At 38.4% G+C, this 504845-nt stretch overlaps 3 protein-coding genes, 1 long non-coding RNA gene and 2 pseudogenes across 15 annotated transcripts; 4 read left to right on the plus strand and 2 right to left on the minus strand.

Annotated features, from left to right (window-relative positions):
* Positions 1-40564: 40564 nt before the first annotated feature.
* Positions 40565-115890, plus strand: Cbr4 (carbonyl reductase 4). Of its 4 annotated transcripts, XM_046447647.2 has the most exons (6): positions 40567-40888; positions 44309-44429; positions 45168-45304; positions 48062-48196; positions 79772-79895; positions 115161-115890. In XM_046447647.2, exons 1-5 carry the CDS (start codon positions 40747-40749, stop codon positions 79891-79893), a joined length of 657 nt encoding a protein of 218 aa, XP_046303603.1. In that variant the 5' UTR covers positions 40567-40746; the 3' UTR covers positions 79894-79895; positions 115161-115890. The 4 variants fall into 4 exon arrangements, with proteins under 4 accessions (XP_046303605.1, XP_046303603.1, XP_046303604.1 ...); XM_046447648.2 differs by lacking the exon at positions 79772-79895 and having other exon boundaries at positions 40568-40888; XM_046447646.2 differs by lacking the exons at positions 79772-79895; positions 115161-115890 and adding an exon at positions 57081-60776 and having other exon boundaries at positions 40571-40888.
* On the plus strand, positions 58083-60776 carry LOC124094737 (cytochrome c oxidase subunit 7B, mitochondrial-like; annotated as a pseudogene).
* Positions 88221-463839, minus strand: Palld (palladin, cytoskeletal associated protein). Of its 9 annotated transcripts, XM_046447642.2 has the most exons (23): positions 463682-463839; positions 446815-447796; positions 315436-315614; positions 305586-305652; positions 304357-304462; positions 301428-301502; positions 296417-296558; positions 295888-295911; positions 280931-281050; positions 278642-278984; positions 129783-130436; positions 120299-120434; positions 116844-116942; positions 116049-116099; positions 114610-114831; positions 109875-110024; positions 101464-101558; positions 99388-99520; positions 95205-95412; positions 92322-92487; positions 91662-91795; positions 91454-91500; positions 90248-90386 (listed from the first exon to the last, which is right to left on the minus strand). In XM_046447642.2, exons 2-22 carry the CDS (start codon positions 447717-447719, stop codon positions 91487-91489), a joined length of 4023 nt encoding a protein of 1340 aa, XP_046303598.1. In that variant the 5' UTR covers positions 447720-447796; positions 463682-463839; the 3' UTR covers positions 90248-90386; positions 91454-91486. The 9 variants fall into 9 exon arrangements, with proteins under 9 accessions (XP_046303596.1, XP_046303599.1, XP_046303597.1 ...); XM_046447640.2 differs by lacking the exon at positions 91454-91500 and having other exon boundaries at positions 88221-90386; XM_046447643.2 differs by lacking the exons at positions 91454-91500; positions 129783-130436 and having other exon boundaries at positions 88221-90386.
* Positions 122657-152454, plus strand: LOC131424287 (uncharacterized). The gene is made up of 3 exons (XR_009227056.1): positions 122657-127037; positions 140757-140837; positions 151885-152454. It is a non-coding gene; the product is annotated as an uncharacterized LOC131424287 (long non-coding RNA).
* On the minus strand, positions 209250-229352 carry LOC131424286 (cell division cycle-associated protein 3-like; annotated as a pseudogene).
* A 5855-nt stretch (positions 463840-469694) lies between the features above and the next one.
* LOC124094858 (G1/S-specific cyclin-D2-like) lies at positions 469695-471104 on the plus strand. Its single transcript, XM_046447870.2, is given in 2 exon segments — positions 469695-470707; positions 470710-471104. Coding segments are annotated over 2 exon segments (864 nt in total). The 5' UTR covers positions 469695-469956; the 3' UTR covers positions 470823-471104.
* Positions 471105-504845: the final 33741 nt, after the last annotated feature.

Genomic DNA, 504845 nt, shown 5'->3' on the forward strand with positions numbered 1-504845 from the left:
GTAATTGGTCTTGTGGGGGAATCCATGGAGGGATAAATTTCACATTATTCATGTTTCCAGATGGGCTTCAGTCCCCCGGGCAGTCATTCCAGAACCTTTTCTCAGCATTAAGTTTACTCCAAGAAATATAAACAGTGATTTAGGGCTTGATTGCTTCCACAAAAGGCTCCCCTGTTTTGGTGCAGAGTGGGAAGAAGAGCCAGCTGGGAAGCAGGATGGGGGGCTGGTGTCCATGGGGAATGTCCTGTGCGTGAGCAAGATGCTGGTCTACAGGGTTTCCCTGGAGAAGGAGAGCTGGGGGGCAGGGATGTGACTAGCAAGAGATGGAATTGTCCTTAGGCAGTTCAGGATGTCGTGATCAGCAAGAAGTCTTGGATGCTGGCACACAGAGGTTGGAGCAGCTGTGGGTCCATTCCTACCTCTCCATGGAAACAGTCTTCAAACACCAAGTGTCTCTCCAAGGCCACTTCCAAATGGTTGGAATGCTGTACTACTAAGGTGTAACTGGTATTTTTTGAGCTTTTAATAGGCCGACTTATTACCACCTTCAACAAATATTTGTACGTCAGCCTGTGTGTCGGGATACAGCCATAAACAAAGGTGTAAACTAAGCACCGTTTTTTTACTAGTGAGTTCTCCATTTCACAGGCTCAGAGTTTAGCCCTTCATACATTTTCCAATATCTGATGGTGTTTTCAAAGGGGATCCTTCAGAATAGGTAGATCAGAGTAAATCCTTCCCAAGTTCTGAACGATGGGTCAGCAGAACCTTGAAGCCCTTGGGATATGGTGATATAATTTATGATTGAAAATCGTCACACCAAACACATGTTAGGCATTCCATTCATGTAAGGCTCAAACAGAATTTCAGTATGAGCCTGATCAGATGGAAAGTTCATTTGTGAAGAGCAACATCATGGCTTGCCTAGGCTGCTGCAAAGCTCCAAATTGGACTCTTTGCTTCCACTCTGGCTCTGCGGGGACTGTTTTCCATTCAGTAGCCAGAACATTCGACCATGATTCAGTAGAAAACTCTCCAATGGCTTCTTGTGGCAATCAAAATAAAAATCCAGTCTCCTTACTAGGATCTATATGCTGCTAGGATTGGTTCTGCCTGTAACTGTGGCTTCTCTGGAAACTTATTCTGAAACTTTGACTTTAATCTTTGCTCAATTCTCCAGGAGATCCTTCCTAAACACTGGCTTAAGTAGTTTCATACCTTTTTTTACAATATCACTTTACCTCCTGGCACATTTTCATATTCTTCAAAGCAGAAATATTATAGCAATTTGTAGTCATAAATATGTATTGAATGAGCACGTATCACAGATCACAGTTACTAAACAAACACCCAAGGGTTTTCTGGAGATGCCTATGACTTAATGGATTTGACTTGCAAATAGTTTGATAGTATTTTTTTTTTTTGGACTGGGGATTGAAGCCAGGGGCACTTAACCACCAATCTACATCCCCAGCCCTTTTTGTTGTTTAATTTTGAGAAAGGGTCTGGCTAAGTTGCTCAGGACTTCACTAAGTTGTTGAGGCTGGCCTTGAATTTGTGATCCTCCTGCCTTAGCCTCCCAAGTCACTGGGATTACAGGTAAACACTACCTCATCTATCCTTTTTTTGATACCAGGGATTGAACCCAGGGGTGCTTAACCACTGAGCCGCATCCCCAGCCTTATTTATTTATTGATTGATTTGTAGAGGGAGGATCTTGCTAAGTTGCTTAGAGCCTCACTAAATTGCTGAGGCTGGCCTTGAACTTGCCATCCCCCTGCCTTAGCCTCCTGAGTCACGAGGATTACAGGTCTGCACCACTTCACCTGGTTTTTTTTTTTTTTTAAACAAAAGTTTATTCTTAAATTTACAACAGACTCCAACACAACACTTGTGACTAGCTATAGGTGACAAAAGATGTTTAAATAGGAATGGAATCCATGGTCACCGTCATTTCAGGCACAAGAAGCAGCTTACTTTTTTGTCAGATTTCTTAATTGCACCTGTGGCCAGTTTCCCACCAGCCTTCACTTTTAGCTTCTCAAGTTTCTTTTGCTCCTCTTTTTGTTTCTCTTTGAAAGCCTTATCTTCCTCATCCATCTCCCTGGGGCTGTTTCAGGGGCTTCTTCTTGCCACCTTCATGGCTGGACGTGGCACCTGCTGCCCCTACCCCAGACCTTGCTCCTAAGCCCCCCATCATTGCCTATTTGACAGCAAATTTTTTAAAAATATTTTTTTAGATGTTGATGAACCCTTATTTCACTCACTTACTTATATGCACTGCTGAGAATCGAACCCAGGGCCTCACACATGCTAGGCAAATGCTCTACCACTGAGCTACCACCCCAGCTCTGTGAGACAGCAATTTTCAAATCACATTTGAAAACACGGTACACGACACAGAACTCTAGTGCCTGGCGTTAACATTTTTAAACATAGTAATTATATTTTTTTTGTAAAATTAACTTGAACTCAATCAGCACCAAGCCAGTGAAGCACAGCAAAATCACACGTGGCCAAAGAATTCCATTGATTGTGCCAGACAGTGACCCAGGAAGAGTTCATAATGGCTGCTGATTAAAACTGCCAATGTCATTCCACATTTCCCTTTCTGGAAACACAGGATGATGGCAAGGCCCAGGGAGCATTGTGCTACCCAATAAAAGCAAGAGTGCATAACAGGGGCAGAATAAGGGCAGGGCGGACTGAAACTTGATTGAAGGGTAATGGCACAGCGGTCTTGGGCTTGATGTCATGTTGAGACTGGATGCTGGTAGGACGGTTCCCTTCTGTAACGTGTTTAATAGCTGCACTTGGTGAATTGACAGCCTCTCTGTTTAAAACTGACAAGGAGAAAATTAAAGTTTCCCTGGTTCTTTTTTTTTTTTTTTTTTTTGGTCACACATGAATAACCAATTGAGTCTTAGCGGTTAGTTAAAATTCATATTTCCCTTGTCAGGTTTTTAGCAACTGTGAAGATCAGGTTAATGTAAGTCTCCCCTCCCTTTGCCCTCTTGGCTAACTAGCTAGCTATATTTGCATTTCTTTTTATATCTTTTTCCCCCTCTGTCCCTTTGACAGCACAGTGTCAGAAACAGTATATCATCTTCACAGATGTTCCATGTGGGAAAGTGTTTGCTCTTATATAAATATAGAGACATAAAGGGACACTTTGCATGTATTCAACTGTTTTAATGACTTAAGGTCAAAGACTGTGTTTTTTTTTTTTTTTTTTTTGGTTTGTTTGTTTTTTGTGCCCACCCCCCTCCCCACAACTCCCTTGGGGAAATAACCATCAACAAAAAAGATTTGTCAACCACTAGGAATTTGAAAGTTTTTTAATTCTGCTGGAATGGAAAGTTCCAAGCGTGGTGAAATCATTTTCCATCCATATAGATTCACTTGCAGATCCTAAACAAGTTGCTTTACTGCCTCCTGGAAAGGAAGACTCACTTCAACTATAGCATCTTTTTCACACCTGGGAAACACCTGGTGACGGTATCCTCTGCTCCTGTCTAATGTCAGCTCTGTAGAATGATCAACTCTCAGAACCGTGGAAAACAGACAGCCTTGACTCTAACCCCATCTTCATGTCTCTTCTTGATCCACAACGTACAGAATATTGCAGCTGAGAAGCTCTTACTGGCAGCTGTCACCACAGATCTTCTCTCCAAATTGCAGGGAAATCACTGAGTGGGGAATTAAGAGTTATCTCTAGGTTTCACAACCGATGCCCCGGGAACAGAGCCGGTCACCACCCTGTACAAGAAATGAGAACTTGAGAGCAGGATATGAATTTTTCTCACCTCAAAGAAACCCAGGAGAGAGACTCTCCTAAGGTTTATAAGAAATTTGTTTCTGACCCCAGGGTCAGAGAATAGCTTGCTATGAATTTTAATTGGCTGCCAAGTAATTGCTAATTCATCTCTGACTTTGGCAAAAAAAAATTTAATGTTAAAGAAATGAATTAAGCAGGAAGACTTTTTCTTTCCTCCCTCCCCCACTTCTTTCCTTCCTTTCCATCTTCCTTTGTCCCTTCCCTTCCCTCTTCTCCTCTCTCTCTCTCAGTACCAGGGATCGAACCCAAGGGCGCTTAACCACTGAGCCACCTCCCCAGCCCTTTTTATTTTTTTATTTCGAGACAGGATCTCACAAAGTTGCTAAATTGCTGAGGCTGGCTTTGAACCTGAGGTTCTCCTGCCTCAGCCTACCGAGCCCCTGGGATTATAGGCATGCACCACTGTGCCAGGCTACTTTTTCTCTATTCCTCCCTCCCTTCATTTCCTTCCTTCCTTCCTTCTGTGAGCATGATATCATAGCAGCTACTGAAAGCCAAACAGGGGATGGTAAATAAGCCTATGGAGTTAGAATGTGTTCATTTTCAGCACTTTCTGCTTCAAGAGGGGTCTGGAAAATGGCAAGATTCATTTTTGGATTATAACTCTTTCATGCCAAGTTATTCTGCTACTGTCCCAAATCGGATGAACCAATTTTGTGATCCTGTGAGACAAGGCAGTGTGGGTAGGAGATGCTGAAGGGACAGGGCACCAGAGAACTGTTGGGCCATGCAAGTCAAATGAAACCAACCCCAACCAGGGACAGTGGTGCACGCCTGTAATGCCAGCTGTTTGGGAGGTTGAGGGAGGAGGATTTCAAGTTTAAGGCCAGCCTGGAAGGCTTAGTGAGACCTTGTCTCAAAATAAGATAAAAAGGGCTGGGTAGTGGGAGAGCACTTACCTTGAATGTGCAAGTTGCTAGGTTCAATTCTCAGCACCACAAAATAAGTAGATAAATAAAATTTTGAAAAGAAACCAACATCAAGCTGTTAGTTTGAGATACTGTAGTCCTAGGTCGCAGACCACCTTTCTCATCCTTGAGGACTTCAGGGGACCTATTTTTCTCCATAGCCATTCCCATTTTTTCCTTCCTAAATCTCTTTCCTGACTTTTCTCTGCTCCTACTCAATTCTATGCATATATAACATAAAATAAATTAAACAGTTATAATGGAATCATCAAACATCCAAACATCTGTAACAAAATTGAACACTCTTTCTGGGAATTTATGGTGCTTGACAGATAATGTCCATCTGTTCATTCAACATACATTCCCCGTCACCTTTGCGCTTATCTTCCTTTGCTGTAGATGCTAAAAAGAAAAATGCTGAACTTCCCAACTTCCACTGTGGCCTGTGGCTAGGGGGAATCCTGAGGAGTCCAGCTTCTGGCTAGAAACTCGTGTGCAACTTTTCAGGTCTGACCATAGGCGATTACAATCCACCTGGCGGTCTCATGGGAGAAAGTGGGTCCCCCACAGCAAACCTGGTGCACCTCCCATTGCACTGCACTCTCTGAAAGGCAGTGTAGTCAAGGACCCAAGACCCCTGGTGGGTCATGCCTATCTGTATTCCTAGTACAGGAGCCTCCATTGAGTGGCCTCAGGGAACCTCAATGATACTTTTCTCCACTGGGTACTTTTCTTCTCTTAGACCTCCCTCAATCTCCCTTTCTGCTGGGTCTCAGGACCATAAAACTCATTAAACCATAGTAGCTTTTTTTTTTTTCCTAGTAGTCCCCTTAAGAATGAGACACACCCATACCTGTGCTGGTCCACCTGACTCTTGACCTGGGTGGATGCATCAATCCAAGTGGGAAAATGAAATGGGGGAGTGGGCCTTTCATTGCTAGAAGTGATTGAAGGCTTCACTGTCACTTTCGTTTTGCTTTGTTGTTGCTTCCTTGTTGCTTCTCTGACACCTGACAGCTCAGCCCCCTCTCCCAGCTCAGCTGAGCTCCTGACAGAACCATCGTGACACAATTCCAGACAATTAAATCTAAGAGGAAGTCAGCTGCGTGTTTTATAGGAGACTGGAGAGTGAAGAGCAAATGACATTCTGCCTTCATCCTGATAAGAATCTGGATGCAATGCCCGGAAGGGTGGCAGCCCCTATAGGCACATAGCATGAGAAGCCAAGACCCTAAAGAAGTGGAGGGGAAAGGTTGAAAGAGTCTAGGACTTGCTAACATTGTTGAGCCACTGCAATAGCCTTGGGGTAGCTATCTTGGTTCTTCTTGTGTCCCAAAAAATAAATTTCATATAGTGATCATAAAATAGATCCACAGATTCTTTGATCCTCTTCCCATCAAAAGAAAAAGTCCAATTCTCTTTGACTTAATTATAGATCAGCTTCAGCTTGTTACTTCTAACAAAAAGAAATAGTCACATTCTTGAAAGAACACATAAAGAAGCCACAAGAAAGATGTCCAAGGAGTCCTGCTATTCCAGTCCCTGGATATTGGAATCTTCCTTGATTGCAGATAAGTGGGTGAATGAGCTTTTACATGTGGGTGATTGCAAGCCCCTTCCAGCTGATGCAAAGTGGAGATTCCAGATGAACTCTCTACTGAGCCTGATCAAAATGCAGATTTGTAAGCAAAAGGAATTTTTTTCCCTAAAGCCACAAAGTAGCACTATTTTGTTACAGAGTATAGATAACCAGAATGACTCTGTTAATTTAAGCTATAGTCAGGTACAGCTCCTGTGTGTAGTCAGAAGCATTCCTGACTGATCAATCTTGCAATGTTAACAAGGAGAAGTCAATGTTGTTGTCTCATCAAGGTAATACAAGTTGCTTCTCTAGGACAACTACCTTCACGGTAAACCTCAATTCCAAAACTTAACAAATTCAACTACAACCTAGAGCTGTCACCTTGCACTTTATAGGAGACATGCCTATAGTAAGTAACTCCTACATTAATCGATTTCTATAATTGAAATCTTGGCTAGATTGAATGCTTTTTCTCTACTTTTTTATTATTAGAATTAATATCCATTCATGGAGCACTTGCTGAGTGCTAGATGCTAAGGACATAAGAGTGAACAAGACAATGAGCATGTTAATATGATGACTTCATAGAAAGGTGTATTAGGAGGAACAAATCAGTGTGGGAGCTAAGGGGTGATGGGAAATAGGTGGTTTACTTTAGCTGAAATGCCAGGGAAGCCATCTTTGAGGAGGACATATCAGATACCAGACTTAGATGATGAGAGTAGCCAGCTTTGGAGAGTTCCAGGGAAGAAGTGTTCAGACCAAAGGAAAAGCCAGTGCCAAGGCTCTGGGGCCAGAGTAAGCTTGACAGGTTCCAGGAAGAGGAGAAAAACAGGAGAGTAGCATCAGGAGAGGGAAGTGGGTACAGGCAGAGCCCAAGTCACTTAGGTCCTCGAAGGCCCCAGCAAGGAATTTGGATTCATAAACAGGGTGGTGACATATAATTTCCAATTTTGAAAGAACACTCTGTGGAGACAGAAGAGCAGTTAGAGACCACACCAGAAGCGAGGATGAGATGGCTGTGGCTTGCAGACAAGTTGAAGACAAGTGAAGCTGATGAGGCACCATGAGCTCTGGGATCTATCGGGATGCGTTTTGAAAGAGAGCTGATGGAAACTGCCTCTACCGTGGCGGTGGATTTCTGTTGATGGCATTTATAGGAGAAAACAAAGGAGCAGAGGGGCACAGGCACCGAGAGTTTAAAGATGAGGCCCAACAAGTCCTGGGCATTGTTCCAACAGGTGTCTAGTCAATGCCCCTCTCTGGCTGGTCTGCAACAGGCTGCAGCAGAGCCCCCTCCCATGATGTCATCCTTCCAGTTCTGTCTTTCCTTTGTTCCAAATCAAGCAGAGCCCTAGGATTTGGATTACTGAGGATTTATTATGAATCATTCTTGTGGGACTGGGAGGAGGGTAATGAATGCCACTAATTAGCTTGCTAAGTATTCTCTGTAACCAGAGGATATTTGGTTGCAAGTAGAAAGCTGAGGTAATTACGTATGAATCTTATTACATGATCCACATGGGCATTTATGACTAGTTAGCTCAGATAAATGGATGTACAGGTACAGGCTAATGACATCACAGATTCATGCCCCGCAGCTTCCTTCTATTCTAGGAATCTAAGCTCCATCGCATGTCGTATAATTTAGTTGCCATGTCAGGAAACACAGATCATACTGTTTTGTCATGTAATATCGATAGATCATTTCTTTGTTTCCCCTGGATTTCTAGACTTTCTTCCCAAAGTCTTGCAGCACTTAAACAATTTAAGTGCATTCCCCTTCTATCATAGCACCCCAGCATCATCTTTATACGGCAAGGTCAGGGGCATCCATTCTGCCCACCCAGGGACACTCCTCTTTCTACTCCAAAACTGACTTTTCTTCTATTAGGAAAGAGTTTCCCTGAGGTATTGACAGAAGAATCTGCTGTCTGAAAAACAATTTCAAATACTCACATTCCAGCAGGTCTTCTCCAAAATGAAAAGCTTCCCCAGGTGTCCATGACCGAAACATTCTAAAAAATTGTTTGCATTGCCCTTTGCTGAAGTTATCTCCAAGTACAACCAAACTGAACTGCTTTCCTAGCACTGCTTATATGTACAATGCCACCAAACTGCACCTTCTTTGATGATAAGGGTGATATTTCTGGTTTTTTAATGGGTAGCAACAGGGTAAGGGGGGTGGGATAAACCTCCTTATTCTGGTGCAACGTCCCCTTCTGGTTTATATTCTGGTAACTTTATAAGACTGGGGAAAAAATTGCCCTCAAAATGGCCAAAGACTTTAAATATGCATGAGAAAGGCAGGAATGAAGGAAAGTGAAAGGCTAACAACCCAAGTAGAAGAAGCAGAAGCAGGAGTGGGAAGCAGATCATTAGATGAGTTTCTCAAGAGTAAGGACCCCTTTGCCCTGCAGCCAAGCACTTTGCTAGATGGAACAGGAAATCGATAATGTTTGTGGAGCAAACTGCCTGAATGCACAAAGGATTGAAAGGAGTGATAAAATGAAAGTCAAACAAACAAACAAACAAACAAAAAACTCCTATATAACCCATTGCTAATAGTCCACAAATTTGTTTCTGTTGAATTTAAAGTCTTCAATCCTCTTGAATTTGTTCACCCAATTAGAATCTGCTATAGCCTCTGGATAAAAAAATGTTAAGTTCTAAAAGCTTGTCAGGTTTCCACAGTTAAGGCTCTTATACTATTTCAAAATTAGATATAAATCACAAACCCAAGGACTTTGACCTTCCCACTGTATATATGAATTTCAGATATTATATGGGACCACTTTCACTATTCGACTCCGGTCACCCTATTTCATATATAAAAAAAAAAAGATAGAGGAAGTGCTGGTGACCTGATGCATGCAGCCTAGTGCAAGCCCTGTCATGGGGCATGAGAAACTATTGCCACCCCATTTTAATTACAGTGTCTGGAAGAAGAGGCTGAACCCCCTCTGATTTGGAGAAAGCCTAGTTTCTTTATCTTATTAACAATAACATATCCCAGTGCTCCAGTAATTACAGACCTATTCCTGAAGCAATCAAATTGCTTATTTGAAAGAAAGACTGTTTCCCTTCCCTAATGAATGCAAAGGGTCCCCCAGAGCCCAAAGGTGATGTGTATGAAAGCTCCTCCGTAACAATGAAAAGCGATCATAAATAAATGACACAGAGCTGCTCTGTTCTTAAAAATCACTGCATGATCAATTTGAGAGACATGCATACAGATGGGACTCATGAGATTTTGTTTTAATTATTCCGCCCGAAGGAAAACGATACTTTGTTCTTTGCTGGCACTATTGTACAGTGAAGCTTAAAGAGACTTGGAAAACATGATCCTATTCATCTTTCTCGAACTGCTGGCAGATACAGTTGCCTTCATTTTTTAGAGGGGAAAACAGGGGTGCAGATAGATGGGCATTTTTGATCTTAGTGGGATGTTTAAAGGATTGTATATTATCATATCCAACAAATTTTAATGCCTCTCTCCTATTCAACTGCTCTGATGATTGTTTGCATTTGAAAATCCACCAAAGGGGTGAAATTAACGACAGAAGGCTGTGAAGAAGGTGAACTTTTAATTTTAGAAGTTACCAACTTCATAACATAATTTTTTGGTTTGTTTTGTTTTTGAGGTACTGGGGGTTGAACCCAAGGTTTGACACATGTTAGACAAGCGCTTGTAATTTTAAAATGAGGTGTGTGTATGCATACATGAATGCATAGGCATGTTTGAGTATATCTTGGTTTTGGGATCAGTAGTAGGATGGAAATAGCAGAGATGAGGCTATTTTACTTCAGCCATTGTACACTGGACTATCTGCCTCCCACTGAAGCTTGTAGCAAGTGGATTAGAAGAGATTCAAATACAGTTCTGTCAGACCAGGCACTGCTGGAATAAAATCTTTCAGAATTTAAATGAAAAGCCTGGTTATGCATTGATATGGAACCCCCATGTGAGTCCTGCTGCTGCCCAGAATGGAAGTTTGCAACTAATTTTTTATTCAGGATCATCAAGAAGGCCTCTGAGAGCAGACTCAGAAATTAACTTGTATATTTCACCATGCTTAAAAAACTGAAAATTAAAACCATTGAAAATTCATAAATATGAGCCTGCAACTGTACAATTTCCAACACAGTAAACTAAAAATTCCTCAGAAGCTTGGGTATTTGTATTTCCTAAGATTCCTTACTGCAGAGTGAAGTTACCAGTTTTTCTTAGATGAGTTCCTTGATTCTGGATGACACGTGACTGCATTGCCTCTTTGCATACTTCTTAGCCACGGGACATTCATCGGGAGTCAGCAGAATCCCCTCTACCCCCAAATTCGGAGGACACTTATTTCTACTTACTTCTAAAAGAACACAGAAATGATTTGGAAGAGTCTCTGAAACGTGGCTATCTATATGGTTGGATGGTTTTAAGTGAATCAGAAAATCACATTAACCAAATTCTAGCTAGTTCTGTAAAGCAATTGCTTAACTGTGGGTTGATGATTAAATCCGTCAGCTGTTCTTGTCGTTGCTTTTCATTTGTTTTGGTTTTGGATATTGTGTAGGCACAGATCAAGTGGAGCCAGTTGGACAATTTAGTCAATGCTTACAGAAAAGAAGTAGAAAATATGTGTAAAAAGGTGACAGTCCTGGGGTTGTGGCCTAACAGTAGAGCGCTTGCCGAGCATGGGTGAGGCACTGGGTTCGATCCTCAGCACCACATATAAATAAATAAAAATAAAGGCAATGTGTCCATTTACAACTAAAAAAAATATTTTTTAAAAAAGTGACAGTCCATATGGAAAACTAGAACTTCGTTAAAGAATTAAAAGGAATTAAATGGGTTAAGCTCACCTGAAAAAAGAAAAGAAAAGAGTGAAGAGGGCTATTCCTAGCAGGAAATGAAGTCTCTGCAGAAATGATTATGCAGAGGGTCCCTCTGGGCCTTGGAACAATTAGCTCTCAGAAAATTAGAGGACAGCCTTTGTGCTTCCAGGGACTCAAGTGTAACAGGTGTCTACTGTCCCTTAGGAAAACTCTCACTCCTTCCAGCCTTTCATTTTTTATGGATGCTTGCCCCTGTGGGGTACATTCAAACCCTTGAAAGTTAAAGATTTCAAGTCATTGAAAGCCTGAATAATTGGATTCTTGGAAGACATGGAGTTTTGCAAGACTCTGCCAGAGATTATGCTTCCTGGGGTATTTTCTGTCAAAGAAAAAAAAAAAAAACTTTTCCTACTGAGTAAAAGGCAAGAACTAAGATGCCAAATTTCCTAAAGTGGAAGATGGAAAAGAGACTTTTTTTTTTCCCCATGTTGCTTTACTGACTAAATCCTTAGGGCAATGTGAACAGTGGGACAAGGTGACTGGGGCAGAATCTTCCAGAGACCTGAGAAGAATGAACCCTGAGCTTCCTTCCGGTGAGTGGGGGTGTTACCAGGGGTGGGCAGAGAGCAGGGAGAGCACAAAGGCCAAGAGCAAAGGAGAGCAATTTTCTCATTTACCTGCTGAGAGCAATTAGGCATATTTATGCCAGAATGGTGTTATGAAACTGATGAAGGACAGTCTGACAGGGAGTTAATTAAGGAGACCCAGTGTTCAGAGCTGGAGAGGATCTCTGCTGCACTGTGTGGGAGGAGGAAGGTGTGGGAAAGGCGGGGTGGTGAACACTTTTCCTACGAGGAGTCAACAGCTCACTCTTTCTTTCCTTCTCTCTCTCTTTTCTTTTTTTATTTTTTATTTTAGATGTTAACGAACCTTTATTTTATTCATTTATTCTATGTGGTGCTGAGAATGGAACCCAGTGCCTCACACATGCTAGGCAAGTGCTCTACCACTGAGCCACAACCCCAGCCCCACGTTCTTCTCCATCAGTAGGAGCTGATTCTCCCAGCTTTGGCCAAGGTCCAGTTTTCAGTGGCCAGGGTGGAGTGACTTTACCTAACTGGGGACGGGACTTGAAAGAAAAGAAAGAAGGATCTAGAAGGTGGCCTGTGACCACTCTCTATGGCTCAATACATCTTCAAGAATAGACTGAAACTGTCAAAAATCCAGGAGCAGATTTTTTTTTGGAAGATGGTCCCCTAGGAGTGAGACAGACATGGAATGTGGGGAGGTAAGATCTGGAAGCAGAGGGGTCTCTAACACTGTAAGGAGGATTGGGCACAGGAACCACAGTAAGCCTACCCAATGTCTGAGTGACAGAATGAGACTGCCTTGGCCTTTCAAAGTCTGCATCATACTTTAATATAAGGCTGTACGGATCAACACACAGTGGAAGAAGAGAAAGCCACTTTCAATACAGAAATCTATTTCCACTGATGATTTTAACATAAGTGTCTATACTGGCACATCCTTTTTGGAAGAAAATGCACAGTATCTATCAAAACAAAAAATTGGCACGCCCTGCCATCATGCAATAATTTCACTTCAAGGAATCTGCCCCATAAAAACAGTCATACATGTGTACAAAGTATAATTATAGGGCTGGGAATATAGCTCAGTGGTAGAGTGCTTGCCTAGTATGCACAAGGTCCTGGGCTCAACACCTAACACCACACACACACACACACACACACGCACCCACACACACACGCATTATTTGTAACAACAAAAACTGGCAAACAACTCATTGTCCTTAAACATGGAATTGATTAAATTGTTATATAAGTATATGGAAACATCTCCAAGACAATGGGAATTGATTTTTTAATATTAAGGTAAAATTCACATAACATAAAATTAACCATTACATTTTTTTCTTCTTTCTTAATTTTGGCATTACTGGGGACTGAATAAATCAAGGGGCACTGTACCTACCACTGGGCTACATCCTCAGTCCTTTTTATTTTTATGTTTTTGAAACAGGGTCTCCACATTTTTATTTTGAAACAGCTTGCCTAGCTTGACCTTGAACTGATGGTTTTCCCACCTCAACCTCTTGAGTTGCTGGGATTACAGGCCAGCGCCATCATGCCAGACCCCATTGTGTTAAAGTATACAGTTCAGTAACATTTCATTCATTCATTCACAGTGTTGTGCAACCATCACCTCTGTCTAGTTCTAAGACATTTTCAGCATTCCAAAAAGGAATCCATATCCATTAAGCACCCGTTTCCCATCTCCCTTAGAAATGATTTAAAAATGTTATAATAGTATGGACAGTGATATGGCATTCATGCTTTAAAAGCCCTCCAATCTAAGTCATATGCACATACACTTACAGAGCCAGTGAGCAGTGATTCTGTCCAGGAGCTGGAGACAGCCTGCCTAGTTTCCAATTCCTGGCTCTGACACAGACCAGCTGTGTGTCACTGGGCAAGTATGTGCCTCATCTGTGCCTCTGCTTCACAGGTGTTAATTGGGAACACAGATAGTCATGAAGAGTAAATCAACAAAGGTAAGCCCGATAGGTCACTGTTTAATCGATCTGCTTTTGTGTTGTTTGATTTTTTTTTTTTAGTTAAAATCATGAGCAAATAAAGTGGAAATAGGTTTGTGTAACTGAAATAGGGAGCAGGTGTGTCGAGCAGAGTACTCTTTTTCAGGATGCTGACAGGGCTGAACCACCACAGGGGCTGCCTCTTGCTCAAAGCAAAGGCTTCAGGGAGCGCGCTTGTTCCCGTGTAAGCCACAGAGGAGTCATTCCTTTCAATCTCCTCAACAGCACAGCAGAAACACGACAGGCTTTCCTTAGCAACAAAATTCTGACTAAAATATTCATGCGAATTACCTGTTTTAGGACTCGAAATCAAGAGACTGCAGGCGACTTAGAGAGCAAGAGGAAGGGGTCTCTGTGAAGCAGAGATACCTGAAAGGGGAGGGGAGGAAGAAGGGGAAGGAGAGGAAAAGACAAGAGGGACCCGAATCAGTTAAGGTGGAGGAAAAGAAGAAAAGAGAGTCAGAAGGACAAGGAAATGGGCAAGCATGGAGGAAACCCAGCGCTACTGGGACAGCCGACTGGCTCTGTTCAGGCTGAAACAGAGAATGCAAAGAGCATTTCAATCAAAAGCTCAAGGGAGCCGTAAGAGAAGCACTTGGGACTTCATTTTCTGCAGCAAGGTCAAACAATGCAAAGCGGCTGAGCACGGAGGAAGGCGCATGGCCACCGTGGAACTTCCATGTGGCAGCTTCTTTCCATGTCTGCCCTCAAGGGTGACCAATCCCCACCTCCCCACCTCCCGAGGCCTGAAGAAACCACTGCGTGGACAATCCCTTGATTAGCCCTCAACTTCTCCCTCTGAACATAGCCTCCATCAGACTCTGGGATGCCATAGATGCTGGGATACTTAGGAGGTAGTAAACAGAAAGCTCAGGTCCTGTCAATTCCTTCTCAGGAGGAGGTAGAAATGCAAGTCTGGAACTTACAAAATGAAAAAAGCAGTACTGTATGGAACTTGTGTCATTCCAAAGACAATATTTTAAAACTCAGATGCTACAGAACCTACCAGAAATGAGAGACATAGCTGGCATTGTGCTAGCAGAGATTTTCAAGTATCTTAAGGTTTCTTGTGATTCTGCTGACTTAATGAAGTATCTTGAAAACGGTAAGCAGGGCCTGGCATCTTCCAAATGGCGATTTTGCTTCTGATAATTTTCCAGAAAAATTAAATGTGCTGGGAAGGATAAATTACAGTTTGATGTGAGTTGTCTTGTTAAAATGTCATTCCTCTTCCCCAGCAACCTACTTCCCATCTCATTAAGCCAGTTGACTGGATCTATCTAGACAATTATGATGGTGATTTACTACCTTAATGCTCAGTTGTTCCTGGGAGCAGAGGGGTGGGGGCAGGGACAGCACATTCCCATCTTCAGTGGCTCTTGGCGGGATGATCAAGTCCTCAGCTGCAGCGTTAAACACAGCAATAGGAAGCAGAGACACAGTAAAGCATTTTCACTGCTGTTATGAGCCGAGATATAAAATGAGATTTATTTGCAACAATCTGATAGAGAAAATTGAGTCCTGGGAATTGATGTCCTAGAAAGGCTTTCAAGTCACCCAGGAGTTACTGTAGGATGTGAGTCACACAGCAGGGAAAAAAAAAAAAAAAGAGTTGAGGAGGGGAAAAAAATTGAGCTTTGACATTTTCTGCAGCCACTGTTAAAGATAAAGGAATTGACCAGTTTGTACAATATGAAATATGGTCATAATTACAGTCGTCCCTGGTCTAGTTTCTCCTCACAGTTGGATACCTTGAGCCCTTAAATTGATGCCATAATTCAGCTTTTTTGCTTTTTAGAAAAAAATGCAGCTCTTCTGCCAATGTGATGCCAAATAAACAAAATCCCCAAAATGACACTTTTCTAATTCCAAAGGTTTAATCCTAGCAAGAAATCTCACATAGTGGTAATGTTTTATCCTCTAGCCTTTTACATTTTATTTCTTAAATTCTCCAAAAATGATTGTTGAAATTTGAGTTTAATAATATTTTAATCCCAAGTTAATAAATAAGAATGGAAATTAGAGTTGATGTCCAATTCCACTGACTCAAGTATTCTTTTTTTTTTAAAAATTTTTATTGTTGGTTCAAGTATTCTTTGACAGCCCATATTTGCCATGGTTTTGATGTGCATGTGACATTGTAGGCCACTTTCAGAAGATACTTATGATTTTCCCATTTGCATAATCCATTTAGTGCTTCCAGAAGATTTCCCATGTCAACAAGTCTGCACACTGCCAGAGGTCACAGGTAGAACTAAAAAAAAGTACAAGAGTTCCTGAATATAGTAGGGCTTTGCCAAAGTCCCGGATCGCCCCTTCCCTGCTGGCTTATTTCATTCTTATGAATAAGCAATGAAAGTCTGAGACTTCAGGACACCAGGAGATTGCAATGAGTTTTCTGCTGGATCTTCGTGTTCTTCCCAAGATAATGCTAGAAGACATTTATGTAAGACTCACACTTGCTTTGGTGGCAGTAATTTTTCCAAAAGTTTTAGCCATCTGGACTCCCCTTTTACTCGATATTGGGATTTTGGGCCTCTCATCTGCAGCTGTGTCTATGAACAACCAGATGACAGCCTCAAAAAAGTAAAACCTGACCATTTATTATCCCCTCTAGAAAGAGATGAGGATTGTGCTAACAATCAAGGTCACAGTCAATCATACTCCTACCTCATCGGAGGCAACACTGGGGGACTCCATGGTCAGCTTTCTTTTATTCTTCTCAAAGTTTGGTAAGAATTTTGCATTCATTTCTTGCTCTATTTGTGAATATGTACAATCTGTCTTTCTGGGAAAAGTGCATACAGTGTTTCTGTATCTTGCTTCAGTCTCAATTTGTTACTTTCATCTTTTTTCCCAAGAGACAAGAGACCTGACTAGTTGTGTGGTGGGTGACAGTCTTTATTCAGTATAGAAAGAGTAATTGCATCAAGAGTGTCCCCCAATTTAATTAATTAATTAATTGATTAATTAATTTTTGTGTCAGCAGTGCTTAACCACTGAGCCACCTCCCCAGCCCTTTTTATGTCTTAGTTTGAGACAGGATCTTGCTGAGTTGATGAGGCTGACTTTGAACTTGTGATCCCCCTGCCTCAACCTCCCAAGCCGCTGGTATTACAGGCTTCATGTTTGCATTGTATTTATATGTTATTTATTTCTTGACCATTAAGTATGCTTGGATAAGACCGTTAAGTCCAATTTTGTGGAAATATTTTTGCTATTTCATGATCATTCATCTTTAAGTCCAAAGGATATCTATTCTTCCTTGTTTTCTTCCCCAATTACGCCACCTTAGTTTTCTCTGCTTTCTAGACTTATGCCACATTACAAAGCCAAAAATCTATCCAGTTTAAAGACTATATGAGAAATTTTAAGAAAAATGAATGTAGATCTCCCTTAGAAAAGATACTCTGGATGATTAGTTACCTCTTTTTCTGATTATTAAGGCTGACTTTTGAAATTCTTTCTTCTGAAATAATTATAGACTAACAGAAAGTTGTAAACGTAAGATATAGAATTGTATATGCTCTTCACCTGCCTTCCTCCAATGGTGACATCTCATGTAACGGTAGTCCAATATTAACACCAGTAAAATGTCTAGGATAACACTGTTACCTAGACCTTGGAATAACACTGTTACCTAGACCATGGAGATCTTACTCAGGTTTCACATATCCTCATCTGTGTGTGTGTGTGTGTGTGTGTGTGTTTAGAGTTCACCACCTGTAAGATACAGAATGATGTCATCACTGCTGGGCATCTTGGCGCATGCCTGTAATCCCAGCAGCCCTGGAGGCTGAGGCAGGAGGATCGAGAGTTCAAAGCCAGCCTCAGCAATTTAGCGAAGCTAAGCAACTCCGTGAGATCCTGTCTCTAAATAAAATACAAAATAGGGCTAGGGATGTGGCTCAGTGGCCAAGTGCCCCTGAGTTCAATCCCCAGTACCCCACTACCACCAAAAAAAGAGACCTTGTCTCCAAATAAAATATGAAATAGGGCTGAGGAATCCCCAACCTCTCTCCCCCAACAACAACAAAAAAATTGTACCATCACCACAAAAGAACTTCCTTATCTACCCCATCATATTCACATCCTCCTTCCCTCCCCTTCCCCTAGCATATGGCAACCATTACTCTGTTCTCTAGTTCCATACTTCTGTCACATCCAGGATGTTATAGATGGAATTGTACTATCTATAACATGCTATCTGTAATATGCTATGGCTTAAATGTGTCCCCCCAAAAGTTCATGTGTTGTTGGTTTAGGAAACGACTTCCTTAACAAGACTTCTGAAGTGCAACAATAAATGGGATGGCATCAAACTAAGAAGGTTCTTTACAGCAAAGGAAACAATCAAAAATGTGAAGGGAGAGCCTGCAGAATGGGAGAAAATCTTTACCATGCACACCTCAGAGAGCGCATTAATTTCCAGGATATTATAAAAAACTCAAAAACTTAATACCAAAACAAAAAAACAAAAACAAAAACAAAACAAAACAAACAAACAAAAGAACCCAATCAACAAATGGGTAAAGGAACTGAACAGACACTTCACAGAAGAAGAAATAAAATTGATCAACAAATTTATGAAAAAATATTCAACATCTCTAGCAATTAAAGAAATACAAATCAAAACTACACTGAGATTCATCTCACTCTGGTCATAATGGCAATTATAAAGAATACAAGTCGCAATAAATGTTGGTGAGGATGTGGAGAAACAGGTACACTCATACATTGCTGGTGGGACTGCAAATTGGGGCAACCATTATGGAAAGTGGTACGGACATGCCTCAGAAAACTTGGAATGGAAACACCATTTGACCCAGTTATCCCACTCTTCAATTTATACCCAAAGAACTTAAAATCAGCATATTATAATGACAGAGATACATCAACATTTATAGCACCTCAATTCAGGTAGCTAATCTATGGGACAAACATAGGTATCCTTCAATTGATGAATGAATAAAGAAAATGTGGCATATATACACAATAGAATATTACTCAACCTTACAGAAAAATGAAATTACGGCATTTGCCAGTAAATGGATGGAGCTGGAGATTATGCTAAGCGAAATAAGCTAATCCCCAAGAACAGAAGTCCAAATGTTTTCTCTGATATGTGGATGTTAATTCACAATAAGGGGAGGAGGTAAGGGAAGAATAGTGTATTCTGGATTATACAGAGAGGAGTGAATGGAGGGGAGGGGAGTAGAATGAATAAGACATCATTATCTTATATACATATATGATTACATGACTGATGTGATTCTACATCATTTACAACCAGAAGAATGAGAAGTCATACTCCACTATGTATGATGTGTCAAAATGCATTCTACTGTCATGTATAACTAATTAGAACAATTTTTTAAATGCAAAAACCAATAAATAAATAAATAAAAGTTCATGTGTTGGAAACCTAATCCCCAAGTTCATATGCCAATGGTATTTGGTGGGGGGGCCTTTGAGAAGTAATTAGGGTTAGAGGAGGTCATGAGCCTGGGGCCCTTGTGGCAGGATCAGAGGCCTCATAAGAGGAAAGAGACCTGAGCTGACACCTCCCTTTGTTCTTACCATGTGATTCCCCTCTGCCATGTGGTCAGACATCAAGAAGGCCCTCACCAGCTGCTGGCACCTTGATATTGGACTTCCTTGTCTCCAGAACTGTGTGAGAAACAAATTTCTTTTCTTTACATATTGCCTAGTCTATGGTGTTCTCTTATTACGACAGAAAACAGACTAGGGAGTATGTAAACTTTCGAGATTGACTTTTTTCACTAGGCACAATGCCCTTGAGATCCATCCGGGTTGTCACGGGTGTCAGCAGTTCACTCTTTTTATGGACAAGTAGTACATTCCACTGTGTAGATATGCTGGTGCCCATTTAACCATGCATGCTTTGAGAGACGTCTGAGTTCTGCTCAGGTTTTTGTTATTACAAAGGTGCCATGAACACTCACGTGTTCAAAGATTTATTTTAAGTTCCTGTCATAAATGCACAAGAGCAAATGATTGCTAGGTTGTATAGAAAGTGTTTATTTAGTTTTATAAGAAACTGCCAAACAACTTTAAAGGGTGGCTGTACATCTTATATTTCTACCAGTGGTGTAGGAGAGATCTAGTTTTTCTGCATCTTTGCCACTACCAAATTTTTTGAGAGGTAAATGAATATCAAAACATTGTTAAGGGTCTGGGTTGTGGCTCAGTGGTACAGCATTTGCCTAGTATGTGTGAGGCACTGTGTTCAATCCTCGGGGCCACATACAATACATAAATAAATGAAGGTATTATTTTCATCACAACTAAAAAAATATTTTTAAAAAATGTTAAGAAGTGACACAGCTCAGCAACCTGTGTGAAAAGAGATATTTGGCTTGTGTATGAGCCTCGGAGCATCATTTTAGGATGGCTCGCAACAATTATTATAATAAATTTCCCTGCGCCTCTCAGCCTGTAGCCATGAATCAGTTAGCAATGCCTGCAAGTGACAGAAAACCCAACTATGGTCATTTATGCATACGGGGCTATTTTTCACATAGAACAAGATATTCAGAAATCAGCAACAGCAGAAGCTCAAAGATGATGATTGCTGCAGCCTCAGGAATCACGTCCACATTCCTTCAGGAAGAGAGAAGGAGAAAGGCCATGTTTGTATAAAGAGGTAAAGTGTTGTCCCAGGAACACAGTCTTCTGTTTTTGTCATGTCGCCCAGGACACCGTCTTGGATCTTGCTATGGTTTGAAGATGGCTTGAGTGCGTCCCCCACAGGTCCGTGTGTTAGATGCTGATCCCTGTGTGGCAGTGTTGAAGTGGTGGAATCTTTACAAAGCAGGGCCCACTGGAAGGGCCTAGTGGAAGCGGGTAGGTCACTGGGGGAGGGGTGCCCTTGGGAGGGCATTTATGTAGTTCTTATGAGACCCTGGGTTAGTTTCTGGAAGAACAAGTTGTTATAAAAAGAACAAGCCTGGCCTGTGAATTGCTCTGGGTTCCTGTCTTGCCAGGTGATCTCTCTCTCTTGTACTCAGTCCCATCATGAAGGCATCCACCATGTCACGATGTAGTCAGGAGGCCCTCACCAGAGCCAAGCAGATGCTGGTGCTGTGCTCTTGAGTCTCCAAAACAGTGAGTTAAATAATTTCTCTGCTTTATAAAAAAGATATACTGTTATGCAACAGGAAACAGACTAATCCAGATCCCCTCATAGTTGTAACACTGTAGAGAGAGGGTCCTGGAATATTGATTGGGTCAGGCATACAACTGTTGCAGAAACCCTAACATCAGATTGGAGTTGTAGCTCAGTGGTAGAGTGTTTGCTTAGTACATGTGAGGCACTGAGTTCTATCCTTAACATCACATATACATAAATAAAATAAAGGTATTATGTCCAACCATAACTTAAAAAAAATACACACACACACACACACACACACACACACACATATATATATATATATATATATATATATATATATATGATAGATATGAGATAATTATTTTTTTTAAAAAAAAAACTAACATAACCCTCCATAGCTTAATGCCGATATGGCACCTCTACCATACCAAACATCCAGTTCCCTTTTATATTGCTGTTCTACCATACTCACATGTCTCCAATTCCTGTGTTTATATGGCTATTTAGCTCTTTTATGGTTTGAATATAGTTCAAGTGTGTCCACCAGAGGTTATATGTTGGGAGTTTGGTCCTCAGCAATGTATGAGATGATAGAATCTTCAAGAGTTAGATGTTATTGAAAGGTCATAGAGAGCACTGCTCTTTAAAGGAATTAATATAGTCGTCATCCGACTCTAGTTGGTTCTTGAGAGAGGTTTGGCCTGTCCCTAAATTCTGGCTTCCTGTCTTACCATATAATCTCCCCGTTTTACACATACTTCTGCTATTGTAATGCCATCTGCCATAAATCCTTTATTGAGTTGAGTAGAAGGCAGTACCATGCTCTTGACCATCCAAAATTTTTAACTAAATAAATCTCTTTTCTTCCTAAGTTACTTAGCCTCAGGTATTTTGATATAGCAACACGAAATAGACTAATGCAGGTTCTTGCCATCATGTTTATACATAGCCAGAAAGAAGGAGGAAAGCAGAATAGGAGGAAATACTCCTTTGTTCTTATGGACATGACTAGAAAGTTTCCCACACAATTGTCCCTTCAATTCTATTAATCTAACTGTAGCAACATTTCTCCACTTAGCTGCAAGGGAGGTTGGGAAGTATGGTCTTTATTCTAGAAGGACATATGATTATCTAGAGTTTCTATTAGTGGAACAAGCTTGTAGAAATTAGAGAGAAACTAGCCGGAGCAAGTACAATGTCTTCCATGTTTGGGACTGGGAAGAATTACTACTATTGAGGGCAGAGGTTCTCAACCAGAGGCAAGTTTGTCCACCAGGGGACATTTGGCAATGTCTGGACGTATCATTGGTTATAACAACTGGGAATGTGTAAACTACGAATATCTGGTGGATAGATGCTGGTAAATACCCCACAACGCACAATACAGCAACCTATGATAAAAAGGAAATTATTTAGCCAAAAATGTTAATGGCGCTAAGGTTGAGACATCCTGCCTTATGGACCTATCTTTCAAAACCTCAGCCCTCTGGGCTTTCCTTTTGTGCTTTTCTCAGAAAGTTTCCAAGACTAGTGTCCTCTTAGGTGAGATCTGGGTGATAGCAATGCACTTCTAATGAATTAGAATTAGAACAGTGGTTCCCACTATGACACTGGGAAGTTTGCCACTGGTCATTTTAATAAGGAAATGAAACATGTTGACCCTGTGTATGGTTCCATAGTCACTGTTACCAACCCAGCTTTTGTCCTGATGAGCAAGATTTCCTTTTTGGCATTTCCCAAGCTAGTTAATAACATATATCATCTCACTAATCCAGAGGAAAGAAGTAAATCTATTCAATTAAAGACAAGTGTAATTTTGTACAATTAATCATAGTCTTCTTAAGGGAAAATAAAAATAATTTGTTTTCAGTAAGAAGGAACCCATAATTATTCAGTGAGAGAGGAAAAGCCTATTCATGAATATATCATGTTTACTCTGAACGTGGGGAAATACATTGCAGTTTTTGCTGTTCGTCTTGGGCAGGAAAAAACGGTGTGTTAAATCTCGGCCTTTCTGCTTCTGATAATCTGCTTTAATGATAGATTAAAAATCCAGTTTGGCATTTAGGGACATAAATTTCCAATAATCAACCTGAGGGAACAGCACCAAACCCTCCAGAGAGGTTTCTAACATGAGACGATGACACTTCTTAATAAACTCAGAATTAGTGATGTCACTTGTCACCGGTTCTGCCAGAAGAAGCAGGAAAATGACACGGTTGCTCCAGTGACCACTCAGAAGTTATGTTCCATAAATCTGCAAAATCAACTTCTGGAAATCCTCCCGTGGGATGAAGATATACGATGTGTCAGCCATGCATCCAGCAACCTTTTATTATTTAAGGTTGTTATGTAGAGATCAGGCATTTTTCTTACAGACAGAGACAACCATATTATTCTTTGTTTCCTACTTCCGTGGATCTGAGCTCTGTCCTTGTAGTTCTTCATAGGACTTCATAATCATCTTCTAAAACTTCATTTCACAGTAATTCATATATTGCTTTTACATTTTTATTTAATTTCCATCTTCTTTTATATTTTTCATATCCTTATTATTTGCCTTTCTAATCAAGTAGAGAAAAGTTTCACTTCCTATACTTTATTTTTTTTATATAATATCTGGTAAGTTCCTTATATAAACAACACATCTGTAGTGATTTTTATGTTTTGGTTTTATCCTTTTTTTTTTTTAATTTTTTTGGTGGTGCTGGCGATTGAACCCAGGACCTTGTACATGCTAGGCAGGCACTCTATCACTGAGCTAATCCCCATCCTTTTATCTGCGTTTAATACCTTAGCTATTAGTGTGAGACAGCATGAAATTACTTTGTTCTTACTATTAAAGAATAAAAAACAATTTGGAACACACACAAAAAAAGAAGAAAGAATAAAAGATCCATATTTTATGTGATCACGAGATATTGTAAGTAGGAAAAGAAATGCACATAGATACACAAAAGTCGTATTTAGAACTTTAATTTGTTGTATCTGCTGATACCTGGTAAAGGTTATTTAAAGCAGATTGCATGTGAAATGTTACGCTTCTAGAACAATGAAAGGAAACTTTCATATTCCTGTTCCTTCGTTCCAGTCCCACGAAGGGAATATTGTCCTGTGTCCTGGGTGCCTTGTCATGCTCCACCCCATACCAGCTGTGGGTCCATGAGAAGTTGTCTTAGCTTTAACAAGCCTCACTTGCCTTGTGCATCAAACAGGGATTATGGAACCTTCCTTTCAAGGCTCTTGTGAGTGTAGAGTTAAATGAGTTGATGCACAAAGCAACTAGCATATTGCTTGGTAGTGTCAGAGTTCTTGGGCTACAAGCAATAACTGCCAAACTTAAAAGAGAAAAGCACGTTTATTTGAATGTTCTTGGGTACCTTACAGAAGCCAAGAAGAGGTGAGCAACGGGGTTTCAGAACAGGAAGTCCTGACTATTTTTTGTGCACAGGCATCTTGACAGACGATTGAACTCATTTTCAACCACTCTTGGTTCTTTGGAAGATTTCATTCCCAGGAGAAAGACGCTCAGTGCTCTCGATTAGGTCACCTAGTTTTACAAAGGCTGGGGGATTGGGTTAAGTCTTTGGCAGCCTCACCAGACCCAAAGAAAAATGGAAAAGATGTCAGACAAAAGACAGATATCTACTAGAATGGCACATTGTGCTCAGGAAATGTCAATTTCTTTTTGGTCACCCATTTTTCACTGTTTTATATCTTGCAGTATGTGTGTTTCTATGACATTATGAGATCTAATAAATTTTTCACAGTTGATAAAGAGGCTCTCTTCCCTCCCTGAGTGTATTCCACCTCATCCTAGACACTTCTATCGTTCAAGAGAGACTCTGCCCTCTGGCTCATAATCTTCCCTCTTTACCCTAAACCCAGTCATCAGCTTGATGGACTTCTAGATACACAGGGTCATGCTCCTCAACTGCAGCCTCTCGCCCCTTTAACTCTTCACTCTCAATGACCTTGTCCCCAAGTCTGTCTCAACCAACCATTCCTACAGTTATCTAGAAAATCACCAATGCAGACACCATTTCTTGGAACACGACCAACCTCCAAACCTTCTAGCTTGCTTTCCCAAACCAGTGTGCATTTCCTCTCTTCTCTTACCTCTTCCTGCTTTAGTGTCTTCCTTATACAATCGGAATTCCCTGGCACCATCATTAAGGTCATTCCCTTGTCTATCAGTGACTCCCCTTAGTTGTTCATTTTCCATACTTGTGTGAAAAAAATTAACAATGCTGGGTAAATTTGATAGCCCCTTAGGTTCCCCCAGGTGCAGAGGACTTCTGGGGAAATGACAGCCATCAGCCTCAAGGGGATCCTCAGTGTACTCCAGAAAATCCACTGCATTTATCTGGTCATCTCACCCTCTCATTCTCTGTTCTATTAAAAAGCATTTTAAATAATCCATGTCCTGAAATAATCAACGTTTCTCCACCTTCCCCGTGGCCACCCCAATCCAGTTCACTATAACCTCATTTCTGGATCACTATTATAGCTTCCTATTTGGTTTCTATACGTTATCCTTTATTCCCTCCTAATCCATTTGCCCTCATGTACACAAGGTATTTATTTATTTACTTATTTATAGATAATCTTTCTCTCCTCCACGTGTCCTCTGCCTCATCCTAGAACCCAGGGGGACTTTACCACTGAGCTGCATCCCTATCTCTTTTGGCAAGGGGGTGGGGGGTACCAGGGATTGAACCTAGGGGCACTTAATCATTGAGCCTGTCCCCAGCCCTTTTTTATTTTTTATTTTGAGACAGGGCCTCAATAAGTTGCTTAGGGCCTCACTAAGTTGCTGAGGCTGGCTTTGAACTTGGGATCCTCTTTCTCAGGCCCCCAAGCCTCTGGGATTACAGGCATGAACTACTGTACCAGGTCCCCACCCTTTAAAAAATATATATATTAGTTGTAGATAGTCACAATACCTTTATTTATTTATTTTATATGGTGCTGAGAATCAAACCCAATGCCTTACACATTCTAGGCGAGTGCTCTACCACTGAGTCACAACCCCAGCCTCCACTCCCCTTTTTTTTAATGATTTTTTTCGGTATTAGGAATTGAACCTAGGGCCCTGTGAATGCCAGTCAAGCTCTGTGCCACTGAACTACATACCCAGGTGTTTTTTGAGATGGGGGTCTCACTAAGTTGCCGAGTCTGGTCTTAAACCTGCCACAGCCTCCCAGGTAGCCAGAGTTGCAGGTGTGTACCACCATGCTCAACCCAAAGTTATCTTTTAAATTTGTTCTCTATCATCTTTAAAATGTACTTTAGAATCTGCAGTGTGTTTTCTGAGGCCTAGCACGACCTCACCCATGTTTCTTCTTCTTCTTCTTTTTTCTTTCTCATATTGTTTTACTATGTCCTTCTCACATTTCAGGCTCACTGGACTGATGCTCAGTTGCAGGGACAGTGTCCCTCTTGTGTCATTTCATAGTCAGGTACCTGTGCCTCTCTTCTCCGTTTTTAACCTCCAGCTCCATTACCTTCTTCACCTGATTAACCGTTTCTCACTTGCCAAGACTCAACTCATAAGCTATCTCCTTGAGGACTTTCTCCTGATGACCCAAGCTAAGCTAATTGCCCCTGTTATGCACCCCCATGGCCCCTCCACTTTTCTTTCATAACGTTTGTCACAACTATAATGGCTTGCCGAACATCTATCTTCCCATCAGACTATAAACAATACGAGGGGATTAGCTATTGTTCATCATCACTCCCTTAGGCCCTTAACCAATGAGGAGATGCAATGAATGAAAGTCTTCTGTGGTAGGTGATTCCAATGAGCTCAACTAAAGTATTCCATTGCTTTCTTGAAAATGGAGGAAATGGAAATCTTTTGCTACTGCTCATAAAATATCATGTAAACCAACAGATTTTTTCCCCCAATGTTAATATTTCTCTCATCTTTATTTTAAAATTGGCTTGGGTCTTCAAAAATACTAGCTAATCCCTCAATTTAACAAAAAATCACCAATCAAATATTAATAGAAAAACTTGAAAATAGCTGTTATCACATAGAGTTTTAGAGTTAGCTTTCCCTTCATTGATGTGGATCTGTGTTTGCAATATATTTTTACTTTTCTATTCTTTTATTTTTGAGATGTGGTCTTGCTGTGTTGTCCAGGCTGTTCTCAAGTACTTAGGCACCTCAGCCTTACACTTAGCTGGGACTACAGGCATGTGCTACCATACCTAGCATGCAACATATTTTTAAAGTATTGAATGTATATAATATGTAGTGTATTTTTTTCCTGTGAAGGTTATTCTTAGATCATGTCATAAAATTAAATATTTTGATATTTGTGGTATGCCACAAAAAAATTCTGTCTTTTGGTTGCCATTTGTGCTATTACTATAGGCTGGTATGTGTTAACATTTCTCTGTTCTAGAAAAGATGAGGATGAAACATACTATGGTGATTCAGTGTCCAATGAGCACTGCTTTAAGTATCTATATCTATTTCTCTTTGATTCACCACTTTATTCATAGCTCCAAAACAGCTCCCAGAATTCCACATAAGTCCAGGCTTGTGCTAAAATGAGGATGTGATTGATGCTAATAGGTAAACACAATTTATCATGTTTTTCTGAGAATTGGAACTTTAGAAACATATCTGAGAGTGTCCTTCACAAAAAACCTGTCTGAATGGAGCCCTCCAATCGCACATATATTTTTGATTCATTGATTTGAAAAGAAGGAAAGTTAGAAACCAGGAATATGATTGACACATTTTGTCTGATACACCAAGAAGGAATAGAGATCAGAAGAAAAAAGCAAATGCAAGAAAGAAGAGAAAAAGCTTTCTGACCCAAGAAACTGAATAATGATATAAAGTAAGTGTCTCAATTTGATGGCTAGAACACAATTCTCTGACATATAAGCTCAGAATTTCCACTGAAAGAAGGTGCCACTGGTATTAGGAACTGTGAGTTGATAGCTTGTGTGAAATGTTTTACACAGAATCAACTCATCTTGTACCTGTAAATAACCTCCTGTCAATATTATTGTCCCTAAAGAAATTTTAACTCAGAAAGTTTAATAACTTGCCCAAGATCACAAGCTTGTGATATAGCCACAATTCAAATTCAGATAGTGTAAATCTAGAGTTAAAAAAGATGCTATATGGCCAATCTTGTAAATATTTACAGAATCTTGCCTAACTACTTAAACTGTGTTCTATATGTTGAATGAAAACTATTCGTGTTCTAGTTTGTCACTTTCTAGAAAATTCCTTGCAGCTGATTTATTCTCTTTATTCAACAAAGGGGAAAAGAATACTTTCCATGGTTTTTGTTAAGAATCGTTGACTTTGGGCTGGGGATGTGGCTCAAGCGGTAGCGCGCTCGCCTGGCATGCGTGCGGCCCGGGTTCGATACTCAGCACCACATACCAACAAAGATGTTGTGTCCGCCGAGAACTAAAAATAAATAAATTAAAAAAAAAAAAAAAAGAATCATTGACTTTAAAATTTTAAAATTCCTGTGGTCTAGGGGTTACTCTTAACAAATTAGCCAAATAAATGAATATGTTATGATGAATTTCAATCCTTTTCTCCTATTATAGATTATATAGAATTCCATAAATATTTTATTCACCAACTCACTAACGTAAGCAAACAATGAGTACGGACACCCAGAGGGGACTAGTTCTTGCTCCTTATAGGACAGACACTTGTTTAACTTTTTGTATCTTCCTCGGACCTTATCACCTCCTTTTCGGTTTCTTTACATATTATATGCCGCATCCTGTTTCTGGGATCCACTACTAGTTTCTTAGAACAAAATATCTCCAGATGTCATGAGGTATTGAGCTCAGGTACTTTAAAAAGAGAGCAATGCAGTCATTACTTGAGGAGAGAAAATGGTGCATATTTTGCATTTATGATAGAACTTGTTTTGAACAAAGATCCTGTGGGAGGAGAAGCTCCTATGAGTTTATCTGACCTTCTGTGCAGTGATCTGTCTACCCGAGTCTCCTTTAATGAACTGCCTCCCACTCTAGCTCCTGGCAATGGCTTTTGGCTATGGTGGCACCTTCATCTTTGAGCACCCCACTCACACAGCATCCCCTGCCAAGCATTCTCCATGGAGAGCTAGTCCATCAGTGATGATGACCAGTCAAATTCTCTGTCTGGAGCTGGGGTTATAGCCCAGCGGTAGAGCACTTGCTTCGCACTTGTGAGGTACTGGGTTTGATCCTCAGCACCACATAAATAAATAAATAAATAAATAAATAAATAAATAAATAAAATAAAGATATAAAAAAAATTTTAAAAACTTCTCTGTCTGGAGCAGCAGGAGTCAGAATTTAGCTTGCACTGAGAAGCCCTGTAGCGCTAGAGCAGTCATTTCCCACCATGTAAATGTTGTTAAATAAATAGAGAAAGTGGGTCTGGGAGAAGAAGGTGAAATTTGGAACAGTGAAGTGCAGAGAAGAGGGATCTTGTGGCCTCAGAGAGAATTAAGGAGGTAGACAGATGTGCTGCTTTGTTCCTTGAGGCTACCTAATTATCAGTTGCAGTTCCCATGGGGCTCCAGCCTGTGCTTATATCACGATGTTGTGTATGATAATTCCCTTCCTATTGGAATTGCTTTAGTGGGTTTCGGTTCTTGCAACCAGAAAATCTCAACTACAATTAAAATGGCCTAAAGACTGTTTCTAGATTTGGGTTTGTGTGTACGTGGCACATTTTCAGAGCTCTGGGACAACCAGACAGTAGTTAGAAGGGCAGGCTCTATCCCCAGACTGCCTGAGTAGAAATTCCAGTTCTGCCACTTACTGCTTATGTGATCTTGCACAATCTTACGTCTCTGTGCTTTGATTTCCTTGTTTTCAAACATGAGGGTAACCATATTTTTCTATATCATAGTTTGTGAGGATTAAACACTTATAAATAATGCACTTGGTACATAGTATTTAATTACCCAAGGAGCATTAGCTGTTATCTTAGCAAGGCCTTGCTTTTATATATACATGCCCTCCTACACACACTCAAGCACAGAAACATATGTAAGTATGTGCATTATAATAATGCACACATGCCTATAATAATACATACTTATAATAAAATATTATGTACATATATATGCATATATATTTACACATATATACCTGATTATCTGGCCCAAGTTTGAAGCTGTATTCCTGCCCTTTGTTCTTTTTGTTTTTTATTTTTTGGTACTGGTGATTAAACCTAGGGCACTTTACTACTGAGCTACATCCCAGCCACCCCACCCCCCTTTTTAATTGATTCTTTTTTAAAAATATTTTTTCAGCTGTAGATGGACACAATATCTTTATTTATTTTTATGTGGTGCTGAGGATTGAACCCAGTGTCTCACATGTGCAAGGCAGGAGTTCTACCACTGAGCTACAGCCCCAACCCTAATTGGTTCTTTTTAGTTATACATGGAATATATTTTATTCTAATTAGGGCCCCAGTCTTGTGGACATACATGATGGTGGGATTCACTGTGGGGTGTATTCATATATGTACATAGGAGAGTTATGTCAGATTCTTTCCACTATCTTTCCTATTCCTATATCTCCTCCCTTCCCTTCATTCCCCTTTGTCTAATCCTTTGAACTTCTGTTCTGTTCCTCACCCCTTATGGTGGGTTAGCCTCCATATATTAGAGAAAACATTTGCCTTTTAGTTTTTGGGGATTGGCTTATTTCCCTTAGCATGATAGTCTCCAGATCTACTGGCAAATATTCTTCTTTACATGTTAGAGTCTGTAAACAAGTCAGGATGGCGCCTGGCATTTTGCCAGAGAAATGTTAGAGTCTGTAAACAAGTCTGGATGGCGCCTGGCAAAATGCCAGAGGGAGTGGTTTGTGAAGTAACGCCAGCGAGCCATTAAGTGTGGAGATTTCTTATTGGTTGACTGATGTATCTAGTTTATGCTAATTAAGATAAGCTGTGTGGAATGTATAAATACCTCTGTTGTCCTACAATAAACGGCTTCCACTCCTGCTGTATCAATCTACACAAGTTGTTCGTCACCCCCCAGTTATTTTGCTGCAGCCAGACTGTGGCATTTACAACTGAGTAATATTCCATTGTGTATACTTACTACCATTTCTTCATCCATTCGTTCATCTGTTGATGGGCATCTTGTTTGGCTTCATAGCATAGCTGTGTCACTGTAGTATGTTGATTTTAAATCCTTTGGATATATGCCAAGGAGTGGGATAACTAGGTCAAATGGTGGTTCCATTCCTAGTTTTTTGAGGAATTTCCATAGTGCTTTCCAGAGTAGTTGTGCTAATTTGCAGACCCATCAGCAATATATGAGTGTACCCTTCTCTCCACATCCTCACCAACATTTTATGTTACTTGCATTCTTGATAATTGCCATTCTTACTGAAGTGAGATGAAACCTCAATGTGTTTTTTTTTTTTTTTTTTTTTTTTTTTTTTTTAATATTTTTATTTATTTATTTTTAAGTTTTTTTGGTGGACACAACATCTTTGTTTGTATGTGGTGCTGAGGAGGATCGAACCTGGGCCGCACGCATGCCAGGCGAGTGCGCTACCGCTTGAGCCACATCCCCAGCCCCTCAATGTAGTTTTAATTTGCTTTTTTCTAATTGCTAGATATGCTGAACATTTGTTCATGTATTTGTTGACCAAGCTCAACTCAAAGTAGATGAAAGACCTAGGTATTAGACCAGAAAAACTGCACTTACTAAAAGAAAATGTAGGCCCAATGCTCTAACATGTTGGCTTAGGAACCGACTTCCTTAACAAGACTCCTAAAGTGCAAGAAGTAAAATAAAAAATCAGTAAATGGGATGATATCAAATTAAAAAGCTTCTTCACAGCAAGACCTGAAGAGAGAGCCTACAGAATGAGAGGAATCTGTCACCTGCACCTCAGATAGTGTGTTAATTTCTAGGCTATACAAAGAACTCAGAAAACCTTTTGACTTATTATCTTGAGACAGTGTCTCAGTAAGTTGCTGAGGGTCTCCCTAAATTGCTAAAGCTGCCCTCAAACTTGGGATCCTCCATCCTGCAGTAATTTGTTCACATTTGTATTGCAGCCTTCATCATGCTGCATTATAACCTACGTGGTGTCTGTTTTTCTCATTACGAGTGTGCTCCACAATTCAAGTAACTGCCTTCTTTGCTCTTCTATCCCCAGAGCTTTATGTCTGCTACTGGGGATATTCCTGAGCTCACAATAGACTTACATTGTTGGACAGGTAGATGCTAGACGATGCTTCACTGTTAGATTGGCATCCTTTTAGCTTAACACTTGACTTCTGTTAAGTTCACATATCCCTCGGTGACTTAACACTTCATGCTGCTACATTATTTACCTCTTAGAGGGAACACATTTCAGAGTCCTCCCAGAAAGCAAGCTTTGGCAAGAGAATAGGAGAGAGGCTTTGAGAAATCTGGTAGCCTGCAAGAAACAGGCAAGTGAAGACGGTGAGATTCTTGAGCTTCTTACTTTTGATCTGGAATAGTTCTCATGGTGACATTTCTCTACCTGACTCAACTTACATGATCGGCGGTGATTGAAAGATATTATCAAGCAGTGTCTTTTTGCAGCTTGGTTGTAGCTGAGAAGAAAATGAGCAGTCACATTGCTGTTAGTTTGCTAGGGCTGCTGTAAGAGAGTGTCACAGACTGGGTGGCTTGAACAACAGACGTTTATTTTGTCACAGTTGGAGCGTTTGGAAGTCTGAGATCAAGGTCTCATGGGGGTTGGTTTCTGGTGAGGACTTTCTTCTTGGCTTGCAGACAGCTGCCTCACTGTGTCCTCAAGTGGCCTTTCCTCTGTGCACACACAGAGGGGGAAGGAGAGGGAAGATGGGAGGCAGAGGAGGGAGAAGGACAGTGAATGTGGTATTTCCTCTTCTTAACAGGACACCAGTCCTATTGGATTAGGGCCCCTGCCCTTAGGACTTCTTTTAACCTTAATTACTTCTCTAAAGATCCTATCTCCAAATGCAGTCTCATTGGAGGCTAGGACTTCAACCTATGAATCTTGTGGGGGCAGGGACACAAATCATTCCAACACACATTAATCCTGGTTGGAGGCCCATTTTAATTAAAAGCTTTTGTGAGTGGCTCAAGCTTTCTACCCTGCTAATCAAAATCCAAACTGAGGACTGAGTCTCTATATGAGGAACAAAAAGCAGTTGCAATGAGATCCACACAGTCTCATCTGTGTGAGCTGGAAAGGCAGAAGCCACCACACTGCAGGGCCTTTTGAAAAGTTAAACTATCCAGTATTGGTTCTGGCTTTCCCAGGTGGACTTGGAAGAATCAGAACAGGCAAAGCCCAAGTGTAGGGAAGGCTGCCATCAGGAGGCCGGTCATAGTTGAGAAACATCCCAGAGCCACGTCAGGTTCTCGGAAACAGATCTGTCAGACAATCTGAGAAACTGCAGGACCAGGGTGGCAAAGGCTTCCTTAGGTCTGGGAAACACAGCAGGTAAATTAAGAGCCAAGTTACAGAAGGGCAGAATGGAGGAGGAACCCACAAAATAAAAGAGATACAAGTGGAATAATAGGAGGCTGGGGTCAGAGGATTGAGGCCAGCTTCAGAATTCATTTTAGGAACATTGAGTTCTGTTAAGGATGGCTTGTCAGAGGTGCTTCATTGATTGGGTTCTGATCTTTCAAGTCACTAGAAGATTGTGGGTAGGTGACAAGAAGAGTTTCACAAAATGTCCGGCATTATACTCTTCCATGGTATCTCCTGGTGAAATGTCCAAGTTAAGTGATCTTATCTGGGATTAATGTGAACCCTATTTTAACAAACGGTCTCCTTTATCTTTAAAATTGAATTTTTTAAAATTTGGATTTTATTCTATGTGTATAAATTACATTATCTGCTGCTTAACCTTATATAATACTAGTGGATTAAAGACTGTAGTTATTATTCTTTGTAATATTTCTTCCTTATTATTTCATTATATTCTCATAGAACCCTTCTCTGACCCCAGCCTCTGGTGATGCCCTCTCCTGGCAATCTTTACTTTTCCTTTACAGGTCTTCCTGGAACCTTTGTAATTAAATAGTAATTGCATGATTAATTGTTTAACATCTGTCTTCCTTGCCAAATTATTTTCCCAATAAAAGCAGGAGGTAGGTTCTAATTCCAACACTAGCTCTTACCTAGAGCAATGAATTCTTTTTAAATGAGTTTCATTCACTCATTTGTGAATGAATTTATTTAGTATTCATAAGCCTTAAGAACAGTGTAACAAACAGGAAAATAAACAAACAAAAAATAGTGTGATCATTTCTATCTTCAGAGAGTTCACAATCTAGGACAGAAAGTTCTTAAACATTTTGGCCAAAAGTTCCCATTAATAATCTGGTGAAAGTGGTGGCCATTTTCCCCAGAAAACCACTCATCTGAAATGGACACAAGACTTTGTATTTAACTTGCAAGATTTGCAGATTCCTGGGAATCCATTCAGCACCTTCCTAAAATTTTCCAGACTCTGAGATCAAGTTTGCCCCACAGAATGGACTTGAAGACATATATAAGGTCAGGAGAGGGATAAAGGGTAGTGTCAGCATGTCCTCCTACAGGTCAGGAAAGATATCCACTGAAGAGATAGTTGAGCCATGTGTTGGAAGATAAATCTGATTTTGCCAGAAGTGGAGGCATTGGAGATTGAGAAGACGGGATTCGGAAAATCGTGGAAGTATGAAAGAGCATGTCACTGCAAGCAATGGAAGTACCTTGAACAGCTGAGATTGTGGAACTGGAAGCTGGGTGAGTGTGGGGTAGTGGTTGGAAATGATTGTAGGAGAGGATACTGGAGTGGTAACTAGATATGGTGGTGGGCCACATTCATTGTTAGCCGTGGTTGATGGGGAATAATTTTTTTTAAGGGACTATTAAAATCAGATTTGTATATTAGAAGGAGCCCTCTGGTGGTGGTGTTGAGGGTTCTGGAGGATAGTGGAGTAGCTGTTTGGGTATTCAGACTCCAGGACCTGGAGAATCATGGGCAGCGGTGTTTATGGAGAGGGTATAGACTGGAGTGATATTCGGGAAGGAGCATCAGCAGGTCTTTGTGGCTGATTGGATGCGGGGTGTGTGAGAAAGGGTAGGAATAAACTCCAAGGTTGTGTCTTAGGCAACTGAGTGTGCCAGGCTGCTGCTGGGTTTAGGTCGCCATGAGCATTTGCTTAGGCATGAATTCCAATTAAAAATCAACAAACAAAAACAACAACGATAAAAACCCAGAAATGCTCAGGGGTCCATTTTTTTTTTCTTTTCATTTCTTTCTTTGTGCTTAAAGTGAAATAAGCTTTTTGTAAGTGATTAAAAAAAATATAGTACATTCCTTACAACTTAGATTACCCAGCAGATTGAACAAAAGAATGTCAACAGGAAAGTCAACCTTGCCTTTTAATCACAAAAGTTATTCCCGTGCAGCCACATGGAGGCAACTTTCTAATCTTTCTTCTTGAAATAAGAGCTCAGGCTGTGTTGAGATGCTAGATTGGCCACGTACAATCTGGATAGGGCAGATTACTCATCACTGCCTAAAGAATTCTGGGAGTCCGCCTGCTTGGCAGGAAAGGTGACAGTTCAATTACAGGTCTGCCAAGTTGGATGCACTTAGTCTAGTGCACTGTGTAAAGGGGATTCTCAATAAAATCATAACTGTGAATTTCTTGTAAATAATTATTTTCTATACATTTTGAATCTCAGGCATTATACATCTTGACTTAGGATAAAAATATCCATGAAAGGAACAACCCTCTTAATTAGTTGCAGATTCAAACTTCATGTAACAGAATGGTAGGCTTTCAATTAAAAATTTTTTTATATCAGTTCTTTTGATATGTAATTTGCATGCCATATAGTTCACACATTTACAGTGTACAATGCTTTCAATTAGTCTTATTTGCTTTAGTTTTTTTCTAATTTTTGGCAATGAGGTGATTTTTTTAAAAAAACATTTTGTTTTTTAGTTGTAGGTGGACATAGTACCTTTATTTTATTTTCACGTGGTGCTGAGGATCGAACCCAGTGCCTCATGCATGCTAGGCAAGCACTCTACTCTAAGCCAAAACCCCAGCCCGATATTTGTTTTTTTAATCAGAAAAATAAAAGTCTATTTTAAAATTTTAGAATATCCTGATATAGGGGCTGGGGTAGAGTGTTAGAGTGTTTGCCTAGCACATGCGAGGCCCTGGGTTCGATCCTCAGCGCCACATAAAAATAAATAAATAAAGGTATTGTGTCCAACTACAACTAAAAAATAAATATTTTTTTTAAAAATAAATCATTTAGAATGTCCCGATATATAAGGCACTTTCTCTTCTGATTATTAGAGCCAAGATAAAATGTTGGTTTAAATTAAAGACAGTATAAAATATGGTCAAAATATTGCCACAAAAGTGATATGTTTACTGAGAAGATTAAAGGTGGGTCATTCTAATGGCTTTTGTTGATGTCCTGCTAGGTAAGAGAGACCCAGTTTAATTTACAAGCCCTTATTTTGCCATCAGGGAATTAGGGGAAAACTTCCCCTGCCAACAACTGTCCCAGCTAAGGGCCGAGATGTTGTGATGGGTTTATTCTCACCCAGGATAATAGTGATATTGTATAACAGGGAAAAAAATTATACCCTTGGGGTTTAAACTGACTGTTGAAAGAAAAACTCAACCTTTCCATTTACTGTATATACACAGTGAGAAAAGTAAGAAGATTTTGAGAATTCTGAATGTCACCTCATATTATGTGTTAATAATCTTTGTGACAGATGGCACAGATCTAAAAACCATATTGTCTTGTTAAAATATCAATGTGTGGAAAGAATGCAACCCCTTTCCTATGAAACAGACAGAACTGTCCTCAAAGACTGAACTTCTCTACTTTGCCATAAAATGCTGGATGGCAGGATTACAATCTGCATGTAGCTAACACCTATGTTGATAATTTATCTCGAACAGTTTTGCCTTCCAAGATTGCATACAGGTGTAGAATGGGAGAGGGGTTTAACTGTCTCAGATTTGTTCTACTCCATCCTGATATCATGGCTAGTCTAATGGTTCTTAAATGTAGTTTTTATTTCCTTACTTCTGGAATTAAAGGTCTATAGAGTCTCCAGTTTAAATCTTGCATATGGCTTTAAAGCCTGTTTCCAGAAAATGGAGAAGATTGATACAGTATGTTTGTGTCTTGTTTTGTCTTGAAATGTTGTATTGTCTTTGTGATGAAAATATGGAAGGGGTGAGAAGTAAATCACTAAGGGAAGAAGGCACCCTAATGGAACCAAGAGCAGTTAGGACATATGTTGATAGAAGCCCAGGAACTCTAGTCAGAAAGAAAAAGAAAGTTCAGAAGAAGAAAGATTATCAAGAAAAAAGTTGCAGCAAAAGGCTATTACTAAATACTTTTCGTTACAGGAGGGTGCGTGAATCAATGCAGTGGCTGCCACGTGCGCGAGCGGATCAAGGCGCAGCAAGGAATTTCCAAGCCTAGGCAGCTGGCTCTTCCCTGCCCCCCGCCCGGGGAGCGGGATGCCACTACCGAGAGCCCAAATCCAGATCTGACCCGGAGGTACAGTCTCGCAGGCTCTTGCTCCCTGTGCCCAGAAGCAGTTTGAGACCGGGACTCTCCCCAGGGCCATCTGGGGCTGCCCGGGACGCTGCAGCTGGCAAAAGACGCTACCGGTGTCCCTTATGTTTGGTCATTTTCAATGCCAATAAATAAGCTACAATGGTTCTCCCACACCTGGAGGCTGATGAGTAATGAACACTATTAAGGCTTATTTCAAATGTAAAAAACCTTGAGATAATATACTAAATTGTTCAGAAGGTTGTTTTCTTAGTGGAATACTACAAGATTTTCTTTAGCATCATTGCTGGAGTTCCTGTCTTCATCCCAGTGCCGGTGACGATGAGGGTGGAAGAATTTCCAGTGTTGCTGAGAATCGGACGAAACTTCCGCTGAGACCTGGACTGTGATTTAAGCTAGCTGCCTGCAGAACTTACCTGGACTATGATTTACCTGGACTGTGAGTTAATCTATTGAGACACTGCTTTACCTGGACTGAGACAAACTGTAATCTACAACAAATTATAACTCGGTATCTTTGCTAACGGTGTCATTGCTGGTATAATTTTTCCAAGGGCTTCTTGCATGGAGCCATCAATTGGCTTGGTATTGTGGCATTTTGTATCCTCCCCTTCTGCTTGTAGCAGATTGTTTGTGGTGTTTGTGTAAAAACCACTATGGTCGTTATTTAAATTAAACAAAAGGGGGAAATGTTAAGAGTCTATAAACAAGTCTGGATGGCGCCTGGCATTTTGCCAGAGGGAGTGGTTTGTGAAGTAACGCCAGCGAGCCATTAAGTGTGGAGATTCCTTATTGGTTGACTGCTGTATCAAGTTTATGTTAATTAGATAAGCTGTGTGGAATGTATAAATACCTCTGTTGTCCTACAATAAATGGCTCCCACTCCTGCTGTATCAATCTACACAAGTTCCTTGTCACCCCCCCCCCCCCCCACACACACACGTTATTTTGCTGCAGCTGGACTGCGGCAATAACCCAGCACCATCTTGCCTTTCCTGTGATCAGGCATACAAAGACTCATTCTTGTGTCTGAAAGTTTGCTTATATTGTTTAATTATGGTATTTGCTTTATAATAAAGTATATTAGATGCTATAAAAATAGCCTTACAGTCTTTTTTATTTTCCATGAAGAGCATTTTCTACTAGCAAGAGTATTGTGCCCTTTTAGGGGATCCATGAAGAGGGAATTTTGCTCAGACCTTTCTGCTGCATAACCAAGATGTTTATTTCTTCTAGAAATTTGCTATGTGTGATTAATTATATTTCCTTTGTTACTTTGACCACTAGGAAATTCAGAGTCACATGTGCATCTCTCCTCTAGTACTTACTATATTCTCTTTATTTATTTGCAGTGCTGGGTATCACACCCAGGGCTTCATATATGTTAGGAAAGTGCTATATCATTGAATTACAACTCCAGCCCTAAATAGATTCATCTAGCATGACTTTATTTTAATTAAATTTTTCTACTGACCTCACTTTATTGTCTTAACTTGGGGAAGAAGGAGCAGTGCGTTTTATAATAACTTACTCTGTGTTCTTGCAAACCATTTCAAATCCTTTTTGGAATTAAAAAAAAAAGCTTTTTAAAAATGCTCAACTTGCTTAGTCTTTTGCTCTTTATTTCCTTTTTTTTTTAAACCTCATCCAGCCCTCAAATCCAGCTTTTCCATGCACCCTTTTATTCTTCATTGACCCTTTTCTGAGTTCTTGCGTTAATATAACTTTGCACTTTACTAATTATGGTTTTACTCCTTAGTTTTCATGTGTATTAGTTCCTTTTATTTTTAAATGGTTGCTTTTTTTTTTTAGAGAGAGAGAGAAAGAGAGAATTTTTTAATATTTATTTTTTAGTTTTCAGCGGACACAACATCTTTGTTTTGTATGTGGTGCTGAGGATCCAACCGGGCTGCACACATGCCAGGGGAGCGCGCTACCGCTTGAGCCACATCCCCAGCCCCTGTATTAGTTCTGTTGCAGCAAGTTGTATGTATGTTTTTTGGTGGCCGGGGCCATGGCTTATACTTTTCTGAAACATTTAGTGCAATGACCTTGTCCTTGTATCAAGAACTTTCCTTTTTTTTTTTTTTTTTTTTTTACACTATATTAGTAATAAATAATCACCTTTTAAGCTCATTAACTCTCAGAGAACTCAACACTTTTTATTTAAAGGTGCAGGACTCCATCTCTCTTTTTTGGAGGTCCTGGAGATTGAATCTGAGGGCATCTACTATTGAGCTAAATCCCCACCCCTTTTTATTTTTTACTTTGAGAAGAGAGTCTCACTAACTTGCTCATGTTGGTCTCACATTTGCAATCCTCCTACCTCAGCCTCCAGAGTAGCTAGAATACAGGCGTGTGCCACAAACCCCCAGGAACCCATTTTTGTCTATAGCACCCTTGTTTCATCCATCTAAGAAGACCGTTCATTGATATAAAAGTTTCTTGAGCTCCTTCTGTGTTCTTTGACAGGGCATTCATGCTCACAGCATCCTTTGAGATGGATGATAACGCCTGCCAGTGGGAAGGCCAACTTGGGGGAGGAGTAGGTAGGTTTTGGCGTGAGTCCGACACCTGTGAGCCACTTCTTCCACAGGGGGGACATCAGGTCTGCAGCCAAAGTGAAAGTCTGCAGCCTGGGTGAAAGGTAGACACCTGAAGCCCTTGATACATCCACGCTCAATAGTGCTAACTTCGATCACTTCGGCGATCCACTACTCTTTTCCAGAGGAAAGTCCAGTATGTTGTTGACAACCCTGTTCTGAGCAAACTGGGACGCGTGGTAACCTGGGCTGTAATCCAGATTCCCACCTCCCAGGGTGGAAAGAGGCGTCCCTCAGCAAGTTGAGCACACCTCCCACTAAGCAGGCGCCCATGCCGTGCCTTCGGGCGGGAAGACTACAAGTCCCAGCAGGCAGCGGAAGCCCGTCTGGGCCAGTCTTCCGCCGGCCGCGCGCTCGGTAGCCCACGTTCTAGTAGGGCGCTGCTTTGGGGAATCCTGCGTACTGACGTCAACACGCTGACGACGGAGATGCGTGCGTGCTGACGTCAGCGCGTTACATCGTACTCTTCGCCGCTTCTTAAATTGCCAGAGTCTGTGGGCTGGAGCTGGCGTCTGCTGGGCTGTTGTTCTTTGGCCTGGCTTTAGCTGTCTATCCATTTACTTATTTATTTTTTAAAAGCCCGAGGTTCCCTGGAGAAGGGCGGCAGGTCCCAGCCAAGTTTTCGACTTACGGGTTCAAGATGAACAAAGTGTGCGCTATTTTTGGAGGTTCCCGGGGTATTGGCAGGGCAGTAGCCCAGTTAATGGCCCAGAAAGGCTACCGACTGGCGATCATCGCCAGAAATCTGGAAGTGGCCAAAGCCGCCGCAGGTGACCTCGGCGGTAGGTACCGAGCTTGTTCAGCTGCGTGACTGCAGTCCCGAGGGCTGAAGCTTCGTGTGTAACACAAGCGACTCTGAGGGTTGGTGATTCAGCCGCGGGTCCCTAGGATAGACCTGTTGTGCAGACCCCTACCTGCTCGCACCTCAACGCCACCTGCCGCCCAGGGCTGGGCGCTGGGGGATTTTACTAAGAAGTCGCAGTCTTGTTAGTACAAGCCTTCATTTTCCTGCAGCCTTTGCTAGTAGTGAGGAGCTCTGTTTTGGCATCTGGTAGGAGAAAGCAACTCTACACTTAAAGTTAAGTTATGCAGGGGTCAGCTACAGGGTTAAGTCTGGAGAGGTAGACATGCCAGGTAGGAAAAGCTCACTTTGGTTTTTCCGAGAGCTGTTCCTGCCCCTATGCGAATGCCCAAAGCAGTGCATCAGAGAAAACCCCTTTTGGGTGCCAGCCGGTTTTGAGATATATCTGGTTTGCTTTATTACATCTATTAAGAATTTTAAGTCATTGATTCCCTTTTTTTGTGAATTTTGTAAATAATTGGAATTTGTTTGACTCAGTCCTTATTATTACCTTCAATTTTTTTTTTCTTATTAACGGGTCAGTTATTTTTCAAACTTAAGTCTCTTGATGGTAAGGGTAAAAATGACGTCTGAGGGTTTGAAGATACTAAGACAGAACCAATTAGTAGAAGAGAGAAGAATACTAGTAACTTATTATCAGGAAGGCTTTGGGAGGAATAGAATCCTGGGGGTGTTAAGTTTTGTGTTTTGTTTTTAAAAGAAGTTGCTGATAGGTTTGGTACCACCAGCTCAGACTCTTTGTTTCCTTAGTTTGGGAAAATACTTGGCTTTCTAAAATTACAACTGGAGAATTTCCATGAAAGAAAGAAGTCTTTCAGCTCATATTCATTGCCAGTATATGACCAAGGAGGGAAAAAGTGGTGCTCCTTGCTGGGTTAAACTATCGGTGTTTGCTGATTAGATTAAAAACCATTAGTTGAGTTTTAGAGGATAATTGTGGACCAATAAGTCTTCACATGAAAGCCAGGAGTGAGACAGGTGATGCTTTTGGGCATTTCATTTCCTTGAATCATGTGTTCCCTAAGTGATTGATTTTCATTGGTAAAGTGTGATTTTTCCCAGGTGTCTTACTGTTCCCAAAGGCACGAGGGGATAATGTTAGTGTATACATATTTGGCAAAATCAGGCAGAAAATAAGCAATTATTTTAGTTTATAAAAATTGCACCATTTAGAGTATAGATATACTTGAGTTGACAATGTGGTGTGCATTCAGTAGAAACCAGTTCTTTCAGGCTGGGGTTGTGGCTCAACAGTAGAACCTAGCACGTGTGAGGCCCTGGGTTTGATCCTCATCACTACATAAAAATAAATAAATAAAATAAAGGTATTGTGTCCAACTATTAAAAAGAAAGAAAGAAAGAAACCAGTTCTTTAAATTTGAAATGGCTGGGCCTAATGGCACATAGCCTGTACTCCCAGTGGCTCAGGAGGCTGAGGCAGGAAGATGACAAGTTCAAGACCAGCCTCAGTAACATAGCCAGGCCCTAACAAATGAGTGAGAACTTGTTTCAAAAAACAAAACAATTTTGAATTGGGATCTACCCCAGGCTACTGATATGCAGGATGATACTCTCTTGATGCTGGGCAGTGCAACAATCCGTAGCTCCCAGGCAGCCATGCAGTCAGGAGGGGAGACACCCCATACTCTGCAGTGTACAGTATTGCTTAGCTTCCTGTTTGATAGGTTAGGTGCATGAAATGCATTTTCAACCTATGATATTTTCACCCTATGATGGGCTTATCTAGATGTTACCCCATCATAAATCAAGGAACATGTATTAAAATACATTATTAAGTAGGGAATATTTTATTTTCCTTTGAAGTATGATTTTTTGGCATTTAAACAATTTTTGAAAAGTGGCTATTTTTGAGAGGTAATAATTACTTTTAGTAAAAATGATTTGTAGTTTTAGCTCTTTTTATGGCTTTCTTTGTTGTCTCATCTATACTGATGGTCAGGCTTTTATATATATTATGTATGTATAAAAATAGTTTATTTTTAGTGCTTAAAAATAACAACAAAAAAGAAACCTTGGAGTTTATCCTCAGGACTAAAGAAACAAATTCAACCTAAAGAATTAAACATAAGTTTCAAACAAGGAGTATGAACCCAGAAGACTGTTGAATTAGGCATAACAGGTTTAGTGTTAAAGCTATAAACATTATTATGAATCTTAACAAAGCACTGCAAACTTGAAAAATGATCCCACAATTTTATAGATTCAAAACAAAGTTTTATTTTTTAAAATAAAAACAATCTTTCTAAGAGCCAGGATCTCTTAGCCAGGTGCTGTAGCACATGCCTGTAATGTAAGTGACCCCTGACGATGAAGCAGAAGGATTGAAGTTCAGGGTTAGCTTTAGCAACTTAGTGAGGGAACTGTCTCAAAATAAAAAGGGATGGGCATGGAAAGAGGTAAAGTGGCCCTGGGTTCAATCCGCAGTTAAAAAAAAAAAAAATTTCCATGCAATTTCCCTTTTCTCTCCCTTTCCCTCCCACCTCTCATCTCTGTTTAATGTTAATCTTCTTCTCATGCTCTTCGTCCCTACTCTGTTCTTAGTTACTCTCCTTATATCAAAGAAGACATTTGGCATTTGTTTTTTAGGGATTGGCTAGCTTCACTTAGCATAATCTGCTCTAATGCCATCCATTTCCCTGCAAATTCTATGATTTTGTCATTTTTTAATGCAGAGTAATACTCCATTGTGTATAAATGCCACATTTTTTTAATCCATTCGTCTATTGTAGAGAGAGAAGAGGGGTGGGGAGGGGAGGGGGGATAGTAGAGGATAGGAAAGGTAGCAGAACATGACAGTCACTAGTATGGCAATATGTAAATCAATGGATGTGTAATTGATGTGATTCTGCAATCTGTATATGGGCTAAAAATGGGAGTTCATAACCCACTTGAAGCAAAGTGTGAAAGATGATATATCAAGAACTATGTAATGTTTTGAACAACCAACAATAATAAAAAAAAAAAAAAAAAAAAAAAGCCAAGATTTCTTTGTTTCCCAGGCTAGCCTTGAACTCCTGGGCTCAAGCTATCTTCCTCAGCTTCCAGAATGACTGTGATTACAGGTGTGTGCAACTGTGCCCTACAAAAAAACAACAAAACTTTCCAAAGTTTTCAAATCAACTTTTGTTATATTACTTTCTTGTTCCCTGCCCACCCATCCCAGTTTAATTTGACAAGTGAGAGCAGGAACCTATGAAATATTTATCTTTTATCTCTAGGGTTAGCACAAACCTACCATGTAGTAGGGGATTAACAAATGTGTACTGTGTAGATTCAAAATTTAAGTTATAATTAATTCTAATGTAACTTTGTTTTGTAGGAAATCATTTAGCATTTAGCTGTGATGTTGCTAAAGAACATGATGTTCAACATATATTTGAAGAGATGGAGAAACATTTAGGTCAAGTAAATTTTTTGGTAAATGCAGCTGGTATTAACAGGTTGGTCATAGATTTAAGTAAATTTCTTAAGTTTTTTTTTTTTTTAACCCATTTAGGCTTTTGATTAGTATCAATGTATTAGTTGTTTTACTTATAAGAAAAAGTGTGTGTTTTAAAACTTTTCCATACATTCTTTTGTTTCATATTGAAATAAGTGTCTAGTTTGATCAGTTTTAATATTTTAATCCTCATCAATATTGAGCTATTGAATGTTTCTGTAACTCTGAAGGCTGTTTCTTCTCAGTATTTCCTCATAGCTAACCAGTATTCTGAATTCTGTCACCATGTGTGTGTGTGTGTGTGTGTGTGTGTGTGTGTATGTATGTGTATATGTGTATTTTTTTTGTGGGGGGAGTATATGAACTGATGGAATTATAGGGTAGGCATTCTTTTATAAAAAAAGATGAATTTAGAATAATATACTAATTGTCCTGCTAAACAAGGGTTAGTATGGCAATTGCTTAGGCTATTCAAAATATTTTGTCTACATGGTACTACTTTTAGCAATTTGGAATGTTTGTCACTTTAACTGAAATGGGTAGGAACTACCTTTCAAGTGGATCATTTCTAAAAGCTTATCATTTATTTTAGTGGCTCACAAACCAAGGTCAAAATAGTACCCTCTAGGCATTCTATCTCAGATATGAAGAACATCTTACACTCTTTCCATCAAAATGTTACCTATGTCTTGACTTTAAAAAAATTGTTATTAATTTACATGCTGTTTATTTTTTGTAGGGATAGTCTTTTAGTAAGAACAAAAACCGAAGATATGATATCTCAACTTAATACTAATCTCTTGGGTTCTATGCTGACTTGTAAAGCTGCCATGAGGACTATGATTCAACAACAGGGAGGGTCTATTGTTAATGTAGGTGAGTTTTTATCTTTGTGGGTTTATAATTATTGTGTATTACCATAAGCATATTTAATCCACTAATTTGTAACTTTCACTTATGAAATTTATCTTTGTATTATCTGTTGGAAAAGATTTAATTAGATAATCAGTGAGTAAAACAGGAATCACAAATTCACATCCTGATGGGGCAGGCGGATGTTGACCACTAATTATTAGAGAGTGGCAGTAGAGGTCATGTGATAAATGACAGAAGACATTTAGGTTCAGTTGGTGTTCAGATCTAGTCGATTTTTGGTGTGCATGAATGTGGTTCCAGTTTTGCTAATAATTTTGATTTTTCAAGAGAAATTGGGCATCCTAATTTTTATGCAAAGCCTAATTTAAATTTTTATGTGAAGCCTAATTTTAAAAATATGGACAAAGGGGGCTGGGGATATGGCTCAAGCTGTAGCACACTCGCCTGGCATGCGTGCGGCCCGGGTTCGATCCTCAGCACCACATACAAACAAAGATGTTGTGTCCGCCGAAAACTAAAAAATAAATATTAAAAAAAATATGGACAAAGAATTAAAAAAAATTGTGGACACTGGGTAGTAAACAACAATTATTGTAGTAGTTGCATAAATTTGCAGAAGTTAAAGTGAAACACTTTCAGACCTTTGAACATTCCTGCATTGTCTAACATGAGCTTTTCAGGGGACACTTTATATCCAAACCATAACAGGAAGTGAAAAATTCATATTTCCTGGTATTTTTACTTTACATTTTCTATCTTTAGGTATGTTTAAATACACAAAATACTATCATTACACAAATACTTTACAATTGCCTGCCGTATTCAGGACAGTAACATGCTGTACAGGTTTGTAGCCTAGGAGCAATAGACTATACCATGTAGCTTGGGATGTGTAGTAGACTCTACCATCTTATTTTGTGTAAGTGAACTCTGTGATGTTTGCATGACTATGAAATCACCTAACAGTGGTTACTCTGTATGTGCCTGTCATTAAGCGATACATGACTGTATAATGTAGGTAAATTTTTAATATTGGATTTGATTATAATAGAAAAAGTGGATTTTTTCTTTCTTTCTTTTGGGTACCAGTTATTGAATCCAGATGCTCATAACAACTGAGTCACATCCTTAGCCCCGCCCCTCCCTTTTTTTTTTTAAAGAGAGAGAATTTTATTTTTTAGTTATCAGTGGACACAACATCTTTGTTTTGTATGTGGTGCTGAGGATCAAACCAGGGCTGCATGCATGCCAGGCGAGCACAATACTGCTTGAGCCACATCCCCAGCCCCATCCTTAGCCCTTTTTAACATTTTCTTTAGAGACAGTGTCCTGCTGAGTTGCTTAGGGCCTCACTAAGTTGCTGAGGCTGGCTTTGAACTCAGGATCCTCCTGCGCCACTGGGATTATAGGCATGCACCACTGCCCCTGGTGATGTTTTCTTTTTCTAAAGTAAAATTACTTAAAAATTTTTGGAGCTTATTTAATTTTTGTATCATAAATACAGGTCAGTGGTGCAGAAAATTACTTCCCTACTTCTGTTTTGCAAGCAGTTATTTGCATATAGCTGATATTTTGAATTATAAATAATATAATTTATGACTTATATAAATATAAATTACATATTCTTTAAATGAAGTCACCTAAGTGCCAGGTTTCTGTTCTCCAGACTAAAAGGCTCAGGGGTCACTCCAGTTGAATTGGGCTGACTGGGCTGCGTAAAATAACCACACAAGAGACACAAATACCTTTTTCTTTAGGGTTGCTGTGACGGCTCCTCTGACCTTAAGGGTCCGCAGGAAGAGAGAGCAAGAGCACATGCTGACCCCTTTTATTGAGGAGAAGCTATTCAAATGAGGCAAGGTGTCAGGTTGCAGGGGGCTGAGTCTGTCCTCATGATGTCTGCTATCAGCAGGTTGACTGATAACTGGGTAGGCCACACCCTAGGGCACAGTAAGAGAAGGGGACATACACAAGACACTTTCATGGAAGATTCTATCCTAAAGAGGGCAAGGGGTTATATTACAAAGGAACAGGTGAGCATAGCTTTACCCATGGTGCTGTAGCAAGACACACCCATGCATGAGACACCAACCCTCGAACCCAAGAAAGGTGGGGAAAGCTCTGCCACATTTCTGTGTCTGAGCACCTCAGCACCCAGCCAGGGAGTGTGACCCAGTCATGTGCAAGGTTGGTCTCCCACACCTAAGAATCTTTAGTAGGCAGTACAAGTTATATCACTGAAAGCAACAAAGTTGCACATTTATGAAAAGTTATAATTGAAGTGGAACTGGTAAGTTTAGATCAACTGTAGTTCTAATTTAGTGAGATTTATCTTCAGATGGATTTAGGTAGAAGTAAGTATTTCCTTATGTCTAGTTGTAGAAAGGTAAAATTAATTAGACTTTTTCTGGCTTCAACCTCTTCCTACTGGAAGCCATTATAAGCCACAGAATTTTCATTATAGCTGACCTACTCAGAGATTGGAATGCTCTGCATTCTAGATTGGCTTGCAAGCCTCCTACTTGGCGCTTGTGGTTTTACACCAACTTCATTCTGATCTTGTTTTCTGTGTTTGTCTGGAGCATACTTGGATTCTTAAAGTCTTACTACTCAAATGACAGTGGGTAGAATTACTAATGTGAGTAAAGGATAAGGTAAAATGGATTTTACTTTTTTTATTTGTTTACTATAAATTATCTGAATTTTTATATAATTCCTATGAATTAGTTTGAATTTGCTTACTTTCTTTTCTTCTAGGAAGTATTATCGGTTTAAAAGGCAATTCTGGCCAGTGTGTGTATAGTGCCAGTAAAGGAGGATTGGTTGGATTTTCACGTGCACTTGCTAAAGAGGTAGCACGAAAGAAAATTAGAGTGAATGTAGTTGCACCAGGTCAGTAAAAACTTTTTATTTATTTATTAAATTTTGTTTTTTAGTTGTAGATGGACACGATATCTTTATTTTATTTACGTTTATGTGATGCTGAGGATCAAACCCAGTGCCTCACACATGCTAGTACTCTACCACTGAACCACAACCCCACTCCCAAAATGTTTTATTAAAATAACTTTATTATTTTTGTTTTCTAGAGAAGCCATTAATTTGTCCATCTATGAGTAGTGATTGATTGCCATCTGGGTAGAGTGGTTTTGAGATGATTGTGAAAAGAATCAAGTAATGAATTGGTGACAAGAAAAAAAAATCCTTTTATTTCATATTTTATTTAGAATATGTATTTTAAAAAAATTATACTAATTACGGAACAACTTAAGGTAAAGAGGATCTTAGAGATCACTTATTCTAGGTAGTTTTATAGTTTAGAAAACTGAGCCTAGGATTTGGAGTGACTTACCTAATTGCATTACTAATTTATGGAAAACTTTAAAGTCCCCTAAGATTTCCCTTATAATATTAAAAAATTGAAGTTATTTTGCTACTATGTCTACATAAATTACCTGGACCATTCCAATATTTTACTTTTACCTTTATATTTTGTTAAGTTACTAATTAATAAAATTGCCTAGATTAGTGAAGAGTATAGTAAAAAGGTGTTAAAACTCAGATCCACGTTATCACTTATTAGTGGTCATGCTAGATTTTTGTTAAGTGTTTATTTGAATAAATGGAGTGTTTTCATATACCTTTGCCAGTTAGCCTTGAAATCTTTGTCTTAGTTTTCTATAAATATTTAAGAATTCATTACTTATGTAAAAAAGTTTATTTTGGGTCACTTGTTTTTGTAAGAAAAAGTGGGCTGCAGCAGATCTTTCCCTTTGCAGTCACTAATGGCCCCAGCTTTGACCCTAGAGTTGGCGTTTTATTTGACATTTGATGTTGAGCAGCAGGTATCCCTGATTTATCAAAATGACCTGTTAATCCTTTTAGTGTCCTTTATCCCAGTTCATTGTTTAGGCACAAAGACTTGCTAAATTCAGACATTCCAAATCCATGAACATTTGATAACTGACTATAAATCAGATGCACCCATTTTTTGAAAAAATCCCAAAAGTTGCATTTTTATTTCATTATCTTGGCATTGCTTTCTATTTGTGTGTGCTTTATGTGAGCTGATTGATTTTAGTATTAGCTTAGATAATCATCTGTGGTATAAATTATTTTTGATTTGCAACTACATATATCTGCTTCTTTTCAGGATTGTAAATAGTGTAGGCAATGAAAAGTGAATTCTGCTTCATGATGTTTTAAAAGCTGTATAGTGTAGGGGTAATGCAAGTGTTTCTAAGTCACAATAACTCATGCAGCAAACTTCCTGAAGTGGCTTCCTGTGTGCAGGGGCTGTGTTAGTTCCTGAAGTTTCAAAGATAAGTATTTCCATCACAGGGAGCTAGGCATCTTGGGAAAGACAGGCATATAAACAAATAATTACAACATCGTGATGAACTGAAAGTAAAGGTATATGTATGGTGCAGTGGAAATGCTGAAGAAGGATGGTTTAATTTTGTCTAGAGTGAATTAATTGTCAAGAAATAGGCTAAATAGTGGGAATCCAGTTTGTATACAAAGAGTGTTAGGGAAGTGTGGTATACCCCATTTCTCTCCAGTTTCCCCAGCTCCTTGCAATCTTAAATTACTTTCTATCTCTATAGATTGGCCTATTTTGGACATTTTATATACATGGAATCTTAAAATAGTTGGAATTTTGTGATTGCTGCATCATCACTTTTAATGGCTGAACTAAAAGATCATAGTGTCTGTTTTTAATTAGGTGTACCCTAATAATGTTTTAGGGGATATACCTATCTTGTTTAACCTATTGCCACTTGATGGACATTTAGGTTGCTTCTGATCTTTTTCTTTTACAACTAAAAATGCAGTGACAATATTTGGGCATAATTTATCTTGCATATTTGCAAGTGAATTATTGTAATCTGGAAAATAGAATTGCCAAGGCTTGGAGGATCTATGCCTTTTTAATTTGACAAGTAATGATACATTGAATTTATTTCTATAGGGTGCTTAAGTGTTTTGCTACTGTTATTTTTTAAGTTGGAGAGCTTTTGTATTTACCACTTAGAGATGATCTTGTTGACAAACACATGCATAAGCATGACGTCTGCTCAGAGCAGGTGTTACTCTGGGTGCTCTTAGGTGCTATTTTGCTTGGTGTTTATTTCTTACACTGTTCCACCCATAAGCATAACAGTAAGACATGCAAATTTGTTCTGGTTAAAATCTTTTAAAAAATGTTTTTTATAGCAGATGGACACAGTACCTTTATTTCATTTTTATGTGGTGCTAAGGATCAAACCCAGTGCCTCACACGTGCTAGGCAAGCACTCTACCAACTGAGCTATAGCCCTAGCCCTGTTCTGGTTAAAATCTTGATCTAGTTTTTGGCAAGACCCTTGTTTCTTCTTCCTTATTGAAGTGTCTAGGGTTGAGTTCTTCTCAGATCCTAGAAACTTACGGCAGAGAATGGACATCTGAACTTTTAGGTCTGTTATATAGTGCCACATCCCACACTTGATAATATGGGTTATGGATCCTAATCTGAAAATCTGAAGTGCTCCAAAATTTAAAACTTTTTTGAGTGCTGAAATGGTGGAAAAGGTCCACACAATGTTGTTTGATCAGTTGCAGTCAAAGTATGAGTGCACCAACAACATTTTATAAAATTATTACAGGATGTGTATGAGGTGTATATGAAACAAACAAATTTCTTGTTTAAACTTGAGGCCCATTCCCAGGGTGTCTCACATTTGTGCAAAGATTCCCAAATCTGAAGAAATCTAAAATTTGGGATACTTCTGGTCTGAGGTGTTTTTTTCCCCCTCAGTACTCTGGGGTAGGGTGCTCTACCACTGAACTATATCCCCAACCCTTTTAATTTTTTTATGTGGCATTCAAGGACTCACTAAGTTGCTGAGGCTGGCCTCCAACCTGCTTCCTCCTGCCTAAGCCTCTGAGTAGCTGGGATTTCAGGGTTGTCTCATGGTGCCTGTCACTGGCTCTAACTATTTCTGATAAGGGCACTCAGACTATACTGGTGATAGATAAAATCCTGGTATCTAATTTAAATATAAAGTTTGTTGTGTATAAACATGTCAAAAATTGAAATAGTGACTTAGTAATATGGAAATGAGATGTTGCTGTTTATTTATGCTATGTGGCTAGTCAGAAGTGGATGTATGAAATATGTTTCCCTCAGAATTTATGAAATGTAAATTCTCATTGGACAAGGGCCATGCAGTTTTTATGAGCAACAGTAGTCCTCTTCCTGAAGAGTTCATGTTAAAAAAAGTTTGGTGTAGGGAGTGTGGCTCAGTATTAGAGCACTTGGCTATCATGTGCAAAGCCTGTGCACAATCCCCAGCACCCTGCAAAGGTGTATTGGGTATATCATTAAATCTATAGTACTAAAATGGAAATGTTCTTAGTTGGTTGAGGGCCTGTCATTTCAGTTATCAATTTACTGATTTAAGGAATGATTGTTTTGTAGCCAGTTGGAAACTTCTAACTGTTCAGTAAAGTAATGCAGCAACATCATTTGTTGGACAGTGGCACCTACTGGTAGTGTATACTTTTTATAGCTCAGCTTGAAAGTCACTGTAGTATTTGCCTTGGAAAAGGGGGAGTATAACAAAATTCCTAGAATTTTACAAATTAAAAGTGAAAGATTGGAGAGAGTCTTTTGGTGCACAGAAAGAAAGCATGAACTAGAAATGATACAAGAACAAAGATAGATGTGTGGGATGTTTAAGGACTACTCATATCTCTCCTCAGGCCTGTGTATGTGGTATAGAACCCAGGAAGTTTCTTTTATATCATGTCTTAGGTTGTGAATATATTTATGAGTGAGGATCATAGTTTATGAGTTCAGTATAAAATGATGTATTGAAGGGGAGGCAGAACACTATGGTAAAAGGGAGTGGCAGAGGAAAGCAATTTAGGACAGGTAACCAGAAGGAACGTGAGCTCTGCTCGTCAAGGACAAAATATAAGCCCTTAAGGCGCACTCCTGTTTATCTACTTCCTCCAACCATGGTCTACCTTGTCATATTTGGTAGGTAGAGCCCAGAGTAACTTATCATTAGAGACTAGCTTCACATTTTTGCTTTTATTTCAGATGGGCTGGGATAGATAAATGAGGTTTTAAAAGCTGCAGATAGATTAGGGCTTTTAGTGAAACTATTCTGTATGATACTATAATATAATGGTGGATATCATGACATGCATTTATCAAAGCCTGTAGAACTGTATAACCTAAGAAGTGAACCCAGAAGTAAAACTATGGATTTTACTTATCAATATTGGTTCAACTAGTTGGTTCAATTAACACTAAGGTAAGATGTTAATAATAGGGGAAATTGGGGAGGGCAGTGTGATAAGGGGGTTTATAGATATAACTTCCTGTCCTTTCTGCTCAGTTTTTCTATAAGCCTACAGTTGTTCTAAAATAAAGTCTATTATTTAGAAAAGGCTGTCAATAATGATGAAAGAAAGTCTTGACATGTTCTTGTCCTTTATATCAAACGTAATCTAAGAGGGAAAATCCAGTATGTATTGATGTATGGATTTATCCCTTCCTATCAACTTGGCCTCTCTTTACTTACCCACTTTACTTTTAGACTTTTTTTTTGGTATTGAGATTGAACCTAGGGGTGCTTAACCATTGAGTCAGGTCCCCAGCCCTTTTCATTTTTTATTTTGAGACAGAGTCTCACTAACTTGTTTAGGGCCTCACTAAGTTGCTGAGGCTGGCTTTGAACTTGTGATCCTCCTTCCTCAGCCTCCTGAGCTGCTGGGGATCACAGGCGTGTGCCACTGTTCCTGACTACTTCTAGATTTTTATTACAGTGTTCATTGATGGTTAGGAGCTATCCCACGAGATTTGTTATTCCACGTATTTGTGCATAGGTGAGTAGAAGCTGTGGTTAGTTTCCTCTAATGAAATAACATTCCTATCTTCCATGCTTGAATAAGTGCAGGGAGAATCTTCCTATGATGTGGGTGGCTGAACACCATGATTTCAGTTCTGAACTTGTAATCATGCTGGACTGAGAGTACCACTCTTATTTAGAGATCTCACCTAAATAGACACAGACCATATCTGTGATTTGCAACCGAATGTAGACTATTAAAAGACCTCATTCAAAGTTTCAAGACCTTATTCAAGGATTTAAGCTGTTATCCTTTGGCTGTTCTCTGTATTTTGCTTGTGTAATTGTTTTTGAGAACCACAGTCTGTGTTGAACAGATCATCTTTCCACTTCACTGGGATTGTCCATGAACTTGTCTCATTGCCTAAGCCTCTTTGTGTAAAGTTTGCCTGCAGTTCCTCATTCCTTGTTCTAGATATGCTTATTTTCAAGGTAGAAACTCCTTCAAATGGCCTGTCATAGGTTGTGGGGCCTTACTGTTCGTTTCCAAAAGGACAAACATCAGAACTGATGTTCACTAAGAAGCAGGGCAGATCAGTTCCTTTCAGGACAGCATAGATGAAAACTCAGATTAGTGTTTGTTCTTTTTGAATTGGAACTGTTCTAACTGCTGTACACCTAATAGTGTCAAGAACTGAGGGTCCTTTTAGGAGAGCTCAGTTTCCTAAACTTCAAGTAAAGTTAGCAAGTCATGAAAACTGCTTAATGAGGCTTACTTTTCATCTTTCAGTCAGAGTAGTAGAGCTAAAAGAAAGCTCAGAGATCTGTTAGTTTTAATTGACTTCATTCATTAGGGCACAGAAAACAGCCATACATTTTAGACAGTACATAACTTCCTCAGGCCATAGTTTTAATACTGTGGAACAGAATCTTGCTTAATGTGTCCTAATCCATTGGCCTTTTTACCACAAAATGCTGCTTTTGACAAAATGCTACCAGAGCCAGTTAGAAGTTGAAGCTGGAATTTGCTAACCTGTGTTCACAAGATCTTTCTTGCAAATCATTTCTACTGTTCATGTTAGGTTAAAATATACAATTGATTTTTCTGCTGAGAGTTTGTAGTTGCTGGGAAGTATTCTATGCCAATTTTATTAGAATTCAAAAAGACCTTAGACTAAAGGATAACTGTATCACAAATTTTAAGAAAATTTATATAGACTTTTTATTTTTATTCATAATTTGAATTTATTCAATAAATGTGAGTTTTCTTTCTAGGATACTATCTGTTCATAAGTCAGGGAGAGGCACCTTGGAAAGTAAGTGTGTTCAAACACTGAAAACTTTGGATATCAAGAGCCCTCATCATATTGTTCTTAACATGATTGGATGGCATATTGTTTGTTATGACTCTTCACTGTAAATTAATTTTCATTTACAGTTCCCTTGAAATTCTGTAGAAGCTAATTATTAGCTGTGTCAACTGTTCCCCCCCACTTTTTTTTCTGGTACTGGGGGTTGAACTCAGGGGCACTTGACCACAGAGCCACATCCCAGCCCTATTTTGTATTTTATTTCGAGTTGCTTAGTGCCTCACCATTGCTGAGGCTGGCTTTGAACTCGCAATCCTTCTGTCTCAGCCTCCTGAGCTGCTGGGATTACAGGCGTTTATCACTGTGCCTGGCTCTGCTTCTCCTTTTATTCTTCCTTTCTTTCATTGTTCTTGATGAAAGAAATGAAAGTAATATTGCTAACTTTTCAAATACATGTGATGAAATTTTGTGGCAGAAGAATTTTTTATTCCACAATACAATCTCTCACTGAAACACAAAATAATACTAAATTAGTTTTGTTATTTTTGGCCCTTATTACAGACCATCTGAAATTAGTATTGTGTACATATATTTTTTTCATAACTGTTTTTGAGACAGGGTGTGTCACTTAGGCTGGTCTTGAACTCCTGGACTCAAACAATCCTCTTGCCGTAGCCTCCTGGGTAGCTGGGACTATAGGCATGCAGCACTGTACCTTGCTATTTGAAAGCTTTTTGTATGAATGCAAAAATAATATGTATTTTTGTGGACAACTTGAAAAAAACCCAAAAGTACAAAGAAAATACTCCTCACTTGTAATTCTGGTGTCTAATGATAACCACTATTTTGGCACATAGTTTCTTAGTTAATAGTATATATTAGATTTTTTTTGGGGGGGCAGATACCAATTGAGCCTAGGAACATATAACCACTGAGCCACATCCCCAGCCCTTTTTATATTTTATTTTGAGACACCATCTTGCTAAGGTGCTCAGGGTCTCACTAAGATGCTGAGGCTGGCTCTGAACTTGCGATCCTCCTGCCTTATCCCCCCGAGCCTCTGGGATTACAGGTGTGTGCCACTGTTTTTAATAGTGATATAACTGAGTTCATGTATGATTTTCTTTAAATATACAATTTTCATTCATTTTATATTATTCTATAGCATCATTTGTTAATACCTGCATATTTTTCTATTATGTGGATATAATGATTTATTTAACTAGTTTGTTGTTAACTTGTTTCTAGGTTTTTCCCTAATAATCGGACACTGTCATAGACTTCATGATAGTAAATCTATGATTATTTCTTACAACACTTTTAAGAAAATATTAGCTATTTTTAAGTTAAAACCTAAAGTAAATTTCATAGGTCTGTATAATAAACTAGTGGCCTAATTGATTCTTAAGACAGTATTTAATTCACATTTATTATGGTACTTTCAATGACAGTTATATTTAGGTTGATTTTATGTATGATTAGTTTAACATAAGCCAATTTGAAAACTATATTTTTAAGATTGCACACTGAACAATCATGTAGCACATCTAATTTTTAGTCCATCTATTTTTTGTAACCTAACTACTGCTAACTACTGTTGCTTTCATGTAGATTAATATTTACTTTCTTTTTAAAAACCTAAAAGATTGAGTACTATATAAAATATTGATTGTGGGTTAAGCATTTTATTAGTAACATGTAGTTGTATGTCTCAGATTAATCTTATATTTTCTTAACAAATCTATGTTTTTTCCTTAATATATCAGTTATCATTTAAAATTGGTTGCTTAATATAATATATAGTACTTTATACTGGGAACTTTATATTTTAAATGTTCTGTGCAAGCTTTATTGCATACCTATACCAATTCCAATTTAAATTTTGATTTTTGTGTGTATACTCACATTGGAATTGGATGACTACCAGATTTTGTTCTTATACATGTATTGGAAACTTTGGACTTTCTAATCATCAGTTATCTTGGCCATAGCAAATGGAACTGACTAGTTCTTATCAGAATTGCCAATTGGTTCATGTGACCATTTTTTGTGATGCCTGTCTTCCCTCAACACAACTTCTCACTCTCTTATTCCCACTCAAGTGAAATTTAATCATTTCTGTGGCCTTTTATTTATACCATTATAAGGATATTCACCAGACTTCCTTACACCATAATTGTGTATATAAGTGATTGTTTCCTCCATGAATTATAGGTTTCCAAAGGAATGGAATTTTGTTTTATTCATGTCTGTATCCATCCATGACATATATGAGCTTGTCTTTACATTTTGCTAAGAGTTTGGCCGTATACTTGGAGATCATATATTTTAGTGTTCAGTAAATGTTCATTGAGTTAAAGTGAGTAAAATTGTAGATTGTTTATTTAATTGATAGCAAAACTGTATCTCCAAAACAAGGTTTATTCATCTCATTTTCAGGTGCAAATTCATTTTTTCAAAATTGAGCAAATATCTTAGTGTCTCCTCTCTTCACCTGAATAATCATTTTTATTGGCTTATTATAATTATACATAATAGTGGGATTTGTTATAATATATTCATGTGTGCTGCACACAATAAAACAGTATAATTTGAACAGTTTCTGAATGATCACTTCTGTTTTAGGATTTGTTCATACAGATATGACGAAAGACTTGAAAGAAGAACAGTTAAAGAAAAGCATTCCTCTTGGAAGGTTTGGAGAAACCATTGAGGTGGCACATGCAATTGTGTTTCTTTTAGAATCACCATATATTACAGGACATGTTCTAGTAGTGGATGGAGGGTTACAACTTGTGGTATAATTTAGAGATTGTTCAGTTATAATGGTGATTAGAATCAAGTCATACTTTAGCTATTGATAAGACAATCATACTACCTGGTGACACTTGCTAATCAAACCTACTGATGCTACCAATGTTGATTTCCTTCTTTATATAAATGTTTGAAAAGAACAATGTGTGCCCAATTGGTTTATCTAAAGGGTATGAATCATCTATACTAGCTACCTTTATAGGCCATATCAATTTTAGTATATAGACATTTTGTAAAGGACATAATATTTATGTTTTGCCTCAAAAATGGAAAAATTATATTGTATAATTATGATGAATGATTTCATTGTATCAGGCTGATTTTTCTAGAAGTTAACTTCTAGACAGTTGCTAAAATAAGAATTTCCAGAACATTGATTTATTGTCAGTACTTTAGCAAATTTGCTGAAGTTAAACATTGTATTGTTTTGCATATGTTTAGGCAATCAATTTTTTATATGGGTTGGAAAAAATAGTATCAATTAGACAAAGACATGAATTTAGAGTTGATTTCTTAGAGCAGTATTACTCTTGGTTGAACAGCTGGACAAAATAACCTGTAAATTTAAATGTGGTGCAAGTGGCTTATTTTGTAGAAATTCCCAGCGGTAATGAGGACCAGTCCTTAAGGTTTTAATATCTGGTACAGTAATGAGCTGCATGGATTTCATGAATTTAGGCAGTGTTTTTTTTAACCTACAAAAACTCAGTATAGTGAGTTACTTAAAAATAATTCAAGCTTTTGGAAGGGTACCTGGAACAAATTTGTACCAAACCAGCAGCTTCAGTTGCCACAGTTCTCTTCAGTTCCTGGATGTTTCTCGTGGCCAAAAATGCACTAAATCATCTCCAAGTTTGAACATCCAGCAAACAATGGCAAGACAGAGCACCTGATTTCCAGACAAATATGGTAATGTGGTATTAGCTATTGGAGCCACTTTTCTGTATTGCTGTGTGGACACACATAGTAACACAAATTGGAATAGAATGGAACCTGTCCCCTGTTGGCTGGGTCATCCCAAAGGAATGGAGAGATCAGTAATTGTGCCAACTTATAATTGATGCCAAGTAAAAGCACTGTGTACCTATTATACCTATGGCATATTGAAGAAATAAAGTACACTTGAAACATTAAAAAAGAAGTTTAGGAAACTTAACATTATGAGCATTTTTGTATTGTGAATATAACAATGATCCTTACCCTAGTATTTTAGAAAGGTGTAATGGCCAATTTGAATTGTCAACTTGATTGGATTAAGAGATGCAACAATTAAAGAGTGTGTTGATCAGGGTGTGTCAAGGAATGATTGGCATGTGGGATGGCCAACTGAAATGGAGACCCTCCATGAGCATGGGCAGCACCTTCCAATAGGATGATGGCTTGGATGAAATGAAAGTTGGAAGAACAAGAAAGCAGCAGCAGATGCAAACTCCATTCTTCTTGAATGGGTTCTTGATTGCTGCTGTGATGTCTGAGGATCGCTCTTGCTTTTTCACTCTTCCAAAGTGATCTCTACCAGTGATTCTCCAGGGAATTTCCAGAAGTCTTCCATCTCAGACTAGGATAGAACCATTGATCCCTCTTGTTCTGTGGCTTCAGCTTCTTGGACTGTGTAGCTACTTGTTCTTCCAGCTCTCCAGCCTGCAAACAGCCATTGTGGACTATCCAGCTTCTGTTTGTGTAAGCCAACCTAATGAGTCCCCCTTTTAAAATTATACTTCCTGTTGATTCTGTTCCTCTAGAGAACCCTGACTAATATAAAAGGTAATAAATAATTACTCATAAGTAATCATAAAATATTTTAAATATATTTGCAGTAACAATGAGTTAAATGTCTTTACAAGAAACAAAGCAATAGTCTTGAAACAGAGTGTTTGCCTGGGCATAGAGATAAAGATATGAACTGAATGTAAAATATCAGGTAACATCTTTTTTGCATTGAACTCTTGGGAATAATGCAGATTTCAGTGTCACTAGGTTCATGTTTTTATTTATCAGTTTTCAAAATGTTTTAAATATTGCATTCCAAAGTAATTATCATAATTTTCTAATAGCTTTTTTTAAAAGTGGAATATTATCTAAGAATTATGTTGAAAATTGGTGCAAAAAATGATTAAGATGTACTAATAAATTCAGAGTAACAGTATTTTAAGTCCTTTATGGTCTAAATCAAGATTCCTGATTCCTTAAAAATTATTCTTGTTTTAAAAAAATTACTTTATTTGTTTATTTTTTTATGTGGTGCTTAGGATTGAACCCAGTGCCTCACACATGCTAGGCAAGCACTCTACCACTGAGCCACAACCCCAGCCTCTTAAAAATTCTTTTTTTTTTTTTGTGGTGCTGGGATTGAACCCAGGGCCTTGTGCATGCAAGGCAAGCACTTTACATCCCCAGCCCAAAAATTATTCTTAATTTATCTTTCAAATTGTTTTTTTTTTTTTTTTTACTTAGATTTCCCTGTTCAGAATATGAGAAAGTAAAGTGTAAGTCAAGTTAGTATTATTGAACAAATTGTCTACTAAATGCAGAATACAGAATATATCAGGTGTTCATAATTCCTGGCACATATAGGAAATGTAGCACTCAGGATAGTTATAGATATGATGCTTTTAAGCTGGGAGAGTTTGTGCGGCCAGAGTATGTACTTCTGCTCTCCCACCTACTGGCCTCTGGCTGCCTGCATTTCATAATTGCTTTGTATTCAGGCTTTAGTTCCCCTCAGTGGACAATCATGTTCTGAAGTCACCAGTGATTAAGAAGAAAGCAGTGTATTTCACTGAACTGATGACAGGTTAGAGATAGGCTTAACCTTTAAGGATGTGTATTTACACATTAAAATAAGAAATACACCTTTTAAACTATTCTCACCCTCCCGTAGCCTATTTCAAACTGGCAAAATATGTGGAGAAGTCTTGAAATGGGTAAAATAAACCTTCACTCTTCCATCTTAGGTGAATTCTCCACCTACTTTAGCTGACCTGGTAGAATTTGTAATTCAGTACTTGCATTCTGTTTCTGAAATCAGTTCCTAATTATTGCCTTACAGTCAGAGATTCAAGAACTTTAATGAATTATTAACCAACAGAATGATCTATAGTTGTTATGACTCTTGGAACCTACAATCCAGCCCATGTGTAGCATTTAAAAATAAAAAAGAAAGGATAATGGTTAAAACCAATGTATTAAAATTTTGCATTGAAGTTTTAAAACTTGTGCTCCTTTCACATGTTTATTCATATTCAATTTAAGAGGGATTGTAACTGTTTTTTAGAGATAGAATTACATGTTATAAATTACTTTGGGGGGATAATTTGTGTGAAGAAGATAACTTATTTATGCTTGCATTATCCAGAAGACTATTCTGGATATTCAAGAGTTATATCTTACATTACTGATATATTTTTCCAAGCTTTTGGAATGGAAGTATGTATAAAGTAAATCCTACTGCTGTCCTGACTTGGCAAATATACTATACTAAAATAAAGTACTTAATAATTAACTTTATTTTATATTAATTTTGTCTTTCAAGTTCATTGTAAGCTCCTGAGGGTAGAAGCCAGTAAATACTGTGTTATCACTCCTTTAATCTCAAAATTAAACAAATATTTATTTTACGTCTTTTGATATCCCCATCTTGCTTACCCCTGAGGACATTGGATATTCTAAATAAATGCACAGGTAAATCAATGTTTTTTTAATGATTCAGGATTATTAGTCATTCACGGTGCTCTAGTTTGGGAGGTCATTGAGATAAATTTAAGTATATATCCTGGACTCTTGTTTCTTGATCACATTCCTGTGGTTTACCTCCCTTTTTGGTTCTCTGTCACTTTGATGCTTATTCTCACTTTATAACTGAATTTGCAATGCTAAGCTAATCAACTATTTTTTTCTTAGGCAATATGCCTTCAGTTTGGCTAATGATCCCAGTTTAATTTGGAACTCTTGGCCTATAATCCAAATAGAGATGGTATTAGTAACACTTGTGTTGCCAAATCCAAGTCTGTATTTGCTGCTCAAAAAGGGCCTAACAAATCCAGGACAAGTTGCTAGAGTAAGGAGCAAGATTTGGTAAGCCAGCAAGATGGAGAAGACGGTGAACTAGAATTCTGAAGGACTGTGTTAACACAGGTTTTAAGCTTTTTTTATCTTTAGGAAGAAATTGAAACCTGCTGGTAATCTGTTCATTTGCACCAGCCTTGGAGGGGTGGGGCAAGATTAGGGAAGTTTCAGTAAATCAACCTTGTGCAGCTAGTTTAAATGATTAATGAGGGCTACATGCTCAAGGAGGCATAGGCTTTTTCTTGCAAAGAAAACCACAGACAGCTACGATTTCCCTTCTGTCCAAATTCCACTACATGTCTTAACTGATAAGGGGGCAGTGACGGCTCTGGCTACTTCCTGCTTGAAGGTGGGTGAAATGAGTAGTGTTGGAATGGAACTGTTTAACCTGGAATTGGAAATGTTGGAGGATCTGAATGCACAAGCAAGCCATCCTATAAATCCAGAATAGGTGTGTACATACTTGAGTACCAATTATATAATCTGTTTTATTCCTTTATCAGTTGCCACTTGTACCTTGAGATATTGGATTTGGCCTCTTGTAGAGCGTGTTGTGTTATGATTTGAATGTGAGCTGTCCCCCAAAAGCTCATGTGTGAGACATTGTAAGAAAGTTCAGAGGAGAAATGATTGGGTTGTAAGAAAGAGCCTTTAACCTAATCAATGATTTAATCTTCTGGTAAGGATTAACACTGGTAACTGAAGTGATAGGATGTGGCTGGAGGAGTTGGGAATTGGGGAGTGGCTTTGGGGGCGTGGCCTTGGGTATATATTTGTGTCGGGTGAGGGGAGTCTCTCTGCTTTCTAATCACTGTGATGTGAGCTGCTTCTCTCGGCCACACCCTTGCACCATGCTGTTCAGCCTCACCTAGAGCCCTGAGGAATGGAGCCGGCCGTCTATGGACCAAGACCTCTGAAACCGTGAACCCTCAAATAAACTCTTCCTCCTCTACAGTTGTGCTGGTTGGGTCATTTAGTCACAGCAGTGAAAAAGCTGACTAAAATACTTTGTAATCTTATTTCTGTGAACTCTTGCTAGCTACATTAATTCTAATGTTTCATAGAAGGAAATTGAGGTCCAATTTTGTATGGTATGATTTTTGTATTCCTTCCTAACAAAATTAGCCCTTATCCACGTTTCAAGTGTTCTCTAATGGGGTTTTAATGATATGCTGTGTTAAACTTAAGCTGGTATTCCCTTGTTCTTGGCACAACCAAAGATCCTTTTATTGAGGAGATAGCCTAATACTGAGATGGCCTCCATTTTTGATGGTCCATCTATTTACTATGGGATCTTCTCCATTCCTACTAGCTGTACACTCTATAAAAGATCCTTCCTGTAGGACTTCAAAGGATGTTTTAAGAAAGGGTTATTCTCCACAAGGTTATCAAGGGAGAAGGATAAATATTACCACTTTTTTTTTTCTTAAGGACTTGAGGTTCTCTATTGAGATGACAGACTAGGAATCTGATCTTTGTTAGTGGAATGGGTAGATGTTGGGTGCAGACTTGTGTGTGATGGATCCATGGTTTTACTCTGGCTAGGTTGACAGAAGTATTGGTCTTTAGAAATACTTCCAGTGTTCCTATCCATTTTGCCACTATTGGTCTGGTCCTTGTTCTTTTCAGATTTTTAGAAGAACTCTGTTGTCAGATTGAACTGGATAAAGTAGTACATGAGTGGGGGTGTGCAGACCTGTTGGAAGCAAACCCATGGGTAAAAGTTAATATAGTCCCCAGTGTTTGTACATACTGAGTTACCTTTAAAAACTCATCATGTTTGTACATACTGATCAGTGATCAGTTTGTACACACTCATCAGTGTTTGTACATACTGATCCTTTAAAAACTCATCATGTTCTTCTGTAGGGAGAGAAATGTGAAATGACCTATTACACAGTATTTCAAAAAGATTCAATTTGAGTGCACTTCATGGAGCCACCTTAATCTATGACAGAGCTGCTACTACTTTATCCCAAGTTAAGTTGGGTTTTTTGACAGATTTTGACAATATTTTTTCTTGAAGTGTAATTCACCCCAGCCTTTCGTGTTGATTGAAGTCTCCAAGAAGAGCATAGTTTCCAAGTAATGTATAGTATTCAAGCCACCTGTTGACTGACAGCTGTGACAAATGAAGATGCATTGTTACTTTGAATTACGTTAGGCCAAATCTTGGGGTAATTTCCTTTGAAAGCGCCTTGAAAATTTTAGATGCTTTTTTCAGAGTAATCTGGATAGGCCTCTATCATCCCAAAAAAGGTAGCTATGAAAACTAACATATCTGTAATTTCCCAGGGCTTGGAGCATCTGAATGAAATCAACTTGCCAGTCTTTGGATGAGCCATTCCCCTGAAACTTGTGGACATCCGATGGTTGTACCTCCCTTTAAGTTATTATTTTTGGTACATGTAAGGCATTTTTGATAACAAATTAAACACGTCCCTGAAATCTTACTGTTACTAGAATGTGTTCACAAGTCTCCCTGGATGGCAGTATACTGTTATCGTCACCAGAAGGTGGAAAGCCTAGACAATAAAGGGAACCAACTGGTTTTGTAAATTGGGTCCCATAATATATTTCTGTATCCAATGGAGAGTAACATCTTTTGCATAATGAGTACTATTGTAGATATGTTTTATCATAGTCTCCAGAAGGGCTTCTAGGATCAGAAATTCCCTGAGCATTACATTTCTGTCCAAGGCCTGTTTGGTCAAAGGGTAAGCCACATTCCATTACCCTTTCTTTGTCTTTATCAGTATATGAGGGCCTATATATTGCAATATGTCAATTTGGGGAACAAGAGATCCAATTAGAGCTATGAAGTCACCAACCCAGAGAACTGCTTGTCATCTTTGTCAGCTCGTTGCTTCCCTTTATTCCCTAGGCTTTCCTCCTCCTGGTGGCCAGAATAGTATATTGCTACCTGGGAAGACTTGTGAACATCATCAAATAATAGCAAGATTTAAGGGACATGTTTGATTTCTCTGTTATTTTCAGTAAAATGTACTCTTACCACATGATACCACATGCATTCAGTACCAAAAAGGTATATGGTGAGTTGATGTTTATGTTTATTCCCTTTCCCTCTGCTAGGAAGAGAGCTCTGACAAGGACAATGACTTACGCCTTCTGAGTTGAGCTTTGGGGAGGCAGTGCTTTTATCTTTAATGCTTTTTAAGGTCACTGTTAGCCTGATGCTTCTCTTGGTCTGTAAAGTTGCTCCAGTCTATAATTCTAGTTTGGGGGCAGGAAAAAGGCTGCATAGAGATCTGGCTGACTGGAATAGTTCAATAATCTGCAGGTAATTATGTTAAGGAGGGTGTCAAAGGCCTCATTTGGGAGCAAGGTGGCTAGATTCAATGTGGAGGTAACATGTATTTTCACAATGAGATTGTTCAATAGATTGTCTGGGTATTTTCCCATTCTTGAGGTGAGCCAGTAGCCTCCTTTCTGTTGCTAATCGGAGTAGAAATGATATGCATGTTCGTGTTCCAAACTTGCTTCAATGTGAATTTTTCTGTATCCTATAGAATGTCACAAATATCTGTGACCACAGATTCACTAATAGGGAGGCCATCCCTCAGCTGTGTGATCCAGTAGTTTGGAAAAATATGCCACCAGACAAAGCACATATCCTAAGGGCTTAATTAAAACTCTAAGCTCTAATCCTTGTTTTTCATAAACACACAGGTTGAATGGAACACAGGTTGTAATTTCAGGAAGTCCCAGGGCTATTACTTCTTCACCTTCACTGTATCAAAAGGTCCTTTCGCATTCCTTAGTCCATCCTATCACCCAAGCCCATGTTCCTTAAGGGTCTCATAAAGTGATTTTACTATAAGCCCATAATTGGGAATTCAAATTAAAAAACATAGCCATCCCCTCAAATCCTCAGTTGCCCATGGGTTTTGAGAGAATCTACACAGGCAATTGCTGTTTATAGTCAGGCAAAAGGTCTCTGCCCCAGGACAAAGCTAAGCCCAAATACAGGTGTTAATTTAACTTGAGAGAACCTAGACAATAAAGGGAACCAACTGGTTTTGTAAATTGGGACCTTTGCCCCTCCTTTCAGACAGTTTGTATTGGGGAAATATTCTTTGCCTTGTCTTGAGCCCCAACTGCTTTCACAGTGGGTCTTACCTCTTGGTTGATTTCAGGTTGTATTCTTTTCTCCAGGTGTTCCTTGGATTTCAGGAAGGCAAACTGCAAGTTCCAGGCCTGTTCAGGGAGGACTTTAATGAGTTGTCCTGGTAAAAAGGTTATTTGAGCATTTAATTTACAGAGGAGATCTCATCCCAAAAGGGAAGTCAGTTTCTCTGGCATATACCAGAAACTGTGCTTTAGTGTGAGATCCCAAGGTGGAACTCCTAAGGTTGCAAAAGGGATGTTCTGTACTTTCTTTGAGACTCTCATTATGTGAGTAGTCCATAAAGTTGTTTTTGTTCCAGTTTAGTAGTCAGTACTGAATAAATAGCACCCGTGTCCTCTACTGTCAGTTTTACCTAGGGCTCCTATGGGGAAAATTTCTATGTGGTATCTCAGATCCGAGGATTCCCTTGGGCCTTTTCATTCTGTATCTGAGTATTTTCCATTTTCTGTCGTCTGTGAGCCCCAGTCTCTTTCCTTTTATCCTACTTGTACTTTCTTCAACTTAGGACAGTCTTTTCTTCCCAGTGTCCTTCAATTTTAAGTTAGGCACTTTGATCTTTGCCTAGGGCACCTTATATTTCTTTGAAGGATCTGTACCTTGCGAATCTAATGCAGCAGCCAGCAAGGAGGCTTTGCAGTTTGCATCTTTTTTCTTAAGTTGCTCTCCATTTTTAAGCACCTAAATATTATATTCACTAGCTGGGATGGGTTTATCCCCCAAATTCTCTTAGTTCTTTTTCAGTTTTCTCTTTAATGTGTGGAGTACACTGCCATATAAATGTCATATTTCTTATTCTCATGTTTTCTGGCACATCAGGGTTATTTTTATAAATATAAAATTATATACACACATATACATATATATACACACACGTATACATATACACACATATAGACATACATATACATACATACATATACATATACATACACACACATATACATACATATACACACACACATGCATATATATGTATCAAACTGCCAGGTATATCCTATCTAGGAATTGAAATGAGTCTTCATTTGTCTTTCGCCATAATTTCTGAATATTGTTGAGATACTTGTGTCTAGGAACTCCCTTTCTTAAACCTAATAGAATGCATCTTAAAATAATGAAAGGAAACGTTTCCCCATCATTTGGACCCCATGCTAGTTCTGCCTTTGGAGCAGCTGTATTAGCAACATGGGTCCCATTTGGGTCTGATAGGTGGAGTTGATATGTCTCTCTCTAGCCTTATTCATCACCATTCTTCTTTTATTTCCTGTTTAAAAAATATTCATCAAGTATATATTTCTGTAAGTCTGCTCAAGAAGGGTGATATGTTGCATAGATAGAGGTAAATAATTCTATCATTTGGAGAATCCTGTCTATAGTGAGACCTCTAGTTTTTTTCAAATAAGTCTGATACCAAAAAAGGGGTTCTCAGTACAAACTAAACCAACCACTTGCCTGGTTATTAGATCTGAGACAAGGTTTGTAAAAGGAGAAATTGCCTTGCTTTAGGGATGGTTTCCAAGACAAAGTTGTGTGCCCTTGTGGGTTGTGGAAGGTAGTAACATCTCAGAGCCCTTACCCACCCTTTTCCGTGCTTGTATGAGGATAGCCCTGATTCTACAGGCTATCCCATGTCTCTTGGAGGAGGCAGCAGAAATGTTAAAAGTGGAGGAGAGGGGCTGATGGAGTCCTTGAAAGGACTGGCATAGGAGGAAGTGGAATCAATGGTGGTTCAGGAATTATGGAGATGGGACAGGGAGTTTAATGCTTGTATTACCTTCTCTTTTTCTTGAGCCTCCTGATAAACCAACTCTCCCACACACTGGTGTCCCCCCCCCCCCCATTTTCACTATAAGCTTGCACCTGGTTTTTCTCAATATCTTGGTGCAAGATAAGAAATGCATGTACATAAGGTATCTCATCATCTTTTCTCACTTGGTCACAAAGTAATTCTTGTTAGAAAATAGTGTGATAATTGAGTGAACCATTTGAATGACTCCAGGACATACCAAGGCCACACTATGTTACAATAGAATGCTAACTTTTTGTTAGAGGTTCATAACTATAATTAGACCAGTTATTCAAATCTGCTCCATCAGACTTCCCTTGATAGTGCACCTTCCATTCTGAAAACAAAAAAGTGAATTCACAAGTACAGACATGAATGAACCATTTTCTCTTTCCAAACAAGATAACCTTATAGACAGAATTTAAAATGGTTATTTTCTGTGGCAAAAATAACCCAAAAGGAGGGGAAGGGAGTTCCTGCCTGTGCACTGCAGAGTGATTGTTGCCACTCATATGCCAAGTCCTTGTAATAGTCTGTGTTGTTCTGGGGAATTGAGGGGGAAGCTTCCTGGAGCAAATTATTTGGATCACAGCTGCTACACCTGATATGATCCCTTGACTAGGTTAGATTCATAGAGACTGTGGCATTTCATATGCAACTATTGACATGGAGAAGACCTTCCTTTATTATCTGCCAGGAATGGGTTCACATGCACTTGCAGTACTCCAAAGTACATACTTATTGTTTTGCCCCAGGGCTCTATCAGCTATCCTGTTCTGTCACATTATATATAGTTTAAAGGGATCTAGATTGTCAGGACATTCAATAGAACATCATAATTCACTCTACAAATGATGTCATGTTAGTCAATAGCACTCTTTGGCAATACCTTAAACTCTTTTTTGCATTTTCACATTTTTTTCCCCCATCTGCCTAGGCAATCCCACAAAAATACATGGTCAGCTCTTGGCATTCTCTGTGCCCATAGAAAAGCTGAGGATTATATTAGAGTCATATAAAAGGACGGATTGCTTTTACACTGAATTTTTCTCTGAGAAATTGCTTGTTTTGTGGGGAATGGGCGGAAGCTTGGCATTTGAGGAGAGTAGAGAGAGTTTGAATTTGTCATTATGGAGAGTGAAAAGGTGAGAGATGAGCAGAGGAAATCAGTGTAATTGCCAAGTAGTGCTGAGACCCCCTCTGGAGAATGGCTTCCACAACTGAGATGAGGAGAATTTTGTGATTTATGTTTCCCTGCATATTCATTTTTGGAGGTTTTCTAGGGTTAATAATTGCTTTATTTTTTATTTTTCTAGTTTGAATTCTACCCATCATAGTTCTGTCCCCAAGCTCTTCAACAGAACTGTTGAATTTCTCTCAATACCATGGTCTCTCAGTGTTGGTTTGAGACACCCTTCCTGGTGCCACCCAACTCTTTCCGGCTTCAGTTTTGACTAAATGTTTTTTAGTGTGCTGCAGTTTTTGATGAGACTTTCCTTTACTACCACCCTAGGTCTTTTGTCTTATTCTATTGTGTATGGCATATTTCCTAAGTAGCAGAGATTACTTGTTGTTTTCCAAAATCCACTTTCACCTTCTTTCCTAAAAATGGGATCCCCTATTTCTAGTTAAACACATGAATAAAATAAAAACCACGTTTCTCAATATTGCAATTAAGGATGGCCATATGATTAAGTTATGACCAATGAAATATAAGTCTAATTGCTTCACAGCAACTCTAGTGTCAAACACAGTGATCAACACATATGCATGATAAATATTGTTGACTTAATAAATCAACATGTTTCCTTAGTCTTAGAGATGCTTTTTTTTTTTTTCCTTTTCCCCCTCACAGGGAATTTTCCCTGCTTTTTGAAATCTTAATTTTCAAGGCTGTTTTCAAATCCCATATCCTCTAAGTTTTCCTCATTCCCTTTCTCCCCTATTAGAATTATATCTTAAAAAATGTTTATACCTCAGTTTGAGGAGTTAAAGCCTATATCCATTCTCTTGATGATAGTGATCTCCCTATGGTGGTTATAGTGGCTGAGTTGCTTTGATACAAAGAGTAATGGCTGGTATCCTTTAGAATTTTTAGCATTGCTTTCTAAAACATAGGAGGTCCCTGGCTTACATGGAGAAAAATATCTTGTATTAATTTAGTCTTGATCAACAACAGTCAAGATCCATCTGTGGGCTATGTGTGGACTACATCAGCATCAGAGCCTGGTGAATAGAAGAATCTGGTGTCTGGGAACTTCCAGTGGAAATTTCCTCTGGCCAAGACTGTCCAGACACATTGGGAGCCCTATTTAGGCTCTGTCTGGTCCCACACAACACCGGAGATGGTGTGACCAGCTGCAGCCATAGGGCCTCTCAGAGATGGGTGTGACCTGCTAAGATGCCAATCAACCTGCTGACTGTGAGAGGTGATGAAGCAAGACTCCACCCCTGGAACCTTATCCCTGCCTTTGATGTACCCCCTTAAATAAACCACAGGAGCCATTTTTTAATTGTCCAGCTTCAGCTCCTGTGTGGGCTGGATCTATCAGGTGCTCTACTTTAAAACTATAATTCTGATTCTTTGTCTTTTCTTCTTCTCTAATTATTTCTGACTTAATTTCTCTAGTGGCTTATACCCTCCTGAGCAGGAAAAAGGACCCCCTGGGGAGGTGCTGGCAGCCTCCCCATAACCTTTCTCTTTTGGACTATACTATTTAGTTTGAGAGTCTCCTTTTTATATATCTCATTGCCTTGTCCTGTGTCTGGTACCATGACATAAGAAAATAGTTTGATTTTGTAAAATTGAACCGATATTAGAAAGTTGAGGTTAAAATAAAAAGAATTCAAGAGAACATATGCATATTCAGACTCTTTTTTCCCACAGTAGACAAAATTTTAATCATATAGTTGTATAATCATGAAATACAAGCCAGGCAGGTTAGTTGAATGATATTAATGATCAGGGAATTGTGCTATCATGGTTTGGATGACACTTCCCCAGAAACACATTTGCTTGCTTGATTGTCGCGACCCCTTGCCTGCAAGGAAGACGCAACTCAGGAATCTTCTTTCAGCAGTTTATTCAGGCCCTTGATATTTCTTCTTCTCCCTCTCGGATGCCCCTCCCAGCCTTAATAAAGCATCTCAAGCCCCAATGCGAAGCTGCCACGTGGAGCTTTCTCATAGGGTGGTAAGGGATTGCGTGCCAATTCTCCATATAAGGAGTTGTTTATCACAGGCCACAGTGGAAGCTGGCGCCATCTTCTAATGGCGGCCACGGTCTATTAGAACGGCTCACCACACTTGATTATGCTGGTCAGAGTAAAATTTCCTATATTCTGGATTCTCTTTGTGAATTTTAACATCCTTTGTCTATTATTTGTTTTAGTTTCTTTTTTCCCTCTGGGGACTAAACCCAGGGCCTTGTGCATGCTAAGCACATCCCATACCACTGAGCTATACTCCCAGCCCCAGCATTCCTTTTTCTTGATGGGCCACTTTCTTCTTGATTAGCTATGTTTTCTGTCAGCTGCATTTTGGTTGTTCCTTCCTGGGAATACTGCTACTCACCTTGATTGTACTTGTGTGTTCCCCAAATGTTCTTGGGCACATCATTAAAAAATACCTTTTTCCAGTCAGCTAATTACCTTCTTTGTGTATTGGGACACAGTGATTATATTCTCAGAGCTTTTGGTCTGGGGATGTCCCTCTGTAGCCTATTCTATAGCTGATGTTTCAGTAGCTATTTAGAGTTTATATCAGAGTTTGTGAATTTGCTAATACTCTTGGGAACTCAGGCTCTATAATTCTTCTCTCAGTCTATGGGGTATGACATCTGTGTTCTGCTATTTTCTGTAGATGAATAAGTGAGACTGCTTTTAACAGAGTTACCCATCTCATGCCTTTAAGGAACATCTGACTTGAGTGATTTATGGTAAAGTACTTGGAGTTTAAAAATTATTAACATTTTAATTTTCTCGGCTAGTGTGCTATATATCATTAGGATCATTCTGGCTTTGGCAGCAGATGGGTGACCTGGCTCCTCTCCAGATGTTCCTAGGTTCTATTCTTTTTAATAATGGTATCAGTCTCCTAAATCTGAAAACACCACCAGTTTATGCCAGGGCTTGACCATCCACATCTATTCTGAGTCCTTCCTCAGTTCTTTCCATTATTTGTGTGTGTGTGTGTGTGTGTGTGTGTAAAAAATGGATTTTCAAAGACTTGGATTAAAATTCTCTTTTAGCATGTATGCTTTACTTGAGCAGTTGATTTCTCAAAGTTTTGTCTGAGCTTTCCTCTTTTTCACCATATTTCCATTAGCAACCTAGCCATTCTTACAATTTTCATAAATCCAGTGTTACTGACAGTATACAAGTGTATCTTCAGTTCCTTATTCATAGTTTATATTTAGATATTTAACTATACTCTGAACATATGGTATTGAATGTCCTACAGTTCCCTAAAACCAATATGTGTAAGATGGAACTCATTATCCTTCTTTTTTTTTTTTTAATTTTTTTTATTGGTTGTTCAAAACATTATAAAGCTCTTGACATATCATATTTCATACATTAGATTCCAGTTGGTTATGAACTCCCAATTTTACCCCAAATACAGATTGCAGAATCACATCGGTTACACATCCACATTTTTACATAATGCCCTATTAGTAACTGTTGTATTCTGCTACCTTTCCTATCCTCTACCATCCCCCCTCCCTCCCCTCCCATCTTCTCTCTCTACCCCATCCACTGTAATTCATATCTTTCCTTGTTTATTTTCCCATTCCCCTCACAACCTCTTATATGTAATTTTGTATAACAATGAGGGTCTCCCTCCATTACCATGCAATTTCCCTTTTCTCTCCCTTTCCATCCCACCTCATGTATCTGTTTAATGTTAATCTTTTCTTCCTGCTCTTCCTCCCTGCTCTGTTCTTAGTTGCTTTCATTATATCAAAGAAGACATTTGGTATTTGTTTTTTAGGGATTGGCTAGCTTCACTAAGCATAATCTGCTCTAGTGCCATCCATTTCCCTGCAAATTCTATGATTTTAGAAATTTTTCTATTTTTTTATCTTAATGTTCACTTTAGTGGATCAAGTGAGAGATTGATTGTCATTCATAAATCTCTTTTATCCACACATTTAGTCATCATCAGATCTTATTAATTCTAACTACTAAGCAACTCTGAATTCTTCTAATTCTTTCCATCCCAAGATATGCTGACCTGGTCCAGACTTGGAAAGTTATATCAGCAGATATAAAAATGCCTACTTCATAATGTCGTCACCTGCCTTGAGTTATAAAAGCACTGCAAGTTTGATCCACAACTGTGTTTTTCTGATTTTTCAATTAACCTTATTCACTTCTTAATTTATGGTCTTTATTCATTTTTCTCTTGAGATCTTAGAGGGCATGGTGGAGCAGAACTGCCTACCTCATGATGCCTGGGAGGCAGAGTGAGAGTGTATAAGAGCAGAGAGTGAGTGTGCATGCACAGCAGGATGTCTGGTCCACGTGGCCCAGGTCTTCCAACTAGGCTCCACCTCCTAAAGTTCCCACTACATCCTGATAACACCACTAACTGGGAACTAAGCCTTAACACATGAGCCTTTGGGGGATATTCTAGATCCAAAGTGTAATATTCTGTCCCTCATGCACAAAGGCTTATCCCCATTTCACAAAGCAAAATGCATTCAGTCCATTTTCAAGAGTCTTCATAGTCTTTCAGAGTTCCAGCATGGCTCAGAGGTCTAAGTCCAGAGTCTCCTTTGAGACTTAATGCAACTCTTAACTGTGAGTCCCTGTAAAAATTAAAAAAAAAAAAATAGTAGGACAGGTATAGGTTAAAGGTTACTGTACCAAAAGAGAGGAATGGGGACATAGAAAGGAGAGATGGGACCAAAATGAGACATGAGGCCTGCAGGACAAACATTAAGTCCTGTAGCTCCACATCTGGCATCTGGAGCATGTGATGGTGAGATGTTAGTTCCAATGGGCTTGTGCAGCCCTACCGCTATTGTCTTGCCAGTTGCAGCCCACATGGCTTCCCTCTTGGGCTGGCTCTGCTTGCAACCTGTAGATTTTTTTGGGAGATGACAAATTCCTAGCATCTCTTAACTTTCTGGGGTCTTTATTGAAGCTTTGGCTTCACTCTCACAGCTTTATGCATCATCTCCTAAGGGGTCACCCATAGGAATTCCAATCCTGCCATGCATTGCCTGGTCTTCTAGGCTTTCCTTTGAAATCCTGATGGAGACCTTCATCATCTTATAATTCTTACATTCTGCATGTCTGTAAAGCTGCCCTACATGGATGACACCAAGGTCTCCTGACCATTGGAGCAGCAGCCAGGCTTTCTTGGACCATGGTTACAGTAGCCTCCGCCTAGATGGTTGAGCATATTGAAAGGAATCTTGGGGAAAGAACTTCCTAGGTGGCCTTGTGGGATCAAGGTATCCAGGGGTTCTCTTTTCAAAGGAAAATATGTTAAATTTCACTTTCCCCTTGAGCCTGTGATGGGTGGGGTCTGGCCAATTCCTGAGATGCCTTCAAAGGCATCTTCTCTTGTCTAAGTGCAAACTTGTCTTCTTTTTAATGGCACTATTCTCTTTAGCAACCACATTCTCCTTGGTCTTTAAACACACTCTTGTCAAACTGCAAGTTTTTACTTTGCTCTTTGTTCCCAATTCTTACTGTAAATCTGGCTAAAAGTAGCCTGCAATACCCATGTCATTGCCTGAATGCTGCACTGCCTTGAAATTTCCTCCATCAGATTAAATGAGTTCATTATCTTTAAACTTGGCCTTACGCAAAGTCCCAGGACATGGGCAGAATGTGGATGTTTTAGGGACAAATGAGGCAAGGCACTGAAGACAGTAGGAAACAGTTTTATTTGGCTGCAGCCAGGTTCAGAGGGCAGAGCCTTTGCTGTAATCAATCAATCCCCTGAACCCTGAGTTCAGGTAGTTTCAGAACTTTATACCCAGCATGTAAGGGGAGGGGCTTAGAAGTTCACAGTCTGTAGAAGTTCACATAAAGGCAGCTTTTTCTTTTACTGTTCTGGGCAAGTTAACTCTTCAAGGATAACACCTGAGAAGGGGAGAACTTCTTCTCCCCTTTCTTTCCTCCCCCTGCCAGCTGTTACCATGGAGCCCAATTGGTAACTTCTCTTATCTTAAAAATGTAGACATCTCTGTGAAGCCCCAGCTCAAGGCCAGAGGCCTTGTTTACACATTTCTACAAACTACTATACTAGATACATGTTTATGAAAAACTAGTAAGGGGGTGTCCAGCACCTGGAGTGCTGATTTCTTCCCGGCCAGTGGCCAAGTAAAACAGGGCAACACAAAAATTGGAAGTTTATTTACATTGAACCGTTTTGTAGAGACTCTTTTGCGGATAGTCCTAAAATCAGCCATGGTGAAGATTTCTGGGGAAGCCCAGTTAAGACTTTTCTGTGGAAAAACGAGGTGCCACTACATAGTCAAATTCTTTGCCAGAATGTAACACAAACAGCCAGTAGTCCAATTCCTAAAAAGAGTTCTCATTTCCATCTGAAACCTCATAAACACAGTCTAGTGTCCGTATTTCTATCAGCACTCTGGTCTTACTTATACCAGAATTGCCCATTAAGCTCTGCTCACATCATTCTAGGACTTCTCTAGCCTGCATCTTCAAAACCAGCTCTGAAGACTTGTGAACCACATAGTCAAGTATAGTCATAGCCATGACCCCACTACTTCATTCTGTGTTAGTCAACTTCTCATTCTATTAGTCAACTCTGTGGAAAAATTCTTGAAAAAGAAATGAAAGGAGAAATGATTTATTTTGGTTCACAGTTTCAGAGATTTTAGTCCATGGTTGGCTGGCTCCATTGCTATGGCCTGTGTCATGGCAGAGATACATGGTGGAGCAGAGCTGCTTTCAAATGGTGGCTTGGAAAGGTGGGAGAGGATGCCAGGGACAAAATATACCCTTCCAAGGCAAGTCCCCAGTGACCCTTCTCTCTAGGAGGCCTCACCTCCTAAAGTTTCCATCATATTCCAGTAGTGCCACCATCTGGGTACAAAGCCTGAAGCCCAGGAGGCTTTGGGGGCCATTCCAGGTCCAAACTCTAACACGGTTCTTACTAGGGTGAGATAGCATCTCACTGTGGTTTTGATTTACATTTATCCGTGGCAGCTAATGATATTGAGTATTTTTTCATAAATTGGTTGTTTTATTTTCTTTTTCTAGGAAGTGTCCATTCATATAATTTGTCCACTTCTTAATTGGATTATTTTTTTCTTACTCATTTTTTTGAGTTTCTTATATATTCTGGATAATAATCTTTAAACAGTTGAGTTACTTTGCAGAAAGTTTCTTCCATTTGGTAAGTTGTCTTTTCACTGTTTTTATTGTTTCTTTCCTGGTAGAATCTTCTTAGTTTGACATAATCTCATGTGTCTATTTTATTTTGCTGCTGGTGCTTTTGGGGGTCTTACCCTCCCAAATCATTGCTTATATTAATGTCTTAAAGGGTTTTCTATGTTTTCTTCTAGCAGTTTTATAGTTTCTGGTCTTATATTTAGGTCTTTGATCTATTTTGGGCTGATATTTGTGTTTGATGAGAAATAAGGGTCAGTTTCTATCTTTTGCATACAAATATCTAGTTTTCCTAGCATCATTTATTGAAGAGGCTGTTATTTCTCCAATGTATTTATTTTAGTCAGTTTTTTCGTTGCTGTTACTAAAGGACCCAACCAGAACAATTTTAGAGGAGGAAAATGTTCTTTGGGAGCTCACAGTTTCAGAGGTCTCAGTCCATAGACAGCCAGCTCCATTCCTCAGGGTGAGGAAGAACATCATGGGAGAAGAGTGTGCAGAGGGAAGCAGCTCCCATGATTTTCAGGAGAGGGAGAGGGGAGGGGGAGAGGGAGGGAGGGAGGGAGGGGGAGAGAGAGGGAGGGGGGAAGAGAGAGAGAGAGAGAGGGAGGGAGGGAGGGGGAGAGAGAGAAGGAGAGAGAGAGAGAGAGAGAGACTGACTCTCAATAATTTCTCCATTTTTGGTGCCTTGTCAAGAATCACTTCACTGTAAACGCATGACATTTTTCTGGGCACTCTGTTGTAGTCCATTGGTCTATGTGTTTTTATGCCAAGACCATACAGTTCCTTATTACTATGGCTTGGTAGCATATTTGAAGTCAGGAAGTGTGATACCTCTGGATTTGTTCTTTTGCTCAACATTCCTTTGGCTATTGAGGTCCTTTGTGCTTCTATTTGATTTTTAGGATGTTTTTTCCTTGTGCTGTGAAGAATGTCACTGATGTCTTAATGGAGATTGCACTGAATCTGTAAATTGCCTTTGGTAGTATCTACATTTTAACAAAATTAATTCTTCCAGTCCATGAACATAAGATTTCTTTCCTCTGTGTGTGTGTGTGTGTGTGTGTGTTCAATTTCTCTCATCCTAATTTTGTAACTTCCATTGTAGAGGCCATTTTTTTCTTTGTTCAAATTTATTGCTAGGTATTTTATTTCATTTTTTGTAGTTATTATGAATAGGATTGCTTTCATGATTTCAGCAATCTCATTGATATGTATATAAACACTATTGATTTTTATATTTTTATTTTGTATCCTTCAGTTTTACTGAATTTGTCCCAGTTTTGATGGAGTCTTTAGGTTTTTCTGTATATAAGATCATACCATATGCAAAGAGAGATAATTTGACTTCTCCCCATTCCTGTTTGCATACTGTTTATTTTTTTATCTTGCCTAATTGCTCTGGCTAAGTCTTGTACTCTGTTGAATAAGAGTGACAAGAATGGACATCTTTGGCTTGTTCAGATCTTAGAAGAAAAGCTTGCAGCTTTTTTCTATTCAGTATGATGTTGGCTGTGGATTTGTTATATAGAGTCTTTATTATGTTGAGGTATGTTTCTTCTATACCTGATTTGTTCAGAGTTTGATCATGAAGGCATATTAAATTTTATGAATGCTTTGTCTATATCTATTGAGATAATTATAGGATTTTTGTCCTTCATTTTGTTGATGTGATATATTATGTGTACTGATTTGCATATATTTGGACATTCTTGCATCTCTGGAATAAATCCTACTTGATCATGATGAGTAATCTGTTTGATGTGATGTTGAATTCGATTTCCTAGTATTTTGTTGAGAATTTTTGCATCTATCGAAGATCTTGGTTTCTAGCTTTGTTTTTGTTGTTGCTACCCTATATATTATTATAGAAATTATTAGTTAACTCATGTTCTCCACTAGATTGTGCAGTCGTGGAGTATGTATTATATTTTCTCTGTGCAGTATTTCTGCTTCCTTGGTTTGGTACATGGCAACAGTAGACACTAGAGAAATGTTTTTTTACATAAAAATCAAAAGGAAAGTTGTCAACTTTGAGCTAATATGGCTATATGTATTTATGAAATAATAACTCTATTGTAAAAATTACTCTTTTCCACCAAATGTACAAAAAAGAAAAAGTTCTGCTTCTGGAATAGCAGCAAACAATAGCAAAATGGGAATAAATTCTATTTCCAATAATATCAAAACCCATAACATTTAAGAATAAGTTTAACAGAAGTATACAACTTCTGCATTGAAAATTACAGAATATTGATTGCTGAGAGAAATTAAAGTTCTGAATAGAGAAATGTACTATATCTTTGGATTGGAAGACTCAAAAATTGTTAAGATGTTAGTTTTCTCTAAATTGATCCACATATAGATTCAGTCTAATCTCAATTAGAATTCCAGGAGTGTTTTTAATAAGTGCAAATTGAAAAGCTGATTTTTAAAATTTATATGGAAATGTACATAGATTCGCCAAAGTAATTTAATAGAAGGTGAACAAAATTGGAAAAATTATATTACCTCATTGGATAAATTATACCTGTAATGCCATGTAATCAAGAAAATAGTGTTCCACTGATTTAGATCAGTGGAACTAAAGAGAGAATCCAGGAGTGGATTCACATAAGGGCAGTCAATTGATGATTTTTTTTTTTTTTTTAACAAAAACACTAAGGCAATTCAATGAAGAAAGGAAAGACTTTGAGCAGATGGTGTTGGAACAACTGGATAGTCATGTGGAAAAAACACCTTAACCCCCACTTCACACTGTACACAAAAATTAATTTTAAATAATCAAGGCATATATATATATATATATGAATTATAAAATTCCTGAAAACCAATATAGGAAAAACGTTGTGACCGTGGAGTAGGCAAAGATTTCTTAGATAAAACAGAAAAAGCCTAAAAGATTGGTAAATTGGGTTTATTGAAATCAAGAAATTTTGGGGCTCGGGTTGTGGCTCAGTGGTAGAGCACTTGCCTGGCATGTGTGAGGCACTGGATTTGATCCTCAGCACCACATAAAAATAAAGGTATTATGTCCATCTACAACTACAAAATATTAAAAAAGATATCAAGAAATTTTTATTTCCCAAAGAAACTTCCAAAGATATGAAATGAAAAAGGGGGCTCAGGGGTAGAGCACTTGCCTAGCATGTGTGAAGCCTTTGACTTGGTCCCCTGTATCCTGCAAAAAGTAACCAACCAAACAAAAATTTAGGAAAAGGAAATGAAAAAAGTGAGTTATAGTCTAGGAGAAATTATTTGTGAAACATTTGTTTGTTTGAAAAAAAAAGACATCTGAAATATATAACAAATTTTTACAAGTAAATAAGGAAGCAGTGAAATAAATAATGGCCCAAAGATTTGACTACTTCACAGAAGATATATGAATGGTCTTATATACAAGAAAATGTGCTCAATATCTGTAGTCATCAAAGAAATGCAAAATTAAAACCACAGTGGGATATCACCAGATACCTAGGAGAATGACAGAAATGAAGAAGACTTACAATAACAGTTGAAGATATGGCACAACTGGGACATTTTTATGCTGCTGGTGAGAGCGCAAAGTGCTACAAACTCTTTGAAAAACCATTTGGCAGCATCTTAAAAAGTTGAACACAAAACAGCTATTCTGTTCCTAGATATAAATAAAAATATATGTCCACACAAAGGTTTGAACATTATTGTTCATGGTAGCACTATTCATAATAACCAGAGTTATAAGCAGTGCACATATTCATTATTGAGAGTGAATTAACAAAAAATAATATTCCTACACAATGGAATATTAACAACACAAAAAGAACTCCAGCTGCTTATACACATGATGAAATGCAAAATATTTATGCTAAGTAAAAGAAGCCAGATTTATAAGGGTACATACTGCCTTATTCCTGTCAGATATAGTTATGGAAAATGGGAACTAATCTATAACAACAGAAAACAGACCAGTAGTAGTCTGGACCTGGAGGTGGAGAAAGGGATGTTCTACAAAAGGGCTAGAGAAAACTTTTCAAAGTGATGTAAATATTTTGTATTTTGCTTGTGGTAGCAGCTTCATTGCTGTACCTGTCTTAAAAATTCATCAGATTATATATTTTAAATGATGAATTATGCTTTGATAAAACAGGTAAAAGAAAAACGGACTATGGTGGTAGAGGAGGTGAATTTTGGATGAGGACTCATCTATGTATGTTACTAGACAAAGTACTATTCTCGTCTTTTAGTTGGAAGCCTCTTAAATTGTCATAATGGTAAGTCAATTACTTTTGGTTTAATTTAAATAGAACAATTTAATATCAATTTCTTTCTCTGAAAGTTTGCATGGTGATGACTTCAAATGAATGGTGCTAATGCAATTGGTGTTCAGATTGTATATTGAAGGGACAATTTTTTTTCCTGGACGTTTCAAAAATCTATGCTTTGCCTTTAAATCATTTTAGATTAACATATTTAAATATTTGTGAGTATATTTCAAGTTAATACCTCGTATACTTACCAGGAGTACAACAGGAATCTTGTTTATGTGTGTCTTTACTGGAAATTAAAAAAAAATTTTGTAGTTGTAGATGGACAACATGCCTTTATTTTGTTTGTTTATTATTATTTTTAAATGCAGTGTTACAGATGGAACCCAGTGCCTCAAAGGTGCTAGGCAAGTGCTCCAACATTAAGCTGTAGCCATAGCCCTTTACTGGAAATTTGAGTGACCTTTTATACTAACTTTTCATCTCCTAAAAGGTGATTATGTCACTAATTTTTAGCATCCTTCTATAGATTATGTGAAACATCCCAGTATAGGGGTTCATATCGTTTGCAATGAAGCTAGTAGAAAGAAAAGGCCTTTGGAGCCCAAAAGTTCTGGTTTCAAGTTCTAACTCTGTAACTAATTGTGGTTTTGTCAAATTACATTCTCCTCTGAGCCTGTTTCCTCATTGGGAAAAGAGAGTAACACTTTTTAGATTTGAATGAAATAGTATTAAAGTACTAGCCTAAGCCTGGCTGGTGGTAGGTCTTGGTGGTGGTGGTATTCTCATTCCTCTTCTCAGGAATGCTGGTGCGTGCCATCTGAAATTCTCCCAGTGTTGGAAGCATTTGGTTTTGTATTCCTGTTTTTTTTTCCTACTTTTAAAAAATTGGTTCATTGTAGTTATACATAACATTAAGATTCACTTTGATGTAATTATAAAGAATATAATTTGCTCTAATTGAGTCCCCAATATTTTCCCTTTCCCTTCTCCCTCCCCCTTTCCTTTACCTGTACTTTCTGATCTTTCTGCTATTTACTTATAGTTTAGTTTTTTTTAAATTAGTGTCTTGTGAATATACACAATGATGAGATTCACTGTGCTATATTCATATATGTACATAGGAAAGTTAAGTCAGATTCATTCTGTTGTTTATCCTGTCCATAGATCTTCTATTTTGATGCTCCCTGCCTTTTCCCTTCCCCTCTCTCTCCCTTTCCCTCCCTTATTTTGGATTAGCTTCCACATATCAGAGAGAACATTCAACCTTTGGCTTTCTGAGTCTGACTTATTTCACTTAGCAAGATAGTCTCCAGTTCTATCCATTTACCAGCAAATGCATAATTTCATTCTTCTGTATGGCTGAGTCATACTCCATTTTATATACCACCTTTTCTTTATCCATTCTGTTGAAGGGAACCTAGGTTGGTTCCATAGCTTGGCTATTTTGAATTGTGCTGTATATTGATGTGGCTGGGTCCCTATAGTATGGTGATATATTTTCTGGATCTTATTTCTCAAGTCCTATTTTCAGATTTATCTATTCACCTTGATCTGAAGCATGTGCGTTCTAAACAGTATGATTTCTGGTTTGTTCATAGGATGTTAACCCTGATCTTTATCACCAAGTATACCTCAGAGAGTGAATTCTTATTCTAAAAGCAGTGCTCCTGTGTAGATTGCATTATTTACCCCAGACACTTTAATCCCTTTACTTAAAGGATCAGTTAGAAGTAAATATTTGTGTTCCCTCCGGCTATAAGGGAGCTAGCTGCCAAACAACTGTGTAACTTTCCATGGTTTCCCAAAATCTGACTCTTTTTAATCATATCTTTCCCTGTGACTTTGTTGTACTGAGCTCTGTTGAATCCCTTGTGGCCATTGCTCCTCCTTAGCTGCAGCTTTTATACTCTAGGCCTGGATTCCACAGTCGGTTTGACTAGTCTCTGACAGGCACACATGGTCTCAGTTCTAAGGCTGGTTGTCCCCACTCTTAATATTTGATCTTCAGAGGGGGTGAACTGGGGCAAAGGACAGTGTGTATTCCTACAGAACACTTTGAAGTGCTGCTTTCCACAGCGGCCCTGCTTTGCTTGCCAGTTTTCCACAACTATGAAATGTCTTTTGGTATTTTGAGTGAGAAATGTGACCTAAGCAGCAACTTGAAAGCAATTGAAAAGAAAATTGTAATAACATATAGTATGTTCTGCGTTTTTGAAAGAGTAACTATTATCCTAGATCAAACAATATCATTTTTATATTGTTTGTTTAAATTTAGTTTTTCTATTATTAGTTACACATTAAAGTAATTTGGAGAGTCATTTTCTTTTTTTAAAAAAATATTTATTTTTTAGGTGTAGTTGGACACAATGCCTTTATTTTATTTACTTATTTTTATGTGGTGCTGAGGATCGAACCCAGGGCCTTGCACATGCTGGGCAAGCACTCTACAGCTGAGCTACAGCCCCATCCTCTGGAGAGTCATTTTCTGTTCCTTGTAGAGAACCATTTTAATACGATTTATTTGGTATTAATCTTCTTATTTTAATTAACATATTTCCTGATTTTCAGAATTACACATTATCTATAAACTTCCCACTGAGGGAAATCGAAGATTTACCTCTCTTTGACTAGCATACCTACCACTGCTATGTGCAAACATAGTTTCTATCCCCTGTTAAATGAATCTTCTGTCTTCTTTTTTTGGGTTTATTTTTGGGAATCTTCAGTCTTCTTTTTTAAGTTTTTTTTTTAACCTTTATTTTTGTGGTACTGGGAATTGAACCCAAGGGTGCTCTACCACTGAACTGCATACCCAGCCCTTTATTATTATTACTATTATTATGATTATTTTAAATTTTGAGACAGGGTCTTGCTAAGTTGCTGAGACTGGCCTTCAGCTTTGGTTTTGTTATTTCTAGTTCTGTGAAGAATGTCTTTGGTATTTTGATGGAGACTGCATTGAATTTGAATTTCACTTTTGGTAGTATGGCCATTTTAACAATATTGATTTTTCTAATTTTCATAAACATGAGAGATCTTTTTTTTGTGGTGTGTGAGTGTGTGTGTGTGTGTGTGTGTGAGAGAGAGAGAGAGAGAGAGAGAGAGTGTGTGAGTGAGTGAGTGAGTTTGAACCCAGGTGCACTTAACCACATCCCCAGCTCTTTTTTTAATGTTTTATTTTGAGACAGGGTCTCACTAAGTTGCTGAAGCTGGCTTTAAACTTGCAACTCTCCTGTCTCAGCCTCCTGAGTCACTGGGATTATGATCTTTCCATTTTGTACTGTCTTTTTTCTATATCGTTTTTCAGTGTTTTAGAATTTTATTGTAGAGGTCTTTCATGCCTTGCTTAGGTTAATTCCTAGGTGTTTTGTTTGAAGTTACTGTAAGTGGGATTATTTCCTGATTTCTTTCTCAGTGAGTTTATTTTGGGTGTATAGAAAAGCTACTGATTTTTGTATGTTGATCTTTATATCCTATTAGTTTGCTGAATTTGTTTATCAGTTCTGACATACTTTTGAGGTAGTATTCAGGTTCTTCTAAGTAGAGAATAATGTCTCTGCAAACAGATAATTTGACTTCCTCCTTTACTATTTGTATTCCTTTTCTTTCTCTTGCTTGATCTTGCTAAAATTTCAAGTACTATATTCATTAAAAGTGGTGAGAGTAGACACCTTTGTCTTATTTCTGACTTTAGAGGAAACACTTTTGTTTTTCCCCATTCACTATGACTTTGGCTATAGCTTTGTTATATATGACTTTTATTAAGTTGTGGTATGATCTCTCTGTACCATGTTTCTTCAAGGCTTTTATCATAAAGACATGTTAAATTTATCAAAGGCTTTTTCTGCATCTACCAAGGTGATTATGTGATTTTTATCTTTGATTCTGTTTATGTGGTATGTTTATTGATTTGTGTATTTTGAACCATCCTCATGTTCTTGGAATGAAACAAATTTGATCATAGTATATGATCTTTTAAAATGTTGTTGAATTTGATTTGCAAGTATTTTATTGAGGATTTGTGTATCTGTATTCATCAAGGTTATTGATGTATAAGTGGTTTTTTTTGTTGTTGTGTCGTCAGGTTTTGGTAGCAGGGTAATACTGGTTTCATAAAATGACTTTTTTTTCTTTTTAAACTATTTTAATTTTATTTGACGCATAAATGTCCAAACTTATAGGGTACAGTGTGACATTTAAATATACATATATGTACATATATAGTGAATAATTGTGTTTCTGTGTACATAAGCATCCATGTGTCTGCAAACACAAACAACCTGCTCCTTCCTATTGTTTACAGCAGTATCTGTCTAGAGATGATATGATTTCAAATTTTGTGGGCACAAATCTAGGCAAATTAGGAAGTATTGCTTTTCATGCATTTGCAAAACAAATCTAACATTTGTAAAACATAGTCTAACACTGTTTTATCTTTTGAAATGAGGAAACAGATGACTAGCTTATGGAAAATCTAGACTAGATATTTATAAATTCAAAGCTATGAAGTTGTATTGGTTCTTTTTGAAACAAGCCTTTTCTAAAGAAGACTAATGACTAATAAAGTGTGAGTGCAGGCACACAGGCAGGAAATTGGATCAAAATCCAACAAATTACGACACAGTCCAGAAGATCTCTTAAGGGTAATGTTCACAGAATGATTTTGAAAAGTTCTTTTCCTTTCTGTTTCATGAGGTACTTTTTTTTTTTTTTTTTAAAAATGCCCTTTGGCCAGTAAAGTGTGAGACTTGCTGGGTTAAACAATGTCTTTATTGCAAGGCATAACAGTATTAAACGTATTGACGTGTATATCTAATTTCTGAGAGAGGACATACAGTATGTGCTGACAGAATTCTTTTCCAATGGGGCATAAGAGAAACCAACATTCCCTGGAATACATTTGAGGAAATATTGTTATAATAAAATTTATAGATCTATTTGCAGTGGTCTTTCCTCCTGACTGTCGGTCTGTCATCAGCATCCTGTCTCCACAGCTTGAAACCTGTGGTGCATTTCATCTTCTTTCCTTCTCTTACCCTCTATGACCAGTTGCTGCTAAGCTATTTTGCTGCTCCCTGTATACTGCATCTTCTGTTGTCCTCTTTCCGTAATCCTTTTCTGGCCTTGAATCCTCACAGCTGTCTTCTCATTCATCTTTCCATGTTTTTTTCCCTCTCACTTAGCCATTACATATCTGCCAATGTAGTCTTTATGAGCTTTTCAGTGTCAACCACCTATGCAAAAACTGTCAGTACCTGTTGTGCCTATGACAAAATACAAACTTCTTAGACTTCTTAGCCTGCCTGGGTGCGACTCTACCCTATTTTTAAAACTTGTGGCAGAAACCTCATAACAAAAATTTAAGTGTGCAATGCACTATTTTTAACTATATGCACATTGTATTGCAGATCTCTAGATCTTTTTCATCTTTCTTTTCTATTTATTGAGTATTTCCTTTTCCCCAGCTCTTGGCAACTACCTTTCTACTTTCATCTAAGAATTTGATTAATTTATGTACCTTATGTAAATGGAATCATTCAGTATTTATCTTTGAATGGCTTATTTCACTTAGCATGATGTACCTAAATTATCTAAATTATTTGCAACTGCTTCCCAGCATGAACCTTCAGCTAATTATATAGTTAAACATTTTTAAACTCTTAAAAATTTTATCATTTTATGAATTACTTCAAATATGAAGAAAATATGTTGAAAATAATATACTTTCCTACATCTACATTTTTCTGTTTCATATAATTCCACCCTGCTTTTTCTTTTTCCTTTTTGGTACCAGGGATTGAACCCAGGAGCACTCAACCACTGAGCCACATCCCCAGCTCTATTTTGTATTTTATTTAGAGTCAGGGTCTCACTGAGTTGCTTAGTACCTCACCATTGTTGAGGCTGGCTTTGAACTCATGATCTTCCTGCCTCAGCCTCCTGAACCACTGGGATTACAGGCAGGCACCACCACACATAGCTCTGTTTCATATAATTCTTTTTTAAAAAAGTAAAAAAAAATTATGTGTTTTTCTGAAGACCCTCTTATTATGCATCCCTTCCAGAGGAACCACTTCCTGAAATTGGTTTTATTTTCATATATCTTTCAAAAATGTATGTTTTTAAATATTTGTAAAATTGATTTATATAAACAAACCCATACTCTATACATCTTTTTGTAACTTCCTTTTATCACCAAATATTGCTTTTGCTATTCATCCATTTTAGGTATAAATCCAATTTTTCACCTTATCTCTTGTAATATTCTGTTGTATGGGTAAATTGTAGTTTATTCCTTCTACTAATGAGCAATTTAGGTTTTTAAAATGTTTTTCCTATACATTGTAGGAGTGAGTACACTTTCCATTGTCTCTTTTTCTATATCTTTGAGTTTCTCTAGGCATGGATCTTAAGTTTTTGTGCTGTTTACCTTCTCGACACTCTAGTATAACTTATGGATTGCTTCTCAAAATAATGTTTGCAAATGCATAAAATGCAAAGAAAATAAATTATTTAAAGTAATTATCAAAGTATTAAAAACAAGTTTTATCATATAATACACATGGCTCCAAGTCACATCATTTACTGGTAGGTCTAATAACTTCCACAAATTTGAAGTACTGCTGAATAGAAATGGTTTTTCAAGATTTGCTGTATTTGTAATATAATTTCTATGGGGACAAGCACAGGTACTTTTATACTATTGTGTTTCCTTGCTTACATTCATAATTGAGGGAAATTTTAAATTTCACCTAGAGGCTAATAATTTTTTTCCCTTCCAAGTTCAAAGTTTTGCTATTCATCCAGTTTTCCTGGTTGTATACATTATGTAACTGAAATAATTTTAACAAATTATTTTAATGTACAAACTATATAGAATAATAACTGACAGTTATTGAACTCTTAGTATGTGCTGGGTACCATGTTAAATTTTACATGCATCGTTATCTCATAAATCTTCACACAAGAAAGAGGTATTAGTTTTTATCTCCATTTTACAGATAAGAAAACTGAAACTTGGAGAGGGAGTCACTTTCTCATGGGTCCCACAGGTCACTCATGATCAACAAAGCTAAGATCCCAATCTTGGTTGGCCAGCTCCAAAACCCAAGTTCTTCATTACCATGTTATAGGATCCATATTTCCATAATGTAAAGAAAATCATACTTTTCATTTTATTAGTCTCTACTACTAGGTTAGCCAAGGTGATTATTGCATTTTTTAAAATCAGAGATAAATTCAGCATTAAAATATATAGTAGATCTTGTAAGCTACAACATAAGAAGGGATAGGGCATTGGGGATAATGTGAAATACCCAGTTCAGGCCTAATTCAAATGTATACATAAAGTTCCATCATAGAGCTTATGTAAAAGATGAATGTTTTCAATTTATGAAGGCTATGAATTACTTACATGACAAGCTTTATCTTTCCCTGCCCCCGTAGTGAGAAAGCTTAAATGTATTGTCCACCTGTTGTAACTATCTAGATATTAGTGCAATATACAGAGAGATGTATATGAGAGAGCGAGAGCGTGTGTGTGTGTGTGTGTGTGTGTTGCTCATGTCTTGTTCCATTAATGCTTTTCTTATTTTCTTCCTTTGATCTTTATTTCTGTTATCTTGGAATATTTTATGAACCCTTGCAATCCATGGCATTGGTGAACATACATGCATTTACATGACTACATATAACAAATTTGAGTGGTAGGCAGAATTCTAAGATGGTACCCAGTCTCTGTTGTACATACATACACCTTCTCTTAGTCATCTAATCAAACACAAATGTAGGTGCTACCCTGAAGGGATTTTATACATATAATTAAGGTTCCAGATCAGATGACTTTAAGAAAGGGAGATTATCTTGGGGAGCCTGACTCAATCAGGTGCACCTATAAAAGGGACTGGCTCCTTGTCAAAAGAGAATCACAGTGCGAGAAGGATCTGATTAGAGGGAGATTCACATTGCTAGCTCTGAAAATGGACAGCACTACCTGGCAAGGAATACAGGTGGCCTTGAAAAGCTGAGTACAGTATCTGCCTGACAGATTAAAGACATCTGTCCTACAATTGCAAGTAACTGAATTCTGTTACAGTCACTTGAACTGGGAGGAACATTTTGAGCTTCCAACTAGAATGCAGCCCAGCTGACACCAATTTTAGTCTTATTGTGAACAGAGAACCCAGATGCATCATGCCCAACTTCTGATATGCAGAACTATGATCATTAGGATGTTGCTTGAAGCTTCTAAAGAAGGTTTTGCTAATTTATTACATCAGCAGCAGAAAACTAAAACAACTGAATATTTTGCTTCACAAAATTGCACTATTATTTGTTAAATATTTATTGATGTTAAATCCACATTACACCAGCACAACAATCCAAAGTAGTATGATAGTACTTTTTTTTTTTTTATAAATACAACATAAAAGGTGGCAAAATAATGCTAGTTAATCCCAAACCCAGCAAATTAGCAAAAAAGTCACATTCAGAACAATTTGGCAATATATGACATAAATCATAATTCTACAATACAGATTAGGTCCAGGAGACTGTCTGTATAGTATCTTAAACTCCATGTTAGCAATGCATGTAAGTGTGGTAAAAGAAACTTGTACCATGCTGTATAGAACATCTGCCACCTGGTGCTCAAGCCTATTAATCATTTAAAACTTGGTTGGTTGGTGTTCTTACAAAGTAGAAAGCTGTACATGTGAAGCAGTAATATGAAATATATGGGGTGGTATACAGATATAAAATTATTTAAAAAAATACTATGTATGAATTGAGTAACTGAGCTAAGAAAGTTCAACACTTTTATTATAAATAATGAAAGATATATGTGTTCTGCATAAGGAAAATAGTGTTTTCTTTTCATAGCAAAGTACCATTAAAGCCTCATGTTTTATACTATTAGGCCAAATTATTTTTTCTCATTTAAAAATTTTATTGGTTCCGACTTAAAACTATCAAGTCTGGTCAGAATCAACTCAGTCTAGCTGATGCAGAATCGTATGCATTCAAAAAGCAGTCTTTGTAGATATGCCTTTCAAACTACTCAGAACCCAGCACCTTCTTCAGGCAAGGTTTCGCGGCAGCAGGGGAGTGAAATAGCTTCCATTCACCATATCTAGTGCCAATGAAAAAAAATGCATTAAGCACAGACTTGTTTTTGACTCTCCTTAACTCTCCATTTCCATCAAGTACACTAGATTCTACAGGCAATTTCTCATTTATGCCACTCTTGCGGTCTCAATCCATATTCAACTTGCTCTACACATCTAAAATCTTCAACTACTACACAAACTTCAGATAACACTGAAATCTCCATAGCACATGTGCTCCAAACTTCCAACTTGACTTGTGAATGGCAGTGTTTTTTCACCTGCACCTTACGATTAATTCTGAAGAAAACCAAAGAAAAGCCTGGCCTTTGCCACCTCTCCTGCCCCTTCTACTTTTTTCTAAATGAATACAATACAATTGTGCTGGTAGCATTTTCCTTCATTCTCCTCCCTACTCCTTCCAAACCCTCTTTTTCCTCCAAATATACTATATACCTTGGTCATTTGGGCGGTTTGGATGCCTTTTGTGGAATGGACTATAATATATATCTGCTTTACTCACAATACTTTATATTATTTATATTTAAATTAGCCTTTTAATACAGTTTGTAAATAAGCTTCTTACCAAGGTAGCATGAAAAGAGAATACTACACAAAAGAAAAAAAAAAGTTAAGAAGAAAGATATTAACCTTGTTAGAAAACTCTTGGTATTTATAAAAATTAAGGCAAGTAGTTCCTTATGATTTAATATAAAACAGTTTGCAAAGACAAGGCATTTACTTGGATTTCTTTGTCATTTTCTCTTCCTTTTCATCCTTACATATTGCACTTGGTTCACTGTAGCTGTTGAATACACTGCACTTTAGAATCATTGTAGTATCACATTAAACATTTCACGCTATTGTGCTACATAGCACCTATAATTTGTGTTTAAAGGCACTTGTTGATTTATGGTTATTTTTGAACAACTGATTTCCTGTAACATTTTGGCATTTCAGAGCACTTTAATCACGCAATTCCAAGTTTTAAACTGAACAATAAGTGTGAATTTTTTGTGCAATGTGTGTCTTTCTATACGTATCACCTACTTAAACTCTAGTTTGGTATGTCAAGTAAGAAAAATATTATTTTGGTGTTTTTCTTTTTATTTCTTATAGTCAAAGGTATATTTCTGCCTTTTACATAACGTGGTGGAGGAATATGTTGGTCAAGGCAATGGCGGTTTCGGTGTTTCAACTTTAACAACAATGCTGGATCACAGGTCCTCACTTTCTACCAAGCCAGTATTCAGTGTCAGGTGAGATGGGTTGGCTTCAGGTTGGAACGCTGCTTTGATGTCTAGTCCCTGGTCCGAAAGTGCTGCATAGCGACTGGCTGAGGGCCGTACTTTTTTTGGCTTGGTGGTCTGTGGCTGCTGATGCCACTGGGCTACAAAGAAAGAGTAAATTAAGATTTTTAACAAAGATACACTTGGAAAGCCCTTAAGTATTTCAAGTAAATACAGAATGTCTTTTGACATATACCAGGCACATATTCTTTGTGAAAGACAACACATCCATTGTGGAGACAGAAAATCTAGGGATACCTTTGCATTTTACTTATATGTTGTAGATTTATTGTCTGTATTGGTAATAAAGGTCAAGTATAGTACTGGGAATCCTTTCAAATAGTTAATAACTTTCCTAATTCTCTCTTCTCCTTTTAAAAAAAAATTGGTAGGAGGATTAAAGCCATGGGCACTTTACAACTGAGCTGCATCCCGAATCCCTTTTAATCTTTTATTTTGAGAGAGGGTCTGACAGTTTGCTGAAGCTGGCCTCAAACTTGTGATCCTCCTGCCTCACTCACCCTCTCAAATCACTAGGGTTACAGGCATGGCTCTTCCTCCTCTTTGAAAAACATACCTTTTTCATCAATAATTATAGTAGTTAAGAATTGTGGAGGGATGTTTAACATTAATAAATTGAATGGAAAGAACTAGGCAGTAGAGACAGTTTAAGCCACTGGTTTATTGATGAATCTCACAAAGCTATTTCTTTTTCAAGAGGTAAAATTTGAAATTAGTTCTTAAATCTTTTTCTGATGGCTTTCCTTATGCCAATGGATCATATAATGCTATTTTTCTAATCTATAAATTCAGCAGGAACTTTTTAAAAAAAAATTTTGGATGCATGTACACAAATATACACACACAAATCTATTGCTGAGCTGCTTAAGATTAATGAGAAAAGCACCAAGCCACAAAAGTACACATTCCAGCATCAGTGGTACACACATTCAGAGTGCATTAGGACACCATGATAGGATTATAATGTAGGAAGAAATGTTAAAAGACAGTTATTTGCAGAACGCAGTAATAAGAAAACGTGACATTTATGCCTTTGTCTACTGTTAACTCCTATGGATGCTTAAGTAGGGAAGCCACAACTGACTAGCCAATGTAAGAGAAATCAACATGCATATCTTGCTAATTATTCAAATCTCCTTAATGATACTTGGGTATTTGTTCTCCTGCTGGGGTTTCATTATTAATGTCGAGAAACTATAAACAGAAAGAGAAAGAGCAATATAAATTTTTTGACAAGTAAAATGCTAGAGTTGTTTAAAAAGATCAGATAAGAGTAACATGAATTGCTGTTCAGATGTTTAAATTTTCATAATTCAATGAGTAAATGCAACCAGATGAAATGAAGTGGCACTCACTGTAAACATCCAGCCTGGCAGTACAGGACACAATCCCTGCTTCATTCTTGGCTGATACAGTATACCACCCAGCATCTTCTTTTGTGGCTCCCTGAATGAGCAGGCAGATGTATCCATGATTATCCTGGTGCATGCTAGAGAAAAGGATAAAGTCATTAGGCTCTAAATTTTTAAAAAGGGACTTTGGACATGAAGCATCATTCTTAATTAGGTCATTAGAAACAGAATTGTGCAAGTGGCAGATAATAGGGTCATACTTATTCTGGAGAGGCTGCTAGCCCTATTAAAGTTAATGGAAGAGAAGAGCAGACCCAAGAGGTTGAATAAATCTGTGCACTTAATTCCTAGTTGAGGATCTGCTTTTACAAAAACCACTGAATAGTCTGTCACCACTGAAGCAAATGAATTCATCCTTTCTTTTGATGTAAACATTTAAAAATAATTACTGTTAGGTTAAGACAATATGCTTTGTCACATATCAATATAGCATCTATCTAAAGGTTTAAATCTATATTTGGGTAAAGAGTGATTTTTGTCTTTGGTATAATCAATAGCATGGCTTTTGCATACACTGATTTAAATGGTACATAAAATGTATCTTTTTATATATCACTAGAACTGAGCTGCTATGGGTTAAATTAAGTCATTGTGTAGTCTTACCTCACTCGATCTGTGCTATGGGTGAGTGATTCATTTTCTTTCTTCCAAAATATTTGAGGTGGTGGTACTCCTGAGACGCGGCATTCGAGCCGTACTGGGTACCCATCAGCAACTCCTGTATTTTGCAGCTTCTCAAGGAACACAGGAGGTTTGTGTGCTTCTTTAGCTAAGGGAACATGAGATGGATTGTCTATCAATGATATACAAAAGGAGCACTGCAAAGAATTCAGAAGCCTTTACAAATTTTGCTTGAAAAGATCTTTTATAATACCATTTTTCATTTCGGGTGATAAGATGCTAGTCTCTCTCCAAATTATTCTTTTATCAAGCAAAGGTTTGTAAGCTTTCTACTCATTTATTTCCTCAATTAATTCACGTCTGATAGGCTCACACAGTCCATTGGCCATCTGTTCCACAGAATGCCTGTCCAACAGCCACAGGAGATGCCCGAGTCATTGCTAGTATCCGTGATGGCTTCACTAATTATGTCACCACACAGCCTCTACCAACCACTGCCACCTAGTGATGCTGAGCAGGACAAGCATTTCTAGGAGTCTGATCTGCTTAGATTCCCTCACTTCCATCTGAAATGTTTGCTTTGAAGATTTTGAAAATTCGAAATTCTTGGTTTAGGTGAGACATGCCAGAGGACATAAAGCGGGAAAGAAAATACAGAGCAGGCATCATTATGGCAATCTGGTAGCTTTAAATAGTTCCCTATGAACTAGGAATGTACATCCCATAATTTACAAATTTCAATTTGTATTCTTTGAAGGGAGCTATAAAAAAGACAACTTTATTATTGCCTTATAGGAAGGAAGCCATAAAATAAAGACAACTTTATTATGTAGTCTGAAAAGATCAGAACTGATTGTTTAATAACACTGAATGTTATCTTCCAATGAGAAATTGTTTTCTTGCATCAGTGGTAGAAACAAAATCAAAGAAAGAATTAGGTTTAATTATTCTCTTCTAAGCTGCCAAGAATAAAATTTGAAGATATATACATGTCTTTCTGCACCACCACCCTCTTGCCTGGAGTGACAGATACACCCCAATAAAGCAGCTAGGAGGGAGCTCAAAGATGATAAACATTCAACCTGAAATTTCCAAATGCCTAAGACTCTCTAAGACCTTGACTTACATAGAGGGTTTGTTTTTATTAATTTTCCGTAGTTATATGATCTAAGCTATTTTGGGGGAAGTGGGAACAGAAGCTCTCCTCATATTCTTTCTGGGTCTCAGTTTTGAAAAGAACATAAAATGTTGAAAGCAAGCCTTAATGTTGTAGCCACTCACCAGTAAGAATAATGTTCCTTTGTGGAGCACTGTGCAGGGCACTCGTTAGTGGAACCGCATACACAGTAATTAATTCTTGTAAAAATGCTGAGATGCGTTATGGTCCCCATTTTGCATATGGAGAAACTGAGATGCTGATATATGATATCATACATTTGCCAAAGGCCACAAGGCTAGTAAAGTAGACACGAACTGGGATTGGCACTGAGATCTGATGCCAAAGACCTTGATTCCAATTACCATGCACTGTCATCTTCTGACAGAAGTGTGAAGGGAGGTATACTGAGATATCTGTCTCTTGGACCCCCAAATCACAGTCCTGAAGGACAGATATGATCAAAATGTACATTTAATAGAAAGAGGAACAGTTTTCATTTAAGGTTAGAAGAATGAATGAAACCAATCCAGTGTGTAGGTACATAGCTGAAGTTGCACCACAGCCTACACATTTACCACTTTTTTTGTGTGTGGAAAAATATCTTGGTCTTATTGTTAGAATTATCATTAGGATTTTAGCCAGGACCTCTTAGGTTTTATTCTCCTTGCCACTCTATTTCTTGAAAAAGCTCAGTACTCACAGTAAGTTTTGATTTGAGTCAGATTCTCAGTTTACTAAATAGGAAAGTCAGAGAAGATTTGCTCCAATTATTTCATAGAGCTATTGTGAAGACCAATTGAAATAATGTGTATGAAGTGCTTTGTAAATATGAGGTATGAGAAATAAACGTTATGTTTTGTTATGCTTCTTTTATAAAAGAGACCAGATGAGCTTGGTGTAGCAGCAGTATGCACCCCTGAAATCACAGCGACACAGGAGGCTGAAGCTGGAGGATCACAAGTTCAAGGCTAGCGTAGGCAATTTAGTGAGCCCTTGTCTCAAAATAAAAAATTAAAAGGGCTGGAGATGTAGCTCAGTGGTAGAGCAATGCCATTAAAAAGAAAGAGAGAGACAAAGAAAAAAGATAGATCAGATAATTAGAATCTTTACTTATGCCTAACTCCTAAAAATGGTATAAACCTTTCAATAAGCATAGTTTCCTTTTTAGGCTTCTCAAAGGGTAAGACTTCATAAAATAATACTGCTACAAGATTTACCTACAATCACAGTATAACCAATTGAAAAATAAATCTGAACTTAATTTGATTATGGCACTGGGTATAGATGACAATGTTGTTTAAACTTTTTGAAATTTGAAATCACTACACATTCTGTTAAAAATGAGTTCTGTGTGTTGAATTTGATTTATAATCATATTTTTCATTTCTTGGGGCCTGTGCTGCTATTACTCTTTCCCTGTGTAATACTGGGGCTATCACATATACGAGAACCTGGAAATACTGCTAAAATCCTTTCCCTTCTTGTTCAGGTTAGTGGGAGAAAAGAATAATAATGGCTACACTGGAGTAAGAAAAATTATTTCTGATATGCTAAGCCTTATAATATGTCCTCACTGGTGATTTTGATGATATAATCTATTTTGTCAGTGGTTTATTTTCTATATTGGTTAAATAATGTAGACTTCATTTATAAGTGTAATCTGATATTCATTCTGGCAGAGAGAAAGGATTCACAGAGAAGCCTACCAGCAACCACAAGCTCCAGGCTGAATGAGTTCTGTCCTGCTCGGTTGGTGGCTATACACGTGTAGATGCCGGCATCTCGGGATGTGACTGGCTCTATGATCAGAGAGTGCACCCCATTTTCACGAACAAGCATCTTGTGTGCACTGTCGGGGCGAATTGGCTTTCCATCTAGTTGCCAGCTTAGATCTGGGGTTGGTAACCCACTGACCTAAACCAGAAAGGAAAGACGTGTAAATTTTTTTTAATATTGAAACAGTGAAATCACTGAGAGCTAAGAGACCAGCATACATTCCTCCTTTGGTAGCAAAAGAAATGGATTTTAGAATTAGCTTGTGTCACTTTTTTGCTTAAAACTATTCCATGGTTTTCTAAACACTCACAGGCTTACTTCTAAACATTTCTTACAGAACAACTTAGAGACAAGTGAAATAGGGATTTAAAAAATTTCTGTCATTATCTTACCTCACCCAGGACTATAAAAATTCCTGGGATGATGTCAGCACCAGGCTCTGAGCTCTTTGGAAAAAAGATGTCCAACCATAATAACAAGCACTCAGCTGGCATTTATATACTCTAAAGCTTCTCATCAAGGAGTGGCATTGCTATGGAGACATTAGTTAATGCATCCATCAGCACAGACAGCTATTATTATTTAATAATCTTTGAAACTGAGTAACAAGAGCAATATGAAATTACCCAGAAAGCCATCTCAACAAATTAGCATCACAATGGAAATGTCATAAAATCTTGAGACCATGACGGTTGTGTTGACCAGAGATCAGATAAAAGCACATTTAATTGCTAATAACACGTTGTACTGTGAAGGGTAGGGATGGTTGCCATCTGCCAGCTTTTTACAGTGTTGTCCTTGATTTTGAATAGGAGAAAGGCACTGCTGAGGAGGGCCTTTTTACCTCCCCGATCTCCAACTTTACTAGTGGGAAATTATATACAAAGCACATCTGCTGCATAATACAACAATTTCTTTGAAGAACCAGCTTTGCCCAAATCAGTCAGATAACACACACTCCACTCCTGCTCTGTGATGATATTTATTCATTTATACTACCTACAAGATGCCTCCCAGAAATGAAGCAAAAAGTCCAGAGAGTTGAAAGAAAAAAAATTAAGTGTACTCAATGGTGGATTAAAAGCATGAATAGACTTTGGAAAAAAACAGCCGTAGTCAGGCAGCTTGGCTTCTGTGATGGTCAGGCTCTGCTGTCCCATCTGTCCACTTGCTATCCCCCAGCTCTCCACCTACACAGCTTTGCCTGTTTGGAGGTCACTAGAAGTGATGCAGGGAGAGGGCGTAGATACTTTAGGTCCGGCCCCAGGCCTTTCCCAAACTTAGAAATAGTACTGGTTCCACTTCACTAGTTCGATCCTAGACGAGCTGGCTGTAGTGTGCTTGGTAGGAGAGGTGCCCAAAGCACTGTGTCCTCTCAAGCCACCTAATTCACAGTGGACCTATCCCAGTGTGCAGAGTTACTCATGTTCCTGCAAAGGGAAAGTCATATTCTTTTAACCCCGGTCCCCCTGGTAAGTAAGTAAAGAATGCGCAGTCCCAGGAGCTGAAGGTCCTGGTGAGCAGTTCTGTTTGGGAGACAGAAGGGCACGCTTATTCCTGGAGCAGCGGAAAGAGGTATTTCCCCAAGCCTCAGTGCTGGGTGGAGGGTACTCAGTGTCTAGGAATGTTTGCCAGGAGTTGGGGTGGGGGGCTTTTGGGCAAAGAGCAAGCTGTTGCTTTCGTGTTTGTTTCGTGTTTCAAGTCTCTTTTCCCCCTCAAAGCTTAAAACACACTGAAGACTTTATTTTTCTCTGAATCAGGTAACACTCTATCTGTTCATGTGGCAAGATTGAACATTTTCTTCATCTATGTCAGACCATCATAGTGAAATCAAGCACAGACTACTTTTCCTCCCAATATTCTTTTAAAGGCAGAGGTTTTAAGGACATTTATGCCACTGAAATACTTAAATACATATACTGAAATTCAATTTCTGTGCTCAATTTGAGAAATAAATTACTATGACTTCTTTTTAAAATATGATCAAAAGTAGATATAACAGTATGGTCAATCTCTATACACCCATTATTTAGATTCAGTCTCATCATTTTTTATATTATAAAATAAATTCCAGACTTTGTATAATTTTATCCCTATCTACCTAATTATACATTTAAAGAAATATACATTTTATTACATAATTTTGATTCCATTTTTATACATGAAATTAATAATTTCTTGGTATTATCTAATGACCTATCTATAATAAAATTTCTTTAGATGACTTGAAATGTAACTTTGTAGGTTAAAAACTATAATAATTCTTGGAAAATTTTTAGAAATTATAATTGAAAAATTATTTGTATTTATTGTGTTCAGTATGATTTGAAATATGTATACATTGTTGAATGGCTAACTTAAGATAATTAACGCATGTATTACCTCACATTCTTATCACTTTTTTTGATAAGAACACTTAAAATTTGCTTTCTTAGCAACTTCCAAGTCTATAATACAGTGTTATTAACTATAGATCTCTTGAACTTACTCCTCCTAACTTAAGATTCTGTGTCCTTTGACCAAAGTCTCCCCAGTTCTCCTCCCCTTGGCAACACCATTCTACTCTCTGCTTTTATGAGTTTGACTTTTTTAGATTCTACATAACAGGGAGGTCATGTGGTATTTCTTTTTCAGTGCTTGGACTAGTTCACTTAACATAGTGTCCTGGGGGTTCATCCATGTTGTTACAAATTGCAGATTTCCTTCCTTTTTCCCCCACTTAGTACCTGGGATTGAACCCAGGGGTGCTTAACCACTGAGCCACATCCCCAGCCCTTTTTATCTTTTATATTGAGACAGAGTCTCATTAAGTTGCCTAGGGCCTCGATGAGTTGCTGAGGCTGGCTTTGAACTTAGGATCCTCCTCCCTCAGCCTCTTGAGTTGCTGGGATTACAGGAGTGCACCACGGCACCTGGCAGATTTCCTTCTTTTTAAAGGCTGAATAGTTTTACGTTGTGCATACATGTATTTTTTATTCATTCATCTGTTAATGGACACTGAGCTTCATTCCATATCTTGGCTATTATGAATAATGATGCTATGAACATGGGAGTGCAGGTATCCCGACATTTTTTCATTTTCTTTGGCTATATACGGAACAGTAGGACTGCTGGATCATATAGTTCTAATGTATGAATTTTTACAGACTACAAATAAAGTAAATATATATATGGATTTCAACCTGTATATTTATACTGCAAAATGAATCATGTTGGACAATAGAATGTTTTTGATAATACATTTTTCTTTCTATACATTCCTAGAAGCCCAGATTTACCTATTTTTGTTTCTTTCTTTTTGTGGTACTGGTGATTGAACCCAGAACACATGCTAGGCAAGTGCTGTATTACCAAACTATATCCCCAACTCCAGACTGACTTTTTGAAAAAGCAGATAATGCCAAGATCCTCAAAGCAGTTATATTTATGTTCTGCAATCCCAGAGAGAACCAGCAGAGGGAACCCAAATTTTAAGAACCTCATCCATGTTTACTTTAAAATCAGTTAAGTAGAGCAAAAACCAAATCACAGTATTTTTCATGAGAGCAGTGGTTCTTAAACATTTTTGGCCCGAAATTCCTTTGGGAAACTGCTGAAAACTGTATCATACACAATTTTCTATATAATTTCAGAACTCACACACCTAATAAAGCCTGCTTACCCAAGGACCCTGGGTTAAGAAGCTCTGGTAAAACAGGTGAAAGAAGAATGTCACTTTAACTTATCTAAGAATTTCTAGAAAATGGAAAGAATAAAACTCAGAGTAGATAGATGGATATATTTGATGAAAAAAGAATGAAGATCCCCTATTGATTAGGGCATATGGCAGATTCATCATATTTATTACTTCAACAAAATGAAAAAAAATAAAGGGATAAATAAAGCCTTTCTTGGATAGGGGATGTAGGGTTCAGAGTAAAGAAAATATTTAAGACAAATTTAAAAGTAAGGAAATTCATGATGGGAAACGGCATATAGATGCTGAGTATATTTTGCTAGTTTTTCTTTTGATCTGGCATCATCTATTTTACATAATGTCCCAAAAAGAACTGTAGAGAAATGGCATTGAGGAGAGAAATGAGGCAGTAATTTTGCAGCATAACAAACACTTACTTTACAATCCATTCTGCAGAGCTTTCCTTCTTGAACAGTTAGATCTCCAGGAGCCTGCAAGAAGTGAGGTCTGAAGAATCGCTCCTGAATTGGTTCATTTTCATCTCCACTGTCTCTTGATCTAGAGCGAGGCCTTGAAACAAGATGCATCAGGATAGATAGTAGTTATTTCCAAGCTTTTAGTCCTCAGTTTTCGTATAATACAATGGGGGTAATCTTATTATTTCCTCATCTGTTACCCATTCCCAAGATTTATGCGTCAAAAAGTCAGAAAAGCAAAGTCTTGTTTAATTTGGAAGTCTGATAAATTTAATAATCTGCTAACTGCAGACTAATATAAATCACAAAAGGGAAATGAGCATTTTTTCCTAAATATTTTTTAAAGCTTTACATTATCAGTAAGAGCAGCTTTTTCTATTATCAGATTTTTTTAATTGAATCTTTTTCAATAGAAATAACTATTAACTTCCACCAATTTTAATTTTGTAGGAAATTAAAAGCTCTTACTTTTAAAAAATTTAATATATTATCAAAATTCCTTTTCACATTAACTAAGAAAACAAATCTTCTGCATTAATTATCTATGTACCTAAAGGGATTATTTTTACTTTTTAAAAACAAAGTTGTGGGCCGGGGTTGTGGCTCAGTGGTAGAGCGCTTGCCTAGCATGTGTGAGGCACTAGGTTTGATCCCTGGCACCACATAAAAAACAAAAAAATAAAGGTACTGTGTCCATATACAACTAAAATATATATATATATATATATATATATATATATAAACAAGGTTGTGCAAATCTCTCACATTTTGCACACCTCTGTGTAGTATATTGCCAGAGGAATACAATTGTATTGCAGGAAAGACTTATGAAATGAGTAACATGTTGGATATAAATTTTGTCAGTAACCACTGGAAGATAAATTTAAAAACACTTCACTAGAAAAAAACAAAAAAAATGAGTGGAACAAATAAAAGATTAGTATATTAGTCTGATAATCATTTTCTCCAAATACAGATCTGATGAAAATTCTTTGTAGGATCTATTGATATCAGGAAAAGCTTTGATTTATTGAAGACCATAGGAGTGGCAGAAGAGAAAAATGCAAGACAATGAACCTGAAACGATGTTGTGTTTATAGCCTGAGATACAGGTCTAAGATCTAACAGATTTTACTGCACTAGTTTGGAATTAAATTTGCACATGCCCAGGTACTTGTCATCCAAATGTTGATCAAAGGACTGTGGCTTCAGTCACATGAGGTGGTATAGACACATCTCTTGCTTGATGCTTACTCAGTTTTCCTGCCTTTCCTCTGTGAGTCTAACTATGTTTCTCTTCACCAAAGGTGTTGTGCATCTATGGCTTGTATCTTACCATCAGGACTATTTCAGGATGTTCTGTCTGTAAAATATCTGGATAGAAAGGCTGATTGACTTACCATATTGTTTTAGGGCAAATACATTATAAGAAATAACATCCTTTCTCTCTCCCTGACTGCCATCATTCTGTCAGTGTCCTTTCATAGACTCAGGGCTACTAGGAATGGAAAGCAGACTCAATTGTTAGCAGATATTTGAGCATCTATAACATGATAAATCTTACCTACATAATTTATCGTCTACTATGTTTTGAACTAAGCAATTTAAAAATGTACATTAACAACCTAGCTGATTTTAAGAAATCCAGTGGCAACAGCTTATAATGGTAAGTCTTCACCGCTGTTGGTTAGAGACGTTTTGCTTCGGAACATTTGTGTTCTATTTACTAGTATTTTTGTGTTCATGTGCCATCTAAAGGTGCAAAGTCTTGATTTCTTCATATATAAAACACGCCATACTAAATAGACTAACAATGGTATATCTGAATAGACTCAGCACATATTAGCAAATGTTTTTTTCCTTCCCCTTTTGGAACTGCAAAGGGGCATAATAATCAAGGCTCACACACTTGAATTATGTATCCGTGTTCTGTCTTCTAATTCCATTCACTTTTGTTGTCATACTATGATTCCAGCAGTCCTGAATGTATAGTAATAAGTACACAGTAACACCTACAGGAAGGAACATCTGAAATACCTTCTGACATGAGGATGGCCTGAGGGAGAGCGGGGACTGCGACCTCTTTGGTTGACAGCCTGTACCATCAGCCGTCCAGTACAACTGACGCGGCCCTGTCAGGGACATCAGGAAAAGAGGTTATTCGCTGTGCAAAATTGTTAACCATTAAGCACTCTCATGTCTGGTGTTCCATTCTCATAACAACTCAGTGTTCCATTAGCAATAAAACCCACTCCTCTCAGAAAAGCACTTTCCCTGAGTTAAGCTCCTTAATAAAACTAAGAACTCAGGTGACAAGGTCCTTCTCTGAATGTTAAATGTGCTTTACTGTTTTATCCACAATGATACTTGAAATGCTACCTCTCAATGAACCATAATCTGCTAAGGTTTCCCTAATACATGAAGTCAAATTGAAAAATATAGCAGGATGTTATTTTCTTGTCATGATTCAGTTTTCATAGGCAAATATCTACTGGTTGTGGCCAAATTCTGAAATCAAAACTAGATTTTAGTTTTCTGTCACATCTTTTTAGTAATATGTATATTAAATGTTAGTGGTATCCCCTCCCCAAACAGTTTGTTTGGGGGATGTCTGCATAAGAAAATGAGCATTATGTAAGATGTATACTCAGAGAATAACAAGGAAAATATATGTAATTACACCATGTCCTCAGGAAATGAGACTTAAAAACCAGAAATAGTTGATTATCTAAAGTATGTGAGTCATGTGATAAGGGCCTAGCTAATGAAAATTTATAATATATCTTTAATTTGCCTATTGAAAATTTGGTAATTGTTGTTCTGTGGATAGACAAACATAATGCTTAAGGGACCTGATGACATGGATAAACCACTAGTAACTTTGGCTTTTTGTTTTAATTCTTCTCCCCACCTCCGGCCATTACTAGCACAATAGCATGATGCCTGATTGTTTTTCCTCCACTTTCTTCTCCACTCTTCCAGAATAATGGCCAAATGTACTTCTGAATTCAGATGCTGGCAAAAGGCAAAAGCAAGAGAGGAAAAATGGGAAGTAGAAATATTATTGATGAATAGACTTCGTGAATTCTAGCTCAGGATTGATGAGCAGTCCTTATGTGTATTCACATTCAAAATAAAATTCTACCAGTGACTTCTAATTTTGTTGCCAGTAACCAATAAATGCTGGTAATAGAAACAGGAGTGTTCTGTGTGTTTTGAAGAGTTGTTTTCCAACAAAGTGGGCTAGGGTAGGGAGAGGGTGGGTACTAGTAGAGGGAACATGATATGATATATAAAAAACAACTCACAGTAGGATTTCTAATGGTGGTGGGCATTGAACCCCAGGGGTGCTCTATCACTAAGCTAAGTCACCCCTTTTTAAAAAACTTTTAAATTTTGAGACAGGACTTCACTAAGTGAAGCTTGTGATCCTCCTGCCGCAGCTTCCGGAGTAGCTGGGATTACAGGTGTGTTCACCCATAGAAGAATTTAGTGAAGGGCAGGGATCTGGGCAATAGGGCTCTTCAGGTCTCCCAAAGCCTGGACTTCTTTGGGGCTCTAACCACTGGGAAAGGGGAACAACACATAGGGATGCAATACAGATCAGAGGAATTCAGAATGGCCAAATAGAAAGAGGTGGTACCAGAGAAACAAATTTATTCTTATATCACTAGATATGTCAGTCTCTCTAGCATTCACACACAATATTTGCTGTTGGTCATGGTGAAAACACTGCCTTTCCTGAAAACACTGCCTTTCCGAGGAGAAAAAAGTATTACATTATGAAGGAAAATGATTTCTAAATTAGATTAATTGTATCTGAAGATTTTTTGGTCCCAAGCTCTTGGCAAACACTTGGGAGTCCCTAAACTAGCTTGAAATGTGAAAATTGATTTCACCCTATCTCATCAAATCCATACCTGCTATAGAAAATTTGGATGTGACTTGCTTTGAAGACCCTTATAATAAATTACCCAATTGATATATCCTACTAGATGCTTTATCAAATGAACACATAAAATCCATGATTCTGTTTTGAGGTTGAACACAAGGAAGCATATGTCTTGTTTCATACAATAGCTTCACACGCACTGATACAGGATATGGCCTCCTTGTTATGTGCTTTGCCATCTTACTGATAGAATGATAAAATGATAATTTAGATCTATCCTCCTCTGTGGGACAAAACAGAGGATCCACAAAAGAAATTAAGATTAACTAATCATTGACATGATTAGAAAAACATGTAAGTTAAATTCAAACTTGAACCTTGAATATGGGCAAGCAGAATGGGTTGCTTAAAAAAAAATAATCCTCTAACCTGAATTTGAGTTTTGACTTTTTCTAAAACTGGGCAAATTACTGAGTTTTTTTTAAAGCCTTTTTTTTCCTCTTTCTGTAAAGAAAAGGAATATATCTCACAAGGATGTTGTAAGTATTAAATGCTATAACCTAAGATGGTCTTATTAAATGGTACATGACATCATTATTAAATTCATCATAGCTGGTGTTGCATTATCATGGTCTGAGTTGACATTTAATATGCATGGACATGCATTGAGATGATGATTTTGGAGGGCCCCACCTGGGCATGGATGACCCCCAAAAGTTTCCAAGTGAATGTACTTTATTGGAGGGATGTTCTTACCTCCTTTCCATTTTTTTTAAAACTTGTTTTAATCAATGTCTCCCCTGTCCCTTATCCCAGCATGAGCCTCAGACACCTTTGTATGGTATTCCTTAGCTCTGGAATCATATTTTCTGGGTTTGTAAGTCAATTCTGTTCCTTTAGGAACTGATAATCTAACATCTCTAGCTAGATTTATTCAACTGTAAAACAAGACAATATAGTTAATACCTGGGTACTTGGCAATGATTACATGAGTTAAAATGTACAAAGTGCTTCGTATTGCATTTTTACATACAGTAAATGCTCAAAATGTTAAAATACTGTAGTACTAAATGTGAACATATAATATCAGATGAATATGAGGCATAGTAGAAGTGTTTAACACAGTTTTTGCATATGTAAATTATTCTATTAGAATGTAATTTACTCTAAAGAGAAAACAAAATGTTTTTAGCAGGGGAGGCTGAATATGTGGCCAGTAGGCCAACCTTTAACTTCTGTGGTGCTTTCATGGGGCCAAGCACAGTTGTATTCAATGGGCCTGCTTATATGATGGCTGCATTATATGAGATGTAGGATGAAAGGTGCTCTACTCAGCTAATTGTTGACTAAGCTTAAGGCAAATCCTGCCTTCTCCTCCCCTTTCCAGAAAAACAGGGCATCCAGGTTGACACTGCTCTGGAGAAATTACGCAGTTCTACACTGTTCTCTGGGTTCTTGCTGCTACTGCTTGTAACTGGACACACAAACCTTGTCATGGAATATTTCCTCCCAAATTTATGAAAACATGTTACCATTTGTGGTCTTTGTACTCCTACACTTTCTACAACTTTGACTGCTGAACATAAGGAGGAGGACATGGTCTTCAGGAAGCAGATTTTTAATTTGATTAGTGTACTGTTATTGGTTAAATATATTACTAACCAATACGTGATCAGGAGCAGTTAAAAAGCATCCAAATTAAGAAGTTATATAATTTTGAAAATTTTATTTGAAAAAAAAAATCTGGAATTCAGTGAAGCAGTCTTGAAGATGTCTGAACACCTTATTTAGGAGAATGCTCATATAGAAGTAGTGTTAATGATTTTACTCATACTAATATACCAATTAATCTTAGCAATCAAATTATGATTTTCAAATTAGAAGGCTCTGATGTACATTTTTGCTATGGTACTTTTAACATTTTAATTGTTTTTCGCTTTATTAATCTGTGAAATAATAATGAAAGTGGATGTTTAGAGAGAAGATTGAAATGAGCCAGGAAACCTTACAATGCTAAAACAAAACAATCATTTTTAATATTTAATTCAGATTTGTGTCACTTTTCTATTCTGAACAAAGCCAAAGTTTAAAGCCATAGTACAAACAAGGAGTTTGAATTGTCAAAGTGATTCTGTATTAAACATCCAGCTTGTAAAGATTATTTGCACCATGCAAAGTCAGTTATTTATGTGATATGAAAATAACATTTATATTTCATAGTTTATGAATTTAACTTGTGGCACAGAGTCTTTATAAAGGCTTGCCACTTGTATACATAATGCAATTTGAGGGAACATCAAACTGCAAAGCAGCCATTCCAAAATCCAAGTGCAGTACGAAGTAACTTAGCAACACAACAAAACAAAGTAAAACATTTGTGTTTAGATTTAGTTGTGTCTTAAAGATAGGATTAGGGTCTGAAATAAACTGCTTCATGAGCCTCATTTTGGCATAGTGTTTAGTGTAACTGCACAATTGCTCATTATTTTGCTAAACCATGTGATTGCTCTGGTCTCTAATGAATTACACTGAGCTGCACACATTGCATATGATACAGAATCACAGGATAGGTGGAGAGCTGTGTGTTCCATCCCAAGCAGAATTTGGATGCAGTCAACAATATCTAACATGTTTCTCATTCCCAAAAGATTAACCCAGGTGGAAAAATATCATATTCTATAAAATAATCTGCTGAACTTTAGTGTTTTCCTCTTTCCTTGGTTCTCGCCCTTCTCTTGGCTGCTTTCTGTAATTATTTTCCACTGCTCTGAAAAGCTCTGCCTTCTGTGTTTCATTACTGAACTCATTTTTCCACTCCAGTCTTTTCCTCTTTCCCTCAGTTATTTCACATCATGTAGCCTACAGTGTATTAGGAAAAAATAGATGTAATTGCCTGCCTTTCATATCCAAATATTTTTAAAATTTGAAAAAAAAAATCAAGGTAACTGAATATTCAAGGGCATCTGGGAAGTAGACAGTCAACTTCAGTTTTCTGTCAACTACACTTCATATCTTGAGAGATTCAGCTTTTACTTTTGAGTTTTTTCCAGTGGCTACTTAAGATATTCTTTTTTAAAAAATCATATTTTAATTCACAAATGACAAGAATAATAAAATCCTTCAGTGTATTATAACAGATGTTATAAGGATAAAATTATGAGAGTTAAACAGGTCTATATTGGCATTCCTACAGCCACAAATGATGATTTATGCCAAGGGTTAGTTAGAAAAATGGGCTGCCACTCATCTTGGTCTAAATACCACTTTGTTGTTTTAATAAGTAGTAACATTCATTCCAGTATCTAGAAGATGACTCACAAGTTAGACATCTGGCATATTTGGGTATACCTGCCACTGAAGACCCCAGGAAAAAAAAGGAGTTTTACTCTTGGAATTAAAATCAACCAGACAACATGATTAGAGACTTGAAATAACAACTACTGCCAAGTAGCATAAATACCAAAATTCTCTTACAGTGATTTCAATGGGATACACACAACTACATGTTCTGGCTGAGGCCTAAATGTCCACTTTTAGCATTTCCTTAGGTTCTTTTCATGAGTTTTCCCTCCTTTGTCTGTCTTTGGTGATTTAGATAGAAAAGGAGACTGATGGCCTCATCTCTTGATTATGACACTGGGTGTATTTAAAGACTTTTGGAATTCTAGGCATTAGGGACAGGGGCTGACTGCTATGGCCCCTGGGTGTCTTTTGCCCCTCAGGTAGACCCCAAACACTCATATCACCTTTTGCTTAAATCACAGATGGGGCAGGAGGGATATTCTGTCAGGAGGGCTGGGCTTTTGGCTACCTGATGTAAACTGGTCCACTTCTCCTATGGTTGCCTTTTCTCCAAAGGGTGGAGGGCAAGACCTGAGGGGATTGACTGTGGGGCTTAGCCTGGGATTTGGTAAAGCAGAATTACTGGGGCCTCATATGAGGCCAGTGGCTCCTCTCTATGGGGTGTTCTCTTGGCCCTCGAGGGGGCGCTGGGAGCAGAGCAGCTTCCCAGTTCCATGTGTGGCCAGTGTCAGCTGTGCTTGGGTGGGGCCCATTCTCTAGTTCAGTTTCCTCCACCCAAGCCCACAGCTGTGGCAGTTGTGGCACAGCCACATCTGCTGCCTAACTCCCTTCCCATGGGAGTGATAAAAGGGAAAAGCCAGGAGGTCAGAAGACCACACACCAGCAGCATGTTGGGTGGAAATTCCATCCCAATGGACTGCTTACTCTAAAAGAACTATGGAGTAGAATACCTAGAAACAACTGATCTCTTCCATCCGGGTTCCACAGGCTTCTGCCAAGTCTTAGGATTGCTATTTTTAAGATGGGGAATTAGTGTTTGTGAATTAGAATAATGAAAGTAGCATTTATTGAAAGCATATTATGTTCCAGGTAAGCTGAGTGCTTTTTACATGTACTATTACATGTAAAAGTCCATATTGTTATTCTGATATTTTAGAAGAGGAAACAGGCATAAAGAGGTGAAGTGACTTGATAAAGTCACCTAGGTAATAAGTGACAGAGTTAGAACTCTCTGATCTGCTGATGCCAGAGCTCACGTTCTTCACCCCTATACTATGCTCTCTGCGTCATTTCTTTGATTTCCTTCCCTTTCTCCTTTTCCCCTGTTTACAAAGGGGATCTTTTTGGAGGGTCTGGGGCTCTTACACAGGGCTTTGGGTAAGATTACCTTCATTTTTTAAGATTGGTTTTTATTTTAATTAAGACATAATTGAACATATTTATGAGTACAATGTAATGTTATGCTATAGGTGTGCAATGTGGAATGGTACAAGGGGGATCTTCAGTAGCTCTCTATAGTGACTCTATCATGTTTGTCTAGAGTGTAAGCGATCAGACACTACTGACCCTTGAGGCTGGCCTGATGTCTTAAACTCTGCATGCTGCCATTGGCCATGAGCACTGCGCCTTTACTGGATTAGAACTTTTCCATATGTACAAATACATTAGTATAATTTGAAGAAGAGCAGAAGCAGACCCACAATTGCAGTTTTACATTTATGTTCTTTTCTTCTATAAAATGGCTTACTCCAATAACAATTTAAAATATGCTAGGAAAAATGCCTTGAAATTAAAAGCAGGAACCCAGTTCTGCTAAGCACTTAAGAAACGCACATAATTCTATCCCCAGAATAAATCCCACTCGTTCTAGAGAAAAAAAAAATAATAAAGGATCCAATGAAGAATTCTGGATTTTGTTGAGTTCTCTACCATTTTTCTTTTAAACAGGCAGAAAACTGAAGGATGAAGTCTGTTGATAGTCAAGGAAACACATAGAAAATATAATAAGACAAAAAAGCAACCTCTGCTTTTGCTCTCTCTTACAATTATGCAAATGTGAACATACTCATTAAAGTGCAACTTCTTAATAGAGACTATGCTTTTGACTTTTTCAGGGTGATGGTCATGTATTTATGGACAAAATTAGAACCTCAAAAAAGTGCATTAAGGTAGAAACTTTTCAATGACAGTGAAGAGTCTGCTGTGCTGTCAAACCTGATTAGTTGGATAATTTGAGTATCATTCTAATCTTAATATTATTACAGAAAATGTCTTTATATGACAATGGAATATTGGAATAGGATATCTTGTACAAATGTCTAAAAGCCTGTAAGCCTTGTTTAAATCCTACGTTTTCTAATCTTTGAAAGATATAACAGAATATGGAACAACATAAATAAATCAGAGACTTTAAAAAGAACTTTTAGTTATAAGTAAAATTATTAATTTTAGCTTCCTTAAAAAAAAAGCCAATGAATTATACAACTTTAGTGAATTCAGTAAAATTACCCTGTTACACATTGAACTCTTAAGGTACAAAATCACTCACTCAATTTTGTGTCCCCTGTAGTTAGCATAATGCCTAAAGTATATAAGATGCTCAAGAAAAAATTTGTGGGCTTGAATTGGAAACATGATGATATCCAGCAACCCTTCATTAAATTCTAAGAAGGCAATTTTTTGGCCCTAAATCTAAGGGCAAACACAAGACAAAAAATTTTGATACAAACATGCTATATATAGGCATTCACAGATTCCAATGCCTATATAATTTAATCCTGGACCAAGAAGTTCATTGATGTTTGTGTGTACTTCTTTAAATTTTTTTTTTTTGCATTCTGTTACTAAAATTTGTACACACTACTCTATATCCTTTCTTCCTCCTTTATTTTATTTATAGAACTTAATCCTACTAGAAATCATATTAGATTATTTTCTACTGCAGGACTAGCCTGTCCACCATTATGACCCCATAACCTCCATAAGAGGTGAATACACAGGAAGCCTTAATATTTATGGGAGGAATGCATATCTGCACCAGAATCATTGCTAGAGAAGAACACCTGATGGAATAAATAAATATGGAACAAGGAAATTTTCTGGCCTCTGAAACCAAGATGGCTATTGGATTTGGAAAAACAGTTTCATAAGTCAAAGAAGTACAACTTCATCTTTCAGTCAAACAGTTCCTCTGTCCAATCAAATGCCTGTAAGTGCTGTTAAGCAAAGAGCCCAAACCTACACCCCTTTTTACCTGAGGGTTGGCAGCCATAATTGTAAAATTTCCATCATCGTCTAAGGTGGAGGCTGAGGTGTGGAGAGAGCAGGTCCCATCAAGATCTCTTTGAATGGTGTAGTGATCACTCTTTGGAGAGATCTGTTTCCCATCTTTAAACCAATAGATCTGAACAAGTAAACAAAGATGAAGAATGTGCTCTTACTGTGTTTAGAGGACTGATAACAGGGTGGTCTAAAGGACTGAACTGATTTTTCATGTTAAATGTTAAATGTTAAACCAAATACCTGAATAGGAAAAAAGCAAGTATCAAACTATTTTAGTTTTAGTTTTTTAAAAATTATATTCCTCTTTTTGCCTCTTGGTGCTGGGAATTGAACCCAGAGCTTCATGCATGCTAGACAAACACTGTACTACTGAGTTATACCCCAGGTTCTAGTCCTCCTTTCTTTAAAAATATATCTTCTTTTTGTTGTTAAAAATATGATATTTACATTAATTTATTTGCACAAAGGGATATATAGAGAATTTTGGCACTGATTATTTCTATGAAATGACATTATAGGCATTTTTTGCTTTTTTTTCAAATGTAAAATGTATTTTGCATTTACATATTTCTTTTTTTTCATAAGTAAATTACTTGTAAGTCAAAGGTAAAATAGCTTGTTCTGAAGGACAGTCACAGACCCCACACTCTATCATGCCACTGAGTTGTGTTAAATGAATAAAAGAGTGGCAGGAAAGCAGATCAGAGGGAAGGGAACAGGGGGAGGGGGAGGGAAGAGGAAGTACTGGGGACTGAAATACAGCAAATTATATTCCATGCTTTTATGATTGTGTCAAAATGAATTCTGATGTCATGTGTAATTACTATAAACCCATAAAAAATGGGGAAAAAAAGAATGGCGGGGAGGGAGGCAGCAGTTCAGCGTTGGAGATGGTGAGAACTCTTATTGCTTTATTCTGGGCCAAGAAGAATATGATCAAAAGTTGAACGCTTGTCAGCTCTCCCAAAGGTATTAAAGAAACACAATATCACTGAAAAGTACAATAATTTTTCAGTTATATATCTTGGTTTGATAGGAAATTAAGTGTGAAAAAAATTTAAAAATTTCAAGTAGCTCAATTGCCTCTTCTATAGAACCCCTCTTTCCTCAACTTTGAATAAAAGTGGTCCAAAGTTGTCTGATAATTTGTTATTTTTAATTTAGGTTATGAACTACATAGTTGCAAGATCATAATGAATGATAGTAAAGCAGCCCTAACATGACTGAGATGTCAGCCCACCCCAGACTTCATGTTATAATAATGTTATCATAATACATTGTAATAATAATCTAATAAAATTGTTCCTCCCCCTTATTAAACTGCAGTAAATCCTTTTTTGTCCTTTGCAACCAAAAGCATTCCTAATTGATTCCCAACAGAAGAAAACCTACTTTAGACTATTTAGTTTTAAAAATAAACAGCTTCCTTATTGTAAATCAAATGTAAATTGAGAAAATAAACTGCCATACAAATTCAACTCTGTCGAACTATTTGAATCTGAAAAATCTTTTTGAAATTTCTATTTTTAACAGAGGAAAAGTATATATATATATCACTAAATAAATGCTTGAATTATCAGAATCTGTTACAGGTTTTCTAACCCCTATTTTTTAGTTCCAAATTTCCAGAAATTATCTTACTTATTAATCTCCAGAACTAAAACCTGACTAATAACTTTCAATTCTAAAAATTAAATTATGTAAAGCATCATTTTTCCTAATTATCATACAAGTTTAGTGGTTGGATTACTTATTGTGAAGTGTAATTAGTATACTCTTTCTTCCTTTTGCATTCTTGTCACAAGGCCAGTTCTTTTGAGTTCTTTCCTTTAATCATTTTCACCTCCATTATAATTGTAATACAACTTTCAAATGAAATCAATAAATAGTTCCAAACCTTTGCCGAGATTGCTAATGGAGGGGGTAGAGAGTACAAGGAAGAGATACTTTTTTTTTGTAAAAACATAAGCCAAAACAAAGGAATCTTTACACACAATGAGTATTCCATATGTTAACAGCCCTAATATGATTTATATAGTATGGCAGAGATAGTACTTTAATAATACAGGGAGGAAAAGAAGAGGAATGAGGAAAGGAGGGAGAAAGGGAAGGGTAACAGGGGGAGAAGGAAGTATAAGAGAAGAAAATTTGACAATAAAAGTCCTAAACAAGCGTCTTTGAAGATCTGTAACATTTAAATTTGCACTGGTATAAAAGCTGTTATGTTAAAAACAAAGTTCACTGTTTCAAGTGAGTAAAGTGTTCTATAAGACTAGGAATCCATGGGGCTGGGGCTGGGACTCAGCGGTAGAGGGCTCGCCTACCACATGCCAGGTGCTGGGTTCAATCCTCAGCACCACATAAAAATAAATAAATAAAATAAAGGTATTGTGTCCAACTACAACTAAACAAATTAAAAAAAATAATAGGAATCCATGATTTTAAAACCTGATTAATGACCTTAACATGGGTAAGGTTTGAAAATAATCTGGGATCTTTTTTGCGAATACTTTGGAAGTTCAAGATATAACATCTTAATGGATTTCCTTCAAAAGCTGAAATTTTACCTTCAATACATGCATTTGATATCATGCTGTGAATACACAGCTATTACCCAAATTATGACAAGAATGTGGCAAAGAAATTTCCTGTAACAATAGAGTTTATTTTAAAAGTTCCATTTTATTAGAGAGTAGATATGGGTTTGAAAATTTGAGGCCATTTTCTTTGATCTATTTTTCTTGGCTTTGTTGTTAGAATTCAGTTTTAAGGAAAGATAGTGATGGTAAAATTAACCTGAATGTGAGAACAAAAAATGCACAAAGCTGTGGAGAATTAACACCTACCAGTATCAGGTATTGCATCACTTGCTCTTCTTCCATTTTGTTGATTCTCATTTCAGCTCTTGTACTCTGCTGTTAACCTTTTTTTTAAATATTTATTTTTTAATTGTAGTTGGACACAATATCTTTATTTTATTTATTTTTATGTGGTGCTCAGGATCGAACCCAGGGCTGTGCACGTGCTAGGCGAGTGCTCTATTGTGAGTCATAACCTCAGCCCCCACTTTTAAACTTTTAATACCAGAGAGTAAATTTCTCATTTCTATATACTTGACAAATTTGCATTTTTGATATTGTCCTGTTCTCTCATTGGAGTTTCTATTCCTTTTTAAATTATTTTAGTCATTTTAAATTCAGGTTTGTTTTTTTTTTTTTTTTTTCCCTGAGCTCCTTAATAGGGTTTAATATGTACAATTCTTAGGCTTCTAGTTTTGTTCTTGTGTCGTTGACTCTCATGGTTGTTGATTTCCTCATATGGTTTGTAAGTCTTGACTATGAACCTGTTTAGTAGCACTTCTTCCCTTCTATCCTGCAAAAGTCTGATGGCTTAAGCTGTGAAAAGTGTCCTACGGAGTAACAGTCTGCATGCTTATGAAAGAAAACTAAGTGAATCATCCGGAACTAACTTTCATATCCATATACTGCCTTTGATGGGGTTTCAGTTTCTCACCTTTTCTATTCTTTTTGCTTAAGTTAGCAAAAAGTATGCTCCTGTTTATTGCTTTGCTGGGCTAGTGAGCAGTTATTCTAGACCTCCTTTTATTGGTAGAACAGCTCCTTTACCAGCATTCCCATGTGTTGTAGGGAGAGGCCTCCCACCCAGGTCAGCCTAATCCTGCATTATCAGAAGTTTTGATCATCCTTTCTAAACAGTACTCCTCACCCTACCTACATTTGTAAACATAGGAGTCCCTGGTTTTGTAGATTAGAGATTTGAAGTTTCTATCACCCATGGTGAACACTACTTCTCTGTATAGTGTACCTCTGTGGGTTCATGTCTAAGTCTGGCTGCTTACCAGCTCTTTGACCTTGGGAAAGTTAATCTCATAGAGCCCTCTTTAGCCATTTGCAATTTGAGAGTAATAATGAGGAGAAAATGATGTAGGTGTATGAAAAGCTCCTTGTTAATTATTCAGTTGTTCTCATTAGGAGCCACTCCTATCCTATTCTGTACTGTTCTGTCCTGCCCTGTCCTGTCCTAGTTTTATTCTTCAAACCTCCAACTCCATTCCCCCTACCCTCCACTCTTTGGTTTCTAATGCATCCTGAAGATGGTTCTCAACTTAAGAGTACTTAAAACACCTCATATTGAGAAAGCTAGTCTGTATCTCTTCTTCCTATCATGTCTGCTATATTTGGAAGCCAAACTCTTCCTCAGAAAATGTGACTCCTGTAGTTTGGTTATGTCCCAGGAATTCATTACTGGAAGCTTGGTCTCAGTGCAGTGGAGTTGAAAGGTGAGACCTTTGGCAGGGGTGATTGGGTTATGAAGGCATGGCCCTCATTAATGGATTAATCCATTCATGGATTTTAATGGTTAATGGGTCACTTTAGGACTGTTTTTGTTATAAAAGCAATCTCTCTCTAGCACACTAACTCTATCTTGCCATCTGATATCCTTTTGCTTTTTGCAATGAATTGAAAGAGGATGAGGTCCTTGCTATCACCATGTTTTAGACTTCCTAGACTCCAGAACCACGAACCAAAATGGAAAAGTTCTATGGTAAAAATAGACTAGGTTTTACTAGGTTTTGATTAATTTGAGTAGGTTTTTTCTTCTTTATATATTACTCAAGTCCTTAGGCATTTTGTTATAGCAGTGTGAACTGAGACAACTCTTAAGAAGTCATATTTTTAGCTTACCTTAGGCTTTGGATTTCCAGCCACTCTACATGTGAAAGTCACAGGCATTCCCTCAAAGATCTTATAATGTTTCAGCTTCATCTCGAAGAACGGTGCCATTCCATTTTCCACAGGTACATCCCCATACTGAATGTCATCACCTGATTCATCCACAGGAGACCTTTCTAGCCTGTACTCTATTTCACTTATGAGTCTCTGTTCACAGCTGGAGACTTTGTATTCCTGTGTCAAACAAAGAAAGTTCAAGTTAGCAACCTCAAGCTGTCACAGAACAATGTGTCTCATGAGTCTTATCCCCCTCTCCAATAAGGCACTAAAATGACAGAGGTATTTTTACCATAGAGCTTAAAAACATAATCTGAACCCAATTCAATTCCATAGAAAACAAAACCCATCTGGAAGTGAAAATTTGTGATATTTCAAATTGTCTTCAAGTCCTATCATTGAGAAAAACAAAACAACACAAACAAAACCCAAACAACAATAGTAACAGCAAAAAGTAGAAAAGTTAAGATTGCTTTATTATTTTTCTCTTTTCTTTCTTAAAACAGGGATGAAGTGGAGAAGAAAAGAAAAAACTGAAGGCTCTGTATTCCCTATCTGTTCATAAAAATAACACATAAAGGAACACTGATCTCCTTCTGTAGGGTAAATGCTGCTGCAGGGTGGTGTACCTCTCCAGAAGGCTCAGAGTACATGTGAAAGCAGCTGCAGTGTGCACAGAATTTTATCAAATGAATAATGGAAGAAATAGCACCATGATTTTTTTTTACCCATAACAACCCCATCTCATAGGGGGCCCCCTTTTGCTCTACAGCTATTAGGAACTCATCTCTTTAACAGAAAAACAGGGATAACACTCCAGTCAAAATTTTGGTTAAAAACACAAAGCAAAACCAATAACCCGAATATCCTGTGGTGTTTAAGGTGGATCCTACAGTTCTTGCCTGTAAAGTACAATGCAGACAAGGCAGCCCATTATAAATATTCCCTATTTCATATTAAATAGGGAGTAATTTTAAGTAGGTTTTCTCTTAAAGAAGTTCTGCCATCTTTAGAAAATAGTTTGCTGGTTTGAGGGAAAAAATATAATGTTGTGAATAACACTGTGAGCAATACACCACATGCTATTTTGTTTAATTACTCTGGAATTAATCACTTTCAGAATAAGTAACCCCCCAAAGGTGTATAACAAGTGAAAATGTTTTCATGTTTCAAAGTTTAGAGCTTCCACTAATGCTAGGATTAAATTTGTTGGTAAATAAATGACAAGAAAAATCATACTGTAGTTATTCTGTTTATCTGATATTAAATGGAAATTGATTTGAATCATAGCACTTATAGTTAACATATGAAAGTAAAGACAGACACACAGGTTAAAAATGAAGAAAATAGTCACAGTGAAAGATTGCAAAGAGAAGAAAAGAGAAAAGTTTAACCTTTTGACCATCCACAGAACTCCCTACAGAGGCATGAGGAGACCCAACATCCTGTAATGGTAGAAAAAACAAGATGATAGAAATAGTAAGATGTAGCAGGATTTCTAGTTTTCTTTAAATGAAATTTTCAGGGTGGCAATGTTTAACATAGAGAAACAAAAGGCACATTTTCAATAGGAGAGTGTACTTGACACTTTAAATTTGTTTTATAAGTTTTTTTTCCCCCCTTTTAACTTGAAACTACATCTGGAAACTCTGTGGAGAGGCAATAGAGATTATACAGCTGCTTATAACAGCTCCTTGAATTTTCTTTCTTTCTTTCTTTTGGAGATAGCAGGGGAATAAAAATAGAATTTTGGGTCTTTTGCTGGTTTATGCTTTAAATGCAAATGAAGATCAAAGGCAGTCTTTTCTGAACATCGGTATTTGGGTAGATATTAAGAGTATAGTGGGAAATACTAGCTTACTTCAAACAGTGCCAGTGAAAAGGTGTTTCTCCAAACTATTTTGGATTAGAGCAAAATACAGAAAAATCAGGATACTCAAAAGGAAAATAAAGAGATAAATAAGAAAATAAAAAGAACAAGAATTACTGATGGAAATAGTTCTAATCACTTAACACAGTGTCTGGCACACAGTATTTGCTCAATCCATATTATTGTGAGGTTGCTTGATGACATCGATACTGCTTGTCTGTGGCTTATCCTCTATTTTTCACAACATGAATCCCAAGTATAGTGTCAGAAGGGACGGAATAATTGTCATCTATCCAGGAAGTCTAGAGCAACACAGTACCTGATTAGTCATTTCTTCTTCTGGCTCCTGAATATTAAAGACAGTCGCACTCTCGGCACCTAGTAGTCGACGGGCCATTCTTTCTTCATAAGTTAATCTCTAAATAAAGCAAGTCACAAAAAAATTAAGATTAGAAAAAACCCACAATTATATAGTGCCTTATGAAAAACAGTTAAAAAATAAGATGAGTTTTGACATTTTCTGTAACTATTCTCTCTCCAGCTCCAGACAGCTGCATGTCAAAGGCGTCTGTTTCTTGTGCTTCAGTTCTGCCCCTCACTTCTTCCTATAGTCCTCCTGGCCTAAACTACTGTTGGGAGATGAGACAGTTAATCTTGGATGCCACCAATTGATGCAGTGTAGATTTAAAGTAAATGATAAGCAGCAAGGCAGAGACCATAGAAAAGATGTGTTATTCTCATCCTTCCTGAAAAACAGAGAAAAGAAAAGATCTTCCAACAGCAAATTTTAAAGGCAATGCTATTTTCAGAGTCGTTCACAGGCTCTAGGACAACCAAGTGAGCTCCAAGACCAACTGACATGGAAAACGGAAAGCCACTCAAAAGGAGAACAAACTCATCAGTAAGAAGATAGAACAGGTATCACTGACAGAAGTAATTCTGAACACAGTATATACTCAGTAAATATTAGCAAATGAAAGTTTTCAACCAGCTGACAGTGGTAGTCCTTCTGCTTTGGGAGCAGGTCTCCCAGCTAGGAGCACTTTCTAGGCTGCTACGTAGTGTCTGTGATTAGGGGCCAATACGATAATCCACAAAGGACGACTGAATGTGGCTAAATTAGCAAGAGGACCATTAAAGCTATTTGCCAAAACTAACATCCATAATTCATGACTACTCAGAAGCATACTGCTTGCCCATCAGGAAGAAAATGGTAGTGTTTTTGTACCTAGCAATCAGTACTTTGGAGTCTGCCAAAACCATTTGCTAGTCCCTTCTTATAAGAGATGCCAACATTTTTGTTCTGTCAGTGGGATGATTGAGTCTTTTTTCTCTTTTCTTTCTTGCTGGGGATAGAGCCCAGGTCCACAGACATGCTAGGCAAGCACTGTACCCCTAAGATACATCCTCAGCCCTGGCTGGGGTGATTCTTGTACTTCAGCTGATTCTGAAATGCCTTAGAATTATGGATGTGGGAGGAAATTTCAGAGTTCACCTGCCCCATCAGGGGCATTTTGCAAAAGGGGTTTTATTAGAAACAGGGAATAAGGCAGAATCTAAAAAAAAAAAAAGTTATTTCAGATAAACTTCTGCATGTAGATCCAAATTCTGTTGAAAGTTCTCTAATCAGGAAAATATGTTGGGAAAATTTACAATTCCAATAATTGCTGGTTCTAGTCCCAGCTGAAACTGGGAAGTGAAAGAGATCAAGTGCCAAGCAGCCCTAAAGGTCAGAGTATTTCATTTAGTAAAGAAAGGACGGGGACAAAAAAGAGGTAGAGGTACACGTTTTGAGTGGCACATGAAGTGATTCAGCCCAGTACATTATTATGTAAATTAATTCTCTCAAAATGATTTAAAAAAATCAGTGAATTCAGTTTTCAAACAGTTTGAAGTACTTGCTGTCTTAAAACCTTCCTGTGTTCTCATGGAGAACTGTATCAACATCGGTGGGGGATTGGAGTGATCTCTACCTTGTTTCTCAGAGGCAGAAGTATCAATTTGATATCTGTTCCAACACCAGAATGTACCTGCTACCATTGGAAGCCAAATTTACTTCAAAGTGTTGTTTTTAAATCACTATGCCATATGGAAACACAAGTCCATGTTTATAAAAGCCAAAAATAAGTAACAGAATATCTAACATTAGGAAAAATGGTTTAAGAATTCCATTTTCTTTAAAGGGAAACCTAACTTTTCTTGTTCTTTTAGGCTGTCAAATGTGAATGTCTATGGAACTCATTATGAATGCCATTCGCTGCTAAACAGATAAATATAAATATATGCTTATACATAAAAGTGATATATAAAAATATGTAACAGATATGTAAAAATATAGATATGCATGACATGATTAAATAGTAGCTTACAGAAGTCTTATTTTGAACTAAGAAATCTAAGTCTATAAAGAATATTTAAATAATCTAAAAGAAGAAGTGTGTGTGTGGGGGGAGCTGGAGAGATGCCTTTACCTGGCTTGAAAAAGTTCCCATACATACTTTTAAAAAATCTTTCAAAGACTACTTGACAGAGCCAGGGAATACTTCCAGAGCATGTAATCACTTATTTCAGGGAGAAAATATTTTCTTTTGGTGAAGATCTTCTATACCCAATGAAATGAGTAACTAACAAAAAACTTACTAGAATTTTAATCCTTCTTAATCAGATTAAGATGCTCCAATAATTAAAGTCAGCATTCAACCCTCCTCCTCTATTGGCCACATCTCCCATGGTCTATTTTTACATTTTTATCTATCAATGCTTAAGAATTAAAATTTTCAGAAAACATAATTCCCATAGAGAGCTTTCCACTCTGAAAAATGTGTCTGGGAGGGAGATTTTCTATGAAGAAGCCAGTTTCTTCTATCCAAGAGCCAAGCAAATTTTCTGGTAACGTTCCAGAAAAAAGCTACAAAAGACTCCTCTGCTCTGCCTGGGGAATCTTAGTTGCTAGATTGACTTTACCCATCTACTGACGATGATATTTTGATGTGATAATGTGAAAACCAAATAAAACTTGATAAGAAAAAATTCAAGTCCAGTGGACGAAAGATAGTGTGTTTTTCACCAGATTTATATATGCACTCTACAATTCTGTAGCCTTGAAATATAACATTCCCCCTCAAGTCTAGCTGTCTTGCTCTGACAAATTAGCATGAGACTGTGGAACATAATTCTCTGTTCAGATTTCTGAGTCAACTGATATCCGTCCAGTCATCAGCTGGTAGTACAGGACTGAATTTCACCAATGATTTCTCTAGCTAAGGTATTTTTTGGGTAGAAGCAGTACATGCCACAGAACCAACTTCTCCTTTGGTACTTTTATTATAATCCACTGCTTCTGGGTGCAAACTGTTCCAAGGGCACATCTTCTCCCTCCCTCCCTAGGACCTACCCAGCCACGACAGAATCTCCATATATCTCTTTTTTTCAAATTAAAAAAAAATTTTTTTAGTTGTCAATGGACCTTTATTTTATTCATTTATATGTGGTGCTGAGAATAGATCCCAGTGCCTCGCACGTGGTAGGCAAGCACTCTGCCACTGAGCCACAACCCCCATCCCCACATTTCTTTATCATCATTACTCATTTGTTGTGGTCCCAACACTAACATCTGCCCTTCCTTCTTCCTTTCTCTCTAACTCATTAAGAGAAATGTTGAGATTCAAGGTTAATGAAAAAATCATAAGACAAATCTTAAGAACCTAAGCCTCAGGGAAGAGAGATTTTATGTGGATAGCTAATCTTCCAAGTCCAGCCTAATCTGTCAAGTACCGGCTGGCCATTGTTCAGGATGTCCTCCTTGAAGCGAAGTTTTCGTTCCAGATCTTGAATGACAGCATCCTTTGTGCCTTGAATCTCCTCATCAGAGGCTATTCTAGCAGTTCTACTGGCCTTCTTTGGAAATCCCCTACAGAACAAAAGCACAAGATCATAATGTCAGTTGTCAGGCATCTAAATCCAAGTTAGAATTCAAGTCCAACAAACAGACAGAACAACGTATCAACATGTCATTCCCACATTTTTTTTTTTTTTTAATGCTGCATCTATTTCAACTATTGTGGAAAGAACCTTGAATGTGAAAGCTGGTTTCAGAAGTTCAGGAACCACTAATTGGAACCAGTTTTCAGAGAAGGTTCAAATACCTTGGGGGAGTGTGTCTCGGTGGTTAGTCAATACCGAGAATAGGAAAGGCCTGTATTTTAGTCCCAGGGAAGCAGAAATGTAAAGTGAAATATTGATGTGATTTATAATAAGGCCTAGATTTCAAATCTGACTCTACCTTGTTTATATTAGGTTTGTGATCTTGGGTAAGTTTTTTAAAACCTCTTGTAAAACATAAAAATATATACCACATAGGAATTTTGAGAAGATTTGAAAGAGGACATATTTCTTTCATACTTTGATTCAATTTTCTAGTCCTTTCATAATTCACTTGCCTAACCCATTCTAAGTGAATACATGTTGAATATCCCTTATCTGAAATGCTTGGGGTCAAAGTGTTCTGGATTTTGGAATATCTGCATGTACATAATGAGATCTTGGGGATGAGACCCATTTCTAACCCTGAAAGTCATTTATGTTTTCTACATACCTATACACATAACTGAAAGGTAATTTTATATAATATTTTTACTGTGCCTGCTTTTTGACTGTGACCCATCACATGAAATCAGGGGTAGAATTTTCCACTTCTGGCATTATGTTGCTGCTCAAAATGTTTTGGATTTTGGAGCATTTCAGATATTTGATTTTTAAATTAGGGATGTTCAACCTGTACTAAGTTTGTTAACTTTCTTTCTGTCCCTTATATGTAGAAAAAATCCTAACTAATAGAACCTAATTTTTCCATGTCCATGTTTTCAGTTATTTGCCCTTAAAGTTCAAATGAGAGCACACCAGAGTTAGACATTAAAAAAAAAAACACTAAAGATTTTTGATACTGTGATATTTTGTGTTTGTAATGTCAAAGAGATGGTTAGTTCAACTTCAAATTTTATCCTTTTCATTGGAGATTGAGAAGGATATCATTTATTTAGGGGGTTGGGCTACGAACTTGAGTCATGTTAGTAACAGCCATAAGAATTATGATTTATAATCTCAATTTTCACTAGTATGCGGCCCTTTAACAGAAATGTGCATAGTTTGCTAGCTTTCCTGTACCTGGAACCTCCCTCCCTTCCGTTTAATGTCTCTTGGAAAGTCTCCCTAAGTCTATCCAATTAGTCATGCAGGTACCATGTTTATTTTCCTTATGGTTTCTCTCACACTAATATTATGTGTCCTTAAATGGTTTCTCTCACCATGGCTCTTTTGTTTATCACAGTACTTGTTAACAGACATGCAGATGTTTCTGCAGTGAGTGGATGTCCTGTCTCTCTTTACTTATGACCTCTCTTTCCCTCTTCAGTCAAGGAAACTTGTGCCAGAGCCATGTAACATCAGATCTCATGTAAAAAGTCAGACTTGGGACAAGTAACTACTACTAAAATGGAAGCAAAGTTCTGCACTGCTTTTGACTATAGACTTACATCTGAGACATAGAAGAGCTAGGTTTTAAAGTCACTGGAAAGATAAAATTGAAGACAGCTCATTCTCTGTTACATCAGGTATTATTGGGCACACACAGTTTTCCATTATTACTCAAAGCCTGAACAACATAACTCAGTTGCACAACTATGTGATGATGAGCAGCCTTTGTTGACAGACAGCATCACTGTTTCTGCAGGTGGCTACACTGAGAGCTGTGTTCTCAGCATTGATGAGAATGAAAGGAGTAGGAAGGTGAATGTCAAGGGGAGAATAGGTCATTTAAACAAGAAAAGCAGAGAACGGGTAAAATGACTATCACAATTGCCTCCGACAAGTAAAAAGACACCTACAATTGTCCGGATGCTTAGAAAACACTTTTCACTATACTGGACTCCTCTATGGGGACTTAGAACCACTGCTCTGAAACATTTTATAGAGAAGCAAATTTGGGTTGTGTCCCTGCAACCCAAGAATTTTATCATTTCAGAGAGTACAATTTAATTTACTCTTTGACCCCCCAATAAAACCCCAAATCATTCTATATTTCTTTTAACAAATCCATTTCCTAAAATAACCAAGATTGCCAACAGTAGAAGGACATGTAACTTAATTCTTCTTTTCCCTCTATTTTAAGAACATTTTCCTTGACTGACAGAATTTTAGGTACTCATATTTCTTTGGTTCTGAATATTCCAATAGTTCAATAGTCATTCCATAACAATAGTCATTATAATGGCCAACAGAGGCCACTATAAAGCTTGGGGAAAGAGGTAGAGAATACAGCATCTAGCAAGGTACAGTGCTAGGTTAATACATCAACCCAAATCTGGTTAAGTCTAGACATAAATAGTTGGTTTGTAAAGTGAGTTTATTGCCTGATGACATCATGGAAAACTACTATGAATGAAAAATGTTATGCATAAAAGGGTGGGAGGAAAAAAAGCTTTATCACTATAGTCTCAACATTATCTTATGTGGGATTGCAAAGACAACCAAATCCTAAAGGAAGGGCCTTCATCACAAGAGGTTAGTTAACAATCAAGTTGGGAATAAGTTAAGGAACAAACCACATGGTACTCCTAGATACAGCACAGTAAAAACTGCTGGCTAGAATGAGTGCTGAGGACTTTACTGAGGAGGTGAGTACCTGAGGCAGACTATGAAAGGTGATGGCAGGTAGCAAAGGGGACAGGAAGGAATTCAGAGGCAGCATGATCAAAGGCACAGAAGTGGGAATCAATCGCTCTCTCTCTTTCTTTCATTTAACCACCAAGGAGCTCCAAGTCTTGGGCTAGTTACCTAATGACTCTGTGCCTCAGTTTCCTCTTCTGTAAAATGTGCATATGAACAGCATGTGCCTCATAGGCCCACAACATGAGCTAGCATATGTTAAGCACTTAGAACAGGGCCTGGCATCGTAAGAGTGATCTGGAGAGGCCAACACAAAATGTCCAGCATGGAAATGAATCACAGAGACGAGACTTGCCAAGGGAAACTGAATGAATGAGGGGAAGGAGTTTAAAAGGTGCCAAGAGTTTCCAATAATGCACAAATAACCCTCACTGACTGCCCTTTCAATGCTCAACTCTGCTGTTCTAGGTGCTGGGAATACAATGCTGAACAAAACTAAGTCACAATACTTAGAAAAATTATATTGTATGGTGGAGGTGACAGAGAAAGGAAGAAAAGAAGAAGAAGAAGAAAAGGAAGGAAGGTAGTGAGTGCCACAAAGTGACAGATGTATGGTAGATAGCTGTATTAGTATTAACTATCAGCTCTCTAAGAAGGTGACACTAGAGCTGAGGCCAGGGGTCAAGGACATTGTTGGTTGTATGAAAACTTGTAGGGAGAGGGCTAGGCAGAATGGGTCAGCCAGAATGAGCCTGAGCAGGGCCAACAGATGCCATTATAAACCTTGGGGAAAGAAGTAGACAATACAGTTTTTCTCATACTTATTCTAATACAGAACCTCTCTTTTTTTTTCAGAGAGCATCTCCTTAGGGAACTGTTAAAAACAAGGTAAGGTTTAGGGTTAGCATGTAAGTTTAGTGTTAGAAATCAGAAAAGGAGTTATTTGGGAAGGGGGAGACACCAGGAAAGAAAAGCAATTATACATTTTTGAAGCAATGCTTTGGCAACTGAGTTTGTTTTCCTATAAAACTATTTCTGTGCTGGAGTTTAATGTAAAATGGTTGTGGGTTTGTGCCCCCAAATGTCACCTACTTTTGATAAATGAGGAGTAGCAACTCATTAGGGGGAAAAAAAGAGTATCTAGTGACAAAGGGATGCTTTCTGTTCATGATGGTTTGTACAATTTAAAAAGAAAAATGCTTATTCAAAGTAAATTGTTACCCAAACCAGAACTCTTCACAAAAATCCATAATCGGAGGCAAACCTTAATCAGTAAACAATTCATAACAGGCCGCCCGCATTTATACTTCATGTATACACACTCAGCCCAACTGTGCAAAAAACATTTCTGATCTGTTTACTCTGGCTTTAACAGTAAGTCATTTGCCATTTTAAAATAATATTCATGTGGTTGGGGTAAAACATTTAAAATATATACACAAGCATCTGGAAGGTAAAATCTTCCAGATTTGACCACTACCAAACCCAGGAGGTTTTCTCTCTCTTTTTTTCTTTCAACTACTGAAGAATTTTGAATATAACCATCTCTTGAATTGTTCTTCGTCAATTCTGTCAGTATATTTCATAAACTCAAATCTCCAGAATATAACATCGATTTAAGAGATCAAGAGCCTATCTAGCAACCAGAGAATTTTTTAAATTAGTTAAAAGTCTTCTTATTCTCCTCTTTACAAATTCAGTGAAATCTGAGGGTAACTAAATTCCACAAACATTACAGAGTGAGCAAACTCATTAATATACTGGCAAATATTTAGGTATCCCTTATATTCACGAAAGTAATATATTCATCTAAGATACACAAACTGAATTTTGGTAGACCAATTATTATTATTATTTTTTTTTGTACCAGGAATTGAACTCAGGAGCACTCAACCACTGAGCCACATCCCCAGCCCTATTTTGTATTTTATTTATAGACAGGGTCTCACTGAGTTGCTTACCACCTTGCTGTTGCTGAGGCTGGCTTTGAACTCAAGATCCTCCTGTCTCAGGCTCCCGAGCTGCTGGGATTGCAGGCATGCACCACCATGTGGGTGATTCAATTCTATTTTTAACAGAATTTATTGTGATGCAAATAATAAGTACAAAAATGGGTTTTGAGATCTTACTTAAGTGTTCTAATATTAAATTCTCTTCACATTATCTATTGTGAAGAATGAAATGACAAAGATGCATTGTCTACACCTATTGGTTCACTCTGTGCAACTCAGTGCAGAGCCATGCACTACTTGACAAGTCTAACTCTGAGCTGACCCTGGTGCAGAGATATTTATCAGAACCATCACTTTGTGAACTCAGATGTGGCCTTCCCTACTAATCTGTTGGGAAATACTTGCCCAGAATAGGATGTGATTTTTTAAAATGAAATCATCTGATATACTGGACCCTAACAAGTCTAATAACAAGATTCTGGGCATGTCCCCAGCCCCTTCAGGTCTCTGCTCTCTGATGGAGAATGACAAGGCTATCACCAATCTGTTTTCCTGAAAAATGAGAAAAACAGAAATCCTGAGATGTCTTCACAGCCCAATGTCCCTTTGTCAGGTTCATTTTTATTGGTTACTCTTAACCAATGTCTTGACTTGAAAACTGTCTAGAATGCCCTGCATATCTAAAATTTGAAAGTACAACTAAATCTGGTACAAACTTTTCCTTACCACTCAGGGAACTTTGTTTTGTTGCTATTGCAACAGTTTTCATAATCAAGAAATGTTAGACAACACATTTATTAGCAATAAACAGAGACACGGTTAAGTCATGCTATATACCCTCCTGGCTCAGGCTTATTCCAAAACCCTAGGAAATCTCTTCACCATTTTAGTGTAGAATGAAGACAGTGTTCCTCACCTCTCTATTTCCTATAAGTCAGGAAAGAGGGACACTGAAATATGTTTGTAAAGAGCTGAGTGGCTACAAAATATAAGCTCTGAATAGTACATCTGTAAATAAGTTCTTACTGACACATGCTCTTAGTGACAATCATTTAGACACAAAGCCCTACTTACATGAAAGAGGCAATTAAGAGACACAGTAGCAGTGTGACTATGTGGCTTTCTCTCAAGAGAACAGATTCCAGCACTGTCAATATGGGCAAAAGATACAGTGCCTATCCAATTATCGGAGATGGCTTTGATCTGATTCATGTTTCAGACTCAGTACTGCTGCTCGGAGACCAGCAGAGACAGAAATTCCTACCCTCTCTTAGGGCCAGTTTTCTGTGTGGAGAAACAAGGTTACAGGAATACATGTTTGCGAGGCATGTTCTCCTCATGGTCTCCATCAAAAGATCCAGTCATTTGCCAGTAAATGGATAGAGCTGGAGAATATCAAGCTAAGTGAAATAAGCCAGTCCCCCAAACCAATGGCCTAATGTTTTCTCTGATATGCAGATGCTAATTCACAATGAGAGAGGGGGTACTAGGGAAGAATAGTTACTTTAGGTAGAGGACAGTGAAGGGAAGGGAGGGGATAGGAAGGATGGTAGAATGAAACAGACATTATTACCTTATGTACTTATATGACTACATGACCAATGTGCCTCTATAACACGTACAATCAGAAAAAATGAGAAATTATACCCCATTTAGGTATTACAAAGAGCATACAAATCCATTCTACCGTCATGTATAACTAATTAAAACAAATAAGAAATTTAAAAAGATTCAGACATCATTTGTGTCTGTTAGCACCTCTGAGCAGGGTGACATTTCTCTGCTAGTGACCCAGTCACCTTGGGGAAGAATGTAGCTGCCTGAAGAAAGAAGACACTTGAGGAACTGGATGTGCACAAGTTCCCCAAACCGCAGTCGACCAACAACATGCTGTTGCTGTAAGTCTGGGGCAGGCCCGTCTTTTCCTTCTTGGTTTTGTGGTTTATCACTGGCATCCATAGCCTTTGTTCCCTGTCTTGACCTCTGCTACCTAGATGTGAGAGAAACAGAACCTGATCTCCACAGACTACTTAAAAACCTAGGGTGTACCAATCTCCTCCTCTACAGATTGAAATAAGAACAATGCTAAGCACACACAGAATAAAGTAGAAGGTATACAGTTGATAATAAAGAAAGTTGAGATATCTGAAAATGATATTTAAGATTTTGGTTAAAGGCAGGCATTAAAAAAAGGTCTAATGAGTTTGTTCATTGAGTCATTCATCAATTCATTTGCTAGACCTTGACATATTTGACAATAGTTTGGCAGCTCTTCAAAGTTCAAAGATGCCAGTTAGTTATAGAAACCCTGAAAGGGACACTGGATCTTTGGCAGATTATTTGAATTATTGTGAAGGATAATTACCAAAATTTTGCTTTTAATTCAGAATGCAAATGATGGATTCCACAGTATACCAGAGGGGAAAAATATTCAAAAGACACATGTATCAAACCAAAAGAATGAATTCTTCAAGATTGTGTGATTTAGCAACAGGAAAATTCCTTCAAGACAAGAGGGTAACCACATAATAATGGCTTATTGAGCTAGCACAGAGCTGAAGTCTGGAATCTGGTATTGCCACTTCTCTTTGGAGTCATAGTTCGTTCTCTCTCTCTCTCTCTCTCTCTCTCTCTCTCTCTCTTTCTACAGTTTGCCACAGCCCAGAACAGTGTGACTTCTCCATTAATTTTTAAGAAACTACAGAACTGTTTTGTGGTAACAATTATAAATATTTGGCCTCATAAAATGAGTAACTATGATAGATGGCGATAAGAGGCAAGTTTTCCTGTTACTTGAGGTTAAGTAAACCCTTAAAACTGGTATCTTCTTAAGAGGATCTAAAAGCAAAGATCAGAATAAACCACTGTTTCTTCTTACGATGATTAAAGGCACTACCACCTAATGCCTTCGAAAGACTAATCTTTGATCAAATTCTCTATGAGAAATATTAGAACAGATTCTATGGTACTTATCTTCCTGGGAAGCAAGATTTGGTACCATTTTAGTGAGAGAACTGTCAGGCATCAAGCTTCTACCCTGAATCTTTCTGGTAAATTAGCTTCTTTGTAGCCAGATGATGTTTCATTTTCTAGCAGCCAAATACAAGTTCAAAAAGAAAAGTTGAGGAGAAAGTCCAAATTTTTCCTTAGGCAAATTCCTTGACTTGACTTTCATTAGAAGTCTATTATCATATCATTACTGCACAGATTCTGTTCTTTTATTTACTTATATATGCATTTGTGCTTTTTTCCAATAAGAATCTGAGAAGCCAGATTTCCAACAGAGAATTCATGTAATCAACATTTAGAAAGTGCCCAACAAAACAAGGCTGTGAAGCTCTCTGACAACCCAGTCAAGGCCAGAGACAGAAATGCTTGTCTTTAATGTGGCATTAGTTCATTCCAGCAATGGAAAACTTTATATATAGAAGAAAATAGTATAGTTCTAAGGTCTGCCCAATTTTATTCTTTTGTGGGGTTTATTTTGTTTCTCTCTGAAGAATACTGGGTTTCTGGCAAGCTCTGAGGTAGGAGTTCAGCAGGTAGAGTTGAAAGTAATACTGAGACTGGCTTCACCATCGCTATCACCTACTCAGTTTTGAAATCTTTGGTAAAGTGAGTAACTGCTAGCTTTCAAAACTCATTTTACTCTTCTATAAAACACAAACACCTGTATGATATGCTACTTCTGAAGGCTTTACTACACTTCTGTAGATGTCCTCTTATTTAGCTTCAACCATTTTCTATTTTAAAGAGTTCATAGCTGGAAGTGGTTTTCAGACTTGTAATCCCAGGTACTCAGAAGGCTGAGGTAGGAGGCTCATTAGAGCCCAGGAGTTTGGGGCCAACCTGGGTCACCTCAGAAACCAAACAAAAAGCTGTCATAGGGTTGCCATTATAGGTTCAGGAAAGCAGATATTAGATAATTTACAAAGAGAAAAAGTGAGAGGAGTCATATAAACTACCTGTTTTCAGGGTCAGAATTGGTACCTCCATTTTTCACTAAATTGCATACAGTCTCACTTATTTGCACTAAAATGTAAATACATTCACACGCACCCCATCACTAGATGCTTATAAAAACTTAATACTAGTTAGGGTTTTTCTCAAACACTGAAGTGTATACTTAGTAACCAAACCCCTCCACATCTATTGGAATACTGAGTTGAAATGCTTAGTTTGGTGGCCACAGTACATGGGTTCAAATCTTAGTTCGATGGCTCTGTGGACCCCCACCCCCAAATTATTTTAACTACTAGAATCCTCATTTGTTTAAGTGGGACAATGATGACTCTTGGGAATGGTGTATCATGAAATAGTATATATATATAAATTGCTTAGCACAAAGATGGATAAGTGGTTGCTAGGGTCACTGTTATCACAATTATCATGAGCACTGCAGTTCTTGATGGGAATCTAACTTGGAGGAAATAGTGTTGATCTAGGTGAAGGTAAGATAACTATGCAATAACAGCTTTGAAAAGCTGCTGTGATCACTTAAAAAATCGGATGGAGGGAAATTCGTATATTGCTACAGTGGTACTCCCCGGTCGCAGACTTGTGGGCGTAGTGTCTTAGGGAATGTGGGAGCTGCGTGCAGCCTTGGGTAGGCGGGGAGGTGGAGGTGTGCGGCTGTCACTCACGCGGGGGTGACGCCCTTGGGCAGCCCCAAGGCATTGACGGCCAAGGGCGGTGGCTGCGAGGGCAGCAGGGAGCTGAGGAAGGCCGCGGGCGTCTGGCTGTGGCCGAAGCGGGCCCCGGGCGAGGCGCACTGGGAAGCCGGAGCCGAGCTCGGGAGCGGGGGCGGCGGCGGCGGCAGCGGGAACACGTCGGGCACCGGGAAGGCGCTGGTGGGGCTGAAGACCGGGGGCGGCGGCGGCGGGGGCGACGGGGAAGACGGGCACCACGAGGCCTCGGCCTCGGCCCCGAAGGGCTGCGCGAAGGGCGGCACGGGCGCGCGGCCGAACTGCTTCAGCGTGGGGGACAGGGGCGACGGCAGGCTGGAGGAGCTGGGGCTGGAGGCCGGCGTGCCGTGGCCGGACGCGGGCCCGAGGTTCTGCGCGGCGATGAACTGCTTGGGGCGCGCGTAGTTGAAGGAGCCGGAGGACTGCATGGTGGAGGCGGAGCGGGAGGTCAGCGCGCTCATGGGCTCCGGGGAGGCGGGCGACGCGCAGGCCGCGAGCTCGGGGAGGGCGGGCGGCGGCGGGAAGGGCGGCGAAGGGGGCGCGCTGCGCAGGGCGCCCGCCTCCTGCTCCAGGCGGATTTGGTTCTGGAGTTGCTGGATTTTCAGAGGGTCCCTGGGGAGACAGAGAGGAAGACACCTTCAGAGAGGGAACTGCGAGGAATGCTCCTTCTAGATAGGGAGACGGACTCTGACCACCCACGCCAGCCCCAGAGTGCACAGGGTGTTGTCCCGAAGGCTGTTGCCCCAACACCCTGGACCAAGCGCTAAGTCAGTCAAGTGTATGGGTAATGGCAGTGTCAGTTTTATATACGATGATCTGAACCCGTGTACACTGACCCTGATGAAACTTGTGGGCTTCCAAGTGCTCTATTTTAACCACACCAGGAACACGAAGGGAAGGACTTTGATGTGAGTTCTCAGTCCTCTCATATATACCAATTAAAAATAATAATTCTATCAAAATGAGAGAGAGAGGGGGAAAAACCCACTTGGTTGAAGTCATTTTTGTAGATTTGTAGATCAGTCTACTTCAGTGTTGCCACCTCTGCGTTCAGTAAATACCACAGGCTTTATTCTCTGCATTTGTTCCCTAGAGAAGGTTTTACTATATGCAGAGTTTTAGTACACTCCGAATTGCCAATGACTTACACAGACCTTAATACATACAAATAGTATGTGACGTAGCTCCAGCACACGCAAATGGTGACCTCTATCTTTAACAGTAGGTGTCCCCTAGCAATAACAAGTTATTAAATTTTGTAAGAATATTGTAGATTTAGTTTTTTAAACATTTTCTATTGGGAGTTCAAATTTCAATTTTTGCAATGAAAGTTAGTAAACACTTAGCAGATGGCTAAAATCTCACTCTTATTCAAAAGCTTTCCTGTATAGCTCAATTGAACATCCAAGATGCTTTCCTTTATTCCTGTCAGGTAGACATAAGGACCAATGGCTGCCAAAAGAAACTTCAACAGGAGGTGGCACTATAACAAGCAGATAAAACAGCAATAATTTTATGAAAAGGCACCAAACTTTAAAAGTTAAAAACAAACAAACAAACACCTAAATTTCTTACCCCAGGTGTTTAATTTCCAAAAATAAATCTTTCAGAAACCCAAAGCAATTCAAGGGATTGAAGCTGCTAATACAAAGTCAAAAAAGATTTAGGTCTGTTATCAAGTATCGTTAGATATAGGACCAGGGGGAAGTTCTAAACTCCTTCCTGTCTTTTCTTCCCTCCTGTAATTAACCAGTAAAATGATCCCACTTAAATCCATAGGAGGAGGGGGGGGGAGGAGGAGGAGGAGGAAACTTTCTTGAGAACTGAAAGGAATAAAGAGAAAATGGTTCTGTATTCTTAATCTGTGCAGAGCATCAAAGATTCTTAACAACAAAGGACTTTGTGGGGTCCTAGTGAACTTAATTTGAACATTTAAAAGCAGCTATGCCACTGGGATTTGCCACTACCCTGAAGTTCCAGATGTCTGTGTGGTTTGGGTAGACTGTCCAGCACATGTGCTCCTGCTTCCTGTGTTTAGAACTGGCTTGGGAATAGGACTCATAAAAGCCACCCCTGAGCCCTCAAACCCATTATCCAGCACTCTCACTCTGAATCCCCAAATGCTCCTTCCTGATCTTCCTACCTTTACTGTCTCTTTCCTATTTCCTAGCTATGGCAAAATGCATTCTGTTCCTGGAATCCCCTCCCATACTCTTCACTTGATTGATGCACCAGGATCAAAAGCCATCTGAGTGGCTTTCCACCAAGTTGCTTCTCCCCTACTCTCTGGTAGCCTTAGGTTCACAGCGGCCAGAGTCATAGCTGCATCTTAAGGTATTTTAAGCTTGTCCTGCTGTCAGCAAATAGCCAGCCGTATGGTGTGGCTCTGCCGAGGCAGCTGCAAACACCACATCATGCTCCGTATCTGGCATGAGGATCCCTCTGCTCCAGTATTAGCAAGTAACTCCTGAGATGCTCATCTTCCAAGACAGAATAAGAGAGCTAAGACCTTCATTTATTATACTGGTTCTAACTTTTTCCATGGGAAGTCAGACTACTCATTCAAGCAATAAAAAGAACCACCAAATTTGCTAACCCAAGTGGGCTTAGAGCTGCTACTTTAAGTAAAGCAATAGTTAAGAAATTATTAACACAGCATTTCAGGAGAAATGAATAACCAAGCATTCTAAAGATTTGCCTGTTGGTACACTTTGCAATGAAGAACTTTGCTAGGCGTTCTCTCCTGTTTTGCAGTGGTTCAGCATCCGGTGAAGAATATAAAATACACAAACTTGGAGGTGGTGGGATAAGAAGGAGATTGATCCAGTCGAATCTTCAGTGTCTGACTTGAGTTTTATGCAAATGGAAATTTAAACATTTAAGTTAAATGAGTTTGACACCTGAATTCTGACATTCTGAAATGAATAATTTTAAATAATTGTCTCAATTCTCATTAAGTTATTTTTATAAATGTTCATTTTTACAGCAATAAAAAGGCAAAGAGAATAAAAGGTACTAGAAAGTCAAGACTACATATAACTTTTGGTAATTACTTAAAAGTAATTTGACATAAAATGAAATTCATCATTTTTCTGGTTTCCCAATTATTTTCTGCTGTCCTTTCTCTGAAAATGAAGCTGGGAAATGAAACTGAATTGAACCTTTTGGAAATATCATGTAAATGATGAAAAGTTAGACTGAGTTCTGAATAGCCCTTGTCACAAGTACACTTTTGGTGTCATCTTGTTTAAATCTTCAGTTTTGGAAAAACGAATCCATTGAACTCCTCCCAGTTTCTTTTATTCCCCTCTCTTCACCCCATCCCCATTTCAAAGAGTTTAAGAAACCTCCTACTCTTATCCATTCTTCAATTCTAAAAGTCTCACTATTTAGGGAACTAAAACCATCCAGACTTTCTGTTGCATGCATCACAGGCCATTTTATAAATAAGAAAGAGGTTTTAAGTAACTTGCTTAGGGTCACAAAGCAAATTACCTGTAGAGCCAGGTTAGAACCTGTGTCTGTCCCTAGCTTTTTTTTTACATCAGGCATGCCAACATCAAGAACCTTGACCTTCAATGTGATTTTTAAAAAAATCTGTCATCATATTTCCCTCCTTAAGGACTTTATTTACTTTTATGCTTCCTGGCAGCTATGGTATCTAGGACTATCAGGATCTGAATCATTAGTCAAAGTTTTAAATATTTACATATTTAAGAACATCTAACTTAAGCTTTACTCTTTTTAGGGTGAAATGGTAAAGAGATTAGAAGGTCTTGTCATCTCATAAAAGAAATAAATACTAACTCAATGGATTCCCCTCCTATGTTATAGAAAATCAAGAACCCCCACCCACCCCAATAGTTTGTATAAATCTTTTAACAAGAATAGTTTTACAGGTACTATGATGGGGCAAAGAAGATAAGGATGAAGAAAGATATAAAGCCCAATTTATTTTCCAGTTCAGCCATCTTTCCTGCTGCTAGATTAAGGCAAGTTGGAAAAAAGTAACCAGAATAAAAACAAACCCAACTAACAGTGATATTGGGGGGAGGAGGGCGAAGGCCAGATTCACAGGTAGACCTTATTGGCTTGAAACCCAGCTTGACCAACTACTACTGCCTATGGGTGGGGTCACTGGGAAGACTGAATGAGCACAGCATTTGGTTCATATTATGAACTTCAAAAAAGTTCCACAGCAGAAGAGAGTAACCACATCAATCCTGGTCACTTTGCAAAATGGTCCTTTAAAAAATGGAGGAAGCAGCCCCATCACTGCAGCAGATTTTCCTCTTTTCTTGTTCCCATTCCAAGTGGCTGGCAAAGGAACAGCAGTGGCAGGTGGGATGGAGTGGCAGAGGAACTGGAGATGAGGAGGAGAGAACAAGACCAGCCAAGATGGTGCTGCTTCCTTCGTCTCTCTTAGTCAAAGCCACAGGGCACCTATTATGTGCCTAGTACTGGACTGACTCACAACAACCCTGGGAGGGAGTTATTACTATCCCCACTTTTTAAATGTCCCCATAGATGAGTGAGGTCAAGTAACTTGTCAGAGGGCAGAACCTAGCTGTGAAGAGCTGGTTGGCTCATAAAGCCTTGTGCTACATTGTTCTCTCCAAAGTAAACAAAATAAGTTCACTAGAATGTTAGTTATTATTACTACATATCACTTTTTCTCTAGAGAACTATTGCTCAGGCTCAAAATAAATGATGTGAAAGGAAACTTCTGGAAAACAACTTTTATGTAAATTGGAAATTCCCAGTGTATCTCTTGGGAGCAATGTCTGGATTGCAAGAAGTAATTTGTACCCTGCTCACACTAATAAAGATGGACTATTCATAACTGTCTGGAGAAATTCTTGGGATCATGAAGCTGGAAAACATTTATGACTTCAGAATAAATACACTCTTAATGCATTTTCTTTCATTTTTGATTATGTAACACAGAAGCCATTGTGTAATGAAGAATCCCAATACGATGGCACAGTCTGATCCGTGAGCTCCTCTGATCTTACTCTTCATATGCGTTTTGAAGTGGGGACTAACTTTCAGCATCCTTACGACACTCACTAAACATGGCAGACTCGTCACTGTCAAGGATGACAATGTCAACTTCTGCAGTTTCTGTACCCCACAGGGTTCATTAGGCATATTCAGTAGGGATACTACATTTCTAGGGCTCCAAACCAACTGTGGAATTTTAAGAATTTCCAAATAAAGATAGGTAAGCTACGAGGTGGTCCCACAACCTATTTTTCTGTGGCTGAGACTAGCTCAGTATCCCATACATGAGAGAGCTCAATATATTAATTCTGGAACTCATAAAATAAAATATAAAACTTTTACAGGGGCTTAAATTCAGGTAGTACAATTAAGTTCAATCTATAGCTTTCCTATATTAACACTCTGGTTGTCTTGTTTTTATTTCATTACTTCTTTCTCACTTCTTCATACCATAGAAACTAGGTCCACTGCATTAATGTCAATATATAAATACTTGCTTTGTTTAGCATTAATATATACTGCTTCTTGGAAAATGGTATATAATTCAGAATTCATGAGATTATTATTTGCACAATAAAAACAAGTTAATGTAAGCCAAATGATAATGTATTGGAAGAGGTTTAGGGAAAGTTTTTAGTGCAAAAATACTGAACTCAAATATACTTCCCTAAGTTTGGAAGACAGAAACAAGGATAAAGATACAGATTTTGTATGAAGTACCATAGAGAAGAGAATGTTAAAGTCAAATTAAAACTGATCACTTCTTTGGAAAGTGTACGTGTATATTTAACATGCATTGCAGAATGACATAAGTTCCTTTACAAAGCCCCATCCTTTGATCTTTAATTCATTCTGAGCCTTTTGTAAATTGTGCTGACTCTCTAGACAAAGCCAGAACCCAACACAACTGATTACATGGGAGGGTTCAAGAGAGAAGTGGCCTGAGCAAAACTAGCACAAGACTCGAGTCTCTTTTAGAAAGAGTTGTCCTTCGCGTGTAGAATAAGAGCCACATTTGGCTCCACTACAGAAAGACAGGAGCTCTTTATGTCTGGATACATAAAGTTGATCTCTATTTGAAGTCATTCCATGTACCATGAGAAAAAGAGAGGGAGGGAGCAATTGCTGACCAATTCATAATCCTTCTGGGAACCTCTCTGAAAAATCAAAGGATAGCTGCGGCTCTCCTGCAGCACGAGGAGTCAGGACTGAGAGATGGGGAGATGGGGTGCTGTCAAGGGTCAGGACTGATTGGAACTCTTCTTCAGCAGCAGAATTCTGCAGCTAGCTCCCCAGGGGTAGAATTCTCATCTGGGGGGTAAATGGTCATTTTGGCTCTGTGCAGGCTGCAGATGTGGTCCAAAGCATTTGCATCTCCACCAGAAGATCAGAATCTGGAGCCTGACATATAAACTGTACATGAGATGGGATGCACTTTGATGGTATCTGCAATCGGAAGGAATGGCGGGGGGGAGGGGGCACTGGTGTTTGGGCCTCAGCCTCTGGGGGAGGAATGCGAGGTCAGGTTCCCCAAGCATTAACTCAGCATCCCAGTGAAATGCCTTAAATGATTTTCATTTCTACTGCTTCAAAGGCCAGTTAAAACAGCAGGAAGATATTAGCTGCTGATTCTTATAAAAGCTATGCTAATTTAGTGGACATTAAAAGGAACATGAACTGTTCCCAATTGCAAATGTTTGGTATTGATTCTTAAACACAGACAATGTATATTTTTGAAGAGGAATCTGTTTTCCAACCTTTCTTGATGATGCTATGGCAAAATCAATGATGTAATTTCTTACTGAAACACCAAAGAAAAGCTCCCTGTGAGACAGATGTTGAGAAACTCTGTGGTCTCAAGCATAAAATTTCTGTTGAGAGTTTGAAGAATTGGGGAAAAAAGATGGAAAGACACTTAACTTTCTGTCTTACCATGAAGTGAAGAATCTGGGGTATTTTAAGATTTCATATGGTTAATGTTTCCTCAGCTTTCATCTTAACTGTAGAGTGAGCTCATGCCATCTCTTCTGTGTCATTTCTATTTTAGCTTACACTTGCTAAAGTGAATATATCTAGAGCGATCGGGTGTAATCAGTATTTAAGAATGAATTACTACTGTGGGGTGCAGTGGCACAGGCCTGCAATCCTGGTGATTTGGGAGGCTGAGGCAGGAGGATCGAAAGTTGGAGGCCAGCCTGAACAACTTAGCAGGACCTTGTCTCAAAAAAGGAAAAAAAAAAAAAGGACTGGGGATGTGGCTCAGTGGTAAAGTGCACCTGGATTCAATCTCTAGCACACCCCCAATAAACAAACAAATAAAAATAAAAGAATGAATTACTACTAAGGGTAAAGGGTTATATCTTTGAAAACTAGTAACTATTATTTGCTCACCAAATGTCTTTACAAAATAGCAATTCTCTCACTTCTCAGCGCCCCTTTTAAACAGTTTTGCTTCTTTTACTCACAGACCACTCAACAAATATTTGCTTAATTTAATTAAAATCCCCAGGTTTCTCTAAAACAAAAAAAGTATTTGCTCCATCAAGCTATATGGCACTTGGCCACACACAGCTGCATTTTTCTAAGGGAGTAATCTTAGAGATAAAGTCACCATCAGGCAGGTTATTTACAAGTAAGAACACGAAGTCAACAAAATAGAGCAATGTTCAAATAGTTCAACTTCAGCTGTGCCATGAGCTATTATGACTTTGGATAGTTCATTTTTCCTTTCTGGGATCATTTCTCAACGTTAAAATGGATATTTATAATGTAATACCTGGAAGGTCCTAATAAACTTTTAGATTTTTGACTTGATCTCATTAGCCCTTTAAGATTTAAACATTTTTTGTAAGGAAACTAATTTTAAAGGAACCAGTAAACAATGAAATCAGTCCTAGTATAGTATTAATTTTTGTGGTAATATATGTGACACACAGATATATTAACACATGAATTAATACTGTATATATATATATGTGTGTGTGTGTGTGTGTGTGTGCATATGCTATTATCACATCCATTTTGAAAAAATGTATATCAGCTTTTGGTAAGCAGAAATAGAATTTAAAGGCACTACAAGAGTTGACTAATTCTATGGTAAATCTTCTTAGAAAAGAAAGGATACTATTAACCTATGAATAATCACCACCTAATTAGCTAACGTTATTTCAATTGAACCCAGGGGTGCTCTACCACTGAGCTATATCCCAGTTCTTTTTATTCTGAGGCAAGATCTCACTGAGTTGCCCTGAGGCTGGCCTTGAACATGTGATCCTCCTGCCCCGGCATCCCAAGTTGTTGGGACTCAGGAGTGTGCCATGGTGCCCTGTGTATTTTTCCCCCATAAGACAGATACACCTATAAATAAATGTGGCCCAGAAGTAGGAAAAAAAAAGCTTTTGAGTTTTATCTGTTTTGAAGCCATGCCCGTGCAGATAGGGTTGGAAGTGATCCCACCCAAATGCTCTGCCTTATAGAAATGTGAGCTGCAGTACCTCAGAGTCTCAGTGGCCACTGTCCTGTTAATAAATTTTCTCTTTCTTGTCACCATAATGCATCTTTATCCTTTTGCGTGATTTTATAAATCTTCCAAAAATTCATTGAAGCTATTTTCTTCAATGTAAAGATAGGGTTATGTTGTGCTCAAGATCCGGGTTCCAGCGGTGCGGCTGCCTTTCTCTGAGATCTCTGTAGCAAGGGACCATGTATCACCACCCTCCCACGCCTTTCTTGAAGAACTGCTCTCCTCTGACATCACCACCACAACTATCCTGCTTTCCTACTTTGGACACTCTGCTGGGTCTTTTCTGACTCCCTAAATCCAGGTATTTCACCAAGATCTAAACTTCCTTAGGCTCCTCTTTGTACCAGGAGTCAACTGCTTCACCCTCATTCCCTAATCTCCCCAGCGCAGACCACAGTCCTGAATTGCAATTCTCTTACCTGCTTCAACATAACATATATGTGCCTCTTCAAACCCAACGTGTTTCTTACTCCAATCTCATGTTTCCCCCTCCTAATGTCTGACATTCAAAACTCTTCCAGGTTGGTCCCAAACAGTCCTAACAACCTGATCGCCAACAACTGCTCCATCTCTCATGTTTTTTGTTCTCCAAAATGGCCCGATTTATCATGCCCTAAACTCCCCATGGGCTTTCCTTCCTCGTGTCCCTTTCTCCTGATCTGGAGCCCATCCCCCCAATTTCTCTTCATCTGCTGAGGTGGTCTTCTACCTCCTTCATCCTTTTGTGCCCATTTCAATGCTGATCTCTTCTTGAAGCCCTTCTTAATAATACACACCACCTCTTCCTCCTTCCTTCAAGCTGCCCCAGCCCACAGGGCTAGTATGGCACTGGCAGGGTGTGACATGGCATTATTGTCTCACACCCACAAGCCAGGTTTCACAGAGCCAGAACAGTGTTCTTTGTACCATCTTTATTATTACAGCGTTTCTGTGAAGAGATGGCCAGGCATCCTTTGATGAGGAATATGCAAAAGAGAAATGAATCTTGTAATAAAGGGGAAAAGTCTATACTTTACATATATATATATATATATATATATATATATATATATATATATATATATATTCATATATACATATTAATGAAAGCATCAGGACTCTTAGAATGGTGGTTCTTATATTTTTGTGTTTATAGTATCCAAAATATAAAACTCCCATTCCCAAATGAGTGCATTCGTGAACCTTGTGATGCGGCTCTTAATTTGGCTCCTGTGAGGCCCTCCATCACATTCCAGGCAGTAGCAGCCTGTACCGATGCCCATTTTTTTGTTTTATTTGGTTGTCAGTCAAAATGGCATCAAGTTTATGTTTGCCTAGAGAAGTGCCCCAGGGGCATTTTCAGTACTTGGTGAGGACTTCAGTCAACTCTAGGCATTGTTTTCCTTGATAGGGCCTATTCTTCCCATCACTGCACTGTTCTACAGTCATTTTTACAAAGCATAGACTGTACCCCGAGGAAACAAAGTTGGTCCCTGTACAGACAGAGGAAATGGTTCTCCTGTGTGTGCACTGTGTAGCAGCAGATAATAAAGACTCAAAAGTGCTGCTAACAGGGCTGCATTGAATGCGAGTGTTGGGGCTAGGATCGGAAGCACTGACGTCTGTCTGGAAGTCACACTGAGGTCTAATGTGCTTTTCGAGTGCTGTGGAAATGCTGCCAGAAGCTGCTAATGGCTGATACTAAGTTAAAGAATGTGTAGTCGGAGGTCATGCTTTTTCTGGAAGGAAAATGAGGCTATTGGTTGATGACATGGCAGTAAGCATTCATAAAAGCAGTCATGACTCACTATGGATGGAGAACTGAACGAGTTTCTTCTTGAAATCAGTTTCCTGAAACTCCAAGTTACATGGACATTTGTTTTTATTATTTACCACCTCCCCCCTCCATCTGGTGACTGCAGTCCTCTCCTCCTTTACCAACCTGCTTCTGCCCTGTTCCTTGGGGGTCTGCCAGTCATAGTCTTCCAACCCGTGGTAACAGGGTGAGGGTGTGGTTCAGAACTAGCCGACCACTGTGTGGCTTCAGCAAATCATCCAAGGATAAACATACAACCGAGGCCAGCCCCGGCCAATTAGGGCCCTTTTCTGGGATTGTTTTGTACCAAAGATGGAAGAGAAATGTGTCTCTTTGTCCTTTGACAGCTAAATAAAAGGACAGAATCCCTAGGGCTGCCAGTCATGGAAGAGTCTATAAAAAGGGAGTCTATAATACATAAAAAGCCAAGTTGAAAGAGAAAAGACAAGAGAAGAAAGAAATTTAAAATTGGGATACTATCTTAGCACCTAGATCCAGATAATCCTCTGAACATTTTTGTCTCTGAATTCCATGTACAAATTAGTGGCCTTCTCTTTTCTCCTTTAAGTTAGTTTAAATGATCTCTAATACCTATTTCCTTGTTTTACAGATACAGAAATGGAAATACAGAGATTCACATGACAAAGTTATCAGCTGGTTGGTGCCAAATGCCTGAAAGAACATCTAGCTGGTAAGAAAAACACTAAATATTAATATAATAGTACTGCCTGACGTTAATGAATCAGTAAATGGAAGAATAGTAGTTCATTCAATTATGAAAGAAGTAAGAACACTAATAAAATCTCGAACAGGTTAAAAAAAAAAGAAGTAAGAACAAATGGTTAAAAGTGTTCTTCTCTGGAAAATAATACTAGAATGTGGTGGAGGGGGAGTTTTTTACTTTTGCATTTGATATTCTTCTATACTGTTTAAACTTTTAAAAACCATGTGGATATAAAACATTAACATAATGGCTCTTAAAAGATATAGGGCTGGGGATTCACCTCACTGGTAGAACTCTTGCCTAGCATGTGTGAGGCCCTGAATTTGATTCTCAGCGCCACAAAAAATAAATAAGTAAAATTCCAGAAGTTGATATCTTAAAGAAAGTCCCACTACAAAAGAAAATATAGTGTTATTGTCTTAGCAACTAAATGTCCTGGAAACCCGAGAAGGGGGCCATTTATCCACTGTCTGTCTGAAGCCAGCAAAGAACTTAATCAGTTGTGACTATTACCACTGCTACTACTAGCACTGACAGCATTGCCACTGGTACTACTACTAATGCCACAGATAACAGCTACCTATTATTGAGCACTCACTAATGTACCAAACAGCATTCAAAGTACCTTATCTGTAAATGCTCCCAATCTTATAAAAACCCTAGGAGACAGAACACTTTTACTATCTCCATTTTACAGATGAGGAAGCTCAGGCACAGAGATATCCTAAGTAAGCTGTCTATGTCTGCACAGCTGGAAAGTGGTGGAATTGGGATTCAGGTCTGGCTAGTGACCACTATGTTACAGTGTCTCTAATTAAGGCACCACAACTTATCTAGCACTTAGCACGTGCACTGTGACTTCAGCCACAGAGGGCCTTTCTAATCTGGGTTCCTCCCAAGACTGTGGCTTTCACTGTCACTCCTTTCCCTTCTGTTTCTGTGTTACTAGGATATAAACATTTGCATTGCAGCTCAAAACAGCTATATATAGATACAGCCTGGCCACGACCCAAAGACATTCCATATATGTCTCAGATGCTAGACTTTAAAAATGTGTTTATTTCTTTATTGGAGAAACTATAAGAATATATATAGCCACTTGAAGCTGTTCAATTTATTTGTTTATTTAGGGTACTGGGGATTGAACCCAGGAGTGCTTTACTATGCAGCTACAGACTCAGCATTTTTTTATTATGAGAAAGGGTGTTGCCAAACTGCTGAGGCTGGCCTCAAACTTGCAATCCTTGTGCATTAGCCTCCTGGGTCTCTGGGATTACAGGTGTGTGCCACCATCCCCAGCAAGCGGTTGGTTTCAAAACTAAGAAATTAAGTTTGCTACTAGATTTCTTCTTTCAGTTTTGGCATCACCAACCAGCATTCATTACATGGAGAAACTATTGAATGCTTAATCTCTCCTAACTAAATATCATTTATTTACAGTTGTATACTATAAATCCAAGATATGCAGTAAAGGGACAGGAAAATGAGACTCATGGGTAAAGAGTCTCAGTTGATATTTTGCAAGTAAAATGTGGATCCATTTCAGAGAATCAAAAGACACATGACATGATAGCAAGAGATACTGCCATAAGTTTTCCTGGCACAGACATTGTACATTTAGTTCTGTCTTCACCCCCTTCTTTAAACAACATGTCCACTGTAGAAAAAGTAAAGAAAGAATAATGTCCAAAGCAACTGAAATTGAGCCCTTAAAAATAGCTTTGCTTTTGAAATTGCAGACAGCCCTTCATAGCAGCTGCTACCATTGAGCTCCTTAGAGCTTTCCACAGCACTAGACCTTGACTAAATCACTGTGGATCTGAGTTCTTCATGATCTGAAGAACTACAAAGTTGGTTTACTTTTTTTTTTTTTTCCTGGTACCAGGTATTGAATCCAGGGCAATTAACCCCTGAGCCACATCCCCAGCCCTTTTTTTATTTTTTTGAAACAGGGTCTCGCTAAATGTTTACAGCCTCACTAAATTGCTGATGCTACCTTTGAACTTGTGATCCTCCTGCCTCAGCCTCCTGAGCCACTGGGATTACAGGCATGTACCACTATGCCTGGCTGGTTTATTTTTAAATGATTTCCTTTAAATGTGTTTAAAAGCCCATAAATACCATAAAAGCCACCATCAGTCTTTCAAGTTTGTACATCTGAATATTACTGATATTACTTACACATTATGTTATTCAATCTCTTGAGAGACTGTATCACTAAAATACTGGAATTTAGGAATACTATATTTTGCACATGTTGATGAACACCATTAATTTATAAAGATGCTTTTCAAATTCCTATTAATGTAAGCCTATCACTGAAGAACTCAATGACATTTCTGAATAAATAATACACTGCCAATAACATTTTCTCCATATTTTGATCTCATGAGGGTAAATAAATGAAAGGAATGCACAGTTGGCTCTTGGTACTCAGAGTAATTTCTTTTCCCTTAAAGGTCAACCATTGCTAGTTTAAATGTTAATAGCCATGATATGCAAGCCAAGGGTTCTGTGGTGTGAAAGCAGGCCTTGCCTGGTCACCAGGCTCCCATTCCAACGTCTCCTCTGAAGAAGGGAGTTCTTGAAAAAACTCAAAAAATGCATTTTGGCAAGCTCGAGAGATGTAGCTAAGCAGTATGAATTAAGAGACTTGTGACCATGGAAAAAACTGTAAATTTTAAATGGCTTTCACCCTTCTTAGCTTTTGACCAGCTAACCTTGACATTCCTTAGAGGCCAAAGGATGAGATGCAGTAATGACAGATCTGACTAACCTTGCCCCTCAGGAGGCAGATCCAATTTTCAACAGAAAATGAATTCTATCCAAATGTGTCTTGGGAAGAATGAAAATAAATGAGGTTTCTTCCCTAAGAAATGACTAAAACCACTAAAATAATTCTTAGATAAAACCACCCGATTATTTAATGTAATTACTCTTAAAAAAAGAAAGAGATTTATCATAGCTACATGAAGTTTCTAACATAAGGTTACATGTGACTGTGTATAGTCAAGAGTCATTTGTCTGGCCTTCTATCCAATAATTTTCCATAATATGGTATTTATGACCATTTCCAGTTCCAAAAAATGGTGCAAAATCTTGAAATGCCTTTTGGAAGAACACCTCATAGTATTCACAGCCATGGTCCTGAGCTTAATTTGAATGTATATAAATGAAGTGTGTTGCACAATCATCTGAATTTCATTATAATACTGTAAGATTATACACTATAAGAGTATATGCAACTTCATTGAAGGTATATACACTTCGATATAATTATTCTTTTTTTAAAATTTAAAATAAATAATAGAAAAAGCCAGTCTTGTGAGTTTGGTATCAGTGTGATAATGTACACAGGAGTCAGGAATGTATAGGTAGAAGGAGCCTGGGTCTTATCCTGTAGAGTGAGTGGAAATTTCAGTGAAGTAGTGCATGGTAGGGGGTGGTGGGTGAGGCTACTTCTGGAGCTTAGGTTGGGAGCTGGCTTTCTTCATTCTTAGTCTCTCCAGGGAGGATATCAAGGTAAGAACTTTCACTAAAAAGCTTAATCTTTTTTTTATTTTTTATTTTTTATTGTGGGTTGTTCAAAACATTACAAATTTCTTGACATATCATATTCCACACTTTGATTCAAGTGGGTTATGAACTCCCACCTTCCCCCCATACACAGATTGCAGGATCACATCAGTTACACATCCATTGATTTACAAATTGCCATACTAGTGTCTGTTGTGCTCCACTGCCTTTCCCATCCTCCACCCTCCCCCCTCCCCACCTCTCCCCTCCCCTCCCCTCCTCTCTCTCTACCTCCTCCACTGTATAACCCTGAGGGTCTCCTTCCATTACCATGCAATTTCCCTTCTCTCTCCCTTTCCCTCCCACCTCTCATCCCTGTTAAATGTTAATCTTCTTCTCCTGCTCTTCGTCCCTACTCTGTTCTTAGTTACTCTCCTTATATCAAAGAAGACATTTGGCATTTGTTTTTTAGGGATTGGCTAGCTTCACTTAGCATAATCTGCTCTAATGCCATCCATTTCCCTGTAAATTCTATGATTTTGTCATTTTTTAATGCAGAGTAATACTCCATTGTGTATAAATGCCACATTTTTTTTATCCATTCATCTATTGAAGGGCATCTAGGTTGGTTCCACAGTCTAGCTATTGTGAACTGTGCTGCTATGAACATCGATGTAGCAGTGTCCCTGTAGCATGCTCTTTTTAGGTCTTTAGGGAATAGACCAAGAAGGGGAATAGCTGGGTCAAATGGTGGCTCCATTCCCAGCTTTCCAAGAAATCTCCATACTGCTTTCCAAATTGGCTGCACCAATCTGCAGTCCCACCAGCAATGTACAAGTGTACCCTTTTCCCCACATCCTTGCCAGCACTTGTTGTTGTTTGACTTCATAATGGCTGCCAATCTTACTGGAGTGAGATGGTATCTTAGGGTGGTTTTGATTTGCATTTCTCTGACAGTAAAAAGCTTAATCTTTTAAATTATTTCTAACAAGAATATAGATCAAGAATCCAGAGAACAAAGGAAAGACATGTTCCAAATTGGATTAATGGAATAGATAAAAATATAGAAACATAAAAGTTATGAATTTAATAGTTATTTTTTCTTGCTGTGAATATTTGTTAATTCCTAAAATATACCAAAAGAGTAAATTAAATCTCCACAGAATTTATAAAAATGTCAAAATAAGCCAGAAGACATTAAATTTATTCATGATACACGTAAATTATCAACATTCTTTTTTTGCCTTTTGAGTGCATCATAGTATTTTTTTTTTTTTTTTTTGTGGTGTTAGGGATGGAACAAGGGCCTTACCCATGCTAGGCAAGCACTCTACCCTGAGCTATGCTCAGCCCCATACTATCATCTTTTAAAAACTTTTACACTGCAACCTTTACTGTTTTCCTGTGGAGGGAATTCTAGGAGGGAAGCCTCTGTGTCTCACTTTGGATCTGCTGCTTGCTTGCAGGGAGAGAGCTTTTTTTCCCTCTTTTGGGGAGAGTGAGTTCTGCCAGGGAATGGGTAGGTGTGCTTAACTCATTTGGCTCAGCAATGGATTCCATTTCTCCTGAGCTCCCTCCAGTACAAATCTGATACTTGGATCTTTGACTCCTTGTTTTGTCTCTTAAATGGTCAGGTGCTTGAGTAAGGGGACAGGAAAGCTCTCCTCACATACACATCCTTTTAGTGGCCAGAAAAAACCTCAGACACATGGACTCACTTGCTAATAGATTAGTGACTCTTTAAAGCAGTACTTATTATTTGTTTAGTATTTATTTGGAGAGATTAGTCTCAACTCTGGTAAAGGGCAGAAGTTAGGGTGACCTCAACTTTACTCAGTGCCCCAAAATGAAAACATTAAACAGACCCACTCCTTGGGAGGCAATTTGAAGATCATCTATTGATATCTTATCATGTGCCTTTGGCAGGGACTCAGTCCTTACCCAAGGGATTTCGGAAGAGTTCCTCTACTTCATATATATATTCTCCCTAAGGAGTTTTACTAAATGCCAATTTATCCATATCCTTTCATTTCCAGTGAAATTTAATCCTCTTTTCCTCCTTCAAATAGAAAATTTGTTTTTATAACCACTTTTAATTCAGCTAACAAAAATACTTGGTTCACATTTACTCTGACAAATGGCTCATAACCTATGTTTCTTGTCTCAAAATAAAATACTGCCATCAAGATTGCTTATGGCTGGTGGCAAGGCACCATATCAGAGCATTCAGTCACCACCACCATCTTCGTGGCCAATAGAACTTAACCTTTTGCCTTAGACAATTAAAACATGACTGTTCCTGAAAATCAGTATTGTGGTCAAAATAAAACTTTTTCTTTTAAAAATTGAACTCATAATAACTTCAGCCATTCCTATACAATATTTTTTATCTCCTTTGAAATTAAACTGTATTTCTCAAAAGCACTAATACATGCACATAATGAAAAATGAGAAAACAAAAACAAAAACAAAACCCAAAGACTCACCAAACCCTATTGGAATTCTAGGAGCTGAACCTCTACTCACAACTCACTGTCACTGTTTCCTGAGTTCCTTCCAAGCTCCCCCAGACATAATAAGCTTGTAGATATATACTAGAGGGTAGTCCTGTTGCTCTTTATACCAAGATCCTTTTAAACTTAGGCTTCCATACCAAATATATTTATTCAATTATTCACTGTATTCCCATGCCCGTGACAGCATTCACTGATGCTTGCATACAACTGAGACCAAATTCTTTGGAAGTAATTAGTTTTGAAGTTTTACTTAAGCAAATATGGAGATGGAACAGATATATACATACATTCATATATATGTATATATATTATACATATATATACATATATATGTATATATATATTAGAGATATCTATTATGTATATATTATTTATTTGCCACAGTTAAAAGACAGCAAAACAAAAGGCTTTCCTAAATTATCAGTCTCACCATGTATTATTTAAGTCATACCTCATATCTTAGCTACATTGGCTATTGGATCCTGGGGGAGAGATGTTGTCATCTAGGACCTGACACCAAAATATTGTTAGACGTACACAGAAACCAGAATCCTCATTTCCTTCCATTTCTTTGGGTATTGTGTTTTTAAACAATGAAATTCTCTTTTAAAGAAAAAATGAGAATCTCCTTTAGTCACTTTAATTAGAGGAACTATTTGCCTCAGGCTGAAATAATTTTTCACACTACCTAGCACAATTCATTTCCCAAATGATTCATTGAGTGAGCAACAAGAGTACTCCCTTCTGTCTCTAACTCATTATCCTATTTTATTTACTGGACATCATTTGCTATTAAAATTATTGCCTTTATGTATCTATTTTGTACTTTCTACCTGAATGCCCAGCCCAGGGAGATCAGTCCCTTAAGAAGGGGACCTTTTGTTGTGATTCAGAATCTAGCACGGGGACTGTCATAGTAGGTCCTGAACAGATCCTTCTCCACTGAATGAACTCCATTTCTATCACCAGGATTGGCTCTCATTATTATTATCTGATTTGCAACATAGCAGTGGTTTTCAGATCTGAAAAGATAGAGGTGACCATTTAGAAGACACTGTTTTGCTACATTGGTTAGTGTTGGTTTCATACCTTTTGACCTGCACTATTCAAACATGGTGGCCAGTGGCCACATGTGCACGTATGTGCACACTTGAACTATGGTTGGTCCAAACTGAGATGTGATGTAAGAGTAAAATACACATCTGATCTTAAAAATTTAGTTCAAAAAGAGAATATAAAATAACTTCAATTTAATTTAAATATTACATCTCAAATGATACTATTCTGAATACACTAGATTAAGTAAAATATGTTATTATATTAATTTCACTTGTTTCTTTTTCTTTTTAAATGCGACTACCAAATTATATATGGCCTGACTTGTGGTCCTTATTTCTGGTAGACAGTGGTCCTAGAAGCTTGATTCAAAAAGTTCCTTCATTTCCGAGAGTTACGCTCAGAGTTACTGTCTCTGGATGTTTACGAGGTGCCCTACCTAACAGGAATCATACTATGGAGCTTAGAATCCAAGGACTTGGTCTCTAGGTGACCAATGTTATGGGATATGATGAAAGATTTGCCCATGACAGTAGATGTTATCCTCCAATTTCTTACTCATTTTCTGACTTATTTGCTGATTTCTCAGCAAGTAACATCAGAAGTGATTCTAAGATTGTGTTTCTCAAACTGTCCCTCTCTTGTTGTACATTCACAAGCAGATGGTCTGTTTGGGCCCCTTTGTGTTGCTCAGCATGATGGCTGGGAGTACTCTGCTTCAGGCAGGTGGGGGAGACTCCATTTTCATAGGGAACCTTACTCAGGTCACCCTGCCAGGCCCTGGTTACACGGAAAGTTAGCCCTTTCAGCTGTGGTGAACAAGTGTGGTAATCAGTGGTGGAAAGAAGCTGTCACCTATTGCTTTCCTTTTTTCCAAATCCACTTGGAAAAATTAATGTAATCTTTTCAACCAGGGCCTTAGCATGAAGTATCTCTCTTTTGACCCAGAAACCACTATCTCAGGGAAAACTTGCCCAGTTAAAGAGAGATTACTCAAAGTAAAAGGTAAAATTTTCATGAAAGTATTTCTTATGCTTGATAAAACTTTATAAAAACAAGGTGCTTGGAAAAATAACTTTTAGTACACTGAGTATAGAGCTTTTAAAAAACTGCCTCCTGATATTACTTGGTTTGGCTAAATATAGTTAGCAGCCCACAATCTTTGTAGCACATTTTCCCCTGGAATTCAGCTAATATAAATAAAACAAGCAAAGGGAGCCTGGCCCCCCTCCATGACCATTACATCATTCTTCCATATTAGGAAAATCTCTTCAAGTCTGAAATTTTGCTCTAAACAATCAAAGTTTAATTCTCAATGAATAACTCTGGACAGGGAGCTACTCTCCCCAAAGGGTTGCTGTACGTGGGTAGAACCGTGTGTATTTTCAACAACAGCAACACCACGGAGAGCATGAGAAGATGCCTTTCATTACCCAAAGAAGGTACATGTAAAAAAGCACATTTATTGTTCTCTAGACTTTTGCTTTCAATATATATTTTTTGACATATGCATGTGTTACAGTGAATGGAGAGAGGAGAAAGCAGAAATACTTAAGATTCTTGATCTATCATCATTGTAACACTGGTTCTGACCAGGGATTTTTGTATCTGTTTCATCTTAAGAGGATGATGTGGAGAATTAAGAAGTCATGGCAGACCTCTCTTTGGTCTCCCCTGAAGTTCAGTGTTAGATAACTTTGGGTTATCTTTTTGTTGTTGTTGTTTTTCTGAGCTTTTCCAATGTTGACATGTTAACTGAGCTAAGCTTCTTGGAATAAAAGGTCAGATTTACAAAGTTAATATGTATGTATAAAATAAAAATCAAACCTTTTCCTTAAACATGAACTTTTCATGGGTACAAACAGGGTAATTCATCTGTTTGCTGATTTTGCCTGGTATTTCACTTTTCTTTCATCTTAATGTAAGGACTATTTTCACAAGAAATAAGCAAGAAAAAGTTGAAAAAAATGTTCTAAATCTGAAGTCCACAATAGTACAATGGCATTGATAAAGCTAATGCCACATTCTAAACCAAATAATCTGTAAAAAAACAACCCTAAAATGCAGTGGGTAGCACCTGGCTAATGCAAGCAACCAAGGCTTCTTAGGTCAGGTGCTACTTTTGGCCACAATATAATATATATGTATGTATGTGTATATGTATGTGTGTGTGTGTGTGTGTGTGTATAAACATTTTTCTTATATACATATAATTTATTGTCCAAATGTTGACTCTTTCATCTGGGACAAATGATGAACTAGATAGGACCTGGGGACAACAGGCAGATCAACTGTAATGGGAAAAGTGGGACATGTAGTTAACTCATTAACATATAATGGAAAGTTTGTGTAATGTTGATTAAACTGACAAAATTGAGTTTGTGCTAGAGCATTCAAGAAATTAGACAGGATAAGAAATAATCATGAATTTTAAAATTAGTGATTTCAAACAGTCACTAATTATAATTTAAAGCACTTAAGATGGACTTAACATTTAACATGTTGATTCCCCAGTTTGCTGAACATAGTACATTCCTTTTCAACACCACCCCAAATACATTGTAAAGTTTAGTTTAAATCATTTCCACAATGTTTTCCTTCTTCATAGCCCCTTTCTGCACATATCAGGGAAACAGGAGTAACATTATATGGAGGGGAGGGGAGTAACATTAATAAAAATATTAATAAATTAATAAAGGCAAGTAAACTAGTAAAAAAGATTAATATAAAGGTAAGTGTGAGCATGGATCATATACCATGGACCAAGTTATACTCAGCAAAGACAGATGCCCTGGAGAGCTGTCCCCTGGTACATTGTCAGTGTAGAAACAGAAACATCTATGAAAAATGAGCTTTAGTGGAAAACATTCAGCTGGCACTCTCTTTTCCTCCCTGTCATCTTTTTAAATAGCACTCTCATGTAAGTTCTTTACTATATATAGTAGAGAGCAGGGAGCTGTGACCTGACCCGTACAGAGGCAGTCAGATTGGGCTCCTTCCTACCACCTCGTGCACAACGGCAGCTGTACCTGAAGGGTGACAGATGTGGCCAGGACCAGGAACCCAGGCTCCTCGAGACTCGAATACTGCTGTGCTGCTGCCTCTTCTTAGCTCAGCAGTCTCCTCCTATAAAATTGGCACAAGGCCTATTTCTGACCTAATTCACTTGGGTGGGGGGAGGCACTGGTGGAACCTCAGGGAAAACGTGGGAAGCATTTTGTTAGCTTAGTCAATAATCTGTATTTCCATCTCAAGATTTATACAAGAGCTACAATTCTAACATCAGTTTAAGGATCCTAGACCATCCTACCATCAGTTTAAGGATCCTAGACCATCCTACCATTCTTGCTTGGACAAGAAAATTGTTTATTGTCTGTTTTCTCTACTGGGCTGCAGTCTTCATAGGGCAGGGTCCACATCTGTTTTCCTCACCAATACATGATTTAAACCTTAGCACACAGTCCAAGGATGGATGAGTGAATCACTGAGCAAGAAGAGGCAGTAGCAACTAAATTTCTTGAACATTTATGTGATTTGGGACAATCTTTACGTCAGTTTTCTCATCTCTGTAACAGGACAATAGAACCTATGTAAGGCGCAGTTACGAAGATTAGAGAGGACAGTGGTTGGCATGGAGGCTGCTCTGTCAGCTGTTGTTAGAATCTTCTCTTCCTCCCTGGTTAGTGCACCTCTCCTTTTTCACAAGTCAAAACTCAGGATTCTGCCCTGCTTAGGTACTCACCTCATGTAAACCACCTCACCTCCTCCATCTAAACCACCTCACCCACCTCATGTAAACCCCTCCACCTCCCCCATCTAAACCACCTCCCTCTCCCGCACATCTCCACTCTGTTCCCTTCCACATAGCCTAGAGTCTTTCAAACCCCCACCTCTAATCTTGTGACCCTTTGTCTTCCTGCCCACAGGAGCTTCCGTTTGCTTCTGGGATAAATTTCAAATTCCTTAACCTGGCTGGCCAGGCCTTGTTGTCTGGCTGCAGCCTCGTCTGGGTTCAGAGTTCAGCCCTCCCTTTCAATGTGCCATTCCACCTGACTCAGCACTACCTCCGCCTCCCACTCAGGTAGGTATCAGTGAAACATCACTTCCCAAGGAAAGACCCCTTCCAACTGTGGGAGGTCTTCAGTTCCCTGCCCTCCAGAATCCCTGCACAGTTCTTCATAGCATCTACCACATGGGTGTTCCCTACATCTATCTGCTCTCTGATAATTCCATGAGCTCAGGCCCTTGAGGGCCTTTTCTAGCTTTAGACAAAAGAAAAATAGGAGGTAGCATAATAACAGAGAGAGAAGTGGGCATGAGCTCATCTAGAGAACAGCTGGGACCTGGTGGGGACGTCTTCTAGTGTGGCCCTCACCTTGGTCATCTATAAAAATAACCTGTATTAGACTTTTAAGGCCAAATTTTCTATTGGGAAAAAAAATCTCTGTACACACATGGAAAGAGCTGGCAATGCCGCTGGGCTGAAAGAGTTACTACATGAGGTGGTCTCAGATGTCACCATGGCACCTCGCGCCTTCCTGTCACTAACTAGCTGGCTGTGAGTTCTCTTCCTTTATAGAGCAAGGGGGTCTCTTCTGTTTCCCCCAAGTGCCTAAAGTTATGAAAATTGACTTTATGAATCCTAAATAGAGACTTTTTTGCAAAGTTTAATGGTGAATGAACAGTTAAAATTACAAAAAAACAATTGAAGCAGAAGAAAAGATAATTCTAGAGCAAAGTCCCTGCTATCTACTGCTATTGGTCAAACGTCAATGCTCTAAATACAGTAGAGATAGGTTTTCTGATATCCAGACCTAGAAAGCATGAGAGGGAATTAGAAATTGTAGCCACTTCATCCATCTAAAAGCCCACAAAGCAGAATAAACCTGATTATCACGGCTCAAGGTAAGTTTTAGTGCTACTTGAAAAATAACCCAAAATTTAAGCTTACAGAACAGACACTAACTTTGGGAATGATCCCTGCCTCCAACACCTTCTATTCTGTCTTCCTGTCCATCCCTGTCAATAAATTAAACATTGACAGAGCTTTTACTACATGCTGGGCACTAGGCTTGCTGCTAGAAATCTAGTAGTGGCCAGTGGCACTGCAGGTCTGATATAATGTATCTCTGGAAATTCTGGCCACAGGTACAGGGGAGACGTATGCTGTATTTATGCCTCCATTTCACCAGCCTTTCTGGTCAGCTTCTTCACCTTTTTCCAGGTATCTCAGTCATGAGGCCACTCTGCTGTTGGTGATGCTAGACTCTGGTGAGGCTGGCCTTAGCTTCAGAGGGCCTTACTTATTAGACCTTCTCTCTCTCTGCCCTCCACAAGTTGCTTCCTGGAAGACTTTACACACTTTCATGAGACCTGAAGTGTTGACCAGGTGGACTGGTCAACGTTAGGTTGCTTTGCTAGCCAGGGCTACTAGTTAAAGAGTTTTCATTAATGTTATACATTTGTTAATCAAATGGGGTAAAAGGTGTAATCAAGTTTTTTTCTTCTAACATGAATGGTTCTTGATAAATTACTTACTGAAATGCTAAGGTGTAAGCCTTTCAACAGGAATAAGTTTGGGATGAATAACAACAAAATTCATAGAGCCTGGACAAGCCTATTAGCTTACAAAATAGTTTTATCCTTCCTCTTTGTTTCATTTTACTTATTTAGGTCACTTTTAATTAGTTGAGATACAGGAGGGAAAGAGGGATATTCCAGAGACCCAGAAAATAAAAGTGGCTGCACCATGGGGGTCACAGTCTCTAATGTAGAGAATCAATGGTGGTATAGTTGGCAGCCTAGAGATGCTCAGGAAGGGACGAGAGGATGCAGCTAAGCAGAGACAAGGAGAGAGAGGGGAGGAAACAGTGGGCCTGGCACACAGCTGGCTGCCCCACTGGCCTCCTCTACCTCTCAGTGAGGCTTGGGCCAGATCCATTCATTCAGCAAAGTATTCTTGGCTGCGGGGGTAGGACATGCCAGGTACTGAGACAGGATTGGGGATACATGCTACGCAGGAGTAAAAAAAAATACATTTATATAACACTTGGCTACTTCTAAACTAGAGCTAGGAGAGCATATTTGTTTACTTTTCCATATTTTTATTAGTGCATTATAGCTACACATAATGGTGGGATTTGTTATCACATATTCGTACATGCACAAAATATAACAATGTAATTTGTCCAATACCATTCCCCAGTATTTCCCCTTCCCTCTCCTCCTCCTTACCCTTGGTCCCTTTCCTTTATACTACTAGTCTCCCTTCCATTTTCATGAGATTCCCCCATCCTACTTTCTTTTCTTTTTTCCTCTCTACCTTCCACATATGAGAGAAAACCTACAACCCTTGACTTTCTGAGTTTAGTTTATTCACTTAATATAATGTTCTTAAGTTCCATTCATTTTCCTGAAAAATAACATAATCTCATTTTTCTATAGGGCCGAATAAAACTCCATTGTGTATATAGACCACATTTTCTTTATCCATTCATCCACTGATGAATACCCAGACTGGTTCCATAGTTTGGCTATTGTGAATTGTGCTGCTATAAATATGGTTATGGATGTATCACTGTATCTGATGACTTTAATTCTTTAGGCTAAATACTGAGGAGTGGTAGAGCTGGGTCATGATGGTCCTACTCCTAGTCTCTTGCAGAACCTCCAGACTGATTTCCAGAGTGGTTGCACTATTTTATAATCCCACCAACAGTGTAAATATGTTCCTTTTTCTCCACATCCTCTCTAGCATTTAGTATTGTTTGTATTCTTTTTAGCTGCTATTCTGACTGGTGGGAGATGAAATCTCGTTGTGGTTTTGATTTGCATTTCCCTAATTGCTAGTGATACCAAATGTTTTGTCATATATTTGATGACCATTTGTATTTCTTTTGAGAAATGTCTGTTTAGTTTATTTAACTGTTTATTAATTGGGTTATTTAGGGTTTTTTGACATTAAGTTTTTTTGAGTTCTTTATATATTCTGGATATTACTCCTCTGTCAGAAGAGTAGATAGCAAAGATTTTCTTCCATTCTGTGGATTCTCTCTTCCCATTCCTAATTGTTTCCTTTGCAAGTGCAATAGTTTTTAATTAATTTGATGCCATCCCATTTATTAACTCTTGATCATTATTTCCTGAGCTTTAGGGGTCCTATTGAGGAAGCTGTTGTCTGTGCCTGTTTTTTTTGGAATGTTGACCCCTATGTTTTCTTTCAGGAGTTGCACAGTTTCTTGTCCAAATCCTAGGCCTTTGGTCCATTTTGAGTTGATAGGAGAGCATACTTAAAATGACAGAAATCATATCATTAGAAATCATATGTGTCATAAGGAGATTGACTTTCCCAATAGTCCCAACTAGATTTTACCAGGCTTTTCAAATAAGTTTGGAATGTGAAAAATTGTCATCTTTTAGAAGACGTTTATAAGGGATTTTATGTAGGCCCAGACATACCATATTAAAAACAAGCCATTTTATAGCCAGGGAAATATTTTCCTCTTATCTTTTAAAGTTTGGGTGGAGAGTGGGAGCTGTAGGGAGAACATTCATTCCTTCCAGGAACCAGCTGAGAAGGAAGGTCTCTCAGAAGAGAGACAGGCTCACCACAGGCTCAGGGCAGGCAGATCACTGGAATTTCAGGAACCAGGCAAACTGGGTTTCCTGATTCTATAGTCAGACAAAACTTTGCCTGCTTGTAGTTGGATCCTTCCTCCTCCTCCTTTTTTTTTTGTATTCTTGAAGTCGGAGAGAGGATTAAGGGAGTTCATCGCTTTTTAAAATTAAACAAATATATTGAATAACTTGTTAGACATTTATTTGTTGTGTTTTATGACACTGAGTTTTATAGAAAATTGTCTAGTAAGTGTACATAATGAAACAGAACAGATCTCTTTTTTCCTGGGGGTGGTGGGGGGTGGGGGGGGGGAGGTGAGAAGAGGGAATAGGAGGAGGCTGGGGGTTCACTTGGCAGTCATTGTCCCACCTTGGTCTGAATGATCACACTGCCAGATAAGGTCTCCCAGCTCCACTGCTGTTTTCTTTAAGAATGGGGATAATATCTACCAATGAGATTTCTTATAAAGTTTAAGTGAAGTTATAAATGTAAAAGTATAATGTTGGATTTGACTGTCAAGAAATTTTAGTTTTCTTTTGCTTTCCCTCAATATTGAAAAAGTATGATTATTAAATTTGCTTAGTACTGAAATCCTCCAAGATCTCAGAGTCTACAGAGAATTCAATTAGGAATCTGAAAGGCAGACATGAAGTTCTCTGCAGGTCTGTTAGTGAATACATTGTTACTGTAGAAAACTGTCACATTGTTACTATAGAAAAACTGCCAAAATATACACACTCTTCCTCCTTTCTCCTTTTACTTTCACAACCAAGTCAGCCACAACATTATAGAGATCACCTTTAAAACATAACCTGCTTCTTCTGTTGGAGTTTAGACAATGGAGAAAAATCTGATCTGGCTGCTTTAAAAAGCAAACAACAAAACATCCTCAGCACTTGGATGAGTCTAAAAGAAAGCTGGGCTTGCACAATGGGCACACGGAGGTCTGGGGCCCATTACAACTCTGTCTCGGAGGGGCGGCTTATCTCTTCCTCTGATGCTATCAGTTGCCAAGGCTTTCCTTAAAGACAAAAGTCAACTGTTGCACCCCGATGGAATGTGGCTATGTTCAAGAATGTTGCAATAAAGGGACACTAGGGGTAAGGATTAAATCAGTATATTCTGCCTGAAGGGAAAAAATTCTCACACCCTGCAGGAAGAGTTGCACAATAACCTCCTCCCATCCTTATTGATTGTAACTCAGGCTCTTGTGTCGCATTTTAGGGAAAGTTCACTTGGGTCTGCAGTGAACTTAGAAGTTAACCATACTACAAAGAGTGTACAGAATGAATGTCTCAAAATTACTGCTTTCTTTTTGAAATAAGGGCTCCAAGTAGCTTTTGACACTGTTTCAAAATGAAGTATATTCATAATGTGGAGTCTCTTCGTTACTGTGCAAGAGAGTATGATTCAGATAATTATTTGGTATAAAATACTTTTGTGTATCTAAGCCTTTCCTTTCAACCATTTAAGGAACAGAATGAAAGTACATTCCAGATTTAAGGTTTGAATTCTACCAGCACTTAGATTCGGGCTTCAAACTGGCCTAGTTCTAACTCTGACAATTATCCCCTGACTTTTTGCTGTTGGTCTTTTCTCCTTTCACGTACTGAGTGTGCTTACATTTTCTTCAAATTATTTTATCATTAGTGGACGAGAAGCCCTTTTTTGTTATTACTGGGGATTGAACATAGGGGTGCTTAACCACTGAGCCACATCCCCAGCCCTTTTAATTTTTTTATTTTGAGTCGGGGCCTCGATAAGTTGATTAGGGCCTTAGTTGCCGAGGCTGGCTTTGAATGTGGGATCCTCCTGCCTCAGCCTCCCGAGCTGCTGGGATTATAGGTGTGTACCACAGCACTGCACCTGATGAGAAGGCTGTTTTAGAGGGGAGGGGAGAAATTTCAAGAAGCCCTGTGTCTAAATTGCATGGCATACCACTTGCATTGAAAGGTGTGAATGATGTCACTTGCTCAGTAGCCCTGGGTTTCTAGTCATTGACATAAAGATCAGTGTGTTCAATCTCTAAATTACACACATTTACAGCTTTTATTATTAATCTTAGAACCTATCAAGCATAGGTCCTAGACAGAGCAAGTGGCCAGCTCACACTGGCATGAGTGAGCAGAAGGGACTGTGGCTTTCTTTCTTCAGTTTTATTTACTTTAACTTTCCCCTGGGGTAGGAGGGTGAGGGGATAGGGGAGAACCTACTCAGTCCCTCTGTACCCACTGAGCAGCCACTCTCCAGTCACTTGGCTAGTCTGACCTCAGTTTTCTTGCAAAAGAAATAAATAGTAGATGAGACTAAATTCTAGCTCTAAATTCCTGAATAACTCTGATAAAGGGAAGTGAAAAATTACCCTGAATAACACTGACGGAGAACTAGATCAGGGTGCCAGAGTTAGTTCTACTGCCAGTTAGCTTTTAATATTCCCAGGACTTAGTTTGTTCCTGATTTGTTTTTCAAGAGGAATAAATAGCTGACACAGGAAACTCAAGGGTAAAAAAGTAAAAACTGTAGAATAATGGAGTAAGAGTGAAAATTCTTCCCCATAACCACCAATCCTCACACAGTCCCACTCCCCAGGGAAAACACTGATATTTTGGAGCTAATTTTCCAGAAACTTTACTATGCAGATATGAATCCATGTAACACTCATGTTTAAATGCTTGGGTTTTATTTGTTCACAAAAGTTAGATAAAGCATATAGACATTTTATCTCAATGATCTTTTATCTGTCATGATATGTCAACAACATATCATGGATATTCTTCCATGTCAGCACATGGAGATCTGTTTCCTATTTCTTAATGGCCTTAAAGTATTCCATAGTACAGACCTAGCAGTTTTCATTCATGATAAATATGTTCTCTTCAACTGCTTGTCGGTACAAATCATGCAACAATGAAGAACCTTCTTGAACACCTGTTTGAGTATTTCATTGGAAAAATTTCTAGAAATGAAATTTTGGGTTCAGAGGGTATATGAACTTTCAGTTTTCAGTTTCAATGGGCAAAGCCAAACTGCCCTCAAAAAGATTGTATGTCCTTATCTTTATCTGAAAAATGAGGAAAGAACAGGTGATCTTGTTACGATCTTGTTTCCAATGGCCTTTCAATTCAATTAAGAAAGTTCAAACAGTGGTGCACACCTGTAATCTCATTTGCTCAAGAGGCTGAGACAGGAGGATCATGAGTTCAGGGCTAGCTTGGGCAATTTAGCAAGATCCTATCTCAAAATAATATACAAAGGGCTGGGGATGTAGGTCGGTGGTAGAGAAACTCTGGACTTGATCCCCAGTACCTGGGTAGAGCAGGGTGGGGTGGGGATGGGGGTGGAGGGAAAAAGAAAGGAAGGGAGGGAGGGAAAAACAGAATTCAAACCAGATGCGGTGGTATACACCTGTAGTGCCAGCTACTCTGGAGGCTGAGGCAGGAGATAGCTTGAGCCCAGCTGTTAGAGGTCAGCCTGGGTAAAGAGCAAGACCTCATCTCACTACTTTTCAGAATTCTCGTTAATTTGTTAATTCTTAGGAGGCCTGAACTTGCAATTAGAGTATCACTACCTTACTCTGGGTAGACTGACTGACGTGAGTTTGAATGATAGTTACCTTAGCTACTGTAGCAAATCTTTTGCTCAGTTGTATCTCATTATCTTGAAATGCAAGCTGCAAAATTCCACATGGATTGATCCCAAGAGTCACCTTTAATGCACTATACCTATTCTCCTCCCTTAATAATGTTTTACAATTAATTTACAGCAATTGCAAAATAACTTCATGCCTTTGTCACAATGAGAATTCTTTGTTGATAAGATGGTGCTGGTACTGACACGGATGCTTTGAATGTCATTTAAGGGCTTAAGTTTATGATAATCACAAGGTGCCCTTGGCTACTTAAATATATATCAAATGGACATATTAGGCTCTTAGTTATCCAAGTTATAAAAGCATACATGAGAAAGTGAACTATGCAGACTTGAGTCTTCACCTTGACTGTTTATAGTGGATTTGCAGAACACTTCCAATGTATTGTTGGCCCTAGATCTTCTAAGATGAAAATAATAAATCATATGGTGGGTATAGATTTGAACAAATATGCAAGCTAATACTTACTTACACGTGATAGGATAGTGAATTTTGTTGGTGAGAAGGAAGGTGAGTTATGGAAATTATTGTTTAGAGAGCAGATAGCCAAATTTGTCAAGATGCATTGTAATACTGGAGACTTTTAATCAGTTGGTTGTGATATACCTGGTTCAAGGTGAGGATGACTGTTGCATTTTGTTTTTGTGGTGCTGGGGATCAAACCCATGGCCTCCAGCATGCTGGGCAAGTGCTCTACCACATAGCTACGCCCCCAGCTTCATGGTGTGTTTGAAGAGCTGAAGTTGAGCATTAATAGCAGAATTCATGTTACAGCAAATAAGTTGGTAATGAAATAGTCAAAAGGCATTCACTGAGGAAAAGAACAAAGGGTTGCAAAGAGGTATCCCAAGACCACTGTGTGCGGTCTATAGAAGAGGCGGAAGTCTTACTCGTTTGGACCACATTGATTTAAAACCTCTGATATAACTGAGAGATTGTCATTAATCATTAAAAAGGGAGTTTGTCAAATAAACCAATGATAGAAAGATTACAAAAGGATCAGTTAAATTATTTTCAAGACCTTTGGAAGAATACATTACATTAATACTTAAAACTATGACTTCCCTTCCTGCCAGCCTTTCTTAGTTATGACTAAGTTCTTTGTTTTTGTCTTGTTTTTTGGTATTGGAAATTGATCCCAAAGGTGCTTAAACACATCTTTAGCTTTTTTTATTTCAAGACAAGTTCTTGTTAATTTGATTGCGGCCTCTCTAAGTTTCTGAGGCTGGTCTCAAACTTGCAATCCTCCTGCCTCAGCCTCTTGAGTCACTGAGATTACAGGCATGCACCACCATGCCCAGCTATGACTAAGTTCATTGTATGAATCTTTTACAAAAAGCTTTATGACTTTGGAGTCTTTTAAAGTTCTAACAACCTGTCTCACAGGCAATCTAAACTAGATGATGTTATTGAAAAAGAGGAAGAAGATGTTAGTAAGAAATGATAAGCAGGTCCTAAAATTACTTGTTAAAGTGTCTAGAAAGATCTCTAAAATGAAAGAAACATTTTTTTTTTAAATCAATTTTTGACTGTATCTCTTCCCAGCAAAAAAAAGAAAAAAAAAACATTTTCATGATTTCCTGATGCTTTGGGTGTAGCCAGTGAAGTCTTCCCTGCTTCTTCCATTCCGGCACCTCTACATCCACACGAGTGGCACTCCACCATCCTACAGACACACCATGTCCCTCAACCTCTGGGACTTGGTACCACTAACTAAGCTGCTTTCTCTATCCTGGTTCAAGCTTCTCCCAAACTTCTCTGTGGCCAGGTTTCAGTTCTCGCTGTCCCCTCTGAGGACTCCATTCCCAATTAACCACAGTACCCATCAATCCTTTTTCCTTCTGGGTTCTGCCCTCTCTTATGAGGTCAAAATCTTATTCATTCAGGTGAATGCCGAGCGTAGAACACACCAGATCACTGTTTGCTGAATCAATGAATGATACTGGATTTGTTTTCTAGCTTTTGAAAGTGTTTTGAAAGTAGAATTTCTAGTATGTCATACCCAATGGCTTCATATTTGAAATTCACCCTTATTAATTAGAAAGTTGGCAGGGAAGATACACTGTGGGATGTTCTAGTCCAATTTCCTGTTGCACAATCTTTTTTCCACCTCATCTATCTAATAAATCTTAGACAAAATTAGAATTATATGGGTTAAAGAATGCTACAGAAAGCACATGGTCTTGCACTCTGAGGGCGTAAGGGTTTCTGAGAGACTGGGTGGGACTTAGAGAAAAGCTCAGTGGGAGCTCTGAGCTTCCTGACAATTCAGAAACCAAGAAATTCTTCAACTTCTCACGATTCATTTTTTCGCCCTTAAATACACACGTGTGTTTAACAAAAGATAAACAACGATTTCACAGGATTGTATGAGAACTAAGAATGTAGGTGCACACCTGAAATCCAGTGACTTTGTAGGTTCAGGCAGGAGGAGCACAAGTTCAAGGCTAGCCTTGCTAAGCTAGCAACTTAGCTAGATCCTGACTTGAAATTAGAGAAGATGGGGGATGTAGCTCAGTGGTAGAGTATCCCTGAGTTCAATCCCCAGTATAGGGAAAATAAAATAAATATATACAACAAACCTTTAAAATTAATGGCATCGTTTAAACGTTTATTAAATGTATGACTACATTGATTCATTTGGATAGAGGAAGGTTAATCAAGTGCAGCCTTTATTTCTGGGCATATTCAATCATGATTTTCAATTATCTTAAAAGTTATCTAAGGAATGAGGCCCCAAGCTGGGTGCAGAGGCACTTGCCTGTAATTCCGGAGACTCAGGAATCTGAGGCAGGAGGATTGCAAGTTTGAGGCCAACCTCAGCAACTTAAAGAGTCCCTAAGCAACTTGGTGAGAAACTGTCTCAAAATAAAAAATAAAAAGGCTGGGGATGCAGCTCGGGGGTAAAGCATACCTGGTTTCAATTCTCAGTACTGAAAAGGAAAAAGAAAAAGAAGGAATGGAGCCCCTAACAAAGCAAAGCAAAACACAAACCCTCTGTCAGAGCTCTTTGGTTTGCACAGCCAGGTATGTAGTTTCCTCCCAGATAGTAATTCACAGGAGACTGCACACTATAAAAGCATCATTTTTCATGAGCAAGGGAAGTGCAGCCCCATTCTCTTTCTCTAGTCTGTTAAGACACAAGCATTACCCACTTCCATCCCGCCCACAGGACTTCTGGGTGGATGTGTTGTGGAGCCGTCATTACTCCGGGCAACATGAGCGGTGCCCATGCTTTGGCAAGGTGTGGTGAGTTTGGCAGGGAAGTTCAATTTCCGTAACATTGTTTCCAGCCCAGGAAATGTCTCAGGTAGCTTGGTGTGGGTAAGCTGCTGCCAGTTTTTCGGGCACGGACTTGCTACCCTTGCATGCATGACATCATTTGACTGAATTCTTTACTCTGCTTGCCCCACAGAAGCCTCTGCATTCAATTAGTCTCCATTTTTTTTCCCCTCGAATAACCTCATGTGATCCCCACCATGTCTATGTCTGCAAAAGGCCTAATATGGAAGGCCTCAAATCCGTGTGATGAACCTTCTTGCCTATTAAAATAGCAAAAGCATTTACTAACGTGTCCATCAAAACCACCATGTAATGGGAGGCTTTTTTATTGTATCCTCATTACCTGGAATAATGGGCAATCACTATGACTCTCACAATTCACGAATACCATATTAAATGTGTTTGTTTATCCTGAGGTTTAAGAACTGAGAGTGATGCAAATCAAAGGTCAATTTTAAATGCTCTTTTTAACTATAAAAACTCTTCTCTAATTTGAGCTAAACAGAGAAGATAAGATAAACTCCCAACCAGGTAGAGCCTGTTATTTCTGTGAGTTAAATTTTTCCCTGTTACCCTCGCCCACAAGTTGCCCCAATTTATTAATCACCCCACATCTCCCAAATGATAGTATATTATCTCCTGAAATATCAATTAGCATATAAAATGCCAAAAGGTTTACAGGGGATGTTTCATGGCCCTCGAATGGTAAAACTGACTGCATTTAGGATTTTTTTTTCTGGCAAAACCACAGTAATCATACTTAAAAGCTAGTAAAGCGACACAACAAACTCCCCTAACTTTTGTACACTATGTTACATTTATAGCCACACGTTTGTTGAACTTCCTCTGTTATCATCCAAATGGGATATATATTTCTAATATAGTTTTGCTGATTATGCACAGGCTCACCATTTGAATGGGAATGTGGCATTTACTAAAATCTGAGATTTTTACTTCTTCAAGACTAGGAAGTCGTATCTCATGAAGTCATCAACTTAAGTGTTTTTCTTTTTTATTCTTAAATTTTTTTTTCTTAGTTGTAGATGGACACAACACCTTTATTTTATTTATTTATTTTTACGTAGTGCTGAGGATCAAACCCAATACCTCACACATGCTAGGCAAGTGCTCTACCGATTAGCCGCAACCCCAGCTCTTCTTAAGTGTCTTAACGAAATACTCCAGGAGAGCAAGAGAAGAAGGCAAAGAGGACAGGGTAAAACCGGACAGAATCGCCTTCTCAGTCCCTCCTTCCATGGCAAGGATATGAAAGCTGAGAAGAACCCAGTGCTCCTCTCACCTGGGTCCTCTTTGTTTTAAGAGACGTGAACAGAGAACCACAGGCAATGGACAGTGGGTCACCCTGACCCAGAACCTACCAGACCATCAAAAGATGGATCTGGGACCTCAGCTGGCTCAGAAAATAAAAGAAGGCATCAGAGAGCAATGGGCTGCAAGCCACTGGCACATCTCTAGACCTTCCTGCATCCTTAACTCAAGACACACCAAGATTTAGATCTCTAGATGTCCAAGGAAAATACCAGGTGTATGTTAAGCCTGCCAGAGGATGAGCCAATCATTCAGTTGGATCCCGTGCCTTTCATAATGCTTCTGCTTTTAATCAGACTGCTGAGAGCTGGGATGCCATTAGTATTTATTGGTTTATATATTTATTTATTTGTAATTTTAGTTGAATGCCTGTCACCAGTAAGAGTAAAAAAATTTTGTTTTAGATTTTAATGACTATTATATAAGGGATTTTTAAAAATATATTTATTATTTAGTTGTAGTTGGACACAATATCTTTATTTTATTTATTTATTTTTATGTGGTGCTGAGGATCAAACCTAGGGCCTCGCATGGGCTAGGCGAGTGCCCTACCGCTGAGCCACAACCCCAGCCCTATAGAAGGGATTTTTTTAAAAATCAGAAACCATACCTAAAGCACAATGAGTGAAAAGATGAACAGATTGCCTTAAAGTCAGAAGAAAACCCAAAAACCAAAGAGAGAAATCACCCCCATGATTCACAGCAGGGTCAAAGGCTCAAGAAGACTATTTCAAGATACTCAGTCTTGGTCACATTCTTTGCTAACTCTTCAAATGATTGAATGTTTACAAGGTAGATCTATTACTCTACAAATGTTATATAATGACTTTGTTTATGTAAAACACAGTAAAACAATATTTGTTGTACTACACAGGATATGAAATCATTTACCATCAGTGCAATTTTGAAATATTTCCTAACTATAGATTTAAGAGGAACACTGCAGTAAAATGAAACAACAGAGCCACAATAATCTTGAGCAAACATTTAAGAGTCCAACATGATTAACCTTCTCTTTCATTTTCAGATTTGTATTTGGCTTTATAAGTATACAAAATGAAAATGACAGGAGTAGGAAATAAATACATAGGAGAATGAGCTCCGAGCAGGGCTGCAGAAGCTACATTGAACTTACCTGGGAGGGACAGGCCCTCAAGAGACACAAGGACAGATACAAAGTGGCCAGATAGTCCCCAGAACACAATGACTGTCACTCAACGGCTGAGGTGTCTGTCTACTCAATACCACTGTGGCATTTTTCTCCTCTGCTGCTAGGCCAGGGCAGGTGGCCAAGTTGTAGAAAGTGCCACTGTATGCTTCCCTCTATAACCCAGTAAGATTCTTCCTTTGGAATTGCTTTCCTAAGAAAAGTGGTCTTTGGGATTTTAAACATTTTGCCTTTACCCTTCAAGTTTTTTCCTGAACTTGTAATCAGTGTTCTCGATTTGACTTTGCCAAATTTGCCATCTGTGTGTAAGCTTTTGGAAAATTCTGCAGTTGCCCTTGGTGCACATTTTCGAATGATAGCATCACTCTGTGTCTCGGAGGGTGCTTGGTGTACTGAAAAGAAAAACAGAGTTGGACTCTGGAGGTCCTAGTTCTACAATAACTGAACCTTGGGAAAGTCACTTCTATGAACTTCAGATTTTTAAAAATCTGTCTAGTGGAACTAAAAACATCGGCTCTACTCAGCTCCCCTACTTAGGAAGCACCAAATGTCCTGGTGTTTAAAGGAATGAGAACTTAGCCCTCACTAGCATTGAATTTTGTATATCACAACCTCGTGATATACTTGTGTTGAGTATAAATTTAGACTTTTAAACATCTTTTATTATAAAATACTGCTAATAATTTTTTCAAGTAAGTGGTCAAGAATATGTCATGCATTTGTACCCTGAAGCCAAGAAATTGACCCAAATAAAGGTCTGGCAGGCTCCCACATCTGGTGGTTTCACTGAGCATCCACGATGCACGGTTGGAGAGCTCTGGAAAGGCAGAAGATGAACTGATACTAAACAGTGCAATTTTCTAAGTTTGCTAATTGACAACGCCTGCCCGCTGTATATAAAGAAGGGCCAAGGAATGCATGGGTTTGGACAACTGCTGTCTTAACCCTGATTTTTCTGCCCTTCCAAGAGATTTGCAATTCTTAAGTACTGCTCTTTCTTGCAAATAAAAGCTTCCCCTTGGGAAAATGAGGTCCAACTCCTTATCTACTGTCCCTGAGCCACCTGCCTGGACAGATTTATAGTTGTTGGTGTGGACAGTATGTACTCAAGCATTCTATGTTACATAACAATATGGCATGATGTGAGAGAAGTATGGAGTCCATGTGGATCCATTTTGTCTCTTAACAGAAACCAAAAATAGAAGTTTTGAAAAATCTACATGTCACCTTTCTATACAAATGCATTCATTTTTAGTTATGAATACAAGTAGAAAATGAGACTTTACCAAGAAAAACCACACATTTTTCCAACTCCAGTTTCAAATCAATTCATTTGTGGTTTTACTGGGGTATGCTTTACTTTAATATTCTGTCACCAGACAGATTTTGCAAATTATTGCAGTGCTTAGTCAATGACCAAGCTTGACTCCACTCAACCTTCACACACAGAGCTCAGTTTTCTCTTAATGCCCCCCTTTTGGGGGAAAATTCATCTTTTCCCAAGGCTTTAATTATTTCTGATGGTGATAATTCCCATTCAGATCTCAGCCTGAGGTATCTACCTATCTCCTGGACACCCCCACCAGGGATGTACAAAACTAAACTTTCCTTGGAGTTGCTCCTTCTCCTGTCCTTACCCTCTACCAACTGCCTGGCAGAGCTTGGGGAGTAACCCCTGACATATGCCTCTCCCACACCTTCACACACCCCAGCACCAAGTACCATCACTTCTGTCTTTTAACTATCCCTGGAACCCATCTACTCTAATCAGTTCCTTTGCCTCTATGTTAGTTGAGATCACCCAAAAGCTATTTCCTGAATTATTCTAACCACCTCAATTGGTTTTCCTGTTTCCCAACTGACTACTTACATTATGCCCCAACAATGTGCTAACCAATAAGGAATGGTTAAATACAGCAGAAGCCATCTTTGCTGGCCTCCACAAAGGCATGGCCTGGTAGAAATGTGGTTTCATTTAGGTAGCCACCACAGAATACAAAACAGCATGCAAGGAAGCATTCTCTCATGGTATAAAACTCAATGTATACAAAGATGGGGTTAGACCATGAAATAATTAGTAATAGAATAAGTTGGGATATAAGTGCTGTTTTAGGGACTATAAGTATCAGAGCATTTCAGAGAAGGGAGAGGACAATTTTGACAATTAGGACAGAAAATTTTAAATGAAATTTATGGATAAGTGTGTATCAAGTTTGCTATAGTAGTCATTCAACAGACACTAACCACACATTTATAAGTGCCAGGCTCTGCTCTATGTAAGTGACAGATCAAGAAAAGAATCACAAGATAGTCCTTCATTCCAAGAGTCAATTAGATTATAGAATTCTGAGCTCCAACATATTGTGGAAGTTAAAAGTGAGAATTTGACCTTGGGCAGACCTGTGTGTACATTTCTCCAGCTAAATGCAGGCTCCCTCCTTCCTAGGGAACTGGTGCACATCTCTCTTCTCAAACTGCCCTTCAACATGCTCACCCTCTCTCAGTTGATAAGCGCCTTCCCCATTCTATTGAGGAGACAGAGCAAGCAGAAGGGCAATCTCATGAGCTCCAACTGTTCTTTCTACCCATTCCTGCACTTCTGTACCCTTTTCTAAAGCCAGCCTGCTGCTGGTGCACCAGATTTGTGTTTATGATTTACTTCCTATCCTTGGTGTATAAGCTCTACAAGGGCAAGGATTTTTGCATATTTGTCCATTTAGCTCACTGCAATCTCACAGTCTAACACAGTCCCTGGGACAAATATTGCTCAACAATATTTGTTGAATTAATGAGGTTCCAGCCCTGCCATTTCTGATCTGTGTGACTCTGGGAAAATAACCTCCAAATCACTTTCATCATTTTAAAATGGGGGTGTTGATTGTAGTTACTGCATGGGACTATAGTAAAGATTAAATGACATAAAGAGTTAGATATTTTAGCACATTTTCTGGTATGAAATAAGTGCTCAACAAATAGTACCTATTCTATGACTAGAATATTATAGTACATCAGCACCCAAGTTACCTTAAAGCAGTCCAATCCCAAATGGTACTACTTTGAGAATTTAGCAGACTGGCAACAAAAAGAGAAATAAGATGTGTGTATATTTTTTCTTTGTTTCTACCATTAAAGATTCCATTTAAACCTAACTATAACTCTAAGAACACTGAATATACAACCAAGTAGCATTAGTGTGTCTACATTCTACAGTAAAAATATTGTTAGTAAGGAAATAATGGCAATCAACAGGCAGCTCACATGGCTAAGCCATCCAAACTAAGTCCAGAGATGACAATTCGACCTCAGTTCTTCCCTGTTTCCTGTGTTGTCTCCCCACTTTTTCTTTCCCCTCTGATGCTACATGGCCAGCTACTGCTGGGGTATTACCCTCCTCACAACTCTGTAGTTCTAGGGTGGGGTCCCTGTTAGCATAAGGGGAGTAGGAAGGGAAATGTATCCCTGGTACCTTTATTTTCCCTCAGGGCTTAAAAGGAAAAAGAGAAGGTGGGGGTCCCTTTGCCATTGCTGGATTAAAAACCTTAAAAAGTTCAATTTGGAGCTGAGTGCATTTTCCCACAACAAGCCTGTTATATATATAGTGGCTTGGTTCTATGGTACTATTAATAAAGCAGAATACTCAGGCTATGATCTCTGGGCTGGCCTGGGAACTAACCACTATGAGTTACTCAGTTTTAATGAAAATTTGTGTTCCGAGTTTCCAGCAATGAGTTTTACAAATCCACGTTCAGAATACAACACATCTGAAAGCTCAGGGCTGCCACCTGCTCAGGATGGTTGAGTTTCACAGGAGCATCACTGATGTGGATGATAATGTCAAGTCAGAGCCTTAAGTTTGATGGTCCAGTGGTTCTCCTTTCTGTCTGGATGAGACACCTGACCCCAGTTCTCTAATACCAGGAAAAGCTGCAGCCCACTTCAGAGAATTTTGTGAGAACTAAAGTGCCCCATTAGTAGTGGCTTTTTAACAAAGATTAACTCTCTTCCCTCTCACTAGTGAAACTCCAATGTCTATTCTTTTTACTTGGCTTCATGGATCTTTGAGTCTATTTTTAACACTTCTATATATTTTTTTTTTTTTTAAATGCAAAGTTTTTGCCAACAGAAACCAGAAAACGGTTACTGCTCATTTCTTCTGGCTGACACACCTTGACTGCAAATGGCAGTTTCTCCCTTAGGAGAAATCTTTCCCATCCCATAAGCCCTTATGCCTTCCAACCATCGGCAGCTCATGCCAGGCTGTGAGAATCACCAGTCTCGCTCACCATCGTGGCCAATGGGTACTCAGTGGGGGGCTCTGAACAGACATTAACAAACCATCCCACATTTTCAGTTTGTTTCCTTGTAGTCATTATCTAAAATATACAGCAAGAGCAGCTCACCTAACTGGAATGACTAACGTTACCAATTATGGTTAACCTTAAAGCACATTATCAATGAGCTCAGATTTACTGACAGAAAGAAATCTGTGCCTGGAGTAGTGCTCACAGTTAGTAGAAAACTACATGCCACTGGGCTCACAATGCCTCCCGAGCACCTCAGACCTTGCTCCCACGTTATCCCCACGCCTTTGCATTCTCTATAACAACAGGGTGTTGCTTTGTATTCATTAAATCTCCTTGGATGAAACCCTTCTCATCTCCCTTCTCTAATTCTTTATCCTCTGACAGAGTCTGATATAGAGCTTGAACAGTGCAGTCTAAAAGGGTATCTAGAGCCAAAAACCTGGGAGAGAGAACAGAGAAGTGAGTGCCTCAATTTTGTCCTGGTAGGACCCTGGAGAGAATCCTTGCCTCCCCTACATCTTTCTTTAATATCTGGTAGTGTCCACTTCTTTTAGTGTGTAACAGAAGAATATTACTGGAGTGGTCTATCTATCAATCAATCAATCAATCTATCTATTTATCTATCTATCTATCTATCATCTATCTATAGTTCCTAGAGTACTTTGCAAGAGGCATTTAGTGCTCTATGAACATCATTGTTTTTTAAAAATGGATATTTAGTGGCCACCTCTCCCATCTACTTGAAGGAGAGAGTTACTTTAAAAAAATATTAAATAATAGATAATTTACTGAAGTACAGTAAACTTTTGATTATCCTATATTTATCTGGGTCTTTTGAAATAAATGCTGAAAAAATACAATATATTTTGATACAAAATTGTTTATGTGAAAAAATACACAAAAGAGGTGACACATAGTCTTATAATTCCCTCTGGGAAAGAAATCTGGAAAGAGGGCAAAACCCAACAATTCTTTGGATAACTGGTAATTGTTTGAACAAATTAATAATTTACCCTTTAAATAATGACCTCAACACCTTAAACAATGTGGACTGTTGGTAATTTCCAAGATATGTCTTCTGTTTAAGTGATAATTAGTTGTTTCAACTGTAGTAGAGCCAAAGACGTAACTGTAATCGGGGGAAAATAGTACATTGGAAAAAAAGAGGTAACTACCTTCAAAAGTAGTACAAGAATACAACTCATGAGCAAAGTTTTAAAAACACTAGTTTTATGCTTAAGAAGACAATATGGTAAATTTTTGAAGATCAACCATAATGCAATGTGGTTAAGTGCCATTCAATTTTTATTCTGTTATCTTAAAAGAGTTTTTTTTAAAAAATCAACTAGAAATCATATCTAGAGCCCATAAAGCTATACTGAAGCAATACCCAGGTGGCTGTATGTAGGACATTTATCTATTGTTTACTAAGTCAATGTCCTCACTTGGGACAGACAGGGAATGTAGTTATTACATCACCGAAAGCAGGTGAGCTGTTGTACTATGCCAGCTATCAGAATTTTATGATTCATGGATTTCATCCATCAAAGAAAATAGAGCTACATTATTTCCAGCCACCTACCCATGCTCCTCGCTCAGCACATCAAGATTTCACATAGCCAGAGATGACAGCTATGTGGACATGCTTTGTTACTCTTGCACATGCTCAGTTTCTTAGTGGATGTGATATGGGCACTGGGCAAATCACTCCCACGCCTGTTTCCAAAGATCCCCACCCCCCAAAACTTAGAAGAATTACTTTATAAAAATGAAGTGTAGGAATTAGTAGAAAAATCTGTTGACTATTTAGCTCTTGTCTACTTTTACAAGTTTATTGTTCAAGGATGTACTAACCATTTAACTTACAAGCCTTACAGTCACTTCAAGACATAGGCCTACATGTATTTCACATTATCTATCTCCTTTATCAATCACTATAAACAACCTAGGGGGAAAAAATAAAATTCCCTCAGAACTCTTATCACTAAACCAAGCCTGCCAAGTCTTGAGGGAAAAAATACCTTCTTTCGTGGGAGATGGAAAGAGATAGTAAGAAAGATGTACTGCAGAAGCAACCCCAAATCCCTGACAAAGAGAACAACTTGCCTTTAGGTATTGGCAGTTATTGAGACAGGACAGGCACCTTAATAACACAAATCAAGAAAATGTCCTTACAGCCGGGCTGGGCAGTTTCTGAAGCTGATGAGACCATCCCTTATCCTGGCTGGTGGGGGCAAAGAGGGGTCCATGGTGAGGGTCTGAGGGTCAAAGGCAGCTTCCTCAGAGATGTGTTCTCAGAGCTATAGACACTTGGTATGCCCTCTCTGTCTTCCTCCTGCTAGTTCTCCGATTGCATACCAAAATCGAGATGAGCCAATTCGGGCTCCTGGAGACTCCCAGGTCTGACTGTTAGATCTGAAGACCAGTAAACGGGGTTTGGCTTGTCCAGGCCTGCGACTAGTGCAAGACCCAGCTCAGCAGAAAGGAAAGATGATGCATCCAAGGAGACCAGTCCAAGGAGACCCAACTCACCGCCCTGCGTAGTGCGCCCCCTACAGTCCCCAGCGCAACAGCCAAAGTCCCAAGCTCAACCCGGACTCCAGTGAGACCAAACAAGCTCCTTTCTGGAGTGTGGGCCACTCACCATTTGGGACAAAGCCACCCCCAGTGTTAAGAAGGCAATGGGCGGGAAGCCCCCAGACTCCTACCGCTCGGGGCCTAGGGGAGCTCTGTGATCTTTCCCAAATGATGTGAACACACATCATTCCAGAGAGGACCAGTCTGGCGGTTCCTAGAATCTATAGTTGGCTGTGGTTGGCTGGGCCGGGATGCACTAACAAAGCAGCGGCCAGGGGCTGCGACAGGGGCGCTGCCCGCAGCTCACCAGCAAGCCAGCAGGACGCACCTACAGCGCGCCGGGCACAGCACCCGGCCGGCGCAAGACCCCCAAGTTATAAGCAAACTTTCTGGGAATGGCGCCAATGTGGGGTGCATATCCCAGAGAGGGAGAGGAGGCTAGGCTCCAGGAGGGCTGCGGGCGCAGTATCCCCGTCTGGGCTCAGATGGACCCCTCCTCTCTGACCAGCTGCCAGAGAATGAGGTCATCTCCCCCTCCCAACCCCCACCCCGCCCCCTCCCCCAAATCTCTGGCAGCCCCGCTTTCTCTGCCCTCTAGAAGTGGGGCCACGATTGAGCGAGGGATGGGGTCAGAGAAGTTAGAAGAGAGGGAGGGATCATCCGTGGCAGGCAAAGCATCTTCTCCAGTCCGACCCCGTTCAAAAGATGCAAAAATTCCCATCTGGAGCTCAGCTTTCAGAGGTCTGTGCCCAGATCACACAAGTGTGAGCGAGGGGGCTCTAGGAAGAGCCGTGGGCTGGGTGGGGACTGTTTGAAGCAGCTGCTTTGCGTCCCCCACCCGCTTCTAAAACTCTCCCCCCACCCTCCAGTTCCTTTAATTCAAACATTTCTACCAGCCAGGGACGGTTCCTTGCACCTACCTCGGGTCTCAAGGCCGCGCCCCCACTGTGCCCTAATTCCCGTGGGTGCGGGTGCGAGCAAGCGGACGGGCTGCAGGCTCCGGGCTGCGGCCCCGGCAGGTACCGGCGCTATATAGCGCCACGCTGCTGGGTGACTCAGTGAGCCTCCGACAGTGCTTCAAAATAAGAGTCCGCGCGCTGGCCCCGCCAGGCCCCGGAGCAGAGAGGAAAGGAGGCGTGGCTGGGGCCTGGGAAGCCGCCCCCAGGTTAGGAGGTTCCCGCCCCCTTCTCCTAACCTCGTCCAGCCCCGTGCATCTTTCTGGTTGCAAAGCCCCTTCCATGGGGCAGCCAAGTTATAAATCAGGATTTCCTGGAACTTTCAAGGACAACTGATAATGGGAAAGAATTTTTTTTTTTTTAACTTTTCTAAGCCAATAGAGATATTGGCTCTCTGTTATGGACAAAATTCTCCCGTTTTTAATTCTGTTTTTGCCTTACAGACTAAAAAGAGGTGTCCAATAAACACAAATATGACTCCAGGGCATTCTAGGAGGAAGGAATGATAAGCTGGTGGTGGGATGCAAGCATCCCTAAGGGAATGCAAGTCCCTAAGGGAATGCAACTGCAGGGCTGGGGATGAGGGTGGGTCGGGGAGAGGCCAACCCCCCTGTGCAGGATTTGCAGGTATGGTGCAAACTAATCTGCAGCATTTAAATCCAGGAGCAAAAATCATGCCATAGCATATTTCTTTTTTTAAGAAAGACAACGAATCATTTCTTAGTTTCCATTAATTAGTTAACTCTCTTCCACGTATCAATGAGTAACTAAAACACAGGAACCCTTAGGGTTAAAAGTGTATGGCACTCTCATTTAGAAACATCTTATCAACCCAGCCTCAACCCTGCCATTCTGAGCTCCTTTTCTGCTATAAACTGTTGGACGTCTGAGTCCCTTGCTTTAAACCTCTACACGGGGGACTTCTTTAGTAGAAGTGTTTTAAAGGAGGAAATGGACTCAATTCCAGAATTAATTTCTTACGTAGAAATTGTGACAGATTGTGGGCTTAGACGTAAATCCAGATCACCAACTTCTTTCACCAACTCAGCTAAGGACACTGGGCTCTGTATATAACCCTCTAGTAGCTGGGTTAGCACACTTCGGCCCTGTTCCTGCTACAGTGTGTGTTCTTTGCTCACTAGGACCAAAGCTTTTACATGCACTAAGCTGTCAATGGAATGAATGAGTGAAGATACCTAAATTTATTGAACCTACTGTTGTGCCAGGCCATTTTTGTAAAATAGTCACCAAGTAAATGACAATAAATGCCAATTATCAGAATTGTTAGTGCATCACTAGCTTGAATGGTCTAGTAATTTTATCCTACCTTCATTACTGCTATTGACATTAGGGTTTCTAGAGTTATTTATAAGCCAGATTCTTCTTCTTCTTTCTCTTTCTCTGCCTCCCCTCCACCCTTCACCCCAGACAGAAATATTTTAATTTTGAGGCAAAAATGATTATTAGATATTCAAACAATGAGCCAAAAGTGAATGTTTCCTTGTATTTCTATTCTCAGAGATAAACATTTTAAGTGCCTAGAGTATTTTTCCAGACTTTTGTAAGTATATCTAAACACATATTTAAAATATAAATTAGATCATTGTTTACATATGATTCTGCAACCTATTTTTTTAAGCCTAACAATATGATGCAGCCATCTTTAGGCATAACAGAAGATCTTATCATCTTCAATTTCTGAGAGGGTGAAAGGCCAACATCTCTATTGACCTGAGGGAAAATGTTTCAAAAGTGGGGGAAAAAAAAAACAACCAAAACCCCCACAGCATTCCATTATTTAACTTTGCCTTTCTTTGAATTTGTACTTTTCTCATTCCCATGTCAAATGGCCATTAGGAGCAGAAGCAATGACATCCCTTGGCCACTCACAGGGTTTTCTTACGGGCTGCAGCGTGACACCAAGATTATTCCAAAACAAGAGCAAGGACTTATGGTCTGTGCCATTGATGTGGAATTCAGAAACTTTCTTATTCCACAGTCATGGGATTCATTTAATGAATTTTAAAATTATGGACTTAAATTTTGTGATTTTATGATATAAGCACAGAAAAAATAAACAGATAGGCATCAGTTACTACCATCACCTCCAGTGTATAGTGGCCACGGGAAGTGGGTAGAGGGTAGACTAAACTGGGAGCATGGATTACGTGAGAAAACTTACCTGCTCCCTTTACTTTCAAGTGGCTGCAGCAAGATGATCCATGAGATCTGCTGTCTCTGTTTGCCTATTTCTTACTACAGGTGTGGGCAAAGAAGCAGTCATGTAGACCAGTTTTCACTTTTCAGTACTGACCCAAGAGGATTTAAGGCACTTATACAGAGCACTGAATATTTTAATGTTTTCAACTTCCAAGTTTTTATGCATGCAGCGTGGGAGGTGTGGATACATCTGAGCCATCACCTTGGACAAGTCCCAGAATTGCTAAAACAGTATTAGGAGCACCGATGAGAATGTCTGTCAAGCTTTAAAACAGGATACTCCATCCTCCTCTGCATAGTGCAAACCCTGATCCACAACCTTCCCTCTAGATTTTTTTTTCTTCATTCTCCCGTAAGTTAAAACTTGAAATTCTATGGTTTTAAGGTAAAATGAAAGGGCAGAGAACAAATACACAATAAACTTTTATTTCCCCAGAGCTGCCATCATGGATTCCCTCTGGCCTTTTGGAGGTTTTTGGCAGAGGGTCAGCTTTAGGACTTTAGCTCAAGCTACACTTTCAGCGCACTTTGGCTCATGGATCTATGGTTTCAAATATGCAAATTTAATTTGGGATAAAGCAGATTGCTCATTCTTGCAATTGTTTGGGGAGGAACATGGAATGGCTAAAGGTATTGAAATTGTTCCATCATTCTCTTTTCATATTCTCACAGATGACAACAGTGAAACAGGTGGTTAGAAACTAAACAACAAAAGAAAACTAAAAAACAAATGGTAGTTGCTGAAAAAAGATCTCAGTAATGAAGCCAAATTGAAGATAAATCTGTATGCATGCACATACACACAACACTGCTGGCAGGTATTATAGTCCATCTATTTCAAAAACCCTCAATATAGGTAATAATACTTTATAAAGTTGATACTGTTAACAAATCAGGCAAATGTCTTCTGACCAAGGTCCACTAAAAAACTATTACCAAAAGTCTACATTATCTAACCGTGTTTTCTAACTTAAATATGAAGCCCAAATCAATCTACCTACCTGTTTACCTATCTAATATGAAGACATATTAACATTCTTTTGCTGCTTCATATAAATCAAAGGAATGAGAAGATGTCTTAGTCATTTTTCTAAAAAGAATATTAATTAAAAATTACCAAAACTTGAGATTTTCTATAAGAAGGCCTCTCTATGTATTTACACGTCATGATCAATGGTATGTAAAACAGATGTTCTGAAATAATTCAGCATCAGGATCTATTTCCATTCACTTCTGGTACCTTGACATTATTTTTGAAAGCTTGTTGATTTAGCCCTTGCTGTATTTTTGAAGGGTATAAAAGTTTTGGCTGCATGCTCACTGCTTGTTTTGTAGATACTATTTTTCCAAGGGCTTCCAACCACAATCAGCAAACAAGAACAAGACTAAGAATATAGTACATTAATTAAAGATTTTAACTGATATTGTTTCCAACTAATGTTATTTTTAGGAAAAGGTGTCTGAGAGTAGAATGTTTTTAAGATCAGCTTTTATCTCATTCATTTAAAAAAATAAGCTTTTGAAAAATCTTGGACCACCTTGAATTTAGACTCTGTCATTAAGTATAACATTTATGTGAATCACATTTATTTCCATAATGACAGCTAATAATTATTTAACAAGAGTATGAAACTTTTAAAAGTCAAAATGTGGGTCTTCTGAAGAGACTAAGCCCCGTGCATTATTTGATCATGAATCCAGACGATTCCGGGAGGAGGCAAAGGGCAAACCTCCAAGGACAATTCATACTTTCAACATAAAAACAAATTAGTATAGTCCATTGGCCAAGAAAACTTTTTGGCTCTTTGGTTTGTACATAACTTTTTGTTAAGAATAAGGAGAGAGGATAAGGTGCGGGGGAAGGGGTGGGGTGGGGGGAAATGGGGTACTTTGTGGAGATGTGACCGGAACCCAGTGGACATAAAATACCGGGTCAGAGGGAACCTGACAAGCAGGTCTGCAGCTGTGGAAGCTGGTAAACAAAAGAACAGACTGAGTTTGTCTGAGTAAAATAAACCTTGAACCTCCCAAATGACCACAGGGAACTCACAGAATCAGAGCCAGGAGGGGCCTGAAGAGACTGCCTGGTGGAGGGGTGTCCTGGAAAGGGTAGAACTGAACAGAGTGGGGTCAATCACAGACTGTTTCCGTGACCTTGAGTGCATGAGATTTGTTTTCACATTTGTCAGGTGGAGACAAAGGCATTGACCTGGACGACTGCTGAGAAGACTCAGTGGGCTGCTGCCAGTGAAGCACCTGGCATAGTGCTTGGTCCATACCACATTTGCAGGGAGGGGAAGGTTGGTTTTCTTCTGCTTTTAATCTCAGGGATTTTTTTTTAAAAAGGACACAGTAAAATGTAACAATCTGAACTTCACTTGAGCTGCTCCTTTGCCAACCACTTCACAGACACTCTTCTACTTTATCTGATTGTACGAGTCACGTGACAGTATCACTATTAATATTATTCTCCCTACATGGAGGATAGTGAGCATAGAGAGGTTAGGTGATTTACCCATGGACATGGAGCAGGCAATTGGAAGGACTGTTACGTACATCATTAACTCCAGAGCCCAAACTCCAGGGAATATAAATTTGGTGTGAAAAAATACAAATGTATAGAAAATTCACTACCCATCCCACGATACTGGGATCTCTGTTAGTAAATCAATGCTTTATTATTGCAAAGTGTGATTGTGAACAATAATGTCTGCATGACCTGAAATGGGCAAGCAGACCTGTCCACCTTGATCTACAGAAAGATCTCACTCACTATTGAGAACACTTTTCCAAATCAAATGAGTTTTGCTGGCTCTGATGGGATCCTCCACAGATTCTACAAGGATTACGGAGAAGCATAATTAAAAGTAGGAATTTGTCTTTTTATGTGACTTTCCTGAGCAAATGGCAAAATACTATAATCAGATCCTACATAAGAAAAACCTTGAGCTGTGTCTTATAAATATAGTGATTGGTAAAAGACAAATACAGCTTAATCAGGCTAGGATTACACATTTTATGTACATTTGCAGTGGCAACTCATGAAGTTATGGGTAAGAGACACATATGGGTAAGATCAGCCTTCATTCCACTGCTACTCACAGAAATATAAGGAACCAAAATTACCTCAGTAATGGAGCTGCTCTGGGAGGCACAATACTTTCTACCAACTGAGTAAGTAAATGCAGAGGAAACCATGGACTCCAACAGGATATTTATAGGGAGCTGTGTTTACAGGAAGGACAGAATTGGTCTATTTTCCTTAACTTGGATAAACTTGTCATCTCTGAAACCTGTTATGCCTGCTGTGATTGAATGTGTCTCCCCAAAAGCACATTTTATAAACTTAATCCTCACTGCAGTAGGATCCGGAGGTAGGTTAAGGAGATGTGATTAGGCTGTGAGGGAGGAGTGTTATTCCAGGGGTGGGTTAGTTATCATGGGAGCCTGCTCCTGATAGAAGGATAAGTTTATCTCTCTCTCTCTCTCTCTCTCTCTCTCTCTCTCTCTCTGTCTCTCATCACAGATGTATGTATGTTCTCTTGCCCTTCTGCCTTCTACCAAGACAATGACCCAATGACAATGCCCCACCAGATGCTGGCCCCTTGACCTTGGACTTCCCAGTCTCTAGAAACATGATTTCTTTATAAATCAGCCTATCTGTGGTATTCTGTTATAGCAACAAGAAAAAAAACTAAAACACCTTTTCCCCACCAAGCCCCTCACATACTAAACTTGAGTATTCATTCTCTTGAATCATAAACTAATGTTCTAGGTCAATTTAACAGAATTATGTTATCTGAAGTACTTTATTTTTATCATTAGGGACACACATAGTGATTTGTTTGAGTGCTGCAATTAAAGGCTTTGTAGCAAAATTATCTTACTACTAAGAAAATTGTGAGATTATTTTGCAGTATATATCTTTAATAAAATAAAGGGTACAAACCTAGACTCCAGTATAGTAAGGCAATGTGAAATGAGAAAGAATTGGGGAAATTTTCTTTAAAAATAAAAATTTAATGAATGCATTTTTTTTTTTTTTTTTTTTGGGGATATGGTGCATTTATTTTATTTTATTTTTTTTTTAATTTTTTATTGTGGGTTGTTCAAAACATTACAAATTTCTTGACATATCATATTCCACACTTTGATTCTAGTGGGTTATGAACTCCCACCTTCACCCCATACACAGATTGCAGATTCACATCAGTTACACATCCATTGATTTACAAATTGCCATACTAGTGTCTGTTGTGCTCCGCTGCCTTTCCCATCATCCACCCTCCCCCCTCCCCACCTCTCCCCTCCCCTCCCCTCCTCTCTCTCTACCCCCTCCACTGTATAACCCTGAGGGTCTCCTTCCATTACCGTGCAATTTACCTTCTCTCTCCCTTTCCCTCCCACCTCTCATCCCTGTTAAATGTTAATCTTCTTCTCCTGTTCTTCGTCCCTACTCTGTTCTTAGTTACTTTCCTTATATCAAAGAAGACATTTGGCATTTGTTTTTTAGGGATTGGCTAGCTTCACTTAGCATAATCTGCTCTAATGCCATCCATTTCCCTGTAAATTCTATGATTTTGTCATTTTTTAATGCAGAGTAATACTCCATTGTGTATAAATGCCACATTTTTTTTATCCATTCGTCTATTGAAGGGCATCTAGGTTGGTTCCACAGTCTTGCTATTGTGAACTGTGCTGCTATGAACATCGATGTAGCAGTGTCCCTGTAGCATGCTCTTTTTAGGTCTTTAGGGAATAGACCAAGAAGGGGAATAGCTGGGTCAAATGGTGGCTCCATTCCCAGCTTTCCAAGAAATCTCCATACTGCTTTCCAAATTGGCTGCACCAATCTGCAGTCCCACCAGCAATGTACAAGTGTACCCTTTTCCCCACATCCTCGCCAGCACTTGTTGTTGTTTGACTTCCTAATGGCTGCCAATCTTACTGGAGTGAGATGGTATCTTAGGGTGGTTTTGATTTGCATTTCTCTGACAGCTAGAGATGTTGAGCATTTTTTCATGTACTTGTTGATTGACTGTATGTCCTCCTCTGTGAAGTGTCTGTTCAGGTCCTTGGCCCATTTGTTGATTGGGTTGTTTGTTCTCTTATTGTCTAATTTTTTGAGTTCTTTGTATACTCTGGATATTAGGGCTCTATCTGAAGTGTGAGGAGTAAAGATTTGTTCCCAGGATGTAGGCTCCCTATTTACCTCTCTTATTGTTTCTTTTGCTGAGAAAAAACTTCTTAGTTTGAGTAAGTCCCATTTGTTGATTCTAGTTATTAACTTTTGTGCTATGGGTGTCCTATTGAGGAATTTGGAGCCCGACCCCACCGACTGTAGATCGTAGCCAACTTTTTCTTCTATCAGACGGCGCGTCTCTGATTTGATATCAAGTTCCTTGATCCATTTTGAATTCACTTTTGTGCATGGCGAGAGAAAGGGATTCAGTTTCATTTTGTTGCATATGGATTTCCAGTTTTCCCAGCACCATTTGTTGAAGATGCTATCCTTCCTCCATTGCATGCTTTTAGCCCCTTTATCAAATATAACATAGTTGTAGTTTTGTGGATTGGTTTCTGTGTCCTCTATTCTGTACCATTGGTCCACACGCCTGTTTTGGTACCAGTACCATGCTGTTTTTGTTACTATTGCTCTGTAGTATAGTTTGAAGTCTGGTATCGCTATACCGCCTGATTCACACTTCTTGCTTAGCATTGTTTTTGCTATTCTGGGTCTTTTATTTTTCCATATGAATTTCATGATTGCTTTCTCTATTTCTACAAGAAATGCCATTGGGATTTTGATTGGCATTGCATTAAACCTATAGAGAACTTTTGGTAATATCGCCATTTTGATGATGTTAGTTCTGCCTATCCATGAACAGGGTATATTTTTCCATCTTCTAAGATCTTCTTCTATTTCTCTCTTTAGGGTTCTGTAGTTTTCATTGTATAAGTCTTTCACCTCTTTTGTTAGGTTGATTCCCAAGTATTTTATTTTTTTTGAAGATATTTTGAATGGAGTGGTTGTCCTCATTTCCATTTCAGAGGATTTGTCGCTGATATACAGGAATGCCTTTGATTTATGCGTGTTGATTTTAAATCCTGCCACTTTGCTGAATTCATTTATTAGCTCTAATAGTTTCTTTGTAGAGCCTTTTGGGTCTGCTAGATATAGAATCATATCATCTGCAAATAGTGATAATTTAATTTCTTCTTTTCCTATTTTTATGCCTTTAATTTCTTTCGTCTGTCTAATTGCTCTGGCCAGTGTTTCGAGAACTATGTTGAAGAGAAGTGGAGAGAGAGGGCATCCCTGTCTTGTTCCAGATTTTAGAGGGAATGCCTTCAGTTTTTCTCCATTCAGAATAATGCTAGCCTGAGGCTTAGCATAGATTGCTTTTACAATATTGAGGTATGTTCCTGTTATCCCTAGTTTTTCTAGAGTTTTGAACATAAAGGGATGCTGTACTTTGTCAAATGCTTTTTCCGCATCTATCGAGATGATCATATGGTTCTTATTTTTAAGTCTATTGATGTGGTGAATAACATTTATTGATTTCCGTATATTGAACCAGCCTTGCATCCCAGGGATGAATCCTACTTGATCATGGTGTACAATTTTTTTTATATGTTTTTGTATCCGATTCGCCAGAATTTTATTGAGGATTTTTGCATCTAGGTTCATTAGAGATATTGGTCTGTAGTTTTCTTTCTTTGAAGTGTCTTTGTCTGGTTTAGGTATCAGGGTGATGTTGGCCTCATAGAATGAATTTGGAAGTTCTCCCTCCTTTTCTATTTCCTGAAGTAGCTTGAAAAGTATTGGTATTAGTTCTTCTTTAAAGGTTTTGTAAAATTCTGCTGTATACCCATCGGGACCTGGGCTTTTCTTAGTTGGTAGTCTTTTTATGGTTTCTTCTATCTCCTCAATTGATATTGGTCTGTTTAGGTTTTCTATATCCTCCTGACTCAATCTGGGCAGATCATATGACTTAAGAAATTTATCTATGCCTTCACTATCTTCTAATTTATTGGAGTATAAGGATTCAAAATAGTTTTTGATTATCTTCTGTATTTCTGAAGTGTCTGTTGTGATATTGCCTTTTTCATCCCGTATGCTAGTAATTTGAGTTCTCTCTCTTCTTCTCTTCACTAGCATCGCTAAGGGTCTGTCGATTTTGTTTATTTTTTCAAAGAACCAACTTTTAGTTTTGTCAATTTTTTCAATTGTTTCTTTTGTTTCGATTTCATTAATTTCAGCTCTGATTTTAATTATTTCTTGCCTTCTACTTCTTTTGCTGTTGTTTTGCTCTTCTTTTTCAAGGATTTTGAGATGAAGTATGAGATCATTTATTTGTTGGTTTTTTCTTTTTTTAAGGAATGAACTCCAAGCAATGAATTTTCCTCTTAGAACTGCTTTCAATGTGTCCCATAGATTCCGATATGTTGTGTCTGTGTTTTCATTTATCTCTAAGAATTTTTTAATTTCCTCCTTGATGTCTTCTATAACCCATTGATCATTCAGTAACCTATTGTTCATTCTCCAATTGATGTATGCTTTTTCCTTCCTTCTTTTATCGTTGATTTTCAGTTTCATTCCATTATGATCAGATAAGATGCATGGTAATATCTCTACTCCTTTATATTGTCTAAGAGTTGCCCTGTGACATAATATATGATCTATTTTTGAGAAGGATCCATGTGCTGCTGAGAAAAAAGTGTAACTGCTTGATGTTGGGTGGTATACTCTATATATGTCAATTAGGTCTAGGTTATTAATAGTGTTATTGAGTTCTATAGTTTCCTTATTCAACTTTTGTTTGGAAGATCTGTCCAGTGGCGAGAGAGGTGTGTTGAAGTCTCCCATGATTATGGTGTGGTGGTCTATTAGACTCTTGAACTTGAGAAGAGTTTGTTTGACGAACATAGCTGCACCATTGTTTGGGGCATAAATATTTATGATTGTTATGTCTTGTTGGTGTATGGTTCCCTTAAGCAGTATGTAGTGTCCCTCTTTATCTCTTTTGATTAACTTTGGCTTGAAATCTATTTTATTTGATATGAGTATGGACACGCCTGCTTGTTTCCGAAGTCCATATGAGTGATATGATTTTTCCCAACCTTTCACCTTCAGCCTATGTATGTCTTTTCCTATCAAATGCGTCTCCTGTAGGCAGCATATTGTTGGGTCTTGTTTTGTGATCCATTAATGAATGCATTTTTACTTTATTTTTATTTATTTATTTGTTACAAAGGATCAAACCCAGGGGTGCTTAATCACTAAATCACATCCCTTTTAAATTTTTATTTAGAGGGTCTCACTAGGTTAGGGCTTTGCTAAGTTGAAGAGCCTAGTCTTGAACTTTTAATCCTCCTGCTTTAGCCTTCCGAATTGCTGGGTTTACGGGTGTGCCATCACGCCTGGCTGGACGTATTTTTAACGTAGAAAAAAATCCCTGATGTTGATCCTCCTTCCACAGAGGAGATAATTGTTAACACAGCAATTTAAGGAATGAATTTATTTGATAGGTAGTTTATATGATTGGCAATTAAAATCATCAACTTAATAATACTGTTACTGCCTGTTATGGGCCCATTAAGTGAGTTACTAGGTCACTGTTGATACAGTAAAATACTAGATTTCAAAACAGGAAAATCAAAAATTTTATCCAAAACTTTCATAAATATGAAGAATATTCATATTGTTCCGAAGAGTTAAGATCATTATTCTTATATCAGTACATCATATTTGCCTATTTGTTTTTAGTAACTTTAGAAAGGGTTAAATTATTTTCAGGAAATTTATGGGAATATAACATGAGATTCTCCACATTAAACTTTGGTTCAATGTATGATGTTTAGTGAAACTAGACATCTATATTTACAAGTGGCTATTTTTTTATAATATGTAATGAATTTTAATAAAATATCGTTCGTGAATAGAGTTCAAGAGAGAAGACTGCACTGAGGGAAACTTAAGTGTAGAACCCCATTTTAAAAAGTGTAATTCTGAGCTGTGCATGGTGGTGCACACCTGTAATCCCAGCTACTCCCAAGGCCAGCCTGGGAAACTTAGCAAGATCTTTGCCTCAAAATAAAAGGGGCTTGGGATGTAGAGCAGTAGAGTGTGCCTGGGTTCAATTCCCAGTACCACTACAAAACAACCATAAAGAAAGACTAAATTGCATCCTGCCTCTTTAGAAACTGAACTCTTTGTAAATTGCCTCATTTTTTTTTTCAAAAGACCTCATTAGAGATCAATTTATTGACAATAGGCATATGCATCCTTTTGTTCAGGGTTGTCGTTAGTTCATTAGCTTATAAGTAGTGACAATATTATTCCAACTTCCTTTATGGGTGGTGCAAGTAGAAACTTGACATAACTGATGTCATTGTTCCCTTGTTTGCTTTTCCTCCACATGACACTTAAAATTTTTTAGCCCAGCAATGAATAAACTAGTCTGAAAAAAAAAATCCATTTAAGTTGACTCCATTTTAGAGAATGAAGGCAGTCGTTTTGCATCATAGAGGAATTAATTTTGGATTCGGTTGCCTGCCCCGTGGTCATCAGACCATGACCAAAAGGCCCCAAATGAGCCTCTTTGCTAGAGCATTCTAGTGGGGCCCCCACTGGCTTTTCCAGACCAAGTTGTTTTACTTGAGAAAGGGAATGCTGATCCTTGAGCCCATTGCTCAGGGGGAGGCATTGGGAAAAAGAAAAGAAGAAGTTAGAGGGGATTAACAATGTTCTTTGTTATAATAGGGGTAAAAATAGATGAGGACAGTTGTGGTTTTATAAAGTGCCTTTGTCCATCATCTTAGGCAAGGCCAATTTATTCATTAGACATGGTAGTTTCAGTGGCAAGGGCCCACGACACTTTGAGCCGCCCCACAAAACAATTTTAATCATTTTTAAACTCAGAAGGAAAAAATTAATATAAATGAATAAAGCAATGATGACTATATCATAATGAATATGGCCTGGATGATATCAATCTTTATATTACTATGGCTCTAACATATATCTCTCTCTCTATGTGTATGTGTGTGTGTGTGTGTATATATATATATATATATATATATATATATATATATTTTTTAATGTAGAAAGACAGCCACAAAAACAAAAGTGCCTAAGGCCCCTGAAAGCCATAAGGAAGCTCCAATCTTAGGTCCTGACATTTGTCTGAACCTTTGACACTTTCCTTTCATTAGACATAAAGACAAGCTATACCGTCTATTCTCTATTCATGGTTGTGTTCTATGTGAACCTAAATCAGTAGGTGTCACACATTTTTAAAAGAAGAAAACATGGTCTTGTATTCTCAGGCTCTTTCTAATCTAAGCAAGGAGACAAAATCAGCTGTTAACAACAGGTGCTTTGCAGTTGTTCATTCATTTGACGTTTCTTTTATGAGTTAATTACTCATAACTCCCTTGTGAACAATCTGCACATCTGGGAAAATAAAACTGCCTACTGAAAGTGAATTAGTAGAGCGTAGGTGAAACACAATAGTGAATTCATGTGGCTACCCTTAGAAGGCTTAACAAAATCCTTGCTGCTTTGAGAAGTTGGACTTTGTGCCTGAAGACGGAGTTAGTACCAGGTCGAAGGCTGCAACCTGGGAATGTGTGGCTCTAGTTCAGCATTCCACTCCTGATGCTTCCCTGGGTCACCCACTCTCTCATTTACACAGCCTCCTCTCCCAGAGCTTTCTATTGATTCAGTAGCATCGGACCTCTTCTGAGAAATGCTCTCCTTTTCTTTTCCAACTTGTTAAGGGTAAAAAGAGAGCATTTTGGTACCAAACGAAACCAAACCAGATGACCAGAGACCGACCAGACACTACCTGGTAAAATAATTCCTAAGCTTGATTCATCAGGATCACCTGTGCTTTCAGACTTTAAATGTGACCAAAGATTTCATCAAGTCCTGAGTCCTCTCAGAAATGAGGTCTTGAGGCAGAAGTCCTCAGTCTATTATTTCCTTATGTGTTCAGTGCAGGGGTTGGATGGCATGATCTCTAAATTTCTCTACAGCTGATAGCTCAGGGATCACCCACCCTGATGGGGTGTAGGGCTTCTGCACCAACCCTTCAGATGGGTACTGGAGTAGTACACAGAGCAGTGCTTCTGTGGGAGATGACAAAGAATACTACAGTTTGTCTTTATACTTATCTTCATTTCAACCTTTGATTTTTTTCTTTGTGTATATTTTTATAATATGTATATAATAGATAAAGCCATGAATATATTAAATACACAACTATATATGTGTATATTTATGTTTATATGTGTGTTATATAACATATGTACATACATACACACGTTATTATTCATATGCACACACACATTCATGAATACACACAAAATACTTGGCTAAAGAGAATGAATGACCAAAAAAACCCCTCAAATTTGATTGCTATAAATTAAGATGAAAGGGGTAGATAACACATATGTAATTAACTCAATTCACCAGACAATATTCGATAGAGGATTTAGGACTTCCATTTCTAGCTTTACCTTTAGTACAATTTGGTTTCTAAACATATAGCTTTAAACATGCAATTTAACTTGAAACGAAGTACTCTGGTCTGTTTTCTACTAGTTCGGGGAGAGGAATGGATATAGAATAGAGTAAGAAAATTCCTTCAAATCATTCCTGTATGTGAAGAGTCAACTAAACACCCCAGGCCACTTGAAGACATGAGAAAGTAAGAGCAGAGGCCAAGAGCCTGAGTTAAGAGTCCCTTATTAAGTGGATGGCTATATGTCTGCTGTTTGGAGCAAGGAAGTTGTAGCAAGCAGAGCACTTGACTTGCCAAATCTTTGTTCCTATAGATGTGGCAGGACACACCCCCACCCCCACCAATACAGAGGCATTCATTACTTAGGAACTCTTACTGGGAGCCTCATTTAATAAGAATAGTACTAGAAGATTCCTTCCCTGGAGATCTATCTATATCTGTGTATAGAGTATCAATATAATACACACACACACGTGTGTGTGTGTGTGTGTGTGTGTGTATATATATATATATATATAAATATTCCACAAATTTTCATATATGCAGGTACTTTCTGAAGTTGTCCTGTGATTACCACTCTCATATATTCAAACTGACAAATGACCACTTGGATGCCTGGTTTCTTGGAGTCCATCAATTTTTTGTTTGTTTTCAATTAGAGAAGGAATTCTTCCTCAGACTGATGGTCATTTACAAGAGAACTGCCATCTACTTGGGATATTTTAAATATATCCTCAAAAGCTTTCATGGACCATCTATTGAAGTAACACAGTTTCATGCTGCATAGCTCATGCTCTGAGTCTGAATCCCTGTCATTACTTGAAAGGTATGTGACCTGGGGCAAGTTATTTAATCTCTCCTTGTCACAGTTCCATCTCTGGTAAAATGGGCACAGCTCACCGAGGGCTGCTAGGATGGAATGAGATGTTCAAAAGCTCTTGGCACAGGGCAGCATGTCATCACTTCTGAGCATCTAGCAATTTCTATGGTATTACTGAGAAACACATTTGCTGCTACCAAGGAGTCGATATTCTAAATAACTAACTGGATGAAGCAAATCATTAAAGTATCATCTTGTTTAAGTCAAGAATATGGCCTGTCTAAAGTTCCTTCAAATTCTTAGTTCTTGAAAACAAAGCTGATGGAAGTGCTGTTTAAGTTTACCACAGGAGGGGAGCAATAAGGGAGGGGCGATAAGTAGAATCCAGAGAGGAAAACATCCATTAGGGTCTTAAATATTATATTCAACAAAGAAGATAGCTCTGCCATTAACTCCCTGTGAGATCTTGCATAATCCACTTCAAGTCCTGAGTCTCAGTTTTCAAATCTGCACGATAGGGGGCTGGATGAGACTATATCTAACATTCTATAATTACTAAATAGTTATTATAACTCATTATAGAAAATTCTCCGGCAATATATCTATTTCTTTGCTTCTCCTCTGCTTTTGACCCCAGAGTATGCAAATAATTTGCACAATGTTTTAAGACTTGATTAATTTCCCCTTGTAAGTGGAAGAATTCCAGTGAGCTGGTTTATGTAAAATGCATTCTAATCACGTGGAAGTCTTTAGAGCTACCGTCATTAGCGGAGGGATCACAGAAACTGATGCATTTCAAGATTAAATGAACTATTCTCTTTGAGAACTGAGGCTAGAATTCAGAGAATTCTGAGATCTCAAGTCAAGGTTTGTTACCTAGGCCCTTCAGCACTTGGAGAAGGAGTGAGGTCCTGTGTGAGTGCTGTGTATCTTTTGAAATTGTGGCCCAGCTGGTGAGGGCATTTAATCCTGGACTCACTGTGCGGGTGTCTGGCTACTTCACAGTGTCCACAGGTATACTGGAGGGATCACAGAGAAACAGTCCTGGAGCCTCTGCAATTATATATATATATATATATATATATATATATATATATATATATATATATATTGTTTGTGTTGTTGTCATTACTGTTTTTTCTCTCCAAAGAACTACAGCTAGCCTTGTAATTTTCAAATAGGTGACATATCAAGTTAGTACGTCAAGCAACTCTACAAGTCACAGTCTGTTACAATATCAATAACTACACAAACAGAACTTAGTGACTTGTATTTGTTGTGTAGACAAACTCTGAAGCCTTCGTTCTTTCTTATTCTGAAAACTGCCTCTTGCCATTTGGCTTTTTCTTTGTCTTTTAAAAAATATACTTATTATGAAAACATTCAAATAATAAAGACAACAGAATTATATTCCTATGCATAACCCAACAACATTACTATTTTCCCCAGTCTTTAAAATATATTTATACCAATAAATAGTGTGTGGTTTACAAGATAACTTTTTTGGTATTATTACATCATTTATCATTACTGTTTTTGTCTCCGTAGTCTTAATCATTACTAGTCTTATATATTCCACTGGTTGAGACAGAAGAATTAACATTCTATATCTTTGGATCCTAGTTTGTTTTTTTTTTTCCTTCAAGTTTAAAAACAAGACAAAACAAAACAGTTACACTGAATATTTTCAGGCTTTTTAATTTTTTTTCTTTTGAATTATTTCCTCAGGGCAAATACTGAAAAGTATGATTTTGGGAGGGCCAAATACCATTTTTATAGTTCTTGACAAATATTGCTAATTAATTAAAAAATTTTTTTTTTAGTTGTAGATGAACATGCAGTATCTTTATTTATTTTTATGTGGTGCTCAGGACTCAACCCAGTGCCTCACACATACGAGGCAAATACTTTACCACTGAGCTACAGCCCCAACCCCTATTGCTAATTTTTTTACAAAAATTTGTATTTGTTATTATTTTTTGTTATACATGACACTGGAATGTATTTTGACATATCATACACACATGGAACATAACTTTTCATTTTTGTGGTTGTATATGATGTGGAGTTACACTGGTTGTGCATTCATATAAGAACATAGTAAAGTTATGTCTGATTCCTTCCACTGTCTTTCCTATTCCCATAGTAGTGCTAATTTTAAAGAATAACATCAGTTTATGAAGCATTACTAGGATGCAGTGTAGTTATTAAAAGCTGCTAATTTGTGGATATAATATTGTGTCTCATTTTAATTTTCACTCCTGTGTTAATGATGATAAACATTTCCTTGTAAGCTTAACATTCTCCAGAAGAGTGATAAAAAAGGTGGCATGTTAAATAGTTTATATTTAAATTGAAGGTGATATTGTTTTGGAACCAGAGTGTATTACATTGGTAACCATCTACATGTAGTGGTCCATTTCTGTAGGTTATGATATTCCCTTTCTGCCCCTGTCCTCAGTTCTCTACTCACACTCTGCTATTACCATTAGGCAATGTTCTAGTAGTTTCTAATTCAGATGTGGATGGTCCAATTGTATCTGGCATGGGAATAGAAGGGTAGATGTATTCACTTACCTATCTTAGAGTTGCAACTAGAATCATTGAGGATTTTTAAAAAATTCTGCCCCAGGATGAATGTCCCTTATTTACTGCAAGCTATGGACATAAATAGATTTCTTGGTTAACAGAAAAATAATGTTTCAATGCTGATTTTGTGGTACAAAAACAGCAATAACAAAAACTGCATTTTCAAATTATGTTTAGGAGTATTCTGAAATTTTTCTTCCAAACCTCAGTCCCCCTCCACCCATACTACAGAAAAGTGCCAAAATAAAAATTAATGTTAATACATATTATTAGTAACAAATATTATTTACCATTTTGGAGAGTTTCAGAGATGATATTGAGAATATTAAAGTAAGCACTGGCAACTTCTTTGTATAATTTTCCTCCTTTGACATTTTCTTCAGTAACAATTAAAGTATTTAAAATTTACACTATAGCGAATGCACATTCAACTAATTTGTTAAGAGGTGAAGTGTTTCTTTTAGGATATGATTACAATTCAATATTCAGAATATATCTCTAAATGGGTTTCAAGATATTTTTGATGGTCTTAGAAACTTTCATTGTCTTCTGCTAAGTTTCATAAATCAGACATAAAAGGGATGTGCTGGTGCTTTCAATGTACAACTTGTGTTTTTCTATGTTGAACAAGAGAGTGCTTAGGATTGCAGCTACTACTGAGCAAGTTCCTAAACACCTTTGCAAGAACATGTCTACAAAAAGCTGATAGAAAGGGTCAGATATGATTTTTAATTCTCATGCCTGTTTAAAAACCAGACGCCACTTTCCCTGCAGATTTTGTGTAAGCAGTTAAAACAATGATCCTTTGCTTTTCTTCTTTGCTTATTTTTTTCTCTCCCAGATTGCCTCAAATCTCTGACACACTTCTATTCTGAAATCCTTCAGCACTGACTTCCTTATTTGGTTGCTGGAACTGCTCTTTGTCTTGTTCAAACATTCTGCTAAGCTTGCAGCCTCCCTCCACCCCCCACTTGCCTACTGCTCCCCTTTACTTACACACACACACACACACACACACACACACACACACGACTGGCTTCAACAGGTCACTCTGACTCAGCCTTGTCTGTAGTTCACTAGCCGATCACCCATCAGTTATGCCCATTTAAGGAGTACCTTTTGAAAGTCATAAGGGACCAGAGTTTTCAGCTGTTTAGAAAGATTGCTATGTTGTACACTCGAAATTACCACAAAGCACGTATTTCACACAGCTAACCTCCTCATACAGCAGGATATGTAGTTAAAAAAGAAAGCAACCCCCCCCCCCCCCCCGCCAAAAAAAAAAAAAAACCAACACCCCAAACAAAACTCCAGGCTGCTTAATTAGTGGTTACTTTATTCCTCAGAGTTCTGGCACTTAGATTTGGCCGACAGATAGAGTGATTTTGCTTGGTTTTCAACTCTTTCCAATCCGTGGTCTGTGCCAAACACTTCAATCTAATATTCAAAGAAAATATATAACATAGGTCTAAATAGATATGCCAATAACACAAAGTAGAACTCCGTTCCTAAGCGAAGCACACACTTTCAATAAATGTTGTTCCTTTTTCTTTCTGGAGTTGAAAGCAGCCAGGCATCTGAAGTGCTGAGGGCGAGTTTCTGGTTTTTCTGCTCAGATGTGTATGGAGAAAACACAGCTCTCTGCATTCCCTATTTAAGAAAGAAGCTGCGTGGCCCCGTCCAATAAAACAGAGCAGTGTTTTCTTACATATAAACAACTGAGAAATTCCTTGGACAAGCACATAGCCTTTTGGTTCTTGGAACAAAGTGGATGGTGGTATTTATTATGTCAAATAAACACATCATCCACACTCCAAAGGGAAACCTGAAGCAATAAGCTGAACAAAGCAGTTTTCAAGGTTTTAATCCTTTTGCAATTAGCTCTTGTCTAATTCTACTGAAAAATTAAGAATGAGCTATTTTCTCAGAAGAAAGAACCCTTATGTGATTAAATATCCACAGTTTGTTCCCAACGCTTATTCTGAGAAAGAATCAGAGCACATTTCCAGAGGCAGGTAATATAAACATACAGGATATCCTATCACTTAATATCATTTCTCATCTAGCCACCCAAAATGGTCTGTATCTTCCTTTGTTCATTGCGCTAATTAATAAAGCTCTGTTATTTGCCAGACTTGGGCTACAGGCTGCAACCAACGTTTGTACAGTTACTAGTTTGATCATTACAAGAAGCACATCACTTTCTATAGAAAGCACATTCTTTCCCGGCCTTGTTACCATTCAGTCAATTTGCTTATTTGTGTTCACCATGGCGACCAATGTGGAAATAGCATTCAGCTTATGAAATTCCCAAAGTGTATTCCCCTCTTACTTGGGACCGTTTTAGACTGGCTTGGATAAATTCTTCTTGGGAGAAGACTCAAATACTTCTTGGATACAGACAGGGTATAAATTACAAAGATGCTTCCAATTATTTCCATTGGTTACAACTTCCATGAGTCAGGCTGGGCCTTATAGCACAGATTGTAGGTTCCAACTTGTGTAGGTTTCAGAGCACATGGAGGTCACGACCTTTTGAACACTGTAGTATTTCATTCTATCATAGGAACAAGCAATTTTGCTAAAAGAAAATATAAAGGCTGAGGGCTAGTTTTTGGTTTTTGAGATACTGAGACAGTCCTAAGCATTTTAATGGGAGAAAAAAAATTAACTTAGAAAATTATACTGCAAGTTGGGAAAGACTGTCACTGTTTACTTTGAACCTAGAGTCCTAGGAAGCATCACTGAAGAATCACTGGTACTAAGAAACCAGTCCAAGGCTGGGCTTAGAGACCTGGGTTCTTCTGCTATCTTTGCCACAAAGCAGTAGTGTCATTTTAGTGGAAGTTGTTTCATTCTATAAATCTTCCTGTCCACATCTATAAAATGCCAGTCTCATTTTAAATTAGAATTCCCAGTCATTAGGTTTAACAATCCAAACAACTGTAACAGATATTGTGCATTTGCTCAAGACAGACCATATGAACTATTGGTTAGTGAACTATCACCCTCCTTGCCCCTGCTTTGTTGGTGTATAAATTTGGCATCTAAACTAAGAAATTTGAGATTTGAGTTCCTAGTGGAAAAAAAAAACATTAGTAACTGGTAGATAAAGACAATTTCAAATAATGTCACCAAATCTAAACTCCTAAAACCTAGGAGAGAGATTATTGGTCCTCATTTTTTTTTGTTTCTGGTATTCCACTGATAATTCTCAAATTCAGCCAGAATTTTAGGTTTAGAAAGGTTTCTTATAACTTTCTAACTTTCTCTTATAACTGGTTCTTGGGATCACTTTCCATCTTTCTGAGACTGGTTGGAACTTCTCAAAAATAAAGTGAATATTGACAAAATAAAAATATGTATATTTGTCAGAATATTATATTTAAATATATTTATAAATATATATTTATATTTATAGTGACAAAAATATATATTTTTGTTGTTGCTTCATTCCATATTCTGCCTTCTAATTCCAATGTCACTATCTATGCTGGTCCCTGAGCTTCCCCCACCCCAGTCTCCCCCTGGGCTCAGGGATACTGTGAGGTTCACAGTGACATACCTCTCAGAGCTAGAGGTAGGGACCAGGGAGAAGTTTTCCAATACTCACAATTGGTCATCATAATAGCTTCTAAAAAGCTGAAAGTGGTTTGTTTTGTGTGGAGAGGAGTTGAAATCTTCTATACCTCTAGTTTACCATTCAGGATGTATCTGGTTATACTATTAAGTTTTTGCTCTTTATCTACCAGTTGCTCTTTTTTTTGGGGGGGGGTATAATTGCTTTGCTTGGAAGTAGAAGATGCTCCCAGCAAGCCCTTCTTTTATTTGCCTTGTGTGCCTAGAAAAGTATTAGGCATGATGTAGTGAGAAAGCACTAATCTAGAAGTGAGAAGGAAAATTAAACTCTCTGATTCTAGCAAAATCAATTACCATTTTCCTCATATCATTCTTCCTCAATTTCTAAAGGCTTCAATCCTTAGTTGGAATTATAATTATTCTGAGGAAAAAAAAAGTGTCACCTGCACCTTCAAACATGAGGTAGGAAATACAGTCTTACTATTATTATTTTTAAAAGGATTACCTTTTCCAAAGGAAAAGAAATCCGGACTTAAAGAGTTCCAGGGATGATAAGCCTTTTGACACTGGCATTCTAACCACCTATTTCCCTCCCAGGGAGGTCCCCCACTTTCAGTCCCAGTATTCCTCAGAGAGCCGGCCAGGCCCTGCAGGCCTGTAAGTCAATGTGGGGTTTGGGAATCAGTACAATTGAGGAAGATGAGGAGGAAGAGGGGGAGGAGGAGGAGGAGGAGAAAAAAAAGAGGAAGAAGAGATGAGGTCATTGTTAATCAGTACAATATGGGGGTTGAGAATCAGCACAACTTCTAGGTCTTACTCTAATTTCCATGCCTATTAGAAAATCTCTAATTTTCTAATTTATACTCCAGGTTTTGATGGGGACAGAAGGAAAATGGTTGCCATATGCTTGACCACATTTGTTTCAAATTCAAAAGGAAATACACACACACACACACACACACACACTAAAACTTCAAGTAAATGAGTATAATTGAAAGCTGATTCCTCAAATTTGACTCTGAATCTAAATACTCATCAAAGAGGCCTAATTGGGAATATAACATGCTCATAATGTCTTCACAATAAATAGTCTTCACTAGTTTTGGGAGGAGCTGCAGAAATATCCCCTGAGATGGAAAATCTTTGCAAACTAGCAAGCAGGAGCGCGAGTGTAACTGAAATCATTACCAGCAATGTGTTGGAAATGTATTCTCCTGACATCTGGCCATGACTCAGATTGCCATCCTGGACGATTCCCTGCTGAAACTCCTGCCAAACTTTGTTCCACAGACACAGCTCTCCTGTTTTATCCACACAGAACAGCTCTACTTGACAAACTCTATGATTGACTATAAGACAGTTTTGTATACACAGTGCCCTGACAAACCAATTTAAGTTAATTACCATTTTGAAACAGCAGACACAAAGCAGGGATCCTTATCAAGTCCTGGATACCCCTTGCAAATGGTCTATACTGACATATCTCTCAGGAGATGAGTCTTGAACGAAGAGCATCTGGAATAATCCTTGCTTGGCTACTAGCTGGCTTCAGGCCACAGTTTGAGGTTAGTTTTCATGGAACCAAAGTCTAGCCTTTGTCTCACCAATCAAATGGAACCATTTTTGGATACATATCTCATCAGTCAGCATAACCTTGCTCACCTCATGTGCTTCCATTTTTTAATGGAAATAATCCTTCCTTCCTCCCTCCTTCCTTCCTTCCTTCCTTCCTTCCTTCCTTCCTTTCCTGTTTGATGTCCTGTATCATACTTTTGGCTTTTTCTTGATTGTCTAATAAATCTCCCAAAGCAGCCCTGTAGCAACCACATTCCTTATCTCATTCAGCAGATGTTCAGTAAGCAGGTTAGAGGAGGACTGTTATCTTTATCCTACATTTCTGTTTGGTTTTCATACTTCCATTCCACACCCTTCATATCCATATTTGAACACTTCCCCCCTGAAGCTACCATAGCACTTAGATTTTCCTTTTCTTGTCAATTCAACAAACATTTAAAGATACATATTAGTTAAAAAAATACTTTCTTTTCTATTCATGACAAAGGAGGGACAAGATATTAATGTTCTCTTCCAAGAATGTATATTCAGGACTGTACATGCAGGAGCATGCATGTGCGCGTGCATGCGCGTGCACACGTACACACACACACACACACACACAAATTCTACCCCCATATGGCTAAGTGCTACTGTACAAGAAAAGGGAAGACACATACTAAACCCATGGGTACTATGGAAGACTGGAAAAAGACCAAGAAGATCTGAAAAGGCATCTTGGAGAATATAGTTGGGATGTCACATTACTTTTCATATTAGCTGAACCACAAATCCAGGCAATTCTGGTTCCTGTGGTTGCTCACACTATGTGTGTGTGTGTGTGTGTGTGGGGGGGGTGTTTTCGTTATACAGAATTGATTTCTTAAAAGATTCACTATAATAATACTGATCCTTTCCTATCCTTCTTAAGCCACCAAATCTCTCACCGCCTATTTTATCTAGGAGATTTTTGTCATCAGACCTGTGATTACTCAGTTCTTTTGTCCTCAACCTCTGACTTTGGAGGGGAAGTGTTTCCATTTCCTTGAAATACTATCCCAAGCCCCAACTTGGATTCATGGTTCTATTTCTTCTACTCTCATCGGGGGCCACATCCAGCTATCAGACTTTTGCTCTTTTGAATTATTTTTCAATCCTCAAATCTTTCTTGTCAGTAAGAAAGTTTCTCTTATTCTCAGATCATCTTCTAATGATGTTTCATAATTGTTAAGCTGCCATTTTTTTTTTCTTTCATCCTGGAATGTGTTAAAAGCATAGTCTACGTCCTCACTATTTCACATACTCCTTTTGACTCCCTTCTTCATCTCTTATAGTCAAGCTTTTTCCCCCTGCAAAGAGCCAAAATTGACCTGAAAAGGTCTTCAGTGGTCACTGAAGCACCAAATCCAACAGCTTCTCTCAAGCACTCCCCTTGCTTAATCTTTAACCATCTGAAGAATGAGGCCTGCCTTCCTCAGAGGCTGGCCTCCTCTGTTTGCCACCACACTGTTCTCCCAGCTCACTTTCTACTTCCCAGAACACTCCTTCTGAGTTTTGCTGAATGACTCCATTTTGTCTTGTGTCAGGTCCTTCGATGCAGGCATTTCCCCTGTGCCTGCCTTCGTCTCCTCTCTTCTCAAGCTGAAGACTGTTTCTGGACCATTTCTTAGTCTATGGCTTTAACCTTTCTCTCTAGATGGATGATTAAAATATGCCTTTAGTCTTAACCTGTCTTCTGAGTTCCAGAAATACCTTTCCAGTCACATAGTGGACATACTTATCTGATGCCCAGCAGTATCCTGAAGACAAGATCACCATGGCTCCTGTGGTTGTGCACACTGTGTGTGTGTGTGTGTGTGTGTCTGTGTGTGTGGTTTCCTTATACAGAGTTGTTTCTTAAAAGAGCTTACCATCCCCTTGATTCTGCTCCACGTGCTCTGTCCAGTTCTCCTTTACCTGTCATTTGTGCTATTCTAATGACTTGTCTCTATTTATCTGACTGTAATGATCCTATACGTAGTTAGTTTCCTCTGAAATACAAATCTTATTTTAGAACTTCAGTTTCACAGAATAGGACTGTCTAGGTTTCTTGATCCTTTACTGAAAACAATAAAAACTGCATGATAAATTACATAATAGAATTTTCCCAGAACATTGAAATGCTGTCAAGGAGTAAGGATTTAAGGGGGGAAATTTAAAGAAAAGTAGGAACACAGAGGGATAAGCAGTAGCTGCTCTACTCTGAGGAATATTCCAGAAGCTAGGAAATGAGCTTTAGCTTTCACATCATCAAGAAAACAAGAGACAGAAGACGAAACTCAAGGCAGGCCTAAGATGAGGAATTTAATCAAAGACCCCCATAAAGTTGAGCCCCATTCACCCAAGTGCCCTTTATGTAAGGATGAATGAAGCTGATGTGAAAACTGCTCCACAATTCTATGGCCAAGGAATCACAAAGGAAGTTACTCTGTATTCAGAAGAGTAGGGGAGAGGAAGAGTCCTGGAAGTTGTAAGTGAACCTCCTGCAGATTCACAATCCAACCTCCCATCCTTAAGATGATTAAAAAACAAAATAAACAATAACGACAAAAACTCTCAGCCCGTACATTTAACCTAAAACAGTCCCACGTCAGTGATTTCTTTAAACTTTTGACAGAACAAACAAATTCTGGGAGAAGGCCACTTCATTTTAGGACTATAGGAATTCTCTTATTTTCCAAGGCACACCAGTGGCTTATAGTAAAATAAATAGATACAATTACTAAGGGACATGGAAATAAGGCACCATGAGCAAGAACCAGCAGAAGTAATAAACAAAATAAAAATTTGATGGGTACATAAAAATAATACTATGTTCAACACACTCAGACATTTTTTTTTGTTCATTTTCTGGTTATTTGCACACCACTGCAAATGCTAAAAAAATCCTTATTTCATATGCTTTGTGTTAAACTTATCTGAATATGCTTCCTCTTATGCATCTATCTGTTCAATTTTCAATACCTAGTTCAAAATCTACAGTTTTTGTGAAGTTTTCTCATATCCCTCAGAAGAAATTAACATTTTCCCTTATAGTCTCATGGGCTTATTGTGGTATACAGTGTGAGTGTGTGAGTGTGTGTGTGTGTGTATGTGTATATATACACATATATATTACATATGTATATAACATACATATATTATTCATATATATTTTTATATATGTATACATATATACATATATATATTTTTCCCCTCCCCTGGTCTATGAGCTCTTGAAACTCAATTGCTTCTTTTCAAGGGCTTGTTTAATCAGATTCAATTGAATATCATACACCTTGTTAAATACTTGTTCCTGGCTCTCAAATATTTGCAGCACAAAGCAAAATTCTGGTACCCACAGCTTTTCATGAGCCCCTAAGTGTCTTTAAAACCTCCAATCTTGTCAGTCTCCTTATAGCCCCTTGCAAATTTCGTGTTCATTTTTAGATCCTAGGTGTTTTTTGTTTGTTTGTTTGTTTTTTTACTTATGCTGTTTTCCTCTCCTACAAGCACTTTCTTTTTCTTCTGTTAATGGAAAAAATTGCCTTACTTGTTTCTGGATACATCAGGCACTACACATGCACTTAAGTGTTGAGCTGAGGCGTGAAGGTGCACGTATCCTGACCACCTGTGCACAGTACAGTGAGTACTATGCATTTGTTGAAAGAAGTGCAACTATATCTATGTGTATGTACACAGGTAAACACACACATAATCATATGCCACATACATATTGTTAACCAAAATAGATTGTAAACTCCAGGAAAAAAGAATAAGTATCTAAATTTTTTAAAAGATATTTTTCAAATCTAATTGCTGCTTGATTAAAAAAAAATCATCCATGTTAAATGACCAATTCTAGCAGTTGGAAGAAGACATTTTTTTTCTTTACTCAATTAGGAGCAAAAATAATACAAAAATAGCACTTGATTCTGAATGTTAAAAGTGATAAGAGCTTGAATCTCAAACGGCTACACACAATTAACATTTGACTATCTACCATGTTGTGCTAGACATTCGGCCAGATGCAAGGGACACAGATATTATAAACAAGATAAAAATCCCTGCTTGAAAGGACCTCACATTCTAGCAAAGCAGATATAGACCACAACCTATCATTCAAAGGTGCTAAATACTGTACCATACCAGGAGGTAAACAGATAAGGTCAAAGCAATTACCTCTCACAAGGGGAGTAGGGGAAGCTTCCAGTTCAGAAAGAAGGTCTCCAAAGGTTGGAGGAGGAAGCAGCAATTTAAGATGGGAGGGCAGAGGCAAAGGCATTGCAATTTGGGAATCCTCTACACACAGAAGCATGAAGTTGGGCAAGAAGCCTGCATGCTTAGAACAGTGGAAATCAGTTTGAACATAACTCCAAAGGAAATTCAGGCAAGTTGAAGCATTGAATTGGACTGTGAAAAGGAAAGTGCTTCAGGCCTAAAACAGAGGGGAAATTCCTTAAATACTTTATTTTTCCTATTCTCAACTTGATGTTTCCTTCCAACCAATACCATTGCTCAGTTCTCTCCCTCCATTAAAGCACAGCTTTCTTCCAGTCTCCTGGTCATTTTTTTTTAATTGGTTTTTAAAAAAATAAATGACAGAGGAATGCATTATAATTCTTATTACACATATACAGCACAATTTTTCATATCTCTGGTTGTATATAAAGTATGTTGACACCAATTCGTATCTTCATTCATGTACTTTGGATAATGATGTCTATAACATTCCAACATCCTTGCTAATCCCCTGTCCCCTCCCTTTCCCTCCCACCCCTCTGCCCTATCTAGAATGGGCCAAGGACCTGAACAGACACTTCTCAGAAGAGGAGATACAATCAATCAACAAATATGTGAAAAAATGTTCATCATCTCTAGCAGTTAGAGAAACGCAAATCAAAACTACTCTAAGATATCATTTCACTCCAGTCAGAATGGTAGCCATTATGAAGACAAACAACAATAAGTGTTGGTGAGGATGTGGGGAAAAGGTACACTTTTTTCCACAGCATTTACACTGTGGTGGAACTGCAAATAGGTGCAGCCAATATGGAAAGCAGTATGGAGATTCCTTGGAAATCTGGGAATGGAACCACCATTTGACCCAGCTATACCTCTCCTTGGTCTATAACCCAAAGACTTAAAAACAGCATACAACAGGGACACAGCCACATCAATGTTTATAGCAGCACAATTCCCAATAGCTAAACTGTGGAGCCAAACTAGATGCCCTTCAGTAGATGAATAGATAAAAAATGTGGCATATATACACAATGGAATTTTACTCAGCAATAAAAGAGAATAAAATCATGGCCTTTGCAGGTAAATGCATGGCGTTGGAGAAGATAATGCTAAGTGAAGTTAGCCAATCCCCAAAAAACAAATGCCAAATGTTTTCTCTGATATAAGGAGGCTAACTCATAGTGGGGTAGGGATGGGGAGCATGGGAGAAATAGATCAATTGTAGACAGTCTCCTGGTCTTTCACAGAGAGGTTATTCACACCCTGTTAGAGATCTGGTTTCCAGGGTAGGAAATGTTTGCAGACCTAGTCAACATGAACCTGTAAATACACAGGAGGGCGCATTGAGCTTCCCACCTCAGAATTTTGGCCGGTGTTCTCATTTGGAAAACTCTAAGACAAAATGAGCAGTTCTGGTCTTCTTCATTTAGAGAAAATATACATATTGCCATGTTTATTTTGAATACTCAACTCTTGGAATGAAAAGAACAATTCCTTTTAGAACACTGACAAAGATTTGATGCTGAGGGCCATAAATATAACTTCTACCTAATTATAACCACCAGAAATACAACTTTATGGGCTTACTTGATGATAGGTCAGGTGTGAATACATGCCTCAGAAACAAATATTTGTGACTGTTTGACTGCCACAGTCTAGATCTGCTGTCCCTGACAGGCTCAAGTGGAGATATTTGGTTATGTGTCTGCATACACATTTGTTATTGCTATAAATCAGAAGCATCACACATTACCAGAACCACAGAATCCTATAATGAGAAGGGACTTTTATTATAACTACGCAAGTTTTTTTTTTTTTTAAAGATACTGTGTACTAAGAGATAATGGTCTTGAGAAATCTGAAGATTGTCGTGACAAATATCTACCTATAGTTCTTTACCTGGCCTCTGGATTATCACCCAATAGATAATAAAGCAACTTGTATTTGGCTTATACCAACTTTGATGCAAATAAATAGACAGCTTTGCTAGAGACTTTAATACCCAGCAGTAAGGTGCTCTAGGTTAGTTTCTGGGTTAACATATTTTCTAGTTTGCTTTAGACAGAAGCAACATACTTCCTACTTTTATCAGAAAAATAGAATCTGTGAGGAGGTATTTTCTACCTGATACTATTGGAGGCAGTATTCTCAAGTTCATGGTTCCCACACAAGGTGAGTAATAATTGAAAAAATCAAGCCTGTTACCACTGTAAAAGCTGCATACTGTAAATGGAAAAGAGAAAAGATGACAGTATATCACTAGCAGAGACATGCCCGAACCACATTCCCAGGAATCCTTCAGCCACAGGAAAAACAGCTCCAAACAAGCAGCCCTCAGTCCTGCACAGGGTGTAAATTAGCTTCCGCTGACAACCCTCTCTGTACACCTTTCTTCACCGCAGTCCCCTGTCATGCCAAAGTCAACAGCGTGCACACTACCAACACAGGGCCAGAAAGCTGTCCTTTAAACCCTCTGGATCACAGACCATGAGACAGTCAACAAGAAACATTTTTTAAATTCTTGGGACAATTTTCAACTGGCGTAAAGTTGTTGGTGGCCCTGGGTGAGCCCAGAAGCAGGTTGGGTGGATTCTTTTCATAGATCCCCGGTGTTAAGTAGGATTTGTTGGTTTGTGTTCCTCCAACAATGAACCCTTGCTCTGTGAGAATCTAGAATTCAGGTCATGTAGTATGTACTGAACAGATAAATGAGGCAATAGTATTTCTCATTACTAGAGAATTCCTAATAGGTGACTCCCTACTTCTGTGGGCTATGGAACACTTCCTCAATGGTGAATGCAAAGGCAATGGAGTTACTGCATTTGAGGCTGCTCACCCGAGTACACTGCCTATTCTTCCTCCGAGGCACATTGCTGAACTTGGGATTAGAACTCCTACAAATAAAGGAAAAGGCAATGCCAGACATTGTCTGTTATTCCTCAAGCTATTCTTGCCCTCTGCCTTAAGGAGAGTCTTCATTTGTCCAAATGGACCAAGTCTCCAAGGCTGGCATTGTTTATGTGGGTCTGGGGTGGGGTGGGGAAGCAGAGATTCAGCTGTGCTCTTAGTGCTCACAAAGGACACCTATTCCAACTCCTTTTATTATTTTTTTGGGATGCAAATTCTTAATGATATTCTACTTTATCTGGGACATTTGGGGGAAGGTCTCCTGTTTTTTAAAAGTCTTTAAAAGTTTATCTATGTCTTTAAAAAAAAAACATTTAGAACTGAACGAAGACTTAGTTATAAAGCAAACACTCAGGCAGCAGCCACCATCCAGGTCTAAAAACAGAAGTCTCCTGCATGTGCTCTGCCCTCATGCCCTCCAGTAACTGAATCCTGACTTGTAGAGTATCTCATCTGCTTGATTTTCTTGATAGTGTTACCTTCAATATAATAAGTGGTAAACAGGCTCGACTTTTTCAATTAGTACTCACCTTGTGTGGGAACCATGTTATGTTAATGACATTTACATTGAACTTGAAAATATTGCCTCAAACAGTATCAGACATCCTCCCTGTTTTTACTTTATATGAATGGAATCCTACTTTATGCATACTTTCATCTTGCTTCTTTTGTTCTATTTTGTGTTCGTAAGATCTATCCATGTTGTTTTGTCCAGCTCTCGTTCGTTTATTTGCTGACTAACATTTAATTGAATGACCATACCATGATTTCTTTATTCATTCTTTTGGTAGTGGACCTCTGAAACATTTCCAGCTTAGGCTGTTATGATCAGGGCTGCTCTGCATATCCTGGTTACAGGTCAGTGGGTGCATATGTGTAAGCATTTTTTTGAGGAATATAGTTAGAGTGGAATTGCTGGGTCACCGGGTTTGTATAACATCCGGGTTTATCCAGTTGTGCCAAACTCTTTTCCAGTGTGGTTTATACCAGTTTATACTCCCACCAGCAGTATATGAAATATCCTGTTACTTCACATCCTTGCCAGAACTTGGTATTGTCAGACTTTATTATTTTGCCAATCAGGTGGGTGTATAATGTATCAATATTGTTTTAATTCATACTTACTTTATTACTAATGAAGTTGAACATCTTTTCATGTTTACTGGCAATCTGAATTCCCTGTTTGGCAAAGTGGCTGTTCTAGTCTTTCACTTGTTTGTTTTTTAATTGACCAACTGCCTTTTAATTAATGATTAGCAAGAGTTCTCTATTTTTCTTGTTGTAATATATATTTCAGTCCAGTGTTGTTTATGTGAGTTATAAATATTTTTCACTCTGTAACTTATATTTTAATTCCCTTGATGATCAGTCTTTACTTGAATGATTTGAATCACTGAACTTTTCCTTGATGATCTTTTTAATTTACCTGGAATTCACTTTTGTATATGACATAAGGAGAAAATTCCTTTTTAAACAGAAGCATTTAAGTTAGCAAATATTACGTATAAAAAGAGGAGTGTTTATTTGGAGTAGGCAGAGGGGAGTGAAGGGAGAGGAGGGGAAATGGGGTAGAAAGAACAGTAGAATGAATCAGACATTATTACCCTCTGTGCATATACGACTACACGACTGGTGTGAATCTATATCATGTACAATCAGAAGGATGAGAAGTTATACTCCATTTATGTGTGATGTGTCAAAATGCATTCTACTGTCATATATAATTAATTAGAACAAATAAAAAAGAAAATATAAATAAAAAGAGGAATGTTTAAAGCAAATGTTTTGTATTTTCCTCCTTTGTTGAAGATATGAAGTCTGAGGCTAATAGATCCTCACATACCTCATTTAGGGACAATGATGTATCCATCTGTTAACTTCCTTAAAAGTAAGAGTAAGTATGTGTTTAGGTTCCATGTAGGAAATGCCCCAAGGGTACCCTATATAGGGGCTGGAATACACGCATGTGTATACACTACACAAATGCTTGTAAATTCATGGACCCTTGTTGCAAAGATACATGGAAAACAGTTACAGTAGCTATTTGTGGGAAATGTATTATTTAAATTTTCTGCTTGCAGGCAAATTATATAATGTTTAAGATAAATTACCACAGTAGTTATAGTAGTTTAGTGGAAAAACGGTCAAAAACACCAAAATTTATCTACTTTATCTCTTTTAGGAATTCATCTATCAAATAGAAATGTTGATTTTCAATTATTTTATATGTGTTTTTTCACACACACACACACACACACACATATACACACAGACAATATTGTTTACTTAGGGAGTACAGGAATTATTGCAATACATAACTATATTGAATTGCAAAGTATTCAATCTTTCTCTAAGCTACAGGACTTTAATTCTGAACGCTACTTCCCAATTCATTATCCAAATAAAAGGCTGGCACAAGTGACAAGGGTCATCTGCCTATAAATTCAAGGTGAGTAGGAACAGAATGATGTAAAGAATTTGTGTTAAAAATTATTTGAGCTTAAGAGACTTTGGCTATCTTTCCAATGGACTAACTACCCTGAATGAAGCAAAGAACAAGGGTTTTCTTGTTCCCTTTCTTCTACATTTTCTGTTGAATGTTTTAGCTACACAAGGAACTTTGACTTCTCTTACACTTTAACAAATGAGTCAGTTTATTTCAAGTTTGATGAACCAGAAATAGCAATGGATTACTTTAAATATTATAGTTATAGCAAGTAAGTCAGAATATAGATAATTTTTAAAAGTTCAAAACATGTCAGCAGGTATTTACTATGTATGTGTTAGTAGGACAAATTCAGTATATGTACCATGGTTCTACTCTAAAAAAAAAAAAACAGTACACAGATTAAAGTTACAGTGTGGGCTGGGCCGTGGGTGTAGCTCAGTGGTAGAGCACATGGTTGACATATGTGTGGTCCAGGATTTGACTCCTTGCACAGGAAAAAAAAAAAAATTAACAGTGACTATTTGTATAGAGGTAGGTTCTAGGAAATTTACAATTTTCTCACTGAGCTCTTCAATACCTTCCAATATTGCTGCATCTGTATCTATTTATAGGCAAATAGTAAGTCAGCTTTCTTGAGGAAAGCAGAAAATATAGTAGAAACAATAATAAAATATAACAAATGTCTTAGTTAGCATTCTTTATTAGAGGATTTGTCAAATACCAGACTTACCTTTTATATGTGGGACCCTCAGTAAAAGGCCTGTGGTTGAGGGGGACACATTAGAGATACACCATGGAAGATCTCTTAGTGAGGGAGAACATTCTGGAATGTGCATGCATTTCCTTAAACTACAAATCCTGACCCTTGACTTTATTAGGGCAGTGGCAAAGTAGGTGACCCGCAGCCTCTTCATAAAAATAAGGTGACCTGTTCGTGTGGGACTCTGAACTTGATACCTTCTCAAGAGACTCTGCTTCTGCTTTGATGACACAACTCAAGAAAAATTGTCAGAATGGGATCAGAAAGGAAGTTTCCTGTCTAACTCAATATGTTGCAAAATTTCCTGAGAGATTTACTCAACATGTGATTAATATGTAGGGGAAATATGCTGTGTAATTAGCAACTGAGCAGCTGCAGGAGAGGGTACAGAGATAGGGGACATGGGATGCAATACAGCAACCTGATGACAATGATAACACCAAATCCTGACTCTAGCTACATTTGGAATTTGGCTGGATGTTCAACTGTTCACTCGGTCTCTGATTTTTTTTTAATTAACATTTTTTTTTCTTGAAAGCTAATATGAAAAATACTTGGGCCTCACCATATAAAATGGCACTTATATCTGTATCACAGTCACTTCTTCTAAGCCATCTCTCTTTTTGAGGGGAGGGCAGGTACCAGGGATTGAACTCAGCGGTGCTCTACCACTGAGCCACATCCCCAGCCCTATATTGTATTTTATTTAGAGACAGGGTCTCACTTTTCGCTTCGTTTTTGCCAAGGTTGGCTTTAAACTTGTGATCCTCTGCCTCAGCCTCCCAAGCTACTGGGATTACTGGTGTGTGCCACAGCACCAGCCTAAGCCATCTCTTGAGGAAAGCAGAAAATATAGACTTGATACTATGAGTCTAGTTCTTGCAAAACTAGTTTATTTTTCATAAGGTACCGTCTGTTTCTCAGTGTGAAAATGCCTAAAATTCTCTTGGTTATGAAGTTATGTGTTTTGGGGTGATCTGATGAACTCCTGTGTTTTGGAATTGAACAATTTCCTGGGTAGAATGATGATGAACAGACAGATGAGCAGTTCTGTTTATACTGTTAGATTGTCCCGATGGTAAAAATACACTGTTTTTGGATGAGTCACAAAAATATTGCTACACAGTATTTGGTAAAGTTTAGAAGAAGTCAAAAATAGGATGGGGTGGTATAGATAAAGGGATTTCAAAACAAGCATATGGTCATTCAAAAGTCATTTGATTATTTCTTTTTTCTTTACTCATCTGTATCTTCTTCAAGGCAAGAATTTTACAGAGAGATAAACATGTTCAATGATTCAAAGATCTGTATAAGTCAAAGTCACAAGCAAACTGACACTACTACTGGACTTCACGGTTTTGAGGGAAAAATGAAGACAACTTATTTTGCTGAAGCTCATGGGAAATAAAATAAGTAAAATTTCTTCCTTGAAGTAATATTTGCTCCTTCGACAGAAGAGATCAGGTATTCGAGATTAGGGCCAGGTTAAGAGAGCATTCACTAGAGAGTTCCCGCAGAACAAAATGTACTTTGCTCCTTGTAGCTCAGCTTCATGTGACCTCAGATTCTAAGACAGGGAAATGAAAATGTGTAGTCTATAACAAATTTACTATTCCTATGAAAATGAGAGTGAATAGTCCCTCGATTTGATCAAACCGCTCTTGTGAGAATTTCTATGATCTCATTCTCTGCATGTGAATATATTGAAACTTAAGGAACCTAACTGCATTGAAATTCCTTACAATTTGCAGGGGGTAGATCATTGGAAAATCTAGCCACCATAGGTTTTATTTTATAGATTGAGCCTCCATTTATTCCTCAAATAGTTATTAAGCAGAGGCTATGGCTCAGGCCCTGAGAACTGGGGCCCTGTGAAAAGCTGGATAGACTCCTTTTCAGCCTGGTGAACCTTAACAACTGTGAATAGTGCAAATGGTGTAGTAGGCTAAACAGCCGAATCAATCTACTATCACAGGGCCAGCGAAGCAGCCAAACCAAATGCCAGACATTAATCAGCACTGCCTGATGTTCTTGTGCTGGGCTCTGTGAGGATTCCAGCAGCAATGAAAACATGCTCTCTGCTCCTTATTTTAGGGATTCAACAATTATTCTCAAGAAACAATTAGAGAAAAACGAAACAGTTCATTACTAGCTACAGATTAACTACATTCACTGCAGAGACCTGAGGGGAATAGAATGTTCTCTATTCCTTACATCTCGTCAGCACACAAACTTGTTTCAGTAAAGCCACACCACCTCTCACGTGCTAATTATTGTGATGGACAATTGCAGAGTATCAGATGTGACAGCCTTGCAAAATTTTTATAGCAGCCAATAATAAAATACATTTTAAATCACAAGAACTTTATAAAACAATACCTATTATGATAATCACATTCTTGCTTTTTCTATTCATTTTTCTACTCTTTGATTTCATTTTTAAAAATGTCACTGGGGAAACTGTAAATCGATTTTACAACAGTGAGTTATGGAAAACATTGCTACAGACTAGCCTTTTCAAACTGTGGTAGAGCCGGCTGGCTGTAGTAGAGGCATTGTGAGACCCAGCTATAGACTAAATATTTGTGTCTCTCTAAAATACATGTTGAAATCCTGAGCCCCAGTGTGATGGTTTGAAGAGGTGGGGGCTTTTGAGAGGTGATTAGGTCATGAGGTGTAGCCCTCATGAGAGATTTGTGTTATCTTGCTAGGACCCTCCCACCAGGAGAAGACACAGTGGGAAAGTGGTCTTTTATGAGCCAGGAAGAAGGCTTTCACCAGACACTGGATCTGCTGGTTCTTCATCTAGGATTCCTAACCCTCTAGAACTGTGAACAGATTTCTCATCTCCCGGAACTGTGAGCAGTAAATTTCTACTATTTATAAGCCACCCAGTCTATCGCAGTTTGTTCTAACAGCCAGAACAGAGCAAAACTGTAAGAAATCATGCTTTGCAACTACTTCTAAAATGATGACAGCTGATATTTACTGAGCAGTTACTCTTGACCAAGCACTAGGTGATAAGTGCCTTCATATTTATTTCAGGATGTTGAATGGTAATTCTTTCAGCCTCAGTTTGGCTGATTCCCCATAAGGGTCTGAATAAAAAAAAATAGATGCCAAATACCACACCCTGAAGGAAAGTGCAAAACCACCATGTGAGAGGCTAAAATATGGACATGGGGGGTGTGTCCAGATTGAAAATCAAGTTCTGTTAGCCGATCATTGGTTATTCCCCCAGCTAATGCAAGAGTGGGGCTGAGGCCCACAGAGGGCGGTGTCTGCATGTGTCTGTGTCTTGTGTAGCTCCACACTTCTACCCTAAGGGAGGAGAGGGTCGCTTTGCCCTCACCTCAGTTAAGTGAGAGGGGACTCAAGAGGGCTTGAGTAAGTCCCTTGTAATTTTAGGCTGCAGTGGCAAAGGGTGGCAGTTCTATGCTCCTAGACAAGCATGCATGGCTTCCCCTTAAGGCCAATTGGGCCTTGAGGGAGCTGTCATGGTCATTATAAAGGTCATCAAGAGGGTTATCTGGAAGGGTTAAGAAGACACATAGCCGAGGTAGTAGCTGGGCCAGGTTGGCCTCTAGAGGCCTGGAGGCTGAGGTCTAGACAAGAGGGGCCACTGCATCCAGAAGCCACACAAGCCAGAAGGTGGAAGGAAGGGAGGGAGGGAGGGAGAGCAGAGAGGAGGCCAACCCACTCCCAGACCTCCCAGTCAGGACCTGGCTTTCTCTGAGATAGTATAAGGATGGGGTGGGGAGGAAAGGTTTTATTTAGGACTAGACCCAAGTTTTGATTATTGTACTAGACAGGATTTTTTTTTTTTTTTTTTTTTTTTTTTTGCATTGAGCATTGAACCCAGGGAAATTTTTACCATGAAGCTACGTTCTCCAGGCCTTTTTTATTTTTTATTTGGAAAGAGTCTCTCACAAAGTTGCTTAGGGCCTTACTAAGCAGCTGAGGCTGGCCTTCAACTTGTAATCCTCCTGCCTCTGTCTCCTGAGTGACTGAGGTTATGGGAGTAGGCCACCATCCTCAGCCTGGACAGAACTTTAATTACTGAAATGATAGGTTTCTGATGGGGATAACTTCTAGCTACAAGCTACTATGAAACCAATGAGATCGTCTGGGATTTCAATACCCAGAACAAGGAAAGAACAGAACCACAGAGCAAGAGTTCCTGAGGAGTCGGGGAAAGGTCAGTTATGTTCTTATTGCATAGATATGCACTGTATTCTACACACTCAGTCTTCCTTGAGCACACTGCACACTTTATCCTTCCAATAAGTCCACATGTAAGTACTTTATTATTTACTTTTTTTTTTTTTTAACAGAAGGGAAGACTGATGCTGAGAGAGATAACGTCATCCCCAGCCAAGGTTTCACACTAGTGAGGGGCAGAGGTGGGTTGAACCCAGGAGGTCTCACTTAAACACTCCCTGCTGTTCTCTCTGAGGTACTTTGATTTGCTGTGGGAGGGAAGAGAGAGGAAGCAAAGTGAAATAATTTAACCAGCAGTTATAGTACTGGCTTCCATTCTATGTATTTTTATTTGTGATATATGTGTGCATACACACACGCACGCACACACACACACAGGTTTACTTACTAGCAAATTATGTTCATGTATTATGTACATTTAAATATAAGTTCCCAGTACAAATTTCAGAATTAGTAAGTTGAATATTCTTTATCTCCTGGGGATGCAGCCATATCGTGATACAGTGCAGTAGAATTCCTTGATTGTGTAGACTACTTTCCACTTTGTTCCCAGAGTTCCTGAGGCATTAGGGCTCACTCATCTCTTCTGTTTGGTTACTTTTGTGGGAAAGTGTGACAACAGGAGGCTTGAGTTGAAGAAGGAAGGAAAGTTTCTTGGAGTAAGAGGACTGGGTGGGGTCGGGGGTCACTTAAGGATACCAAAATTGGGGGTAGGTGAGGGGAAGACTCAGAAATGGGGGCAGGAGGCTATCGACTAAAGATCATTTCTTTTACTTAGCAATATTCTTAGACTAGTTCTAACAACTTTCCTCAACTTATTTGATAGCATATAAAATCACTCATGATTGACTTACTTATTAAAATTTTTTTTTTTTTAGTTGTTGATGGACCTTTATTTTATTTGCTTATTTGTATGCGGTGCTGGGAATAGAACACAGTGCCTCACACGTACAAGGCAAGTGCTCTACCACTGAGCTACAACTCCAGCCCCAACTTACTTATTTTTTAGCAATCTAGTTTGGAGGAAATTTTTGCTCTAAAATTAGTTATTCAGAGTGACTCTTGGGAGGTGTCCTCTGCCCTGTGATGCAATATGAGGCATACCCAAAGGCTAAGAGCACCACAGCCCTCTGCAGGTGTCTAGTGAGTGACATTTGCCTTACTAGCCACCAATTAGCTGAGATGCTAATCTTGCTGGAATGCAGTGGCCTTCCAATCTCTGAAATCCTATTTAGCGTTGATCTATGTGCATTGTACATTCTTCAGGGGAAAGTTTTCACAGTTTCCATCATGTTTCTGAAGAGTTTCATGATCCCAAAAAATAAGAATTACCGTCCTCAGTATTCCCATGAATTGTTCCTCCTCTACAGCAGAACTTATCTTGGGAGGGGGAAGGTGCTTTTTTAAGAAGAGGATTTATTTATTTAAAGCAGTACTTATTTGAAGAAAAAAGAAAACGGTAGGGAAATACATTGCCTCCTTCCTCCTTCCCCACAATCCCATTCTCTATAAGGCATTTTTTTTGTTAATAGTTCATGACCTAGAGCTTAAAATATTCTTTTTTGTTTTCAATTTATTTTTTTAGAAGTAATTGGACACAATACCTTTATTTTATTTATTTAATTTTATGTGGTGCTGAGGATCGAACCCAGGGCCTCACACGTGCTAGACGAGTGCTCTAGCGCTGAGTCACAATCCCAGCCCTTAAAATATTCTTTAGAATTATTTCAATCAGAGAATCAACACCTGGTTTTAAAACCTAGAAGGGTCCCAAAGAAGACTTATAGTGGTGGTAGGATAATTATAAAGGGGTTCATTTAAAGATAGGACACTCTGGAGGACACCTGTTTGGAGAATTCCTTTGGACTTTGGATGGGCAGAGGTCACTGCAGAGGAGAGAAAGATTAGGTCAGCACTACAAATATGCATCCGCTGAGGTCCCAATGGTAGTGGGAATAGAGTGCTTTGGGAATCATTGTGGTGGTGCTGGATGCCAATTGTTGATGGCAAATAACAGGCCTAATATCCACTGTAACATAGGAATATGGAATCAGAAATATACAAGGTCTATATAAAGACTATAATAAACTTCACTGAAAGAGGAGAATTAATGAAGAAACAGTCATTTTCATGGATGATAACAGTCAGTGATTTAAAGATGGTCAGTTTCCACAAAATCAAATCATACCTCAAAGTCACAATGGCCTAATTTTCTAAAATTAACATAAGCATGCAAAAGTTTATCTAAAAGTAAACAGTAGAAATGAATACTCAGTGTGTGTGTATATATGTGATACATGTCTATTACCAGATGCTAACCAATTTTTAAGGTACAATAATTAAAAGAGCATGATATTGGCTCAAGTATAGACCAAGAGGTCAGTGGCATAGAAAAGAAAATCAGAAGCAGCCATAAGCATGAATAATTTAGAGAATGATAAAGGTGCCATTTCAACTCAGTAAGAAAGCACAGATTAGTCATGAACTCAGGAAAAAATAAATTTCAATACACACCTTATACTATATGACAACATAAACTCCAGATGGTTGAAATTCCTAAATTACTAAAAATAAAACAGAACAAGTCACCTACCAGATCAGACTGGACTCTTTCTCTTTCCCAGCCCAGGAAGAAATGGTCTCCTGAAGAGGCAGTGCATTTTGCTAGTTAGTTAAGCTACTCAACTTGAATACTTTAAACCGGAAATGTAACACAACAATGTCTGCACTCAAATTATCAGCACCACCCTTTCATGTGTCTTTCTACCCTGCTGTAGAACTCTGAAAAATTTAAATACTTAAAAAATTATAGACATAAAAATGTTTTGAAACAAATCAGTGAACTGATTGACAGTTTTCTTTCTACATTTCCTCCTGCCCGACTCTTCCCATTGCACAATAGAATGTGTTAATCTGAGTTGTTCTCCTAAAGGTGATGTAATGTCCCAGTTATGTGTCCAGTTAATGCTGAGATTTAGAATGCTAATCAACACAAAAATATTTATGAATCTCATAACATTTTTAGCAAAAGAAGCAAGAAACAAATGAATATATATGTTATGATTACGCTCATCTAAGGTCCCAAGCCAGGAAAATGAAACTTTATTATTTAGAAAGGTATACCTAGATCATATCATATAAAGGAAATGAAGGAAGCATTTCAGAAATCAGGACAACAGTTTACCTTCTAAGTGAGGGACAGGGCTAAAAAGAAAAAGGTTAAACCATCGAAGCAGAACACACCTGTAATCCCAGCTACTTCGGAGCCTGAGGCAGGAGGATCACAAATTTGAGGCCAGCCTCAGCAATACAGTAAGACTCTGTCTCAAAATAAAACATAAAAGGGAGTGGGGCTGGGTGTGGTGGTGCACTCCTGTAATCCCAGTGGCTCTGGAGTCTGAGGCAGGAGGATCTGGAGTTCAAAGCCAGCCTCAGCAAAAGTGAAGTGCTAAGCAGCTCAATGAGACCCTGTCTCTAAATAAAATACAAAATAGGGCTGGGGATGTGGCTTAATGGTAGAGCCCCCTGCCCCCAGTAAAGGTGGCAAAGTTCTATTTATTTAATTTTTTTTACCTAGGTGATAACTATTTATTATTTTTCAAAATTAAACTTTATGTTTCAGAATTTTAGTTTCATATCAAATGGAAAGTACAGACAATTCCCATATATCCCTTGCCCCCACATAGGCACGGCCTCCCCTATAGTCAGCATCCTCAAGAAGAGTGGCATATTTGTTATAATGGCTGAACTTATATTGACAATCATCTCCCCAAATCCATAGTTTTCATGAGAATTCATTGTTGGGTTGGAAATTCTATAGGTTCTGGAAAATTTATAATAACTTATACCCATCATTATAGTGTCATAGAGAGTAGCACTGTCCCTAAAATCCTATGTGCTCAGCTGCTTTATCCTCCTTGCCTCTGATAACCCTGATCCTTTTGTTGCCTTCATAGTTTGACCTTTTCCAGAGTATCGTGTAGTTGGGCTCACAGTCTGTAGCCTTTTCCGATTGGCTTCTTTCACTTAGTAATATGCATTTAAGTTTCCTCCATGTCTTTTCATGGCTTGATAGTTCAAATATTTTTAGTGCTGAATAATATCTCTTTTTTAATATTTATTTTTTTTTTTTTTAGTTACAGGTGGACACAATATCTTTATTTTATTTTTATGTGGTGCTGAGGATCGAGTCCAGTGTCTCATGCATGGTAGGCGAGCGCTCTACCTCTGAGCTACAATCCCAGCCCCCTGAATAATATTTTATAGTCTGGTTAGACTACAATTCAACCATTCACCTACTATAGGGCATCTTGGTTACTCCCAAGTTTGATAATTATGAATCAAGTGTTGAAGATGTCTGTGTCAGGTTTTGTGTGGACCTGAGTTTCCAATTCTTTTGGGTACATCCCAAGGAGTGCAACTGCTGGATCCTAGGATAAGAGTATGTATAGTTTTGTAAGAAACTGCCTTATTCTAAGGTGTAACTTTTTGCATTCCCACCAGCAATGAATGAAGGTTCCTGTTGCTCCACATTCTCATCAGCATTTGGTAGTGTGTTCTTTTTCTTTTGGCTATTCTTATTGGTATCGAGTGCTTTATCATTGGTGTTTTAATTTGTATTTAAATTAATGACCTAACAACCAATGCTATTGGTTATATTTTCCCGTACTTGTTTGTCATTTGCATATCTTCTTTGGTGAGGTAATTGTACTTTTTTTATTTTCTGGATTTTTGATGCTTTGATATCTGAAGCCTTGCTGACTCTAGGGAGACTTCCCCTCCTGGGGTTAGACAATTCCTAGAGATGGTAAACTTGCCTTTGAAGGTGACTTTCATATGCAAACTAACCAATCTGGAGTCCCCACTACCTCTGCTATCAGGGCAAGGCACCTGACTACTAAAGACAGCCTTGTTCCTAAGAGCCTGCTGGAACATTCCAACTGGCCAACCCTAAATCTGTACACGGGCTTCTGTCCATTCCCATGACAATCACAGTAAAGGCTTTTGCCCAGGTTTACCTTCATTCTTTCTGTCTCCTGACAGACCTTGGTGCTCTCCTCTGTGACCCTGTGTGATATGGTGTGCCCCCCTCCTCTTGGGATCTGTGTATAATGAACTATCTTTTCAATGGTGGTCATCTCCTGAGCTATTGGCCTCAACATACTTGAATAAGAAAACCTACATCCATTTTAAGACAGTATACAGGTCTTCCCATTAAAATTACTTGTTAAACTGAAGATTGGTTTATTACACATTTTGTGGACATAATTTTTTTCACATTAAAAATAGGTTTATTACACATTTTGTGGACATAATTTTTTTCACATTAAAAATATATTTTCACCTTAAAAAGTAACGTAGGCTTTAAACCCAAGGAAAATAGAATGATAACTGTAATATATTCTGCTTTTCTAGACATTTTCCTAAGGAAGATCCAGTTCAATGTAATTGCAAAGGACTTTGGAAAATTCCTAGGTTGTGATTTAGTATTTAAGTTTCCACTGAAACAAAAAGTGGGAATTAGGTCATTTTGCCTTCTGTCTGTGGGATTGAGCAATGCTTGTTAAAAATCATGGAGGTTTTTGTCATCATATGCCACATAGCAAAACCCAGTAAGAGCTGCCTACCTAACAGAGAAGGCAGATTAGAGTTCAACAATTTAACATTACTGAACATGTTCTAAGTAAAGTTAAACAGAGTTTATGTTGTTCTTGCAATCCTCAAGTCTCACTTACAACCATTTAAAATTAATATTTAACCACATTTATATAAATACACAGAAGTGTGTAAATGGGTTGACTTGGTCCTTTGATGCCTGCTCTCTGGGTCAGGTGCTAATGAAATTCTCCAGGCTTATTTCTCAGACAGCTTAGCGCTCAGGGAAAGGGGAAATAAAAGAAAGTAAACTACCAATAAATATCTGAATTCTTAATAAATGAAGAGAAAAAGTGTGGAAAAATACTTTCTTATACACAAGTGGCCTCAACATTTAAGACCATAACTGTTCAAAAGAGCTTTCTGTGATGAAGTAACGTTCTGTATCTGCACTGTCCAATATGGTAGCCACCGGACACATATGGATGTTGGGTACCTGAAATGTGGCCAGAATGATTGAGGAATTGAATTTTAAATTTAATTAACTTAAATAGCCACATCTGGTTAATACCTGCTATATCAGACAGTGCAAGTTTAGATAATTTTACCAATTTATTATAATTTACCCTTCTTGAAAAAAATATTAAATCTTAAGATAAAGTTTCAATAGCACTTCTAGAGAAACTGCATTTACTACAAATCAAGATTGTAAGTAGTTTCTCTTGACTTGTTGTACTCAAGGACACACATAAAATAATTGAAAACAGAAAACATGAACAATGAAAATATATGAAGAATTCCTACCAAACATAGCTTAGAGAAGGTTCTGAATATAATTTTGAAAAAAGTGGATAAATAATTTCATGAATGAACTGACAGGAAAGCTATTTAGCTTTCTGACTGGGAAAAAATATTACAGGCAAAGTACAAACATTTCTTTAAAATACAGAGCCTTTATCTCTTTTAAAAAAACGAGTTAAGCAAATACACATAATGGAGAATTGGATGGATGGATGAATAGGAAGAAAGCTAGCTTTAATGTATGGACTTTAGTAGCGTTTTCCCTTGGTACTCATGGGGATTGGTTTCAGGACTCTCCATAGATACCAAAACTCTCTGATACAAAAGTCCCTTATATAAAATATCATAATATTTGCATATAACCTATATACATTCTCTAGTGTACTTTAAAGCGACTCTAGTTTACTTATAAATACCTAATAATATATAAATGATAGGTAAATAGGTGTCCTACTATATTATTTAGGGAATAATGACAAGAAAACAAAAAATCTATACATGTTCAGGGCAGAATCAATTTTTTTTTTCTCAAATATTTTCAATCTGTGATTAGTCGAATCTGTAGATGTGGAACTTCAGGATGCAGAATACAGGGGCAGGCTGTAAGATCATCAGGCGTGAACCTCCTGCTGGGATATTTGCATCTTGCCTTGGGACTCCCATTAAGCTTTTCTTGTTTTCCTAACCCCTAGATTGTTTCTCCTGCTCCAGGAGAAGGTAGTACATTTCATGTAATAATTTTAAATTATCCAAGTTAATTTTTTAAACCCTTCAAAAGGAAAGTGAAAACCACCTGCGGTATCACTACCCATAGCTTACCCATCCATTTTTTTCTTTTTTGCTGACTGTATATATGTGTGCATATATAATATTCTGAAATATTCCAAAATTAAAATTGGTTTGTACTTCATGGTACATCTACTGCTGGTACATTTTTTTTTTTTTGTCTTTTAACAGCATCATTTAAAAATCACTTCCTTTAATACCCAAGAAATATAGAAGACAAAAAGAAAGTCTGACAAAGTTCTAAGTCCCAGAATTGGTAGTTTAGGAGGAATCAAAGAAAACAAGCCTTTCATCAGTCTCCCTGGGAAAGAAGGGGTGAAACAGAATATCACCAGGCCCTGGGTGAATCCAGTGTAGGGGCCACACTGGGCTTAGCTCTCTGCCAAAGCAAAGTGCAGAGTTTCCTTGTCATGGTCCTGGCCTTGCTCCCGTGCTCCTCCTCCAGTTTTCAGAAGTCATCCAGTTCCAAGAATGACTCCTTCCTTTAATCACCTAACATTTTCATTTAGGGAAGAAGGGCACGAACGCTGTGGGTCCCAGGGGAGTTGTCATCCTGCAGGATGGTGAGGGGAGATCTCCCTAAGACTGTGTTGTTTGGTTTCCAACTATTGTGTTGAGAACATGAAGATGGGGGACTCTTTTGAGGGCTTATCTGAGCTCTGGCTGGCCACAGGGGTTTCTGTGGGATATCTTGCATCCTCCTGGGAAGACACCTGTTTGGAAGGGTGCTCAGTGTCATTCCAAGGTGGCAGCTGGTCCTCAAGGGATAACTGAGTATCCAGAGGCAGGCCTAGTTCAAAAGATGAAGGTACTCCCAGGGGCAGAATAGATTCTGGGGGAAGATTTGATTTAGAGGCTTCAGTCTCAGATACTTCACTCGGCTCTTTTACCAGTGGACTCTGAGGGTCTTTATAGGTATCCATGCAATGTCAAGGACACCAATGCCAAGGAGAGTGGGGATCTGAGTCCTGGGCCTGTTTTGGACCTTTGAGCTGTTCTGCTGCTGGTAGGGTTGACTGTGGAGAGCTCTCCACCTGGATGGGAGTGTCTGGAATGCCTGCACTAGAAGGACGAGAGTCTGCTCCTTGGCTCGATGCTTGTTGTGTGGTGGAGCCCAAGGTAGGGTGACTGGGACGCTCTTGGCTGAGCCCATCTTCACTAGGGGCAGGAGCAGGGCTCCGCCAGGGCAGAGGAGAGGATGCCAGGTCCCAATTGGACGTGGGTGCACACCAGCTCCAGGTTCAACTCCTGAAGGTAGGAGTTTCAAACTTCCCCACATTTACTGATTTTTAAATGTATAGTCTTGGTGAACACATTTCTGTGGCAGTCAGTATGTTTCTACCTTACTATTTGAGTTATTTCTATTGGCTACACAGAATTCCATTTTCTAAAATGTTAATGTGGATTATAATCCCATCTCTCGCCCTCTATTCATTTTCCTATATGTTTGTCTGATGCTACTTGAACAACACTCTTCTTTTAAATTGGTTTTAACATATTACATGAGCTGGGCATGGTGGCAAACACCTGTAATCCCAGGGGCTTGGGAGGCTGAGACGGGAAGATCACGAGTTCAAGCCAGCCTCAGCAAAAGCGAGGTGCTAAGCAACTCATTGAGACCCTGTCTCTAAATAAAATATGAAATAGGGCTGGGGCTGGGGCTTAGTGATTGAATGCCCCTGAGTTCAATCCCCAGTACGTTCCCCCCAAAACAAAAACAATAAAAAACAACTACATAAATCTCCAAGATGTATTAGAATTGACTCTGTCCTTTATTTTAGAACCAGTAGGTGAATCCTGGCCCTTCCTCTTTTACCACCAGTGTCATTTGAGAGGACTGGACTTTAGATTTGAGACTGAGATCATTAACCAGGAAGAGGGCAATAGGCAAGACCTAGAACAATAGCTGTCAATCTCCTAAGCCTGCAGTGGAATGTGGGAATGAGGAGGGAAATAATTCAATTCCTGAAGTACATATGGGAACTCTTAGAAGACTTCTGCAGAATTTCCAACGAGCTACTGCTTTTCCAAAATATGGAGAACCTCTGGGTTAAAGAGCAAATGTTCAAATTCCTTACCATGTTCAGAGTACATTGTTCCGGTGTGACTCTGAATTTCCTTGAGTTCATCAGCATGAAAAACGAATGTCCCTTGGATTTATTCGGTGATCCAAACTTGTATTTGCCAAAAAGATAAGTGTCAGAGGATGTGCAATTTGTTCTAGCCAAGGCATCGACTTGGAACCATTCACAAAAGCCGGGGCAAAGACTGTGGCTCAGGATCACAGTCTGAACAAACAGCACTGTTCTTTATAGTACACTCACACACACGGGGAGCATCAGAAACACACAGTACCCTCCTTGTTAAGATGGAATCCCACTGGCTAGCCAATTGATTCACCAGTCTGCTAACTAATTCCATACTAACAGCTTAAATTAAAAGTTAATGAAACACAGCCAGGGCCCCATTATGTTACACTTGTAACGACCTTTCATTACCAAAAAAAAAAAAAAAAAAAGAGAGAGAGAGAGAGAGAGAGAGGAAAAATAACTGGGGCTTCATTAAAAGGAAAATGTCTGGGACACCATCCTGGGCTGGAATGTACCCGCAGTCAGAAGCATTCCTTGCAGCTGCCTCCCTGCCAAGTCTCAGGGAAGCCGCTTCTCAGAGGCAGGAAAGAAATTCCCACAGGTATCCTGTGACCAGATTGAGCAGGACACATAAGGCAGCATTGTTTGTGGCTCTGCAGGGTCTGCTCAAGATGGGAAAAATCTGTTCACTTGGTCTACTGTGCACTTAACAGCTTCACACTCCGTCCTGCTAGGAAACTCACACTTGACTCAGACTTCCCGGGAAGCAGGAGGTAGAGAGTCTCTATATCCTTCTTCCTCTCCTAGATTCAGGTCCCTAGTAGCTTTTTCTCTCTTCCAGATAAATGAAGGTTGAAGAAATTCATGACTCCACGACTCTACGTCCTGCTCTGTCTCTCTCCCAATTCCCTTGTCTCAACATTCTGGTGATCACCCTGTGCTAATGATTTACAAGCCTTCATCTTAAGCCCCCTCTGCCTTTGGGCTGTGTGCACGTGGGGGGTCTATACTAGTACCTCCCACCCATGTGCAAAATCCACCCTCAGTTTCTCCCATGAAATGGCTCTCCAGCTTGGCTTCCAGACACCTTCAGTGGCACTGTATTCTGAAAATTGTGAATAACCTTTAGATTTCTCACAAATCAGTCATTTAGGATCGGGGACAATCACATATGCCATTGTATGACCATTGTCCTGAAGGTAGTGCATACGACAGGTTCTTGACTATGTAGCTACACAATCCTTGGAAAATTATTCTGTCCTCAATCCGACTCCATCTTGCTATATCTCATTAAAAAAACCACTACCTCTACCTCCAGTATGTATTTATTTATTTGACAACTATTCAAATATTCATATATTTACTATGTGTCAGGAACTGCTTTAGGTGTTTTATAAATATTGACTTTTAAAATCCTCATGGCTGTCCTACCATTATCTCCAAGTTCTGGAAGAAGAGGTAGAGACAGCATGATCACCTTGCTCTGGCCAGCCTAGTTACCTTGCTTTCCTCGAAATACTATTTATTTTCCCCCTGAATATCTTTATCCTGGTCTTATCACCTCTTCTCTCCCCAAATCCCCCTCTCTGTGTCCTCTTTAAAATAAGTGCTGACCTACAAGTGTTCATCTAAGGCCACCCCCAACCTGCCATCAAGACCAAACTATTCCAGTTCACAGGAGTCTGTTCCTTCTTTGCAAGTCTCCTACACTACTCACAATACAAAGGTATTATGCCTGTGCTACTGCTTTGCATGCTTATTTAATTGTCACATTCCAGGAACTCCTGGAGGTCAGATGCCCCCAGGATGTTTTTATCTTCTTCTAGTATTGAGTAAAAACATAACTTGGACTTGGACATTATTAACTGAACCAAAATGATAAATATTGCCATCATCCAAGAAAAAGGATGAAGAATAACCATCGAAGGTTATCTTTTGCTTTTTGTAGCTACCTTTAATATATATTTTTCTCAGTTCAATGGGAACAGTACATTACACATATTTGTGGGTAGAAATACTGCTTTCTTATTTTTATTTTTAGACCAGGGGTTGGCAAATTATGGCCATGGTCAAAATCTGGGTCACTGCCTGTTTTTACAAATAAAGTTTTATTGACACAAAGCTATGCCCATTCATTTATGTTTTGTCTGTTGCTGTTTTCACACTCCAAGGGCAGACCAGAGTCCTTGTGACACAGCCTGTATGTCCTGCAAAGCCTACAATATTTACAACTTGACCCTTTACATAAAAATTTTGCTGAACTCTGCTTTAGACAAAAAGTAGACAAACACCTGAATAAGAAACACTTCTGCTCCTCAATATTTTTTATTTTTGGTCTGGACTTAGTTTTGTCTACTAATTTCCTTGATGCTTTCTGAATATTTTTAAAATTAAGCGTCCGCCTATGGTTTGAGATCAAATCAGAGTAAGCATTTAATTTGTTCTGCATTACAACTCATGCTTTCAGAGAGGTGGCCGATGTAGTGCACATTGAGAAGTTTCTTTCCCTTTTATAAGGTTCCTGTTGTATCTCACTGTGGGCAACATCTCTGAATGCTTCACACAGTTGGTGATCTCATTGAGTCATATTAAGTCTCGGTCACTGGCAGCAGCCCCATCAAATTTGCTTGTGTGGTTACCTAGATTTTCCATGCCAGTGGAGGCAAGAAGTGACATGGTAATAAAATCAGATAATCCCCAACCCAACTAGGTTTGGGAAGGCAGGTAAAGACAGCATTTAGTATTGAAGGGTGCCAGGATGGTGTTTTGCTTTTTATTTCTTCTTCAAATCAAAGTAGGGCCTTTTCACTACTCGTAAACAATAATGACTGTCAGTCAGTTGACAAATTGCCTTTTCTTCACATAATTTCACTATAATGATGGAATGACTAGAACCCTGTCTTGGTCTTGTCTTGTGTGAACTGCAGTTCTGCGCTGCCTGTCTTGCCCCTCATTTCTGAATCCCTCTCCTGGTACCATACCTCATCTTACAACTAGTCCTCCTACAATGCTGTGACCTTAATGCTCCTTGGGAATTCTGACTAACAGCCCAGGTTTTGGGCCTCAACAGTCTGCTGACAGATTTCTTCACTGTTGACAGCCTGTGCAACTCCCTCAAATCTCCAAACAGCATTTGTTCCCAGGCTTCCTGTCGTCATGTCACCATGATGTGCTATAATGGGTTTCCTGGTCTCCGCCTCTGGCCCTGCACCATGCTGGAGGGCTCCTGTCTTCCACACCAGCCTTGATAAGCACCTGATGCTTTGTCCATCCAGTGCGTAGCATGATTCTCCAACCACCTGTTCCTGCGTCTGTTCTGTCCCATGGCACTTAATTGGACTTCACCCAGTTTTGACTTGAAATTGGATAAAATGAAAGGAGAATAAGATAGTCTCAGTTCTCACTAAATCTTCTCAAAAAATATACTACTTAACAGTCCCCAACCTGGTATAGACATAGCCAAAGTCTAGTACTTTCCCTAATTTTGATTCCATTTTGGTGTTACTAAAGGCCCTGGGGAAAAGCTGCCTTAACACTCAAAAAGCTACTTCCTGTAGCTTTGTCACCACAAAAACTTAAAAAAAAAAAAAAGCCAATAAGTATCTGTGGCCCCCTTTCTAGTGTGCAATACTATGTTGGCATTTAAAAAATATTCAGTTTGAATGTCTTCAAGACAGACTCTTGTCTATAGCTCCTTAAAAATGATACACACATATGTATGTGAATATTGCATACTTAACTTCTGCTGTCGACTGTGAACCATTTCCACTGGCGACCAAAGGGTCTATCCATGGTCAACACTTTTATAAATGACTGGCTACAGAAAGGAAAAAGGATGAGGTGGGGTAAGAGAGTGTGCCAGATAATTTTGTGTGAAGCAAGAAACATCTTGTAGCAATAAAACAGGATAAGTATGTTTATTATGAGTGAAATAAATCTTCATAAGCAAGAGCAAAATACTTGTCTAGCTTCTAATTTTCCACAAAGGTGAGGCTAAGCAATTCAAATCTTCAGAGGGCAGTATCTGTCAGATATTGCATGTAATAACCAACGGCAACTTGGTGTGCCAAAGGAGACAGGGTCAACACGAAAAGTGTCTGCTTTCTACTTACTCTATCTACAGCAGTAAGTGGGAAACAGGACACTTTGAAAGCACTAACAAAATCTTAGTAATAATTTACAGTAGGTCAGAAGTGAAGAAAAAGATGCATAGCAAAAGAGATTTTAAAATAAAGGACAGGAGAAGAAATTTGAAGGGAAAGCAACAAAGATATTAAATGAAGAAAGAAATACAACCCGGAGTTAAATAATTATATTTAGAATACTATGGGGAATTATTCGGAGTCAAGTAATTAGTTAAGAACACTGCAGCAACTTTCACATAATTGCAGGTTCCACTAATTGGGTAGGAAAAAAAAGCAGAATATAGAGTTTTACTGTGTAGTGCATTAAAAAGCTAGAGAAGTCACAAAATCTAATATGTATTCATGGCTAACCCAGAATCTACAAGTTAGATGCAAGTCTCTCTCTCTCTCTCTCTCTCTCTCTCTCTCTCTCTCTCTCTCTCTCACTGTGTGTGTGTGAAAAATCTATATAAATATTTTCAAATTGAGTTAATATATACATTCATTCTATACATATGAATATATATGAATATGAATATATATTTATACTTTTAAACTTTAAAATAAGAAAATACCCCACTATCAAAACAAAAGATAAAAATGTTTTCTCTTCCACATTTTTATACTGTAAAGTTTGAAATTAGCAGTTCTTAAAGAGCAAAGGTGTTATTTCAGATGTACAATATAGTATAGAGTATCAAAAAGGCAAAATTCAAAATGATTAAAGGATTCTTTAATTTTTCTGTATATGTGGTAAGAAAAGCACAGGTGCCTTTTGATTCTAAAGGTAATTTGGGGGTAAATGTTATACTGCAATAAATGACTCTTTATGGATCAACTAATATGGAATCAAGAAATAGCAGGGGACTGGGGTCATGGCTCAGTGGTAGAGTGCTTGCCTAGCATGCGTGAGGTGCTGAGTTCGATTCTCAGCACCACATATAAATAAATGAATAAAACAAAGGTACATCAATATATAAAAGAAAAAGAAGAAAAAGAAATAGCAGGTACCTTAGAAAGAGAAGATACATTCTGATGTCTGGTGTCAACTGCTTCAGATCAATGAAAACTTCATGTGGTCCCCATTTTTTAATGATAAATTATATCACAATCTCACAAGCATCAAAAATATGAATGACTGAAATTCAATGTCAATGTATTGTAGGCAATGTTAAGAACAGGGCCTCTGGAGACAGTGCACTTGGGTTCAAACTCTGGCTCCTCTTTTGCTAGTAGTGTAACCTTGGACAACTTGCTCAATCTCTGTGCATTCAGTTGTTTTTTTATCTGTGAAATGAAGATAATGGCATCTTCCTTACAGTGAGTGACGAAGGTATGACCTTATATTTTGAGGTCTTTAGAATAGTCTTGGGACATGATCAGTGCTATGTAAAGGTTTGTTATGTAAATATTTACTGTGTTTCTACCATGTGCTAGGCATCAGAGATCCCATCACAAAGACAGTCTTAACTTAAGGGGGTTCAACAACATAATCATATTGTGAGCCACGTATGTCACATAAGACAGAAGCTTAGGGATCTGCTTTGACTTTTGTATTCTCAGTTCCATAAATGGGCCAGGTACATCCAGTACAGGGATTAAATCAGGCACTTCATCAATCTTTCTGAAACCATAAACAGATTAACAATTTGAATTGCTTAGAGATTAGGATGTTTTTTTTGGAGATCACTGGGTGATGCACATCTGCTAAAAAAGTGTCCAGTGTCCCAGAAAGCTAGAAACAAAAAGATCCTACTAACCATTCTTCGAAAAAATTAGAGATTGGAGCATTTGAACACTTACCTAGGGAAAGAAAATCAGGAAAGATAAGAGGAAGGGAAAGCTCTTAGGACTTTGGTTCTCCTCATTTCCTTTTCCTTGCTCATCCCCACTGGGCCTTCCCACAAAGTTCCCAAAGTTCATCCAGGAGGTGGAAGGTGGATGTGAATGCATAATCTCAGGTTGAGATAAATCTGGAACCCATTCTGAATTCTTCAGGGCTGACCATAGAAGAGCTGAGATTAGAAGCCATCTGCAGAGGCATTATCTTCTCCCCAAGTCAGCGGGCTCCCTGAATTATACAGTGCAATGCATGATTCAAAGAGTAGGTAAGGCCCCAGAAGTGAGAGCTAATTAGCAGTGTTGAGTGAGCAGGGTGGTGAGAGTCCCAGGCAGTGCAAAGTGCCATTGTCTCTACCAACCTAAGGCCTGAGTGCGTGTGATGAGGCGTTTTCTCCAAGGAAGTAAATTACTAACGAATTTGGTGAAGAGAATATTTTCTGAATGTATCTAGAGGAGAAATTAGAAGTACGTTGTCAGATTAATAATCTCTACAGTCTAGCCTTGCTTATCTTATCTGTGAACTGGATGAGGTGGCCTTAGGTCTCCACAGTCCTAGTTAACCACTGATATTCTCTGAGTCTATGTTTCAAACCCAGGGGAACCCACTGGGTTTGTTTCCTGCTTGTCTCCAACTTCTCTTGTTATCACTCCCTAAACCTGTTCTCCCCTCATCACATCTTGGGGAAGTGACTCAATATTTAAGTCCAAGATGGCTATGTCAAGGCTGGCCCATGGAACAATAGGTGGGATAGAGCAATATTTACCATGCTCCCCTAAAACACATCGTGACAGTGCGCACTGTCTCTCTTCTGTGTTTATCCTCCCCAGATCACACTGAGACTTCCTAAGTCTTAGTCTTATGTGAGCTGCCTTCAAGAAACGGAAAAGTCACTTGGACTGTACCTCCCATTGTGTTTCTGATAAACTTTAATCAGGCCCCCTCCCTCTCTTGTACAAACATGGTGTGCGTGTGTGCATAGAGTTGCCTCTTAGATTGTCAAGGATTTGGAATCAAATCATATAAAATTTAAAATGGAGAAAATTCATCTATGGCTGGCTTAGCTGGAGTTTAGAGCACACACATTAACAAACCAGATTGGGAGCCTAGATATCAAGTGTATTAGTAATATTTAAAACATAAGTTAGACAAAATTTCAGCAAATCAAATACAATAATATATATGAAGGAAACTACACCATGTAAAGAATGTAGAAGTTATTTAACATTTGAAAATCTAGTGATATAATTTACCATATTTTAGAAAACTATGTTATCAGCTCAAATAGAGGTAGAAAAAGAAAACATTAAAAAACTCCACCAAATCCTGATAAAAGTTCTCAGTAAACTAGAAAGGAGCTTCCTTAACTGATAAAGGGTGTCCATGAAAACCTACATCATACTTATTAGTGAAAAACTAAGTGTCTTTCCCCCTGATGTCAGGAAAAGGCAAGTATATCTGCTGTCACTACTTCTAACCAAAGTTTTACTGAAGGCTATGGCTACTGTGATATGACAAGAAAACAAAACAAAACAACCAGCAGCAGTCTAGTTTCAAAAGGGGAAGTAAATCTGTATTGATTTGCAAATAACACCATTGTCCAAGTAGAAAATCCAATGGACTCTACCAAAAAATAAAGCTATTAGAATTAATAAATAAATGTAGTAAGATTGTAGATTATAGGATCAATATATATCATACCAATTATATTTTTATATACTAGAAATGAATGATCAGATTTTTAAAAACATTTATAACAGCATACATTTTTAGCTTTTTTTTTTTTTTTAATTATTTTGGCACCAGGATTAGACTCAGAGCACACAATCACTGAGCCACATCGCCAACCCTATTTTGTATTTTACTTATTCAGGATCTCATTGAGTTGCTTGGCTTGCTTTTTCTGAGGCTGGCTTTGAACTTGGATCCTCCTGTCTCAGCCTCCCGAGCCATGGGGATTATAGGTATGAGCCACAGCACCTGGCACATTTTTAGCTTTTTAAGAAACTACCAAACCATTTTCCAAAATGATTACAACATTTCATTATCCCACCATCATTATATAAGAGTTCCAGTTCTTCTACATCTTAACCAGCATGTTGGAATAGGTTTTTCCTAATTTTAGGTATTTTAATGTATATGCAGTGAAATTTCATCGTGGTTTTAATATGACTACTATTTTCCTAATGACTACAATTTTGAGCATCTTTTCATGTGTTTATTTGCCACCTGAATATCTTCTTAAGTGAACTGTTGCTCATATCTGTTGTCCATTTTTTAATTGGATTACTTGTTTTCTTATTTAGTTTATTATATTATTTTATATTATAGATAGAAGCCCTTTATCAGACATGTGCTTTGTAAACATTTTCTCCTTGTATAAATAGATTATCTTTTAATTTTCTCATCAGTGACATAGCAGCTTTTAATTTGAAGTCAAATTTATCCACTTCTATAAACTAAGCTTTTGATATCATAATTAAGAAATTCTTGCCTAATCCAAACTGGCAAAGATTTTCTCTCATGCTTATATCATATAATCTACCCATTCTACTCTTATGCTGTCAACTCAGAGAAAAGCATAAGGCCATCCAAAGACTTGTACACAAGCAGCTTTATTTGTAATCATGAAAAACTGGAAAAACTAAATATCAACAATTGAATGGATAAAATGGAACACTATTCAGCAATAAAAAGGAATAACATGATATGAACAAATTTTATAGAAATGCTGAGTTAAAGAAGTCAGTGAGAAACAGTATTGTATGATTCCATTTATATAAATCTCTAGGAGATGTAAATAAAAATATAGAGATAGAAAGAAGATCAGTGGTTACATGATGGGAGTGAATACTATTGGAGGGGATTATAAAGAAGTAGGAAGAAATCTCTGAGATAATGGAAATATTTGCTGTCTTGACTGTTGATGTTTCCAAGACTGAATACATACGTGAAAACATCAAATTGCTGTTGATTATATGTCAATTATACCATGAAAAATGTTTTAAAACCATCTGTAATTTTCAAAAATTCACAAGGATTTTATTACAATGTTAGAAAAATGCTAACAATGCTAACTTGGAGGGTGACAAGGCCTGTAATTGGGATGGGTCACAGGTTTTCTGGGTCATGTGGCAAAATTCTATTCTTTAAGCTGGGTGGTGATACAGGCTGCTTCCTTTATATCCATTCATTATGTAGGAATTCGTGATATATACAAACTATATAATGAATTCTTTGTTTGATATGGGTTTCTGCATTTGTGTTTCCTTTTACAATACCAAGTTGTTTTTTTTTTTTTTTTTTAAACAAAAATTTAAGAAAACAATGGTTGAAGAGGAGGGGACACATAAAAATGTGACTCAGCTCACGATAGGCACATTTCCAACTCTCATTCCCAGGGCGATACAATGCTGAGGAAAAGGAAATTGAAATGATACCAAGTTAAATTGAAAGTGAAGTTAAATGGACTTGTAAAATGGCTGCAGCATTTAAGGAACGCTTCCTAAAAGTTAGAGGGGAAGCTAACTAAATGCTATCTCAAGTTGGGTGTGTACCTGTGACCTTTCAGACTCAATGGGAGAACAGGCAGCGAGGTGGGCGGGGAGGCAGGGTGGGGCTCAGCAGATGCCATTGAAGCTAAGGCACCAACATTAATAAGAAAGGCAAAGTCACAAAGAGAGCCGCAGGTCTTGGCATATCCCGGATGAAACCTGTCACAGGGCAGGACAGGAGAATGGTTTCCTGCATAAGCTCTGGAGTCTGGGTTCAGAGTTTTATTCTGTCACTTAGACAAGTCACTGGTGTGTGGTCTGCCTCATTCTGCTCCTTGCTGTCCTGGGGACGGTGATGTGAATTAAATGAGACAGTATCTGTATGGCACTTAGAAATCATGCCTGCCATGCAACAAATATGTTACCCATTATTATCAATGAAATATTTAAACTTAGGAACTTTGAATCTTAGTAGTTAACAAGAGAAATATGGCTTTATAAAGACCTTATTGTATTGCAGACTATTTCCAGGACTGACCATGATAAAAACCTGCCAGAAGCTCTTGACAACTTTTATAAGAGTTTTCCTTGGAGGTTTCTTGGGATCCTGGGATGTAGATCGACAAGGGCAGGCTCAGGTGTTCAGATTCCGTATGGATTTAGGGTCATTCACTTTATGGTAACGATTTCTGGTACATGGAATCCAAACCATGCTAATTTTACTTGTTACTGTCATGTTTGAACTTTTTCTTGGGAGGATGTCACAGGCAGAAGGACAAGCTGGCCTGCAGCCATCAGAGATGGATCTTCTCATCTGAAACAATGACCACTAAGGGATGAGGCAAGCACATTAAAAGTCCCACCAGTGACCGACCGACCGCACACACGGGAGCACACGCAAGAGCAGCCAGCTCCGAATAAAGACAGTCTCTCCTTCCTCTCTCCTTCCCGTCTCTTCTTTTTTCCCTCCCTCACCCCTCCCACTCGCCCTCCTTTCTTTTCTTGACCTGACACTTATTGATCTTCTTACTAGTTCTTTTATTGATTCATTCAATATAGTTATTGAGCACCTACCAGTACTAAGCCCTGAAAATACAAAGAATGGGATACGTGCTTCATGCTTCCAAGAACCCTGCCTCGGCTGGGGTGCTAGCAGGCTGACCCAAGACCACACGCACATACCGAGAGTGTGCAATTTGAACTATGTGCGTGTAGCATTCACAGGAAACAACCCCCTCTATTTGTAGTAAGCTTTTTCTTAAAAGCTTCTACAGGCAAGACTGGGGCTCAGGTCCCAAGCTCTGTGTTGACCACAAGGGTTGGTGAGGCCACTTATGTCTTAGAATCTATTACCCTTGGTGCTTTTTATGGAGAAGGTTTAGTAATTACCAACCCCATCTTGTCAAGTGAGAGTCTTGAAAATGTAAGGTGTACAACAAGGATGACAGTAAGAACAGAGATCACATGAAAAACTGAAAGAGGGAGAAAATGGCAAATGCCATTTGTGGAGAATTACTCTGGTGCTAACCCGGCAGAGGAGCGTGGTGTCAGGAGGCTAGACTGTGAAGCCCTATGACCTGGGTTCGAATCCCAGCTCTGTCATTTATAACCTTCTCTCTATAACCTTAATTAAGTTACTGTCCTGCTGTGCTCATTTCCTTATCTGTAAAATGGGAATAAAAATTGTCCAATCCTAGAGCTGTTGTGAGGGTCAAATGTTAGGCACAAATTGTTATTGTGTCCAGTAGAAGAGGTTGTGTGTCAACTAACTGCAAACTGACAGCGCATGCCTGTGATGGTAGTTTTGCTAGCAGAAAAATGGATAATTATTAATGGAAAAATAAGTTTCTATTGACAAAAAACATCCTGGCCCCCCCATATGTCCCATATCACTTCAGGGGTCCTCTCTTGATGAACAAGTGACAAAGTCATGCTGCTTTTCTAAGCTTCTAGGAGATGTGGAATGGGTTTCTACATTGGCTGACAAATGAAATTTTAAAACATCCAGAGTCACCCTTCTCTATGGGTAAAGGTTACTGAAGGTACAACCCAGGGAAGGTGGGAAAAAGACAGTAGGTGGCCCTGAGGGAACCAGATAGTAAAGAACACTGTTTGGGCATATTTGTGGGGTGATGGCTGAGAGCAAGTATAGATGAGTTCTCTCTTCCTCCCTCTTTCCCTCCCTCCCTCTTTCCTTCCCTCCCTCCCTCCCTCCCTCCCTCTCTTTCTTATTGGTACTGGAGATTGAACCCAGGGGTGCTTAACCACTAAGCCACATCCCCAACCCTTTTTACTTTTTATTTTGAGACAGGGTCTTACTAAGTTGCTTAGGATCTCCCTAAGTTGCTGAGGCTGGTTTTGAATTAGTGATCCTCCTGCCTCAGCCCCCTAAGTCTCTGGAATTACAGGCATGTGCCACTGTGCTCTGCTTAGACAGGTTCTCATATGGGGCTCCCACGAGTTAGAAACGACCTCTCCTAGAGCAGCTGGACTGTACTATACACACCCACTGCTTAAAGGAGGGTCAATGCAGGGTGACAATCTTTGACAATGAGGTGAGCTGATGTTTTGTGTGAATTTGGAATAGGTGCCTCTACTTCTCCTGGGAGGAGGCGTTACTGAGCAACAACTGGATATATGGGGTCACATAGCAGTAAGTCTTATTGAGCTGAGCAGTCTCTTCCACACTCCCAATGCTATGAGTTTTTGAGGTCAGGCAAGGAGGGTATATGTGTGTTCATGTTCTAATTCTGCCTTTAAAATATAATCCTTAATGTGTCATGCTTTGAGAATTTGTTTGAATACCTCTGTGGTAGGGGGTGCTCACAAATTTTGTTTTTATTGTATTTTACGTACTTATGTCTAGGGATTTGTGCAAACGCATGCCAAATGGATATGATAATTATATATTTCAAATGCAATAAAATCCATCTCTTTTTTTGAGGTAAGAACATTGAGAGCTTTGGAAGAGTATCCATTTGCATCATGGATGTCAGAGATTACATTTTGATTCTTTGGAACGTGTTAATTGGTTCCTGAAGCTCTGGCTATATTTGAAATCTACAAGATGGGTTTCAGCAGAACTGTGGAGATGTTCATGGAAAGTTGTGAAAAATCATTTGATTGAGGGCTGACTTTTGAAAAGCAGAAAGATCTGCTCCCGTGGAAGAAGGCAGAAAAGTAGAGAAGACCAGAGTGCTTCATGAAAACCAGCAACACATCCTTCTTCCAGAAAGGTTACAAACCAGGCTTGGTACTTCACTTTTATTGGATTAGCCCTGCTGCTCGACACTGCACTTCTGTCGTAGGCCCCACTCTGCAGGGACCTGTCAAGTGAGCAGGCGGTGTTGGAGAGCTGTTGGTATGTGCAGCTCAGTGAGTATTGATTGGCGCCTTCCAGAGCCCAGCTCTGCACATAAAGCACAGGGCAGAGCCTCTGCCTGAAGGGATGCAGACTTCTCACTGGCAAACAAACATTTGAAACTGCACCAAATTCTTTTAAGGAAGCTTGTGGGTAACCAAGCCTGAAGATTATACCAGAAAGGGTACAGCTTTAAACAACTGGTTCAAGAGTCGATGTTAGTGAGGGAAAGGAACCACGCTAATATATTTGCCTTTCCAGCCTCTTTCTCCCTCTCTCCCCACTCATCCTTGACCTTCCCAGACCTCCTCCTGACCTCTCCCTCTGTCTCCTGCAGAGATAGAGCTGTTTCACTTCAAATATAGCAAGAGTCGAGTTTGGATGTCTGCCTGAGCTTCGTAGGGATGTTGCTGAAAGCTCTGTACATAGAAGGAAATTTGTGCAGGGCCTCATTTGGGAGAGATGAAATATTTTAATAGCAGTGTTTATGTTCTCGGTCTGTAGATAACTAAAAACCAGCAAGATTTTACATCAGGCTTTGAAATGAAAAATATCACCCACTCAATGGAAATACAAATTTCATCCCTTTTTGCCCTTCGGCCCTCTCAATGTTATTCCTCCAGATTTTCCTGTTCTCCTTGAGATTTCTGAGTCACCACAGAGGGAGACCCAACGCGATGTCTGGCCAAGTTTTGCAGGTTTAGCATTCTCAAGAAAAGCAGACTTAAAAGGTTTCCTTTCAGCATTCCCTAAGCTCCTCAGACAGTCTGGAGCAGAAATTGTCCTGGGACCCATGATCGAGTGGAGACCAAAATTGTAGCAGGCAGGGGAGTTCAAAAGGGTCAGACCAGCCCACTGGTGCATCTGGGCGGCCGCTCTGAGACCAGTCCGGCTCGGCTATCAAAGACCAGGCTGTTCCCAGACTTAACCTTATGAATCCTGTCCTTTGAGAGATCTGAGCCTGGACCTCCCTATCCTTCTTCCTCTCCTTAAAGATGGGAGTTTATGCAGACAAAGCAAATTTTTCAATGTCACAGTGAGGACAGTTTAAACGGATGTCTCTGGATTCATGCTTGAGGGCAGCCATGTGCACAGCCACCTCTCCTGAGATTAAGTGGGCTTGAAAATCTGATTTATAGAAGCAAGGAGAATAGCTCTTTTTTAACAGTTGGCTGGGTTAAAATAGATGTTCTTTGCTGGAAAAATCACCAACACACTCAAACAAAACACATACCATTCAAATGAGCTACCTGGGCCTGATGTATCTTTATATTAACTTAGTCGACGCTCTTCGGAAATAAATGGACTCTATGTTGCAATGCACAATGAAGATGATTTTAATAAAGACTATATGAGTAGGCATATGAATCATGAGCATAAATGTTTATAAGAAACTGTTTTGAAACTCATTGCCCCAAGACTTCTACACGAAATACACCTTTGTCCCTTGTCCTCTTAATCTTGACCTTTATTCCAATACCTGATCTGCCATGTCTTGGAGCAAAGTGTTCCAGGTGCAGGGTAATCCATGTGAACCTCAAAGGAGGAGTTGCTACAGATAGAGTAGCTATCTCTGCTTTTCCCCTTTTGAAAGTTTTTAGATGCTACTCTTTGGACAGAATAGTTTGTCTATTAATAATGTAGCTCCCAGGGTAGGATCTGATCTCAGGCAGGTATATTTAATGAATTATAATCTCGAGTTATAAAAGAGCGATATCAAAGATCAACAGAGATATAGACAGGGGAAGAGGGAGAAACATGTCAGAAAAACCTCATGGAGGAGGGAACACTTGAACTATATGTTTAAGGATGAATAGGATTTTTCCAAAAGAATGAATAGGGAAGGTTATAGGAAATAGGGGAGTATGAGCCATGGTAGGTATGGATACCTCTGGGTAATGTCGAAAGTCAGTCTGTAAAGACAAGTTGATACAGACTAAAGACCAGCCTTGGACCTGCTAAGTTTGTTTTATATACCTAATAATATATATTACTTGTATGTTAAAAGAGGGGACATTATAAAAGGTGCATTTAGACTAGGGGAGAATTGGTTGAAGTGAAATTCATGTAGAAAGGACCTGACCATAAACACAGTTTGTGCCAGGAAATGGCTATGGTGGCAGAAAGAACTCGCAAATGCAGCCTTTACCATGAGAAGGTCTGGTCTAAGCACAGGGTCTAGATTAAGGGAAATCTAGTAGTTATTTTAGTCTCAATACGTCCTGTGCTCATTAGATCAGTTCTGGAGTGCTATGTCCAGTTATAGGAACCACCATTTAAAGAGTGAAGTTGAGTTTGTCAGAATGAAATGTGTGAAAGCCAAGTCTAAAAGGAAGGTTCATGATCTCCTGAGATGTTTATCCTGAAGCAGGAATAACTTATGGGTTCACTGGAGCCATCTTCAAATATCTGATGAGGTGCCACATCAAGGAGAGAAAAGGCTTATCTTCTCTAGTTCTCAAAGTCAGAGCTCAAATTAATGGATGGGAGTAGCAGGGAGGCCAGTTTTGATTAAACACAGGAAAAACAATTTTGAAGTACAATATTATGGCTGGAAGTGACAGAGATCATATCAAACCGCCTCATAGATGATATAAGCAACTTACTTTGAGTCACAGTGACTTCTCCCCAAGATCCTTCACCTGGTTAGTGGGAGAACAAGAACAAAACCAATTCTGTCTCTAAGTCCAACATTCTTTCTGCTAAATCACATGGCCTGGCAGCCCCTGTAGATGCCCCACAATGGCTTGGGCTTCTCAGGAAGTGGTCTGTAGGACTCTGGATGTACCTGTCTTGAGGGGAGGTAATGTCTGAGATAGGCAGGATGTAGCTTTCCAACTGTAGTAGACTGCTTTCAAGTCTGCTTTTACAACGTAAATTTTGGGAAACAACCTGAAAGTTAGGGTTGTAGAGCCCTAATACATATTATATTAGGTATAGAAGCCTAGGAACTCAGGGACCATGGTTGGTATGCAAAGAAGGTGGAGGAAACTTCTTAGTAAAATTTTCCAGTTTCTTAAGAACCCATCATGGTCAGTATTGGTATTATTATGTTGATACATCACTCCCATGTCTCACATTTGGCAGGAGTCAGGGTATGCTGGGTGGGGAAAAGCTATCTTTCTGCTTTGGTCCCTACTAGAAACTGCAATATCCTTACAGAAAGGGACTGAGTCCATATGGGTGTGCCCCAAGCCATGGCAGAATGCCACCTGGAAATCGCCACAGAATAGATTATAACAACACTCAAAGCATTTTCATTCATTTTGGCCTATGCCAAGAAAAGACTCCCTCCCTTTTCCTCCTCCCCACCCCCATCCACCACACTTAAAAAAAAGTCTACACACCCATTAGTAATCCAGCCATTTACTTGGCTCACAATCATAGGAAAAGGGCTGAATTGCTTACCTCACTAGCTTCATATCCAGATCCTGAATCTACACTTTAAAGAATGTACAGTACAGGATTTCCCTCATTACCAGTGAATTGTAGACGATAAATTCATTAATTAAAAGCTATTTTCTGTCTCCTGGTATGTCTGCTCTTTGGGAAAGAGATTAATATTAGGGGTGTGCAGTAAGGTAGCCTATAAAACCAGAACCCAGTTCTGCAGTGTGAGCCGGCTCTGAACTTCATAGTCCATGAACATGTGGCTAAATTAATCTAAGATAAAGTTGCTCAGTGCGTGATATCGTGTGATGTTGTATCCACTTTGAGGTCATTCTGGGCTCCCAAGAACCCATTCTAACTTTCATGACTTGGAGCCCTGTTTAGATGGAATTTCTAGTATATTTTATCACTGCCTTCCCTTTCCCTGCTTCCTTCTAATCTCATGTCCTCAGGGCCATGATCTGTGTCTCCCAACACAGCTACGATTATTGACTATTTTCTCTTGTCCCACCTCCCCCGCCCCCCCACCATTTACTGATCATTATTTATTTTCTATGCGTTGATCATTATATTTTCAAATATTATTCTGTATGTTTTCCACAGTTTATCTCATTTATTTATTATTCTTTTAATCCTTATTTTTCAGACTATTGAAAGAACTTGCACAAGTTAAAACTGAGTGCTATAGCAATTTGATTTTAATAGTTTTTCTTTTAAATTTATTTTTCTGATTCCTAAGCCTGTTAACTATCAAACCAGAACCCAAGAACTGGATGTATATAGCTTACCTACTATAAAGAAAAAATTTCTTTCCAATTTACATTGGAAATTGTATATTGGGCAGTATGTAAATTCCTGTTTCAAAGGAGGAAAACTTATCAGATGCAAAAGTGAGGCCAGATATGAAATTAACTCTGAGCCTGCTCTGACCAGGGATGGCAATGGGAAGATATGGTAGAAGGATGTTTATTGGCCCTAGAGGCCAGGACAGATGTGTGAACTCAACAAGGAGCTGGTTAGAGAAAAGGGGAAAGTTGGTCAGAGATGGTAGGGTTTCATTCAGGCCACACCAAGGTCTGAGAATACTGGAAGAAGTCTTTTTTGCCTGATGCATGGAGGTCAGTTAGAAAGGTTTGAAACAAACATACTGAGAGGGATTTTTTTTTTAATTAAAAAAAGGTACAAATTATTCTTAAGGACTGAGTATAGAGGGAGTTTTATAGCCCAGAGAGAATATATTTATAAAATATAGCTTAAATATCATATATAATATAGAAACATATTTCTCTTTTTTAATTAGCAATGATTTATTTTAAAGATCATATCCTCAAAATAAATGAGAATCCTACTAATGAATGGTTGTGAATTTTAAATTTGCGTTTGAACTGATATACTCTTTACTCTAGATAATTTTAAAGTATATATCAAAGAAACATATTTCTTATAGGCAATGTTATATATAGGGAAATTATAGAATCCGTCTTGTATTAAATCATGTTCTTCTATAATTTGACTTCAGGTCAAGTAACAGGAGTCATTCATTTCTCTGTTGAGTCATTCATATGTTTAACCTGCCATTCATTGAACACTCACTAAAGTGCTATCAGATATATAGTAAATATATTCTTCAAAGGGAATATTTGTATTTTTCCTTCTTTCTCTCCAATAGAATTGCTATCACCAACATCCTTGTGGTTATCAAAGAGTGTCACCAACGTGAATTTGGGAAAGAGCTCTGAGGCTCTGTAACCAGCCTTCAGAAAAGTGAAGAGGCAAAGATCCATGAGAGACCTGGTCACTACTGGCCTGAAGGACTTGAGTTCATTTCTTTTTGGTTCTGGATTTTTATACCTAGTGCTGACTTGGAACAAAGCCATGGCTGTGGTGCAATGGTTCCGTTCACTAGTGTTCATCATAATGTATGTCCCCTAAAGCAGTCCTGAGCATCTTGACTCAGAGTAGAGCATGGCTCATTCAAATGCATGCTGAAGTGGTACCAGCACAGCACCTTTGAGGGAGACGTGGTCTTCAGCTCATGTCCTACAATCTTCTCTGTGCATGTGTGACTGCCTAGAAAGAAAGCCTATCATCAACTTCATATGTATCCAAACCCTTTGGACACTGTGTGGCATATGAGAATCAAAAATGTGGAATCAGATTTTACTCTCTGTGCCACCTGGGGCTATGTCATGCCTCTTATTATGGTTTGGATATGAGGTATTCCCCCAAAAGCTCAATGTAAGACAATGCAAGAAGGTTCAGAGGAGAAATGATTGGGTTGTGAGAGAGTCTTAACTCAGCCAATGAATTAATCCCCCAAGAGGAGATTAACTGAATGGCAATTTGCCGCAGTCTGGCTGGGCACAAATGCCGCAGTCTGGCTGGGCACAAATGCCGCAGTCTGGCTGGGCACAAAATGGTAGGGTGTGGCTGGAGGAGGTGGGACATTGGGGCATGGCTTTGGGGTATATTTATGTATCTGGCAAATGGAGATATCTTTCTCTCTGCTTCCCAATCAACATAAGAGTCACTTCCCTCTACCACACTCTTCTACCCTGAGGAATGGAACCTTCTGTCTATGGATTGAGATCTCTGAAACCATGAGTCCCCAAATAAGCTTTTCCTCCTCTAAAATTGTTCTGGTCACACCTTTAAGTTGCAGCAATGAAAAACCTGACTAAAATAGCTCTGAACTTCAGTTTCTATATAGATGAAAAGAAGATAATAACATATACTTTTCAGGGCCCTTCTGATAATTAAATGTCAAGAAAATGTAGACTACCAGTTAGAGCACCTGGCACAATGTAAGAGGTCATGCCTGAATATTGGTTTAAATGCCATGGAAAGACATTGAAATTACTTCACCTATTAAAATTATGTAGTGATTGGTTTCAAGATGTGAGATTAAAAATATGTCAAGCTCTTAGTGCAATGAATGTCATTTTTATGTGTTTTAAGTTCAATAGTGTATAAATGCTCCATCAATATTTATGATTATCATATTATGACACATAATTTTAAATAATTGAATCTCTAAGCATACACGTTTGACTCTACAGTTATTTCACATTGTTTATGGTTATGAAATACATTTTTAATGAATCCCTAAAATTAGACTTGTCCTTTCTTTTCTTCCTCTAGAAATGAAAATCACTAGGAAGTAATACTTTTTAGAGTAGAGAGTAAAAGAAGAGTCTTACAAAGTAATATAGCCTAAATATGGTTCATTGGGAAAGAATGACTGGACTTCTAATCTTTTGCAGGTCTAGGACGATCAGAGAAATAAAAAGAGTACCACATTCCTTTGCCAACACTAGAGAGAACATTTCCTTAGACCATCTTCTAGACATTTACTAAAAAAAGGTGCCAGATATGATATTGCAATTTATGTAAATCCTGTGAATATGATTTTAGCTGGAGGAAAGTATCTCAAAGTTTTATGTGAGAACAAAATGGAGATTCAGGAGTATTCCCATAGACAATGCAGGATGATAGGGGACTCATCAGTGAGATTTCCAGTTGGAGAAATGCCCTTGCTTAGGCGCCAGTGACAAAAGACTCTGGAAATCATCGTGGGAAAATCGTATTCAGCGGAAATGTGTGTCCTAAAACTTTTCCATATGAAAAAGTAAGAAATGTCTTACTATACAGCAGTGCTCTATTATATAAGCAGCATAAGAAAGAGAGAAAAGAATAAGTGAGACGTTTTTGGTTCAGGTTCAGACTTAACTTGGTAAAACCTTGGATTTCCAATTCAGTTTTCCTGTTAAAAGAATGACTGAGAAATAAACATGCATCAGATATAATTTCTAAACAAGAGGCAGCCCATTTCTCCTCCTGGGAAACTCCTCTTGCTCTGTAGCTTTCCACTTCTTGAGGATTAGCCGCCCTGCTTCTCAGGAAGGGCACGGTTCAATTGGATAACCAGCAAATCATTGCTCAGCTTTGAATTTAAAAATTTGTTTTAAAAGTTAAAAGAAAACCAATAGTCACGAATGTTCTGGATTCTAATTTCAAGAACCAGACACTTAAGTAAGAAAAAAGAAAAGGCTTTTCTTGGTCCCGAGTAGTTGGGAATTGAATGTTCAGAACCAGTCTTTGGACATTGAGGTCAAAATGTTTTCCAACACACTCACGAACAGGCAGATGTTCGACAAAGTATAGGGAACAGTTTCTCTCATCAGAGGAAACTAGTCAAAATCTTTCCTGGTCTGGAAGAATATTTTGATGGAGAAATTTGGGGGAATGAAACTACGATTAATTTACTGATAATGTCCCTTCTTAGGCACTTAGGTCCCCTCCCCACTATACCTCATGAAGGACAAGAAGGGGAACATGAAGGAGCTCATGGATATCCCAGATGGGTTGAGGGAGATCCCAAATCAGAGAAGCCCCATGTTGTAACTTGGCACTTGGAAGTTAGGTTCCCAAGCCTCCAGGGAGGGAGCCTGTAGAGTGGCACAGGGGCTGGGTGGTTCTAGTCCTTCCGCTTGCTCGCCAATGCCTGGAGCCAGAGCCCTGCATTAGGGAGAATCAGATGTTTCCAAACACTCCAGCAGCAAAGAGTGGAGAAGACCAAAGATCCTGCAGATCCCAGCATCACAACAAGGTGGAGTATGCACAGGGCTGGAGGAAGAGTAGATGTGCCATAGGGGCGGAGGCGACATCCGGAGAATGAGCACAAGGGAGAAGTCAGCTCGGAGGAGACCAGGAGGGACCGGAAGCCTCTTAGCCTGCAGTCACCTCAAGAAGCTTTCCTCTTCTCCCAGGTTTTCCCATCCTCCAAGGATGGATTGAGGGGGCCTTTGAGGCCTAGTATGTAAATGCTGTAGAGACAGAGTGAACCTCGAAAAGTCTTGATTCGAAACAAGAGTGACCAGTGACCTTGAATAGGTGAGTTGAAGTCTGTCGCCTCTCATGGCATCGAGCAAGTTGAAATCTTATGTTATAAAGAAAGGTGATTTTTCTGGGCATGAATGGTAGTGTCGTGTTTAAAAAACCCACTACACATGAATAGTAAGTGGATGACTAACTTTGAGAACTGTAGAAAGGGTTAAGATTGGTGGTCAGGATAGTGAAGCACACATTATTTTTATATCTTTTATGTAAGAAGTTCATGTGCATAGGCCCAGCCTGCGGGTCTGTAATCTCGCATGTATTTTTTGGTGAGAGAGACGAGGGATTTAAACTATGTACAAGTGAAGGATGTGGGAGGAAAAAAATAACATTTTAAAACATTTTAAATTTACTGTTCGTGGTTACAAGTTTCCTTAGGAGACATAATATTTTTTTTCTCTTGTCTAAAAAAAAATAATTTGGACTGTCCTCAAAAAAGCCCAGTTTAATGTTTCTCAGACTGTTTCCAAGCAGACTAAAATACCAACAAAGTCATATCCACAGGGAGAAGTCTATGGTTCACCAAGTTTGCATGATTCATGCCGGGGAGCTTTATATGCCTGAGATGCATAATGTGCCTTCAAATTCAATGTATGGAACACGCATACCAAAGTGGTGGATTCTTTACAAAGGCTCCTTGACACAAGGGTCACTGTGAGAAAGGGGGAGGGGCTGAAAGGAAGACAAGAGAGAGGGGACAGCCATATTTCACATTTGTTTCTGATCCACACAGGAAAAGCATTCTGGTATCAGTTTCACAAATTCAGGTTGGATCGATAGCTGAGCCCACAGTGTTGGCTGCTTCTTCACATCCACCCTCTCCAGAGCAACAGCTTTGGAGTCTGAAAATATGAGTCCCAAACATTTCTCTAATAAGAAAAAGGCAGGATGGAGCCATCAGAGGGCTTAGCCACCCATTCTTAAAATTTATTTGGTAACTAATTTCATGTATGTGAAAGAGCATTTTAAGCGGTTCCTATAAATAAGTGAACTTCTGTGAAAAGACTTTGTAAACCTGAAAGTGGTACAATGACAGCACTTACTGTCATTACTGTTATTTTCACTTTCAGATATCACTGTCATCCACAGCCATGACAGGCTGAGGGGTATTCTAACACATGCCTAACCACTGTGGCCTGACTGGCTGTGGGACAATGTGGGGACTTGGAGGTCTAATTACCGATGGACACATGGCTGCCTTGGAGACTGATGGCCTTCTATCACAAAATGATCATGTTATTTGTTTGAAACACAAAAATAGCTATAAGTAAACTAATTGGATATACGTTGTTCTCTGAATATTTAAATCACTTCTTAAAATTGTCTAAAATGATTCCAAGGCATTACATGTCTCAATTTTCTATGTTGGTGGGATTTCCATCACTCTAAGAAAATTATCTAAGGAAATCAATTTAGAAGAGGCAAGGTTTATTTTGTCACATGGCTTATGAGATTCCAGTGCATGGCTGGCTGGCCCCTGTGCTACAGGTCTGTGGCGAGAGAATCATGGTGGTGGGAGTATGTGCTAGAGGAGGCTGCTTACCTCATGGCAGTCAGGAAGCAGAAAGAGCAAGGAAGGTGTTGTGGACAAGGTAGACCCTCTTAGGGCACATCCTGTGACACACTTCCTCTAACTAGGTCCTACCCCCCCAAAGTTCCAATAATGCCAATAATGCCATCAAGTATGAATCCATCAGTGGGTTGATCCATTGATGTGGTCAGAAGCCCCATGATTCAATCACTTCCCAAGAGCCATACCTCTGAACACTGCTGCATTGAGGACCAAGCCTTCAACCTATGAGCCTTTGAGGGACATTCCAGATCCAAACCATAACAGGCATTTGTTGCGAGTGAACAATATCATCACCAGCGATGGTGACCCCATCATATCTGGGTCATTGGCAATTCAGTGGATGCTTCTTTTGGAAGTTCAGGTGTTCAGGATTTCACCCCCCTCCCCAATTTTTTGGACTTTAGTTATTTTGGAGTTTAGAAGTCATCTAAAACTTCTCACATTGAAGATAAAAATCTGAGGAAATCAACATTTTCAGTTAGGTATCACAGTAATGGTCTGCTTGTTCTTGCAGGAAATTCCTTAAAAGATTTGTCTGTATTCACTGTATCTACTTTTTTACCTTCCTTTCCTCTGCACACTTCTCTCAGGTTTCTGTCTCTACCCCTCCATGGCAGCCTCTCTTGACTGTGTCAACCAAGACTTCCATCTTGCCAATCTGGAAAGATCATTCTGAATCCCCATTTGTTTTAGGTCACTGCGCAGCCTCAACAGAACTGATCACTCCTTGAAACACAATCATCATGCAGCACCCTACTCTGGGAGATTTTCTCCATCTTACTTTGTGCTCCTTCTCAGCTTCTTCTAGACCTCCAAATGTTGGAGAGCTTCAAGGCTCAATTCTACGACCTTCTCTCCATTTAAATATACTCCTTTAACTGATAATAAACACTCTCAAGGCCTTAAATATTCTTTGGTGGCAACTCTCAAGTTCATAATTTGACATCTTTCCCATCTGTATTTCCCATTGCATTACTTGACATTTCCAGGAAATCCATTAAAAAACGACAACAACAAAACACCTCAAACATAACCTGATCACAACAGAACTATTGACTTCCTTCCCTCCTTCCAAACTATTCCTTTCTTACTATTCACTGAGTCCATAAATGACACCATCTTTCACCTAACTCTTGGACCACAACATAAGAAATTGTTATTTTTAAAAATATTTAATTGATTTTTAGTTTTTAAATACATGACAGTGGAATGCATTATGATTCTTATTACACATATAGAGCACAATTTTTCATATCTTTGTTTGTATATAAAGTATGTTCACACCAATTCATGTCTTCATACATATACTTTGGATAATGATGTCTATCACATTCCATCATCATTGCTAACCCCCTGACCCCTCCCTTCCCCTCCCACCCCTCTGCCCTATCTATTCCTCCCATGCTCCCCCTCCCTACCCCATTAGGGGTCAGTCACCTTATATCAGAGAAAACACTCAGCATTTGTTTATTTGGGATTGGCTAACTTCACTTAGCATTATTTTCTCCAACGCCATCCATTTACCTGCAAATGCCATGATTTTATTCACTTTTATTGCTGAGTAATATTCCATTGTGTGTATACGCCACATTTTAAAAATTCATTCATCTACTGAGGGGCATCTAGGTTGGTTCCACAGTTTAGCTATTGTGAATTGTGCTGCTATAAACATTGATGTGGCTGTGTCCCTCTAGTATGCTGTTTTTAAGTCCTTTGGGTATAGACCGAGGAGAGGGATAGCTGGGTCAAATGGTGGTCCCATTCCCAGTTTTCCAAGGAATCTTCATACTGCTTTCCATATTGGCTGCACCAATTTGCAGTCCCACCAGCAGTGTATGAGTGTGCCTTTTTCCCCACATCCTCACCAACACTCCTTGATTCTTTTGTTTCCCTCATATTCTAAACATTATCCATCAGAGAATCCTATCATAAATATACTGAATTCCCATCCTTTCTATAGCCTCCACCACCCTTGCAAATCACTCAAATTCTTTGCCCAGAAAATAATCTATCATATGGTCTCATTCTCTTTCCTGCTACCTCCAGGAGAGTCTCCATGCAGCTGCCAGAGAAATATCTTAAAAATTAAATTAGATCATGTAACTTCATTGCTTGGAATTTTACTGTGGCTTCCTATCATAGTTGGAATAAACACCGACTCCTTACCCTGGCCTGCAAGTTTCCTGTTTATTTCCCCAATCTCATCTTCTGTGTCTACCACTCTCCTCTAAGCTCTGCCTGCTCTGAACCCCTTCTCAGATCTCTGTTCTTCTAAGCTCCTATAGGTCAGGCTTCTTTTCACCCATGGCTTTAAAACTTGATCTTTCACTCCTAGCAATGTTCTTCCTTAGATCTTGGTGTGGTATGCTTATTTCATATCATTCAAGTCTCTGCAAAATTCCACTTCCTTGGTCCTTCCCCACTCTCCAACTTTTGTTTGTTTGTTTGTTTCTTTCTTTTTTCTTTTTCTTTTTTCTTTTGTACTGGGGATTGAACTCAGGGACATTTGATGCCTGAGCCACATCCCTAGCCCTATTTTGTGTTTTATTAAAGACAGGGTCTCACAGAGTTGCTTGTGCCTTATTTTTCCTGAGGCTGGCTCTGAATTCACAATGCTGCTGCCTCAGCCTCCTGAGCCGGTGGGATTACAGATGGGTGCCACCCCACCCAGCCCTACTCCCCAATTTTTTAAAAATGGAAGCATTTTAGTCGTACATAATGGTGAAAATCATTGTCCCATATCTTTGCATGCATACCATATAACAGTATAATTTGACCCATCATTCCCCAGCTCCTGGTCCTTTATCTAAACTAAATCCCTCTTTTTTATTGTCATTCTCTATCATCTTTACCTTACCTTTTACTTCTTCAAACGTCAGTAGTCAAAATTATATTGTTTAGTATTTGTTTGTCCCTGGACTGTCCCCAGAATAAAATGTAAGCTTCTCAAGGGCAGAGCCTTTGTCTGTCTTATTCACGGGCCCCACCCTCCACACTCACAGTAGGGCTTTGCACATTTCAGTAACAAGCCCTGCACCAAAGATACTCGCTGGACATATGAATGGTGCACATGAATGACTTGGAGCCAAACACCAAGGAGAAAGGTGGAAGGACGTCAATGAGGTTGGAATCACACATTTTACTATGAGGTACTCTGGGATATCTTGGTTGAATCCTGAATTTTGATTCTATCTAAAATCATACAATTGTTTTTCTTCAGACTGTTCCCATATAAAAATCATGACCATGTAATGAGCTTAAGAAGCACCAGAACGGAAAATAAGAGTCAGCATAATTTACCAGTATTTGGAAAGCTACGATTATGATCTTATCTGAGATTTGTTCTGGAAAATGTTAATAGTAATTTTATTGTACAGCACTGAGGAATTTGCATTCAGATCTGTTTGCTTAAAAGCATTCATTACCTTACACACTAAATCAGCCATATGATAAAAGAAAGTGTACTCAAAGGTATAATTCATGTATAATAATGTTAACCATGTAAGGATGACTCAAACTTTAAAAACACAGGATGGAATAATACTGATATTTTGAGGGTGGTAGGGAGAAAAGCGGTGGATAAGCCTTCTCCAATTGAGATTAGCAGTGATTTCTTAGAGGTTTTGTTACACATTTCAGTTTTTTCTCCAAAACAGAGGCGAAAACATTGGTTCATCCTTAAATTTATACAAAGACAATTACTATAGGCTCTAGGCATTAGGGAAATAAAGATCTGGTTAAATAAAAAAGATTTGAACTTTTTATTCTCAAGTTTCTGACTTTTAAAAAATTTTCAAGTGTTAATGTTATTGTGTACTATTGCATGTATACTATGTGCTGCACAACATATTGAACCAAACTTCTTGGCTTAAACCAACAACAAATATTAACTATCTCGGAGGGCTTCTCCTGGCAGGAACTTGGCAAAGGTCTAGCTGGCTGGTTTTGGGGTGTCTCCTGAGAGGTCACAGTCAAGATGTTAATCAGGGATACAGTCAACTAAAGACTCAGCTGTGGCTGAAGGACTCACTTCCAAGGTGGCTCAGTGGTATTTTGGCAAACTGATTCTGGTTGTCAGTGGGAGGGCCAAGCATCTACCCACATGCGCTTCTCCACAGGACTAATGGGTTGCCCTCTCACCATGAGCCTGACAGGGAAGGAACCTTCCAGGAGGCCAAACCGGAAGCCAAGATGCACTTTTTAAACTTGTCCCGGGAAGTGATGCACTCTCACTTCTACTGAAGTCTATTGATCACATGGACCAAACATGAGTCAGTGTGGGAGGAGACATAGAAAAGCATGAATACCAGGAGAAGGCTTCATGGGGGCTCAATTTGAATGCTGGCTATAAAGTTTATATGAGCTCATTCTTCTCAGATCCCTCCCAACTGAAACGGAGGAAGGCGGGATCAGAAGGCGGGTGGAGGGAGACAGAGAGAGAGGGAGAGAAAGGGGGAGAGAGAGAGAGAGAGGTGAGGGAGGAATGGAACAAGAAAATTAGAGGCAGAAATGTCAAATTATCCAAATTCAGGGTTAAAATGAAACTTCAAGCTGGGCACGGTGGCACACGCCTGTAATCCCAGTGGCTTGGGAGGCTGAGGCAGGAAGATTGCGAGTTCAAAGCCAGCCTCAGCAATGGTGAGGGGCTAAGCAACTCAGTGAGACCCTGTCTCTGAATAAAATACAAAATTGGGCTGGGGATGTGGCTCAGTGGTCGAGTATTCCTGAGTTCAATCCCCAGTACAAAAAAAAAAAAAAAGAACCTTCAAATACTAAAAGAACCAACTATATGCATATATACCTCCATACTTCCCCTTTCCATTTAAAATGGCATAGGAAATTGAGGATTAGATTACTGATATTAAGAGAAATTTGAAGAATCGAATTGAGCATTAGTTATTTCTTAGTAGTCCAGTAGCTGCTATATTTCCTCCAAAGATAAGCAACAAGAGTATTCTTAATTTCAACTGAGATTTACCAAAACCCTCTCTTGCTTCCCAATTTCTCATAATAAATGCACTATTAATATAATTTAGGGTCTTTTCTATCTTCATGAAAAGCTTTGATCACAAGTCTAGGCTGCTCCTCTTTCTCCTTCTCACTTACCCTCCTCCTCCTCTAAAATCCTCCTCTGAATTTATTTTGTAATTATTTACACTATAAGTCTTTAAAAAGTTGAGATATAGAACACAATAATAATCAATATATGTAGGAAATTTGGGCAGATAGTGTTGTCATTAAAAACCAGTTCTGAGTCATGAAGGCCATTGATTTACAGTTGGCAACAAACCAAAGAAAACTAAAACAAAACAAAACAACAACAATCTCCAAAGCATCTAGATTGGCCAGTGAGATCACCTTCCTGGTATAGTTATCAGGGATGACTTAGAAGTGTGCAAATAGGTCTATCCTGTGAAAGTAGAAAATAAAAAACATATGAAAAAGGAAACACCATCCTACCTAATCTCACAACACAGAACTATGTGGCTGATTTTTAAAAAAGATATAAATCCCCCCAAATTTTAGTACCCCTGACCCTCAATATATAAGTTGGCTAAGAAAATAATTCCTATTCTAGGAAAAATCACAGCAATATTTGCATTTCCATTAAGAAATTTATGAGCACTGATTAGGTTAGTTCAAGGAATGGAAAGAACTCCAACATGGTACTCCAGATACTGATTTGAAGCTCGAGCCTGGCCTTGTGAATTCCTATGTTTGGCAGGAGCCTTCATTTGCTCAGCAGAGCACTGATCCCTCCCGGCATTCCAGCCTGATGCCCTGGAATGGCTCCTCATGCTCTGTGTAATCTTGAGTTGTGTTTAGGAAAAGTAGCTTATTTCATCTCCTTAGTTCTGTGAAAAGGCCCTGCCTGCCCATGCTACTAATGACTATGGGGCTCCTCCTGTCCTTCTACCCTCTTTTTCTCCAGTATTTTAAACATGAAAACCACAACCAAAGATGGAGACTATTCATAAATAACTGTAGGAATGATACAGTGTTTATTCAGTCTCTGTTTGCTCCCAGGTGAACATGATACATGTGCGTGCTCATCTTTCTGAGTTGAGTTCAAATTGTATAGTCCTTGCCCTATGTGGGCTATGTTGAGAAACTTCAGTGTGGCTAACTTGATATTAACAATGGCTTGCTATATGTCAGTTAATAACTGGGAAAGAGAGATTTAGAAACATTAAGTATCTTGCCCAAGGTCACACAGCCATAATTAATAGGAGATGTCAGGAATGGAACTCAAGGGTACCTCATTCTGAAGCTGCTACCTATGTGATATTGCTCTTCTAAGCAACAAGAGTATTCTTAATTTCAACTGAGATTTACGAAAATCCTCTCTTGCTTCCCAATTTCCCATAATAAGTGCACTATTAATATAATTTAGGATCTTTTCTATTTTCCTGAAAAACTTTGATCACAAGTCTAGGCTGCTCCTCTTTCTCCTTCTCTTCTCACTTACTCTCCTCCTTCTTCTCAGATCCCTCCCAACTCAAACAGAGGAAGGCAGGATTGATTGGAAGGTGGGTGGAGGGAGACAGAGAAAGAGGGAGAGGGAGAAAGAGAGAGAGAGAGAGAGAGGTGAGGGAGGATGGAACAAGAAAATTAGTGGAAATTGACATTGAAGAGATTCTAGTGAGTTACACAGCTGAAATTAATTAATTGCTTTTAAAATTCAACAAACCTTAATATTAGCTCCAATGTCATAAATGTGATCTCATTGATGTAATATTGGTTTGTAGAGTTTTTCTTTCTGCCAGTTTTCTAATGCTATAGAAAAGATGGTCACAAGCAAGGCAGGAATTTTCCATCTAGGTAGAGAGAGAAATCATCTACCCACATAAGTAAACCGGAGAAGTACAATAATACTGTGGCCATCAAAAGGGAAGGAAGAACCCGTTACAAACAGCAGGAAAGCAATTATGGAGAAAGTGTTTGAGTATGGCCAGGAAGCATGACCAGGAGGTGGGTCTAGGAGGCCAGGGCATGGAGTGACCAGCTAAGTAGGACATCCTTTTTTTTTTTTTTAATTTCCTAATCTCCTTGAATTTTTCTTATAGTTGGAAGAAAGATCAATCTCTGATTTTGACTTGCTACGTTTGCAGTCAGTTAAAAGATTATTCTTTTCCAAATGTGCTTCATTTTTAAGAAAAGGCCCACTACATAAATTGTGGTTAATTCTGTAAAACAACAACAATAATGATTTGTGCATGTGGTGAACATGCCGTCAGTCACAAGTCACACCCTTGTATAATGCCCTTCTCTGGAACGATTTCTGCCCAATAGACTATGGAAGAGGTGATTGTCACTCTCTTGATTAGGTTGCACTCTGTGAAAAGGGCAAGAGGAAGTCACTCTGAAGGTGAGCTCCTGACGTATGAGTCCCTCTCCACGTACTAGAGAGACTCCTACTGGCTTGAAGAGGCTTGAGGGAGCAACTGCCACACTGTGAACTGCCTATGGTGAGGACCCCATGGCAGGAAGCTGAGTGGCCTCTAGGAGCTGACTCTGGAATCCCACTGAAATATGGGGAAAAAATATCTGCGGCAGAGATAGTTATTCTCATTCTTGCAGTGATAGTCTTTCAAAATGGTGGAATTTCTTTGATGATATTTATAGTTTCTCAACCACAAGATGTTAATATTATATCTCTAAAAAGCCCCTAACTAAAAGCTAAAATGTAGCTTGGGGATTTGCTTGGCTTCCATGAGACTAGGGTAATTCTTTGACAAATGAGGGGAACAGACAGGCTGACTGGCAGGCCCTTGTAACTCTGTATCCTGTGGGTTTGTGGAATGGAGTCTTGTGCCTCTTTCTCTACACAGGACTAAATTTCTCTGCATTCCCTACATGTGGTTACTGTATAGCCTGAATTTCTTTGGACAGCTGCAGTTTCAAATGTGAAGTCTCACTGTCCTGTGTGTGCCTAAGTTTTTGACTCTGAAAATATAGTTGTTATATATATATATATATATATATATATATATATATATATATATATATATATATATATATAATTTTCACTGTTAGGAGTAACACTTGCAATTAGGCTTCATATGTTGTCTGCCTTTTTGTCCTCTCTTGATTTCTAAAAGCAATAAAAAACATAGATATTTTATGGGCCAGGATGAGGTGGGGCTCCAATCTGATTTTATTTTAGATCCATGATTTCTTGACTGTAATACAGTTATAATAAAGCAATACTTAATGAACCAATCTGAGGGGCAGAGTCAACATTTCTGAGCACATGCAACAGATAAATTTAAAACATGTATGGCATAGGATTTTTTAAAATTTAAAGGTGAAAAAGTTTCATTCAACCTTTCTCTTTTTTCCTGTACATAGTCCTTAACCATGACTAAAATGGATCAGTGTCTTTGGATTGTTTAAATTATACACAAGGCAGTGGAGCACAACAGACACTAGTATGGCAATATGTAAATCAATGGATGTGTAACTGAGGTGATTCTGCAATCTGTGTATGGGGTGAAGGTGGGAGTTCATAACCCACTTGAATCAAAGTGTGGAATATGATATGTCAAGAAATTTGTAATGTTTTGAACAACCAACAATAAAAAATTAAAATTAAAAAAAAATAAATTATATACAAATAGCACAGGCATTCCTTCCATCAAAACAATTGCTTGGGATTTTGTAAGGAAGATGTACTCAATTTTAAAAATTTACTGCAACTAGGAATGAAAAAGAAATGAAAATAATAAGAACTCTTTTAATGCATTCTTATTATGTTATAAAAAGTGTTTTGCAAAGGAAACATTATTCCAATAGAAATACAACCATATGGAAACAAAATCTAAAATAAAATTTATAGTATTTATTATATTACCTTGTTATATAATATTCTCTTTTCAAGTTCTTTCTTTCTTTCTTTCTCTTTCTTTCTTTGGTTCAAAGGGGCATAGTGAGGGGAATTTGAACAAGGAGACTTGGGTCTTGGGCACTGGCTTCGATAGTGAGAATGATAATGGTGACCATGATGAAGATGATGAAGATCAATACTTTATATCATTTTCGGGTACTTAGTAAATGCCAGACATTAAGCTACCTGTCTCATGTGAATTTTCTCTAACTATTTCAATGGCCCTTGTGTTCTATCATTATTCTTCATTTTATAGATGACAAACTGAAACTTAAAGAGGGTAAGTGGCTTATTCAAGGTCACAGCTGAACCAAAGAGATAGAGTCAGGATTCAAGCAGATGTCTGACCCCAAAGCACACACCATCCTCTTCTCACCACTGCTGACCACATCTGCCAAGCCACTAGAGTTCAGTGGTCTCCTCTTGCCTCCTAGAATAATGGAGGGGTTGGACCAGGTAACCTCTGAGATTTCTTTTGACTTAAAAATCGTATGAATTCTTCGACCCACTGTGGAAAGACCAGGAGACTGGAGTTCTGTTTTCCCCCAGTGCCTTGCCTTGGCTCTTTCTGTTCTGTTCTGTATCCTGGAAATGCTATCATGTGTGTGACCTGAGGGTAGTGGAAGCTGAGTAGGCACCCTGTGGATTCCACTTGGTACAGAGAACAAAGAACTGGCCCTAACAGGGATGCTGTAGTCTCCTTGGTCCCAATTCCTAAACCAGCTGACTTAATACAGTAAAGAGAAGCAAAGGGCAAAGGGGGCCCCCAGGAAACATTCCTCCACAACTCTCTCTTCCTGGACATGCAGGATTGTCCCACTTCAGAATGAGACACCACACTCACCCCAAGGGTAGTCTTCCCTGGGTTGTTTGGAGAGGGATATGCTAATGGTAGAGAAACACGCTAGGATTGAAGTGATCGCCCCAGGGTGCTGAACTCAGAGTTGAGAGCTTTCAGGAGGGAGAGGCATATCTAGCGGCACTTGCTTCTGACATCTGTTTTCTCCTTCCCCCTCCCTAACTTTGCCTCTCAGGGAAAGCAAAGATAGAGAACCCCCGAGGAGCTTCAGACTTATGCTTTCCTCTCGGATTCCCCTCTAGCTAGAGCAAAGATCTCTCAAACAATGGAAGCAAATTCCCATCTGCTATAGTTTGGAAATTTCCAAATTCCCCTTATTTATGCTATGCTGTACTTGTTTTGGAAAATCTGGGAGATGTCTGCCGATAGATATATGGAGGTCTCCTGAAGGATGTTTTTGAAAGATTGCAAAACTGAGTCACAGTGAAAGTCAAACTGCAAATAAGCTTTTATTTTTAGGCTCAGCGCCAGACCTGACCAAACAAAACAAGCAGAAAATAAACAAGAACAGTCAAGTTAAAAGGCCCAGTTAGCAACCTCATTCAAACTCTTTTATCAAAAGCAGAGATTGGGGTGAATATCTATAACCAAAGTCCTGCGTTTAACTTGAAGCTACTTGAGTTGGTCTGCTTTTCATCACTGTAACCAAAATTCATCCAGATCAACTTAAAGAAGGGAAAGTTTATTTAGGGAGCCATGGTTTCTGAGATCTGTCCATAGACACCTGACTCCTTTGCTCTGGGTCCCAGGTGAAGTGGCACATCATGAGGGAAGGACCCAGTAGAAGAAATCTGCTCAACTCATGGTGAGGTCAGGAGGCAGAAAGATGGAGGAGGGAATACGTACCTAGCTCCTACAACCGTGCCCCATCTGCCTGCAGTTACTATCCAGTAGTCCATTCAAACTAGGATGGATTTATTATATCTCTCACAATTTAGTCCTTTCAGCACCTGCATGGACAATAGGTGCTTTGGGGGGACACCTAATACCCAAACCATAACACTACTTACAGACTTAAAAATCATGGTCCTGCCCCCTTGCTAGGAATTAAATACAATTATAGACTCTCTCATCATACATTGAGTGGGATTTTCAGAAAAGGAATGCTTCCCTGGCCCCACAGGATCACCCAATGATAGGATAGGGAATATCATTCAAATCTTTCACCAGAATCTCCCATGTCCCTACTTTATACTTCTGTCTTAAACACTGTGCTAGTTTAGTTAGGGATTTAAAAAAAGAATGTCTGATACCTTCATAGATATAATATTCCTTCAGAATATGACGGCCTCGTGGTGTAACCTCGTGGTGTACTGTCAGGCAGTAGGGGCACAGGCATCTGGTAGAGAGACAGCCCTTAGAGAGTAATTACATGAAGGTTATAATGGAGGGAACCTGGTGCCAGGGTCAGATGCGGAGGGAAATCTGGTTTACCCTGCCTCCTGGAAGGCAGAGCATGGAGTTTAAACTGAAAGATGGAGAGAAGTTTGAAAAAATGGAGAACCAAGGAGAGAATAACCTGTGGAAACACCAACAGCCCAGGGAGAGAAGCTGAATCACTGAAAATAGAAAGAAGTGAAATTGTCAAGGTATTATTTAGAGTTTAAGAGAAATCCAAGTACATTGATAGAATTGCTAAAATTGTCTTTTCACTTAGTGCTAAGCAGAAATGATTTAACTATCAATCAGAAGTGAATGATCAGCACGCGTAGGGTTTATATCATGAATTCATACAACTGCAGCTAAATGCAGCCACATCAGGCCCATTTGACCCGAGCAACCTACTAGATCTTTTAAAATACTGAAAACTACCTAGAAACTCCTATTATTGATTTTCTTAAACCATGGTTGGGAAACACTGTTCTGTTAAATTGATATCTAGATCATCAGAGTGACTTCAAAAAATGAGCCTTAGGTTGGGTGTGCTCATAGAGTAGGAGCTAAGCATCACACACTCAGCCTGGTAGGCAAATGAATCATATATGAGATATTAAGAGAACCCTCTTCATACTATCATAAATACTTTAAATAAACCTGGCTTTAATACAGTTTTCTCTTTTAAGTGCCTAGTTTCAAATACACTTCTTTCTTCTCCAGGAAGAATTTGGCCTCAATATCAAGGCAGGGGTCAGGGAGTTAAAATCACCTTCTTTGAGGTTAAGTAGAAAGCACGTGCTGGGAGCCAGCCTGGGTTGGGTAAAGAAGACAGCTTTGTTTTAAGAGACATTGGCTATGGACCGCAAGTTGGATGGAGAGGAAAGAACCACACTTGCTAGGCTAAAGCAGAGGAGCCACCATCTTCATGTTGAAACCCATAAACTCTTCTGAATAGAAATATCGGATCTAGCATGGTCCACATTGCTTCCTCAGAAACCACTTAGGATCACTAAGTGTGCTGTCGGGCAGTAGGGGCACAGGCAGCAGGTCTGGGAGGTTTTGTCCACATTCGAAAACCAGTAGGCTCTTTCTAGTGAAGCCAAGCCATGTTTTAAGACAGCCATGTCCCTTTGAGTCCACTGAGCTTTTGTGATCTTTGGCAAATGGAAAAATGAAGTCAGCTGTCAGTTAAGTCTAGTTCCCTCCACTGTTCCACCCACCATCATGTTTCTGTTTACTCTCCAAGTTTTGTCCAGTATGAACTTTCTAGGGACACTGAGCCTCATTGAAAGAGGCACTCATGTTCCAGGTTTTGCAAGATAAACTGCTCTTTCCCTCTTCTTTCTCTAATGATTCTTATAAAAATAATCTCTCTCTCTCTCTCTCTCTCTCTCTCACACACACACACACACACACCCCAAATACAACGAAAGAATCTTTTTCAAAACTTGGATTTCCTTACAAGCTCAAAGCCAGTAATCTCATGTCACAGGGATGAAGACAAGTAAGTTTTCTGAACGGTCACTATTCTCAGCACAACTTCTTCCATTTTTGGTGTCTTGGAAATATGACAGAAGCACCAATGGGATCAGAGCTGTTCACCACCCAAAGCTGAATGTGGCTGTATGGAAATGAGCTACACACAGGAATAGATCATGAAGCCAATGGGAAAACTTAAAACTAGGGATGAAATTAATCAAGCCCATGTTACACTTAACATTCCTGTCTATTAAATACAGGTCACTTCCTTCAAGATACTATTTTGAGCAAACAAGATTTCTGCAATTCTGCAAGACTGAAGTTAATTAAACAGCATAGCAAAATGGAAAACAGATGTCACAGGATATTTTAAAAAAGATTTTAATGACATTCTGCCTGTTTTCTTAAACTGACTTGCAGTTGCTATTGTATCCTGCACATAAGTTCAGGAGTTGATGGAATGGGAGAATTTGTATCAATTTCATATAACTGGCAGTAGAAAAGCTATTCAAAGACAAGTACAGTTAGGGGAGTCTTTCAGATTTTTTTTTTCTTCTATACAACCTGACTGGCTCTTTTGGCTTAAACTCTTGAACTCTTTTCCATCATTCAAAAGGATTTCCCCTACCACCAACTCTGACTCTAGATGTTTTCATTATGGTTCTTTTCAGTAGTCTCATGCTCAGTTATTCCAAAAGCACCTGTTAGGTTTGACTAAGAAACCTAATATCTGTTAATTCTAGCTCAGGAAAAACAGATCACCGCATGATGAAATTTTTGGAGATAAATGTGACAGTAACTCTAATATAGGTATCCATGGTTACATTTCTAATGTAATTTTTCAAACATCTGTGGACCACAATTCAAAAATACAAAAGTCTCTTTAAAAAAAAAAATCAAAATTTGAGATTAGATTAAAGAGATTAAGCAGTTTCTTTCTTAAAAAATACATTCACATAAGGAAAATGTGAACTCTTTTTTGGAACTCTAAAAGGAATTAATAGAGAATCTTACTATTATTCTTATTCTATTCTGATTATTGTTATTATTATTGGTGATAGTACTAGGAATTGAAACTAGGGGTACTCTTTCTCTAAGCTATATCCCTGGCCCTTTTGATTATTATTATTTTTTCCCGAGCCAGGGTCTCTCTCACTAAATCACCAAGACTGACCTCAAATTTATAATCCCCTTGCCTTGGTCTCCCAAGTCCCTGGGATCACTGACATGTATCACCATGCCAGGCTTATAATTTGTCTTTAAAAACATCCTTTAAGATGTTTTCCAGGATTTGAAACCATCTGAAGATGATTGACATGTTTCAAATAGCATTATGAAATTTACAAGAGTAAGTTTTCATATGGTTGGCTCTATCTATACTGAAAGTGGCATGCACTGTTTTTTTCAAGTTCCTACTGGCATGGGTAATTAAGAGGAAGCAATGAATTCTCAAAGTGCCTCTTGTTTATATAAGCATTCCCACCCAACTGCTCATCAAATGTTGTTTTAAAACGGAAACAATTATCTCTTTTAAATCAAGGAAGAGATGATATAAATAAATGCTAAAAGTCTGAAGCTAAAGGATGAGAGCATTCGAATTAGATCAGTGAAACAGTAGATTTGAAACAAAAATCCTCACAGTAGGTGGGGGCATTGATTTTGGGCAACAGCTTGTTTCTGCTGATGCTTTTAAGATGTGTGTGGTGGGGAAGCCCATGGCTAATGCATTAAATGATCAAAATGGCTCATATCACTGCCTTGATTTTATGCTTGAAAGTCTTCTACACTTTTTTTTTCTAAGAAAGCTTTATAATATTGAATGAATAGTCAATATTCATTCATTTATTTCTTCAGTGACTAGGATTGAACTCAGAGCCTCACTTGTGCTATGCAACCATTCTATCACTGAGTGATAGCCCTGGTCCAAATATTATACTTTTTTGTGTGTGTACCAGGGATTGAATTTAGGGGCACTTGACCACTGAGCCACATCCCCAGTCCTATTTTGTATTTTATTTGAGACAGGGTCTCACTGAGTTGCTTAGCACCTTGCTTTTGCTGAGGCTGGCTTTCCTGTCTCAGCCTCCTGAGCCACTGGAATTATAGGACTGTGCCACCGTACTCAGGCAAATATTATACTTCTTAATGGTGCCATTTGCAACTGCAATATGCTGGTGAAGCAGAAACTCCTACCTAAGAGGTTTCTTTGATCTCTGTTAATAACTGCAACCTGCTAGTTTCTGCTTCTGTAATCATGCTTGCTTAGGGCTATGACGGGAACCAGAGCTGCCTGAAGAAAGAGGGAGAAATCAAGGTTACTTTCATGAGAAAATCTTAAAACCCAGAAGTCTGTACTGTATAAAAGATACTGAGAACAAAGGGCTGTGCTCAGTTTTTGGAGAGGACTCTCTGCTGAGCCCACACAGGTGCTGAATAAACCGTGCTCTTCTACATCTCCAAGTGATGCTTGTCTCTTTCCAGAGCCTTAATTGTCTGTATTTTCCCATATTTTCTGTAATAATAGGTATTATAAAAAACATAAAAGTAGGGCTGAAAACACACACACACACACACACACACACACATATATATATTATATGTGTGAAATTTTATGTATATGTATGAAATACTATATATGTGAAGTACAATAATGAAAATCAAAACAATTGATTGGCTGTTGGTTATTAGGATAGGTATGACTATGTGAATTTAAGAAGGACTGACACAGGGAAGCAGAAGGATCAGTTTGGATATTGTGAGAACACTTAGAAATGAGATGTCCAGGCCGACAACAGGGCAGTGGCAGTAGGAAAAGTAGAGAGAAAATTTAATTTATAAACAAAATAAGAATCATCAAACACTGTGGGTGGTGGGTGATACCTGCCACAGTCAGCATGTGCGTGTACTCTGTCTCCCACAAGGGTACCCTCAGGCACCTTCCATCTTTGGGCCCCCTTGCCCCCAATCCATGATCCAGTATTGTTTTAAGTGGGTGCCTTTTGAGAATGAGATCTTTGCTATCGAAAAAGACTCTTGAAGCATAATTGATTCCAAACCCTGACTGAGGACAAGCTTTACATTCGTTCCTTCCTTCTTTTTTCAAATTAGTTTCTGGCCACAAATCAATGAAAAATGCAAAGCGAAGTGGCCTTGAAAGTTGAGGGGTAGGACAAAGGTTTTAAAATGAAAAGAGTGGTCAGATTCCTTCCATGCTTGGAATTCACCGGCCATACTCCTCTAAGCAGGGTTTAGAGTTGAGGAAATGGTGCTGGGAACAGATGAGTTAGGCTGCTGCTGCTGTCTGGTCAGTGGGCTATGCATGTTTTACTCAGCCTGAAACCACTGCCCCACATCCCAGAAAGCTGCCCTGTCCTTGGTTTTTGTAGTGAGACTAGTTAAAAGACCAATGAGGTCTGCTCTTTGGAGAGTCAGGGTTCTGGGCTGACTTATCCTTTCTTCTACTTGGTCTTCAACTGTTCATGACTAACAGAGAGTCACCCACAGCACAGGGACAAAGAATTCTACCAAACAGACTCTTTGCAAAGCTAAACCTATATGGCAAGATCCACAAATCTCTCTCACCATGGAGATCACACCAAGGAATGCAGAAAAGAAGGTTGGGGAAGAAAGCAAAGTGGTGTGCTGTTGCTTTACTGCAAAGCACCTTGTTAAGAATATTGGTTTAGGACCAAAAAAAAAAAAAAAAAATTGGCAAGTGCCAATTTGTGTGTCATCCATTAAGTGAGCATGCTGTACATAGAGAACGTCTTTTCCAAACTCCTCATTACTAACAGGGCCAATAATTTTCTTCTAATGTGCTTTAATCTTGGAAGTGTGTTTTCCTTAGTTTCTCACTCTACAGATGTCTTCTCCATCTGGCACTCAAGAATATTGTTACTTGCATATAATTTTACTTAAAAAAATTAAAAAATCTGACCCCAAACATGTGTTTACAGCAAGACTCTTTGAGGGGTCTTAGCCATCTGAGCATTTAGTTAATTTGCCTCCATTCCATTCTTTTGAGGACTATTGATGAGCGTGTCCGATGATGTTTTAGTCTTATTCATTTTGTAGAGCAGATCTAGTGTGGCTGTTTACAGTAGAAGGGAACCAAAATTGATGTTTTGTTCTGTGTGCATGGAATTTTATACAGCATATATGGCCATTAGTTTATATTTCCACTGTGCTCCAGGTACCCAAAGCTGTCTTTTGGAAGCATGAGGTCCCAGAACACACATTCAAGACCTCTTCCCTCTGTTGTGTATAATCTGATGAAGCTACTTGCTTCCTCTCCTCCAAGGCGTGACACTTCGTGTTAACAGCCGCCCCTCCCTGGCTGCCATGTCTCCTCATGGCCTGCTTTCCTCTCCCTGTCTCTTCATCACAGTTGTCAGCACATTTCTGACACTGAGGTCATGTAGTTGGAAACACAAACTTGAGGGCTGATCTCTGTGAATGTTCTCCAACATGTTGCGGCAAATGCTGTTCCACTGTTTGTCAGCTCCCTCTCCGCCGCCATCCTGCTCCACCCAAGGTCAATCCTGATTTTTTTCAGATAAAATAAGACAAAGATCCTTTGCATATAGGGCCTCCTGCAAGTCCAGGAGTGAGTAATGACCCGTTGCTGCCAGTCATGGTGATTCCATTCCTCTTGCCAGAAATTCACTTTCCCAACCTTTCTTGAAACTAAAACTTATCCTGAGACACTGCTGTGATCAATGACCTTATGTCTTCCACAAAGGACTTTTTCAGAATCAAATAAACAGCATTTCATGAAACTTACTGCTTCTGCCCCTTCTCCTTGCTCTGGAGACTGCTGTAAGGACTTGGTGTTTGAGCAGCTGCAGCTACTTTATAACCATGAAGGAAAGGCAAGAAGACCCCAAGTGCCCCTGATGTCTCTGAGCTACTGAATCAAGCCCAGGTTGCCAGTTCATATAAACTCCATGTTTGTGATATTTGCCTAAGTTTGCTTACATGGCAAAAATAAGATGTACTGATTAATTATTAATGCTAACATTCTGTGCTCATAAAATAAGGCCATTTTTGAGAAAGGAGAAATCAAAGCAAAAGTGAAGCAACAACTCATCAAGCTAAAGACGTGGTCTGAGCAGATTTTCCATTGCAGAGCTCATTCCACTGATACCACATCAGTGGGGAGTTTCCTGGTCTTTTTTCTGCTGTTTCCTTCTGGTGAAGTTTGGGTTAAACCTGCGGAATGTTAGTGAAATGCCCAGCTATCAGTAGGAGTAGTTCTACTTTTCACAGAGTGGTCATAAAAGTAAATTGCGAATGTGGGAGGTGGAGGAAGAGGGAAGGAGAAAGTCAGAGTCAAAAAAATGGTGCAAGTAATCCCTTTTCCAGAAGAGACACTTCTGGCAACCATCAGGGACCAAGACCCAAAGCGGAAACTTTCTGTTCCCACCCTTCTCCCTCCATGACAGCCCCCAAAGGAGTTTCCACCAACATGACTATTGACTGTAGATACAATGAGGCAGTCCACAAGAAGCATGCAGAATCCACAGTGCTGGAGGCAAGGAAGGAAGAGAACTTTGAAAGTTAGAGAAAAAGGGATTTTAAAGCATGGATGGCCTTTTGCTGCTGCCTCCCATCTCTCTTTTCCTGGAAGCCTGCCTCAGGTATAGCATAATAGAAATGGAATGGTTAGAGGGAAAAGAGAGGGCCTCAGTGTAATAACTGCATATATTCTGATTGCATTATAATACGTGGTTAATATGAGTAAGAGTGAGGTCTTCTTTTTTTATAGCTGTTCTCACAGGAAAACAGGTGACCTACTCTAAACAGTCTGCCCAGTGTAGCTGCAGGGTCCTCCTAGGAGCCAACCAATCATAGATGGAAATATGTGGGAGAAAACTTGACTTTTCTTGTCATTATTCCCTAAACCAATACAGCATAATAGCCATTGCTCATAATAGGTGTTATGAGCAATCTAACGACAATTTAAGGTATACAGGAAGTCAGGTGTAGGTTATAAGCAGATACTATGCTGTGCTCCATAAGGAATTTGGACATCTGTATGTTTTGGATCCCAGGGGGTCCTAGAATACTTCTCCATAGACACCTTGGGACAACCTACCCACCCCCCACTTCCTTCTCACCAGCAGCCTGGATAGGAATATTGTCTGAGGGATATACTAAGTGGAGCCAATGGAGAGAGGGCCAAGCCCCCAAAGAAGGGGTAGGGGAGCCAGGCAGTAAGGGGAGGGGACAGAAGGGCTAGAAGCTGTGGGGTGCATGGTTTGTCTGTTACTGAGAAAAGCACATAAACTCATTTGATGTAGGTTTGCAACTCAGTGGCTATGCTCATTATGTAAAAGACAGACACTCTTTAGGGGCAACAAATATTATGTTGCAAGAACTCTTCTGGGGATAATAGGTTCCATGTCTTCTTGTTTAAGAAAACTGACTCTGAACTAAATTATGTAGAAAGACATTTCCGACCATTTCTATCCTCGTTACACTATCACAGTTAACCTTTCTCTCTATAGTTAACCTTCCTTATCTTCTCATCTGTTCTTTTAAATTTTGATGCTTAAATGAAGAGTGTTAGTTTTTGTTTTCTAATACTTTGGGTTTTCTGGAAAGTTCATTCTGTATAGGATATTGCACTCCTTGAGGCTGATTTTTCAAAACCTTTATAGTTGCTTATCCACAGTAAAGGCTAAGAAAGATTCAAGATAGAGATGAAAATAAATGAGAAAATGGCTCTCTTGAGCTCACAGGAGCTCAAATCAGAAATACATTTGAACTAGAAAAAAAATGGCAATCTCAGGCAATGTGCAATCTCAGGCTGCACTATCCCTCTACCATAACCCTATCCCAAACCTTTTTAAACAAAAAGCAATGCAGGAGACATATAGATTGTGCCCCGACACTCTGTGTGGATGTTTGGCTGAAGTTGTCAAGCTACTGATTAGCTTTGTGTAGGCAGGATGTGCAGTCGGTTCTCTCCAGTTATTGAACAGAGATAACTTTCTAAGCTACAGAAGAATCAAACCCCAGGACTCATGCCATCATTTTATAATTAACCTTAAAATAGTAAAAGTTTTTAAAGAAATAAAGGAATTGCAATATTTAACACTGATCTTCCAAATTAAAATCTGAATTCAAATCCTAGGTATACATTTTTAAAATGTTCCCAGAGCTCATAATTTTATAATTATAGCCTCAAGTTTCTAGTTCATGTGTTTTATGTGCCCAAGATTGAATTTTTCTTTGTAAGAGTAAGGAACATCACTGTAAGTTTTTCAACCTATTTCATACTGGGGAGCTCCTGGTTCCTTGATAATGCTTTAGTTAGCACTTTTGTATATGTGAAATAGTTTAAATGGCTGAATAATGAGTTGTAAAGAATACACTCTCAGATTATATACAAATAGACCTCTATCATATATATTTTAATGTTCTGATGAATGATATTGTAAATCAGTTTAACACTCTGATTGGCCTTGGGATAGTCTTGATTAAGAAAATGAATTACATTAAGTGTGGAAAAGGAAGAATTGCACTTTGATGCCATTTTTTTTACTTTTAGAACTATTCTTAACTGCCTATACATATGTTCTCTGGCTTTAAAGAAATTACTGTTTATTTTTACCTTTTTTAACATTTCCAATAAGCCCTGCAATTTCTGACCTTTCAGTGATATGCTTTGGCCTAGAAGCAAACAAGAGAGGAGGAGTGATTGGTTTCTTCAAAAAAGGCTCCTGGATACTTTTATTGTCAATTTAGGTCATTGTAGGCTTGCCCCAAATAATATAGATTAATTTGTTTTTCTGTTTATAATGATTCAAACCTTATCTAGATTATATATAGGTTTGTTTTTTAAAAAAAGTTTCTTACTATTTGTCACTGACCTACTTTTTAAAAATTGTTACTCATCACTGATAAGTAAGCCCATCGATTACCTGGTTATAGGTGGGGAAAAAGGGAAAGTGGGAACTTCAAGATAATTGACAAGAAAAATGTCAGAAGTTCTTTGGAAACTATTTGTCTATCATGCATGTTATGTGGAATATACATGATATGATTCTGTGGGAAAGGAATTTAATGCCAGGGACTTTGATGGAACATCTAGATGTTTTATTTTGTACCGTTCTTTGTCACAGGAGAAGATGTAATGAATTTGGAAGCATCTCCCTAATGACAATGTGGTTGGTTGGTAAAACAAAACACTTGGAAAGCTCTAGCATTTCAAAGCAGAAAGCGTGACAATAAGTATTAATTTCTAGCCTTTAGCCATCAACGTGTATCATGTCTCACAAAATGCTCTTTCCACTGGTCAGTTAACTGTTTTCTACGTGGCTTCACATCGAAACTTGCACAAGAGAACAAGTTGTCTATCAACCTGTTGTAACCCACCATCCGTAGCCTGGCCCTAACAAGTCCCGCATTTCTGATTATTAGTTCAGTAGAGTTTGTATGTGTAACTTCCAGGAACCCTTAGGGTGATTTGAATGAAAACAAAAACTTTTACTAATTAGTCTGACTTTCTATTAGTATGCTTTTTCTTCACCACTTTTTTTAAGGTCATGGTAGGAAAATAAGCATACCATAGGAAGAACTCACTGGTAGTTTTTTGCTAGTTTTCAAAGTTGCTTATTTCAGAAACATTCGATATGTGTGGTCAAGTAACAAAGGACTCATTGTTAACATTCTCTTAATAGTAACAAAAGCAATATAATGGCCCTGTGGCATGGTCTGTACTAGGACATTATTCAGTGTGACCTATAAAACAGGTACGACCATGACTCCCTTCTACTGACAAAGAACCTGTGTCATACATGTGGCAGTGATTAGCTTATCCCCTAGATTGGGTGAAGATTCTGTCTCTGTTATATACTGCTTTTTTGGGCTTGAAAGAATCTTATTGAAAAATAAATTCTGAAGTCATAAACTGACAACTATTTAAACATGGTGAATTGAATGGACGTGCTTATTTTCATTCCTTCCTTAATAACTGAAAAACAAATTCATTATAATTAAAAGTGAATGAATGAGCTGTCACTGAGCAGAAGAAAAAAGTGGAAGCTCAAGTAAGTACAGAGTCATGAAGCAAACAAGGATGCTAATTTGAGCAACAGGAAATTCGATCTTGGATTCCTCTGAAGGTGGAAGAGAGGGGTGGGGCTGAAGGCAAGACGGGTTTGGGGTTTGTGGCAAGAGGGTCAGCTCCATTCCCCACCCCCTGTAGCTCATCAACCATTTCTCCTTTTCTACCGAGGAGGCAGGCTTACTTTCTGGAGATGGAGAGCCAGAATGTGGGCAGACACAGGAACACAAGGCACAGCAGAATGAAGGGGGTTGAGAAGAGGCTAAAAAGTAGGGTAAAGAATTAAATGAATGTATCATGTGCTACAGATGAAAGGCAGACCCTTCCCCTAATTAGCCTTTAAATGCTGTCTTTCAAGCTCCCCACTGGCATTTGGGGTCCTTGCCCATTCTGGGGTAAACCCAAACAGGCATAGGGTTTCCAGTCCACTTTGGTGCCAAAGGTCATGAGATGCTTATGGAAAGCCTTGAACATGAAATTTAGTTCAAATAAACTACAGGGGAAAAGGAAATCTAAGACATAAACACAATGCAGACAAAACGGTGGAGGAAGAAACACTGAGCTAAATGACCACCATGACAGTAGCCATTGTCCTAAAAAAAAATGATGATTAAAATCCATAATGAGATAAAAGAACACTATTATATTGCATCCATAAAACAGAATAGGATGCCATAAAAATTTAGAAAGAGAAAGAAGTCTTAGAATTAAAAATGTGAGCAGAAATAGCATGCACAGCAGAAGGTTTAGAAGACAAAGGTGAAGAGATCTACAGAAACTATAACACAAATAGACAAGAAAGGAAAATTGGACTATCCATTTAGGTTTTTTTTTTTTTTTATCTGGGGATTGAATTCAAGGGCACTCAACTACTGAACCACACTCCGAGCTCTATTTTGTATTTTATTTAGAGACAGGGTTTCACAGAGTTGCTTATTGCCTTACTTTTTGCTGAAGCTGGCTTTGAACTTGTGATCCTCCTGTCTCAGCCTCCCGAGCTGCTGGGATTACAGGCATGTGCCATCGCGCATGGCCATTTAGAAGTTTTAATGTCCCAATATACAAATTTCAAAAAGAACAGGGGGAAAGTATAGAGAAAATTGAAAAATAATAATAGAAAATTTACATAATGTATACATATGAGAGTTTCCAGATGGAAAAGGCAGACTAAATATCTTCTAACAGTGTCTGAAAAAAATGACATATCATTATGAAATTTCATAGCACGGGGGTTTAAGAGAAGATTCTACATATTTCCGGAATGAAAAAAAAAAGTAGGTCATAAACAAAGGATCAGAAACTAGATTGGCACTAAACTTGCTACAGTAACACTAAAAACTGGAACTGAAGTAATTCCTTCAAAATTCTTCAGAAAAACTTATAATTCCAAATCCAGACAAACTGTCAATTCAATGTGAGGATAGACAAATACATTTTTCAGATGAGTAGGGTATCATAGTTTGGAAATTAAGTGTCGGTCCCAAATGCAGCAATGTTCAGTGGTGGGGCTTTTGGAAAGTGGTTGGATCCCGAGGGCTCTAACCTCATCAGTGGATTAATCTGTTGATGGATTCATCAGTGGATTGCATTATTGTTAGGTGGGCCTAGTTGGAGGAAATGGGTAACTGGGAGAGTGCCCCAAAAGGGTATAGCTTGTCCCCAGCCCCTTTCTTGATCTTTCTCTGCTGCCTGGCATCTTTCTTCCACCACATCCTTTCACCATGATGTTTCTGCCTCGGAGCCAAAGAACCAGGTACTGAATCTAAAACTTTGAGTCAAAATAAATCTTTCCTCCTTTAAGTTGATTTTCTTAGATATTTTGTGTCACAGTGATCACAGAAAGCTAATGCATAGGGTATGGAAACTCAATGTGCTCTGCATCTTTGTTGCTGATATGCATGCTTCTGGGAAATGGGAGAATAAATTTAAAAGTGAAATATATGGCATTTAGGAATTAGAAGAACCTGGATAGGATGAAGGTAAAATGTACACCCAGGAGATGTCAAAGGGAAGTCCTAGGGGAACATTAAGCCTAGAGAGCAGTCAGTTGGTCAATAGGGACTGGATGATGGGGAAATCCCAGAAGGGAGTTCTCCTGAATCTAAGGGACAGTACTTTTGGAGCAGGAAAATGTCATAGGAAAAAAAATGTTTAAGAAGATGCTCAGAGCTGCATTGTGGTCCTAATGAGAACAGATAGGGATAAAGATAGTTGAGTGTTTAAAAAAAAGAGAAAAAAGCTATGAACAGTACTGAAAAAATAAGACTGACTTACTGAATAAATACGAATGATTTTCAAAACATTTCAATAATTTATACTGGATCACTCATACTTGTACAAAGTCTTTTGGTGATCTAAGTAATTCTCTTTTTTTGCCACATCAATGTGAAACATGCCTAGGTTATATAAGTAGTAGCAATGAGTTTCTGAAGTCAAAACCTGTCCACAAATGTCTGCTTACTTGGGTCTCAGTGAATCACGGCAACAGCTGCTTCTGTCAGAAAACCACTACTCGCCTTTGTCAGGAGAGAGACTTTGTGGTTTTTCAAGTTCCATGAGAATATTCTGCTCCAATTTTAAACACTGTACTGACGTCTATGCTACAATCAACATGAACATAGAGATAAGCGCATTTTGTTCTCCTAGAAGGAGAGCTATTGGCATTACTAAATTCCATATGAAAACAGATCATGGGGGAACTTTGATATGAGAAGGAAAGCAGACCTCATTGATTGAGAATTTGTATCTGATTGCTCATTTGAATGTAGTATGTATAATGTAGTCAGCAAGAGGTATGTGGTTATTTTACTCTACCTTATCATCCTCATTTTGGAGGGTATAATTCCCTGATAGGGACCTGGGAGTAGAAGATGAATTCAAAATTTTAATTTACCCTAGATGGGTAACTAGATATCCACAAAGGGCAATTTTTGATCACTGTTCAGAGGTCAAGGTGTTAAGAAAATGGCATCTAACTCTGGCTAACCTCCTTCCCGGCCTTAAGACACAAGACTAAGGCCTTGCAGGATGATTTCCCAAGAACACTTCAGCCTGACAGACGTCTTTGATTCCTCCTAGTTGGCATGGACCTTTCCTATCTCCTCAGTCTACCCCAAACCAGCTCCCCTTGTTTGGGGACTGAGGTAGATCCAGATTCAGGTCTGCATATTGTCTGCCTGTATTTCATCTATTCCAAGATACTCCAGTATGAGAAGAAAGCATGTCAGATGAGTGTCAGATCCTAAGCAAACATGTAGCAGGCACTCACAATGTCACATTGTGAGGCATATAATTACCCATATTCAATGTATTTCTAAACTCCTCTAGGAAAAACCCTAGAGTCAAATTCAGCTGATGTTATCGATGGTTCTGACTATAAAACCCAAGAAAACTTAGACGTTTGAAATATGGATTTCTTCATCCCCTTTCACGTACACTTTTGGAATATAATTCTAATTTACTTGCACCATTTACCACGAGAGTATAAAATAGAACTTCATCTTAGAAAGGCAGCTTTTGGTAATGCAAAGTCAGAAAATACAAATTTTTCTCTACCTGATTCCGTGAAGAAAATAGGGGCAATGGTCTCTAGTATAAATCATCTTTCTGAGTGACAGTACCTCCAGGATCCATTAATTGCTGTTAGAAACCTATCTGCCAATTTCTGGTAAAAATAAAAAATTCTTTACTGTATTTCTCTCCAGCTGTTTAGTATCAGAAGGTCTTCATCAATGGTAATAACCAAATATAATTCTGTTTTCCAAAGATAATGATAATTAGGCCAAGTATGAAGTGAAATTTTGCCATTCTTCTTGAATGCTTCATCATGAATAATCCTCTTCTATATGTGTAAATTGCTTTATGATAGAATAAAAAATAAATGTGAATATTGCACATTTGATTTGGAGGATTCCCTTTGAAGAAAGCAGTAGTTACAAAGAAAAGAAAGGCACCAGACATGAAAACACAGTCATCTGGAGCAAGAATTTACCCCCAAGGCTAAAACTGTTTGAAAGTCCAAGCTCCAAACTCTATTCTACAAATTACACACAACAAAAAACATTTTTACTTTTTTATGGCCTTGTATTCAAGCTACCTTTTATGGCTTTTTTTTTTTTTTTTTTTTTTGCTGCACACATTATTGAGCATAATGATACATCCCTGAAACCAGATGGCTTATGAACTATTTCAACAAAGAGAGAAACAAGGACAAGAAAATATTTGTGGTCTTTCCAGAAATCTTTCACAACCTTCACATTTAATGCCAATTACTAGGATAGCAGCAAGTTTTAAATCGTAGCTGAGGCATATAATTACCCATATTCAATGTATTTCTAAACTCCTCTGAGCAACAGGAATACCAGATAGCTGCACCTACTTTGACATATATAGTGAAGTAAAAATATTTAGATAGTCCCTCAATCATTCAGCTGTTTTACTTTACTAGCTTCATATCAGGAGGCTCACAGCTGGAATCCCTCAACTGCTACCTATTATGGATGCACACATTGTTACATTTAAATAACAAAATGGACCTGGAGAACTCTTTGGAAGATATAGCCTTGAGCACAGCAAAGACTTTTTTTTCAGGTTTTTAGAGTTGAGATGGGGTAAAGTAGTAAGCTTTAGCAAGACACCATGAGAATGTAGATAAAGAAATGAAAGGGATGTACTAATTTATAGAACCCCTTTCTTTGATCATCATCAAAAACCTTTATGGTACTCATGCATCCTCACAATGGCCTTGATAAGGGGAGTCTACCAGGGAACTGCCACACCCTGAGGTCAGAAGGCTTGAACTGTATTCTAACAGCAGAGTTTGAGGTCCTGATTACAATGAATTTATAGTTTCCATTTTCTTGACCTTTTCCATTTATTTTGGACATCCATTCCTTTTGGACAATGAAGCCAATATGTGTGCTCAAATTTAAATACAATTTATTCATGAAAATCACTACATTTTATCAAATTAGTTTAATACATGTATTGTTCTTAAAATAGAAGGAAAGAATATAAATTCCCTGCCACATATAGAAAAAAAGTTTTAAATGATATTAATTCCCGTGTTATCCCAAAGATCTGTGTAATCATAAGTTATGTCAAGTAAGGAAACAGTCATTCTTAGGTTTGTTGAGAAAATGAACTGTCTGCTATTACACATGTAGCAGAAACCAACTAAAATAAACCTCCCCATTACTAACGTTCTCACCACTAGGTGATATATTCATTTGAGTGAAAAACTTACACACTCACAGAAAAAATAAATCAATGGCAAAAAATTGGCAACCTAATATATTTCAGTCTGTAGGAGACAGAAATAAATTCTCAAGTAGTAAAAGTTGTAGACATGGAGTGAAATTCAATGAATATGAATTAGGGAGTCATTTGTTGAGAATAATCATTTTAAAATATCCAAATACAGGAACTAGTTTTCTTCAATGAAAACCCAGCTCCAATGTGGATAAATGTGCTGAAATGTAAATGAAATAAACCAGGAGTTAAGAAAGAAGTAGGAATTTTACTAGACAGGGCTCTATTGCCTTCTAACTACAAATAATCTGTTACCGTTCATGAAATAACAGCAAGAGAGCCCCAGGAGGATTCTCTTGTACTTAGTCTTAGTAAACTCCTTCTCTATAGCTGGCTTCTCCCTGATCTTTTCGTCTGCCCTCATTTTTTTTTTTTTCTAGATCCCTTCCATTGCTTATGGAACTCCTTGACTGATTCTAATATATATCTGCTTCCTCAAATATTTTTTTTTATTGTTGTTGTTGTTGGAGATGCTTTGTCTTCCTGGAAATCTGGCTTTCTGCAGTGATGTTACTAACCTAGTCATGATCTTCCCTAAGCAGGAAGGTTCGGCAGGCTCCATGTTCCCCAAAGGTACTCTCAGAACAGCTCTGCCAGCATCACTTCAGCTTTGGCTCCTCTTCTGAAGTCTCTGTGCTCCACCTATAATGGCTCTCTTCCCTCCTGTCAGCAACCTTGGTCATTTCCTCACTTTTCTCAATGACTTTTCTATTTAGCATTTGGTTTTCTGCATCACCTTTGGCCACCATCCAGGTTAATGTTCCTTCTAACCTCTTGACTTCTTGGTTCTTTGACCGCTTCCTCTACTCCTGTGACCTTAACTTCCACTTGAACTCTCCACTCAGGCAGAGATACTGTAAATTCTTTTATCACTTGGAAGGAGTTTTTCTTAAGCTTTTGAACCTTCAGAATTGTCTCTTTTGATCATAACTATGATTCTCTTTTCTATCTATCTTCCATTTTCACACTCCCTTTAGTCATTTTCATCCTTAGTGCAACTTCCATTTTCTTGACCTTTTCCATTCATTTTTTGGTCCTGTCTTTTCCTTTTGAGCCCTGAGCTGGCTTCATTTACTTTAAATATTTTTTTTTTTAAATTTTTTGAGCCCTGAGCTGGCTTCATTTACTTTTTAAATTTTTTTTTTTGAATTTTTTCTGATCCTATACACTGCTTGGATGATGTTTTCTTTTCTTTTTTTTTTAATATTTTTTAGTTGTCAATGGACTCTTATTTTATTATTTATTTATATGTGGTGCTGAAGATCAAACCCAGTGCCTCAAACATGCTAGGTAAGCGCTCTATCACTGAGCCACCACCTCAGCCCCAGAGAATCAAATTAAATATAAAAGCAGTGGGGCTGGGGTGGTGGCTCAGTGGTAGAGCGCTCGCTTAGCATGCATGAGGCACTGGGTTCGATCCTCAGCACCACATAAATGTAAAATAAAGATACTGTGTCCACCTAAAACTAAAAAATAAATTAAAATAAATAAATAAATATAAAAGCATCCCTATTGTGCTAGGATGCCAATCACTCATGCCCCGTTTCTCCTTCTGTGTGCTGTTGAGGACTAAAGTAAAGTCTCTAGGAGATATTCACTGAATTCAATGCAGGCTTTCACTGTAATTTCAAATGAGTTCTCCCTACACACATTCCATTGTTTCTCATAATTCTCCTCAGGCAGTTTTTACTCTTTATAATTCCATAGTTGCCACAGCCATTCTTCCTCTTTTAACAGATGTCTTGGTTGCATCCTCTCCTGGCAATATTTAAATTTGAATTTTAATTTTTCCTTCATATCTTTTCTCCTTGACCACTGTTTCTCAGAGAAAAGTTTTCATCTTACTTCCTGTGGGAAGCTTCAGATGGATGATACATTAAATACGGGTCTTTAAAATAATTGGCTTATGTTTTGTTTTTAAAATAAAAAAATAGGGACAAGGGAAGTAGCTTAGTGGCAGAGCACCTGCTTAGCATGTATAAGATGGGTTTGATCTGCAGCACACACACACACACACACACACACATATACACACACATAGATGAACTCTAGATAGGGCAAAGGGGTGGGAGGGGAAGTAAGGGGGCATGGAATTAGGAATGAGATGGACATCATTATCCAAAGTACATGTATGAAGACACGGATGATGTGAATATATTTTGAATACAACCAGAGATATGAAAAATTGTGCTCTATATGTGTAATATGAATTGTAATGCATTCCACTGTCATATATAACAAAGTAGAATAAAAAAATTTTAAAAAAGCAAAGGAAATTTTCTTTAGGGAGGTGATCGTTGTTTGAAGAAAGTGTTTTCAGAGGAACAAGGTCATTTTGGAAGATAGGACCTTTTCTGGGGAGGGCTTTCTAGGATGGGCTCCAAAAATGCATATGGAGCCGGGCACAGTGGCGCATGCCTGTAATCTCAGCAGTTTGGGAGGCTGAGGCAGGAGGATCACAAGTTCAAAGCCAACTTCAGCAATTTAGTGAGGTACCAAGCAACAAACTCAGTGAGACCCTGTCTTTAAATAAAATACAGAAATGGGGCTGGGGATGTGGCTCAGTGGTCGAGTGCCCCTGAGTTCAATTCCCGGTACTGCAAAAGAGAAAAACAAAACCAAACCCCCCAAAACAAACAAAAAATGCAGATGGACTCCTGAAGTCATTGGCTTTTAGAAAAGAGGGACTCCAAGAGGGAAGATGGGGGCATTCAGTGCCAGAATGTTCTGCTTCCAAGTATGCTCAACACTGAGTTTAGCAGGAATCATCATTGATGGAATAAAGTGAGTTGAAGTTTAATGGAGGAAGGAGGATGGAAGAGAGAAGACAGTGCAAATAGATATTGTTGTTAGAAAGTTAAAAATAATTAATAGGAAAATATGATCTGTTCCAAATACCCTCCCCACACACACTCAAAAAACCACTGATAACATGTTGGGGTATTTCCATCTAATAGATAATAAACATGTTAGTTGGTTAAATTGTACTACTTATTTTTTCATAAAATTGATATTAAGCTGCTATTTTTTTTTTGCTTTGTAGCCAGTGTTTTCCACCTAACCCCATATTGTTAATAGCCTGACATCAATTTCACAACATTATCTCTGAGAGCATTATTCATATGTGGCTCCATCTTATCTCTGAGTTGAGCTACACCCTTCTTTAAAAATAAAATGTTTCTATCCAGGAAGGCCTACTTTCTTCAACTTACTTTGTAATTAGCAAAGGAGCTCCATATACATTTAGGCAAAATGACAGGAAAACATATTGCATTATCATGTATTTTTTCATGTAAAGTACCAATTACTTGAGATACACATATTGTAATTCTTCTGGATGGTTGAGCACCGCTTCATTCATAGATAAGGAATCTCCAAATACTTCCCAGTATATATTATGTACCAAATAAGACTCCTAGACATAAAAATAAGGCTTCAGCCTTATTCTGGAAATGTAATTAAACATTACTAGCAGAGCAAAGTAGTGCATTATCCTAATACCTAAGAATGTGACACTGTGAAAGCCAATGTTTACATGAAAAACATCATGAGGAAGAATACATGAAAATGTTATTTCTTAGTTAAGTTTCATACTTCAGGAAGTTCCTTGAATGGACTTTCCATTCCAGGCAGGTTTTTTTTCCAAAGTCATCCAACACCAGCACTGTTCCTGTAAAGTCCCTGTCACGCTATATTTATGAAGAGTCCATATCTGCATAGCCAAGTACTGCAAACCGAGGACCAAGGTCATGCCTACATTCCTTAGTTATCATCTTCCAATGTGTTGGGTGAGTGTGTGAGTGTGACTTTATAATAACAAATTGAAAAGATTAGCTTCTGCTTTATTTTTCCCATAATACGAGTTCGAGGCTTGGTGCCTCGCTAAATTGCTGAAGCTGGCTTTGAACTTACGATCCTCCTGCCTCAGCCTCCCAAGCTGCTGGGATTACAGGCGTGGGTCCCTGTGCCCAGCTCCATATGCATACTTTGCACTTCTGCTATCAGTAAATTGTTTTGTTATTTGACAAGACTGCAGATAATGAAAATCACCTAATCAGAAATAGAAGCTGGTGCATATTAAATCTTCAAAATCAGAAGCAGAATGGTTTATCTTCTAAACATTAAGTTGGAAAGAGAATATATTTGGATTACACTGAAAATCTAATTTGGAGATCGCCCATTGTTCCATTATTAAGTCTGTGTAATGTTAAAAGACGGATAGGATTTTTTGGGGATTTGTGTGTATGTACATGCTCTTGACAAAATGATCATGGAGACCACCAGATTATAGATTATTCAAAGGTGATGCTCTTATTTCTGTCATCTTGTGTCCTTACCACCCAGCATTACCCAAAACTTGGCAGATGCTCAATAATAGAGAAGAGAAACTGTGCTGGATTTTACATACATTTATGTACATTTAAGGAACTGCTCACCATTGCTTGCTGGTTACATCTCTTTTGTTACATATTTTACCCCTCCCTATCATCCACTGTTTTGCTTGCCTTCTCTTTGCCTTTCATGTCTTGTCTTGTTTTTAAATCTACCAGGTAAAGCTTACGGCAAGAATGGGATCTAGGAAACCATTTGTATTCTAAGGTCAAGCAGTGACAGTGAGATCTTGAACCCTAACTCATGGGGGTTAAAGGATGGAAAAACGTTCAAGTTTCTAAATTATGATGCCCGAGCCACGCTGGTGCTTGAGCTGCAGTCCAACATAAACAGGACAGGAAGGGAGTAGCACAGGAGCCCTCAGCCATTCATCAAAAGTCTGGCATCGACAGGGGGGTGTTAACATGTCAAGTACACACACCTTGAAATAGCAGTTTGACTGTGCTGCGGCCTACTGATGTTGCAAGCATGTAGTAGGCAGTGACAATATCCCGGTCCTTTCAAAAGTCTCCTTTTCTCCATCATGTTAAAGCAAGATGTTAATCCAATGAGAACATAGGACAAATGAGGAAAAGTGGGAGGGTTCCCAAATTAAGTAAGTTGGATAAACTTTTCTAATGTAATTCTCTCCCCTGGGATTCTTACTGCATTCTTCGTATTCATTCACAAGATAAATGATGTCAGTTGGAAAAGTATTGTAAAGAGGAAAAACTCTGGAATTGGTGGGGTCTGAAAAATAGAAGCACTGGGCATATCTAGGTAAAATGTCAATCAGGACAAATGGGGCTGCTCGGGGGCTGTCTGCCTCTTGTTGGTCTGTTCTTGCTTCATCATTCAAAAAAAAGTTTTTGAACATGGACTATGCATCAGGCCCTGCTCCAGGACCTGGAAAGATTAGTGATTATCCCTACTCTCAAAAAGCTTACATTATAATACTGAAGGGAGATCTATGCACACACCCAAAAGCAAGGAAATCACTACCAGAAATAATTAGGTGCCCTGGGGTGATTACAATTTACTGAAGAGTGGCTGGTGGCTGCTTTTGATTGGGTGGTCAGAAAAGGGAGTGACATAAAGCTGAGACTTGGAAGACAAGAAGGAACCAGCCCTTAGAAGCAGAACATTCCAGGGAGTAAAACATTCCAGGCAAAGGAACGATTTGTACTTGAATTTGTGTCCAGGGGTATGGGGAACCCCAAGAAACTTCCAAATATAGAAAACCCGGCACAATGAAGTCACTGATAGAGTGATACAGGCTGCTATTTCCTTCTCTTCTCCCTCTCAAACACACCATCTCTTATTCCTACACATGCAGCAAAGGGACATTTCTCTGATTGTACCCAGTGCTTATTATGAAGATGTAGCTTCCCTTTGTCAGCCTGCAATTGTACTAAGTGGCACCAAAATCCCTGATAGCTTAGTTTGAATGGGTTTTATAAGATATGCACCTCTACTGAGACAAGATTTGGAGAAATAATTTGGTGTCTATGGGTGAAAGTGGGTATAAGAAGAGAGAAGCAAAGTCAGTAAAATGCAATGATTTTGGAAAGACTGATTTAAGCTGAAATCATTCTGCCTTTTTGTAATAGGAAATAAGGGCATTTTTTTTTTTAAAGAGACTTGGGGAAGAGCAAAAAGAAACTATCGGTTTTGCATGAAGGAAAAAAAAAAAATGAAACCACTTCATCATCATTCTCCCAGTCAAAAGGGCATGAACTTTTATGACTGTGTTCATATTTCTGGCACCAGTAATGGCAAACAAGTATCATTTTATCTGTCGACCTCTCTTGCTTCTGGGTGCAAGAATTTTACTTCAGACTTCAGTCTCACTTTTTTTTTTTTTAAATTTTTTTAGTTGTTGACGGATCTTTAATTTATTTATACGTGGTACTGAGAACGAACCCAGTGCCTCACACACGCTGGGCAAGAGCTCTACCACTGAGCTACAACCCTCAGTCTCACTTTTGATTTCTCATTTTGCTTTTTCTAAAGGTTTAGATTCTAACCAATTCCCACAAGACAACAAGAACATAGGAAAAAAAAAAAGAAATAAATGGGGTTTGAGAACAGCATTTTGTCATTTGTGTATTATTTGGTTTTACTTAGGAGGTGAGCTCATGGGAAAACATGACACTTTCCTCTGTGTTTTGCAAATCACCTACTAAATCTGACACTCGCCATTTTCCCAGTAGGGCTTATTCCTAGGAATTCCAAGCTACCCATGCCTTCGAAGGACTGTTTTTTTTTTTTTTTTTTTGAGGGGTGGTGGGGATGGTGGTGTAGGAATAAAGAGAAGCAGGCACTTTTACACTAAGCCCTAGATTTACTCTGAAACTTTAGGCATCTTTCATAGAGAGAGGGCAGCCACCCACTTATCCCTTATCTGGTGCATTCAGAATAAGGAGAAAAATAGAACTGTCAATTAACTTGGTTTATACTTATTCCTCTTCTTTTTCTCTGATAAGATGTGGGACTTACACACCATGTTGCTTCTTTTGTACTGTGACGGAAAATTATGAGCATCACTGAATCACAGAAACTACTCTATGGATTTTTTTTTTGTGTGTGTGCAGTGTTTGGGGCTGTTCACGGTCTCACATCGAGTGGTAAGACATTCCAAAAATTCCAGGATGCAGGGCCTTGGGTACTTACTAAATGGCTTACATTTAATTATGCCCCACTTATACTTGAGCAGAACCTAATTTTACATACAGATCTTTTTCTTCAGGAATCTGCCAAAACACCATTTTCAGATGAATTCATTGTGAGAGTAAATATTTTCATTCCTATTATTTCTCCCCTCCTAATTGTTTCCTATAAGTTTGGTTACCAACAATGACAAAGCATAAAAGGCCATAAAGCCCTTCAAATAGAAACCTTCTTTTATGTGAAAGGGAATAAAATCATAGGCGGATGAATTTTATTCATCTGGTATATGCAAATATTACTTCTAAGTTGCAAGGTGTTGTTAGGGGCTGGTTCTGCCTTTCTCTAAATATCCTCATGAAAGATTAGAGCAACCTATAGGTTTTCACTGCTGACCTTAAAAGAAAAATGAAATCCCATTATTTTCCCCCAGTGTTTGAAAAGGAACAGTCATGTGTAAGTATTTCACTTGGCAATTAACCTGTTGTCATTTACTACTGCTCAAAGTATTTGCAGATGCCATTCCAAAGCATTTCCCTATCAATGCACACAATGTTTAAAACAATGACTAAACCTTTAAAAAAGAAGACCTTGATAAAAGAGAAAGGAAAGGAAGACCTCAGATCCAACCAAAAAGGTGAGGTGTAAGAGGGGAAGCTGTGAGTATGAGCTTTTTCTTTAATGACTTCTGTATTGCTTACATTTTCACATCAGCATGCATTTATTGGGTAATCAAAATAAAGTCCAATAAAATATTATAACTCATAAGGAAACTTAAAAATCAATGTATACTATTATTATGTAAACTTAATATGTAATATTACATATTACCCAGTTAAATGGCAGGTAATTTATATAATATGAAAATTATTAAGTCCTACTCTAAGGAAATATTTAAATACATAAAGACTTGAAAACAACAGCAGTAAAATCTGGTATATGCAACTATTACTTCTAAGTTGCAAGGTGTTGTTAGGGGCTGGTTCTGCCTTTCTCTAAATATCCTCATGAAAGAGCTGTGACCCCCCCCCCTTTTTTTTTTTTTGGATATCAAATACCAAAGTCCCTTTGTCCTGCATTTTATTTTATATTGAAAATCTGACTCATAAGCAAATCATGATGTCACTCTTCAAACTTGTGCCGAAGCTACTTATCTTCTTAATAACCATGTAATTGTTCTGTCTGTGTTTTGTAGAGGACCACCCCCCCACCCCGCCCCACCCACCATCATACACACAACATCACTGTTTCAGAGCTAAAAGCTGAAGAGCTGTTGAAATGCCTGAGATAAGAAGGGCTGTAAATGCCTGTTAACAGCTCCTCATGTTTACTCTCCGTGATTTATATCCAATTTATGATGGCCATTGTAGTAGATACACTTCACTTAATCAAGAGCACAGTCCTGGTCACTAAACACATTCCCTTTTTCTTTCCTAGGAAAGCAGGCCCCTTGTTTCATTAAAAGCACTGCAAATACATATTCAAGATGCAAAGATGAAAGAAGACAGCAGTGGCAATTAATTTTATGGCTGGTGCTATAAGAGTGTAAATCTCTTTTATGGCCGCCATGTTTTAGCTCATTTTACCTGTTCAGCCTCTCAGCGGAGCTGGAAATAGGTCTTAAGTGTTAACCTTTCACACAACTGCATACAAACCTAGTCAGTAGCCATTCTGCCTTAAAAGAGCCAGAACAGAACACAAAATCAAGCGCCGAGTAGTAATAGGTAGATTTTTTAAAACTACAATATAAGATTGTCCAGAAGTCTACTTTTATAAAATCAGCCATTTGTTAATTTAAGGTGTTCTTTGAGATGGTTTGCTATTTTGTTAGTCTATGAATGTTCACGAAATTTCTTGATAAACAATAAAGGGCTGTATAAATGGGAGGCATTACTCTAGATGGAATAGCTTGTTAATTCTAATGTTTCTAACAAATGAGCTGATCACAGAGAGAAAAATCATAGACTCTTCGGTACTAGGGAAACAAAGAGTAACTCCTATCATACAGAAATCCTTCCTGCCCCAAATCAAAAACACCAGACATCATGGGGAAATAGAAGGGGCTTTCCTAGGTTCTGGCAAATTCATTCTCGTGGAAATATGACCTGGTAGAGTATATATACATTCTGTATGACTCTTACATTTCCACTGACCCCTGTCAGGGCAGTAATTCAAGGTCTGTTATGCTACGATAGAACCTTTTGAGTTAATATATTTCTGCCTCTCCCTGACATTGTAATGGCTCCATTCATAACAACTCTCTGCTGCGTGGTGCCAATGGAAACAGCTCATGCAAGCTTTATTATCCTAAGAAAATAATGGAAATCAAACATGAAGGTGGAAATATGCAGTCCATGGAATTCCTGGTCCAAGTAGGCTGTGTTGCGAAGGGCACACTTCTTCCTGACAAGCCCGACTCTCTCTGATTTAGTTGCCCATGTCAGGATCTGCATGCTGAATATCCATCCTCAATTTTATTTTCTCCTCTCATCTATGTCAGATCTCCTTACTGATTCCTACACTTAAAATGTTTGCGAATATCTTAGTACAGGGCTTAATAGAGGACTCAATGTAGATCCCCCTTCTCTGTCCCCTCTGGGGAGAGGCCACATCCTTGGCTAGACACCGCAATGCCATATCACTCACAGATATTTTCACAGCCGTAACCATTTATAGCTTTCAGCAAAGGGCAGGTTTAACCAAGTTTAACCAAGCTTCTCATTTACCTTACTTTTAGGTTTTTTTTTTTTTTTTTGTATTTTTTGGAGGACCCGACTTAGAAGCATGGTCACATCAAGTCGGGGACAACTTTCCTGTAGAAGGGACAACTTACTACATAGTCTAGGCAAAAGGTTTTTTTTTTTTTTTTCCTAACCAGAGAAGAAGTTTAGCAGGAGTGTGGAAAATATTATAAAACCGTGCAGGAATACTCACAGTTTGGGTTTGGCAAGCAGAGGTGGTGGCTCCTTTGTGGGCAAAATCAGGCCAGCTGGTGTTGGAAGAGATTTATTACCGTTAGCTTTGCCGTTAATCAGTCCGTTTACTCCATGGCTGGGATGGACTCCGTTAGTTTCCCTCTCAGCAGAACCGAATTGCATTTGAAGGGCTGCCATGCTAAGTCCTAAGGCAGGGCTGTTCACCTGCGGGATCTCAGATGGTTTCTTCGAAGCCAACTCAAAGGAACTCTTCTCCAAGATGGGAGGAGGAGGCGGAAAGTGTTGGAAGTGACTGTTGTTGGATTCGCCCATTGAGTCGTAGCTACAGTTTTCAGTGTTGGCTAAGGAAGGGGAAAAGGAGAAAAAAACAGTGAGAGGCTGCTAGTTCAGCAGGTTCTTTTCACAGTGTCATCAGTCTTCCGAGAATCCCTGATGTTCCCTTGTTAGAGAAGAGGTGGCGGTGCTGATCTCATTGGATGTAGATACACTGCCATCTGGAAGCCCCGGCTCTTCCTTGTTTGTTTTGAATGAGCACTGACTTGTCTCATTTCCCAACTGAGCTCACTTGTAGGAAACCACCTACTGATTCATTAACAAATTTCAAATAAGAACTAAAGATAGGATTTGGTGAAAAAGAAGAAGAAGAAAAGAACAATACAGACAATGTCAATCATTAATGCCTGGTCCTCTTACTTTTCAACTCATGGATCTAATTGGCCAGCCTAACTGTTTACTGACAGTAGCTCAACCTATAAAGGTCTTATTTGGATTTTCATTCTATTTTAAAATTAAGAAAGTAAAATTTTGAGTCCAGGTGAAATGTGCCATGATCTTGTGGGAAAGTTTTTTTCCATGCTGGGTGATGGCCTCAGCTGTAATTCAGTATGAGAGTTTCTTTATCTGTTACCCTTAATGAAACAGAGGAATATTGAAATCATGTCTTCATCTTGCCAAAAACCCAGAAGAGAGCTTCTGGCATACACTCAAAAATACTTATTGATGTAAACTGAAATATTTGTTTGCTATGTAGTGCCTCTTGTTGATTTACCCCAGACAGAAATGGAAAACACCAATTGTTGCCACTTTTTTTGCTGTTGTTGGAGCCATATTGCTATGGCCATTTGGTGGACAGTCTTTAAACCAACTCAAAATCAAAATGCTGGGATACTCACTATTATGTCACTCCATTTATGACACTGGGGTCTCCTTTGAACACTTCAAGAGCTCATATTATCCACTTCCCCATTAAGGTGAAACCTCCATTTCTTTTTGAAGATGAAAAACCACTTATTGTTGCCACACTCATATCCCCAAACCTCTGCTGCCACCTAGCACCAAGTTCTTCCTCTTGTAGGAATCAAAGGCAGATTCAATTTTTCTCTTTAAGCCTGTGTCTCCTACAACCAGCCACCCACATATTGATGGCTTTCTATGTGCATTACCACGTGCCAAGCCTGGTCAAAGAGATGGCTTAAAAATCTCTGTAAGATGATTAACAGAAATGAGATAATTACAAGAAAGCTCTTTAGTAAAGCAGAAAACAGTCATCAATCTCAAGTGGTAAATTTTTGAGTTTAGAAAGTTCATATTTTTTTTAAATTTTTTTTAGTTACACATGGACCCAATATCTTTATTTTGTTTATTTATTTTTATGTGGTGCTAAGGATTGAATCCAGTGCCTCACATGTGTGAGGCCCATTGAGCCACAACTCCAGCCCTAGAAAGTCCATATATTTTTAAATATCGTTTTCAATACTATAATGCATAGTTTTATTTTTCATACCAAAGTTATATACCATCAATGATATATAGTATGAATGGAATTTGATTTCTAAGATCTTTCCAAATTACATTAGGTTTATCTTGGATCATCTTTTCAGGAGTTTCAAGAGTGGATTAGATAACGAGATATTTGTAAAAGTACCTCTAGATCTCATGTGTTGGCACTGATGAGAACAGAGACAGAACCTCTGATTTCTGAGGTGACTATAATTCTAGGTCAGCATGATGTTAGGAAATCCGCCCATTGTTTCCAAGGCCAAGATGGTATGACTTAAAAAAATAGCCTCATGAGTGCTCAGATGCTCCATTGTCATTATCTGTCAACTCTGTTTCCACCCCTCTCATGTCCCTCCCCCAAAGCCTTCTGTTTTGTAATGAAACATCTGATTGTTCTGGTAGCAGCCAGCATTTCCAACAGCTGAGCCATCTTCCAGGGACAATTGCTTTCTGTCTCAGGAACCATACCTGGGGAACAGAACCAAGGCATTTTAGATTCTCCATATACCTGAGGTGACAACTAGCTGGGCAGTGCTGGTCACTGATCCATAATCATTTCTTGCAGAGCAGGTGAAAATCCCTGCGTCTTCAGGGAAAGTCTCAGCGATAACGAGGGTACAAATCTCCTCTGCAAGTGAAGAGAATAGAGTGATCCATCAGAGTGAAGTCACTTTGAAGATGTCAGAGCTTCTTTCCTACTCCCCACCCCCTCCCACCCCCCTCCCACCCGCCTTCTCTCACATCCTAAGCGCAAACTTTTGGGCTTGCAGAGTGATGCTTTTTCCCTCCATTCAACTATCAATAGCAAAAATGAACAAATCTGTCTTAAGACATATCATATGTTTCAAACGCTGGAAGAAAAACATACTAATTGTGGGTGAAAGTGCTACCTTGTGATAAAAACTTTCTTTTTTGGTCAAAGAGATCTTCAGAATCAAGATGTGATTCTGCAATCTGTATACGGGGTAAAAATGGGAGTTCATAACCCACTTGAATCTAAAGTATGAAATATGAGATGTCAAGAGCTATGTAATGTTTTGAACAACCAATAAAAAATGAGATCTTCAGATATTTTTAATTTTTACATGTAAAGTAAAAAACCATAAAAGTAAACAAGCAATACAAAATATAAAGCGTAAAATGAAAAGTAAAATGTCTCTTTTTTATCTTTTGATTCCTTCTATATGCAGTATGCCCATTAATAATCTTATTCCCAAAAGTAGATTTCATGCTATTTATTTACTATCACAATAAAGGGTAATGAAATACATATTAATTTAAACATTCATGTATTTAATTCTAGACAAAAAATGAGTGTATCTATCCTTTGAAAATGTATCCAGATATTATCAAAGTATATAGTTTTTGATGTAGCATTCCTGGATCAGATATGTATATTTTTGTATTATCCTCTAATATGGCCTTTAGGCATAATTAAGTATTAGACTATTTCCCACTGCACACTTGAGCTACCCCTAAACCTTTCCCATTCCCTTTCCTGACTATGGTGAGGATAATCTAGTTAACAGGTCATACTTAAGATTTTGCTAAGCACTAAAAATGGAGGAGTCCTTCATGTCAAAATGTGATGTTCCTATGGAAAGATCTAGGAATCACAGTGCTTATAGAGATTTTACCATGTGGTATAGGGCAAGGCTAATTTTTTTCTCAGATATATTAATACTGGTTTAAATTTGTAAGAATCATGGAAACACAGACCTTATTCTTTTAGTATATTATTCAATTTGATGTTTAAATGGGGTGTGAAAAACTAGGTCCAATATAGAACACAAAAATGAGTAAATAAAAAAGCTAAATAAGTAAAGGAATGAAATGATTGAGTTAAAGGTAAAGAACAATGACAGGAGGACAAAGACACCAAGATGCCACTTACAAAGTATCTAAAGTAGTCAAACCCTTAGCAGCAGAAAGTTGAGTAGTGGTGGACAGGGTCTGGGGGTATGTGAGGGGAGATTGTTCAGCAGATACAGAGTTACAGATGGGCAAAATGAAAAAGTTCTAGAGTTCTGTACAACACGTGTGCATAATTAACAACGCTATACTGTACAGTTAAAATTTTAAGAAGGTAGATTTACTACTATATATTTATTATCACAATAAAGAGTAATGAAATACATATTAAGTATTCGTCCATTTAAGTGCTAATTTATCCAGGTGAACATGCCTATAAGTTGAGGCAGGAGGATTACAGATTTGAGGCCAGCCTCAGTAATTTATCGAGATTTTCAACAAGTTAGAAAGACCCTGTTCCAAATAAAAAAGTCTTTTCAAAGGACTGGGATATAACTCAGTGTAAATCCCTCCTGGCTTCAATTCCCAGTACAAAGAAAAAAAAAAAGAAAGAGAATTTAGATAAAACATTGTGATAGGTACCATAAATGTAAAGAAATGAATACAAGGAAGATATTGCTCAAATAGTCTCTATCTTTCTTGAGGAACAAGAATAAATGGGCTATAATTGCAAATGGAAGAAGTTCGATTAAATGAATGGAGAAACTTGTTAATGAAGGATTATAAAAAGAGAGAAAAATGTATGAGATAAAGTCTGGAAACTTCTTCTATGAACAGCTTCTCTAACTTTTCAGAATTCATCCATCTACTTGTTGAGTATTTTTGAGGATACTGTCTTAATATTTAGTAGCAGCAGGTATGAAATAATAACTCAAGTTTTTGTAATTTTATGGGTAAGGCATGTTCTCCTGAAACAACTTGAATTAGACAATCTCCAGATCTGTTTCAACTCCCAAAGTTAATATCCACACCCTTAATATCCACGTGCCACAAGGATATTTTTTAGGCCTCCTTCTCTTTCCTACAAAACTGTACTGTCTTAAAAGGCAGTTAAGTCAGTTGCAAGTGGAAATGCTCGTTAGAAAGTGCTAGTTTGCAAACATTTCTTGAAATATAAGACGGAAATAGGAAATATAGAATTACTATTTTAAGGCAATTAAAAAATTGTTGAGGAAAATAAAAAATTCTGGTGTTTATTTCTGACTTCTGGAGGCATTACAGATCTAGTTGACTATATGATATCTTTTAAAATGGACAAAATATTAGATATACTATAAATATCCTAGAATCATCTCTACTTCCTTCTCTCCCATTCTTTTCAATAGCTTTGCAACCCTTCCTACTAAATCTATAGACAAAACCAAACATAGTTTCCTGAATCATCTTCCTATTCCTTTTTATTACGATCTCGCTCTCATTTTAAAAAATTGTATATTTTATATTTTTAAATACACAAGACAAGTATATATGGTACAAATTTTGTTGCAAATACATGGTACAAAAGGTAAAAGGAACAAACAGGTATAGGATTCTCTACTTTTTAAATAATTATGTTATAAATTTCATGAGGCTTCAGTTTTAATTTAAAGTGGAAACTTAAGCATATATAATTCCACTAATATCTGTACACTGTAACTTATTATAGATTGACAACAGAATTATCCAGTCATATAAAAGGCTGGATGATTTCAGGTTGTCCTTAATTTTTTTTTTTTCATTTGTGTTTCTACGTATGGAAAGCACAAAAGGTCCAATAATCTCAAAAGAGATCCATGGCATTTATTTCAATTAAAATATACTTTAAGTTCTTAATGATGTTACTTTGTTTCAAAGAAAACAAAATGATTTTCTTTTTTTTTACTGAAATCAGGGTATCACTGAAGATTTTTGGTGCTATCAATTGTGAAAAATACTGATAACATAAGAACTCAGCCCTCGTTTTTTCACAATTACCTGAAACATGCTTTGGGATAATAAAATGTGCTCACACTGGGTTGCATTGCAGCAGGTAGTTTATTTAGAGCAACTGAGAGCACACCTGACTCATACAGATGGCAGCTGGCTTTGATAGTTCCTTTCATGTCTCATCACTAAGAAACAGAAGGTATATTTTTAAATTTTATGATCAAAATAGACCTTTAAGAGATGTTTTGTATACTCAGTGTAAATGTAGCGTATACTCACAACACTCTTTTTTTTTTTTTTTTTCGGTTCTGGGGATTGAACCCAGGGCCTTGTGCATACGAGGCAAGCATTCTACTAACTGAGCTATATCCCCAGCTTAATACACAACACTCTTTACAATTTTCTGGCTTTCCCAGTGTTTATCTAAGTGGAAAACAAAGTCAATTAAGTCCATTTGGTTTAATATTAGCAGGACACTTATTTCTAGTTGCTGTAGTATTGGTAATAGCAAAAAGAAAACATACATATTTTGAATATAGGTTACATATGGTTCTGTAGAAATTAAATCCTGTATTTCCATAATGCTCAGATTAACACCACACCCCATAGAACGGGCAGCTCTGGTGGAATAGGCAGGGAAGATGCTAACCTCGGGCATGCTCACCTCACACCTTAGCATTTCCATCAGTGCAAAAGGTCCCTCATCTCCAGATGTACTGCAGGATTTGGGGAATTGCCATGGATTCTGCTAAACTGTGAAGTGTATTTTACACTTAATCTTAATATTTCTAATTCAGTGATTTTATTTAGAAAGATGAAGAAATACTTGATGATAGAAAAACATTGATTTACCACTATGGAATAGGAGGGATACTGTGTTACTCTAGATTTATTTCTATCTTACATTTGGCCCTTGATGTAAGTCCAAGATGTAGCGATAGCTATTATTTAAATTTGTCTAAATTTAAGGCTAAGGTGCTTTATCTCCTCAATAAGTTTGTGTACTTTTTTTTTGAAGGGGAACTCTTTATCAGATTAGGTCTAGATTATTATTAACCTTTTGAATCTCAACTCATTCATAGTGATGTTTCCCAGATCTGTTTGACAATAAGAATCAGCTGTTGCATTTGTTAAATATACTGATTTCTGCATCCTTTTCTCTCCACTAGATATTCTGATTCAGCAGGTCTGGGTTGAGGCCAAGAATTTTTTTTTTAAAACATGATTCCCAGATGATTTTTATCTTGAGGAAAGTATAGAAGACTTTGCCCTAAAAAAATGGATTTGATACATTTTTTATTAGAACTCACAGAAGGAGATACAATTTATGTTCAACCCATGTACAGGTATAAGGTGTGTGTGTGTGTTTGTTCGCGCGCGAGTGTGCGTGCACACACGCCATAAGGACTTCTCCAAATATTAGTAGCACTCTACTACTTTTTAATTTTATTTATGTTTTCAAATGGTGTTTACTGTCCACTGTAATGGGTCATGATCAGCTGTTATAAAACAATGCCCCAGCCAGGCATGGTGGCGCGGGCCTATAATCCCAGTGGCACGGGAGACTGAGGCAGGAGGATTGTGAATTCAAAGCCAGCCTCGGCAAAAGCAGGGCACTAAGCAACTCAGTGAGATCCTGTCTCTAAATGAAATACAAAACAAGGCTGGTGATGTGGCTCAGTTGTCAAGTGCCCCTTAGTTCAGTCCTTGGTACCCCCCAACAAATGCCCTATAATAACTAGTACAGTTCCTGATTAAAAAAAACTGTCCACTTAATCCTATTTGACATATTATGAAAAGGGTTTCTAGGCACAGGCTTGAGAGCCTGATACATTTTAAGAACACAATTATTATCTGATTCACTGCATAGAAGGAAAACTGGAATAACAGAGAAAGCATGAGGTAATCCTGTGTTTTTTGACAATACTGTACACAGTTCTTGGCTTACCAATTGCAGAGGAAGATAGAAAGTGTGGAAATAATTCAAGTTGGAGCTTCACATAAGATTAATCATTTGGGAAGTGAGATGTAACTGGAAAGGTACAAGAGACTAGGAATTTTTAAATTGAATACATATGGTTATAAGAGTCAGTTAAATATGGACTCAACCAGAGAAGGGTAAAGGAAACTTTGGATATTAGTGCTCTGTGGGAATTGAGACTGATTAGCCCAAATCTCTCAATTCTTCAGGTTTGGTCCAAAGTGATTCTCTCAAGGTCATGTCTAACAGTGTTACAGCCCAAATGCTAAAGGTAGGCTGTCTGTCTCCTACAGGTGTGCTATTTTTCCCTAGACCATAAAACCTCTCTTATTGTTCTACATTTTTTCCTAGTTAAGGACACAAGGAACCTGATGCAGAGCAAGGTAATGAAAGATTTAAGTCAGGGAAACTGGGAATTTCCTGATGCTGAAAATTCTAATTACCCTCATTATCCAAATAAATCACGGATGGGCAATATGTCCTCTAAGACACACTGGATTAGCATGTAAGCTGAGCCAAAGTACCTTATAATGTGGACCTGCTGGTAGAAGAAGAAATGAACAGTCTGCTCTTATGGGGCTTTAGAAAACGCCCTCCCACAGGGGCTGTCCTCTGAGCAGTGGGCCACAAGCAGTGGAATGTCACTGTGTTAGCTTTGAGTCACTGTGACCAAAACACCTGACAAGAACAACTTAGAGGAGGGAAAATTTATTCTGGCTTATGGAATCAGAGGTTTAGTTCATAGCCCACTGAGTCCATTGCTCTGGGCCCAAGATGAGGCAGAAATCATGGCGGAGAACAGCTGCTTGCTGGTGGCCAGGAAGCAGAGCGGGGTCAGGGGAGGGACCACAGGAAGAAAAACCCTTCCTGGGCAGACCCCAGTGCCTCCTCCAGCCATGCTCCATCTGCCCACAGTTACCACCCAGTTACTTCACTCAAACTAGGATGAACCAATTAGATTACAGCTCTCACAATCCAATCATTTCACCTCTAAATATTCCTGTGTTAACACAGGAGTTTTGGGGGGACAATTTATACCCAAACCATAACAGCCACATTGTTCCCTCTTGGTAGTGCTGCTGGGAGCAGTAAACCTTCCCAGGTTTCAATGACACCTTGGTATTTTCTGAGTGGGAGGCCATATTACAGGTCCCTATACTATCTTCCCAGGGCTTGGGGTATCTGGAAAGGTCTTCTCTCAACCCTTGGTTTTTTATACCTGGAAGAGCAGGGTTTCTGGAGACATTTAGGAAAGCTACTGCCTGTTCAGTGCCCAAGAGTGTGCTCACTGAAAATACAGACATAATTCAGTGCCTTGACATATCCAATTGAAAACAGCATGAAGTTTCATCGGGTCGGGATGACACAGAGCAGTCTTGGAGTGTTGATTTTGATGAATTTTAAATACTTTCTTCTGATGCTTTTCTATGATTCTGTGGTTCTTTTAGTTATGCTATCTTAAAAAAAAAAAAAAAAACCTGAGATTGCCACTTCTGAAGAATGAAATTTTTAAGAATGAAATTTTCTTATTTCCCCATCCTTCCATGAACTAGAGGATAAATTCAGAATCCTTCCTGTGGTATACAAAGTCCTGCTTTTTGCCAGGCTGACTGGCTCTGTGTCTCTGAGCTCTATGCTTTCTGAGCTCTGAGTGCTGGAGCTTTTAGGCAGCACCCTGGGAAGCCACATTCCTTCATGTCCCTAAGCCCCTATGCTAGAGTAGTTAGCAATTTCCTACTCAGCCTTATATTTCCCCATAAACATCACTTTCCAAATTGGGTATAATCCCAGTGACTGTGTAGGAGGATTGCAAGTTTAGGGCCACCCTCAGCAACTTGGTAGGACCCTGTCTCAAAAGAAAAAATTAAAAGGACTGGGAATGTAGCTCATTGTTTAAGCACCCCTGGGTTTGTTTCCCAGTATCAAACCAACAAGCAAAAAAGCAAAACCCAAAACATTCATCTCTCAGAGAATCCTCTGTTTTGATTAGACTTGGTTAGATTTTAGTATGGCAAACTTTTCTTGGTGACATCTATCAAAACTATAGTTAAATAATTTATGGTGATTAGTTTGTTAGTTTCTGGTCCCAGGACTAGAAGATAACCTCTGAGGACAGAAGCCATTTGTTTTGTTAATGGCTATATATTCTCAATATTTAGTCCACAGCAGGCTATCCATAGCCATTTTTGAATAAATGCATGACTAAAATTTAGATTGAAGGAAAAATACTTTCTTAACAAAAATCTGTTTTCTAAAGGAATTCTCAGTGAGACTGATGCTCCTACAAGCTCTGTGTCTTCCTTTGTGTGTTTCAAATTTGATTAGACAAAATTCATTTCATACGATTTTTCAGGATCACTTCTACATGTAACATAAGGTATTCAGTTGATAGCCAACTGAGCATTTAGAAAAGTTACAGATTTAAAGAAACAAACAAAACAAAACAAAAAACTTGGAATGTAGCTCAGTGGTGGAGTACCTGCCCAGTGAGCCTGAGACTCTGGGTTTGATCTCTAGTACTGGGGCGGGGGGATGGGGGGAGAAATTACCTACATAGTTCAAGTTATTTCAAAAAAGAAAAAAAATAAGTTTTGGGATATTATTTTAGTCATTCATGCATTGCTATGTCATGTTACTAGTTAAAATTTTAATTAAATGTCCCAAAGATTGTTCAGTTTTTCGTCTCTTAAAAAAAGCAGCATCCAACTGTGACAATGGCTTGTGTTTTGTTGAAAGATGCATCACAGCTTGTGTGGTTCTGACATTATAAAAATAAAGAAAGCCGTGGGGAAATGAGATGAACCAGTTTGTACTATTGAATTTTCATCTGGTAGCATCTTACTTGAACAAAGACCTTTAAGACATCTGTAAAATAAATTTGGGTTGGGAGTAGAAATCAGGAAATGAATGCTTCTGTCAAATAAAGGGAGTTAGAGACTTACTTATCTGTACTAAAAAGTTGTCTCCCGCAAAAATGAAAAAATTTAAAGTTATTAACAACTTTAATTATGATTTATTTTAATCCAATTTTCCTAAGCTTAAATTCCTGAGGTTTTGACTTGATGACATATAATAAATTACTAAGTCAGAAACTATTTTTATTGGTAATAAATTCTGCTTTTTACAGTTACCTAAAAATTACTTAATTATGGTAGTATCTCCCATAAGGCAATCCTGAATTTCATTCAAGTTCCCGAATGTACTTAACACTTGATTAAATACAAACAAAAACCTTTTTTTTTTTTTTTCCGGAAACTCATAAAATGACGACCAGGCAGCAAGGATAAGATTACTAGGTCCCTTGGGTTTTGAGGGGACATTTTCATACATATCTTCCTTCACAGCCTTTTTTTATTCTTTTGTGTCCAGAATAACTAACAAGACATCCAGCTTCTACTTTTCAAACCACATGGTTTGGCAAACACAACTGATAAAAAAACTCTGGGCTAAAATCAACAAGATGAAATTCAGCATGAGTAAGTGAAATGCCTGCATTAATATTTCCTAAAGATCTTTAAAAATTGTGCATTGTATCATATAGGTAGAAGGTTATTTAAAAATGTATGGTTTAAGGAATAATAAAGAAATGAACCCTGTTTTTATCAAATCTAAGAAATCAAATATTACTAATGCTTTAGAAATGCGTTGCATGTCCTCGCCAATTTAACCTTCCTTCTTTTGAGATAAAAATGCCTTTAATTTTCTTTAATATGTTTACCACCTTGGTCTATATCCTTAAAAATCCTTTAACTTTAAAAACTTGGGTTACAAGCATATATCTGTGTAACAAGAGGGCAATCTTACCACTGTTAGAAAAAAGCTATAAACTGGCTTCAAGTTCCTTGAAAGTTACAAAACCCCACGGGGTACTCAGTGAGCAAGGTGATCAGTGGGTCCTGAGAAATACCAGATTCATGACAGGAGGCCAGCCTGGTGGGGCTTGGCATGGATGGAAACTGAACAGCTGGTAGGAATCAGTGGTGGAGTGGACATTGCTGTTTTTTGTTTCTAAACTCAAAAATAGTCAACTAAATTCCAGATCTTGAGACTGGGTCAAAGCAGATCACTTCTGTGGGGTGAAATGAGGGTTTTCCACTGGTCCAGGGGGCAGTGCATGGGGAAAAAAGCAAGTCAGTCAAGTAGGGACAATTCAGTCTGGTTTATAACCCAGCCATTCTGTCATCAGAGTAAAAGAGGCTGGGGTGTGGCAAGGAACCTCTTGGAGATGAAAGCCTCTTATGTTTGTCTCTGGGGTCACACTGTACCAATCAGGACTTGCCCTTCATTCCTGATGCCTGGATTGTGACCCTTCTGGGAATTCCTTTTGATCTCCTGATTATTAGTCCCCGTATCAACATCTTGCTTTTTCTGGGTTAATTCTTGCCATGATAGAGCACATCCTCCATAAAGGATTGTGGAGGAAACTTCTTGAGACCTTGCAAGTCTGAAACTAGTTTTACTAGATCTTCCCATAGAACTAAAAGGTTTGGTGGTGGGAAGAAATCTAAGTTGGAGGTAAAATTTTATTTTTGAGTTCTGCAGGTCTTGCGTCATTGTTTCTTTGTGTCTAGTGTGGCTACCAAGAAGGCTTAATTAACCCTTTCTGATCTTAACAGTTTGAATGTAACCTGATGTTTTCTCCCTGGGCACTTGCAGAATGATCTCCTTGTCCTGGATATCATACATTTCATGATGATATGCCAGCTCTGAGTTTGTTCTACACACTGAATACTTGGTGGGTTTTTATTTTCCTCCAATCTGAAAACTGGTAGGTTTCAGTTTGGGAAATTTTGAAAAAATCATTTCCTTGACAATCCCTTTCCTCCCCTTCTTTCTTCTCTCCCCCTGGAACCCCATGATTCTCTGACTCCTCTTTCTGACCTGTTTTCTCTTAGCTCCCTTTTTATTGTTTTGCTCTACTTTATGGGACATGTCCTCAACTTACATCTCTGAGACCAATTTCTTTCATCCCTCGCATTTTTTTTTTTAAAAACCTTTTCACTTTATATCTTGGGTTGATGATTTTCTTATCCATCTGAGGGGAGATTTGTTTTTGTTTTACATTTTCTTCTGTGTTTGTAAGGCTGTTTTTCCCAAGTTGCTTTCAGGGGAGTTACTTGTTTCCTTTTCTATGATCCACGTTTAGGATTTTTTTTTCGTGATTATGAGTTGATTAGAAGCTCTGACTGTACCAGAGGAACTTGTCAACCTTGGCTTTCCCGTAGCATAATCTAGATGGCATCTTTGCAGGACAATCTTCCAAATCATTATCTGTGTTTTTTTTCCTTCTCTCTCTTGAGATGTTCAGAATGTCCAGAGAAGAGTGCTTTGGTCTCTGCCAAGCGAGACAAAGTTCACAGGCCAGTGTTCCAGAGGGTGAGTACAGGAAGAGGGCTGGAAGTGGGGTAGGCCTTGAGTCTTCCTCCCTCCTCCCAGAGACTAAACCAAACTTTCATGGATCATGGGATCCTGAATAGCTCCAAAGTTTTTTTATGTTGCTTTTTAAAGCCATCAGACATACCTAAGTGTTCCATTTATTAGGTAGTTATTTCCAAGGAATTTAATAAGTATTTATGTCTGAACAAGTTAAGTACTGTTTGAAAAAATAAACATGCATCTAAAGAAACAAATTATTATTTTGTTCTTAAATAACCACAATTAAGAAATCATTTTTTTTAAAAAAAACCACGAAATAACAAAATAGATAAGCACATTTGTTGGTAGAGTACCTCTTCTGAGGACATAGCTGGCCTCATTTCATAGTTTAACGTAGATTTTCGTGTGTTACCTGCACATCATACACTCATCAAAAACTCAGTTTCATAAAGACAGATGTCATAGAAAAGAATGTATAGCGATCCAAAGTTAAAATTTTGTACTATTTTAGGCCAGTCATTGTGTCCTGTCAGATGTCAGATTTGACATGTTTGCATCAAACATTTCAAATATACCTAAGCATCCCTATAGTATGGAGAGGTATACCAGGTACCTCATCACACAGTTTGTGAATCACAGGTTTTAGATGGCCGATGTTTGTTCTGTATGCTCTTGTCCAACCTACTATCCTCACCTAGAACTTGCATTAAGTTTTAAACTGTGCACAATCTGCTGAGATCTCAGAAAACACTCCACCACTGCCTTCCTACCACTCAGTGCCTTAGTGCGTTTAATTAAGTATAATTTATGTCACAGTCTGAGTCACAGAATCAAAACACAAACTCCATTATATAAGATAGAGGATGAGTCGGAGATTCATGCTGAAAGTAGGAGGTACCATCCTTTGATAATTCTCCAACCAGTAAGACACTTCTTTTGTGGTTTTAATTTTGCATGCCATCAGACAATGCTACAAAAGTAATTCAATACGGTTTGTGGCTCTTTCCAGACGGCTGAGTAAGAGCCTGAGTATTAACATCTGTCAAATGATTCTCCTTTCCCCTCATCCCCAGACCAGTCTTTGAAGGATTCAATCAGTGTGAAGTCACAATGTCAAAGAAGAAGGCCAGGGCAGGTAATATGACAACGGATGTTGGTCTTAAGTAAGCTGACTAGCTATTAATTCACAAAACAGTCTGAAAGGACCCGTGATGCAAGCTGACTTCTGTCTAGACAGAGAGGGGAGTGTAAAACACATTAGACGATACAACACAGTAGTGACAAGAAAAACCTGTTTCACTTGTACAAATGCACGGGGAAGGAATCTGCTATTTCCTTCTTTATCTAGATATCTAATGGGGCAACATCTAGGTTGGAGGGGATTTCAGTTTTATTTTTAGAGCTTTAAAATCATCTTGCCCATGAATAAGGAAAGAGAGTGAAAAGAAGAAGAAAAAAGAAGATAAAAAGAATGAGGGAGTGACATGGAGTAAGAGAAGAAAAGAGGGAGGGAAGGAAGAAGGTGGGGGAGCGAGAAGAGAGAGCAGGAAAGAGGCTGTGTCAGAGGAGGAAGAGAGGGTAATAAAATCTGATGTTTAAATAGTTTCCTGAATTTCAAAGGCTATTTATGTTTTAGCATTTGGAAAACATCACAGACCTAGTCCTATAAAATTTATCTCTTGCCTCAGATGTATTGTAGTCATGTCTGTTTTTCTCCTTTCCACTCAACAGTGGCTAAAAAAAGCAGCTATCAGACTAGTTCCTACATCCACACTATATGGTGGAATACATCAGTGGTCCATTAGACAAAATAATCAATCAGGTCATTTAAGGAAAGTAAACAGTCTGTTCGTGTGTGTGTGTGTGTGTGTGTGTGTGTGTGTTTTCCTCTTGACATAGAAACTTCAAGGTCAATGTTAGGAAAACATTTGGCAATTAGTAAGAGAATCATTCTTAGCTTTGTTAGATGTGCCAAAACTTTGTTTAACCACAAATATGCTTTAATTTTTCCTTGTGCTAAGGTTCTTACTCCTATCAACTCACATAAGCAGTCATAGGAGAAGTCATTCTTGTGTTTAATTTATTTGTTGTTGTTTAAAAAAACGTGACCATGAATTCTGTTTAACACTACATGCTCACTGGAGACTTTCTGAAGCAGGGCATATTAATTCTTTGCTGTGAAAGAGAAGGGAGCCATTCTAGGACTGTCAGGGTGAAGACAATTGTGGAGAAATTACCATAGGTCAGGGAAAATGTGTTGTGTTTGGTTTGTTTTGTTTTTAATAGCTCCCAACTATCTTCTTTTTTTTTTTCTTGTATTGACAAATTTTCTTGAAATATTTGCTTTTAGCAAATTCTATTATAGTGGTTGTTATGGAGGAGTCTGTTTTCTTAAATGCTTTCAGATATAACTAAAGAAAAAAATAAAAATAAAAAAATACAGCCAAGTGTCATGCACTGTGAGGATGTGGGGTTTAAAAGAAAGATCCTCCATATCTTGTACTTTTCTTCATGATTTTGCCATGTTAAAGGAAAAGGCATTTCAGTAAGTTCTAGAGGCCTGGTGATTTCAGGAGGCTGCTTAGGACTGATTTTATTAAATAATTTATGATCAATATTTTAGAAACAAAAGAGAAAATCATAACTGAAGCAGAAGGGGGTATTTATAAGATTAGGGGTGAGGGATGTGGGTAGAGGGTAGTAGACATTTCCAAATCCAAACTGATTCCTCCTTAGTGTACTCTCAGGGTTTTGATGTTCAAGAATGCACATATGCCAAACTAAACTGTGCAGTTTATATACAATGTTTTGCATTTTCAGATGTTGGTTAGCTGCTGATTTTCCAATGTAGATTATTGGAGACATTAAAAAAATAATCATCACCTATTAGATGGTGAGAGTGAACAACAATGTGAAGAAGACAGAATTGCATAAATTTGTTCATAATACAAAAGCAGCCTTAATCCATCCTAGAAGCAATAGTTCTAGAATTTGGGACCCAAGGTTTCGTTCCTATATGTGCATAAAGCATTAAAAGACATAATTATCTGTTATATATAATAAACTATTTTTTATAAATAAAAGCAATACCTGGTTCCTGCTTTCCTGTCTACCTATCTGTCATCTATCTACCTACTGCTATTTGAAACAGTAAATACAAAAGATGTGCCCCAACTCTCTATAGGATTTCCATGTTAGCTCATGCAGTAAGTTTGGTCTCAGAAGTTCCATGCATACGGGAACTAGCATTATTCAGTTTTATACAAAGACATATCACAGAAAAAATAGAAAGTGGTATATTTCCAGTCTGGAAAATGACTATAGCATTTGATGTGGCAACTGACACACTGAGTGGGGTGACATGCTCTAGTTGTAACTCAGAAGGCAGCAGATCAATTCCAGTTGTTTTAAAAAAAAATGTGGAGAAGCATCCTTTAAACCTGGTCCCTAATAGGAACATGCTCTGCTTTTAAAGACCCCATACTCAGATGTGAGAGGTCAGGGGCTGACCACAGCAACCTGACCTGCAGTATCCCACAAAAAACCTCAGGCTCCCAAAGAAGGGTCAGGGCAAGGTCATGGTGCCCAAGGCACACATGGCGAATTCTGTTCCACATAGGAGCAGAAGCACCCAGGGCAGAAACGGAAATGACTTGCTTTTCTGCCCTTTGTTAAAAAAAAAATGAGTGAAACTGTGCTTTGCTGATGGGAAAAATACAAAAGAATAGAGTCTAGAGGAGGATGCACTAGGAAATACCTGGACAAACATCTTTTAGTCCCTGAGGGGTCATAAAAATGCAAGAGGAGGGAGGCTGGGGAGCAGCTGGCCCCAAGGCTTCTGGACCACATAGCACTCTGATGAGATCCAATGAGGTCATTGAGAGAGAGCCTAGGGCAAGATGACTTTCTTGATGCTTGTAGAACAGTAAAAGTTTATGTATGGCTCAGGGTACATAAATGAGAGCTGCCTGCAGGTCCACTGGGCGGCTCCTATTCAAGACGCACTTCTAAGGCTGCAGTCTAGCTGATCCCTGGCTGCAGTCTAGCTGATCCCCGGTTTTGGGCAGTAGAAGGATGTGGGAGATTGCTCTTTTCTAATGGAATTTTAGGAGGTCTTTTAAAATCATTAGCTCGGTTTTCTTTCTGAGTATAAAAGCCCTAAGTCACTGAGCTTGACCTCCTTGTCTGAATGGCACCTAATGTTTTACTAATAAAGAAGTTGATGTAAAAGGCAGCATACAGAACCCCGATAAAGAAGATATTGTCTTTGAGGAGGTCTCACATTTCCAGGGAACTGCAAAAACATTGTTCTGCTTATGGCTTTAAAACAGAAACAAAGATCTATTGAGACCCACAAGATATATTAACCCTCCAAGAAAGCAAATGCTTACCAGGTTCAGCTGTCGATCTAGGTTCTGTTTTCCGCATGAGAAAAATAAAATAAAATAAGAACAGAATGTTACAATAGGGTTCCTTAATAAAAAACCTAGCTTTCTTTTCCTGTTATCTTGTCTACGACATATCTGCAGAAATGTTATAGACAATCTCCATAATACAAAAAGGAGGGTTAAAGGGATAGCAGGTCACTGTACATTTCTACAAAAATAGAATACTCAAATTCCAGTAATATCAGAATGTTCTAAAAAATATAGATGGGCTATGTACATATAAACCTACATATTTGCCCAATTTTGAATTCAAATATATGTGTGCATTCTTCCTAAAGTAAGAATACATATCTTTCATCAGTTTCAGTGGGGCCACAGCTTTAACTTAGTGGACCACACATATTGTAGATTATTTGGTCTCATCCCTCTTTAAAAATGGAAATCAATAGAATGACTCAGTCCTTGTTCGTTTTCCCTAAACCAGAGAGAATAAAATGGTCAGACTTGGAAGAATGAGTCTCTCTCTCCTTACTTTTCTGTAGAATTCTGAAATCTGGAGAGTCTTGGATTTCACTTCCCTGCCGGAACCACTGGACCTGGAGAGGGGGCGCTCCACGGACCCTGCACTCCAGGACCACCACCTGGCCCTCTGAGGCTGCTGTGTTTTGCAGTTCCTGAAATTCAAGAAAAATACTGTCCTTAGACTTTAATGTGTTCTTTTTTAAGATGTTTTTTTTAGTTGTTGATAGACCTTTATTTCTTATTTATTTGTATGTGGTGCTGAGAATCGAACCCAGAGCCTCACACATGCTAGGCAAGTGCTTTGCCACTGAGCCACAACCCTACCCCTTAATGTGTTCTTAAGCAATTTTAAAACAGAGAATAAAAACTCCAAAATTCAGGTAAAATGCAGAACAAACCTGCAGAACTTGCATCATCAAATAATTACCATTAACCCAGGGATGCCTTTAAGTCCATTGATAATTAGATTTTTGTAACCTCTATGACAAAATATTAGTACAGTTTACCATAAGCCCTGTAGCATTTTTTGACCTGTTTAAAAAACTTCACAGACCCTTTTGTATTTGTGGAATTGGATTGTAATTTTATATTTGTGATAATTTTCTTTCTATTTTATTTGCAGTGCTACGGATCAAACCCAGGGCCTCATGCACGCTAGGCAAGCACTCTGCCACTGAGCCACATCCCCAGCCCTATGTTTATGGTAATTTGATGTTATTTTTCTTTATCTACATTTGAGAGTGGTAAACTTCTTAAAACAATCACACTCCGAATGAATATAGCTCCTTAAGAAAACCAGATGAGAAAAAAAGACACATTTGTTTTCCTATGCCCTGATCTCTCCTATATACCTCATCTTCTGCAGGACTAGGTTCTTAAGTTAGGTTTACTAAGCCAAGTATTGTGGTATTTTCTCATTTTGAGATTCTGTGTAAACTCATAAAACATGCTGCTCTTCTTCCTTATTGACCTTCATTTCCTCCTCTGGGCCAAAGCCCTTATTGCTCCTCATCCCTCTGCAACTCTACACCAATCAATTTTTACAATCCAACTGATTAGAAATTAATTTGACTTTATAGATACAAAGAGGTAAATTTCTGTACTTGTTATTAAATATCAAGATGTTACTAGTTCCCTTCCACGTGTTCTTTCTCCATCTTCTTCTTCCAGGATTAACAACAATGGGACCTATTTAAACTTTCTGGTGATTTAAACTTTTGACTAGAGTACTGGATCTAATACAGAGCATATAGAACTCCTAATTAAAACATGGTGAAATAACTTATCTCTATATAAACAAAAGCAAACCAATTCACACTGAGAAGTATGTGGACATTTTGGTGGTGGTATTTTGTGTTTTGTTTTTAAAACTGTTTAGGAACTGGGTGTGGTGGTGCACACCTGTAATCCCAGTGACTCAGGAGGCTGAGGCAGGTGGATTGCAAGTTTGAGGACAGCCCTAGCAATTTAGCAAGGCCCTAAGCAATTTAGCGAGACCTTGTCTTAAAAAAATAATAATAAAAAATGCTGGGGATATTGCTTAGCAGTAATCCACCTCAGTATTTAATTCTCAGTACCAGATAAATGAATAAATAAAAACTGTCTGAGGGAACAAGAGATCATGGCGAACCATATAGCAAATGGGAAAACAAATACTATGGCAATTGGCCTATATGAGAGTGCAAAAACACTATGAGTTCTAAAAGTCCATGATGTTGGTTGATGAATTACAAAAGTAATGGGAAATCTGATTTGATGTTTGATAAGAATTTTGGTAATTAACAGGCATGTCTTTTTTTTTTTAGTGAAAATTTTAAGGTTATCAACTATTGATTGTATTCCTTCTCCATTCTTATTTTTAAATGTAGAAAATCTCTAGTTTTAGATTAATGTTTTACTTTGTAATTGGGTCCACTGAAGAGCTAATTTAGTGGTTCACAGCATGGTGTCTCTCATGGGGTCCAGCTCCTACGGGGTGACCTATTAAATGTTTCCAGTCTTGTCCAAGAAACCATTCATGGAGATTACAAATGGCATCCAAATACTTTTCATGCTTGAGCTTTCAGGCATGACTATTTAAACCTCAAGAACCAAAGGAGACTGATTTATTCCTAAGTTTATATATGTTTTTTTAAGTGTTGGAAGCTCAGAGATATAAGAAATGGGCAGATGCCAAGGAACCAAAGCAGTCAAAACTCCATAGTTATTCTAGGATAACAAACTGGCTCCACCTAGTGTAAACTTTTTTTTTTTTTTTTATCTTGGCAAAAGCCATAGCTAAACACAGTAAACCATTAGGAGAACTTTAAGGACCATAAGGAGAAGCCCTCAAAAGACCGAGATTCAACCATCAGTGGTTGCACGGATAATCTAGATCATCCATTGAGTGCAGGATCTGGGAACCCCAAGGAACCCATATAAGGGCATCTGTTGTCATACATCAGGTTCACCTGACATTGTGACTCCTTGGAGGGGTCTAAGGGAAGAAAAGCCCCGTAGAAGTAGCTACCTCCTGGCTGTATGTGCACGCCTGTGCTAGTCACAGCTCAAAGTCCATACCAGCTCTGTTGCCAGAGCCAAGCCCCAACTCCACCAGGCAGGCAGGCAGGAGCACCATCTCTGCCTCTGCCAAGCTGTGACACCTGTCAATCTTTTCCAAAGGAAGGTGAAGATATAGATGGAGGCGCCTCTTAGACTGGCAATGCTCACCTACCATCCACTCTCACCATCGTGTCAAGAGAATGGTCAAAGAAGGTGGGAAGGGTGGCCAAGCCAAGGTTAGTCTGAGTCATGGAGGGGATCAGCAGGATGATTTTCTAAATCTGTCCCTCTAAAACCAGAGCCAAGGCCCCAAAAGGATGCTGCAAAATAGAGAGAAGTTTCCCAAAGGATGAAAGAGAAAAGCAGCGGCAAATGTGAGTGAAGCATCCCTGCAGAAATCAGGTGTACCACGGTCCAGGCCCAGAACAAGGGAGGCTAGGGCTGTCCATTGAAGTGTGTGCTGTGCCTCTAGTGACCTCCATAGTTCGAGACTTTTTTTTTTTTTTTTTTTTAAGCCAAGAGGTGTGTTGGGCCCTGGTGTCCTGAAACCAGCAGTGCCTTGGTTACCAATGTAGGTGGTGACACACTTGCTGGGGATGATTCCAAAATGACATACTACATACTTAATGCAGAATCTACTCCTCTTCTGTAAATGCTTCCTGTTCTAAGCATCAAAATAAAACTGCACTGGCTGTTACAGTTTTGGTAAGGTTTTGCATGCCTTTTGTTTTTGAGAGCCTGTCTCAGAGGGGAGGTTCAACGCTGTTGTCAACTGTTATCCTTGGTTGCCCATGTCTCACTGGAACCACTACAGTTGCTTATGAACAGACCTTTAACAAAGCCTGACTTCTATCTGGCTTAGAAACAAATCGTTCCCTTCATGAAGACAAATACAGGTGCTTTCTGTTACTGCCTTACAGAAATCTTATAGATTTGCTTTCATGTTTGTCCTTAGGTCACTTGGAAGTTATTTCCTCAGAAAGTGTGATGTAGGAATCCAATCTAACCTTTTTTTTTTTTCACTTGTGAAGAATTCATTCTTCCTTCAGCAATTAGCGAGTTTCTGTAGGTACTGAAGTACCTTTTGGGTTTCCACTCTGATTACTCATCAATTTTTTCATCCCTGTATCAGGGCCATACTATAGGTTGAGCATCCTTTATCCAAATTACTTAAGACCATGAGTGTTTCAGATTTTAGATTTTTTTCTGATTAAGGAAAATCTGCATATATATCATGATATCATGGGGATGGGAACAAGCCAAACAAATTTTATTTATTTTTCATAAATACCTTATACGCATAACCTGAAGGTAAAGTCAATACAATAGTTTTACAAAATCCAAAAAGTTGTGGATTTTGGAGCATTTAGGATAGGGACGCTCAGCCTATATACCTATATCATAATTATCCTATCTTTAGACAATCTTGACATTTCTTCAGACAAATCCCATCCCTTCTGTAACACCACACTATTTTTCTTTTCCAGGAGTTGCCTAACTATTTTTTTCTTCCTTACAACTTTTAGAATGAGATTGCCAAATTCTGTATCAAACAAATAAACAGAAACAAAGAACCTGTTGAAATTTTAGCAAGATTTGCATTAAATATAGATTAGCCAGGGAGTAATGACTTCTTCATAGACTTTCAGTTCCTAAGAAACGTGTTATCTCTTCATTTATTTGGTCTTTTAAAACATCTTTCAATAAAATTTTTAAATTTTTCTCGAGGAGGAGGAAGAGGAAAAGGAAGAGGAGGAGGAAGAGGAGGAGGAGGAGGAGGAGGGGGAGGAGGAAGAAGAAGAAGCCAGGTGTGGTAGCACATGCCTGTAATCCTAGCAGCTCAGAGGCTAAGGCAAGAGGATTGAAGTTCAAGGCCAGCCTCAGCAACTTAGGCCCTGTCTCCAAATAAAAATTAAAAGGGCTGAGGATGTGGCTCAGTGGCTAAGCACCCCTTGCTTCAAAATCCCTGGTGTACACACGTATACACACACACACACACACACACACACACAAAGAAGGAGGAGGAGAAGGAGGAGAAGAAAAGTAAAGAGATGGAACAATTTCTGACTTGAGTAGTCATCTAATGAAATGGACATCATTCAACCTGTCAAATCAAATCACTGACATGGAGCAAATTATTTTTAAAATTTCTATAAAGCCTTCTAGATCTCTCCTGCAATTTCCTTGGGAAACCAAAGAACTTTTGAGCATCCCATTGTGTCTTTATTTTCCCACCTGTCTTGGCTTTCCCTCTAGATCTTAAGCCCTATCAAGTCCCTGCTCACACCCACGCCTCTTAGACCTCTCACAAGATGAGAGTCACATCACAGTTGTGCAACAATTTCACCCCAAAGGTAACCATGACAATCAGCCTCTTAATCTGTTCATTTTAATTTTTAAAGACTGCTACGTGAAGCCACATGTGAATGAAATTTAAGGACCAAAGCAAACACAGAGAATGAGTCTTCCAGATGTCAGACCTTCGTAAAAACAGGAGGAAAGCAGGCTGCGGTGGTTCCATCAGGTCGGCAGAGATACGAAGTGGGGCTGTGAACCTGAAAAAGCAGAGACACATGGATCAGATTCTAAATATATAAATTGTTGAAAAGATGGGCTAAAGAAACCTTTCATTATTGAAATTGCTCCCCTTGAATGAAACAAGCGAAGTAGGGTATTGCCATGCATCATCTGCTGGCCCACTCACAGAGCAGATATTGTTCTCCTTCCTCATTTCACATCTGTTACTCTTCTCTGTTCAAAAGGATATTTGAGGTAAAGGTTCCCCGGCTCCTAGGGGATCCACGAGCTTTTAAATGCTATTACCAAATGGATTTCGGTGTGTGGGACTTCCACAGGGGTCTTTTTAGAAATTCTCACAGACATTATATTTTATTTTTAAATAGTGTGGATTCATTGAATCAAAATAGCATATGCTATTGGCAGTGCAAAGTAGATTTTCAGACATCTACCTATCTTAATTTTAATTTGTGCTCTTTCAAGAAAGGGATTATAGGAAATGAAGAAAAAAAAAAGAGGAAAATTTTTTCAAGTAAAAAATGGTGCTGAAATACTGAGTGTGTTCATTTCTGGGAAAATACAAGGATTTTAGAGCAGTAAGTGGAAAATATTTCTTTGTGTACAATCACTTATTTTCAAATAGTCTGGACTTATTCACTTATATAAGTGGGTGTTACTTTTTTTTTTTTTTTTGTGTGTGTGTGTGTGTGTGGTGCTGGGGATTGAACCCGGGGCCTTGTGCTTGTGAGGCAAGCAGGTGTTAGATTCTTAACCCAAGATGATGGGATCTGATGTTATGTGCCTAATATGTTGTAGGACCCTGGGGAGACTGGCCGAGTTGAAGAGATGCTAAGACAGTGATGGATCTTACTCATTATCCCTGAAAGATTTTTTACTGGGTTGTGGTTCGGGAGATCTGGGTCTCACCTAACACCATCCAAAAAATACACAAACATTTTACAGTATTTACTCTGTACTAGACATGGTATTAAGTGTCGTGTGAGGATTACCTCACTGAACTTCATGACAACCCTCTGAGGCAGGCAGTATTATTATCTCCATTTCGCAGATGAACAAATGAGGCACAGAGAGGTTACCTTATTTGCTCAAAGTCCTTTAAGCAGTGGTAGAGCTGGGATCTGAACCCAGGCAACTTGACTCCAGAGCATTAACTTTTATGTGACATTGCCTGTGATAAGAAAGTGATGGAGTATTCCAGAATACTACATTCTCCCAACTATAAAAGTGGGATATATTACCTTCCATTCAGTGTTACTGTAGAATTAAGATCAGTTTAAAATGTACTCTTCACATCATCATAGTATTTATATCTAGAGATGAATGTGGCTTTCTGTTTTTAGGTTACTGCGTTATCCCTTAATAAATTCTGCCATACTTAAGAAATGTTTCATGTGTATATTTCCTGTTTCTCAGACTAGTTTATAAACTGTCTGGAAATGGGGCTGGCTATATATATTTTCTGATATGACATGTCTAGTGCAGTACTCAGCATTCAAATAAATACTTGCTAGATATTTAAACATCAAACACACACACACACACACACACACACAATCCACTGATTTAATCAGAGATTTTTCTATAAATTTTGCACTCTGGTTTAGGGGTTTAAAGGAAATATTTACTACATATGCCTCTCTGAATAACTTAGACTGGTTGATTCTTTTCAAGGTGATGGGCCCAAATGTCTTTTCCCTACTGTTTCCATTTTCCACATATTATAGTACACGTCACAATGTCACTCAAATATCTATATTTAACAGATAAAAAAGGCTGATGAAAGGCACAGTGGTGCTCACAAGACATACCCTTTAGTTAGAAATGGGTTTGTATTTCAAGAGTATGGGAAAACCCTCTGTAAGTAAGGTAAGAGTTGAGGGACATCAAGATAGCGGAGGCAGGGTACAAGAAAAATGCCAGACAGAATACAAGACAGGGAGATAGGTCATCAAGTCTCTGTTTATGGTAAGTTCCATTACTATGGCAAATCCCACCAAGGAGGGCTTATTACCCTAGCAACTCCCACCACAAGATCTGTATTCTAATTGGGTGGAAATAAAGTAACCAATGGAAACAAAGAAGGTAAAGTTTTCAATCATGTCCACAGAAAAGGGATGAAGCATAGCTCAGCATGTAAGAGTGGCCCAGACATCCAGGCCTTGAGCCACTCCTTCCAGACCAATTAGCTCCACTTTATAGAATGTTCTTTCACTAAATCTATGCTCAGCCTGTTACTTCTGCATGTCTGGCTCAGTTCTTTGTTTCCAAAGCCAAGAACCTGCACCCCAACTGGACCCACCCATATTATCATAAATATTATATTTAAGGATAGTATTCTAGCAGTGATTTAGAGACATTTAACAGTTTATATATATATATATTAAAAACTTCATGTTTTTGGTTTGCAAAGTAAACTCACTACCATTCATTGCTAATTTGTATTACTATTATTTCTTGGATAATGGACTGTTATAATGAGATAAAAGCAGTATGAGAAACTATAGTGAAGGCCAGTAACTTTAATTTTTTTTCTTGTTTTCTGTTTAGCTTCTCGATGAGCTAATGAATTTGGCTAATTGGAAGAGAAAATTTATGTGAAGGAATCCAATAGTTATAGCTAAAACAGATATCATCGAGTTTCCAATGCAAACACAGGTGTTGGCTAATTGGTGGTGTGGATTTGATTAAAGAAAATTTTTAGCGGAATTAAAGGAAGAACAGTACCTACCATTTTCTTTTCTCCCAGCTCTGTTTCCACTTAGAAAATATTTTTAGGATGTCTGCTAGTTAGAATCAAAGTGATATTCTTAAAACTAAGCAGTTTGCTAATGAATTCAATTCCTTGTGGGATCTGGCCTGAGGCACAATTACCTGTTGAACAGGGACAGACAATGGCTGAATCACAGCTGTAGTCACTCCTGTCTTTGGAGATGATGATCCTATTGTCAAGGACACGGAAGTTGTTTTCTTTTGAGCTCTGGAAAATAGGGGAAGGCAGGTGTCCAGTTAGAATTTTTTAGCTGGAATTTTTCTTTGAAATATTTCTACAGAAGAGCTGGGTTTCTTTCTGTATACTTCAACTGTCACTATTTCAGAAATTGAAGCTCAACTTACAAGCTTGAAAAGCTGTAGTCAGCATGAACTCAGAATGTACCTTCTGGATATTGAGTGAAATAATTTAGAATCTTTGTAAAAGATTCAAAAGTATTAACCCTGAGAATCCTAATACTTGGAAGAGGCCTAATCTTTAAAAGTAAATATTTAAAATCTTTAGGGTTAGGGTCCCATATTTAATTCAAAGTTTTGGCTATTTTCCATTTAGCAGCTGTTCTTCATTCTGGTTTCCAATTTTGTTGAGCGTTTTTTGTCTTTTCTTGGTGCATAAGTGTTATTGAGGTATAAGGGAAAGATTAAGAAGAATCAGTGTCTAGGTCCACCATTGTAAAAGAGCTGGCCATGTACCCTCAAGCAAGTAACATCACTTTATTGAACTTGAGCTTTTTGTCTGAAATGAGAGATGTTAAGTACATGATCATATAAGGTTCCTTTAGAATCTGGGATTATTTGATGCTGAATGGATAGACTTAAGTTTATATATCATTTCATTATTGTTTGAATTGTACAAATTTACGAGGTACAATGTGATGATTTGATGCACATATACAATGTTCAATAATCAAACTGGGGTAGTTAGCATTTTGAATGAATGTAACTATCATGTGTCTACTAGCAAATAAAGACAGTTGTTAGCACATCTCAACATGAATGGGGTTTTCTACCAAATTCTAGTAATTTTACCAAATAATTAAGATATTTTATGTTTTCTGAATAATCCATATGTCCTTATAGGAATTACTATCAGTTAGATGGTTGTCTTTGAAACTACCCTTGTATATGGTTGGTTTGGGCACACTGATAATGAAATGCAGACTTCAGAGGGCAAATTTATAAGTTAAACCTTGTTCCAACTTGAAATACAGGATTTCCAATGACTGTCAGATGACCTTTTCCAGTCAAGCACAGCACACCTGGATAAGTGTCCCCAAATTTGGTTGCCATTCCTTGTTATAGAGATGAGCAATGAAATCATAGGTACTTACTGTGGCATAGCTCCAGCTTTTGACTTGAAAGCCAAACTTTCACTGTCAGAATCTGTGGAACTGGCTCCTGGGAAAGCATTTAAAAAATAAGGATAAAGTTAAGATTCAGTGGTATCTATAATGTAAGAGTAATGTTCCTCATCTTTAAATAGTAAACTACAAAGTCTTAGTTTTGGTCTAAATACACAATAAAATAGAAAATGATTCAGATTCATATCATTTTATTGGACTCTTCAAAAAATCATTTTAAAAAAGAATTATTGTAAATAGCTCTTTTTTTAAAGCAGTATGCTTTTAAAGCCAGCTTTATTATCAGTTTCATTTTTTATCACTTTGGCCATCACAATTACACTTTTACATGGCTTAAAAATAAAGAAATAAATGTGTGTGTCTGTGTGAGAAAATACTCATGATTTTAAACTTTAATCCTAGGAGATTACATGGTGTGGATTATTAATCTCTTTATTATTCATTAATCAGAAGATATTTTCTGACTCTTGGATAAATTCAAGTATATGACAGTAGCTTCAATCTTGGATAAGAGGGCCTCTGATTTTGGACCCTGCCCTCCCAAACTCAATTGTATCATTTCTATTCCTGAATAGAGAATCACATCAGAGTTTTAGTCTAACGGTAAACTGCACTCAGATTTTAATGTTTACATATTGTATGTCAAGAGATTCTAAGTGGCAAACTTAAAGTAACTGCAATGGTTAAAAGTATATTCTTGATATTTCATTTTATAAAATACATTTCATTTGGGTTATTAAAATTATCTTGCAAAATAACACAGGCTTATAGAAAAATAACCAAATGATACAGAATTGAGCAATATAATAGTTAAGATCTGAGGGTACCTCCCTAAATACCATCAGGCACATGTTGGGATTGTATTTTTCAGATAAGGTAAATGTATCAACACACATATATTTATGTACATATTTATGCAAATGGATTCTTACTCTAAGTACCACTTCTAAATAGATACTTTTGTCTATCAGTACGTGCAGAATACATAAGTTCACTTAATTCTCTTGAATGGCTGTCTAGAATTTCCTCCTGTGACTCTGTTGGTATACTCGCTCTTGTCTTTTGTTGATGTTGAACACAGACATGCTTTGTAACTCGGCTGGAATGTTTGCTTCGTCCCTTCCTACTTATTTCTATAACTACCATCCACTGTGGGCTTTCTTCACCTGGCTCCTGGACTAGTGCAACAGACGCTTATCTCGTTTTCCCATTTCTCTCCCTGCCACATTCATTCATGCTCCTAGAGCACACCTTTCCTGTTAAAGAACTAGATGATGTACGAGTCTCAGAAAATTAAAACTCCCCAAATCTGACATTTCATTGGCCTTTGTGATTTCCAACCCGATTTTCTTCCTGCATTTCCAAGTCATATTATCCTGATGCAGGGCGTCAAACATAATCACTGGGGTATATTCCACAGGTGAGGGGATATAGCAGTGAAGTAGGCACATACACAAATCCCTGTCCTTGTGGAGTGTGTGCTCTTGGAGGACACGGGCAATAGAAGAGATAATGAAATACAGGACATGGTGGTGAGGAAAATGGACAAAAGATGGAGTGGGGGTGCTGGAGTGTAGGCAGAGGGGGATGTGATGGGGTTGTAATTTTAAGTCGGAGGCAGGGGAGGGCTCCCTCAGGACCCGGGGAGGTGAGGGCTTTCCTCCTTGTTCTTGCTCTACTTTGTACCTATAGTTGCAATATTTGCTTTCCTCCGTCTAGCCTACTCACTCTTTTCTTGGTATTCTGCCTTGACATTAGATCAGCCCAGCCATTTTTCTGTGCTCTGTCTTTGACTTCCCTGTGTTCTTCTTTGCATCATACATGCCACTTATCACACCTGCTAGAAAACTATTAGTTCTCTGAGAACGGAGGCAGGGTTAGGAAGGGAACTATCAATTTGTGAGAACTTACTACTTGCCTGACAGTCTGCCCGGCGCTTTCTTTATATCATTTAATTATTTTAATAATGAACCTAAGAAGTGAGTTATGTCCAATTTATAGAGAGGAAACCTGAGAACCACATGGTCAGGCAGTTTGTATGAGGTCACATGACTAGAAAGTGTTGGTGACAGGACTGCACACAAGTGTTTTGAACTCATGGTCTGTGACCTTCCTATGCCCTGTGACTTTCATGTGCTCTGCATGTCTGTGTTCCTCATGGTGCTTAGCTTCATGCACAGGGCTGGCCTGTAGCTTCTGTTGGAATGAACACATAGAATAAGGGAATCACAAAGCTTGTCTGGGGACACGAGCAGACCATGCAAGTAGAGGGGGGCATGTAGTAAGGCAGCAGCAGAGGCTAGTATGGGCAGGGCTGGCACATTGGGGCTGACATGTCTGGGCACTGAGAAGGCTGATGGTGAAATTAACTGTGCAGGACTAAGGGGGTGTAATAGAAAAAAAGGGAAAAACAAACAACAGACCATCCAGCACAAACTGTAGGCCAGGAGGAAGTGTGACCAGGAGGTGGGGGGAGCCGAGCAGGGGAATCCCTGAGGAGTCACTAGGAAAGCTGCAATTATCAGAGAGGCTGGGAAACCTGAGAGACTAGTTTTCTTGGAATCATAAAAGTGTTTTGGAGAAGGAGAGGGGTGGCTAACGTCCTGCAGGAATGATCCCAGACACTAAGTGGCTAGAAGTCAGGGAGACAAGCAGCTACTTTTCACCTGACTCTAAATATTTGAATCATTAAAAAAATAAAAAAAAAAATCTTCTGATGCCAGGAACAGTGGCATGCCTGTAATCCCAGTGACTGCAGGCTGAGAAGGGAGGATGGCAAGTTTGAGGCCAGACTCAGCAACTTAGGGAGACGCTGTCTCGAAATGAAAAAGAAAAGGGTTGGGAAGCTGGGGGGTGTGGCTCAGTGGTAAGGTGCTCCTGGGTTAAATCCCTGGTGCCCCCCCCCCAAAAAAAAAGTGTTCTGATGACCTCTGTTTAAAAAGTCATTCTTGGGCTAGGGATGCTGCTTAGTTGTTAGTGGTTAAGGACTTGCACCTAGAATGTGTGAGGTCCTGGTTCAATCCGCAGCACCACCACACACACACACACACACACACACACACACACAAAAATTCTTGGTACCTTTTATAGGTGATTTTCAGAGTAAAAGGTAGAGTAAAAAAAAAAGTTTGTGTACCCAGAATGAGAATACATTTGTTTGTTTTTGTGCACCTGTCCAACCCTTGTAAAAATCTCAATGTCACCTTATATCTCAGGTGTCAGAGCAGCTCTTGCAGAAGACAGATCAAATCCCTCTCTCTGTGCCAGTAAGTTCCCTTCCTTCCCTTCAGGGCGATTCTTCCCCTCCCTCTCCCATTCTGTCCCTCCCTCCAGTCATCTGCTTTGCACCTGCTGGTCAGGAGAAAGGAATGTTTAATGACAGGGATAGATGTTTGTGAGAGGATAGACTAAATTAAAAAAAAAAAAGAATCAAGGTACAAAAGAGCATGTGAAGTGAAATATGTACACGTACAGGAAAAAGATCAGCATCCTAACAGTGACCGTCAGTTGTACAGCGTGCACAATTGTAGAATGTGCACTTACCATGGTCACAGTCAGGGCCCTGGGTTCAATCCCCAGCACCACCAACAAAACAAAACAAAGTCATAATTTCCTACATCATGTGCCAGGTACCACTGTAGGGGATTAAGTCATTCAATCCTGACAAGAATCTCATTTTCTCCAGGTACAGATGAAGAGACAGAACACAGAGCCATTGAGTAAGGTTCAAGGTCACAGAGCATGAAACTACGCACTTCATAAAATATTATTAAAAAATTACTTTTAAACAATGTGTGGGCCCAAGGTGTGCTGAGACTCCTTCAGGTTCCCTTCACAGGTTTTTAAAATCTAGCAAACGGGAGCTATGCCCAGCCTTCATCTACCCATTGCCAGATGTTGATGTACTGCATGGTCCTGGCCTCTTGGGCTTTACCTTACTGGGAAGCAGAAGCAATTATCCACATCACATCACAAAACGCTTCCAAACTTAAAGGAGTGCAGCGACATTTTATCTGATCATTTATAACACTCAGAACCTAAAAATAAGTGTCAAGCAGCATCCACCCACCCACATCAGACTTCTGCATTCCTGTCCAGCCTCTACATTTTTAATGCTTCCTTGTCCTCCACGCCACTGGATCCAAATCCTCCTTAACCACAGGTCTGGTTTAATTCAGCTTCCTTCAACCCATATTTCAGGACCACCATGGCACCCTCTCTGGAGCTCTTAAAACTGTAATGATCTATATAATCCATTTTACAATCACAGGAGGAGGGAGGAGTGGAAAGTTGAGATGTCTGTTTATTTTATGTGTTTGTGTTTATCTTTCCTACTCTTGAGACCATCTCCTGTCATACAGTCCTAAAGGACACTCCCCTCCCCTCCTAGTACACATGTGGGCACACTCCATTTCCTTTCTGCTTTCCATCTTGTTCTCCTAAATAACGTATTTTTTCTCTGTTGCACTATTCTCATCAGCATAGAGACACATTCTAGAAATTCCTGGCTCAAAACAACAACAACAGTAACAACAATAACAACAAAAACATCTTTTGTGACTCTATATATGTATCTAGTTACTGGCTTTTCTAGTTTCTTTGCTGGTGGTCAAGCAAGCCTTCCCACTGAGTATCTAATATCTGCTACTTCCATATTTTGCAAACTTGACTCAGGTCATTGTATTTGACCTTTGGTCTTCTCTTGAATTCCCAAGCCCCTCTTGCTAAAATCAACAACATTCCCAGTTGCCTAATCCAGTGGTTTCCTCCCTGCCCTCATCTGACTGACCTCTCAGCAGGAGTGGACGTGGCCAGCACCTCCCTTCTTCCTAACACAATTTGCCTCGCTCCCCCCACCCCCACCCCACTACTCTGCCTTGGCTCTGTCCTGCCCCAGGGGCTCTTCTTTCTTACTCTCTTTTGCTGGCAGCTCTTCTTGGAACCTCAATGTGTACCAGTATCACAGGCTCAGGCTCAGGCCCTTCTCTCTTCTCCCTAGCTGATCTGTCTGAGAGTGCATCCAGTTCCACCGTTACCATCTATGTATGGAGGCTCCAGAGTTTTCTCGCTCTGTGTACTGGACTATATTCATATGTCTGACTAACAGACTTCTCCCATCTGTTTGGCTATTCAGACACAGATTTCAAATTTATGTTCACAGCACAGCACTCAATCCCTTAACCCCCCATCTTCTTCTCCATTGGCAACACTGTCCACACAAATGGCAGAGCTGAAATCCACAGCATATTCACACCTGATTCTTTTCATCCCACATCTAACCCACTGCAGGGCTTTTGATGTCTATCTCTGAGCTATTCCTATTTATACCGCATCCTCCTGCAACACCACTGAAGCTCTTCTGTCCTAATGCAGGAGGCTTCTAACTGGTCTCCCTGTTTATAAGTCAAAGCAACGGTTAAAAATACAAATGAGAAGGGCTGGGGAGGTAGCTCAGTGGTAGAGCACTTGCCTAGCATGCTTGAGGCCCTGGGTCCATTCCCAGTATTGCAATTTGACTTACAATGCAGACCAAATTGCTAACAGTGACCATAAGGCCCCATGTCTCACATACCCTGACTGACGATGTTCCAGCTGCCCTAGATTTCCTCAGTTACTTCAGCACTCTGCTCTTCCCCATCCAGGTCATTTGTATCCGACCCTATCTAGCTGTAGACCCCTTTCCCCAGTATTCCCTATGGGCTTCTTCTTGGTCTTTGATCAACTGTCATTTCTTCAGAGTGGCCTTCCTGATCACCCTGTCCTGTCAGCTACCTCCATTTCCCTCACAGACTTGCTGGTGTCTGCAGTCATTTATGAGTTTGCTGGCTCCCTTGCCCTCTTCTTCGAAGTGTCGGCACCTGTCTTGTTCACCGATATGCTCCTGCTGCTGGAACTGCCTGCCTTACAGTAGCAACTTGACGATGGCTGGAAAGTGCTCAGTTATGTGCCCTGAAAAAATGGCATTCTCAGATCCTAAGTTCTGAAACCCCATGAAGGTGAGGGTCACAGTGGCCCCCATGATAATGAGTAACTTTGCATTTTATTTTGTAGCAGCAAAGAGGGAAGACTCGAGTCAGACTGCTTGGGTTTGAATCCTTGACTCCTGTGTGTGTGTGTGTGTGTGTGTGTGTGTGTATGCCATTTTGATCACTACTAAGCCTCCCTCATCTTCAGTTTCTTCAACTGTAGATTTGGGTGATTTTTGTAAGGATCAAATGAGATATCCCATGTAAAAACTAAGAGCAGTATTTTCCTACTGAACACTAAATGTATGCTAGCTATTCTTCTTCTTAGTTGTAGTTGGACACAATAGACTTATTGTATTTGTTTTTATGTGGTGCTGAGGATCGAACCCAGGGCCTTGCACATGTTAGGTGAGCGCTCTACCGCTGAGCCACAACCCCAGCCCTAGCTATTCTTCTTGAGCTATCATTTCTTTTGTTTCCTTCTAAAATTTGATGTGTAGGATGGCAGAAGTTAGACCATTTTCAGCTTTTAGGGTGTTAAACTTTCAGAAGTTTCATTGAAATTTAAAATTGTACAGAAAACTTCCTTCCCTCTAATAGCCTCCTAGTGACTGCATGACCATGTAGTAACGGCCATGTGCCTTAGGAAGCAGCTCCATTGTGACATGCCTGACACTAACGCAGAACTGAAATTCATAAATTTAAATACTTCTGACTTTAAGTGATGATATGAGCCTAGGAGGCTCTCTCTCATAGCATGTAATTGTTCTCAGGGATAAAAATACACTAAAATTACTTGCTCTAGAAAAAAGTTATTGCCCACATTTCACAAGGTAATGAGCCAGTTTTCTAAAGCACTTTGTTAGTCTTACAAAGATGTCACTTAATAGGTCTTTCTTCTTGTTATGTCTAGCTCCTTTAACCCTCCCTTCAATTTTTCTAAAGTCACACACAAGCTATCTAAAGTCACAAATGCTTGATGGCTGGTTAGCTGCATAAGGATGTTTAGTGGTATCACCAGGAAAACTATTCTAGTAGAAATTCACCATCTTTATTGAAGTCCTGAACACGAAATCTACACTGCATACAAAACTCGAGTGGAGTGGCTCAACCAGTTGAGTTCATAGGCAGAAGAGGACTACAAGGTCTAAAGCTTCTACCACTGAGTCCTGGGGTTGTGGCTCAGTGGTAGATCACTTGCCTAGCATATGTGAGGCACAGGGTTCGAGTCTTATCACCACATTAAAATAAATAAAATAAAGGTATTGTGTCATCTGCAACTAAAAAATATGTTTAGAATATGAAGATTAAGGTAGTAGAGATTTCAAGGTTGTTAGTATTCTCTCTACATTTTTAACTACTATTTTAAAAATTACTATTTTATTTATTAACTTAAACAAAATTAAAGATCAATGTTTGGGGGCCACCAGAATTAGATACTGAAACTGGTTTCAGGGGTAGAGAAATGACTTTTGGATATAAGAGTAGTTTGTCTTACATATTTTGCAATTAACTTTTTAAGTTCATTTGTATCTTTATAATACTTTAGATTTCTCTATACCACTTACAATATTACTTATCATTTCATATTCTGGTTTTAGTTCATTTTTTAAAAATGTGTTCATCCTTGTTAGATTGGGAATGCCCTGACACCCAGAGACTATTTTAACCTTATTTATACTACATTGTGTAGCACTTATTAGGGCATTAATAAGTGTTGTTTGAATTAAATTGATGAACTCTTACTTAAATTAAGTTACAGGATATTCTTTAAATCTAATGTGATTTTGCCAGGCACAGTAGGGCATGACAGCTGCTTGGGAGGCTGAGACAGGAGGATCACAAGCTCAAAGCCAGCCTCAGCAATGGTGAGGTGCTGAGCAATTCAGTGAGACCCTGTCTCTACATAAAAATACAAAACAGGGCTGGGAATGTGGCTCAGTGGTTGAGTGCCCCTGAGTCCAATCTCTGGTACCCCTCCCCCCCCACAAAAAAAAGAGAAAAGAAGAAAAAATCTAATGTGATTTCATTTAACATCTAAAGTATAAAAGTAGTATGATCCAAATTTACCATATTTCTAGCAATCCTAGAAGCAAATAAAGCATTCCATTTTAAAGTGTTGTTTGTGAACTTGGATTTGGAGACAAATCTGATCACTATTAGCAAATAGGGTTTTTTGTTTTTTGTTTTTTTTTAATTGGAAGTTTAAGTTCCCTTCACTGCATTCTAAAATACTTCCAGAAGTGTGCTACACTGCCTACCCAGGAATAAAATTTATTGCTAACTCATTAGCAAAATGTTAAAAATCTTTTCATTTATTTTTTCATTCATGTAGCACTTTGAATACCTATCAGTAGGATACAGTGGTTAAGAATATCTTTCCTATTCTTTTAAATTTTTTTTCTTTTCATTCTTCAGATTACCTTTGTGAAGTGGTTTTTATAGAAACTAAGAATGTGGACCATGGAGTAAGACAGCCTGAGTTCCAATTCTTATGTGACTTGCAACAGTCCCTTTATCCTCTCTCAGTCTCAGTTTTCTTTTTGTAAGAACAGAATAATTATGCCTCAAAGGATTACAACAAAATTTAAATGGTTTATGTGTATGTGTGTGCATTTTATAAGTATCACATGAGTATTACTTATTATCGCATATAAAATGTCACTTTTATTTATTTTTTATTTATTAAGAGGATGAAATTCCTTAAAGAGCTTGAAGATCTTTGTTTTCAAATACAACATAGTGGGTCCGTTTATTAAAAGTAAAGGTGTATACTTTCAGTCAGCAGTAAGAGAAATCTTTGAAACTAATTTTTTGGGGGTCAATTTTTGATGGAGTTTTCTTCCACTTTAAACAATGAAGAAATGTGGTGTTATTAAACAGTTTTAAAAAGTTTTTAAAAATGAAGATTAAGGGGCCTGGAGTTGTGGCTCAGTGGTAGATCACTTGCCTAGCATGTGTGAGGCACAGGGTTCGATTCTTAGCACCACATAAAAATAAATAAATAAAATAAAGGTATTGTGTCATCTGCAACTAAAAAGTATGTTTAGAATATGAAGACTAAGGTAGTAGAGATCTCAAGGTTGTTAATATTCTTTCTACATTTGAACTACTATTTTAAAAAGTAACTGATCAACCAGGTGTTCACCAAGTTATAGATTTAGACATAGTATAAACACTGGGCACAATATACATCTGTTTTAAATTACTGGTACTGATCAAGATGCAATAATATTACAAACTATAATACCTTGATATCAAGTGTTCCAATTTCCTGGAGGTTAGGTCTTATAAAAAATAATGAATAGAACAAAAGAAATAGTCCATTCTCTGCTACCAATTTTTGATACAACTTTGATTTTCCAAAATCAGTCTCACCAAGTAACTCCAAATTCATAGTACACTTAGCAGGAATAAGGGAGCCGTAACAGAAGAGTCACAATTCTAGAACTCAGTTAAAAATGAGAACATTTAAAAATATTCAATCACTTGAAAATCCTATAAATGATTTCCTAACTCAATTGCAGTTTAACTGCAGTTGATATGGTATTTCAATTATATTCCCATGCTTTATTTACTTGAAAAAGAAAAGAAAAGAAGTCAGACACTGTATGTTTTAAGTAAATTCAAGTTAATGTAGATAAAAGGTTATAAATGAGAAGGACTGAATGTTGACATTAGACACAGTTAATGGATGTCTAAGTGTCAGAACAGTTTATTTATAGAGTTTTTCAGGAGAAATGAGGGTTGAAGCACAACACAGCTCTGCTCTTTGCATGGGGAAAGCACACACAAAGTGTTCTACAAGGACGCTCTGAGGCCGTTCCCACTCCTTCCCTGTGTACCCTCCTTACCTTCAATGAATACCTCTGCAGATGTCGTGTCTGAGCCGCTGGGGTTGGTAGCCAGACAGGTATAGCGGCCTGTGTCGTCCTCAAAGGCCTCTGCAATGATCAGAGTGTGAAGGTCCCCGCCCTCACAGTGGATCTGAATGTCAGGCGTGTTGTGTAGCTCTTTCCCCTCACAGAACCATCTGCAGGCCAAATGGGGGTCAAAGGACAGAGAGTTAAGAGAGGAAATGGTGATGTTTAAAACAATAAAGCAGAAACCAAAGGCTGAATGCTATGCAATAAGATGCTTGTTTGATAAAAGATCTGTGTTGATGTTACTCACGGAAACTCTACATTTGAGACCGTGAAATTAATGACTAGACAATTCCCGTAGGTTTTCTTTGTAAAGCATCTTGCACATTTTATGAACCTTGAAATAAGGGACATTGTCAGACTTGGAAAGATCATTTTGATTACAAAATTAAAAGGAACAAAAACTCAAAATGTCTTATAAAATGTTTTATAATAAATGCCTCCTACATTGAATATAATTTTTTTCTATTATTCTTATCTAAAGAAAATATAAAAGTAATATGTGTTAGGCTCAAAATATCTATTAAGGGAAACTTATCCTCATGTTAAAAAAAATCATAGGAGGCAGTATTTTTGTTGACCCTTCTGATCAGCTGAGCAGTGACAGATTTAATGCCTTCCACATTTTTGATATTTATAAAACTTTCTAGCAGACCGCTTTGGCCTCTGAGATGCAGAGAGAAATAGCAGTTATGCTGTAATTCATTCTTGCTGGTTTGCACTTTTCCTTTCCCAAACAAGCAAGACCTTGGGGTGGAAGGCTACAGGCCGACAGGCTGTTTTAACACAGGTTTCTTCTCACACTTTTTCTTCTATTCCCCCAACACCTCAGACTCTCAACACCATTTGATTGCTTTTACATTAAAAAAAAAAGAAGAAGAAGAAGAAGAGGAAGAAAAAAGAAATAAAAAAAGAAAAAAGTTTCCCCCAAGTCCTAAAATATGATTTATTTTTAAAGAGATATGTAGGAATGTGCCATTTGCAACTAACAGAATTGAAGTCTCTGGAACCATATTGTTCATTTAGCTTTTAATTATCACCAAGAGAATTTTCTCTGTGTCTAATCACTTATAAAATACTTCGGAACTGGCATCCTTTTGTGAAAATATGACACTGAAGACTAATTTTTTTTCTTTGTTTAGAGTTGCATAATATAGGTATTTCTCTGGATTTAATTTGAAAGTAGAGTTAAGAAAGCAAATGAGTTTGTGAATTCTCACAACATGAACCCCAGAAACCATACTAAAAACTAAATATGGGATACTCACAAAAGAACAGACACAACTTTGGGAATTATAGAAGATAAAATAACTGAGCACTCTGTGCAATGTGACTCACCCTGTTTTGGGGGGCAACTGAGAATGGTGGTAATTCCTGATTCTAGTGCACACTGTGGTTTTGTTTTCATAAAGCTGTGGAGAGCTTTCCAGCCCAGAACCATCTTCCCAGTGGTCCCCTCCACCCCTCCACCCCCCGCCTTTTATTTCCTTGTTTTCTTTCCAAAACCATAGTCCAGTTCCTCACCCATTAGTGCTAACTGCAGCTTGAGTCTTAATTGATCTCTCCTTCTCAAGCTATAAATTCTTTCTATATTCTGTCATCAGATTAATGCTCTTGAAACTTTTCACTACACATGCTATTTTCTGAAATTCAGATCTGTCATTGAGGCCTTTCATGTAACTTGGATTTAACTTTATATTCTATCATTTTTCTGTACTAATCCTCTGTTTCTGTCAAATGTTTCAGGGATACATTTCTCCCTAACTAGCCCTCAAGGATTCCTGTGTAACCCTTGTCTACTCTTCTTTGCTCACACTTTCTCTCTTTGGAATTTTTTCCTTACTTTCTTCCTTGTTATGGTTTAGATATGAGAAGTCCCTCAAAAGCTCAGGTATGAGATAATGTAAGAGGGTTTAGAGGTGCAATGATTGGGTTAGGAAAGCCTTAATCTAATCAGTGACTTAATCCCCTGATAGTTATTAACTGGGTGGTAACTGTAGGCAGGGAGGGTGTGGCTGGAGGAGGTAGATTCCTGGGGCACATAACTTTGGGGTTTTTATTTTGTCCTTATCAAGCAGAGTTGTCTCTCTCTGCTTCCTGGTGTCATGTTCCCTGCTGCTTTCCTCTGCCACATACTTCTACCATGATGTTCTGCCTCACTTCAGGCCCTGAGAAATGGAGTCAGCCATCTATGGACTGAGACCTCTGAAACCATGAGCCCCTAAATAAACTTTTCCTCCTTAAAATTGTTCTTGCCAGATCTTTTGGTCACAGCAGGAAAAAAAAAAAAAAAAAAGCTGACCAAAACATTCCTTAATCTCAGTTAGGGATCACTCTTCCTTAAGGCCAAACTAAAGTTATCTCCAACAAATTAATTTCAACTGCACACACGTATGCTCAGTATTTTTTGTGTAGAGGAAGGTTTTGCATTGCATACTACAGGTGATATAAAAAAATGCCTGGCAAACTCTGAGGCTCACTGAGGAGTCTGCATATATTGCCCATTAGAGTGGTTTTACTCTCCAAAAGGAAGCTATACACCCACTACTACAGGGAAAAATCAAACATGGGAAAATTACAATAGAGGTTTAAGACAAAGATTAATTTCTTTGGGTGGATGTACTTCATAGAGAACCTTTTGCTGACTACACGAGTATAGTCCCTTATCCTCTAACTCAGCAAACTTGTTGTCTACAAGCCTATTTTTACACGACTGTGTGCAAAGAATGGTTTTTATACTTTCAGATGGGAGAAAAAAATCAAAAGAATAATAATATTTCTGACAGCAAAAATTATATAAAGTTCAAATTTCAGAGTCCATAAATAAGTTTTTTTTGAATGCTCATTTACATATTGCCCAGGACTACTTTTGCATGACAATGACAGAATAGAGAAGGGTTGCAACATTCTGACTGATGGCCCCAAATACCTACTATTTGGACCTCTTAAAAAGTTTGCCAACACCTGCTTTTTGCTCTTTAATGTATGATCCTTGGGTCAGTGGCATTAGCACCACCTGAGAGCTTATTAGATGTGCAGCATCTTGAACCTCATCCCAAAGCTACCAATCAGTTCAGATCCCTCAGGTGATTCAGGTGCATATAAAGTTTAAGTGCTGGTTGGATATGTCCTGGTCCACAGTAGCATGGCAGAGTCTTAGCTCTCACATACATTATTTACTTCTTTAATATAACAACCATGTTCTATGTGTTTTGTATCTCTGGTCCTTGCACACAGGCCCATATAAAATTGTGTTCTTTTTGGTTGTTTCAACCAACTCTACTTAAAAAATTTTAACACCATTCATTTGGCAATTGACCATTTACCACTTTGTGATACCTTCTGTATTGTTTCCTTATATTATTTTTCAATACCAAATGTATTTATAATTTTTTCTCCATCTAGAAAATCAGCCACTTCTTGATTGAAAAAAATGCATTTAAAAATTGATTCATAGTATGTTGCATGTAGTTGGTGCTTTAAAAATATGATCTGTCATGCTTTACTTTAGAATATGCTTTCTGTTTAAAAAAGTGAAGGGATTCATAGCCTAATAGTTTTTGAAAATGATGCATATTATTTTTCAGTTTTTTACATTTTCTATTCACATTTCTTATTAAAGGCTCTGACATGTTCTGCAGAATACAAATTTGTTTAATGTGGTCTAATTCATCATTTACCAACTTTATTTGACCATGTGATCCTTTTTCATTTAGCACCTACTAACATCCTATGTTACAGAATGCTTTCCTAGAACATTAATTCCATAGTACTTGTATCTTATAAAAAGACCAATTATAAAGTGAGTAATAATAAGTACAAGGCTGAAAAAATAATTAACAGAAAGCACAACAAAATACTTGAAATACACCTACACACTGGCAGATTAATATATAATGGATATTCTGCAACGATGGATTTAATACGTTGTCTGTACCAAACTATGGTACTTAACTTTTGATTTTATAATGGAATTAGTTCTTCATGTGTTTTTGGATCCTATTAGAATGTAAGTTTTCCAAGGTAAATAATTTTTTCACTAGGTTCCAGCACTGTGTTTGGCACATGGGAGTATAAATCATGCCTTTTTTTTGTGGGGGGCAGTTACGGGGGATTGAACTCGGGGGCATTCGATCACTGAACCACATTCCCAGCCCTATTTTGAATTTTATTTAGGGACAGGGTCTCACTGAGTTGTTTAGTGCCTTGCTTTTGCTGAGGCTGTCTTTGAACTTTCCATCCTCCTGCCTCGGCCTCCCAAAGCTGTTGGGATTACAGACATGTACCACTGCACCTGGCTTGAATCATGCCTTTTTATCTTCAATATTTCTGCTTCTTTGACATCTGGGCTTTGCTGAACCTGGAGAGACAGCCCCTTTCAGGCTGGCCAGTTCTTAGATATATTAAGAGCATGACTTTCATATACAAACTAACTAGTCTAAAACCAGTATCCCCTCTACCTTCTCTGTTGGGCTTTTCTTACTCAGAGCCACTGCCTACCTGCCTAATCAACCCAAAACCAGGTATGGACATTTAGTGACATCTCCTAGGCCCCAGGCCCACTGAAATGATCTAAACAAATCAGTGCTAAATCAGCTTATCCAGCCTTACCTCTCCCTTTCTGTGGAAGCCATAAGCCACATTTCCCCACTCCCTCCTTTTGCTTTCTGACAGATCCTAGTGCTCACCACCTAGTGGTTCCCTGTCATGTGGGGCACGTCCCTTGCTCTTGGGAACTATAAGTACAGACTATCTTTCAATGACAGTTACCCACTGATCTGTTGGCCTCACCATATCTGAATAATAATAAAACCAATGTTTCAAAACATGGAACACTGCCATTGCATTGGGTTAATCAAAGAGGCAGCAGCTTACAACCGAGAGAAGAGCTGAATGGATAGTTTAAATAACATCTGTCATGGTTTCTGCTTTAAGATGTATATACAGAGAGGTTTATCAACTCTCAACAACTCAAACTAAAGTGCACTTAAAAAGCATAAAATTAAACTCAAAATAATCTAGTTAGTGCATATATCAGAAGAGGAAATCAGTCTTGTCTTCCCTTTATGTAGCAGATCAAAGATAAATCACCTTCTTATCTGAGCTCCGAGAATCTTGGAGTTCTACAGTTTTGACAGCACACTCTGGATGAGATGTGTGTGATACAGTCATGTTTGCTAAGTTTCTCAAAGGTCCTAATCCTAACGTCTTTCTGGCAGAGGACTCAAGACATTTAGTATTATTTTAAAAAGGGGTAAAAGTTAGGTCTGTTGATCAAATTTTGACCTCCTAAAAATTTTCCCACATTAAATTTTTATTGCTAGGGTGGCTTAGGAAAAAAAAAATACTGCTGTACGGAGCTAATCTGCAAAGCATTCAAAATAGGACAAAGAACAGGTTTGGCAAATGCAGGGCACAGGTGATGGCACTCTGTTCCCCTCCTTACCCTGTGGCAGACATCACTAATGGATCAGGATGTTCTTTGCCAGCGAGGAGGGATATCTCAAGGGTCTCTGCAGAATGGTGTTGGCAGGCTTTATACAAAGTAACTGAAGTTGAAGTTTGAAATGAAACACATTTGTCATCCCCAGCTTGGTCTATTTCTAGAAGCCTCAGCCTCACTTTTCTCCAGATCCTGAAAGTTCTATTTATCATGAGGTAAGCATGCAAGAGGGTTTAGTTGAGGGTGGGTGTGTGTGAAAGCAAGTAACGTGCCTGCAGAGAGTCCACTTAGGTAAAATTCTGCTTGAAGTCACTCCTGGATCTTCCTTTGTCCCATTTCTAGTATCTGGAAGTCATTTATCTAGTCAATAGCACACTCAATAGCATATTGAAAAATTGTTACTTTAAGTTTCCATTCTGAATCTCTAATAAATTTCAACTTCAATCCTGAACTTTCAGCTTCAAAACTTAAATTTTCTACCATAAAATTGTTAAAACACATTACTGCCATCTCACAGTCAGGATGAAGAGATGATACAATATTTGGTAACAATAATATTTAAGGATTTTTATACATTTGAATTAAAGGAGAGTTAATATTTGTTATATGTTAAGTGCTCTGCACATATGATTTTATTTTCACAACTTTATGAAGTCATTATTATATTTTTAGTTATAGGGAACTCTCATTTATCTAGAGTAATGAGAAGGAAGAACACAGGCAATTACATCCAGATAATCTCCAAAATTCTATTTTTCTCAATGCTTTTAGCTTCATCTTTCATCGAGTTTTCTACTGTGGGAATAAACATGTTTGAACAAAGTTGACTGATTCCTCTCTTCTAATCTCTGGTGTGTCTGCTAAGCAGCTAATGTAATTGCCACACAATAGGGAACTGAAGGAAATAGGAGAAGCAAAGCTTGAAAAATTAGTGGGCAAGGCAAATCCCCTTCAAAAGAATTACCAGATGCTAATGTAGGAGGAAACCAGTTGGGACTGGTTGTCAGATCTCAAGGCCATAAACAAGGCAGGAGAATAACTGGGCTAATTAGGAATAAAATGTAGAGGTTAGGTGATTACAGTCATATTTATTCATTCATTGATCAATTATTTATTCACTCGACAAGAGGTTGACAATACTTCAGGTCCAATCCAGGAACCATGGGGAATACAGCTATCAGCGAATTCAGGTTTCTTAGTTCATGGTGCTGGCATTAGGTGCAGATGGAGGAGAAAACCCCAACACAGACACATGGAAGTGCTGAGTACACCTGGGTTCTTCTATCTCAAAGAAGCAGGTACTGCTTCAAAAATCTTTCAAAATTGGTTGTGGCTTCATAGTCATAGATTTAACTTTGCTTCAGATATAAGACTTATGTTAAAATTAATTTATGGGAAAGAGGACAATGTTGATGGTCTTCAGAAGTTTAGAATTTTCCCTTTTTTATTTGCAAAGGATTACAGAACCTAGGAAAAAAGGACTGTAGCATATTTAAGGCTCTGAAGGGAGACATACTTAAACTGCTCTGTGCTGAGATCTTGAGTCAGGGAGATTATACATATATGTATATATTTTTTGTTTGATTTTCTTTTTCTCCCTCAGGATCTTTCAAACATTCCAGCCTAAAAAATGAGATGGTGCCAAAAATCCGGGGATCATATTATGGCACCAGCAGGATGTGGCTGGAGTGAAATTCAAGAAGGTGTTTTACATAGAACAGTTTGGTGTTTAATTGTTCACTTTCTACATTTCAAGGTGAGGTTAAATGGAACCCCTGACTTGGTGTGAATCCCATTGTTGGGGGAGATTGGCTACATCTGTCTGCTGTCCTGAGCCTGCTTGGTTAGGGATCAAAGGAGGACCGGAGGATAACAAATGTCAGGAGGACTGCAGCTGCTTCTGAGCAGATGGCTGTCCCTGAAAACCACCCATCCTTCCCACTCCTGGACAATGTAAGAAAATTTAAAGATTCACCTCCCTGCCTGGACTTCCTTTTTTTCTTGGCAACTGGCAGTGGGGCTCCCAACTGTATATTGGAGCTGAGATATCCATCTGGGAAAGCTCAGAACACCGATTCTCCAAGAGAGTGCCATGAATGTTGACTTTCATGAGAATAAACTCAACTGATAAGTGAGAGGTACCAACAAATCTACTGGCCAAGTATAATATATACTTTCCAGTATAGTATACTAATAGTTTATGTTCAAAACATCACATATGGCATCACTTGGCTCACAAGTTGACTAGTAATATGATTCTAATACAGCCATTTAGCAAGAAATACAGATTTTGTGAGTGATGGTTTCTTTTGGCCATTTTTATTTTATTGAACCACAACTATGTATCATAGAAGTTTTCTGCGCACTCTATTTTAAACATGTGGCTTTTGAAAATAAACAAATCCTACTTGTAAAATGTATCGAGCTTCATCAATGAGTCTTGGCTCATGCTCACTCTGCTAAGCAAAATGGTTAATCTTAGAAGCCAATTAATAGAAACAATAAGTTCCCTATTAAATAAAAACCTTGAAAAAGAGTTGAATTTTTATTTTCTCCTTTAAGTCAGTTTCTTTGTGTTCATGGGGAAACACAAAGTTACAATGAAAGATGTCTTTCTATTTTTCTCCTTGCAAGTTCACTGATTTGAATGTGGAAAAATTCTTTTCAAAAGAGGTATCAATGATGGTTACAGGATGGCAGACAGAGCTCCCAGGTACCCCCTCTCCCAAAGTGCAAACAGCCACATGGTGTCATGGACATCCATGTTTAAAGAAAACCAAAGTAACTAAAGCAACCAGTTCCTTTAATGCTATTATAATGGAAATAAAAGGTAGGAAAACCCCAGGAAGACACTGGGTCATCAGTGGCTATTTTTTCCACGTGTTTATTTTTCCCCAAAGAGTGGTAGAATTAGCAGAACCAAATGGGCAAGTGATGTCCAACGTGAGTTTTGTTTATGCCTACACTCAAAAAAGTTAGGCCAGCTCTAAGTATTGCATTTCTTACTTACTCAATTAAACACCAATTAATTTTTATGGAGTATTTTTTGTCTTGTCACTAAAGATTTTTTAATTTTTTACATGTGTTCACATTAACCACAAGACACACCATGTTTATTCTGTCATGTGGATTTATGGGCAGACCAAAGTGAAATTAGTCCTTGTCTAAATTTACTATGGCTATAATTTCAGGACTGCTTAGCTTGAAGGCCAATAGCTAAATTTGTGTGGACAACAGATGTACTTTAACCTTATGGTCCAAAAGAGACCAATAAATGGATTCTTTTTTTTTTTTTAAACTCAAAGTCTAGGAAGTGAAAAAATAGATTCTGAACCCAAACCAGGTTCATGTTTAGCAATTCTTTTCTCAATAATCACTTTATCGCCTAAGAAAGAAAGATAAAATAGACGGTTGGATCAACCCAGATAAAATTAAACTTTAAAAATGATTCTATTTTGTTTTGTTTTGACCATGAGTGATAGTTCTGGGTCTGGACATTATGAGCATGTTAATATTTAATTGCTATCCTTACAAAACAACTATAAAAATATGCAAGTGGAATCTGCACTAAAAATTTCTGCTGCCAGAAGCCCTTAAGTTGTTAGATTGCTTCTAATATTTTCCATACCAGGGATGCAGGAGAAAAGATGTAGGCCTGGGAGTCATCTGCCTAAAGTTCTTTTTTTTTTTTTTTTGTCCAATTCACACACCAGCTGAGGTGACTGTGGACAAGTTATTCCCTCATTTGGGGCTTGAGTTTCTGTATTTGTGAAATGTGAGGAATCAGCTAGACTAGTGTTTCTGCAAATGTGTCCCAAGAAACTAGCTCGGTGGCAACCTGACAGATAACATTGAAAAGGTTTCTGTGGCCAAGCAGGTCTACGAAACCACTGGGTTAAACATCTGTCTTCACTACAGAACATTTTTAGAGCTTTGACTTCACCAATGTATGCTGAATTTCTATGAGAATTATGGCAGAAATCATTCTCGATCTTACTTGACCATGGGACACGTGTTTTGAGAATCATATTGAAGGATCAGTGTTATGTGGAACACATTTTGGAAAACACTGGGTTGAATTATCTGTAAGATCCCATCTGAGATAGTTAGTAGCTGGCATATATTTTACAACAACCTCTTACAGTGTTCGTGACAGATATTAGTAACAGGGCAAATCCTCTTTCCCACGGGCCCCAGATTTGGTTTCAGATGCCTTTCCAAATGGTGCCGTGTGCAACCCCTACCAAATGATTATAGTTGGCACCAGAATGGGAACATAACTGCCAAACCTATTTTAGCAGTCTTTGTTTAAATATCATTTTCTTAGATGGGATTCAATGGGAAATGCTGATTTCCTTCCATGTATACTTGAGTGTTAAACCTAAGAATTTTCTTTCTTTCTTCTTTCTTATTTACTTTTGACAAGCTGCCATTTTGCTCTGGTAGGTGAAAATACCATGACCCAGCAACACAGGTTGGAAACACTTACGGTAAACATACAATGTATCATTCAAGCTACAACATTTCTGAAAGTGAAATAGGTAATCACTCACAATTACAGGAAAAAAAATGATTACTGTTGTAGGTAAATCAGGATGGGCAGTTGTTCTACTTTTAGCTCACTGCAAGATCAGTGGAAATATCATTTTGGTTTTAGAGAATATTTTGACTCTTTACAAATGTGATGCATTCCCATGCGTAGACAAAAGTAAATTTTACAGTACTTGACGGGGGAGAATGTTCCAACCCCTCTATCACTCAAGCACAAATTCTCTAGTTATACCTGTTAGAAAATCAGATTCATCCACACCAATTTTCTACACAAGCACAAAAATAAGTCAGCATGACCTGACAAGTCACACTTCAAAGTTACCTGTACTGTGAGAATTTGTACTGAATGGTTCCAAGTCCTCAAAGCACAGGGGAAAGAATGGATTACAGAGACAGCTTGAGAATGAGAAACAGCATCCATAAAACAGCTAGAGGTGCACATTCAGCAATTTTTGTTGCTACAGTTATGGCAGGTAATTATTATCTATTGTTGCAACTTGGATTAGATTCCAAAGGGGATAAGATGGGAGATGTTTTATTAGACAATGCTGTCAATCTTCTGTGCTCTTGGAACTTGTCCATTAAGATCACCTCAGACTTATGAAACCCAAAGGTTTCATAAGCCAAACTAGGGAAAGGGACAGCAGCCCTTCCTGGTATCTCCAGCTCTGGAATGACAGACACCCATAGAACACAGTTCACTTATCTACTCCCAGAAAGCCCAGTGGTGACTTTTTGGTATGTGACAAGCAATGATATTTTTTAATCCAATTCTTCCTCAGCAGCAGAACATCTTTCTCTAATGTCAAGGAATAGGGGATTTCATCTAAAAGCTCATCTAAAAGTTTATCAGTCAGTCAGAAATGTACTGCCAGCTTCAGGGGTTAGGGAGGAGGGGATTGAGTGAAAGTGGGTAGAGGGAGGGAGGGGGAGGTACCCTTCTTTCCGGAAAAACTGAAACTTTCCAATTCCAATGTCCTCGTTTCTCTCCCCTTGACCTCTTCCCGTGTTGGTCTTCCCTGGTTGAAACTCTGTCAGCTCAGCCATTCAGTTGCTCAGGGAAGGGGGCAGCTCCAGCTGCTGGAATTCAGGGTTGACCTGTAGGAGGCTTGGGGACAGCTCCTGGCTTCCTCTCAGTGTTCCATTCTGCTCTAATCTGATGACTTTCAAATGTGGCTAATTTGTTCTCTCAGGAACAACAAAACAAGCACCTAAACAGCATAAAGCACATGCACCTGAACTCTAAACTGGCCCTGTCATAATTGTACATACAGAATTTTCTTTTGGGGGGCTGCTGGGGATGGAACCCAGGGCCTCATGCATGCTAAGCCAGCACTCGAGCACGGAGCTACCTGCCCAATCTTCCTTTTTTTCAAGGTAAGGTTTTCCTCAGCCAACTCTTTCAAAGCCGTCTGAATGCTTTTCCCTTGTTATTTTGTGTACCTTCTAGAAGTCCATATTTAGAGGTCAGCTTTCCGGGGAGGGCTATAATAAATGAAATATCCACTGAGGAGAAAATTGTTTTCACTGAATAGTGAAAAATTAGAGGTGGGAGGAATTATATGGGTAGCAGTTTGCACTCAAAGGCCTTGAAGCAACTTAGGTGGTTAAAACAGTGAATGCTTTCATAAAAAATGTGGAGTGACATTTTTATACACACACACATAGACACACAGACACACACACCCCCACACACCCCCTACATACCTATACACACAACTCCCTGGATTTAACATGTGACATATTCCTTGAGTCAAGTTCCTGACAGACTCTCAAGCACCTTGCAAATGCTGCTTTGCAACCACCTTGGATGGCAGCCACACAGGTAACTCTCTAAGCTCTATCTCTCACCTCCCCCAAAGCTTTGGATTAAATACATACTTTCAAATTTGTGGACAAGTGAACCATTTTTCCAGGAAAGGCGCCTCCATGCTTCGCCTCAGAGCCAGGTGTGCTGTGGGGAGCCTCTGCCGAGCAGGGAGGGGCCTCAGGTGTATGCCCGAGAGCAGGAAGTCAGGACTAATTATGCCTTGTTTTATTTGGCCATTTGAATAACGAATAAAATGGCACGTTTCATTTCAGTTAGTTTTTCAGGGCAAATTACCCAAGGCTGGCATTTCGTTCTAATAGACTGGATTTTTTAAAGAGTGAAAATTAACATTATAACCAGACACAGACTTAAATCTATGTCTTTGAAAAATACAGATTTTGTTAGGTCAGGATGAAAGCATTCTCCTTTCTGATTGCAATTAGCGCACCCCTCCTCCCCAAATTGGCTACCTCTTACCACACGGTGCTGGTACCCTGCATGCTCCATGTGATTGGGATCTCACCAAACACAACTTTTTAAAAAGTGGCTTCAGAGGTACTTATAGACTTGGTAATAAACAACAAAAAATAACATGAGTTCCACGCCCCCCCCCCCAGAAACCTCTAAAACTATTATGGGATGCCAGAGGGAGGCTGGGTTAGGGAAAAAGGCTTTAGCATATGATATTTACTAGTTCTAGGAAATTGTAATAGCTCCCTTGCTTGGAGAGCAAATAAAAAATATGCGACTTTTTTTTTTTTTTTTGCATTTAAAAATGGCACAGGTTGGGCTGGATTGTGGCTCAGTGGTGGAGCTCTCGCTTGGCACAGGTGGGACCCGGGTTCGATCCTCAGCACCACATAAAAATAAAGGCATTGTGTTGTGTCCATCTACATCTAAAAAATAAATATTAAATAAAAAATGGCACAGGCTGCTGGGCATAGTGGCACACACCTGTCATCCCAATAGCTCGGGAGGCAGAGGCAGAAGGATCGCAAGTTCAAAACCAGCCTCAGCAACTTAGTGAGACCCTGCCTCAAAATAAAAAGTAAAAAGGGCTGGGGATGTGGCTGATATGGCTTAGTGGTTAAGGACCTCTGTGTTCAATCCCTGGCACCAAAAGAAAAAAAAATCACTGGCGATAAACAGCTAAATGTATTCTGCTGTGAAGGAGATTGGTTCTATAATTTTCTTCTAGTAAACAATTGACGGCTGATGTATAAAAGTTGGACAAAACATCTAATGCTTGGTGCGCTGAATAATTAACAGTGGCATAAGCCTCTTAAGGATGATGCATTTACTAGATTAGCCTAATTTAATCAAGATAGCTCTTGAGATCTCCAGGGGCTTTTTAATTAGGATGGCTTATTGGGGATGCATTAGCTTTTAAGTGGAGCTTACATCCACACAAACACACTAAAATGTTTTCCTGTTTTTTGTAAATAGTGTGCCTCACAAAATACATTTTAAAAAAGATTTCATACTTGGCACAAAATCCTGAATCCATATGTGATGTTAGAGTATTACCTCTAATTGAAAAGCTTTCAATATTTAATCATGGTCATTGGTTACTTGCTTTGTATTCAAGTTTCCAATTTTTCTTCCCAAGGTTGAGCTTTATTTCATTGATATGGATCCTCTAGCTTTAAAAGTGTTTGTGTTAGGAAATCACATGCTAAATTCAAATCCAATGAGTTGTAGTTTAATTTTTCAAAAGCCCATCTGAGAGCATTAAAAAGACTTTAAATATTATTAAATCAGAGAATAATTTTTTGTAAAATTTATTTTGTACATGTATTTTGATAGTTTCCTCTAAAGTCTATACTTTCCTCCAACTTTTTGATATTCTTTCTGATATTTTTCAATATTCTTCTTTGGGAAGAGAAAAGTCCTGATTTTTTTTTTTTTGCATGGGACTAGCACACCCAAAAAATGTCTGTCGGACAGAAAAGTCTTTTTGTCTGTATAAGGAGTTCACTGCCACAGTCACACTATGTGACATTGTAACACTGAGACCCTGGCCTCCAGAAAAGGTGTGGATTGTGTATCAATTAAAAAAAAAAAAACAAAAGAAAAGGAAAACCAAAGCAAAACCAATTCTGGTTTTGCAGAATCACTACTTTTAGCTATTCACTTTTGTTCAGAAGCAACTCTTCTAAATAAGATGCAAAACTTATATTTTTGTTCAAGCATACACAGCACTCAGATATTCATAATCATGAACTCCCATTTTTCTAATATACCCTTATGTCACTGAGAAGTGAAAATTCCTCCCTCTCCCCCCACCTCTTCTTCCTGTAAAGCATTATTATGATTTCTAAGTGACTAGAAACTACTAAAGTACTTAATAGCTCTAAAATTCTGGTGGGATTAGAGATTTTCTGGCCAATGACTAAAGAGTTAACCTTAGACATTACAAAGAAAATGTTAAATCTGCTGCCAGGTCATTTACTGCAATGTTAAAAGCTGAAGAAATGAGTTTGCCCAGCACTCTGGAGCCTAATAATGTTATTGTAACTGGTATACTGAGGAGATGGAACGGCCTTCTAATGCTGCTTTTGAAGTGATTTATTGATCCCTGCACAATAGTTTTTCAGCAATTCATACAACCAGAATTTATAGATTTATTCCTAACTTCAGGAAAAATTGACTTCATCTTTGAGCCCTTTGCTGTCTTGCATCAATCTTAGAATTGCAATTAGCTAAGTTAAGTCATGATTCTCCAAAGGCATCCCCAACCTGCTGTGGGCAGGATCTGATTTTCCAAAGTTTGGATTGTATCACTCCATCTTCAGAAAGTCATTTGTAAGCACACTGATATTTTTGGCAAACAAAATCAGAATATACATACTCTACACAAAGAAGGAAAGAAAGGGACATTCAAAAAGCATTGTTCTACTTTATAATATTGTTATACAAATATAATGTATAAAGGGTTTATAGAGTTCTTAGAGGAGGTGGCCGTGGGGGATAGGCATAGGAGTTTTCATGTTGGGCATTATGTATATTTCCCAAAAGGAAAATAAAATAAAATCTCACACTCATAGAATGGAAACTGCTGTAACCAATATGGAACTACAAATTGGTAAAAAGTCTCAGGAAGAGAATTTGGCAACATTACCATTTAGGATGCATCTGCATTAGACCCAGTAGTTTTATTCTAGGATGTTAGGCTTTGATATACTTGCACAAGTCTTTTTTTTTCCCCAAAGACATAAAAAACACAATTGATAATTTTGGCACGTTCAAAAAAAGTCATGGGAAAATTTTAGTACTTTTTAAAAAAAGTCATAGGAAAACATTCAGATTGCCCTAAATTTCCATCAAAGAGCAAACAGCTATTCAATTTTGGTATCCACACAATAAAATACTATAAGCCTTTAAGAATAATATTAGATGAAGCCATCAAAATCACACCATGTAATAAAATCACAACAGTATTGAGCAGTAGACTTTTGGAGGGTCACAGAAGAAGCACGTCACTTTGAAGTTATCTTCTGAGAAGGACTAAGAGAGAGGGAAAATGAAGAACTTTCACTTTTCTTTTTGCAGCTTCTGTATTATATCGTGTGTGTGTGTGTGTGTGTGTGTGTGTGTCTGTGTGTGTGTGGTGCTGGGGATTGAACCCAGGGTATTGTGCATGTGAGGCAAGTACTCTGCCAACTGAGCTATATCCTCAGCCCTTTATATCTACTTTAAATGTAAGCAAATATTATTTTATATATTTGAAATAATGAAAATGTACAAAAAAGAAACCTAAAAGGAAACAGGATAACATAAGAGTACCCAGCCTGCCAGGCATGTACTCCCACAGGCCTGTAATCCCAGCAGCTCCGGCAGCTGAGGCAGGAGGATGGCAAGTTCAAAGCCAGCTTCGGCAACTTATGAGGCCCTCAGCAACCATGTGATACCTGTCTCTAAATAAAATACAAAAAAGGGCTGCAGATGTGGCTGTATGGTTCAATCTGTAATATATATTAAAAAAAGGAGCACCCAACCTCTGCATCATTATAAAAGATGAAAAGAAACATGTGCTTTTTAGAACCATTATGTTCTATTGAAAGACATGCTTCATTTCATCATCCTTAACTCCTGCAGTCCCTTAAGCCCACGTTTTATTTGTATCTATCTCCTAAGGTTTCTATGAGGACTAATGAAGGCAATGCACGTCTAACCTTTGGTGTGCGGCTTGATGCATTTTACTCAATAATGTGAGCTAACTGTCAGAATTTCTTATACAAGCCAAAGGAGGAATCCATTGTGGAGGCACAAAAAGCAAATTAAGGAGTTAAGTCTCCAACTTCGGATGTATGCAACCAAGTATTAGTCTTCTATCTTTGCTCCTATTTCAGAGCAGCTTCACTAGACCTGGGTTATGTGTTAGCGTGTTTGTAATATTCTCCTCTACCCGTGGAGTTTCTCATTGCTGTGAGGTCACTGTGCACTTTCTAAAACATGGTTGCAATAAGAATTACACTTCATGTGATTAACAAAACAGATAGCATCATATCATCCCATATCCTTGCATACATTTAGAGTCAAAGACTTAGCATTTTTGTACAAGGGATTGAGCCCAGGGCTCTCTACCACTGAATTCCATCCTCAGCCTTTTTTTAAATTTTGAGACAGGGTTTCGCTAAATGGCTGAGCAGGACTTGAATTTTCTATTCTCCTGCCTCAGCCTCTCAATTTGCTAGGACATCTGGGCCAAGGGACTTCTAAATTTTCTTTCTGTGCCTCCACAGTGAACTCCTCCATTAGCTTGTGTAAGAAATTCTGACAGTTAGCTCATATTATTGAGTAAAATACATAAAGCCCCACACCAAAGTTTAGGCATGCATTGCCTTTGCTGGTATAATATGTAGTCTTAAAACTGAATCTACTGATGCAGAGAGATGCTGAAAATAATTCACACCAGCCAGAGATTAACTCATCTTACTTCAGATAGTGGATGAAAAATATCACACTTATCACACTGCCTCATCCATGGGGGTATGTAGAATGTGACATGTTAGGGTCGAATTCTGTTGTTTCCTTAACAACTCAGCAATAGCCTATAGGAAAGCTCTTGGCTCTGTTGAGCATGTGTCCTGAAAGCAGGATGCCTTTTATGCATGACAGGATTCTTGCAGAGGTCAAAGGAATCTGAGTTCCATCCCCAAGCACCCTAGGAACTGGATCTTGAAAATCTTGTGGAGAGAAGAGAGAAGTTAACTGTGACATGCAAGGAAGGCCTGAATATGTGGGAGAAGACAAGACATCTTTTACTCTGGTGGGGCTGGGTACAGAAGAACAGAGATAATGAGCACTTAACTAACTGCATCAATAACTCATTGCAGATAGGGAGCTGCCTTGAAGAAGAAACCAAAAATGCAGTCATTCTAGCTGCAGTTATGGCAGGTTGGGTAGAGCTAAAACATACTGCAGGACCAGTGTGTTCCCCCAAGTTTGGGTAAGAATAAAAATAAGGGCATACTGGCCTATAAGGTAATACTGAAGAAACCCTGAGGCAGATGCTTGGTGCTCACCCCTGGCCAGTCTCTCACCTTAAAGGCAAATGGTAATTATGCTTCATTTCCTGAAAGCATTATCTCATATGAACATACCAAGGGACCCAAAAAGCTTTCCCTTATGACTTCATAGAGAATTCCAATCTCTCTACAGGGAGATGGCCCATTTTCTTCCCCCATTGTGCCATAGATTTCTAATTTTCCTCTCTAAGCTGTTAAACAGCTGTTTCTAATGATTGGAGAGAGAATTTAAAAGTTGAAGCAGCTACTACACTGAGAACAACTCTCTAGTAGCTACTGTGGGCTGCTCAGCCTTCTCCTTTGTCTGAACCCCTGGGTGGCTCTGGTGAGACCAAGGCAGAAGAAAATAGCAGATGGTGTTATTGGGTAAGAACCGCCTCTGGTGCTCTATGGAGCAACTTAGTTCTTCAAAGCAGACCAACCTGAACTCGGGAGAGATCATGCCACATCACCTTAAAACATTATCAGGAACCCCATCCTTAATAGATGGATGGGGAGGAGAAAATGGAGACTCAAAGCAGCCTTGCATACTCTAGGCACACAATCTGCATAAGTCTGTGATTCTTTCTTTTCAATGTTAAATACACAGGATTTCCTCAATTTGGGGAGTGCTCTGTAATAGAATGATTACAGGGAAGGGCTCCAAAAAACTTTCAGGACTTTTTTGGTCACTATGTCTAAGTGCATGTGTACCCCTTCCATTAGAGGTCAGGTTGCTCATAGGCATATGGTTGAGGTGTTCTGTTAGGATTGCTCTTCCTAGTAGCCTTAGAAACATCATTTTCTTTAATGGTTTCAACCATTAGCCCTGATTTCTGAAGGAAAAAGAAAAAAAATACGAACAAGAAAAATATAATCCATTGTAATAAGTGAGCTAGAGATTCTTACACATTCTGTGTATTTAATATTGTTCCCCTGATCTTTCTGAAGAACTAAACTAAGATCCTCTGACATCTTAACTGTCAGAGAAAATATTTTAACTATAATCCTTTTACTTTTTCAGAACTTCTATGAGTAATAAAGCACCTTTGAATCTGGTTGAAGAAAGGAGGAGAAATAAGACCATTTTTTTTTCCTATTGATTAGTGAACTTTTTTTGTTTTTCATTCCCAAACTTGTTTTTGCTGTGCAAGTTGAGAAAACAGGTGATGCTTTCATAATTTTTATGCATAAGCATTGGTTTCCTATGCTATTAAAATAAGTACCTTAAAATTTGGTAGTAGTTTTGAGATTGAGGTTCTAATTATATTTATAACATTATATGGAGAAGCTCTCAGTATTTTTAAATAGTAGCAATACCAGAAAGGTGTGAGCAAATATTTTATAGCATGCAATGCTATGATCTGGAATAATGAGGCTTAAGTAGATTTTCCTTGTCTCCTAAGACTTCATGGCCAAGATGCTGTTTATTTCATGGTAAAGAAAGATAGACTATTTCTATAATCATAGCTCGGAGCTATGGAAATTAATTTTATGCCACTGATATGGAGGGGAAGCCAGAGGCCTCAAGCTGCGTGGTGGCGGTGGGCCAGATCTTGATTCATTCTTGGAGGCCTCATATACACCGTTTCACAAGTGATACCTGGAGACCACTTTAACTATGTTTCATTTTAGTGTTAAGAGTGGTTCTGGAGAGAAGAATGTTTCAGGGGTGGGTGGTAAAGTAGTAAATAGGGACTGATGGACTGATAGCTTAAAAATTACAGAGACATGTGCTCTCCACATACTTGTCAAGGTTTGGCCATGAAGCCCTGGGCTTGGCCCATGCAGGGTCTGGAATCCTGCTGTGCAAGCAGATTGCTGGTGGCCTCTAATGTGCACTGATACCAAAGGGAATTCACCATCAGTATTCCACTTGGTGGGTTGCAACTTAGCATACTGCCCACTGGCTCTCCTCCTTGGGAGTGAGCCTTTGGAGAAAGGCGGGCATGGCACCCAGCAGGGGATCTCAGCTCTTCCTGGTGGACAGGTGTGCTGCCTATAGTCAGAAGGATGCTGGGGATATTCTGGGAGTTGCCCAGGCAAAGTGACATACTGCTGTCCCTTGAAGAGCAGCCAGAAGACCACTTTGTCACCTGGTGATGAAGTTGGCTTTTTGCCCCAGTTTCTTCTTAGAATAGCAAATAACATACAAGGCTCAGCGTCCCTGTGAGGTCGTCTCCTAGTTTTTAATAATTCCTTGTATTTATTTAGTGCCTTTTTCCTCTCCCAGGAGCTAACTAAAAGACTTTTCCATATGTTACTTCAATAATCCTCATTATAGCCCCGTGCCTGAGCTGGTTAGAGAACCGTGCTAATGGGGCCAAGGTCAGCACTCAGCCTCCCACGAGCCCCCTGTGAGCAGCTCCGTTTGCACTCAGAAAATCTGTTTCATGGCCTCACTCTGCACATCTAACCATATCCAATTAATTTGAAAAGCTATCAATAATAATATTGATAATGATGATAACAACAATTTCTAACATTTAATGAGTGCTCACTCCATGCCAGGTATTTTCTCAATGCTTATCATACATTAACTAATTAAGCTCTCCCATAAATTTCAGGAGAAATATACTATTATTAGGCCCATTTTATTTTATTATTTCGTGCGTGTGTTTGTGTGTGCGTGTGTGTGTGTGTGTATGTGTGTGGTGCTGAGGATTGAACCCAGGGCCTTCCATATGCAAGGCAAGCACTCTACCAACTGAGCTATATCCCCAGCCCAGGCCCATTTTAAAGAAGAGAAAAGGAATGCCCAGGGAAGTTAAGTAACTGGCCCAAAGTCACACAGGAAATGTTGGGGTAGGGATTTCAACTCCCATCCATCAGTTTGCATAAAGGGATTAAACTCTTAACCGTTACTCCATCCTGCCTCCCTATAAGTGATATTTTGGATGGCATGGTGCAGTTCACAAATCCCTTACTATATCTGTATATTAAGCACAACTTGGTGACATAGAGGATATATTGGGGTGGGAAGTTGAGAAGAGGGACATGAATAGCATTTAAAGGGCACAACCAGTAATGCATGTTAGGTATTTTGGCCCTGCTCACCTACCATAGTCCAACAGAAACTAAGTCAATCCCTTGGGTCTCAGGAGCAATGCTGAATGGTGGGAGAGAATATGAGGTTACTCACTAGCAAAATAGGGATGCCAGAACCTGCCTATTTGTTCATTGGGTACTTTCAATGACATAATCCGTCTAAACTCTTGGGACAAAGTCAATGCCAACAAATGTTCGAAAGATTTCAGCATCCCAAGAACCCCTGTCTGTCAGTGGAAGAAAATGAGACTAATTATGTAACCATTCTCCTCTCTGGAGGCACTAAAAGGTTTTGAAAGAAGAATGGCCTCCAGGAAGCACAAGCTCTGGGGTCAGGTACAGTTGATTCGTTCCCTAGCTCTGTCATTGAATCCTTGTTTGAACCTAGGCTTAGCTTCTCTAAGCTTCCGTTTCCTGATTAGGATAATAACAATTTCTGTTACAGGATTATTAGATTAAAGGAGAAAATGATTGCAAAGAGACTCCTGATCGTAACTCAGTAGAGGCTAGCCGTTATTACATTAAAGCAAAGATCTTTATGAGAGTCGCACTTAGATTTCCCAGGTTTTGTTGGATCACCTGCTTTCTGTACGAAGGAGTTCAACGCTGTTGACCGTCTGAACCACCCTGCTTTCCCAAAAGTGTTCATTAGTGCAGGGGAATTTTGCTTTTTCAGCAGATACAGTTTCAAAGTGCTTTGGCAGGACGTGTTGGTGCCCTGATTAATGGCTCGGTACATATTCATATTGGTAGTAATAGCTAGCACATGTGTATTGCAAGCCCTACGGAGCATATTTTGTACTTCATTTTACGATAAACAGCAGCAAGATCTTAAACAGGGACATGCTGGTGAGCGAGCTGGCTGTGACAACTGTCAACACGGCAAAACCAGTTCCTGGATTGCAAATTCCCTGTAGCTTAAATATCAAAACCAAAAGAGAAAAAAAAAAAATCAAAAAAAAAAACAACCCAAAACACAACACCCAAATTGTTTCCTGCATATTATTCTCAAGTCAGACAATGCAATCTGGATATGAATTCCACCCCAAAGCAAGACTTGCACTGTGGTTAGCACAATGGGCTCCCTGCCCACACCCCCATCACTTTTTTAGTTTAACTTGACCTAATTAAGGATAGGGTTTAGAATTTTGCCATAATGTTCTCAGATTCTTCACCAAGTTACTTAACGTTTGTATCATACCATAGCTCCCTGATTTATAACACAACAGGTCACAGTTTCTTTCAACAAAACTTAAGGTTTTGTATATGGCCAACATTCTAAGGCTGGTCTCTAAGAAGGCTCCAAACATCCCTTTCTCTCTAGCCCCAAACACTTTGCTGTCTTCTCAAAGAGCTCTCACATCTGCTAAAGATAGGGCAAGGTATACATCTGCCAATCACTGAGGAGACTTATGTTTAAGATTTATTTCTCTTCGGGGTACCACAGGACAGCAGAGACCAAGGTGGGGGAAACGGGGTTTCTTTGTAGTGGGCTATTGCTGTCTGAGTACACTTTCTTTTCTCGTCTTAGTATCACAATCTGGATGTTTCAGAGGAAGAGCAGGAAGAGTCAAACCTCTTGTGTAGAAGTTTCCAGCATTTGAAAAGGAGAAAGTAAGAGGCAGTGAATGGAACACATTGACAAACACAGGAATTTCAATTGTGTTCTACATAAATTTTCAACCATGCTATTAGTCTGCTTTGAACCCAAAGACTTTTCTCTTCCAGACTCCACTTCCTCCTCTATGTAACCTACATAAAATTTGAAAATGAGAAACTTGAGTTCTAATTTTCACTGGGTGGTGTTGGAAGACACTTAACCTTATTGAGCTTTAGATTTTTGTCTGTAAACTGGGGATAATGTATTTCTAAGGATTGCTCATGAAGATAAAGGTGGTTTATAAATGTGAATGTTTGAAATGATCATCTTTCTAGGCCAAAGTGAAATCTTGGAGACTTCCACCAAGACAGATCTGAGCATGGTTTGTTATCTGTGAATTTACCCATGCTACATCCCTGAACTGCGTGTTTCTTGGAAGACTCTCTGATGGTCTCTTACTTTATCCAGAGTTCCTAACCCTGTCTGATGGTTGGCGGGAGGGCCAGGTGCTGGGAGATGGTCTTCTTGCTTTTCAAATCTTGGAGCCATGAAGGAGAAGAGGTTGGAGGGGCAAGGGGTCTCAAGGGTCCTATATGAGTGAATTCCAGGGACTTAAAATGTGCTAAGTTATGTGGGACAGTAGCTGGGGTCAAGAACTAAGAAGTGCAAGAATAGGAGTAGGGTCCCAGGGAGTTGATGAATTGGAGAAACAGTGAGGAACAAAAGGAAAGAACAGCTCAGTAGAAAAAGTTCTGGATGATCCATGGAGGAAATGATCATTATCACAAACGTAAGCGATCTCTAGCCAAATGAGGATAATAAGCTTGACACAAGCCAACGACGTCCAGCTATCATTTAAAACATGAGTGCAAAAGTTGGCTGCACCGACCGAAGCACAGTTGGGAGGAACTGTGAGGTCATCGTCACTTTATCATACCTTTATGAGACATCTTTGTCCCGTTCTGGACTTCCCAGTCGCTCGAGAGGCATGGAGTACTTGGATATAGTTCAACAGATAGAAATAAAGATGATGAAATTGTTGGAGAAGAAGAACTATGAGAAAAAGCAAAAAAAGATCTGGTCTCACTCAACCCAAAGGAAGGGGGACTAAGGACAGACTTAAGTCTTTGGATCTATGAATTGGTTGAGAATGACCAGTTGCTCTTGAGGAGAAAACAGGCTTAAGTTCCGCAGAAGGGATATCCGTTAAGCAAAACAGAACAAACAAAGAACAGATTTCTTGTGAATCTGAAGAGTCTGAACAGGCTCCTGTGGCATGAAACAGACTTTGTCCCCAACATTGATCCAGGGGCCACACAACTAGAGGATGTAGTTGGAATAAAATACTGCATTCAAACTATTTTGAAAACAATACTGATTGGATTTGGATTCCTCCCTGTCTCTCTCCCAGAGCTATGGTTTGGTGTAAGTGATCAGCTTCTCTGGGACTCAGTTTCCTTATTTGTAAAATAAAAGTAACAGGCCAGATGACCTGCAATGGTTGTTAATGGTTGTGACTATTCCCATTTTGTGATGTGTAGAGAGATGTGGTGGCCACATTTATCATGCTAACATTTTCCTTTTAATGAAGGGAGAGTAGTGAATATGTTGGGGAGGGAAGAGGGCATTTGTGCCCCAAATGACATCCTATTTGATGAACTAATGTCATGGAGTGGGCAAATTGAGGAGAGCCACATGATCCTTATGGGGAATTATCTGGCTCTGAGAGAAAGGTAGGAAAGAGAATGTAGGGTACTCCAAAAAAGGAGGATGCGGGGAGTGGAAGAGGAGCGTGAGAGGCGCCAGCAAGCCACCTAGGAACAAGGACTGGACAAGGAGACTGTAGAGAGTGGGCCAGGAGGAGCTGACTGCTGCAGCCTGTGTTGGTGCAGCCCTAGAATTCATATGTTGAAATTCTAACCCCCAGGGCGAAGGTATTAGGAGGGGGAGCCTTTTCAGAAGTAATGAGGGTGGAGTCCTCATGAAAGGGATTAGTGCCTTTATAAAAAATTAGCCAAAGGGAGCTCATTAGCCCTTCCCTCACATGAGGACATGGTCAGAAGTTACCATTCCATGAACCAGAAAGCACACTCTCACCAAGCACCCAGTGGGTCTGAACTTAGTCCTGGACTTCCCAGACTCCTGAACTGTGAGCTATCAATTTCTGTTGTTTCCAAGCCACACAGCAGCACTAACAGACCAAGACATATATTAAGATGATGGGATCAGGCAAATCCCCAGGACCTGGTCTAGACTCAAAATAGCTAAGGAGACTACTCAACGGACCACTACCTGAAGCCAAGAGCATGGGGGCTATATGGGAAAATCCCCAATTCTTTAGAGCCTTATAGGTCTGAAGTCATGTAGGCTTTGGAACAAGAGAGATTTGGTTTCCATTTTGCCTCTGCTATTAGTTAAGTGGTCTTGGACAGATGATTTTTCATGTTAGAACAGTTTTCAGACAATAAAATGGGGATGATACATCTATTTTATAATATTTTTATGAAGATTAAAAGTGATTATATGCCTGACACATAGTAGGCATGGAAAAATGGCTATAATTCTTGTCTTGGCTTGGGAATGGAATTGGTGCAGAATAAAGAGAGACATAGTGACTTCATGTGACATAGGAAGGGCCTGAAACTAGACTACGGTTAATAATGATGTCAACTAACTTTTATATACTATGTCAACCTGGGTTCCTCTGTTAGATCCTCAGGAATATTTAGCTTCAAGTATTGTTAGCCCATTTCCAGATGAGCAACTGAGCCTTGTAAATAATGCCTCATTTAAGTTCAATTAGTAAATCAGAGTTGTAATAGATGCTCAAAAGACTTCTGGTGCCAAAGCCATTGCCTTTTTCCTAACATCTATTTCATGGCAGTGAAACAGGTGGAACACGAGAGACTGATTCATGTTTTAAAATTATTACCATGAGCAAGGTGAGGCTAAACTTACAACTTAGTCTGGCTGCTGGAAAAAGGATGTGAGACCCTAACTGTTCAGCTTACTGAGCATAGAGCTGAGACAGAAGGGAAAATTTGGAGAGAGGCTCTCAGGCTCAAAGGCACCATCTTAGGGTGAAGCCTCTCTCCTTATGCCCAAGGTGCCACCAACCCTTCCAAGATAAGCAAAGAAAGAGCTAGATTAGCACAGTTTTCTGCTTGTGGCACTCAATGAAGGAAGTGGATTCTGCCATCTCTTTAAATAGAAACATTACCATTGATTTTAGTCATCACTCTCCCCAGGAGCCCTCAATAAATAAGATCATTACTGAGTCCCTTAGCTTTTTTGTCAAAGGAGAGCAAGAATCTTTGTGTCTCCTAACCCACTCCTTTCCAGCCAGCAAAGCATGCTTGTGACTCTGCTCTCCTACTTTAGACATTGATAGCAGGACTGAACATTCACTTCTGGTGAGGCCAGACCTATCGCAGACATCGGTCGACACCCTGCCGTCTCTTTTCTTTCTCACCCCAAAGCACACTCAGACACTCTCTGGGGCCAGGTTCTGGGATTGTCAGAAAAGGGCTTACATTTTCTTTTCAAAATAGTTTAGATAGAGTCCTTCTGGAAACAAGGAATATGACTAAGTGATTTCTTAAAGTCTCTTCCAGCCGGTGATTCATCAGACACAGAATCTTAAGTTGGAATGGACTATGGTATTCTGGGCCAAATGTCTCATTTTTGCAAACGAAGAGAGTGAGTTCCATAGGGGTTAAGAATTGTGGGGGCTGCTTGCTACAGTGCAAAGAGTATGGGATTTGACGTTAGAAGTTCTGAGTTTGAAGCCAAACAAATGCTCACATGCTGTGTGACCTTGATCAAGTCATTGACCTCTCCTTTAAACCCTTGGAAACACATAGACTCAAACTGTGAGAATCAGACTAGCTCAGATGAATTATAGACCAGCAATTATGAAGTCTTGTTGGAGTTATATCAAGCAACCTTCCATTACATCGCAATTATGGTTCTCAGACACCAGATTGATAACTGCTAACCAGTTTTATAACACCAAACTGGAAGCTGGAGTTAGCTATGTGATAGTTTTTCATGGACTACTAGACTATGACCTATACCTTGAGGACTGAGATAGGATGAAGTGATCCATAGAGTGAAGCAATAATAGATACTTTAAGTTCATGCTGGATGGATACTTGGGGGAACTTGTTCAGTGGTAATAGGTGGTTTACTGTGCCAATTTTGGTAGTCCACATGGGAGAGGCAGGAGATAGCAGCTTAGTTTCACAAATGAATTGTGGGCCCAAGGGTTGTGTGTTCCCATGGACCACTAATGAGAAGGGACCATGGGACTCTGAGCCCTATCATCATTTGTGCATTGGAAAAGATCAACCCTGTTTCATCTGGCCCCATTATTAATTACTGGGTATACTGAGCCCTCAGGGGATTGGCCAAAATCATCTCTCCTACTTATCAAATGACATACTGTTTGCCAGTCCTGATATTCTGTTGCCTTCTGAATCAAGGTAATAGATTGGTACTTGGAACTGATAGCTTCCCAAGCTTAATAAGAGATAACTTTCTTTAAGTTATTGAAGACAGTTGGGTCTCTTCTCCAGCAATGACCTTGGCCCTGGGAGGGCACAACCATTATAGATCCTGTGTTTTCCTGTTCTTTTCAGCATAAAAAGTTTTTCAAACTTTCAGAAATAATGGTGAGGTCAAGCTTGTAATAAGTAGGATTTTTTTTTTGCTCTAAGCAATAAAATTTTAAAAAAGGAGAAAAAAAGGGGAAAAAATACTGTGAGCCAGTTCAGCCAACAATTTCCATCTTAAAAAAAAAAAGGTTCAAGTTGGAGCCATGTGGTCTTAATAAAGTAGTAAAATATATTTTCTTTACCCTACACTTCATGTGCCCATAACCTTCCTTTTAAATCATCTCTAACCAGCCCCAAATCACTCTGACCGCAAATCATTTGGTGGCTTTGGTCTTCAGGCAATGGAATGTGCTAGAGTAGACGGGGAGTCGCTACCAAGTGTGCTCTGAGGGAGCTTCCACTCCCCTCGCTCAGGCACACAGACCCCAGCAAAGCCTTGAAAAGGTTCCGCGCTGAGATAGCACATGACATCATAGCTCAATCATTCAGGAAAAAACTGCAACGGCTGCAGAATAGCACAACATGCCACAAACCACAGTGGGCAGATAAAGCCGAAGAACGGCTTTTTCTTACGAAAACATTCACAAATACCACAGGCAGCTGGCAGAGACACGTTTAATTACATTTACAGAAACCCATTGTATCCATCAGTCCCCACCATCTATGGAGCTGACCAACAAATGGGAAGGTCACTGAAGTCGTCTTGGAAATGGGAAAGCCAGGAAAGCCCAGAATTTATGTCAGTGCATTTCATAACATGCGTTATGATTAGATTTGACCCAGCTATAAAATCATTGGATAAGCTTAGAAAGGATTTCCAAGTGAACTAGACCTCAATAGTAACCAGTCTTTAAATTTATAGCTGGAGAGTAAGTGCAGCCCAAGGTGTGAGAAATCAATTATTCAATTCATGATTAATTTAAGAGACACCAAGCTTGTCCTGGGCATACACAAAGCTCTTGCGACTGCCATCTGCCATCACATCAGAGCACTCAGTCTTGTGTTTTGCAAGTGCCACCGGACCTTTTGTTTGTTTATTTATTTAATTTTTTTTCAAAGAACTCTTCAAAGAGTTAAGTACACGGACTTTGAAGGGATGGTAAATGTGTTGAGTGTGCCTTTAGGCACCCCAGAGAAACAATGTTCAATGTGCATTGGCAGAGTGTGAGTAAAGCTGGAGGGGGAAAAAAACCCTTGTGTAAATAAAAGTGCTACTTTAAAGAGTACCTAAGCATCATCTTATAATAATTGCTAAACTGGGAGTTTTAAAGGAGAAGTTACAGAATCTTGTATGAGATGAGAAGTATATGCCTAAATGTCCCATGTGCTTTCTAATTTTAGTCCCAAAGACAGATCATTGCTGCTAATTCTAGTCTGTGATTTCACCTAAGCCAGGGGAGATTGTCAATGGGGGTGCGGGGGGGGGGGGGGCAGGGACAGAGAAAGACTCAGCAAACCTACACAACAAACAAATGAAAACACTGTAATGATCAAAGTAGGTCTCTTCCCTTTCTTTCCTTAAGGTACAATGAAAAATTATATAGTAGCTATAGATGCCAATGTCTAGTAGCTATAATCTTTTCAGAAATGTTATTTTATAGCCTGGTAATGTATCTGGCAACAATCTTTTTCATCAGATACCTAAGTGTAACTTTCCATTTCAGTTGGGGGTGGGGAAAGCACAAAGGCGTGCTCATATCTTCATGTAACTTCTAAAACAACAGTGGGGGAGAAAATGCAAGACTCTTGGGTTACTGAAAATAACCTGTTTGCCATTATGCGGGCAATTATAAGCTAGGACTTGCTTCTTAAAATTGCTGGGTTCAGCAGAGATTTCCCATGGATTTATCAGCAACAGAAATAAACAAGCATTCCACTGAGCTGCACTTGGAAGTATGAGAGAGGCTTTTGAAAGTCTTTCTATCATGTGGGCAGGAATTCAACTTAACCTGCTAGGATGTTAAGCTACATCCCAGAGTCCAATGCTTTTCTTAATTATCAGAAAGTTGAAAGCCGGCTGGTCCTTGGAGGACAGCCCACTTCTCCTGTGGTTCTCCCCGCTGCCCTTGCTACACAGCACATCACCTCTTTCCTTCAAATGTAGTCCACTTGCTAAGGAAGAGAGAGGTGACTTCAGAAACTCTAGGGTGCTCAGGTGGCAGAGTCTTTATGCTTGTAAGAGCAGGAGATGGGAGAAATCGCTCTGAAAGTCATGCTGGTTCCTTCTGGATTAGATCATTTCAAGAGTCCACCAAAATTGCATATTTATAAAACAGGGACAAGCAATGTTTTCCATAAAAACTCAGGAGGGAATGTCAGTTTTTCAGCTTAGTCTTTCCATGGTACAGGAGCTATCAGGAATGCATTCTTCCCCATTGTATTCTGCCTGCCACTTGTTCCTGGAGAACCACAGCCAACTGAATGCTAACTAACGACCAAGGGACCCCTTCCAAAGCGCTTCCAGGAGAAAAAGCGGAGAAAGTAGCATTTGATTTTCTTAGACAAAGGACTGCAATCGAGTGAGATCTAGGAAAGCAAACAACTTTCAGCCAACTGAAGAGCAACAGGTGTGAAAATGCCCAGATTTTTTTTTCAAAGGGAAACAAATTAGCAAAACTTGCCGGAGATAAAGTTTTTCCAGCTAGAGTTCATTCAACAACTAAGTAGCTCTTACGCTGTCAGAAATTGATTGCTTTGTGAAAGTTTCCTTCTATTTCAACCAGGGATAGAGAGATTTCAAAGAAATTTGCAAGAGTACAAATACACTCGGCGCAACTGCTCCAGGCATATAAAAGCAAGAAAGACAGCCTTCTATGAAAGCATCATTTTTAATGGGGGGGGGAAAAAAAAAGGAAAGTTTAACTTTACATCGTCCCCCTCCCCCACCCCAAATCAAACAACGGAAAAGTCCCCCGATGCAGGACCCAGCAAGAGGCTTCAGAAGAAGCTATTAGGATAACCCACCACAAGGCAGACCCCCACTCCTCCGTGCCCGGGTACGTTTCACTAGAGTACCTGCAAGCTGCGGCCGGAAACGCTCAGATCATTATTTCCTGCACCTCTGCACACATTTAAAACGGACACTTACCAGTGGGGCAAAAAAAATATGCTCTGCCCTCAAAGAAGCTCCTCTTGGGGGGATTTTCAGATCTCGCTGATTCTTAGCGTGCAATTCACTCTGAATTCAGCTCTGAGTTCACAAAAAGAAAAGTTGCCAACAGCCCGGCCCCCGGCAGGCTGCGCTGAAGGCGTCAGTCTCCGCGTCCCGCCGACTGCAGCAGCGCGAGTGCGCCGCGTCTCGCCGAGGGGCGCGTGTGCGCGGTTTGTGCAAGAGCGGGGCTGCCTGCCGGGGAGGGGAGAGGGCGAGGGTGTGTCCTGGGGAGGAATGCTGCTAATGTCCAGAAATAACTCCGCTCGTTCGGTGCCCTTATCACTCTTAGGAAGACTTTTGCTTTGCCCGGAGGCGGGGGGATTGCAATCACCCAAGAGGAAGGTAACTTGCAAGTCTCATCCACAAACAAGCTACTCTCCTCCGGTTCAGCGGGGGCTCGAAGCGTTTCCTAAAGATCTCTGTTCTTTTAGCAAACGTTGTGCCTCTTCAGACACCTAACTGCAGGGGGAGGGAAGGAAGACAGGTGATAGCTAGTACTGAGTTTAAGGGATTGATTTCCGCTTTGGTTTTCCTTCTATACCTTTCCACGCAGGGGCATCTTTCAATTATACTTTCCATGCGCATTACCTCTTTTAAATTAAATTGCTCCTCTGATGCTGCCTTACTGCAAAGCTATGAATTAATTACGTTACACATGAAGCCCCTAGGAAAGGGAATGCCAAGAATAAATCTGGTCTTTGTTTCTTTCTTATGTTGAACAAGCCTGCCATTAATCAAGTCTTTCCTCCAACATCTAGGGAATAGACCCAAGGTTGCGACTCATTGAGGGATGAACATATGCACGTCTGGGTGTCCTGCAGTCTTTTCTCTGCAGCATGATGTCATAGTGACTCAGTTACCACACGGACCGATACTAAGGAGAAACAAAAGGAGAAACAAAACCAACCATTTAATAAAAAACCTACCTACTTGCCAACTATAACCCACTGGCAGACAGGGCTTCATTTTTGCACATTTAAAAAGATTACTTCACTACTTCCAGTTTTTCCCATCTTCCAGTCCCAGACTTGCTTTTCATTAGCCAGTCTGAGAAACAGAAACCCCGGATTGTATTTGGAAACTTAAAGAAGAAACTCACAAGGGACCCATGAAGCTATTAATTCTAATGTAGCGTAGAAGACGTCAAAGGCATGACAGATTGTTGAAGTCAATTAGGAACAGTATCAGAAAGTGTGTTCCAGAAATAGAATGATCTTGAGAGGTCAGAAATAGAGATAATGCAAGAAATATTTATTTTTTGAATTAATAGAACGTTAAAAGAATTGAGTGTGTATCTTTAATTCACATTTATTATCCCAAGAAAGTGATGGGTCAGAAAATATTGAATATTTTCTTCCTTATTAAATTTTCCCCTTCCTTTGGGAATCAATGTAAAGTTAATAAGACTGAGATTGCTATTCAAACTGAAAATATCCTGGATTTGGCAAGTTCTGTTCCTTCTTGCATGTCCCCCCACCTCCCTCTGCCATACCCTTCAGTTGTAGAATTTTACTAGGCTTATTGAATAACAGAGTCAAATACTGCAATTCATCCAAAAGACATCACAGGGTGGTCTTGTTGGGTGGGTTCCACCAAAATACATTTTATTTCCTAGTCACTGTTCTCATCTCCAGGATTGGTGATGGGAACAATCTTTACTCTGTGAATTAGGAAAGAGATTTTATTGGTTAAAGTGCTCAGGCAAAAGCAAAAGGAAAATTTGGGAGGGTTTCAGCACATGAACACCAGGAGCCCAGAAATCCAAAGCTCCTTCAACGACTCTTGTTACGCCTGTAAACATTTTAGATGTCCAAAACCTAGTCTAAGCATCCAACACGTGTGCAACTCTTAGTCAGAGATGACCATTTCCGTGGTGTTGTTCCCTTGTGCGGCTGAGTCTGAAACAGCAGATGAAGTCTCTGCTATCTGTTCACATCCTGCCGGAAGGAGGCTACCTGTTGGACTGCAGCTATACGTAGTACCCAGTGTTTCTGGAAGCCCTGGCTTTAGTTTCTGTGATCTGCCCATTTTTGCTTGTGCTTCATGTGAGAACTACCCCAATGCCAAATGTTCTGTAGAATTTCTTGAGTCAGGAGAGTGCCAGGGAATAGGTGGGGATCTTGTAGACAAAGAATATTCCCCAGCCCCTACTGAGAACTGCTAAATTAAAATCTTCCTGTGTCTGGAAGCCATGCCATCAGTTTTATTTTTAGTAAATTAATGTTTTGAATAATACACTCACATAATTTAAATAAAAGTGCATGCACTACCACTGTTGCCCCATATGCTCAGACCATACATCCCCCTACAGGTTACTACTGATTTTAATTTTCTCTGCAGAAAACTAAAGGTTTCTTTATGTGCATAAGTGCAAAACTGAATTCTTATTCTTTTTTCTTTACTGCTTTTTAATTTTTTATGCATTACAATTATAGATGTTAGTGAGAATCATTACATCTTTATAATGCTCTTTATTTCTTGAAAATACTATATGCAAAACCATTGCTGGGCTTTATCATGTGTTCTTTCACTTAAATATACTTTAGGTTCCTTGCCATATCATATGCTGAATTTTTCATTTATTTGGAAACAAACACCGATTCAGTGCCTACTCTATGCCAAGGACTGCTGTATATGTTACTGACACAGAAGTGAACAAATTGAAAGAAGTTGCTGCCCTGTAGCGTTTATATCTTAGGGAAGGGACACACAAAGCAGACTTTAAACATAATATAAAAAAGTAAATTACGCATTGTGTTAGAACATAATGGGAGCAATTGACAAAGAAAGATAATGAGGGTTGGGAATGGGGGTGCTTCTAATTTAAGATGGAATGATCAGGGGTGGCTTTATTGAGAAAGTGGCATGTAAACAAACACTTGGTGGTGAGATAGTGAACTTTGGGATGATTTGGGGAGTGTGGTGATCCAGGCAGAGGGAACAGTGAGGGCAGAGGCCCTGAAGTGGCAGTATGTTTGAGGAGCAGCAGAGATCAATGTGGCTGGAGCAGAGGGTGTGCAGTACAATGTCATATGAGGTCAGAGAGTCAACAGGGGAGTCAGGTCATATAGGAATTTGTAAACAAGTACAAGATTTTGGCTTTTACCCTTAGAGCAATGGACAGCCGTTAGAGAGTCCGGAAAAGACATGACGTAACTTACATATATCTCAGTGCATAGAAAATATGCTCATGCTTAATGTTGCATAGCATTCCCTTGGATAAATAACACTACAATTTATTTAATCGGGGATCCCACTGATAGACATTTGAATTGTTTCCAAACTTTCACTGCTTAACCATGTTACAGACTTCCACATATGACATTTTACACTTGTGCAAGTCTATCTGTGGTATTAATTCCCACAGATGGGATTACTGGATTTTGCATTTCTGATTTTGATAGATAGAGCCAAATTGCCCTTCAAAGGGCGGAACCAATTTACACTCCCACTAGCAATCGTTGATAGTGCTTGTTTCCACACAGCCTTGCCAACAGAGTGTGCAATCAAACTTCTGGGTGTTTGCCAATCTGATAGGTGAGGAGTGATAGTTTAAAATAGTTTTGACTTGCATTTCTCTAATTTTGAGTGAGACTGAGCCACTTTTTTGTATGTTTAAAAGCCAGTTTTGCTTCCTTTGTGATGACCTATCTATTAATACACATATCCCATATTCTTTTAGAATCTGATCTTTTTCTTTACAGGTTTCTTGAAATTCTATGTATATTAAGGAGATTATCACTTTGTTTAATCAGTTTCAGATTTTCACATTTTGCCAATGTCTGTTGTCTTAAGTGATGGTATCTTGTGACATGCAAATTTTTCTAATTTTTATGCAGTTGGATTTATTAATTTTTAAAATGAATCATTGAAATACATTTCCTATTCCATATGATTTTTTGACATTTAAATATTTGATCCATTTGTATAGATCCATTTATAAGACTTTGTTTATAAGATATAAAGGTAGATCCTGCTTTATTTTGTCCCAATTAATGATCTAATTTCTTACCACTACTTTTTTTTTAAGATAATTTAAAAATTTTTAATAGTGGTAAAAAATGTAACAAAATTTACCATCTTGATAATTTTTTTTACTGTATGGTTTATCTGTCCATTAGTATACCTATTTATGTGGTAGTGATATGGATTTCCAGAACTGTATTTACCTTGCAAAACTAAAACTCCATTCCCACTGAACACCGACTTCCTAGCTGACAATTCCCACAGTCAATTCCCAGTTACCAGCATTCTACTCTGTGTTTCAATGAATTTAACTACATAAAATGCAGAAGTGAAATCATGCAGTATTTGTCTTTTTCTCACTTGATTGTTTCACTTAGCATAATGATCTCGAGTTCATACGTGTTGTTATGTGACTGGATTTCCTTTCCTTTCAGGATGGAATAAATTCCAATGCATGTACGCATCGTATTTTTTTAATTTATGCTTCTGTCATTGAATATAGATGAGCAAATATCTCATTAAAACCTTGCTTTCCATTCTTTTGGATATGTACTAAAAGTGGGATAGCTGCATCATCATGTTATTTTTAATTTTTTGAGGAAACTCTGAACTGATTTTCACAGAGGTGGTATCCTTTTATTTTCCTTCCAACGGTGCACAAGGGTTGCAGTTTTCCATATCTTTGCCAACGCTTGTTATTTTCTGTGTTTTTGATAGTATCTTTCCTAATGGGTGGGAAGGGATATATCACTGTAAAATATAGTTCTATTTCCTAATGATTAATGATGCTGAACACCTTTTCATTTGTTTATTGTACAGTTGAATGCCATTGTTGAAAAAAATATGTATTCAAGTCCCTTGTCCATTTTTCATTCAAATTGTTGTTTTGTTGTTGAGTTGTAGATATTCTTTGTTTATTGTGATTACTTACTGCTTAGGAGGTATATGATTTGCAAATATTTTTTCCAGTTTTTCAGTTGGCTTTTCACTTTGCATGTTGTGCTCTTTTATGCACAAAGGTTGAGAAGTCTGATCTATGTTCCATTATCTGTTTTTGCTTCTGTTGCCTGGACTGTTCCTCATTGGGAAACATCTCCAACCCTCCCTTTTAATTTTTAAATTTTGAGACAGGATGTTGTTGAGTTGCTCAGGGTCTTGCTAAGTTGCTGAGGCTAGCTTTGAACTTGCAATCCTTCAGCCTCAGCCTCCTGAGCCACTGGGATTATAGGCATGTGCCACCACGCCCAGCTCTTTAATTCCTTATGAAAGTAATCTCCCACCTCCTCTTTTTAGATGCCATTTTTATCATAGATCAATTTCTGTATGTCTATTCTATTTCCTTGGTTGATCTCTTAGATCAGGTGCAACTACCCCATAGTTTAAATCATTGCAACTTTTAGTAACCCATGGGACTATCTATTTTATTTAATGTATATATGAGTGTGTGTATGTGTGTGTGTGTTGTAGTTAGACACAATACCTTTATTTTATTTATTTATTTTTATGTAGTGCTGAGGATTGAACCCAGAACCTCACATGGCTAGGCAAGCGCTCTTCTGCTGAGCCACAACCCCAGCCCTGGGACTATCTCTTTAAATGTAATATCCCGTTTTTGTTTCTCTCAGAGTTTCCTGGTTTTCCATATTTGTTAGTTTTTCTACATGAACTTTGAGTAAACAAACAGCAATGACAATAGAAACCCTCATCATTATTTTTAACTTTGGAATTAAATTTAGCTAAATAGCATAGAGAAAATCAACTTCTTTATGTTGTTGAGTCTCCCTAGCCAAGAAGATCTTTCCATCTGTTCATATCTGACCTTGTATTTGTCAGGAATCTCTCACAGTTTTCTTCACATGCATCTTGCACATTTGCTATTAAGTTTACCCCTAGGATGTCTTGTTTTTGCTACTGCAAATGGATTATTTACTCACATTATAGTTTCTAACTAGATATAAGCAACTAATTAGTTGCATTCATTTTGCACCATTCTTTCTTGCCAAATTCTCTTATTGCTTATGGGTATTTCTCAATGCTTCTGTGTTTCTAACTCTATGATAATATAATTAAAAAATAAAGACTAAATGTCTGCTTTCCAATTTTTTATGTATTTAATTTCACTTTCATGTCCAATTTCATTGTCTCTTAGCTCTTGTGCAATGTTAACCAACAAAAGTGATAGTAGGTTTTTTTTTTTTTTGTCTTGTATTTGATTTTAAAGGAAATGCCTCTAGAGTTTCCCCACTGAACTTGAGCTGAGAATAACATGTTTTATCATGCTAAGGAAGGAAATATTAATTTGCTCTTATGTTAATGATTATTTTTTTGTGGTCAAATAGGATTGTTGACTTTTGTTCAGATGCTTTTGGGGGCATCTTTATAAATTATCTTATAAGCTTTCCCCTTTCATCTATTAATGGGATGGAATACAATACATTTCTTAGTTCGGATTCCATTCTCGAACTTCTGTCGTAACATCTCCTTGGTCATGGTAATTATTTTTAATGTACTGGTGGGTGGTATTTGCTAGTAATTAGTTTTTACATTGATATTCGTAATTGAGATGTTGACAATTTTTTTTATTGCATTGTGGTCGAAGAATAAAGTTTGTAATTTTTGAAATTTTTTTTGACTTTTCTTTTGTGACCTAACATAGTGCAATTTCACAAATGTATCGAGGTCATTTTTTTGAAAAAAAAAAAATAAAGGCACTGTCTGTATGGTCAGAGTTGACTAACAGTATCATGTAATTATATTATTCATGTCTTTTTTGACACTTTGGTTATTTTGACTGGATTTATTATGGGCTAGGAAAATTTTAACTTCTGTGTACTTTTATCTTCTGTAATATTGGCTTTATAAGGGAGTTACTGTGTCATGGATGAAAATGTGTTCATGATCTTTCTGCCTTCAGTTGGCGTTTTGTCACTTAGCTTCAGAGTGCCTTGTGTTTATTTGTTGGCTGAAATCCCATCCCATCTGATGGTAAGATCATAGCCTTATTTTATTTTCAGTACCTTTCCCTTTGTCTTTTCTTATTCTTTCACATGGATGCTTACTGAGTCACTTTGATTTATGGGTGTCTCTTGTGTATAGGAGTTCATCTGTGATGCTCTTCTTTGCCTCCATCCTTGGTCACCCGGTTCCAGCACCTGCTATTGCAACACAATGGATACAGCTTTCTGCAATTGCTCTTTGGTGTGAGCCCTCAGTTTCAGGAAAGAACATTTTCCAGGTGCTTTGTGAGATTGCCATCACCTAGTTTGCTTATATAAACACTAAAATATTATCTTGGGAATAACTTAGGCTTCTATTTACAGTATTTTTTCAGGAGTCAATGTTATTTCTATAATAGAATAATTTTTTTTTTTAATTTTTATTGTTGGTTGTTCAAAACATTACATAGTTCTTGGTGTATCATATTTCACACTTTGATTCAAGTGGGTTATGAACTCCCATTTTTACCCCGTATACAGATTGCAGAATCACATCAGTTACACATCCATTGATTTACATATTGCCATACTAGTGTCTGTTGTATTCTGCTGCCTTTCCTATAATAGAATAATTTAAGGAACTGTTTCCAGATTCAGCTTTAGGATGACTGCTTGGTAGTGATACAAATAATACCTTACTTGTGCAGCCTGGCACTTATCTTTTTGGGTCCTTCCAATATTACTGAGAGTTGACAGAGCAGATGTTCCCATTAAACAGATGGGAGAGACTGAGGTAGGAGTTCTCAGGAGTGTACTTCCTCATCATTTTTAACACAACTAGACAGACAATTTAGCCTTCAGGTACAATGCAGAAGGACCTTGATGGGGAAGGGAAGGGGGGGTATGTTTTCTAGGGCTGAAAAGGCAGCATCAAATTAATAATAAGCCAATTTATACTGGTCTCAGCTCTCTTCTGAAAACAATATTGTTGAAACACTGGTGGGTTTACTCAGGAGTCATGGAATCTGCTTCTCTGGAGAAACTTGAAAAATAGGAGATTCTCATCTTTTGGGGACAGTTTGAGTGTGGTCCTGCCCCAGGACATGGGTGACTGGTCAGCCTCCGGGGTCCCCTCCCCCTGGAATGCTCAAAAGATCACTTAAGGGGGTCTGCATGATTCCTTTTCAAACTTAGTCACCGGAAGTATGATCTGTCAAGAGATTGTTATCAATGATATTCAGATTGAAAAGCATAAAGTGGTTATGTAACAAGATGCTACCTAAAGGAGAAACTGAAATATAGACTCGATTAGAGCATAATAATGCTGTTTTCTCTTTTGGGTTTAGAGACAGGGAGATTATGATCAACTTCCAATTGCCTCAGGTTCAAGTATACATAAAAGTTCCCACATAGTCCCCCCCCACCCCTGTTTTTTTTTTTTCCCCTGGGCTGAAAGCAAAAAGGGAAAAATACATGAAAATCTTTCACATGGAGACCCTTCAGGATAATGTCTTCTTCTTACTTGAAACCCCCTGGTTGTTCTGCAACTCAACATCTGAACCTTGCCAGCCAGTAAGAAAGACATGGTTTGAGCAAGACCGGAATTCTGAACATTCTTTGAGGCATCCTAAAAATCCCAAAGTGATGGACTAATGCTTATGTTGTGGTCATGCAAAGAAAAGCCCCCTCGTGATTTGGGATTGAGTTTGTACATTTTATATTTATAGTTTCTGCACTGACGGAATGTAGAATTTGGCATGGGGAAAGGAAGGAAGGAATGGAGACCAGGTTTGTCTGCATATGTGTGTGTGTTTCAACCCAGAGTCCACGGAGTAGGGAGAGAGGGTAGTTTAGTTCACTTGTTTTGAAGCAGAGTCTTCTTCAGGTCTCTAGTGTGGGAGAGTGACTGGAAGAATTGTTTACTTTCCTCGTTAGCAGCACCATCTGTTTACAATGAAAGCTTGGCTTCCACTTTTTGGCGCAAATAAAAACCCTAGGGTGCCCATATAAGTCAAACAGATGAGGCATGTATTCCCAGACCTGAAGAATAACCCTCCTCTGCCTGCACGGGACTTTCATGGTAGATTTACACAGCATCTTATCCCCACATAAATTTAGTAGGAAGCTTCTGAGAAGCAAAGGTGGGTCATAGGTCACTGGAATTCACAACCCGGTCAGGTCATCTGCCACCTAATGATGTGATGGACCCCTTGGGTCACGCTTGCCAAGAAAGGTTAGTGAATGGCAGAAGATCCATATAGTAAAAATTCCTTTCACCACTGTCTTGGGATTCTTAAACATTTGGGAGAAGGATTTATACACCCAAACAAGGGAATATGAAAATAAGGTCTTTGCATAATTGCTAAAATTGGACCTTCATTCCAGAGAGACAGGCATGTTCCTATAAACAGCAAAGTATATGGTAAACAAACAAGAGAAAACTTTCTGGTACCAATGATCAAGACTGAGGTGGGGAGGATATGGGATGCAGAAGGAAAAAGGGGCTGAAAATAGGAGCTACACATCCTTCTTTCTCACTCTGCTTTGTACTGTATATACTTGGCCTTGGTGGGAAATGCTCAGCTCCCAACCTGGAAGCTGGGGATTTTTACCCCCTACCCTGAAATAAACTCCAGATAAAGATTTGTAAGTCAATGACAACCGTGAATAAACTGCACATCTTGAAAAATTTTAGTATGAGGAGAGAAGTTTCTCATTGTATTATGTGCGTGCCATTGTTCATTGTTTATGGGCCCTGTTCCCTGCTGGGCTATCTGGTGGAAGGTCTACACTGAGCATTCAGAGGTTGACCAATGGCTGGAGAAACAAAACAAAACAAAACCAACCATTTGCATTTGAAGCAGTTGAAGAAGAATGAAGGATGCATCTACTAGTCTGGAACTGTGGTTCTTGAGCTGTGTTCTTCAAAATCAAATTGGTCTCCATAGATGCAAATTCCCAGGTAACGTAGCTTGGATTCAGAAGGCCACGGCAGGGCTGAGAGACCCATATCTTTAACAAGTATCCTCAGCAAAATGGTAGAAATGAACCTCAAAGCCCACTTTGAGAATTACTAGTCTATAATGTTATGTTACTTTATTTAAAAAGAAATGTGAGGGAAATGACATTTATTGAGTTCTTTCTACCCACAGTTTTTGCATATGCCCTGCCATTTAATTTTTGGGTAGGTATCCACAATATAGTCAGAAATTCAGTCAGGGGCTATATCCAATCTGCACTTCCCTTTAACAAGTGTGCTGCTGTCTCTCCATGAGCTGGGAGAAAGTCAGGGTGTGTGATATGCACTTGTCCCCAGCATGCCTTCCTTGAATCAGCCTTCACATGGTGTCCAAAGTGATCTATGACCATGGCTTAACATTATACTCTCTTTATTACTCTGTGATATACTTTTTTCACTGAGGGGTGGAATTTGGACATCATTTTGGTTCAGTTCCCTGTGTTTTTTGTCCATTGGAGGACAACTATTTTTTTAAAGTGTCATTGGTGTAAAAATGAAATAAGTATCATTAATCAGGCCTGCTAACTACATGGTTAACATGGAGCCAGGGTGGCTTGCGGTTTGGATTCTGTTGATTTTGTTCTCTTCCATGTCAGCAGGCTGGGTGTTTGTCCGTTAGTCTTCCAACATTTGTGCTAAGAGTCAGGAAAATGTGTGGATGGATTTGTGCAACTTTGTGACCACTGCTGAAAAGTGGACACTTTATTGATCCCTGGTTAGAAGAATTATTTTGTTTTCATTGTGGAGAATCGGGTTTCTGTTCAAGACTGTCTGGTGATAGCTAAATTTGATACTTCAGAAAATTTACAGGAGACTAAGCCTGAGAGAGACCCAGACTCATGGACCCTGTCCTTTTAAGAACTCCATTAGGAGTAAGAATAAGTGTCAGTTCACCCTAATCAGACTCACAAACACTGTGCACGTAAGATAACCCTGGAACTTGCTAGAAATACAGAGTTCTCCACCACCAGCGGTTAGGAGCCGTAGATCTGAGGTGGTTCTACTGAAAGATCCTCCACCAGAGGGTGAAGAACCAACTCAACCAATACCGACTCACCCTTAGCCACAAGTCTTTCCAGCCCAGACAGTTAAAGACACTCCTACAGCAGCAGGGGCAGCAGCAGCATCTTAACGTGCAGACTGGATTAGGTCATGTCCCTGTTTAAAGCAATTAAGTGGCCGCCTGTTGCAATTAGATTAAAAGCCAATGTCATTTAAATGCCAAATGGGACATGCACGATCTGGCTACTGCTTACATCTCCAATCCCCTCTGTCTCTCTTCTAAATTCCAGCCTGCCGGGGTCGGGGGTGGGGGTTCTTCCAGCTCCTGGTCCACAGCGACTCCCTTCATGCTGAGACCTTTGCACTAGTTTCTAGGTCATCCTTCAAATCCTAGCTCTTAAGCCATCTGTATCCACAGCGAGTCTTCCTCCTTTCTTAGACTCTGTCTCCTCACTGCCCATCAATGATACGTGTGCCCATTCATGTAATGTGTTCTCCTGCTGAAGGGTAGCCACCATGACCATGTTCATGTCCCTTGCTCAGTGCCTCAAACAGACCTGGCAAATAATAGATGGTCAAAAATGAAGGAGCAGTCAGGGCCTGGTTATAGCTGGGACAGCTGTACCCTACATACATATATGATTATACTACCCGTGTGACTCTGCACCATGTTCAGCCAGAGAAAGGAGAAGTTGTGCTCCATTTGTGTACAATGTGTCAGAATGCATTCTACTGTCATGTATAACTAATCAGAACAAATTTAAAAAAAACTGCCTATAACCTATTAAGTATCCAGACCTGATGGATTTTGAATCTAAGGGTTAGCATATAAGGAAAAAAAGTGGTTTTGGATTTATACCCACCTATGAAATGATACAAGAGAGGAGTTTAGTAGCAGAGGAACTTGTGAATAAATAAATATCAATTCACAGTTGCTCATATTTTCCTTGGAGGAAAGGATTTATTCTTGTGGCTGGGGGAGAGGTAACAGGTGGCATTTTTGATCCCTGATGTCATCTAAGAGCTTCAAATTGATGGGATGAATGCAATTCACCTGCCGTGTACATCTACCATATTTGCATTTTCTCCTAAGAGTCCAGATTTCAAAACCCTTTCTTTCTGTATAATGAAAGGGGTTAAAATCGAAACAAAGATGAGTGTGCAACTGATTTTTTAGGTGCTTTGATGTCTTATCCTTTCAGGTTACTCTAAGAGTAAGGCCCTTCCAGCTCTAGAAACCAGAGGCTGGAGATGACAGTGCCCAAAGTTTCAGTTCCCAGATCCTTCCAGAAGTAGAGATTAGTTGGCACAGAGCAGACCTGAAAGAGTCCCTGCTCTCTCCAGGAATGTAGCGTGGAGTTGGAAAATGAAATAAAACCATACAAACCAATAGCTCCTTCTAATTCCCAAGGCACATTGACAATTATTTCACTTCTTTGTCCCAGTTATCCTGTGGACAGCTATTATGATCTCCATGCCACAGAGGAGGAAACTGAGACACGAAGTATGAGTGATGTGGTTCACTAGGCAGGGAAATAACTGGAAGGTGCTGGGATTGGAGTATTACACCCCACTTTGTGGCTGCCTCATTTCCCTTCCCTGTTCTCGTCAGTATTACTTTCTTTTCTTCTCAAAGGGAAAAAAAATACTAAACTTTACTGTGATTTCTTTGCAAAGCAATAACAGGGGCTTTAAAATTGCATTAAACCTCTCCAGTCCTCTCCCCTAAATGCAACCCCTTAGAGTATTTATTTTTCAAGTTGGAAGAAAGTCAGGTGGTGGCCTCACTGGTAGAGGGGACTTCATAAGGACACTTCCTGATGTTTACTTTTCTTCTTTTTATTGCCAAAGTAATAATCATAATAGTTGCCATTTATTGATAATGAGAACTACGTTTTATATGCAGTCTGTAGTTAGAATAACCTTATAAAGTTGGATTTATAATTGTCCTCATTTTATAGTGTGGGACACCGAGGTTTGAAGGAGTTGGACCACTGGTGAAGGGTACATGGAAAGTAAATGGGGAGACAGAATTGGGACCCATAGTTTTTTCTCTACTCACCCATTTACTCTTTCTTGGATTCTGATGAATTGCACAAGGTTGTGGACCTCCTGCCCCCTTAATCAGCCCCTATCTATACCTGTTCTGGTGACCCAGAACCTGCAAAGCCTGTGGATACAAAAGTAGGGGAATCCATCTTCACACCTCATTCCTCCACAGTGAACTGCTTACAGCCCTAGAAAGCAGAGGCTGGAGATGACAGTGCCCACAGTTTCTTTATCAGCACTTATCAGCACTAGAGATGTTCTAGGGTTATGAAAGGAAAAGTCATAGCCAAAGTGGACTCCTCTGACAAAAAGAAGTGCAACTAAATCCTGCTTTTTAAATAAAGAGAATGGATTTTTAAAAAATTAAATTTGAGGAACCACCCTCCTCTGAATTAATTTTTTGATACTTTTAGAATTTAGAATTTGTCCTTTTTTTTTTTTTCCATACTGGTGGTTGAACCTAGGACTTCCCATATGCTAGCAAGCACTCTGCCACTGAGCTACATCCCCAGCCCCTTCTATTTTTTACTTTGATATAGTGTCTTGCTAAATTGTCCAGGCCGGCCTCCAAATTGCAACCCTCCTGCCTCAGCCTCCTGAGTCACTGGGATTATAGGTGTGTACCACTGTGCCCAGATGGAATCTATTTTTTAAAAATTTGCTTGTGCAGATGTTTTTTATCTTTGAGGCCTGAAACGAGAAAAGACTTAACCAATTCAAAAGATACCAGTAGCCTATGGAATCCCTTCCCCACATGAGTCAAAATGAAACAAGTTAGTGTTAGGAAGAAGACGGGGCACACAAGCTGAAGGCAAGATTTCTCTGAGTACAGATTCTGTTGTCACAAAATTAAAGTTGACTCCTTGAAACACAACTCCGTTTAAACTCAAAGCAGAAAGGAGTATGTAAAGAACAGACAAAAAACAATAAAAATAAAATTCACACACACACACACACACACACACACACAAGAGTCATCAAAACCCAAGGACTATTAAAAAGAAAAAAGAAGATAGAGAAAAAAATGGGAACACTATCATTTCTTTCTTAACAATCCCATCATAAATAACTTTCCCCTGTTAGCAACAAACTCGGTTCATCCATAACTTGAAGGCAAAGACCTCATAAATTAACTGTGGATTCTTCCCCTGTTTGACCACAAAGCAGTGATTATTCAAAACCGAAGGCTCCTGCTGCTATACTTTTCAGAGGGAGTCGCAGGTGGGATTCAGAAGAGTTGACATTCATTGCAGCGGTGACTGACACCTCAAAGATAATAGGAGAGGAATCATAGCACCCCCTTGGGCTGGGATGCAGCATCGAGGTCTTTCCGATGTCATCTCAGCCTCTCTGAGATTTGCCCTGAGGACCACTCCCATTGCTGTGCACTCATCTACTCTTGGTGGAGCTGGCAAGGTGTGGGGACACATGCTTTTGATTATCTAAAGAGAATGACTATAAAGAGCAAAACTTAATCCAAGAAGGAATGTAAATCCACTCTTCATGCCCTGTTGAAATGTAATGTCAGTACTTAAGAATTCCTTTTGCCACCAAATGGACTCGGGCCAGGTACTGACACTCAGTCCCCAGGCTCTGTTATTTTCCTTGTGAAACTGGGAGGAGAAACGTCTTCATGATTACCAAAGTACGTGTGGATAGATGATAATGAAGATAAATCATTTTTCCCTTCCTAGATACTCAGGCCCTTTGTGGTATGTATACCACATAGAGCTTTTTATTTTTCTTAATCATGTATTTGTTTATACAGTATTTGGGACAAAAAAAAATGTATGAAACTGAAGCACGAATATGATCTCTATCCTCAATGCCTTTTATATGAATTTGTAAAAGTATTGCTTTATGAAAAAAAATTTTTTTTAAACTTCACATCTTCCTTAGAAATTAGGGCAAAAGTACTCAAAGATGCTGCAGGAAATTTGAGCCAGATCTTCCATATAGCGGTTTATTCCCTTAGCCTATCCCTTTAATATAATTCTAATCGATCAACCTGTTAATATTCATGCACTAGTGCTTATTGGCTTTGGCTGCCCTGAAATTTGAGGAATCTTGTGGCCACCGTGTTTTAAATGCCCGTAGCTTATTGCCAATAGCTCTTCTGTGGCTTTTTATTCATGCATTCAATTTTGGACGATTCAAATAGCTTATTGAAATGGCACTGTCTCACACTGATGTGGTTTACCCTGCAGGGCCATGGAGAAACACATGCTTTTGGAAAGAAGAGAGACTTTTTTGTTCTTAGGGTAGCTTTCATTTTATTGTAGTTTTGACTCCTATTTTCAGCTTTAAATTATTTTCCTGTGTTCTCAAAAAAAAAGTGAAAAAAATATGCCTGAGTTATTGGTCAGAGAGGGGCTCCAACCACATGTGTAACTTCAGATCAGCAGTGAGAGCTCACTATGTGAAACAAAGGCAAATGAGAGCATTTAATGAACACTTATAAAAGTATGCACAATACTTATAAAGGGGTCTTCACCAGAGTCTCATTTGCTTATCAGTGTTTTATGGTTTTCCAAATTGCAGAAAGTTATTTTGAACATATATGATGCACATATGAGCAATTTCCAGATAAGAAGAAATTTGGGGCAAAAAAAAAAAATGTCTACCAGGCCAGCCAGGGTGGTTGTTCTGTCCCTCTCATGGCCTGGAGGCTGTGATTTTGGACTTCAGGGTTCTCCCTGTATAGCACTGTCCCTGTCATAAGATTCCCATTCATTTATTATTATTATAACTTTTAAAATATGAGCAACAGAGTACACAGTGTCATTTTAAATTGTAATATAGTTGAGGATTTTTAAAGAAAAACTGATTAAGACCAATAAATGGCTCAAAAGATAGGGGAGAAAAAAAAAAGACAAGAGGCAGGAACTAAGCCAAGAAGAAAAGAGATTTTTCATTTTCTTCATGAGACTGGAGATTCTTTGCTAGAGTAGAGGCGCCATCCACACAGACAGAGTTACATCTGATGGACATTACTTATGACATGACTCAGACAGACAAAGAACAGCTGAAACCAAATTCTCCAGCCTTTAAATGAATTCCCAGCTACGAACTAGAAGAATAACAGAGTTAGGTCTTTAGAGCAGCTGATGTGCAGCTCTCCAACTTAGGGTTTTTTTTCCCCCCAAGGTTGGCATGACTTTGTGACATCCATGTTGTATTTATGGGGTACCACTACCATGCTTTAAGATCATCTTTGGACGTATGCCTGTGAATTAGTATAATCTAATTTCCTACTTTTATCCATAATGAGTTCTAGTTTTCAGAGCCAGCATGACTTGGGGCACACTCTTTTTCTCCAGGAAGACTTGGGGGTAATCCTAGTGGCTCATTATTTCTAATTACTTCACATTTAAAACTATAGTGCTGAGCTCACTCCACAAACCAGCCAAAGAGGTAAGATGCTTCTCTCTACCACTTTCCTCTCAAATATAAATATGTATTTCACAATCAGACCCTTACAGCCAAAACCTAAAACCTGCATCTATTTCTGGCATTGTTATCTGGAATACAGGATGCAGCATGATTAACTGTAGAGAGTGTTGACACACATCCAAAAGATGAAGGGAAGATGATGTAAATTGGTAACAATTAGGACTGGGGATAAGATCTAGGGCTAGGGGACTTCTGAAAGGGATTATAAAGTATGTTCCTTGATTCCATATGGCCATCAAGAACACATGATATATCAAGTCAATACATTTGTCTTGGCAATATTTCTGTATCTGCATTCATCTTGGTCACGGAACTAGGGTGGCCAGATCATCTGGGTTTGCTCTGGACCTTTGGAGTTTGAGCAGTGAACCATCTGCCTCCTGGGAAAACCCTCAGTCTTAGGTAAACTAGTATGGTTGGCCACTCTACGGGGCGCCTAGACACAAACATCAGAAAGAAGTAAATGGCAATGCATTTCAAAGAGTGACATTAGAAACTCACTACTTCTGATATGCTAGAATATTTTCACTTTTCTTGGTTTGTTACTGAAGGAACTGGAGGTAGAAAAGGCATCCAGGAAGTAGAAACTTCAACCCTAACACTAGCAAGATGAATTATTTTTGATGCAAGCCCAGAAGTTCTGAATACTTGAGTGGATAGTCTGGAGAGCTTTTTTTAAATTTCATGGTTTTGGAGACACCAATCCTCAAGGTTAAGCATGACTTTTCCTTCCTCATTCCCTTCTTCGGGTGGGGAGCGGGGGGACTCTGGGAGAAGAACTTCAGGAAGTTCAGAGCTATGAAGCACTATGTGAACTCCTCCAAGCTATCCCTAAGGAGCTTCTAGTAAAACAGAAAAATATTTTTCCAAAGATATTTTTGGTGACAAATCTTTATTTCTTTTGGATGGGTTAACCATGTTGAGACTTTGAAACAGGTGCAAGGCAGTCTAGTTTAATTCACCTTATATCTGGGAGACAAATATCTTAGATTTTTGGACCTGCAGAAAAATGTACATCTGCACTTTGGATAAAATCATTATTCCAGAATGCCGCCAAGAAATACTTTCACCATGGTTTAGCTTTTGGACATGTGGAGTTGGAAGCTGGGGCCCCTAGACTTGGCACAAGCTATCTTGGAGGGTCAACCCCAAATCAGAGGAAGATAGTAACTTCTCTAGGAACAGAGAAGTTAACTTTGTGGGAGAAGTCATACATTGAGGCTAGGTGGATCATGGAATTGGTGGCATATGTGTTCCCTAATGAGAAGGCGTTGAAGAGATGATCTAAGAAATTATAGAATGAGCATTATTTTTAAAGAACCAGGATTCCAAGGGCATCTCATTACTTAAAATTAGAGTAATTTGAGGAAACTGAGAAGAGGTATATGGTGGACCTGTTTGGACTGGTGTACCTGACCTTATTAATGGAGCCTTTAAGAAATCTATGCACTACCCCAAAGTAGAAAATCCATGCAGAGTATCAGTCCATATTCCAGGAATCATGTATTAAAATGGTACTGGAAAGCACAAAATTTGACACAAATACCAGAAATTAAATGTAGACGTTGGAATTCATCATTACAATTTGATCCTGGTATAAGACTTCAAGGACCTCTGTTTTGGTTGTAAATAATCTGAGAGTCTTGCAAAACATATGTTGGGCTGAGGATATAGCTCAGTTGGTAGAGTGCTTGCCTCACATGCACAAGGCCCTGGGTTCAATCCCCAGCACCATACACACAAAGATAAATAAAGAAAAGAAAAAAGTATATATATATATGTATATGTATATGTATATATATATTTATGTCAAGTTGGAAGGACTGATGAGATCCTTGCTTTAAGGGGCTTTTGTTGTTAGTTTTGTTGTTGTTTCCTCAGACATTAACAATAAGGAGAGAGAAAAGTGTTGGTGTTTGGGCTTTAGGAGCTCTGGCAATTGGCTCCCTGGCAAGAGGTGATGGAACAGCTCAGAGAACCAATTCAGGTCAGTGGGGAGTGATTTATAGCCATTTCTGAACAAGCTTAGACTTCAGCACAAACAGGTAGAATGGCCTCAATTTTCATTGTTGGTAGAGCTCATGAGGAGGAAGAAAGAGAAAGGAGCGACGGTGGCAATGCTCAGCACACCAATGCAAAGGCAGAGTTTGGTCAAGTCTTGTGGCACAGAACTGAGAACCAGAAAAAGACTCATTTTGTGGATATCAGATCCAGACCAGCAAAGGCCTAGTCACTGAGGACCAAGGGTCAGTCAGGAGTCTTGGCATACAGGATTTGCTTCCAAGATGCAGGATTTACTTCTGAGATTTTTCAAACTGGTTGACAGCTCTGCCCAGGGACTAAACTCCAGAGGTAAGCCAGTGGGAGACAGATTTGATGATAATTCTGTGACTGCACAAAATTTGGGAATGTGGAGTCACACACGGAATTTTTGTTGTGGCAAGGACATTCACCCAGTAACATATGATCTTCTCTATACAGCTAGAGAACCTAACAGAGTAGGTACAGCCCAGAGTGCTGGCTGCCACTCTTGAACCCAATCCTCTATCTTATGCCCTGGGATCCCTGCTTGATGAGGTGAACTGATGAACCAACATCAACATCATCTCCCTCAAGCCAGACTTCTGGTTACAGGAAAAAAAACACAAACCCCTATGGTCTTCAGTCACTATAATCAGGTTGCCTATTATTCATGGGTGAATAAAATTCCTGCCAGCGTACAACTTGACCTGAGACACGGTACCTGTATGGAGGAAGTCTGAACCCTGCTGCTGAGTGTTTGACTTCAGGATAATTCTATGTTCCTCAGATTGACTGAGAGGCACGGCTCTCCGGTGCCTTGGAGAGCATTCTGCTCAGTTCAGCAGGAGACAGGAAGGAAACGGGGGTGTACTGAAGAATGAGCTGGAAGAAACCGTGGGAGCCTCAGGGGGATGAACCTTCTTTGTGGAAAACTGGTTATGATTTCAGCAAGACAAAACCTAAGGCAGAAAGTGTCTCCCCCTTACTCATCTTCTGCTCTCCTACTCCTGTTCTACTGATCAGGGAACAGTGGCAAAAAATGAAAGATACCAAAAAAATATGCCAGGGACTCAGGTAAGTTGGGGCATAGGAAAAAACAAATTATAAAACAAACAAACAAAAAACCCAAACAAGCCCAGCAGCTTTGGATATGGGAGAAAGGTTAAGAGAAAAGAGGAACTGGGGGAGGAAGAAGACAATGTGGATTTCTAAAAAGTTTTTATTGTGTATTGTGTGATGTAATTCCTCCTCTATTGGCTTCAGGAAATGCCAGTGGCACTTATATTGTAGATTTCAAGAATTTGGGATATGGATTTGTGTTTCTTTGGAAAGCAATATCATGCTAATATAGATCATGGAATTGCAGCTTCATAATGACTGATGCTATATATTTCATGAAAGTCACAGCATTTGAGGCAAGAAAACTACAGCCACCTTGAACAGAGATGTGGGGCTCATGAGGCGAATGGTTGGGTTGCTATGGGCAACCCATGTAGGTGCCTTTGTGAAATTGCAGACCCCTTTAGTTAGAAAGTGTGTTAGTCAGCCCTCTGTCTCTGTGGTTTCTGCATGGGTGGATTCAACCAACTGTGGGTTGAAAATATTTGTAAAAAGAAACTGCAACTGTACGAAATATGCACAGACGTCTTTCTTATTCCCTACACAATAGGGTATGCCAGCTACTTACAAAGCATTTACAATGTATTAGGTATTATAAATAATCTGGAGATGATTTAAGTATACAGGAGGATGTGCCTGTAGGTGGTATGGAAATTCCACTCCATTTTCCATCTGGGAACTTGAGCATCTGTGGATTTTGGAATCTGTGGGGGTCCTGGATCCAATCCCCCTTTGATACTGAGGGACAACTGTAGTTATTCATATTAATGAGCCTCTATTTGTTTGCTCCAGGGTCTCTCCTTCTAACTATACATTTAAAGGTTATACTGTGGATCTAGAATGTTCCCCGAAGGCCCATGTGTTAAAGGATTGGTCTCCAGCTTTATGCTATTGAGAGGTGGTAGACACTTTAAGAGGTGGAGCCTACAGAGAGGCTTTTTGGTCATTGGGGGTGTGGCCTTGAAGGGGATTGTGGGACCCTGGTCTTTCCCTGTTTCTTTTTTCATGTCCTAGCCATGGCTTTGCTTCACCAAGCACCCAACACCTCTCCATGATGTGCTGCCTCACCCCAGGTGCAAAAGCAATGGAATCACTTGATCGTGAACTGAAACCTCTGAGACATGAGTCAAAACAAACATTTCCCCTTTTTAAGTTTATTACCTAAGATATTTTGTTTGGTAGCAGAAACTGACAGATGCATAAGTGCTGCTCCTGACATGACCCTGCTCTATGGTCAGAGTGGTTAATTAGTTGAGGGTGATGCTTCCAAGTGGGCCAACCAGAGTCTTTTCTCTGGAATTGTAAAAAGGAGACCTACTGAGAAGTGGGCTCTTTAAGTGGGGGGACTAATACTTTGTAAACTTGGGAGCAGCTAGTGGTCATATTTCCAATGCAAACTGAGAGGACAGGGTGAGATCATCAGTCAACTAAAGAAGACAGAACAGAATCCTGGTGGTGTGGCGTCCCGTGTTAACCATTCATTCCTTAGGCTCAGCTACACCTCTGTTCTTGGTTCTTTTGCTCTAATAATAATGTTCTAAGTTGAACTGATTTTCTCTTTCTTGAAGTCAATTTTTTTTTCAAGAAAATATTTTAAAAGCCACTCACAAATAATGAACATTCTACAGGAATATTGACAGCATGGCCCACCCTTTGGGCCACTTGGCTAACAAAGGACAATAGCTCTGTGTTCTTAGGTAAGTTACTCAAATTTTATGTTTACCAAATTGTTAAGTGGAGATAATTTTTATACCCACCTTATAAACTTGTCATAATATGACAAAAATACAGGTGGCCTGGAGTTAAGCCTTCAGTAAACATTGCCATTTTATTAGTACTATTATCAAATCTTTGAAATATAAGGTTCTGCCATTGTTGATTTTTCAATTCTTACAGACAAAAGTTCACAATAAGTGTCAGAAACAATAATCAACCAGTAATATCTCCTGCCACTATAGGTTTTATGCTTTCCAGTTTTCTGTGCCTTTATTTTTTTAATACACTGCATTTAGGATTTTGGAAATGAAAGGGATTCAGGCAGACTCCCCAAAGAATATGGAGGAGGAAATTGGCTTTCATTAACATTCTAAACCTATTTCCTTGGATATGGCTTACAGTCTGTACTGCCTGTTCTTCCTTTTTCTCCCTCCCTTGTATTTTTTATGTTGTACCTTTTCTCAACATCATTGCGAGCACCTTTATAGGATTGCAAATGCTGTCAGTATCCCACTCTCAACCCTTATCCTCATCTCTCAGCTCCTTGCACCTGTATATATTAGGTACTTAGCATCAGCTAGTTAAATACATACAAAATAGGATTCTTATGTTTCTCCATCATCTAAAATAAAAATGGTTAGCATATCTCAACATCTTTTTGTGCCTTAAATCTTTGGATTGGAATGCCACATGAGCAAGGCCAAAGTCTCAGATTATTTCTTAAAGTGACTCTAATTTCCTCACTCAGGCCTCAGCTTGGAAAGGTTTCTTTGGAGAATGTCAGGTCTCCAGAATGTGGGGAATCAATGTTCTTGCCTCTAGGTCTGCAGAGCAGCAATAAGAAGTCAAAGGGGAAGCACTAACTGTCAGGATATTTACACCAAGCTTCCGTGTTTCTCCAGAATACATAGTTTATGCGGGGAACCTTACTTTGAGGCGCTCCAGCCTTAAATTAAGGATGCTCCTTCAACTCCAGCTGAACCAGGGCAAGCAGGGAAGGGTTGAGCTGGGCCAGAGCTGTCAAGGTCTGAAGGCAGAAGCAGCACAGCCCAGTATGAAAACAGGTGAGAGCAATCTGTATTTGGGGTAAACATGGGAGTTCATAACCCACTTGAATCTAATGTATGAAATATGATATGTCAAGAGTTTTGTAATGTTTTGAACAACCAATAAAAAAAAAAGAAAGAAAACAGGTGAGAGATACAAACCGGCAAGTAACAAAAGAACTGTCCTGCCCCTTTCTACAGCAAAAAATACAACAAGCTGTGAATTGGGGAAAAGAAAAAAAAAGTATTTCTTCTGCATTCATTTAAATTATTAGAGAAAAGTCAGTCTCTCTTTTTCGATGAGTTGGAAACTTGTATTTTGAGCTAAAGAGAAACCTGGAACACCAATACTTCTGGGGACTGGCTGCAGTTACTGAGTCCCAGGAATATGCTGGTGCTTTTTGAAGCATATTATGGGTTTTCCTAATAAGAAGAGTAGTGATTGTGGGTTCATTCATGCACACATGCACACACACACACACACACACAAAGACCATATGTAAAATGAAATCAGCAAAATGTCTTAGTAGGTAGAGGTTGCTAAAATCTCAATGGGAATATGAATCATTTAAAATGTATAAAATAGGGGCTGGGGTTGTGGCTCCGTGGTAGAGTGCTTGCCTAGCACACATGAGGCACTGAGTTTGATCCTCAGCACTACATAAAAATGAAATAAAGATATTGTGTCCACCTATAACTAAAAAATAAATATTAAAAGAATATATATATATATATATATATATATATATATATATATATATATATAATGTATAAAACATTGTTCCACTTTAAACTAAGTATGGATGGGTACATACGCTATAAAAATGGAAACTGAATGGGTTCCATCCCCAGCACACTTCCCTGACAAGAAAGAATAAAAATAATGTAATACCATTTAAAAGAATAACAAGTGCAATTTAAGCGAATAATAGATACTGTTAAAGAAAAAAAATCACAAGATGCTTGTCTTCCCTTCTAATCAAAAGAAAACTAATTAAAAATAAATTGAAAGTTTCTACTTTTTGCCTCTCATATTGGTAAATATGAGAATACTTCCAGGTCACTTTATAGGCAAGAGAAAGAGCATTACTTACAGGAGTAATAAACTGATATGATCTTTATGGAAGACAGTCAAACAGTGATTATAGGAATTTAAAACACACATTCCCTTTAATTTAAAAATAACTTTCTAGAAATTTGTCCTAAGAAAATAGTTAGGCAAACTCTTCAAAGATGTGTAAAAATCTATATTTACTTTTTCATGGCATTTAGTTTGAATACTAAAATGCAAACAGTGAATTCCTCTGATGGTAGAAATTCCTTTTTTATATCTTATGCTATCTGAAAACTTTTATGAGAAGAAAACTATTTTATTTATTAATTTATTGGGTGATGGTGGTGGTGATAGTATTAGTGATAGCAGCCATGGAGACTTGAAGGAAAAATATGCTCATTGCTGGGCCCCAGATGCACCAAGCCCAGTCTATAGGAAGCAACACAGAACCCACCCGTTGTACAGCAGCCTTTGCCTAGTGTTCAGGCCATCCCCTGAGTCTACTGACCAACACTGATCACAACCCTTATAGACCCCTGCTTTAGCCTTGACCCCTGCTTTAGCTCTCATGTCCCCTCTGCTGAACTCAAGCAACTAACTGTATACTGATCATTGGTGGGGGGAGGGGTGGGATTTTCTTTATTGTTACTCTTTGAGTTTTTTGGATCACTTCTGGAGACTAGATTATATACTCTAGTCATAAACATAGCAGCAGCTTTTGGAAACTTTTGATTTTTATTTAGCATCATCTGGAGAACGTTGAATAAATACAGAGATTTCATTCCCAGAGATTGATTCTATCTGGACTCCAGGATGAAGACTAGACATGTATGTTTCAAAAAAAAAAAAAAAATGTCCTCCAAATGGATCTAATGGGCAGCCAGGCTTGAGAACCACTGCTTCAAGCTGAAAACACAGGACCCAAGTCCAAGTAGGTGAGATTGTATAGAATATTTGGAGCAATCTCCAGAAATAACCCAGGTGAGATTCAGTTAACAACCACTTGACCCTGTTCCAGAATGGAGAAGCAGTTTTCAATAACAATGTATTTGTTTTTTAAAAAGAAATCTTCAGAATACAAGGATTTTAATTTAAAAAAAAATACCAAATTCATTGCTTCAGTTAGCTTTTCACGGCTGTGACCAAAAGACCTGACAAGAACAGTTTTAGAGGAGAAAAGTTTATTTGATGCTCATGATTTCAGACATCTCAGTCTGTAGACAACCAACTCCATTGCTCTCGACCTGAGTAAGTTAGAACATGATGGCAGAAGGGTGTTGCAGAGAAAGCAGCTTGGGACTTGACAGTCAAGAAGCAAAGAGAAAGCTCTGCTCACCAGGGATAAAATACATAACACACAGGCATGCTTCCAATGACCCACCTACTCCAGGCACACCCTACCTGCCTAGCCATACCACCCAGTTAATCCCCATCTGGGGGTTAATGCACCAAGTAGGTTAGAACTCTCAAAACCCAAGCATTTTACCTTAACTTTTTTGCATTGTCTCATACATGAGCTTTTGGGGGACACCTCATAACTAAACTGTAACACTCCCTTTGTGGTCTTTTTTTCTTTTTAGAAGGCCAAAAGGGTAGATGGCAGATCAGCTATCTTTTGACCAATGTAATTCTGTACTGTGTCTTGATTTGCAGAAACAACAGAACATGACCAAAAATTAATCAGTTGAGAATATTTGTTTGTATGCTCTATTCATTGACGAGGACTGAGTCGCCCAGACATTCTCCCAGAGCCTCAGTAGGCTTGTGTCTGCATTTCAGATGAGTCACCACCAGTGGCATTATAAGGTAGCAATCATCTCTGCAGTGATGTCCTTTCCAGTCACTGACAACAGGAATTCTCAAAGACAGGCACTTCATTCAACCTTTTTGTAATTAAATCACATGCACTGTTAATATTCATATTGCGACATAATAAACTTACACTTTATACAAATATGCTCTGTTTTCTCCAATTTCTCTCTGTGCCTTAATCAGGCATTGTTAGTCTGCTCATGTAACTATGCTTTATTTGTTATGTCTAGAGATGTTCAAATTCAGGCACTATTACATCATTTTTGCAGATTGTTGGGCTGATTGCTACACTAGTCATGTTAAACTTTCCGTTGGTAAGATTTTACAAGATTTCTCTGGGTGTTAGGTGTTTCCTAAGGTAAATTGAGAGCCTTCCTTTGGTTGGCTTCCTTTCTTGTTTGAGTTAGAATGAAGAAAACTAAAGATAATGGCTATGTGGGTTTTTTTTATCAGCCACACAGCCTAATGGCTGTCCTTGATGAAGAGGGAAATTTGGCTTGTGATAGTCATGTCTTTTTGTCCTTCTTGGTTTATGTAACTCTAGTGAAGTTACTGTTTAACTTATATAGGCTTTCTCAGGCTTGTTAATTTTCTCCTTTTTTTTTTTTTTTTAGTTCTCAGTGTAACTCTCCAAGTTTATTCAAGAGTTTTCAGGGCCATTTTCTTGAATTACTATATGATAAGAAGCCTGTCATAGGGTAGCATTTACCAAATCATGCTCACTGATTAACCTCCTGAGATGTTTCTGGATAAAAGTGTTCTGAACTCAAGTATGGGTGGGTGCTACTGCAGATCTTGGAGATGAATAAAGCATAATGGCTCATGTCTATTGTCTGCCATGTCTGTGGTGAAACAAAGAAATATTTAAAATTTTTAACTCAACATTTCCCAAGCTTTTTTCCATTCTATGGACATTTGGGGAAATGTTGAAAGCAAAGATGGATTTGACTTATAATTTCTTAATTATTATAAAATTATTAAGAAACATCCCAAGCAAAGCATAATGAACAAATTTGGAACAGCTGTATCTAAACTATTTTTTTTTGCATTTTGAAAAGTAATTCTTTCTTGAAATTTTTGATAAGAAACAGTAAAACATCATTGGTAAAAGTATATATTCACAATTAACTGAATACATTTTCACCTGAAGGACATTTGATTATTCTTCTGCAGGTCTACTCAGGAGTAAGTAAATAGCCTTAAAATACCTTTAGGACATAAAGTTTGCTAACTAAAGATTGTTAAATCAACAATAACAACAACAAAAACCCTGATGTATGTTTTCTTAAGGAAAATAAATCTTGAGACACTTTGAATTGTAACTTGGCCATGTCAAGAATGTTTAACTAGTCTGTTAAAATGTTGATAAACATAAGAAACTTCCAGATGGCATTGGGTTGCTCAGGCTCTTTCCATCCTCTGTGGTCAGTTCATAAATTAGAGATAAATCTGTCCCTGATAGGAACAGAATTTCTACTTAGAGTGCTTAACCCAGACTAGGGTATCACCACATGGTTTTAGTACATACATCTGGGTATATTTTTCTCCAAAGCAATCTTGCAGGAACCCTATTTTTCTACAGTTCATGGACACTAGTAGGCCCTTACTTTTCAAGGTAGTTTGGGTTTTTATTTTCCTTACATCATCTGAAATGGCTGAAAGGGAATCTGGACACGGAGTGCCATAAAGACCAGCTGAGTGTAGCTGAGCAACCCAGCTGGAATTCACCCAGCTGGTCACAGAGGTGAGTCCACTGTGACTTCACCCCTGGCAGTACATCCACATCCGTTCTCTTCCTATCTGACTTCATCTAATTGATGGAACTTAGCTCAAAACCCACAGCTCATAGAACGTCTTCTGCATGGCCTGCTTTTTTTGGTTCCTGAAGACCTGAACACACTTTTCTTGTAGCAGCTGCTGTACTGTGTGGTACTTGTTGATCTACTGTTCATCACCCTCAGTAGATACTCAGCTCCCTGAGGTCAGAGGCTGTGTCTTAACTGGTGCTTATATCCAATAGGTAGCCTGGTGTTTTACACTTAGACATTCAACAAGTGGTTGAATGACTGAATAAAAGAATGGTTGGCAAGGTGCTCACCAGGCATGTACGTAGCTTTCTTTGTACAGATATTAGTCCTTTCCTTGCTTAATTACCATCTTTGCACCTTGTATCTCTGCCACTCTTGCCCCAACTGGCCTGACCAATGATCTGACTCAAACATTAATATCTACAGACTTACTAGTAGCCACAAGAATGCTCTCTTCTGAATTGTGGTTGCTCTACCCTATTGTCCCCTTCTGTCTTAGAATCAGTGGTTAGAATGTAGTTAGGGGAAGGGGCCTAGAAGTAGGGAGGCTCTGAAGGGTGGGCATTGGAAGGTCCAGATTCCCTTTCAGCCATTTCAGATGATGTAAGGAAGGCAGAAGTTATGCCATGGAAAACAAAGTGGAGGGAAGTTAGGTAAGAGGTGGGAAGAAATAATGAAGAAAAAAGAGTAAAGATGAGGGAAATGATGAGCTCATCCCCTGATGGTGGATTTGCTTTTGTATGCCCTAGAGTACCTGCTGGGCCCTGGAGCTTCTGAAGCATTCCTTTCTAGCAAAGAACGAGTTCCTAATTCTTCAAACTGGGCTATGCAGTTGTAGAGGTTTTGCTTTCTTTTCTATCCTCTGTGTCCTTGTATTAAACTTCTCTTATTTAAACTAACCTGAGCATGGCCAATTAGCAGAAAATGCCTTTTTATGAATCAGGAGGCAGAGAGAGTTGAATCGGTTCAAAGGGAGAAAATGGGAGTTTAATTTGGGTTTGTATAGATGGGCTTTCTCTAGAGGAACCTCAAAGTTCTCAGGCAAGTTTCTCAGTGTGGTCCTGAGTCAGCGTCATGTGGTGGTGTGGTGGGGGCGGTTGACTCTTTCTAAGAAGGCATTCTATGGAGGTAAAGTTTGTGAACCCTTGCTCTCTGATGACATGCAGATTGAGCTAATGACCTAGAGGTGTTCTGGACCAAAGGTGACCAAAATGACCCATAACTAATCTTGTGCCTCTGAAGGCATTCATACCCAAGTATTTCTGCCCTAAAATAAGCCATTCAGCCTCCTGGGGTGGGAGAGACTTTTCATTCTGTATGTAATGTACCTGTAGAAACATTATTTACAAAGCTAGAAATCTATGTTGTAACTATTTTTTTTTAAAGAAAAGCTTAGGACACATCCAAACTTGCAGAAGAGAAAATATTGAGACACAAGGAAATAGTGATAAATCATTGATTTCCTAATATCATTACATCATTTAGAAAATTATGCTAAAGACAGCTCCCAGAGACAAGCCTACACACCCTCCTATCTCCCCAGGCAAGGTAGGCATTGCCTCATAGACATCTTGTATTTTTCTAGGAGTTATTCTTTTCTTTTTAAGGAAGACACTCTTGCAAATATTCTATAATACACCCATCACTCTCTTCTGGGAAGACTAGAAGACTTCTGGTCTTTTTTACCCAGTTGAAAGCCACTCACAGGCCATATGATCCCTAAATATAACTATTCTAGTTTCTAAAATGCACTACAATAGTTTTGATTAGCCAATTATTGTAATACTTAATCCTATTAAGGCATTATTCAATAAATCTTGAGTTTACTTTTGTCCTAAAGATATGATCAAAGTTTGAGAATAATGCAGAGGAATAAAACACAAAGTCACATATAATAGAGAAAACTCAGAAAGGCACAGGTGGTTTATAAGCTGGGGGTTCTGGGGGATTCCATTTTATTTATTGTTTTAAAAATATGAATGTAAAGAGAGAAAGTAATTTATGCATAAGAAGTCCCCGTGATTGCTTTTGAGCAGTGATTATAATTTTTTAATTTTAAAAGAGAAAAATTCTGTTTAAATAATGGGAGAGGAACAGTATTAAAACATACAAGTTTTCTTAAGTAGAAATACTCTGCTAAAAGTAGCCATTATAAATGTAGAGTATGTACCTGCTGAGAAATTTGTTACACAAATATATAAACTCAATTGTGGCTGAAGTATATTTATGGTTTTACAACTTATTTTTTTTCATTTAAAATACAACTTGGATATCTTTCATGGTGAAGTATGGACAGATTTAACTTATTCATTTAAATAATTATACAGAATATTATAGTGTAAATACTCATCATTGTGCTAGTCCTTCATTAATACTTATAGTATTTTTGTTTCTTTTGTTGTAAACAAAGCTTTATGTGATGTACTTACATATGAAGCTTTGTTCATTTGTGAGATTCTACCTGTAAAGTGAATTACTAGAAGCAGAAGTGTTAGTTCAAAGGACACATGATTCTAAATTTTAGTAGATACTGTCAAGTTGTCCTCCAAATAGGTGATTAGAATCTTAATTTTCACCATAAGGGTGCTGAGGGGCATTTAGTAAGTTGATTAATCTTGAACTTAATCTCTTCACTTGTATGGTTTTTTCCAGGGCCCTGCAGAAGATCTTATTGTGTATAAACTTTTAATCTTTTTTTTGTAAAATTAGTAAAGTAGATATTTTAACCACAGGTTTTTTGTTTGTTTTGTTTTTGTTTTTGGTACCAGGGATTGAACACAGGAGCACTTGGACACTGAGTCACATCTCTTGCCCTATTTTGTGTTTTGTTTACAGACAGGGACTCACTGAGTTGCTTGGCACCTTGCCATTGCTGAAGTTGGCTTTGAACTTGAAATACTCCTGCCTCAGCCTCCCGAGCCACTAGGATTACATGTGTGTGCCACCATGCGGGCCACAAACAGTTTTGATTGCTATCTCTTTACTCTGACTTCAACATCACATCTCTCATACATCAAATGGAATTGGAGTAGCTGAAGGGTACTTTGGGGATGGGTCTCAGGAAAGATGGGAATGTACCATTTTTACAGCCACTTATAAAGACCTCTTAGAAGGCTGCAATAAAATAAATGAGAAATTACATACTCCTTTATAGACACAGAGGAAAAGGCCTTTTTTTTTTTTTTTTTTTTGGCAGGGGGGTGAGTCACAAAGTTTTTTTTATTAAAGAAATAAAATTAAGATTGAAAACTAGTTGAGTACAAAACCAAGGCAATAGAGATGAATGGTAAAGTCCATAGAGGTTATTTTAACAATACAAAGTGAGTTGTGGAAAAAAGTCCAGATCACTCCAAAAATTCAACTCTAAGATTTCATCTCACTCCAATCAGAATGGCAATTATCCAGAATACAAGCAAAAATAATGTTGGTGAGGATGTGGGGGAAAAAAGTACACTCATACATTGTTGGTGGGACTTCAAATTGATGCAACTATTATGGAAACTAGTATGGAGATTCCTCAGAAAACTTGGAATGGAACCACCACTTGACCCAGCTATCCCATTCCTTGATATATACCTAAAGGACTTAAAATTAGCATATTACAGTGATATAGTCACATCAATGTTTACAGCAGCTCCTCACAATAGCTAAACTATGGAACCAATCTAGGTGCCTTTAAACAGATGATGGGTAAAGAAAATGTGTATACACACACACACACACACACACACACACGTACACACGCACACACACATGTATATATAGATGATGAAATATGACTCAGCTTTAAAAACAAAGAAGTTATCACATTTGCTGGTAAACAGAAGGACTTGGAAAATATCACCCTAAGTGAAATAAGCCATTTCCAAAAAACAAAAGGCTGAATGTTTTCTTTGATATGCAGATGCTAATTCACAATAAGGGGGGGCTAGGGAAGAATAGAGTTACTTTAGATTAGGTATAGGGGAGTGAAGGGAGGGGAGGGGTATAGGGGCAGGGAGAAAATAGAATGAAACAAACATTATTACCTTATGTATATATATGACTCCATGACCAAAGTGACTCTATGATATGTACAATCAGAAAAATGAGCAATTATACTCCATTTATATATATCAAAGTACATAAATGTATTCTACTGTACTTTAAAATATTAATTGTGAGTTTGAAAGATATTTTTCCAAATTATCAAAAATTTTTAAAAAATCTTGATTTAGCATGCTGGAGGAAAGTTATATGTCTATTCTGACTACATAAGATATTACAGAATTGTCATAGGAAATGATGATAATCAAAAAGTATGCAATCAAAAATGAAGGGAAAAGATATTAGAGAGGTATGACAGAAAGTACATTAATACAAATGTCATGTTATTTTTCTGGATTTTGTAATATTTGTGGTATTTTTTATCTTCTAAAAATTTATAATTTCACCGAGGAGCATGGTGGTACACAGCTGTAATCCCAGTGATTTAGGAAGTTGAAGCAGGAGGATTCCAAAATTGAGGCCAGCCTAGACAACTTAGTGTCTCAAAATAAAAAAATATATATAAATAAATAAAAAGGGTTGCGGGGGTGTAACTCAATGGTATAGCATCCCTGGGTTCAATCCCCAGTAATAAAAAGCAAAAAGAGAAAGTTATGATTCATTGGAATTGTTCTCACTCTAAATAAATACTGAAGCTCATACTTAATCTTGTATCCTTTTTCTTAAAGAGGTCTCTCAGATTCTATGAGCTTCAGGCACAAATGTTAACTCCACCCCTGAGTTTATGAGGGTGCTTATTTCCACACACTCTTGCCAATTCTAGGTAGTACGAAATCATTTATATACCTGCCAATCTGATAATATATGGTATATCTTAGTTGTTTTAATTTATATTTCTTTAATTGGGAGTTAAGCTGAGCATTTTTTATATGATTATTTTCTGTAACACTCCCTTTCATTATCTTTGCCTATCTTTAAAAATTTCATCTGTGAGAATTCTGGGAACAGAAGTTATCCTTCCATCAATCATGCTTCAAATCCTTTCCCCAATTATTTGTTAGCCCTTTAACTTTGCTTATGGTGCAATTTTTTTCTCTCATTCAAAAACATTTAATTTTTTATTAGATTGACCAATGGACATAGAGTTTTTTTTTTTTTAAAGTAAGGTATTACACATAATATACTGGGGCTAAGATGTAGGTTGACTCAAGCAGATGACTTAAATGAGATAAATAAAATTTAGGGAACATCAACATCTATATGCCTTGGTTTACTTTCTCCAAGTCAGGGAGATGGCAAAACGTTTCTCCCCTAGAAATCAAGGATTCTAGCAATTTCTTCCCCTTTCCTTTTTCTCAAGGTCAAGTCACTTTGTACTTGGAATTGGTGAGGGAATAGACCCAACCTATAGAAGCTGCATTTTCATTGTCAAGAAGTGACTCTGGAAATGGGAACCTAAACTATATTTGCTGCTGTCCTTTAGGGGAAGAGCCTGTGATTATTTTCCTGGGCTGATATGTCCAAATTCATTTCTCCCAGTTCTTAGTTCTGCATGCATACTGATGAATGAACTAGGCCAGCCTTGTGCAAAAGACCAGGGTCCCACATGCAAACCAATTCAGTGTATTCATAGCTGCCCAGGATGGCGAACCTTAGTTCTTCACTTGCCTGGAAGGCTACTTTTCACCTTTTAGGCCCACTTCAAATGCTGCCTCAATAAAACTTTCCTAGATCCCTAGGAATAATCAATCACTCTCTTAATGATGTTTCCATAGCATTGGGTTCACAGTGTCTCTATTGTACTTAAGATGTACTATAATGAAGCATATGTACATATTTCTCCTTTAGACCATGAACTTATAGGTAGGAATGTGTCTCATTCATCTTGAAATCCATAGAACTCAGCATAGGATTTGCTGCATAGTAGAAGTGTGCACAAAGAACCCTTTTGGAGTGTGCATGACATCTATAAAATGATTTAGACCGAGGATGAAATCACCAAAAACTCTTATTAGAGGTGCATCTAGGATGACAAATGTGTGGTATGGGTAACCAAACACATTCTGTTGAGCAGGCAAAAATAATGACTTGTGGGGTAGATTTTTAATCTTAGGTTTCTCAGATTTTTCACCTTCATGAGTGAGTTCATATCTGTATTCACTCCCGAGAGCAAAAACCCCGTCGTAGCGACCGGACGACTGTCTTGCTTCACTATAAATAGGTTAATACATTTACTCCACATAGCCACACTTTACAAAGTGAAAACTACTATCATCTATAGAGAGGCATAGTTTTGGCACGAAAACAATAGTACACTTACTTTAATAAATACTCATCTGTATAATTACACATAATAAGCATCTTGGACAAAAGCTTCAAAGCCTTTCAAACATTTATAGTAAAGGATGTGATTTGGTAGAGGAAAGAAGGTCCCTGGGGACCATACCATGTGCTTCTGGCGCCATCTCATCAGTTAATGTAGTACAGATCTCTCAATAAATCATCGTGTTTTGGACGATTAAGTGTCTCATTTATACTTCCAAAATATAGCAGTGTTGCAAATGTTATAATAGTCTGGTATTTAATAGGTTTTGGACATGCACACTAATAACTATTGTTAAGGATACCAAATTATTGATTCAATAAAGACAGCAAGCAAATAACCTTAGGTCCTATCACAGTTCATCCTCATGGAGGTCACAGACAGATAAACATTCATTTTGGAGGCCTTTAATGATATCTAGTCAATTTATCTAATCCACAGTCATTTGCTCATTTATCATTCACTTGGGAAAACAGTCCCACAATGACTGACTCAAATGCATTTGACCTTTAGCTGTAAGACAGATAATTCATTTACTTGGAATAGATAAACCTCTAGGATGATTCTATTAATTGGGATTCTTGTGTGGAAGTTATAAGCCCAACAAAGTTTCTATAGCAAGTCTGACAATTCCACATGGAGTTAGTTGTGTTAGCCCTGTTCTTGATCTACTGTCTATTTAATATACTAAGGTTAAAACTGTCTACTGAATTTGGTGCCGGTTTAAACACCACAGGACTATCACTGGCCAAATAAGCTTCAAGGCATTAGTGGTGGATTTCAGAACCCTAAAACATCAGTTATTTAAGGTCTAGTTGATACCGCTATATATAAAATCTTCACAACCACCCACAGTATGCTTGCTTGTAACTGAGGACCAAAGACGTTTGTCTCTTTGACTAAGATCTCAGAGTCAGAATTCAAATCCAAGTTGGTCTGTCTAGAAATGCATGACTTTTCTACCACACTGGTTTCATTAAGCTCTTTAAGCTTGTGGGGAAAAATTCATTTCCTATGTTACAGACATCTGATTTGTGAATATTTTATTGGGCTCTGCCGCCCCTTAGAAATCTCTGTTTTTATTTTTGCCTTTTTTAAAAAAGGCTTCTCCATAAATACCATCCCTGACTGCTCAGTCTCCTCAGGAAGGATGAGATCAGCTAAAGACCAGGATAAAGAATTGCCCTGCTCTTTGCCTAAGTTTTCACATGCTTCATCTGTCCCCGTCTTCCATTATTCAACCTCTCACTAGGAACTGACAGGGAAATTCTACCTTAGATAAAGTCTTTTTGCTCCAACTTAGATTATCTGTAATTATCTCCTTAATTTCCCTCCCTTTTTTAAAGTTTGCCCAGTTCTTCTAAAAATACTTTCCCTAGAATTTATACTTCTTCTAATTTAATTTGTTATTTCAAAAGTTTCCCTGATCATGACTGACAAATGTAAGAGTCCATAATAGTTTACACCTAAACTGTCAGGTTTATACCTAAACTCAAGGGGGCCATGAACGTCCAAGGCCCTAAAACTACTCCAATGCTCCCTTCCTGCCATCCTCCAATAAACTCATCTATAAATATTCTCTCCATAAGCACAGTATTTCTGAAAAGTGATAATTTAAAAATCACTGTTTATATCTTAAAAAGTTTAAATTATTATAGTTGCAATGCTATTATTGTTTTTTTTCGACTTTTCCATTTTAAACACAGATAGACATAGCATATCCAACATAACCATTTAAATGGGATTTGGAGTGTGGTTGCATTGTGACATTGTTTCTGAAATATAGTCTGGATCGAAACAACAAACTGATCAGCACATCTTAAAGCACTGCTTTTTAAAATCTGGAATGCCCTTTGTTCTGTTTCAGTGGAGACCCATCTTCTTATTTTGATCTCTTGTAGATGACCAATTTTCTTGTTGGGTCCTCCTCCCTTCTGACCCAGAAAGTGAAGGAGGAAGAAGAGGACAGAGGCAAATATTAAGGGTTAAGAGTGGAACCAAAGAATCTCTATTACTGTCTTTTATTCCAACAATCTAGTAGAGGGGATCTGGAGTGAGCAGCCCACAATGTTTGAAAGTATCCAAGACCCTTTAACTGTATTGAAAAAAAACTTAGTAATTGACATTTGAATTTAGAAGAGCAGAGGGAGGAACTCTATGAAAGCATTAGATTAAATTACCATCTACATTTTTAAAAAATGTATTATGATTGTTTTAAAAAATCCACCAGAGTCTAAAAAATAAATTTTAAAGAGAAGTTTTTTTAATCAGTCATATCACTCTATGTTATTCTTCATTTAGTTATTTTATAGCAATTCATGCATAGTTTACTATTTTTTTAAAGGAAGGGGCAAATTATATTACCTTTTATGCAACTGTAAATCCCAGAAGCAAAGCCTTCATTCACATGATTATTTGGCATAGTTCTAGACATGTAGGTCTTTTCATAATTTTATAGCATAGATCTGTCAGGACAATGACCTAGATTCCTCTCTTCAGGTTTGGTCCTGTAAGACTTGTTGTCCCACACGGTATAATAGCACTATTCTTTATATCTTGGCCTCTAGACAGATCAAGCTAAGATGAGCTCTTTCTTCCTTCCTTCCTTCTTTCCTTTCTTTCTCTCTTTTTAAAAATTTTTTAGTACTTCAATTTGCTTCCTCTACAAGAGTAATATGAAATCTAAGGAATAAACCATAATAGAAGAACTAGTGTCAAATGGCCAAGTCAAACAAGACATTTTAATTTGATTTCTTGCATAACTTGGTGATCTCCATGCATTAAAGTTCCTGAGTTCAGAAATAGGTCAATTTATTAAATTTTATATTCATTTTATAATAATTGGTTTTCAAAGTATACCATGAAACGACTCAACCAATTTCTGAGGTCTCAAAGTACAAATATTTTCACATACTTTGGACTCTGAGTAAAGTTTTTTTTTTGTTTTTGTTTTTAGGATAATGCTCTTTTCTGCATAAACTTAGTTTTTGTATGTATATTTCCTTTGGTATTGTTGGGATTCTGCCTCACGACATATTCAAGTCCATAAAAATTCTTAATAGTACTAATAGTAGTATTTCCATGGCTTATTTCAGTCATTTATATTTTGGAAATTACATCTTAAATATATGACTTCTTAGGATGATATTTTTATTGAAAGCCCAGTCTCTTGTGACCTTCTTTCCAGTATTCCAGGGCACTTACAAGGAATCATTCCTGAACTGGAAAAACAAAAATCAAAACCATATGACCTGCTATTTAGTGGGTAATAACTATTTAATTGTTAAATAAATGATGTAAATAGAAGTGAATTCCCATTATTAAATAGAAAGGCCAGTGTTCTCTTTGGTATTTCTGATACTATTTTAATAGAGTGGTACTCATTGGTCTCAGGACATTTCTAAATAAGAGAGCTATCTGTTGAAAGAATACTGAACTATCCACTGGGGATAAACTAACATTAAGACCTTCATGGAGCAGTTAAGACTTCTGGTCAACCTTAACGTGCAGTTAAGTGTGCCAGTTCTAAAGGTTTCAGAAAATTCTAATACCGTATAATACTGATGCAAAGGGACTTCCTTGTAAAAACTGATGACGAGCAGGGTTTTAAAATAAGGCTGGCATGGGGCCAAACACTCATGTATGAAGAAAGGAAAAGAAAAAAGGCTCATGAGAGAAAGGACTCAGTTGGGCATTCTCAGAAAATTTCAAGAATTTAAGTCTTTCTCAATCTTGGCACTAGGTAGAAGGGCCCATTAGGCTTGACTTTTTCTGTTGCAAAGGAGGCATAGATAATATCTGGATTACCCTAGAGCTTAGTGGCTACACCTCTGATCCTTGACAACTGCCTCAAATTTCTCTGTCTTCTCTTTAATGCAGGGTGTCAGCTCTAAATGGAAATTTTAACTTGTCCCCCTTTCTCTTGAGCTTTCAAATATGAAGAGTGTTTCTTTTCCTTCTTTATTGCTTTGGGTGGTGGTGGTGGGAGGTGTTGGGAGGGACCACGGTGGACTGGGTTCTCCCAGGGAAGGTCGCAGGGCTGTAGGACCCTTGACTGTGAGGCATAGGCCCTGGAGGTCACAGGAGGAAACAGAGAAAGAATCGTCTTAGAAAAGATGACTCAGAATTCTGACTCAGAGGGATCTGGGCCAATTTCTGATCTCATCCTGGAGCTTCCTGCAGCACCTGGGCTTTCCCTGGAGGTCTTCTACCTAGTCTAGGGCTTAGGCCACACCTGTCTGGCCCAGAGGGGATAAGCTGACAAAAATCCTGCTTGCAGTGGAATGCCAATGCTCTCATTAGATCAGACGTAGGATCAGATGGTACATTTTCTAGAAGCATAGTTTATCATATATTTCAATCACAAATGACCAATTATGACATTAAAGCACTTTAGAAGGAAGACAAACTGTCCCCGCTAGATAACCACTATGAAGAAGCAGTAAGTTTGTACCTGACAATAATGTTCTGTTTGACTCTAGAAATGTTGAACGGTTACTGAGAATTTTACAAGAATTTTTGCTTTACGTTTTGACCCAAACATGAAAGCTGTCAAGTTATAGATGAAAGCTCCACAAAGTGAGAAAATCTGTCTCAACTAAGGTTGCAAATCTAGTCTGTGACAGAAGTGGATACCTGAAAAAGAGATTGGCTGAAGGAAAATAATCTTACTTGTAAGGGATTTCTAATAGATATTGAACAAGGCTACTGTAAAAAAATACCTTTCTCTTTCCACATTAAAAAAAGATTTTGTGAAGTAAACTGAGAAGAATTATAACCATAATCTACTTAAAAAGTATCTGAAACTATTTTCTATTCTCCATGATGGTCTGCAGACAACTCCTCTGGGATTGACTGGGTGGCTAATAGGGCTTTAGAATGCTCCTGTCTTTCTCTGCCCTCTTGAAGACTCAGGAATCATGGGTCACTTTTGTTGCTCAAGGAATTTGGCTCCACGGATTTTTCACAAATGTAAACTCATACCGATGATCCTGGTAGGAATCTGGGCATGGGATCAGGAAAGAAGAAATGCAAATCTGTGACTCAGAATTGCACAAGCATCTGAGATCACTGCTAAAAGGAATGGCTACTCCACACACATTTCTAGACCACAAGAGACATTGACCCAAATCCAACAGAGCCAGTTAGCATCAGATTCACCTTAGGAATGACTCAACCAAGTTTCTGTCTAAAGTATACTGACTCTGGAAAAAAAACAGTAGGAAATAAATTTCATGTGTCAGTCCTCACAGTCTTATCTCCTACCTACATTTCTTTCCCCTTTGTGGTCTCATCTTCTCCTTTGAAACTTCTATCATGCATTTTAATGAATACTGTGGTGGTGATTCCATTCTTTGGCCAGTGTAAATTCTCACTTCCCACCTGTCTGGTGGGACATGGGAAGAGATAGTGAAATACTTACTCATTGGTAGAGCTGCTTAGAGAACTGGTACTTCCAGGGAAAGGTAGAATTGAGAAGAAAACAGCCGGCAAGGGTTAACCATGCACAAGGCAATGAGTTTGAGAAAACATGGAAAAGTTTAGAGATGTTGGCCTTTCTGTCCACATTCCCTCTAGTTCTGGAATCTTCTTAGAAGAGCCTATGCTGGGCAGTCTTTCCAGAGAAATCTGGTGAGCTGTCTGCTGTTTTAGCCAAGCAGGGCTGCTACTGAATGATGTAAGCATTTCTTTTTCTTCAAGGGCAAAAAAACAAACAAACAAAAAAAAACATGTTGGAGTGTTCTAACAAACCGAGTAAAAGGTGGAAAATATTTCAGTTTTTATGCAACTGTTTGACTAAATCCTCCCTATGTGACCTTCAAAGAATTTTTCCTTTGGTGATGTACTATCATGACCCCAGAATTTCCAAATCTTTTGATTCTTGAAGATCTTCTCAGCTGCTACCATTAGATAGCTTAGTGAATTCTCGTTTATAATAACACGCCAAGGCTTCTCAACCTTAGCACTGTTGACATTTGGGGCTTAGCTTTTAGCTTGGCAAGTGTATAAAATGCTGGCTCTTTCAGTTTTGCTAGTTATAAAGTAAACGTAGAGGTTTGCCCCTCTATTTTCCTCTACACCATTCCTAAATGATCAACTACAGCAAAAGTAATTTGGACTAGCATCCAAGCAATGGTCAATTCTGGGCTGTTGGGTGGAGGAATCTCAAGTTAAGCCTCAATTGTGACGTCTAATGGTATAAGTAAAAAAATTTTCTCTGTATTATTAAGAAGGGAGTTTCTACATAAATTTGGAACATCCAGTCCCTAATGGTTTACCATGAGTTGGGGAGTAGTGGGATGAAGAGGTAAGGGTTTCAGCATTTTATCCTCCTGTATTGGAAATAGTATTCTGATGCGCACTACTTGGGCAAGTCTCTTGAGGACCAGGAGGAATCGTAGGGTATACAGAAACTAAAGTGCTCGAGACTGTGGCTAAATAAAAAATTTCCAAGGATATTTATTTGCAAATGCAAAGGAAATTATCCCAATAGAAGCCAACTAGTGATGTTTAAATGGCAGATTTAATTCAGAGAGATCTATAATAGGTAAAAACATTACTATATTGGTTTTTAGAGATATCTTAGCCAAGGCTATTTTCCTGACATTCTAGCCATGTAAAGGAGACTAGATCCAATGGTTTTAAATGATATGTTGTTGTGTGACAAGAACAAATCTGGTCTCTTAAGAGTGCTAAGATTCCCCAAGTTTCCTCATTCATTGTTCCTAAAATGGCCCACAGGAGTAGTGGGTAGCCACTTGGTTCCACCCCAGGCTGGCAGTGTTGCAGTACGTATCATGTCCACATACTCCCTCAGCTGGTGTCTCAGAAAACAACAGGCTGCTCATCTCACTGGTCTTGAGCTCTCAGAATTATGTGCCTAGGATAGGCATGCACATAGTGCCTGAACAGGGGACAGGATTCCCAGTCCCTTCTCTTTTTATTAAAGTGTGATTTTGTGTGTGACCATTTTTGTGAAGGTGGGCTCTGGAATACCCTTATCTCTATAAGGAATCTTATAGATATAGTGAAATTTTAAATCTATTTTCTTGGATGGCAGAAACCATCTTCCATTTTTTGGGGGGGCGGGGGGAAACAAGCCATGATACAACTGAAGTTATTTTGGTAGGCCTATCTCTACTGTCCTCATCCTTGGAATGAGTTGCTAATGTCTCATTCCTCTTTCCTCTTTTATAGAAAGAGGAATATAATGACACACACTTGCATATATACACACTCACACACAGCACTCACAAGGATGTTGTGATAAACGGATAAGATAATGGCTATGAAACACTTGGAAAACTGCCATGTGCAATAAATGCACTATTATTTTTATCAAGCATCATGAACAATATGTACTGTGGTTCCCTCCATTTAAGAGGCATTTCTACACATTGGGAATGTATTAACAAATAGAAACATTTTCTAAAACAAACATATCTATTTTCTTGTCAATCAGAATTTCTGTCATATTAACTAATTCGAATTTTGTCATAAAAAAACTGTTTATAGCCTTACTAGAACTAGTAGAAAATAGCTAGTGGGCGGGAAGAGTGTTCTCCAGTAGACATTCAAAAAAAAAATGTGCTTTCTCTGCATCTGTGCCTGGGTGCATTGTGGAGGGGAAATTTTGCTCACCACTTTACTCTTAGAAGCTGGCCCAGAGTAAATGTGTATTAAATGAACGAATGAAAATATACGTTATATAACGACTTTCTGTCAAACAACCCTCTTTAAGTCTATCCATGTTCTTAGCCATCAGAGGATTTGTCTGTCACACATGGTCCACATTTGAATGTTCATATGCAGAAACACAGATGGTTGGAACTAAAGTTTACTCAATTCTGGATGGCAGAAACAAACCGCAGATTGAAATAGAAGACATTTAAACAATGTTTCTGACATGCTTGGTGATTAAGACAGAAAATGATTTGTTTTTTCTAAGATGCTTAAAAAGTCTCGCTTACTTTATGTATCCCTCTTTTCATTAAACGAATCACACAAATTAGAGTGTTAACACATATTCTAATAAAGGATTAAGTAAAAGTCTAAATGAAAGGATGACAAAATTAAAAATAATTATTTTTGCTTGACATCCAAGAAAGATGACTCATGAAAGTGTTTCTTTAAAATTATATTTGTGAATGCCAGACCCAGTAAAGGTACCAGCTTTGTTATCTGCCATTCATTCTGTGTCCGTTGGCATTCCAAACCAAACTACACTAGGACAGTAGACCTGCAGAGGGATACCTACAATTTGTAGAGATCAAGATTTATTATTGATAACTGGTTGAAAAGAGATGAAAAAAGTTGAGGGTCTTAGGGCACCACATCAGTTGTAGCTAGATTTTTATATGATGTCTATAGGTAATGATTTTGGTTCATGCAAAACCACATTGGAGTAAAACAAGCTAAGTGGGACAGGGATGGAATCTGATATTTATTTGGTATCTGCTTTGTGCCAGACGTTTTGTTAGGCTTGTTACATGTCTTCTCATTAACTTTATATACTTCCACACACAGTGTTTTGTGCTTCTCAGTTCATTGATGAAAAATTTGAGGCTCTGGGGTTGGTAGAGTTAAGATGGAGATTCAGTCTTTGGATGGTGGTAGTGGTGATTTGGATTTGGAAGGTTAGAAAAGAGAAGAGATAGAAGGAGAGTAGATGTGAAGCACAGACTTGATAAATCACGAGGTCCCAGTGGCCACTGGGTAGAAGCAGAAGCACACGAAAAGCCCGTCAGTGGAAAAGAATAACAGCATCCAGAGATTCCCCACTGAGCTGTGTAAATTTTAGTCTAAGAAGTCACTTAGCTTTATATGGAAAATAAACATTTTCTTCAAGCAAATTCAGTTTTGACTCTCTTTTCTACCCAACTCAGTCAAACTGATCAGAGGATCCCGGATCTTTCCACATGAACTCAGACTAGGAGATTAATTGGGTGCTCAAAAGACGGCAGACTGCGTCATCCAGAACTTGACTGTTCAAAATGTGGTCTGCAGACCGGCAGCATCAGTTTGACTCTGGAGCTCCTTAGGAATGTGGATTCTCAGTCTCCAACCCAGACCTACTCAATTGGAATCTGCTTTTGACAAGCTTCTCCGGTGATGTATGTGTACATTAATGTTTGAGATTCCCTGACCTAGGAGATAATTTTCTAGTTTTAGCATGATCTCTTCATTTTCCTATCCTTTTCAGAAAACTATGATGAAATGCTACTTCACTCATCCACAGTTTATCTTTAGCAAAATATGCTAGAAAATGTGCCTTTAATTTCACTGTTTCTTATTCTCCTGCATTTTCCTAACATAGCATAAGGAAATAAATCATTTTGTACATATAATATTTGTATGTAATTTTGTGCATATACTACTTGATATTTGCTCTTGTCCCTCAAAACTATTTGATATGTACATTAGTGCTGAAGAAATTGAAGGGAGTTGAAGTCTTATCAGGGAGGAAAACCGAGAAAATGCGTTAATTAGTGCACTGTTTACTTTTATTATCACCTCTAGACATTTGCTTGCTCCAGTGCTTCATGGCTTTCAATGAATGGTAAAGTACTAGAAATAAGTAGTATGACTTTGTTCAATGAAGAGTGGAAATTCTTCTAGGTCCCAGGCATTGGCTTAGTTTGGAGGCAACCATGTATATGACACATTTTCCCTGAACGAAACACTAGCAATCCAAATGAAATCCCACTGAAAGGATCATAAGGTCTGATGAAGTGGGATTTAGTCTTGGAATGTGAGAATGATTCAGCATATGCAAATTAGTCAAGGTGATAGACCACTTCAACAGAATGAAAGATAAAAACCATATGATCATCTCAATGATGCACCCTATCTCACACATAATACAAAAATCAACTCAAAATTGATTAAAGTCTTAAACATAAGTTGTGAAACTGTAAAACGACTAGAAGTCGTTTGTTTGACGAACATAGCTGCACCATTGTTTGGGGCATAAATATTTATGATTGTTATGTCTTGTTGGTGTATGGTTCCCTTAAGCAGTATGTAGTGTCCCTCTTTATCTCTTTTGATTAACTTTGGCCAATTTGGAAAGAGATTTCTTGGAAAGCTGGGAATGGAACCACCATTTGACCCAGCTATTCCCCTTCTTGGTCTATTCCCTAAAGACCTAAAAAGAGCATGCTACAGGGACACTGCTACATCGATGTTCATAGCAGCACAGTTCACAATAGCAAGACTGTGGAACCAACCTAGATGCCCTTCAATAGACGAATGGATAAAAAAAATGTGGCATTTATACACAATGGAGTATTACTCTGCATTAAAAAATGACAAAATCATAGAATTTACAGGGAAATGGATGGCATTAGAGCAGATTATGCTAAGTGAAGCTAGCCAATCCCTAAAAAACAAATGCCAAATGTCTTCTTTGATATAAGGAAAGTAACTAAGAACAGAGTAGGGACGAAGAACAGGAGAAGAAGATTAACATTTAACAGGGATGAGAGGTGGGAGGGAAAGGGAGAGAGAAGGTAAATTGCACGGTAATGGAAGGAGACCCTCAGGGTTATACAGTGGAGGGGGTAGAGAGAGAGGAGGGGAGGGGAGGGGAGAGGTGGGGAGGGGGGAGGGTGGATGATGGGAAAGGCAGCGGAGCACAACAGACACTAGTATGGCAATTTGTAAATCAATGGATGTGTAACTGATGTGAATCCGCAATCTGTGTATGGGGTGAAGGTGGGAGTTCATAACCCACTAGAATCAAAGTGTGGAATATGATATGTCAAGAAATTTGTAATGTTTTGAACAACCCATAATAAAAAATTAAAAAAAAAAAAAAAAAAAAAAAAAAAAAAAGATGTTGTGTCCACCAAAAACTGAAAAATAAATATTAAAAAATTCTCTCTCTTCAAAAAAAAACAACAACAACAAAAAAACAGAACTGAGGCTTGGGGAAATTAAGTGACTTTCAAACTGCTGGATTTTACATGGTGTGGCCAAAGCCCAGAGCTATTAATGTTATGGTGAGCCACCTTGACCTCCCACTGTGGGAGACCTTATGGGACTTCTCAGGGATTAAAGGCAAGGTCTGCCTCTGACAAAAGTGCAGACTTGTAGTTTATTTTTACATTTTTCTCCTTTATCCCTCCTTCTGGTCTCCATATGCTCTGCTTTTTCCTATGAAAATAGAAAACTGCTAGAAATCAGCTGAAACTTGGAATTGAAATATCACAAAAGGACATCGATTGGAATTTTCCAGAATGGTGTTTCCCCAGATAGTAATAGTGTGCCTCAGTATTTTTTCTGCTTAATTGAGTCTGGGATATTCTCGGTTTTAAAGGATAAACAACTTTCCATACCATAGTCTTTTTAAGTTTTTAGGTAGGAATTTATTTGCCCATCAATTATCTATCATTTGTGTTTTTCTTCCATACACATTTCCCATACTATTAAAATTCAGAACACCAATTTTAGAAATGCTTTCTTAAGGGCTCTATGATTACAAATAAGATTTTTTTTCAAAGTCCTAAATTAGTGGAGGATTTATGTCCAAGGAAACTGCTGACCTTAGAAGATAACCTAGAGCAAACAAATGATATTAAGCTTCAAATTAACAAACTGTTGGTGAATTCCAGGCCATCTTGTCTCATCATGCGCTTCATCCAAAATAAGCCATGTTCAAGTTCAAAGAATGCTGGAAAGTAGTGCAGGTCTTCCTAAGAGTTTCTCTAGCAAGTGACTGGGGATTAACTGCACAACCCTGCTCCCTAAAGGTCCTCACTCTGTCTCTGCCCTTCCCCAAGCTCTACCTCCTAGGCACGGGCTCACCTCTTTCTTCCACTGCCTATTGTCTCATGCTGGATCCTCTACTCTCTTTAGCTACATGCTAAAGTGCTTTGAGACTTAAGGTGCTTTAAGAATTCCTGGAACTGCCTGCCTCTGTTTCATAAAGGGTAGTTTTAGCATCTTTTTTTTTTTTCCAAATTGCCCCTCTTCTCTTTACCCCTGTTTCTAGCACATCTTCCTTAAGAAGAGAGGCAAAATTATAAATGCTTTTGATAACATTTTATATCCACCCTCCCCAGGTAGTAATAAAAAAACAAAACAAAACAAAAACCCCAAAACTGAAGTAAACTTCACTAAACAGCGTTGTTGTATTGTAAATAGGAATTTCTTATTTGTATTTCTTCAAATCTTTTAAAAATAATATACTGGATCTCATAGAAAGTAAGAGCCAGTACTATTTTATGAATCTCAGAAAAAAATATTCTGATTATAATGGTCAATACCACTGAATATAAGAGATGGTCCACTTTTAGGATATGAAAATGGTTGTTTCGGAAACAATGAAATATAACAGTATGTTGTTCTGTATTCTTTAAGTAATACACACACATATACATATATTAGGCAGTTGAAATTCTAATGATTTTCTTCTTTTTACAACAGTTTTCCTCCAATCATGGATGATGGATCACCTATAACAGAATCTGGGGCTGTTCATTAAAAATACAGATTTCTCGGCACTCCCTACCTCACAGGTTGACTGAAACAGAATCTTGTGGCAAGGTCTAGGCAGCAATACTTTTTAAACTTTTCAGATGATTTTAATACGCATCCGGAGAAAATAACTTCTCGAAGGTGGTCTCTAGACCAAAGGTGATGGCATCACTTTACAGTTTATTAGAAATGCAGACTCTCAGACTCTACCCCAGACCCAGTAAAACAGAATCTGCATTTTAACATTATGCCCAGGTGATTCATAGATAAAGGTGGAGAAATAGTAGATGAGGAGTTCTCAAAGTGTGATTGCCAGATGGGCAACAGCAACTAGAAACTTGTTAGAAATGCAAATTCTTAGGCTGCAACCCAGAGCAACCTAGAGACTTGGAAGATGGGGTGGGGTGGAACCTAAATTATCTGTTTAATAAGCTCCCCAGGTGATCTGACACCTGGTAGAGTGTGAGCTGCTGGGGCCTATTCTTTTCAGTAACACACCCAACCACAAGCACTAATTGGTTAAGGCAATGCAAGGAGATTGAGCAGCTAGCAGATACCTGTTCTTTAGTCAAGGCGATTAAGAGGCATTAGCTAGCATCTTCAACGCTAAGTAATCTTTTAATCCCAGATGTGAAAATCATAGCAGATATAACAATTGGGAAAATATGGGGAATAAATTGCTGGTTAATTTTGATCTCTCATTTTTAAATGAGTCAGAGTGATAAATACATTCTAAGCCTGAGGAATTTTTCTACCTTCCATCTCTTACTTTTAGCAATTATTATTATTATTTTTTTCTGACTCGTCAGAGCATCTGTGACAAAGCCATCAGGTGATTAGTTCTTTGTAGTATAGAATGAGTTCTACTTTGAAATGCTGCCAAACTCCAACTCAAATGCAGGACCAAAGAGTGAGTACTTAATATTTATTTTCTTCACTTAAACGGGAGGGTTGAGAGGTGAGGACTTTGGAGAATGACCCATTGATTTCACTGGTTATTGAACATCTACTCAAGATCAGTTGATATTAGGTACTACTAATTTGAAGAAAAAAGATAGTTCTTTCTCTCAAGGAGCATGCAGTCTATTAGGGAGACAAACAAAGCAAGTAGGTAATTTCACTACAGTTTGATCCCTTATATACTGCAGACTTGACATGATTATCTGTTATAACCACAGGCCTAATGTGGTTTGAAGACAGATTTGAGGAAGGTGAGAATAACAAGAAAGAAAGACCAGTCAGTAGTTTCTGCACCAAAGTAGTGGCAAAATATACATGGGACAGCCATACAAGGATATCCTAAAATACAATTTTTTTACAGTCAACTGTTGACCCATTACACCCACTGAAATAAGCAACTCAGGTAATTCAAAATAAACTTTGGAAGGTTTTATAAAAATCATATTTTTAACTATACAAGAAAGAGCGGATGCTTCGCAACATGCCCTTTTTATTATCGCCAGCATTCCGTGACCGTGCTGTTTATGCCAGTATTATGCTTAATTAAGCACCATGGCAATATCAATAAGAGTCTGAAAGCCAGATGTGGCACAGAGAATCCAAAAATGCATCTATCCTGGCAAGCTTAGGATAAACCTTGCAAAAAAGAGAGAGATAATTCCCAGAAATTGTTTTGCCTCGAACAAAAAGATCTAAATATAAGAGGTTGTACTCCAAGGATAGATGAGAACAGTGAGCACGATTATGCAGCAAAATCTCGAGCATGTAGAAACAGCATTCGGGTTTCTATTCCACATCAGTGCTATGCTGCTCCATGCTATTTAGGAATGGCATCTTTATGCTTTCTTACCACAAAATAGCCTTGAGGAGAGAGGGCCTCCTTTAAGCACGACTCTCCAGGGAGCTCTCTCTGACCTTCCCTGCCTGAGCTGGTCCCTTTCCAACTTCCCATGTTCTGTTAGAACTCCTTGCATTCTTGCATCATGGCATGCATCCTTTAGAACCTCAGTTATTGATTTATTGTCCTCTCCCCCACCAATAAAAGCCAGAGGGTGTTTAGGTTATATTTACTTATACGACCACCAATCTTCTGAGCTATTCAGTTGTTCATACTCTAAGTTAGGTACTGTATTAAGCACTCTGGGTTTAGCACTGGGAAAGACAGACACACTCTCAGTTATTAGGGAGCTAAAGATTGAGTGAAAGGAGACAGATAGTTCAACACATCAACACATAAATGAGTAAATAAATAATTGCCGATAGTGTTCAATGCTATATAATTAGTAAAACGATGCAATAGGGTTTTGAGAAAATGGGATTAGGGAGGGATCTTCTGGCTGGAGTGTGGAGACCAGGCTTTCCTAAATGGCGACTTCTGAATTGAGTCTTGTAACCATGAGGAAATCTAGGAGAGGTTTCTCCCAGGCAGAAGGAACTTGAAATGCACAAGACCTGAGATTTCCTGGGCTTAGAAATCTTAAGAGATGAGAGGAAAAAATTCAGTTTATTTAGGGTAGAGATATAGGGGTCAGATGGAGAGAAGAGGAAGATGAGGTTGGAGAGGGGGGCAGGGTCTAGAACATGGAGGGCTTTACTTGTAGACTGTTTGAAGGCAAGCGGACTTTGTTCTAAATGTAGTAAAAAACCTCTGGAGGGTTACTAGCAGACTTATGTCTTGATCAGAGTTACATATCTGGAAGGCCCACTCCAACTATGACATGGAGCATGGAGGAGAAAAGCTATTTAGTAGGGAGCTGCTGATGTCCAGGTAAGGATGGCTTGGGCTGAGGTAGAGTGGTGTGGGTGGTCAGTAGTGCTCATCTTTGGAGGTTTTGTCAGTAGGACTTGCTGGTGAGGTGGTCTATGAAGGGAAGATAACCTGACTCAAGGCTCCAGCCTTACGCATGTAGGTAGAGGCCATTTACAGAGATGGCATGCAGAACAGATTGGGAAGGGGGATGTCAAAGCAGGTCTTTGCTTTTGGACATTTCGAGTGGTATAAAGGGTATTAAGAATTGTAATGAAAAAAAAAAGAAGAAAAAAAGAAAACTATTAGACATTCACACTATTCACACTGCTTGGAAGAGTTTACTAACCTGAGGCAAATCAAATAGCACGGGGCTGGGGATGGTAGTAGGTAAGTCCTGGCCTTTGGAGGAAGAAAGATTTGAGTTTGCAACTAGATTTCCTTGCCAACCATGCCATTTTATAATTACCCTCTTTGAGCCTTAGTTCCCCTATGTGCCAAATATATCTGTCCCATGGGATTATTATGAAGACAAAATCAGATGGCATGTATGAAATGCTTATTGCATATCTGGATTATACGAAGTGTTGAACAGCGATAACAAAAACTAAAGGCTACAAGGGAGATGGTGATAAATTGCGTAAGGGGACAAATGCAGTAAGAGACTTCATGGGCCATAGAGTTGTGTCCTCTGTGCTGAAAACTAAATCAAGAAGGACAGGAAGTCCATTTTTTAGTAAATAGGACCTTTCTCCCCATGTTTGAAGTTTCTGTTACTTCATGCAATATAAGGGCCAAGCCCACTCTCCAAGTTACAAGGCTGTATGTACAATTTGTTCTCCCAGTCCCGAACAGAATATCTCTTTCTACAGAATTCTCTAAAAATTTTGCAGACACATAACATAAAGCTTACACATTTAATTGTATAGTTCAGTAGTATCAAGTATGTTCACATTGTTGTGCAGTTATCAGCACCATCAATTTCCAGAACTTGTTTCATCTTCCGGAACTGAGACTCTGGAATTAACTATTGTTAATAGTCCAGTTGGGTGACCAGCATTCTACTTCCGACTCTAAACAATGAGTACTCTAGGTGCCTCACAGAAGAGGAACCACACTGTATTTGTCCTTTTGTGACTGGCTCGTTTCACTTAGCATAATGTCTCAAGGTCCTCCATGTTGCAGCGTGTGTCAGAATTTTCCTTCCTTTTTATGGCTGAATAATATATTCCATTTATCCACTCATCTGCCAACAGACACTTGGGTTGCTCCCATATTTTGGCAATTGCAAATAATGCTCCTGAACATGAGTGCACTGTATGGGAGATTTTATGAGGCAGCATAAATATTCAGTTACTTATTAATTCATTTACTTATTCTCTCCCCTCAACTATTTCCCAAGTGCTTACTTAGGTTGGCGCTGATAATGCTTATAAGGAAAAGTGCTGTAATTCATTTGTGCAAGAGGCAATAGAGTTATTTAGAACATTAAGTTCTCTCCAGGTTTAAAATGTGTAGAATAAACTTTAGAACACTCTAGTGTAGCAATCCACCCAGCAAGCAATTGTCCAACGTTGATGTTGGGCATAGCATGAAATTTGCCGCAAAGAATCTTGCCTTCTGCCCCATAAAACCAGTGCTCTGAGGGAGGTTAAAATTGTCAATAGATAGTAAGGAGAATAAAGAGAACTGAATGGCATGACTTATATAGTTTCCAAAATTTGGATCTATAAAGAGGAGCTTCCATGTTGGGAGACAACTGAAATTTAAATACATTTAGGGACTGTCATTAAAAACATTTCCCTAGATATACCCAGAAAATCACCCATTGACTGGTTGATGACTTCTGTACATAATAGGCTAATGTTTGTTGTAACCAGTCAGCAATCAAAGTGGCTACATTTGATTGATAACTTGGACAGTGTGCTTAAATGTAGGAGACAAAACGTTCCCATAAAATAGATCCAACGAGGGTCTTCTACTTAGAGTTCCCAGAATGGCAAATGGAAGAAAGAGACAATTTGACCGGTAAGTGTTTGGAATCTGCAGTGCAGGACGAACCAAGAGGGAGGGAAAGAGGCAGCAGCAGCAGTAACCTGGAGAGGAGAAATGAGAAGTGAATGGTGAAGAGGCTAGAGTGGTTAGGATAAAGCCCAAAATAGACTCGTGGCCTGCCTAGGTTTCAAGCTCTGTATGCTACTTTCTTCAGATCAGAACGCTGCCATTATTTTCAAAGCAGAGAGCCAAAGAAACAAGCTCCAGAGAATAAGATTACAAAACCGGGTCAGGCACACAGCCTAAACAAATGCTTCATGAGGCATACATTCATATGCACCTCTTTGTTATCCCTAAAATACGCTTTGAGAAAAAATGGGAATGGGAGAAAACTTTTCCTGTTTTAGGCACGTCAGAGGGTAAGAACTGATCAATATTCAAGAATTACCCAAGAGTGTCAATCCAGGACAAAAATGAATGTGAGCAGCTGTGTTTCACAATCTGACCTCAGGACATTGGATCTTTAGTATTTCCATAATATGACTGTAAAAAATATGTCCCTCTAGCCTTATTTGCTTTCCTTAATGGATAATGCTTCTGGCTTGGATCTTTGTGTGGAAAAAAGGATCTTTTGTCTCATAAAATGTTACAGATGCTGCTATGGTAACACACTTTAATTTTATTCCTATCTCAGAAGATAAACATGGGAGGCTGCAATTGGCAATTTAATCTAATATTTAGCATTAGCTTTAGATCCACAGAGCATTTGGGATTTTGGTTTTTTAAGGAACATTGGCACTTTTGTTAACCTGCTGTACTCAATTAAGCAGAATCCTAAAGCCCTGTCTAAAAGGTATTACTCTGCCAACTTAAAAATACCATGTGGCCAAGTTTTAAAACTCACAAGGGAGAGAAAGCATGCTGCTTCTATGACAAAATTCTTAGGTGGCCAGAATGAGTTTGCATTTGTGGGAATTTTCTTCTGGGCTAAAAAAACAAAACCCAAACATCCAGTATTTACAAATACAGTATCAATTTGGTTTGAAATAAAACCCATCCATTGATAGGGAGGGATCCATTGACAGCTTCTTTTCTTTATTAGCAAAGCCTGAACAAATAGCATTAAAACTTTTGCACTAAAGCCAGTTGTTTACTTTGCACTCAGTAAATAACCAGGGTTACTGCGTCCGGAGAAAGTAATTTGAAGCCCCAGTTCCTGGCTGAATTACAACAATATACATTCACACAGGACGTGGACGCTTTCATATCTGCCAGTGTCATAAAACATGGCAAAAAGCACAAATAGAAGGAAAGACACAGGAAACATGTTCAATAATGCAACATGGATTTAAATCCCCAAAGCTTTCCATTCCAATTGCAAAGAAACGTAAGCCCCCAACTCCTTTTATTTTTTTTAAAGAGCCTTTCTCTGCCATTACTCTTACTTCACAATTTTTATTAATTTTTCTCTTCCGTAACAGAAAGTCTGGGCAGCCAAAGGGTTAATGAAGGCTGTGGTCAACTTACACGAAGTTTCAATTACAAACCGGTGGGGGTCAAGTCTGATTTTGATTCACCATACGCCACACTAATCGATTCCAGAGCACATTCTGACTGCCTTTCAGAACAAGAACCCCGGTTCATTCATTAAGTGATTAGAAATCTGCATCTTGCTTACTTTTAGTCATGCTAGATCTTTACAGAATAAAAATCATCACTGTTACTGATTTATACACTGGCTTTAGAAACACACATAATGAATACACTCACACAATTGTACTTTTCAAACACCACAACATATACAAGTTGTTAGTAATTAAACTGGAGTGCCTACCTAAGTTGTTCTTGAAGCAAATTTCAGCCCTTTGTAATATTTTCCCTTCATAAAAGTCCCCAAGTATTTACAGTCTGCAGATGAGATCATACTCTTGAAACAGTAAAGATTAAATGTGAAGGGGGAACACAAGTGAAAGAGAGGTTGTTCACACTAAACATGACTTGTACTGAAAAGATTCCACAGTGCTATCTTGATCCTCATTGGTCACTCAGTGGGCTGGAACAATATTTGCCCAGTTGCTATGTAGAGAGGGGTGGCTGCCAACTCACTCTACTAATAAGCCTGAACCTGGCCTTTGCAGATAAGAGTGGTTATTGTTTGAGTTAATGTGCTTGCTGATAAGATGCTCACCAAAGCAGGTATAAGAAATATTTTTCATTTGTGACAAACCATAGACCAGCTACAGACATTTCTTTGCCACTCTGAATTTTAACAGCTGTTGGAAAAAAGTAAACCAGGAGATGTCTGTTTTTTTTTCTTTCTTTCTTTTTTTTTTTAATTAGACTTTTGTCCTTTAGGAATGCATATCTAAAAAGATCACATTTAAATGTTTTCTTAAAAAGGACACTATATTCAAATTCAGAAAAACAATTTGCCTATCCCAACTCTGAGAACTGATTATTAAAATACATTTAAAATATCTCAGGGTGCACATATACATCTTTTTTATTAAATATGCACATATATTTATGTGTAAATGAAGGTTTACTTTAGGAAAATTTCCCCAAATTTCAAAGGAAGCAGTTTGGATTTGACAATTCTGAATGTACATACTCCATCATTAAACTCGTGAGCACACACAATGCACACATAGCAAGCAAGTTTGAATAGTACAGGACTAACGTAAAGCACATGCCAATTTAGATGGGGTTTTAGAAAATTCAAACACAGATGTTTTCCTTTTTGTATTTAGAGAAACAACTTTATTATTTTTTCAACTTAAACTAACTGCATTTTTGGGAGGATCCTGTGAATATAAGACTGTAACCCTAAATTTAACATCATGTAATGAATGGAGACACATGAAAACAGGCATACTCAATAGGCCTTTAATACATAATTTTCAGTAATATCCTTAATGTGCCTGAGACTAGGAGAAAAATGGAACTAATTACTCAACAAGTAGGATGCTTTTCTAGTGCTCTGCTGTAGAATGTGTCAAGAAGATTATTAACTATGTTGGAAGGGATCTAAATACCTCTGATTTTCTATTTATCACTAGGTAGATAAATCCAATGAGTTTTTAAAAGTGTATATTTGCTTATTGGCTATAAGTAAAAATCAAAATGAATAAAATAATAAATTCATAATAATAGCTTCATAAAAATTTCTTATAGAACCTGAAGGACTGGAGTCACTTTAAACTCTGTAGCAGAATACTGAGGAATTTCAACTTTCATCTTGAGTATTTTTTTAAAAAGTGCCTACATTATTAAAGAGAATCTCAATGAACCAGCCAACAGATTATGTTTCTGATATATACAAAAAAATCATTTCTTGAATTAAAACATGTGACAATAGGATGGTACTAAAATTTGGCTATTTTTAAAATTGAGCTACAGAAAAATTGCTGGTCAAGTTAGGGAATAAATGCTCATAGCTAGAAGGGATAGAATAGAATGTGGTTCTATTTATTTATTTATTTATTTATTTATTTTTGAGTGGCCTCCTCAATTAATAGATTTTTTTAGTGTGTTTGTTTAGTACCAGAGAGTGAACCCAAGGGTGCTTAACCACTGAGCCATATTCTCCAGCCCTTTTAATTTTTTTTTTTTTTTTTATTTTGAGAAAGGGTCTCACTAAATTGCTTTAGGCCTCTCTAAGTTGATGAGGCTGGCTTTGAACTTGTGATTCTTGTGCCTCAGACTCTTTACTTAGATTACAGGCATATGTCACCAGGCCTGGCTAAGAGATGTTTTTGAAGAAACAACCTGGTACATCCCCAGCTTCATTGTATTTACAAATTTCTACTGAGCATGTCTGAGCCAAGCCATTGAGAGACTCTTCTTTTCAAGCCCATGAAAAACACACATAAATGATCCCAACATTCATGTCAACATAGTTTCTTCTGCTTAGCGCTTTAGTGCAATATTCCATTAAGACCAAGGGCTACGCTCCTCAGAATATACCCAGAGGACTTAAAATTGGCATACTACAGTGATGCAGCTGCATCAATGTTTCTATCAGCTCAAGACACAATAGCTAAGCTATGGAACCAACCGAGATCAATGGATAAAGAAAATGTGGTGTGTATACACAATGGAACATTACTCATCTATAAAAAATAATGACTTTATGACTTTTGCCAATAAATGGATGAATCTGGAGACTATTATGCTAAGTGAAATAAGCCTGTCCCCAAAAACCAAAGGTTGAATGTTTTCTCTGCTAACATACAACGGGGGGGGGGGCAGTAAAGAATAGATGTTTAGTAGATTAAACAAAGGGGAATGAAGGGAAGGAAGGGGGACAGGAAATAGGAAAGACAGTGGACTCAATCTGATATAACTTTCCTATGTTCATATATGAATACACCACAGTGAATCTCCACATCATGTACAACCACAAGACTGGGATCCTAATTAGAATAAGATGTACTTCATGTATGTATTATGTCAAAATATACCCTACTGTCATGTATATAAAAACAACAACAAAAGGGTTTTAAGAAAAGAGTGTGATTGGTAATCCTTATACCACTGTTTATATCTTCATAGACTCATGAATTCATACAATTTTCAAAATATAAATCCTTAGAATTAATAATTATTAAAAAATGCTCTTTCTATGAAAACCTGGAAGAATTTTATTCTTTATAACAAGGTTTAAATCTGGAAGAGAGCATGAGCTCAATCTGGTGTCTTTAAAACTACATTACCTTTTAGTAACGGATACTCGAGCATTCTCAGAGAAAATTTTCTATTGGATGATGGCCAAAGGAGATTAGCTAAATGTTAAAAGAACATATCCTTTCTCTTACTTTATCTTTGACCTGTTTCACACTATTGTAATCAAAATACTCCTTTGTATCCAGAATTTGGTTACAGGACAGGTCAAAATTTCTATAGGTATTTTAAGGAAGAAAAGAAAAAAAACATATACAATACAAAACACACTCTGCAGTAGACACTATAATTATTTGGCCAGATTTAGAAGACAAAGTTTTCTCAAGGATATAAAATTTCATGGAGCATTAAAAAATATGAAAAGGAATCAGCTTTTAGATTTGACAGCTTTTCCTTTCAATTCAAAGCAGATACCTTTCCAAAAGACTTCCTTTCATCCCTCATGAAGAAGTGTGACTATGACAAGGTAAAATACTCACTAACAAACTGGGGATGTTGTGAAACATCAGAATCTCGCTTCTAAGAATGGTCTTCTCGGAGTCTTAATACGAACTTGCTCTTTCAAGGTGGAAAATCTCGACTCTCCCCTGCCCTCCAGATGACATTAGAACTGGTCACAAGTCCTCTCCATTCTTCTTCTGCATCTGGCGCTGGAGCTCATCCTGCTTTGGTCATACTGCACAGGTTTTACTGAATGAAGACCCCATGCTCTCTCTACCCTGGAGGTCTCCCACATGTTATTTGCCTGGCCTGGAGCCTCTGCCTTCTTTCCTGTTTTACCTAACTTATCTCTGAGCCTCCTTCATTTCTTGGCTTGGGGTTGCATGTCCCCCCTTGCTCTGTGCTGCCACAACAAAGGTGTACTTGCTTGGGTGGAGAGGAGAATGATTTCCATGTATCCTCTGCCACATCTTTAGAGTCTCTTGCAATGCCTACCTGGCAGATAGCAAACACTCAATGACTACTTGCCAAAGAACATGCAATTGAAACATTTGCTTCTGTTGGAGACACTGGCCTAAACAAAACATGTAGGACTAAAGTTTCCTGGAAGGTGATATAATATTGGCTCCAGGAAAATATGTGGCCTCTTTATGGCAGCTAAGATAATGAGAGTGGATCTGTTTTTGATCAATCTAGAGACCATGACTTAATCTTAGCCTGCGCTGATTTTGTCTAAAAACATGAAGAGATAGACCACAGGTTAATAAATACATAAGTAACAAGTACATAAATGCCCTTGGGATCCTGGCAGAATAGATTTTGTACATGTAGTACATATCATTATCTAAGCTGTTTTTTTTTTTTTTAAATTTATTTCCATTCCTAGATTCAGTGCCCAAACTTTTAATTGCTTGATGGATTTCTGTCATTAGTCTCAGTCAATAATTTTTTTTCTCCTTTTTCTTTCTACTTTGTTGGTAGAAAGATTGCTTCTAAACACTTTGCATAAACACCTCACAAATTGCAGCTCTAGAGTACAAAAAAGTCAAAACCAGTTTTCATTGACCCTGGGCGCTCCAATCTGATATTCAAATCACCCTACAGGAGATGCTATCCCTTAGAAGTTCCAGAAAGTGTTTCAACAAAGGTATATTAAAAACATTTAAAACTAGCATTTGAAATCTTCATCTTCCCTTTTAGTACCTCTGAGTGATAACAAAAGGAGAATCCCAGAGATCTAGTGATAACTTTGAGAAAGCCAAGTTCAATGATTCCAAAGCTCCAGCCTTAAATCTTTGCTCTCTAGAGATAGGTCAAGATTTTAATAGGAATTTTATGTCCCCTTCCATGCCATATATGAATTATATCTTGTTGAATCTATCTGTAATTTTAGATCATGTCATCTTTTTAATAAACTTTTGAAGAGCTATGTATTTCTTTTGTATCTCTATTTGTGCCTAACAAGGAGATCAAATGTTAAAACTTAGCTAAGTGAGGAGGAAGTCCACCTCACTTGGGACTCTGGTTATGCTGGGATCTACATGGCCTTATCTGACCTCGCCTTTGTAAGTAGCACAAGCTTTATTAGCATTTGAACAGGGACCTGGAAATGCTAATTTAGGTATCACCCTAACTGCTGAGTGAATTCCCTGGGAGTCACATTTGAATCCTGTGAACTGCCACAATTTCATCATAAAGGACAGCTCCACTCAGAAAGGAACTGTCATCTTCCCTATCCCAGGGAGGCCCAGACAAAATTTCTTTCAGCACAGCACAGTTGGTTTACAATTCCTGGGCTTCAGTACAACACACACTGAAAGATCAGTGGCTTGGGAAAGAAATTATATTATGGAGAGCTACCTGGTTCCTGCGAGGTCTGAGATGGTAACTTATATATCACATCCAGCAAAAATTTTAAATGCATTCTCTGTATTTCAATAGGGAACACCACCACTACCTTACCTATGCTAACCGAATAGTTTGTCCTTTCTAAAACATCACACCTCGATGATATCTACATTTATTTAAAAGACACCTTAGGATTCCTAACATAAGGAAAAGCTGAGGAAAAAAATTGACAAATAGCCTTATATGTAATATTCTGGGGGTTTCTCGGTTGTACTGAGATTTGACTTTCATCATAGAGATGGACCCAGTTAAATGGGAAGATATCATGACTGATATCATGATATTTTTGATTATGATCTATGTGTCCTTAAATGACAGAAAATCTCAAGGCTCAAATTCTCTGATATGAGCTGACCAGATGCATTTGGATCCATGGCTTTAAATGCCTTATGAAATCACCTCCCATTCTTTATCTTTGGCTCCGTATTTTCCACTGAGCTCTGGATCCTTTGTGCACTGCTCTCAGAGATCACAGTCAGATGCCTGATAGGGAACTCTGCTCAACAAATCTAAAGCAGAGGTCTTCATTTCCATGCAGTCTGCCTATGAAACCTACTCGGTTCATTGTTCCCATTTCAGTTAGTAGCGTCACTGTCTGCTCAATGGTTTAGGCCCCAAATCATCTTATTTTTCTGTCAATCTCCCCAACCAATCATCAGAAAATTCTTCCACCTCTGCCTCTGCATGCGTTGTAAATCCAACTTCTTTTCACCATCCCCACAGCTACAAGGAGCCACTCCTATTTTCCTGTTGGATCTTGATCCTTTCATAGGCTCCTCTAAACTCCTTTCTCCTCTCAGAGTATGGAGCCACAGGCATCTTCTGAAGACAAAGCTCAGATCATTGTTTGCTCTTAGAATCTTGCAATTAAAATAAGAGCCGCGGCTTCCCATGGTTTAGAGCCCCCATGAAGCCTGAGTTTCTTCAAGGTCTCCTCTCAAGCCCTCCATAGTCCAGGCACTGGTGGCCTGGAAACACTCAGACACACCAGCCTCATTCCCATTTCAGGGACTGTCTCCTCTTCCAGTGACACTTCCCTCCATGCTGAACTGCATGCTCACTCAGCAAGGCCTTTTCTGACCACCCCATCTAAAGTAATCCTGTCTCCCTGGATACTTTCTAGTCTGTGTCTTCATATATCTCAAACACTTAGCATCATTTGAAATCATGACTTATTTATGCATTTACTATCTTCTTCCTAATGCCAGAATGTAAACCTGAAAGAAGGAACCTAGTCTGTCTTTTTCATAATTACACCCCCAGTGAACACAGACTTATACCTAAGGCCTCTTTTTAATGGCAAATGAAGAAAGAATGCATCTCAGAAGCTTCTTATCTCTTGAACTTGCTACTTTAAATATTGAAAGGTTTAGAAATAATGTAGATGTGGCTGTATAACCAATGAGATCCTGCAATCTGTATACGTGGAAAAACAAGAATTCATACCCCATTTGAATCAAATGTATGATATGTCAAGATCATTGTATTGTCTTGAGCAACCAATAAAAAAAAGAAATAATGTAGATAAATCACCTACCATAGTGCCAGAAATGTAAAGAACATTAAACAGATATTTGGGAACTATAGCAAGCATGTTTTTCCTGTAACTCTCAGCACATACTGGGGGATAATTTAGTAGAATGATAAGATTAGTTGGAGATTCAAAAACCAAATAATGATAAGGAGATGGAAACATTAATTGCTCTAATTTTGTCAGTACACATTGTATGTATGTATTGAAATATCACACTGTACCCAATGAATATGTACAATTATTACATTAATCAAAAACTTAAAATGCTTGAGATGGGCATGTTAACTATTTGATCATCATACAGTGTATGCATATATCACATTATCACACTATACCCCATAAATGTATATAGTTAAAATAAAAACAAAGGACATTTACAGTTAGAAGAACTTGGCTTGAAGTTCCTGTTTATTTTACTATCTATGTGACTCTTGAGCCAATTTTTTAACTTCTCCAAGTTTCAATTTCCTTACCTATAAAACAACCCAGTTGTTATGAGGATCAATGTCTAGGAAATGCCTGCAAAAGTGCTTCATAAAGTTTAAGTGCTAAGCAAAATACATTTAAATATTCACGGGATGTGGAAATGTCTTTTGATGAATGGAGAGTGGAAGTTGTAGTAGCTCTCATTCTTTCCACTGACATTGTCCTGAAATGGTTAAGTGTGTGTATGTTGAGGTCTCAAAACTAACCCCATTGCAAGTGGACTAGTACATTCAATAAGCAACAGAGGGGATCTACTTCAAATAAAGGTAACCTTTAGAAATCCCTTTTAAGAGGTTAGAAAAATAATAAGAAAACTTCAAATAGCATGTGAGTTGAATACATGAATGCAAGTTTTCAATTTGTTAAGTAAGAAGCTTATGAGTGTGTTTTGAGCCTTATTTTTCTAACTTAAAGATTTTTGGAAATTGTTCATTTGCTTATTAGCCCTTATTGAATGGTCTGCCTTTTTTTTTTTGAGTGTCTTGCCTGGGGGCAGCTTTAGGTAAGGGGACATCAGTAGTGACTTAATCCTCACTGATTCTTCCTTGACTGCATCCAGCGAGGCCTCAAGTGTCCAGGACCACAGAACTGGGCCTCTGGTAGGGGCTACACATGTCTCATTGTCATCTTCTGGGCTCCAGGGCATAATAACAGGCACTTGAAATGTTTCCCTCCTGACTACAGATGTGTTTTCCTACTTTTCCACTGACAGTACTTCCTCTGTTATTGCAGGTAACACTGCTTTCCAAAGCAAATAAATCATAAACAACACTTAGTTATGCATGTGTGTGTATGTGCACATATTTTTAAATAGAATAAAATCTTTGTCCGTTTCCAGAATGGGTCTCCAAATGGCAAATGAGCTTTCAGTGAAAATGTGTTTAGGGAATGAGGCTTCCTGAGGATAGAAGTGGGTCTGCCTTCCATGAAGCTAATACGTTCAGTGCTTAACACAGTACCCAGCACTTACCAGTCACTCAGTAGGAGACAGCAGAGTGATTGAGTTAGCTTGAAGGGAACAGGTTCTGTGAGTCATTTAAGTCATTTTAGTACATTTTGAATTGCTAAGAAATAATAGTTTCCCTGATATTTGCACTCTTCATCTTCCAGTTTAAAAAATCTCTTAGAGAAAGTTTCAAAGGAAATCTGTCTGGTTCGAATTATGCATGAACCTGATACTAGAAACTGCTGGGTGGTGTCAGATTGCAATGTCAACATTGTGTTCAGTTCTAGTGCTTTCTAGTATCTGCCTCCTTCCTAGCCACAGTGTTATTGGATGAGAAGGACTTCATTCTTAAATGGTTGGCTATGGTGATGGCTGTCACTGGGAAAGCAAGTGGCAGGCCTCATAAAATAAGAGGATATATTTTAGAGGTCATGCATTTCGTTTAGGATACTTGAATTACTTTGTTTCACCACAAACTACAAATTTGGTTATTGATCCTCAGAAAAAAACATTCTATAACCTGTTTCAGTTTATGCCTGTTACAAAATGACTGCACTAGTCATTACACCCCTTCATACTCCTGAGGCTGGATTCTGAGTTTGCCTTTTAATAACATTTATAAAATACATATTGAAATGCTTAAAGAATGCCATTTAGATGTTATATGGACTCAAATGTTTCTTACTAAGGGCCAGGCAAAACTCACTGGCTTATATGTCATCTTTTTTATGAGACTCAATGTTCTCTACAAGTGGCTCTTATATTACCATTGCAGTAATGTTCTTTCAATGTGAAACATGCATATGTAAATATGTTACCTTAAAATGTTTCAGCATGTTTGAATTTTCGTTCAATCCTCTTTTCTGGTGATCAAAATCCAGTGTTAAGATGTGGCCATGGTTGACCCAGTTCAAGAAAAAATAGTCCTTGCCTTATGTATTAGAATAGCTGGGTCAATATCCCAGGTGCTCTATCTTTAATAACCCCCTTCCTCAGCAAAACTGCCCTGAACTTCTCCATCTTCTTACAATCTTGCTATGGCATTGGCTGACCGATTTGCTAAATTAATTAGCCCTTCCAGAAGCTAAACACTCAGTGTGAAATAACTAAGAACTTTAGCAGATACATTAGGGGCAAAAGTCATATGAAAAACTTGTTATGGCAACGTCCAGAGCTCCTTGTGCACTCTACTTCTTCTTCCAGGGAAAATATTTCTCTTTTTTATTGTTAAAGGCATGGTGATTCAGCTTGAGTCAAGAGGGAAATTTCTAGCATCATGTCAGAACTATAAGTTGCTATTTCAGAGCAGATCAAATCATATGGATAATCTATTCATTCTAACCTAGTCCTGTAGTAACCTCTTAGTCTGGGATTTCAATTACGACTTGGAAAGTTACATTATTACATGAACCTTGTCATTATATAAACACAGAACAAAGCCACACCTAGGTCATGTTTTACAATAAATGGCAGATCATTATTGCTTCCTTTGGTATTTCCTTTGCAATGCTGATTATAATGAAGTCCTGGCACCACCGCAATAAATGCCATTCCAAAGAAATTCCATTTTCACTTATGTAACAGGATGTTGGAACAGGGCTCCTCAGTCTCTGCTTCCACCAAAGCACCTATGTGCTAGGTAACAGGTAACCCAGGCATGTAAGACAGATCCACGTGTGGGGTTTTCAAAGAAAATAACTAAGAACCAGTTTCAAGACTCTTGGATCTTTTAGGATAGAAACAGTGTTTGGAATTTGGCGAGAGGAGGGATTGGTAATGAGATTCATTTGGGGACAGATGCTACTATGTATGTCCTTCTTGTGAAAGGGCTTCTAGTTTGCAGGGTCAGGGGTGGGGGGCATATAGATGGGGGAGATGAATAACTGATTTGCAGGGGATGAAGCACAAGTCTCAGATGGGAAGAGAATGCACCTGTAAGGTCATGGGAACTCAAGGAATGGGGCCTAGCAGAAGGGCTCCTCAGAGCTATAAAAGCACTCAGTGAGAAAAAGAGCTGGCTTTAGCCATTGCCAGGTGCAGAGAAAGCAACGCCAACCACCAAAGAAAAACTATACTGTCCCCTCACCTTTCCTCCCTGTCACTTCCTTGCTGGCAGGAAGTGTTCAGGGCAGGAGGGAAGAGGTGAGCAAGGAAATAAGAAAGAGCAAGGAGCTGGAGACGCCTTGTCTACTGCTGGGTCCCAGCCAGAAACAGGTCCTACCCAGGGGAGGGCAGACAATGTCACACTTCGTCACGATCAGAGTTTTGATAATTACATGGGAATGGACCTTCTTATTGCTGAAGGAGGCTGTGGTTGGGATGTAAAGTGAACGTAGGGCACTTTATAGAAGAGCGGATAGCATCTATGGAGTTCTTCACCCAGGAGCAAGGGAAGATTATATCAGTACAATCCCATAAATCTAAAGGGACAGTGGATGAGAAGAGCAGGTTGGGATTTGTTTCCTTGCTGAGTTGTCCTAGTTTGACACATGGATTGCCTAGAAAGAATTCATGGATATAATATAGTGGCTGTGATTTCAAAGTTAGCATTCATATAGAGAAATATAAAAATAGGTAGTATAATAGCTATTGGAATATCCTCAGATGCACAAAACTCTACAGGGCAAACATATGGAACAAATAGTAAGTGGAAATGAGTGAGAACCCAGCGAATTTTGATGCTTCCCTGAAGGGCAATGGTCACAGGCACATCTGCTGTACTGCCTTCTAATCTGTTCTGGGTAGGTGCCTCGGAATAAAATAGGGCTATGCACTCTAGGGAGAAGGGACTGGCTTCTTCTAGGCTTCATGCCTTAGTCACTAAAGAGTACTGAATATTAATACCTAAATGGCAAGGAGAAGACAGTAGTGTAATGTCCTGAAGCTTTGAAACTTTTCCCCACTTCTTTTTCTGCAGCCCCAATTTTTGTATTCATTTTTCTCTAAGTCTTTTTTTGTTTAGCTAGCTTGAACTAGGCTGTTAAAAACAAAACAAAACAAAACAAAACCTGGTATTAACAATGACATTCCTTGCAGATGAGACTTAAAAGACTTAAAGAAAAACACAGGATAAGGATCTGAGGCTTGTTCAGGGAATGGGTATCTTGGCTTTTAAAATATAGGTTACCAAGAGATTAATTTGCACACATTGAAAGTATTCTGCTGTGCTCTGTATACTTGTGTCCAGGAAATTCACTTCTAGAGAGCCCATTTTTGAAAAATTTAAAAACAGAATGAAGAAAATCGTCTTTTCCTTTAACATCTTAACTTCTGTTCCCTAAATAAAGAGGCACTAACAATATGAAACACCATTCATAAGCACAGACACTGTGCTGAGAGGTTAAGTATTTCTCTGTAATCCATAAGACCATACTTTAAGTTCTATACACACTTTATAAAAAGGAAATGGATATTATTATTATCATTATTATTTTATTTTATTTTTATTTTTTAACCGGGAATTGAACCCAGGGATGCCTAACCACTGAAACACATCCCCAGCCATTTTTTGTACTTTGTTTTGAAATAGGGTCTTACTGAGTTGCTTAGGGCCTCCCTAAGTTGCTGAGGCTGGCTTTGAATCCACTATTCTCCTGCCTCAGCCTCCCAAGCTTCTGGGATTATAGGCTTGCACCCAGCTGAAAGTGGAGATTTGAGAAGGCCAAAGCATGTACCTTAGGCTACACTGCAAATTTGTGTCTGAGCTTGGACACCATCATGTCTTCTTGACTGGATCTCCAGCTCTTAACTAGACAGATAAATTTTTTTGTTTGTTTGTTTGTTTGTTTGGTTGGTTTTTGGTGGTGCTGGGGATTGAACCTAGGGCTTTATGCATCCAAGGCAAGCACTCTACCAATTGAGCTATATCCCCACCTCTAGTTAGATGTTTTTGAATAAGTTATTAAGGTGTCAAGACAGATGATATGGCTGAACACATAGATGGATAATGAACGAGTAAATCAACTGCCTTGGAGTGAATGCTTTGTGTTTCCAAATCTGTTACGCTCGGCATCTCTATCCAGAAAGCTGGTCTACTTAACTTTTGTCATATGCTGCCTCAACCCCTGGATTAATTGCATAACAGAAAAGAGAAAAGATGACTGATCTATCAGATCTTTCCTTTTAATAAATACAGAGATTCAGATTTCTAAACAAATTTGGACATAACCTGGAGGCCTCTCTAAAAGAAACCCAGTAGCACCAGGTCTTCCCCATCCCTGAGCCAAGAGAAGGCTCAGGGTGACCTTCAGCACACCCAGCACACACACATATGTGTACACACACCTGTTTATTTAGGGAAAGGCTGGTAACTACTATGGGTTTTTTCCCCTCAGGCTTCAACCATTAAAAACTATTTAGTTATCATTGGTTCTTATGTGTTGAACACTCTGTTCCTACCAACATTAGCATCACCAACTTAGTGCTGACTGCAGACATTTAGGATTTATTAACAGCTTCAGTTCAATGAAGAAAGCACTGGAGGAAATCCTTAATAACGGTCAATCTATATTTCCCCCTTTGTTTCATCCCTTCTTAGAAAAAGACTGTACTCCAGTAAATAAGCTAAAATAATAAACATCTTATTGTTTATTTTTTCTTGTGATAAATATATCTTGTTGCATATAATTAAAATACAGCAATGGATGAAATCATGCTATCTAGAGGCAACTGTTTTATGCTGATTCGCTTTCTTTAAACTCTTATACTTCATATTTTACCTGGTCGAAATTATACTGGGTAAATATATTAACATTTGATAGGTTTGTCCTTTAAATATAAACTGAAGTTTTTGAAATAACCTGAAAGCTGATGGTTTATTCTGAGGGTATTTTCTGAAATTAGGAATATTATCAGAAAGATATAAAAAGTAAAATCTGAAAAAATCGTCTTTATGGGGTCTTAAGGATTCCTTAATTGCTCAATAATAAAAAAGACTTAAATATTTAGTTAATTTATTTAGCCTTCAAGATGTTAATACTTTATCAATTAGCATTAAAAGTTATTAAATAATGGGTACAGCCACTGCTGTGAGGCCATGAACATCCACAGTGATAAAAGATGACACAGAAGTCTTTAATTTTCCATGTGGTTCTATGCTTCCCTAGCTAATGAGAAATGTCTTAATTGCAGCATTGGTAGATTTTCCTACTAATTGTTGGTGGACTGAAAAATTAAGAAAGAAACTGAAAAACGTGTTGGAGAAAGTGAGAAGTAAAATAGCTTTCCTACCAATCAGAAGTTACAAGAAGCAGCATGTTCTCAGTGGAGAAAAAAAAAATCGCAGAAGTAAACCAAGGAGGAAGAAATGACCTCATAATAATGGCCTTTCACATGTCAGATACTTTTTTAAGGCCAGTGGCCAGCTGTTCCCTATCCTCATAAGATGGCACCAGTAGGCCTCATCTGCAGGTGGAAGGGCTTCCTGCAATGGAACAAGGACTTAGTGATGGTGTACTGTGTTCCAGGCACCATGCGAGGCATGGTGGGGGCTGGACAGACATGCTCTCTGCTGTCCTGGACCTTGAACTCATGAGGAGATGCAGAACATGAACAGTTTTAAAAATAACCATTGTTATAAATAATAGAAATAAATCCTCTTCAATAGGGGATTCCTCCGGGTACATAGGGTTTCCTGATTTAACAAGTAAAAACCTACCTTACCCCAAAGGCCTTTCATTTGCTTGGGAGTGGCAGGAGAAGGAGAAGGGAGAACATTCTTGAAAGAGAAAAGTGTTTACTTCAAGTTTCCTAATCAGGGAAGCAACTTGTGTATACAGGAATCCAAGTTAGATATAAGAAAGAAACAGACGCCCTTAAACAAAGTCAGGTCAGCTAAAAAAAAAATGGGGTAAATATAGGGAGACATATATATTTTTTTAAATAACAGCTTAAGAATTGTCACACAGGCACACACCTGTAATCCCAGTGGTTTGAGAGGCTGAGGCAAAAGGATCTCGAGTTCAGAGTCAGCCTCAGTAACAGTGGGGCACTAAGCAAGTCAGTGAGACCGTCTCTAAATAAAATACAAAATAGGGTTGGGGGGTCTGTGGCTAAGTGGTCAAGTGACTCTAATTTCAGTCCCCACTATGACCTACCTAACATCTCTGAGACTGTGTTCACATCTTCAAAATGCACCTCATAAGGTTGCTGCCTGGCTTTAATAATTCTTTCCAGAATGTGAGGTATTAGCACAAAGCCTAAATTCGTAGTGATTTTAAAATATCCTCTGAGATTTTCAAGCTTCCTTACTACATATTTGCTCTGATTTTGTCCTGGGTAGGATAATGTGTGCTGTCAGGTCTCCAAACAGGAAAACAGTTAATAATGAACTTGATTGATTTTTGCTGGCCCGTTAGTCCACGTACTTAATGGATGATGTACGGAAGCTCATAGGTTCCAGGGATTCATTTTCCTGGAGAACTTAACTTCCTTAAACATACTTGTCCACATTTAAATCCGCTTTTATTTTTTCTCCCAAGTCATAAACCCCAAACAAACCAAACCCCATGGGAGTTTCCTGTATCTTCCTTTCCAATTTAACTTGGTATTTCACGACTTGGAAAAACTTAAAGTCAGATGTTTTCAGCACTAATTTCAAGAGGACACCACTATTTCATTTTATTTCACGTAGTGTGAATTTGCCCTTGGTTTTCTACCTCCAAGTCAGTTCATTATCCACAGACTAGCTCCACATCGACGATTCACATTATGTGTGTGTGTGTAAGTTATGAAATGTGGTGAATAACTTCCTAACCCAACTGAAAATAAAATTACTTTTATTCCAAACCATTGTTAAAGGTCTTTGAAAGTCTTAATAAATGTTATTTTTTTTTGCTTGTATGCACATAGTATCTCATTCACAAAAATTAGATAATAAATTTTTCTCTCATGGTTATTATTAATGGAAACATTTAAAATTTCCCTTATTAACCAATGTGCAAAGTACTCAAGAATGCTACCATTTGCAACAACAACAACAACAACAACAACAAAAAAAATCTGATTCCCCAAGTTTTAGGTATGAAGTGTATTCATGGAATCTTTATAAACATCATATTGCCAGTTCCTAAGCAAGTTAAAAAATGTGGCTAGCAGCTTCCTTATTCAATCCTTGAGTTTCTTTAAATTATTTAAATATCAGGCAAAAGACCTGAACAACAACAACAACAACAACAACAAAAACATTAAAGAAGATCAGAACATTTTAAAGTGTAATTAATCAACATTCCAAAAATGCAAATAAGTCAATTTAGCTTTTATCCATCAGAGATTTAAAAAAAAAAGGCTATTCAATTTAGGCAAGAATACCATGATTTTCGGTTTTCTCCTATACAGGCAGGTGTAAGGATACATTTGAATAATGTTTTGAAAAGCAATGTGTGTAGTAAGTCTATAAGACGTATAAAAATTAATAGTATATTACAAAGATCTATTCTAGGCAGAAATAACTCTAAATCTGTCAGTGGGTTTATAAAATATAAAAATTTCTAAAACAATTGAGAACTTTATTGAAGCTGCATAACAGTGTTGAAAAATTTCTCCATTAATTTGAAATGTGCAAATTAGTACTGGTAATAAGATAGATCATTGAAAGCCATTTTTTTTTTCACAGCATAATGATGGTACAGGCAAAACATTAAAGTTTAATAATGAGAACATGGATTTGGGACAGAACACAAAACTGAAAAACAAAACTTAAGTAGTAAGTGAAGAATTACTGACATATTCAGTAAGGAGACAAAACTAAACACTAATCTATAAGTGAGAATAATTTGCCTATGTAGTAAAAAAAATGACTTTGAGTGTTTAGCTTGATTAGTGAAGTTCATTTAGAAAGAATGAGTTCACCCAGTCAGTGGTGAATGTAAATGCAGAAGGTCAGATACCATTTGGCACTGAGAGACTCTTCCATGGGATATTTAGAAGCTCATAATATCTCTAGCTTGAAGTTCAGATTAGTTTTAGGGACTTGATGTGTTTTGTTACTTTGCCAAAAATGCCAATTTTGCATTAGTTCCACATTTGGCTTTCTCGGTAAATCTTGCAAGGGTTTATTTTTTTTCTCTCCCAGAGGAACACAGAACTGGAATAACTAAAATATCTGTAGGCTTGGGGGAGCTCGATGCCTTGGATATGGTGATTCTCTGCAATGGGTGATGTGATTGAGGAACTTAGTATTTTTCTTTGTTATATTTTCTATTTTGATGAAAACTTGGTGGTTTTACATGACTTAGACAAAGTAAAATCATTCCTTTGAAGTCAGCACTATCCCTGAGCACCTCTGCTTTCCTTCGCATTATCTGCACTTTATTTCAAAATCCCTCTCCAATCCCCTGCCCACGTTTATCCTAAATATTTGCTGATGCAGTGGAAATGGTGCCATGCAATAGGAGAAATGAAGCCGACTTTTAGTTCTCAAGGTTTTGTATTCATTATGTTTAATGGGTAAGTTATTTAGCTACTCAGATTTCTTTTTTAAAAAATTATTAAATGATTACACAAGAATGTGGGGGAGGAGGAGTAAATAAAAGAATGTGTATCCAAGTGTTTGGAAATGATATAATTCTACATAAATGAGTTACTACCAACGGCATCATCTACTTCTTCATTTTTGGGACACAATTTCATTGACTTTTGCCAAATGTTAGGATAAAATATTTAAAAATCTTTTGGTTTTCTGAGGTTAATTTTTTTAAATTCTCTCATTTTTTTCACAAATGCCTAAAAATGTCTAATGATTAGCCATTTGAGGAATATCCTGGGTTTTTTTTTGTTTTTGTTTATTGATAGATAAAGTTTTAACAAGAGAGAAAAATGGGACTGGGATAAAACTGTCTACATACCCTGGTACCAAATATTTGAAAAATTCATGGCAATGCAAGTTGAGAAAAATAAATTCAGTAGTTGATTTTAACAACTTATAATTTACTAAATTGACATTATCACATTAAATACATCAGCACTTAAATATATAAGCTGCTAGTTTGAATCTGTGTTTTGAGGCTGCGCAAACACATTTAGAGATATTTGACTTAAAAAAATTGTTTGAACACCCACCAGGAAGAGCATCTGTTTTCTATTGACAACCTTTATGCTTTTGGTTTAGATTCTGTCACACTAATTTTTTTTTTCTTTTGAGAGGTGTGATGTCACAATGGACTGGCAATTTTAATTATGACAGCGATATCTTTGTAAAAGAAGAGAATTCACCACCCTAAAGGTGTACTGTGTGGCAGTTAATTATGCAGAGGGTTAAGTGGCAATCCTGTGGCTTAAATCACTAGTTGGTGTTTTCTGAGAGATGGTTACATTCTCCTCAAGTGGTAACAACAACTTTCATTGTCACTTACCACCCTTCCCAAATTATGTTTAAATAGGCAACTTTAAGAATAAAAATATTAAGGCAATAATTTTAAAGCAACTTTAGAAAGAAACCAATATGTAAGTTTTTTACGTGAATGTTATTATCCATTATCATTTATTGTCATCATAGGATGCTCCTCCATAAAGCTTGGAACTTCAGTGTTTGCAGGTTTCATCTCTCATACAGTGGTGCTCACCCCTGACTGTACATCTGAGTTCCCTGAAAATGGCAGACTCCACTGAAGACCAGTTTGGTTCCCTGGGGATGGGAATCTTGAGTCAGTATTTTATTTACCTTTTCTGAGAGTCACCCTCTTCCTGGATCACACTACTGGCTGGAAAAACTGAGTCCTCAAAAACCATATCAAACAACTGTTTGTTCTCTCTGGATATACCAGAAAGCAAAGTGTAAAGCTCAGCACAGATCATCTTTTTTTTTTTTTTCTGAGTTAGGAGAAAATTTTCTTTTTCCTCCTTTTCATCTGAGGAAGAGACATAGTCCCTTCCATTTTTAAGTCAGAGCATTAATAGTGACTATTAACCATTGCTTGCTGAAATCTATCTTCCCCTTGCAACCTTTAGAATTTATTTTCAATGGTTTTAGATAAAATCCTGTGTCCCATTAATTTTTGTAGGTCCAATGCTTGGTATAATTGGATGTAGTATATAGTTGGTGTTCAAGAAGTGAATGCTGCATAGTTGTGCATATGAAGAGCCCACCCAGAAGGAGATCTTTGCAGGAAACCCAGAGGCCTTCATACCCATTATGGCTTGTTGCCAGTGTTATCTTGTCCTCCGAGAAAGCAGGGATGCTCATTATGCTAATGTTACATACATTTACATGACATTTATTTTACTTTAAAAAGCTGGTTTCAGAGTTATGTGAGGTCCACACACACATACATAGACAAATATGTACAGATCACTTGATTTTTGTAATAATTTAAGGCAAGTTTGCCAGAAGATGGTTTTTCTATTTTGCAAATGGGGAAATGGAGGTTCTGAAAGTTAAATACCTCTAACTCAGTGCTTGCCAGACATCCAGTTAGTGATAAATATGGGGGCATAATTCCAGGGCTTGAGATCTATATTCCTTTTCTTTTTCCACAAAACCTATCACCCCTGGTAGGGAGAAGGCATGTGGATCAAATCTGCAGCTGACATAAGGGATGACGGAATCAGAACTCCAAAATATTTCAACAGGTTGGAATGCTGGCCAAGGAAACCCAAAAGATGAAATTTAATAGGGAAAAATATAAAGTCTTTGGATTATATTAAAAAATGTGAAGTGCAGCTTTGAGGGGGTAGAGAGTGGGTTCATGTGAAAAAAACTCTGTGGCTATGAGATAAGCATGTAATGAACTGAAATACATAATGCAAGCTTGGTTAGTTTTATTGCACTGGTAGAAGTATAATAAATTTCAGGAAATGAGAGAGCCCCACATTCTTCTCTGTGCTTCAAGTATACCATGTGGAATTTTGTGATTTGTTCTATCACATTTTAAATGGGACAGTGACAAACTGATGCTCTTTTGGAGGAGGGTGACTACAGCTGGTTGGTGTCCTCAAAAAATAGTTCATATCCAGATGACCTCCTCCCATCCTAGGACCTGTGAAAAATGTGATGACCTTGAGAGACTTCTGTGAACTTGAAAGGCCTTAAATTCTCATGATAGCGTCTGGCTCTAAGATCCTGCTTTTTAAAATCCAAATTATAGCATTCCCTGCTTTATCCAGGTTTTCACTTTCTTAGGATTTAGTTGGTGATTTAGCAAAATCAGTTTCTTCACATGTAGGCAGCTGAAAACAGCTGCCTATCATCCTTTGCTGACCTTTTAACCCTCCCTACATATAGCAACATTGGTTTTTGGATAGCATGCTATGGACAAAGATAATATGTTATCTGAAAACAAAGGACAATAGTATACACATCGTAGTCCCCCTGGTCCTTGGTTTTACTTTCTCCCATTTCAGTTACCTATGGCCCAACAAGTTCTGAACATATTAAATGGAAAATTCCAGAAATAAACAATTCATGCATGTTTAAATCGCATGATAGTCTGTAGTGTGATGAAATCTCACAAGTGATGCTCCATCCCACCTGTGACATGAATCACTTTGCCAGTGTATCCATGCTGCATGTGCTACCCTCCCATTCTTCACTTGGTTGTCATCTTGTACCACAGACAACTATCGTGGTTTCACAGAGCTTATGTTCAAGCAACCCTTACTTTACTTAATAATGGCCCCAAAGTGCCAAAGAAACAATGCTGGCGGTTCAGACATGCCGAAGAGAAGCATAAAGTGCTTCTTTAAGTGAAAAGGAAAAATTCTCAACAAGGAAAGAAAAACAAAAGTATGGCAAGCTTGCTAATATCTATGGGCCAGGAGAAGTTTGCTTTAGGTAAAATTGTAAAGGAAATCATGCTAATTTTGCTGCTGTACTTCAAACTGCAAAAATTATGGCCACGGTACTGGAGAAGTGCTTATTTAAGATGGAAAAGGCATTACATTTGTGGGTGGAAGGTATAAACAGAAAATGTGTTTGGATTGGTAGGAATATTTTGCACCAAAAAACATCAAGATAATAGGAAGACTTTGGCAAGGGATACCCTGAAATGAGCAAACCGTTTAATGCAAATAAGGGATGATTACACAGATTTGGGGGAGATTTGGAATGAAGAGCATAAAAATTATTTGAGAGTCTGTTAGTTATTGTTAATGTCTTACTGTGCCTAATTTATAAGTTGATATTTATCACAGGTATGTATATATAGGAAAAAAACCTGATGTACGTAAGATTTGATACTGTGTTTGGTTTCAGGCATCTACTGGGGGATATGTATGGGATTTGTCCTTTGTGGATAAGGGGAAATTTTTCCCAGTGTCTGACCTGGGATCTACCTATTCTATACTGTGTGAACCTTGCCAGCTCCACGCTTGATCTGCACAGAATTCCACTCACGTAGGCTTTTCTCTGCTAAGAAATTTTATGAATAATTAAGGGAGGCAAGGAACATTCATGCAGCAGGAACAACAATAAAAATTTTAAATTGAAAAGCAGACATTCTCATTCTTAAAACATTTTTTTCCTGGTTGGACATCTTCTGGGAATTCTTTTAATGGCTTCTGATATGTTTTAGCACTCTGATATTGCTGGCTGTTCTCTCTCTCATTTTTGCTCTTCATTCACTTCCTCTCAGATATCCTGCAGGATTCCATATGTTTCTCAGATTAAATCTACATGCAGAAATGGCCTTTCTCTATTTCCTTATTCTTAAACTCCATTGCAAGCCAACTTACTTGTGTGTGTACAAAAGCCATTAAGATGCTTGGTTAAACAAAAGGGCCACCCCAGGATGTCTTCCCTAACAAAACCCATTCTTCCTAGAATGGAGCTGTGCATTTAAGAGGCACTTTATTCCTCTGTTAAACCAGGAAAATGAAGGGTTAGAAAATGGCAGCTTCCCAGTACTTATTTTAAGTAATTTAAAATAATGAACTCATTTAAAATTGCTGTGTAAAGAATCATTCCATTTTCCCCATCATAATGACATATGAAATGAAACGATCCCTCTTTTTAACTGTGGAAAATGCATATTGTGTAGACTCTCATTTTATCATTACAAGTGAATACTGGTAGTTATAGGCAATATCTCTGAGACAGAAAGAGTAGTGTAATAGCTCTATGTATGGAATGTCAATGTGATAAACAAAAGGCTCAGACTAAAACAGTGAGTTAAGTGAGACAACTAAAAAGGTCTATAATTTGCTATGTACAGTACTAGCTGGAGGATGCTATAGAGAAAGAAACTGAGAAAGTCTTGAGTTCTGTTAAAAGAGAGCAAAGATATAGTCATTTATAGCTGGAGACTCAGGCTTTGGAGAGACACTAGGTATAGATTTTCAGCTTCCGAAATCAAATAGGGTGAAAAATAAATAAATAAAAGCTCATGGGGAAACCATTGCAGTCTGAACTCTGGGATTACTTCTGGAAACTATTGCTCTGCTTTCCTTTTACAGGTGGAGACAGCCCAATTGTTCAAGGACAGAGGTAGTTTGGTCAGAGAGACCAGTCTTGAATTTATCCAGACAATGCTGGCCTCTACCCAAGCTAACTGATGCTCATTTATAGGTGCAAGGTGTTTGCACCCTAAGACAGAGAATATGCAGGAGTTCTTGCTCTTCTTTCTCTGGAGATGAATTGAACAACCATCAGAGCAAGGCCAAATGGGAGAAACATGGTCCTTGTATAACAACGAGAGTCCTGCGTCTGTTAGTATGGACTGATTCATGAAATTACCTGTAAAAATCCATAAACTGTTATAGTGAGTGCCTTTGGAATATTGGAAATAAACCAGAACATAATAAGGAACATGAAATTTTCTACAAATGCCGATGATAGAAATAATTGCAAAACTAAATTATTCTTTTTGATTTTACAATTCACTTAGACAACTTGCTAGAAACCTACCGATGTGATAGTCAATAGAGGAGCACAGGTTTGGTTGGGTTAAAAACACAGAACCCAGGGCCAAACTGCTTGGGCTAGAATATTGGACATGCCATCAATCATCTGGGTGGTATTGGATACTTGCTTACCCTCAAGATTCCTCAGTGTTCTCACTTGTAATGTGGATAATAACAGTGTAACCAGGGAGGTATGCACATGAGAGGGTGCTGATGAGTTCAAGGTAGAAACAAGAATTAAGAGCACAGGGAGATGTGTTAGATGTGACATCTTTCCTTCATCCCTGTTAGCTACAGTGTCAGCTCCAGAAGACAGACATTTTTGTCTGATTTGTTCACTCCTACACTCCTGAACAGTGTCTATACTCAGTAAGTGCTCAATCAATATCTGTGGACAATTTTCAACTTTTTTTTTTTTGCAGGAAATGAGTTTGAATAATCAAGTGGCTTATATTTCTTTAAAGACAGCAACTATTATAAAATGGGACAGAGAAAGAAGGAGGAAAAAAACCACAAATCTATCTCCCAGATATTATTTAGTTTACCATAAAATATGTATTATAGTTAATAAGACAATGAAGAAAGGACATTTTTGTAGGATGGGAGTCTGGATTTTGTTGGACATGCTGTTGTCTGAATAATTCACATATGAGAGGAAAGCAGAAGTAGAGAAACATGTAAAAACCTAAATAGCAGAAGGGGATAAAGAAGGAATGCAGTCATCTGCTTGAATTCAGGGGCACTTGAACACTAAGCCACATACCCAGCCCTATTTTGTATTTTACTGAGTGCTTACTGCCTCCCTGTTGCTGAGGCTGGCTTGGAACTCAGGATCCTCTTGCCTCAGCCTCCCAAGCTGCTGGGATTATCAGCATGTGTCACAGTGCCCCGCCCCTGTCTGAATATTGATCTTCACCTTGAACCCTACTGAAAGAAGAAATGAACTGCTCTGCTCACTGAATCCTGAGTAACCACAAGTCAACATATTTGCATAAACACTGCAGTCTGCACCACATTTTCCATTTTAAAAAAATATAGATTTCACTGAAAGAAACTGTACTCATTAGCAGGGAAAATATACAATCATCTTTGTCGGGAATTCTGAGGCAAACTAGGGTCTCCAGGACAGTTACAAGTGCCTCTGTCATCCTTCTACAAAGATGTAAGGGAAGATGAAAACCGGGTGGGATGAGAAGGAGGGACAAATAAAAACTTCAGTTCCTGGCAGCAATTTCAATATTGTGGTGCAAAAGGGGCCTTTATCAATCCAGCAGCAGAGAAATTTCTCTTCTCTCTGTTAGAAGCTTTGGTTCAATGTAGGAGAAAATTAAGTACCCATGACATTTCTTTGGCTGGAGAAGGATTTGCTTCTCATCTTCCAGTGCTAATGACTCATTAAAAGGTAAAATAAGAATGGGAAAAGTGAAAGAAGGATACAAAAACTAACATATATAACTTAGCTCTTTCATCAAAGAAAAAGACACTCATTTCAAATGGTGCTCCTCTCCGCAGCCAGAACTCAGTCTCCTGACTAACTGAATAGAACTGTCACCATTTGACATGGCCCTTCAGTCCCAAAGTCCATTACAGAATAAAAACATAATTAGGACAATCCCCGTGGCCAAGAAGAGTGTGAGATGCTTTCCACAGTTTTATGTTTCAGAAGCAGACAAAGAAGCCTGAAGACAGACAAAATGATTGTGGCAGACACAAATCAAACTCAATCACCCACTCACCCAACGGGAAAGCCTTTCTGATCTTTTAAGCTCCCCCATAATTTATGTGTGGAGCCTCTGCCTGAGAACGTGAGAAGCTGAGAAGGAATCTGATAGTAGCCGTGTGTGCCCGGCAGGAACTGTGGAAAGCTTTCATGGAAATCAACTAAAGCATCTGCTAATGAGAAAATTGTAAGGGCTCATGTCTGTGCACAAAGGACAACAATGACCTGGTCGTAATAGTGTCACATTCATGTTCTTTTCCAGTTTTAGGTGACTCTAAGGTTGTTGTAAGTTTTAGGTTGTTTCCTTCATAAAAAGTAGGACAAATTGAGTATGTGTAGCTGTATCTTAGTTTGGAAGAATCAACAAAAGTGGCAAAGATGATCTGAACCATTGGCTGATATTACCAGTTGCTGCATTTCATGTAAATTAACTATATGGAGAAATTGTGAGGCCAATCGGGGCAGCTCAGTGGTAGAGCATGAGTCTAGAAAGTGTGAGGCCCCCAGTTCCATCCTTAGCCCCAAAAAGAAAAGAAGAAGAAAAAAAATGAAAGAGAAAAAATAAATTATGAGGCTTCTTCAGAAACTTTAGGTCTTCCAGGAAATCCTAACTTAAATTGCAACAGTGGAACAACTAACTGGGTTTGGGAGTCTGAAAAGATCTGAACACAGATTGTATCACTTTGGGGGTGACAAACTGGAAAAGTTGGTTCATTTCTATGAGACTCAGTTTTCCTCATTTGTAAAATGGGAAGCACAGCCATTCTGAGGATTCAGTGAAACCATGTGTGCCACTGGAATTCATCCCTCATGTAGTGGATACTGAAAATGTTTTTCTTTTTTCCCTTGCAGTATTGGGGAATGAACCCAGGGAGAGCTTTATGGCACATTATAAATTTACCTGAAGCTGTGAGAAGTCTGTTTGTCAGAGTCCTAAGATCAGCTTTCTCTTTGGGGAGGGTGAGGGTTAGATTCTGACCAACATGAGCAGGAACTGGTTGCAAAGACGGAGGAGAGACTTTAGAGTTGGGAAGAATTTTTTCCCCCCAAAGGCCTGGAATTTTCCCAGAAGTATCCCCAGTATAATTTGAAATTCAATAAAAAACCAAGATTTATTTTATGTTCAACTTTGTATGACTGCCTCTGTTCTGTAGGGTGAGAATGAGCTACAACAGACTGAATATAGGTATAAATGAGGCATTAAGTCATTTGAAAAACAGTGTCCAGGGCTGAAATTAATTTAATTTTATCAGTATATTTAAGTATTAAACAAATTCATTCTGAACTTGGAATGTCATGACTTTAGTACTTTTATTAAGCAATTTCTCATTCTGTTAAGCCTCTATATTCTTTTTGTATGTCCACTTCTTCATTTTAAGGTAAAGGCTTTAAAACATTTTATCATGTTCCAGATTTTTGGGAAAAAAGGTGGGGATGGAGGGGTTAGATTGTTGACTTGCTCAGAATAACTGACTGGATCTATAGTTCCAACCATGAGGCATGTTTAATAATTATGTACATTATCAGTAACCACTCCCACTTGGCTTGAACTCATTTTTCCCTTTATCCTACTTAATACCCTACTTGCTTAAGTCAACACCTCAGTAAGTATTTACTTATGGTGCCTATATATTAGAACAATTCAAATAAAAACATGGCTTGTTTTGGTATTGCCATTCTTGTATGTTAAAACAGGGAAAAGATCCAAGAACATAAACTATCTCACAGCAAATTTCTAGAAAGGTTATTCTCAATTTAAGGGGGAGAGCCCAATTTATTACTATAGTAACAGGTTAAACGTAAATATGGCGATCGGTATAAATTACATTTAACTGGTTTTAAAGCAAATAAACTTTTCCTTCTCTTGAACCTTCACCCATTTTATGCTTTGAAATATTTAGATAACAATTTCCCTCTCATTTTCGTCTGCCTTTGTAGTCTGACTTTGAGCCCGGATTTGAAGCAGACACTGTAGATCTTGCAAAAAAGCTTGTTCCCACAAGATTGCCAGCCAAATTTTGCAGACTCAAGCTGTTTGGAGAATTTGGATAATCATCACAATTTTTGGAAGCCTATCTGAGATAAACATAAATGCCAAACCTCGAGGGGTCTCATTATTATTGTTGGTACGATTTAATATGAGGTACTCGTGTTCTTGGCTGGTTGCTATAAGATAATTATAAGGTTTGTTAATTGAAATTTAATTGGCAATAGAAAGTAATACATGTTAGGTTACAAAATATCACAGCTAAATAATTTGCGCCAGTATAGCAGATGAGAAGAAAACAAATTGAAACATTCTACTACTAAGTGACAATTATGTAGAATAATTGCTTCAAAAGTTGAGAGAAGGTTATTATTTATGTTTGAGCAAAACATGTTTGCTATTGCACTTAGCTCAGGACTATAGGTGGGGACTGTGGTTTTGTGCCTGAAATATTCTTTCACTCAGTAGCTGTATATTTTCTGCCTAAACAATAAGAAATAGCAAAGGCATACCTCCTTTGTAGGAATTTACGTGCTAAAATCTAGGAAACCATTCAAAGCTAAACTATTTTGAAAGGTAATTCAGGGGGGTGATCATGGGGATCATGGGGATGGGGTGGGATACAGGGAGGGTAATACCTGAGATGTCAAAAGAGCTTTACCCCGAATGAAGGAACAAACTTGTTACTGGGTTTAGTACAATAGGAGTTAAAATGCATTCCAGAGTGTATTTTTTTTTATTATTATTTTGTTTCTTTGAAAGGGAAAAGGGAATCTATTTGGGTTAAAGGACAGGCAGAAGTGAAGAGTCAGATGTTAAGGGTCCTTACTGAGAGCACTTACTAGCAGGAAAGAGTCATAGGTCTGGGATAATTAGATTATTTAAACTAACAGTTGAAGAAGGTGGAGCAGAAAGCTTCTGACCTTAAGAAAAGATTCAGGACACCTCTACTTAATTCTGTTTTCATTAAGACAAGTGAAGGAGTGAGAGTTAAAATTTATTAAGTGATGTCTCTGGCACCCAGGTGCCTGGAGTTCTTTACATCTTGTAAATCACACGCAGTGTTGCTTATGTGATTATTTATGTGACAATGTGATAGACGTATTTTTATATACAAAGAACAGGGAGTGTTTTAGTCAGCTTTTTAGCTGCTATGACTAAAGGATCTGATCAGAACAATTTTAGGAAAGAGGCCGGTTGCAGTGGCGTATGCCTATAATCCCAGCAGCTTGGGAGGCTGAGACAGGAGGAACGTGAGTTCAAAGCCAGCCTCAGCAATGGTGAGGCACTAAGTAACTCAGTGAGACCCTGTCTCTGATAAAATACAAAATCTGGGCTGGGTATGTGGCTCAGTGGTTGAGTGCCCCTGAGGTCAATCCTTGGTACCAAAAGAAGAGAAAAGTTTAATTGAAGCTCACAGTTTCAGAGGTCTTAGTTCATAGAAGGCCAGCCTCATTTATCAGGGCTCAAGATGAGGCAGAACATTATATCATAGCAGAAGAGTGTGGCAGAGGGAAGTAGCTCACATGACCATTGGCAAAGCAGAGAGAGACTCCACTTTCCAGATATAAAATATATACTCAACTGCCACGCCTCCAATGAACCACTTCCTCCAACCACACCCCACCTGCTTCCAGTTACCACTCAGTTAATCCCATCAGGGAATCAATTCACTGATTAGGTTGAGTATATAATCTGATCATTTCTCCTCCAAACCTTCTTGCATTGTCTCACCTGTGAGCTTTTGGGGAACACCATATCTAAACCATAACAAGGAGCTTGGGTTGTGTGCTAAACTGCTTTTGCTCAGTTACCTTTTGTAAGATTACATTCTGGAAACTTGCCATTCTTTTTTTTTTTTTTTAAATATTTATTTATTTTAGTTTTCGGCAGACACAACATCTTTGTTTGTATGTGGTGCTGAGGATCGAACCCGGGCCGCACGCATGCCAGGCGAGCACGCTACCGCTTGAGCCACATCCCCAGCCCCAAAACTTGCCATTCTTTGTTTACCTTATTCCATTTTAAGAATAATGGCCAGGAGTAAGGAACTTGTTATTTCATAGATTTTTGATATGGATATCAAAAGAAAAGATTACTTACCTGATATTTGAAGAGGTGACTATAATTCTCTTTATTTCCCCAAACATGCTGAATTTCTCAAAGAAGGGCAATTGTTATTCAAATGGAATAATTATTCTCTGTGCTATCTCTGCTATTGCAAGGTGTTTAACATCCTACCTCACTACATGCCACCAGCACTTTGAACCCCCAGTGCACTAACCCTGCACACTTCCAGCTTCTCCTAGGGAAGTGGTACGTACACATTCAGTCCACCTCTCCCCTCGGCTTATTTAGAAGCTTTTAGAATTATCTCTTTATCTGGAGACTTCATCAAGAACTCCATAAGTCTTTTAAGATTTATTCTCCTGATGCTTGATGGATGTGTCTTTCAATTTGAAGACTCCTGTATTTCTAAGGCAAGGGTAAATTTTCTTCTAATATTTCTTTCCACGGGGCTTCTCTCCTCTCCTCTATTTTCTCCTTATGGAATTGCATTGGCTAGAGCTTGGCCTCTGAGTCTTTCTCATGTCTTTATCATTTTCCTCACATCTATACTCTCTTGTTCTTTGTGATCAGCATTTAAAGAAATTATGACTTCTTCCTCCATGTAAGATAAGCCTATGCTCCAATTTTTCAGACTTACTCTGTATATCAGTCAAGGTTCTCTTAGAGGAATAGAACCAACAGGAGGTATGAGTATTAAAAAGGGATGAATAAGATTGGCTTACACAACCAGAAATGGGATAGTCCACAATGGCCATCTGCAGGCTGGAGAGCTAGAATCCCCAGATCAACAGGGATCAATGGTGCTACCCCAGGCCAAGACTGAAGGCCTGGAAACTCCCTAGAGAATCACTGGCAGAGTCTGCTTTGGAAAAATGAAGAAGTGAGAATTTGATATCCTCAGGCGATTGCACCAACAATCAAGAACCCATTTAAGAAGAATTGAGCTTGCATCTGCTCGGGCTTCCTAGTTCTTCCAACTTTTATTCCATCAATCCTTCAACCTATTGAACAGGGCTGCCCACACTTAGGGAGGGTGTCCACTCAGTTTTCCTATCCCACAGGCCTAGACACACTCTCACTGACCTACCCAGAAGCCTCATCTTCGGCATGGCATCCCTTAATCCAATCAAGTTGACAATTCAAATTAACCATTATAATCTTGAAATTTTTATTTTTATAATTTTGTTCTAAATTCCATCATGTCCTGTTTTTTCCCCCTACAAAACAACATGTTTTTATTTCTTTCAGTGCTGGGGTTTTCCTGGTGTGAATTAGAATGAAAAACTCTTCTTTAAAAATTTGATTCTGCAACCTGTACACTCAGAAAAATGAGAAATTATATCCCATTTGATTCAAATGTATGATATATCAAAGTCATTGTACTGTCATGTATAACTAATTAAAACAAATAAATTTTTTTTTTTAAAAAATTGATCTTAAAATAGCTCAGCCTCTCTTGGAATCTGTCCTGTTGTTTTTCATCTGATGAAGAGAGAGAGAAGCAAAGTTCTTTCCGATTACTTATTTCCCCAGAATACCTGGTGATCCTTGTTTGTTAGATCATGTTCATAAATAAAGACCTAGGATGACTGGCGTAAGTAATGTGCTAAGTTTCCTTTGTAGTAGTAATGATCTTATTTCCCTGTGGGTTCCTTATAATGAGAGTAGAACATATAGAGTGGAAGATTTCCCTGTAAGACCCCAAACCCCAAATTGCCAAGGCAGGAAAGGATTTACTCCAGGGATAATGAGTGTTGCAGGAGCCCTCAGTGAGTGGCTCTTCCTGTGGGCCTCATGGCCAAGGCCTGACGAAGACAGTGTCTGCATCAACACTGAGTCTGTACTGTATCAGCATCAAGACGAGGGAGAGTTTTTCTACAGCATTCCCAATATTTTGGTGAGTATTCCTGAAGTTTGGCCTGACTTTTTTGGTTTATTTATGAGCCTCATGTCTTAAGTGTCTTAGGCTAATATCCACTCAGTTTCACTTAATGGCTTTAGAAGGTAAGTGAGTGGCTTTACCCTGTCACTCCCAGACAGTCATTCACCCCCAATGATTTTTCAGCCGTGTTCCAGCTCAGAACATGGGTTCTTCATCATCCCTCTGCCTTAGGATGAATTTTACCTATACATGGACATTCTCCCCAAAGATTTGAAAGCAGACTTTAATCCTTGTAATTTGTCCAAGTAAAATAATCATAAGTTTCTGGGCCTGGTCATCCATTTCAGATTCATCATCAGTTCAAAACTGCATCTCAAAGCAATATGTTCTGTCACACTAAAACAGCCTTATTTCTCAACATTCTGACAAGCCATACAAAAAAAAATTCTACTGCATCATCCCATGATTATGTAAGTTCATACAAATATATGTAAATATTTGTAATGAGTGAATCTCACAACTATGAGCAATCTCTATTACTATTATAACACTATTATTTGACACTTATTTATGCTTTAAATTAGGGATATGTGACCTAAAGGAGACTATTTAAAAGATATGATTGTAAATGTATGAATTGTCAAGATCATTGTAATGTCATGTGTAGCTGAAAAAATATTAAAAATATTTTTTAAAAATTTTTACCCAGTAGAAAAAAATGATTGTATTTTGCACAAGAATGTTACCCAGGGAGAAAATTCTTGATTGGAAATATCTAGGGTCAGATGGTACCAAGACTTCAATGTAGGGAACACTCTATTAGAATTTGGAGCTTCTATTGCAATCCAGGAGGGGAGGGAGGGTCGAGAAGTGGAGGATATTGGGGAGAGTGGCAAGAGAGAGATGGGAAGAGGATAGGACTAGGCAAATATGGTGAAATTCCACCATGGTGGCCGTCTCAAAATGACATTTAGCTCCCCGGATTATCTGTTCTCCCTACCCTCTTGTATATTGTAGGCATTCATGTGATGTAAGGCCCTCATCTGTATTCTTTCACACTATCTACTGTGAAAATCTATCAGACTCGTAAGTATGAATAAAAATTTTAAACATGGAAATCAAAGAGATGCTGAAAACTTTCACTTGAGCTTACTCGCTGCAGTGCAGAAATAGCCTGTGCAGAAACAGGATCCCAGTAGTTGAGGGAGGATATGGAAGAAATGTTCTCAACTTTTGAAGATCGTAAAATTGGCAAGGGTAGGAGACAATTATATCCACATCTTGAGAGGCAGAAACTGCCCATTACAAATGTCTATGTTGTCTGTCTCTTTCTTTCAATATTGGGTTGACTGAAGGGATGGACAACATCTTCATACCCTCCAATAACTAACAGAGCTTTACCTTAATTTTTCTAGAAATGTCTATTATAAGTATAACAGATTCCAAATTTATGCAATTGATGTTCAATAACAACATGACTATATAAAATTAGTGGCTCTACTTTGTGGTGAGCCGCTTCTGCTGTTTCTGCAGACTATGGTCGCCATTACAAGATGGCGCTGGCTCCGCTGTGGCCTGTGACAAACAACTCCTTATTTGGGAGAGTTGGCACATGGTTTTTCACCACCCTATGAGAAAGCTCCACGTGGCACCTTCGCATTGGGGCTTGAGATGCTTTATTAAGGCTGGGAGGGGCATCCGAGGGGAAGAAGAAGAAATATCAGGGGCCTGAATAAACTGTTGAAAGAAGATTCCTGAGTTGCGTCTTCCTTGTGGGCAAGGGGTCGCGACACTACTTGTAAGGAATTATTTTATTTAGTTAGAAGTTAAAATACTAACTTTCCAGTATCTGACATCTTAATTAACTACCCGTCTTCCTTTCCAATTGCAATAGATAAATTAGAGTTAGCTCTTGTTATCCCATTACTACCAAATTATATACACTCACAATTTTGGAGACTCAAATGTCAAAAGGATTTCTTCTGGCTCTTTATAATCTGCAGTTGCTCTTACACAGAACCTGAGAGCCATAGCAATGATGGAATAAAAAGCTTAAAATATGTGACATCTATAGTGGTGGGAAGTCTAATCAAGTGTGAAACCTGTTTGGAGATCAGACACACTTCTCAGAGGTCAGCTTTTGTTCAAATAAAAAAAAAAAAGTTTGAGACAACATTTGTGGTGAAGAAGATACATACATTTTATTTTAGCTTTAGCTATAACTTCTTTAAATATTTATTTTATTTTTTAATCTAGTTTATATTTTTTAAAAAAGAAATGTCAGTACTTACTAATTCTGTAATTACTCTACTTAAAATTGGACCATCTTCATTTGATTTTGTCAATGTGTCTAAAAAGACCTCCCATTGGAGAAACTGTGGTCAAACTGGATCTTAGGTAGTTTTGAAAATGAACTATTTAAAAAAAATCTTCATGTTAAATAACTGTTGTTTAGTTTTAATAAAACAGATAAATGTTGAACATGGTGATTTACCAGTTTAATGTTTTGGAAAGGATAACTAGCTAATGGCTTTCTGTCTTTGGGTTTATGCAGTTCAATGAGAGTTTGAGAAGGCTGCACCCTCTTCATTGTGTAGCAGCTAGTATGTATGTAGTGGGCACACTGCTCCCCCCTTCCTCTAGCTTCCCACACTGCACTGTTACTATGCTGCAAATTATATGACTGAAGGAGTCAAGTTTTGAAGAGCAGAATGATTCTTAATGGTATGTTTGATTTTATGCCAGGCATTTCCTCCTTATTAACCTGGAATCCTTTTTCTACCTCCTTGTTGATGCCTAAATCAAACTATAGCCCTGTTGTATCACACTCTTTATTCCACAGTATCCTCTATTCATCGTCCACATTAGAGTCTATCAGTCCAGGATAGCAGACATTAAAAAAAAATGCCTAGTAGCACTCCTGTGATAGCCACTCTTCAGAGAGGCTAGTAAATGTGGGGAAATAGTAAAAATTTTTACATGGTTTGCTATGCACTATTAAGTAATCAAGACAGCACTTCAAATACATAAATCATTAGTGGTTACAAGTTAACCAAAGAGCCAAATGTTCATGTTAGTAACCCAGATATACCACTCATCATGGGTATGTCCTTTGGACTTTACCTCTCCAGTCTAGTTTCCTCATCTGTAAAATGGTGAGGCAGTAATAACAACCTACTCTGTAGAGCTCTTGAGAGAAATGGAAGAGTGAATGTATACAAAGTCCTTCATAAAAAAATGTCAGGAATACCTAGGGCTCAAGTTAGTATTACTCATTATGTTTCTCACTGGCAGAGAAAGTAGGAAGGGTAGAGAATAAGGATATTCTACAGATGACATCAAATGTTCTTTTGAACTTTCACCATCAATGTGATTCTTTTACCAAATTACAGAATTGGAATTGAAGTTGACCTAAAAGGGCTAAAAGCAAATTATTAAGAATAAGAGGAAACAATTTTCAAGCTGGGCAACTTGCCATTGAGTAATCCAGAATTTACCTTACAAATTTCAGGGTAAAGCATTTCAAAAATCGATCGTATTACCACATCTGGAGTATGAGAATTATGGATCATCTCCTAAAATGTGCAATCAATCAGAAGGATGGATTAGATGTGGTCCTAGATAGAAATAGGAGGTACATTGGGGGCTGGGGTTGTGGCCTAGTGGTAGAGCACTTGCCTAGCAAGTGCGAGGCACCGGGTTCAATCCTCAGAACCACATATAAATAAATGAAGAAAATAAAGGTCCACCACTATCTAAAAAAAGAAAAAAGAAAAGAAAAAGAAATAAGAGGTACATTAGAACTCAGGCAGCACAGTAGGGTTTCATGAAATGACTAGATCCAAAGACTAGACATTTTATGAAAGGATCATCCTGGGGCTTAAAGGAGGGTTGTTACCACTCCCAATCTTAAAGAGACCAAGGACGAGTAGAGGTTGCTGAACCCTGAAGAACATCATGTGGAGGGGAGACCTTCATTGATTGAAAGCATCAAGGTGGACCCAAAGGAAGATGAGACACAGAGTACCTTGAGTTTCTCTCCTTCCCCTGGTCTTCCCAGGGTCTGTGGGGCTCATCCCAACCTCAAGCCTGAAGGCATCTGTTGTAGTCCAGACAAGTGAGACTCTTAAGGGAAGAAAGTGGGGCAAGAAGAATAGATGGAGGGTCTAGAGGTCTAGTCAGAGAACCATAGGGGCAATAGTGGCAAGAGCAGACTTATGAGTCCTCCCTCATATTTAGAAATTGCTAAACAACATTTTGGTCAACAACAGACTGCCTATACAATGGTTGTCCCTGAGTTTGTCATGGAGCTCAAAAATTTGTCTGACCCAGTGACACTCTAGCTGTCATAATGTAACACAATGCAGTATTCACATGTTTGTGATGGTGCTGCTGTTAAAACAAAACAAAACAAAATAAAAAAACTGTTCTGCCAGTTGTACATAAAGATAGCACTTAAAATTATGTACTGTACATAATACTTGATAATGATAATAAATGACTCTGTTACTGGCTTATATATTTACTATGCTATACTTTTAATGGTTATTTTAGAGTATGCTCCTTCTACTTATAAAAATATGTTTGCTGTAAAATCCTACACCATGGTACACTGGCAGTATCCTTGCACATCTTGTGTCTTGATGGCATCAAGAGGCCACATTGAATGATTGACCTATCCCACTTGGGTTTTTGCAAAAGTACACTCTCAGAGTGTTCTCATAAGGACAAAAGCCCATAACAATGCATTTCTCAGAACATATCCCCGCTGTCAAGCAATGCACTGCTGTCCTTGAATTTTAACAATCTTAATGTTGTGGCAGCTTGAACCAAAGGAACATTGCTTAAATTTCTTTTCTGATCGGTTAAGAAAGACTTTATGAACACACATGGAAAGGTACTGCCAAAGGGGTATTGCTTTCGTTTCCTCCTACATCTGTACTCCCAGTCATAATGAAGAAGTCCCATCATTCATTGCTCTGATCTCATTAGCATTTCTCTTTTCAGGAATGACTTGTGTCATTTCAGAAGGATTGTTGTCACATGAGTGTTATCATGATCCAAATAACTGTTTGTTCATGCACAGCTAAGACAAGTGCCCTGACTGGCTGGCAAAGTAGGAGACTTTTGCATATTAATTTTTTTTTTTTTTGCCTTGGAGGACCGATCTGGAAACACTTGGGATATAGATGTCACGATGTGCTTGAGCACTCAACTCTCTCTCCCTCTGCCTTTTTACATTTATCTTGGAATGATTTCTTATGTCATCTGCTTCTAATCCTTGTCTCACTCTGATTCCCTCGGTGGGTGGAGCCTTCATTTGCTTCTCTGCAGTTTTTGTAACTGCTAACTTCTAGCTTGCTTACTGCTCTGATAACCTAAGATCTGTTTATTTCATTTGGCTGATTAAATATGCCTAATACAGGGGATATGCTGAGCAAATGCTGCGGGTGCCAAGAGCCTCAGGTGGTTTTCTAACACTTGCCCCTGATCATGCCCTGGGCATTAAGCACAGGTGATTAGTGCATTATGTTTGCATGCTGAAAGAAAAACAAAAACAAGTTTCCAGGATCCTAAGGGGTAAGCAGGCCTGCTGGAAGGCAAGAAAGACAAGCTAGCACTAAGTATGGAGAGTAAAACAGGGCCGATTTGCAAATGTAAATATGAAGGAGAAAGAAGATGAATCCAACACATCTTTCAGTTTGGATGGTAATTTACTCTAATTCCACGGATGTAAGAAAATTTAACATTTCAACCGGAGAAAACTGTAATGAAAGACAGGTTTTGGCTGGGTTTGATCTTTTTCTGATTTGTCAAAATCTGAACGCCAGAAAACCATCAAAGAAGAAGAGAAGGAACACATGTGTGACAGTTGAGAACTTGAGGATCACCCCCTGTACAGTCCAGAAGCTGCTGAGGCCATGGAGATTCTTCTCAATTGCAGGTAGCTAAGAGCTCGGCTTGTGTTCTGAGAAAAATGTGGTCTGTGAACACTTGAGGTGTGTGTGGGAAACTGAACCCTGTACTGGAAGGCAGAGCGCGCGCTGCTCTTGGAACTTGCTAGAAGACACACCTTTGAATTCCAAAGAAATAAAGCCATTTTACATAGTTCACTGGATGAGTGAATGTTAAGATTTTATAACTTGCAGATGAAAGGGACTAGGTGCATATGAAATCTTTTAATTGTCAACTAAGTATTGCAGGTATATATTATATATTATACGGTGGTCATAAAGTTACTTTGATTTGGAGAAGAACAGACACACCTTGTTAATGGATTCATCATTTTACCTGCTTTGACCTGTTAGGGTTTGGGAAAAAAAAAAAAAAGCAATCCAAACACAACAGCTCTCACACTGGAAGGATGCCACCTGTTGTTTTCCTGTGGAATATCTGTTGTTTAAACTATTTTTCCTATAATTAATAAGAACGATAGCATTTCCAATTTGAGGGGGGTGACTTGGAACATTTGCTCCAATGCCCTTCAATTACACACCTCCCATATTAGGATTTAGGATAGAAATAAATTGGTCAAGATATTTATGGAGCTGAGTGTGTATAACTGAGAGGCATCTATTTCTAGTAAATGAAACTGATACATAAGAGGCAAGATGATGTTTTCCTAGAGAATCCCATTGCCTGCACATCTCAGTCCCATGTTCCCCACAGTACATGGTCCCTGATAAATTTTGCTCTGGATTGATGAACATCTGTCCCTTTGATGTGCTCAGAGACTTGTAGAGTGAAACAACACTCGTGTATGTATGGATCATTCAAAAGGTAATATGATTTCTTTAATCTCGATGCTTCCCTCTTAATAGCTACCTGTTCAAAGTGAAGTTGTTTATTCTGTAAAAAATTGCCTTATTGTGTTGGATTTATAATGGCCTTGTGTAGAAAAGGTCAATCAGAAATCAGTTGAACTAAAAGCATTGTTGGTGTTGAGGCCCTCTCCCCCTTTATTGCAGGCTTCGATGATTTGTCTTTGTGCTTGGCACATGGAGTAATTCCATGGAGCAGGATCCTGGCCAACATATGCCAATGTATTCTTAATTAAAATGCTGGCAACTACACATAAGAATTAAGCAGTACCATACTGGATTACAAATCATATTTGTTATGTTCTGCTTGGCATTACTGCTCTGTTTATGAGAAAAAAGAGAAACACTTGCTAAATGACTTTGATGGTGGAAGTTCTACAGCCATGTCCTCTCAAGCAGCATCAATGGCAATTGTTCCTACCAGGAAAGGTGCGGACTGTCCCTCATGTCAACACTGCAAGGCAGGCTGGGAATGTACACTGTATAAAGTTTTCTCATAAGGATCACTAAATAATTGGTCAAGACTCTGACAAGTTTCCTTAACACTGGGGCAACGGAAGGAAGCCATTCATAAGCATTGGCTTGGGGAGAAATAATAAACATCTACCATGTTAGAGGTTTTTAATGTAAGCTCGGGCTTCTCTAAACTCTGTTGGGGAACCAATCTGCAAGATGGGCTGGGGATCCCACTCTGCTTAGCAGTGGTTAAAAAGTACAGATTCTGGAACTAGCTCACTTGGGTGTGCATTTTAGCTCCAACCATAACTAGATAGAGGGAAAATTTCCCTGCTATTTCTTAATTCCTTAGTTTTAAAATGGAGATAACAAATTCATAGCTTTTGAATTCAACATGCTAATCTCTGTAAGGTGCCATTATTTTATGAACTATTAGGGAGGATAAAAAATAGCATGTAGTATTGTATTAATCCATTTTCTGTTGCCATGACAATATACTTGAGATAAATGAACATACATTGAGTAAAGATATATTTTGGCTCATGGTTTCACAGATTTCAACCCCAGTTGCCTTTAGGCCAATGACAAAGTGGTACAATGCTCACCTTATGGCAGTTGGGAAGGGGGGGGGGGTGTCCTGTGGTCCCAATATCCTTGTCACAGGCACACCCAGTGACCTAACTTCCACTTGGTTCCATCTCTTCTTAAAGGTTCTACCACCTCCTGATAGCTCCACAAGCTAGTGACCAATCCTTTAACACATGGACCTTTAGGGGATACTTCAGCAAATCCAAACAACAGCAAATGTCAAGCAGGCCAATAATGAAAGTGACAAAATAAGCAGTTCTGACCAAATGTGTGTGTGCACAAGCTGACAACCACATTGTGGCTGTCATTCGATGGTGCTTGTTAAATGTCCTCTTCTGTAAGATGTGATCTGATTTATAGACATGTTAATTGTGACACAATAAATGTCTTAGGATCCCCCCCAAAATATGATAGTATCTACTTTCTAGGAGTAAGTGAATTTATACATACAAAGCCCTTAGAAGAGTGCATGGCACACAGTAAGTACCCAAGAAATGTGACTAGCAACATTATATCATCTGTTAGTATTGTCAGGAGAATGTCAAGAACCTTCATGAGGGTTTGACTTTAGTAGCTCTGTAAGAGGGTTGAACTTCAGTAACTCTGAAGAGAAATAAGGAGGAACTATTTTATAACTTGTGACTAGAATGACAACCTAAGGGTTCAGAAGAATGGAAATGACTTTGTAATATCAGTTTTCTACAACTTAGTGGAACGCATCATTCTATGTAATGATTGCGTGGATGTACGGGATGCTGTTGAAATAGGACCACAAGCCTCTGGTGTCAACTTTCAAGATCTCTCCATTAGGAATGACAAAGTCCCTGGACAGGAGTGTTTAGGCCCAGTTGGAGCCTCACCTTGAATAGATTCTCTTGTTTGTGAACTATACCTTCTTCACTATTATCCTTTTAGAAAGCAGCCTGGTTCAAATTGATCCCTTCCATATAATCAAATTCATGCAATGATGTGGAGAATTTTTAATCTCTGTCGTGGTTTGAAGTCCACAGCTGAGTCAAAAATAAGTTTCTATTTCATCTCCTAGACTTCATCAACTGTGTGTCTATCACCCTCTCTTTGTGTAAGTTTAATTAGTCTCTGCTAATACAATTGGTCTAGGATTCTTTCTATGATGGTCTAATGATTTAGAAAATCTTTCTTTGGCTTCTAAAAGAAAAACCATTTTTTTTTTCAAAGTGAATTTTCTTTTCTCTGTTCTTCTCTTTTCCTCCTTCCCTCTTCTCCCTTTTTAAAAATTTCTTCTTTCCTCCCCATTCTCCTCCATGGAAGATTACTGGGAAATTCTTTTCTTCCATTTTACTTTTTGTTTAGACTAGAAATATGTTCAGTACCTGCAAAAAAGGCTAAATGTTGTCACCTTAGAAAAAAGTCCTTATTTCTGAGGGTACTTTTATTTATGTTTTCTGGCCCATGACGTGTGGATTATAAAATAATCCACAAGGCATCAAAGCCAATTTATCTAGCTGGGGAAAGGCTTGCATTTGTTACTCAGATTATTTTATATATGCAGTAACTGGAAACTTGCTTCTGTGGCTTCATTTACCATATCTGATATGTGGAGCCAGACTTCTCTGTTGGAATTCAGAACCAAGAGAACACAGTAAGTTTCTACTTGCACATAGTTATTTTTATGCCATGGAAGGCTTTTGATTGCATTTCTGTATCAGTGTTCAGAACAGTAGCAGTTTACTCCTGTTTCTGAATATATTAAATATAATACTATTTCTTGGCTCAAAGAAATTAAAATGAAACAGGAAGGACCATTTTTATGGCTACACATCATCTGAACACCAACTGGTAGAACATTTTTGCATCTTGGTCAGCACAGTAAGCTATATCGAGTTTCAAACTTTTAATCGTATTTGCTGCAGTTGTATTTAAAAAGTAACTCCTAACCGTCAAAAGAATGCTATGTCTAAGTGGAGTTCTTGAATTGCTGTAATTACACCTAAACAGATTCAGTGATCCATGATGAGGTACTGGCCCAAGGCAAATGAAGAAACATGTCAAGAAGTACTTAAATCGACTCTACAGAAGAGATTTGAGACTTTGAATAGTTTTGACTGCGAAGGTATCTGAAACTTCAGAGTCAAACTCTTTCAAAGCAATTATTTTATACTAGTTTGCATACAGCAAGTGATGTGTCCAAAAAGTACATTGTTTTTCCTCTTGAGAGATTTGCAGTATGGTATAATACTTAGTAGGAAGAAAACACAAAATCGAAGCCAATCTCTCTAGCTGGGGAAAAGCCTGCATTTGTTACTCTAATTATTTTTAGAGTTTTCTTCCTGTCAAAATTATTGGAAGACAAAAACAGGGAGTGGCCAAAGTGTTGGGAAACCACTTTCAATTGACTTTAGAAAATATTTAACAAGTAGTGGTCATGAAGCAAAATGATGGAAATTGCCAAACAATTTAAAGAGCACCAAGAAAACAATAGTCAAAGAGATTTGATTTTTGGAAAGATTTCCAAGTTGACAGTAATCCACAATCCAGCTGACCTTCACAGATCAGGGGTTTAGTAAGAGAGGATGGGGAGATAATTAGTTGTATGAGGGAGGGGTAGAGATTGGAAGAAATCTCTTTTCCTTGGCTTTGATCCCATTCAGTACAGCCAAGAAGGCACACCAGGCCAAGTAAGGGTACAAGTTTCTAGAAAGTGGTAAGAGACAGGGAGAGTACCCCATTCTTGCTGGTAGCCTTATGATGTTACAAATCTTGGACCCACTGAACAGATAGGGATAGAAACACCTCTTGATATAAGTTAGATTTCTTATAAATTATTTGTTCAGTCTATAATGTCGAAGAGTTCCTTCTCCATTGGCTCTATCCACTGTGAATACTTAGCAATAAGAAATCAAATTGTAGCATAAAGATTTTAAAGAAAGGAAACAGATTCAAAGATTTTTGAGAAGGTATAATGTTGTATAATTATAATATAATTATAATTTAATTATAATTATTGACAATCAAGAATAAAAGTAAATACTTTAAAATGATAAGTAATTTCATAAATAAAATGTTGAGGTTTATTAAGATACTACTATGTGTCCAACAGTTTTAAATGTTCTCTGTCTTCAGTCACTGAACACACACAATTACTCTAGAGGTAGGCTCTTTCATTTTACCAGGAAGGTCACTGAGGCACAGAAAGTTTGGACAACTTGCCTAGGGGACCTGACACCTAATAGAGCCAAGATTCACACACTGGCTCCAGAATCTATGTTGTCAATCATTATGCTCTTCCCATACTTGTTCCACATGCAAACTTGTAATTCTAAAAGAAATATCTGTGAATGAATTTATCCCTCAGGTACATTTATTTTGGGGTTTATATGAGTATTGGTTTTCTTTAAAAAAAAAAAAACTTGATCATTGAGATATATACTGATGCTACTGTCTAATTTGGCTGCTGCTACTGCGGGCTGGATACCAGTGATGGTCTGTTCAACTAAAATTTTTCTAACTATAATAATAATTCACATTTGCCTTGAATATAAAGCCTTCTTATTTACTGATCTCTCTATCTATACGGAAGTAAGGACTGAACCCATGGTGCTTTATCATCCCATCTTTTTATTTATTTATTTTTTCTTGATTTTAAGACAGACTTATTCGAAGTTGCTGAGACTGGCCATAAACTTGGGATACTCCTGACTCGGTCTCCCAAGTTGCTGGGATTACAGATTTTCACTACCACGCCTGGCTCAAGTTTGCTTCTGGATTCACTGAAATATCAGTCTGAGCAGTATTATCACATATATCACACATGGGCTTGTTGTAGTATCATAGTGTCATGGTTGGCCAGGAAGAGGTGGGAAGGCAGCTACTGCCTTCTGTAAAAGTTCAAGTTGTTAAACAATAATTACACAAAGCAAGGACAACATCTCCTAGTTCAGTGATATGGAGCTATTCCATTTCACTGAGGTCTACACAAAAGGGTTTTGAAGAGAGATTTTGAACTTGAGATTTATAAGTGGCCAGGTGTTGGATGGAAACTGGAATTGAGAAAGAATGGGAAGGATAGAGAGAGGACAAAACATCAAAATAGACCATATGTCTTTAATTTTATTAAGCACAGATATCATTTCCATGGAGGAGTCAGAGATAAGGATACATTTTCCCTGCAATAAAAGGTACCCTCTGTTGCTTGGTCTCTCGGTTTCTAGTTCAATGATCATCTGCCACTCTAGGGAAGGTGTACTGGTCTCTGCAGAGGAGAAAGGCCTTGATTTTTTTCAACTGAATGCAAATATACTGAGAAAGAAATTGGCTTTAAAAGTAAGTGGAAAAAATGATGAGAATGAGAAAATCAGAAGCTGTGATTTTTTTTTTCTTTATGGATTCGGTCCTTTTATGCTTGCTCTCAACACCCAAGAGTGACAATGGAAGGGGGGCAACTGGGTGGGTCAGAGGGTGATGGGCTACTCATGTGACCCTTCCGACTCTCTGGCCAGTGTGTGTGTGTAGATTTTTGTATCTTCTACAGCCAATAAACTGGGTAGATTACACCATAAAAGGTCTTTGAGACAGAACACATATAATACTCTACTGAAACACTACAAGTTAAAACAAAAACATTTTAAAGTTCTAAAATATAACTAAAACAACCCAGAAAATTGATTAATGCATAACTTTAAGAGCAAATGGCTAAGAGGCAGCTTATCCAATTCACAATGCTAGACAGCAAAGTATTCTCTGGATGGTTTTTGTGGACAAAACCTGGCTGTGGAACTTACCCAACATAACAGGAATGATAGAGTAAAATTAAATATCTTTATACTTGGTATTTTTCAATATGAAGCACAAAAATAAAAATTTATCCTTGCATCTCTTTATCTTGAGATATAAAACATTGCAGACACAGTTGCTGCTCTCTGGGTAATCCTTGCAAATCACATTTTTCTTATCTCTAAGGTTACTACTGTCTGGAATTTAGCACTTGTCATACCCATGCATTTCTCCATGTTCTTACTTTATCTGTAGGCTTGAGATAGTACTGTTTTGCAAATGTAACTTCAAATGAATACATTTGTTCATCTGATTTGCATGTACTTTGTTTCCAACTTATTATTTTTTTGGTTGATATTATTAGTGAGTTTTAGATATCCTGATATGTACAGCTCTAATTCATTCATTGTATGAATATATTATAATTTAATTTATCCATTTCCTTTTCAGCGAACACATATTTAGGTTCTTTCTAGTTTTTTGAAACAATGCTGCTATGAACACTCTTATACATGTATCCTTATATTCATGAACAACTAGGTATATAACTAGAAGTGGAATTAATTATGGAATTATTAAACACATATTTATTGAGACGCTGGGAGCACAAGAAAGAGTAAAAGAGATACAGTCCTTACATTCAAAGTGAAGGGATAGATAATGAAATAGTTAAAGTAAAACGTATCACATAAATCCTATGGAGAAAATCATACCAGAGGGTAGAAAACAGAGGAGGGTGACTTGTTCTTTTACATGAGTAGTTATGGAAGGTTATACTCTGAAGGTGACCTTTAAGGGGAGATATGAAGGAGACAAAGGAGCCCTGGAAGAAGAGCATTTCAAAAAGACAAAATGGAAAAGACAGAAGTCCCAGGTGGGAACATACCTGGTACAGCAACAAAGACTCACCCTGTGACAGGAGTTGTGTGTCTTCATGGGAGAATGGCAGGGGATGAAGTCAGAGAGACGAGGAGGCCTTATTAGTATCTGTAAGGACTAAGGACTCTACCCTGAGTGAGATAAGAAGCCGATGGGGGGCTTTGTGTAGCGTTGTGATCATAATTTTGTTTAAAAAAAGTTATGGGAGGTGCTGAGTAGATTCTGATAAGCAGAGATGGAAGCCAGGAGATCTATTAGAAGGCAACGCAAAAATTGGAGAGAAAGATGGGGGTGGTGGCTTGGATCAGAGCCTCATCAGAGGACGTGGTGTGATGGACAGATTCCTGATACATGAAAGACTGAGCCAACCAGAGTTCTTGGATAGATGGAAATACGGTGTGAGGAAAAGAGGAGTCAAGGGTAACTCTGTGGTTTTTCCTTGAACAGCTGAAAGGGGGGTTGTCTTTATGGACATGGAGAAGACTTAGAAAGAGGTTTGTGGAAGAGAGGAAAATTAGAAGTTTTGGCTTATTAAATTTGATATGACTAGTAAATATCTGAGTAGAGATGTCAAGTAGTCAATTATTTTGTAAAGGGTGAGTGCACATACATCTTAAACTTACTGTGTGTCACAAAATTGGTCCCCAAATTACCTGTCCCTATTTACATTTTCATGTTACAGTAACAGCACATGTATTTTAAGATTTTTTTTCTCATAGTGATAATTTGATGGTGCTAGCTGACATTTTTATTGTTGACTATGTTCTTCTTTTTTATTTTTTTCATAGTGCTAGGATTGAACCTAGGGCCTTGATCATGCTGGGCAAATGCTCTACCATTGAGTTAAACCCCAGCCCTGATCATATTCTCTAACAACAGTACATCTGGGCTAAACCATTTGGATCTTAAATTTATAAGCACCTAATATTCATAACCTAGCAGCTAGTGGTGTTATTGATATATTTTCCAAAGACAACACAATCAACTCTACAACATCCTGATACCCTTAGTAAGAAAAATGAATAGATGGCTTATTTTTATTGTTTTTGTCTTTGAGAAAATGGAAATTTCTACAGACAGTATTGCATAGATTTGATCTGGATAATCCTGTTGTTTTGGCATTTGATGATGATCAAAGTCTTGCTAATGTAAACTAATTGGAAGCACTGGAGGGGCAAGGTTTTGATTATAGAAAGAAAAGAATTTAATTAATTTTAATTACATATATTAAATAAAACTTTATAAGGCTAATAATGATGACCTCATAGGCATCTTATAATAAGTTATGAGTAACCGTATTTAGTATATTAAAGCATATGCTTGGACTATGCTGGATTTTTCTTTTACTGCAGTAGGTGGGTGTTTAAAAGTGTTTTATGTTTTTTCTTTTGCATATGCATACATTTGCTTTACAATACAATCTGAAGGTGAGGATACATTTGGATCCACCACTGTTCATTACTGGGAATTCTTTGTTTTCTTTATAGATATTTGGTGAAGGGTATGTGCTCCACTTTTTAAAGTTTTTAAAAATTTTTTTTTGGTTTATGTTGAGTGACCAAAAATAACCATGAAGGGCAATGCTTTTTATTTTTTCATATGAAAAAATTTCTAGATATCTTCATGCTACTATTTTCATTGAAAATATTTAGAATATAAATTCCATGCCTACAAGGATTTCACAGGGGCTTTCACAGCTCCGCTCATCTCCCCTTCTGGAGGTTCTCAGCAAGGCAGACACAATGACCAGGCCAGCAGTGACGGCAGCTCAGTCTTCGCATTGGCCTTGGAAGAGCAGGATCCGGAATCAGAAGACCTGAGTTATATTCCAGGCTCCACGACTGGTTAATTATTTACATGTTACTTGGCACATTTTTTTAAATAGTTTTCCATGTCAGTTGTCTTAGATTTAAGTGGTTTAAGACATTGAACCCCTTAAATAATAATATATTTTAAATATTTTTAAAAATATAAACTGAAAACATAGGCCTCCTTTTTATAATACTTAATTTTGAACTAAACATTTTCATGAATATTTTTATCAACTCACAAAAGTTGAGCATAGAGAGCACAGGGGAGGGGGCCGACATCAGGGTCTTTATGCTGTTCTGAAGTAGTGTATGAGGAATATGGAGCATTAGGACACACATGGATGAATAGATGAATTGTTTAATGTGATTGTATTAGTCTGGGTTCTCCAGAGGAAGAGAACCAATGGGAGATCTATCTATCTATCTATCTATCTATCTATCTATCTATCTATCTAGATATACATAAATATATAGATATAGATATAGATAATTATAAGAAGGGTATTTATTAGATTGGCCTATACAACTAGAAGCTGGATAGTCCACAACGGCTGCATGTAGGCTGGAGAGCTGGAGGAAACAGTAGCTGATCAGTCCCAGAAACTGGAGCCTCAGAACAAGAGGGATCGACAAGGCTACCCCAGTCCAGGACTGAAGGCCTGAAAACTCTCTGGAGAGTCACTGGTCAGAGTCTGCTTTGTAAAAGGCAAAGAGCTGGAGTCTGATGTCCTTGGGCAATTCCAGTGGCAATCACGAACCCGTTCAAGAAGAATTGAGCTTGTGTCTGCTTCTGCTTCCTTGTTCTTCCAATTTTTGTTCCATCTAAGCCTCTAGCCTATTGGACTGTGTTACCCACACTTAGGGTGGGTCTCCACTTCAGTTTGCTGTCCCACATGCCAATCATTTCTAGAAAACCCTCATTGATACACTCAGAAGACTCTTAACTTAGGCATCTCTTAATCTAATCAAGTTGACAATTCATATTAACATTACAGTGATAATTCAATTTGTTAACAAATAATTTTCATATCATCTGAATACAACTTAAATGCATATAACTTCAATTATTATCCACCAGCTCTTCTCTCTTTTGTTGAGATTTTGTTGGACATTCAAGAATGAATAAAGAAAACTCTTTTTCTGTCCTGCTTGTGGATATAACTAGTATTTGCATGATGTGGAAGGGTGAGTGGCTGTATATAAGGTAAAAATTCCTTGAAATGTCTGGCCTGGCTTCTCCCTACATTTTCTCTTCCTCCTATCTATACTTATTAGCTTGGTTATGCCCTGGATTCTGGGCCAAAGAGTCTCAATTTTGGCCTAATGTAAGGCTTTCTGGGTAGCAGCTTAGTAACCTAGCTATGTCAGTTAGCAGTCTGCTTTCCTATTCTGGGCCCAGCACAAATTTAGTCACTAAAATCTTGCCTCATCTCATCAGAACTCAGTCTCTATTTCCTGCCCTTTTTTTTTTTATGTCCTTCTGAAGCTATAGTCCTGGCTTTCACTTGCCTGAACTCCTGAAGAGTTATTTCTTCCAATGCTTCACCCCTGCATCGGGATCCTGGCACCCTCTGCCATAATTGTCTGGGGTGTATTCCTTTAGAGTAACACTGAACTTTTCCACTGGCCCGTCACCCAACTCCTGAGCTCTTCACTTGCAGACTGCCCAACACTGAATGTCTCTACATTTACCAACCAGAATCTATTGGGACCCTGCTCTTTGCTTGTTCCAGATTCTCCTGACGTACCCTCACCTCTCCACAACTCTGTCAACTGCTCCTGGGATTTTAGGAAGTGGCCTGCTTGTCCAACAGGTCTTTCTAATGTCTGGGGCCTGAGCCAGATTCTAATGCCCCAGTGTAGGGCCTCTTTATAAGTTTTCTTCCTTATACAAAATTTCCTTCAAAGAAGATTTTCTCTTAAGACTGTTATATGTCTCATGTGGTCAAAAGACTTCAAGGTCCTTAATTATTTGCTGTATGTACAAATAAACAACAGAGATGACCAAGAATCTTTGCAACAGAAATTAGAAAATCTCAGTGGGGAGGGAAAGAGAAGGTCCTGATGAATGAGAGGGATTAAATTATGTTATATACACATATGAATATGGCATAATGAATCTCATTATTCTGTATAATTATTATGCACCAATAAAATAAATTAATCCAAAAAGAAAACTCAATGTGCATGTATACTCTCTCTCTGAACCAAACCAAACCAAACTAAACCAACCCAATCCAAAACTAACTCTAAAGGATACAAAAAAGACAGCTTACTTCAAATAATGGAACATTTTATCAAAGACTTAGTGATTCTAGAAGGGCACAGTTTGCAATGTCTAATAAATATTAGCTATTGACTTTGTTATGCTGGGAGACAGAGAAAACTAATTAATAATACTGTAGCTATTAAGTAAATTAGCACTCCACTGCCCTGAGAAAACAGACTGAAGTATGATTTTGATGGCTCCTAGAATTACCAAATGATGAAAGTAAACTTTAACACAGAAATTATGGTCTGCTCACTTGAAGTCATACTTTGGTGATAAATGAATTGCTTTTTGTCATTTTTTGACATGGTAACACTTTTGGAAGTGGCTGTTTTGCAAGTAAATATAGATGGAACCCTATGTAGTTTGAAAACTTGTGAAACTGTTTTGAGTGACATGTGAGTATATTTCTAATGAAGAATTTTTTTTCAAGATTGGGAGGTTTTTAAAAACCTTAATAGAATCTGGAAGAAATACTCAATTTTATTTTTATCAGAGGCAAAATGATAAGAAAAATGAATTATTTTGGAAAACATATACAGAATTTAGAATGACATAGCTAATTAAATGAATAGATTAACAAGTTTTTTACTGCCCTCTGCTGTTCTAAAAGAAATAGAGCAAAAATGACTATAAAATCTGACAAGGTTGAACAAATTGGTTGGGGGAAAAAGAATTGCCTGCCTCCCATTATACCAGTTTTCAACCACTAATTGTGAGGCTTACTTCATGCTTAGGAGCAATTTATTGTAAAACTAAGAAACCGACACTAGGAAAGTGCAGATTAGCAGAAATAGGGTGAAAGGTATAAAGTTTGCTATTCATGACATACAGAGAATAAGGAAATGCCATCATTTCAATTTTTAGCCAGTGATGTCTACTTTACTATTTTTTCAAAGTAAATTCTTTTAAATTTGCTTTTTTATACATACATAATTTAGGTAAGGCATTAATCATCAATAAAAGCAAAACTTGCAAACTAAATGAATGAATGTTTATTTGCATACCATAATCCTGACTTGAAATGCTGCTTGCATTTTGACATGTGAAAATCAGAAATGAGAAATAACAAATATAACAGGTAACACTAATATAGCAGTTACTGGGTATATGGCACTCTTTTTCACATTTTTTTTTAATTCAACCACCATAAAATAGAATGAGGTCATAACTATTGGAATGGTCTCTTTGCAGATGAAGAAACTGAGTCACAGAGAGCTAAAGAAACTTGACTAAAGTGACTTTGCTGGTATAAGTAGCCATAACCAGAAGCCTTGTCATATGACTCCAGGGCCCTGCTCTTTAACATTTTGCACCGGAGAAGGTATAAACTCTGCAATTAAAGAAGTGGGATTTATATAAATTGCAATGGGTATGGTGGTGTGAGATGAAAGTGACCAGGGTACACACATGTCATTCTACCTTTTGCTGCACCCATGCTTCAGTAGCCAGAGCCCGTGCATGAAGAACTGACCCGTAGTGCTCCAGTGCCTATCTTTTCCAAGTATGTGCTGACTTCCTCCAGGCCTTGGCCTGCATTATCTCTTTGGAGCTCATCTCATGGTTGACCTCTGCACACTTTTGCCTTTTATCTCTGTACCTCCGGTCGACTGCTAACTTTAGCTACACTTTTGGTCATCTTCAGTGACTCATTTTCAAATATACACACTCTTCATGACATTTGGGATAAGTCAGTTTCACACTAAAATTTTCCCTGGCTGCTACTAATTCCAGAATCCGATAGAGCAACCTACTTGTGTTCCTTTTATCATGTATGAGTCCTTTACCGTTTCCCTGAGTCAAGGGCCCAGATGGTCTGTGACAACAGAAATCTCCTGCCAGGGGCACCTAGTCCTACCAGTATCTGCAATTTGGGACACTTTGCCTTGCAGATACTTAATAAATTAACTCTACCTCTGTGACCAAAGGGCTAACCACTCAGGAAGTCTTTCCTCCTCCTATATTAAAGGAAACCCCAACATCAATAAAATCATTAGATTTTCATAATAAAAACTTCTTACCTGACTCGAGGAGTTGGGTTTCCAGTGACTCTGCATTCCAAATAAACTCTACTTCCTTCTGCCACTTCTTGGCTCCTCAGCTTTTGGATGAACCGGGGCGCAGTGGGGAAGGGGAGTGCCTTTTGGGGCTGTGGGTGAGAGATGGTGCTGGATGGCAGGTCCAGGTCCTGGTCTGCCTGGTGGCCATGGCTGGCCTCCGGGAACTTGACCACCTCCTGTTGGTCTTCGGTGGGGCTCTGGCTGGCTGAGGCGCTCATCAGCGCCGATGGCTGATTTTTAGGAGACAGGTACCCACTGTCTGGCGAGGAGGACTCCCCGTTGGGGCTTCTGTTCTTTGGCTTTGCCGCTTCTCTAAATATGGATGTCAGCTCTTCTATGAAGTTAGCCGCCTTGTCGCACAGCTGGCTCTGGGGCCCAGCCTTACTTTGATGTGCAGGTTTGGGCTTTGCAGTTGTGCTGGGCGCCTTAGCACCTCGCTTCTCGGCCTTTCTGAGGCTCCGGATATAGCTGGGGCTGGCAAGCAGGGGTGACATGGTGGGCTTCCTCCTGCAAGCAGGTGAAGTGACAGTCTCAGTTCGTTCTTCTGCCAGGGGCTGGACGGGTGTTGATCTCTTCTCCTGAGCTTTTCCCGAGGAGATCTGCTCCCCCGATTTGGTCTCCTTGTGGGGAGGATTTTCACAGAGGCTTACAGGAGAGGTGTTGAAAATTCTCGAGATCTCCTTTTCTGAGTCGAAATCTTCTATCTCAGAGTCGGCTATGGCTCTCTGGGCCAGGTCAAGGCTCTTGTTAATCTCTTCCTGGCTGAGAAAAGCAGATAGCCCCGGGGAGAAGTCAGCATTCTTGCTTTCTTCCTGCATGTCTGATAAGGAATCATAGAAAGAGTCGTGGGAGGAAGTCTCTGACATATTGGAGCAGCCTTCATACACCCTTTGTGTCCAAGAGGGAGGCCAGAGGCACAGGGAACCTGTTTTCTTCCTGTGTTCTGAAAGACAACAGGATTATCCTTAGTACGAAGTGTTCAGTACTGGTTAGTGCTTGTTTTTCTATTTATTTTTTTCCATAATGCTACTAATCTACAAATTGAAACGACAAAGTGAACGGATATATCAGCTTTCCCAATTCCATGAGTTGGAAGGAAGATCACGCATACCCGTATTTATAATTTATGATTTTAATTTAACATATGCTCTATGACTGAGTATCAAGTGTCTCACTGACCCTATTGAATAATCCAAGAGAATGATACCAGCTGTGGATCTATCCGCATGGCAGGGCATTCTGTATTTCTCATAGAGCCCCCTTCACACCCACCTACCCTGCTAAAGCTCCCATATCATTAATGTTATGCAAGGTTGATGTTATGCATGTTATGCTTGTTGATATTTTTAGTAAGACTGCACATCTGACTCTGAAACACAAAATATATTCTAATAATTCCAATTTTCATTTGCTTTTGGATTTCAGTGAAATATTCCATACTTTATGTCCCGTTCTTTCCTCCTGTCTGTCCAGTCATGCTCTTTCCTAGTCACTCATTTATCATGACCACAGGAGACATTAATAATCACTTAGGAAGTTTCAGGTGCTGGAGGGACAGCTTTGTTCCGCACCAGGGGCTTGTAAACTTTCTCTTAAGGCCAGACAGTAAGTATATATTTTTTTTTGTTTTATGGCTATCCAGTCTCTGTTATAATTACTCCACTTGCTATGGTGGCATGAAATCAGCGATGACTATGTGCCAATGAAACTTTCTTTATGGACACTGATGTTTGAATTTTATATTGTTTTTAAAAGTAAAAAAGAACAGACTTCTTTTTGATTTATTTTACAACAATTTGCAAAATGCAAAAGACATTCTTGGTTTTCAGGCTGTACAAAAACAGGCAGTAGAATGTTTTTTACCCAGGGGTTGAATGATGACATAGTCCTTATGTTCAAGGAGTTAAAAGTTATGTGGGGTGGTAATGTGAGATGAGTAGAACATTGAATAAATTATACAGAATAGTATAAAGTGTAATAGGGGCCTCTTTGATAGGGCCTCCCCCTAAAGTGAAAGAATCCAGAGCCATGAGAGCCTAATCTAATTTTGAAGGACATGTGAAAGAACTATGTGCTTTGCATAGAATATTGATATGGGAATATCATCAGAACTAAATAAAAGTTATTTAATTATCTGTAAAATAATTGGGCATCAATTTAAAATCTACTGTTATTTTGAATTAAATATTGTGAGGCAGTGACTTTCTTGTTAGTATAAGTGCTGTTTTTTTTCTATATATTGTTCATAGGCTAATGGGGAGAAAGATCTAGAAAATCTCAAATGATCTTCTCCTCATGACTGAGTCCAGATCACTAAAGGGAACTCTGAGGACATGAGGAGCTTGACTTTATAAGGTGTGTCAGTCATCGTGAGTGAACCCAGTAGGATATTCCCCAGAAGTTGTGTCTTAAGAGGGCTCTGACTTGAGCTGCTCGTGTAGAAGTGGCTTCTCATGTAGAAGTCTCTGATCTCAAAGGATACTCTGCAGGAGTTGAGGAGGGTTCCAGAAATCTGTCTCCAGAATTTACCCACCACATATGACGCTGTGACTCACAGACTGTTAATTCAACAGAAGTCATTTGGTAAAACACCCTAAAGCTCAGTATTAACCTACTGTATCTTCTTTAGTTGAGTTTTGGACTGTGGTCTAGATGTCTTTCTGAATTCCAAATTCTCCACATGCTAGTCCTACTCTACCCACCAAACCGTATGTCCCACAGTTCTTCAAGGAAATTCTATAAATCCATTGGAATGATCTTGTCCCTCTCATCCCCCATTATTAACTCAAACATTACTCTTATTCTTTGTCTTGTCTGTGCTCCAGGATGGAACCATTCTAACTGCTCTTTGATTATTCAAATATAGTTCATTTTTGGAGAAAGGTTGTATTCAGTACATCTTGAATACTTGAATATGTTTTGTTCATGAGAAACAGGCAGTTAAAGTATAATTTTGAAAAGGAAAATCATGAAAAACATAAACAAGTACATAAACAAGTATAAGATAAATAAGCATTCAAGATTTTACTTAATTAACTAATGATGAAACCAGTTAAGAAGCTACAACCATTTCAAAGAAGGCTCTGAAGAACAGACATGAAAGTAGGCAACGAGGAATGGATTTGCTAGTAATTTTGTAACTGGTTAATATCTACCAAGCAATAAAATGTAACGTTTAAAATCAAAATTATACTAGGAAAAAATAATTGGTATACCTGTGAACACGTATGATTTGTACTGTTATTGGATATCTACAATTTATAGAGTTGTCAAATTGCCTAGTTAAGAACAATGAAAGGCACAGACCCTACAGAGTCAGATGACCCTGGAAGATCAACCACAGCCCATCTCGTGTTTCAAGGAAAATTCAGTATTATTTTGTCTATTTTGAAGTCATTTATAGACTGGTCCTGAAAAGGACGTTTGGGCTTTCAATACAGAGTTCCTAAGCTCAGTGAGCAGACATGGTGGATAACACTAGTAGAAGCCAAGGATCAGAATCAATGCTTATAACATGTGAGGAGAAGCAGGATTAGGCAACATGAACCCCCAAGAGGCATGAAAATGGGAAGGGAGAGACCCTTGGGCTGAATGCGTGTTTGTATACTGAAGGCAAAGCCAACTGTATTTTCATTTCTTGCAAAATTTATTGTTTGGAAGAGAAGTCACTGTTCTTTTTTGTTTGTTTTGGCCCGAGAAAATTTCAGTTTTTGTATTGAGCTCAGTGATGAAAGAGATTGGCTAACATTTTGTGTCCACCACGCCTAAAGTAAGCTGAGCTGAAAATTCAAGTGGACCATTCGAACAAAATCATTGATTCTTTAAATGACTAACTGGCAACATCAACTGAGATAGATGTACGCTATACAGAAAGATCACCCATTTAAAATGTATTGTGAATATATGTTACATGCCCAGTAGTATGCTAGGGATGGGGATAGAACTCTGAAAAGGACCAAGTTTTTGCCCTCATGGAACTTAGCCTATAAGGGATACAATTAAGTCATACATGCATATGATTCAATGTGACAAATGCTGTGATGAGAGAGAAAGGATGTGCTGTGAGAGCCCCTGGAAGAGACAGAAGGGTGAGCATCAGGCAGAGTTTTATGGGGGAAATAAGTCTGACAGAATGATACTTGGCAATTGACTGAATGCAGAGATGATACAGAGACAGGATTATAGGTTTCTGACTTAACAAGAAGATGAACTGTGCTATTACCTCACATGCTGAAAGAGAAGGAACAGGTTTTAAGGAGAAAAAAAAGAAAGCTTAATTTTGATTTGCGCCTTTTGCATTTGAAGGAGCTCTGGTGTTGATTTCCAGGAGGCAATGTGAGAGACTGCTCCAGAGTACAGGAGATGGAGAGCAGAGCTGGGCTGGGAATTACTGGCCTGTGGGTGGCTTCTTAAACCACAGGGAGTAAGGAAAAGAATCGTCCAGAGCTCTGGAGGAAAACCAGGAGAGTGGGTGTCATGGAAATTGGCAAAGAAAATGTCTCATGGAGGAGGGAGTGTCCCTTTGACTCCAGCAACTGGGAACGCTTAGCACCACTGGCAACAGCAGTTTTGGTGTGTGCCTCAGAGATATAAAGCAGACTGCTATGAAAAGACAGTGTAGATTGCAAGTCCAGTTGACTGTGGTGAGGTCTGAAGAAAGGAGAGACATAAGGGAGTAGTAGAGCAAAAGGGTGGAATCTAGCCAAGTTTTTTACTGTTTTTTTCAGGATGGGGCACAGGAAGGTGCTTCAGTGCTAATGGAATTAAAGAGATAAAAGCTGAAGATACAAGTAAAAAAGTGGGGAGGTAAACGTCCCACTGGGGTTCAATCCCTGGTACAAAAAAAGAAAAATCAGGGATGACTTGTAGCCCAAGTCCCACCCCAAGACCTGAGAGTAACTGGGATATTATAACACAAATGGGCTAGGGTGGGCTGTTCTTCCATTGTCAAAGAAGAGAAGTAATAAAGAGTGCGTGAGTGTGTGTGTGTGTGTGTGTATGTGTGTGTGTGTGTGTGTGTGTGTGTGTGTGTGTGAGAGAGAGAGAGAGAGAATGATGTCCAGATAAAATTTATTTTTGAAAGAAAGGAGCGCTCTTGTCTTGAAATGGCTTTGCTTTTGGTAACTTGAGGGCAGGAGACAATTGAAGTACTTATTGTAGGGAAAGGGAGAAAGCTCTCTGAGGAGGATGTATGGGCAGAGGTGAGGACTTAGTTGAAGTTAGATGTCATGTACTCATAGTGTCATTAATGTGTGTGACTGTGCAGTTCTCACCAGAGAGCTCAGCTGTCCAGGTGAAGGTGTGCAGGTAGATGATCCAGGTTTTGACAGGCGGAAAGACAGAGGGGAAGTGGGTAACGGTGCTGAGAATTTGGCAGGGAGAGGCAGGCTCTGAAATCTATGCTGGACTGGAATTCTTAGGTAGGAGTGGGAACATAGAAAAGTTACGGGACTAAAGCCCCAGTGGAAACAAAGGACAGGTGTGGTGAGAACAGCTGAGTGAGAAATCCAAAGAGATGTGTTCAGATGGGGAAATATCTGAATCAAATATTTTAGAGGTAGAGCTTCCTGATTTCTGACTTCAGTTTTAAAAGGTAAAATTTATTTCTCTTTTAAATTTAAAATGTTAAATAAAATATAAGTTTTCAGCTCTGCAAATATTTCACTGAAATTGACAGGTGCACTGAAATAGGCTGGATGTCATCATCTAGAGCTTATAGTAATTATTATATTAATTAATTACATTAATAAAATAATTATATTCTTATTAGAATTATAAAATTACATAGTACAAAATTATATTACATACTACATTTATTTTTTTTTGTTTTTCTTCAACTATTTTATTGATAGATTCCCAACATGAGTACCGATGTGAAAGGATTTGACAAGTAGCTTGACCACAAAGAGGTCACGGATCTTGTTCTGCTATCTAGATGAACGCTTCTATGATCCTGCTGAGTCTTCTGACCTCAGATACTATGTTTTTCTTTTTTCCTTTATACATGACAGCAGAATGCATAACAATTCATATTACACATATACAGCACAAATTTTTCATATCTCTGGTTGTATACAAAGTATATTCACACCAATTTGTGTCTTCATACATGTACTTTGGATAATGATGTTCATCACATTCCACCATCACTTCTAATTAGTTAGCATATTCTAATTAGTTATATGTGACAGTAGAATGCATTTGACACATCATATATAAGTGGAGCAAAACTTCTCACTCTTCTAGTTGTACTCGATATAGAATCATACTAATTGTGAAATCGTATATGCACAAAGGGTAATAATGTCTGATCCATTCTACTATCATTTGTAACCCCATCCCCTTCCCTCCCTTCCCTCCCCTCTGTCTAATCCAAAGTACCTCTATTCTTCCCTAGCCCCCACCCCCTCCATTTAAATTTTTACAGGAGTTCCACATCTGGAACAATGGGATAAAATGGATTTAAGGTATATTTACCATTAGAATAATCTATGTTTAAGGAATATGCTTTGATATTTGTTAAGCATATGTATTGTGAAATTATCATCACAATCCCACTAATTAGCATTTTCTTAACCACAAATAATTACATTTTCTTTTTTCTTCTCTTTGGTGAGAACACTTAAGATCTACCCTCCTGACTAGAGGTTGAAAATGACCTTGTGATTGACCATTTTTGTGGACCAAGGTCAGATTTGAGAAGTTGTACTAGAGACTTTATGGCCCACAAAGCCTAAAATATTTATCTGGACTTTTACAGAAAAAATTTGCAGGTCCCTTCTGTAGAACATTAGCTACTTAATAAATTCATATAACGTACATAAAAACTAATAATGGTGACAATGATCTTGGTAATTATATTGGCTAACCATGGACTGCTTAGCAGGAGGTAGGTATTGTGCCAAGAGCTATTATGCAGACTATTTCATTTAAAATCCTCATAACGGATACCAAATCAGAAAGAAGGAAACTGAGGCAGAACATCTGAGTTGGAAAGCTGAGATCCAATTCCAGGCAGTACTCCAAAGCACATGAGCTTAACCATGAACTTTAATACCATTACGTTATTTTTTTTTCACAACCAAGTATCTTACGTAATTAATCTGATGAAACTGGGAATCTAAAATGAAAGTTTCAATATTAATTGAATTGTATTTTAGTACAGATTCAACTTAATATGCTAGATTTTAAAGTGTCATGAACACCTCTATATGAGGAAGCTTAAAGCAAACGTTGAGTGATGGAAAAATGTCCAATTCTTACTTTTAAACAGGGAGTGTTTGCTGGAGGCATGTTATCTCACCTGCTTATTAATTTAAATTTTGGTTTAAAGAGGCGCCATCTGACAGGATCCAGTTGTCGGGATTAGGTGTAGCTTAAAAACTGCTTGCACAGTGAAAAAGAAAATAATAGGCTTTTGGCATATCTGGTTCAGATCCCATTTGCAATGCAGTTATTGCTGCTGAGGCACGCACATGGTCTAGGGAAAATGATCCTCCAAGGTGGATGGATCAGGGAGGTTTCCAGGTGGCCCAAGTTCACTGGAAAATTAGGCTTCAGAGATTTTCGTGTCAGTCAACACCCCCAAATTAAAAGGTCATAATCAAAAGGAATGAAATACAACTGCAGACATCTCCATGATTTCCCTGAGATTTCATGTTTTATGTCGAACAGTGCACTTGGTAATTCAAAGCTGGTGTGACAGATGTCAAAAATGAAGTAGAATAAAGAGACACATTTATAATGCTTTTAATGAGTAGGGAGGAAGTGAGGTGAGTGCTACAAAGGGTGGTGTTTCTACTTTAGTAAGGAGCATTGGAAGATTTTGAAATTTTGAGGAATAAAGGGGTTTTCTATAACTTTTGATCTTTCCTTCCCTCTACCTTTACTCTTTTTCTTTCAAGGAATTTGAATTGCCCTTTTCTTTTTTCTCTTATTTAGTTCATCATCTCCATCATGAATAGTTCAGAATAATTATCCCCTCCCCTAATATCCATAAATAATGACTGTTCTCTAATTCCCTCCATAGGTTCTTCCCCATGGAAGAAATGGCTCTTCTCTAGTCCTGTCCATTATTATAGTCACAATCCCTTCTTCCACTTCCCTAGCATGGTAATGTGAACAGGAAATCGATGGATCAACTCTTTATTTGTGCAAGGGAAGCTCCAAGAAACACAAGATGAAATAGGCATAATTTCTTGCCTTCAATGATTTTACAATCCAGTAGAAGGGGATCAGTCAAAAGGGAAGAATCACCACAAGGAGGAAGATGATAATTGCTATTAAAGTACTTCAGATGAATTGCAGTTGAGGCATCACAAATGGTAAGAGAGATTATATTCACAAATTTGGTCATGTCATTCCTTTTCTTTTCTTTTCACTGGTACCCACTGGCCCATAAAGGAAGTTCCAAAACATGATACACAGGGTAAAAATGCCTGTGAACCATCCACTCTGATGGTTCATCTGTCCCATCTGCCTTCATTGAACACAAGCAATGGTCAGCCCTTGCTGGCCTACTCTGGATTCCACGAACATTCCATGTTCTTTCATGTCCTCATGACTTTTCACATGCTGTTCCTTTTGCTAAAATACCCTTCCCTTCTTTTTCTGTTTTTCAAACTCCAATTCATACTTGAAAACTTTCTTAAATTCTACTTCTTTTTGGTGCTGTCTAGGATTTTCTAGTCAATATAATTTGCTCCTATTCTGGGCATGATACTTTTCATAGTATTTTGTCATTGCATTCATCTTACTAAATTATAAATACTTGCTTAGAGAACCATTGTTCACTGGGCTGTGAACACTATCAAAGCAGAGCTGTGACTATATGGTTAATGCTTACCACAGTGTCTGGATCATGGCAAATGGCAGAAACCAAGAAATATATGGTATTTGCAACATGGTTCAAACCCTGGATGGGATTTGGGAGGTAGGGAGTCATACAAGCGAAGGCATGAGATGCTAAATGTTTCATCCTCTCTCCTCATTCCCAGCCACTCAAGCCCCTCTGCAGTATTTTTCATGGACATGTTCTCTTTGGTTCTGCTCTTTAACCTGCATTTTAAAAAATTTACTTTTTAAACAATGCATAGAAACATAAAAATGGTGCTTATTAATGTTTCATATGTGTACACATTGTGTGGTGTTTAAATCAGGTTAAACATGTTTATTTCCTCATACATTTATCACTTATTTATGGTGAAAACTTTCCCTATTTCAGTACTGGATAGCACTCAGGTTCAGATGAGCCAGGAGTGTTCTGTGGATGTGTTGTCACTCTTTCAGTACTAGAGGGCAATCCAATCCTTGGTTATATTCAAATACACTTGTTGGTATGTTGTTCATAAAGAAACAGGCGAGTATCTAGAAAGACAGTCTATCCTCACAAGCCTCTCCCTTGGGAAAAAGTAAGCCTGAATGCCTTGTCTATAGTCACTGGCCTGTGGGCAGACACTGAAGGAATTTTCCTGGCTCTGAACACAGTCACCCATGTCAACTCCATGATCCTATGTCATACCTGTGGCCACCAGTGCCACTAAGTTGTTTCATACCCCGAGCTCACAGACCACCAATATCAGCATAAGAGTGAGGTAGGATCAAAGTTCACATGGCTATGGGCTATCTATTGCCCAGGGAACTCATCATGCATGACTGCTACTACCAGCCACAGGTGATGCTATCTGGAATGGAGGTTCAATAAACCAGGGCTACGTGTCTTCTCCTGGTACTGGGGCTGTTCCAGTAGCTGTGTTTATCGGTAGCCCTGGCGATAGGGGTTATTAAGGATCTTCCCGTGTTAGGTTTCACCAGCCTAGCACTAAGTTCCTAGGGAAAAGTCTTTTGCTTATTACCCTGTCTTATGTTATACTGGATAAACAAAACTTAGCTAAGAAAAATAGATGATTCTGATAAATAAAATCAGTGATGAAAAGGGAGAAATGGCAACTGACACCACAAAAATGCAAGAGATCATTGGAGATTATTGTGAGCAACTATATGCCAACAAACTCGATACTTTAGAAGAAAAGGAAAATTCTTATACACATATACCTTACCAAGACTGAATCATGAAAAAATACAAAACCCAAACAGACCAATGAAAGTAATGAGATTCAATTAGTTCTAAAATGCCTTCTATCAAAGAAAAGGTCAAGGCCAGATGGCTTCACTGGCTACCAAACATCTAAAGAACTAACACCAATTTTCCTTGATTTACTAGTGGATAAAGGAAATGTGATAAGTGTACACAGTGGCGTTTTACTCTGTCATAAAGAACAGAGAATTATGACATTTGCAGGAAAGTGAATGGAACTGAAGAGCATTATGCCAGGTGAAATAAGCCAGATTCAGATGGTCAAGGGTCACAGAAGATGAGGATTTAGAAAAGGGAAGAAGGGAGGGAAAGGGTTAGTTACAAGGTTATGAATCAGACCAAATTATGCTATGTGCAGGTATGACTATATCACAAGGAAGCCTAATGTTATGTATAATTATAATTCCCCAATTTCTTTAAAGAAGAAGAAACATGCTTGTCTATAAAGGCCAGTTGCAATAAGCCAACAGCTAACATTATACTGAGTGGAGAAAAGGTGAAATATTTTTCTCTAAAGTTTGCATCAAAACAAGGATGCCCACTTTGACTACTTACACAGCATAGTGCTAGAAGTCCTAGCCAGAGTAATCAAATAAGAGAAAGAACTAAAGGGCATATACAAATTGGAAAAAGGTGATACTATCTTACATATTGAAAACCCTAAAAACTCTACCAAAAAACTATTAAAACTAATAAATGAATTCAGCAAAGTTGCAGGATACAAAATCAACATAAAAAAACCAGTAGTGTTGCTGTATGTCAATAGTGAATTATCTGAAATAGAAATAAAGGAAGTGATCCCATTGACAATGGCTACAAAAATTAAAATAATGAAATAAATACCTGGGGATAAACTTAACCAAAGAGTTAAAAAAATCCCTATAATGAAAATTACAAAACATTAATGAAATTGAAGAGGACATGCTCACAAAAAATACAAAGTTCTGTGCTGGAGTTTGTGCCCTGCCACTTAGTAGGTATAGTCCTGACCCCAGTCTGCCTCCAAAATTGGAGGTGGGATGGTGCAGAACATTAGATACTTAACCTAACACATGTTCAGGGGTTCTCTGTCCCAAGTATTAGCCTGCTGGTAGGGGTCTAGCACTGGGGTTCACTATCACAGCACTGGCACTGGATTTCAAGTCAGAGGCCTGGTCTTAATTCTTTCTGCCTCTCCTGAGAAGGAAGCATTTCTCGCCATGTTGGGCTGCTTAGAGTTGGGAGTGGGGGTGATGAAAGCAACTCTTTTTTCCTGTCTTCTTCAATGTGTCTCTTAGTTTTGTTTTACTAAAAACAGGTCCTGTGATCTCTCACCTCATTTCCTTGGCTCTTGTGAATGTAATTAGGCGTGTGGATAGTTCAGCATGTCTGTGGGGAGGTGACGGCTGGTCAATCTTAGCTGCTATTTTGCTCCAGCCAGGTTTGGATGCCTGCCCTGAATTTATATTGCTCTTATCAATAGTTACTCACTCCCTAGGCTGTTTTCCAGTAAGAACTTGATAAAGTAGTAGATGCTATATGTTAATGGACATACATATAACATGGAGCAGTTACTTATAAAATACACATTACATGCTCATCTTACTATAAAACAGTCATAGATCAGACACTCTATTGATATTTTTTCTATAAAGACATTAATTTTTTTGTGTTTCTTATTACCATCCAAGAAAGTTTCTCATGAAGAAATGCAGAACCAGAAAAACAGTTATTCTGTTTTCCAGAATTCTACTACACATTGAGTATCCCTAATCCCCAAATCCCAAATCCAAAATGATCTAAACCCTGTAAATTTTTAACTGCAGATAATGACATACGTAGAAAATTCCATACCACATAACTTTTGTATTCTGCACAACATTTTAAAAATAATTATTAAAAAATAAAAATATTATTTAAAATATAACAAAATTATCTTCAGGCTATGTATATAAGGTATATATAAAACATATATAAATTTTCAAAATCCCAAACATTTCTTGTCCCAAGCATTTCAGATAACAGATCCTCAACCTGTATTAAGCAAGGAGAATTCTGTAAACTTTGCACGTTCTTTGACATGGATGCTAGCAAATTCAGGGTTAAATTTTAAACCACAGAAATAGTAATGTTTTAGCTAAAAAATGATTTTTTTGCTTCCTTTTTCTATTATGTTAGCATTTAATTATTGAGTGCCTACTATGTGTTGAACTCCTCTCTTATAGGCTGAGAACATAGCTGTAAATGGATTCTTTGCCCTACGAAGCTAACATTCCTTTTTTTGGTGGTGGTGGTGCTAGGGATAGAAACCAGAGCCTCACACATGATAAGCATATGCTCTGCCTCTGAGCCTAACCCCTACCCCTAGAGCTAACATTCTAGTAGGATAAAAGACTTAAGTAGTAAGTTGAGAAAAAAAATTTTACCATCTACTTATTGTGGTCTTGCCTTATCTTGACTGGTTCTGAGCATCTGTACTATGCTTTAGTTACATACAGGCTCAAAATGTCTTTGAAAAGATGTTAAAGTACAAATAACACAAGCTAATAAAATAAAATGCACGATTACACATTAACCTCAGGGTTTGCACACCATGGCTGTTTTGGAAGGCACACCCTTGGAGGGGAGGGGAGAGTCAGTCACAGCAGAAGGCACGCCCAGGTTAATGGTGCTTTAGTTTCCCTCAAGTGTACCAGGAGCAGCTGCTGTGTCACCTTATGGTGATCTGTAGACACACTCTCCCAGGTGGATCTTGACATTTATGTCAAACTCTTAATCTTCAGCAAATATTTGGTGGAGCAAAAAGTTTGGGCGGCCTGGCAAATACCAGGAGGCGTTATAGATTGCCATTCACCTCCCACTGTCGATAGGCAGCTTATCAGCATCTTGGCTGATTCTAAGCAGATATTATTTTCAAATGTGAACTTCCTTGGTCACATATTTTGTTAACTCCCTGTGCATGTTCCATTCTTTCTTAAGGAAATTTTTGGGCACTTAATTCATAGATTATTTCTCATTGAAATTGTAGACTTCACGATTTCTCCCGAAGTTCCTATCATCTGATTCTACAGGACTCATGTTATACTATAAAATGAGGAACATGTAAATACATTTTTAGTGTTTTGTTTTAGTGTGTGTGTGTGTGTGTGTGATGCTGATGATGGAACCCGAGCTTTGTGCATGCTAGGCAAGCTCTCTGCCACTGAGCTACATTCCCAGCTCTCATTGAAGATTTCATATTTGGGATGTTGATCACACATTCTGATATAATTAATTTTATCATCCTAAATTGTCATGGCATTACTGTCCCCGTATTTGGGAAAACACTTATGTTTGAATTCATGAATATGTTACCTACATACAAATATAAATGTATATGATTCATATACATTTATGGCTATACAAATGACAGAAAAGAGACACTTAAAAATTATGAATAACCTTTGCTTTTAAAGTTGCTGACTTTGGGAGATCAGTTATCTGAAAATCAAAGTTATGATATTTGGGAAGGTTCTCTATGTTGTTAGCCAAAAAAATACTTGTGGGATGTCTACTTGCAAGATCCTCTTGAGGCAAGGCACTGTTGATTGTTGAAATGAGAAAGAGTTCCTTGACTTGGAGGAACTTGGAGAGACAAGGGATATGAACAAGAAACAACAGAGCCTCGCAGAAGAATGAATTCTGTTACAAGCAACAAAATCTAGGGTTCTACAGGGAATGATAGCATATACCTGTAATCCCAGCAACTGAGGAGGCTGAGGCAGGAGGATCACAATTTCACAGGCAGCCTCAGCAACTTAGTGAGGTCCTAAATAACTTAGTGAGACCCTATCTTGAAATAAAAATAAAAAGGGCTGGGGATTTAGCCATGTAGCTCAGTGGTACAGAGACCCTGTGTTTAATCCCCAGTACCCCAAACAAAACAAAACACACTAGGCTTCCTGAGGACATATTACTCCAAGGCTTTTGAGCTCTGTGCTTTCACATTGTGAATCATATGATCCACAGAACAATTGATGGAGTAGATATTATTTCTTGATCATTTCTATTTCTCAAACTGCAGCAAAAAAAATAGTTTGAACATTTGGCTAAAATTAAACCATCAGGAGTGACAGATGCATAAATGAAACTTGTGTTTAACTGCTAAAGTTCTCTTTACCCATGGGGGATATTATGGGAAATTAAGAATTTAGATAAGGGCATAAATTTTGCAGTCTGTTTGTGTGGAATATTTTTAGAGATGTTGAAAGAGCTAGTACAGTTTTGAAAGAAAGATGTTTGATGTTAGAAAAGAGCTGACAGACACTTAGGCTCTGTCGATATCATACACCCATTTGACAGGTGTGATGGAGAGTCGAGGCAGGGTGTAATCATTTCAGTAATCATCTCAAGATGCACATACAAGTGGGAATAAACATATAGAGATGGTAGGAAGAGCATGACCCTGAGCAATGAGCCCTAACTACCTCTGTGGTAGGGTTTAGACAAGGGTGGAGTTGAGAGGTGAGATATTCAGGAGAATCTTTTGTTGCATATTTCATAATCTTTTTTTTTAAAAAAGCATTAACATCAGGAATAACTTTAAGTAGAGCAATTTCATTTACTCATTTTCCTATTTAAACGATGACAAAAAAAGGAATGAAAATTATTGATTCAAAGATTTGATACTATAAATATTTTTAAATTAAAGTAACTAGGAAAACTAAAATGGGAAAAACTTTAAAGCTTATTTTTCTTGTTTTGGAAACCAGGTAGCTCCTGGACTACATCTGTTTCTTGCTGCTCCTTCTGTCCCTTGCTCCCTTTCTCCTTCTTTGCCATGACATTCTTTTCCCCGGAAAGGGCCCTTGGGGCAAAAGTCAAGATGAAAAATTTATAAAATCTTATGTTTGATGCAAAAAAAATGTACAATATTACAATCTATTTCTTAATAAGTACACAGGATTCTTTTCCTTTCCAATAGGCAAATTATCATTATAGAAAGATATGTCATATTTATCCAACTGTTTTGAATGCCCCTCTAAACAGAATATTTTATCCCAATTTTGGGGATGTGAACTAATAGCTCATTTAATGCTATAACAGTCATAAAATGTATTTTACAGGGAATATCTGGAGTTATTCCTGGTATCCTCTTCAGTTTATCATCTTTAACCATCACGTTGAATCTGTTGCAATATCTAGACTTTACATCCAATTCATCCATTTCTCATGTAAATTCAAACTCTACCCAATTGATCTCTTTATTCTCCGATGTGATGATTTATCAGTTATGTTATAGTCAGAGCTGCTTTGCTCAATATTTGCTCTCTGTGCTGGGATTGAATCAGGACATAGCCATTTACTCTAGATGGTCTGAATTTCCAACTGGAACTCTGGAGTCACCGTAACCTTTGATAACCTCCTCAGTCATACCATTAAAGAGGCAGAGACGCTTATCTTGGCCTGCAGATTTCAGTTGGTGTCTCTTAAAGTGTCAGGTTGATTTGTGAATCTGAATAATGTTCCTCTGTACAGTCTTTTTTTTTTTTTTTTTAAAAAAAAGGTAAAGAAATCATTGTCCAGTATAATCTAGGTCCTCATTCTGTTGTGAAGTTTGTGAGAAGGTCAGATTTAAATTCAGTTTCAGCAATAAAAGAGAGTGGTCTGGACAGGGAACTGATATAGAGCTCTGAGATACAGACCCTAATTCCCCTAAGATGCCAGAATGAGAGAGAACTAATTTGAATTCTAAGAATGTGTAATCATGTATTTACAGAGCAGATATTGGCTAGGTAATTCTGTAGGCCTTGTCTACTATTCGCAATAGTATGTCAAAAAGACTTATTTTTAAAAATCTCAATAATCAAGGTGAGTATTCAGGTTCTTGTTTCCTTGGGAAAAAAATGGAAGTTATTTCTATCAGGTAAAAAGAAATTTAATTTCCATATACACAGGACTGACTTTATTTTTAATAGTTTTCTGTCAGAGAAATTGGCTTTATATTTGTCCACAGCGTTCATACTTGAAGGCAATTAGTATTCTTAGAAAATGCTAAAAGGTAATATGAGACTGAAATCATTATGAATCAACTTCATATATTGGGTTCAAGACAGTTTCATGTGTAGTTTAAGACAACAGGATATGAAGTTATGTTGTGATATTTAAATTTAACCGGACTCGACACACTGCCCTGTAATTTCTCTTACTAAGCTTCATCTTCTAAAAATTAGGTATGCAAATTTTATGCATAAGTATAATTTAACATAATTGCTGTTACTAAGTCTACTGATTTAATTATGTCTAAGGAGTTATTTACAAAATCCTTTGAAAGGGGAACTAACAATTTGGATTGTTACTAAAAATCTCAAGTCTATCATTAAAACCTATCAGTTTTTAACTCAACTGTGGATGAGCATCTAGATAACTAAATTTTTATTTTCTGTGAAGCATAACACATTCACAATCTTGTTTGGCTCTATAACCACATTTCATCCTTTTGGAATCGATAGCACCAATTTAGCATGCTTAAGCGTATGATAGAGAAGGTAGTTTCTCTGACGGCATGGGCAGAGATAAAGCTGGCAGGAAAATCTTATGTATTATCTGTTTGTGGAAAGACTACAAAATTTGCATTAATTTTCCTCTCCAGGAAAGAGAAAAATCAGGCATCTTTTAAATGATATAACCTTAAGCAAACTACTGTTATTTTCAAACTTTTTCTTAAAAAGTCCTCAAAATATTGCCCTCCCAGTTAGTAATATTAAGATATACCTTATAGATCTTTTCAATGCTTGGTCAGTTTGAAGTCTCCAGAAAGGTGGGTTATTTCAGATAAGCATTTCTTCTTTCCTGGGAGAGCGGAGGTTGGCTTTGCCTGTCCATTAGAGACTGCTTGGTCCGTGGTCACTTTCAGACAACTGTGGCCTTACACTACTCTCATCTGTCCTCTTACTCCACTCGGCTATTTTTGGTAACTGAACTCATGTTTCAGCAGAGTGCCACAATCAGGAATTCTAGCAGTGGGCTGGGAAACAGCCCCAGGTCTGAGGGTTCTTAGAAATTAAAGCCACTTAGTATAAAAGGAACTATTTTTATGCATCTAGTAAGCATAGAATGTTTCTTTATACTCTAAAAGATTCCTTTCAACATACTCTTAATCAATTACTAGTATGTGATTCCAAATAGAAAAAAAAAAAAACAAAAAAAACGACACTCTTAAGGAAGACTTATAATCTGCTCTGTGCATTTAGCTTTTAGTCATGTCGTAAATTATCCTAAAATAGTAAATGTAATAACTATTTAAAATTTTAACCACCTGTCAGATTGAATGGAGAGTCCGACTGCTTTCTTACTTCATATTTTTAATTAAAAATTGTCCCATGATTGGTGTGTATTAAAGACATAGTCCAAAATAGGGTGAAATGGGCACAGACATACAGGGACTGAATCTTACCTATGTTGCAATGAACCCACTTACATTTATAAAAAAATATTTCTCAATCATTCTATCACTTATTCTGTAGCATCTCATTGTAACATGGTCTAATATTTAGACCTTGAAAATATGAGTAGAAGTAATAAGAACAGAAAGCTTTTCTGATCCAAGGTCAGGTATCAGAACCCAAACTAAGGGGACTAAAGTAGTCACACAAAAGTTCATAGTTAAGTTCCTGAGTTTCCCTTGGTCTTAATAATATAATCACATTTGATCCAGTTTCATATCTGAAGAAATTCTTTCCTGATAGTGGAAAATTTATGAAGTTCTGCTCCTGTACTTACTTTTCTTTATTGACAAAACTTATCCTTTAAAAATGGTTCTTCTTGAAACAGGATACTCTGCTGGGCCATTTCATCAGTCACATTAGTCATTTAGAAATTTATTATGATAGGGGAAAGAAACCCTCTGGTTGATTTGCGTTATCCATTTGTGCTGTTATAATGAAATACCCTGACTTCTCACAATTCTGGAAGCTGGGAAGTCCAAGATCAAGATTTATTGTCTGGTGAGGGTCCCACCTCCACTTCCAAGATGGCTCCCTAGGTGCTGTGTCTTCTGAAGATGAGGAGCACTGTGTCCTTACACGGTGGAAAGTAGAAGGGTAAGGGCAGTTGAACTCTTTCCATCAAGTCCTTTAATAAGGGCAGCTAGCTCGCAAAATTCATGAATCACCTCCCAAAGGCCATTCCATGTTGAATTGGGGAATAAATTTCAACATAATGTTTTGAGGGGACAAAGCATTCAAACCATAGCATTAATTAAAGAAGGGTTTTTTGCTTTTTACCTCATAAGATAGTAATAAAAGCCACTGAAATGATAGAAATTAGAAGGGAAGACAGTATAAGATGCCAGAAATTAAAAAAAATTGCTGGAAAATGATAAATATGAGTCAAACTAAATCACAAACTTAAAAGCCTGCAGAAGAGGATGCTGATAGGAAGTGATTCACCCCACAGAATTTCACAAAGGTTTAGGAATTGGAGGCACCAGACTCCTCCTTGGAAATGAACTTTAATTGGCAACCCTGAGTATAGCAATAAGTGACTGAGGCAGGAACTGAGAAAGAATCCCCAGGGAGCAGTAGGACCTGACTTTGCCATTTCTCCCTCATGCAGGCAGGAGACTACCCCTTGCTATGTCTGAAGAAGATGGGAAACTTAAAACACCAGGCTACCCTCCCTGAGATGCAAAGCACAGAAGATGGAGGCACTTGAAGAAATTTGGGGGCTGGAGTTAGGATTGGTGATCGGAACAGAGGCTTCAACTGTTATCTGGTGCTTTATTTCTTCAAAGAAAAAAGGCATATGGGAATGAGAAAAAATGGTAACATTTGATCCACATGGTATTATTGTGGGTGCTCATTATATATAAATTATATATGTAATTACATTAATATTTTTACTTTTTGGATTTGAGGAACACCATAATAAAAAAATTAAACAAAAACCTTCGTGTATTGTAAGGGATACTGAATGTGGAAGAGATTATGGAATCAAAATGTTGTGACCACTTTATAACCTGGTTATGGAAAGAATTATTGAGATTAAACAAATGGTTAAAATGGCACAAATACAATGACTTTATTATTAAATTAATTATTATTAATTTAAAAATGAATGTTATCCATGCTATATTCCTCAATCTTCATCTCAAAGTATTAAATTTTTTTTTTAATAGTAAATTGTGTTGGGCAGACACTACTAGCTTTTTTCTCTCCTTCTAGATCGGAATGTTCCAAGGTATAACTTTTGCTAATCTCAAGTTAATTTGTAACCCCACCCACTGTGTGTGCCAAAGGCATGCACACTGTGTTAATGTCCTACTAAGATATTACCATGGTAAAATTTTTTGCAGTTTCTAGAAATGGAAGAGATAGGCATGCAATTCATAAATGTTCACCAAAGACAATGGAAAATAATCACAAGTTATTGAGCAATTAGGGATTCTTTTTTGTTGCAGTGGGCATTCATAATCAGATGAAAACATGTTTCCATGCCTCTTTGCAGGAAGTATAGCCAAGTTTTCTTATGTTTAGACTCCCTTGTTTCAGGAGGAAATTCAAACTTTTTGAAATGGAAATAAAAAAGTTAAGTATTACTGATGTAAAAGTTTTCCAAATGACATTTACTTGCAGGTATGATGAAGACAACCCTGCTAGATTATCAGTAGGGAGCTGGCCTGGTGCTCATAGGGGAAGATGTTGGTCACAGCCTGAGAGAGAGCTGGAGTCTCAGTGCCTGCACAAACAGAGGGTTGTGGGTTCTGTGACTGGCAAGAACCCTCACATAGAAAGAACAAATGCCAGGGCATAGTTAGTCTGGCATAGGCACCTGGGCATCATGGCCTCAGAAGCTGTAGTGAAACAGGAGGCTATCTCTATGTTCTTGCAGACTCTGGGAGCTGGAACAGAGTCCAATGCTGATCAGGTGGCCTATTGACCAGAGGAGGCCTCTCTCACATTTCCCTAATTGCTTGTTCCCTAAATCCTGGTATAATACCAGGGAATTGATAAAGCCAAAGCTATAATAAGTAAAAAGAAGGACTGCAGTTATAGCTCAGTGGTACAGCACTTGCCTAGCATGAGTGAGGTACTGGGTTTGATAACTCAACACCACATAAAAATAAATAAATAAAATAAAGATATAAAAATGCAATAACATAGCTTTAAAAAATGTTAAAAAGAAGTAAATAGATAAAAAGAGGAAATATATATATTTTACATATATGGCTTGTGGTCCCAAAGTTAGATTTCATTTTAATAAAAACAAATAATTTTCTTGTACCTTGTGAAGAAGGCAGCAAAACAGTCTTGTTTTACAAAAATATAAGAATCTGGGCAACTTAATTTCTTTTCCTTAGAAAATTTATACCAGTAGTTTGACCAAAACTCTTAAGATAGTATAACAAGGTTCAATTGATATTAAGGCTAGGATTAATGCATGGATAGTAATTGAGCCTCTCCTGTCTTTTCATATATACATCAGAGTCAATTTCTATGTGCATTGAGGTGGGAAAGTGGGCTAAAAGATCCCTTAATTAGGTTCCAATATGATTATTTTTTTTTAGAAAAATTCCTGCCCTTTTTAAGTGCTTGAATTTGTGTCAACCATCTTCCATCCTATTTTTTTTCAATTAGGACTTTGGATCTAGTTGGGTTCTCGAGTCTCTTCTTTATTCCAAGTCTTGCCACTATCTTGAGTGACTTTAGCACTTATTTGTCAATTTAGTTCATACCCTCGAATATTAGTTCTTGATCTGCATATTCTAGTGATCTTCATCTCCATTCTTCTTCTTGTTTTATTTTATTTTTTTTTTTAGTTTTACATAACACAATACTTTTGTTTATTTATTTATGTGGTGCTGAGGATCGAACCCAGTGCCTCACACATGTGAGGCAAGCATTCTACCGCTGAGCCACAACCCCAGCCCCATTCTTCTTCTTTTTTAAAAAAATTATATATACATATATGTGTGTACATATATGTATATATAATATACACACACACACACTATATTTGTTGTAGTTGGACACAATACCTTTATCGCATGTGCAAAGCAAGTGCTCTACCACTGAGCCACAGCCCAGCCCCATCTCCATTCTTCTTACAGAAGATGCAAACAGATTTGCTCTTCCTCCAAATTGGGTATTAGTTACTGTTATAGTTTGGATGTGAGGTGTACCCCAAAAGCTCACTTGTAAAACAATGCAAAAAGGGTCAGAGGAGAAATGATTGGGTTCTGAGAGTCTTAACTTAAACAGTGAATTAATCCCCCTGATGGGATTAACTGAATGGTCACTGAAGTGGTGGGGTGTGGCTGAAGGAGGTGGGAATTGCAGGCGTGGCTTTGGGGTATATATTTGTATCTGGCAAGTAGAGGCCCCTCTCTGCTTTGCTCTGCCAAGCTCTTCTGCCATGATGTCCTGCCTTGCCTTGAGCTCCAAGGAATGGAGCTGGCCTTCTAGAAACTAAGACCTTTGAAACTGTGAGCCCTCAAATAATACTTTTCCTCCTCTAAAGTTGTTCTGGTTGGGTCCTTTTAGTCACAGCAGTGAAAAAGGTGACTAAAATAGTTACCTACTGCTTCATAACAAGTATTACAAAAGTTAGCGTCTGGAAACAATACACTTTTATTATGTGTGTCTCCAGTACCTAGGTGTCTCAGGATCAGGGTATCTTGAGATTGCAGTCAAGAGGTTGCCTCCAGTTTCTTTCACCTGAAAGCATGACTGGGGCTGAAAGATTTGCTTCCAAGGTAGCTCTCTCGTGTGCCCAGAAAGTTAGTGCCGTTGTTGGCAGGAGCCATATGAACTTCCCTGTTTGAGTCTCCTTACATCACATCAGTTAGATTCTCCTAGAGCAAGTCATTCAAGAAAGAGGAAGATACAAGCCACAAAGTCTTTTATGCCCTAACCTTCAAGATCATATTTCACCTTTTCTGTAACATCCTTGTCCTAATCGGCCACTTGTCTAGGAACAAGTGTCCTTCAAAGATGGCCAGTCTCTCTACTTCTTCCTCCTCTTACTTTGTATCTGCCTGGGACACATGTCACAGAATCAGGTATGGCATCAATTATTTGTAGGATTAAACTGGTTACATCCATCAGCACATTGCAGTGAATGCCACATTCATCCCTCATGAGTTTAGTTTTATGAGCTGTGGTTAAGTTTGCTGCACATACATGGTTGAAGCCTGTGGGTGGGTTTTGGCCACATGTTTCTGCTACTTGGAATGTCTGCCCATTTGTATGTGTGTGTGCAAAACTAATTGCAGAAAAACTATCTTATCATGATCATCATAAAAGTAGAGTTGAGGTTGTCTGAGAATAGATTGCATAACCTAGGTTTATAGATGGGTATTGGGGCACAGTTAGATATTATGACTCTTGGTCATAAATCTTTCAATCTGCCTTAAAAGGCTCAAATGTAGAGAAAAGTTTTACTTGGGACTGAAAAGCCAGTAACGTTAATTTTAAAAGCAGATTTTACTGGATTTAAGCAAAATAAGTTTAACATTTATTTACAAAGACAATAAAATCATTATATTACCATAATATCATTATTTATTCAATAAAATCAAATTGAATAAAGAGAAAAGTTCACAATGGTTTTTAAATAGTACTGTATTATCTGGAATAATAACAAACAGAAGTCTACCATATGTTACAGGCCTAACACACTGTAGATAATTGGATGTATTATAATATTTATAACCCAATAAAGGTCAGATTAGTATCAAAAGATCTAGTATTTAATTTGCCATTAAAAAAAGTCATATGAGAGCAGAGAAGAGCGAGCTGGGGAGAGCAAGACGAGTTTGAAGGCGAGGACCGGTGCGAGTTAGGCAGCCCCTGAGGCTCTGCTCGTCCACCGTCCATCCCTTCCTCTCTTCTCTCCCAGCTTCTCTCTCTGCCCTCATCTTTCCCCCGGAAACCCCCGATTTTGCCAAAGGAAGGAGGTAAGGGGAACCCACGCCCCTCCCCCTCCGACAAAATAAAATAAAACTTTTCCAGTCGGAGAAATCAGGAGAACGAGTCGCTCGGCTGGCCATGGAGCTGCTGTGCTGCGAGGTGGACCCTGTCCGCAGGGCCGTGCCGGACCGCAACCTGCTGGACGACCGCGTCCTGCAGAATTTGCTCACCATCGAGGAGCGCTACCTTCCTCAGTGCTCTTACTTCAAGTGCGTGCAGAAGGATATCCAGCCATACATGCGCAGGATGGTGGCTACCGGGATGCTGGAGGTTTGTGAGGAACAGAAGTGTGAAGAGGAAGTCTTCCCTCTGGCCATGAATTACCTGGACTGTTTCTTGGCTGGGGTTCCGACTCCGAAGACCCATCTGCAGCTCCTGGGTGCTGTCTGCATGTTTCTGGCCTCCAAGCTCAAAGAAACCATCCCGCTGACCGCGGAAAAGTTGTGCATTTACACCGACAACTCCATCAAGCCCCAGGAGCTGCTGGAGTGGGAATTGGTGGTGTTGGGCAAATTGAAGTGGAACCTGGCTGCTGTCACCCCTCATGACTTCACTGAGCACATCCTACGCAAGCTGCCCCAGCAGAGGGAGAAGTTGTCTCTGATCCGCAAACATGCCCAGACTTTCATCGCTCTGTGTGCCACCGACTTTAAGTTCGCCATGTATCCGCCATCGATGATCGCAACTGGAAGTGTGGGAGCAGCCATCTGTGGACTCCAGCAGGATGAGGAAGTGAGCTCTCTGACTTGTGATGCCCTGACTGAGCTGCTGGCCAAGATCACCAACACAGATGTGGATTGTCTCAAGGCCTGCCAGGAGCAGATCGAGGCTTGCTGCTCAACAGCCTGCAACAGGTCCGTCAGGAACAGCGTGATGGATCTAAGACGGAGGATGAACTGGACCAAGCCACCACCCCTACGGACGTGCGGGACATCGACCTGTGAGGCTGCCATTCGGGCCCAGGGAGAGAGGCGCGTTCATCACCTGCTCTCTCCCTCTCTCTGGTTATGTTTTGTTCTTTGTGTTTTAGGATAAAATTCTGCCCCCACCTAGATCATATTTAAAGATCTTTTAGAAGTGAGAGAAAAAGGTCCTATAAAAACAGAATAATTAAAAAGCATTTGGTGCCTATTCAAAGTACAACATAAGGGAATCCCTTGTATATGCGAAGTTATCGTTTGATTATGTAAAAGCAATAGTAAAATGCTTACAGGAAAACCTACAAAGTAGCTAGAGAATATGTACGCCTGCAACATGGGAACAAATTAGAGAAGACTCTGTATTACATGTTATGAACTAGTGCATGTGCCCCTTTTAGTGGAATCGCAAGGAACTGTGTATGCCATTTATGGCATGATTAGATTGCGAAGCAATGAACTCAAGAAGGAATTAGAAACAAGAAAGCATGATGGGGAGGGGGTACAAAGCAACCTGTCAACACAATTGGACCATTTTGGAGGTAGAAGCACCTTCACGCCTAACCACATGTTCCTAAGAGAGGAGCAATGTTGGATCTCTATGTTACCTACTCTTACCTATAGTAGCTGCTACCTAAAAGAGATGTTGGGTTTTGCCAGTTGGACACAGGTGATTGGCTCCTGGGTTTCGTGTTGGGTGACTTTCTGCTTCTTCTTCCAAACATGGTTCATTGCAGACACCACTATATTGTTATCTAATGAGGAAATTTCGCTATGGTCCATAACCAAAACTCATCTGAAATGGAGGCAGATGGAGACCAAGGGCGGGATCTAGAATGGAATCTTCTATGTTATGGAAGAGGGTGAGGTGACCTTGGCATCCCTTATTAGAAAAAAATAATAATAATTTTTGGTGCTGATTGGCATGTCTGGTCCACAGCTTAGCATTGTTATAAACCATTCCATTCGAAAAGCACTTTGAAAAATTGTTCCCGGGGGATAGATGGGATGGTTTATGCAAATCGTGCTGAATACTCCTTCCCTCTTCTCTTTTTTGCCCCTTCCCTTCCTGCCCCAAGTCCGGTTACTCTTCATTTCTGGAATCTGGCATTTTCTGGTACATAGTTCTAGTACCCCTGCCAGGGCTCAAGAGACAACTCTTTCTGCTAACATTCCCATCACACCATTCCTCAGAAAAGCCTAAAAACAAAGGTCTGTTACCATTTGATGGCATAGAAGGATCTGAATTCCCATCTATATATACTTCTCCTTTGGACATGAAAGTTAATTGCTGGTGCAAAGACATAGACAGCCAAACATCAGGGTGTGGCATTTTGTTCCCTTTTCTGTTTTTTTGTTAATTTTATTGCAAAGTTGTATTCAGTGTACTTGAATTCCCCCCCCTCCACTTCTTAGAGGCATTCAGTTAGCAGAGGGTTTTTTTTTTTTTGCACAATTGTAATTGACAGGTAATGAAGCTATTTGTTAAAAGATTTGTCTTTTTTTAAGTAAAAAAAAAAATCAGAACAGGGCTACTTTGAAGAATTATGTGCAGATTCTGCCTTGTTTCATAGTATGAGGGTTGAAGATGGAGAAACATCTAAGGGTTTCTTATCTTTCATTTTATTTCATTCAGTTTATTGTTATTTTTTTTTTTGCGCTGCTAAAAAGCTGAGATCATTCATCCTTATTCACATTAACAGTACCTAGCTGTAATGTTTCACAGAGTGTGCTGCTATTTTATAAACATTTTTATAATATATTATTTTACTGCTTAAATTCCAAGTCCTGAAGTAGGAGGTTGAGATATGAGTTCTTCGTACTGGAAAAGCCCTTCCATAGTTTGTTTTCTTCGGGTAGCAGATTCATGGTTGGTTTTTTTTTTTTTTTTTTTTTGGGGGGGGTTTGGTTTGGTTTCCTCTGATCACATTCTTCAAAGACAGAATATTCTTTACCTCAGGTTTACTGGACAAAAATCAATAAGTACAAAGGACAATGGTTCACATTTTTTGTTTTCATAATACCTCACAACCGTACAGTTTCTGCTTGGGAGCCCACTCTCGTGAGGACTAGAGCAGGCAGGAGGGGCAGCCGAAGGCCCCTTCAGGAAGGCAGGAAAGATTTGGCCCCCAGGTCTCACACCTGGGGACCTTTTCAGTTTTGAAAGTCACCAGGCTCCCATTTTGACTCCGGTATCCTCATCATGATGGAAAAAATACATTGAACCAAGGGATCCTCCCTCCCTCCCCCTCACGGTAGACATTCAACCCGAACATTCATGCAATGGGCTAGGAACTCGGTTCCCACAAGGCACCAGGTATCAGGAAACAATGAAAACAAACTCCAGCAGGCTGTTTGGAGATCCTCTTCTTGTAGACCTTTCAGAAGCAGGGCCTTCGTCTGCTTAAGGCCCCTTCATCTTGGAAGTTTCTCACTTCCTCCTCTGTCTTTCCCCTTCCCTGGCCTGACCCCCCCCCCCCCCCCCCCCAGGAGTAAGATCGTCTCCATGGTTCTCCTAGGTCTGAATCTGTGGGCGGATGAGTCTAGGGCTGGCGGTATCTATGGTGCTTCCTTCTCTCACCTCTGTTCTTGGCTGTGGCAGGCAAGCACTGTGCAGGGGCCAGGTCCTCTCCCTTGGTGGCACTAGATGGTTTGCAGGTTCTGAATCATTGAAATGGCATGATGGGAAAAACAGGTATGACGAGTAAGGGCTGGAAGTTGAAAGGATGCGAGGAGGCTGCTTCTCTGTCGAGGTGAATTCCAGGTGATCCAGTCTCTCGGGAAGTGTGTCGTGGAGGGTTCAGGATTTTGTGAGTAAATGCAATCCTGAAATGAGAGGGAATCTCTGGTGGGTCAGTGGGTGGTGAATTCAGAAGTTTTGGAGAGGAAAGTTGAGCAGCCAGTAGTTAGCCAGTCCTCTATGGGGAGCTGTCCCCTAGAACCAGGAGGCTTGAAGCCCAGTGAGGAAACAAGGTGTACTTTCATTTAACAACGACCAAACCGTGGTCTTAAACAAAGAAAGCAGCAAAGGACAGGACCTGACAGATAAGGAAGGAATAGGCCCTGAGACTCTACCCACAGTCTGTAACTGTCCACTTTTCCTTGAGCCCAGGTGACACTGGACACTTCTAGCCTTTCCCCTTTCCCATCCTTGGGGCCTACTGTGATAGTAGGTATGGGGCTGTTTGGCTTTTCTGACACAAAAGAAGGAATCCTGGATTCATTTAAGTAACTGGAACCCCCTTTTTGGATTTCAACTCCTTGGTAGGAGTTTTTGTCCCAGAGGGGTTCAATTCTCCCCATGAATTGATTTGAACTTCCTTTCCCCCTACCTTTCTTTCCCTCTTTCTCACCACCCGATAAAGGGATTCCAGATTTATTCTTTTCCTACCTTGCCATCTATTCTTCTTTATTCCTCTTTTGTTGTTTTTCCTCCATCAGTGGGGACTAAGTTGTTCCTCCAGCCTGCCAAATTTTAATCCTTTCCCTGTTTTGACCAAATTGTAAGGGGAAGAGACCTTCGTATGCCAAAAATATATGCTAAGCATAAGAAAATTCCATGCAGGTTCATAACAGCCAGGAATCCTGCAGGACGCAAGGGGGAGATTCTCTCAGCTGAATGTCCCGTGTGCTGAGAGGCACGAACTCCTTCCAGAGGGGCTGTTCTTAGAGATTTCTTCATTTTGAACTGTCCCAGGACCCCACTGAAGAGCACAACATGTCTTATAGTCATGAGCACCCTTGGTCTGCGTGCTCTCTACTGGAGGGTCCATCTTGCCTCTGTCAGCCAGGGCAGGGTCGTCCGTGGAGCTTCCCCAGCCTGCCTCACTCTGCATCCCTTTGCTAGCAAGATAGGTGATATCTCAGAGGGAGCTCTGGGGCTTTCCCACAGTCTCTCCTGGCTGAGCCTTGGGAGCTATAGGACTGATAGGTGATGACTTTCCAATTAGGGCAGGCTTGGATGAGTTTCTCAAAGAGGGCAGGGGAATTTTCTCTCCATGGGCCACAGAAGATAGCGCTGGGAGAAGAGATAGACTTGCACCTTATGTCCTGTAAATATTAATTTTCTAGTTCAAGCAGGTAATATTGGTAGTGTGGAAATGGGAGGTAGGAGGAAGTCTGAGTAAGCAGGTTAACTTCTAAGCCAAAAGGATTCCTCTTTGTTTATCTTTGAGACTGTCCATCCTTGGGAATAGCTTTAAAAGGGAAATGGATGCTGAGACAGTGAAGTCCCCGTCAGCCAACAAACCCTCTCTAGGTATAGATTGAGCACAGCTTACACTGGTGCGGACTTGGAGCAGTTCTCAAGAGCTGCGGTGCAGTCGTCCATTTGTACAAAATAGGGTAGGAAGATCTCAGAGGATGTTTATGACTTCCCCAGACCCCGTGACTCTTGATGATTCTGGATTCTAAACAACCCAGAATAGTCACTTCAGCCAGAACTATCCTCCTACACTTGTGCGTCTCTGCTTTTGAACTTGGCTGGGCTGTCAACCCTGTTCTTGGCTCAGGTTTTAAGAAGCCATCAGCTGATGAATACAGCTACACTGTAGCTGCAGGGTGCATCCTTTCCCTGCAGCTCACTTTGGGGAAAAAAGTGCCTTACTGACTGTAGCCATTACAGTGTCCAATATATTTTGACAGGTGCCTGTCCTTGAAAAAAAAAAAAAAAGTTTCTTTCTTATTTTTAATTGGTTTAGTAGTTCTTATTGCTGGCCAACTCTTACATCCCCAGCAACTCCACCAGGCCATTGAATTTTTTCCATTATGTTCATTACCCTTGTACCGTGTACCTCAGACCTCTCTCTCTCTCTCTCTCTCTCTCTCTCTGATATAGTTTCTTGTCTTGGATTATTATTTCTTTTTTTTAATTTGCTTTAAAATGAGTGTGATGCCATATCAAGTCAATGTTATTCTCTCACAATGTACTCTATAAGAGGTGTGGGTGTTTATTTGGTCGGGATGCTAGAAAGTGCTAACGTAGCATGATGAGTGTGAACAAAAAAAAAGTGTTTTAGGAAGTATGGAAAAAAATGTATTGGCTATGATGGTGACATGATAAAAGTCAGCTGCCTTTTAAGCAGTCTTATCTGTTCAGTGTTAAGTGATTTTAAAAAGTAATAACCTGTTCTTTTGACTAGTTTAAAGATGGATTTGAAGATGGATTTGAAATTGGTTTTGGATGCAATTAGGTTATGCTATTTGGACAATAAACTCACCTTGACATAAAAAAAAAAAAAAGTCATATGGCTATCTCCTAGATTATTAACAAGTCTCCTGACAAAACTCAACATCCATTGTCATTTAATAAAAAACATCTTTGTGGGATGAGAGGAGAATGGTTCTCTTTCAAGGCTATATATTAAGGCATGTTCATGTGTGCATATAAGTATGTGTATACATATATATGGTTAGATGTATATGCATATAAACATGTAGTTTATACCATTTAACCATATATTTGTGTGACATAATTCACAGTAATAACAGATTAAACACCAAGGAATACTACCAACTAATATGCACGTATTAACACATGAAAAATGAGAAGAGAATGGAATAATGGAATAAATGGAATGGTATACATTGTTCTTACATAGAAGAAATTGATTTTGCAATGTAATCAGTTTTTTTTTTTGTACTGGGGATTGAACTCAGGGGTGCTTACCCACCGAGCCACATCCCCAGCTTCTTTTTTCTTTCTTTCTTTTTTAAAAATATTTTATTAGGGTCTCACTGAGTTGCTAAGTACCTTGCTAAGTTGCCGAGACTGGCTTTGAACTCTCAATCCTCCACCTCGCAAGCCGCTGGGATTACAGAAATGTAACACCATGTCCAGCAATGTAATCAGTTTTCCATAAAAATAACCTAAAAATGTCATATAATCTCTTTTTAAAATTATGTTTTAGTTATATATGACAGTAGAATGTATTTGACATATCATACGTACATGGAGTATAAGTTCCCATTTTTGTGGTTGTACATGATGTGGAGTTACACTGGTTGTATACTCATATATTAACATGAGAAACTTATGTCTGATTCATTCTACTGTCTTTACCATTTCCATCCCTCTTCTCTCCCCACTGTGTATTGTGAGTCAGCATCCACATATCAGAGAGAACACTTTGGTTTTTGGGGATTGGCTTTTATCACTTAACATGAGATTCTCTAGTTTCATCTATTTATAGGCAAATGCCATAATTTCATTGTTCTTTATGTCTGAGCAATATTACATTGTATATATGTACCACATTTTTTTTTTTTTGGTACCAGGAATTGAACTCAGGGGTACTTGACCACTGAATCACATTTCCAGTCCTATTTTGCATTTTATTTAGAGACAGGGTCTCACTGAGTTGTGTAGTGCCTCACTTTTGCTGAGGCTGGCTTTGAACTCTCAATCCTCCTGTCTCAGCCTCCCAAGCTGCTGGGATTACAGGCGTGCTCCATCATGCTATGTACATTTTTTAATCCTTTCATCTGTTGCAGGACAACTAGGTTGGTTCTGTAGGTTAGCTATTGTGAACTGAGCTGCTATAAACATTGATGTGGCTGTGTCAACATAGTATGTTGATTTTAAGTCCTTTGGGTATATGCTGAGGAGTGGGATACCTGGATCAAATGGTGGTGTCATTCCAAGTTTTCTGAGGAATCTCCATACTGCTTTCCAGAGTGGTTGCATCAATTTGTAGTCCCACCAGCAATGTATGAGTGTACCTTTTTTCCCCACATCCTTGCCAACATTTATTGATACTTGTATTTTTGATAATCGCCATTCTGTCTGCAGTGAGATGAAATCTCAGTAGTTTTAATTTGCATTTCTCTAATTGCTAGGGATGTTTTACATTTTTTCACATATTTGTTGATCAGTCATATATTTTTTTTCTGTGAAGTGTCTGCTCAGTTCCTTTGCCCACTTATTGATTGGGTTATTTGTTTTTTTTTATATTAATGTTTTGAGTTCTTTATATATCCTGGAGATTAATGCTCTATCTGAGGTACAGGTGACAATGATTTTCTCCCATTCTGTAGGCTCTCTCTTCACATTCTTCATTGTTTCCTTTGTTGTGAAGAAGCTTTGTAATTTGATACCATCCCATTTATTAATTCTTGATTTTACTTCTTGCATTTTAGGAGGTTTGTTGAGGAATTCTGTTTCTAGACCAACATGATGGAGATTTGGGCCTTCTTTTTCTTCTAGTAGGCGCAGAGTCTCTGGTCTAATGTAAATGTCATATAATCTCAGTCCAAATGGTATTTTGCTTTGTGGAACTAGAAAAACTGACACAAAGTTTCATGTAGACAAATTTGCATAGAAAAACAATCATGAAGACTGTGCAAAAGGAATACTAATGGTAGAGAGAGTCCTAACAAATTCCTTATGACAGAACCACAGGGAATGGAATAATAAATTAAATAGAATGATATATCTGATTCTTGCATGGGAAAAACTTTGAAATTGCAGCATATATTAAATAAGTACATGTATTTTGGTCTATTTCTTGGATCTGTTCAATTCCGCTGACCTACCCCTTATTATATTGTTTAAAGAACTAGATTTATATTTCACTTCATTCAGCAAAATAAAATTTCTTTTGGTTCACGCGAATTGGGAAAAAATGAAGCGGCATGCACAAGTAAATATATAGTTAGGCAGATATTCTCAGGGTAGATTTAGGATAAAATTAGTGTACACAACAATCTATATAGCATTATCACATGTATACATATACTTTTATCTCCATATCTATATATACATTTTATCTCTCTCTTTCCTGGCATAATGAAGTTTTCAAAGTTTTCCTAGAAGAAAACAGTGAATCTTGGAGAGGAAAAGCACTCAGCTATGAGGTGAACACTGTGGAAATGGGAAATTACTCCCGTGTGCATGTTGTATCTTTACTTTTAAAACTGGCATCAGAGGGAAAAATAGTTTCAGAGATTATCTTGACTATTTCTGTTTCTTATTCTTTATGCTTTTATTAATGAGAAACTTTTTAAAAATCACTTTCAAAAGTAGTAAAGTAAGAAGTGATGTGGAAAAGAAGTCTCAATACACCATTAAGTGAAGCAAGCACACTGTTTACTAGTTATTATATACGAGAGGTAAGATTAAAGAAAACTTTCAATACTTTTTAAAAAAAATTTGAAATGTGAATCTGTTTGCCTTATACTTGCTCACAACAACAACAAAAGACAGTAAAAAATTATCCAATGAGCCATAGGTCATTGGAATCATTAGAAAACGTTTCTAGACCAATTAATCCATTAGATAGTGCAATTTTAGAGACTAATCCAGTAAAGAAATTTAAAATTCAGCAAGCTTCATTTAGGGAATTTAAAGTAAACTTTACTAAATTTAAATATCTTAAACTAGATTTCCCCTCCTGCTGGCCAGCCCTTAGTTGCTGATTTGCAGATTGTCACTGGACCGTATTCCGCACATATGAACATTCATCTTCATCTGGCTACCTTTAAAATGTCAAATCCTTTGACCTATTCCATCCCAGATCTACTCTGAGGACATAATCCTAACGACAGGAGACACTTTATGTAAAAGCAGTCCAATTTCACATAATTTGTCATAGCAAAAAATCGAAACAAACTAAATGTACAATTTTGTGGACTAGCTTAGTAAGTGCATGGAATTTTAAAGTCGCCCTAAAAAAGCAATTTTTTTGAAGTGTTTATAATAACGGAGAGAAAAAGCTAAGAGAAACAGAAAGAAAAATGATCTTTGTAGTTTGAATATAACTTTAAAAATCAAGAATTTTTGCATAGCTGAAAGTTTAAGTGGTTCATATTGAGTTGGTTTTTTTTCTCCTGGACTTTGCATTTTGCCAGTCTCCTGGGCACACTTAGGGGATGTCAAACTTGGGGTGGAGTGCCAGATAACTTTGGACAGCTGTGGAGCCATTTAGGAAGTTGCTGCCCAAAGAAGCCCACTGTGGAAGGGTGTGGTTGTCACTCCCTGGGAAAACAGAAAGAAAGAGCACGACAAAGGAGGAAATCAGCTGTTGGAACAAGGAAGGACTTAAACACTGAAAAAATGCCAACCGTTGAAGACAGTTGCTCTGCCACACACAGCCTGAGGCCTGCCCTCCTCTACTTCTGTTGGCGTGGTGGCATTGTGCTCAGCTGTTGCTATTTCGGGAAGGAATTTCCACAGAGCTGGCAAATCTTCAGCCCTGAGGTTTCCTCTGACTGACTAATCAACAGGTGTCGAAAAAGCCTGTGGCAGAAATGTCACAGACCCAGTGTGCTCATTTGACTTCTGTAGCTGTGACTAGAGTTCACTCTGGTGGGTCATGTCTTAATCCAGAAGACTCTCTGCAGAATAGAAGCTAGATAGATCTTTGACAAGATTTATAAGCAATTTCTTTTCCAAAGAGACATCATAGGTACTAGGTAATAGCATGTGTGACTTATGATTTATAAGTTGAAGATTGTATTCATGATGAAACAACTGAAACCGAAAATGAATATGTTCTAGAATGAAACTTTTCAAAGAAATGTTGTTGGCCTTATAATCTTAAAAAATATATTCAAGTAATCTTGACTTAATTTTTGCTTCATGAGCTAACTGTAAGGACAGCCCTTAGAACAACGATCATATCAGTCCTAGAAAAAAAAATAAGGGAAAAATAATACGTAAAGTGCTAGACTGTCAAACATTTTTAAGAAATATACACTATTCTATGGTTAAATTTCATTTTTATTTTTTTTCCTTTAAAATATACCCACAAAGAAACACACATACATGAATTATTCCAATTTTCCATAAAAATAAGAAAACTGAAATAAGGCTAAAATTGTATCATATTCAGAGTAAAAGTCAAGTAAAAGTCAAGGCCTTATTTTGATCTCTGGGGTCATGCCTGGTCAGCCTCTTCCCCTTATCTTTGTGACCTTCGGTTCCCCACTCTTACTCTGGTCTTTCAGATTAAGCCACAGAGTCTTCTCTGATGTTCCCTGAGCCAGCTCAGGGCTTAGTTGTCACCCAGTCAGGCACTTTCTCTCCAGGAAAACAGAATGGCAGAATTTCTTGCCTCATTATTATCTTTAGTCAAGTCCTTCTGCGTGGGATGTTTCTGTCTGTCTTATCTAAATTTTAACCTTCATTCGGTCAATATTTTATATCCTCTCTTCCCTATGAACTTTATTTTCTTGCATCTTGCCTTTATTTAACATTGCACTTTTTTTGTGTGTGGCGCTGGGATCAACACCAGGGCCTCATGCACACTAGACAAGCATTCACACATGTTCTTGTTATTTTTCTTCTTATTGCTTTTATTCTTCACCGGAATGTAAGCTGTGAGGGAAGGAGTTTATGTATTTTGTTTACTACTCCAATATCAAATGTATAAAATGTGCCTGGGGCACCTTAAAAACATGTTTAAATATACTTGATAAATATGTGTTAATTGGTTGCCAAGAAAGAATTTTCTAAAAAGTGTATCTAAATGCTGACATGGCTGACATTACTGTTGCTACTCAACATGAGACTTGTCTGTCTTAAAGCTTAAGGAAGAACATGCTGCCTAGTGCTCCATTCATAGTTCTCAATATATCATGATAATAATAAGAAAAACAATAGCAGCAACAATAATACCTGTATCTTATTGCTTTGTAGCTGATATTTTGACAAAATTTCATTCATTGAGTGCTTTAAAACTCACACTGCTACAACTCCTATTAATTGAGAAAGAATTGAGGCTAATCAAGTTATCCAATATGTCAAAGCTAGTATATGATGGAACTGGTATTAGATAGATGATGTGAATTAAAACTTTTGTCACCATTAAGCAATCATGCTTGGAAGGCCTAAAAAGAGATGAATGCTAACAGGCATATCAAATCTTAAAGAATAAATGTTAATGGATGTCAAGCCAGAGAGTGACATTATCAGGTTGATAGGTTAGAGAAATTCCCCTGGAAGAAGAAAGGAAAGTAAAATGGAGAAATGGCTGGGAATGAAGAAGTTATTGCAATAAGCCAAATTATGTTTATAAAACCCCATTGAATTATATACTAAAAGGGTGAATTTTATTGTACATAAATTATACTGCAATAAATCTGGACTAAAAATTAAAAAAACAAGATAAAGCACATTTTAGTTAGTAGAAGATGTGATATAAATAAGAGTATGGAATTTAGGTACATTATGAGGGTCAAAGGAAGTGAGGAATAGTGGCTTCCAGACTTATTACTCGAGCGGTCAGATCTAAATGACAGTGGCCAAATCCTGATTAGTAAAGTAAGAAGAAAAGTACATTTGGAAAGAATATTGTAATTTAAAGCAAGGGAGAAGAGAGACTGGCATAAATCTTGAATATTGTTAAGAGGTCAATAAGTTAAGGACCAAACAGTGCTGTTTGGATTTGGAATGGACAGATGATCCTTGGCGAGAGAGGAGCTTTAGGGTAGATTCTGGTCTGGAGGTAGACTAGACCAATTATCTTCAGAAATTTAAAGAGGAAGAAGTCAGGATAATGAGTGCATCCTCTATGAGGTGTACTGCTGAGAGGGAGCAGATGAAACAGGGCAGGGGCTCATTCTTCTAATTGCTACTTTAAAGATGGAAGTGACTTCATCATCTAGTAAAATGAATGGTAAATGACTGTTGTATCACATTCCCATCTTGGCTGTAACGAATTACCCCAAATACACAAATGCGTTCTCTTATCATTCTAGGGGTTGGAATGTTAAAAATACCGGGGTGTCACAAGATAACAGACACATACATGGAAGTAGCTCCGCCAGGCAAAATCTACTTCCGCAGAGAGATGTGCTACCAAACAGACAGTAGCAAGCAACCACACTTGGGTCAGCAGCCTGCCTGTTTTTATCTCTAACACAGCCCGGCCCCTTGCTCTGATAGGAGGGGCTCAGAGTTGCATCAACATGACTAATTTAAAAATTGGGGCTGGCAAAGGGAAGGGCTACAATTAAAATGACTTCAATTGGATGCAGATTGGGGACTCAAAATGGCTGTGATTGGACACATTCAGTCCACCCTCTGGAGACTGGATCCAGGAATTCAGATAGATGGGCTACCGGTTGCTTTTCTTATACCCTGATTTTACATTTAAGGCTAAATACTATATTTTGAAAATGGACCACTGGACTTTCTGTTTTTCACAGGAAGACTAAAATCAAGGTGTTGGCAGGACTGTGTTGCTTTGGGGGGCTTTATGGAATCCTTACTGCTTTCATCTTCTAGAGAGCATCAGCCTTCCTTGGCCTATGGAAAAAAATCTCTCATCTCCAGATACTTAATCACTTTTGCAAGTTGCTTTTGCCATGTAAGGTAATAGTAAAATGTTCTGGGCATTGGGACATGGATATCTTTGGGGACCATGTATTTTCTTAATATATTCCTCTCTCTACCCACTAAATATTCATATCTATTCCATATGCAAAATGTATTTAACCCATTCCACGTTCCCCCAAAGTCTCAAACCATTGTAATATCAACTCAAGTCCAAATACCCCATTTAAATCTCATTAGCTCTAAATATTTCCAAACTACCCTGGAATGAAATTGCTCTCCCTCTGTGAGCCTTTGAAACTAGAAAATAAGTTATGGCTTGCAAAATACAATGGTAGGGGCAAGGATAGGATGCCAGCTATAGATGTTCCTATTAAAAATAAAGAAAAGAAATGCAAATAGAAAAAACAAAAAAGAAGAAGAAGGAAGAAAAGGAGCCATGTGGCCCAAGAAATTTCAAAATCTGTCAAGGCAAATTCCATTAGATTCAAGGCCTTGGAATAATTCTTTGTGGCTTTCTTTCCCTCTGGACCTGATGCTCTGTAGATCCTTGGAGTCATCTTTCCTTTGAAATGAAAGGTAACACATATATTATCAGACTATAGCCTTATTTTATTTTATTTTCTTTCTATCCCCTTGAGTACAAACTGACAATGTTTCTGGTGATATGACCTTGCAGATCTCCTGTGTGTGTCCCAGGGCTTTGCTTCTTGGGATGAGTCTCCTCCATCTGTCTTTCCTGAAATTCCCATTTATATTCCTGAGTTCTGCTAAGAAGTCTGAAGTGACCTCTGGGCCACATGCCTATTCAATTCATGATCCCTTTGCTTGACTGAATACTCTAACCTATGGATCTTTTTGAGACCCTAGAAAAAAGTCATACTCATGACTTTCTCTCCAGAACATGCTTTCCTGACAGAGGATCTTCTAATTTACCAAATCATCAAGTACTGGTTCCTCTTGCTTAATCATTCTCTTCTATAAGGACACTTGTGACTATGTCAGATCCATCCAAAAAATCTAGGGTAATCTCTCCATCTCAATATTCTTAACAACATTTGCAGTTATTTTGGCCATGTGAAGTGACATATTCAAAGATCTGAGGATTAGGACATGGGAATTCATACGTGGCATACCCGTATTCAGTATACTACATGCTAGTAGGCAGGGAGAGGTTATTGATACAGGAGATTTCTGGGGATGGGGGTACTCAGGGGCACTTGACCACTGAGCCACATCCCCAGCCCCATTTTGTATTTTATTTAGAGACAGGGTCTCACTGAATTGCTTAGCACCTTGCTTTTGCTGAGGCTGGCTTTGAGCTCCTGATCCTCTACCTCAGCCTCCCGACCCACTGGGATTACAAGCCTGTGCCACAGCGCCCAATGATACAGGAAATTAAAGTATGACAGAGTGAATTTCTTGAGAAAGTTGGAGGTTATCAACTCCAACTTAAAGGAGGTTAGGTGTGCTGTAAATGGAGCATGGTAAGCCTACTTAGACTGTAAGTGAGGGATCAGACAGTTGAAAGGGGTTTCTTTGCAATAGTAAGTGTATTTGCTGAGACTGGAAAAGAACTGCAAATGCCATAGGATTTTGAGGTTGCTGTTAAATAATAGTGGAACTGTGGTTGTAAACAATACACTTGAGGTAGTAAATATTAATTTCTATCAATGCTGTGGCACTGGAAAGGGAGGGTTTAATTGATCCAGATGATTAAATTCCAGGACAAGTGCAGAGGAAAGCCAATGGATGAAGCAGTTGAGAAAGTTAATGAGAGAAAGGTTCAGCCTGTGTACGTATTTGAGGCTGGGGAGGCAAGACTGTAAGGAGGCTGAGGCTGAGAGACTGGGGAGTAATGAAAGGATCTGGAAAGTGGAAATGGAGTTTGATTCTCAAGTTTCTGAATAAAGTCCCGGTTGGAGTCATGGGAATGGATTGTAGCAATGGAAGAGAACTAGATGATATTCATCTGAGTAGAGGTGTTTATTTGTATGAACTTTGGGATGGAAAATAGCAAGGGTAGAGTGACATCTGAGGAATTCCTTTCTGATAATTTATATTGTTAAAAGACTAAACAACAAAGGATGGTTATTTACATTAAGAAATTGTAGGGGCTGGGGTTGTGGCTCAGTGGTAGAGCACTTGCCTAGCATGTGTGAGGCCCTGGGTTCAAACCTCAGCACCACATAAAATAAATGAATAAAATAAAGCTATTAAAAAAAAGAAATTGCAGGGACAATTTTAGTAATAATCAAAAGAAGAAATCAACACTAAATTTATCTGTGCTTTGGGGTGGGATGATAAAACTGTAGCATTTAAAACACTTGTATAAGATAGCTTCATAGGTACAGAGAATGTTGTGCTCAGCCATTATCTTTGGAGTTAGAGTAAAATTTTGAAATCGTGGCTACCATTAGCTAGCTGCAGGACCGTGGACAAGTTTTTAACTCCCTGTAATTGTGCCTCATCCATGGAAGGAAAAAGTAATTCACTTTGTAGAGTTTTGTGAAATTAGAAGTGATAATACATGTTAAGGGTTCCATGCGTTGCCTAGCACATAAGTTCAATAAATGAGTTTACATCAAAACCCAACTTTCTGCTGTTGACAAATGTGTTCTTATATACAAAGTCCAGTAACTGTCAGAGACTAGTGAAGAACTGACGTCAGCTGAATTTATGACTTGATCTGGGTCAAGTTTTAGGTTCTTTTGTTTCCTTTCTAAGTGTTATCATCATTGAAAAACATAACTATTTTTCAATAAAAAGGAAATGAGAAGAAAAGAAAACTTGACAGAAGTGAGCTACACCTGTACCTCCTTACTGAAACAACTTAAGATTCCAGCCTCTGAGAAAAAAAAAAAACAACAAACAAACTATTTTCTTCTTTACTCTTCTGGGCTCTTTCCATTGCAAACAGGTCACTTGTATCTCTCTCCTTTAAAAAAAAAAAGATAAAATGCTGACTTCAAATACTCTCCATTTGCTACCTTACTCCACTGTTGAGGCCTCAGAGTCACCTTGAATTTCAACAGATTCTGTGCATGCATCGTTTCATGGAAATTAAGTGCCAAAAGAATTAAAGGGTGGGGTTAAAGCTTAAACTGCAAACATTAATAAGAGCAATGACAAAATTCCTCTCAATTTAAACTCTTCGTGGTACATGATTTGTGCTACAAATGTTCACAGTGGACAGAAATACTGTTGGAAATTTTTCATCAAATGAATTTCTAAAGGCAGACACTCAAAGACCTTGTTCTTTCATTCACTCCATTAAAAATTATTGGTGCATTCTGATTATACATATTATTGGGATTCATTGTGACACATTTGTACATGCACATAACAATTTGATCTATTTTATTCCCCAATATCTCACCTTCCCCTCTTTGTCTCTCCATTTGATCCTCTTCCTCTGCCTTACTGTTTTCCCTTCTATTTTCACTAGATATCTTTTCTTTTCCATTTTTTTCCCTCTCTAGTTTGACATATGATAGAAAGTGCATGACCCTTCCTTGACTTTCTGAGTCTGGCTTATTTTGCTTGACATGATGGTCTTCAATTCCATCCATTTTCTGGTAAATGACATAATTTTGTTCTTCTTTATGGTGGAGTAAAACTCCAATGTGTGTATATGCCACATTTTCTTTATCACTCATTTTCTTGTGTGTGTGTGTGTGTGTGTAAGTGTGTGTATATATTATATCCCTGCAGGACAGCTCTGCTCTTCCGTATCCTCCCTAGGGAAAACTCTCACCTGGACACCCGGAACACTCCTGCCAGTACCGAACCACCTCCCACTCCTCACTCGGACCTCCGCTCTGGACCCGGTGAGTGCCCAGCGCGGAGGTACTGAAGGATGGCTGAAGGTGAAGAGCTGAGGATCGAACCCAGTGCCTCACACAGGTGAGGCAAGTCCTCTACTGCTGAGCCACATCCCCAGCCCTATCCACTCATTTTCTGACAGACGCCTCAGCTGGTTCCATAACTTGGCTATTGTAAATTGGGCAGCTATATCCATGAGTATGCATGTATCACGATAGTATGCTGACTTTAATTCTGGGCGGTAAATACCAAAGATTGGTATGGCTGGGTCACATTGGTGGTACCATTCCTAGTCTTGGAGGAACCTCCACACAGTTTTCCATAGGGATTGCACTAAGTTACAATTCCATCAACAGTGTTTTAAGTGTTCCTTTCCCCCACATCAAGAGTATTTCATTATTATTTCTACTCTATTTTATTATTATGGTATAGTACTTATTTATTTTATATTATTATATTGTTACACTATAGCCTTTATTATTATTTGTATTCTAGTTTTATTCCATTTTTGCAAGCCCAGCACCCCGCAGGAAACTCCACACCTGTCGGTGGCGTTTCACCATCCATGCCACCTGCACTTAATGTCTCTTCATTTCCTTCATTTTCTTGTTTAGATTGCCAGACTGCTCAGTCTTCCTTCCTTCCCTCCCATGGCGCCAGTACGATTCTCAGAGCACACGAATGCATGTGGTGATCTCTCACCCTCAGATCCACACTCTGACCCCAGCAAATCGGGAGAAACTCCAAAGGCTTCTGGGTGGAGGAAGGAAACCCAAACTCACTCCACAGACTGGAAAGACGCAGCGGCGGCTGGCAGCGACAGGTCTATGCTGGAGTCCGGGGTCTCCCGGGAGCTTCCGCTGCAGATCCTCGGGCTCCGCTACCGTTCAGCACCTCCGCGCTTGGCGCTCAGGGGTCCCGGGTGGAAGTCCGAGTGAGGAGCGGGAGGTGGCTCGGTCCCGGCGGGGGTGTTCCGGGGGTGTTCCGGTTGTCCCGGTGAGAGTTTTCCCTGGGGAGGGGCCGGAAGAGCAGAGCTGTTCTGCAGGGATCCCAGGTGTTCTTCACATCTGGGTGGACACCTGGATGGACCTGGCAGGGAGAGCAGGAAAAGATTGCCCGGTAGAAGCAATTCATTTAAAGAAGGAGTCAGAGATCCAAGCGGTCATATCCATGGGACAGAACTTCAGCAGTTGGAGTACTCTTCCTGAAAACGGTGGCATATGGCCCAAGGAATCTAAATGTTCAGTTTTATAGAAAACCACAGGTGCTGGCTATCGAGGGTGTGGAAATAATTGAGGATGGGTTTCTGCATTGAAGGTTCCTGCTCCTCCTTACCAAAAAAAAAAAAAAAAAAAAAAAAAAGAGAATGAGAATAGTTTGAATAGTTTGGTGTGTATCCTTCTTGATATCTTACTCAGAAAAAAATGTTTAAATGTCTATAGCTTCTATCTATCAATTATCGATCATCCACCTGCCTTCTATCATATGTCCATCTCCGGATGTATACACTTTTAAAACATATTTTGGCTATCATGCTAAACAGCATGCTTTTCTTACTTAAAGATTTATTGGTACATATCAGTCTCATTTAGTGAATGCTGTGAGATATCTCATCGTATATTGATTGTATCATAACTGAGTAATTTTATTTCAAATTGAATATGAACACATAAAAAATAAATAAATGGCCTTTTCTATTATTGCACCCTCACACCTAGTCTTACAGTTTTAATTCTCCTCAGGGTTTTCATGGTAAATGTATTTTTATAAATCTATTTCTTGATTATTTATAATTGCATAATCTCTATTTCTTGGTTTATCAAAATAAGACAGTCTGCTAACTCCATGCCATAAAAGCAATATCCATTAATTTCCTCTTCCAATATTGGTTAGACATTAAAAAATTATTTCCATGGTTAGCTTTATGATTTTTAACAATACGTCTGTATTCACTGTCCTCCATGGCTATGCGGCTTGTGGGGCTGAAGTCAGCCTTCCTTCCTGTTGCCAGCTCATTCCTGCTCATGTCAGTATGTAGGTCCCATGGTTGTCTCAGACATAACCCCTTTTAGTGCAGCTTTTAGCTTATTAGGAAGTTCAGTTCTCTAAATATATCTGGCATCTGATTTTGTTTGCTCTAGTTAATTTGCTATGCCACTAATCACATCCAGAGATTTTATATTTTCATCCTTAATTTCCATGCATGTCTCTCAAATTAATGGGGTCTACGTCAAGTTCATTTGGAATGATAGTCTTGCCTGGGAAGGTAACTCCTACCTCTAGTCTCTGTGGCCAGACTAAATCCTGTTTAACTGAGGACTCTTTATGGGGTTTCTGAGCAAACTTTTTATTTATTTATTTTTAACAGCCATATCATTTTTTTATTTGGGAAAAAGAATGGACTCTACAAGACCCAAATTTCTTAACTCTCTTTCTTCTAACTCTGCTTTCAAGCCAACCAGTTTTTTTCTAAGATATTTCTCATTTCCTTTTTTAGTAATAACTTCTTAAAAAGAAAATAAAAAGCAACAGACATTGACCTTCAACTTTTCCAATCACTGTATTGAGTGCATGAGACCTGGTGGCATGAGGTTGTCTTCCTAGTTTTCAGGAGATGGTATGAGGCAGATACTGTTGTTACTGTTGACTTGTTTTAGATAATTAGTTTTCTGAATAAATACTTTTCTGAGCAAATGGAAATTGATCATTTCAAAGCTCAGAAAACATTATTCAAGTGAAGGTGGTCATCTTGAATTTCCTCTAAACATTTTCAGCTTAAAAAATGAGTTTACAAAATGACCTCTGCTGATATCAAAAGTAAACACAGTAATAAAACAAATGTCTTGGGTAATGGATGAGTTAAATCTGCTTCTTAATACACATTCATTGTAATTTTATGACATATTAATTGTACAAATCAAAGGGTTTCATTCTGTACAAATTAATGGGTTTCCAAATGTGCTTATTTCATGTTTTGATCAAAATAATTTTCTTTATCCATTCATCTGTTGATGGGCACCTGGGCTGATTCCATATCTTGGCTCTTGTGAATATTGCCACAATAAAAATGGGTGTCCAACACATGTTTTATTGTGCTTCACATGAGTTTCCAGCTTTGAGCCCAGGAAGCCTAGCTTTTCCTTGTTTGTTATATGTTCTCTAGGTGGAAGATACATACCATATTTCATTGATTGTTGTAATCGATGTCTTCTCTTTTTATCTTTGAAACAAGGAGAATATTACAAATCTGTGGTTACAGTGCATTTGTCAGTGTTAGAAAAATCTGGTGATCCAGAAAACAATGATGCCTCAGTCATTTTTTTGTTCTTGTATTAGAAAACAAGAACAATAGTGTTGTACAATTATGTGATATAGAGTGACAGACACTTCTGTACCAGGTTTGTAGAAGTTAAGAGAACACTAGCTTATGTAACAATTAGAATTTTAAAATTTCAGTGGCGTTAACACTTGCTCAGTGGCATAACATCTTTCTCTTCAAAGCAAATTTTCCTGATCTGACCCAACTCCTTCCACATTATGGTTCCACCATGCCCTAGAGTCTTAATATTCTTTGCACCTAGATTTTTAGACTGGAAGTAAAAATAGAGAAGATATGCGTACTTCTCAAAAGTTCTGCCATCAATGCCACTCAAATTCCACTGGTAAGAACTAATTGATGGCCACTTCCATATGTAAAAGGGTCTGGGAAAACTATTCATTGACCAGACAGCTACTTCTCAGTGATAATTCTAAATTTTGGAAGGAAGAACATAAATTTTAGTGGACATCTAAATGTCTCAGACCCAATACCACAACACTTTTTAAAAACTTTAATCAGAACCTAAATAAATTTCTCACACTGCAATTGGAGATAAATCTATTTTTTAATCTACAGTTTTCCCTCCTTCTCTCCTTCCCTTTATCCTTCTCAGTCCTTTTCTTTCTCTTTCCCCTTTCTCTATCTCTATATATTTGTTTTTCTCAGTTTTTGTAATTTGAAGCATGATCAGTTTTGAAATTTTCTTTGTCAGAATTATATTTTGGACCAGGGATTGAACCCAGGGGCACTTACTATTGAGCCACATCCCCAGCCCTTTTTTATTTTTTGAGACAAGTTCTCACTAAATTGCTTAGGGCCTTGCTAAATCACTGAGGCTGGCTTCCAACTTGCGATTGGCCTCTGGGATTACAGGTGTGCATCACCTTCTAGGAGTTTCTATGATGGTGTCCTTTTCTATTCAGACTGGTAATTTCTTGCTGTTTATTTTTGTGGATTTTAGTACGAATTGATTATTAATGTCTTGTTTCATTAGTTCGTTAGATACTTCAAAATGAGGATAATAAAAATTCTTTTTTTCTTTCTTTTCATTCTACCTTTGTTTCTTCCTTTTCTACCTTCCTTCTTCCATTTGTGTCACTTCTATAAAGACCAATGTCTCCTTACATACTCTTTGCTTAATTACGGATACAATTTGAATGGTAAATACAAGATAACTGCTTGATTCTTTAAATCTTTATTTTTAGATATAGCATCTCAGATTATTAGAGCTGCCAAAACAAAATAATACTATACACTGGGTGACTTGAACAGCAGAAAGTTATTTCTCATAGTTCTGGAAACTGACTAGTTCAAGATTAAGATTCTGGCTGGTTCAGTTTCTGGGAGAGCCACTTCTGAGCCTGTGGAGGGCCACCTTCTTACTGTGTCCTGTGTCAGTGAATGCATTCTCTTTCCATAAACATAAATAATCCCACCAAAAGAGGATCCTTCTCTTACGATCTTGTTTAGCTCTAATTGCCTCCTAAAGTCCCAAGGGACATAAACATTCAGTCTATAACATCATCTTTGGTTGCTTTTCTGTATTTTTTCATTATTATTATTATTATTATTATTATTATTATTATTATTATAATATGATGGTAGGACACATACTCCTTTCCTGATATTCTTCTTTCTTTTAACTTTCCAAATTAGCTATTTTTTCTACTTTTACATGGTGATTGTTTAAATCATTTTCATTGTGTTCTCTGAAAAAATTAAGTTCATCATTATTTATCTATATATTCAATCTAAAAATTGAAAACTAATAAACAACACTTACAACATTGTAAGTATTCAACATGGTAGTCTAACTCATTATAAAAGTTCATGATCAGGTCCAAATTGTAGGAAGAGTATCCTATATCATTAAACTTTAATTACACTATACTTTTCTTTTTCCTTTTTTAAAAAATATTTTTTAGTTGTAAATGGACACAATACCTTTATTTTATTTATTTATTTTTATATTGTGCTGAGGATTGAACCCAGTGCCTCACACATGCTAGATAAACACTCTACCACTGAGCCACAACCCCAGCCCCTACAGTAGAATTTTCATAGTACTAAAAGATGAACAATGTTGGTCATTGTGACAGAGCATTAGGTTTTGATCATGATGTTGAAGGACCTTACTTTAATCAGTTCTAACTCCCTCCAGGTTAAATATTAAATAAGGTTACATAGTAACAGCTTTTCTTTTGGCAGAAACACTAGGATAATAATATTCTTCTGGATTTGCCTAGGAGAGAACTTGGTAAGCAGTTTGTCTCAGGTCACACAGCTAGTTAGTTGGACACTTAGGAACTCAGCCCAGGCGTGAAGGCTGAAGGGCTCAATCTCTCACCCTCCTTCCTTTCACCCCATTCCTTTGTAGCTATCTTTTTCTTTGGCAGATTTTATGTTTTTTTCTTTATCTTTGGAGCACTGAAATTTTATCAGGATGTGTTCAGCCACGGATTTCTCATTTTTTCATCAAACTTGCTTTGTTTTTGTCTTTCTTTGGCTCTGGGCTAGTCTTCCTAAATTACATTTTCTCATACTATGTTGTGATAGTATGACAACTTTCATGTGTCTTAATGATTTCTCTTATTTCTATCTCATTGTCTTATCTCTCCACATTCTGAAAGATTCAAAACTCTGTTTTAGTTTGCCAACTTGGAATTCTGTTTATTGTTCAACAGAGTGATTTATTATATTTTGTTAATTTTCAAGGACAATATCTTCCTGTATTTTTTTTCTTGTCAATAATACATAATTTAGTTTCTTAGATTCAATATCTTTTTACTTCTTTTGGAAGTAAAGATTGTTCGGAACTTTTTGAGATTCTCTTCTGGCCTCTATATCATCTGTGTTCTCAGAAGATGGGTGTTCTTTAGTCTGCTTATTTATGTTGTTTCTCTTCATTTTTGGTTCATTTTCTGTCTGATCATTATTTCATGTCTGATGATCCTTTCTTTCACTTTTGTGCTCACATTATAAATTTTAGAAAATTTCAGTGGTTAGTAACAAAGCTGACTTGGGCTTCCCTATTTTCTGTTTCTTCATTAAATAGGAGAGAGCACTAAATATGTATTCCTCAGCATGTGTTTAGGGTGGACTAATTCAGGGACACTCTCCTATAGTTTATGTGGTTGGGACCCCATACCCTCACACACAATTTAAAAACCAGCAGAAACGATTATATAAGAAACAATTTATAATACACATATCTACATGGAAATCTTTAAACATGATATATCATGAGGAAATAATGATGTAATCACATGCTGCACATCACTTATATTAGAATCACATTTAAATTTGCAAATAAAATAGTATTTAATTCGAGCCTTAGAAAATCATAAATCAATAATTAACTTACATGAATGTACAGTAAAATATTTAAAACTAGTGCAATATGTAGGATAATTATTTACAATTGGGACTTCCTGTGATTTTATTTTCTTTTTCCACATTTTTTTTATTGGTACATTATAGTTGTGCATATTGATGGGATTTGTTGTTGCATATTCATTCATGCATACAATACAACAATCTGGCCAATATCACTCCCCAGCATGTTCCCTCTCCTTGCCTATTTCCCTACTGTTGGTTCCTTTCCTTTATTGATCTCCCTTTGATTTTCATGAGATCCACTCCACCTTTGTTTTCCTTTGTTCTCTCTTGCTTCAGCATGTGAGAAAAAACATACAACCCCTAACCTTCTAAGTTTGACTTATTTCATTTTACATGATGGTCTCTAGTTCCATTCATTTTCCTGCAAGTGCCATAATTTCATTCTTCTTCATGGCTGAATAAAACCCCATTGTGTATGTATACCACATTTTATTTATTCATTCATCCATTGATGAACACGTACCTGCCTGTGATTTTCAAGACGTCTAATATGTCAGAAGCCCACTGTTACATGCCATTGTACCTGCCCCAAATTCCCAAGTGTACCTACAAAGAGCAGCACTTCCCCTTTTAGGAATTGCAGGGCTATCCTTTTTTTCCTGAATTTTTCTACCAGTCTTACCCATTTTGTGTCATGTAGTCCCAGGGATTCCTTTTTATTTTCCTGCTCAGTTATAAGTTCTAAATCATAAATATACAAGTGCATTTTCTGAAATGTCAGTGAATTCTTGGGAGCCGGGGAAGCAGATGTATCCTTCACCCTCACTTCTTGAACTAAAAGTGGTTCCTCTTATCCTTATCTTGCCTGGGTCTTTGGTCTCCCCACAGACTAAAACAGGCTGTCTGTCTTTTCCACCTTAAGACCTCCAAGGGTTTCGTCCTTCTTTCTAGCTGCCTTTCTACTTCTGTATTTTCCTGGAAGAATAAATTTCCAGAAGATGTAGATTCTACAATTTCTTTTCTTTTTTATTATTAAAAAATATCTTTTTTTACATGACAGTAGAATATATTTTGATTCTTTGTACACAAATGGAACATAACTTTTCATTTTTCTGATTGTACGTGATGCAGAGTCACACCATTTTTGCAATCATACATGAGCCTAGGGTAATGATGTCTGTCTCATTCTACCATCTTTAATACCCCTTTGCCACTTCCACTCCCCACACTCCTGTTTTACCTATCCAAGTTTCCTCTGTTCTTCCCATGCTCCCCAACCCCCTTATGGATCAGCATCCACTTATCAGAGAAAACATTTGGTCTTTGGTTGTTTGGAATTGGCTTACTTTGCTTACCATAATATTCTCCAACTCCATCCATTTACCTGCAAATGGCATAATTTTATTTCATTTTAATGCTGAATAGTATTTCATTGTGTGTATATACCACAGTTTCTTTAGCCATTCATCTATTGAAGGGCATCTAGGTTGGTTCCACAGTTTAGCTATTGCTAATTGTGCTGCTATAAACATTGATGTGGCTGTGTCACTATGGTATGCTGATTTTAAGTCCTTTGGGTATAGACCGAGGAGTGGGATAGCTGGGTCAAAGGGTGGTTCCATTCCAAGTTTTCTAAGGAATCTCCATACTGCTTTCCATAGAGGTTGCACCAATTTGCAGTCCCACCAGCAATGTATGAGTAAGATGGTACCATTTCTGTCTGCTTGTTTACTGTTGACTTTGTCTTCCACACAGCCATTCCTCAAAAAACAGCTAAGGTCATCTTTTGGAAATGAAAATCAGATTATGCCACTTGCTCTCTACCACACAATGGACAGTGACTGTACTTGCAGTGAACTTCCTCCTTTGGCTCCTATCCTGCTGAGTCAGCCTGGCCTAGCTCTCCTGGCCTAGCTCCAGGCACAGTGGACTTCTTTGCTGTCTAGAGCACACCAAACCTATTTCTTACCAGGGTGCTTTGCATGTCGAAATGCACTTTCCATGGCTCTTTGCAAGGCCACTCTGCTCTTCCTTGGGGGTTTATCTAAAATGTCACTTCCTTGGCCTTATCTTCTCTAACACTCATTCTTTATGGATCTTTTAGTTTTTAATAGCATTCAACACAGCTTTCAAATATTTAAATTTTTGTTTATCTTTGTCCACTGGGATATAAACTTTTTGAGTACAGCAGAAAAGACTTTTGTTTCTTGCAATATGCCTATCATCAAGCTCAGTGCCTGACACATAGCAGGTACTCATTAAATAGCTTCTGAATAAATGCATTCTGCTTTCTGTCTCCTCAATTTCAGAGACTGTACTTTTTTGGGGGGAGGGTGGGCTACAATATTTAACTACCTGACAATCCTTTGGCAATTTTCAGTTCTAGTCTTATTTTATTTATTAATGGTTATGGCCAAATATCCTTTTTTGAAAGCCCTTTCCACTATGTCAAATGCTCTTGAGCCTAGTTTTCTGCTTCCTCCTCCATTCTCAATGATTCTTCTTCCTCAATTTGGTCCCTAAGTAGTAGTGTCCCGAGGTAGGTAGGGAAGAGCTTGATGTAGTTGAAGAACTTGAGAAAAACCAGTGTGAAATTAGGAAGTGAGTCCTCCCAGAAGCTGGTCCCAAGATAAGTAGTTCATTTGGGGAATGATTGAGAGTGGTCAGGGGTCACTGTCATCAGATAAGGAAGAAGACAGGTGAGAGAAGCAGTCAATAAAAGTTTCATGATGAAGCAAAGTTCACAGTGAGTAAACTAAAGCTTCATTCCACCAAGAATCTCAGAAACCTCTGTAGAACATTCACCTCATACTTCTTTCTCTTGGGAGAAGGAACTGGATTATTTATACATGGCATCTCACCAATGATTCTTTGAGTGTGAAACTGTGGGTAATTAACTCCGTATGATTTTTGTCAGGAAAAGTAAGATATCTCCAGTATATATATCAATTTCCAATAAAGATGGATTGCTGCCCTCTTCAGCAAGGGAGGAATCTAATGGAATCCATTTGCTACCAGTGACTGACTGGCCTTCCCAAAGGCAGGTGCAATATCAGACACTGCAGAAGGCTTTGCGGCTGATCTTTCTGATATTCGGTGTTGGCAGTAGCTGAGTCAGTGTGGTGGAAGAGTACCTGTGCTGTTGGGCATCTGCATGGTCTCATTCCTTGCCAAATCATTTCCACTGTGACTACTCAGTTCATGGTCCATCATGCAATCCCTAAAGAACCACATAAACAACATGATGTGTCCAGTAGATCCCAACCAGTCCAGGAGTAAGACAGAGATGGGATGGTATCTTGATGCATCATTCTGTTTGTCTGATTCTAGAGGCCTCTTAGTAGTGAATGATCTTTTGTGGGCATAAACTTGAGATATGAAGATGTACACATTAGGCGCCCGCATCCATGAGTCAGACCACACTCTTCTTCCTCAGATATTTTTAATCTCCAATTTTTCCACCTTGCTTTCTCAAGACCCCTGATAAACCAACCATATCACTTGTGGCTGCTCAGGAGTCTGTGTATATTATTGTATCTTCCTAAGTCTCCCTGCACATCCTGTTGATCAGAACTACAGCCAGGATCCTGCCTGCTGGAAGGATTTCCCTCCTAGCACTGTCTGTCAGAGTCACGCTGTTTAGTCTTGTGGTACAAACACAGTTCATTTTAGTTTGCATCAACATACCCTGGTGACAAATCCAGAAATCAGGACAGGTTTTTTTGCCCTCCCTCTTTGTCAGTTAGGTGTCATTTGAGGCCACAGATGTGAGCTGAGAGAGGCACCAGAAAAACAAAATGAGGTGACAAGTGTTCCCTGCTTGTGTAGCCCGCTTATGATCTGAGGTCTTTTTAGCCAGAATCTTTAATGCACTATTTCCATCATTCAGGGGACACGGCTGATCCAGCCTGACTTTGTCATTTGGAAGGTCTGAGAATCCTCAGTTTCTGGTAGGTATCTCTAATCGCATAGTTACTTCATATATTTTGATAAAAATTTTAGTTGCTTTTAGGATCAGTAAAATTCTAAAAGTTGCTGCAGACTAAGAGGAACTCTCTTCTTTATGCTAATTCCTAACTCACCCCTCCTTAACCCAGCATTTCTCTGCAGATTTTTGTCACCATTTCCAACTTTCCCCTTAAAAATCAAAGTCTGGGACCTTTCCCACTGTGCCTCTTGTTGGATTATGGAACCTGACTCAATGCCCCTCTAGTTTTTTGTGCCAGTTTCAGTGCTTAATGTATCATACCACAGTGACCTGTTTTTTTTCTTTGTAATACCCATGCATTTGTGCTTATTTTGCAACAAGTATGGCATATGGTTACAAAATAGGTGTTTCATAAGTATTTCAGGGTAGAAAGAAGTAACCCTGTAAAGAGCAAAGTTCAAATCCTGCTTCTACACACTTCTCTCTAACAATTCTAGCCTACAGTGATTTCTTCTTGAATCTACATCAATTTCTTCAATCAATTTTAGTAGCCAGATGACCCATCTATTTTCATTTCTAACCCTGAAACTTGACCTCCTTTTAGGGTGCCCTATTCCAAACCCCACTATCCAGGCTGTTGTCCCAGAATTGTCCTTGATATCCCCAACTTTCTTCTCCCTCCCCAGGTGGAATCTGTTACCAAATTTACCTTCAAAGTGTTCCTCAATAAACATCCATCTCTCCAGTTCTAAATATCACCATATTATCTCAACACACCCCATCTTCTGCAGGACTAGGTTAGTAGTTTCTTATATATACTTCCCCACCCAATCTATTGTCTTGACTAAAGCTAGAGTCATGTTTTCCAAATGCAACTCTCAACCAACTTAAAACCCATCAGTACCTTGCACATTTACATGCAAGTCTGTGTGGACATACATTCTCATTTTCCATATGCATGTATCTATGATTGAAATTGCTGTATCATAGAGTAGATTATGTTTAATTTTATTGAAAAACATTGCCAAAACTTTTTTCCAGAGTGGTTATGCCAATTTACCCTCCTCCTTCCTACTGTGAATGAGAGTTCCAGTGTTTTAAATACTTGCAAATATTTTTATTTGGACAGTCTAATCATGCTGGTGGGTGTGTAATTTATGTATTAATTGGCATTAACCAATAGAAAATGATGTACATTTTTTTTCATGTGCTTGTTATCCATCTCTATATCTGCATTTGTGAAGCATCTTTCTATATCTCTGGACTCTATCTTTTAATATGACTGCCTCTAGAGAGATAGTAATGGAGAATTCTAATTTGATTTCTTAGGTTTCTTTTTTCTTCTGCTTATTTTGAGACACTGTCTTTCCCTACTTAGTTGTTTCTTACCAGCTATTTCTGTCTTCCACTTCTCTGACTGACAGTGTAGCTACCACTATATTGGCACCTGCTGTTCATGTCAGAATTTGCTCATTATCAAATGGTCTGAAAAAGGAAGAAACATTTTCCACTAATATGAAAGTCTTACCAAGACTTTTTTTCCCCCTGGAGAATTGATAAAGTGGAAGCCTTTCTGGGGCCTTGGAGAGTGGGTGTGAAATGATTTCTTTATCTCTATAGCTTTTTTGATTGCATTCCTGTTACTGGCTCACTTAAGCTCAAGTGACCTCTCAAAGGTATAATGATATTAGCCAATAGCTGGTCTCCTTTGCATTATGCTATCTTCACAATTCTGCCACTTCCTAAACCTCCTAAAATAGAATTCTAATCCTCCCTGTTTTCTACTCGACAGCTTTCAGTGTTTCTCCAAAGGAAACAAATAGGTTTTAAATTTCTTAGTGTGGCCTTCGAGGTCTTCTAAACTCTAGGCCTACTCTGCTGTCCATCTAGACTCTGAATATGTCATAACAAAATGCTTCAGCCTACCTGCCAAACTCTAGATTTCCAGATCCTGTTTATCTTCCATGTCTCTGCTAATGTGGGACTTTATTTGGAGTCTTTCTATGGTTTTCCCATAGGGTACTAGTTGTATTTTTGGACAATATTTAACTTGTTATTTACATTTCCTATCTCACCAACTATGTATGACCAGCCAGTAGTTACAATTTTTGTTTTGTTTTGTTTTGATGTCTTCTTTTTCTTACTAGGTTGTAAATTCCTTGATGAAAAGTTTGTACATCTTCACCCCTGAATTATAGCTAGCTATCTCATCATGCCAGGTATATAAAAGTTGCTCAGTAAATATATCTTGAATGACAATTTCCAACTCAGGTTGAACATTGAACTATGTGACAGGCACTTGCCAAGCATTTATATATATTTCTCTTTTAATCTTCACAACGTCTTTATAATAAATGTGCTATGATTATTTCCAATTTATGGATGAGGCGAGAAGAATAGGAAAATTACATTTAGTCAAAAGACTCTGTTAGTTATTGTTGGGCTGGTATACAAATTTAGATGATATGGCCCCAGAGCCTAATGTTCTCAACCACAGTGTTTTACCAAGCCATTTGTGGATTGAAGACATGGGTGAAGAATTGAATGCGAATGGCTTCGTTGACATTGAGCTGTGATGACTAAGGTTATGTAAAACCCAACTGATTCCATCTCATGAAAATTTTCAAATAGAATTTATTATACAGCATTTTAAAAATTTGTAACAATTCATACTAATATTATGAAATATACTCCTTTCTCTCATCCTCTCTTTACCCCTGGATCCCACACCTAAAGAATACATATATAATAAATACACATCATTTTTTAAGTCATTCAATGATATTCCTCATAGAATTCCCTGGAAATTTCTAGTTGTATAGCGTTTTACAACTTTTTAATGTTTTACTCGGCTTAGGGTGATTCAAGATAGGTTGTATAAGCAGCTGTGAGTACAGTAGCTTGGAGTGCATGGTGAGATCATCAGTTTTGGTCATGTGCCTTCTTCTATCCTCAGAAGCTATTAATGGAGTAACTGGAAAGCAATAGAGCCACGGTAGTGTGCTCTGACCCTGCATGACTTCTGTGTGGCTGTGCTGCTGTGTGGATCTTCTTCAGTCTTTACACTTTTACCCTTTACATTTCCGTGTTTGGGGATAGACACAGAGACATGGTCTTTTACATATTTAGACAACTGTGGTTTTGAGGTGTTCTTTTACACAGGCGTCTCTTTGCTTTTTAGGTAGCAATAACAATGGTAAGTTGGTTTATCCTAATGAACAAATCATACCATATCAAGATGGTAAATTTAACATTTCAGTGACACACATAGCCTCTGGAGCTGAGTTGTGAGGATTCTAATCTGGTTTTAAATCTGATTATTTATTAGGCCATGGGAACTTGGAGAGGTCTTAAAAATTTCCTTTTGAATATATTTCCTCAATGCATAACATAAATAATATAATTATCTTCCTCATAAATTCACAGTGATGTTCTATTTAAACCACATAGAACAGTACCTAGAGCGTTGTATTTTTTTGTTCTCATTATTTTTGCTTGTTTATACACTGAGTCTTATCAAGCATATTAGACTAGGACTTTTTTGGTCTTTATTTTCCATTTGGTCTTTATTTTCAATTTAATCTTGATTAGCTAAATAGCACTCCTTTTTCAAAGTTAGTTTTCTAAATATAGTAGTAAACCTATAGCTTTGAAAGTAACATCCTAAAAATTTCTTAGTTGGGTTCAACCTATAATGACTGCAGTGTTACTGGCTCCTAAATACAGCAAACCATATATTTTCTGACTGAGCAACATGTGAAGATAATATTGCTTTATGGATATATGATGTGAATGGATATGCAGTCTCTCAAAGCATTTGCTTTCATTTGTTTTAGGTTTTAAGAATGTTGACATGCAAAAAAAAAAAAAGAGAGAGAGAGAGAGAAAGAACTCAGGTGAATAGATTAAGAAAATGTGCTATGTATATACAATGGAATTTTACTCAGTCATAAAGAAAAATAAAAATTTTGGCATTTGCAGGTAAATAGATGGAAATGGAGAACATCATGCTAATTAAATAACTCAGAAAATCAAGGGTCAAATGTTTTCTTTCACATGTGAAAGAAAAAAAAATGGTGGTGGTGGGGTGATTCCATGTAGTGTTTTAATTTTAACTGACACCAAAGTCTATATAATAGTTTTCTCTAGTAAGCTTTAACTTTTTGAAATACAAATATGTAAACTTCATGTAATAATTTAATTTTAAATACCTGCACATGGTGTCTTAATTGATTTGTTATACCTAGTGAGTTAGTTTTAGGAATACTTTGAAAGTATTATCTACATCTCCAAATATTACTGAAAAATATAATGTTATCAATATTTAGCCATCAGTATGTAGCTTAAGTATGGGTGAAGGTCTTTATAACTGCATTATTATTTTTTATAAAACGTATCCTATTTATAATCTTGGCAAAAGCTCTTCTGAATACATTTTTTAATCAAAATGCATTTTTTACATATATGTATCTACATAAATATACTAATATTTTATATATATATATATATATATATATATATATATATATATATATACACATTTGAATATAATATATATTTAAAGCAGGGTCTCCCTTTCAAGGCTGATCTTCAGTCCATGGACTCAGGGAATCCTCCTGCCTCAGCCTTCCCAGTAGTGAAAAATATAATAATTTAATTTTACACTAGGATAACATACAGTTGACCTAAGTCCGTCTTTACCAAAGGCTTGTGGAGGTCACATCCTGTGAATGAACATATGGGGATAAAACCCAGGCCAGGAATTAGAGATTGAGAGCACTCACCTCACCTTGCATCATATCTTGTTTGAAGAAATAAAACTACAGGCCCACACCCTACAGGGTGTGGGGGCAATGTAAAGTTCCCTGACAGCAGAGGGAGATATATAGCCTGCAGGTGTAACTTATGTGCTGTCCAGTTTGAAAAGACTATATCCAATGCCTTTCCTTTCTGAATAAAGCAAAATCAAGGCGTCTTTGAAACAACATCATAACTTCTAAAAAACTATTTTTTTTTAAATAAAGACCTTCAACTGTTGCACTACTTGTTAACATTTTAAGATACACCTTTCAGACCTTTCAATACTTCTGAGGTCAGTTTGAAATCTTTGAAGTGGTGGCTTATTTCAGATAAGCATTTCTTCTTTCCTGAGAGAGGAGAGGTTGGCCTTGCCTATCCAGTAGAGACTGCTTGGTCTGTGGTCACTTTGAGACAACTGTGGCCTCAGACTGTCATCTGTCCTCTTACTCCACTAGGCTATATTCGGCAACTGAACTCATGTTTCAACAGAGTGACACAATCAGGAATTCCCAGTAGAGAGCTAGGAAGTAGCCCCAGGTCTGAGGGACTACTTTAATTTCATAGACATTAAAACCACTTAGTGTAGAAGGGACTGTATTTATACATCTGATAAACACAGGATTTAGACATATTTCCCTGTACTGTGACCTTGTAACTAGAAATAACCACATCCCTTTTAACATATTCTTACTGAATTGCAAGTGCAGTTCATGATTCCAAGTAGAAAAACTGACACTCTCAAAAAAATTCTTCTTAGTATAATCTTTTGCCAAATGCATTCGAATATTAATAATAATAATAAAAAAGCAGAAGGGGTCGAAACTTAAACCCCTTCAGAAAGACATACTGATGACATGCAAATAATTTGTCTTAGAGACTCAGGAATTTAAGGCACCAGACACTTCCTTACAGATACTTTTAATTAGAAAACTGTGGACACAAGAAGGGTAAGACAGGAGCTTCAAACAGGGTTGAAAGAATCCTCACGGAGCAGTTATTTCCTACTGTCATATCCTTTTTGTTCTTTAGAAAAACTAACAAATGGTGCTGGGAAAACTGGAAATACATATGCAACAAAATGAAATTAAACCCTTATCTCTCACCATGAACAAAACTCAACTCAAAAAATGAATCAAAGACCTAAGAATTAAACCAGAGACCCTGTGCCTATTAGAAGAAAAAGTAGGCCCAAATCTTCATCATATCAGATTAGGCCCCCGACTTCCTTAATAAGACTCCTACAGTACAAGAATTAAAATCAAGAATCAATAAATGGGATGAATTCAAACTAAAAAGCTTCCTTTCAGCAAAAGAAACAATCAGTGAGGTGAATAGAGAGCCTACAGAATGGGAGCAAATTTTTACCTCATATATATCATCAGATAGAGCACTAATCTCTAGAACGTATATAGAACTCAAAAATCTTAACACCAAAAAAGGAAATTACCCATTGAATAATTGGGCTAAGGACCTGAACAGACACTTCTCAGAAGATGATATATAATCATCAACAAATATAGGAAAAAATGTTCATCATCACTAGCAATTAGAGAAATGCAAATCAAAACCACTCTAAGATTTCATCTCACTCCAGTCAGAATGGCAGCTATTAAGAATACAATCAACAATAAGTGTTGGCGAGGATGTGGGGAAAAAAGCACACTCATCCATTGCTGGTGGGACTGCAAATTGGTGCAGCCAATATGGAAAGCAGTATGGAGATTTCTTTGAAAACTGGGAATGGAACTTCCATTTGACTCAGGTATTCCACTCTTCTATCTATACACAAAGGACTTAAAAACAGCATACTACAGGGACACAGTCCCATCAATGTTTATAGTAGCACGATTCACAATAGTTAAACTGTGGAATCAACCTAGATTCCTATCAGTTGATGAATGGATAAAAAAATGTAGTGTATATACACAATGGATTTCTATTCAGCATTAAAAGAGAATAAAATCATGTCATTTGCAGGTAAATGGGTGGAACTGGAGAATATAATGCTAAGAGAAGTTAGCCAATCCCCCAAAACAAATGCCGAATGTTTTCTCTCATATAGGAGGCTGATTCATAGTGGGGTTGTGGGTGGGGAGCATGGGATGATTAGATAAACTCTAGATAGAGCAAAGGGGAAGGAGAGGGAGGGAGGGGACATGGGGGTAGTAAAGACAGTGGAATGAGATGGAATCATTACCCTAAGTACATGTATGAAGACACAAATGGTGTGACTCTAATTTGTGTACAACCAGAGATATGAAAATTTGTGCTCTATATGTGTAATATGAATTGTATTGCATTCTGCTGTCATAGATAACATATTAGAATAAAAGTTAATAATAAAATACACAGGTTTACTATTAAAATGGAAGAAGAGAAGGATTCACATTCCAATTACTGAATACTATAACATTTTAACTCATTTTCAATATTTTCCCTTACATGAGACATAAATTTTATTTTAGAAATTTTTAAACTTGACCAGGGAATAAAGATGATTATCCAAAAAAAACCCCAACTGGATATGATTTCATTAAATATAAGCAACATGACCCTTTTTCCATG

Source organism: Marmota monax, unplaced genomic scaffold (assembly GCF_021218885.2).
Source record: "Marmota monax isolate L192 unplaced genomic scaffold, Marmota_monax_Labrador192_F-V1.1 WCK01_AAM20220418_F8-fsc00040, whole genome shotgun sequence".
Taxonomy (NCBI): Eukaryota; Metazoa; Chordata; class Mammalia; order Rodentia; family Sciuridae; genus Marmota; species Marmota monax.

Coding starts and splice junctions, on each gene's coding strand:
- Cbr4 (XM_046447646.2), top strand. CDS start 40,747: ATGAACAAAGTGTGCGCTATTTTTGGAGGTTCCCGGGGTATTGGCAGG. Junction 40,889..44,308: donor CGCCGCAGGTGACCTCGGCG/GTAGGTACCGAG, acceptor TTTGTTTTGTAG/GAAATCATTTAGCATTTAGC. Junction 45,305..48,061: donor AGGGTCTATTGTTAATGTAG/GTGAGTTTTTAT, acceptor CTTTTCTTCTAG/GAAGTATTATCGGTTTAAAA.
- Palld (XM_046447640.2), bottom strand. CDS start 447,719: ATGTCAGAGACTTCCTCCCACGACTCTTTCTATGATTCCTTATCAGAC. Junction 120,435..129,782: donor CCCAAGGGCGTCACCCCCGC/GTGAGTGACAGC, acceptor TTTGTTCTGTAG/GGGATTTCCAAAGAAGGCCA. Junction 101,559..109,874: donor TTATGGCTGCCAACCCTCAG/GTAAAAAGGGGT, acceptor TGTCCCTGACAG/GGCCGCGTCAGTTGTACTGG.